Genomic DNA, 567913 nt, shown 5'->3' with positions numbered 1-567913 from the left:
TGTGTTTCCCACCTCACACCCCCTCCTCCTGGAGACTGAACATGCTCCATTAACTACCTGTCTGACCCAGTCTGAGAGTCCTTGGACCAGAAATATGAGTTCATGTCAAGACTGTGTTGTGGGTTTTCTGTATCAGTGTTGTAATGTAATTCAATGGCCTCCAGCTTCCTCTCAGATACACCTGAACACTATAATTTGGACATAAAATAAAGGTCTGCTTTAAAATCTATTGGCTGGTCTTGGAGGTCCAGACAGCAATTATCAAGTATTATGACTTATAAAGCACAATAACCAATATTCTGACTCCCTATTATGTTTAAAAGTAAAAAGGTGCAACCATTTAAAGCACTGAAGGTGTTTGATTTGAATAAATATCTGTAGCAAACATTAGTATTCCAGTCTTGTTTATTCTTGACCAGTGCTGATCACTCCTAACTCTGCATTTCTATCCCATTCCCTGCCTCATCAGTATGGAGTTTCCATCTTGCAGAGGCTGCGATACAAGGCTGTCTAATCTAATATTGAGCCATGTCTCTGTGTTAACCAGTGAATGGTGGAGCCCTGCCAAATATCCTTAAATCCCCAAGACTCCACAAGCAGTTGTTTCCTGTGGTGCTTGCCAAGCAGATGACTGGAGAGCTTGCCTTTTCTTTTGTCTTTTGTTTTTTACAGTAAGTAATTGCTTCTTGATTGGTGATTGTGTTTGGAATTTATTTTGTCCCTGAACTCAGTGCCCTCGCAAACATGTGCAAAGCTAGTGGTTTGATTCAGTGATTTTGAGAACCTCCTATGTGGGTTCAATTTATTTTGGATGAGCTTGTGTGCATGTAACCGATTCTTAATGAGTCCTACTTTAATGAAGGGATGTTAAAAGCTTTGGTGTAATCTGCATACCTTGTTTATCTTTTGTTTGGTTAGGCTCCTCCTTCTCAGCTGTCGGGCTGACAGCAGCAGGCACATCGGCTTGTCTGGCCTCTTCCTTCTTCTCTTCACTCTCCCCCTCCTCTTTCTTCTCCTCAGCTGTGGCTGTGGTGGGACTCTTGGCCGCCGCCACTGGGGCCTCCACCTCTTTGGGCTTCTCCTCAGCTTTCTCCTCCGCCTTTGGCTCCTCTTTCTGGGGCTCAGAGGGTGCCGTGGTGGCGGGAGAGGTTGCAGCAGGCGCCGCCGCTACAGGAGACGTCGCAGCAGCAGCTGCCGGAGAGTTAGCTGGCTTGTCTGCCACTGGGCTTTTGGCTTGGCTCGTCTCCTCCTCCTTCTTGGCTTCCTCTCCTGCAGCCTCGTCTTCCTTTGCAGGTGCCTCCTCTCCCTCAGCTTTCTTTTCCTCCTCTCCTCCCTCCGTCGCCTCCTCTGCAGCAGCAGGACTGTCGCCCTCCTTCTCTTCCTCTCCGTCTTTCATCTTTTTCCGGGTTATGTGTCCGCGGAAGCTGGCCTGTATTTTGGTGGCAGCCTTGTGGGCCTTGTCCTCGGGTTTGTTGGTGGTCCCATCCTGTTCAATCTTCTGGTCTGCATCCTCATTCTTCTCCACCTGGTATCCAAGAATATAAACATTAAGTTAGCATCTACTGTATGTCACTAAGCAGGTCCACTGCAAACAAGCAAGGGCTACAAACTAAAAAGTTGAAGGAATCTCTGATAAAGTTTGAGGATGATCCTCCCAACATCTAATTTTGCATTCTTTTAATCAAACTTGAATCCTACCAAAGATAGATACAGTATGTCATGAGATGAACGGTCAGGAAATGTAAAAAGTATGTTATGATAGAGGGTTATTGCTCATGAAGTCATTTAAAACCAAGAGGGGAGAATTATCATCTTGGAAAGGTTGGGTTAGTTGGGATTAAGGACTGGTCTACATGTGAGGGTGTAGGACTGGATGAGGTTCGGGGTTAGGAATGGGACAGTACACAGTATAGTATTGAAAGTGGCTCCATGGTATTACCTTCAGTACCTGGATCCATATAGTGGTTGTCCATCAAATAGTGGCTTGTGCTATGAGTCATAAAAATCTAATGAAAAGAAATCAAATCAAATAAAGGAATGAATGATGAGCAAACAAAATGAATCAGTACATTCAAAATGAATAGGCAAACAAATCAAGGTAAAACATTATCTTGCCAAGATTCAACCAATCAAAAGCTTTAAAAGTGCACCTTAAATGAACATGATTAAGCAACATGAAGCAAACACAAACTGTCAAAGAGCAGGCATGCAGTGCAGCATTAGTTAGCAAAATGATAAAGACGTGGAGAACTGCAGAATTTGAATGGGTTTGAGTGTTTCTGTCCTTGGAGGTTTCAAGGCTTTTTCTGGAGCCATGTGATCAGTTTGACAACAGAATAATATACAGCATATTATGATTTCATGTGCTGGAAAGAGAGGATGTTGTACCATTGTAGTTCTTTATTTTCTGCCATGAGACAAACAGATATGTGAGGGGGTTGATTGTCTCCACTTAATGGATTAGATTTACAGGCACTTTTGGAAATGACAAATGGCTCCAGGCATTTATGCAGTTACACAGGCATGAGGTTGATATTGTCCTCCTGATAATGGTGCCAGAATACATTGATTGAGTAATTACTGAAATTTAGAACCTCTCAATGGCATCCAGTGTTAACATATTCAAAACAGCAACTAGAGAAATGCAAGCATTCAAAATTGTGTCTGTCTCTCTCTTTCCAAAATAATGAGCCACTCTCTATTCTCTAGGTACAGTAGCTTTCTACGGCTCCATCTCTGGCTGCTAGGGAACGAGCTGCCTGCTAGAATCTCCTCAGCATTCACTGCCATACCCCTCCCAACCATCAAAGGTTACCTTGACAACCAGAGTGCTAACTCATCACGGCGCTGTCTGCCGGTTGGTGCTATGAAAGACTATATGTCACCCTGATTGGCAGCACACCTGACCCCTCAGGGGACCAGGCCAATGGGAAATCGTAAATCAGGCGGAGCAATCAGCGTGGTTAAGGAGGGGTTGTGTGTGATGCAGCGGCTGGGTGCGGCGCAGGGCTGGTGGAGGTTATACATGCGTGTATATGTCAATGCTTGTGTCACTGAGCAGTGGCATCTTGTTTAAGGTCAGTGAATCTCAGCAAAAATGATTTTCATAGATGCTTCTGTGAGGCTACATCCATCAGTCTATTTCCTGATACCTGCTGTCTCTAATAGTGTCGTTATATTGGATATAAGGTTGACTTGGATGCCCGCCTGCGAGAGAAATCACATCTGTGTGACATGATTGAAGAGCCAGAGGCCCTAGAACCAACACATCTTCTTCAGGGTCAGTGTGTCAGTCCAATATTGGAGCAGAGAGGCCAAGGCGCAGCTGTGTTGGTATATTCACCTCCTCCACCTTCATTCACATGCCATCCCCAGGGTTCAGGGTATAAATCCTGCCTATGGCTTTCTGCAATTTTTACTATACACCATCTTTCTGAGGCAATTTTGTGCAACGTGGTATCAAAGAAGACATATGATACTAGTGGCTTTTATAAGAAGAGACAAGCTTCAGCTTCAGCTCTACTGTGCCTCTTAAAGAAAAGTTTAAAATGTGAACTAAAGCCATTAACAACAAGCAAGCAAGTAAGTGAAGAAATAAGCTTTAGCAAGTGTTCTGATATTAGGACAAACAGCCAGCAAGGAGACAGACAAAGCACGCTGCCACACCCTCTGCTCTTAATAATATGCATGTCCAGGGTGACTTATAAGGCTTTTATTGTGTCTGATCTCATGGGTGCTTACAATTGCCAAAATTTGACCCAAGCACTTAACTCTTAATAGAATTACTTACTGGCTGCACACAATGAGTCAGACAGAGAGAGGGAAGAAGAAAGAGATGGATGAGGGTGTTTGGGAATATGAGGGTATGACATCATTATTGGAACAGAGGGGATGTCATTTACTTTAGAGATTTGGGTGTGTGTGTGCCCAAATGTAATAAAATACCAGCAGAGCGCCAAGTGATCTCATATCAGAGTAAGACGAGGGGGAAGACAGATCACCATCATGTTTGGTTTGACCACAGTTGAAGCATCATGATTGGAATTATTGATATTTGTCTGTGCATCACCCTCAAAAGTGCTGGGCTGTGATTTCCTGACTGCTGTGGTCTCTTTCAATGGAGGGAAATGATCACGCAGAGCTCCTTTTGAACTGTCACATCAAACTTATTCAGCCACAAAAACACAGTGTGGGGATTGTTAAAGACTGGGATATTAGCTCAGTTCAAATGTATTATTATTTAAGCAGAACCATTGCTCCAAATCCTGTAAGAATTGCCTCTTGAAGGCTCTGAATGTTCAATGAACCCTGGTCACGTACCCCCCTGCAGGCGCTTTGCCACTCTGTGGCTGTGCGGCACACATTTTCATTCATAAATACAGCAGCACCTCCCCACGGTAAAAGGTACACCCACTTTAAATCTACACCAAGAATCCGCTACTGTTTCAACTCTTGCTTAATTAACTTGCAGTGAGACAACATGTTTGCACTATCAGGTTAATCAAATTACTTATTACAATAAGCCTGCAGTGTTTCCTCTTGGAGCCTCATGGTTGCCATGGATGCACTACTTCACTGAAAATTGTTTGTTATCCAGCAAAAAAAAAAGTGGGATGTTTGCAAGAGAAAAGTGCTTTTCAGGCATGATTTTAAAACAGATTATGCAATCGTACTGCAATTGCAAAACCAAAGTAGAGAACATTAAAAGCCTATTATAGAACACTTGCCGTACAAAGGTGACATATAGTCTGTCATCTTTATGCTCTAAATCTATATGTGCAACAGCTTACATGTTGATTTATCTGAGTACATGATTGCCATTCAGTAAAAGCCAAAAGACTGCCTCGACTGTAGTGAGAGGTAATAAACGATCGTGCTTAAATCTGCTCAGAACGTCTGACTGCTTGACGTGTCTATTACAGCTTTGTCTATCAGCTGCAGCTCTGTGCTCTCTCTCTCTCTCTCTCAGTCTCACTCTGTCCTTGGGTGGGCAACTGGCCGTCGTGAGAACCACACCCGACAGTCAATGGCTTCACCGACCGATCTATAACCACACACATATCCACACATACGCACACACACACACATACCATCCCCCCAATGGTGACACACACACTTACAATCTACCACCTTCCCACTGCCTCATTGCCAGGGCCATTAGGGACTTGTTTCAGGAGGAGGAGGGAGGGGTGGGGTGAGGGAGGACACAGCAGAGCGCTGGGGTTTGTAGTGGTTGAAATACCACAGAACTACAGTTAACGCTAATGCACTCACTAGGCGTGCATACAAACATGCAATTTCTTATGTTTCTTCTTTTGTATTCTGGTTCATTCAAGAAGGAGAGACGCTCCTCAGAATTGAACACCACTAGCAAGAAGGGAGAGGACTATTAAAGGTAACATTTGCACTCTCAATGATGGAGTTGCACCTTAAAGAAGCGTCAACCCAAAAATTTCACCCACAATTACTCAATCTTGGAGATCTCACCTTGATCATGAAGGCTTTTTCTAATTGTACTAAAAGTAATACTCCTCAAATATTTGTCATATTAGCACAGTTCCCAGGCATTCATGGAGATGCTATCAGCCACCCTGCTGGTGACACACATACTTCCGCCCTCCTGAAAATCCCGGCTTTATTCCAACGTCTGTCTGCTTTTCTGCAGAAATCATCCAGACACCAAAGACTGGCTGCTGTCTGCTTCTTCTGATTATTTCCCTCCCTCTCTCTCTCTTTCTTTCTTTCTTTCTTTCCCTCTGTCATCTTTCACTCTCTCCCTCGCTGAGCAAACTGCTACCCACTCATTCTCTCATACACACACACATACACGTACAGATATAGCGGAGCACCACACCCTTTTAGCCGGCTATCTCCCGCAGAAGAGGAGAGGGGGGCTCAGGTGGTGACTGCCACAGCCCCTGCTTCACCATCCCTCCCTTTCCCCCTCTCTCTCTTCCTCCCTCTGTCTCTCTCTTCATTGACGGTGAATTGATGAGCGATGCTAAAGGATGAACTGTCTCTTTTACGATGGCCCGGGAAAAAGAGATGCTCCACAGCAAGTAATAAGCGGCCATATGCCGGCGTCATTACATCCTTTGGAGCTGCCTTTAATTCAATTACACCGACTCTCTGCCTGAACAAAGGCTCTGCTATCGCCACTGATCTCATAAAGGGGCCGGGCCGAGTTGAGACGGGGGCATATTGAAGTGTAAAGGAGTTGGAGGAGAGTAGCCACAGGGATGATGGATAGTTCTTGGGTGGTTTGGTAAACTAGAAGTATTGGCTTTGGTGGGTGCTTTGGCTGAAGCTGGGATCTTGGATATGGGGCTTGGAGTGCAACAGGAGCCACAGTTTTAGAGGGTGTATTTCTTTTTAGGAATCTAACTTGGTCTTGATTTTGGAGTTTGGTCCAGAATGGTCAAGGTGGGGTGTTGAGGCGGGTCAGGTGGGGATGGTCTTAATGTCAGCAGGAGAACTCGTGAGGGAGTCTGGGCGGAGTTGAGGAATAGGATTCAAAGTCCTGGTTTAAGAGAGACATAGCATCTTTGGGTAGCCATGGTTTGGAGGAAGAGCTCAGTTAGGGACCTTAACTTGAGTGTAGACACTAAAACCCTTCATATCAAACCCTGACAAGAAGAGGAGGCATCATCTATTTGTCCTAAAGCTGTATACAACTAAAAGTAAAGCTACAGTCAGGGGCTACATGAAGAGCTTTTAATAAAGTGCTTGTAGCCACTCCCAAAGCGAAGATGTTGCAACTGCACTTAACACTCCACAATGGCAGGTACACCTACAGCAATATTGACTTGTTATAAGCAGGAAAAAAAAGCTTCCCCCTTGCTCATCCATCTGTGAAGATCACAGAGTGTGTCTGGATTAATTTATGCCTCTGTTCAGGAGGAAAAGTGCTGAGGCTTGGGAAGATCTTCCTCGAGGTGGAAGGTGAACACGCTCGAGGCAGCGACACGATCTGTGGGAAAAAGCCGGTGCCTCACCCACATGGCTGCAGTGTGAAGCACGCCGTCTTCCTTCCCTTTGATTTCTCACCTTCTGCTTGCTCAGCCTCTCCTACCTCCATCCCTTGCTTTTTCACAACCACAAATCCTGCCGGTTGTAGCAACCATCCAGTTTTGTTCCCCCCTTCTCTTTCTGCTTTGCTACTCGCCTGCCTCTCCCTACCTTCCCCCATACCTTGCAGTCTCTCTCCCTGTCTCATTTTTTTTCTCTGCTCACCAGCTTTCCTTTCCTTCCTACCTCCTATTGCATCTTCCCCATCTACCTCCATGTGCACCAGCTTCACTCCACCCTGCTGCTTGCTCTTCTACCCATTCTGCATCCCTCTCCTCCTGCATGTCCTCAAACTGGCATGCTTTGCTTCCTTTTTCTCTCCCCTGCCTGCCAGAGCTAATATGACTCATGCAAGCTAACATTTTTACAGCAACCTAATGCCGTCAGAATCCAGGGTGATAGAAATCAGATAAAATCACACTCAGCTTGAGATAAAAGCAGAAACCTGGCCCTGATCATGCACAAACCCTCCATGATAGCATCCAAAATCTAACAGAGTGGGGTACAGGGAGTGTGCCACCCCTCCGTCTCCACTGTCCAGACCCACCCGCTTCCATGCAACACCTTTCTTTTTTTTGTGATTCTCTGCCGACACCACCCTTTCACACCCTTTAAACAAGTGCACACTTCATAGTACCCTCCATTGACAGCATCCACTTATAAAGCTGGAGGGCTATGATAATCCATTTAGACTCATTTATTCCTATTGTACTCCCCAGAGGCCACTGACATGATGGTGCTGCTCACTCAATCTGTACCCCGCCCTTTTTTTCCTCCTCTCTCTGGAAATTTACTTTCCTGTGTCACCCAATTCCACACAAGAAAGCAAGAAATGTTAGAGACAGAGACCACTTTAAAAAAGGACACCTGGTTAGTTTTATTAATATGAATTACCACTTGATTATTCTGAGTGGGTTAAGAAGAGCTGCAGAATGAATGAGAGGGCATTTTAGCTTTAAAAAACCCGGGAAAATACAGAGTCTACCTCGTGCCTTTCAATAATCTGTCACTTATTTCAAGTGCATGATCAATAGGAGGGCATGCCCCGCTCCCCAAGATCGAGTTACAGTCTTGTTCCTCTACGAGTACAGTGTGAGGTCTGGGAGGCATTGTGGCAACATCCATTCATGCGGAATAATCACATTAACTAGGCGTGTCTGGGCTCTGTGGATAGACTTGTAGAAAGAAAAGCCAGGCCAAGAGTCAAAGGAAATTACAGCAACATCTTCTCTAATCCCTCCTCAAACAGATGAATCTGACCACAAACCAAGAGGAACAAAGTTCAGAGTTGAGAAGCATCATTTAGTTACATAAAAAAGAAAAAGGATGAAGCAATGAGAGCAGTTTACCGGTTTGGTTCTTCTTATGCAGCACAGCATAGTTGTAGTTGTTGTATCCTCCCTTTCTCTTCTCTGCTTCTTTCTTCCCTTTTTTCTCCCTTTCACTTCTTCTCTTCTCTCTCACCCTCTCGCGCACTCTCTCTCTCTCTCGCTTTCTTGCACACACACTCTCTCTCTCTCTCTCTCTCTCTCTCTCTCTTTCTCACTGGCTGTATCAACAGCTAAGTCGCCGGGTGCATTTACTCATCCCAGTTTGCACACACTCGCTCTTCAGTCGGTCTGCCTGGGCACACCTTCTCTCTCTCTCTTTCTCTTCCACTCTCTCTCTCTCTCTTACTCGCAGCCTGACAATGACTACAAGCCCACCCTTTAAACCCCTCCCTTCCCCTTGCTCCCTCCATCCTTCTCTCCTCCCCTCTTCCCTTCACACTATCTCCTTCCTCCTCCTCCTTCTCCTCCTCCTCCTCTCCTCCTCTTCTTCTTCTTGTTCATAGTGATGAACCCCCCCACCTCTTTTAGATCAGCACTCCTCTCTTCTACATCTTCTCACCCCCCACCCCGTCCCCCTCCCCCTCCTTCTCCTCTCCTCTTTCAGGCTGGCTCTAGCAAAAGAAGCGGCCCCACCCTGAAAAGGCTCTCGCTTAATGACTGACTGGATACCTCCCATTTTTTCACTGATAATTCATTTTTTGGTGCTTTATTTTTGTTTCTCTCAACACAACCCATTTAGTTCAATCTCCTCCCCCTTCACACAAAAGGAGGTGTCTTTCCACTTAAAGAAAAGAAGCACTCATATTGAAGTTGCCTTCTCTAAATGCTCAGTCTCCCTCTCAGAATGTGTGTTCTACACTCTCCGGATCTCTGATTAGTGCTGTGAGCCTGTGAGCTGTGTGTCCAAATTGCCACTGCGATGCCAAAAGCATGTTTTCTGGCACAGCCGGGAGCAGCTCCTGCCAGAAGAGACGTGTGAAAGAGAGCAGTGATGATCCGCATCCATGCATTTGTGCATGCACACACACACACACACACACACACACACACACACACACACACACACACACACACAGTTTGCTCTTAGGACACGTCACCCACACCACCACAAAACCCCCCCACCCCCCCATACCCAGCGCTCTCTGTTCTCATGGAAACACCAGCAGATAGACTAGAAGAGCAGAGGAGGAGTGTGTGTGTGAGGGAGAGAGAGAGAGAGAGAGAGAGAGAGAGAGAGAACAGAGAGAGAGAGAGAGAGAGAGAAAGCGATGGAGGTAGGAGGAGGAAGCAAGAGGGCCGGGTGTGGCAGACAGGCAGGCGAAGCAAACTGCCTCTGGTTCCCTCACTCCCTCCCCCTTTTTTTCTCCCTCTGTGCCCACATTTGCACACAGTCTGGTTTAATGAGCGGGCACAGCGCATGCATTATCCCCTCAACTACATTTATAACCATTACAGTACAGTGAGGCTCGCAGGCGCATGCTCATGCAAACACCCACACTCTGTTTGTCTTTTATAACACACACTCATAAACAAACACACACACACACACGTATACACACTGTGGTGTCAGAAAAGTCCCCGCCCCCGCTCTGACACCGGTGCGCACCAGCAGATGCTACAGACACAATGAGGATGAAGGGAGGGATGGAGAATTGAAAGATAGACAGAGAGAAAGAGGGATGGATGGGGTAGAGAGAAGTAGGAAGAGTCCTAAGGGGTTGTGCTCTGCTATTCTTCCCTCTTACAGGATTATTCCACATCCTTCACTGAGGGGAAATCATTAACCTGCACCCCTGAGCCACAGCCCTTCTCGGTGGTCTTTCTGCCACCACACAGGCACATGTAGCACCATTACCAAGCTGTACTACATCATCACTATGTGTCATCAGCTTCTATAGCACAGCATATGACACAGATGCAGGAATAAAGCAGGGTTCTGCTGAGTGTGCATCCTCCTTCTCAGCACTGGCCTGCTTTACTTTTACACACCTATGCACATTCATACAGCTGCCAGCTATCAGTCCCCTAGTGGGTCACATTGCCAGAATAACTAGCAGATGAATGCTTCACTTAAGGGAATTCGATGGCTATTTTTCTTTGGATTTATAAAGTTGTCATTGATTCCACATTTCAAACATGCCTCATGAGAAAGCTTTAACTGTACCAACTGGGAATGAAATAAAGTCAAAGCCAAGACAAATGAATGGAGAAACATAATCAGTCAATCAATCTTTAAATACATGCATAACACTTCTCCCATTTGGGGTTGGAGGGGGAGCTGGAGTCTCAATCAAGCTGTCACACCCTTATTAATATAGCAACAAATCATAACAAAGTTATCTCTGGACACTTTCCAAGAATAGAAGTTTTCGTTATTATATTATATATATTATATATTTAATGTGACTCAACATTAATTAAGAAAATTAAGATTAAGAAAAAAATGTCTATTTAATCAGCAGACTCATTGGTGCACAGCCATCTGCCAGGAGCAGAGGGGCCTTGGATGTGGATAGAGACAAACAAGCAGACGAAAAACAAAACTGCATATACTACAGACTTTTCACATGGCTGCGTTACATACTTGATTTTGATTGGTCAGTACATCATAGCACTGTTCTGTTATTTCTCGACAGCACACCATTACTGTGGATATAGCTTCACTCACAGACTCCAGCAGACTAACTGTAATCATATCTATCTGCTGAAAGAGGTCCTGTTATATTGTTGTTGGGTTTTTTTAAAGTGTGAAAAAGAGAAAAACAGAAATAGCAGAGAAACAGCAGGAGTAATTTAAGACACAAATACTGGAGGCTATGACAGAGAGCTCTTCAAAATTGTAGATTCCACATGAAGTAAACACTTAGAGGAACACGGTATAGGGTATGGTGGTGTTTAAAGGCCGATGAGTTGACATGGACATATCACAGACTCTGACATTGATTCATGCTGTCCTATTCAACGTGTTTTACTTCACCATCAGAGGAGTAAGTAGTTACATGTATGTATGTACACTACCGTTCAAAAGTTTGGGGTCACCGAGACAATTTTGTGTTTTTCATGAAAACTCACACTTTATTTATTAAAGGAGTTACAAAATGAATAGAAAATATAGTCAAGACATTGAGAATGTTAGAAATAATGATTTTTAGTTGAAATAATAATTTTGTCCTTCTAACTTTTCTTTCATCAAAGAATGCTCCCTTTGCAGCAACTACAGCATTGCAGACCTTTGGCATTCTAGCTGTTAATTTGTTGAGGGAATCTGAAGAAATTTCACCCCACGCTTCCTGAAGCACCTCCCACAAGTTGGATTGGCTTGATGGACACTTCTTGCATACCATACGGTCAAGCTGCTCCCACAACAGCTCAATGGGGTTGAGATCTGGTGACTGCGCTGTCCACTCCATTACAGACAGAATACCAGCTGCCTGCTTCTTCCCTAAATAGTTCTTGCATAATCTGGAAGTGTGCTTTGGATCATTGTCCTGTTGTAGGAGGAAAGTGTCTCCAATCAAGCGCTGTCCACAGGGTATGGCATGGCGTTGCAAAATTGAGTGATAGCCTTCATTATTCAAAATCCCTTTTATCTTTTACAAATCTCCCACTTTACCTGCACCAAAGCAGCCCCAGCCCATCACATTACCTCCACCATGCTTAACAGATTGCGTCAGGCACTCTTCCAGCATCTTTTCACTTGTTCTGCGTCTCACTAATCTTCTTCTGTGTGATCCAAACACCTGAAACTTTGATTTGTCTGTCCATAACACTTTTTTCCAATCTTCCTCTGTCCAATGTCTGTGTTCTTTTACCCATTTTAATCTTTTCCTTTTATTGGCCAGTCACAGATATGGCTTTTTCTTTGCCACTCTGCCTAGAAGGCCAGCATCCCAGAGTCGCCTCTTCACTGTAGATGTTGACACTGGCGTTTTGCGGGTACCATTTAATGAGGCTGCCAGTTCAGGACCTGTGAGGTGTCTATTTGTCAAACTAGAGACTCTACTGTACGTGTCTTCTTGCTCAGTTGTGCTACGGGGCCTCCCACTTCTCTTTCTACTCTGGTTAGAGCCTGTTTCTGCTGTTCTCTGAAGGGAGTAGTACACATCGTTGTACGAAATGTTCAGTTTCTTGGAAATTTATCGCATGGAATATCCTTCATTTATAAGAACAAGAATAGACTGTCGAGTTTCATATGAAAGTTCTCTTTTTCTGGCCATTTTGAGAGCATAATCGAACCCACAAATGTGATGCTCCAGATACTCAACTAGCTCAAAGAAAGGCCAGTTTTATAGCTTCTTTAACCAGCAAAACCCTTTTCAGCTGTGCTAACGTAACTGCACAAGGGTTTTTAAGATGTTTCTAATCATCCATTAGCTTTCTAGCGCGATTAGCAAACACAATGTACCATTAGAACACTGGAGTGATGGTTGCTGGAAATGGGCCTCTATACACCTATGTAGATATTCCATTAAAAACCAGACGTTTGCAGCTAGAATAGTCATTTACCACATTAACAATGTATAGAGTGTATTTCTGATTAATTTAATGTTATCTTCATTGAAAAAAACTGTGCTTTTCTTTCAAAAATAAGGAAATTTCTAAGTGACCCCAAACTTTTGAACGGTAGTGTATGTATGTATGTATGTGTGTGTGTGTGTGTGTGTGTGTGTGTGTGTGTGTGTGTGTGTGTGTGTGTGTGTGTGTGTGTGTGTGTGTGTGTATGTGTATGTGTGTACAGTGCTGTGAAAAAGTATTTGCCTCCTTCCTTATTTCTTATATTTTTGCACATTTTTCACACTTAAATGTTTCAGATCATCATCAAAATAATAATATTAGACAAAGATAACCAGAGTAAACACTAAATGCAGTTTTTAAAACATTATTTTATTTTTTAAGGGAAAAAAGTTATCCAAACCACATGACCCTGTGTGAAAAAGTAATTGCCCCCTAAACCTAATAACTGGTTGTGCCACCCTCTGAGGCAATAACTGCAATCAAGCGTCTGTGATAACTGGCGATGAGTTTTACATCGCTCTGGATGAGTTTTGGCCCACTCTTCTTTACAGAATTGTTTTAATTCAGCCACACTGGAGGATTTTCGAGCATGAACGGCTTGTTTAAGGTCATTCCACAGCATCTCAATCAGATTCAAGTCCGGACTTTGATGAGGCCACTCCAAAACCTTCATGTTGGTTTTTTTTAGGCCATTCAGAGGTGGACTTGGTGGTGTGTTTTGTATCATTGTCCTGCTGCATAACCTAAGTGTGTTTAAGCTTGAGGTCTCGAACTGATGGCCGGACATTCTCCTTCAGGATTTTCTGGTAGAGAGCAGAATTCATGATTCCATCAATCCCAGCATGACGTCCAGGTCCAGACAAAGCACAGCAGCCCCAGAGCATCACTCCTCCACCACCATGTTTGACTGTTGGTATGATGTTCTTTTTATCAAACGCTGTGTTGGTTTTACGCCAGATGTAACGAGACGCATACCTTCTGAAAAGTTCAACTTTTGTCACGTCAGTCCACAGAATATTTTCCCAGAAGTCTCGGGGATCATAAAGATGTTTTTTGGTGAATGTGAGACAAGCCTTTGTGTTCTTTTATGTCAGCAGTGGTTTTTGCCTTGGAACTCTCCAATGGATGCTGTTTTTGCCCGATCTCTGTCTTATTGTTGAATCATGGACACTGACCTTAACTGAGGCAAGTGAGGCCTGAAGATCTTCAGAAGTGGTTCTGGGTTTTTTTGTGACCTGGATGAGTAGTCGCTGTGCTCTTGGAGTAATGTTGGTAGGCCGATCATTCCTGAGAAGGTTCACCACTGTTCTAAGCCTTCTCCATTTGTGGATAATGACTTTGTTTCTCGTCTGTTCTGGAATATCTTTGGATCATGGCATGATGTGTTGCTTTTTAAGATCTTTAAACCTACTTCACCTTGTCAGACAGGTTCTCTTTAAGTGATTTCTTGATTCAACAGGTCTGGCAGTAATCAGGTCTGGGTGTGGCTAGTGAAATTGAGCTCAGCATTCCAAAAAAATAAATTTCGACATACTCTAGTATGCATTTTTTTTTTATGAAAAAAACAAATTACAAAAGTATGCTTCTTCTTCGACATGCTAAAGTATGCCTTAATTTTTATGAAAAAATGACAAACTATATACAACTTATTTTTATAAAGAAAAAGACATACTATAGTATGCCTCTTTTTGACATGCTATAGTATGCCTTATTTTGAATGAAAAAATTGACATACTATAGTATGCCTTTATTTTGATTAAAGAAAGGACATGCTATATTATGCCTCTTTTTTCGGCATTGTAGAACTTTTTTTGATGAAAAAAATCAACATGCTATAGTATGCCTTCATTCTTGATGAAAAAAACAACATTTGCCTCTTTCGACATGCTCTAATATACCGTCGTTTCTTATGAAAAAAACAACATACTAGTATGCCTTATTTTTGATGAAAGAAACAACATACTATAGTATACCTCTTTTTCAACATGCTATAGTATGCCTTATTTTTAATGTAAAAAATGACATGCTGTATGCCTTTTTTTCTTGATGAAAAAACCACATGCTACAGTATGCCTTGTTTTTGAGGAAAAAAAAATGTGCATACTATAGTGTGCTATTTTTTAAAGAAAAAACGACATACTATAGTGTCCCTCTTTTTCGAAATGCTGTAGTGTGCCTAATTTTTGATGAAAAAATGTCATATTGTTGTATGCCTTGTTGTATGTATTTTTCTTCATCAAAATTAAGGCAAACTATAGCATGTCGAAAAAGGCATACTATAGTATGCTGATTTTTTTCATAAAAAAGAAATGTATACCATAGTATGTCGATTTTTTTTCGGCAAACAAAGGCATATTATAGTATTTAATTTTTTAAAAGAGGCATACTATAGTATGTTGTTTAAAAAATAAAAGGCATACTATGGTACATCGGGTATTTAAAAAAAGAAGGCATACTATATCTGCATAGCTGCATGCATACTGTACATAGGTGCATCTTTTACATGAAAAACATGTTTCTATGCCCTCACAGTTCAATTTAATAACAATACATTTAACCAATTAATCATCATCAATCAATATAATTATATTTTTACGTTTTTGTCCCATCCATCTATCCATTCAACTCCGCCCAACAAGCTCAGAGTTTCGTAATGTAACAGTTAAATATTCAGATACTTCAAAATTGCAGGTTTAATAGAGTAGAAATGTTTTTATGAAAAAAGTGCAGATACCTTTAGATTGCACTTAAATACAGCATTTAAGCATTTTTATGGTATTATTTCTCTTCTATGCTTACCTGTATATGATTATTGGTTTTACTTTTCTATGAAGGTAGATGCTCAATTTTTAAAAAGCTCCTTACATTGCTTTAAAAGCTTACAACATCATACCAACACACTTAACATCAAATCTCTAGTCTGGCACCTCTGTGGCTAGCCTTTTAAAAAAGAAATAAAACACAACATCACACTCATATAACAAATGACTAGAGTTGTCTCAATGAAAAATAAAAGTCTGGACACTGAAATCCGCTAGAGCCAAATCAAACTGAGACCGAGGATAGGGTAGCTAAAGAAACACAGAGAGTGTGAGTGGGTCTTTGGAAACAATCCATTTTGTAGCAGCAGATTGGTCAGCAGTTGACTGTTAAGTGACCCAGTCTAACTCTGCTGCTGCATCTTAGTATGCTAATGTAGTTCAGTGATTTGATTGTTCAGTTAAGCAGCTGAATCTGGTGCTGCTGTAACCGCAAACATCAATATTGTCACACTGTCCTGACAGCAGTTTAACACTGTTGTAGGTTGCAGCTACAGCTACTAATCTTTAGTGGTTTTAGTGTACACTATTATTCAATACTACATTTGGACATTCAGTTTATAATGTTTTATCACTTCCCCTTTCAATTCAACCATCCCCTCCGCTAAAGTCAGGTTATTTGTTCTCAGTTTGTTTGAATGTGCTTCCTGTTGGAACCTTTCCCAGTTTTTGGTAAATAGAAAATAAAGTATACTGTATGTCTTGTATATCAGGTATTGCACCAAAAGTAATTTGGTCCTCACACAGGTGTTTTAAATAAAAGCTCTGGAGAAATGAGGCACGACATAATTAATAATACCATCAGTACACTGAAGTCACAGGAGCAGGGAACAAACTGTCAACCCAATGATTGAGTGACAACCCACTCTGCCATTAGTGAACCTTTTAGTGCTCTATACTGTTACTTGGGAGATGCATCTAATTTTGAGTCCTTAAAGAACTAAGGTTATACGATTTAAATGATGCTACTCTGTTGCATTCCTTTTACAGAAAAAAAAAAAAAGTATGTACCACATTATTATTTGATACTTCAGTGCTGGTAGTTAAAGTACATATGAGTAGCATTACTTTATTCTACCCCTGCACAGTAGTCCATGTTAGTGCCCCTGTTGGCCCACCCTAGTCAAAAAAGTCTGGATCCACCCCTGTGAAGAAAATAAATGAACAGTGTCAATCTAAAATTTTTCTTTCCTTTTTTATATCGGTCCTTCCAAATCAGTCACTGATATTATTAATTCATATATTCATGGGAAGGGTATTCATTGCTTTGATTCAAAACAATGAGTTCCCAATTGACTCTGTTTAAATAAGCCAGAAGATACAGCACTGAATTGAACTAAAATACCCAACTGCTCAGTAACACAATAAAAACAAGCAATGAAATATTCATTAATCAATCAGTATATCCCATCTTTGCCTATGTACTTTTTCTTATACATTTTCAAATAATGTAGCATGCAAATCTAATATCCTAGAAAGAACTAAATATTGGATTCAGGTCATTTATAATTAATTTTTGTTTAAAATATCTATATTTTTTACCCTCTGAAACCACTGTATACCCCTGGTTTCTGGATCAATACATCTTTCTGATACATCTTGTTGACTGAATGCTCAGGGAAAGCCTCATGGGCAGTATGAGTAGGTATTTGACTCCCAGTCCTGTCAGCATCACTCATAATTGACTTAGATCAAATTCAACCCCAAGGCTGATCATTAATGACTCCTACAATTATAGCATCATAAGGGGGCAGATTGATTGTGTGAGTGCATTGTTATTACCTCAGGAGTATTTTCTCTACAACTCATAACATTTTAAAGAGGATGAAAAGAATAAATAAATTGCAAAATTGCTTGATGCAATTTTATTTAGAACTGCATTATTTATTTGCAACTCACCAAGAGTACAGCACGGTAGTTGCATGTTGAACATGTTGTTCTTAATCCCACCATTCAATTTCAAATAGCTTTAAGTTTATCCATGTACAAAAAAAGTTTTCCACATTCACTTTATTTTCAACAACTTTCAAACCACTTCTGCTTCTCGCAGGCTTTCTGTCAACTCTCCCCTTACTAGGAACTGAGACAGCAAAGAGCTATGACCTGGAGGAAAATAAAAGGGTTTCAACAAACTGAAAGTGGTCCAGGTGTCCACTCAACACTGCATGACCCCCAACACAGCTGCACTAGCACAGCATGACACAGACATGAAGGCCCAATTTACTGACTCAGCAGAGTGGAACTACTTCCCAAAATATTATTGTTTGTTGTTTACCCAAAAAACTTACTTTCAACTTTAAGATTGACACACAAGATAATCAAACTAAGTCAGTTTTAGTGTTGTTCTTATGTTACTGTGTGTAAATCACCTTCCATGTCTGCCTTTGTGTCTGAGCACACCTTCTCGGTGCATTCAGTCACAGCAGATGGCTGTCAACAACTCTGGAGCTGTTTCCTTGTTATTGTTCCAGGTGCTTGCAGATTATATGTACTGGTAAACATGCTTATGTAGCCCTTTCTCTAGTCTACAAGCCACTTAAAGCACTTTTGCACTATGTACATTTCACATTCACACCACAGTCATACACTGATCTGTGATCTATGATCACTGGCTATGACACAAGTAGCAATTTGGGGTTCAGTGTCTGGCCCAAGGACACTGAAAACAGACTGCCAACTTCCTCACTAAGAGATGATGACAGATGGGTCTCTAAACGACAAAACAATGAGTACAGTCAAGATCCGCCTTCTCTGTAAATTGTCACAAGTTAAAAAGTATCTGGATTTGGGCTTTCGGATGAGTTGTCCAAATAAGGTAAATCGACTTGTAAATTCTTAAAGCCACAGACCTTGAGGATAGTATTAAAAATGTTCATGTAATTATTAATTAAAATCCATAAATACTATAATACTATACCTACAGATACTGTACAAGGATCCTGGGAACCACTTGGATCACAAATACAGTGATAAGTACCAGTAATTGAACCCTCAAGGGCTAAATAAAAGTGCAATATTTATTGGAGTTTGGTGCTAATTAACTACGTAATTGATTTTCAATACATTTCACATATAGAAATCACTTCCAACTGCACTTACTGGTTGTGAATTTTACCATTCTGGGGTGAAACTGGTTTGAGGTGTGCATGCTTTCCTCCTGTTGGTGCCAGGGAAGTGGAAGAGTGATTTGTACCAACATTTTCTATACACTAAGATTTCCCCAGACACTGAAACAGATGTGGATAAGTGATGTAAGAACAGTCACTTAAACTGTGATTCTCTTAGCTTAACCCAGTAGTGGAATTTACATCAATAAATGCAGGTTTAATCAACAGCAGTGTTGGCATAATGCAGCATCAAGACAAGGAAATGTTGAGCTTAAGTATGTCTGCATAAATGATTTGATATCCCTCCAGTATTGAGACTATAAAATCTAAACAACCCCATCCTCTATAACAACTGTCCAGATGAGTCCAGGCAGGCAGCGGTATATTTTCTTTCAACAATCAATTCTTACATTTATTTTATTCTGTCTGACATGAGTAAGCTGTTGCCATGGCAGTTCAGATGAAGCAGGAATGATAATTGTTTCACTATAGCAGTGTGTGAATTATTAAAACCTAGAGGACACGGATGAGCTGAATGAGAAACAGAGAACAAATGAGACAGAATGAGGACTTATCTTTTGCTGTGTTTCATTGGCGGCTTTTTTATTAAGTCTTTTGATGACTCTCCAGTCCCACGACTGCGTAGATGAAACAGATGCTGCCACAATTTGTGAGTGAAGCTCCCAGACTGTGGCGTGTCCTTACAGTTTAAGAAGGAATATTCAACAACATTTATGAATAGTGCAGACCAAACAAAGAGATGGCAGTGGAACAAATGCTGGCTGTATGCTATCTGCTTTACCAACAAACTGTCCCAGTTTAATGAACAAGATTTATTTATCTTTGGAAGCATCTTTTTAAAAAGTCATGTTCACCCTCTCACAAAGCCAAAAAATCCACTCTCAAACTACTTAGGCAAAAAATATATTTGATAACAAAGCAAAGCTGTGCATCGAAAACCAAGACTATTAAAAAAAAAAACCTCATCCAGATAAGACTGTTTCAAAAGTCAGATATCCCCAAATACACTAATGTGACATGTTGACTGCTGTTGTTGAAATGACACAGTTCAGTAATGTACAGACACTGAAAATATAGGAATATCGTACACAAGATTTTGCATAAATAGTACTAAGTTGTCACAGCTGATGTCCAAAAACAAGCTAAGGATTTTCTGTCAAAATATAGAGAATAGAACAGAAATGTTCAAACACAGACATCAAGAAAATTTCATAAAGCCGTTCTGACAAAGGCAATAAATTAGACAATACGTTTTTATCTCCTTCACAATAAGAAAGTGACACAAGTAAATCAACCTCATATAAATACAAACATAGTGCTCCTCTGTGGGTTTGCCACTTCATGTGTGCAGGGTCAGACCTAATGTTACCATCTGCATATCTGTACAGCTAGAATAAACAAATCATATCACAAAATGCTCCACAATTTCAAAATAAGGACTTCTATTTCTTTACATGTCAGTTGTATAAAAATAGTGGAAAGGCCCCTGGGAAGACTTGGGGAACTTGTGAGCTTACAAGCAACAGGTAAACCAAATTATAGACAATTTCATGGAATAAATATGAATGTTTGAGATGCATATTGTAGATTATCTCAAGACAAACATATACATTATCTCAAAGTGCCCCCCTCCCCCATACTTGGTTGACTGCAGAAGGAAGACATGAATCTATAATTTTACTTGCAGTACCTCCCATATTTAGAGCACCGGCAGGTTAAGCTGTTGCAGTTACACCTCCCAACCTTCAGGGTTCCCTAGCAATGAGACTCAGCGTACTCTTCATCCACAGGGGGCTTCTTTTTTAGGTTGTAGTAACCATCTTCATCCTCTGAGTCCTGGACAGACCAGAAAAACCAGACAGTGAGATGATGCTCCACACAGACAGACATGCACACACACACAGATCCAGACACAAAACAACTTCATTGGAAAAATCAATATTTTATAAACCCTCAAGTCCTGTTGTCAGCCATAGAGGGCATGTAAAATTAAACGTAAGACGGATCCAGCAGACATGTCTTATTATTCATGGGCTATAAGACAGTGTGGTGTGAGGAAACATTCTGTACTGTACCATAAGATATAGGTCACAGCATGTAGCCTTCTTTGCTTTGGCCCCCCAGGGTTGGATGCCATACTCGTCCCTGGAGAAAACAGAATGAATAATTATGAAAAGTTAGTAATGACCAGACTTACACAACTGTCCTGAAAGGATCTGCACAGGGACTGTTTTACACTATGTTTACATAATCATACAGAAAATCTGATAAAGCCCTCATCCATCAATTATTTTTTTAGTTCTTAGCTCTATCAAATAATAATTTCAAAAACAACAGTACAGACTGACTCCAAAATTGAATATACAGTTTGGTATTTCAGAAACATGCTGACCCACTTTCTTTCTGAGAGCTAGATGATAACATCTCGGGTCTGCCCCTTCAGGCCCCTTGACGCCTCCAGAAAATTAGCTTAGATAAGTAAAAAGACTGGAAATGTAAGAAAATGCTTAGCCCACTCATGTCTTGCCATCCCTTTCAGTCCCCTGCAAAGCTAGGTAGTTACCAAGTGGCAGCCTTAGTTGATGAAAATTAAGCCAACAACACATTTTGCATAATTAGGGGTGTGACTGACTTGTTGTTGAAGGGCCTGCTCGAGCTTCACATCTTTGTCTGTTTCTAGGCTGACTGAAAGTTAGGTTAAGACAGCAGTTCCAATAAGATGACAGCCATGGTTTGGCTTCATAATGCCTCTTCAGAAACCACTTGGCGATGTCGCTAAGACTGTGTCCATGTTTTTAACAGTCTATGGTAGTTAGCTAAAATTGCTACTCTTGAAATTCTGACAATAAATCAACTATTTCTTTCTTGTTTTTCACTTTACAAAACACCACAAACCTAAATCAGCTCACATATTTCACCTTTAAGACAATTATTAGGCGCTGACTGTTGTCCAGACATAAATATATATCAGACCTACTACTGTGTGACTATCCAAAGTCACTTCACCATCTTTTATTAAACATACTTTTTAACCAGCCTTGGGATTCTAGTCTGCTAGTGAGTTTAAGTTAGCAACAGTTAAGCTAACAGCTCCCAAAGCCCTGCCATGGAGCCTCAAAAATAAACTGATTCATTACGTGACGACTGCCAGGTTTGGTTTTTTAACCAGTTTTCATTATCTGTCTCCTTCTATTTTTGAAAGGAGAACACCTGTGAGTATTCTGCTTCCAGTAAAAATATGAACGATGAATAATAAGAGAATCCTAACGTAAAAACAAGCTAAACATCTGAAAAAACAAGCTAACAGCAGCCAAGCTTAAAAAAAAAAATTCAAGCAGAGTTTTTATTTCAGTTTTATCGCTTTGTAAGGTGTTTTTTCTGGCTTTAATCTCATGGTCCTTGTTTTGGGAGAGAAGAAGACCTTCAGATATTTCAGCTCCTGTTAAAAACCTCATAAACAATAAACACTTAAGGGTCATTTCGAGGCTCAGTTTGTGAAGTTTACAGCCTGACCTGATGTCACCCTTGAATTGCTCTCTTTTGAAATGTCATAGCTCAAAAAACTGAAGTGCAGATAGTCAACAAATGTCAGTCTACTCAGGGTACTCTCTGCCAATAACATTAAACCATGAACTTAATGGAGGCAGACACGTTTTTTTTTAACATGTGCTCATCTAACTCTGAGTGAACTAGAACATCTACAGTCTGTGTACCAAATTGATACAAAACAAGTGTTCTGTTTGTGCTGTAAGACGACACTTGAGTGCAGCTTTGAATACAAAGTGAAATCTCATTGTAGTTTTGGAAACTCCAAGTAAAGAAAGAAAAGTGAAAGAGAGGGAAACAGAAATTTGAGTTATGCTGCAGATTAAATATAGTGCTAAACAAATAAGAAATAAATAAGAAATAAGAACAATTGACTAATAAATGATGCAGCCTCAGTATGTTTCAAACAAACAACGAAGAATGTACTGCTCTGAATAATTAAAAACAGACTAAATCAATGGGCCTGAACCAAGCTTGAGCTGCTGCTTAGTGTTTACATAATCCAGTCCATGTACTTCATAAAAGCTGTTATGTTTAACAGTGTAGCAATGGCTTGTTTCACATTTATATTCCTGTTTAACATCAGTCACAAGCACAAATACCAGCTCCACTGTGACTCACACCACAGGGAGCAACACTGCAACACGAAAAACCAGCCTGTAGAGCAGCTAATTGCAGACTTTAGCTCTGGGCCCCTAACTGATCCATAACACCATTTGACAACAAGCAAATCTAACCTTTAACCTTTCTTGTTGAACCTTCCTCAGATTAGAAATTGAGATGAACATTTATGACCATCTGAGCCTGCAATGACTATCATTGCCCCCAGGAGACCCTGAGCAGTCATTGGTTGAATAAATCTACTCACCCCTCTGTGACCTCTATGGGTGATCTATAGGACTTTGATTGGTTGCGCTGTTTCTTTGGGCAGAGCATCCGCCCAATTAGGATGAGGGTGATGATGGCTGAGGGGAGGAGGATGAAGACCAGGAGGACCGCAACATCCGAGAAGCGAACGCTTGGTGCTGGGGAAGGAGGAAGTGAGGTCATTAGACACACATTAACAGACTGTTTATGACCATGCTTACACATGGAGTCATGCCAATTACATCAGATTGGGGTACTGCACACTCAGACATGTTTTTAAGCTGTTAGCGTAATGATAACTGTAGGGTGAACACATCAGTGAAACAAATGGCACTTAAATTAATTGACTGTTAAAAAAACTATCAATGAAAAGTATTTTACAAGATCGTCAAGCTATAACAGTTGAATAGAAATATCCTTAAATAGATGGATATATCGATAGAGTCCTTTATTTATTTATTTTTTGTTATATTTTTCCTTGAGGGGTACATTGTTTTGTAATAGTGGTTTTGACATTCAACATTACAATGTCAAAACTGGAGAAGACTATTTTCAAATATGAAATTCAAAGCTATTAATCACTGTATATAATATTGTTATGTTATGTTATGTTGTGTCGTGTTATTTTATGGTGCAATAGGGAAAGAGTGATTATTGCATACATAAATCACACGAACTCTGTTAGATGTCAACATATAAAGATATGTCCAAGTAGAAATACAGATGTGGTTTAGACTTGAATTAGTCCATTTTAGTAGCTTTGGCATGTGCAGATGTGTTAATATGTGAAAAATATATACAAAAATAAAATCTTAAGATTCTTTGAGGAACGTTCAGTTTGTGTTGATTATGGCGCCATCTGTGGACAAAGCGTTACATCTTTGCTTCACTAGATCTACCTCTCTCATCTTGCTGGCTTTTTTTACCCTATAATGTAACACTCATTTTGAATGTTTGCGGTGGACAATTGTAATAAAAGGATGTTTCTGTGTTTTCTCATAGAGCTTTTTAAGCTTGTTGAACTCCTTACCAGAGTAAATATGATAGTAGTTCTATGATTGTTATGGTTATTTTTATTATCAGCCATATCAATTTGAATTTACTACATGAACTTCAAGCATGCTTCAAGTATTTATTGATGCCCCCAACCTAGGTCCTCCTCCTGTTTTTGTTTGTTGTAGTCTTCTTTCTTTTCTTTCTTTTGTTTATTGTGTGTGTGTGTGTGTGTGTGTGTGTGTGTGTGTGTGTGTGTGTGTGTGTGTGTGTGTGTGTGTGTGTGTGTGTGTGTGTGTGTGTACTGTAGGTAATGTATGTACGTAATGTATGTTTAAGATTTATGTCCTGTTTGTGTATTGAACAAAAATGTATATACTTTTTTTCTATTTAAAGAGCTTGTTAAAATAAGTACTGCATGGTAGTGGTTACAGGCACTGAAAAGTACAGCACAGGAAAGGTCAGTCTTATCCCTGAAGGTCTCATTTGCTTTTTCACGTCACCAAGAGCCATCAATAATAATTTAAATCTGTTCACAGGGGCTTTAAGTGAAGCTTATTTCACAAGTGCACCACAGAAGGTTCCCAAAGTACTGAGTAGAGAAACATTAAACAAGTCTGGTAATGTAAAATATGACATAGGATTAGGACCATGTTAAGGATTAAAAGAAAATGAGATTTCCAGAATTAAATTGTAATTAATAATAAGAATAACGTCTTAACTTTATGAAAATAAAGTAATAAAAGAAAATTGTTGTAAATTCACAACATTAATCTCCTAAATTGACACGTTTATTCCCTGTTTATAATTTATAAGGGAAAAAAGGCATACATTCAAGAGAATAAAGCTTTACATGTATGAGAATAAACTCTAAATTAATAAGATTAGAGTTAAAAATGATTAGAAAAATGTCAAAGTTTAACGCTAATAAAGTTTTAATTTGTGAGAAAGAAGCCCTATTCAAAGGCTATGTTTGATCTATATGTAAAATAACATACAGGGTGATGTCAGAAGATCAGCCATGTCTGCACTAAAATGAGGAACATTGATCATCTTGTCAAGTTATTCTTAACAGCTGAGGACAAACAACGGTTGCAGAGGCATGCTCAGGCAGCCTAATAGCCTGCTCTTCTTTAGTCAAACACAATTCATTCAGGATCTTAATTTTTATGACAATGTTGTGCTGATGTGCTAAAACATGAAGTGTTCAGTTATTTATGGATCCTTAACTAAAGTATTACTTCAAAAGGTGTTCCAAGTTCTTTGTTTTAATGCTGCTTTTTTGATTTCCCCCTTCAAATTAGCCAAAGACTTAATTAATGACTTTTTCCAAAAACTATATGACTGAAATCTCTTTCTAGCATGTTGCCCTACTCTGTTGTGGTAAAATATAAGCATCGATGAAATTCAAAAAAATAACAGTTAAGATTATGTCAATGCTTAGCACAATGTCTCCTACTTTCTCTGTAAAAAATATGAAGAAAAATCAGCTGACTTACATCGTTACTCAAAACATGTCAAACCTGCCTGCATGATCAGGTCTGAACACAACGCTTCACTTGAACAGGTGATAATGGGTTGAAACAGCTTGGCAAGCCATCTTAAGATCTAAATTTTCCTTAAAACCTGTAAAGCCGGTGCTGACACAGAATCGAACTTAATGACATTTTCTGTCTCAATGAAATTTGTATTGAAGGCAGTAAGGTTAATGCCCTGCAATCAATATCAATGAGCAACTTCTGAGTCACACATTTCCCAGGTTACAGTAAAGACATTGAAGACAGCACCGTCCAGTAATGTGTGCATGTTTTTTCTTTTTCGTGGCGATGGAGCCAAACTCTGACATCAGCAGCAAAGAGCAGAGGGAAAGTCATCCTTTCTTTTCAGAACTGAAGAACCTGATGTGAAATCAGGACAAACACTAACAGAGATACAGGTGGGGAATGTGAATGGTAACATATTGAATACAATTCTGACAATATGTGAACAATGCATACAACCTTACCTCTGGGTGTGACACTGAGTACAGTTTGTGAATTCGGGGACCCGTGGACATCAGGAGGATTCCTGACTGAGCATGTGTAGGTCCCATTATCTTTCAATGTGGCGTTGATCAGAGTGATGGAGGCTTCCCCGCGTGCCGGACTCCCCTGCCAACTGATACGACCCTTAAACTGACCATCAAGCGGAGGGAACGCCCGTGAGGAGAAGTGGAAAAACTGAAGGGAGGTGAGAAATTACAAAGAAAAATTCTATTTAACTGGAAAAAACAGGAATGTGTGGCCATATAAAAATGAGAGGAGCAAAGAAAAAAAAGAGACATAAACTACAATAATGTTTCATGCATTTCTTATCTTCTATAAGTCATGTATAGTCTCCAACACGGAAAGCAACATCTAAAACTGTAGCTCAATGACAAGAAAGCAAATAATATGCATCATCACTCTTTAATCTAACAATGTCTGTCTCAGGGAAAGTGACTGTAACAGCAGGTGGAGGGACAGATGGTGGTGGGACTTTCTCTTTTGGCAATATTGTCGGATGCAGAGTAATTCTCAAAGAAAACAAGGCAAAGAAACCTGCGTGTGTTCATGAGAAAATGTCAACTTCAGGTGTCTCAAAGCTATTTTCTTTTGTGCTTTGGTTTAAAATTTGCAACAAAAAGTTTGTTTTCAGAAACTGCATCATTACTCCCACGACAAGAGGATTCAGTAACTCTCCAAAACATGACATCCAGAGTTCAAGATTGTTTGTAGGCGTAGTAACAGAGAGGAAGATGCGGAAACTGCAAATATATGATTTCAAGAGTGAGCTGAGAATGTAGAGTTCGTGTTAAGTTTCATGATGCTCTGATTAGTCACCGGTGACAAGATACTTAGGATATGGAGGAGTATCTTGCTGTTATAGTATGAAAATAAAAGTTTAACAGGGTTTACTTTGACTATATCTACTTTTACCTACTCTTTTTGTGTGTTACATACTGCTTGTGTATCATGTTGTATCATATGTTGTTGTTTTTTTTCCAAATTTTCCCCACTATACATGTAATTTAACAAAAGCTGAGAGGATACTATGTGACAGAAAAAGAAAAGGCTATGCAAATTTCACATTAGCATTTATATACATATATTCTTTCTATTAATATATAATTTCACATATTTTCCTGGTTGATTGTAAACCTAAATTTTTCAAATACAACACAAAATGTTTAAAATGATTCAACTGGTCACCAGAAAAGAAACTCCAACATTGAAATAATGAGATAAAAAAAATGCCAGGTTACAAGACTGCCCTGCGATTACTCTCTCAAACAACATCTTGTACTGAGCTGCTTTAGTCTGATAAGGAACATTAAGACATCAAGAGGCTTTTAGATGAGTTGCAGGATAAGATCAGAGCTGCTTGGCCTTTATCTGCACCCTCAGAGCAGCACAAAAGGGAGTTATTGATTTCTTCTAAAAACAACATGGACCGTTTTGATTTAAGCCAATACATGCAGCTCATTTTATGATGCGCCTTAAGGGCCAATCGCAGTGACGCATCGTGACAACAGCTTTTCAGCTGTGGTATCGGCTTCTTTGGAAGCACATGACAAATGTGGAAGAGCCAATAGTATTAGACTATAAGCATCTTTGTTGCCATGTGGCATACTTTGTAACAAACCTCTTTGATATATCATTATGAGTATAAAAAGAACAGAGTATTTTTTCAATGTTGTTTCGTAAAACGACAAAGCTCTCAAGGTGAATATCACGACTGTTGCAGCACCCACTGTTTTACCCCCAATAATTAACATGCTGTGTAAAGGACAGTCATTGAGTCCCTCTTTCCTTCCAATCAGCAGTAACACTATGATCACCTGCCAAATATTGCATAAGCCAACTCTCGCTGGGTCAGGAAAACCAGAAATGGACTCGACTAGACCTCTAAAAATGGGCCGTGGTATCTGGCACCAAACTTGTTAGCAACAGATCCTTTGAGTCCTGTAAGCTACAAGGTAGGGCCGCCTTAGCTTAACTTGGTTGCGCAGTACAAACCACAGTTATCTACTAGATGGAGATCTGCAGAATTTGGAGACTAAGTCAACACATTGAACTTGTATCCGTGCTCTCCAGACCAACTGCTTCCATTGCAGCATTTTTCAGTGGTGGGCACCTTTCTTTTTTTTTTATCAGAACCAGCATTCACTTTCCAGCAATTTCAGCTCCAGCTCTTCTGTTAGATCAGACCCCATGACCCTGTCACCAGTTCACCTCTTTTCCTACCTTTAACCAATTTTGGTAGGTATTGAACCCTGCAGATGAGGAACACGCAACAAAAGCTGCAGTTTTGGAGCCATCACAGTTTGGTCATTGTCAAAGTCACTTACATCCTTAACCATGCCCATTTTCCTGCTTCCGACTCTTCAAATTTTAGGACACAATGTACACTTGCTGCCTATTCACCCACTGAGAGGAGCCAAGGCAACATCGTAATCAATTTTATTCACTTCACCTTTCAGTGGGCATAATGTCATGGCTGATGGGTGTACGCTTAAATTAATCCATTCATACAAAAAGTTCTTAAAGAATTTAGAGGAAAATGTGAAATGAATGATTCAAATTGCATAATCTTCATTCAGGATGTGTACAATCTGTGATTACATAAGCAGGTCCGGACATGGCATAACACTTTAAACTCATAAAGATGTAAAAATGCAGTATGCCTGAAGAGGAATGTGTCCAAAACTCCCAGAAAAACCTTCAATCATGATTATGCAAAAAGTGTATGCTCTGTGAGAAAACAGCACACTCACTGTTTACATACTAAGAATGTCAACATGGATACATCTACGGCTCTTCAATAAACTCTGGCACACAAATAAGCAAACACAATCATGATCACAGCCACTGATTCAGTTTTATGGTTTTACAGCAGTGTGTCCACCAGTTGTATGCTTATGAGACACTGCTTGTACGCCTGGTAGAGATAAACCTGGTTATCTCTCTGCACTGTTATTCATCCAGTGGCTGATTGTTTGAACACTTGACAGCAGCTTGAAGTTGTTGACCACACAAGAGTCTGCTCAGTCTGGAATCAAACACTAGAGCCAAATGACCCCTTTAAACTCAGGGAAAATCTGCAAAACAACTAAGAAGGATTGTTTTGAACTGGTGCCACATATTCTATAAATCTATTGGATCATTTGGACAAAAGCTTCCACTGACTTAAAGCTAAAAACAGTGCACCGATCATCTTAATAGATTCATTTTTAGCATTATTCAGCAAAATTCAATTGCCAAATCCTTCAATTACCATCAGCTCTTACTGATATTTGATTGAACATTCAGCGTCTCGTCCCCAATCTACAAAATTAATTCTCATCAGGGCCGAGGTAATTATGCAAGCCACTGAAGCACTGCGGCAATTCAGACTGACACTAAAGCTTTGGCTGCAAAATTATATTTTCTGATGGAGCTTTTCACATGCTTATTCATGGTCTTTCCCAATGTGATATACGGCCGGTGACACACAGGCCAATAAACCAGCCAAAACGTTAATGAAATTGGATTGAAAGTAAATGAAGGCTTAGGAATAAAAATGAGAAATTCGAGACTTAGTTCCATCTATGGGACGAATCAGGAAACTGTCACACTTTATCTGTCACATAAAGTTGGGCTGGGCTGAAATAAAAGCGGGCACTGGTGTGGCTTTTTTTCAGGTAGCAGTTGACACACCTTTTTACAAATACCTGCTAAGCTTTGGGAGGTAACACCACGCTTTGTGCTGACTGAAACACACATGCAAACACTCCAACACCCTCTCAGTAAGTTCTTTCCTCCGCCTTATTCTCCTCCCCCTACATACTTTGAAACTAGAAAACTACATCTTAATGACTAAACCAACAGCACTCCGTATCAGCGGAGCCACAAAACATTAGCCTCCACTTAACTCTGAGTGCTCCTATAGGAAATGATGGCATATAGGGTTGCAGCTACCACACTATGGATTCGCAAGGTCCAAATGCAATTACATAAGACCACACTGGAAGGCTATCTTCAAACAAATGGTACAAATGGAGCTGCTTAAATTATGTGGTGGAGTTTTAGTGGGTTGGTCACTGAAACTCAACCCTGATATGTGCGGGGTTAGAGGACTGAGTGCAGTTATGGGTTCAGAGAGATATCTGAATGCATTTCCTACAAGACCACCGAATCCACAACATAGGAAAGGGTATGATGATAACTAACCAAGGTTTCCGTATCAGGTCTCTGAAAGACACGAAAGCTGGGCTGGGATGTGAAGAGGAGTAACATGGACAATACCTCAAGAGTGATAATAATAAATTAAACTTCTAGTATGTCTATCAAAACTGAAATAGGCTTTCAGCCTGCAGGTGTACGTGTAGATTCAGAAATCATGAAGCGGCAAGCTTGAATGCAAATAAACCAACCAAATACTCAAATGAGCTGTGTGTGTGCAAAGTTGTGATAGTAGTCATATACCTCTAAGTAGTCTGTGTGAGGTAACAAAAACAAAATACCCATGTTTTCTTGTATAGTTCAAAAAACATGATGAATTGTGTGTTATTTAGACCTGCAACTGACAACTCTTATAAAATGTTTGAAAATTAAACTTAAAAATTAATCTTTAAGTTGTGATAGATATCTGAACTTCAACAGTGAATTAGGAATTCTCATCCACTACAATTCTATTTTTTTTTTTGCATTTTAAAACAGTTTTTAAGTCCACCTTAACAATGTAAAGTAATTATTGTCAGTGTCTTGATTCAAGAATCAAATGAATGCCATGGAGTAAACTTTATGAATTTAAAAGTCAATGTTATCATTTTTTATTTACTTAGTACAGCTAGCCAACATTAGCAGAGTTGGCACAACTAGCCTTCAGACTCCTCCGGCAGGTTTACGTCCACATGCCTGTGCCAGTAAAGTAGTGTGGGCTGTGTCAAGTTAACTGGACACAGCCTACATACAACTTTATCTCCATTTTCTGGAACAAAATCCTGCCAAACTGCGGCCACTTCCTGCACTTCAACACATCATCTGTCATTTGTGCTTGTTTACATCTGGATAGTAGTCGTCACACCATTATGGCATTTGCCAGTAAACTGGCTAGTGGCAGGTGGCTGAACCACAGCCTAGACACACCACATGACCTGCACTTCAGGCGTACCATAATTAGAATATTAATAATTTGTTTGTTCCCAAATTATGCTTTATGTCTTATAGATAAGACAAACATGTACAAACTGCATTTTTTGGTCATTTGTTTTCAAAAAATAAACAAAAATAAAAAGTGATAGTGTCCAGCATTAGATATTTTTCTCTTGAAAGTTACTCATCTCGTGCACAAAAAAGTAAGAAGCAGTCACCTGTAAGCAAATTAAATCAGAAGCCTCATAGTTATTCAAGTCTATAAATTAGCATTATGCCGAAGTGTTTTTGAAAACATTCAACATTTTGAATTAACATTTTGAATGGATGGTAACAGTAGTTTTAATTAACACATCCATGTCCATCTGATAGCTCAACAGTATCTGTTTGGCAATCCTTATAGGTACTCACCGTCTGTGGCGGCCCTCCACTCTGGGGCCTGTAAGACCAGTCGACAGTCATCTTACTGGTCGGCCTACTGGAGGAAGTGAAAGTGCAGGACAATGTAACGGCGTCCCCTCTGGATGCATGGAGCTCTGCTGGCGTCCTCACTGTGATGGAGGAGACTAGGGAAGGAGCTGCAAGAAGGAGTAGAAAAAACAGATGAGTGACATGGAGGGCAGTGGTTAACAAAGGAAATGAAGAATATGACATAAACAGAGTTACATGTTTAGAGGGAGACAGAGACAAGAAGGGAAATAGACAAAAGGAGACAGGTTATGAGTGACGTTTTACTCACTTACTGTAAGCAAAAAGGTGAATAACAAAACCCGATAGCTGCTATAACTGTGCTCACATTATGCTGGCATAGAAGTGCATGCACAGCAAATTCCTCCAGGTATACAGTGAAGTGAGAGACATCCTGATTCAAGTTTCTCACCAGCCTCTCTTGTTGTCGTTGACAGGTCTGCTACACATCTGCCTGTCAGGAGCCTTTCACTACTTGTAAAGCTGTGTCCCTGTGTCTGAAGATGCTCTTTCATTGTTATCACTTCATTCAGAATACCACGGAGGACTCCCAGATACCTGGGAGCTTGCATGACTGTAGCTGTGAACATGAGCTGAATACTGACAGATTCTTTTATAGAAAACCCTTAAAATATTCAGTAACAATGAGTCATTAGCGAGCCATTTTTATTAATAAATGTGGGGTTCAGCTGACTTTCATTATGACTCCAGAGGCAAAGCACGCCAGGACAGCAGGTCCAGGATTATATCCTCAGCCAACAAACTCGTTTGTATAAAAAGATATCTGCAATGATTGCTGAATATGTGAGGCCAGGAAATAATTTGAGTATTGTTCTGGTTTCTCTTTGTAGTCGGTCTGTAGTCCATGTTGTCTGTTTTATAGTGACCAACCATGTTTGAACAGTGTGAATAGGCTTTAGTTGCATGCAGGAAAAATGTCTGTTTAGAGAGCAAAAGAGGCAAAAGCATTGGCAGAAAAAATGCAATCCTTGAACCCATTACTGTCATCAAAGGACAATTAGGCTTCCTCATATCTACATGAGCACACAAAACATCCGGTCAAAGATGTCGTCTTTTAAACCTGACTCCATTCTCATATCTCAAGTCGCAAGACAGACTGTAAACAACGATTAGGGCACGAAAAGAAAGCTTTTGCAGGGATTTCCTTTATGCTGTATGTTATCTGAATAGGCACTGGCTATACTAGAAGGCCAGCAAAATATGAGGGGCTTTAATGTTTTTCAATGGGAGCAAATTGTGCCCAATCTGCCAACAAATGAAAAACAAATCCAGGATTTCATCAATTAACAGGCTGATGGGATTAAAGATGTCTGTATGGTTATCTGCCGCAAACTACTGAATGTTATGGGACCACTTTGACTGATAGCCTGATGGTAGCATTAGATAGGCACCATGGATAATTGTAGTTTTATCATCGTCATCATGAACATGAACAAGAATCAAATTACAAAACCGCCTGACATTCAAAGAATGATGGCTCAAACTTGCACCATGGTTTCATCGGCAAGCAGATATTTGACCCATCAGTTTATGCACTACATACAGGGGTCATGCATTCACATGAATGGGCCAATTACAGTGATTTTAGGAAAGCTGTAAGCCATCCTGAAATAGCATCACTAAAGGTAAGATTTATCGATGGCCTGGGAAAGTTTGGTTGATGTGGACCTTGTGGTGAAGAACAGTAGGTCATGGGAACAACAACTACAAATCCATCATTTTTGTTTGAATTCAACATGAAATTTTGTCAGTGTAATAGTTAACAATATTTTCCCGACCAAGACGGTATACATGTGCCAAATCCATCCAAAAATATGTCAAGACTGCCTAGAGACTGTATAAAACATGGACCACATCTCAGGGATGTCCCATGTTGGATTCTGAAGAGGTGTAATGAAGTCAAAAGATGGCAATGACCAGTTAAGTAAGCAGTGCCTCAATCTTGCATAATATGGCGTAACTCTAAATTTGAGATCAAAACAGATAAATAAAACACTACCCTCCCATATAGTTGTTTCAAGCAAAGAAAGAGGTATAGAGACCAAAAACACTTTTATACCCGGCTGCAAACATGTTTGATTCTGTTATGGGGCCGAGGAGGTTTTTTGCCTTTTTTTGGCCTGGTGGACACCAGAAGAACTGCAGTTTTTTGGACTCTTGCAATGGCTTCATTTTTCAACACCCGAGGTTTCTGCTTGAGAAATGAGCATTAGAAGACAAGCCAGTGGATCTCCACGGTCATTTAAGTGTACCATCTGGTCGGAATGAATACCAGGACATCATCCAATCTTTTTTGTACAAAATATCAAACATTTTTTCTGAAACACTGAATGTTTGGATCTGCCAGAGATGCCAAAGTCAGAGGATTGGTTAAGTTATTATAATTTAACCTCTCAGGACCTTAAATATCTGCAGAAGATTTCACAGCAAGCCATGCATAGAACATTAGTAGATATATTTATCACATAGTTAAAGTACCATAACACATAATACTGTGCACTTGACCTCAAACACAAACCTGTAAAGTTAAGCTGGCTATATTTGCAACATCTCAAAGTGACTTGGAAACAAAGTTGTTTTGGGGGCATACATGATACAGTCCTCTAATACAAAACAGGCGTCTCACCACTTTTTTTTTAAACAAAGGACAAAGCTGGGGCAAAATCTCCCAGCGGGTACATCCAATCACAGACAGACACCACTTGTTGCCTCCGAGACCCCAAAAAAATCCTGATAAGGACAAAGTTTATCTTACACAAAAGAGTGAAAGAGATATCCTGGGATCAGCCTGACTTATCTGCAAAGACCCCGGGGTGAGCAAATCACAAAATGAACAAAGCTATCTCTTCATAAAAGAGGAAAACAAGCAGAGGGGCCATGAAAACTGAACCTCTCTTGAACTTGCAGACATGATATTATCGATAAAGAAATAAGAGAGGGGTTGGGAAAGTTGGCGGCTCATCAGTGGTCTTGCTTTCACTTGTTTTCTACAACTATAGTCGGTGCACAGACATGTGGAATTGGGATAGTTTCTATGCTGTCCTCTTTTGACCCTGCCTATATTTGAACACTGCTCTCTAACTTAAAATAGTGTGAGGCAAACCATAATGATACTAATCTGCTCCAACATTTTCTTGCTGCCTGTTTTCAAACAAAACCCGCAGTACACAGCAGTCTTTACCATATGCATTGCTCCTTTCCTTTCCATTCCCTCAATAACAGGTCACATTCTGTCAGAGAAAAACAAACATCTGCCCACAGTTCAGAGCCATGTTTGTAATGTACATGGACTGCTGTTCAATGACCACATACCAGATGTGAGAATCCCTTCAAGCCTTGCTTTTTGTCACTGACATGTCACTACTATGGACTCTTTTTGCATTAACTAATTTCTCATGGCTATGTTTATCTCTTCCCACAAAAATGAAATCATGGTTGATGAGCAGTTTGAATAAAGATGTGCTTGAGATAGTACGGAAGCCCTGAGTAGATTCAGTAAATTTTCCAAGAACCTGGCTGTCTGGTTTCACCCACTCCTCAGTATATGGTGCACTATGTATTAGGGGCCATGTCCACAAAGGCGTTTTTTGTGCTGGAAGCGCCCTCTAATTATGAAGCAGCTGAGCATGGTCTATATGTATGAGACAAATACATAGTTGTGCAAATGTAGGGTTCCAGTAATGCATGAAAAATAAATAACTTTATCATCTTATTTTGGTAAAATATGGTCAGTATACTACTGAAATGTATGGCAATATGTAAGCTGCCCGTTTGAAATGAGCAATAGCACTGATATCATTAATCAGCATCCGGCAAAGGTGGCAGGTAATGTCCAAAGTGTTTTTATTTTGCTCACTATTAAGTTAACTATTCAGTCCACTACAACAAACTCACTATGCAGGGAGTAGAGAGTAAGGAATGTGATTTCTGACACTATCTTTCACTAATTATTTTCGTTATCTGACCAAAGCTGTTTTTCCCATTACAGTGGGTTAATATATCTGTATATCAAGAGAACAAAGCTTGTTTCCTCATCATTTTCTGTTGAACCTGTAAACAAAACAAAAGGCTGATCACTGTAACAGGCCTGAACACAACATGGCATGCTGCAATTACCCACACGATTGCAGCGAGTTCAACCTATTTCATTTATTCCCTTTTTAAAAGCATAAATAATAGAGGATATCAGTAAAAATAAGATAGAGAACAAAATAATTGTCACTCAAAAGGAAAATGAGAAAGTTGGAGAAATTATTTGACACTGAGTGAAGACTTCAAACAACAAGGTCTATAGTAGAGAAGGGAGTAGATCAGCTATATGTGTTCATGTCCACCTACGGCTTCCTTAACTTCTTAACCTTTAAATTCCCATGACAAGTCTGTATTTGCCTTATAATTAAAACCTGTAGGATTTTAGCACTGTGCTCCTCAAGGGGAATTTCTAATCTAAGAATAAAACTGGGCAGGCTCATGTTTACAGAGCTGTTTTTTGTGAGGTCAGTCCCACTTTTGTGTGATCGCTACAATGAAACGTGAACTACACAAAGTAAGCATACAGAAATGCAACCATACTGTATTTAACATTTCGACTTGTAATGGAAAAGTAAGCTGGCCTCTGTTGCCAGTAGTACTAGACTACCAAAACCAGCATTTAGTCGTAGACGGAGAGAGTCTCTTTAAACGTGTGTTGAAAGAGCTCCATTGGAGCAGCCCCGCGGCCTGTTTACTCACCGAAAAAGCCGATCAAATACAGCCAGACGACATGTACAGCAGTATTCCTTTGGCACGGTCGACGCATTTTCAGATGTCTATGGGGTTCCCACGTACAACGATACAAAAAACTCCAAGGCGCGTCAAAGTTTCGGTAAAATTCCGTCCATAGTCTAGTTTTTCATGACTCAGTCTCTCCGCCGTGGCTGCAGACTGAGGGCAGGGATCCTACCTGACAAACAGGTGTATCAGGAAGTGGAGCGGCCGGATCACTGGCAGTAATAACGCAGCATTTTAACTTCAAGTCTTTAAAGAAAAAGGAAGTGAAACACAAAGACAAAAAAAAAACACGTTATATTTCACCCAACTATGCTATTCGTGGCACTGAGTGTAAATTATTAAACATAAGGTGGTTCCCAATTTAATGTTATACCAACTAATCATCCACCATGCAGCGTGTTTTTCTCAGACTATTCCAGGTCCAATGTATCCAGAGAGAGTCTGTGTTCACTTTACTTTAATTTGTTAGAACCAAGGTTAAGAGTAAAAACGTGATCTCTGAGGTGGCTTATTTCTGCAGCAAAATAATTGGCTGCACTCCAAATTCTTGTTTGAACTTTGAAACACGTAGTTATATGAGGAATAAGAACCCATCCTGTTTGATTTTCCCATCCTCTAACTCACACAATACACAATACAATATAATGATGTGTTTTAGTGTAAGAGAAAACTTGATTACATTTTTTTTCTTCTCTCTCTGTTTGTTGGTTATTTAAAGAAACTGTAAAAGATTACTATCAAAAACTGGTGAAACTTTTAAGAATAACTTAAGCGTGACAATAAGACACAATTTCAAATAATAATACTTACATCACAAACAAACCAGGGGGAAAATAGTCCGGTTACAATGTCATTTTAAACTAAATAAATGTAACAGATATTTCCAGGGACTTTTTATTAGGTGGTAAAAAACATTGAGAGCAACAATGATGGGTATCAATTATCTTTTAGAATTAAGTAGCAAGACCTTTTTATATTTGCACATTAAATTATTGCTGAAGCTAGTGAGTAAGAAGCTACTCAGACAGTAAAACGTCTGCATCATGAGGACACGAGAGTGGCACACTTGTCAACACTAATTTTAAAACGTCCTTAGCTGTGGACCATTTTAAATTACAATACATTTTCTTCCCATGTCTCCATCCTCTCATGTGACCTCTTTGTATGGAGGCCCTAGGCCCAGCACTTCCCTTATCTCCCCAGCCAGCCTCTGTGCAAAAGCAGGGATGCTCTTGTGGGACTCCCGTGCTATTTCCAGGCATATTACTCTACTATCCCTGTCCCCAATCTCCTGTCTCGACTGCTGTAATTGTCTCTAATGGGAGAAGGTGTTTGTTTTTCTAGCCTCACTCTGGTGTAATGCTTTATCTCTCCACTTCATGTTGATACAGTCTTTTTGAAGTTTATTTATGTCTTCATTGGGTCTGGATTGTCAGTTTCATCCTGACATCTATCTGCTCTGCCAGGAGCGTTTCTTCCACTTTGACAACAGACATGCTGTCCCGTTGCATAACCTAATTTTATTTCATGACACATCAGAGGATGTCGACTGAGAGAGACATCTTCAATTACTCCAGGCCTTTCTCTATTGAATACACTGCAGTGCAACTCATGCATAATGTGTGGTTGATGGAATAACCTGTGGGATATAAAGGATGTTTTATTTTACGTTTTTACTGCATGGCTGTGGGTGATTAAATCCCTTGTTTTTCATAAAAGTAAGATAACTGTAACTCCTTCACTTATTTATTATAGAGCTATTAAATGACATGAAAATGCTTATTTCTCAAAGTTAACATTACACACTAACTCCACTATGAGAAGAGAGGGCTTGCTAAGGGCTCTTCAGGAAAGCATTTTGAAAAGCGGGGTGGTAGTTGTTTATAAATGATTGTTGATACACCTCATTTACTACAAATCACTATCACACAGATATGTAGAAATGGATAAATGATAATACATACATATATAACCTGCATACTTACTTTCTTGCTTATCTTTCTTACTTCTATGCTTTCTAACATGCTTACATAGTTACTTCTTCCTTATTTGCATACTTTGTTTTTTTTCTATATACTACATGCATATTTACTTTTCCACTTAAATATTTAGTACATACAGACTTACTTTTACTACTTAAACTTACAGGCTGCCCTCTTACTTGGATACTTTTTAATATACTTTATGCATATTTGTGTACTAGCTTGTATATTAATTTATTTGCATACTTGATTGTAGACCAACTTGTTTATTTCCTTAATAGCTTGATTACTTTAGTTGCTCACCTACCTGCCTACTTAATTGCATACCTGTTTGCTTACTTATTGTCTTGGTTCTTGTCATACTTACTTTGTCTTAACACCCTTCAATTTCTCAAAGTAAGGCACATTAATGATCCAACAGTGTTTTCTGCTTTTTTTACATCCCTGATTGTCGATCTATTTGACTCCTTGCAAAAGTGTATTTATCGTAAATTTCTATGAATGCCATTATTTATGAGATAAAGAAGTAGAGAGTAAGGTGCTTGCTGGTGCTCCTCTGCATCCCTTCACAAGTACAGAGTTTTCATTGTACATACTAACAATATTATATAACAGTTCCCACACTGGAGTAGGGATACCGCTTCATTTTCTTGAATAGATGCTGAATTACAGGACTTGCCTTACGTGGGAGCATTCACAACTTTTGCGCTCTGTGGTGTTGCATTGTGTTAAATATTATATAATCTATTTTAGTTTAACAGAGACTCCCTATCTCTGTTGGAAGATAACGTCTTGTGCCCCCTACCTGGGAACCCTCTCACACACACACGCACATCATTATATTGTGTAATGTATTGTGTGTGTTAATACAGGGGCTCTCTGTGTAGTTACAGTAGTGTGGTCTCAGTTTCAGCTCCAATCTGCAGTAACAATGAAGTCTCTCCCTTTTACTGGCGACTCTGGTCAACAAGAGACCCGTTCTTCTGTTGTCAACACTTGAGGGGACTAATAAAGGTGATATAAAGTGTTGTAACCATTATCCACCGGCCAAACACGTGAGAGTCTTTGGGTCTTCTGGGTATCTGATAAGCTGCAATCATCTCAATGTATTCTAAAGGTTCCACATGCAAACTTTTCCCAGAGCTGTAACAAATAAATATGACAGCTGGAAGAATTACAGGCCCTGGTCTACACAAAGCACTGTGTCAAATAGAGCTGACTCTCCACTTTCAGAATTGAACAACTGTAGCCTGGAGTGCATTTGCATTTGTGCGTCTGTGTGTAGGGACAAGTGGAGAACTATAGCCATCACCATAAGTCACAGAGCAACAGTCACTCGTATAGCAACATACCAGTAAGGTGATTTGTTTTCTCTTTCTGCAACCTGTCACGCCAAGCCCATGTTTGTGTGTATGTGAACCTGAGTGAGTGTGTGTGAAGGAATTTCGTGTGTCTTTACAGATCTGTGCCAGGTCCTGAAATGTGGAATGCTGACTGAAAGGAGAGAGATTTAAGCAAGGCAGAAACCATGTTGGAGAGCAAGTAAGAGAGACAGACATGTTTTTCTCCTTGGTAAAGCCTGCAAACTACTTTTCACCTCTCTTCTTTTATCAGACAAGACTCACATTTCTCTGTTCTTTATGGGAATTATGTGTTGGTTTTCCAACAATGAGCATATTGCTTAAGAGACTGGCTCATGCAATGAGTCATGTTTAAAGAATGGTTGAGTAAACATCTTCCAGAAGTTCAGTTCACATTACCTGATATCATCCAGTGGATTCAACAGATGTTAATGCACAAAAGTCAGTCTGGAACCATGCAGAAAAAACAATGATATATCAGTCAGTTTATTATTGTGTTGACAGTGTGTTTATTTACTAACCTTCGTCTGCAGGAGGCTTCAGAAAAGGTAATTACTGCTTTGTATGCTAGCTGGTTACTCCATAGCAATAAACGTTTGATTTACATCCTTTTTTTCCCTCAGCATATTTTCCCAAATTTGCCTTCTGGCTCCCACCAGAGAACAGGCATAAACTTGCTGCATGCAGATGTGATTCTGTTTGTCTGGGTGGAGAGAGTGATGCCAGTGATGATGATAGCATAGTAACAGTCGGGAAAACAGTCATGTCCTTCACTCAAAATAGAAAGTCTTCTGCGTGTTGCATTGAATTCTGATCTATTCAAGAAGCCGTCCCTGGAGAAAATGGTATTGCTGCGTTCTTTTCTTCAATAGATGGAAGTAAGAGCAGAAATCTGGGTTCAAATTAATTTCTAGGATTTTTTTTATAGAATACACACTTACATCACATGAGTGTCTGTGCATAAGCGTTTGTAGGTTATATATTTGTTTGTATACATGTGTGTATATTTAAACACATATGCATGTGTTTTGGGTATACTTATGTGTATCCAGTATTACATTATTTGACTATCAGCATGATAACTACATTTTTTTTTTATCTAATCATCTATGTTTTGTCATGTTATTACATTGTTGCTACATTCATTTGGCGCAGCTGTGGCTCAGTGGTGGAGTCAGTTCTTTCTAGTTTATTCCCACTTCTGCAACTCCAAATTGCTCTCAGTAGCCGTATATCCAGCCGTATGTGAATGCATGCGAGTGGGATAAGTTAAAAGTGCAGGAGTTTTCATGCAATTTTTGATGGTGTGATTTCTCTTGCACATACATGGCACATTAAATAGACGTTCAGAGTTACTTTGTATTACTTACATTAACAACAAAAGAAAACTACTGAATTTAAATGCACAGAAAGCAGCTAACAGCCTGTTGAAATACAGTTCAAGTAGTTGATTTGAACATTAGTCCCGCTTCTGACAAGACATAATCATAGCACCTGGGGTGGCTAATCCTATTCAAGGGGACTTATGCCACCCCTGGTCACCCCTCTGGACATGCCCCTGAATGTGGTGTGACTATGTGAATGTAACATGTAATGTAAAAGTGCTTTGAGTGATCAGAAGGCTAGAAAAGCACTTAGCAGATACAGTCCATTTAGCATCAATGTCTGACGTCACATTGCATCAACAAAATACTAATTTACCTTATAGGACTCTTGACAAACCAAATTCAAAGAAGGCCTCAAACAATCCCTGATCATGTTACCTCATCACCCATATTAGATTTATGAGGAGGTACAAATATGAGGGGGGCATTTCAAAGCTCTTTGAGAGTAATTAACAAAAGCTTTGGAGATATAAACAAGATGATATCACAAGGGCTTTTCTCTCCCACCTTCCCTCCATTCTTTTTATAGGTATAGCTAGTTAACCCTGCTCCCTTCCAAACCACATGCTCAAACACACACTCTTCAGGTCTGTCATTCAGTAACTAGAGCTAAACCCAAAGGAACTTTGATCAATGCACACAATCAGGCCCACAAACAAACATGCACACACACACAGTAGAATACAGTAACATATTCGTAGTCATGAACAATCAACCAACAAACAAGCAAAGTCATACTGGGGTCACAAAGGCAGGCATTAGCATATTGGACCTGCCACAATCAAACAACAATCCACTGCAGTCATGCTAACAGGTAAACAAGAGAGGAGAGCTGCAGACAGACACAGTAAGCACATAACTGGAGGTAGTGCATTAAAGATAATGATGCATAATAAATGAGAGATAACAAGATTTATCTCTTACATAATATATAAGCTCCATCAAATAATGCCAAGCAGTGTGTAATTATTCGTGTCTTGGGTCAACAAGTGTCAGCTCAGAGCCGCTGTGAGTGGTAAAAGGTATGTAACACCAAGTGGTAAAGATTTAAAGGCATTTTTATTAGAAAATCTTTTTCTTTATAAAAGCTCTATGACAAACACATACAGTAACATTTCAAGAACAACATAAAATACTTCTGGCATATCTAAAAAAAAAAAGAAAATCAATAATGATATTGCTCAGTATTAAATCACAAGTACAACATTCTGTCACAAAAAGGATAAAAGTCACGTAATACAATCATTTGTTAGTAGACGTGGTGCATTCAAAGACATGAGGAGAGGGAAAAAGGACTCTCAAGGACGTTTTGCATTCAAAGGGTTTTCAGATCTGACTGCATGTTCCCACACAGCACCGAGGACAGGTGCGGGCATGTGGCTGCCCGCTGACTGATCGAGAATTTTGCCTTCAGCTGAATCAGACAGCAACATCACATGTATTCATTTTAATCTGAGTAATCTGATGGGACATTAGCCAATCTGACTAAGAGGATGAAACAAGTGCTCTGACACTTGCAACTATTATAACGGTTTGCTGAATGAAATGCAAGACCTCTACCATCCCCAATAATAACAACAATATGACTGATAACCCAACAGAAAAAGTCTTAGTATGGCTCATCACCGCAGAAAGCACTTTCTTTTTTTCAGTTGCAGCTGATTGTGTTGTCTTCACACATCAACAAGGTCCATGTTAAAAACAACACTCTTTCCTTCGAGGAGAATAGCCAAGCCAGCTACAATTATTTAATCTCTGAAGCCATGCAGATTTAATCCAGCATTCCTTTCATCATAGGAATATTTCTCTACTCATTTTAAAGTAAAGTATTTATCCTTTTTATCCCATTTCAAACCTGTTATCAAAAGCGTCGCTCTGATCTCTGTTCTTGTTCGGACCATCCTAAGCAGAACTTTCTTTCCGTTTTCCTCCCTTGCTTGAACAATGTGCTTGTTTTTCGACACAGCAGCAGGGCTCTCTTCATCTAGTCTCCTCTTGGAATAACCGTGGAATCCACGCCTGCCATCTGGGCATCAATCCAGCGAGCTTCCTGGCTGGCATTATATCAGTGTTTCTGTCTCTCTGTCTGTTCCCACCTCCTCAGTCGGAGTCATCATCGTCTTCTTCGTCTGAGCTCGGGCCCTCCTCCTCTGAGGAGCTGGAGCTTGGAGTGCTGGGGTCTGAGATCATGCCGTCTGAACTGTCAATCTCTATGGACGTCTCTGACAAGTAAAGATGTACGGCCCTTGACGGGTGGCTAAGACACACACACAAACAAACACGCACATAGAGGGGAGAAGGGAGAGGGGAGATGTGCCAGGGGAAGGTAAAAGCAACATAGCACACACACCAGGAAATGAATTCATGCATGACATATCCATGAATTATTTATGGACATGCATGTGCATAAGTCACAGACAATGGGGACAGGACAAAGACGAGCAGACAACACAAACACAGCAGCAGGGACAAAAGGTTAGCGTCACACAGGGTTAAATGGTCCAAAATTGAGAGTCAAGGTTGAATCCATATCTTTGTTTACATATCTTCATGTGATTGGGGTTAAAATGCTTGCTACCTTTGTCTGGCTATTACTCAGTGTAATGTCTGAATACATCTGGTCAATAAAGACTGATGAACTGTAAGCTTTTCCTAGAGAGGCTTGGCTTTTAAAGTTTGGTGCATACAGTGACTTTTTGCAACACAGTTGTGAAGGTAAGCGCCTACTGCAGAGAGATCTGAAAACCCAAGAGAGAAACAAAGACGTCCCACATACCCAGACAAAAAAGTTTTAAAGAACAACACAGCTCATTGTTCGAAACAGACAATCAACCATCAAAGAGGCGGCTGGTTTCTTGGAGATTTTCCAGAATTGTTGTTGAGTCCAATCAAATGCAGGGACGCTTGTACATTTTTTTATCCAAATGAAATGTCTGTTTCCAACAAATGCTCTCTATCAGGTTTGGTTGTTTGATAGCACCTTCATTATTTTCAATATCAGACTAGTAACACCAAAGGTTTAAAAAAAATACAGCAATATCTCTTCAGTAGTGAAACAAAAAGAAATGTACACCAGAGTCTCCCTCGTTCAGTGAAACACATTAAAAGTGGATAAGACAGCTGATATGCACAACCAATGAAATTATGGACGATAAGAGCGTCATATTGGGTTTCATAATTTCCTGTCATGTGGTTATCAAACAAAATTTCCAATAGAAGCTAGGAAACTGCTCATTCATTGTTCCACAGTGTCTATTGTTTGCTATAATAATACAACCAACATGTGGTTTGTAGTGCACTGGCATGTTGGGGTTTGAAATGCATTAATAGGAAAGTACACCATTGTTCTACCTCTTCATCATCAAAACATTTACTCTAAACAGGAAATGTGGTTGGAAGCCCATTTAGCTGAACAGGAAAAGATGAACTGATAAAACAGTTGTTTATCTCCAGAAAAAAGGCACTTCGTGATATATTCTGGCTAAAGCTCTATATCTACAGCTTTCTACATGAAGGCACATTCTTAATTTATCTCTGCTTAATGACAGCTGCCAATAAACCGGTCCAGATTTGGGATCCAGGTTGGAAGTTGGAGAGGAAGGTGGAAGTGAAGTGTCCAGTAGGGAGAAAGCCCAAGGCCCGAAGAAGGACCACCACCAGGTGGATCCCCAGAGTTAGAAGGAAAGCAAGAGAGGGAGCTTGTGATTCTTCTTCTTCCTCTTTCTATCCCCATCTTCCTCTCCCTCTGTCTTTTTTCTTGGTCTTACCACGCAGTGGGGTCTTTTCTTTCTTTTCGTGGAGCCTCTTCGTTGCCTTCCCGCTGTCTCTGACTCCTCTTCTTGCACCGCCTGCAGGACAATATGATGATGAGGAGGATGACCACAGCAGCAATACCGCCCCCAACGGCCAGTGCCAGAAGAAGAAGTTCGGAGAACGAGGCTGTGGTTGAGAAGGAAACACAGGAATGCAGATTGAGTTGGCTTGGGTGACGAAGCATAAAGGTCAGTTGTTTATAGACATTTTGGGGTGTGGCTCTAATGACGCCAAGTGAGACGTTCATGATCCCCAGAGGAGGAAGATTCCAAAAAATGCCTGAGGTTATGCCTTGAGCTTTTAATCTGGAGGCTGATATCTTTGCTGATAGTGAAAACTCACAGATGTTGCAGTGTTATTCAGAACAGGTATTCATGGTGCTCAGGGGTTGAACCCTACAAACTCGACCTTTCGTCTGCTGCCTCCATGAGGTGCCAATTTGTGTTTTTAATGAACTCAAAACAACAATTGGATGGTTTCCTATTCAGTTGCATACAAGCATGCCTGGCCCCAAGAGGATGATCCCTGCCAAAGATGATCTGTTTTTTCCTGTAACACTAGCAGCAGGTCCATTTTCACTCGTCCAATGGAATATCTCAAAAAGGGCTTGATAGATTGGCACATCACAAGTCTTAATGTCATCAAAAGCTAAGAAGATTCATGTTTAATGGCACTAATGTTTACTTTTAGAACCATCATCAGTTCTTTAATTACATCAGTCCATTACTTGAGTGATATTTCAGTACTTACACTGACAGTGACAATAAAATTTGCCTCAAACGTTACTTAAGCTAACAAGATGACAAATATCATCAACACTGAATTCCTCTGACCACCTGATACAGCATTGAGACTGTGAGCAAGTTAGCATGCTTACACTAGCATTTAGCTCCCAGTATGCATATGGCGGTTGCTACAGCCTGTTGGCATCCACATAATGGTGTATTGTGTGTGCATATTGTCAGCACTGAAATAGTCAGAGTAAGAGTATGTTTTGTTGTTTTTTTGCCCATACCATGGCATAGTTTTTGCACAAAATCAATGCAGAAGTAAGTATCAGGTTCATGTGCTGCCTCACAGAGCCACCAGTATATTGCAGACTCTACGCACCATTATATTTATTTGGAATTTATCTGGTCATTTTCATGATTCCCTCAAATTTTCCTCCCTTTCAGCGACCCCAATGAAACCAGTGTATTCAGGTATATTCCACATATATGTGGAAACTTTTGTCTGCTGACCTGTGGTGACCACACGGAGCTTAATCTCCCCGACTGCTCCATGGACATCCGGTGGATTCTTCACCTGGCAGATGTAAGTGCCATTGTAGGTAAACTTGACCTGCTGAAGAATGATGGAGGCATCGCGGCCCATGATGTCGCCAGCCCATGTGACGCGCTTCCTAAAGATGCCATCAGGAGGGGGGTATGGTCGCTGCTGGTAGTGGAACACCTAAAATTGAAAATAGATGGGAAGATTTAGCTTGAGCTATCATGGGTCTTGTTTGTAAGATTGTCACAGGTAGAATGCCAAATTGTGATAACTTAGGGGAGAAAACTCAGACACAGAGAAAAAAAGAGGAGACAGAAAAACCAGACCTGCTGCTTCTTTTCTTCTCTATTCTCACTATGCACACACACACACAGACACAGACACACAGGCTGTCTCGGGCACTCTATAGGGAGCCTGATGACTCACCGACTCCTCTCTTAGTTGACTGAGGGGGTGGCTGCTCCCTGACACAATGAGGGAAGTTGGAGGTTTGATCTTACTTTCTTTCAAACGCACACACACACATAAACTCACCGACTCTTCTCGACCTGGCTTGAGAGGTCTGAAGGTCCAGGAGATGACAACTGAATTGAGGTTGATTGGAGAAGAACTCTGAAATGTGCATTTCAGACGAACATCTGTCCCATTGACTGCCTCCAATTCACCAGATGTATAGATGCGCATCCCGCTGACTTGCAGCACCCCTGCAACATACAAACATAAGAAGCAAAGTTTACTTCAAAGAAGAATGCAGGGCAGCACAATGGAAAAAAATCAATACATAAATGAATGGTTTGTGAGCGAGAGACGAATACATACAAAAATACAATGCAGCAGCCACGGTATAAATTCACCCTCATCAGTAAATTCCTGCCTAGTGAGTGCAAGCTGTGTACCCAGTGACCCTACCTCTGCCTACGCAGTGCTGCTGCAAGAAAAATCTCTAACTCAAAGTTGTCGCTTGTACTATTTAAGATACTGTATAAAAAAATATATATAATGAAATCCCACAAATACAAACATATACAGACAGAAGGAGATATGAACTGCTGTCTTTGAGAGGCTCTGCTTCATGGTATCCTGAGAGATCTCACTGATTCCAGATCAGTAGGCCAGATATGTGACACTTGATGAATTATAGCCACTTTAGCTGCACTACTTTGGCTCAGACAGAGGGCTGAAATTGACAGTCTGCTGTATGCTATATGGTTATGGACTATATCAATCTTTACCGTACTTGGTGGACCTATTAAATGGAAATTGCATGGACTGGAAGAGTGGAGAGGGATATTGGCAACAATTGGGCTCCTCAACAAAATGATGGATGGAGCTCACAAGAATTAAGTTAGCTTTGATACACGTATACACTGCACAGACACATGAGCACATGCATGCAATGTCCCAGGCAGGCACATGCTTGGTGCTGAGTTTTTGTCTGGCAGCCAGTCATCATCATGTCAGGAACCAGACGATTACATCTCCCACTCCCAAAGACTGCAGAAAGCTGTCTATCGAGGTAGCTTCGACCTTATTTAAAGCAAGCCAGTGAGTATGTGTGGGTCTAAATCTCAGAGGAAGCTAATGTGCAGGCTGTCTAGTTTAAATAGCCTGGTCTATAAATAGAGTGAGATCTACCTGTACAGTATGAGGAGCTGTGTCTTGCTTTATTAAAGTCCATGCCTTGGCACAAAGCAGACCGTCTGTCTACAGAGTTTGCAGCCAGTCTGAGTCTGAAGTCAGAGAGACTATTGAATGCAAACCTCACAATTCGCACACTACACATTAAGATCATGCAGAACAAGCACTTGAAAATAGCTCTTTTAGAAAAACTCATCATTGCAAGCTTCAGTTTTTATGTAAAACAAGATATTTTTTGTTCCCCTAGTCAGCCAGCATCCAGGTTACACTGTTGGCCTTGTACAAAATTGATAAGACAGGACCTCCAACTGCTGATTCTTTAAAGGCATTTAAACCTAAAATGGTGCACAAAGTTCTGTTCAACAATTTGAATGTACATGATGAGGCCTGAGGTTGGTTTGCTCCATGCTGAAAAGCAATTTAAAGGCTCCAGACATCGAAGTGAGAAAGGTCCAGGAAGGCAAATTGGGCAATAACGTTACCCCTGCATTATAAATACTGCAAGCATTAAAGCAGGAGCTAGCTGGGAAATTGTCAGCAGGGGTTTGGTTCCTCAGGCAGTGTGTTCTGTTCCTTATCAGGCTGGAGAGGGTTTCCTGTGGGCTTGGATGAGAGAGTGGGGCGACCAAATGGCCCCCGCACAGCATTAAACAGACAGGCGTTTCTCTCATCACCCGGCCCTGACAGAGCTCTAACAGACTAATGTGTTTTAAATGAGCCCGATGAAACCTGGAAGGAGTAAGGCTTATAGGCAGAGTACACACTGCAAGAAGTGTCCATCATGATACAAGTAGGGTCCTTCAATTATGACAGTATTTTTCTTGAATGAAATAGCACGTCTTTACAGAGAGATTGTCATATGTGCCTCTGAGTGAGATACTTCTTGCATCAGAACATTTCTACTCGAGTTAGACAGTTTTTAAATAATCTTAAACTACACAGTTCATATAAAATTAGACATAAGGGGTTTGTAGACCAACACAAAAGGGACTCTTTGAAAAGGAGCTATCCTTGAGAACTTTAAACCATGAGGACTTTTTTCTGTCTACATTCACACATTTTAATATTACGCGTTATATCTCCTCCGTCGCATGAACACTCAATAATGCCTAAACTTGATTTTTTCTATACCTGAAGCCATTTTGTGTTAAAGTTGACTGCATGTTCAAGAGTTCAGGTAGTTAATGCACTCTGTTAAAATCACTTAGAATTGTGATTAACATTAAAACTAAGGCTAATAGATGAGTTACAAATACAATACTTTTAAGGCTGTAAACATGTTGAATTATTGCTGTAAAAAATAGGCATTTTAACATGTTGTAAGTGGAGATGCCTGAGTTTTTGGAGCCGGCCTCAGGTGGACAATCAAGGAACCGCAGTTTTTCCACTGGATTTATATAAATCCAAACTCCGATCCAAATATGATCACCTCTGGTTCCAAAAAAAAGAAAAAACACTGAATTCAAGGCTTTTAAAGGAGGGTTCACAAACTACAAGGTGGCATTAGGGTTGCTACAGTCACATTTTTTTATGCAGTCTATGGTTTAAACACATTTTAACTCAATGGCAGATATGTTAAAAGAGTACAAGTCTACCCCTTTTAGAGATTGGGGAAACTTCAAAGGGAACAAGCCTCCCCTGTGACCTTTCTCCTGCTTCCTGACCTACCTGCTGGTGGAAACACTGAAGTTAGTGGATTAAACTGCCTGTGTGAGGGATATTCATTAGGCAGATAACATCAGCACTGGCTGTATCAGTCCAGCCAGTAATGACTGACTCCCTTGGCTCTCATGTAAGTGTGTGTGTATGTGTGTGTGTGGAACTGTGAGTGTGAAAACTCAGCAGAAGAGTCCAAGCCACCTCTGAAAGGTCACGTATTCCATATTCCGTGTGAAGTTTGACAAAGAGAAAGAGGGGAAATTAAGAAGGGGGAGGGAGAGCAGAGCCTGCCTCACAGAAAGGACTAAAACTCCATTAACAACTGCAAGTTTTAGAATATAGGAACAGGAGCTTTTTAATCAGGGTTGGCAACATGGCTTAAAGGGGCAGTCAGTTAATAGGTCCACCATTTTGACTGAGACCAAAACAACTGTCTGGTGTATTGCTGTACAATTAGTTAAAGACAATCATGTTCTCCAATAAGATTTGGCCTACAGACTTTTGTAAACTCTGACTTGTCATGCAGTCAGTATAGCTGTAAATTAATGCATGGATGTTTAATAAATAATTTGATAACATGTGCTATGCCTGAGCAAGTATCAGAAATGCTGTAAAAGTCCAAAATGAATGCATTATTTTCTTTAATCTTCTTTGTCCCTTTCAGCACACTGCAATTAAGCCGCTGCAGCATCTACCTGCTTTATGCTGCAGCTGTGATGAAAAAACGACACCACTGCACTTATGGATGGTATATTTCACTTGAGTTGACAAGTCAAAAGTAAGATGCACTTTGTGTCAAATGGAATTATCACCAAAGTACTGTGAGTTTGAGCTGCCACCTACGAGCTAAGCATACGGGCGCAGCTAATCAGACTGATGTTAGCGGGCAACAACATCACAAAAGCCTACAGGGCACTATTTTGGAATGTGAGAATCACCACAGACCTGTGGATAAAACACCTCAATGCTATCTCCAGTCTCTGTGTAATGGTTTAAGCCCACACTGGTATAGCAGTGCAGTTTATATTTGAATAATACATCTAAAAAGTCAAAATCATCAAGAACAAAATAATGGAACTTTAAATAGGGTTAAAAGCTCAATAAATCACAGTTTACTCTTCAAATTCAGCGATTCATTCGGATGAAAAACTATGAATCTGTAGACGGCCTTAAAATATACTTGTATTAAATCTTATTGGACTGCATTCAGGAGATCTCTTTTCCAGTACAAACCTGCAACTTTTTGAAGTCAACACATTATCTCAGCACTTTCTGGTAACAGTCACTAATGTGTGAGCAACCTCTCCTTAATTTAAACTCAGCTTAGAGTAGCACATGTGTTCTGAAATAGGCTGCCAGCGCAGAAAGGCTAGACCAGTTTTTTATTTGCTTTTGACAGCTCTTGATTTACATCAACCCTCTTGGTGACATTCAAAATCCAGCTTGAATAGTTTGGATCTGGCCATGCTCTTATAATTAATGAATTAATATTCTGATTAGATCAATTTACAAATTATTTGCAGAATAATAAGGTCCATATTCATATGTATCTAAAATGCTTGACGTTACTGATTTCTACAGCCATTAACTGGTTCACCAGAATATCTTTTTCAGGCATTCTATTCTCTCAAGGTGTTTAACCATCACTCTTCATCACCACTACACTTACAGAAGTAAGAGAAGATAAGGATCATACGTGTGTAATTGTCATCATTTGCATATTGACATTACATGACACCCAGTGAAGTACTGTCATATATCCACATAGAGTCACAATTATAGCTGTTAGAGTGTCAGTGTTAACATATAAAGAGAGGGAGTAAATCTCTGTAACAACATTAATTACACATCAAATCAGTATCTACAGTTGAACCTGTCAATTTCTGCATTAAGAGCAGTAGAGTGCACACAGAAGATTAGCTAAGCAATAAATATTACTGCTATGCATATCCTTCTCCACCAGATAGTTTAAAAGCCCTCGCTCAAATCATTCATCATGCTTCATACATCAGGGGAGAAAGCAGGTCCTCCAGGACATAACACCTCATTTAAAATTTCTTCCCTTAACCAATCTATTTACAGTACATGAATTTAAATAAGCGTTGCTAATCTCCTTTCAACAACAAAAAATTAAAACGCTTTCAAGTACCCCGTCCTTTGACACATGCTGCGCTGATTAAGGATTGAGGTTAATTACCCCTTTTTGAAGGCAAAATGGGTATTAGCAGAATGACAGAACAGTTAGGGCGATGTACAGTGCTTCAATTACTGTACTAATTTGTCCCTGCAGCTGAAAGTAAGTGATCACTATTTAAACGGTCATTAGCGTGCACTAATTCCCGAGGAGGATGCGTGCCATTACATGGAATAGACATTCAGAGCGCAGAATTTAACTCATTTAGAGGAAGCGAGATAAACAAGCAGAAATGACAGTGTGTGTTTAAGTGATGAACAAGAGCAGGATGATGGAGTGGTTGAAGGAGTGAGTGCTGTATGGATGGAGCCAAAGGATAACAACATGTTGGAAATTACATTCTTTTCCATAATTGCAGGCTGCAAGAGGGAGATAAGATAACTTGTTTGCTTGTGTGTCTGCCTGTCCAATTCTCGACTCCTGTCCAGTCTAAGTCGCTCACTTGTTCATGTCTGAACATCCTGCCTTGCCATAAGTGACCACACCCAACATGCAGAGATAAAAAGAAAGAGGTTTCACGGCTTATTAAGATGGAGTTATGCACCCTACAGATGAGGGCAGTGCGTGAGTTCAGATATGAGTTTGCCCTAATTATGTTTCAAATGTTTCTGACATCATTAGTCTGCAGTTTTCTTACAGGATTCTTTCAAAACAATAAAACAAAATAAAAATTTGAAGTTGTATCCTGAAAATACTTTTCAGTCAGGATATCATGCCATTATTCACCAGGTGTTGAGCAGAAACTAACTTTCAGACCCATATTTACGTAGCAATTTTAAAGTTATGTGCTGGATTTTGCTGCCTTGTTGCTTTAACTTCAAACTTTTATCGTGACAGACTTTCCCACATGTGATAGGTCAGCTTCTTATCTTACACAAACATCTGTCAAGCACTGTGTCAACTCAAATCCCAGATGTTTCTATTTAGGAACAGATTAGGTGTAGCATGAATAGCTTGTAAAATATTAGTTTCCATTGTTATGCTCGTGTGCTGCATGCCATGTCTGGCAATTCTCAGAAGGCTCACTGTGGGTATTCACACACACACACACACACACACACACACACACACACACACACACACACACACACACACACACACACACACACACACACACACACACACACACACACACACACACACACACACACAAAAAAAGACATACTCCATAGCATGTACCATTGTTGGCATAAGTCCAAGACATCCACCAATATGTCCAATATATCACAATAATATGAACTTGCTGAACCTTTAATGCACTATATTTCGCCTGTCATCACTACTAGCAACAAACTGCTCTAGACTACTGGCCTGCTGAAGCCAAAGAGGGAAAACACTTTCATCTACTATAAAATAATCAAACCAAGCCCACTCCAGCGTGATTAGGTTTGCTTGGCTTGGCAGACATCCCGAGATTGTATGGAGGCCTTTCAAAGAGGCAGAAATAATTTCATGTAGTGTTTGACCTGCCTATATTACATTTCACCCTGTGTCAAAGTTGTTAAAAACTGCATAACCTTTACCACTCTTATACGTATTAAGACGATATTGCCAGCTTGAGTTGATGTAAGGATGTGCTGTGTAAAGAAAAGCTGGAAGTAATTGTGTCGTGCAATTCAGAGCTGACTGTTCACTAAGTTCTGCTTCCCTTAATCACTGCTGTTATACCTTTAAGGCTTTCCATTCTACCACGACACAGGCTGTGCACTAAATAACTATGGCAGATTTACATAAAGCTTACAGTGTGATGGCTTAGCATGTTACACAAAGAAACATTGGTGCCAACAAGTCCCAAATGAAAATCACTCATCTCCCCAAATGATAATCAGAGCGGGAGACGCATCATAGAGGATTGTCTCTTAGCAACACTTGGTAAAGCAAGGCAAAGGTTTGCTTTATGTTTATTAAAAATAGCAGTACATTTTCATATTTTACATAAAAATGCAAATCGTTTCAGATGTAGATTACAGACAGTACATAAAAAGTGAATGCAGGCTTCTGTGCAGTGGCCAGCAGGAAAGTACTCCAAAGGCTGCAAAACACATCAGATGGTCTGCTAGTCTACCAAAAAATGAGCCTTCTTCTCACTTGATCAGTTGCCTAAGCAAAAATTTCACAAACAAGTTTATAGTATTGGTTCCTTGGTTTAAATCTCATCAAAAACAGCATGATTTTCATTTTGAGTGGAACTGTCAAACTGAGACAAGGGTTTCAATTCAATTAAAATGAACCTATAACAGTGAATTCCAAAGGAAGGTAGAGGCTTAACTCCCTCTTGTTCAAATATGATCACTTTTGGCTCAAGAAAATACAAAAGGGTGATAGCCAAAATGCAAAGCTTGAGGCTCCCCAAAAGCATTGGTTTGTGGAGACACCACAGTGGCTATGGTCACTTCTTTTAAAGTTATATTATGGGGCTTTTTTCCTTTATTTGGTAGGACAGCTGTAGAGAGATAGGAAATGTGTGCAGTAGAGAGCGGGGGAAGACATGCAGGAGGAAATGGTCGTGGCTGGGAGTTAAACCAATGATGTTTTCGACGAGGACTGTGGCCTATGTATGTGGGGCGCTTAGACCGCTAGGCCACCAACGCCCCGCTATGGTCAATTCTTATTAACAATCAATGGGACTAATCAATGTTTTTGCAAACTATCACTATCTCAGGCAAGAAGTGTGGTCAGGGTTGCTGGAGTAAAAACTTAATTGTGTCCAAAAATGTGCAGGATACTTATCATAAACTCACTCAAATAGCAATAAGCTAACACACGTTTAGGAATTACCAGACATCAGATTTAAAATCATAAACTTTCCACAAACTAATTTCCAGTAGCAGTCACCAGGGACTTGGCTTTGGACCCCATAGGAACCACGTATCTAGAGAGGTTGCCCTTGAGCAAGGCACATTGATGAGGTCGTACCCCTCACTCTCACATATGCATGTCCAGAGGATCCTGTTTGTGCATGTGTGTATTTCAGCCTGTGTGTGTAGCATGTTCAACACCACAATGAAAACATTGAATTTCTCCAAAGGGGTATTAATAAAGTCTATGTTCTTCTTACCCCAAATATAAGCTAATGACATACTTCTTGACATTATTAGTGGTAGGCTAATTACCACATGCTTATATTAACAGCTTCCACCACCTATAATCCACTGCATCAATCTTTGAAGATGATGAATCGGTCTAAAGCTCCATGTACACTCGTTTGACTTATGGGGATTTTTAAGGGTTGAAGTGTTCAAAGTGCCTGTACTCACATCCACTAAGATAATGTTGAAAAAAAAAAAGGGTTAGCTGAAGTGGTGCATGTTCCTTGACCAAACAGTCACTTATCTTGTGTATGACTTTACTTTCTGCGAGTCTTCACTAAAACCCCCCCGTTTGTTTTGTTTTTTTGTCAGATACCTGTTTTTCCAGATTCACGTATGTTTCTTCGTAACCACCAACAAGGGTAGCTTTTCATCTTTTTTCAGGCCATTCAGGGTGTGTTTCACACTGCACAGAGGCATGTTTGGTATATTGAACTGTTACCTTAAGTGCTGAGCAAACATCCTCTGGTATTTTAAATATTTCCTTTGAGCATCTTTGAAAAAAATTCACAAAGTGATGAAACCATGTCTGCCTTTAGCACAACGCAAATCTTTGTCAGGGTGTTCAGGTCAGTGTTTGGCACGCAGGCTTGTTCATACAGGTGCTCATAAACATACTAAATTTGTTGTTTTTTTAAAACAATGGTAAAGCAGTGGAAACAGGTGTGCTTATAGTTTAATATACAATAATGCCTGTGGTTCATAATAACTGTATACATCGAGTGTCTGTCACTGTTAATAGATCTTTCTTGCACAGTATACATGGCAAACCTGGACTTTCCATGTTCCTAGGGGGTCTTAAGTCTTCTTAGACTTAACAACAGGGGAGGAAACTCAGCAGGAGAAATCAGGCAGCTGGCACGACACTCTGAATCAGGAAATTGGTTTCATTACATTATTTCCTAGACTGTGTGTTTGGGCCTTTCCTCTCTTCATTATGCCTTAGAAACAAAGAGACCACCGGAGGAAACCTGAGTCTCTCTGTTGCACCGGTTTTGGAGGAAACACTTTGGAAAGAAGCAAACACACAAAGAGCTCAGTGGATTACAAAGAGGCTCTTCTCTCCTTTGTGGGAGCTTTCACAAGCCCAGGTTAGTTTTCCTTCTTTTTTTTAACAAGGCCTGTCTTTCTTCTGGGCTGGGCTGATGGCTGGGAATAGCAGTTTCAGGTAACAGTGTTTCCACAGATGGAGAGGACTAAGAATTGAGAGAGAGGGTGAGTGTTGAGAGGTGTAATGAGAGGGAAACCCTGAGAGTGGACAACTTTGTGTAACATACTACTCCTCATGTACGTGTTTCCGTTTGTTCCGCTCAGTTGTGGCCAAATAAACAAATACAAAGTACAGGCGGAGGAATGTGTTAGCATACTTTCTTTTTGTTCTGGGGCTGTTTTCATAGTTTGGTCAGCGTAGTCACAGTGAAAAATTATATTTGGACAATAGCGTGCTTGAAGCAAGTGTTTGGGGAAGGTGAGTTCCTGTGCCAACATACAGGTTCATCAAGAAATAGTTTATTATGTTGGTGTGGAAGATTTTTGCTTACTAGATGACTTACATGAAGCTCTGTCTTAATACCAACCAGGACCTTCGGCATCAACAGAGAATGCCAACCAATATCAAAACCCATCGACAATCATGCCACCTTTTCAGTAACCGGTATAAGCATTATGTTACTGCCTGTTTTAGGAAGGTATTCTGGCATCACTTTTGTACAGCCATCTTTATATACATGCTGCAAATTGCTCAGCTTTATAAACCCCTGCAAAAAATGTTTGCCCTCTGGAACCCCGGGAACACCCATCGAAAAAAAAAAAAAGAACATAAATGATCCGGGGGAAAAAAATCTGTCATTACAGGAAGTTCTGTCTTTCATCAACCTGATCAAAGTCACTCTGATTAGAGATTTAAACCTCACTGTTTACATGGATACTAAATGAAGTGTTCTAATTAAAACATGTGTGTACATGCATGAAGTATTTCATCTGAACAAAATCATGTTGACAGAGTTGTTCCACCGGTCTGATGTCTTGAAAATAGCAGAAGACACTGTTCCCTCTGTCTGTTCCTGTGATAAGAAACGCTGCTGTCGCTGCATCACTGTACATACTGTGTAACAAATAAAGTTTAAAACACAGCTGTCACTACACGTCTCTACATATTGCTTCTCCACTTGCCCCTGCACCAGAGATTACATTCTCCTCGTCTCCTGCGACTGTGACATTGGATGTCTGTTTTTATTTATTTAGTAATTATTTTGGACCATCGAGACATTGAGCAATCTTAAATTATTTTAAGGTCTCCAGGAAAATGGTTGTATCAGCAACAGATCAGTTTTGCTCTGCCTTCGACAGGTTTTCATCCATTACAGCTACAACCAAAGTGTATACTCGTCACCTCATGTGGTGGAGCAGTAACAATAGTTCTACCCCAACCAGGAAGAAACAATCAGATCAAGGATTTTCATGGGTAACAATACGCATATCAAACCACCCCTCTCAATCTGAGTTACATTTCTGTCTGAGTGGGCCGGATCAGACCGGATCTGTTCTGAATGAGGTGTTTATAAGTGAGGCATTTTTATCCTGCTCATCCTTTTATTCATATTACAAGTGGTCCATGTAAACGTGGTGTGTTTCATCATTGAGTGCAACAGGTACAGCACATATAGCATAAGCTAAATTTTGTCATAGCTTGCATTGCATTGATGTCACATCTGGCCTAACGCTGCAGACTGGTCTATAACATCCTTGTGAAACTGGCCCCAGGAGCTTCACCTAACGCCAGCCGCTCACTGTTGCTCCTGTTTTTGAAGGAAAGCCTTCCTAGTTGAGTGACGGCTGTTAAAGCAGCAGATTTATGAACATGTTTTTCCTGAAGTGACATGTGAAGCTATAACATAAAGGTGTAATATTTAAGTAGCCACATACCTGTAGCTATGTAAAGAGATATAAGTAAACATGCACATTCTAGAGTACTACCCCTTACCTTACCCCCTTTAGATCTTCTCTTTACGACTGCAGCTTTCATATTTTTCTGCCTTTGCTTTCCTCTAACATATCCCTTCTAAATCAAGCAGAGTGGATGTTGTGTTAGTTTTGATGTTCTGCAGGTGGCACTGTTTTCTTTCATCCTTGGTGTCTGTACCTGTTCGTTCCCATTACTCCAAATAAAGCTGAAGTATAAAATAGAGGCCTTCTGCAGAGATGTACCAGACACCGGCTGCTTGGAACAGCAAATGTAAAAGCTTTCATTAAGTTGATAAATGGGATTTCATACTTTGTTTGTAAGAGATAAAACAGATATTCCTTTGCATCAAAACACCAGTATTGCAGTTCTGATATCTTATTCCTCCTTTAAACATAAAGGTTTATGAACTTTGGGGTTTGAATAAACCCCAAAGTTCATTCCAAACACAGACCCAGCATCAATCTCTTTCCCCAACTCTTTCTTCCTCTCCCTCCTGCTTCCTCCGGGCCAATTGTAATTCATCAGGCGGCGGTGTCCAGGGGGAAACGTGTAGTGGGTGAGTGAGGATAAGAGTTTAATCCATCAAACCTCTTTCACTCCCACCTCGCAGCTGACTCAACAACTTCACCACAGGATTACAAACTCCAAAGAGACGGGGGTGGGGGTTGAGGAGGGGGTCCAAGCGTGTGTTTCTATTCTACACCCCCACAGGCTTCTGTTTGCAAGATGCTTCAACCCTCAAAAACAGCCTTAGTTTCACATATTTACTACAAGGATTGACTAGCCGTATGTTTAGTGTCCGGCAGAGCTATGAGTCATAGTGAATTCAGTCCCGCTGTGACTTCCACCTCTGCTGCTGAGGAAGATGAATAAGTTAGCAACTGACCACATATTGGCTTCACAGATCAGGAACCACGCAGTGGAGGAGGTATTGACATCTGCTCTTTGCTTTCCTTCTTTAATAGGGGGCATGCCTCCTCTCTTACTAATAGAAATCTAATAAAATACTGCCAAGCCTTAAAATCTTTTCATTCTCTGCTCTGAAGGAAGCTTTTTCAAACTGAAGTGATGCAACTTTAAGACGAAGAAATTAACAGTTTTTTCACCAATGGAATAAAGTTAAAAAGTGAATCAGCATTCAAACACGACCAAGCTTAGTCTTTGATGCTAACTGCATGTCCACTCACTCAGCAGTTGCCTGAATAATTACAGTGCAGGGGTGCCACCTGGGATTATTGACCCCATGCGAAGACAGCACATTTGGACCCATCACTGCACTACCACAAATGCCCCCCCACACACAAACACAACATGGTTTCTGATCCTAAATACTGAACATGTGTGATATACCCGATTTTTATTCCTGACCATCTTCCGAGCAGATTGGGGGAAGTAAAATTCATAACATCCCTCACCTAACAGATCAATCTGACAAGCTAATCTTTACAACCATAGAAAATCTTGCTGACTTTGTCGAAAGGGGACCCAAATTAAATTGTCTTAATTATCTTTCAGTGTGTACCTCGCTTTGGGCTCTTAGCGAGTAGAACACAGGTGACCTGCCCTCAACCTGAAGGCATCCTGTGTAGCCACAGATGGAGCTTTGAAAAAGCTGCTTCTCTGCAAAATGCTGTCCAGTCTACGCCTCCTTTGTGGGGATTTCTCCACCACAGCTACAGCCTTGATCATCTAATGTATACAACCGCACACTTGCAATAATATTGAAGCAAAGATAGCATCATGGAGTTGGTTCATTCAGCTGCAGCTACACTTAGTTTTAGTATTTTGACACTCTTACAGACAAAATTTACAAAAGCCGACCTGTTTTGCAAACTTCAGAGTGATGGAGCATCAGTATTACAAAATGCTTGTTCATTGCATTATGGAGGAATTAGGAATTCACAGTCAGATCAAAAATAAATGGGTTAGATTTATGGGCTCAAATAATTATTTTAGTCTTTAGTGGGACTGCTACAATGAGATATAACATGTGGGGAATACAGAGTGAGGATGCATGCAGAAAAGGGCAGAGGCCAGGGGTTGAACCAGCTGCTGCAGTGAGGACCATGGCCTCTCTACACGGGGCGCATGCCTTGACTGCTGAGTTAAACAAGAGCCCCAGTAGCATTCAGCTCCTGATAAATTACACCTCTGTAAGTTTTACTGAATATACCCAGTCTGCATGTCATGTTGTTGAAGATAATCTGAAAGTTGTCTAAAATATGAATGGTTGTTTCCAAGACCATTTGAAGAGGTAGATTTATTTTTGTTTAAACGCAGATTTAGCTGAGAAATCTACTTCTGTCAAAAGTTTCATCACACTTTCACACACATTAACAGATACATTTCTAGATAGATAATGTATCAATGATTGTATAAGTGAGTAGTGCACCACATCATTGACAAATCTGTGTTTGAGTGAAATTGGAGTCAATCTCAGGAGAGCATTCAAGACCGGCACTCATCACCGTCAGCAACTATAGTCTCTCAAAGACTCTCTTGCTGTTGGATTTAAATCATCTACACCAGCATCCAGGGGGTCCTTCTGCCACATGTTACACTTGAATTCTCACCTGATTTTTGTGCAAAATTTGGTTGTTTGCCATGTAGTACACAGGGGAGCAAGAGGGCCAATCACGGTCTGATTAGCTACAGAATTTCTGCCACGTTCCAAATTTGGATCAGCTGACTTGCACAGTGAAAACAAGGCCACAAGCAGATTCCCAAATGTCAGGGCTGATTGCACCTGCACAAAATGGTGGACAGTGCCTAAAAGTGCAATGGGGAGAGTGAGGAATGTATCGAACTGCTTCCTTCATCATGTCTCTCAACCTTCACACAGCTCATAATGTGTTGCAATTATGTATTTGTATCAAAATAAAATGTGCTGAAATGACATCTTATCTCAAACCTGATTACATCTACTGATTAAGATTACTTTGGAGAAATATCAATGTTGACTTCCTGGTTGCGTAAATCAGGAAAAGCACATTGCATTCTTCAGTCACATGCACTTTGATGACAATCAAATTGGGGCAGAGGATGCATTCAAGAACAAAGCCGACTGAAACCTGCCCCACCCACGAGCGTCACCCCTTCTTTCTTCCTCTTACATCCTCTTTCATTGGAATTACCAAGTACAGTACAGTGTCACATAATGAGTGAGTATAACCAAATAAGTAGCTGCCTCCGCTACCTTTCAATAAAGGCTTTACTTTAGTAATTCACCTTTTAGATGGAGTACTTATGATGGTCAGACACTACACAAAGAAAAGAAATTTAAAAGGAGCGAATTCCATGCCTTGGATATTCTGTCACCATGACTGCTCTGACTTCATCACAAAGTTGACTCACAGAAACTGAGATTTCTTCACTGCCATCAGCAGATGTGGACTCAAAAATGGCAGATTCTCCATGGAAACAGATGATTCATTCCTCATGTTGTAAACTTGGAGGAGATCTGCTTTAGTTTTCAGAACAAGTCACCGGCCAACAAACTATGTAAGAATGTGACTGCACAAACACAAAACCCTGCTCCAAAATATACTGTATTTGTAGTTGCACAGATTCAGGAGAACACAGACTATGTGTGTGCACAAACACTCCATCCTCAGATGAAACACAAACACATTCAACTCAATGAGGAGTGTATTCAAATCTCTGTTTACACTTGGAGTAGAAGATTTAAACATTACACGGGGAGTGCCTTGCCTTTGTAGTCAAACACACCACAGATGCACCCAAAGCCTGCAGTGTTTGGGATTGGTGTGTTTATGCATATTAGCACGTCATTGTCGCTGCCTCCACACACCTCCAGGTAATCCCATGAACTAAACACAAAGGACAGACGTCCCTCTAGGTGTGTCAACACCGCACAGCATGTCAAAACCGCAGCAGTGCTTTGTTATTCTGACCTATTATTGTGGTGAGATTGAAATGAAAAAACTGGCGTGGCACAGATATAATTGCTACATGCCAGTAACAAAAACAAGAAGCTGTTCATCTTCTGTAAACCTGACGGAGTTAAAGGGAAGCCTGAACAACCAGTGTAAGCTGCTAGGCCGTGTGTGTGTGCTAAACCTGTAAGTCAGGACAGGTTGGCACACGTCAGCCTGAGAACATTTCAGGCTGCTGATTGAAGAAGAAAATGTTAGACCAAGACGAACGGAAGTAAAGCCAAACACACAGAAAGACAGATTTATCATAAACCCCAGGGGATCAGAGATGTTAAGTTAAGTTTGTAAGCCTCGTGTCGACTCTAAGTTTAGTTAACAAAAGAAACACAGATGAAACAAAGAAGATCTGGTCCAAAAACTGAGCTAGTGTTTTCTTCTTAGTGTATTTCAAATTATCCAGTCACAGGATGTGGCTAAGTTGTTTTGAAGGTGAATATGTTTCAATGTTTGCGTCTCCCACACTACATTATATTTCACAGCACATTTAAAAAATGTTCTAGTAGAAAATAACAAACGGGTAGATTATTTGAATTCAATCAAGATTCTGTTGGGGAAATCGGACTTTTCAAGGGTACTGCTTATTCACCACACATCCTTTTTACATGTTGAATATATCACCAGTTCAGAACGAGAACAAAATGAGGTTATGGAGGAGTCAGAGCCAAATTTAAATCTAAAAGACTGAGACAAGATCTATTTTTGATTTACTTTTTCTTTTCTGAATGATGATTGTTTCTTCTTTAGACTACACAGCATATGCCTCTGGGTACCTGACACCCAAGTGTCCTAAAAGGTCCCCAAATGAACTCCCAGTCTGGGAGGAAAGTAGCTTTTTGTGTACTTGTACTTTTAAATCAGTACTTTGAATTGTACTTAAGTACTTTTGGTGGGAAGTATTGTACTTTAGAAAAAATATAAAGTAAAAAGAAATAAAGACACAAGCTTTCAATCAACTACGCAACTGCCAGCTGATTGGAAGATGTCGACCACATGACAGTCAGGGGAACTAACTTAAAGCAGAGAAAAAAACGCAAAGCTCTTGTGAAAACTCTTTGATTTTGGTGCCCCCTGTGGACAAAGTGATATTGTGTGTATCGTAGAAAGCCGGTAGCGTTTTCATATAATAAAACTCATCCTTATTTCTTTTAGAGTCAGATGAACTCATCAAGACCGTCTTGTCTATTTTGTTTTTGAATGTCATTGAGAGGCATCACCGCCTGCATAATATCCAGTTAAAACCTCCCCATTGGAGCTTTAAATCGTCCCAGGCCAAGAACTCATCAACAGAACATTGCAGCTTTACAAAACGGACTCCTCTCTCCAGCTGTGGTGAAGTAGGAGCTTTTTTTCAACAGTCCACGCCATCTTCTGCTCCGAACAACCTACACAGGCCTGTATGAAGAGCTGGCTATGACTAAAGCGAGCACTACATAGTGCAATACTGAAAACAAGATGCTGACAAATCATTCAGTAACTTAACCATTTCACACACTAATGGCCTCTTGATTGTTATAGGACAATATCAGTTTGGAAAATATAGTTTTACATCATTTTGAGGTCATGTGTTAGTTTCAATAATCACCCCGGCCAAAAGTTAGTCAACCTGCTGAGTAATCAGTGATGGGGAGGTCGTGAGACGCCTTAATAAAGAAGTACTCAAAATTGCATATTTTATTCGTTATTGTAAAAGTTTACTCAAAAATATGTTTCAATTTGGAAAAAACCATGCGGATGAAAAATGTCTCCATTTTTTTTACCTTTTCTTTGTTGCCACATGACCCCTGAGGTGATTCGTGACAGATTAACTAAGGCTTCAGTAGCAGCAAGTTAATTTACTGCATCACAGGAAACACAGCAGCCTGAGCACGTAGGTAGGCTAATTTTCTGCAGACCAGCTGAATTAAGTTTCTTAGGTTCAAGCTAGTATGAAATTCACACACATACTGACATCTCCTGTGCATCTGCTTGTTAAACATTGTTGTATCCTATTAATCCCACAACCCCAAACAGGATAAGCTGTAAAATATAATAAATGAATGGATGGATGTCTTATTACTGCTACAGTCTACACATAAAGAAAAATATGTAGCTTGATTGTAGCCTTTTTAAATGACTATAAGATAACATTATGGTAGTTTGGCTGTTGTGTTCTGAAAAACAAACAGAGCTAACTTAACCGTTAAGTGTGTTTTCCTTTACAGCAGCTTGGAGGTGAAATCACATGTGCACAGAGCATCAAAAACAAACAGTGCTTGGATCATTTTTTAGCAATTCTGAATGAGAAACTTTTTCTGGAAACTCTGAAAAATCATGTTGTATTACATGTGACTGGTTTGACCCCACAGTCTGCTTTAATCCAACTGTTGCGGAGGTTGACTGCGCTATGCATCTACCTCCATGGAGTTCAAAACAGAAGACATTTCTATCTGATCCATCTGTAATGTTGCAGCTTACAGAGCTTAGAAAGAATAGTTGAAATCTGGTAGTGATCAAAACTGTTCCAGTAAGCAATTCCACTCTGGTGATGTAAAAATCGAAAACATTGCTCCCAGAAGCATCTCGACACAAATGATGATTTACAGTGTTTCCTAAAAACTCCTGCCAAACACATTTTACAAAACACACTAAAGAGTAGCGTGGTTATCTTTTGGGGGCAATGAAAGCTTTTCAGCACATCTTTGCTGAGATTATGTTTGAAGCAGCAGCAACGCAGAGGGAGATTATTCTGTTTGGTATATAACATATCTCTTTAAAGATGGGCTCTTAACAGCAAGTGTGAGAACGCTGTCTTTGATCAGTCTGGTGCATGTCAGAGGAGAGGAGGGCTGATGGGTAAATGTGTTAGCTGTACAAATGTCACAGCAGATCTGTTTACCTTAAAGGGGGAGAGATGGGTAAGAGAGGAATTACTTTGTTCCACATTGAGTCTGAAAATGTCTCATGAAAATGTCTCATGAAAATGATATGAGTCTTCTGGCTTGTCACATCTTGGTGTGCTGTTTTGCCAGCCCAACAAAGCCGAAGGCAATGGAAGTGATTACAGCGAAAACAGACACGAGAACTGAAATGCTGCTGAGCTGTAATCGGTTCCAGCATGCCTTTCTTCATCCTCATGCTGTTATTTGATTATCTGTCCCTCTGTATGCACACAGTATATTTATCCATCCTCCTGCTCCGTTTGTCTGCCTGTGCAACTGTTATTACTGACCTGCAGGCACATGCCTTGTAAACATAAGCAGCTTGCCACAATGGTGAATCCCTACATGGTGCTTTGGCAGAAGACGGACATCAATCAATATAATCCACTTAACTGAGATGGACACGGATTACTTCAAGGTTGAGCAACCTGAATGAATTGCCACTGATATGTCAATTTGTGGTATTAAAACATGCTCCAGTAGCTGTGCCTTTTAGCATTTTAATATGAGCAGCTATAAAATTAAGATATGATCTATTTGTGTTTATTTAAGCGTATCTAGCATGTTATTATCATCCCACTGACATATCCTGGATCACTTTCCTACGGGAAGCAGGTGGACTTATCTGCGTCCAGTGGGGCACTTCGCAGTCTCCTTGAACGTCAGCAGGACGCACATAAGAGGGCAGGAAATGACTCAAGTTAGCATGGAACTAAAAACACAATACAGCAAAGGACTTCATGCCGGTAAATAGGCCCGACTTTAAAGTCATTATACTACCAGAAGTTGGCTGTTTTATAGTCTTTACAGGAATTCTTCAGCGAACCACCGGTGCCACTGTTCCAGCTTCTCCACTTCCCAATGACGCACAACGGGCGCTCAGGGATGAAGGTTAAAGGTCCCTGTGGAGCTTTCACTAATGGACAGGCAATCAAGGTTTTCTCCTTAACTCTGAAACTCGATTGTAGGCAGTGTCTCTAAAGGGTCATCCTGTTATGTCTAAAGATCACTCTCAGGATGCGGAAATAACACTCTGGACAGTCCTGGTGCTAGATACAGGCTACATGCAGGCTCTACAATGCTGAATACATTTTTAAAAATACATTTTCAGGTGTTAAATTATTGGAGGATGTGTTTATCCATGACTGCGTCCTAGAAGGAGCCTAGAGCACGCTAAACAATGTGTCAAAGGTTGACTCTGAAAAGCGTTAAATCTCAAAACAAGCACTTTGATGTATCACACTTAACTCTATGAGCCCCAAGACGAATAAACTGTGGATTTAACCCTATAAAAACGTACACAAAAATACACCTATCCCTTGGTTTATTCACTCACGCCAAACCAGGGTCTCACCTGAAGCTGCGAGTCCACACAGGACGGCGAGGAAATAGAACCCCTTTACGCACATTGGATGGACGGCAGGCTGTCCGATTACCAAGAGACTCAGAGCCAAAAATCAAACCCCACTGAGATTCCTCCGCCGACTCACAGTGACTGGAAACCCCGTTGAAAACTCTGTGGATCCCCTTCCGAGAGAGGGATAAAAAACCTGAAGTTACGCGGCGCCCTCTCCTCCACCTTTTCTCTCCAAAGACGCGTCCCAACTCGCCGATGCCCTCATGCAATTTACTTCAGCTCCCTCCCACCACATTTTCGGGCGGAGTAACAAAGTCATTGACTCTCCCTGCAGCCTCCTTATCTCTCTCCTACATGCTTAGTCCAAAGCCGTCAAATATTTGATGGTCACCCAACCTGTTCGGTTGCTGCGTAAAATCTGCGGTGCCATGCCAGAACTGTTGCGCAATCACACATGCTGAATAAATCATGCAGACAGCGTGTGCAGATACCATGTATAATCTGACGATGAGCTAATATGATGTCACCATATTCATATGAAAAGAAATACATGAGACATATTTTCCAGCTGTGCTGAACTTCTTGACTTTAAATGATCTGACATATTTGTATTTCAGATTACAGGAAATAACATGGTTTTAACAAGCTGCGTATCATAAAACCAAATTCATCAAATTTTAGATAAATGCTTTGAAAATAACTACAGCTTCCTTCATGTCCATAAATACAAAGCTGGAACTTTTGTACCTTCGCTGTAAAAACAAACCCTGAGATGAGTCGAGCAGAAAACTCCAGTTTAATATGGAACTGGACGGTTTCTGGTTTGAACCACTTGGGGGCAGAGCTGCACTTTGATGTAATTGCAGTTTGAAGTCTGTCACAAAGATCAAAATGACTCTTAATACTCAGCTCTCTTAAGTATCAGTAATTTTAAGTTTAATCTTAATTAGACAAAAATATGTGGCAAAAAAACAAGGGATCAGGAGGAAAGCATGGGATACATTTACACTCACTAGGTACTTAGGTTTATACTCAGTTTGGAAAAAATGTAAGGTGTAGAGCTTTCACATCTTTACATATGGACTGCTACAAAGCATCTTTAAAACTTGCGAACGTGTGATCAATGATATGAAATATTAGGTTTAATGTGGGAAAAAAAAGACAGCAGTCCGTCAGCTGATCAGACATTTGGGAACTTTTGAAACACAGTAACCTTTTTTTTTGTACACATATTAACAGGGACGGACATAACTGATTACATCTATTCATGTTACTGTAATTTAGTAGCTTTTCTGTGCATGTGTTGTTTTGAGTCCTATTTTAAATCAGTACTTTTATACCAGAGTTGAGTGCTTCTGTTTTATATTGCATCTATTTTTAAGTTAAAAAAAAGTGGAAAGCAACAAGGATACAAACTTTTGATCAGCCAGCTGATTGGATGATATCCACCATCTACCATCTAACAGTCAGGTGAGCTAACATGTAGCAGAGAAGAACAACAAACGCACACTGAAATCAAAAGAAACACATTAGTAAAGTTGGACATGCATTCACAGGTTTGTCCATGCCAGGGTTAGTAACTCATCAATGAAACATTGCTTTTACATAACAGTCATCCTTTTTCAAACCAGCTGTCCTGCAAGCCTTAAAGTTTACAGTGAACTCTTTGCACAACAGGCCGTGACTTCATGCTGGGGGACCATCGACAAAGCACACACTCACACACACACACACACACACACACACACACACACACACACACACACACACACACACACACACACACACACACACACACACACACACACACACACACACACACACACAAAAGATGCAACAAAATTAAACAACAACTTCAACCTGGATAGGTGTGTCAACAAAATCTCTTCACGCAATAATGCTCTCCTGTTGGTTATACCTCAACTATTAACTCAGTAAGATACAGTATGCTTTTACACATCATATTTTGAACCCTCTCACTCCCCAACCCCTGGTTAAAAGTAGTCACTACTAAGTACTTAAAGTTTTATATAAAGTACTTTTACTTCAGTAGATTCACAGACTTGTAGTTTTACTCCTTCAGTAAAAAGTTGTCAAAGCACTTTTTCTAGAATAGAATAATGTAGTGCTCTCTCCATCTCTGCATATTAACCACACAAAAGGAAAGTTACCAAAATAAGATGTCTTATTGGATAAATACAAGAGCCGGCTACATTACAATGAAACTTTATATCACTTGAGGCCCAGCTTAAAATCTGTACTTCACACTGTGGTGTAAACACATTTGGAAAGGCATATAAAACCCTTACAGACTCAGTTTAACAGTAACATTACACAACAGAGCCATCAAATTGATCACCATATCTAATCCTGAAGTCGTAAAGTCCTGACTGACGACACCGTGTGCAAACATTTGTAAGAAGCAGATTCACTGCTGTCAGATATTCACTAAAGGTTTTCATATGGGGGATTTAAAGTCGAGATGCAGTTTAACTCCAACAGATAAGCACAAACATTTACTTTTGGATAATTCACTTGTACTAGCATCTCATAAAAGTAGATTTTTGACATCTGCAGTTGCACCTCAGCTTAATTTAATCAGGTAAATAACTCCAGATTGGGCCTCACATTCGAGTATATTTTGAATACAAAAACAAAATGCTAATAAAATGGAATTGCAATTTCAATTACAGATGAACAGACTTGACTCTGTGGTTTTGTTTTGCAAGCAACATGATCAAAATGATGAAATGATGTAGTTTTGAGCATCATGTTTGTTAACTTTGACTTTGTCTTGAGGTGAAACTTAACTAGTTTTTGAAAAAAAAAGAAGCTTCCTGTGGGGTTAAGTGTGTGTGTGTGTGTGTGTGTGTGTGTGTGTGTGTGTGTATGTGTGTGTGTGTGAGAGAGAGAGAGAGAGAGAGAGAGAGAGAGAGAGAGAGAGAGAGAGAGAGAGAGAGAGAGAGGGAGAGTGAGAAAGAATCATTTAGCGAGCAACAAAGTGTTCTCTTCTACAATTTGTTCTTGTCTTTTTCAACAAACGGCTTTTTTTTTTGTTTTTTTGACTTATTTTGTAAATCTGGTATTAAATGGACTTTTTTCACTCGTGGGATTTATAGAATCAAAAAGCTGGAAGTCAAAATCAAAATAGCAGAACAGAAAACTGAAGTCATCTCCTCGAGATAAAGACCAGCATGGGTGTCAGGGCCGTGCTCACCGTCCTTGTTCTTTTCATAGTTTCTGTGGATGCTGGTAATGGTAAGTTTGCATAGATATGTTTTAAGTTTCTGTTCATAAGTCTCGATTTAGAAAATATTCTGAAAAAAACGTAATGAAAAAGAAAAAGTCTATTTCCTGGAGTTCATGTACGTCCTCGACTGTTTGTCTGCCTGTTTGAACAGACTGTATCTTCCTATAGTTTATCAATCTCATGTTTGCATTTACCTCATCCTTTTCTTGCAGTTTAAGCAGCTAAGTCACCTGGAAGAAATTGCAAAAGCAATTTTAATCACTACCAGAATGTCAGTGTCTTATTTTTGACTATTTTAGGGCTGTGCTGTTAGAATCCTGATTGTAACAAAAAAACATCCCATCTCCACGGGCTTATAGTTACTAGAGAAAGTATTTTTACAAGTGCACAAGTCACTGAACGATCAAGGCCTGGAAAGTGTTTTTGACATATTTAAAATGTATCAACCCAACCGGTACCTTAGATCCGTTGACTCCGGTCAGCTAGTGTAGCTGAGTCTTAGAACCCTCCTTAGCTCTCTGGTCGTCCTTTTTTCTAACTGCAAGGTAACAGAGGAAAGAGTTCTCGAGAAGTAATTACAGTCTTGAGTAAGCACACTAATGTAACTTTAAATCTGTGTATGTGATTTTAGAACGAGTAACATTCTGGAGGAAAAATATCACCATGACATGTCCAGATAGTGGGACTTGGCACAATGAAAAAGGAGAAGAACTGTCAAAAAACCCTACAAAAGAGTACAAGTTCGAGTATGACAACGGCAAGAAAGGCACTTTCTACTGCCAGTATGGCATCAGTAAAAGATATTCCTTCTATGTGCAGGGAAAGGGTGAGTAAATAACACTGATTTCACATAATTTACCATCTGCTTTTTAATAGTTGTGTTAACTAAGCTGTCACTAAGTGTCTGTTTGTCTTTATCCTGCAGCGTGCGAAAACTGCTTTGAGCTGGACGCGAAGTTGTTTGGGTTGGCTATTATTGTGGACATAGTCGGGACAGTGGCTGTCATGTTTATTATCTATAGGTGCACCGGGGAGAGAAGCTCTGAAGAATCCTCTAATGCGTCCAATGGTAAAACAGCACACTAGGAAATAACAATAACAATGTTTTACATATTAATCTAAATGGTTTCCAAAATTATGAATCTGCAGCTCAAAAATGTGAGGAAGTATTAAGCCAATGTATTCAGGTAAATCTGAAGTCATATTCAAGTCTCTCGAGAAGGGACATGAAAAATACATCCGCCCGATAGGGAAGGAATATTTTTACTATCATCATTATTATTATTCTGATAACAGTTATCCGATAAAAACAACCAATCAAAATTGTTTGCATTTACTTGTTAACAAACCCAACAATGTGAACACTCATTAAATGAAGAGAAGAAGAATAAGTAGTAGCATAGCAACAGGCTGACCAGAGAGAAAGATTAGCAGCATCCAAGTGGATGTTTATCTTTAAAGGAGGAAATGTGTAACAAATATTCTGAGAGGAAAAAAGTCGTCAAGTTTCAACCAAGAGGCAACCTCTGGTCATGAGAGTTAAGTCAAAAGTGCTAAAAGCTGCAGTACCTCAAGTGTCCACTTGAGACTGGCCCTGAAAGTACAAGAAACCACATACACACACATTCTGAATAGTCAATGTGTACACGTAAATTAAACATGTTTAAAGCCTGATTTTAAAAAAAGGTTTTGAGTTCTGCACAATGAGGGGAAACGCTAACTTGACTGACATGCAGGCACACTGTAGCTGTTTGTAATGAGGCTAAAGGTTTGCCTCAACTTAGCCTCTTTACCTCTTCACAATCAAAACTCTGATCAATATAAATTATGAACACAACAGCCTCTCCAGTTTTCTTCTTAGCGTGGCCATCCACCAAATACACCAATGTGTATGTTACTAGTTTGTCTGTTCTGTGCTACATGGGAGATGCAAGATGGCGGCCTCTGTGGAAGGGGGCCTGCTTCTATGAGATATAAGAGGTTCCTTCTAAGTTAAAAGAAACAGAACTGTTCTTATATAAAAGTGATTACACATTAATTTAAAATTATATATTATTTTCCATTTCTAACCAATCCTCTCTAGTAAATGCTTAATACCACTCACTGTACCTTCAAAAGACATCATCACAAGCACAGACTCGTGCTGTACTTCACAGTAAACAAAAAGGACAAAGAGTCAGGATTGTTCTTTGCTTTTTATGTGTTAAGAATAGTTATTTTAGAGTTGGTGAGTACAGAATATTAATTATACAATATGTATCTTTGCTCAGCCTCCCTTACCCTCAGGTAGGCATAGACTACACATGTTGAAGTAAAAGAAAAAATATAAAGGAAAAGAGATGACAGCACTCTTATCTGTATAGGCCATCAGGAGCAGTTTACTATCATAATTTGTACTGAAAAATCTGCATCTGTAATCTCAAGTGTAAATCTGGAGTAGACTCATAACAATGTACCTGATTTGGTCTGTTTGAATGTAACTACAAAGCATCCTTTTTAGTCATGATTGCACAAGTTAAAGTTCACACTTTTTCTGTCATTTTGTTGTAGCACCTGCACGCCCAGGAGGCCGAGCTCCACCTGTCCCATCTCCTGACTATGAGGTAGGTGTTGTATATAAAAAGCTATTTCAATACACTCAATTTTCAACATTTTAAATTTGCATCTGGAGAATGTTGCTCCTCTAGAGAGACTAAAATGAACTGAACTGAGATCAGGTTAATTTTTATTATAATTAAAAGGCACTGTAAGGACTTTTTAACTGATTTGAAACTGTGTCACAGTGTCGCATACTGATGCCTCTTCATGACCATTACAGTAAAGTGAGATTGTCAGTCATAAGATGGATTCATTTTTTATATTGAATTTCAGTGCATGTGTTTGAGTTTGATATTTGAGTCAATCTTCAGAGGAAGTAACTGTTTAGAACTTTGCTGGCAGTGAAGTAAGTTAGCAAGCAAAAGCTGGTTTTTTTCCTTTGAACAATACGATTTTTTTAATGTTACACTTAATTTTATGTTTGGAATCCACTGCTGATACTGAGGCAGGATTCACAAAAAGACGCACATTTTCTTTTAATGTATTGTTTTAAACTAAAACTAGGGCTTTGCTAGACAAAAGAGCAAATAGCTATAACTCTCATTTTCATGATATTTGGACATTACTGGGACACCAGAGCACAAATCATGACACCAGGGCTGTGACAAGGTAATGTTAAACCTGTTCATCTGATCGCCTTTTGTAAGCTAACTTACAACACATAGAAAAGTAGTAATAAAAAGTACATCTGTATTAAATAAATTTGATTCCACAACAAATACATTCTTTGGCAAGACACACATCTTAACAATTGTGGGTGTTGGTGCTCTTGGGAAATGCAGTCTTCATCCCAGAGAACACTGCTGACTTTGTCCACAGGGGGCACCAGAATCGACACAACATGAAAGTTCCTTACAGTGCCTTTAATCAAACTTAAAAATATACTTAATCCCTTAATCTTTCCAAAATGTTATGAGAAGACAAAAACAAAGCTATAGATGGTTAGCTTAAGCCAAGGAGCAGCTAGCCTGTCTACGGGTTCAAATTAATTTAGCCTTCCTACCAGAACCTCGAAAACTAACATCATGATTTGTGTATTGAAGAGACATACGACTGTGATTAAACTAATTCTATTTCTGTTTTGATTTGGCAGCATCTGAACCCCCAGACTCGCAACCAGGATCCGTACTCTAGGTTGAACTAGACAGGATAAAGACGAGTCATATGACCATGTGGGGTTATTGCTGGACTATGGCTGAACAGCGATGTACATAGACAGTATCATACTGCCAGGACCATGCACAAACTGGCTTTTATGGGTGTAACCAGACATGATACAAATGCCAAATTTAATATATGTAAATTTACATTTGCCACCACATAATTTTTATCCAGGTAACCTGAGTTCAGGTTAGGCCTCTACAAATTACAAAATTTAGTAAACAACCTTTTAGAGAAACTTTTTTTTCAGAATACATTTAAAGTATTGGCTGTTTGTGCAATGGATAATCTAAATGATTGTGTAAATTGTTTCTGTATGTTGATTTTCATTAGTAGTCTTCAAGCTGCAGTTACTTCTGCAGTTACCAGGAGATGTATTACTTAGTTTAGCTCATTCGAAATAATAGATATTAGGATTTGTATATTTAACTGTACATTGACACATTTATGTTCAAAACGGAATAGAAAAACACTTTCACTTTACAAAATGCTGTCGTGGTCATCTTTAATATTTCCATTGTTACAATGATCTATCACAGTCTGCAAGTTTTCTGTCTGCAAGGAATGAATAATATCCACAACAGCAATATTTTTGCACTTTTTCTGATGCAAAACCAATGCTGTCCAGCGTTCAGTACGAGCACAGAAATCTCCTCCGTGTCAGTTTTTGTTTCTGTAATCTCTGCACTCTTATTTGAAAATAATTCAACATGTAGAAGACCACCAAGCGAATCAATGTCACTTCTGTCTCACTGACAACCAACAAAACGAACTTCAACTACCAATTTCAATTTTGTAGACAACAAGAGTGGAAGAGAAATTAACTAAATGTGTATTTTCAAGGCTGCGATTTTCATTGCATCAGATCGTAATGCCAGGATATTGTTCCTTTACATAGTTTCACATTTTCGTTGTACAGTTTCCTCAGCTTATACTGCAACCAGAAAACATTGTATTACATGATTAATGGTCAGGAAGCAAAGATATAGACAACTTAAAACTTTCATAACCTAGCATCAGTAAGAAGCGTTCCAGCACAAGAGAAAATACAGTCGGTGGATACTCGGTGAAGAGACAGGGTGCAGTGGGCAAATAAGATTACATTTATCTGCATGACATCAAAGCTGAAAGTAAGAAAACTTTTCTTTTAGTGTAAACATAATTTTCACTTTATCTGATAGGCTACACTTTGTCCGTCTAATTCAATACAATCTAACTGTTTTGCCATAAAGTCAGTATTTACATGTTCAGTTTTTCTAGCTGTTGCATTACAGTTTTAAAATTAAGATTGAAGTGATGGTATCATACTGGAAAACTGTTTTTGTGTATATGCTGTGAACCTCTGATGTCAGGTAATGGCATAACAAAATGTTTGTTGAGCAGCACAATGTTAGCTAAAAAAAAAAAGTTTGTTTTTTCATTTTAATAGCACCAAAAAAGTAAAACAAAGCTTTAGCAACAAAGATTTTTATTTCTACATTACATCATAACAATGGCGCAAAGCTTTGTAAATGCCATATGTAGGGCTGAGCTGTCGTATTGAATTGCTTGAGTTTAAAAACATTTCTAATAAAGTGTCCACTGAGTGTGTTATTGTATGTACTGTAAATATTCCATTTTACAATCATTCCACAAATAAATAATTCATGTTGTAAGTTAAAATAAATGTTGTGCTTGTTTTAAAAGTGTTATTGTACTTGTCACTCACATTGTAAAATGAGCATTTAATGTACCGTAGAAAAACGCTCAACTTGCTGTTTCTGCTTTTGGCTTCTTCTAACTGTAATGGGCGAGACATGCGTTACTAATGAATAAACCACAATCATCAATGCTCTCATTTCTTTTGTTACCTATGGTTGGAAACGATACTCAGAAGCTTCTGCGGATATAACTCAACGTGATATTTAAAGCAGCTTCAAAGCCGCAGCTCATATCGGCTGCACCCGCATGCACACTATCACCATCAGTATCATCAGTATGTCACTTACATGCTGTGCTGTTTGTGGAAACATCTGACATTTCTCATGACGTGAACATGCATTTTTTATTTTATGTATTGAGTGTACAATGGAAATGTGTCATGTTTTTCTTTGCTTTGTTTTTCCAGCTGCATCTCCTTTTAGGCAAAAAAAAAACCCCACATATGATGAAGTTACAATATTACCTCAAAGTAAAAGATACATATTTAAAGAGATCAACAAAATGCAGCAAGTAGAAGAAAGCACAATCACAGAAACTAAAATAATCCCCTTCAGTAATCTAGAAAGTTCAGAATAGTTATCAAATGTTACTGCATAACTTCCCTGAACTGTTGAAAACAATAAATTATGACGTCTCATCTCTATTCATGCAGACTTCTAAGAAATAATAAATCTATGACACAGTTAGTAAGTCAGAGGTGTTGTGTTTAGTGGAAATACACCTACACATACTTTTCAGTTATCTACATCTGTTTTGTGTTTTCGTGGGAGAGAAAACAAAGAGGTACAGTGGAGGAGGGGGTTGAATAAAATGTGCTTCTCTACCCGGCTGTCAAAGTTAAGACGAACAGTTCCTACACACAGATCTACATCTGCTCCACCAGAGGTTGTGTGAGTGAGCATCCGTGCACGACAACACACATCAGTGTTGTGGAGAACATACAGACCAGCATGTGACTGAGTGTACGGAAGCATGTGAGATGGTTGGTATCTTTATGTGCGTGGGTTGATCAGGGTTGTGTTTCTCAGCCGAGCTGTCTTAGCTTCCTTGTTTGATCTCTGTAGTCTTCCTCAGGTAGATAACTGCAGTTTGTAACTTTGTCACAGCGACTCAGAGATCTGATCAAAGAATTAAAGCTGTTAGATTATCTGACATTGGGAGGCTTCTTCCGAAGTCAGCGGAAGTTTCTCTCCTCCTCCTCGTTGTCTTTGTAACCATTTTAGCTTTCCAGTCTCTTTTACCTTCCTCTCTGTGCTACTTCTCACACTTGTGTAATTTTTTCTCTGCTCTCTTTCCTATATTCTTATACTCTTTTTTACTTTCATTTGAAAGACTGAAATATAACTCTGAAAGACTGGCACCATTACAAGATGGAAGTGAAATACAGTGACATGAGCAAGTGATGGTAGAACTTATCAGATCCTTAACTTAAAGCCCCAGTAAGGAGTTTTTAGCCAGTTATATAACAGACTATATTTATTTAACTGAGGATTCTATATAAGCCAAAAGAGAACATCAGAAGAAGAACGACTATTTCAGCAGATTTCTTTTAAATGCCTGATACTGCTGTCACAATGAAGCAGAACTGATTAACAGAACTGCACAGACTGAGTTCTGCTCATCGATTAGCATTTACATTTTCCATAGGGAATTTCCAGAGTGACAGGGGCGTGTCCAAACTTTGTGACATGGGTGGCCCAACTGGTGCATTGATTTATACAGAGGTGGAAAAAAGTTAACATAATTAATTTTTTTTACTTTGACTACTAACATTAAAGTGTCATAAGTTAAATATCTGTGTAAATATTTCAATAGGTGGCAACATCATCTGAACATTATCTTTAGGGACCAAAATAAAAAAGACGTTTATCCAAAGTCACAGGCATTTACATGCAAAGTGACTTGAGCTATGGTTATTTCTCCATTAGGCTATTTAATTTGACTACCGGCCTTGTCCCAGTTTACAGGCACTGGACTAGAATTGATTTATTGACCAAAGTATGTGTCCCTCTGATGTGGTAGTGGGGACATGTTCCCCTTTCAGCTAGTCACTACCAACACCTCTTCCAGCAGACATACCAAAACAATTGACAAACAAGTTAGCAAGACAGGTTGTGAAAAACAGTGAAATCATGGGCAACTTTACAGCTCTGTAGCTTTCATATATACTCTTCACTTTAGGTACACATGAGATACATGTTGTCTCTCTGGCAGACAACACCGGCTTTTTCCTACTCCTGTTCCGGGTCAAAGCCTGATGTACGCAATTTGGCGCATGTGCAAAACACCTGGGCTGCGGCTGCCTGAAGTTTATACCTGCAAGAGATAATTATTCAGGTGTGTTTGTTTGACTTACTGAAATTGGACTGTGACTTCAGTTGGTCTAACATTATATGCAATTTGAAAGTCCAATTTTAGTCAGTCTAATGCAACACGTCTTGTTTAAGCATCATGTAAGATGAACTGAAATCAAGTTCTAAAAAATGGCTACCAAACTCCTGCACACCATCAAAAGTACATAGTTCTGCAACATTTTGGAACCTAAAATATTTTTCATAAATTGATAAAAATTAAATGTTTATGCTAAGAAAGCTTCAAGCAGCATGTTGAATTAGAGCCTAGATAGTTTATTTTAATATTAATCATACCTTTAATTTGGAAAATAGTCAATCCTAGAGGCAGATTTCTCAAGGTGTGGGTGCAGGCCACCCCTCTGGACACATCAACGTCTGTCCCTGACCTAATGAATAATGGTGTCACACAGGCTGTTTTCATAACGTCCCGCTACATACTGCGTTTGAATTTAGTATGTAGTATGACTGCTCTGTTGGATCTGATCTGCAGGATGCAAAGCCAGACATCACCAGATTTCTAGTTTCGGAAAGTGGAAGGAAACAACGGCCAAGCTGATAGAGAAACTGCTTCTTTAGCATCACTAATGATTTAAAAAGTTAAGAAGTGGTTTATATTGAATTTAATAGTTCCCCCAGTCAAAGAAAAGAAAAAAGAAAAAGTGTAACGAGCGCTGTGCATTGTGGGAAACAGTACGCGAGGGAGACTGGTCCGATGCCTAATGTGAAATTTTCCCGAATCAGTACAACATCTGGGGAGTTTTGGCATAGGCCTACTGCACATTTAGCTCTTTTTCCACATATCGCATACTACATACTGAATTTTGGCCAAATCAGTACGTACTGCTAATATAGTAGGCGGTTTTAAAAACAGCCACAGTGTTAAGAAAACAAAGATGGAGGACCCAAAATGCAGACATAAATAAAAGTGTTTGATAAACAAAAAACAGGAAATAAAAAAAAAACTTACTGTCATCAAAGTCCAGAGTTCAACTGGAAGTCCAACAAAAATCCACTATAGGCAAAAGCACAAGAAAAACACACCAGCACACTGGTGAATGCAGGGGACAAACTCATGTACGACTCAGAAGAAAGACTCAGCACTGAATGAGAGGCGAACACAGGGAAACCAAATACACACAGTCAAAACAAAGTAATCAACACAGGTATGTGGAAAGGACCCAGGTGAAACCAATTAGTGTAATCAAACAGGAGGGAAGCACACACGAGCAGGAAGTACATTTAAATCAGACACACAAAAACATACTACAAAATAAAATGGGACACACCACACACACAAGGAGCACAAGAACACACAGGTAAACAATGAAAATACAACTCAAGAAATGACAACTGAATTACACTGAGAGAACTGACAGGAAGAATTTTCAACTAAACAAAAGAACTCATGACAAATGGATTAGTAACTTCATGGTAACAAGTTTTATTTATTATTTTAATTCCTTTTTTAATATGATCCATATTTGTTTTATATACATTTTCCAATAACTCAACTCAGTATTTCATATACAGCATAATAGAGAACTAAAGTAGACTTTTTTTTCAGGTCTTTTATTTTGTAAAGATTTGAATGTATTTAGATTGTATTCTTGTGATGTTCAGCTTCTAAATCAATGATCTATGGTGACTCCAAGAAATGTGATTTCATACACTCCATGAATATCATCATCTTTTAAATTTAATTTGATTTCAAATTTAACCCAGTCACCTCTGGACACCTGAATTTAGATGTATCTTTATCTAACGATAGCATATTCATATCAAACCATGTTTTTACAGTCGCTTTGGTCCATTTCTCAAATCATCCTCGACATTTGCAAAACAGTAAGTGCATTTCTCGAAACAATTCGTACAAATATCAAAACACCATGGATTACCTGCAAAAGCCAGTATCTTGCTCAAAAGCCTTAGTTCATCTCTCAAAAGTAAATATCTGTGTCAAAGAACATGTCAGTGCCATCACAATGACAAGTCCTTGTGTCATTGTGTACGGATAAGACAGTCAAATTGCTGAGTCATGTTGTCAATATAACAGTGTACTCTAGAGGGACGTTCTGATGTAAACTATGGCTAAAGTTTAGATGACAGTTATTGTAAATTGTAAGTTACACATTAGTGTATGTGGGAGATTGATTGCAAGAGACTGGACAAGATTCACATTTATGTATAAGTCAATGGTATATACCTATATATAAGTATTTATATACTTGCCAATTGATTGTTCATGAGATGCACCTTTGAGCTATTTCAGAAAACTGGTTGATCATTTCCCTTCGTTACCAATTCAGGATAGATTTACAAAAAAAGTCAAATGGAAATCTACAGAAATATGACTGACATATTCTGACAACATGTTCAACCATTCTGCGTGTGAAGACTTATGCGATGAACTAATGCCTAAATGTTGTGGAGGGTGAGACTATTCAACAGAGACCCATTCTAATACATTTTGATCAACATGACATAAGCACTTGATAACGTAGGAAACGGCAGATAATTGTACATAATCATTGGCATGGATGTACCAAAGCATTTGCAACTTGTTCAAAGAAATGAGAAACTACTTTTTTGATGTGCACAAGGGACGCAATTATGTGAAGATTGAACAAGTAGTTTTGAGAATTTCAATTCTGATCTGAGAAATGTACCAAAGCAACCGAGTAAAACTGTAACTTCATCAGGACAGTTTCTTCTGTTTTCATTAGTTCTTTCATGTTCAAATGTACGTGTACAAAATACATGTGTATCATCTTCAAATTACAACTTATTAGAAACTCTACAAATATCATTTAAGTATGATGTAGTAAGCAAAATGGCTCCTATAGACAAGAAGTATTACTACTAATTCATCACCCCTGATCATAGCCGCTAACCTGACAGGAAATAACTTTTTTATCTCTCATTTTTTAACTTTTCTTTAACCCTCCTTACAATATTGAGGAAGAAGACAGTTAATGAGAAAGCCACGTGAGTTGATTCAAAAACAATCATCATTAAAAACAACGGCTAAAAACCCTGAACAGTGACAGACAGCATAAACATACTGTCATTCAGAGAAACATTTACAGAAAGCTAAAAACAATCAAGATGAACAGTTCCCTCCCAGGATGCATGCAGAATATGTTGAAAGCTGGGGAAGGGTAGGCTTCAAAGACAGGAGACCACCGTCCGTCTATCTCCTGTTGGTCAGAACATCGTACGTGTCTTTCTGAGCACCTTTGTGTTTCAGAGGCTAAACAGGGACATGGTGGAGTAAAGAAAAAGACAAGTTATCAGTCATCATTCAATCTTTCCATGTGACAAGTGTAAATATGAAAGGCCCCAGCATTCTGACTCACCTGGTAATGGTCATTGGGGGCTCTGTTGCTGTGTTCAAGTGGGATGAGATGCTGTCTGTCAGATCCTAGGAATACATGTGTACTTTAACGTAAGGCATTAAAGAGTAATGCAGCACTTATTTTTCTTCTTTTCATTTTTATTATAGATTTTGTGTATTTTTTTATTACTACCTCCAAATATTCTGGCATACAGAGTTGTTTAGATAGATAGATAGATAGATAGATAGATAGATAGATAGATAGATAGATAGATAGATAGATAGATAGATAGATAGATAGATAGATAGATAGATAGATAGATAGATAGGTTTACTTTTCTTTTCCAACATGACTGGATCAATCCTCTTCTGAGAGGCACTGAGGTAGACAGCCACGCCTATTGCAATCGTGGCCACCACTTCTCCAACAACTAACCCCACAATCGATCCCACGTCAAGCTCTATGCAGTTGTCACAGGCTAGAAACACACACACACGCACGCACGCACGCACGCACGCACGCACACACACACACACACACACACACACACACACACGCACACAAACACACACACACACACCCCGGTTAATTCAGCATTAGACACGTTTAGACATCATACAAAACCCAAAGTTTTCAGCAGAACTTACTTCGAAATTTGACATAGATTTTTGGTCCATCAGTATCAGCTTCGTTCCGACACATGTATTCCCCTGTATTGTTGTCGCTGTATTGCATTTTGTAGGGTGAGTCATATAATTTCTTCATGAATTCAATTTTTTTTCCAGGGGTACAAGTTAACCGAATGCCATCAGAGATAGTAGTCACTTTTATCTCAGAGTCAGAGTTAGCGGCAGGGTCTGCGGTTTTCGTGACAGAAAAAGAAACATTCAAGTTTAAGAAAATAATCTAACAAATCAACACAACATACGGTCATCAAAATGGATTTATAGGGGGTTATATCTGTGCCAAAATTATGTCATTTATGTCATTTTTGTTAACAAACATTTGTTCTTGTCTGTTAAACATTTAAGTGTACTCAACTGATATATATTCTTATTCTTATCATATTTAAAGATTGTAAATATCAGAGGTTTATCCCTACCGTCATCTCGGTGTATCTCATGTCAACTGATTCTTTGTGAGGCTTACTTCTCAACCGTTATTGTTGCACTTTTTACAAACTTAATTCATCAATTGGTAAAGCTATCTTTTCTCAAATGATTCTAGAACTTTATAAATAAATCAGCTACACTTTCATGACTACCTTAACAATGTATGTTCATGAAAATTGACAAATCAGAATAATATAATGATGTCATAGAATAAAAATAAACTAAAGTGAGCAATCATCAGGTCAACATGGAGAGTCTGGTTGTCAACAGTTTCGTAACAATGAGATAAAGATAGAGTTGAATGGACATAGACACAAATTCTGCATGTTTGTCAGTCAACAAAGACAGAACATTATAGGCGTAATTTTGACATCAATGTGACTCCATGATAATAACATTTACCTTATTTAGAATTGGCTGACAACTTGATATCAAAAGAACAATACGTGGCTTTTACTTTCATAAAACAAACTAAAGTTTGAAGACAGTTTCTCCTCATTTTATTTGATGTCTTTATGAAAAGTGGTGGTAGAGGTTTAGACATACCTGCCAAAGTCCAGAGCAGCAGAAAACAGGCAGGGAAAAGTATCTGGTACTTCATTGTGTGTTTGTGTCTCTGAGTTCTGTCGATTACAGACAAAGATATTTTAGATCACTGTGAGCAAGAGCGAGTCGCCAACACAAACCAGGAAGGACGCCATTTTCTGCTCTCCGTCAACCATTTTATTCAACTCATTTTAACAGCTCATAGATGATGAATTCATAAAGACTTTTCTGTAAATTGAATTAGCTTAGCATCAATACAAGCTCTGATTTGTGGTTGAGTTGATTTTAGAAAACAGGACTTACTTGATGAGTTGATTAACATGGAAACATTTACAAAGAACAGTTCAGTCAAAGATTAACTGGAGTTGTAATGAGATATTAACATGTAAGTTTGAATAAAATGACTGACCATGGAATAAAAAGTTGTTGTATCCCTTGTGTCAAAACTACAAGTCCCTCGTCTCTTGCAGTGTCTTTGTCTGGGTGTGTATGTGTGTGCGCGGTTGTGTATGTGTGTGTGTGTGTAAAGGAAGTAAGCGTGATTGGCTCATTTTCCATCTCAGGAGGCTTCATTGTTGTTTTTCTACATCTGGTAAATTGTGTCCCTGTAACCTCCAGTAAATGACACCAAACTGTAGACACTAATGGAACATGACCAAGTGAAAGTACCTCTGTATTACTGCTTTGTATTTTAATTTTTTGCGTCACATTATTCCTGCTCTACATTCATTTAGGAGAAAATGTGTTTCCTGTTTTTCACTTACTGTATCTGACAGCCGGAGATCTGCACAAACATTAAGACTTTACATACAAATGTAGGATGAGCTAATGATATCAGATGCTGTGATATGAGTTAGTAAACTAGCTCATGTTAACCAAGACGGTAAAAGGAAATTCACAATTTTGCATTTTACATTGTTGCCTTTTTTTAAACTATACTTACATTCATATTTTATTCGTAGTAACATTACTCTTTACTCTGAGAAGTAAGCAAAGCAAAGTATTAAAGAGCCCGGTCTCAAAAACAAGTGTATCATTCCTTTTTTTCACAATTCATTTTATAACTTTGAGGCCTGAAGTCAAGAGTAAGTGTGAGTAATACTATAATACTAGTAATACTAAATACTATGCATTTCTAATAGCTAATAAAACAATGCTAAATTATGTCTGTGTAGCGTTACCTAGTTCTAAGTCATTACAAAGGTAAAGTCAACATGCTCATCAATTGCCCTCAGTCTCTTTTGTCAGGGTTGAATGTGTCCCTCTGACAACACCCTTGGCCCCAGCCTGCCCCCCCCAGTAAAATTGGTCTAGAACCGCCACTGCCAGCCAGGGCACTGAAATAGGCAGGGGTGGCCAGGGTATGTGAACGCACAAACAAACTAATAGCTCAGAGTAGACACACGAAATCTTCTTTGTTTAATTATTTAAGGGCAAAAAATTAAGAAGGCACAACTGAAGGTACTTACTAAAGAAGATGTGCTGCAATTCAATTTAAAGACAATAATTTTTAAGTAAGGATTTCAGAGTTTCACCTTGGATGGGGGGCGTTGGGCACTCCTCTGGACATGCCTCTGTTTCACTGGTTTGCCTTTTGTTATGCAGAGGCTGCGGCCCTCCTCAAAGCAGATAGCCCAGGTTCAGTTTCAACACGGGCCCTTTGCCTTAAGTCATTTCCTATTCTATCCACTGTCCTCTCTCTCAATACAAGGCATTTAAGCACAAATATAAACTTTGCCAATATAAAAAGCTTTACTTGCAGGACTGGTCACATTATCTTGTAAACATTTCAGCTTGTGATGGAACAGTTTTTGTTGTGTGCCACTTCTAGACCAGGGTTTGAATACATATCCCTCTACTGAAGTAAGAGTACAATTTTAATGGATTTAATTTGAAGTTTTGTGACATTTTGAAGCATTAGCAGGAAAGCTCAAGTGCTTATGTAAATTATTATTTTTAACTGTTAACCAGTCTTCATTGTATTCAAATGTAATGAGTTCACGTGAATCAAAACTGTGCAAACTTCACATATTGTACTGTTTTTGCTCTCGCAATGCAATCATACATTTCTGAGCAGCTCTCAGATTTACCCAGAGCCATCAACAGACGTCTCTGATTCCCTATCAGCTGAGTATTAGCTGAAATGATTGCTACTTGCATTATTGTTGCTTTGGGAGATGTGCAAAGCAGCTCTATCACATAAAACAAATAGGCATGAGCACAACTGTGTGAGTTCACATTAATATTTCAGTTCCCCTGTGTGCTGTAAATGTTTCTCCCGCTGTGTGTGACAAATTAATATTCCCTGTTCTGCACGGAAGCAGCAGAAGAAGAAGTAGTAGAAGAAGAAGAGAGCGCAAGGAGATGCTCCCACAACACAACTCTGCTTCCTGTTCCAGAAAAAGCCACAACAGCCTGTGACCTAGAGCTTACACCTGGCACACACACACACACACACACACACACACACACACACACACACACACACACACACACACACACACTTTCAGCCCCCACCCCCACGAACCCACAGATACACACACACACACTCAAACATAAAGACATGCATTGTTTGTCTGCACCTGTTGTTAAGATAATTCAGTCTTTACCGAACGCAACAATTATTTTACACACATGACTCATAAAAACTCATCACCCTCATGAACACCAGAAAGCCCCTCCATCCCCTTATCATCAAGCTTATAATGCACCCTAGGGCGCCCCCTGGTGAGTGCCAATAAAACTGCAGCAACTCCTGCTATCACTTCATACAATATCAATATTATCTTTATTAGACATCCTCTTTTATACACATATACATATGCATACAAATATACAGTACATGACATGTTACATGTTCATATACAAATATCTATAATTAAATTCCATCTTATTCAGATATTACTGGTCTGTTAAACTGTTAAATCTCACATACAGTACATTACCTTGCACATTCTGGTGTAAGCATAGAACATTTAATGCATTCCAGTAATGCAACAGGGGGGACGTTATGAGCGTGAGGATACAGGAGGAAAAGATGTAGAAGATAAAGAACAGAAGCATTTTATGTCGAGTTTATACTTTGGATTTTTGAGACAACACATCAGCAGTGTATCGACCAGAGCACTTGATCCAGAAAGACAAAAACACTGACACGGTTTAATGATTTGTGAACAAGACACTTCTGTTAAAGGATGAACTTGTCAGAGCATTTTTAACACTGGATGTTGTAGTTTCTGATTCCTCGTCTTCCTGATGACTGATGATCGGCTGATTGGCAGTTGTTCTTTGTTCCCTCTTGGAGAGCAGCACTGTTGTAAGTATTTTGCATGCATGTACAGTATATGTGTGCATGTCCGTCTCTAACACTGAGGTCAGTCAGAGCCAGATCTCCTCACTGCTTGTGCTGTTCACCTTGTAGATGTAGCCCACCATTGGGTATCTGGCAAAACCTGCGAATCATCAGGGAGAACCATTCATACCAAACACAAGATTCAGATCTGAAGTATAAATAATGAAAAATGGAGCAGTATCAGAATGTATTTCCCTAACCTCTTGCGGCGTAGGCTAAAGACAGATCTTCCTCCTCCTCTTCTACTCTCTTCTCTCCCACACTGTTTTGCTGGGCCACCTCTCGGGCTACGCAGCATGATGGAAGAAAGAGGGAGGACACGACACGTAGGAACTTTGAAAGATAGTTTCATATAAATAGCACCCTCATTGTTTGACTGAAGCATGAAGATACAGCCAAGAGATAGTTAGCTAAGTTGAGCATGGCAACAGCCATCTTGGCTGTTTCAAGTTGAGTCCATGAGTTTGATCTCCTTTCTTTTCACTCTGTGTGTCTGTGGGCAAGGTACTCCGCATAAATCATCCCAAAGGCAAAGTCATTGGAAATTGAGTGTGTATGCATGAATTAACTGACAGGTTAGTAACCTCTGCTAAGAACATCGGTGCAGACCATTTAATATTAAACACAGATCAAGAATTGTAGTTTTAATATTCTGCAAAATCAAAATCCAAGTGTAAACATATTTTGATACACCATTAGCAAAAATATGACCGCTGATTTGGCAAGTGAAGGCTGGCATGGGGGGTTCCATCTGTTCCATCAGAAGAGCTACATGGTGTTTAAGTCTAGGGTTACGATTTAAGGGTTCTTGAACAGCCACTGATGAGTGTGAAAGAGGAGCAGGTGTACTCCATCAATATGCATCAACACCTTTCTACTCAATGTTGGTATCATTTATTTATCCTTTGTAAAGTTATTTGTATTTGCACTCAAATCTGCAGAGGGTTTACATTCAGGACTTGGCTTTTGGTAAATTGCTTAAATGTCAAATAATTAAAACACAGTTGTATCTTTTTTCTTTCCTAACATGTTTTAGGGCAATGTGATTTCTGATGTCAGTATATTCAGTCCTGTTTATAAAATTTTATACAGTTATCCGCGCTCGTGAACTCACACAGCCACATAAGCCTTCTGATAAAATGCATAGCTGGATTGACCCAGTAGGGGGCATAAACATGTACCACAAACAACTGAAACACAATGACTTGGAGCTCCTACGTGCCTGGCACCAAAGGATAACTGCTGCAATTCAGCTCTAATAAATATTTTACTATCACCATTTAATGCTGCATTATAATCATGTACAAATTCCAGAGTATGCATGCGTAAAGTTCTTGTTACTCTGGCATGCATTGATTTAATTTTAAACCTAGGACACCCTTTGTTAGTTCCCTTTGTGCACTTTCCATTTCTTCATGCTTGGTATCCTCATGACATCAGCGTGTGAAGTCGCTCTTACCTTTCCTCAAGGTGCTGAGGTCATTGAGCTGCATGTTTGAAGGCAGAGACATGTTATCTCGGGGGATGTGGGTCTTATCTGCTTTCTCCACCTTCAGGATGGTGGAGTCACTGTGCAGAAAAACAGGGGAGAGGTATCAAACCTGGATTAGATGAGCTATTGGTCCGCAGGATGGACATAAAGAATTCATGAGAAACAAAAATGCTTCCATCACTGTTTTCCTCCCTATCGACTGATTATGCTGAGATGGATCAGACCTCGACTCGGTGTGTCAGAGTCAGTGTTGGGTCAGTAAAGCAAAGGTAGTCCTGATCTGACATACGAGCCTTAAAATGTCTTTATCAATTAAGTTATCATTCTGATGAGTGGCCGCTTTGTGTGATAATGTGCTCTGCAGTGTTTTCAAGCTACAAACGTATTAGCAAATTCTTAAACAGCTGGATTATTACTTGGCTGGGCTCAGTTACTTCCTGAAGTCTTGCAAGTTGAGATTGTGATGTCAGTGACTGCAAAGGGTTTCTGGAGGGAGGATTAAGACTCAAACCAGTCTGGCAGTATCAGTACTTGGTCTATATAACAACATATCTACACTTAAACTCCATTTTTGTTTCTTTACAGTTGTGTAGAAAAAAAGATCTGATGACAGAGCTCTTTCTTTACCTTTTCTTGGTCATCAGAATTTCCACCGGCTCATCTGAAACAAAATTCCACAACATGTAAGAGGCTGAATGAGTGTTTCATATGACACATCATGCCACTATCACACCGCCGTTTTACCTATGCACTTGCTCTTGTTTTTTTGCATGAGGCAGAGGACTATGAGACTGAGGATGAGGAGGGCCATGAAGGCCATGGCCCCACCAGTTACTATTCCCAGCATGGGCACCTCCACGCGAGACTGCAGGAACTCTGAAGAGAGAGGAGGCGAGAGAGTTAAAGGAATAGCTCAGAACTTTGAATATTCAATTTCATTCTAAAATCAGGTTTGTATCTGAATTGTATCTGAAATAATTCACTTATTCACTTCTGCTACTACTACAGGAAGATCATATACTCATTAGGACTATATAGTGAACTCACTAGCAAGAATAAAATACAAATTTTGAATGCTAGCCTCCTTTTCTTTGCTGAGAGTAATTATGTGATTTGTGATTGTTTTTCTGTAGTTTTTTTCTCTTCGCCCAATGCATCATCCCATATAATGCTTGATTAGTGTCCATCGGTTGCACACTACTTCATGATGCATTGTGGGATACTTTATGTCTACATTAAAGTGCATAATAATATTCATTAAATATTTGAACAGCACTGCAAACTGGCCCTTTATAATGGACCACATAGGTAGAGACTGATTGCAAATGCAGTCCTGGAAATGGATGACTTGGCACAAGAGAGATTTAATAGCTGCATCCCAATTCAGGGGCATAGCAGCATAACAAGGACAGATTAGCTCCTTCAAATGAGGATGACATGTGTCCCTCTTTTCCTGGGCCATGAAGATCCATCCTGTACTAGTCACCCATCTAACTACCTGTTGTTGGGCACTTTGTGATGCAAAGTGTAAGGGAAAATCCTCTGTAGACTAGACTTAATTCAGTTTAACCTAAGCAGTCTATGCAGGCTACAGGAGCGTGCATCCATCAAAAGATGCAGCCCCTGAATTGGCACACAGCTAATGGGTTTCTGTTCACCGTCACTGACCTGCCAGTGTGAGGTTGCTCTGCACTGTCCCCATACTGTTACTGGCATTCAGCGAGATATTTCCTGACAGGCTACTGAGCATGACCCTCAACGAGTGATTGGTCAGCCAGGGGTAGCTACGCGAGTCCAGGATGAGGAAGTCTGAGGTGTTGGCTACCGGCTGGCCGGAGTGGTCCACAAAGGTGAGGGTGGCAGGTGGGTTGGACTGTACCAAGGCAAAGAGGACCAGGGAGAGGCCAGGGTCTGAGATTTCACTGTAGTGGGCATTCATCTTGAGGATCTCTGGCTGAACTAGGACACATAAGAGGAATGAATCAGCACTTACTCATTGTACCGACAGACATGACCTTTAAGATCTCTAATTCCTGGAATTTTTCACACAGACTCACACTGAACATTGAGAGTGACCGTGGCGTTGTAGCTCTCTCCTGTCATTGGGTTTGACGCCACACACACAAGCTCCCTGTGCCACTTTCTGGCGTGCAGAGAGAAGGTGCTGTTATGTTTATGAACCCGTCTTGTGACCTCAGATTCTTCCTTTGGTGTCATCACCAGGCGCCCACGTTTGGGAGATGGCGCTCTCTGCTGCTGCCCATTCAGATACCAAGTGAGCAGTGCAGGGGCGTGTGGGTCCCAGCCATCTGATTGGCAGTTGAACCGGTGTGTCATGTTCTCCTGCAGTGTCAAAGCTGCCCGGTGCCATCCATCAATTTTGGGGACAGGCTCAATTGCACCTGTAGAGACAATGTTTGAGTTCTTGTAGAAGAGTGCGGACAAACTTGAAGATTTACACATTTCAACTTAATCTGATGGAAATAAAGCAGTTAGGTATTGCATGGAGAGGAAGGTAAAAAAAAAAAAAAAGAAGATATGTGTGTCATATCTGTCTGTGAAGAATGAATCTAAAGCCAGTAGCTGGCTGGCTCGGCTCTGTAGGATCAGATTGTTAGCCTAGCAGACCAGCTATGATTCAATTTAAAAAATCAAAATCTTCATATAAGCACCTTAAAAGTTCACAGATTATATATATATATATATATATTGTGTTTCATTTGTTTGATGTGTACAAAACATGTAGAATGTTGCATGCTAGGTTATTTATTGGCAATAGCAGCCTAGCTAACTGTTTACCCAGCAGTTTTGAAATAAATTTAACAAACAAACTTGAAAGCTTTAAATTGGGAGCTAAATACGTTGTAAGTGTGTTTTGTTGGATGCAGCAATGTAAGCAGTTTCCAGTATTTGTGCTTAAGCTAACTTCTTCCTTGCTTTAGCTTGACATTCAACAGACAGACATAATAGTAGAAAAAATTCCCATTTCACAAAAGGTTGAGTTAATTGTTTGATGATGACTAGGTGGCTGGTGAATCTGGAAAAAAGGGCCCTTAAATGTTCTGCTCTATGAAGTTACTGTAATTAAAGCTTTCTTTCAAAGATACACCAGCCAGAGCTCTCCATGTCACTAACACTGCTTTTATTTTACAGGGTAATTTCACAGCAGTTAATATCCTGCTTTCTATTTTCCAAAATGAGAAGTTTTCCCTAAAGTGAAACTTATTTTGGCTAGAGACATGTTTATGACCCAACAACATCATCCTTATTGAAATAGGTGCAGTGTCATAAACTAAAGTACAATTCTGGATGAAATCCAGTAATGCTGAAGGGACGTTTACTCAGTTACAATTGATGTGTGTCGTACCTGTCCAGGATAAGGCCAGTGTGTGAAGAAACACGACAGCAGAGCCTGATGCCCACCTTCTCAGACACCCACGCTCCATACTGGTCCGACAGAGCACCACAGGGACACACACATCTACCTGCTGAGAAGAAATAAGAAGCGGGTAATTACCAAACTATATATTTAGTCTACACATTGTCTAGAATTAAAATCCAGAACTATCTCTCTTGCTCTATTCCACTGTAGGTACAAAAGCAGGTTTGGTTTGTGAATCTCCTTCAAAAGACTTGAATGCATGTCTATTGATGAGGACAGACCTTCTGATGAGCTATGCAACAAAGACACAACACTAGGACTTTTCTCAAACAGTGACATGCCTCTCACTTTTATAATGATTCAATTTCTGTCCAGCTTTGATTTGCACACTTACCCCACCGCAACAATACAAAACATTCACAGGCCTGCTCGAATTGTTTGTGCACAGGCACACTCAGTAAGTGCAGGGAATGAGTAATGTATTGTGTTTGCTCTGCTATTTGGGTCACGTGATCTGTGTGAGAACCCCGGACGACAAGAGCAGGAACTGAGACATGAAGGAAACACTTGTAATTCTACACATACCAAGACGACCTAGGAAATTATTTTACCATATTCACACAGAAAACAAGGTGTTCCAGCTCCTTGTCCTTTTGGCTGAGCATGCTGGGATTGCACTGACGTGTAGAGAAATGTGATGATGAGGCAGATAGGGGTTAAACATTACACTGTATACCCATAGGCTGCATGCAGGCATTTCAGTGCAGATGTGTGCACTCAGATACACAAAGAAAGCCCTCTACAACACATGCAGTATTACCTCAGCCCTTTCTGCAGACGATGTTGTGATTCAGCCTGCTGGAGCTCCATGGCAGCAGAGGAGGAGAGGAGGGAGAGTGAAGGATGGTGATAACAGCGGAGAGATGAGAGGCAGCCCTCCCTGACTCAGTTGCTTTCCCATCTGCGTACACTCATAGAATTACACACACACACTCACACATACACACATTCACACACACACAGGGCTCTCTGCAGGGTACGGCAGCTCCAGTAGCAGCATTCACTAGCTGGCAGGACTGGCTGACGCAGGCAGTCACGCTGCCGCCACTCCAGAGAGGAGAGAGTGGGAAGGGAGGAGGGAGGATGAGGGAGGGAGGGAGGGAGGATGAGGGAGGGAGGGAGGGAGGGAGAAAAGGAGCAGGCAGCTGAGAGGATGGAGAGAGAGGAGGAGAGAATAATGGCAGGGAGAAAGGGACAGGAGCAGAGGATGTAGAGAGAGAGAGAGAGAGAGGGAAAAGGGAAAGCAGTGGGCGCAGAGTCGTGACAGAAGCAAAAAGAGCCGAATGGGAGAGAGGAGGAGGATTCACAATAGAAGGAACTGTATGCACAACATCAATGTTTAATGATCTGCTGGGTGATTGAGCACAGAGTTGTGGTGGATATAGAGTGTTAACTGTCAATTCAGAGGGATGAAGTCTTTCTCTTCCTCAATCTTCTTTGTCCAGGCTTGTTAAAGTAATCCCTGGTATACAAAGGGAGAGACTCTACATGGCTCACAGTCTGAGCTCAATTACTTAAGACTGGAGAGCCTCTGCAGTGCAGCTGTACAGACCTGAGCAGCAGCATGCAGAGCACTGCAGCTCAAACTCAGACAAAAGAAACACATCAAAGTTATAATCTGTGCTGTAACGCCAGTCTTCCAGTAACAGCTTCTTTTAAGGACATACAGTGTTTTTGATTTTTATGCCAACCCGCTCGTGATAAAATCTCCTGCTATTGTTTTGAAGACAAAACCCGGCAGGAAACTGTTCGTAAGTTCACCTCTGCCTGGAAAATACGATTCACATGAGGCCAAAACGCTGCCCATCTTTCAGATACCAATCCTTTTCCTTTAACTTCAGCAGTCTGTGGAACAATGTCCACAAGGTCAGGGAATGTCAAAGCTTTGAAAGGTGATGACAGAGGTTGCTTATTTACAACACTTTAAACCCTGTAGTCTTTCACTACATGTAAACAGATATCCCAGGCAGAATTCTCTGTAGAAATAAACCTCATAGATCCCTGTCAATATTGTTCACAATGCTATCATGTAAAACCTATGATAAATCATCTTATCTGGCACCTATCCCCCTCACAGTGGTTACAGGCATCAACAATGACAGAACAGAAATCGTCAGTGATTTTGCTGATAGCTTTGTTTGTGTTTGTAGGTCATACAGAGACATCACTGTACATTCTGTGTCATAACTAGTAAAAAACTCCTAACATGGGTAAAACAGAAATCAAATCATGATATTTGTAACCCCTAATAATGTATTATTGCGACACTGTCATTCTCTTACACAAAGAATTGATTTGTTGAGACATGTTTGTAAGAAATTAGCTCAAATGTGTAAAAAATGTGCTCACTGCATTCCAGAAAAAAAAGGATTGTATTTTGGCAAAAGTTGAACAGTCCAGGTTGGTCACTGTGTGTATATGTGTTGTTTATCAAGTCCAAAGTCAATGTACCTCATGCCTCTGTGTCCTGACAAGCTTTATGGAGATGTCACTTTCCCTTTCCAGCAAACTTCTATCAAATGCTTTGCTGGTGTAGATATCACTGTGTTTATTGGTCAGTCATGCACCTTACCTGGGCCCAACAGAGAATCTGTGGGATGTTGTCCAGAGGAAGACGAGAAATACCCAACACAAAGCTGCAGACCAGCTGGGGGGCACTGTCAAAGCCATCTTGACTCAATTTCACCTCAGCAGTGTCACAGGTGGGTCAGCTCCATTCCACACTGCATTGATGAGACCAAGCATCTATGATGGTATGGGGATGGAGTCAGGAACATGTATTTCAGCAGGACAATGACAAAGTACATTCTGCACGTATTACAACAGCATGGCTCAGTAGTAGTAGAGTCTGGGTGCTAAACTGGCTTTCCTGCAGTCCCAACTTGGCACCCACTGAAAGCATTTTGCAGATCGTGAATCAAAAAATACACAAAGGAGACCCTGAATTGTGGAGCAGCTGGCATAATACATCAGGGAGAAGATATTTTCTGTTCACATTTCACTTTCAAACTTAAGAAACCTCCTCATTCCCAAATGTTTACAGAGTGTTGTTCAAAGAAGAGGTGATGTAACTTGATGGTAAACATGCCGCTCTCCCATTTTTTTTTTAAATATCATGCTGGCATCAAATTTAAAATGAGCATATTTTTGATGGAACAAAAACATTTTTAAGCTATGGTTTAAATGATCTGCACACAGATAAAATACAGGCATGTAGCTAAGAAAAACAAACACATCATGACCTTTTAAATTATTTCTTTATTTATATATATTTATTTATTCATCTCAGTTTGGTTGATATTCTTTTTAATCATTGTTGTTGCACTTTAGTATTTTTGTACTCAACAGAAATGAACATAAAAACAGAACAAAAAAGACAAAATGAACCAATATAAAATAAATGAACCTAAGAAACAGGAGTAGAGCAGAGAGCTGGCTTGCTGAGCAGGGATGCTGGGATTGGGAGCAAAATATAAGACGGAAGGGATGGAGGAGTTAAGACAGAAAAAGAGGTGGGAGGACGGGGGGAGGTCGGTCTGAAGAGACAGAAGATGTGTGAGAGGCAGCACTTTCCTCCACATTACTCCTCAAACAATTACTTCCCGACAAACCTCACACCCAGATCTGACAACACTATCAGACAAAGTGGAGCCTTCGGTCTTAATTTTAGAGTTTGTATCCTGCTATGGGACGGGACACAGACATTGTCTTCCATTCCGGCTGTTTCCGCATGAATTCCCAATTAAGTACTCCGACTTGTCTCTATCTCTTCTCAGCTTTGGCTTGGTTAAAACAATAAGAGAATCCTTCTTTAGCTTATGCTCCTGTTTTTGGATTTGAAGCTAAAGCTGCTCCCACCTGCACTGACGAGGTTGGATGTCGGTCATCAGGGAGTAACATGGGGAAAGCAGAGGCAGCGTGACACAATCTTCAGCTCTCAGATGTAACAGACAAAAAAAAAAATCAACCATGAGGCCAGTCGTTTAGAAACCTGGCCTGCATGGACACACACAAGCTTTATTCTGTCACCACAGTCTCTTGCTGGTCCAATATAGACTCAATATCCAGGGGGTATTGAATTAAATAAACAATAGGTGAGGGGGTTCAACCTCCTGCTGTGGTCCCCAGTGTGCTGCGCCCTCCATCTGGCTGTGCTTGCGCCTAACTTGGCTTAGGGCACAGACCTTGGTAGAGATGTTAAAAGTGGGCAAACCCGCCCTGCTCTGACCACAACCTCATTTTCCTCTTGTTTTGGAGGTCCAAGTCAAACAGTTAGTTCCTGAAATGTTTCCCTTTTTGGTGTGGAGATGATTCCAAGTGACATCCAACTACAAGAAGATACAGTAACTGTTCATGAAATGCAATCATCTCCTCCAACCGTCCCTTCCAAGCTAAAGGGAAAGAGCAAAGCAAGGTCGAAATAAACAGTAAAAAAAAAAACTTAACAGGAAAAGGGGCAGAGTAATATAGTAGATGCAGCTTCCTCCTTGGTTGCCATAATAACAAGGTGAGTTTGGGAAGAGGAGGGGCCAAGTCCGTAAGGCGTCGTCCGATCACAAGCCGATGTCGTAAAAGATAGTGGGAGGATCACAGCAGATAGGTAGCGCAGCAAGAGAGAGAAAGAGAAGTGGGTTTGTCCATCTCCACACTTGTAATGTTTAGGATGATATGTCAGCTATTTTACAAGTTATTCCCTCGCTTTTCGTCTTTTTTTTTTTAATAGAGTGTCAAGTCTCTGTAGCACCCGAACAAACCCAGACAAAGCCCAAAGCCTGACCCTGTATAGGCTGCCACATCTACCCCCAGTAACAAAAAAACAGGCTTCAACAAGAATGACGGTCACAACATCAATTGAAATGATACTTTAAAAAAGCAACACAAAATAATTAACCTCCTCTTATTCAAGTGTCTCGATAGAATAATATTAAAACAAATAAGAACAATCTTTTTTACGACACAGAAAGAGCGCCGTCTCTCTTCTCTCTGTCCTCTTTTGGCTAGAAATCTCAAGAGTCATAAAACGAACAAAAAATGAACGAAAAAGTTTGAAGACATCCAAAAATACAAATGATAAACAATACCAATATAAAAAAAGCCTCCCCAACAACGTCTAAAATCAACAAAGAAAAGTAACAAAAAAAAAATGTTCATACAGAAATTGCAATAGCGTTCTATACATGGCATCACTGTACAAGGAAAGGAGCAAATGTCTGGTAAAACTACTCACAATGCAATACACTGTCACTGACATGGGAAGGGAGGATGGAGAAAAGGGGGTGACACAAGGTAGGGGGAGTTCAGGCTGAGGGAGGAGGGGAGGGCGGATTTGGAGAGCAGGGTAACAGTATGACGGAGAGGGGAGAGGGGTCTGCAGGGGGCAGCGAAGAGGGCAGGAAACAGAGAGGATAGCTTGAACCGAAAGTGCAGAATTACTTAAGTAATCAAAGAACAATGTTGTCTTCCTTGCAACACAGAACTGTTTTTCCTTTAATAATAATAATAATAATAATAATAATGATAATAATTATATTCATTATAATAAAACCTCTTTTACAGAAAACAGTAATAACAATAAGAGTAACAATATTGACCATAATGCCTACATGGACATAAGCCATAAAAATGAATTTCAACATAAAACAAAAGAAACAAATCATTGAGGAAAAAACAGAAAGAAAAAGAAATGAATGCCAAAACATGAAAAATAACAACAATGAGAGAGCTGGTTTGTCCTGTGCGATGTCACTGAGCTCCATCTTTGGAGAGAGAGAGCGATTTGGTTGCCCAGTTGGAAACCCTGACCCAAACACCCGCCACCCGGTTGAAAAAAAAACAGGGGCCGCCGCTGCTGAGATTTCAGCCCGCTCCGGAATGATCTGCTGCAGGACAGCAGGAGGGGGGAGACACGGAGGAGCAGACTGAACCTCAGACACCTTTCCCCTCTGCTCAACCGCTTCTGGTCAGTCATGCACACACACATACACGCACACTCACACCTAATGTGAATACTTTGGGTTTGTGGCAGCAGTGTGTATGCTTATTGTGTTACTGGACTCTGTGTTTTTGAAAGGATGACTGTTTCAATGCGTTGGCCATTGAGGCACATAATGAAGTATGCCAACAGTTAAAGGAGGGTGAAAGAGGAGGATCAGGTTGGGGCAGCAGGTGGGCGTGAGGGGGGGCAGGTTTGTCGTGGGAGGGTTGAGCCTAAAGAGGGAGGAGAGAAACCCCGAACTACACGATGAGAGGTGAAAACAGGAGACAACCTGCAGCTATGATCGCTGGACGTCTTTGCAGAAAATGCTGGCACTTTACACCCAAGGGCCCAACCTGTTACCCCCACCCCTTGCTAATGTCTACACCCACCCACACTCCCCTCTCCAGCGCAGACTGCCCTCCCAGGGACAGATGGAGACAGACAGATGGACGTAGAGCGCCCCCGCTTGGACAGACGACGGTGATTTGGCGTGATGCTGCTCAACTCAAGTCAACACAACTCAGGATGGCTGATATGGACCGTTGTACACAGGATGCACCCCTTCCTGCAAGAATCAGAAGAAATAAAGAACAGCTGTCAGACCTGAAGATGATATCAGACCTTTCTTTGACTTAAAGTCTAAAAATATATCTTACAAAGGCAAAGAAAACGTTACAAACAAGGGGTTAGGAGTTTTAAAGACGTGAACAAACTAGGCAGAGAAGAACAAGTAGATTCAGTTTAGCTGCATCACAAGAAACCGGATCCAGAGATCTGGGAGCTTGATCCACATCAGAGACCATCCCTACATTTGTATTTTTGAATTTTCGATTCATGATTTTGAGGTATTTCTAATTTCAATGGTTTGTGTGTGTGTGTGTGTGTGTGTGTGTGTGTGTGTGTGTGTGTGTGTGTGTGTGTGGTGTGTGTGTACTTTGTGCACATTTTTGATGACTATATACTCTAATGCTTTGTCAAAATTTTTCATGAAATGTCCTGGCACATAAAGTCCTGAATGGACAATTATCAGGATATCTTCCAGAGTAATTCACTGATAATATCTGTTTTTCTAATTACTCTCTCAGGAGTCCAACTTTATGTAAGTATAAAACAAAACATGTGAACGACCCTTTCAGACATAATTACTCCAACCCACATGAAAACTAGAAAAGGCCTGGTAGTGCTCGGGCAAATTAATTAATTCCTTGACATCAACAAAATCAACAAATCAAGTGTTTGGTAAAAACCACCAGGCAATACTTTCAACTCGCACCCTGTTGGAGATATTGACTTGAATAAAGTGAATGAGCTTGACTGATCGGTTTTCATTTAACATTTGAGGTTTCTTTTTGCGTGTTTGATCATTGTAGAAAAAGTCTTCGACAGTTTTGGCAAGGGACAAAATATTCTGTTTCATAAAACTTATAATGGGAGTTTGAAGCAGTAACTGCATCCTTTGGTATTAACTCTATTGAAATGGGTCTGCAAAGTAATTTTCAAGGTGCTGCTATGTAATAATGAACCTGCTGCACAACCTTTGGCTGTTCTCTTGCTCATTTAGACATAAAACTCCTGGTTATGTGCCTTTAGGTGTTCCACTTTTTAATCATAGCTGTATGAAATGTGCATTCAGAGCCTTTATCAGAACCCTTGCTCTACGTGTGTGTTCGTGTGTGTTCGTGTGTGTTCTAGTGTGTTCATGTGTGTTCGTGTGTGTGTGTGTACCTGTGCTAGACCCCAGCCTGCTCCATGCTGTACTGCAGGTCTGGGGGCTTGTAGCTGAGAAGCATGTCACTGGTGCAGGAGGAGGGGTAGCAGGCTGCAGCATGAAGCTCCTCTTCAACGTCACATACTGCATGAAAAACAAACATTTTACTGACACATCGAGGAGAAAACACACATAAAGTTTCAGCTGTATTTTATGATAGATGGATGCAGCCCTCTTACTGACCTGACTCTTCCCGCTGGTGCAGCTGCTGGCTTCCAGTCAGTGATGTTTGGCTGAGAATATCTGACATGCGAGCTGAGCTTAGTGCTTTCCCGGCCAGCAGGCTCATTCCAGACATGGGGTCTGCCTGATCCTGGAATGAAAGTACAGAGCGGTTTAACACACGCCTAACAGTGCTTTAACAGATTATAGTAGCTACAATTAGCCAGAGGTTTGTCTGGATGACTGAGCATGAAGGAAATGTGTGAACACACCCATACACATCTAAATGAACACAACTTTCAGGTTCATAGTTTTTATCTTTAGAATGGCCTCTATCCAGCACCGCACTGCCAAGCAAGGTGTGCTGATGAATTATATCCCCTAAATTATTGATGTCAATTGACGTGCCATATTAACTGATGCCTGGATTTAAAAAAAGAACACCACTTATTTAAAAAGTGAAGCCAATTCTGAACTTTGTTATACATGCATTCTTTATAAGGGCCAGCAGGGGAAGACTTCAGTTGCTGCAAGAAGAAGTCCTACTGTAAAAACACAGGGGAAAATAGCCTTTAATCTCAATTGATAATGACTTCAGTAAAACTGTCCATAAAGGGCTAAGATCTTAATTTCTAGTTTAAATCTTCTCAATCCTGCATGGTGTTCATTTTGTAAATGATGTTCTTATTTAGAGTAACACTAAAGATGTTCAAATAAAGTTCTTCACTTCTCGAAAACCCCCCCACAAAAAAACAGATGTCAAAAGGCAAATATCCAAACTCAAGGCTTCAAAAGGTTGCCTATAAACAAATAGAGGGCATCATGAGGACTAAGTCCACTCTGTCTCTTTCAGGTGGAATCATGTCTAAAATGCACAGAAAAGCCTGGCTTAATTAGTTAACTTCCATGCTGCAGGCTTATCATACAACGTAAACAATATACTCACATAGGCATCATCACAGGTCTGGATGGTGTGGTGGCGCTGTAACTGTCCACGGGACCTATAGGCGTCACCCTGGGGACCTCGCGAATAGCCTACACCATTGTGATCAGGCACCTCCATGGCCTGCCCTGGGGGCCTGCACTCCACATGCTCAGGTTCTAACAGGAAACATTTTATCAGAGTCAGTATACAATGAATATAATGATTATAGTGTGAGGTGATTTTTCAGAGAGAAGTCAGATATAATCTGCTCTGATTCTATTCTGAGAAGTCTGAGATTCATTCATTTAGGCAAGCCTAAACACAGAGGATAAAAACAATGCTGTCAGTCAGGACACATATTGAACTCTTAATCGCTGTAGCAGAGTAAACAGGTCTTACCTCGAGTTGCCGGGGCATTCCTAATAAAGCCACCGTGCCTGTGTGTAGGTGAGTTGTAGGGTGGGGTTCCCCCTCGAGGAGGCCCCAGGAGCTCGTGAGCTTCTCCTGCTTTTTGCAGCAGGCCCTCATGTGGGTGGTGGTAAGGAGCTGGTGCCTCATCCTCCTCCATGCTTTCAGAGTGAGGTAAGCTAGGGTGAGGTGCCTGGGCTGGGTGCTGCTGTGGCTGGACCTCTGGTGGTCGAATCTGGAGGAGGTGATGGTAGTGTTGACCTCCGGGGGCGCCCTGAGGCGCCTGGGACTCCAAACTCTCACCCTGGCTCAGCTGGCGAAGGATCAACAACTCTCCATACTCTTGGGGTGCACCACTGGGTGGTGTGGGGGAAGCCTGGCACGGCCGAGGGCTCTGCCTCTTGAGCAGGGCAGCCAAGTCTTGAGGGGGCAGCCTGGGGTCGGTGTGGCCTGTTAAAGAGTGGCGGGGGGACAGGAGGCCCTGTAGGGTGGGGGTGACGTGCTGTTGAGGGGGGCGATAGTCCAAAGGAGTTGGGGAAAGCAGAGCTTGCTGTAGTGTAGATGGGGTGCCATAGCCGCCAGTTCCTACAACCCCACTCTGATAACCCTCCAGACCAGGGACTTTGAGGGAGGCGCCCTGCAGGTAAGGGCTGTAGGAGCCCACCACACCAGCTGCACCACGAGAGGCAATGTCACCAGGGAAGATGTGGGGGTTGAACTGGGTCTGGTCATAGCCGGAGGTGAAGCGGCCAAGGCTGCGACTGGATAGGAGGAGGAAACACAAAGATAGTCATCTACCAGACATACATCATCATCAGACTCACAAACCTTCTTCACACCGCAAACACATCATCTATCTTTAAACAGAAAGCCTTCATTAAATCACTACACACATACAGCCTAGCACACACTTCAGGTTAAGGCCAGGTTCAAGTATTCACTGAGAGGTGTGAAGACATGTGTAAAGAATAAATTAAGTGTGAATTAGAAGTTGATGACACACACTCTCAGTGAAGTCCTGATTAGAGGGGTCTTTCTCTGGGGGTGGTGATGTCAGGGGTCACAGGAGGACTGCTCTCCAACGCTACAAGTGATTCCAAAACATTGAATTCCAACCACTCACCCAGCTACCATGAGGTGGAGGATTTGTAGAGGAAGTCATCCCAGCAAAGTTGATGAGGTATTTATATTACAGTTTAATAGTGCTCTCAAATAATCTGCCCTCTTACAAATAAAAGCTCAGGTCTGACCTTCTGTATTACAGTCTGAAGTTTCAAAGTGAAAGTGTGAGGAACATCAGCAGACATGGCAGAAATGTGAAACACAAAACAGTGAGAGACATTGGGTAACAAAACATAAAAAGATAAAATGAAGGTGTCTGTTTGGAGTGGAGAGGTAATGGCAAAAAGAAGACACAGAAATAGTCCATTGTTATTGTGGGGAGGGTTTGGCTGCCATCAGGGGGACACGTTGACAGGACGGGTGGGGTCACCTGTGCGACTCGGCGTTGTCTGCGCTCAGCTGCTTCCCGAGGACTTTGTGTCCGCCTGGCGTTGCCAAAAAGGCGCCTGGTCTCTGCACCCCACCTCCTAGTTCAATCTCCTGAACCTGAATGGTCACCTGTAGAAACAGTCAATGTAACAATGAATCCCCTTGGTGTAACTGTAAAGGGTGGTGACATCAGTAGTAATAGAGTAAAAGAAGGCTGCACATGGAATATCCGCAGAAGAGGACAATGACAAACAAAGATCACAGGCTCTTTCACTTACCTGCTGTTGTTGAGGTACACCCGGAGCCAATGGGACGGCGGGGCGAGCGGGTGCTGCTTGTTGATTGGTTGGTATAGACACATGAGGCATGCCTGTGGGAGGTGGGCTGTCACTCTGGCCCTGATACAGCGCCGGAGTACCGTGCTGGTACTGCACTGGTGGCGGACCTCCTGGAGGACGAGAGGAGTTATATGAGCGAAATGTAATAATATTTTATCCAAGATGCTACTTTTATTTTGAATCTACTTTTACTAATTGGTTTTCTTTTATTCACTAATTGTTTTTATTTGTTTTACTGATTTTTAAAGTTTTATTGTTTTAATTGTTTTTAGTAGTTTCTCTTTTACTCTTTTATTCTGCTGTCCTCTTAAATTGTCTTGCTAGCTCTGGGGACAAAGTTATTCAAAGCTACATCATTGTTTACTGTTTTTAAAACCATAACGAAGCTCAGATCTGAGAGCAGATCATTGCAAAGAGTTTACAATTGAGTATTCAAAATGCAGCATGCATTGACTGATTTTTAATCCAAGCCTGCAGAATAGAGCTGGTCTCTCTTCTTTAATTTAAACTTACATGGATGAGGGCAATCTAAATTTCCATGACTACTCTTCAACCAACTGTAAGGCTTAATTATACCACAGGTAACAGCTCCTTACCACTGTGTAAATAAAATCTGATGTTTTATAAACACAGCAATCAAGTTATTGTGATTGTGGTGGCTGATGTGTTTACTTACTGGTCACACATGATAAAACATTTTAATTCCTTTAAAACAAACTGAGACCTGGAGTAGAACTATACAGACATCATGTCAACATTGATATTTCTACTATGCGTCCCAACTTCAATAAGCTCCTCCATCTCCATCTGTTACAGTATGGTAAAAATCTGAGCTCTCCAGCAGCAGTTTTACTAACCATGCCCTTGCATCATGCCTGCAGAGCCAGGCGGAGGGCTCTGGTTGGACTGTCTGAAGAGGTGGTTGCTGGGATGTGTTGGCGGAGGGCTGGAGGGCTGGATACGCAACCTGAGGGAGGACAGAGCGGAGTAGGAGAGGAGAAGAGAGAGATATGACAATGATGTAACACTTCAGTCGATAGCACTGCAGCACGGTATCAAGTTCATTGTTCACTGCTCAATAGCTGATGAGTAATACTTGTTTGTGTGTGTGTGTGTGTGTGTGTGTGTGTGTGTGTGTGCGTGCGTGTGTGCACCTCTGAAGCTGGTGGGTTAGGTGACTGGGCTGGCTCTCCCCATGGCCTAAAGACAGACCCTGCAGGTAGAAAATGAAAATGACTTACAGCTTCTATAGGGCACGATACATTACATTTGGTTTATGACAATGTGAGGCTGACCTCATGAGATAATGCATGCGCTGATATTTAATGCATGTGTCCCAGAAAAAAAGTGAGAAGACAAATGAGGCCAATATACAGAATATAGAAGTTAAGGATGAACCAAATCTACAGGACTCTCCCTCTTGAGCTGAAATCTAGAGTCTAGAATCTAGAATAAAGAGGCTTGTGTAATTCTTTGTAATGAAAGCATAATGTAGGAGTTGTTATTCAGCTCAGTTACAGATAAAGAAAAAGAAACAGGAGGGGTGGGGCAAGCTGGTGTGTGTGTGGAAAATAGAACTAAAACTTATGAATAGACACTCCGTCTGAAGACACAAGAAATAATTTTTGTAAAAGACAGAAATCTAAAATAAAGAGTACAACATGTAGGATCTAGAAGGATCTAGTAGATTTGATTGGGCCCTGTTGACCAATGAGGTCAGCTAATGCAGCTCAAGCCATCCCGCATTAAAGGTTACAAACACCACTGTTCACCCTTGTCTCGCAATTACGTGTCTGCGACCTGTTGGCTCCAGGTACCTGGATTTGCTGGTGGAGGATTTGTTGCTCTTGCTGGTAGAGGACATGCTGTTGCTGGGTGTGCTCCAGGAGTCGCTCATCCTGCTGGAAAGCGTACATTTTCTGAAGCTGCTCACACTCCTAGTGGAAACACAGTTTACATTGATGATTAGTTTTACGTTTTATGCAATGACATTACTATTGCTATGACAGTATGATGCATGGTTTTAAAGCAGAGATTAAAGTGTTCAGAGCTGTTACTTTTCCCTCTTCTGCTGGACTGACCTAATCCTTGTCCCTGTGTTTCTCTAACAATAACTTCAGACGGGCTGTTCTTTTAACTATGAGGTAATACAGAACTACAGATAATCTGAGAGTAGCTGACAGGTGGCTGGGACTTCATCTGATTCGCTAAATAGTTTGTGTTCATATCAATTCTGTATAGGGCTCCGTTCAATAAATCAAATGTATGTTGCTGAGTCTGAATGCATTGTGCATGTAACATATTTCGTTTCAAACTGTCTTCGGTGTAGTTTGGATAGTCCATAACAGGCAAAGTTTCCTAAGTGGCATCTATCTGGCTTTCAAATTAACCAAAACAAAGCTATGAGCAATACAGATTCTTATATTTCAAGTCATCTATTAATTGAAGTGGTAAAATGTTACCTTTGTATCAGACTGTTTTTCCTCTTTGTAAGAAATCCCTGTCATATGCAATCATAAGGGCAGCAACTCTCCGCATCAACCAAAACAATTGGACAGTTTCTATGCTGATTATGTTTGGAGTGATTTTTTCATTTTGTTTATTAGGAGGTAATACTTTTAGCTCTTTTAACATCCCCTGTATGAATCAAATTGACAGTTGCATAGCTTGTCAATCAGCATGAACAACACAAATACACTCAGAAATTAATGTAAGGCTTTTGTTAAGAGTGTCATGGCAATTTATAAAGTAGGATTACACAACATCACCATCGCTAGTCGGCACCAGAATTGCTAGTTGATTAGATTAGTTATGATATTTTCATTGAGGGATGTCTAAAATGAGAGTCCTATGTTGTGTCTAGCGCAGCCACTCGCTTCTTTTCAGGGCTGTAGCTCTGGTCAATGGTGACTGCCATGATGCTATAATACTCGACAATCTGAATGTAAACAAACAGAGATGACAGATAGCATCTCTTGGTGCATCAGATTTGGAAGTATTTTGATTGAGAAAATTTAAAGGAATTTTTATGGAGGCTGTGTCTAGATAACTTAACCAGAGCATTGTGTAACCAGCACAGGCTTGTGGATGTTAGTCTGCAAGGAGAACCGAAGGTTTGTGGTGCTAGCTCTGCTACCTTCAGACCTTTAGAGTTCCGGCTAGTCGGAATTTAAATTTTTAAACGACTAGGAAATAATTTAGCTTTGGAACATCCCTATCATAAAGTCTTAAGATCAAAACTATAAAAAAAAACATCAGAATAGCATAACTGCCTATGTTAAGCATATGTTCACCTTAAGGTCATTAACTTATATAGTTCCCTCCTGGTTGTACAATCTGGACACTTCCTTGGTACTTCTTTCTGTGTAGGTCATATGTGTGTGTATGTGTGTGTATGTGTGTGTGTGTGTGTGTGTGTGTGTGTGTGTGTGTGTGTGTGTGTGTGTGTGTGTGTGTGTGTGTGTGTGTGTGTTAACCTTTCCTCTACACATATTAACCTGCTTAGCACTCGAGTGTAATGATAATCCCAGCACGTTGGTACATGCCTTAGATGAAGCACCCACAGCGAACATGATGATTATCCTTCTCCCTGCCTGCCTGGGCCTCCTACCAGGTTGAGGTAATCTCGTTGAAGCGTCAGAGCGAATGATGTGATGTCTATATAAGCAGCCTGAGGTCCTTCAGGGGAAAGGCTTTGTCTAAACTCACATCGAGGACTTCTGTATGTCATGTCATAAGACTAAGTCTGAATTGCATTTGTAGAGAATGCTGTGACTGATACACCTGCTTCACACTTCACAACAATCGATAACTTAGAAAAAAAGCCGGGATGAAGATTACCTCTGTAATATATTGAGCTTACAACAATCCATGTCAACATGACCCGTTAACATCCTGACCTGGGACCTTCACTGATCTCTATTAAATCTAGACTTTCCTCTTTAGCACTGTCTTGTAGAGTGGCTCAAAAACATGTTTTGAATTTTGTCTGCAATGACATTTGTGGATGAGGCTTGTGGTTAATGAAATCCAAACATGGTGATACCTAATTATACTAGCAAAACCACTTAAAAGCTTGAAACAGCAGTCTTGGTTTAACAAGCAAGGTTGCACCGAACAATAATCAGAGCATTTATAGAAGTAACGTAAAAGAGGACGCCTTTTTCTCCCTGTGTGTTTTCCTGCAGAGCGTGTGTGTATTTCTTTAGTAGTTGAACAGGGCATCATTAGCAGTACATTTAAGAATTACCTGATTTCTTATGCAGTTATTCATTTAAAGAGAATGATAAATTATAAATACTTTATTGGTCAGCAGATATATTCCTGCAGCATGTAGGAAAAGTTGCTGTTTCTTTATCCGGACCGTCAGATAGTTCCTCTATCTCAAAGTAAAGTGATGTTTGGATGGTTCAAGCTGCATTGTCCAGTCAATTAAATGAAGAGGCCACAAAATCGTACATCTACACATAATATGTGAAGTTAATCCTCTCAGTCATTTTTCCAGGAAAATACTCTCCTAAGCTAGCTAAATGCACGTTCTGCTGACTTTGTGGCTCTCTTCAGCCTGCTCTCACCCCATAATTACACATGAATTACACATACATTCACTTCTGCAACAGTTAAATCAGCCCTTAAATCTGCTCTATTATTGGACTGGATCATTGGATGTCTGATTATTCTCCTTGAAGTCCAGTGCCCCAGCAGAATAAGTTCAGTTAACTCTAGTAGCACTGCTCATCACAGACAGGAAGATTTCTTCCGCTGCCGCTGTGAACCTAAATTCACCTTTCACTTTGTAACCCCGCCTGTAGCCTTAGTGCAACATCAGCATGCCAGGGATAAAACCTTATATCCCTGATTCGGTTACATCAGAAGCTCCTGAAGGCCTATTCTGAACTTCAGGGGCAAAACTCTGCAACTAAAAAATTGGCTGACTAAAAACTAAAAGGAAAAAGGTGAAAAACCACACACTGCACAGAATTGACAAGGGCTTAAAGCATGGTGTGCTCACCAGCCCGATGTGGCTGCTCTGTACTGTGTCTGTTTTGAAGTGAAATGGCAGCCAAAGCCAGAGGAGACATCATGAGGTGGCAGGATACATATTAAACCTATGGGGGATGTTCATCTAGTGAGTGACTGTTCTTTCACTGACTGCAGCGGCTCCGAGCTCACCTCGGCTCATAAAACAGATTTGCAGTGCGAGGGATCTTGGTTCGTACTCCTGAGAGTCTAAATTGCATCACACTAGTTGGGTTGTGTCACTATTTCTGAACTTTCTACCTTAAGAAACAAATGTGTATGATAATTCTCTGCACTTATCCACCTGAGCTACGTCCAAGATCAGATTTAAATGTCAGCACCTGAGAAAGTTATGAAAGTGACAATGGTTTTGCTCAACACCGGCCCTCCACAAACAGACCTTTTCCGGCAAAGAATAGAAATCCCCCCGTCCAGAGGAAGCACTTTGTACCTGTTTGAGTTGCTTGATGAGGCTGCTGTTCTCTAGATGAGCCTTGAAGGCCTGGATGGTGGCAGCGCCGTCTGAGAATCGCCTGACAGGTGAGAAGCGCTCCATGGGGAGATGAAGGGTGTTACAGTCCTTATAGCTGGATCTAAGGAAGGGGACCACAGGGAGCAGACACAAACACGTGTACACACACACACACACACACACACACACACACACACGGACACACACACACACACACACACGGACACAAAAAGACAATGGGACAGGTAACATATACACACACACACACACACACACACACACACAAACACACACACACACACACACACACACATTCAGTCATACACAGACAGACACATGAGAAGCTCTTTAAAACTGCACAGTTGTTCAAGTTCAGATATCTTTTAGTGACACATTGAGTGGAAGATAAATAAAGAATCAAAAATCCATGTAACAGATCTGTCAAACACATCAGCAGATCTCTCTAAAGTTATTTTACCCTCTCTCTACAGAGACACCTATGCGTACAAAGTTAAAGACTTGTAGTATTTCAACAGCTACACAGTGGCCAAACTTGATATCACTATTCAAGCTTGCACAAATGATCACATAGGTCACTACAACACAGCTGAAGTCAGAGGGCTCAGGGTTATCAATGTCTCAGTTGATCATCAGGTAAAAGCACACCAGTTGTATAAATAGAATTGTCATTAGAAGTTAAAGGTGACATATTATGCTCTTTTTCATCAATATATATATTGGTCTAAGAGGTCCCCAAAACATGTCTTTAAAGTTTATGCTCAAAAAAACACTTTGAAATCAGATTTTGGTCTGCCTGAAAAACCCTCTTTGTCAGCCCTGCTCAGAACAGGCTGCTTTCTCTCTGATCACGCCCCCTCACAGACCCGCGTTACTTCAACCCTCTGAATTTGATCCAGAATCTGATCCTGACGGAGAGGCGCCTGCAGCAGGACCTTTCTGAAGGATTGGTCACAGATTTTGTGTTTCTTGTTGTTTTATTTATCAGTATGTCAACGTGTGTCTTGGTACACAGCTACGAACATGTAGCTATGTGGCTATGCTAACTAGCGCTAGCACTTTTCCATGAAAAATAAAAATCATCCTCTAGATCTTCAAATCTGCAGACGTGGGGAGTAAACCCGACCTTTGTCTTTATTAAGACAGCCTACAACTAGAATGCCTCCCTCCTAAGCTTCTTGTTAGCACACGTGTGCAGGGAATGAAAAACAGAGGAGGAGTTGAGTTGTATTTTATAGTCTATAGGCTGAACAAGCTCCGAGCTCTGACTACGTTACAGACCGGATATTGTTGTGACGTAACAAAAACAAGTAAACTGAAACGGCTCGTTTCAGCACACATTTACAGAAAGGTGGAGAAATCAGAACAGGGCCAGAATGGATTTTTTTTTCATTTTCGGGGGGTTTGTAGACATGCCAGGGACACATATTTCAGGTAGAGAACCATTAAAAAGTTGATTTTGCATGATATGTCACCTTTAAGAGCAACAATAACAATCGTGAAAATATTGGACATGAGGTAAATGTTTCTTCTGTTTTTTTCTTGTTTTTTTTTAACTACTCAGGACTAAACAATGCAGCTGTGGTTTTAATAAATAAAGATCAAGGAGGCATCTGCCTGCGAGAGAGTATTCTAGGTGCAAAGATACAGCTTCAAGCTTCACAAATCTGTTAAAGCTTGGCAGAGCATACTGTCTTTAAAAACAGGCACACGTTTTTCTGTATCACGCCACACTTTAGAAAACAGGTTCTGCCTCATAGTGCATCCGAAGCTCTGTACCAAAATAGTGCGCCCAGTTTCTCAGACTTTCGAACAGAGAGTTTGGGGCTACAGCTTAAGTTAATGCATGGACACTACTAAAACACAAGCCGCTACTGGAGTGTAACTGCACACAGACAGTGGGCTACTCGTACAACAACACCCCTCTGAGTCTGGAACCTGTCACATACCTGCTCCTTCCAGGTTTTCAGGAGAGAAACAAAGAGTTATTCTGAAATCCTGCTTAACCGGGGGTATGGAGTTGTGTATGTCATGTGCTGCACCCTCTACCTCCAATTCCACTGATGACAAAAACATTCTGCTTGGAAGGTATCCAGCCTTCACCTGGCACGAGTGCCACCAAGGTGTGTGTGTGAGATCAGCTGTGTGTGCAAGTGAGTGTGCATGTGTGTGTGAGAGAGAGTAAAATGTGTGTGAGATCAGCTGTGTGTGCAAGTGAGTGTGCATGTGTGTGAGAGAGAGTAAAACAGACAGAGAAAGGCTTCATATGCCAATGAATGTGAGTCTGAATGTTTGTGTGTGTGTGTGTTTGTGCATATACAACTCGGAGCGGGTGTGTCCCCTCACCGGGTGTGTATGTCGGGGGCCCAGCAGCCCCTCTGGCGGGGGCCCTGTGGCCGCTGTGACTCTGCAGAGGGCTCGCCATGCGATGTGCTCATGAGCGCGTGCGTCGTATGCCGCTTGGAGCGGTTCGCCAGGTACCTGGGCCGCAGGGAGGGGGGAGGACGGGGGGTGAGGGTGGGAGACAGGAAGCAGCGCTGGTCAGCTCTCTGTCCTCATTGGCTAATGGAGACGGGGTATAGCCCCGCCCTCTTACCACCTCTGCCAATGGGTGCCATCATTCATACCATCTTAGCCAATCAGAAAAAACATGAGATAGTAATAATTACACCATAGATGGAGGTTATAGCTTTCGGGTATCCCACCACCCCCCAGATTCCAATTGAAGGATTGGACTGGTAGCCAGTTTATAATTGTTGGGTTTTGCAAGCTTTAGAGTTAGCAAAGCTGTGTGAGAAAGGGTGAGAAAGTTTTGGGAACAACTTTTGAGAGAAAGGAGGGCTTGGATTGGAGGCAGATTGAGTTTGGAACTGTGGCAGAAGGCACTTGCGCGATGGAGAAAGGAGGAGAGATGGGTAAGCGCCACAGCAGAGTGGCCAGCTCCCCTGAGAAAAAGCAGAGCAGCCTTGAGGCACTCACTCCCAGCAACCCAGGACACCAGCGAGGTCAACATAGGGTGCTGTCTAAAGAGGGCCAGCTGGGAAACCTGAACCAGGACCAAGGACTACACAAACTTAACCTTAGCCTATCCCCATTTTGACCTAAGCTCTGCTCCCTCTTCATTGGAGCTCTAACTTGATAAATTATTCTTAATCCTTGATGAACATATCCAGTAAACTATGCTTCTTGTTGAAAACTAAGTGCAAACCCTGTCCCTGTTCTAAAATGTGGTGACAGCTCTTTCAGTAAAATAAAATGGATCATGTGCTACATGTCAATGCCCTTAAATCTGTCCCTCATGTAAAAGGTTCTACAAACAGGGCAGTGTACAGATCTATAATATATAGTATAATAAAATAAAACTTATCAAACATTTAAACACTGAACTTAAGTCTAAAGAGGACACATATAAATCTGAGTACTACAAAAATGTTCTGTTATTTTATGTGATTTAAACATTTACCTAGAACACACCCATACGGACCTACAGTCACAGGTTACAGGCCCTCCAGAGTATCCAGTTTAGACAGCACTCCTGTTTAGGTTTATTGCAACCCACCACCAAAAACCACCATCATAGATTACCTCTGTACCGCCTCTTGGTCTGGCTCTCCGTCTGATCCCTCCTCATCCACCGGAGCTACTGCAGGGATAGGATGCTAAAAGAGGCAAAGAGTTTACCAGTAAACACTCCGACAGTTACTTTACGAGGAGAATAAACAAATGTTAAGCGTACAGAAATCAAGATACTGACCGGGCTGGCGACAAGTGGTGAGGGCCCCCGAGGCCTTTTGAGGAGCTGAGCGTGTAGTTGAATGTTGGCCCCGCCATCTGAAGCTCTCCGACCAAGAGGCCCCATGCCGTTGAGCAACTGCAGGGTAGGGGGTTGCAGCAATGATTGCTCCTGGAGGAACAGCAGAGAAACAGGGGGCCAGATTTATTCCAAGATCTCCCGCATACGTATCTTTGAAAATGTACTGATAACTTCTTCAGCTGTTCTAATGGAAACTGTTGCAGCCCTGCCCTGTCCAAACACACTCACTGTACCTTGTACTCCAGCTGTTGTGTGGGCTGCAAGCTCTGTGTGGGCATGAGAGTGTGCATTTGGCCCATGGTGGGGGCCAGTTGGGGGAAGGGGACCTGGGGCACTGCACCACGAGGGAAACCAGGTGGTAGTTTCTTGAGGTCCTCCTGCATCTCTGTCCTGTGGTAGGAGGAGGAGATCAACAGTAGAGAGGTATAGGTTAGGTATATGTGCTACAAACTTAACTATCAATGCAGTGTGCCCACAAATAAACACCTCACAACTGAGTTTATCACCTTCAAAAATCCAGCACTGATCATATTTGACTGCATATAAAGGCGCCTCCTCAAATTGACTAACCAAGGAGCTGGCATTAAGAACAGCTAACATAGCTTGATAGCGGCCATAAAGAAATGTGTGTGCTTTTGTAAATTTAAAGGCACTATGAGGAGTTTCCTTGTTGCAATGATTCTGGATCCCTGTGGATTAAATCTGTTATGTTTTCCTGGGTCAAAGACTGCATTTCCCATGAGCACCATCACCCGCTGTCGTCAAGGTGTGGCTCATGTCAAGGCGTGCTTTTGTTGTGGAAGAAACAGGTACTTTTCTTTGCTCAAGCATTATTCACTGTTGCATAAAAACAAACCTTTGTCAAGTGTGATTTTTTTTCCCCCGTTGGTTAGCTGACCTGTTAGTAAGTTAGTTTGAGATTACCCATCACATAATAAATGTCTGAATAACATATATATGCACACGGTTGAACTCTTGTCCTCACAGAGCACATGCTGGTATAAATATTTAATTCTGTTTACAACCATGTTGCTCTTTTACCTCGCAAAGCTGCTTGTAGAGTTTCTGCATCTAAAACAATATTTCTATAAGAAAGGTGCGCCATTTCTGCTAATCCTGCTCCAGCATCAGCCATGACAACATAACATTATGTCAAATGAAAATCATCTACAGAAAAAAAAACTACTTACTTCTTCTCACTGCCCAACTTTACCAGCAAGTTCTAAACTTAGACACTTCCTGGTGAGAGTCGAACATCGACTCTGTGTTTTTTGTGGAAAATCCGACCCGAAAACAGTCACTTCAATTTTAGTATAGAGACATGATCGGTCTTGTTGTGAATAATCTCATTTTATATACACTACCAGTCAAAAGCTTGGTCACACCTTCTCATTCAACGGTTTTATTTATTTTAATTATTTTCAACATTGTAGATTAATACTGAAGACATCAAGACTATGAAATAATCTGGTTTTGCCATAATCTGGATTACAACAGTCAAATAGGGCTATCCATTGTGTACTAACCCTACCTCTGAACAACACAACTGATGGTCTCAAACACATTAAGAAGGCAAGTCATTCTACAAATGAACTCTTGACAAGGCTCATGTTAATTAGAAACCATTCCAGGAGACCACTTCATGAAGCAGACTGAGAGAATACCAAGAGTGTGCAAAGCTGTCATGAAGGAAAAAGGGGGCTACTTTACAGAATCTAAAATATAAAACATATTCTGTTTTGTTTAACACTTTTTTGTCCATTAAATAAGTTCATATATGTTCTTTCATAGTTTTGATGTCTTTGGCATTAATCTACAGTGTTTCAAATAATTTAAATAAATACAAACCTTTGAATGAAAAGGTGTTTCCAAACTTTTGACTGGTAGTGAATGTCACCAAAGAGCATCAGTACGAGAGTGACACTATTTCAAAATCAGTTAAAAACTCCTCAGTGCCTTTAAAATGTCATAACAGAAACAAAAACAGGGCACACACTTGATGCTTTGTACAGGAGAGAGAATTTGGAAATGCCCCAAAGAGACACGCCTACTTTATTTAAGAGGTTGGGTTATTAAAACAGATGATCAACAAACCCCATTTGTAAATAAAAAAACACTGCATGTGACGGTCATAGTTACTTCATAGTTACAAAATTATTCATAAAAAGATTTCTTTATGCACAGGAAGTAGGATACGTTTGTCCATGATAATTACAGACTGTTTAACTACTACCCAGCTCTTTATATGTGTTTATGCTTTACCTTTGGTCTGGTACCCCCACAGTGTGCCGCCTCATTGAAAGGTAGCGAGCCATGGCCTCTGGAGATGGTTCTTCTCCTTCGTCACTGTCCAGTGCCATGCTGCCGTCCGGCTACACAATAATTACACACACAAACACAGTGATTAGAAATGCCCTTCAGTGCAGTGTGTTTCATGCTTGTGTATATACATATGCAACCCTGCTTGTGTGCACAGTGAACACTGTGAGTTCATTTAAATGATAATAAACATACTTCAAAGTTCGTGTCTTACATTAATATCCCTGCTGCAATGCAGTAATCTGATGCATTCTGGTGTTGGACAGCATTTGTGAGTCAGCTTTGGGGCTGTGTGAGTTATATTTGGATGTGTGTGCATGCTTGATTGTGTGTGTCGAATCATAGACCATTCCCAGCTCCACTGACAGCAGTTAACTGTAGTAGTAAGCTGATAATAGTAGACAGAGAGCCATGGAACTAAAAGCATGCAAATCATTAAAACATGAGACTGGAATCTGCTGAGTGACGTGTGCTTCAAAGAGGAGTCATGGTGCAGCCAGGTACAAGAACAGCTTTTACCATGGAGACTGTTAAAGTGGACAGCAGTAAAGTTAAGGGTCATATTTTGGTCCTGCCTGGTCCTAAGTGCGGTTACATCAGGCTTCAACGCCTGCCTCCCTGTGCCAGGCTGACGCAACCAGGTCAACTCACCTCAACAATCTGGTTCTCTGGGTTGATGAGCTGGACGTGGGGAACAGTCATGCTAACGGGATTACCCTGCGGATCCGTCTGCTGGGCACGCACACATGCACACAACACATAACACACACAAACAGATATATAAAGGTCAGGTGAGGATTGCACTAGTTTTCTAACAATCTCCTTAGGGCAGTGTAAACGGCAGATGTGGATTATGCATATCATCTCCACTTAAGAGGACTGAAGGGATGATAGCTGTTGAACTAGCAAATGAAACAGAACATTGGTTTAAAAGTGCTGAACAAAATCATGATTCTTTAAGTTCTGCATCACTTTTATAACACTGAAGCTCTTGATATCTACTTCATCCATGAAATATTCATTTATACAATCAATCCTTAGCGTAGACATCATGGGGTGTCACAAGATCACTCTCTTGTGGATACATATAAATACTTGGTCTAAAGTAATCCCCAAACTCTATCAAACTATTAAAAAGGAACACATTTAATAAAAATGCCATCATGAAGACATGGCAACACAAAGGGACAATGCATTACCTGTACAGCATTTAGAGGATAGCTAATGGAGCGCGGTGTGGGAGGGGCAACGCGCAGAGTCTTGTGTTTCTTGAGGCGGTCAGCCAGCAGACTGTAGATGGCACTGTAGTGATCGTATGCATCTGTTTGTAGAGACTGGAGAGAAAAAGGAGATATAAGAATGATTCTGTGGTGACTTTTTGTTAAAGAGAGTGCTGAAATTTAAACTGAATATTTAAATACATTCATGTCAGCACGTGAGCTATAGATTGGTTTCCAACCTGAAGTGTGCGCTCTCTGTCCAGACCCATCTCAGACATGGCGATCAGCACCTGCTCGTTGATGAGCTCCGTGTCCCTCTCCGTCTTTACTTGCTCACACTCAGCTATCAACTGAGAGAAAGAGAGAGGTCAGGAGGACAAATTTAGTCAAATAATTCATTTAAAGAATGATTCTGGTGTGTAGGAAACTGGATTGTTTGCTTAATTACGGTAAGCTAGGAGTGATTGAGTATCTTAGCATGACTAACACAGGACTTCCACCAGATCTGTGTCCTGTCTGTAATCGACTCACTGCGGTCCGGCTCCCCCCACCAGTTACGTTTTCAGAAAACAGCACGGAGCCGGACCACCGGCCAGCCGGAGTCATGTGACCAAAGTTTTCCCGCGGTAATCATTGGATCAAGGATTCTTCTCCTCCTCTCCTCATCCATGTTGCCTTTATGGTCCTCTGAAAACCTATGACCTGTTGACTCCAGGCCTGGCTCCACTCAAAATGTTGTTTTTTTTGTCATGGCTAAAATTAATTGGATCTTTTGATTTGTTTTGGTGCCTGACCTCCTGTCCTGCTCCATCTGCTCTGTGCTAATTGATCCATCGTGCTTCGGCATCCTTGTGTCTTGTGTATCTGATCTGTTGCATTCCGACCTGCTGGATCAGAGATGCAGCACGAATGCAACGGAGCGGATCCAGTGGGAGTTAACACATTGACTAGAATAGAAACCTATCAGATCCGGTGCCATGACAGATCAGAGACGGACCGGATACGGATCTGCTGGAATTTGGCCGTAACAGAGAGCTTCAGTGACATTAATAACTACTAACAGGTGCTGCTGACCTTTCTGTCAGTGCAGTTCAAACTTGCAATTAACACTGCTACTACTGCAGACATTTGCACCAGACAAAGGCTTACTCAAGCAAAACCTGTGACCAGAACTTTTGTCAGCTTGCATGGAGCATCATGGTTACAGGTGAGGTAACCTATGCGTGTCAACAATGGTATGTGCATGTCCAGTGTAATTGAAAGGTCATGTGATAGAGGTTGTCGGCCATGCAAGAAGGATTGAGGATTATACCTGAAACTGCCCTATGCAGAAAGTCAGATTGTAACCTGAGGGATGTAACTGTTCACAGTGAAGACCAAGTCTGCAACCCGAAACCAGATATAATGAGAAATTATTGTTTTTACACTGGCGTGTTTTGTGCTGAACAAACAAACAAGCTGTAACATGTCATTTAGTGAGCTTAAGAGGTGTTGGAGTCAGAGGAAGACAGAGTCAGGCCCTCTGTGCCCCCTGTTTCCAGTCTGAGTACTTCACCAAAAAACTGAATAATAAATGGAGAGCTGAATGAAGCTGTCACAATGTCAAACTTTTTCTTGAGCTGTTAAAAACATTGAAAAAGTCTGAAAATTGTGGAGCCAAGTATAGGCATTGCTGGTTATATAATCTAATAGATCAGATCACAGCATTGATGCATCATAACTAATATATTGTATATGAAACCCATCCAGTGACTCATCTTTGTCAAGAGACGCACGGAGGAAATCATTCAAAGTTATCAAATTATAACAAAAGCAATATGATACTGAGTGGATGAAGCATGGGTGTAGATCTGGGCGATATTGAAAATGTTGTTATCACGATAAATTCTTAAAAATATTTTATTGTAGTTTGTAGATTCTTATTTTTCACAGGTTGAGGTAATTTGCACAATTGTATTTAAATTTACAACAAAGAAATATTCAATTGTAAACTGTGTATAAGTTTAGTAGAGTATTGTTTTGAGTAGTGCACTCCCATTTAAGGTTACCAAGGGTTACGGTAAGGTTACTAAGGGTTACGGGCAGAGTGATGTTGTTTCCCACAGTGCAGTGGGAAAAGCAGAAGTTGTCTACGTGCTCTTCCTTTACCCAGATCCTGAAAGTATGCGACATGATTGGCTGTTCAATGCTGTCTTCTTCTTCTGTCTAATGTTGGGTGGCAACAAGCGTTTAAGGCTCATCAACTCTTTCCAGTGGTTGGGGGGTGTAATTACACGTTTATTTATATTGAATATTTATCGAACATTTGTTATATTTATATTGAGAAAAATTATATCACGATAATTATCGTTATCGACTCATCGCCCAGCCTTACATGGGTGGAAAAATAGTTTTAACAGGCAACTGATCATTATATGACCTTGAATAATTTCAGTCGAGTCTCACCCTGTCAAAGTCTGGATCTGGGTCTCCTTGTCTCATCCACTTGTTCTTGCAGATCTGCTCCATTGTCAACCTTCTGCTTGGCTCCAGCACTAACATGTGTCTGATCAAGTACTCACAGTCTGCAATGACACACAAACATGCAAGTGCACCCATTAGAAACATTATATATATTCAAGCAACTTGACTGTTTTGAAAACACAGAGGCTAAATGATCAGCATGGTATTAAGAAACGCTAAACTGCTCATGTTGATCACAGAGAAAACATGTTTTCCCCACTTTGTTATGTAAACTCTAGAGTTCTGTTTTCCGGTCGGGACCCGGGGCTCAATAATAAAGCAAAGTGTTCTAACTTTAGAATTATTTCTTAAGTCTAAGAATTCAACATGTTGACCACCATTGAGAGCTTCAGGGAAATGTTTTCACAAGCGTGTCATGGTTTTATTCATACCAGGAACAGGGACGGGCATGTTACCCCTCACTTAACAGAGGTACAATTTTGGAGGGACAATCCTGTCATTCATGAGACCCTAATCCCCAGAACAACAATTATTGGCGGTAACAAACCAACCAACACAGGATGCCCAAAAGGCAGCGTATGACAACAACTTCCAAGAAAAAAAGTGCACAAGTACAAACCAAAAATATCTTATTTCCAAATGTTATAAGAGGAAATAGTTACTGAAGCTCAAGGATTCCCACAGTGTCATCCGGTTAGAGAAACTGAAAAAGGAACCTTTGTTTTTTTATGAGAAAACCCCACAGGACACCTTTGTGAGCCCCCTCTCAGCCTTCAGTGAATCAAAGAATATAAAGTAGCCCTTCAGAGTTCACATGCTTCCTGGGTGAAAAAGAACCTAGAGACATCCGTCCCTGATAAAGGTTTATACAGGAGAAGCGAATTAAGAATCAGAGGACAGAGTAAGAGTAGAAGAGAGTCCTACCTGTGGACATAAAGAAGGGGATGCGGAACTTGCCACTGAGGACACGCGCCCGCAAGTTTTGTAGAGTGCTGCCATCAAAAGGAAGGGCACCACACACCAACACGTACAACACCACACCTAAGCTCTGCATAGAGAAAAGACAGGAGGATATACACTGAGTACAGATTTTGAAATGAAGCTACAGAAATCTAATATTTTAATTATCAAGCAAGATCATTAAGCTATATTTGAGAACACTTTGAAGACATAAATGTGCTTATGATTACGAAAAAAAGAGAATCCAGGATTTTTAAGACAGTTCACTTCACCCTCAGCAGCAGACGCACACCTCAAAGTCTACTCACCCATATATCTACTTTAGGTCCATCATACTCCTTGCCCTCAAAGAGTTCTGGTGCAGCATACGGGGGACTGCCACACCATGTCTTCAACAGCTGGCCTCGAGAAAACAGGTTACTGAAGCCAAAATCTGACAGGAGGAGAGGAGACATTTATTTAATATCATCACTTTCCTCAGCAGAACAAATTCAATCAGTGCAGCCAAAAGCTCCCAAAGCACATGTTGACACATGCCTTCGCCCACTCATCGAGACAACCCAAAACCACTACATTAAGTTTCCCACCCATACACATTCTTAAGTGCACACAGTCACACACCTGCGATTTTGATGTTGAGGTTGTGGTCCAGCAGCAGATTCTCAGCCTTCAGGTCTCTGTGGACGATGTTGCGGCAGTGACAAAAATGGACCGCTGCCACGATTTGCTTGAACTTCTTCCTGGCATCTTTTTCTGCCATGCGCCCATGAGCCACCAAGTGGTCTGTATTCAGACACACAACATACAGTTTAGATATCTGTAATAGTCACTTGTTTGTTTTTAATGAACCCTATTATTCATGTTCTGTTTTAGCTTCATGGATCACAATGTTATTCATCATGAAGAAATGCAGGCTGGAATTTTTAATCTATTGGAAATTGGATCTACGAGACATAAGAGACAAGACATGACTCAGAGTTTCACCGGCCACTCAATCATACAAGTATGTACTGTAGCACAAAACAAAACAAGACCAAACATGCAGATCAAACAAACCAATCATGATGGACTAAATAACAACAACATAAACGAGTTGATGAAGAAAAATAGAAGTTTGGATTCCATGCAGCAAAATCACTCAAATAAAACAACCAGTCAAACAGTAAAACTCATTTTGCAATCTTTTAGGGCACATTTCAAAAACCAGAGGAAACAAACAAATTACAAGAATACCACAAATAATGATATCAGCTGAAAGTGGAGAGGGAAGCAAAAAGACCTTCTACATCAAGGTAACTGTGTAGCAACTCCTTACCGAATATCTCTCCACCGCTGGCATACTCTGTTACCAGATAGATCATCCTCTCTGTCTCCATCACCTGAGAACATAAACAAGAACACTTAGGACCTTTAGCTCTCACAGTTCTACATGTAGGGGCTGTTAATGCATGACACGCAGAAGACTAAGGCAGTGATCGGTTAATGTAGACTTGATATGCTCCAAAAGTGTATTTATGACTGATGACACATATTTTGATGTGACAACTATCATTTTAAAACATCTAGTTCAGACAGACTCCTCCCCTCACCGCCACCCCAAGACCTAAAGGATATTTACCAACTGATTCTTACAATCTATTTAATCTTGGTACATTTTAACCCCAAAACATCAGCCAAACCAAATCATTTCTTCTAGGTGGTTGGGCTCAGGTGCAAGAAGCCAGCATACTGCGTTATGAGCTCTGTGGGTGAGTGCAAGTGCGTACCTGGAAAAGGCGGATGATGTGGGGGTGCTTCAGCAACTTCATGATTTGCACCTCTCTGAAGATCTTTTTAAGGTTCTCATCGTCCAGCTGAGTCTTATCCACTATTTTTATAGCCACCTGGAGACCCAGAGAGAAGAAAGGGATGGAGGGAGAGATAAGGATGAATGAGACCGGGAAAGAGGGTGGAGTGGAGAGGAGGGAAGGATCAAAGAGGGAGAGGAGTGAGGGGAGGAAGGAGGGTGTGGGGGGACAGGAAGAGACAGCAAGGAGAGTGAAAGAGAGAGAGGGGGAAAAAACAATGTCAGTCCAAGTACACAATGTATGTACCTTCTTCATTATTTAAACACACCATTCTCTTTACATTGATGTTATTTAGCTGACAGACTACATTTCCAGCACATATCCAGGGCCCTTGAAACATTTTAATGGCGATACAAAAAACAGAAAGTGGAGAAAGGTCCAAGAAAGGAACTACAATGCTGAAAATAATTAAAATAAATAAAAAACTTTGAAAGAAAAGGTGTGTCCAAACTTTTTACTGGCAGTGTATGTGTTTGTCATTGTTTCGCAAAGCTGAGTTACTGTGTTACTGAGGGCAACTCATTTTCTTACTCTCTCCACAGACTGATGCAAAACAGCATCCAGGATGCAACAGCTCGACAAAACATATCAACATAGTTGTGGTTGACCCAAAACCATCACGTCCTAAAACTTCTCAATTCCTGCAGCTGGTAAAATTTGTAAAAAAAAAAAAAGCATTTAAGACATTGTCAAAACATAAACTGTGACGTCCAGCTGAAGAGTCCAAATGTACACTACCAGTCAAAAGTTTGGACACTACTAACCCTACCTCTGAACAACACAACTGATGGTCTCAAGCAATAAGAAGGCAAGTCATTCTACAAATGAACTCTTTACAAGGCTCACATGTTCATTCAGAACCATTCCAGGAGACCACTTCATGAAGCAGACTGAGAGAATACCAACAGTGTGCAAAGCTGTCATGAAGGTATCTCTGTAGCTAAATAAGAGGCATTAACTGATTATGTAACTCATTATCAGATCAGTTGATTAAACAATTCACTCACTGATGACTAGTTGACCGTCCACATAACTGAAAGTTGCAGCCTCACTCTGTTTTGTTGTTGAAATACTGAACACTGTAATTTCACATTATGTAATTGTCTCATATTGTGAAAGCCTTGTAGCTATAAGGTCCATCCTGTGACTGATGAAAACACAACACGATGAGAGGACACTGGCACTTCATGTGATCAAAAGCCAAACTGTGTGTTGTCAAACACTCTGCTTCCTCTGGATTCCAGTGTGTCAGGGAAGCTGACCCAAGCCCTGACCTTCTACTGTGAGCACGACTCTTGCGTAACTGCTGAGCCCTCGACAATAGCTCCGGCAGCGTGTACAGTGATGGTGTGTGACAGGAGCTTTGCTCTGCCACTTAGGAATGGGTAGACCACTTTAATGACTTAATCAAGCCAAGCTAATGGGGCTGCCCCAAAACTCTGCGTCTTCCAAAAATAGGTGAGCGAGTTAAATCAGGGTGTGAAAAAATGAAGAGCATGCGTCCTGCACTGACACACACACACACAGACACACAGACACAGACACAGACACAGACACACACACACACACACACACACACACACACACACACACACACACACACACACACACACACACACACACACACACACACACACAGCATCTCATCCGTTAAATCTAGCAAAGTCCTGAGTGCCATCCGGAGCTCTCCTTTTCCTGGTGACAGACACGAGGAAGATGAGACCATCTGAAGCCTGACGAGGCTGACTTCCTGTTGCAGACAGGAAGGGGAAGTGAGGGAGAGCAAAGAGGGGCTCATGAGAGAACACGGAACCACATCTTACGGTGGCCTTAATCCAGATCACCGTGAGCCTTTATGTGGCTTCCTTTAAAGGGTACTGGACAGCTGCAGAAAAACATGCATCAGTACACTTAGGTTTTGTTTTCATTTAAAGACTGATGTCAGTTTACCCCAGCTGGTGATCTGATAACAAGAGTCAGTGTTGTGAATATCTGTATGCACTTGTTGTGAATGTAAAGTTGCTTACTAAGAGGATAATGAATATTCCTGCTGATTTCCTCAAAACTTTAATTTCTCATTACATTTAAGAAGCTTATGGATGTAATAACACAGCAGCTGTACGTTCACACACTACACATCAGCATATTAAAGAATTTCATATTATAGAAAAATGTATGTGAATATGTATGGGTCTGTTTAGAAACTGACTATGAGGTATTTTAAGCTCCAGAAATCTATTCTTGGCATTGGCAGTTTTCCCGTTTTGTTGATGTAATCGCTCCCCACTGCATCTTCTAGAGGGTAACAACAGGACATCTAAACACAAACACACACACACACTCCTGCAATAAAATGTATGCTGACATTTACTCACACAACATGCTTATTATATGGACCCTGCGTCCTGAAAATGGGGTAACTGTACTATAATTATGAGCGCACAGGGCTCGGTTTGTATCTGAATATAAAACAAATTGATTGTTCAATTGCTACGTGACAAGAGACACAGGGGACGACCTGAAGCAGAGAGGAGGTAACAGACTCTGTGGAGTTGCAAACAGATCTACTTTTACATATTGGTCCCTGGGCTTCTGTGGGTTTTTAACCACAGTGCTCAGTCAGATGATCATTTTCAAGGCTGGTAATGCCTACACTGCTTCAGATTTGCATCAGATGTGCACCACTTGATCAGATCGCCACCAGAATCTGATGATTTTCAGACTGTTCCTCTGTAATCAATTACTAAATATATATTCTTAAAGATCCTGTGATGAGCTCAGATTTACACTACCAGTCAAAAGTGTGGACACACCTTCTCATTCAATGGTTTTATTTATTTTAATTATTTTCAACATTGTAGATTAATACTGAAGACATCAAAACTATGAAATAATATTGTTTGCCCATAATCCAGATTACAACAGTAGTCAAATAGGGCTATCCATTGTGTACTAACCCTACCTCTGAACAACACAACTGATGGTCTCAAACACATTAAGAAGGCAAGTCATTCTACAAATGAACTCTTGACAAGGCTCATGTTCATTACAAACCATCCCAGGAGACCACTTCATGAAGCAGACTGAGAGAATACCAAGAGTGTGCAAAGCTGTCATGAAGGAAAAAGGGGGCTACTTTACAGAATCTAAAATATAAAAGATATTCTGCTTTGTTTAACACTTTTTTATTTATTATATAATTACATATATATTCTTTCATAGTTTTGATGTCTTCAGTATTAATCTACAGTGTTTCAAATAATTAAAATAAATGCAAACTCTTGAATGAGAAGGTGTTTCCAAACTTTTGACTGGTAGTGTATATACAGGCTGCAAGTGTCATGCCGTGTGCACAGCAACACAAACACTAACCACAATCTCACACTCAAAGAGAAACTTAACTGTCAGCAGCGTGGATACAAGGTGCCAATCAGCAGAGGTAAAAAGCACTGACCCACTGAAGGATAAACAGAAACTGTCTCCCAGCATAAACATGAAGTAATGCACAGAACATCCTGAACACTCTGAACCTGTGACGTACTTGTTTATAAGAGACAGCTGTTACTCTGTGTGTTCCTGTGAAAACAGACTCCAGACTGCAGTGTGCTTCTCCTACTTCACTGGAAACAGAGTTAGGAAGAGCTACGCTGGACTCTTCAAGATCAAATGATCTGTTCATGTTTATGTATATCCGTGATATCACTCATCTGTTCTGTTTTGAAGCAAAGCGTTGGTGGGAGCCATATTGGAAATGTTGAACTCAACCAAACTTAGTGTGAGGTAAAGAGGCGGGGTTTGAGCCTCCTAGCCAACAGCTATGTGCTCCCACCTGTCAGTCAAGTCAGTCATGTCCTTATTTGGGCAAAAACTTATAATCTTAATATCTTCTGAACTGGCGTGTTAGAAAAAAATTCACCCCTGTACAGTGTGTGCCGATAAATAAATTAGCTACGTAGACTGAAGTCGTTTTTTGAACCAGGCTGTAAACACGTTTATTAATGCTGCAAAGATTGTCTCTTTTGAATAGAGGTGTATGTGGTTTTCGGTGTTTCTGCGGCCAGATTCACGCGGATTCTCGATGAATTGCAGTATTTAACACTTCCACATGGGCTTCATATTTTGAGACCGGAGGTTGCCGCTTGGTTAATATTCTTCTTATATTCCTTGGCTACAGTGGAACACTTACAAGATAAAAACTTGGCCTATAAGTGAATGATTAAAAGCTGTTGGTGTATCATTTTGCAGGAAATATTGCAGCTGAATGCATATCGGAAGTTAACGGATAAACCAGGATAAAAACTCTTTGCAGCCATACATACATTTCACTGAAGGAGAAAGAGACAAACTTGTGAGAGACTGCAAGCAATAGCCTAATGAAACAGCCACCAATAGTTATGTAACGGATCACAGTTGGTCCCTAATCTGTTCAGACCACCTCCCCAGAGTTCAGACCCCCTGCGATCCAGGGACTGATGGGAAACTCACCATCAGCATATGCAATAACAATTTGCGGCTAACTTTCACTGTTTCTTGAAGCATTTGCCTCCAAATCATTGCAAGCATGAGAAAGAGCCTGTTTGTCTGTGTTAGCCTTGCCTGCTCTGAATGTGTGTGTGAGGAGAGGCAGGGTTGCAGGCCTCAATGTTCGAAGAGGAAAACAGTTAAAAACATGACGGATTAACTGTAATTTGCTCTTGCAAGGGTCGATCTTCATTGCAGACTCTGTCAAAAAACACTCTTTAAAGTCTTCCCAATATGCCATACAGACATGTATGGATGACGGGGTTAAACAGCTTTGCTATGTACTGAGATGTCAACATAAATGGTTGGTCCTCTCCTCTACCTAGCAGCTGGTCAGAGACAGAAGTATCACTCTACTCATGCAAACACTGCTATGATAGCAGGGACGATGATTACTCATTGTAAAAGTGTCAGGTGAGCAGATATACAGGGACATTTTACTCACTGAGACTCAGCGATATGAGTACAGGAACACGTTTGATGTGTTCCTGTCCTCATATCCTTCTGAGGAACAGTCAATGTTTGATTGTAATTATTCTTTTAAATAAATTTTAAAAAGTTTAAAAAATACTCGCGTTTGCTGCCGATTATAGTTCTCTAAAAAAAAACTGATAAATCAGAAGCAGCAGGTCAGAGCTAGAAACAATTTGATAATTGAAAATATAATAGTATCTCTAATTTGCATCCACTGTGAGAACATGCATCCTTGTCATTCCAACAAGCCCTGGACCTGGCTCCATGTGTGGGAATTCTAGTTGGTACGCAGGACTGCAGAGGTTCAGTTTCCAGCTTTAGCTCCAGCCAAGGTACAGTAAATGTTTTGTGACTGAGATTGTGTACCTTAGCAGCCTCAGGGTGTTCAGTCCACTTTGCACTAGCTACCATGACTCTGGAATTTTCCATCCAAAGATCTGGGTTCTCACACACACACACACACACACACACACACACACACACTCACACACACTCACACTCCTGAGAGGCCGGCTGCAATGAGATAAAGTGTCACATAGCCTCTCCGATCACAAGACAGTGACCTCAACACAGCACCATGCAGGCGCAGCTGCTGTCCAGTAGAGCAGCATTTACAGTAGATACACTAAAGACACACACACACTACAGACACACACACTACAGACACACCGACTGAAGCCACAGCTGGATTGAAATAAATGCACATCTTGGATTTATTGACTTGCAGGATTTCCCAAACCTGAGAACAAAGCCGTCATTGTCAGTTGGGGCCCACCAATTTCTGATACTTTGTACATCAGACAACTAATTTAGCAAACACTTGATGACTTAATGAATGATATTAATATATTTGTCAGTTATATCTCTAATTTTAAATGTTACGGGACAGAAGGAAGTACAGAAACAGACAAGTCTCACTCTCACGTGAGCTGCAGCCTAACTGTTCTCACCAGATATGATTTCCCCAGCACCATGGACCAAAAGAAACATGTGAATACTTTAAAATACCACATACCAGGAGTGTCCTGGTCAGCTTTTTTGTCCAGGAATCCCAATCTGACTTTTGTAGCTTTGAGTATCTTCCAATATTGAGTTGCAACCATAGACTCTATATAAATAATGGACAGTATCTGTGATATCACCCATCTGTTTTTGAGTTGTGTTTAGAGATCAATAACCAGCGGGAGCCATATTGGAAATGTTGAACTCAACATGACTGCTGTCGAGCAAGTGTGACTCGCCAACAGCTACAGTGTTCCCGCCTGTCAGTCAAGTTAGCTGTGCCTCTCATAATGGAAAACTCGTAATCTAGATATCTTGGAAATTGACGCGTCATGAATAAATTCACACCCCTGTACAGGGTGTGCCGATCGAGAAATGAGCCATCCAGACTGCACTCTTATTTTGTACCAGGCTGTAAACATGTTTATTTCTGCTGTAAAAATCGCCTTTTTGAATTGGTTTGTATGTGTTTTCCGGTACTTTTGGAGCCAGCCTCAAGCAGATCCTTGATGAACTGCAGTTTTTAACACTTCTGCATTGGCTTCAATTCATGCTGCCGTAGGTTGCCGCTTGGTTGCAACCCAATATTTGTGTTTACCCAGATAATAGGGCTGCAGACCTTTTCGTTTTTGTTAACAAAAAAAACTAAAGAAAACAACAACTAAAAGATGTCTTCAGCTTATTCCATTTCACTCAAATTATTGAGACCCACAAAACTGGTGTGCATGCAATACAGCAAGAATAAACTCAAAAGTAGAGGAATCAATCCAGTGTGCAGAAGGCTCCACAGTGACATTGGACAAATGTCATTAAAGCCTTTAATAGCAAGTAAAACCAACACCCTAGCAGAACCACCTTATCTCTTCCAAACTCAACTTATTTGTCCGATTATTCCAGCATTAACGGGCAGATTTGGTAAAACAATGCATTTAACTCCATCATATTAAAGCCAACTATCAAAGGGAAACGATGTGAAAGTGTGACAACATGATTTCCTCAGACACTAGTTTAACTGGCCTGAGTGAGCCAGTGAAACGTGCAATCAGCTGGTCTGGAGTCTGTCAATCATGCATCAAGGCCCGCTGATTACACGTTTACAGTTACGATGTCGAGCCCTGCAATACATTTGATTGATGGAGTAGATGACTGGGGGTCAGCACCAGTACATACTTCACATTAAGTTACACGGATCAGAGGCAGAAATGGATCAGACTATGCGGCAGATAGATTGACATTTCATCATAAAAACTGCAGAAGAACAACACGAATCAAGGCAGGGGAATTAAAAAAGGCTTGGAAGTACTACATGCATATTTAATCATTAATCAAAATCAGATATTAGTGTCCCTTTTTACCCGTATTTGCTCATAGCAGGAAGTAAAAATAGATCAGACGAAAAGATATTGCTGCAAAAGGCGAGCCTGTTGCAGGGCCGAGTGCCCAGCACCGTCTGTCTGTTCAGCCAAATTTAACATTTTTAGTCTCTCCAGAGTTATACAGCACATGAGCAATATATAAAACTTCTATCTATTATAATTAAGTATGATAAATCCTTAAGATTAATTACTAGTATATATAAATACATTAAAAAGACAAAATTACATTTTTTCATTCACTTCGGAGAGAGTGCTCAAACATACTGTGTATCAATACTGAAGCTAACTGTCACCAAAGCCCCCTTTATCACCACAACGATATGGAAACAAATCACCATGCTGAATGTGTACCAGCTTTAACACAAGTAGACAACTTTGAACTTTCCAAAGAAGAGACAACAGATTCCTTAGAGGTTATTATGAGCCATTAAACCAGCACTCCACCTGATTTATTTACGTCACAGTAAATCACTGTTTTGTTTGATGCATCATCATGACCTAGTGAAGGAGGACAGCTGACGAGAAGTGGAGCTGCTCAACTGGTCTACCTCGCTTTGTCTCCAGCATGCTTTGGACCTTGAAGCTGTGGTGTGCTCCTGTGACTGTCATCTTCTGGGTTTAATAACTTAACACAACAGAACCTATCTGCATTTTATACTGGTATGTTGGTTACACTGGTGCACAGGACGCAGCTCACTCTTTACATGACAAAAAGACAATTCCTGCAAATCAACTAGTGATGCTACAAGCTATGGGTGGGCATTTCAAGCCAAAATACTATTCGATAATCATTGGCATCTATTCGTCGGTTATTCGAATAATCAATCCCCCCCATACAGACACACACGTGTCCCATTAACAGCCTGTTTGTGTGTCAGTCGCGTTAACCAGCAGCAGGACGAGGTGCTGCTAGTAGCGGGCACTGACAGCGCCTGTCTTGATCTTTATGTCGGTGTTTCCTATGACGCAGCATGGCGTGTGCGTTTAGATTTTACAGCCATGCTCAGTCTCTGGAAATATGTGTATTGTAGTGTGAGATTCAGAAACAGAGAAAATTGCTGTGACTGTCGCTAATGTTTTCTTCTTCTTTTGCTATTTAATGTAGTTAGCATTCTTCTTCTTCTGTGTTTAATGCAGTTAGCAAACAACTTTAAGACGCTCAATAGCCCCCGGCTGGCGGGAATACCGTATTACAACCAGGCACCGGTGAAAACGATGAACATTTTTACTGTTAAATTGAGAAAATATTTGAAGTAACTTCATTTTTTTCGAAGTGAACAAATATTCAAATATTCTTAAATCATTGCACATCCCTACTACAAGCCGGTGGCTGTGCTACAGCTTGGACATAACATACAACTGGAATTTCAGGCCTACAATAAGAATAATTTTTGTAATTTGTTTAATCAATTGTTTTGTTGGCTTATCATGTACATCCTCACTGGGGAGTACAATGCAAGCCAAAGCTAGCAAAATGTCTACACTTCGTTTTTATCAAAGTAATGTTTTCTTTTTCTCCCTGTGGTATAAAGGAGGTAATAAGTTGCCTACGTTTTCGACTCAGTATGATGACCAATCAAATCACGACAGACATTTTTCCCCACAGTGTATCATTACACTTCTGGTGAATATATCATCTGTCACTATACTAAAGGAAGGAGTGGTACATATGCCTGCTTAATGTTCTAATAACAGATCTGCATCCATTGTTTTTCTGCAGTCTTTTAAACAGCCTTACATAACTTAAGGCAAACTATAAGCACTCAAACAAATGAACACAGCCAAAAGGCTGTAAGGTCAGAGATGATCATTATTCTTTTTATGATGATCATATTCTTTAACATATTCACTCTGAAAACACCCAACCATGACTAAACCATAATGAGGCTTATCCTAAATGGAGAATTGGGTCTATGGTGTAATGTCTAGAGTGGGAAGCTTAGGCATGTACACACACGCACGCACGCACAGAGGTGACACAGATTATAACACCTGCAAATGGGTAATGCCCAGGATTAACCCATATCAGCATGTGATGGAGGCTACTTGAAGTATCACACACACACACACACGCACGCACACGCACACACACACACGCACACACACAGGGGAAATCTTGACTCTCTGTAAACCTCGTCTTTACAAAAGCTAACAGGGGCCGCCTGGTACGAGGCTTCAATAGTGACTTGAGTGTTTTTGTTTGTATGAAGTCACCAGGACATCAAACAGCGTCATACACGTCAGATAATGTCACGGCAGGTCAACACTATGACTATTTTACACGCGTGCACAAACACAGATGAAAGCGTACAGGCCGGATGAGTCAGCACGTCTTTCAGAGATGTTCTACTTGTGCGTTGTGCACCGGCTTGATGTGTGGAAATGACTCAGTTGAGTGTGGAAGGCTGGAAGTACGAAACTGGGGACAAGCTACAGTGTGGAAACTGGACATCACACATTCATCTGCTGCTGGTACTTTTTCCCTCTCTCTTGCATAGCAGAGATCAAACTTTGTGGAGAGTATATTTTGAAAGAAATGTATAAACAACATTTTGTAGCTTATTTTGATTAGTTGTGATAGTGCCACTAGATAATAGACCCTCAGTACAAGTTCATTTATCAAGCACAGAAACAATTTCATACGACATGCATGTAAAATACAATTCTGTTAGTCAATGACAGTAACAGAGTAGATGCCAATTGTTAAAAAAAACTATAAAACCCCAAACTTCAGTCCCACTGACACACCATGACTCCTGTATGGTCCACATTCCCATCGTATTAGTGATTGCTGTTTGGCGGGAACTAGCACTTCCAGTTTAGTTGTGGCTCTACAATGGGACAAAAATCTCACTCAGGGATCAAGATCAATATCCTTACATTCCTATAACAAACCCATCAGTATCAATACAGGGTGCGTTTAAAGAGGGAAGTGTTTTGAAGCCATGAACACCTAAATCAAAATAGACCATCTCTGCCAACCCAAAGCCACTACGCACAAATGATTGTTGTTCCCTTTATCAGAATCAGAATCAGAATCCAATACATTACTTATCCCAGAGGAGTGATTCAGTCATTACAGTTGCTCTATACACAATGAGTTATACAAATACAATAATAAGCTCTGTAGAAAATAAATACATGGTTGAAGTCCCTGGAGATCAGGTAGAGGGCACTCTGGTGGTCTGTCTGGGGTGGTTATGGCAGCATTGAGAACGTTGGACGCCGTAGTCAGGTTGGCAGAGGGGGATGTAAACAGCTACCAGTATGACATGTGAGATCTCCCTGTGCAGGTGATATGGTCGGAGGCCCACAGCGCTCACAGTGCTATCCCGGTCTGCCCGGACAGATAACACCGACATTAAATTAAACATCTGAGATTTGGACACAACTAGGTCAGAGCCGGTCCAACACATTAAGCACATTCAAGATACCCGTCAGTGTTCTGTTTGAGTACTAAAATAAATGTCCTCTTCTTTTTAATATTTGATTGAGAATGATATAATGGACTATTACATGATTAAAATAGTAAGTACATTTGTCAGTAAGGAACAGAATTATTTTGTGTTGCTCTGGTTCAAAGCAGCACTGACTCATGAAATTGTAAGACAACATAAGTGTTTGTTGTGATGCATTTCCTTAGCATTTGTTTTACATCTTAATATTTTAGCGGTATTCTACTGTATATTGTTACTATGGTCTACAGTTGTAAATGTCTGAGGAAGGCTGCTTTGATGCATCGCTGGATAATTTCATATGAAGGTCCTGTGAGGAAGTCTAAGTGTTCTTGTCTGATGAAAAATTGTGTCCAGCGCCTTTTTTTTTTAAAAAAGGGATAGTTCAGTTTTTATTGAAGTGGGGTCATATGAGGTATGTCAATAGTAATTGTATTACCCACAGGGGATTCCAGTCAGCTCACCCCTCTTTGTTGAGAGAAAGTCTGGAGAAAATTAGCTAAACTACGTGGTACAGCTGACCCTGTTTGCAGCGGTTGATAGCTTAGCTTCTGTCCCTGTTCTACAGACGGTTTCCCGGCAAAGGGGCCGAGCTGACCGCCATCCCTTGTGGGTAACACACTTAATATTGATGAGTACCTCATACGACCCTACTTAGAGAAACTGAACTATGCCTTTAACAGTCAGATGTATCACTCATCATCAATCTATGATGTGTCAAAAAGGTTTTTTTAAAAGGCAGTGTGATCTTTATCACTGCATCTGTCACCCTCCCCCAGGAGAGGGTTTCAGACATGAAAATAAAAACGACAATAAAGAAACCATCAATCTTCAGGTCGGCGTTCTTCTTTGCTTTTTAAGGCCATAACAATCATTAGCATTCATTTCAGTTTGTTTCATCACAAGCTGAAAACTCCTGACAAATGACCAAACATGGATTCATTTCAAATCTATTTTCAAGGTCTATGTTGAGATAAAATCCTTAAGGATGTTTCAGAAGCAACCCAACACCTTGGCTTGCATTGAAGATGGAATGCTGTGTTTAAACTGAATTGTAAGGCATCAAATTAACAAATAAAATATCATATCTCACAGCTTTACACTCATGCATCCTGTCTTTTTAACAGTAGCGCCTGGATCGAAACACGCCAGACGACATGCCACTAGCTACAGTGGCATGCCACGCCTATGACGCCTCATATGCCGGGGCTGGCGGCAATCACATGCCGGTCCTCAGTGGCCTGCCAGTCATCTAGGTGCCTCAAAAGGGATACCAATAACACCCATGCTCCACCCCATGATGAATATTAAAATATGCACCAGGTCCTATATTTCGGCCGTGCATGATACGTAGTTCTAAAACTTGCGGCAGCTCTCTATACCCGCATTTTGTTCCTAAACTAGCGCCTGCTGCAACATAGACGTGGCTGCTGCCACTGGCCTGTTTCGATTTCGCTGTAGTGGCTATTTGACTTGGTCAACTTACAAAACTTAAATCTTCAATCAAAAATCGTCCATGGGGCACGGGGAGAGTGGATCTTACAGGGTGTCCATGCTAGCCAAGTATTCAGTCTTTTGGTGGTTTATTGTACAAGAAAAAAGCTTCTCTCAAACAAAAAGGTAGCATCTCTTTCAAATCTCCCAGTAAAAAAAAACATTGGCCATTCTCGGTTTCCGCCCCTCCTTTGTTACCTGCCCATCTATATAGACGTCACCTGGTGTAAAACTATCAACCTATAAAAGGTAGTAACAAAATACTAATGTCCCCTATGGCATCAAAGTTGATTACTTAAATTAAATAACAATAAATAAATAAATATATTAAAGTAAAAATAAATTATTTTTTAGTTTTTTTGTATATTATACGAAACAATGTAAATAGCTCCAACACTCGCTGTCACTCCTTTTTACAACCCTCATCAGAATAGATGTTTAACAGGGTTGGCAAATGACTGCATTGTGTAAATTCATGGTTTGAACCACGTCCTGTTTTGGAAATGGGTTGTATCATAAGAGTGCTTTTGGCTGTGAGACATGAACCAATCTCACCATGGAACCTATTCAACATGAAGAAGAAGCCAAACACCAAGGTGGGAAACCCAACAGCACCTGACAAATTCAGCTGTATCAGGTCTATAGCTTTAGTAAACAACACAAAGTGATACCTTCTCGTCTCCAGAAATGGTAGTTGGCAGAAGTAACCACCATCATCGCTATGGGAACTGGTAAGACTTCAATGGAGTGACCTTTCTCCAACTAGGAGCCTTGGCAACACTCAGTCGCCTCTGACAACAAGCAGCACCGCGTATGATGATGGCAGAGTTGTGATTTCTAATCCCCACCGTGCATCCTGCGATGTAGTGTTCACAAAAACACACTGCTGATGTAGCTCTCGTATTTGAACGGGACACAACTGATGAAGCTGAGGCTGTCCTACCTTGTGTCATGTATCAGACACGCATGCACACATCGTCTGGACTGTGTTCCCGTCCTCCTGAAGCCCAACTCGCTGCAGATTCACACGACTAACAGCGCGAGAGGAGACGACTAGAGGGAGGCGAGATTAAGTCAAGCAGAAACACAGCCTTTGTCATATTATTCACCCGGATGATGTCACATTTGAGCGCATATGTGTGTGAGAAACAGAGAGGAGGGGTGTTGTATGTTAGAGAGATTTGCAAGATGTGTGTGTGTGACTGAGGGAGTAAGTGAAATTGTTACACAGTACATTAGGCCTGTTACCTAACGCTTGCCATCCTGCCTGCCCTCTTCCTCCTGCTCATCCTTTTCTTTCTGAAAAAATAACACTCAACAGGACAAAGGAGAAGGCAGGAAAAAGAGGCAAAAAGAGGAAAGGGGGGAGCTGTGCTTCAACACATACACACAGGTTTTGCTGCATGGTGCCATCTTTTACCAATCTGGCTCACCTTGCTGTTGGCACAACAAAGGTGTCTTCAGTTGATCTGTAATCAGGTCTTACAAAGGCACTGAACGTACTTTCTCCACCAGGCTATCACCGTTCAGTATGCAGACACACATACAGTATGTCAATCATACACAGTGTATGTAATAAGGAAGTTTTCTGAATATCACAAACACTGAAAGGGAAGTCAGCACAGTCAGTGTCGGCTTTAATGATGGAAGAATGGCAAGAATATTTAATTCTCTTGAAGACTAAATCATTTCTGTATTCTGATAAGATTATTCAGACTACTACTTAAACAGATGAACATCCTCGTGAAATAACTGCACCAATTACAACCACAGCTACACCTGTGGTGGGTTCATAATGTCACTCAGAGTTATGAGAGAATAGATGCTCCTTATTGAAAGGTCATTATCAGCGCTAAAGTTTACGGAGCGACTGAAAACCGAATTCAACATTCATCATGACAGCAGCGAAATGTCACCAACTGCCTCGAGCGTATCTCTGCCTGAAAGTACCAAAACTCCTGTTATGACTTTCCCTTTTGCGAGCGCTCGTCAGGAGGAGGTTGAACTTTCACTTTTACAACTTCCAGGTTGCAGCACTCGAGCTCTCTTCAACACAAACTTTGTGTTGTGATTTTAGCAGCAAGTGTATTCATTAACAGCCCTCTGTTTGCACGGTTGTTTTTTTGAATACACAGCTGAGAATGAAGTTGTAGACAGAGAGTTAACAGAAGTTGCCTGTTGTGGGTTTTCAGTTTAACATAACAACAGTGCAAATGACGCAAAGAAAGTGCCCGTCCTTATCTGCCCGTCTGAACTACCTTGTATAAATAACCAGGTCCTTGTCTGGGTGACTGCACTGCAGGGTATTATCCCTCCCCGTGGAGCAAATAAGAGAGTTGTTGGTTTGTTTTTAACAACTCAGCATTTATCTATTGAACAAGGATGCAAATCACATTGCATCTAATGACTGATCATCATACCTTTTCTTCTTATAATCATGAGCTACTGAAGATTCTGCTTGTGGATAAAAATCATGAGCTGGCTAGTCCATGACCACCATCAAAAGTCAACAAACAATGCCTCTCTTTCATTCTGTCTGTTTGTGCACCACTGTCATTTTGTCCTCTGTCTGTCTCTCACACGCAGACAGTAAGACACAACCACGCAGACCAGCATAAAAGGCTCACACACAAAATCTACACCATCATCATCAATCTATCGCTCCCTACTGTCTTTGAATTTCTCCTCTAATGGGTAAGTGACAAAGACTGCCACACCAACTACTCTGTAAATGACATTAACGCTATTTAATCCAGGTGAAGTCCTTCAAGAGACGTATTCTGCATTGTTGGAATAAAGCTACGTGGTGGCACTGCCTGACCAGTTTGTTTTGGCCTCGCTGTGACACAAAGCACCAAATGACTCGTGTCTGCCCATTTGTGTTTATGTCAACACAAGCATACAGGTAAAGCTGCATGCTCAGCTGCTTTGACACACCTTCATAACATTCAAACCCAAAAAGAAAAAAACATTAGCAGTGCAGAAGCTCTCTGTAAGTTTAAGCTTCTGCGTTTTCTATTATCCATTATCTTTACCTCACATGCCCCTGACCAGCGGCTCTCTTTGACGTTTGATGCCACAGAGTTCCTGAGCAGAAATTGTATTACAAATGCACAAACTGTGGCTTTCTGATTTGTTATTAGCTTGGCACATTTAAGCTTACAGAACATATTGGTGAAATTACAATTTACTGCACACACAGGCTTTTAACGCTTTGTATCTGCACAAGACGTTTTGAATTTTGGTGCTATTCTTCTGCTTGTAATGCTTTAAACTTCCTATACCTACCAAAGAGTCAAAACTAGGGCCGAACAATTAATTGCATTTGCGATATTCTTACCGCAAAATCGAAAAAACAAAATGTGTTCGAGTAAGTTCCTACCAGTCAATTGTTAACATCCCTACCACAAAGCGATGTACGACAGTTGCTAAAACGCCAGCGACCAGTGCTTCAACTTCAGGTAAGCAAAGTACCAGGCGACAGGGATCACTGACTGTGAACTGTTTGAAAGTATTACTCCTCATAAACATCATTCGTAACAGCACGCAGAAACAACTCAGGCAGTAATCTGAACTTTAGTTTGTGTGATTTATTACTGACTTATATATTTCTGTTTACACCACACTTGTTTGGCAGAATTCTGTGAAGTTGTTGTGGTGAACGCTTACAAGACTGCAAGTCAAAGTATTTAGTAAGTTTACAACTCTAATTGAAGTAGATAAATAAACTGTCTTTCAATTTAATTCAACGCTTCATTTGCCTTACCTTAACATAAGTTTAGTCTATAAGAAAGAACAATTAAATCTGATATTGTTTATTATAATACAGATTGATTTATTACTTTTGTCATCGCATATGACTGATATCATTGTAAATGAGGGTTGCCCCTCAATGATCTCTCAAGTATAAATATTGGTATTAATTGGTATTAAATTGCAATCGCAATATTGAGGAAAATAATCACAATTAGATTATTCTCCAAAATTGTTCTGCACTAGTCAAAACACTGAGACAAGTTAAAAAAAACATTTTGCAACACCTAGGTGAAATGTTAAATGTCATGAACCAAGTTATAGATCTGCAGAACAGAACTGACCTAAGCGATTGTGATATGACAAGATACTGTGTTTTCTTGAATATCATTATTTGACAACACTGTCTGCTACTAAATGTCCTACAACCTAGTATAGCACTACCTGACACCCCCTCCATAGAAAGACATCAACACACACTTAAAGCTTGTGGTGGCTGAGATCAGTCATTTTGCCTTGTTAGTGTTTTCTTGATCAGGCGGTTTCATGGAAATAAGATGCATCTAAATAAGTAACACAAGACAAATATGTTTCACAAAGATGACCAAGTTTCATCACAACAAAATGTCTTTAAAAACTCAAATTAAACGCCACAGCCTTGTTGTGCCACAGTTTGCTTCCCCAGTATTCTCTGTGGTACTGAAACGCTAAATTACATAGAGTCTAGACCCTCAGCCCACACAGACCTGTAAACTTTTTAAGTAATGTACCCATCAGGAGTGATTTGCTGTATTTGACCCCCTGTGAAGGTGCCTGACTGAGGGATGTCTACATCCAGCCAACAGCTAATTAGCCAGCAAGCTAAGCTAGCTCCAACAGAGTCTCTTCTTCTTCTTCATCTTCGTCAATCCCCTTCTCTCCGTCCTCTGCGCTGTGCCACACATTAACCTCGGGCCTTTACATCTTTTCTAATCACCCTACTGAAGAATGTGTGTTTAATGTGAGTCATTAAGAGGTAAATTGTGTTTGTAACCAGTGGTAAGAAAGAGCTGAAGCCCGGTGCCGAGCGGAGCCCCAAACACCGAGCAGCGGTGTCACCAAAGCGGGCTGGCGGTCTGTGTCTCCAGAGCCTAAAGGCCCCAGCGTCATCCTGGATACTTGGTGTAAAACTCTACATATAAAAGAGTGACAGCTTGTGATTGTTCACGTCTAACGCTTGAATATGAGTTGTCTTACCTTTGCTTTGGTAATGATGTGTGTGGCCAGTTTAACAACCGCGAAATTCCCCTTCCCGATGGTCCGCTCGATTTCGTAGTGGCCCACTCGGGCTGGGGGGGGCCTGGTGACCGAAGTGTGGCCGGGATTGGTGATGCACCCAGCGGCCGTGCTGGTACGACTCGGTTGGCAGATGCCGGCGGGTGGCTGGGCTCGGTTCTGGGTGCCCATGCCTGCGTGGGTCGGTCGGGCAGAGTGCGTAATCCCGGCCGCAGCGGCCCCAGCAGCACCTCCGCTTGACACGGCCGCCATCTTCTCGCCTCTCTGCGGGAACAACAAGCAGCCTAGCGCAGCGCGCGACTCGGCCACGCCCCCCGCCCTGCGTCATTTGACGTGGCACGCTCCTCCGCAGCGCCCTCTCTAGGTTGTAACCATGGTGACGATCAGCGTAACAATGACTTCATCAACAGAAACGTATTGTGGTTGCCGTGGTGACAAAGAAGTGCGCATTATCACTCTGGTTCCCATGATTCAGTGATTCCTCGCAAACTGCTGCACTATGTATGATCAGAGGGTTTCATCAGGCTTTAAAGGCACACACCGCTTTAACATTACAATGACGGATTCAAATCAGCGAGTTGAGGAGAACTTGTTCTCAAATCTAAATGTTCACACATTATAATCTTTGCATTCAAATAAATGTATCATTTTTATTTGCACGGAGGCCTAATGAAGAGTTCTATGCTGCCACTAAGAGTTCCCGATAAATAGCATGGCTTTGTATCCAAAGCTCACACACTCTTTTTCAGACCTAGCGTTGGCAGTGGGTGAGGGGGGGGGGGGGGGGGGGGTTGAATTAGGAGTTGGAAACAACCAATAAATTATTATTTTATATAATCTACAGATGCCATCTTCAGTGACTTTGTGTTGACATAACATGCTAATAGGCTTGTAGTAGAATTGGTCTAAAGTTATCTAAGATAAGATATCTTTATTGTCATTGTTAAGGTGTAACAGTGAAATTTGTAAGGAGCAGTCCTATAGTTGCCTAAAAAAGAAATAGTCTAAAGTAAAGTGTTGAACTATAAGAAAGCAAACAATAGAATTAAACTTATAACTCTAAAAATATACACACATACATTTTCAATTCAATTTTCAATTTCAATTTAATTGTGCTTTATTGGCATGAACAAAGACATGTTATTGCTAAAGCACATAAATGCATACACATACATTACATATCCACAACACACTACACTCAACACATATACATTAATCACACACCATATTCATTTTTTATATTCATCACATACACTGTATAAAATGTGCAATAGGATAAATTATAAAGCTATATAAAAATAGAAAAAAGAATATCCACAACAGTTTAAACTGTATAAACATCGACAGTAGAGTATGTACAGTGTGCAGGTGTGTGCAGTGTGTGCAAATACAGTAATTGTTTTAAAGTGACAGGTGCTGAATCTATCTATCTATCTATCTATCTATCTATCTATCTATCTATCTATCTATCTATCTATCTATCTATCTATCTATCTATCTATCTATCTATCTATCTATCTATCTATCTATCTATCCATCTATATTTATTTATTTATTTATTTATCTATTTATTTATTTATTAAGTATTTATTTATATTCTTTTGAAAAACTGATTTGTTTTCCAGAGCTTCCAGGTGACCCCTTGACCTATAATCAGTACTGAAAAGCAACAACTGGACTACAACTGTAGATCTGTAACTTCACAGATGTGCTTAAGATGAAGCGCTATTCCCCCCTACTGCATCAAACACGTTTTAAAGAACCATAAGAGCCACCTCACTGACTCTATTGAAGTGACCAAATACTAACTTGTATATTATAATTTCAAATGGATGATTACATAAGCCACGAAAAATTAAAGGGAACAGGTATTGTAACAAAAATTAACAGAACAGGAAGGTTGTCTTTCTCCATGCATGTTTCCTTCTTAAATCTTCTTTAAATACCCTAAAATAAATAAATCTTAAGAGGAACTCTTTCTTTTCCATGCTGGAAACACTAACTCAAGGTTTGAATAAACAATGAGAGGTATTGAATCAATGTAAGGATCTGTTTGTTGTTGTTTGTTGAGTGTCTTCATCTTACTTTGAACTTAAGTCATTGTGAGTCTGGATAACTTTAACCCCTCAGGAACTATCATGTGATTCCTTCAGTACTTTTCCCCTGCACATCTGTGTTTAGCTGGCCTTACTCTGATTCTGTTTCATGTGCTTTCCATAAATAAACACTCATGACCGAGTCTGAAATTAACCTTTTGATTCTCTGGTAGCAGGTAGATGGGAAAGAAACACTGGCCAAGCTTCTTTTTTTTTACCAGCAATAAACTGTGTTTTTGTGTTGTATACAGATTTGTTTTAGTCATTTTCATTCAGATAATAAAGTATGTGGAATACAAACTTATAGAGGATGCCGGCTGAAACCTAAAAAAATATGTTTTCGGGGTAGATAATGTCCCTTTTGTTAAACAATGGCGTGTCTTGGGTCGTTCCTGAGTGTGTGCATGTGCATCAATGTATATTTGTGTGTGTCCCAGCAAAACTCTGGTATGCAAACAGCAGAGGAGCAGGAGAAAGAAGCTGCAGCTGGTTAAACTCTGCATAGTTTTTTTTTTTCTGATTACATGACTATTTTGGTACTAACATTTACCCACCATGTGGTGAATGGCCCTCTGAGATTTAGTCACCAAATGAAAAATCTGCCTGCATTTGGCACTTGGCAGATGTTATTTTCGGACCCTGTTAAAGACACATTTGATAAATGTAGTGAAATATTTATCGGTTTAATGATTTCTGATCATGATTTTTACATGCATTATACACATAACAGAGCACAAACACAGTTTGTTTGTCAGGGCTTCACCCAAACAGGTGTGCCATGTAAGAAAATAGACGCACAAAGAAAAATATAAATGTCAATGAAACATAGAAACCCAACTTAGTGATTAAAACAGAAAATATCAACACAGACACCATCAGCACAGAATGAAAAACCCACACTCTGAAAAAAATAATTTGTAAAGTATTGGCAGCTCCTTCCCCAGAATTTGAAAGAATCAATTATTTAGCAGAACACTTGTTGTTATCTAATGTTGTATTGATAGTAAAGAAAGAAAAATACACTATTAGACTATTTCTCTGAAAACAGAATGTAATATGTAAATTGTTTTTATGTAATTGTAAAGTGAAAAACTAACATGTTCCTTTTTAACAGTGCCACTACAGGGAATGCACAATACTTCCTGCATGTATGTAACGGCTAAATGTAGGTTTTAATACCAAAAAAAGCTGCCACTCAAATCTACAAAATCAGCAGCGATTACATCACATACATATACATCATTTCAAACAAAGGTCAAAACAGGTTTGAGCAAAAAATAATAATTATAATGAAACAAGGTAATAATAATCATTATAATCATTAAAAGATATGATTTAGTATCACATTTGCTTTAAGTCCGACCTAACCTGCAGAACAGCCTTTTTTTCTGAGTGGACTGTTCTGTGGCAATAAAATACACAAACACTGTCATCTATTATTTTTTTTTATCTCTAGCCTTCCCACCAAGCTGTGAACAGCACCACTTCATGGTAAAGTGAAGATCCTGCATCCTGCTCTCCAAAGGTGGATTATGACTGTACAAATCCACCCTGAACTTCAGGCTTTCTGAAAGAACCAGGTTAATTATGTGTGACTTGATTAAAACATTTGATAGTTTTAACTTTTCTTTTGATATCTGCACTATTAAATCAGCAGGCATTACATGTTCATAAGGGTCGGCCCTGCATCGTCTAAATTTAAGGTAATACCCAAAGATCTGCCCTGCTGGATCCACACAAATAAATGGCCTTCCAAATAATGACTGTCAAAATCATAAAAGTAATCCAGACAGGCAATGAGCACTGAAAAACTTGCAATGTACCTTTTTTAAGTTTAGCTGTATGAACTATTGCAATGCACTGTCAGACCATTGTAGACAAACGTGTCCCAGACCACATCCCATTGGTAGCCTGAGTGATCAGATCTCAATCCATCCTCAGTGTGTCCTGGGTGTGTTTACACCTGTAGTTAAGGTTGTCCACTTGTGATCTGATCACTTAACAAACATATTAATACCAAGTACAAAAGGTACCGGTACCAAACAGAGTACCAGTACCAAAGGTCGCTCCATTTGGTTTCTCTCCAAACAAACTAAATGACCCCTCACTCGATCACTCCTGGATCACTTCCGGTATTTGGTACATTCCCTGTTTGTTAAAAATAAATGTAAATTTGTTTCAGAAATGGTAAGTGTTCTACCGTTTGTAAAATTGTCTCATCGCATGTAAAAGGGTTTTTTGATTTTGTAAATTTGTTTTCTTAAATGTACATTTGTTTTCCAAAATGTAAACTTTTCTCCAACTTTGTAAAAGTGTTTCATCTTTTGTAAATTTGTTTTGTCCCTCAGGGCCACCATAAGAGTCTGCTATCAAAGAGAGTCCCAAGGAAGAAGCACAGCGCCACACTGCACCCTACTGGCAAGGTGCACAGTCTGTATAAAAGAGACCCTTTACAGTCAAACAACGAATATAAACCAGCTGTTATGGCTTATATTATTACACTGTTCTTGTTACAGGAATGTGATTACCAAAATAAAACATTACAAATATCAGAAAATGTGATGGTGCATTTTCTGAGCGTCACATTCTCAATCTTAGATCTCCAGAAAAATGTTCCTCTCGGAAACAATTTATTGTTCCTTTGAAATATCTGTGGAACATGCTTATTGTTACAACTTGTGTCAGTTGTTTGGGTTTCAGATGGCGGCGCCATGACGTCATGACGTTGCACTCGAGTTGTTTACTGCCTGAGCGTGGAGGGGCGCTAATGACACCGATTCTTCACATTGTAAACACACTGAGCCTCTTCATTCACCGCATCGGAATTACTTGCACAATGTCGCGGCGCCTTCTACACAGGCCTCAGCAACCTTCAGTATTTTCCAGGCTTTAAAAGAATCTCTCCGTGCTGCTTCATTGTCTGACATTCTCCACGTCGTTGGAACTAAAGATATCAAAACATGGAACTGTGGCTTTAACTAACAATGCTAACGTTAGCACAGCTGACTAACAGCCCACCAGTCTCTCTCGTTTTAGATGAAATATCACTGTTATCTTGAAATCTGTATCATCATTTGCACAGTGGATAGATTTTAGCTTGGCTTGGATGTCAACAGCGTCAGGGACAAGCCTAGTGTGATCATCCAGTTGTCTTTTAGCTTGTGAGTTAGCAGCTGTTATTGATGGTGTTTGCTGGACGTGGTACAGTCAGATCAGTTCAGTCACTGTACGTGTAAAGATAGATAAATGGGGAGTTTTTAACTAGAATATCGGTTTAAGTTGGCATTTTAGGGTCTACATTGTCGGTCATAATGGTGTTGAGGAGTTGCTGGAAATCTCGACATAAAAACGGATCTGGACCCGCTGCTTCTTGCTGGATCCGACCAGGATTGGCAACCCTGCTCTGGTTATGTGTGACCCAGTTTGCTTGCGGAGTTGGGGCTGTAGGGGAGACCAAAAACGTGGTCCAGAAAGACGCAGAGTTCGATATCACCTACAATGACAGGGTTACAAGCGAGAATCAGACCATCTATGCTTTCAATCACACAATTTCCAGGAACAAGGTGAGTCTACAATTACACTGTTTGTGTTTGTTTTGCTCCCTGTATCAACAGCTGTCACTGGATATCATACAATCTGTTTTTCACTTTCCTTTACAGACGGAGGGAGTGCGTGTCACTGTGGATGTGTTGTCATGGGGTTTGGAGAGTCCGATCCTGTTTGTAGTCCGACAGAAGCAAGCTGTGCTGTCTTTTCAAGTCCCCCTCATACTAAGAGGCCTGTAAGTATCCCCACTTTCCATCAGCTGCAAACTGGACACATGTGGAATCAATGTTCTTCTTGTCATTAGATTATTTCCCACAGAGCACAAGAACCCATTTTGAACCCTGAACAGTGACACATTATTCATATTATGTCATCTGAGGTCAAGTGTGTGATTGCGGTACATCATGTATTATATGCCTCATAGTTTCCCCTTTCAGTCTACTACAACTATACTGATATATATATATATTTTTTTAACCTGTATTTCTTTATTTATTGCACATGTAAAAGAACAAAACAAAAAATTGCTGTTCAACAACACGAGCCAAGATATAACAGGTCAATTAAATATTAAAACTAACCACCGACATGTTATGTGCAGGAGGAGCCAAAAAAAAACCTAACAGGCTTGTCCAGTGGCATTCCAAAGAAAACAATCAACACAAAGATAAAGTTTCAATGTAGAACAGAATATCTGCTACAAAACAAAAAAGATTAATAAGAGGGAGTAATGTTTAAAACAATGATGAAAAGAAAAGAAGGGAAAGTAAAAATCAAACAAACATGTATTTATAAGTTAGGAAAGTCCGGAGAGTATGTGTTTGTAAATAAATAAAGCTGGATTGGATATTCAGCTACCATTGTCTCTTTAGATACACATGTATTAATAAAGATATAATGTTTATGTACACTATATGCCCTAAATACTCTAATAACTCATCTTCTGTGGTTATTTATGTAAAAAACAAGGCAATCACTCATCCAAATCATGCAATTGAAGTGGACTTTCATTCGCACCTCTCCTGAGATAATTGCAAGGAAAGCACACACATTAAAGTCATCAAAGGTTTTTTTTTTTACAATAATTGATTAAAATTAATTTAATTAACAAAGCCAATTATAGGTTCTCTTTGCAAACTCCATTACATCCTTTATAAATAACCTCACACACACAGAGAATTTGCATACACTAATAATCCAAGTCTCTTACGAGGGAGTGTCTTGCTCATGGTGCTTCTTGTTAGATACAGTTATGACTTCAGGTCATGCGTCTCCGCTCATGTTGCTGTTTGGAGCAGAATAGAACTGCAAGTGTACTTAATAGCCCTGTAACAGAAGGATATCTTTAAACGCTAGCTGAGCTTGTTTTAATCTCTTGTAGATATGGTGAAAAGATATTGTTTGAGTTCATTGATCAAGGGTCAGATTGCTTGTCGCGTTGTAAGAATGTTACTCATTGGGAGGTGTAGCAGTGATATTGAGCCATGGGTTTGGCGGATTATCATTTTTTATTTATGAATTATTTGATTGTTCATGGATTAAGTAAGGATTAAGATTTGCCATTAATCTGCTTAATGGTGACAAATCTACAAAACATACAGCCTATAATATGCTCTAGATTTGACCCCAGCTGTAATAGAACACTCAGCTTTTAAACCTGACTCAATCGGGTGGATTTCATAACAGGCCAGAAGTTCCTCCGTGCACTAGCCAATAGACCTTCTGTGATGTGAGCTGTGTCTCTCACACTCTGAGATAGAGTCTGTAATTGTGCAACACCAGAATGGCCTTCTCACGGTGTTGCTAGTTCAGTCTCGTGGTCAGGCATGATATAGCTGATTATTTATGAACCTTAGACTTTCACTTCCCTCTCTGAGATTCACCAGTGCAGATCTGAGGCGACTGGCTCACTGTAAACGAGCTCCCTCTGTGTTGTCGAAGTGAAGTTGCTTCTGTTTTATTGACATGCTGTCACATGCTTTTTGAGAATTGTGAATTTAATATCATATTATAGAGCTGTCTTTCTGTTTAGAGGTTATTGACACTGCATGATTATAGATCATGTGATTTTAAACAGCAACCTTAAGGGGGTTATTACTCCCCTTTAAAATCAAAAAATCTAATTAACAAAATAATTCTCAACATCAGTGAAGAGGTCCATACATTTTACCTTTCATCCATTACATCTCTTTCTCTTCTGTCTCCAGCTACCAGAGGAAGTACCCGTACAATCATGTGGGCCGAACGCTGTGTCAGCCTCCGACCCGGGCCCTCTCCGAGACCCAGTACTTTTTTGTGGATGTGTCCACCCTCTCCAGCCAGGGTACCAACTACCAGCTCAGGGTCAGCCGTGTGGAAAGCTTCACCCTGCAGTGAGTGACACCTGCTGTAATCAAACAAACACTCTGCCTCATTACTCAGCTTAATACATCTGACATCAGTCTGGGCTTAACTCACTTCTTTGTCTGACGTATTCTCTTTATTTTGATTACAGTACGGACAAGAAATTCAGCTTTACTGCGTCGCCATCCCAACCTCAGGTACACAGTCTGACACTGCTGCTTTGGGTGTTTGTGAATGACTCAAAATGCTTCTCTACAAAAGGGAAGTGTAGTCATAGAAATGTTTGAAGCTGACAGGGCAAGTGAGAGGGTGGAATTTACAGATGATGTGAAACACAAGTAAGGAACTTGGAAGTGAAAAAGAAGAAGGTGAGAATGGACGGGGGTTTCTGATTTTGTTTAATCATTGACAGTTTCGGTTTTTCTTTCTGGCCTTTTGTAACACTTGATAGATGAGAATGTGATCTCTAAAGTAATGCACTGAAGTCAACAAATGCTTTATATTAATTTTCTTAAAATTGCTTTTGAACGTTGTTTTATATTTCAAACAACTTAGACAAGGAGGGTGCATTTCCTCTGAAGTCACCAAGTTATTTTTTAAGATTACTAAAATAAAGTACATTTTGGGAAAGATATGTATGAAAGTAATTAAACATATGTCAGGGAGAGACAAGACAGAGAAGGTAAACAAAACTAGGTTTCCCACGTGTCCTGGGAAATCTGTAAAATACATGAAAAATGAGAGAACAATCTGTTTGGATACTTTGATAATCTAATATACCCGAAGAGGATGTACTGGATAGTGATTACAGGAATTGTTGGTCTCCTAAATTTACTTCCTCCATGGTTTCTTATCATTGCTCCCTTTCTCTTGTTTTTTCTCTCAGTACTTCAAGTATGTCTTCCCAGACGGGGTGGACACTGTGGTCGTTAAGGTCAACTCAGATATGACCTTTCCCTGCTCCGTGATGTCTGTGCAGGACATTCAGGTACAGCTGCTGTTCCTCCCCTCACACCAGACTGCTGCTGTCTTTGAGCTGCCCCTGACTTTAAGGCCAGCATACAGCAACACAAAAGGACAAAACATTTGACTTTTATTTTATTAATGATTTTGTCACTCTTATTATCAGTGGTCCCTTTTATGGAAGCCCGGCCTGTTTCTTGCCTATTCCCTTCATCTTTTAATGTCATTGTTCCCCCTGTTTCTCAGTGTCCTGTCTTTGACCTTGACAACAACGTGGCCTTCACTGGGATGTATCAGACGATGACCAAAAAAGGCGCCATCACTGTGCAGGTAGTGTTTGATACACAGTCAGACAGTTCTGCAACACTTTACGACATTTTTAGTCACTTTTTATTTTATTTTATTTTATTTTATTTTATTTTATTTTATTTTATTTATTTATTTTATTTTATGTATTTATTTATTTTATATGTTTAAGTATAGCATCTTCTTTTAATGGTTTAATATTTTAGTGTTTTATTATCTTAGAAATTTATTTTATTTTGGTGAGTTTAATTTCCGGTGTTGAGTTTTAACATCTTATTTTACCTCCAGTGTTTCCTCATAAATATATATCATGAGAGCGTTTCCTCAGTACATTCAGCAGCTTCTTTTTTATTTTTTATTTATTTATTTAATTTGTATTGCTATTATTATAATTGTTGCATATATTGTGTTCTTAACCTTAGGATTGTGGGGTGGGTTTGGGGTCGGTGCTGGGGTTGGGATTAGGATGGGGGGGGGGTTTATTTTTTCTTATAAATATATTTTTTAAATGTACTATATTTTAAGTTGTTTTTATGTGCAGCCCTTTGTGTTACAATGTCATTGTATGAAAAGCGCTTTATAAATAAAGTCTGATTGATTGATTGATTGATTTCTATATCAAACAGAGTAACCTCATATCTTTTATTTTATTTTTCTGCCACCTAGAGGAAAGATTTTCCCAGCAACAGCTTCTATGTAGTGATCGTGGTAAAAACAGAAGACGAGGCATGTGGTGGTCCGCTGCGCTTCTACCCTCTCCGTCCTGATGAGCTGATCGATGCTGGAAACAGAAGCAAAGCTATCAATGTGGTAGTCTCGCCTGCTATTAACTGTAAGTTACATATGAACTAATATAACCTGTTCTTGTGCATTTATTAAAACATATAGCTTTGTTGCGCACAAAAAATAAATTGACCAACTGCATCTTTAAACGTATAGAGTCCACAAACTCGCTTTTTTATGCAGGTATCAGCTGGTTCATTATTGTTTCTTTGGGATGCATAAGGGATAATATTACATTCGGGCAATATTGATGTATTGAAGCCAACTTATTTTCAAGGTTAAGATAACAAACTCACAAATAACCAAAGATTTTGGGATGAATATCAGTGCATCTGTCAGCATTTGCGATATTAATAATTAACATTGTTTGAATGAAAGGTTCCTCCAGTGTTTGTGCTCGCAATTTTGACATGGTCCAATCATCAGCAGAGACCCTCCTCTTCCAAATTTGATCAAATTTGAAACTAGGAAATACAAGTTGAGATTTCTAGAGCTGAAAAGTTAGAATAGATGTAATCCAGAGCTTATGAAAGGTACATCCTGAATGTTTTATATATCTCAACCACTTGTATGTCAACAGTTGGATGCCAGACTGTTTTATTATGCAGGACAGTCAGGGTCATACAGTAGAAGCATTTCAATAGACTAACGGTGACTCTGTCTTCACACTCCACAGCAGAGGTGTATGTCATGGGCATGCTGTTCTGTCTGGGTATCTTCCTCTCCTTCTACCTGCTCACCTTGCTTGTCGCCTGTGTGGAGAACAAGCGGTAAGACTTTGTTTTGTTGTCCACAGAAAGTTCATTTAGACAGGCATGATTATCTGAACCTTTAATGTCTGTCTTTTGAAGTCTGTAGCTGAACAGGAGCCTCACAGCCAAAGTGCTCACATGTATTTTGATTCAATGTAACTGTGTTCGCTTTAGATCATGGTTTGAAAAAAGGACTTCAGCTTTGTCTTAAAGAAGGAATTACACACTCACAAATATGGATTGCTTTACCTTCATACTTTATTTTAACAGATTGATACATCTACCCCCAAAAGAACACTTATCCTGAACATAATAATAATTGATAGGATTTGTATAGCGCTTTTCATGGTACTCAAAGTACAATTAAAAGGTGCATGTTATCCTCTTTGTGTCTGCAGGATGAAGAAGAGGGAGGTGTTTGAGATTCCTGCTGACATGTCTCCTGCTGAGACAGGTAACCCAGCAACTAGCTACCATGGACCAGCCCATTAGAGGCTTATAAGAGGGGGTGTGGCGAGATACCATTTTCTTAAACCTGTACATTATAGCAGATGCTATAATATGTGTTTTAATTTTAAACCACACTTAACTGGCAGTGTTATAACCATTTCCCTAGCAAGCTTTGTAATGTGGAATCTAAAATATGTGTGTGTGTGTCTGTACTGAAAGTGTGTCTTTCGCTCTCTCTCCCTCATGCTAATGTATGGTTCAGCTTCTCTGCTCGGGAAGAACGGAGATGGTATAACGACACTGTTACTCCTGTTTTTTTGCACTTACAACCCCATCACACACTGTGTTGCTTTTCTGCAGATGCTCTGCATGCGTTAGCTCACAACTCCAACTTTCTCACCATACACACAATATGGCCTTTTGAACTATGTAGTAACATAGCCATTGCATCATTCCAAGACTGTTAGTCAAGCTTTAATGGCATGCACCATAGATATAGAGGAACACGTGACTCACCTGCTTGTATTTGTTAGAGAAAGCTAGTCGTGTTTCAGTGTTTACTGTCCTGTTATTTAAGCAGTAATGTCCGGTTACTTCTCCTCACAGCTCCTCACTTAAAGTCCCAGTGAAATCAAACTAGACATTTTAGCTCTTTTTATCACCTCTTGTGCTGACTGTTCGAATTCCGGAAAAAAAAAACCTTTTTGTGTTCAATGAAACTCCTTCTCAATCCTGGCTTCATAACGACCCATGGGAACTCCTAGCTAGCAGGAAGCAAAGTATCATTAGTGTGATGTGGTGGGATGCTATCAATGTCAGGGCTATTAATGCTAATGCCCCAAAAAATCCACAACAATTCCAACCCTGGCTTCCTGCTGATACTAGAAACAGAGGCCATCAGGAATTTTTAATGGAGAGATGTTTGGCACAGTTTTTTAGGGTTTTAGTAACCCTGTATAGGATCAAGCTTTAGAAAAAGAATACCTCATAATACTGTTTGATGTGGTGTTTTTGTTTAGATTTTTTCACTGTTTCAGGCATATGCCACAGGACAATGTGTAAGACTAGATGTTTTTCTTCCTATTTATATGACAAATGTGTTTCATTTTGAAAGGATACAAAAGGTACTTCTGCCTTCTTGTAAACTTTTGAAACTAAATGTAAACAGCAGAAAGAACGATCATGGGCTCCATTCAAAAAGATCCCATTAATAATAATAATAATATTACCTTTATTATTACTTCAAAACAAGTAACAAAGTGCTTCACAAACACAATAAAAACAAAAAAGGTAAAATGTTAAAAATTAAAATAAATTCACAAAGTAAAAGCTTTACTATAAAGGTAGTCATGAGTAGGGAAATAAAATTAGGGACTGACTCTGCAAGTCTGATTTCCTCTGGCAGGCTGTTCCACAGTCAGGGGAGCTCTGACAGTAAAGGCCCTGTCACTTTTAGTTTTTAATCTAGACCGTGAACAGCTATCAGAGCACTTCCAGAGGATCTCAGACTGCATCTTGGTTTATACATTAGGTCCCACCACTTCACTGCTGCAAATGATCTAATAGTTTGTAGGGTCCCCTTTCAGACATGGACCGTTGGAGTCGTCCTAGCTTTCTTCCTCATAAGGCGCCTCTGCTAGATAAAGTTAAATAGCACTTACCTAGCTGTTTCTTGGGAACTTTAAAGGGATGGTTGTTATTTTTCTGAAGCAGGGTTGTATGAGGTATCAGTCAATACTAAGTGTATTACTCATAGTGGATTCCGGTCAGCTTAGTCCGGTCGGCTTGAGAACTAGCATGGAAGCTAGGCTATCAACTTCTGCAGATGGAGTCAATGATACCGTGTAGCTAATTTTAAGAGAGTCCAACCAAAACTGGTGTAAGTAGACGCTATATTTAGATTGTTTTTCTATGCCTTACTTTGACATCAGAAAGCCCATTTGCTACCCCTACTGTCAGTTCTTCTATCGGTGGACTTTCTTAGAAGTAGCTTAATTACACAGTAAAATTGACCTTGTGTAGAGCAGTTGATACCTTGATTCTGTACCTGGTTGTACACTAACTATTGAAAAGTACCGGTTAAACAAACCACACTCGCTGCTTCAGTCACAACTGAACACAACCATGAAGTCTGCTTCTGCGCCACTCTGTGCTCACATTTTCAGGCATTCAACTGTTACTTCAAATATGCTTCCTCTTATGTAATCATAGGTGTGCACCAGAAAGGGATACATCCGTAAAATGATAATAAAATAGATGACTTTAGCAAAAGTAAAAAAAATAAAGAGTGATATAAAATGGTTTATCACATGAATAATAAGGTAATGAATTTGTAAAGTAAATACTAAGAAACAAATATATATGGTTACTTCAATGGTTTCTACTTAAAACCATTCATTTCATCCCTTTATTTTTGCACATTTTTTCCTACTTTGTCAATATTCCTTTGAGGCCAAGCTTTCAATCAGCACAGCACTCCCATGACTTCATACGTTTTGGCATTTTGAATCTGGAACATTCGTCACACACACGTTATCTAACTGGATCCCTGCATGTGTTTGTTGCCGCCCTCAGATGTTTGTGTTTGTGTTTGTGTACTAACAGCTGAGCTGCAGTGGTGTTTGTCCCAACTAGTACTTGTTTAAGTGCATGCATTGACTCAAATGGAGTATCAAAGATGTGTTAATGTTTTTCCAGGCACGATTCCAGCAGCACCATATGAATATGGCTCCTTTGGTGAGTTTTAGGAAGCTTATTTTCTTTGTACGTCTTTGGGTTGTTATGATTTCACTTAACGAGCATTGCCCCTCTCCTCCAGCTGACAACGGCAGCACACTCAGCTCAGAGGCCATCACTGACAGTGCCACATCCACCGACAACAACTATGGTTACATGGGTATGAACAAACATGGACAAAGACTTTATTTCTTGCCCCACTAGTGTCACTTTGCAGTATGTCTTCACAGCCCGGCTTGCAGTACGGTTCCCGTGAGCAGCTCTGGTCCTTCACTGATTGTCTGTGTGTCTTTGTTCATCAGGACAGGAGCCTTTCAAACGTCGCCCTATCCTCACTCACCTTCACCAAATAGCCATCCGCATCGGTGACACGCTGCCTCCTGATTGGCCGAATCAGTTCAGAAATTTGCACCAAACCAATCAGCACAATGTGAATCAAATTCATAGACTGTATGAAAAGATGGAAGGCATGTCAACTCCTCAAAAGTGAAGCCAAAATATTTAGAGCCTTCAGACTGGCTACAGTATAAGTCATAAACCCTGCCCCCTCCACGTTAACAGATGGTGCATGAGTCAGACTTTAAAATCTAAGAAAAACATCATAGAAATGTGTCCTCACACATGGCTTCTGACATTTATCTCAGTTCTTATCATTTGATTTCATCTGAAGATATTTTTTAACTCAAGTTTAGTCTTGATTTGTTTTTTGGTGCTTTAAAAGGTCAATGATTTACAACTCTGTTGACAAATACAGCTCCTGTTGTGCTATGTGCACCAAACTAGCAGAGCAGGGGAGAAGGAAATGTAACAAACACAAACACATGAGTCATTAAACTCTCCATTACGGTTAGTGTCTGCTTCAAATCAGCTCCAGAAGCTGTTCCACTGAAGACTGTGCTGACATGATGGATCTTAGCAGTTTCATTTCTTAAGTTCAATGTGTGATTTAGGTATTGGAAGTGGCCCCAAGAGCAGATCTCTGTTGTGTAGACTCGGGCTCCTTGTGCACAAAGATTGTCTCATTAGCAGATTATTTTGGCTTCATTTTCTACAGTTGGGGGAGTTGGAGACTTGTGATCCATCTTTATATACAGTCAATGAACTAAATCAATAAGATCCAAATGTTAATGCCAGGATGTGGTCAGATATTTTATGACAGTGAAGTGCAAGAATAAAATGACCCACAATCATTTCAACATGCTATATTTTTAATGTATTTAAACATTGCATGAATTTATAAAAGGTGTGATGTTTTTGAACACCTTTGCATCCCAAAGAAAATCTCGAAATCCAAACAAACAAACAAACAAACGTTTGTCTAATCAGTTCCGGTAAATATTTCCTCCAGTGGATCAAAACCTTCTTCGCTTTATTCTGACATGCCTTGCTCTCTCTTCTTCCTCCATCAGAGCGGTCACTGGAAAGTGTTGGACGGAGCAGACACGAGTCCCTGAGTTCTGTGGAGGAGGATGATTACGACACACTGGATGACATTGACTCAGACAAAAATATAGTCCGCACCAAGGTACCCCTGTCGTCTCCATTTATATGCACTTATGATTATGAAAATTGAGTCCTGTCTGAAGACCCTTTTTAGTAGACAAAAAATAGTAATAATGTGTCGTCCTTGTTACAGAAATTTCTATGTGTGTCTGACCTGGCCCGCAAAGATAAAAGGATCCTCAGCAAGAAATACCAAATCTACTTCTGGTGAGGACAGTGTTTGGTCATCATCGATGTTACAGTGAAATCATCATGAAAACATCCTTCCAACAAACTTTTCATTCTGAAAACGTCTAATGATTATCTCCTTTCCAGGAACATCGCCACTATCGCTGTGTTTTACGCCCTGCCAGTCATCCAGCTGGTGATCACCTATCAAACGGTACACTACTGACACAAACACAATTATTCAAAACATATTAGAGGTGTCCAGATTTTAAAAAGTGATCCGACTTTGCTTTCAATTTCAACTTTTGAAATCAAAAGGAGAATTGGTAATTGTCAGTAAAAAAAAAAAACATTTCCCATAATTCCTCACATATCTGCGTGCGTTCAAAGGAGAAAAGCACTTCAGAAACAGCACAGAGAACTGTCCTGAAGCTGCAGCTGCACTCACAGAGTCGACATGGTCACTTCTAAACTCAGATATGACAGAAAATAAGATCAAACAGAAAAGAGTCACTGGTGTGGAAACATTTGGCCGTTCCTGAGACACCACAGCCTTACAGCTTCTGTAAATGCACACTGTAGTCCTGAAGAGGAAACAGTCCTACTAGGTTGTTTGCATGCAGTATAAGAATAGTATTATGATGTATGATGCTGAGATGTGACACTAATGTGACACTTACACTACCAGTCAAAAGTTTGGAAACACCTTCTCATTCAAGGGTTTGTATTTATTTTAATTATTGGAAACACTGTAGATTAATACCAAAGACATCTAAACTATGAAAGAACATATATGGAATTATTTAATTCACAAAAAATTGTTAAACAAAGCAGAATGTGTTTTATATTTTAGATTCTGTAAAGTAGCCCCCTTTTTCCTTCATGACTGCTTTGCACACTCTTGGTATTCTCTCAGTCTGCTTCATGAAGTGGTCTCCTGGAATGGTTTCTAATTAACATGAGCCTTGTCAAGAGTTCATTTGTAGAATGACTTGCCTTCTTAATGTGTTTGAGACCATCAGTTGTGTTGTTCAGAGGTAGGGTTAGTACACAATGGATAGCCCTATTTGACTACTGTTGTAATCCAGATTATGGCAAAACCAGATTATTTCATAGTTTTGATGTCTTCAGTATTAATCTACAATGTTGAAAATAATTAAGATAAATAAAAACCATTGAATGAGGTGTGTTCAAACCTTTGACTGGTAGTGTGTACAGTGCCATGCAGCCTTGCATACTCTGATTCACTCCAGCTTGGAGATTGTTGACTAATTGTTTACAACACATAAGGCAATGGTGACAGCAATATCTATTATACAGTCAAATTAAATCCAGAATAAGGAGAACTGTGACACCCTTAAAATAGATGAAAAATATGTGTATTTGTTCTGAGAAGTACTGAAAGAAATCACTGACTATTTGTTCTTCTTCTCTTCAGGTGGTCAATGTCACAGGAAACCAGGACATCTGCTTCTATAACTTCTTGTGTGCCCACCCTCTGGGAGCTCTGAGGTGTGTGTTGTCTCTTTAGGTCCTAAAAGTGATATCCACAGCAAACGCATGATGAATATATAACATACATGTGTTCTAATGTCCTTTTTTTTTGACTGAATCTCAAATGTTGTACACAGTGCATTCAACAACATCCTCAGTAACGTTGGATACGTGATGCTGGGACTCCTCTTCCTCCTCATCGTCCTCAAAAGAGATATCATCCACAATCGAGCTCTCATTCGCAATGATCTCAATGCGTTGGTAAGACGCACAGATGAGTTAGATCAAAGCGTGTCAACCTCTGTTCCTTTCTGAAACATGAATTCAAGCATCACAAACTGTGGCGTGTTAGTAGTCACAGTGTGGGGATTAACAGATTTGCTGTGCAGTTTCTAGAGACATTTTAAATCTGATTTATTGTGTTTATTGGTCAGTCGTGAATTAAATGTCCTTTTCTCAGGAATGTGGAATCCCAAAGCACTTCGGTCTGTATTATGCCATGGGAACTGCTCTGATGATGGAGGGCTTACTCAGTGCCTGCTACCACGTCTGTCCAAACTACACCAACTTCCAGTTTGGTAAGACCACTATTGTTTGTACTCTGTTTTATTTTGTAGAAGAAAAACTACTGTGACTTTATGATGTTTAAACCTGCAATCAACTCTCTTTTGCTTTGATTTTTCAGCACAGTACACTTTCTTATTTCTGTTCCATCCTCTGTAGTGTTTACAGGCTGGATGATGGGTTAGCACTCAGCATGAAGCTGCCTTTAAGGAGATTGGGAGGTCCAGGGTTCAATTCTCCTGAGCTTTTTTTGCACAACATTTGTATAGCTTTGGGGAAATTACTTACTGATTTACTTTGTTTACCCCAAGGAGCAAAGCTTTAGCATGTGATGAAATGACCAATATTTAATTTTTGAAACAGTGCTGACCACTGATGCTCAGGAAGGGTAATATGTTACTACATCTGTGTTAGTCATGTTTGTTTTTGTCTAAGATTACAAGGTAAAAGCCAGAGTTTTGCAAGAAAGTGAGCAAACCTGAGCGATATGTCAGAGAAACAATCTGAAATGATTCCTGTCATTGTTTGACTGTTTCAGATTTTAAACTGTGGAACTGTATGCTGTTATATTTCTTTGCAGACACCTCCTTTATGTACATGATTGCTGGACTCTGCATGCTGAAGCTGTATCAGAAGAGACACCCTGACATCAACGCAAGTGCTTACACTGCTTACGCCTGCCTGGCTGGTGTCATCTTCTTTTCTGTGCTGGGAGTGGTGCGTACACACAGACACACAAACACACACACAGACACAGACACACATACCTTCTAATTGAGCAGTCTGGTTGAATTTTTGATACAATCCAAAATACACCAGTTTCTCACATTGTCTGTGATGGTATGTTTGCAGGTGTTTGGAAAGGGAAACATGGTCTTCTGGATCGTTTTCTCTGTGATCCACATTCTGGCCACTCTCCTGCTCAGCACACAGCTCTATTACATGGGCCGATGGAGGTTCGGTAAGATCTCAACACACATCATCCAGCACGTTAAAACCAAGCGTGCCGGATACGGCCCTGGTGGTGAGGCTTTCAGCAGTGTGACTGCCCCCTGGTGGCTGGCTGCAGTATAGGTCAAAAAATCCGTCTTCCCCATTCATTTGAATGGGGGAGCAGTCAAACTTTAAAAAATAAATACACGTCGTACGAATGTTTCTCACATCCGTATGCTGTGGTGATATGTAGTTGGTATTTGACTGTTTTGTGTCCAAGGCCTCTTTTTTCTGAAAAGTTTCTTTTTCGTTAGTTATTAGAGTTTAAAAAACAGGGTTTTACTTCCGGGTTTCCTTTGATTCACAGCCGCCATAGAACGAAACTTCAAAGGGCACACAGCGTCTTGTGACGTTACGCTGTAGGGCGGAGCTTATTACAGTGGCTTCACAGGCTCTGGCTGCACAATGGCTGCGCCCAGGAGAGGGATTTTTTGGCTTCAGAACTGTACAACGGGAAGAGGCGGAGCAATGCTGTCCATTTTTATTTACAGTCTATGGTTAAAACCCATCAAGTCTCTCTTTAAGAAAACTGTCAAAATCTTAGACAGGAAACCTCACCATTTCCATTATTGCAACATAGTCAGGAAGTATAATATTTTAAACATTGAACATTTTCAAACCTGTACTGACATCTGTCTTGTTTTTAAATGGGCTTGCCCCTCCATCATTGATCAAATGTATAAAAAAAAACCAACACTCTGCCAGAATTGTTTTCAACTGTTGTGTTAACTTTCTGAAACGTCCTTGTACACGTTGTAGTGATCTAAACATATAACCATCACCATTATGAAAAGACTACCTCTCCTTCTCATGCACTTCACCCTCATCCCCACCACCTCAACCAAACAGATCATAACAAGCTGTGAGAGTGAAGCTGGCACAGATAATCACCCACAGTGTAGTGCATGTGCTCCTGAAAATATGAAGTCCTGAAAATGTCAGTAATACATGTGTGTGTAAAAAGGGCTCCTGAAGTGTTGTACTGCAGCTAACTCTTGTCCTCTATCCATGTCTTTGTCAGATTCTGGGGTCCTGCGCAGAATAGTGTACATCATCTACACAGACTGCATCAGACAGTGCAGTGGACCGATGTACATTGTGAGTGTTAACCAGAGAGTTCTTAACATGTTTAAGGTGTCATGTGAGAACCATTATAATAATAATAATCATAATAATAATACTAATACTAATAATAATAATAATAATAATAATAATAATAATAATTTTATTTATATAGCGCTTTTCAAAACAAATTACAAAATACTTTACAAACAATTTTTAAAAAGCAGTAGGCAAACTCAAAATCGAAAAGATAAGACACACACTACGGGGATCAACTGGGAAATTTGATACAATATGGCATCCTTTTATTTCCTACGTGGAACGATTGACAGTGCCGCTTAACGGATAAAAAGGGGTATGGCTCTGTAAGAATCACCAACTCTGCGATCTGGTGCACTTTTTAATTTATTTTTGTGTAATTTATTTATATATTTCTCCTTTAAATTGTTATGGTCTTTATTTTGCTTTTTGTTTTCTAATATCATTTTGTCTTGGCTGTCCTGTGACTGGAAGCCAATTGTATTTAATTTTGTCTGGTTTTCTCTTTATTATTTCTGTATTGTCTTTGTTGTATTTGTCTGTCCGTGTGGAAAACTCAATAAATACACCATGACTAAAAAAAAAAAAAAAAAGCAGTAGGCAGTAATTAAGGACATATCATTATCCAGCAGTAGTAAAACAAGCATCAAAGCAATAAACCATAAAATCAATAAAAAAGTCTAAAATAGTGAGTTTTTAAAAGTGACTTAAAAGACAACAGTGTGTTAGCTTCCCGGATATCCTCCAACAGGTCATTCCACAGCCTAGGGGCCCGAACAGAAAATGCTCGATCACCTTTTGTTTTTTTTGTTTGAGTGTGGAATAGTTAGTAATGACCTACCGGGGGATCTGAGGTTACATGAAGGCTGGTAGGGAGTGAAGAGCTCAGCAATGTAGTCTGCAAGCTTTAAAAGTCAACATCATCATTTTAAAATCAATTCTAAAATGGACTGAGAGAACAGTGAAGCGATTTTAAAATGTGTGTGTGATGTGTTCTCTCCTGCTGGACCTGGTTATGAGTCTGGCTGCGGAATTCTGGATCAGTTGAAGTTTATTGAGGTTATTTTGTGAGAGACAGGAGTAAAGTGAATTGCAGAAATCTAACCTGGATGAAATAAAAGCATGAATTACTGTTTCTAGGTTTTTGATTGATAAAAACGACCACATTTTTTTTACAGTTTTCTTAATTAAAAAAACAACATGGTGTTATCTTTGTTAAAACTCTTACACCGTGAGTGTTTTAACATTTCTGTAAGTGTAAGACAAAGTTTTGCCCAACAATCTGCCTCCAAAAACAAGTTAAAACTGCTCTGTATAATATCATATGTATTCCAGTGCCTTCTTTACCAATTTTCCTTCTTGTGAATCATCCTCTCCTCCTCCTCCTCCTCCTCCCTCTGCCAGGATCGAATGGTTCTTCTCGTCATGGGGAACATAGTCAACTGGTCTCTGTAAGTACACAGCGGTACCTCTGTCACTCAGCACTAAGTAGAGACCATATTATAGTACACAGCTGAATGATGGTGTCTCCTTCCTGCCTCCTCCCTGCAGAGCTGCCTACGGCCTCATAGAGAGACCAAATGACTTCGCCTCCTACCTGTTGGCCATCGCCATCTGCAACCTGCTGCTCTACTTTGCCTTTTACATCATCATGAAGGTTTGTCTTTGTATGCTGTAAAGGCACATTCAGATGCATTACAAATAAGTCTCTTTTTGCTAATCTATCATGTTTGTGTGTGTGTGTGTTTCAGCTGCGGAGTGGTGAGAGGATCCAGTGTCTTGCGTTGGTGTGTATCCTGTTCACAGCTGTGGTGTGGGGCTTTGCACTGTACTTCTTCTTCCAGGGACTCAGCACCTGGCAGGTCAGTAACTCACGCACATAGTTAAAGCTGGGGTTGGCAGTCTCAGAAAACTAGCATGAATTTGAATGTAGCATTTCCTCAGGACTCTGTCGAACCCCTCCCCTCCTCCCTCAGAGCTCCTCCAAAACGACGATTGATTGCCATCAGGACACAAAGACCATTTTAACCAGTATAACAAAAAGTGTATCTAAATCTGATTACCAACCCCAGCTTTAAGAGTCAGCATCAGCCTTTAATCAGAGCACACACTGACTCTTTTTTTTTTCTATCAAACTAATAATGTTTTGGTGTTACTTTAATATTTGCGTTCTATTCCTGACACAGAAAACTCCGGCTGAGTCTCGTGAACACAACAGGGACTGTATCCTGCTGTCATTCTTTGACGACCACGACATTTGGCACTTTCTGTCCTCCATCGCTATGTTTGGATCCTTCTTGGTATGAACTTTTTTATCATCAATGTGTTGTCAGATTATTAAGAAACGCAGTCTACAAACCTAACAAAAAAACGAATAGTTAACTATCCTCCTTCTTATTTTCATTATAAACTGAAAAATCACGAAACGGCTCAGTTTGTAGAGCAGGCGCCCCATGTATCGACGGCGGCAGCCATATTTGAAATGCGGAACTCATCCAGGCAGAGTGTGACGTAGTGTGAGCCTCCTAGCCAATAGCTATGTGTTCCCGACCGGGAGTCACGTCAGTCATGTCCTTATTTGGGCAAAACTGGTAATTTTAATATCTTCTGAACCGTCGTGTCAGAAAAAAATTCACCCCCCGTACAGTGTGTGCCGTTAGAGAGATTAGCTTCATAGGGCCAAGCTGTTTTTTGAACCAGGCTGTAAACATGTTTATTAATGCTGCAAAGATCGTCTTTTTACCATTCATATCTATGTGGTTTCCCAGCCTCAAGCGAATTTTCGATGTATTGCAGTTTATAGCACTTCCACATAGGCTTCATCGTTTGAGACCAGAGGTTGCCGCTTGGTCATTCCCCCTTCTCCTTCCCCACATTTCCGGTCTTTCTCAAGCTGCCCTTTCAAAATAAAATCAAAAAAGCCCCCTCCTTTCAAAATAACCTCACCAAACAATAACCGTGAATACCTGTTTAAGTGTGCTCCCCATCCACAGAGGCCAGTCCTCATCACAGCAGTCACGGTCTTTGTCTCTTGAGCTGTCATGCTATAAAAAATGACTTAATAAACAAAAACAAACTGAAGGAAAATAGAAGATGAGTGAGTTGATGTGCTAACCTGCTTTTCCTTAAAATAAAGACTGTTTCAAACCCATGTAAGACTCATTCTATATGTATTATGATCTCTTCCTAATATCAGACAGGATCAAGGTACTAAGTTTACAAACCTCTCTCCCCTCTCCGTCTAGGTCCTCCTTACCATGGACGACGACCTCGACTACGTCCAGAGAGACAAGATCTTCGTCTTCTAGATGCGTCAGATCTTCTGTGATGAGCTCAGCTCTTCCTCTCTGCCTTATCGCCCTCGCCTCTCTGTTTGCACCCTCTTCATGTACGTGAAAAGAAGCACAGCCAGTAGCCGTTTTTCTTTCCTCCCAGGCTGTACAGAAGGCACCTCTCTGCCTCACTGCAGCCAGTCAGGGGCGGGCATTACCCCCCCCCCCTCCCTCCACATGTGTATGGACACAAACGTGCCAACAAGATGCTGAAGTGTTTTGTCCTCTCGCTGCCATCATGAGTATAACTGTCGTAATCAATGTTTACTTACTGCTGACGATGTAATTAACAATGTACACTCAAGAGAAAAGAGAAATGATCTAAATTAACTTATTTTATACTGTCTGCATTACATTTGGCATTTCAAGTCAACAATGCATTTGGAAATGACCGTTTGTATGCTGTTTATATGCTGTATGTGTTTGTACAGATGTGTGTGTGTGTTTACAAACATAAACGTGAGAACATGGATTCTGTCTGTCAGTGGCCTTTAACGTCCAAATCATGTTAGTCACATACTGTGCTCTGATTGGTCAGATCCTTCAGCTAGCCGTCCTTCTCATTGGAGAATAACAATGGTTATGATTGTATTGACTTCTCGACTGCCCTCAAGTCTGAATGCAAAGCGGCTTATTTGCACTGTACTGTAATGAAAAACAACAGAATTTAATGTTGATATTGCAATGAGCGGTTACTGAATAAAGGACTCATTTTCAGATTCTTCTTGTGAGTCCTTTCTTTGAACTAATTGAACTGGGGCAGTGTCTTGATGTGCAAACAGAGCTGCTCTCGGGGCAATGAGGATGTGAGGATATGTCTGTACATGCATGCACCTGAAGTCACAACTGCGCCTGTAACATGATCAGTACACAAGAAAAGCATGAATATATATAAAATAATGTTTATTAAAATACTTTCTATAAAAATACAGAATATACACTAATATTTATGCACAAAGGACGTTATAAGAAAGTATTTTCTTCTTCTCTGGGCCTGCACAGACACTACGTTTACAACACTCACCTCACTTCTACAACTCTGCAAACATCAGGACATTTAAATCAACATTGATTCTAACACTGACCTCAGTTTCTGAAAACAAACATCACACAAGTCACTCACAAAACCACTGGCTTTAATACAAATGTAACCTGCCATGAACTAAAGCTTGACCTCTGTGCAGCCATAAAGCACTCTTTAGTGTTACATCCTGCCTACAGCAGCATGCAGGGTCCACAGCTGAGATATTTCAAGTAAAAGGAACAGATTAGTTACAGAAGATATGTCTTTAAAAACTTCTCTCTGATTGTCTTTACTTATTAAACCTTAAAGGAAGCCACATCTTCCCATCTGGCATCAAAGTAAACAGTTTGGCCTAATTCTGGTACAGCCTGTGATCTGTAAACATGATGTTCAAGTGCTTTAAAAAGTCTCCTGTAGGCCATTAAAAAGTCTTCAGCCCAAAGTGCCATACCTTCGTTCAGTCGTCTCTTCCTCCAGTCATAGTAGGAAGGTGGACTTTTAATCTCCTTCTCCTCTTCCCCTCCACTCTTGTGAAAATGTGTACAGCCTAACCCAGGGGGAGTGAGCTCCAGTCCAATCAGACTTCTCGTCCCAGCTCTGCCTTCCATGTCCTCTGTCTTACTACACTTTCCCTGTCTTCCCCTACTCTCTTCTTTAGTGAAAATGGGGGAGGAAGGAGAGGTAGGGCATACAGCCTAACCAGACAGGGGTGAGCTCCAAAACAAGCCTATAACCCTGGATCTGCCTTCCCTGTCCTCTTTCTAACATCATCACCTCTGTTTTTCTCTTTTCTTACCCTTCTTTCTTCCCATATGAAAATGGGGGGAGGTAGAGCACACATCCTCACTCCTCACTCCTCACTCTGTCTTTCTCTTGTCATGTTTGGGTTGTGGGGACAGCAGGGGCAACATGACTTGTCAGTATGGCATACATATTGGCATCAAGGCGTAATGGGAGGGTTTCTTCGCTGAGCACCAGTACCTGTTGTTTCTATCATATTAACTTGGTTTTAAAAAGCACTGAATGAAAGAGGTCTCAGGACTCTCACACAGCCCTGCGTGTAAACATCACAACGCTGACCTGTCACCATGTCACAGCCATTACTGCTCTAAAGTCCTCAGGGACGGTCTCATGGCAGCAGGGCTGAGGCGTGTGTGATGTCCTCAGTAATGATAGACTCGGATCTGGTTGTTGTCGTCCAGGCCCAGCTGGAGCAGGCCACTCTTGGTGGAGGGAGGCTGGTAGCGAGTAAACAGAGGTCTGGAAGGCTGAGTTAAGGACAACAAGAGAAACGGGCTGTTTCAGGGCTCTGTGGTGTGAAGTTTCACAAAGTGTTGAATACTTGAGGTTGATTTGCCAATAAGGACATTCCACAGTCTATTTCTGTGTACTGGACCATCACTGCCTCTTAAGGAAAGTCTGATAAACTAAGTAATCACTGAAGTGAACACAGCATGAGATACAACAGTTTCTAAAGACGGATTTACAAAAACGAAAGTGTCAACACTTTCGGGATAAATATATCTGAGGAAGAATGGACAAAAATGTGGGAATACCATTGAAAGTGTAGTAGTTTGCAAATATGGAGGAGATAGGAAAAGCCTGATAAGATATTCTATAACACCTTCACAGAAATCCCACTACGATGGAAATCCGCCCACATGCTGGAGGAACTATGGCAGCCAAAATGCAAACCACTACCATGTTATGTGGGACTGCCCTGTTATTGATGACTACTGGAGAGAAGTATACAGTGCCCAATAATATATTTTTGAAGATGTAATGCCTCTTATCAAGATGTTGCATTTTGGGATTATACCTCAGGATTGGTCGAAAAGAGACAAATATTTAATGAACATTCTGCTGGTTGCGGCTAAAAAGGCGTTAACCAGGAAGTGGTTCTCACAGGAGAGCCCAAACCAAAGGCTTACAGTGTGTTGCTCATTTAAACTCAACTCAAGTTTTACAGTTAGTGCAGTTAGATCTACAGAAGGATACATGCTGGTGTCTTTCTTGCGCATCTCCAGCCACTTCTTGTTGCCATCAATCAGCCCCTGCAGCCTCTGGCCATCTACCTCCGCTGACTTCTGCCCCGACCGCAGGCTGCGACCAAGTTCACTAGGATACAAAGAAATATACACAGTTCAAGGATTTGTGTTAGTGCATATATGAAAGTGAAGATATTCGTGTGATCTGAACTGATTAAATAGTTTGAGGTGTATCGCAGATTACCTGGCAGGAGTGTATGATGAGTAAGCAGAGGTTGGTCTCATGGTGCTGGAGGAGATGGGGTTCATGGCTGCCCCTGTAGAACAGAACAGTTCAGGATTAATAACAGTACCAATGTGTCATTATTGAGGCTTCAAACGACTCCTCTGTTTCCGTACCGGGGAATATCTGGCTCCATCGGCTGTTCATGAGATCCTCTGAAGCCCTCAGCCCACTGCTGATGGGAGCACTGAACAGAGGGGCGGCTGGAGGAGTGCCTTGGGAAGCCCAGGCCCAGGGCGGCTCGGAGAGCGGAGCTAAAGAGCTGGGACCCAAAGTGTGCATGTGGGGCATGGCAGGGACAGAGGTGGAGGTGGGTGCTGGAATGGAGTGAGGTTGTGAAAAAGGTGGAGGGTAGGATATGAAAGATGTGGTTCTCTGCCTTTGGGTAAGTGAACCCACCGCACTAAGGACCGTGTTAAGCTGATCTGAGATCTGGTGCAGGGACTCCGCTAACTCCTGGACCTTATCTCGGTCTGCAAGGTGACGTCCTTTTGGGAGAGAGAGAGAGAGAGAGAGAGAGAGAGAGAGAGAGAGAGAGAGAGAGAGAGAGAGAGAGAGAGAGAGAGAGAGAGAGAGAGAGAGAGAGAGAGAGAGAGAGAGAGAGAGAGGAGGGGAGGGAGTGAAAGGAGAAGTAAAACAAAACCTCAGTATGAGTGGGAAAATAGAATTTCAATGGAAGATAAGAAATAAAGCAACAAAAGAAGTGAACATGTGAAATGTGTCACCTGTGCCATCTGCTGGGTCAACAGTGCTGCTGAGGTCAGATTCAGTCACATCAAACGTCACCTTTCTCTCTCCTGCCAGCCGAGACAGATCCTCAAACAGAGGCTGAAAAGAGAAAGCAAAAAGAAAGACTGCAGTCAAGAAAAGCTATGAACACCCAACACACAAGGTAACACAATGTTACATCTAACACTGTTTACCGGCAGCGCCTGTGACCTCAATTTCAGAGTGCGACTCACAGGCACGCCACTGCTGCTAGGTTATGAAAGTTTCCATGCAGCACCTCTGCTTCCCTAAGTAGAGAGTGTTTCGTCTGTTTTAAAAGGATCTGTCTGATTCATACTTACTTTAATTTAATGGCATTTTAAGAAAACATAGAAACAACCGAGTGAAACCTGAACCTGAGAGCTGTACATTAAATAAAGGAATGTGGTTAGTTGTCCTTTTATATGCTCCTCTGTTATGTTTATAAAACTGTTTTTGAAAAATTGGAAAGCTTAAAGGTACAGTGCAGAACAGACTTGGTAAAAAGGGAATTTAAAATTCCTAAGTATGTTCACCTCAATATATATTTACACTACCAGTCAAAAGTTTGGACACACCTTCTCCTTCTATAGTTTTTATCTATTTTAATTATTGTCAACATTGTAGATTAATACTGAAGACATCAAGACGATGAAATAATCTGGTTTTGCCATAATCTGGATTACAACAGTAGTCAAATAGGACTATCCATTGTGTACTAACCCTACCTCTGAACAACACAACTGATGGTCTCAAACACATTAAGAAGGCAAGTCATTCTACAAATGAACTCTTGACAAGGCTCATGTTCATTAGAAACCATTCCAGGAGACCACTTCAGGAAGCAGACTGAGAGAATACCAAGAGAGAGCAAAGCTGTCATGAAGGAAAAAGGGGGCTACTTTACAGAATCTAAAATATAAAACATATTCTGCTTTGTTGAACACTTTTTTGTTCATTAAATAATTCCATATATGTTATTTCATAGTTTTGATGTCTTCAGTATTAATCTACAGTGTTTACAATAATTAAAATAAATAAAAACCCTTGAATGAGAAGGTGTTTCCAAACTTTTGACTGGTAGTGTGTATTTCTATATTTTTGTGAAATTAGATTAAGCCTTTTATCTACATAGGAGCTGCAGTCTTGCAACAGCATGTTCCTACAGTAGCACAGAATGGACAAAACAGTATGGTTTTTGTATTCAGTGAGTGGCTGCTGAAAATGCTTTGATTGGAGGATGACGAAGAAGAGGAGTTGTTGTAACTTGACAAATGGAGGATCATACATAACGAGCATCACACATGGTTTTTGTCCTCCAAGACCACCGTTGCATCTGGATTTTCACTAACAGGAGGGATGAGCGAGGGTGCGTTTGAATCTAGAATCAACCGCTACATATGGTTGTAAATCCCCATTTCCACACTGGACCTTCCACCACCACCTTTAATTTGACCAGCTGTTTTACTGAAATATCCCTTTAACTTAGCGTAGTGTGAGTGTTAGTGTAGGATGTTTCTCCTCACCTCTTCAGCTAGAGAGCTCTCGAGCTGCTGGAGATGCTCCTCCTTCCTCCGCAGCAGAGTGTTTCCTATCTGAACCGTCCGCTGCAGCTCCACCACTTTTCTGGCCTCCTGACAGAAAACAAAAAGTAGAGAAATACAATCTCAACACTTCAGCAATCACACAAATAACAATCCTGCAAAAAGTGCTTTATATTCCTCCACACCTGCTGGAGGTTTCTTATCATTTCCTCCGTCACTCCTCCGTCCTGGTTGGGGTCCTCAGAGGAGCTGGTCTGAGCTGCCTGCAGAGCTGCCTGTCTCTCCATGAGTCGGTTGCTCTCTTTCTCAAGGAAGCGTTTAGTTTTTTGGATGGATGCTCCATGCGAGGAGATGTAGCGTCTGAACCTGGACACATTGAGGTTAATTCATTAATTCTGCACCTAGAAAAAACTTTTACTATGTAGGCCTAAAACAGACATATTTTTCACCTGCACCCAGTTCATATCAAATTGTTAAACATGGTGCTCTCCTGACATTTTAGAACAACTCTATCTATTTTCTTCCTTACTGCCTCTACTTACTCGTCAATGCTGCTGTGGCTGTCAGGAATAGGGGAGAGCGGGGGGTCGTCCAAGTCTTCTGCATGTAGTGATGAGTCGTTTCTGTCATCAGAGGGCGCTGTGGCCCCTGTTTTCTCTGTCTTCTTGCTGTTATGTGCAGGCTCTGGTCTGGTTGAGGCACTTAATCCTTCGCCGTGTTCCATTTCACTGATTAGAAAAAGTACAGTCACAAGATAAGACTGCAGTCTGCTGAAAAAGCACAAACCTTGCCGAGTAACACAAATCACAGCATTCTTCTTACTCAAGGGATTTCACTGTCTGGAACTTGAATAAAACCCCTGATGTGACGGCATCCTGCGTCCGGAACAATACCTGATTCTGCGATTGAGTCGGTCACATCTCTCCTGTAGCAGCGTCACTCTGCTCTCCAGTCGCTCCTTATCCTCCTGGGCTTTCCTTCTCTCCTCCCTGGCTTTGTCCCTCTCCTCCCTCAGCCTCTCCTCCTCCGCCTTGGCCTCACTTCTCTCCTCCCTTGCTCTCTGCATGAGTTCTCTGGCTTGATTTTTCTCCTCTCTCATCCTCTTCAGCTGCTCGTTCAGCAGGTCTCTCTCCTGGATCAGCCGGGGTAAAGCCTGGAGACACACGCACACGAATGTGGAAATATAGAGTTTATAGTCAGACCACTGGGTGAATATGATCCCTGCTCTGGAGAGGACAAAGTCAGCTTTCCCACCTCTAGTTGTTGGTCCAGTTCATCTTCTTCCTCACCAAGCTTCCTCCTCCTCCTCTTCAGTTCTGCAGCCTGATAACAGAGAGATCATTAGACCATTCTTCTGAAGCCTTTGTATCAGTGATTCATTGTACATATAGTAGGATTACCTTTGTCTGCAGCATGGCCTCCTGGCTCTTCAGCTCCTTGGCTCTAATCTCCATCTGATCAGCCAGGTCCCTCAGGTCTGACTCCTAACAGAGGAGAAGAGATGAACTGTTGTTTAATATTTCTTAGTATTTATCATTTATCATCGAGTGAAACTGTCGGTTTCACCCACAAAGAAACAGAGACATCACTTCGAGAGGTCGACTGTATAAAACAGTGACATAGTGTCTGTGACATCAACGATTGGATTTTGAAGAGGTGGGCCTTTAGCCTCCTGGCAAACAGCTAAAATGCACCAACCTGTCGGTCACATCAGCCAGGCCTCGAGTTATACTTCAACATGGAGCATTCTATTCTTTATAATCAAAATGAATGAGTTATACAAACATTTAACACCATGTATAGTGTCTATACAAGCAGAAATTAGGTATCAAAACCAAAAACTGTTCTTTGCACCAGGCTGTAAACATGTTCCATTCCAACACGGGCTCCTCGGGCCGGTCTCTATGGACACTTGAGGAACTGCAGTTTTTTGCACTTCTGCATTGGGATCATTTTCTACTTGAGTACAGAGGAGAACCTGAGTCAACGATTAAAGACTTTGACAGGTAATGAGCCTCATACATGAACATCTCCCTAAGATTTGTTACTACATTTGTTCTTGGGAAGGTTTCCAAGAGAAGTCAGAGGCAGATGAATAAACTTGTTCTCAATAACGAACAATAAAACTGATTCTGATCTGATTCTGATATTTTTTTTGAATTCATACCCGAGTGAAAACATTCAGAATTTAAAATTTTGCAGTATAAACTAAATTTTGCATGATTGAAATAAAAGCTGATCACATTTAAATTGTGTATATCTAAATGTCTTTAATCAATAGGGTTCTGGTTAGGGAGATTTAGGACGCATAGAGGCAGAGGAGGCATAGAGCTACGAGGGAGGAGAGCTGGTATAAGAAGACGGAGGTTTATGGAGAGGAGATAGAAGCCGTGTCTCTCCTCTCTCATCATGGGCAACGTGAGATCTCTGGCTTTTAAGATGGATGAGCTAACAGGACTAGCCAGGAGTCAGAAGGAGTTTCAGGAATGTAGCAAGGTGTGCTTCGCGGAAACGTGGCTGCATCAGGATATTCTCGACCACAACGTCTCCATTGACGGCTTCCGGACTGTCCGGGCAGACCAGGATAGCACAGAGAGGGCTGTGAGCCTCCAACCATATTATCTGCACAGGGAGATCTCAAGTTCTTGTTCACAACTGCATCATGGGAAAATGAATGTCTGTCTGGTGTCACCTTGCGGGAGTGTGTCAGCTGTTTCTTCTGTATCTGTGAGTCGAGCTGTAAGCGCAGCTTCTCCAGCTGGACAGCATGTGAAGCCTGGAGATGCTCTCTGTCCTCCTGCAGAGCGGACAGTAAGCGCTCCCTCTGTGCAGTCTCCTTAGGGAGCACACACGCACGCACGCACGCACGCACACACACACACACACACACACACACACACACACACACACACACACACACACACACACACACACACACACACACACACACACACACACACACACACACACACACACACACACACACACACACACACACACACACACACACGATTATTTATATGAGCTTTAAAGATACATTCATGAGAACAGCAGTTCTTGACACAGGATCACATCTCCATCATGTGAGCTCTCTCACTTCATCTAGGTGTTTCTCCCTGATGTTGTTCATTTCTCTCCTGTGGGCCTCCCTCAGCTGCTCCAGCTTCCTCTCGTGAACACGCTGCTCTTCATCCCGCACTTCCTGAAGAACATCAGCCAGCTGGACAGAGAACAAGTTAGGTCAGAACAAAGTTATGATTTGCCTTTTTCATTTGTGGACCCTAACCCCCATGCAGACTGCAAAACACATGTTGATGATGAGGATGATGATGATGAGGATGATGATGTAAGTCTGTGTGGGTGTCCACCAACCTCTCGGTGGTACTCTGCCAGTTGCCTTTCAGGTCGTGCACTCATGAGCTCCCTCCTACTCTCTGTGAGTTTAACCTTTATACAAAGAAAAAGTGCAAACAGAGAAAGGCACAGGAAACAGAGATCATGAGTCTGTGTACGTCCGTTCAAAAACCTCACAAATGAAAATAAATTGCAAACTTATATGCTCAAGGCATACTTGATTTGATTTGTAGTTAAGATATGTTGATACAAATCTTGAAACCATAAACTTTTTAAATAATACAGGAAACAAACAGAAACCAGAGCAGAGGTCTCAAAGGGGACATCATGAGAAACATACGACCTTACAAGAAGTGTCCTCACACTAACCTTTCCATGACAACTGGTACTGATGCAAACATTGCAAACCTACTCACAAATAATGGGAGAAAATAAGCCTTTCACTCCAGGTGTATTAAAACTAAATGACACCCTTGAGTTGTGTTTGATGATGTCAAGCTATTTACTGTCTTTACTGTTCCTTGTTTTTGTGTTTGTCTTAAGCTTCTTAAAATGAAACATAATGGGCAGAAATATAAGAACATTATTTAGACTGCTTTAATTAAATTAATTCCGAAATGAGCAACAGGCAGACCAGTATCCTCCAGTCACCTCCTGCTTCAGAGAGCTCAGTTTCTCCTCCCTCTCTTCTTGGAGTCTCTTCTTCTCTGCCTGTAGTTCCTCCTCTGACTCTGCTTTCAGACGATCCAAGTCCTTCCTCTTCTTGGCCTCCAATCTGTCACGCTCTGATACTTGCTCCTCTTCGAGACTGATTCGTAACTCCTTCAGCCTGACTTCATTCTCCTCCCTGAGCACAGAACAAACACATCAGCGTTGGTGTTGAGATTGTAGCTCGGTGCCTGCAGGTGGATTAAATGCTATTCCACAAAGCAGGAAAGTTACTGCATGACTTTAGATCTGGAAGATGCAAAGTGTAAGATGAGTTTCTCATAATAAGACACTCATCAGGCCGCTGTGTTTAATAACTCTTTGTTACTTCAATTTCTGATCAGCAGATTCAGCCTCACTGCTCCTTTAATGTCATGTAATCAGTCACAAGTGGCCTCTCAAGACACATGTAGACCTCCCTGAAATTTAACAGGGGACCAGATCACTCTGGCACCTGGTCATGTTCATGTCAGGTGTAAACATAACCAGGGATTTTTAACTGACCTGAGTTTTTGTTGCTGTCTCTCCCTCTCTGCCTGGACAGACTCTCGGAGTTCCTCCAGTATCCTATCAGACTCCTTGTTCAGCCTGGCCTCCTCCTCTCTTCTCTCAGACAGGAGACGCTGCTGCAGAGCCCTGTTGAGATGCACATGTATGTGTTTAAAATCAAGCAAGTTTGTTTCAGTACAATTCAGATAAATCCCCAGTTCCATAAGGGTTGGTACGTTGTGTAATGTAATGTGTTTAATTAAAGATAGTGCAAATAAAACAAATCAGATGTTGGACGCCAGCAACACATTTCAAAACAGTCTGTACAGGGGTATGTTTACCGATGTGTTGCATCACCTCTTCTTTTGCAAACACTATTAACATTCGTGAACAAGGGACACCAGTTTCTGGAGTTTTGAAAGTGAAATGTTGCCCTTTTCTTGTCTGATCTAGGATTTCCCTTGCTTAAAAGTTCAGGGTCTCCTTTGTTGTATTTTTTGTTTCATGATGCGCAAAATGTGGAGGATGTAGCATCCTTGATTTCCAAAAAGAAGTCAAATTTTGTGTCAAACCACAGGACAGTTTTCCAATTTGCCTTGGTTCATCTTTAATATGCTACTTCCTCACCTGGTCTCTCACAGAGTGATGAACCTCATGTTACTAACCTATTGTTAATGAACCACATCAGTTTGGAGATCTTCCTACTGGTGTTTATTTCAGCATTACGTAACTTTTTCAGTGTTGTGAAGTCCCTGTCCAAACTGTTTTGAAGTCCAAACAAATTGAACTCTCCATTCTTACCTCAATCCTTCCTCGCTCTCTTCTTTCAGCCTCCTCTCCTCATCCTCCTTCTCTTCCCTCAGCCTTTCCTTCAGGAGACGCATTATTTTCTCCTTCTCCTTCAACATTTGTTCCCTGTCTTCCTCCGCCTCTTGATCCGCCTTCCTCCTATCCCTCTCCTCCTCCTCCTTCTTCTCTCTCAGACTCCTCTCCCACTCTGTCCTTTTCCTCTCCTCCTCTTCCCCTTCCTCCTTCTCTTTCCTTCCTCTGTCATCCCGTGTTCTCCAGCCAAGCTCCTCTTCCTCCTGCGGGCTGTCTTGGCTCTGTAAGGGGGATTCGGTGTCTTCTCGTTGGGTGTTTGAGGTGCGGACCAGCCGACCTCTTGAGGTTTCAGGTCTTTTTAGGCTCAGAGGTGTGCTGAGGTCTTCGTCTTTCAGATGCAGCTCGACGTTTTGTCCTGAGTGGGATGAGCTTGAGAGGGAGAGTGAAGGGCTGGACTGGTGGAGCACGAGGCGGTCAACTTTCGGAGCTGAGGGAGCCTCTTTGCCAGCAATGTGCAGATGCCTGAAGATGGAACAAGATGTTAAAGCCAAACACAACTTTCAGTGTTTTTTCATAAATGTTTACATATGTATCTTGGCCCTTCTTTTCACACAGCGGTCGATGCTTTCACAATAAAAGAGACAAGCGGGAATCTCTAGGTTGAAACATGATGAAAATAACCATCAGTTTCTGAGAATGATAGATCGACAACAAGTATCAGTACAAGCTTGAGTTACATCTATTTCTCTGAACCCAGAGCTGTCCTCATTTTAGGGTTAACAAACTCAGGGTCTGTACCTCACCTGCTTTCTAAACCCATCCTCAGGCCTCAACAGACATGATTTAAAAAGTACCACACTGGTACAATAAAAAGAACAAACCTCTTGGCAGCCTCTGGTTTCTTTGCTTTTGGCCTCTCCTCATTCTTATCTTCTTCTTCTGCTAATTCTTCTTTGTCCTCTTTCTCCAGTGGACTGACGGTGCCGGACAGATCATCCATGTCCATTTTCTCTGACAGCTGATGGAAACATGGCAAAACAGGAGAATGAATGAATGAATGAATGAATGAATGAATGAATGAATGAATGAATGAATGAATGAATGAATGAATGAATGAATGAATGAATGAGCCAGCAAATTAATGAGCCAACTAATGAATGACAGAAGGGTTAGAGTCTGACTGTAAGACTGGAGTACCTTGACATCCATGGAGGATGAAGCCTCCTCGATGTTCTTCCTCGCCTCAGACTCCTGCAGTGACACACACACACAGTAACACACTCATTGACGGGGTTAAAGTTCATGCATGCACATGTGCACACCAAAAGTAAAAAAATCCTACAAGCAACAATTAACATCGAAGCGTGCTGCCTTTTTCACAGAGTCACAGAAACACACGGCATGAGGCAAAAGCAGAGGGTGTAGAGCTGGGCAATATTGATATCTCAGTGCTCTTCCTTTACCCATATCCTGAAAGTATATTTAATGAAGAGTAATAAAGCTAAGGTTGGTAGTCACGGAAAACTAGCATGAATTTGGGTGTGGCATTTTTTATCGCCCTTTTGTTATATTTATATTGAGAAAACTTATATCACGCTAATTATTGTTATCCAATTATCGCCCAGCCCTAAGAGGGTACATGCAAAGTTTAACGACAGCAGCATGATGGGGTGCTAATTGCAAACTTGTAATCTTAAGCAGACTTTAATGGAAGCAAACAGAATCTGAAAAAGAGCAATTTGACAGCTGGAGATGGGAGTTTTGAGTCTGGTCGAAACAGCTTAAAATAAGCAGGGCCCTATGAGTTCTGTGACACAGAAAAAAAAAACTCTTTGGCGTTGGCATGCTGCTTCAATCTTTTTCTTAAAGTAACGGTATTCAGAGGATGGGGCTGTGTGCAACGTTCACAACGTTAAAGTTGCTTCAGTAATTAAGATGTCAGATTTAGTCAAACTGAAATGCTGAAACTGGAAAAAAACACTTACATAAGGGGTCACGCATATCATAAATATTTTAAAATAGTTCAATAAAAATTCATTCATCTTCATTATTTCTGAATACTTCATATTGGATAGTTGAAAAATATGTAATCACAAAGATTTTGGACACTGATGACAAAATGCGCTACAATTAAAGATAAAAAATGGACCTGATATTAGGAAAAGATCAAATTTCATAGGGCCCCACATGAGACTACAAACAGCCCGCACTGTCAATGATCAGAACGGATCAGGACTTTTCAATCCAGTCCTCAGGGGCTCCAATGAATAGTTCAAATAAAAGACTCCAGCCTGGAGAAAGCAGCCCCTAAGGAAGTGGATTCAGGGAGCTACATGCAGACACCAGGCGGGACCAGGGTCAGGTTGGGGTCGGGTAGTGAATGCAAGGTGTGGGCACACACACATAGGCAACACCAAACCGTACCTCCGCTGGAAGGGAGCATTTATCGCTCACATTCTTCATCATGCCAGCGAGAGCTTTTCTTTTTTGTTTCAGAGTTTTCGGTCGGATTTGAGCCTTTCCAGTCTCAAAAACCTCGATGACTCCCTCCTCACTCTCCGATACTTTTGAAGGCTTCAAGGCGTCTGATTCCTCCTCTACTTCTGATCCCTGCCCGTCTGTTTCTGCCCCTTTGCTTGGCACAGATCTCTCTATCACCTCCTCGTCGCTCTCTGTTAGCTTTCTCTGGCTGAGGGAGCATCTTTCCAAAGCTTCCTCGCTCTCATTCTCCTCAGCCTCCTTTCCTTTCTCTTGCCTCATTTCACTTTCCATTGCCTCCTCTCCCTCACTCTCATTCAGCCCTTCTTCATCATCTATGCTTTCCTCACTCTCATCTCCCTTTTTGCCACTTTTGTCCACCTCCTCCTCCCCCTCCTCCCCCTCCTCCCCATCCTCCTCCTCCTCACTCCTCTTGTTTTGATCACTTTTGGATCCCTCCTCCACAGCCTCATCAGTCCCTTTATCAAACATGCAGTTTTCTTCCTCTTGTTTCCCCTCCTCTTCTTTGGTATCATCATGTGTGCTCTTAATGCAGCTGTCTACCTCCTCAACACTGTTCTTTTCTTCTTTTTCATCACTCTGCTGCTTTGTACTGTGTTTAACTTCCTCTGACACTTCACCATCTCCTTCATCTTCCTCCTTTGTTTCACTTTTATGAAATTCCTCCTCTACCACTTCACTCTCCTCCCCCTTCTCTTGTTTAACACTCACAACTGACTCTTTACTTCCCTCCTGCTCTTCCTCTATCTCATCCTCCTCTTCTTTGCTTTTTCCCTCATCTACATCCTCACCCTGCTCCTCTTTTTTCTCCTCTCCTGCCTCTTCTTCCTCCCCTCCTCCTTCATCCTCTCCTCTCTCACTGTGAACGTCCTCATCTTCCAACTGTCCTCCCTCCTGCTCCTCCCCTTCCTCCCCCTCATCTATCTCTTTTGCTACCTCCTGTTCAGCAGATTGTTCAGGAACAGGGCTGACGGGGCCCGGCCTCTCCTCACTGACGTGGTTTCTGCTGCCCGCCAGTGAGGACAGGCGAAAGTTGCGGCCCCTCAAAGAGTCCTTGGGTGAAGGGGAATAGCAAGAAGAGTCCATCCATCCCACACAGGGGCACAAAGGAAGGCGTGCAGAGACACAGGGGAGATAAAAAGAATGGAGGAGGGCAGGTGAGGGAAGAAGGCTGACAAAAAAATTGAGACCCCTTCACTGCAAGATGATGGTGATCTTCACAGAACTGCATGCAAAACCAACACATCATGCATTTTCTAAGGACCAAATGAGCCATGTTAGACAACCAACACTTATACCACGAATATGTCACACAACTGAACACTTAAAACAAGCATTAATGCAGAGAAGTACACAAGTTTTCACTCTAACACTCAAACACAAACACTCACACAACAGTAGGTTTGTTTGAGATATATGAACAATAATAATTCAATGTCTTCCCTTTGATAAAGCCTTAAGGCTGATTTATGCTTCTGCGTTAATGTGTAATAGGACATGACTGAATCTTTACACATTAGTTCCTCTACATCAAACATCAAATGCTTTGTAAACGTTCATCAGAAGAGAATTTAACAACCGGGAAAGATTCATGAATCAGATCTTCAGAAAAAAAAACTCTGGGGAGGAAATCATCATATTCAGAAGGAAATAACAGAGCAGGTTGTTTTTCCTGGCAGTGATTCATGGTTCTGGTTTTCAAACAGCAAAGCAGTAACAGCGACAGTAGGTAGAGAGCAGCACAAAGAGGAAGACGCAGTAACAGCCGTGCCCGTAGGACAGATCCCAGCAGCACAGCAGCTACATGAACACAACCCAGGCCACCGCGAGGCGAGAGGTTTAAAGGTCAAAGAGGTCACATGAGAAGAGAAAAGGAACAACAGATGGTTTAGAAACACAACAACAACAACAAAGGTCCACTGTGCAGTAGACTTAGGATGATTTTAGAAATATCTTAACAGTAAGTCCAAACTTGACATATAGACATAACTTCTACATTATTAAGAGCCCCACTCTGCTGTATTAGAACATTGCATGAGATGTTTTATCTCTGAGTCATTCCTTGACAAACCTCTTCAAAATATTTTTTTACAAAGATCTTAATTTTGTGAGTTCACTTCAAAAACTAAACGACTACAACGATTAAAGAGGTGGTGTTATGCTTTAAAAAAATAAATGTTACAAAAAAATATAAAGTTCAAGTGTTGGATGTCGATGGTAAATATAGGCAAAGTTTCAGACAGTGAGGTAAACGTGTGTAAGAGTAATCCCAGGGGGAAACTGCGGGCTGCTCTAAACTGCTTGTTCAGAAAGCCACGCGAGAATTTCCCGAGAGGATGACGAGAGTTTCTCAAATGGTGACATCACAGATTGGTTGACCTTATTAAAAGAGTTAACAAACATAACACTTAGCAAACAGAAACATCCCGCCCTGCTCTTTGTTTTTGGGCCTTTTCCAAACTTACCCTGTCAGATTTGGGTCCAAAACATTCGGTCATATCAAGATTTCAAAAAGAGAAACAACGGTTAACACATATGACAACAACTTTGTTGCATGGCAACAGTGGAGGAAGCTTCCACAGTGCTTGTTTCCCAAACCAGACCAAAACAAAGAAAAAAAATTAAATTAAATTAAATTAAATTAAATTGTGTTGTTAGTCACAGATTAATCATCAGCTCAGACAGAGACTTTAACTACCACTACCAAACAGATTTCCTCTCACCCCTCATCCCCCCTCCCCTCTCTGCTCTCGTAGCCCGCGCAATCGTATTACACAACACCAATGTTCGTACATGTCCTGCTTCTCAGCAAGCATCCTTTGGTATCTTCGCAGTTTCCTTCCTTGTGTATGCGGCCATGGCCAAAGGAGGAATTGGATGTTTGTGAAGAGGCTGTCAGCTGTTGCTACAAACTTTGTTTGGGATCTTTTCGTGCTTGCTCTTTGAGGAAGTAGTGCCATACTCACAACCAATCAGAACAACGTAGTGGTTGCCACTCTCAACCAATCAGGACGGAAGGTCGGAGAGTGGCTTTGATTGGTCTGTGGTAAAGGGAGCGGTGGGAGTTTTCGCAATAATCTCAAATTACTTAATTTACTGATGAATGTTGATGTCTATGGGTATGATGACTTTTTCTCCAAACACAGCTGAAAAAAAGTTTTTTTCCCCATTGCTACCAACAGCAACTTTAAATCAAATAGATTGAAATGCTCACCAATCAGTGATGTCAGAATTTGAGTAAATCTGGTGCCCCTGTAATTCTTGTATAACTTTTTGTCTCACCCTGAGATTACTCCATCACAACTCACAACTTGAAACTTTGTCCACATTTAGTAAAACATTTAGATATCAATCCAAACCATCTTAGCTTAATGTTTACATGTAAAATAAGACAAAAGCATAATACCCCCTCTTTAAGTGAAGCTAGTTAGCTCCTTTATGGCCCAAAGCACAGAGCAGGACTCTGATTGGAGGGTGAATAAAGACAGCAGAGGAGCAAAGTCTAAGCCGGCAGTAATGGATGAACAAAAAAACAGTCTAAACTGATCGAATCTTCAATGTTAACTCAAGTAAGGATGGCTGTAAGCTACTACAGCAATCTGCTTATCAAACACAACCCAAAATTTCTGGTTGAATAAAACCAAACTATGTAAAACTAGCAAAGCAGGAGATGACTGTTGGTTCTTTTTTTGATAATCAGACAAACTTTAATACAAAATTAAAATTGATCTCAAGCTCTAAGTTGGTCTGTTACAAATCTCTTGTTCAAAAACTCCAGAACAACAAAACTTTACCTTTTATAAATATATCACACCCTTAAAGCTGTACAGCACACATGCGTTACATGCTAGCACATGGCAGTGAGCAAGAATGATGGGAACAAAGCTAGGAGCTCCTAGAAATGTGGTGTGTGTACGCTGTTGTGCGTGTGTTTTTGTGTTTGTGTATATATTTTACCTGTTGGGACGGGGGTTCTGGGCTGTGGTCTCCAGACAAGGCCAAGTCCTGCAGCTCTGGTTCTGTCCTTTCCTCCAATGGAGCTCCACCACTGGCTTCACTGTCCTGGAGCAAACACACACACGCAGCCAAAACAAAGTTAACTTTTCACTGGAACTGAAAGTTGAAAAACAGTAGAAAATACTGTTTATGGTCTTGTGAGCACTGCCTCCCCCTCTAATCAAGTGAATCAGATTCTATCAGATTAAAGGCAGAAATGTGAAATGCACTTAAAGGCCATCAATGTTTTTATAAAAGGACATCTAGCTGATGTTAAATGCATCCTTATTAGGTTTGCAGAAGCTTCTTCTCTCACGTTGAGCTCCATTTTAAGAAGATTTGATATGAATACAGCTTGAAATTATTAAGGAAAATATTCGCTCTACCTCATACTGTAGGCCTCCTCCAAGGGCATCCAGGTCCAGATGAAGGTTTTTCAGTAACCGGTCTGAACCACGAGGACTTGGCTAAAAAAATGTGACAATGTTTTTTTCATAAGGGACACATAGAACGCATTTACTGTCTACAGATAGATTGAACAACTTCATTCACTAGCAAGTCATTGTTTTTAAGTTGTGTACCTCTGTTTCTGAGATTTTGTCATCGTCTTCATCATCCTCAAAGCCAGGCAGACTCAGAGACACCCTCTCCTCATGCCTGCTGCCCAAAACACTGGATGCTCCAGCGCTCCGTGGAGCCTGAAAGAAACAGAAATTGAATACTGTACACTGAAAGGGTTTAGTAGATCAGAATTGGATCATGTGCTGCTTCATATGGCACTACCCCTAGAGTTGTCTTCAGGGGCTCCAGTCCCCCAGAGCTGCTGAGGGACCGCCGGAGAGCAGGGGCAGAACCAGAAAGTGGGCCTCCACCAGGGGCATCCAGACCTCTAAGAGGAGCCAGACTGCCGAGCGGGGAGGAGAGAGGGCCTAAGGCTGAACTCAGAGTCTGAAAAGAAAGAGGCAAAATTAACTTTTCTGAACCCGTTGACGGTATTTGACATTTACTGAGCAGAGCTTTGTGATTCCATAGTCTCTCTATGTATTTCATGGTATGACCTTTCTTTGTGTTTAGTTTTAATTTACTTCTGTACTTGTCATTGTTTTGGTGAGGGAGCTACGCTCATTTCAAAGATCTTTGAACATGTAATTTACGATCCCAATTGTTGCTTCTATTTTTTCGGTTCATGTTGGTAACTCTGTCAAAGCTCCAGTCAGATTTCTACATTTTCTAATGTATCAGCTTATATGTGCTCAATGAGCAATTGGCCATTCCCCTAAAAAATGTAGTAAGACTTGTTCATACTCATAGGTCACGCTGAATGTCGTATCTCAGCGAGCCTTTTTATCCACTTATCTAATTAGCTAAGAGAATGTACATAATCATTTTCTCCTTAATGTGAACATTTTAAAGCTCCGGTGAAGAACTTTCTGTTTGTGTCAATTTTGGCGCCCCCTCTGGACAAAGTGATACCTCTTATATCTTTGCCAACCTTGACCGGTACATGTGGAAAAATAAAAAAAACTCATCCTGCTTCTTTTAAAATATCAATCACATCAGATTTTTTTGCTGGTAGGGGTTTACTCTGGTGTGTTGTAAACTGCCGAACCTGTCACCTACCCCCTATGTACCCCGTTCCTGCTTTCACTGCTCTACTTTTCCAAGTATGCTACATTTCTTTCTTGCTTCCATCTTTTTTGCAGATTTCAGATTATACCAAGTCAGGTCAAAGTATTTTCAGCTCTGGGATGAACATTATTTAAGGGTTTATAAAAAAAAATCATGTTGTTTGTTTAATTATATACAAATATAATGTCAATTAGCAACACTCACGCCAGGGGTTTTGAGCAACTCCTTCTTCTTTTTCTCTTTCTTCTCCTTCTTTTCTTTCTTTTTTTTCTTCTCCTTGTCCTTTTTCGCCCCAGTTCCTCCTGTAGTGGCGTTGAGCTGCTCGCGCTCACGCTCCTGTGTCACCAGGCGCCGGTAATGCTCATCGCAGGGGTGATCCCAGGTTGACTGACCCGAGGAGAAGTTAAAATAGTAGATGTCCCCCGTCACATCCTGGCTGTGGAGGAGGAGGGGAGGGGAGACGGGTAAGTTTGGATATTTAGCATCAGAGTGCAGTTGGAAAATGTTTTATTATTCAATATCTAAGACGAATTACAAGGATAAAGGTTCCTTTTCTTTAAGATGCTGATTATAACTCTACCAATCCCAAAGAACAGATCAGAGCTATACTGTCTTCATTTAACATATGCCTTTAATATTGCTGTTAGAAAGGTGTTTTATAATGTATGACACTATATTTAGACAACTTCAAAGCAACTGACATCTCGGGGATGGTGCTAAGAAGTTGTCATGAACTTCTGCCTGCAGGAGAACAGACTTTAAATGAAAGAACAGAAAATCTCCCACAGGAGAAGTGTCCAACAAAGCTTCCATTTGTGCTGCATGTATCTTTTGATCCTGACTAAGAATCATACAGACTGTTCAAAACAACTTCCAGTGCTACACACCCCTTTACAAGCCCCAGTTCACCCTTTTTTCAAGGCTGTATTCTGTGGGTAGTGATTATGACGGGGCGTCATCCCAAAGCCTCCCTCCCCTGACTTACCAAGGTTTCCACTCAGGTGGCAGAGGGGCAACAATGCCTTCCCTGGCTAGCCACAGCAGCTCTGGCTCATTGTCGGGATCAATACCAATCTCTCTTGCGTACTCTTGGATTTCTGATGACAGAGAGGGAAAGAGGGATAGAAAAAAATGTAATAATGGGGGCATTCTATCAAATATCAATGACCTCTACTCTCTCATGTAGAACAAATATTTTTCTGCACTTAAATCTTTCAGAGCAAGTATTATAAAGAGGTTTGGTATACCCACATTTAGGAGAAAGGGGCACTATTGCCATATTGGACTCTTACAATTATATGACTATTAGAAATCTAATAATCAAGGTTGGGAGGTAGTCAAATATCACATTCTGTCATTAAAACCACATGAAGACTGCATGTTAAGCTATACAGCTGCTGTCAGAAAGGGTTCTCTATCATCTGTCATCATTCATTAACATACTAGTGTTGCTGAATTTAGATAAATACTTACTTCTAACTTACTTCTAACCCTTTTTTAATGTGGGTAAGTTCAACCTTTGGCTAGAATGTTTTATGATTTGAGATTTGAGATAACTTAGGAAGATTAATCTCTTCATTTTCTTCCATCACGCCACAGTTATAACTTTGACTATTGTGTACCTTGTTCAGAGGGCATATAGTTCTCATCATAGTCCTCCTCGAGGATGAGCTGGTCTCCTATGACGGCAGCTGCAGTCATGATTACTGCAGATGGAGAGAATACACAACAGCTGAAGAAAGGGAAATGTATGTAATAACAGACAACCAAAACATGGTTTCCAACACTCTCTGCTGTCCTAGCTCTTCATTATGCAGCAAAAAAAATGGTACTCCTGTTTTCAGAGAGATAAACCGAGCAGAACGAAGATCTAAAACACAACAAAATTAAACTCATCATGACGCACTCAAAAGATCTGTACACTGGAGAAACCAAACAAAGACCCAAAGTAGAATGAATTGTTATTTGACCCTAAACCGTGATTATAACTTATCTGAATATCTGTACAGTGTCAGAGATACAAAACAAAGACGTATCCTGACCAAATACAGGCTGAGTGACCACCAGCTGGCTATAGAGACAGGGAGACACAGCAGACATGGCTGCCCAGAGAGGAGCGTCTATGTGCTCACTGCTCTACAGGGGACATAGAGACAGAGATGCACTTCCTCCTCTACTGTAGCAAGTTCTCATTACTCAGAGAATCCCACTACAGGGAAATTACTAAAATGGTAACACAATTCCCAACATTAACCCCAGAAGAGAAACTGTCAGTTCTCCTGGGGGAAGGGTCAGCAGCTCCTCTGGCTGCTAAATATGTGTCTGCCTGTCACAGCCTGAGGGACGCACCATCCCATAATATTTGAGTAATATTTAAGTGAGGGTCTTATGAGCTCACCGCATCAAGTGAGGACATTGAGATATGCTGTATGGGTGACACCATTGTTCATTAATGCATATAAAATATGTAACGGATATGTGTGTATGAATCTTATGTGCTTTGGCAACAACATGTCTTTGTTCATGCCAATAAAGCAAATTGAATTGAATTGAATTGAAATGAATTGATAACTGAGCATTACCCTTCTCAATATTTTTCTGCAAATAAGACTTCTTCAACTAACTGAGTGCTGCATTGTTGTACAGACAAAAGCAGGGGCTAATTATAAAGCACAACCGTAAGCATGTGAGCAATCGTTCACCAGTAAAGCCACATTAAAGTGTTGATTAACCAAAAATATCATGTCATTTTTAAAGACAGTGAAGTATGAGCTCATCTTATCATGCTAGCATCTAAGCTAACTTCAAATTAGCTAGCTAGCTAGGCGCCATCTAGCCACTTAACATTAGCACAGCCAGAGAAGTAGTTACAGAATCGCTCATTCGTGTTTTACCGTCAACACTTTTGATCCGTTTCTGATCAGAAGTCAACCACAGTGGTGATGGCTACAAGATGCCAGACTGTATACGTAAACATTGGTCGTGTAGGTGATGGAAAGTCGAAAGTTAAAGTATAACTGACAACATCTCCAAGGACGCTTCCTCCGTTTCCTGTTGACGATGAAACGTGGCCCTGATTGGCTGAAACTCATGTGGCGTTCAGGTACCATGGGAAAGTATCATTCTATGGCCGTTCTAGTCCTCTTCCTGTAATTAGTGTACAAATGATTTTATTCCTTTTTATTTAAACTTACCTGCACACAATCATCAAATCGTTTACCATGGTGAATCAAAACTTGAAATTACAGTTTTCTTAGTACCAGTGACTTTTTTAACAAGGTGATAAAAAGTATGTAAAAAGGCCGGGCATTTTTTGGTCATTGTGTAATGATGTGGCCGAATTTAAAACTGAATAGTTATTGTTAGCCTTTCTAATTGTTTATTCCTTTATGCCAAACGCTCGTCCGCAGGGTTTCTGTAGCGGCTCAAGCACATTATTTATCTATGATATCTTCAAGTGATTGTAGCAGATAACTCACTTAACACCCTTTGATTCAGCCTGACTTTACAGGAAACTCATTACTACAATTGTTTTTGATTGATTAATGTTATCTTGCCAATACTAACGCATTATATAGAGAGATAAATCACACTATGGTGGAAAATCTTAAGTTGGCCTTAGTTTGGTGCTTCTTGTAATTTTTGTCCTCATTAATTTCAAAATGACTAGTCTTACTTTTATATTAGCTAAATATTTTCATTGCACTTGAAAGCGTCACAAGAAGTACACCTCCAGCAATTGCAGACTTTCATCAAAGCCCACAAATTGCTTTCTGTTTCATTGTGTGTTTCTTAAGGACTAAACAACTGTGAGTTAAAGTTGTAGGGAATATGTTCTGAGAGGGTAAGTAATATAGGGCCATTTACAGAGCAAATATAAAGAAAATCCATCATCCTTTTACTCTTTGCCCTGCTTAGTGAAGCAATGAAGCCATGTAAACAATTAAAACTGCATATTTTATAATTTTAGCAACCATCTCTTAAATTATGCTTGTACAATTTAGGTTTGAATTCCCCTTAATAACTTTAAAAAATCCTCTTATCCCTCTTTCCACAACGTTTTTAAGTCAGAGCTGTGTTTTCAGGTATGTTACCCTCACTGGGTTTATGCCAGTTATATGACAAGGACACATTTACTGTTGTTTTGAAAGCACAGACACTTTTTTTTTATATTATTGTAAGGCAGCAAAATGTCAGAGCTCAGACTTTCCCCTGATGGAAAACTGAGCTTCATAAAGATGATGATAACAATTTGAACAACATATACTGTAGGTAGTCTTTATGAGCTCTCATTGTTATAAATGTTTTATAATAACTCTCAATCCAACATGTATGTTAATAGACTTCAGTTTACAAATCAAAGCTTAGTGAGCATGGATTCAATTTAGAAATAAGGGAATGGTGATGTGATTTGCATGTTTTATTAGAGGAAGTTGAATGTAAGGATGTCTGATGTGTGGAAAATGGCACCTTTCCTTGTGCCTTCTATTCACAGCAGGGGGGTGTATTGACACTGTGTTGCTAAATGATGCTTTTGTTTAGTCCTGGAGCCAGGCTGGGGTAGATGTTGACACTTCTCTCTTGCAGTCAATAGTTGATTAATGCTTGTCAGAGGAAGTCAGATATAATAATTTGCCGTCCATCATTCTGCATGCTCAAAAATTTTTAGAACTGTGTCTGTTGGTGAATTAGCACAAAGCAGGATTATAGCTTCAAAGACATAACAATAAGTCTGCCTTGATCTCTTCATTCAGGGTTTGACCACAGGAGGGCAGAAGAAGGGATTGTATCATGACTGCTTTGACATAAGGCCAGCTTTCAGATATTAAGCATCGACTATATCGAGTGAACTATTAGTACTCTTTGGCTTCATGTGCTGATAGTTTGAAGATATAATATGAGTAGCTTTATTACACTAGATACTTGACACCAAACCAGGTATCAAAAATCCTTGACATGCATGTGTTCAGGTAAAAACAAATCCTGTCTCTGCCCTGTGTTTGTCTATAGAGTGGGCAGTGTACTTCTAGTAATCAGAGTGAATGACCTCCACTTTGGCAATGCTGATTTTTGCATTACAAACTGGCCTTGAAACACAGATGATCAACTCATCACCTACGCATCAACCCACAAAATACACAGTCCTACTGCGGGATAGCAAAGTGTTTGTTCTTGTTTGTGTGCTTGCAAAAATATGTCGGTCCTGAACATGATGTTGTTTTTCAAATGCACAAACATAACCTATCCCATCATTTTTGTTTACTGTAAGAAAAAAAAGTCTACCTCATGCAACTACCTCAAACCCATCTGTTTCTTCATTACATGTACTTTAACATATTCATTTCTTTACCCTTTGATCGCTGCACTACTGTCTTACCTAGGTTTGTATATATCATTTAAATGGTGACTGTTTAATGTAGGCTTGTAAAAATTTTTATGATATTAAACGTTTAGCGCTTGTACACAAAGAGTCAAGGTCTTCCCGGTCACAATCCATATACTGCATGTTAAGCTAAGTCTGATTCTAAAAAGAAATGCACGCACAGCTGACTCTTCACCAAAAGTTTTAAGGGCTAAGGACCTTGTTGAAAAAACAGATATGGAAAAAGCACAACAATGGTCTCAGTAAATTTAAAGCTTGCGTGTAAAGTTTTAACTTGTGGTGAAACATACTGAAATAAATACTGATGCCTCATTTCCGGCTACAAAAGTAACCATTGCTGTCAGCATCATGAGTGATTATTTCATTATTATCATCTTACTTTCTTATGAATCACCTGGTTGTGTTAAATAATTGACTCTGATTGTTCAACACCTTTAAAATTGTTTTTAATTCATAATGATAATAATACAAGTTAGAAACTTTATTTATGAAGCACTTTTCAAAACATGGTTACAAAGTTCTTTACAAATGAGAAAGATAATTAAAGCAAATACAACAGAAATGTGAGGAATACAGGGAATAAAAAAAGATGAAAAGGTTAAGACCACCAAAGGTAAAAGAAGTGAAACAATATGAAAAAAATAAAACACTATGAAAAGGCTTAAAACCATGAATGGCTAAAAGGAAACAAAAGAAAGAAAGGCTAAAAACAATCAAAAGATCAGAATAGAGATAGAATCCTGCCTATGATACTGTCTGAAAATTGAATAAAAGCGGCATCTGGAGGTTTTAACATGCTCAGATAACATCTCCTGTAAAAGCACATCTATATATATATTTTTTTTAAAGCGATTTAAAAGAGGATTAAGAGTTTGCCAATCTTATCTCCTCAGTTCCAGAGGATGGGGGCTCCGACAGAAAAGGCCTGGGTACCTTTGGTCCTCAGCCTCGACCTTGGAATGGCCAGCAAAGCCTTGGCTAAGGACCTCAGGTTACAACCAGGCACCTATGGGGTCCGGAGATCAGATATGGATGCAAGACCAGAGCATGCAAGGCGACAATAAAATCTTATGAGTGGAAACTCACCATGTGGCTGCTGATGATATGTCCCAGGGATAGTATGTAGAGGTAGAAGAGAAGTGATCCAGGGACTGACCCCTGGAGGACCTCAAGAGGTCAGAATAACAAAAAGCAACACTAGGGGACAACCTGTTTGTGCACCTTACAAGTGATCACACCGATTTGTGGAAATGTGTTATGGCACATCTACCACACTGTTTATGATTTCACCTCTTCCCGTTGACAATCTGGTTAGATTTAGATAGTATTGATAAACAACATGAAGGACATTTTTAGTATTACTCTCTATCTATATGGAGGGAACAAAACTTTAGGGCGCACTCACACTAGGCCCAGCTGCTCCATCCCCACTCCCCTGTTCCACACTGGCCTGCACTCACATTGCTCCAGGCCCAACAGGGTCTGATCAAGATGAGGCCTACCACTTGTACATACTATCACCTCCTTTTACGAGTTGAAATTGAAGGTAAAAAGTGAAGTGCCTAACTGTGCCATCATGAACATAAGTATGCTGGCATGAAAAAGTGGGAACCCTGAATTGACAATCCCACAATCCCCACCAGTTCTTCAAGGGAAAAAACAACAGTTTTTATTCAGACCAATACTGTTATTATTTATATCGATTTTGCAAGGTGGCAATAGGAGCGGTTGCATCATTATGTCTTGACCATTTTGCCTTCACATGCTTATGTTCGTGGAGGAGCCAACATACCGTGCCAAAGCACACCTCTACCAACTGTGCCAGGGCTGAGCAATGTACATACTGTAGCACTCACACTTGTCAAACAAACTTGAGTTTTGGGGTGGAACATGCTTGGACTATACTTCTGTGTCAAATCATGTAGCCTTGTGCCTACAGAAAAACCTATGTACTTAGTTCCAGGAAGAGAAGTTCCTGGAACTTCTGGTTGAAAAGCACCTTTAACCTGACATGCACCTCCTTAAACAACGCAGGCTTCGAGCCTTCTGGTGCACTTCTTGGTGTACTTGGTGGCAGACATTTCCAGTATCTCAGCTGTTCTATCATCTGTCTACACTGACTCAGCTGTACATGCCATCTCCTCTGACTTCTCTCTTTTCTTATGTGCAATAACTGCAGTATGATCAACTGCTGACTAGCATTTTTCAGCTCCAACGCACTGTCAATTAGCATTCAGGCTGGGTAATGCAGAGCGGAGCAGACACTCCATCGCACAACTATGTAGTGCCCACGACTGTGTGGACCACTGTGACTACACTGTAGAGTCAATGTGTAAGTATCAACCAAGCTTAAGAGTGTTGAGTTTTTCCTGTTATACTAACATACAGGATGGATTATACGACAATCAGTTTCATAAAGTTGAGTTAACATCAAATTTATCTCCAAAGAATTCATCAAATTGAGATATTGAAGCACCCACAGAAAGTTTTGCTCCATTTGTTGTTGTTGTGTCACCATTTAAGAGCATTCTGCCTCAATCTGGAACATGGTTTTCATCTGCTGGCATGACCTGACTGTAAACTAAGCTCTTTCAGAAACTGCATTATCAGTGTTAAGAGCAGTAAATGAAAAACAAGAGGCTCATAAAAGTAGAAGATATTTCCTTATCAATGGTCAAAATGACAACTCACTGCACGTTGGTTGGCATGGAATTTGCCCAAGTGTCCTCATTATTGTTTGATTAAGTGAGCATTGGGTCAGTGTTTGTAATGTGAGGATCATGATTCATGAGTACACAGCTTTTGCTCCTCTGATAATTCAGGTTATCTGAGTTCAGGGTGTCTTTTCTTACTTGCTTGCTTTACTGGCAGGGAGATGAATCTTACAAGTGACTCTCTGCAACCTGGCACTGTGCTCCACATATCCGTATTAAAGCAGAAGCGACCTCAACAGATGTGACACTGCAAAACAACATCTCCAGTTAATAAGAGTTGTATTGTTATCTGAAGTGGTGTGTTTGAGAAAATGACAGAGAGCTTCACACTGTTGCTCACAGCTGAGATAATCTCCCCTGCTGGTTTGAGAACAGTGCTCCATCATGGACGCAGCTGGAACAATGACATGACCTTTGAACCTCAGCCAGGGCCTGATCAAATGGTGGATTAAATATTTATCAGCTGCAGGCAATTACCCCACACCTGTCTGACTTTTTGATGGTCTATAAACCTAGTTGTTGATCATGAAAGAAAGTCTCTGTTTTATTGGAGTATTGATAAATCCTATCACAAGTGTAATCCTGGAAATCGTTATGTAATTGCTGAAGCAGTGGAACAAATTATTCCTTAAAGCAAACAATTGTCTCTGTAAATTGATGATATTACCTTAAATTAAGCCAGAATTATCTGGCTGGATCTTGGGCCCATAAGTGGCTCATATGATGTATTAGTGGTTGTGCCAAAATACTGTAGTTAAAGCTCAAAGTTAAAGGAGTTTTCAGCTGTTGATGAAACAGACTGAAATTAAATGAGATACCTCCTGCATCACTTAATTCTTCATGCCTCTAATGGATGTCACAGGGTAGCTGTCAAATTGAGTTCCTGTACACAAAAGCACAAGTCTTTTTTCAGCAAAATGTATTAAAAATGAGTGGTACATTTGTCGATCAAAAAAATATATATTTTTTGGAGCTACAATGAGGAGCTTTAATTCTGTCTTACCTTTGGAACTCCCTATGGACAAAGCTATGTGTTTTATCTGTTAGATGATCTTCTCCTGTACATGTTAGAGTAGTGTTTTATAATGTACAATCACATGATGCTTTCTTATGTACAATCAGAAACATGACTCACTGTGAATCATTGCATTGGCAAATGTCAAAAAAAAAAAAAAAAAAGGCTGTTTGTGTAGCGTACCTCTGATGCCCACTCAGCAGCAGCAGCAGCAGCAGCAGTAGTTATTGAAAATACTGACATAGTTATTCTTGATAGTCTAGTCGGAATTTGTTGGTCATAAAGATGTATCAGGGTTCATTTTAGTGTGTTCTACTTAAAACTCTTCAAAGGAGAATTAAAAAACATGACTTATAAATATTCAGGATAAGATCAGCAAAGAGCCAACATGCACCATCTATGTCCACAGAGGTCACCAAAATCAACACAAGCTGAGAGGGCCTCACAGGAGCTTTAACAGCTACCAAACTCCCTATTTGAAGATAATTGAAAATGTCCCATATATTTGGGATCTAAATCGTGAAACTTTTAATGTCATTAAATGGTTGCTCATTGTAACAATGGAGTGTTCACTTGTCCTCAATGTGTTACGAAACATACAACCTTAACAACTGTGTTGCCAACTAGGAGTTCTGAGTCTGTATTGATAACAGTTATGATGGCAGTAATCTAGATATCTCCTTGTGGATGCTGAATCAACGTGGTGCAGTGTAGCAAGCAGTATCAAAGGTTGCTGTTCCAGATAAGAGTCATTCTACTGACAAGACCCGTTTTACTCCTGGTCTGATGAGCTCAGAGGAGCTGATACGTGAACACTTATCTCACGGGCCAGGGCAAAAGCCCCACAGACAACAGAACAATGATTGCATACGTTGTTGAAAGGGGTCATATGCTGTGATCTGCTCTGCCCTTCACTGTTCTTGGTGTACACTGGAGGCCTGTTTACATTATATAGCATTGACACCAATAATAATAACACTCATAACACATTATCATTGACATTGCTATCTTAAGTCTCTTTAATCTGGTGTTAGTTTTGTCGTTGAAGATGGCTTCCACCTCTGAGTCTGGTTCTACTCGAGGTCTCTACCTGTTTGTAGGAAGATTTGCCATAGTGGATTAATGTCAGGCCTCTCTAAACAATATTACGAAGAGTAAAGTCTAAACCTTCTGTACATGCAATGTATCCTTATAAAACGTTTGTTGTGTTTGGCGCTACATACATTGGTGGATTTATGATTGCTTGTTGTCAGAAAATTATGGAAAATTGTAAAAAAAAAAAAAAAAAAAAAAAAAAACACATTACCAGGGCCCAGCGGTGGATCTGATTTTTTCTTCTCTTATCAACAATTCTGAAACCATGGACATATGCTTAGCTTCTCCAGATTCCCTGGTTGAAAATGAAACACATTTTCAAACTTACACTATATGGAATGGCAACTGCGACACTCTCTCTGTTCCTCTTTCAAAACCTCATTTTGCTCATTGGTGTAAGACAAATGGGTACAGTTAATAACATTAGCGTTAGTCTGGGCCTGGCAGGCCTTGATGAAGCGTGTGAAGGTGACAGCTCTGACACCTCTCTGTCTTCACAGCGTCATCAAGCTCAGCTTGGCTCCAGACCAACCAACATTTGAAGTGAATGTGTTTGATGTCGAGGGATGAGTGTAAGGACAGATGCCACAGTGTGAAATGACAGATAATAAAGGGAAATGGAAGAAGAGAGAGACAGGGAAAGGTTTAAGTGTTAAAAGGCTGTCTGTGCCTTTTGCTTCCCGTGACTCCATTGTTTAAGTGACCTTCTGTTGCTGAGCGTTATTTGGCTTTTAAATATAGATAGAGCCTCACCGCTACAGAAACCACAGGAGAGAGAAATGTGTTGGCCTTTTACACCACTTAAAAATAAAAAATCCTTTTGCAAATGTAACTAATTGCAACAAATGCAACAAATTCATGGCCGGCATGTGTTGAGATTGTATTAGAGAAGGGATTCAACTTCAATTCGAAAAAATGCACAAGACCAGATTGATTCTCCATATTGGCAAACTTCCAGATAGTTTGAGAACAAATTCTAGTGACAAACCCAAATATAACGCAACATACTTGCAGCATGCTGATTGGCTGAAGGGAATCATTAGTGGGACTATTTGGCTTTTTATTCTGTGCATTTTGTGAGAAACTTGTTAATTATTAAGTTATAAATGGAAAAGAATAAAACTCAAGCAACATGCTGCTCAAATTAGCAACTGCTCAAAGCAGTATTGATTAAAAAAAAATGTTAGAGTACTAGTATTAGGAGAGAAAGCATTGAGCATACAGGCTACAGGAACTATGTTATGCAAGAGACATAGGACAGTTGGTTAAAACCGATTGCCACAGATGACAATGATTAACCTTGCACCTAATAACCCTGCACTTTTAGACCCCTGCAGAAAGTTGTCCAAAATAGAGAGAGCAAGATTTTACCTCTATCATGCTCACTCAGAATCACTCCTGTGGCCTATATTGCAAAATGGTTGATAAAACAAGTAGGTCTGAAAGTGTATACACTTTGTTAAATTGACCTGTCAAGGTCCAACTTTAAAGTTGTCGCTCCATTTTCTGTTTTTACCGCAAACTTTCAATCAATATATTTTCTTTAAATAGTGGAGAAGAATTATATATTTCATTCAGCAAATGACAGAAGAAAAGTATAAAACTTTCCATCATGAAATGTCACCAGTTTCACTTGTGTGACAGCAGACATTCTCTGCTTTCATTATTTCATCCAAGTAATAAAAAAAAGGAAGAATATGTCCATGAACGTAATTAAAGAATAATTTGTTGTGGTGATCAATCTTAGTTCTCAAATACACAAAGCCACTGTGACAAAGTCCACTGGTGACAGAACAACAAACAGCATGGCACACTCCACTCTTTAACCTATTAATCACTGCACACTTCAATCACTTTGCTTTCTGTAAACTTAAATAAGTTTATCTGGATGCTCTTTGTATCCATTCCTGATTCTCATATTTTACATGATATCATAAGCTTCTGTGTGGATATGAGTGTATGTACTGTATGTATGTCACAAGTCACTGTCTCCTTGTTTGTTCTACTCGCCTGTGTCACTTGGGAGCCGTTTTGGCAACACTGCGAATCTTAATGTGCGTATGCTTTTCTTCACACTCTCCTTCAACAAATGGTAGCTAAGAAAACCACTGGGAGGGGGTTGACCAAAACTATTGTTTGAAGTGAAAGCTGCAAAATTAAGAAAATTTATTAGACCAGACTCCTGCCAGACTACACAGTTTTGACCATTATTTGACTCTTTTCTTTCTTTCCTAATTTCTTTTCTAGCTTCAATGTCCAAATAGTTCTTTCTTCTGTGGTATTTATCAGCATTTGATGTTGTTACTCAACACGAAAGGTCTCTGCCAGATAGAAAAAAAAAATCCTTATCAAGCATAAAAAGTACAGAAAATGTACCCAGTGTTATGTCATGCTGTCCTAAAATGTGGTAAGTTTAAACATTTAATTTAATTCAACGATTCTACCTCAGTAAAAGTTACAGCACATGCATGATACAGATAATGTGTGTCTGAATGTTTGCTGACTGATCCCATCCCAGCAGGTGACCATTGAACTCACAATCCAGTCCCCATGATGAGGGCGATGGTTGGGGGTTGAGGTCCACCTCCACGGAGACACACTGCTGCGCCCCCGCCTCACTCTGGCACTATAAAAAGTCTGCTCATGCTCAAGTTTTCAGTCTCTTCCGAGCTCCACCAGGTAAGGTGAACAGCTGCAGTAGCTTCAACTGGAATTTGAGCTGTAGAGTAGTTAGAAGAAAAGAAAACCTATTTTCTCTCTTGATTAAATTGTGAGCTGATAACTTCACTTATAATGTATCTATTTGTAACTATGAAGTAATGATGTTTAGATTTCAGAGATTTTTAGCACTTACTCTAATTTCAAGAATTTAAATCTTAACTGCTTCTGGCTGAAGATTATCTTTCAGATCAGAGAGATGTTTTGTTAATTCTTTTACCGTGATTTACTTCAAGCCTGGATCAGGATTATGTAGCAGTCCAAAACTAATCTGCTTGAGCTGTCTCTCTAATTTGTAGCCATCCTTAATCTGGACAGATTACAGGTTCTTGTGAAAGGCAGTCACATGTAAAGCCAGAACTACTTTAGATAAATTAAAGGATGAGTGTTTAGCATTAGCGGTTTGCTTACATTCAAGCTTGGTTATCCAGCTGCCACATTGTGTTAGATGTACTGGATACCTATGTTTCCATTTTTATGGGAGTTTTGTAACTTCTGAGTGTAAATTGATGTTTTTTTTACATGCTTACCGAATAACTGAATAACTGTCTACCTTTTCTCCACTACAGACTGCCATCATGAAATTTGTGACTCTTGCTCTTGCCCTTCTGCTGGCCGTCGGTAAGCACTGAATGCACTGGTCCCAGCTTGTTTAGCTCAATTATTTAAGTTCATGAACATATTTCATATTTTACCATTTGGTGTTAGTTTTTTCTGCCTCTGTTCTTGCTTATTTCTCTTTCTTACATTTCATTTTCTGTCCTTCAGGCTCGCAGGCCGTCCCCCTGCAAGCTGATGCACCTGCACCATCAATGCTGGAGCATGCACGGGGTGTTCTAGATTTATACATGACTCAGGGGAAACAAAGTCTCCTCAATGCCATAAATCAGATTGAGGACGTCCCTGCCAGGTAAGGCCATATCATCCTTCCCAGTCAGTCCCTCTCTATGTCATTCACATATGCTTATTCAGTGGTTGATTTACTTTTCCTCATACAGTCACTTTGCACAGTTCTCTCGTCTTTTATTACTTGTTATTAACTTTGAGTTAACATGGTTTGCTCCCATGTTTCTTTTTCTTCCCAGGACTAGAATGACTGAAACTGTTGAGTCTGCATTCGTAAAGATCAAGGCAGCTCAGGGAGTTGTCGCCCCCATGACTGACACCGTTGTTGGTGGCGTCATGGCTGCCACAGATGAATTCCGTCAAAGAGTCAATACTGATGTTGAGGCCCTGAAAACGGAACTTGTGCCCCTTCGCGAAAATCTGAGGACTGTTGTCGAGAAACACATTGCTGAATACAAAGCAGCATACCTCCCCGTCCTGCAAGAATACATGGACAAGCACCCTACTGAATTTGCAGACTTGAAGACAAAGTTGGAGGACATCATGGGGCAGATGCAAGAAAAAGTGAAAGCCAATGTGGAGGAGACCAAGAGTGCCATGATCCCCATTGTGGAGACTGTGAGAGGAAAGGTTAGTGGCTGGTTGCTCCAGGTAAAAGAAATGGCTGATCCCTACGTTCAGGAATATAGGGAGAAGTTGAGGGAAACAGCCACACAGGTGCAAAACGTCACCCCTGAGGAAATAGCTGACCTGAACAAGAGGCTTGAACCACTGGCCAAGGAAGCCTCTGAAAAGGTCCAAACCATGGCTATGGAAATCTACAACACCTTTAACAAGGCTTAAATCCTCTCCACCCTGTTCCTGTACCTCACCTCACCTGTCCAAGATCCATTCCACCGTCCTCTCCATTCCAACTTTCCTCACAGATCCTCCCAAAATGAAGCCGAAGCCTAATCGATGCACTTCCTTGCAACAAAATGGCGGGACTCTTGCTCTCTCTCTACCAAGCAAACATCTCACATTGTTCACACATGTAGGCATACGCAGACACATACATGCTCACACATGCTTCAATCTTTGTATGCCAGGGCAACCTGCTTACATTTTGAGTAGGAAACGTATGTGAAATACCACCAAGTGCCTAAATCTCTGTGTAATGATGCTTGTCTGATGAAAAACAGATCAATAAACATCTGACTGTTAATACAACATAATCTCTGACTCTGGCTTGAAACTGTTCTGTTTATCACTTAGATTTTTCTGAACCTTTATTTTACCAGGACTAATAATAATAATAATAATAATAATAATAATAATAATAATAATAATAATAATAATAATACTTTATTTATATAGTACTTTTCAATACAAGTAACAAAGTGATTCATAGTGGGAAATAAAAACAAAAAGAAGTGCAAAGCAAAATGCAGCGCTAAAAATAAAATGTAATAAAAACTTTAAAAAATACAAACTTATAAAACAGGCCCCTAAAATCTGAGTTAAAATTTCATAAAATCACACAATAAAATCTTTCCTGTAAAAATGTGTCTTGAGTAATGACATAAAACACGGGACTGACTCTGCAAGTCTGATCTCCTCTGGCAGGCTGTTCCAGAGTGTAGGAGCTCTGACTGAAAAAGGCCTGTCTCCTTTAGTTTTCAGTCACTATTCACACTGACATCCAAACATTATTTTATGAAAGAGTCCTAGCCAAGACAACAGCAGTAAAAGTTTCCCACAAAAACCAAGACAAACAATAGACAATAACAAGTAACCATCACATCAACCAATAAATGATCAGCGTTCAGCAGTAAAACATGTGCATACACTGGCCAAACAATCCTTAAATCTAGTTTTAAAATCCTCCAGACTGATAAAATAATCCTGTTTTAGGCTACTTTGTAGCTCAGACTAAGATGAGGGAGTAAAAACATTAAAAGCACTTTTACCAAAGACAGAGTGAGTCAGAGGAATGACACACACAATGTGTCCATGAGTCTGAAGGTTACAGCCACTGACAGTTTGAGAGATTAGCAGAGAAAATGAATAAGACATTCCAATGCTCCACTCTTCTGTTATGTAAGGAAGACAAACCTACATTTTCATACAAGACACAGCTATGTGTGTGAAAACATAAACCAGAGGCAAATCGTAATGCAGCATGGGACACCGGGTCCAACATTTTCAGAGAGGCTGAGGATGCATGTATGTGAAGAATATCACCATAGTCGAGAGGTGATAATGGTTGATTGGATGAGTTTTCTTCTGAGCAACAAAAGAAACGCAACTTCACCCTCAGTTTTTTGTTTGACTCCTGGGGATGATTAAAAGATCTATTTTAAAAACCCTGGTATTTAAATGTTGGGGCCCATTCAAATCACCTCATCTGAAAAAATAAAGATCTGACAATCATATCTTGGCGGTCCTCTTAGACCTGAAGCACATCATCTTAGTCTTGTTGGCATGCCAACCATCCTTAGTTTAAACAGATTAGAGTGGATGACATTGAAAGCAGCTTGTAGGTTGTTAGTTGCATCTGATAGGGAAAACGATAAAGTCTATAAAATTAACTTCAGTGTAAAAATGAAACTTTGTAAGATGATAATTTTATATAAATTCATCCATCTATTATCTTGACCACTTATCCCGTTCGGGGTCACGAGAGGCTGGAGCCAATCCAAGCTGACCTTGGGTGGAAGGCAGGGTACATCCTCGACAGGTCGCCAACCCATCTCAGGGCAAACATGGAAAGACAGTCAACCATTCACGCACACACTCACACTTTAGAGTGACCAATTAACCTAGTGAGCATGCTTTTGGACTGTGGGATGGAGCCGGAGTACCCGGAGAGAACCCACGCATGCACGGGGAGAACATGCAAATTCCACACAGAAGGGCACCTGCCCAACCGGTGACTCAAACCAGGAATCTTCTTGCTGTAAGGCAACAGCACTACCAACTGCAGCCCCTTTACATCAATTATTGATATAAATAACAAATAAATTAGGACCTAGAATTTATGATATCATTTAAGACCTTCATTATAGAGGCTGCTGTACTGTGTTTTTTTTGTTGCCCAGACTGCAGGTCATTGAGAATGCCATGTTGAAATATATTTTGTTCACTGAGCCCTTCCACTGTCTTTGCTGGCTCTGAGAGCTTGGATATGGGCCTGTAATCGCTTGGACTTGAAGCATCTTCACCTTTTAATATTGGAGTATAATAAGCTGCCTTCTAGACCTCAGGTATCTGACTATGACTGCTAAAAATAGAAGTTAATGGCTCAGCAGTTATATATCAGCAGCAATTTGTAAGAAGTACGGCTGAATATCATGAGGACCGGCCAAAGCAAACAAGGCCATCAGTATAAAGACTAATCATTTCTGTATAATTTAGTTATTTTAAATGCTGAAAATCGCTGCTTGGGGGTAGGTGTCAGACGAAGTGATCAATTGCATACTGCCAAAACAGCTCCTTTTTACGTTTCCTTCAGGAGATATTCTCGATGAGTGATATTTTGAGAAAGCCAAATGAGATTTGGTGTTAAAAAAAGCATAATTTACATATGAACAGGACAAAATCATCAGAGATGATAAGTACTGTTTTGTCAGCAAGGGGCGCCAAAACTGACACAAACCAAAAGTTACTTACAGGAGCTTTAAAAATAACATTGTATGAATATAACAGAAAACCTTCAGCATTATTCAAGTGCTGTATCACACAGACAGCCCTTTGAAGAGGTCATTATTGATCACTAGGTCAGTTTGAGAGGAACAATATTAATACAATCAGTTCTACTTAAGAGGGACACCCAATAACATATGAGTTATTTCTGCCTGTGGTCATGAAAGCTGTGATTAATGACCTGAGCTGGTCTATTGACTCACTTAAGTTTTGGTGTTTTATAAGGGAAAAGTCCTTTGAAATCCCTCAGGCTAGATCACTTCAACACCGCCCCATCACAGAGCCGCAGGAGGCCAGACAGACACACAAAACACCACAACCAAACCACTAAACACCTTCACTCAGCTGTAATCACACAACTTTTAATTAGTCAAAACATATTTCATTTAAGGTTTACTTTGTATGTTCTGTAGAATGGTATGCACGTTTATCATAGGTGCATGTGACACGAAACTTAGTGTGGCACAACAGAGGCAGTATTTGGGAACTTAGAATAGTAAAAGGCGGAATATCTTATTGGAAATAAGTCCAGAACTATTGAACAGTGTGCTATAGTAAAGTTTATGAATATGTAAGAATGTTTCCATACGTATATAAACTAAACCAGATATATTAATTTCAGATGGTGGTGGGGGATAACTGACTAATCGGTATGGTGTTGAAACTCTGCTCCAACAATATTGCCTATGAATAATAAAAGGAGTTTGTTGCTGTCTTCATCTGTCCACACCCAGTAACACCGGGCTGATTAGGATGTTGTTAATGTCCTACTGGTTGGACAAGACAAGCTCCACTTAAGGCTTTAGGCTATAAGAAAGGAGAGGCAGGATTTCCCAATGCTTGAAAATTGATGCGTGTGTGAGTGTGTTTGCGTGTTTGCACATACTTGAATTCACAGTTCTTGGGGCAGCATGTGCGTCGGGCCTTGATTAGTGCATGTCAGTGGCACTGTGAGTATTGTAATGGATGAGGCAGGCATAGAGGTCCCCTGTGAGGGTCTTGTGGTGTATAAAAGAAGCTTGTTCCTGGACACAGGCAGCCACTTTTAGATTTTGGGTGTACATCTAATCCAGCATCTCGCACTGGAAGAGGAAGAAGATTTTTGCTTTTAGTTCTGTGTTGCAGAACATTTTTTTGGAGGGGGGATTTGGTCTGTTGTTGGGTTTGAAGATATGACAGAGGTTGCTACTTGTTGCCGGAAGAGACAGGGGTGAAGAGAAAAGTCCAAACGGCAAACTCGTTCTTATAGATTCTCTTGTAAACCTTCAATTATGGACGGTAATTTTTTTGTTTTATCATCAGAAATGGGAGCTCAGTGGAGTTGAAGACAAAATGGAAAACAAAACAAACCACTCATCACTCATTCCCTGTACTTTCTCTTCTTCTCTCTAGTTCCACAGCTGTCTCAGAACTGCGAACTGTCTCTGCCCTGCTGTGCAAACAGGGGGTTACTGTCCAGCGCCAAGGCCCCCCAAGTCTGTGAGGTCAGAGTTCAGCTGGAGATGCAAGCACTGTGGCAGCAGTTTGACCATCTGGGCACCGAGATGATTGTTACCAAAGCTGGCAGGTAACAATAACTCTATTTCCATTAACGTACACGTCTCAGCGCTTCCTCTCTTTCCACTGCCTCATCTTTGTGTGTTTCATTGTTCACATATTGCAGGAGGATGTTTCCTACATTCCAAGTGCAAATCTCTGGGATGGATCCTGCTGCTGAATACGTCCTCCTCATGGACTTTATTCCTGTTGATAATAAAAGATACAGGTCAGACATGTGTTTAGTGTATCCTAGAGATGTTCAATTTTCAACATACCATTATTTTAAAGCTTATTTATAATATTCTATATATTTCTTCTTTGTACTTGTTAATTGCAAACTTGGTATGTGCTTGTTGGCTGCAACAGAAAGCTTCATCACCACACTCCTGTTTTACGCATCTGTAACATGTACATATGTGTGCATTAGATATGCTTTCCACAGCTCATCCTGGTTGGTGGCAGGGCGAGCAGATGTTGTAGCCCCCAGCAGGATGCATTTCCATCCAGACTCACCTGCCTCCGGAGCCCAGTGGATGAAGCAGACTGTATCCTTTGACACTCTCAAGCTCACCAACAACCTGCTGGACGACAACGGACATGTAAGTCAGTGTCTCCTGTGTGACTCCTGCATGCTTCCACCTTTCAAAGCAGACGGAGCTCAGGACACACATTATTTTGATGTTCTTTTCTTTTCAAAATGTCTGGTTATATGTTTTCTTTTACTTCCTCCTTGCCAGATGATATTGAACTCCATGCATCGCTACCAGCCACGCTTCCATGTGGTATATGTGGATCCAGGTCCTAACAGCCACTTAAATGCATACAGGAACTTCTGCTCCTTTTCCTTCCCAGAGACACGCTTTATGGCTGTCACTGCCTATCAGAACCACAGAGTAGGAAACCCAAGATGACTTCAAACTAAATTTTACCCAGGTTAACATCAGTTTGATACTAGTGTTTGAAAGCATGCACTACCTATCATCCCTCTCCTCTTTTTTTGGTCAGATCACCAAACTGAAAATTGCTAGCAACCCATTTGCTAAAGGCTTCAGGACTACAGACCCTCAGGACCGGTGAGTGTCTATCAATTATACGAGGATGGAAGCAGAAAAGCACAAATACTCTGCTACTGCACTTAAGCAGAGTTTTTATTTATGTGTCGTTTACTTGTATAATCATTTTTCGGACAACTTTTAACGTCACCTCAATATGTTTACAATAAATATCTTTACCCTCTTATGTGTTCAGAGGAAACAGACAAAAGAAAAACCTCAACTCACATGAAGTTGTGATTTATGAGCATCTCTAGCAGCATTTTGTAAGCTCTTTACTTTTCTGTCTCTCCTTGGCATTCTGTAATCATATTTGCAAAACTAAAGGTTGTTGAAAATGAAGGAGGGCTTGTTTAGATTTTAAGTGGACAACCTCAGTGGCATATCATGTCTTCCAGCTACAGTTGACTCGCACTGTCCTGCTCTACTCTGGGAATCTGTGTTCAGCTCTGGAGTGACCCAGCACTTGGTACTTTGGTAATTATTGTGGTGATGTTAATTGTTGATGATGATAATGGAAGGTCTTAAATTGTTGGTTGTTTCATTATATATTTTCCTTATTTTATTTAAAAAAAAAAAAAATTCCTTACTTACTTTTGTGCATTGCCTTTACACTGCTTGGCAGTACCTGGACCCAAATTGACTTGAAGCACTTTGTTACTCTTACTGATCTTGTTTCCTCTTGTCTAGATCTTTGCTTTTGTTGTTCTTGTTCTCGTATGTACGTCGCTTTGGATAAAAGCGTCTGCTAAATGACATTGTAACATTGTAACCTGGGCAGTAGGTAGCCTGAGGATTACAGAGTTTCAGTAGTTTACAGCGTAGGGTTCATTCAAAAGTGAGGCAGAAGTAACAGGCTATTTTGAGCATCTTACGTCTAATTCCCTGCACTGTGGCGAATATTTATGAGACAAATTGATTGTGTAAAAGGAAATCATATAACTATTCTTACATAATAAACTGAAAATAAATACTACTACCTGCATTATCCTCACATTATAGTAAGCTATAATCTGTTCTTTTCCACGTGATCATTGAAAAACTGAAAAGCGTAATATAACTAATAAAAATCAAATGAGACAGATTTTTAAACTGAACCCTGTATAACAACTGAATATAAATCAGGTTGATTTAACCAGCTGGTAGGACACCTTCAAGGTTATTTTTCACATGTTTTCAATTGCAACAGCATCCAGAGGGCATTTTATGTTTTACAAAGGCGTCCAAGAGTGTAACATGGGGGCGCTAATTGCCTACTACATACTGCTTTTGAATTTAGTATGTAGTGAAAATTTGAGTAGACATCCGGGGAGTTTTGGCATACTGCAGATTTTGCTCTTGTTCACTTACTACTTACTACATACTGAATTCTGGCCAAATCAGTACGTACTGCTAGTATAGTAGGCAGTTTTGGAAACAGCCAATCTGTATCTTACAGGAGGAACTTAGCGCCATCGTGAGCCGTGTTGACAATGCTGGGACAGATTCAGTGCAGCGAGATGTTCACTTTTGACAGTCACTGTGCATTTCTTCCAGTAGAATTAACTCTTTGAAATGTCTTCATAATATATTGAGAAATGCAGTTACTTTTTTACTCATCATCCCTCAGAGGGCCACAATTTACTGTCATTAGGCAAATACCATTCAAAGCCTGCTCTTTTTCACTTTTGATGCACCTTTGAAGAAGTTGAATCAGCACTTCTACTTTTCTTGTCTTTCTTTATATAAGTATCTGCACTTCTACATGAGTGTGTGTACCTTTGCCTCCTCTGTCAGTCATTCAGTCAGGCCTGATTAAGAAACACATCTTTACCTGGAAAAATGAGTTATATCATGACAGGATCACAGTGTATCTCTATCAGTCCATGTTATCAGCTGGTACAAAGTGATAAGGCAGCAGAGTCAATGATACCTGATCGGTGACCTTTGTATGCAGAGATGGTTCACATTAGGCAGGTTGTTGGCCATGTATGATAAAATCTGGAGGGACATGATTGATGTGATTTATGGATGTTCAAGTCTGGATTTGTATGTACAGACACCACTATATGAGTATAAGTGACCATATATGGACTGTGTGTGTGTGTGTGTGTGTGTGTGTGTGTGTGTGTGTGTGTGTGTGTGTGTGTGTGTGTGTGTGTGTGTGTGTGTGTGTGTGTGTGTGTGTGTGTGTGCGTGCGTGTGTGTGTGTATGTGTGTTTGCAGGGTGAGTAATTCTGGACTCCTGGCAGTGTGGTGCCCACCAGAGGGCAGAGCTGAGCCCCTCAGTGCCAAACATGGCGAGCAGAGAAGAAAGGGGTCAGACACTTCAGACAGTGAGTTTTGAGTTTCAGTCTTAACACAGTTATACTTTTTCATTGTAATAAGAATCCACAGTTTACACACATGGATTGTTTAAAGCTATTTGATTTATTTTTTATTCCATTATTCCTCCTCTGTGCATATTTTTCTGAATTTTTTTAGGCATTTGCCAGCCAGACCCTTCAACTTAAAACACTCTTTACAGTTTCAAATCCAACTAGATTTGAAAAAAGAGGGCATATCGACCTAGCTCCAAGCGCTGATTATTCCCTCTCCATCTGTGTTCCCCTGCATCCTCAGGATTCCAGGACCCAGCTTTGTTGTTGGAGGAGCAGTGCGGACTGTTCCATCACTATAAAGACTCTGTGGGACTCACCATAGACAGGAAAGATGGGGAGAGTATGTTAGCACCCGCTTCTTTTCTCCCTATTTCTTCCTACTGGGACTGTCCAGGATCATCTCAGGAGAGAGGCGGTCTGTTATAGAGAAAGGATGTAAAAATGAACCCACTGCTTGCTCCCATGTTTGATGTAAAACCTTATTGTGTTCTTTATAATGAATGGGAATAGTTAGTCTCTTTCACAGAATTATTTTATCTGGATTGTGCAAATGTGTCTAATGTATAATGCAAACACATAAACTCAAAGCACATAGATCAGAATAGGGTCACAGTAAATGCAATATTTTCTCTGTGTATTTATAAAACTCCAGTGCATTTATCTGAAGCCCAGAAAAAAAAATTAAAGGCATGCTCTGAACTATTTGGGTCTGATTTTTTAAATGTATTTAAATTGTACTAACTGTCAATATAATTGAAATAATATACGCTTTCCCTTATTGGCTTCAAGGAAGTAGCAATGCCTACAAGATCTGCATAGCTATCAGGATCAAAACTACATTACCCAAAAAGCTACCTGTCTCAAGGATGTCTATGAGGAAGTAGTTATAGTCATGACACTACAGTGACTTTGCCTTCAAAGTAAAACACATAATCATACATATGTCGCAATATCTCTAAACTTCATATAATTATCATTATGGTTAAAATCTGCATCACAAGAAGGCGATGTGTTTCCAAGCAAATGATCTGGTTTTAGACATCTTCACTGCCATAGGACACCTGCTGCCATTTGATCACAAGAACATCCTCAATTCGTCTTACATTTATAATCTTTCTGCATGTGAAAGTTTATTACCTACCTGAGGGAACCTTTTTGGATCAAGCCTTGAAAAAACCTTCTGCAGTATTTGTTGGCATTATAATATGGGCTGCATGTGTACTTGTCAATGCCACCCCCATCTTCATCCCTATGACTACAATTCTTTCCATCTCACAAGGGCTGAGTAAAGTCATATTGAAGAGTGGAATATTTTGTCTTGTGCCACAGATGTATGATATGTTAAATGTACTGTTTATATAGCGTTTCCTCTAGTGTTCTGACGACTCAAAGCGCTTTTACATTACAAGTCACATTCAGACCATATTGATACACCATGGCAAAGTCTGCTTTGTAAAGAGTCCATCAAATTGAACTAATCCAACGGTTAATGGGTTCATGGGTTAAGTGAGTGCCCAATGACAAATCGCCATGTTGACTGCAGGCCTGGATCGAACCCCGGCCCATTGATCAAGAGACGACTGACTCTACAACTGAACCACAGTTCCCCCAACAAGGTAACAGTAGCAATAAGGGGGAAAAAATGTCAGTCTTCATCTCACAGTGACAATTAATTTGGGAACCACAAGATAAAATAATAGGATACAATATGAAACAATATGATATATTAAGATAGAAAATGATACGACACAAAACAGTACTAAAAGACACAATATAGCACGATGCAGTACAATAAGATACAAAATAACAGTGTGTGGTACTTCATTAAATAGCCATGATAACAATAATATGACAAAACAGCGATTCTGAAATAAATAAATTGCAAGACAATCAAATGATGATACAACCATAGACTGTATAAAACATTGATATATATCTGTGACGTCACCCACCTCTTTCTGAAGCGCTGATTTGAGGCAGATCGGCGGCGGCAGCCATATTGCTGCTATCGAGCGATTGTGACGTAAAGAGGCGGGCTTTGAGCCTCCTAGCCAACAGCTACAGTGTCTCGCCGGCCAATCAAGTCAGCTGTGCCTCTCATTGGAAGGATTTCTGCTGTAAAGATTGTCTTCTTTGAATTGGTGTGTATGTGGTTTCCAGTACTTCTGGAGCCTGCTTCAAGCGGATCCTTGATGAACTGCAGTTTTTAGCACTTCTGCATTGGACTCATATTCTAAGACAGGAGGTTGCCGCTTGGATATGCGATTTATCTGACTGAGTGAAAAGTACAAATGCTGAGGTAAAATGAATGATATAATGTCTTTAACACTAAGGAGTCATAAAGTGGTAATGTGGAGAGTTATATTGGATGGGAAGCGTCAAAATATTGATATTTTGTCCCACCCTTTGTTATAATCTTAATTTCCTTAATTCACTGATAGTTTGCCCAGTTAATGAGATGCCATTCTGCATGTTCTAAGTCAGGGGTGTCAAACATATGGCCCGCGGGCCAAAACCATCCCACCAGAGGTTCCAATCCGGCCCGCGGATGACTTGCCAAAATGAAAAAATTACAGAGAAGACATTAACTGCAATTTTCCAAATAAAAGTAAAAATAAAAGTAACTGCTATATCAGATTTGTTCTCCAGGGGTTGCATACAATCGATGTGCTGATGGAGCGCACTTGAACAACGCAGGTGAGTGGGAAACCTGTGTGCTTGTTGTGTTCGCAGCAGGTCTCAGGGCTTAAAGAATATAATATTCGGCCCCATGATTAGACTCATCGAGTGAAAAATACAATAGCTGTTTTAGTAAAAATATAGTTCATTAAATGTGAACATCTTCAGAATTTACTTGTACTTTGTACTTTGTACTTTGTACTTTGTACTAAAACTAAAAGAAAAATTTGTAGTTGCCCTTCTTTGTAGGTTGTTGTGAACCTTGTTTACTTGATTTTACTGAGCTCAATTTGGGCGGTATGTGGCCCCTGACCTGAAATTAGTTTGATACCCCTGTTCCAAGTTGTTTATTGCTCGTATTGCTTTTTTATTTTGAAAATACTAAGAGGAAGTCGGGTTGTTTTGTGCTTTACCTTGACGGTGGTGCTGCTCTTGCTCTCTCGCAGCTCTGGAGGATGCAGCGGGGTGGATGGAGGAGGAGGAGGAGGAGGTGAAAGACTGGAAGGCGGTGAACAGAATGAACGGGTCCGGAGAGGGGAAGGATGCGGATTACGATAGCCCGTCGGTCAAGGATGGTTTCGGTCTTTGGAAAGGAGGATTTGCGGAGAAAACGAGCCAGGCCTGCGGTTTGTTGATTTGCTGAGCGCAGAGAGGGAGCGTGTAGTTCACCCGTCGCCTCACATTATCTGTGACACCGAGGGCTGCCAGGGTTAATTGTCAGGGTGATTGCATGTCCAGTATGTACGTACATGTTGCTTTTTCCTAGTATTGACTGGTTTCTTCTTTAAGAAAACTGGAGAAAAACACAGTGACCCTGTCCCTCTTCATGTTTGTGCCATCATGGTTTTAGCCGTCATTTTGGCATCATCACCAGCTGATCTGTTCTCCTTTGCGACTGCAGACAGGATGTCAAACTGAACAAAGCGCCACAACTTACTCATTAAAATTGCAACTTTACTGAGTTTAAACATGGATGCGTCGACGCTACAGCCCTGCTGGCTGACGGCTCTATTCATATGGACGGTGTTGTGTCTGCTCAGCCACGGTCACTCCGCGCCGGACGCCTTGGGCCTGCCTCTAGCCATCCGCGTACCACTGCGGCAAGTCGCTCGCGTCAATTCGCCTCGTTCGCCTGCCGCTGCCGCCAACACGGGGATACGCGCTGTGCGCAAGCGGAGAGGAGCGGCAGCAGGCGGTGTAAGCTTCGTGGACATGATTGACAACCTGCGTGGAAAGTCAGGTCAGGGATACTACGTGGAAATGGCTGTGGGCTCTCCTCCGCAGAAGGTAAGGGGATGGGATTATTAAAGCCATACCTGTAAAGCTTCTTACAATATAGTCTTGCACTGTTTGGCCTATCACTCATATTCTCAATTTGGCCTACACCAAAACAAAAATAAGGATGACATTCAAAATATATGTAAGTATTATTCATTGTTCCCATGGAAAGAATATGAGTCTGCAAAACTGCAGTTTTCATATTTTGTCTTTCCTGTTTAGTTGAATTTAATTTGCTGTAATGTTGCATCCAATATCAGTTTATTTTGTTTCATTTACTATTCATTTAAAAGGACCATGTATATTAATTAACACTTCTGTAAATATGCTAGAATTAGCCAAAAGGCTACTTTACATCTGCAGTCCCTTGCCAGATGTTAAAAAGGCTCCCTAAAAAATCAAAATTAAACAAAAACAAAAAATTAATATCAAATCAAAATAAGAAGGGAGAGGAGAAACCAAAACACGAACAAACAAACAAAAAAGAAAGAAAAAGAAAAAAAGAAAAGGAAAGTACAAATAGCACCATACGATTAAAATGACTAAAAGCTACATAAGGACATGATAGGACCATCTTTGAGATGGTCAATGGTAAAAAAAAATAAAAGTTATAATAATAACAATTCAAAATTGTCACATTATTAACATTGAAGTTGTAGACTTCTATTTGTTTTGAACAAACGTATTAATGTGTCTCTCCATGCTTCTCCCACTCTATTCAAACAAAAGACAAGTTATAATAACTGTGATAACAAAAGAATCAAATGACACTCACAAACACACACTGAGGTCTACATGTAGTACAGTAGGAGGTGGTGCCATTATAAACTTATGACACAACTTGATGACGGATGTACAGTTCCTCCTTTCAAGTGTAAATATCCTCTTGCTTTTATCCACAAGTAATTTAAGATATTTGATTTTGTGTAGAGGTTTGGAAGCAAAATAAAAACATAAAATACACTGTTAATACTGCTGCTGGCCCTGCAATGACAGATGGCCTGTGTGTGTACGTGCAAGTTTGTGAAAGTGAGCAAAAGCACTGAATGAGATGGATAATGGAACCATTAATTCTGCAGAGTGAGGAGTGCCAGCTGGGTGCAGCTGCGGTGTACAGGCTGGCACACAGAGGGCGACGGATAGAGGGAGGGAGAGAAAGTGATGAGATGGTAAAAAAGGAGATGAAGGAGCAGGCGAAGGTGATAGAGAGAGGGAAACAGGAAGATAAATGAATGGGAGGGAAGATGAGAGAAAGAGCGTGAATGAAAAGAGTTTCAATGAAAAGGAGAGATGGACTTGAAAGGACACAGAGAAGAAAAGACAAGGACGGGATGGAGAGCCATAGGTGGAGGTACTGCTCTGCAACAGTGACTGTCAGCCAAAAGCACACTGTTGCGATATCTGAATTGAGCATCCACCAACAAGTGGCTGGGCTTCCATAGCTGCCAGCTATTACTCATCCTGCTGGAGTGTCCACAGTCTTGGCCCGGGTGTCATAGGAAATGTTTTAATTTAGCACATCATCATATCAGACATATTGCTGTGAGAAATACACACTTCCCTTCATTAACTCCTGAGTGAGATGAAAAAACATTATTTACTCCTGTGTTATTGCAAAGGTACTCTGAGAAAGAAATCTAGTTTCTTCAAAAAATAACTTTTAGATTAATTCATATTATCATAAAACCGTATAGTGAGGACCACCCTCTGTATCACGCATGTGCTGCAGACAGTGGAATCTATGGAGCCCTCTCTGCAGGGCAAACTATGATGTATACAAGCGGCAACTATCTAAAAATATGAGTCCAATGAGGAAGAGGTAAAAACTGCAGTTCATCAAGGATCCGCTTGAGGCTGGCTCTGGAAGTACCGGAAACCACGTAATTACCAAATCAAAAAAGACAATCTTTACAGCAGAAAGAAGCATGTTTACAGCCTGGTACAAAAGACAAGTGTAGTCTGGATAGCTCATTTCTCGAGGTAATTTCAAAGATATTTAGATTATGAGTTTTCCATAATGAGAGGCACAGCTGACTTTATTGACAGGCGGGAACACTGTAGCTTTTGCCGAGGAGGCTCAAAGTCTGCCTTTTTACCTCATACTAGTTGGACAGCAGCAATATGGTGAACGCCAACGATTGGCCTCAAAACAGATGGGTGACGTCATGAATACTACGTCCATTATTTATACAGTCTATGGTCGTATGACATGACAACACATTCTTCTCTGCATAATTTGCTCTCTAAGAGACGTTTTCAAATCTGCATATGGGAAATCTATGCGCTGATAGCGATATATCTCTGAGAGTCTTATATTGTCAGAATGTTTTGCACATAGTGTGAAGCCAAATATGAACATATTCTTAAAGGTATTAAAGAATTAAACTTCTGGCATTGATCAGATATGATCAGACGATATTAATGGGTGTATGTATATATGCTGTAATTAAAGAGAATGTAAGAGAGCCTGTATCCTGTTTCAAAGAGTCTGTAAGTGTCTCATTTATTACTACGACCACTTTAGATAACCGTAACCATAACCGCACACTTATAAAGCATTTACTCTCCCTTTATATAAGAAATCTTATATCAAAGGATCTTCATGTATTCAAGCCTTTGAAGCCTGTATATTTAATTCTCATCCTTTACATAAAATGAATAAAGAGACTCTGCAATTCAGTGTACAACGAGGATATATGGTCCTGAACTCAAATGATTCAACTTGTAAAGGTGAATCAAGGTGTTTCATTTCCCTTGAGATGTTAAGCAGATGACCTTGAGTCATTTACAGTAACTTTCAGATATGTTGCGCTCTGTTCTGGTAACTACGAGCTGATTTCTCTTCCATAGAAGAGGGGGGAGGGCAAATATAATGGCTGGAACAGACGGGCGCTCTGCCAGGGAGGACAGGAAGGGAGAGGGAGAGGGAGACGGAGAGGGAGAGGGAGAGGGAGAGGGAGAGACATGAGGGAGAGACATGAGGTCTCAGTGTGTCAGGATGCAGCCTTTCGGGTTTGTGTACCAAAGAGACATCCAACCTGAGCAGTCAGCACATCTCCCTGTACAGAGTGTCTGAACAGGCAGCAGAGGAGTTTGTAGACAGTGAATGCAGGCATGCTTGTATGGAACAGATGGATGCATGTGTGCGGGTATCAAACTGTGAGGTGGACAGAGTCAGTATTTATTCTGGGCTTTCAGGCCCAGCCCTTGAGACAGCACCACTTCTCGGGGTATTTTAAGAGCCAATACATTATTGAACAGCTTGCTGTGGCTCTATGGCTGCATGTCTGTTCATCTGTTTGGCTGTTTGTGGACCGCACTGTCCATCTATATTCTCTGCACAGCGTTCACCCCACTTTCAATAAGTAATATATTACACTATGTGCTTAAACTTGAGCGAAACAAAGGAATCTGTAGGTGTCATCCTGGATAACCAGCTACCAGAACACTAGCACACATTAGCCATCAGGATGACTCAGTTAGCAGTAAGATGACTGAAACAACATGCATGGTGTGTATGAAAGCAGCAGTGCATCAGAGAAGATACTATAAATTGTGTCTACGATCTATGACAAAGAGCAGTTTATATACAGTATGTCAAAAGTATAGTGTACAAGGTTTAATGTGACGCAGGTATAGGAGGGTTTTGTACGTCTCCATTCACACTTTCGGTAACTGTTTTGACTGATTGCACATAATATGATACCCACATTGATGCAGACAGAAGAGGGGGGGTGAAAGAGAAAGAGAGTGAAAGAGAGAGAGAGAGTTGAATGAGCAACCTGAGAGGAGTGGAGAGTTAGAGTGGAGACAGAGAGGGGACGGAGAAGGGCGTTCAGGGCAACAGGAAGCAGCACAGGACACGACAAGGAAAGAGAAATTGATACAGAAGAAAGTAAATCTGTGAGGTGAGGCTTACAACTAAAAAACTGCCTGTTGTACATATTTTTTAAAAAGTTAGGATATCAATATCAAAAACAAAACATAGATATGTATTCAGAAATGGCTGTGTATGTTTTAAAGGTAGAGATGTAATGATTAAACTTTGCCCTGCTGAGAGTTACTACAATCAATTTCACAATAAAACCCAAGCTTCACTTCTACACACCCACTGATTCTTATTAAACGCACAAGTATATATTTAATAAACCTCTCTCTCCTCTCTTTGTCCCTTTAGTTGAACATCCTGGTGGACACAGGAAGCAGTAACTTTGCAGTTGGAGCAGCTGCTCATCCTTTCCTGCGGAGATACTACCATCGTTCACTGTGAGTACTCTATCTGTAAGATATACAACACATTGTGTACTCTTTAAAAACATCAGAAACTAGAGAGGAACTTCTATGAGGTGCAAATTTGCAGGTGCAGACACTCTACAGTATGTGTGCATGAATATCACCTTTGCCATAAGAATAAGCTGTACATTTATTTAGTATCTCTAAATCTGAAATATTTTCACATAAATTAAAATAAGATGTAAATTCAAACTGAAATGTCCTGAAGTTCCTTTATTCTGATTTCTGAGCAGATTTCTGAACGTTTTAACGAATCAAATATCACAATGAATGATGGAGTTCAAATCCCTCTCTCTTTTGATTCTTATCTGAGGATTTCACTGAGACTTGACTGTGAGGAGTGTGATTTTTTTCACCTCGTGCCTCCCCGTCATCTCTCCCTTGCCACTGTGGTGAAGCTCTTGGCTTTCTCTTGTGGCTTTGTCTGTGTCTGACACAGTCCATGTTCTGTTATTACACATATTGAGACTTTTAAACGTAAACTAAGAATGTATTCATTCAGTCTGGCTTTTATGTAGATTTTAACAATTTTATTACTTACTTTTTACGATTATATTGATTTTGATGTTGTTTTATTATTTTATTACATTTTTTTTTAAGTTATATTTTTGGGGCTTTATTTTATAGTGGAGAGGGCAGTGGATAGTGGAGGAAACTGGGAGAGAGTGGGGGAGTTACATGTGGGAGGGAGGCCGCAGGCTGGATTCCAACCCGGGCCACCCGCTACATGGGCGCCCAACTTAATCATTAGGCCATGTCTGTGCCCTATTTGATTAATTTTAACTATTTATTTTATTTTTATTTATTTAGTAATTTATTTTTGTATTTATCTACTGAGTTTTATTGATATTTTTAGCCTTCATTTTATTTTCAACTCTTATCCTTACCCTTTTTAATTTATTTATTTTAACTATCTATATTCTTAATATTAGTTTGATGCTTTAACCTTTTTTAATTAAATATATGTTATTGTTGTTGGTGTGCAACAATCCATTTTTTTTTTTTTTTATATGTCTTGCCATTATTTTGTTTCTGGTTCCTTCATGTTTTCAATCACTGTGAAGCACTTTGGGTTGCATTTGACTTGTATTAAAGGTGTGATATAAATAAAGCTTCATTGATTAATTGATGATAAAAATGCTGCCCGGAACAGGTACGGCTGGTAGTGCATCATACCACACAGACTTTGGGCGTTGTTTTTAATTCTTGGTGAGGTGACAGTGACGAGGATGCACCTTATGCAATGAGAACTCAATGTTACACTTGTATATCAAGTCATTCCTGTTATTATCATGTATTTACACAGACTATCCTGTATGGTTAAGGAACTGAGTAAACATGGATAAACATGAGAGCGAGTGTGGACTCTTTAATTTCCTCATCTCACCTTCTGAAAGGGAGCAGGCTTCGCTAACTTTAAGCTCTTTAATTCACTCTTTGACTAAACTTGAGTGGCACGTCTCCATTCATATTTCACATAATGAGACTTTTTGAATGTGAAACACAGAGAAAAACTTCATAGGGCTCATATATTCATAATAGATCATCAGTCCAATGCTTAGATGAAAATAATATAATGAACACGGTACATCACAATCACAAATGTATTGTTTTTTTGTTCATTGGATGAATATGTAATAGCTTTTCTTTGAGACGGATATATCTGTCTACATGGCAGCTCCTCTTTTTTATCCTCTATTTCCTAACTTATCTTCTTTTGTCTCAATCTCTCTCACATGAACATCCACCCACAGCTCTGGCTCGTACCGTGACCAGGGCAGGAGCGTGTATGTTCCCTACACCCAGGGCCGCTGGGAGGGGGAGCTGGGCACCGACCTGGTCTCTGTGCCGCATGGGCCTAACGCCACACTACGAGCTAACATCGCTGCTATCACCCAGTCTGACCGCTTCTTCATCAATGGATCAAACTGGGAGGGAATACTGGGACTGGCCTACGCTGATATAGCTCGGGTGAGAGTCATGGGTAACAGGGTGACTTAAAACCTGGAAAGATCTGCCAACTCATGGTTTCAGATACACAGTGTGACTGGGCATGGGTTAGTTTTTACGATGGATTGTGTAGTGCTAGATGGTTCAGGCATCTGGTCAGGATGCCTCCTGGAGGTCCCCCTTGGCAGGTGTTTCGGGCGTGTCCGTCTGGGAGGAGGCCACGGGGAAGACCCAGGACATGCTGGCGAGATAATATCTCTCAGCTGGCCTGGGAACGCAATGTATCAAAGTAAAAAAAACACATTATTTAAATGTTATTTGCAGTATTTATTTTCATATACATACAGAAATAGAACATTATATTTAAACATGTTTATAAATATCAACGAGAATTTAACTGTGGTATAAATGCTAAGATATTCCCGATCCCGCCTCAGGATCAGTTACATGACACCCTCCATTTTTATTACACGACAGTCTCAGGCATCGCCATCTTCGCAGTCCCACTTCAGCTTTAAATCAAAAATGCTTTAAACCACTTCTTAAATAAATGATTGGAATAATATCAGTGGAAAGACAGAGAGGGAAACAGAGAAGGGACGAAATTCGATCAGTTTCCTGGAAATTAAAATCTGAAAGCTAAAAACAGACGCTTGGTTCCGTCATTCAGAGGTAATGCTATCCAATTCACTGCAACTCTGATTCGGTCTCTCTTTCTCTCTCTCTACAGCCTGACGAGACATTGGAACCTTTCTTTGACTCTTTGGTTCGTCAGACTTCTGTCGCCAACCTCTTCTCCCTCCAGTTGTGTGGAGCTGGCTTCACCCAAAACTACTCCTTGGGCAGTGCGACTGTCGGCGGCAGCATGGTGAGGCACATCATAACACAGACTCAAACACAATGCTTCCAGTATTCTTCAAACTTGTACTGGGCTTCATTTATACCTGTACTCTTAGATCATTGGAGGAGTGGATCCATCGCTGTACGTGGAAGAGCTTTGGTACACTCCCATCCGCAGGGAGTGGTACTATGAGGTAATTATCGTACGTATTGAGGTGAATGGACTGGACCTCAACATGGACTGTAAGGAGGTAAGATGTGACAGATCATTTGATGGCTGCAAACCTAAGAAATATGACAGAATGGAACTAAAAGCTGTGTTAAGCTTTGTGAGTGTGATGATCATCCGTCTTTTACAGTACAACTATGATAAGAGCATCGTGGACAGCGGCACCACCAACCTTCGGCTGCCCAGAAAAGTCTTCCAGGCTGCAGTCAAGGCTATTGAGGCAGCTTCTTCGGTCAGTCAGACTTCCTTAGTGTTCTGTATAAAACTCTTTCTATGTATTTCTTTTGGTTTTTCTTCTACATACAGAAGGCACTACTCCTCACCCTCCCACAAACTTCTCCTGTGTCTCTGTGGTTTTCTTATTCTGCTTGATCTGTATCCTCTGACAGTCCAGTCACTACATTGCAGATGAGAAAAGATGTGGATTTAAAAAAATCTGGGTTACCTAAGTGAGTCACTGTGTGCTTTTTGCCCTGGGGTTTGCCTTGCAGGTTACACTCAGGGCTCTCTGCTTTATTGTGCTAAATTATTGGGGCTGTATCATGGATTTTTAAAGACTGCGTTCATTCCATAGACTGTATAAATAATGGACGTAGTATCCGTGACGTCACCCAATCGTCGGTGGGAGCCATATTGAAAATGTTGAGCTCAACCTAACTGCTGTTTAGCGAGTGTGACGTAAAGAGGCGGGCTTTGAGCCTCCTAGCCAACAGCTACAATGTTCCCGCCTGTCAATCAAGTCAGCTGTGCCTCTCCTAATGGAAAATGGAAAGTAATTTCAAAGTACAGAGATTACAAGAGAGGCTCTCATGTATTTCACCTGATCAACTATGACAAAGATGTGTTTCAAAGTTGTATAAGAACATGTTTCTGAAGTCACTCGAATGAATCCTCTTCACCTACTGGATTATTTCCAGCCTCCTCGTATGACTCTTATTTGGAACGAGTTGGTCTGAGGAAAGGAAAAAGATAAGTCACTTTGGCCCTGTTTTTCAGACGGAGCAGTTTCCCTCTGGCTTCTGGCTCGGGGAGCAGCTCGTATGTTGGCAGGCCGGCACAACACCTTGGAACATCTTCCCGGTCATATCGCTCTACCTGATGAGTGAAAACCACAACCAGTCCTTCAGAATCTCCATCCTACCGCAGGTAATTCACCGTACCTGCAACATTTCATAAGGCTTGATTTAAATGATGATTTCAGGTGATGGATCAACTTTATGAGGACACTTGTTGTACAGAGCCATACAAAGTAACTTCACCTCAGCCTGGTAGTCTGTCCAAATGATCGATATCTCATATTTCTCACTTTGCCTGGACTCCTGATGGGAACAAGAAATCTCTACTCAGTGCAAGCGACCTGTTGAATGCTCTCAAAAGCCTGTCATACACTTTGATATTTACTGAGGAGGCCTTTCAATAAGTTGGTTATTTCTATGAGTGGTGTACATCCTTTTTAATTCAGAGGTCCAAGGTGATTTCGCTGACTGCCTGTAATCCTGAATAAATGCAGAGTTTTCATTTCCTGTGCCCCCTCACAGGAAGTGCGGTCACAATTCCAGTCACTCTGTCTTTCTGCGATACTCTTTCAAACACTCCTCAATACAGATGAAGGTTCTGGCAAGGCCCCACGAGAAAAGAAATAATGACCACATTTCAAAGCAAATAACCTTTGAATATATTTTCTAAAGCCTTTCATAACGCTCTGAAAAGTCCATACACCATTTTGATTCAGAGACCTTGATGCTTTTAGAATGAATAAGATTTGAGTGTGAGGATTTGAAAAGAGGTTTAGCCGTGTAAACCTGTGGGAGGCTCGCGCCCTTGGTGCTGATGGCAGAATTAAATGCTCGAGAAAAGATTTCAGATTCTATCCACTCACCTTTTTAAAATGAAATAGTCACTAAAACTCTCAAACACTGTTTACAAAGAATGCTGACCCTAAACTTGAAAAGAAAATCAAAGATGGAATTACTGATGAACCACAGACAAACACTTGAGGCTGACTTTGGGTCTCTAATCTCTATTTAAGAATATACTCTCAATTTTTAATTTGCTTTTATTTCTTTTGGTTCTCTCACATTGTGCCGTAAACAAGTAGTGTAAAGAAACCTTAATGTGCCTCAGTTTGTTGATAAATACATAGAGAGCACTTTATAAACTGAGTGGTGCATTTCAAATGTAATACACAAAAACACAGCAGTGCCCTCTGGTGGACAGATTCAGAAATTATATCACCTTCTGTACATTACCTTCAGACCATTGCTTGCTGCTATTTCACTCCATTAATCCGCCAACATCAACAACCACATGCTGCACTGAGCATACCTTGCTTTATCATCAACTTAAATAACCAGAACCATAAATTACTTGTATTTAATTCATCATTTAAGATATGTTCACTAAAGTTATACAGTATATGAGTTGACATTCTTTCACATGCCGTGGACTGTATCTGAAGATGGGACACGTCGTCACCTCCTCTTGTTGTGCAAAGAAAGAGAGCCAAAGTACTCCCCCCCACCCCACCACTCCATCACTCCACCCTTAATCCCCTGACAGACGCTGACATCTTGCACATTTGAAGCCAGAGTATGAGAAGGGATCAGCTCACAGAGCATTGTTCATGTCCTGCACATTCTTTCGACCATAACTCCCATTTAACTTACCAGTGACACAAGAAAGACCCCCTAGGTGGATATAGTCTACAGTCTGACAGATTCCTGCATCAATGACTGTCATTTAAGTCGTCTTCTGCTTTTCTAATCAGCTGCACACAGCACCACGGAGGGCTTATTTGTCAACAGAGATGTCAATCATGGCATTAAACACCATTTTTTAGCATCAAATTAGCAGTTGAAATAAATTAGATATGAATAATTAAATAAGATGGAAAGGTATTTGCACATTGATTAGCATGATAAGAACTAATTTGAATAAAAGTAAAAATGTTTCAGAGTGTGTATTTGATTTTTAAGTTTGACCCACGTCCTATCTGACAACATGGAGGAGGTGGGGTTAATGACCATTTCTGCATTCAGTCAGTATGAGGAGCTTTAAATGTTTTGACTTCTCTTTTGGTGAATGGTAATTTCGTCAGTCTGTAGCTGTGTCCTTGTTCAAGGTTAGGGCTCAAAAAATCACATTTGCTGTTCCTGCTTTTTAATATGCACAACATAGTGCCACACCTGATGCAAAGCAACAATCTAATATAGTTAGCATTACGTAACTTGACTACTATCCCCAACATTTTAAACATAGATTCAAGTTTTTGATGTGTCTTGTTTTGGTATCAATCGATGTTTTCCACTGAGTTGAAACAAAATGTTTATAGTGAACATTGTTCTTTTCGGTCACTTGATAGTCTGTCACACATTTGAATTGATGTGCAAAGAATCACAGGATATGTTGGACCATGAAAGATGCACCTACTGTATGTATGGCATGCATGAGTAAAAGAAGCAATGCTAGTGAAGCTACGCCTCAAAATATAGAATACCGACCTGAACATAACAAAAGAGAAAGCATTCTCTTTAATAGAGAGTATGACTCAAAAAGGAAAGAAGATTTGACAGCGGTAACTATACTGTTTGTTTTGTTCTAATCTTGACTCGCCTTTCAAACTTTCCCTTCTTCTCCTTAATTGTCATTTATACAGCAATACCTACGACCAGTAGAGGATGTGGCCTCTGCCCAGGAGGACTGCTATAAGTTTGCCGTGTCCCAGTCCAGCACTGGTACAGTGATGGGTGCGGTCATCATGGAGGGCTTCTATGTGGTTTTCGACCGGGAAAAGAAACGTATCGGCTTTGCTGTTAGCAAGTGTCATGGTGAGGAGGAGAGGGTCGAAAAAGAATAATGGACATAGAAAGAGATTTTAGGGACTTACTAAAATGAAAGGAAATGTTTGCTACAACAGGATTTCTCAAATACATCTCTCTACTGCTGTGCTTTCAAACAATGACGATCCTCTTCTCCCATCTGCAGTTCACGATGAGTTCCGCTCAGCCCGAGTGGAAGGCCCGTTCCATGGTGTTGACCTGGAGGACTGCGGCTACAACATCCCTCAGACGGATGAGTCCACTCTTATGACCATCGCCTACATCATGGCAGGGATCTGCGCTCTCTTTATGCTGCCGCTTTGTCTCATGGTGTGCCAGTGGCGCTTCGCCCGCTGTCTCCACCCGCATGGGGACTTTGCTGACGACATATCCCTCCTGAAGTGAAGGAAGGAAAAAGGGACTGAAGAGACTTTTATTAAAAACGCAGGGTAGAGAAGGAATTTGGTAAAAGGGATGCTTATTGTTACAAATGTTGGTGCTGTTGAAACAGAGCTTTGAAAATTTTATTCAGGAGTTTAATATATACGAGTATAACAGTACGTTTACACAGTGAACAGTGCTGCCCTGAGATTGCAGAGCACTGATGTAATCTTCAGCCGTTACTAACCTGAGGGATAGAGAAAGTTGTTGTCATCAGCGTCAACTTTAAGCTTGTTTAAGCTACCGTTGCAGATCAGCAGGGCGAGAGAGACAGAGATGGGAAAAACATGAGAAAGAAAATCTGCTCTTCTTATAAATAGTGTATAAATAGACCACAGAGACGGTGGTTTCAAAGATTCGTCTCTCAACATTACAGAGTTCTATAACATGAATTAAAAAAAAGAAAGCAGACATTTAAAAATGTTGCTAAATTAAGAATTCACAACATGGATGTCATTTAAAGCTGGGGATCTATGATATAGTCAGGCATGGTTTGTTATGGTATGATTTGACTCTATGAGTGTATGATAATATGTGTGTTTAGATCTACTGTTTGTGGCTTATATGAATGAATGTTGACGTGTGAGCATGCCTGTATGTGTGCACAGCTGTTCTGTAAGTGAAGAGTATACAGAGAGATTCAATGAAGATGGTACTACTGAGAATTAACAGCATCTATTAAATTACACTATTTTGCAAATGCCAGCAACTAATTCTGCAATGCAAACCAAGCATAAAAAGGCTGATTTGATGAAAAATACAACTGTAACAGCATTTACTGCAGAAACTCAGTTTGCTTAGTGTTGAACTGAAACTACTGAACACAGTTAATATCAGATGTCACTTTCTTCTCTTATATTTATAGCCTGAATATAACTATTGTACACACAATTTGTGCATTCCAGATCCTCTATTTGTGCAGGCACATACACACACACAAAAACACACACATACACAGAGACACAGCCATACACATTGCTTTTTTTTACCGCTGCACCATTTGATGATTTGCACATGTCACACAGTACATGTAAACAAACTCAGACTTGATAGGGCTTCTTTTGCAAACAGCCTAACTCACCACATTTTTAATGGGGACCATATATGCTTGGACAAGGAAACCAGCCAAAAGTACGTATACACTCAAGAACGCTATGTATGTCAACAAGGGACTGTTTGTATTGTCCTTCAGCAAGTTGTAAATAGATAAACTCAAAACTGTATATTTATCTGTCAGGCGCTGGCAGCACTGTTGAACCAATAAAGTACTTACTGTAACTGTAACCTGATGTGATTTTCATTTTTTCAAACCAAACATTGTTCGATCTAAACTGACACACAGGCAACACAGCAAATACTTAAGATGTGCCTTTTCAGTTTAAACTGTGAAAGTTTCCACATAAACTAATTCATCTTGTGAAATAATTTTAAAGAAGGCAAACTGAAAATGAGCACCGCCTTTTCAAATGTCGATCCTTTGTCCCAGCACAAGTGGTTGTTGGCTAATTGTTGTGGCTGGCATTATCTGTAAAAGGATGCATCATTAAACCAGTTAAATTCATTATTAATTCAGATATTTGCATATTAGGCTATGCCATAGTTTTGATCAGATATTTTGTATTTGCCTTCACTTTAGAAACAAAATAAAAAAGGACAACAAAAACAACAAAAAAAACAGTGTTGGCACTACTTGTAGTAAATAGTCTGTAGTAACAGTTTTACTGTAGCTGAATGAAGATTGTCCTCTTGCATTTCAAGTAAAAAATGTGTAATGTTTTTATTTAACATTTTATTTATTTCAAATATATTCATACTAATACAAATTGATGATGATACTACTACTACTACTACTACTACTACTGCTGCTACTACTGCTGCTAATAATAATAATAAAAATAATAATAATAATAATAATTAAAATGTATTTATATAGCACTTAAAAACAGGATTACAAAGTGCTTTACAAAATATAGGGGCAATAAAAGAGACGTCAGGACAATGACTGAAATTTTGAGAATGACATAATTGGGAAGGGAATAAACAATTAAAACGACAATTATAATAATAATAATAATAATAATAATAATAATAATAATAAAAACAATACAAAAAGGCTAAAAACCACCAACATATATAAGGAAATAAAGCAATAAATCATGATAAATTAGAAGAATAAAACCACAAAAGATTAAAGATTTAGATAATTAAAGTTATGGAAGGATAAAATATATAAGATCCTGCCTCTGATACGACCCAAAAAGGGAATAAAAACAGCGTTTAGAAGATTAAAACGTGATGTACTAAAACTGATTCATTGTAGAGAGAGATTATTTTACAGCAGGGGCTACATACAAACATTGTGACACTGAAGCTTGAAATTAATCAAATGGATTGAGTTCATAACCAACAAAATACATTTATGTAGGACAGTGTATTCTAAAGGGTGCAGTATTTATACAGTGCAGTACCGATGCTGTGCCTCTGAGCCAATCAGGTAGCACGCACATTTACGTATGTACGGTATGACGTAATACGTTTAGTTTGTGAGTTGTATTTTGCGGAAGTGAAATGACAAGCTCAACATTACACAAAAAAATCGCAAGGAGCAGATGAGAGAAACACGTTTAATAGAAAGGTAAGATTTACCTTGTAAAATGACCTTATTCTTTCATGACTAATGTTTCGACTTGATGTATTTAATATCTAAAAATGAGCGTCAGGGCACTAGCTAATTTACCATGACAACAACAGTGCCTCGGCTATAACACGAGTCCAAGTTCTCCAGACTTTACCTCCATTGTTTTAAGCTTATGTTAGTAAATGTTAATTGTTACACTCTTAACCATAGCTGTAAAGTTTGAGCGTCACATTGGCAGATTATTACATTATTAACCTCCTTAGCTAGCTGCCCAACAAGCTAGCTGCCCGGCTAAATACAAAACTAAACAATCAGCAGAATGGAGAGCTAGCTTACACCAGCCGAGCAGGGAGGTAACAGGTTCGATTACACGAGGTGAAGCCTCTTTTATACAGTCTATGGGTGAAGCCAATACAGACACAAAACAGGTGGTTCCTAAAAATATCACATAAAAGGGTGTATAACGTGAGGAGCTTAACGTGAAGATCACAGATGTTGTTAATGTGACGATGTTTCAAACAGCTGAAGGTAATCTGTCACTCTGTGTTTCCGATTCAGAGGTATTTAAGTTATTATTTAATAATGAAGTCAGGTATTTGGCTACAGAGCAACGGATCTGCCCTGAAACATTATCCGATATCTCTGATCAATATCCACACACCGAATACCCTTCACATATACTGTATAACAACACTATCATCTGGAAAAAAATACTGTTTGGTTGTCTTTGTAATACATGTGGCTGTGTTAAAACAATAATATTTGATTTATTATTCTAGCTCATGACCAATTATAGTAGATTAAAAATGTCTTTTTTTGCTTTGACTTCTCAGACTGAATTTACTTTTGATTATTATTATTATTTTAAACTCTTATTCGTTAGTTTTTTGGAAAATGCTTTGTTATAGATAAGTGTTTTATTCAAATTTGTTTTTATCATTATTATTATTATTTATTTATTTGTAAGAAATGTGCTTCACAAAAGTGAGGGTCCAAGTGATAGGGTGAGTAACAAGGTTACTACTACAACAGCAGCAAAGACAGTGAAAATGATTCATTAATAAGAACAACATTAAGACAGTTACAAAAAATATTAATACAAATAAATGAAAAAAACACTAACAATTAAACAAAAAAACAAAAATCAAAACAGTAAACAGTAAAGAAATAAAAAATTAGTAATACAATAGATCAAACCGAAATGATACATCACATTGCAAGAGGCAAGTGCAAATAAATAGGAGAGCAATCATGGTACCTGTTAATTTCCATGGGGTAATCAACATGTTTTGTGTCTTGAGAAAGTAAACATGTGTATGAGGGTATGAAGGTGAGTGCACAGGTGGTGGTGGGTTCCTATAAGATTAAAAGGAAAGGGAGAATAAGTCAAGTCAAGTCAAACTTTATTTATATAGCACATTTAAAAAACAACCACAGTTGGCCAAAGTGCTGTACTTGCTTAAAAACACAATCAATAGAAACAAAAAGGAATTAAAAAATAATAGATATAGATAAAAGAAAAAGCCACAATAAATAAAAGCAAAATAAAATGTTGGATGTCTAGCTCAACAGGTATTAAAAGCCAATGCAAAGAGGTGCTATCTCGTGGTTCTTATCTTTAGTGATTTTTTTTATTTCTTGTAATACAGGATATTGTTAGGGGCAAGGGCAGGTGTTGTGACTTAAAACTGAAAACATCACATCATAAAATGAAAGTATCGAAATACAAAAAATGAACAACCACAATGAAAAACAATCAAACCAAAGAGGAAATGCGTCGGTCAGGGTGCTTGTGTCGTTGGAAACTCTCAGTATGAAGCAGCCACAGATAAAAACCTGGTTCAAGGATGTAAACGAACGATATAATTCCAGTTAGTTATCATTTTATCTTTTTTGCATTGATGAAAAAGTTTGTTTGTTTTGGTCGAGGGTTATAACCTTGCTCCTCGCTATGCAGGTGGCAGTTTTGTGAATGTGATCTCTGAAAGAGCATCAGTCTCACATTGGTGTTAACTTTAGTGAAGGCTTGATATGTGCCTCTGGATACCAGGAGGACCTCAGGTTAACATGGTGCATATCCAGAAATGGAGCTGTTTTAAACTTAGTTAACAGACTTCTACGTGGTGCCTGTGCCTGATCTTCAGCAGTGAAATTTGTCTGGGCAAACAATTGGGCAACAAAATTGTACCGTGTTTATAGTGCTTGGGAGTGACACAGTACACATATCCTCCAAGCAGGTTAATCCAGCCTTGCTTTAGGCTTCTTGTTTTACACTAGCTGCCTCTCTAATATGATAATATGACAGCTCAAGTGAACTGCATGTATGCAAACTGCACCTGTTTATGTCAAAACAAGGGCATGGTTCACTTGAAATCAGAGCGTCTTGTTTGTGTTCTGGTGTTACGGTGCTAATAGAGCAGCGTTTATCTGATGAATCCACTTCACAGCACTGAGAGAAGTGTGATGTAACCGCAGTTTAAAGCCAGCGTGTCTCTCTGAACTGGAGTCCAGTCGTGTGCTGCTGTGAATTTAATGAGTGTCCTCTGAATGCAGCACACAGACGATAATCAACCAGCGGCTCATTCCCAGATTGTCATCATTACTAACGAGACCTTCTTTTCTCCCTGTTTGTCTGTCTCTGTCCCACGTCCAGATTGCTCTTCAGATGAGGAAGGCTTGCCTGGTCAAGCCTGTTTGTCTCCCTCTGTTGCCATGGCAACACCCTACTTTCCCACATTCCTTCTCCTCCTTTTTCTGTCCTCCTTCAGCCTCTTGCTTTTGACCCTGCTACCCTCAGTCTCCCCATCACTTCCCTCTGCGTCCTCTTCTTCTTCTTCTTCTTCTTCTTCTTCTTCCTCACCTTGGCCGTCGCCCTCCTGCGGCATGTCTCAGGCCTGGGCTGTTCGTCTCCATGCTGGCTCACATTATGAAGAGGACGAAGAAGAAGAACAGCGCTCTCTGCACTTGGATGGGATAGCCAACAGGGTAGATTAATGTTTCTTACACATTTGTTGCACATGCACAGGATGCAGCTTCCTGATTTTTGTCCTGTAATTTAAAACGTCTGTAAGAATGTAGGAGGGCTGCCGTGTTCCCTCACATGTGGGGGTCTGTCGTTCCTTTGAGAAATACATTTGTTGTTTTGTTCCCTTCTGCAGATTTTCTGTGTAGTAGAACATCACTTCTGAGACCACAGCTGCAGTCTGACACATTTTGTTGTTGATAGTGTGATGTCTCATTGCTTCAAGGGAATCTCTTCAAATTCTGCACAAACTTTGACTGAGAAATGAACATGAATGAAGTACATTTTAAAGGTCAAAGTTCAGAGGCTAAAGATTTTAATGCGATTTCACAAAATACGTTTTTTTTCTTCTTTTCAAGCCAAAAAAGTGAAAAGTTGGCGCCCCAGTGACATCATTTCTGAAAAAGAAACATTTACTGAGACATTATTCCAGGAATAACAGATGAAATAATATCACAGAAGGGATCTTGGATTCTCTACTCCCCTCTATGAAATCATATTCCAGGAACACCTCAGGGAAACAGTCCCTCTTATGTCTCCTTGGACTCAAGGATGGAATGATAAAAATTTGGTGTAAAGATCGAGGCCGTGATGACCTCACATCAGTCCAAATCCAACTCAGCAACAACTGGAGTTAATTTTATAACATCTGGTTCATTTTTATTTTGTGATCCCTCCAAGAGAACAATGTCATCTGCAAACAATCCTCCTGAAGCTCTTCTTCTCGTGTTGCAACAAGGGTTTACTTACAATCACATGCTCTGCACAGAAACACAGAAGCACGTTTTTTGGTATCACATCTCTGCTAAAAAGTGTGACATGATCTCCTTGTTTAGGACCAACTTATGCTGACGTTTTCTTTACTTTTATTGTATTCCTGCAAATACTTTCAGTATATCCTGTGTCCTCTATACCAGGGGTTCCCAAACTTTTCAGCCCGCGACCCCCAACATATAGGTGCCAAAGACTTGTGACCCACACTGTCCCTTAGAGTGGTTCAATGTTGCTTCATACTTCATTGACTTCATACTTTAAAATTAGTTTACCTACACGCACATGTGGCTGTGAATTGACCTTCTGCTACTGATCCTTTTCTTAATGAACTGTTAGCTAACCCTAACTTTAAGAGTCATCTGGCAACAGAGAAAGCCAGAAAAAGAATGAAATATACCTATTTGCAGGGTTTTATTTCAAGTGTAACTACTATTTTTGTTTATATATTTACAATGATGGGTCAAATTACAAAATTTAGATTATTTAAAAAAAAATGCAAAATCTGGACGACATCTCACGACCCCCCATTGGTGTCTCTCTGCCCCTTAATTATCTAAAAATAGTACATTTTACCCATTATAGTAAAAAATATCGACAAAAATAGTAGCTAAACTTGAAATAAAACCATGGAATTAGAAAACGTAATGAGTTTTCTGCCTTTCTTTGTTGCCAGATGTCTTTTAAGTTTAGGGTTAGTGAACAGTTAATTTTCAAAAGCATCAGTAGCAGCAGGTTAATTCATAACTGCACAGGAAACACAGACACATGCTCATATAGGTAGGCTAACTTTCTCCAGACTCGCAAAATGAAGCCACGTTAAATCACTTTGAGGGACAGTGGGGGTCGCGAGTCTTTGGCACCTATATCTCGAGGGTCACAGGCTGAAAAGTTTGGGAACCCCTGCTCTATACCATCCAAAGTTTCACAGTAATGCTGGGGGATGCCACTAGCATCTTGACGGGTGGGCACAAGCATACCACTGAGGCCATTTTTCTAGTATGCATCTCTTTTGTACCGTGCCAGAACCCAAACCTCCATCAGAGTGATTCAAAAGTCCGACAACAACTAACTGTTTTTTTTTAAAGTTTCTTACTTCAGAAAAAGTTTCCCAGTTTTAGCAGAACTGTCCAGTTTGATTTGCACTGATCATCAGTATTCCCTCTGTCCCAGGTAGCGGAGCAGGCTGGGCTGCAGAACCAAGGCCAGATCGGACAGCTGGAGGGACACTATCTGCTGTGTTCTGTCAAACCTGGGTTTGGATCTATGGCGGATGTCTGGAATAAGAGATTCCAGCCCGGGGATGTCCTGGCAGCTCATCCTCATGTACTCTGGTACTCCAAAGAGAGGGTGCTCAGCCGCTCCAAGAGATCTCTGGCATTCAATGATCCCCACTACCCTAAACAATGGCACCTGGTGAGACTTTAGTCTGCTATACTTCATCATTTCCCCACTCACAGTTTATCTAGTGAGTAAGTCTCGCCTTAGATGAGTACTAGACATAAATGAACAGTCTGTTAAGAGTGGGTAAATCTTCTTTGAGCTACTTCATGCTATCACTTTCCTTCTTGAGTAATTTTAGATGTAAGTTGAGGAAACACAAACTGGATCTCCTTTTTTCTTTGTTTCATTTTGGAAAAGGAACAGAAAAACAAAACAAGACACCTTGGTAAATAAATTGATAAGCTATGAATCCCCTTTTCAGCCCGAGTTTGTTTACATTCCTGATTATCAGACCTAAAATAATGCAGGATTAACAATGTGTAGTTAATATTTGTACATTCATGGATGTATTGAAACCAAAGAAAACTAGAACTGAACTTTCAGTCTGCTCCTGTTTTTTTTCAGAAATAATAATTATCTCATTTATAGTTTAAATCACTCACAATTTATAAATCCTACTTTAGTATGTTGTTATGATTTGAACACTCTTCAAGTAGACCCAGAAGCAGATCAATAGACCAGGGAAGAAGGGTTAAAGGAGGCTTTGTTGCTAATGTTTTCTCAGGAGAAACTGGCTGATTAGAATACCACAGCCTAAATATAAACATCATCTGGCTTTGTTGCATTTCAAATATATGACAGTAGATAGGAAATAGTATAATGCATCCACTTTTAACCCCCCTTTCCTCCTTTGCAGCACAATGACCTCAATAAGGGTTTGGACATCAATGTAACAGGAGTGTGGGAGCGCAACATCACTGGCCGAGGAGTCACAGTGGTGGTGGTAGATGACGGGGTGGAGCACACACACCAGGACATCCAGGCCAACTATGTGAGTCAACACTAAGAGTGCTGGTGGTTTCATTGTCTCATCTCTAGTGTTCAGGCAAAACTTTGAATTTGTCCTGTTCCCTTCAAACCCTTTACTTCAGATTATTATCACCCTGATACTTTCATTAATAATTGTTGTATCCTCTCAGAGTCCAGAGGGCAGCTACGACCTGAACTCCAATGACCCAGACCCCATGCCTCATCCAGACATCCACAGCGACAACCACCACGGGACACGATGTGCCGGAGAGATCGCAGCCGTTCCAAATAACAGCTTCTGTGCTGTTGGGGTGGCTTATGGCAGTAAGGTGGCAGGTGAGAACCAGAGGCTGTTATTAAGGAGCTAGTGTTTGAAACATAGACTCTTTAAAAAGACCGAGGACATAGCAGCGCCCCCAAAAAAAACAAGCCAAAACATCTTGATCTCCCCCCTGGCTGTTGACTGGCTTCAGAGCAGCTCATCAAGCCCGCCTCCTCCACATTAACAAGACAGGACATGGGTCCGACAAGAAAATTTAAATATTTATTAAACACATTTTCTCAGACCTAGTTTCTGTCATCATACTCAACTTTTATCTGTCTGTCTGAGTGTTCATTCTTCTAAGAAGTAAAGTCCTTATCAGTTATTAGATGTCATAAAGAGGGCGTGTAACATCATGACTCACAGCTGTGTTGACAAAGGGGGACTCCTGCAAAACTGTGTAACAACATGGCAGAGTAGAGGAGGGACAACAGGAGAATATGTAATAAGCACAAACACAAGAGTCATTGAACTTCATATAATAATGAGTGTCTGCTTCAAACAACAGAGGAAGTTATTCTGCTATAGAAGGTACCAACTTTAAGGGGATCTAAGAGTACTAGGGGGCCAGATTTCAATATCAATATATTGCCAGTGTAAGATCCTAGCAATATTTTGGCTTCACTTTCTACAGCAACAGGAGATGGGAATGCAGTACGTCAGTGTTGTTGAAACATCTCTCTATTGTTGTTTTCTGTTCAGGTATCAGAGTCCTGGACGGCCCCCTGACTGACAGCCTGGAGGCTGTGGCCTTCAACAAGCACTACCAGGTCAACGACATCTACAGCTGCAGGTAACAGTATTTTCTGTATGCCCATATTAGGTATTTCCTATAATTAACCTATAATAAACAGTAAACCTTTACATTTGAGGACATACACATCTGTGTTTCTTAATATGATAAGTCTATGTTGCTATTTCATTTATGGTTACAGAATATTGTTTCATTGTGCCAAATTGTGAAACTCTGTCTTAGATTTTGGTTTGTACATTTGTCTCCTTCAGTTGGGGTCCAGATGATGATGGACACACTGTGGATGGACCACATCCTCTGGGCAAGGTAAGCAAAAGGCACCTTTTTGTCCTGCAGGGGGCAGCACACCACAACAGATCAACTGCAGAGGAACAGAAATGCAGAAAATAATCATCCGGTGCTTTCAATCAGTTCCTTATGTTATAAAGTACAATCTTTCCTCTTAATGTGAACACGTGTTTTCTTCTTCCCTCAGGCAGCACTGCAGCATGGGGTGATAGCAGGCCGGAAAGGCTTTGGCAGCATCTTTGTGGTGGCCAGTGGCAATGGAGGTCAATATAACGACAACTGCAACTATGATGGATACGCCAACTCCATCTACACCATCACAGTTGGTAAGACGCCCGTTTAGGATAAGGATATAAAATGTATACAAGATGTGGAGATTTTCTCATTGTTTCGAAATTAAGGTCAATAAGGAAGTTCCCGAAACTGGTTTTGTTTTCTTTAAATGAGTTATTACTCCCGCTGTGACCCTGATATTATGAAAGAGGCATAGCTTTGGTATCATCCTCTTATCCAACCGGGGTCACATCTGGCTCCAAAAAAACAAGACAGTGACCAACATGCCAAACTTAAGGGTTTAAAACAGTAGTCCACAAACCAATGGATGCCATCACAGTGGCTAAATCCACTTCCGATATACAGCCTGTGGTGTGGACATGTGGGAGAGGGACATGAATTATCACCTTGGATGTGTTTGTGTTTCAGGAGCAGTCGATGAGAACGGCAGGATGCCCTTCTATGCTGAGGAGTGTGCGTCTATGCTGGCAGTCACTTTCAGCAGTGGAGGGACCAAGCTGAGGAGCATTGTAGGTGACAAAAACACACACACACACACACACACACACACACACACACACACACACACACACACACACACACACACACACACACACACACACATAATGATTATGCTGGAGAATGAGAAATAACAGGAAGGGAGGGAAGAAATGATGAACTACCTTAAGGTGGGGAAAAAAATCCTCTTGTAACTTCTTGAAAAGTTGCTCTGATCAGTGACATGAGGAGCCTTCTGTGAGAAACCGTGTGAGGACATAGTCCACCAATACCAGCACAATGTCCCTCAGCATAAATTTGCAACAAATTTGGGGATTTCACCATCTACAGTACATAACATCGTTAAAGATTCAAAGAATCAGGAGATATCTATGTATAAAAAGGACAAGGCTGACAACCAGTACTAAATTACCTTGATCTGCGGGCCTGAGGCGCACTGTGTTAAAAACAGTCATGACTCTGTAGTGTAAATCACAGCAAAAACCATCGGCTGTGAACACAGTTGGTTGCTGCAAGTACAAGTTTGAAGTGTGCTATGCTAAGAGGAAACCATATATCAACATGATTGGCAACATCTCTGCACTCAAGCCCGTTTAAAATGATTGAGGCAAAGTAAAAAACTGCCCTGTTGTCTGGCGGATTGAAATTTGACCTTCTTTTTGGAAATCATGGACACAATGTAAGCTGCTCTTAAGACTGGAGGGACCACTCGGCTTGTTATCATCATACAGATCAAAAGCCAGCATGGCATGGGGATGCATAAGTACCCATGGCATGATTAGCTCACTCATCTGGGATGTCACCGTTAATGCTGGACAACATGTACAGGTTTTGGAGCAACATCTAGACAAAGCCTTCTTCAGGGGAGACCTTTCGTATTTCTGCAGGACAACACACATTCTGCATGTATGTACACACATTCTGCATGTATTACTACAGCACAGCTCCACAGTAGAGGAGTCCTGGTGCTAAACTGGCCTGCCTTCAGTCCTACTGAAAACATTTGGTGCATCATTAAACAAAAATTACACAAAAGAGACCCTGAACTGTTGAGCAGCTGAAATCTTAAATCAGTCAAGATGGGACAACATTTCAAAACTCCAGAAGTTGGACTCCTTTGTTCCCAAACCATCAAACTCTATTATTATCAACATTAACACAGGGTCTCAACTTTTTGGAATTGAGATTGCTTATTTGAATTTCTCTGTATTTAAGAAGTTAAGAAATAGAATTTTAGTGATTGTGACAAATGTTTGAAAGCTTGTCAGAGAGCAGCTCCACATCACGAGGAACAGGAACTATTTCCATCCAACAGAACGGAGAATAATGACATGAATAAGGGCCCATTGAAGCCACTGACCTTTATTTGTTGCTGTTTGTGGCCGTTACTGTGGCAACACAGCTTGGACAAGGGATGTCATTGCCCTTTGGAGAAGAGCCTAACCAGGGTTGGCTCTCTCTGAGCTCTCATCCGCCACCGACCACGGTATACTTAAGGGCCGAGTCCTCACCACACACTGCCCATTGGTATATTATTTGAAGGAAGCCACTCTGGCTAAGGGGGAGAAAATCTGGATAAAGTTGGGGTAAAAAATTTGTCTGTTTGCGTTCTCACATCCATCCCACCTGGGCAATGTCAGGAGATGTATTGAAGGGAAGTGAAAAGGGTCTACTGACAGCTGTCTTGAGTGAACATGACAAACCTTTGTTGCACACACATCACTGTACAGCAGCTTGAGCAGCTGTTGGAAAGCTCCACAGGTTGTCTGCATGTGAACACGTGTAATCAGAGGACCGGGAAAACTTTGACTCTCGAAGCTGCGGTCCGTCTGTCAGAAAGCCTGTCACTAATGTGTGTACCAGCGGGTGGAGTACATCCAAAACATATGCTCATGTGCTCCTTGAATACTGGAAGATTTGACCGTCCTCTAGATCCCACACATGTAGAGCTGTAAGACGCTGTTATTTTGGTCTTTTTAAATTCTAGGATATAAATCTAATCTCTGCTATTAATCTCCTACTTAAGTTTTAAATCCTGACAGGTATTTGGTTCCTAAAACTAATCTACACAGCTGTTCTCTACGTTTTAACAATCCTACTTTTATTAACATTACGTCACCACATGTTCTTTTCTTTCTTCTCCCTTTCATCTCTGTACAGCTGAACCCCTATGCCTTTAAACGTCTGTCACACAGTCCTTCTAATGTACACAGACTGTTGAACTGGAGCCTGTTCTTTTTAACCGCTTTAAACACAGATAGACATGAATAGGTTGTGTTGATTATACTATGTGGAAGGTTTGTGATGGATTAAATCACAGGGGAATGTATACATTCGTCTGAGTGCCTTCAGACTGTTTGTACTGACCTTAAATCTTCACGGTTGACTCGTATCCTCTCCAGTGAGCCTATATTTCTGTCTCTGCAGGTGACATCAGACTGGTCCATGCAGCAGGGGACCGGCTGTACGGAGAGCCACACAGGTACATCTGCCGCGGCCCCCCTGGCGGCGGGAATGGTGGCCCTCATGCTGCAGGTCCGGCCCTGCCTCAGCTGGAGAGACGTTCAGCACATTATTGCGTTCACTGCAACCAAGGTAGGCCTGAAGACGTCTTGATGCATCTCATTATTTGTTACATGCAGGTTGGGTGTAGATACTGAGCTGGACTAAGCGCGAGAATTGAAGCCAATGCGGAAATGTTAAAAACTGCAGTTCATCGAGTGTACACTTGAGGCTGGCTCCGAAAGTAGAGGAAACCACATACACACCAATTAAAAAAAGACGATCTTTACAGCTGAAACATGTTTACAGCCTGGTACAATTTAGAAGATATTGAGATTATGAGTTTTCCAATGAGAGGCACAGCTGACTTGACTGACAGGCAGGAACACTGTAGCTGTCGGCTAGGGGGCTCACAGCCCGCCTCTTTACATCACACTAGCTCAACAGCAGTTAATGTTGAGTTCAACATTTCCAATATGGCAGCCGCCGCCAATTGGCCTCAAAACAGCGCTTCAGAAACAGATGGGTGACATCATGCATACTACGTCCATTATTTATACAGTCTATGGGCTGGACACACAGTTAGAGCTGCCCTGTGGAGCTCTCCTCTCTAAAGATGTTACGTTTACTTCCAATGTTAATCTGCAAAGTGCCCAACAACTGTGTTAAATGCATTTCTGTCTTCAATTTTTGATTCTGTGGAGTTCACATTAATAATGTTGTTTGTTTGTATAGAGCTAAAACAAAAAGACTTTGGAGAAGGCTCAGATTTCAGTGATTAGGATTTCTTTATTGATCATTAGTTAGATTAGGACTATAATACGACTCCCGTGTGTAGCTTCAGACAGTTCATTTAGCTGGATTGTATAAAGACTGGAAACAGGTATAGACAGAGCCTGACTGCTAGAAGATAAAACAATTTGCCTACCATTTTTCCACTTGCATTACATGTTTCCTGGAGGTCAATACTTGCATCTCTGTACAGCTCTGTGTATCTTAATTAATTTAATTAGATTTAATTTGAGTTTATTTGATTAGGACAATTTTCATGAATCAACATTTCAACAGTATGTCTCGATGTAAATATGCCGGAATTAGCACATTCATCCGTAGTCCTAAGGCAGGTACTTACATAAAACATGAAACAACAAGATTTAAAATGACAGGATGTCACAAGACAATAAACAGGACACTACATGAACTGACTTAAAAACAACTTTTACATACAAAACATACACTTTAGTTACATTATAAAAACAGGAGGGAAGGTGAGGCCAAAGCCCCCGGGAACGTCCATCAAAAGAGAAAACAGATTATTCATGTGCACATGACTGGTTTGTTTTTAATGTTTAAGTGTTTTTTTTAAAGGTACCATACTTCTCAAGCTGCCTAATGTGAGCTGGTAGTTTGTTCCAGGACTGTGTGCCTCTGACAGGCACTACCATCTGACTGAATTTGGTTTTACGTCTCAGTACATCACAGTCTCCTCTTGTTTTTGCTCTAGTATTTATAATATTAATTAATATTGATATTAATATTGTGGGGTTTTTGTGATAAATTTGATCAATGACAGAGGGGCAAGCCCATTTAAAACTTTAAAAACAAGACTAATGTGAGTGTAGGTTTGAACATTTTCAGTGCTTAAAATATTGTACTTCCTGACTATGTTGCAATAATGAAAATGAAGAATTATTGAATCACAACACCAAAAGTAAACCTGACTCTGTGTTATCTCGGCTTTTGTTTCAATAGTGTGACAGCAGTGCAGGCTGGGGGAAGAACGGAGCCGGGTTTCACCACAGCCACCAGCACGGCTTCGGTCTGCTCAACGCGTGGAGACTCGTCAATGCTGCCAAGGTACATCACTAACATTCCCAGGAATGTCTCTTTACACCAGCTCTGTCTACCAGTAATCTAGTGAAGGCTTTAAAGCATTGATCTAAGTTGCCACCAGAGCCTAGAATCTTCTCCTCTCCCGTCAGGTCTGGGAGTCAGTGCCGTTTCTGGTGTCCTATCAGAGCTCAGTGATAAAGGAGGAAACGACCATCCCAGCAAATTCTGACCATCTGATCCGCACCTGGAAAGGTAACCCTGTCTGCTCCTCTCTCACTCTCTCAGCTTTCTATTGGACAGCTGATGATCCAGTTTACATTCTGCACTACACAGCTCCCTCTCTCCCTCCCTCCCTGCTCTTCAGTCAGTCTGCCTCTCCATATTAGGTCATGTTCTTCTGTTGTGAGTTCCTGCATCCACATTCAAACACTGTTTGAGATTTTAAAGATGGCCTCTGTTTATTTTTCTGTTTTTTTCTTCATTTTTTCTCAAATCTCGTTCTGTATTTTCCTCTCCTTTTCTTTTCTTATTCTTTTCCACGTCTCACCACCGTGATCCTCTCATATTTGTCTATCTGCTCTTTCTCCCTCATACACTCTTTCACTTGTACTCATGGTGACCTCACTAAATGTTCCCTCTTTCTCTCTCCTCCCTCGATCTCTATCTTTGACTTTTCTATGGCTCATTCCCAGTCAGGAGGAGAGCCAGAGAGCTGTCTCTGTGTGTGTGTGTGTGTGTGTGTGTGTGTGTGTGTGTGTGTGTGTGTGTGTGTGTGTGTGTGTGTGTGTGTGTGTGTGTGTGTGTGTGTGTGTGTGTGTGTGTGTGTGTGTGTGTGTGTGTGTGTGTGTGTGTGTGTGTGTGTGTGTGTGGTCTTATGCAACAGGAGTTTCTGAGGGGCAGAGCAAAGTTCTTATCCCAGACTCCCAACTGCACTGCATATTTTTCCTTCTAATCCTGTGTGCAGTCAGCCTTTCCTGAAAGGCTTTTAGTCCCTGACAAAGTTTAGCAGCAGCAGTCTTTGTTTTTGTAGTTGGTATTCTGGCTGATAGATTGGGTCACTACTGTAAATGTGTAGTTCTGTGTTTGTGCACACAGAAGAAAGGACTGTTTTGACCGAGTGCTGAGCGGTTACACCCGTGCTGTCAGTCCTATGAGGTGGGGAGTGGGTTTGATTATTGTTTTCAGGAAATGAAGCAGCTGGGAAAGAGTGTTTTAGTGAAAGTGTCTGATTTATGAAGGCTTTGAGGGAGAACACATGAGGAAGGACAAAATGTTCAGCTACAGAAAGCACTGAATCTCTTTTTTCTAGTCAGCAAAGTTTGCTCAGAGGTTATGATCACAACATTTATTTCAGGTGCCCAGACAAGCAAATTTGTCCCCACCCTCATCCCTCAATGATTTGTTTTTTTTCTTTTGAAGCTTTTAATTTGGTCGTGTTGAACAGATTCATGGATAGAAGTTTGAATTATTTGCATTCCCATGTACTTTATACCTGCTTCTTAATTTCCCGTATTTATGAGAGATTAGCAAGCATACTTTCATCACATGGGTACAAAGGCATTAGATGTAAGCAAAGCATGTCAGAGTCACACACACACACACACACACACACACACACACACACACACACACACACACACACACACACACACACACACACACACACACACACACACTCATGATTCTCTAACAATTTTCAAGAAAACTGGATTGAACTCAAAATTTAAATAACTGTTATTTTATTTCAATTCTCAGATATGGACAGTTGCAATATATTTCTGCTCTTATATTTCTTTGTAAACAAAGTAATCTTTTTTCATTTTTAAGGGGTGTTTAACTCAAATAAAACCACTGCACACTTTTTTTCAGCACCTTGCAAAAACACTAAAATGACCGTACAAAAATACCTTGTTGGAAAATTTCAGAACAATTATAGAGAAATGGAAAGTGAACGATTCCCAAATGAAACTATTAAATACTGAAACAAATCAGGTAAATCTCTTTAAATAAACTAAAGTGCAGCTTATGCTCCTGGCTTGGAATTGACATGTTTTTCTTCAGGAATATCAGGGAAAGCCAAAATGCTGTCGTACCTCAGACTGTAAACACAAAGCTGCATCCTGACCTGCTCGGTCTTCACCTGCTGCCGCCATGCCTGTTACGCTCAACTCAGCGAGTGATGAGAGAGCAGCGCAAGAGACTTCATGATGTTGAACAAGCGGAGTGAAATGCAGATAGCGCCTTCTACTGTTTGAAAATAATATCGCAATACAAATTTTGTTGAATCGATTTTAAACCTCCCTTATTTGTGTGGATTTTTTACAGTCTTGTGATATTTCCATACATCCCTACCTCTGGCAGTAGTCCCCCCCCTCAACTACCCAACCCAGTGTCCCATGGACTTCTGGAGTAAAGTTCATTCAGTCCACCTCTAGTTTACCTCAGCTTAATTTCAAAATTCATGAGATATCATGTTGAATTAATATGTTGAGTCAAAAGTTTAATTTAATCCTGCAGACAACCCAGAAGTATCAGAGCTTTGGAAATGCATACAGAGTCCCTGAGTGCATCCACAGGGGAGTTTTCCTATCACAGCATCTCCACCAACATTTTTTTATTTCCTCTTCTCTTCCTCTATATATCTTTTGCATACCCTTTTGTTTATGTTCACTATGTTCGCTCACTTTCCACTCGTCTCATATCCTGACCATCTCTCCCCACCTCCCTCCTTTACATCTGATGATCCGTCCCTCCCTCCCTCCACACCTCTGTTTACACTCCCCGCTCCCTCGTCCCTTTGCGTCCCTCCCTGCCCTCAGGGTGTGTGCACCCCTACATGGTCAGACAGCACCACGGCTCATTAGTAGTCACAATCCAGGAAATACCGAGAAATTAGCGCACACTTCCAGTCGCAGGATGGGAGGTGGTCGGGAAGAGTGAGTGATAAGAGTCTCAAGTGAAAGTAAAGGAGGAAGGTCCAGAGCTTAATAGAGATTAAAAATAAGATTTTTTACATTTCTGAATATTTCTAATTCAAATGTAGACTCACCCTGACATGTTTCTAGGCTGGTAGTTTAACCCTCCCTGTCACCTCCTACTTAATGTGGCTCTGTTGGCCTGGCGGTTTAAGTGCACACTCTATATACAGAGGCAACAGTCCTTGTCGCAGCGCCGCAGTTTTAATTGGTCAAATACTCATACTTAAACACTCACACAGTTAGATGCTCTCTCCTCTTCTTCAGTCTCCTCAGATGACCTCAAACATTCTGGGATGGAGACATTGGAGCATGTTGCTGTTACCCTGACGATAACCCACCCTTGCCGTGGCAATGTGGAGGTTGTGTTGATCTGCCCCAGCGGTATCTCTTCAGTCATTGGAGCACGGCGTGCCATCGACAGGTACAGACACACACAAGGGAACCCATGCCTCAGTTTCGTTCTGAGAACGCAAAGTTAAATCAGAGGTTTACAGTTTTTCTCAATTGTTTACACACAAATACTGGCACTTGAGACCCAATGACCACAACATGTAACCCATGCACCAACCCCCTGAACCAATTCTGCTAAACTACAAGCACAATTCCTGCTTTACACTCAAATTGCAGTTCTAAAACACACTTTTTTCAAAACACTACACACAGTTCTCTGCATTTGACACAATTTTCATGAAGAAAATCTCTTGTTTTCACAAGGAACACACGGTCATTCAAAATCTAAAGTTAAATGCCCTACTATGCACATTGACTCATCACATGGGAAAACACCTGTCACACAGTTTTACAATTTACAAGAGCTTTATTTCCCCCGCTGCTTGGCCAGGGAAAACATTGCTTGTGATGTTGATGAGGTGCTGTGGCCAGACCGAAATAGAGAGGATGCAGCATAGTTTTTTTTTTTTTTACTGTAACTGTATACACTAAATTATTCTGTTGTTTTGTTTGTAGACCACAGTATGTGCAACTTTGTGTTGGTTGGGATGTACACTTTGTACATTGTTTTTTTGAGGGGGGGAATACAATATATTTGTTACCGTGTATTTGTGTGTTTGGAGTATAAAAACAATATTCTAAAATATTTTACAACACACTTATGTATGTACTGTCTATAGTAAGTGTAACACTGAACAAAAAGAAGGCCTAAGTCATTATAATGAATGGAGAAGAAGTGTTTTCAATTCATCAGAGTGTTTTACATTGAGCACATCAGTGTTCAACTGGTTCTTATAAATGTCTATTCATATGAAGGTCTGTGTGTGTCATTTGAAAACAAAATACAATTTTGAGAAGAAATAACATTGTTTTGAATGTAAAGTTTCATTTTGCAGGAGAACTGAGGGGTTTTGCCAATTGTGTGTGTTTTTTTATTTGTGTGTACAGTTCTGAGAGTATGAGGCATGCTTTCAGAAAATGTGTGTAAACAATGGAGAAAAGCTGTAATTTAAAAAAAAAAGGAAGAGAAAGTTAGCTGTAGCCATTCATAACAACACTTTGGATGGTTAAACCCTGGTCGTATGAAATGAGTGTTTTTGAAGTGTCGTCTAATTGAGTGTTGTCTTTGTGTTTTGTCCTCAGAGACCCCGCAGGGTACCAGGACTGGACGTTCTCCACTGTGCGCTGCTGGGGAGAGAGAGCTGAAGGCCAGTACATGCTGAAGATATCAGACCACAGTAAGCCACCTCTTCTCAAATAGACACATCTGTACACTGTGTATCCCCCCCTGCCTGCGCTGACCCCCCCCTCTCTTTCCCCTCTCTGCTCCTGCAGAAGAGTCGTCGACTGTACAGTGTGCTGCTGCGGGCGTGTTAAAGCAGTGGGCTTTGACCCTGTACGGCTCCTCCATGACTTTCAACGAGGTCAAGGAGAGGCAGGCGTAAGACTCCAAGTCTATTTCTTTTTTTTTCATGCCTTCTGGATTCTCTTCAGATCATTTGTTTAGTTTGTGATTTTCCTGCCTTTACAGTAGGTCTTCTCTTTTCTGCTTTTATAACCATTTTAATATAACAACATAGAATAGGAAGTACTTGACATACAGTCTTGAAATGTGTTCTGCATTTTGATTGGCTTGTGCATTGATTGACAGGCTGGTGGAGGAAGCTATGAGTGGGAAGTATCTGGACAGCAGCTTCTCTCTGCCCTGCCCGCCAGGCCTGGACATCCCCTCAGAGATAATCAGCCCCTTCACTTCCAACAGCCTCAAGGTAAACTGGATATTCTCTCTCCTCCTCTGGCTTCTCTCAAATCCTGCAGGCCACAGTTCCCTTTCTAATCTGTCAGTCACATGAGGTCATACACTAAACTCTCAGAACTATATTCCCTGAAGTCAGAAAAACAATAAACTGGATTTACCATACCATTCACTATAAATGTAACAGGTGGAGTTTGGGCCTATTTCTCAAAGTAAGCTCACTTTATAGGAAACTACAGGAGGATTTATTTTAAATGTTGCTGCATGCAGTACGGATGTCAGCTAAACGGAGGGATTAGCCTCCTTTTTGTTCATTTTCATACTCTTGTACTGATTAGATTAACTTTATTACTTTTTGACATTATGACAAACACAACTCTGTTTCTGAAACACTCAATAGACATGGAGCAGGATTTTAAGATTCATGTTGGGAGTTCAGCTTTGCAGGTTACATTTCAGGACTGAATGATATCACCTGTAAAGGCAAAAACTTTCAGTTATAGTCTAAACCTGTCCGTACTTATTGGACCTGAGGGAGGGATTCTGACTTGGAAGTTACATTTATTGACTGTCAGGGAAAAATATGTGTACTTTTCACCTTTCTTGTAAAAAATCCACAACATGACATTGATTACTTTGTAAAAAGGACATATGTAAAGCCTAAAATAGCCTCTTTGTCTACATCATGCTAACTGATCCCATAGATATCCAGTAGTCGCTCTAAGCTAAACTGATCTCAGTCTTCTTATTGCATGCAAAAAAAAATATTGTTTTGATGATGTAATCAACCTCTCCCTCTCTCCTCTTCTTCTCCTCCCCTCCAGTTCCTGCTGTTACTCGGCTGCTTTGCCCTCTTCTGGTCTCTATACTACACACTGGAGGTCACGCTGGCCCACGTGTACCTGCGCGGCCTTTTCTGCTTGGGCAGGAGACGGGGCGCTCCCCGGAACAAGAGGGGGCGCAGAGGGAGAGGACCAGAGGAGGCGATGGGCGAGGGGGAGGAGGAGGATGAAGACGGGGACTCGGGGGTGGAGTTGCATGCCGTGCTGGACTCTGACGCCAAAGTGGCACTTTTAAGCGGAGAGCGGACAGCTACATAGCACTGAGCCAGTTGACTGTGCTCTTGTGGCATCTCAGGCTTTCACTCCTCCCCACCCAGCCTCCTACACTGCCTCTGACGCCAGTCTACCTTACCTGTGGTGGTGGGAGGGTCTCGGTCTGGATCACAGACTGACTTGACTATGAAGTCCTTTTTTTTTTGTCCTTGTCTGCATTCCCCAAAATCGAGGCCTTGTTTTAAAATCTAAGTTTCTGCTGTGCTGGCAAATGTGGGAGTGGCTGCCTGCTTTTACACTCCCATCCTTTTAACCACCGTCATCAGAAGGAAAGATGATCCAATGAGGAAGACATAGTTTGGTTATATTTCCTATGAGGGCTATGTTTTAGTTTGAGCAAGGGTGAGGCATGATTGGAGAGGTACCTTAAAGGGTCTAACATCTTGTTATAGTGGCACACTTCCATGAGAGAAAGTGTGTAAGCAAGTGGTCTGTGTACACTGATGTGTCCCCCGAAACAGAACTGAGGTTAGAATGTGGGGGGATACACTTTACAGACACCTGTGGAGTAACTCTACCAAGGGAAAGATAATGACATGATGTGCACTACAGAAAGGAAAAAATCTGCTGTGTGTGTGTGTGTGTGTGTGTGTGTGTGTGTGTGTGTGTGTGTGTGTGTGTGTGTGTGTGTGTGTGTGTGTGTGTGTGTGTGCATTGTGTGCATTGTGTGCATTGTGTGCATTGTGTGCATTGTGTGCATTGTGTGCGTGATGACATGACTGAGTGTGCTTGAAATATGCAAGGTCTTCCATGAAAAAGTGTCCTCAAACGTGAGCGAGGGCACTGATGTATTTTAGGAAACAGATTTATTTTATGAGGTGTTATTTTTATGCGTTTTATTTTCAAGTCTGGGGTTTTATTATTATCCGTGGGTTATCAACCAACTACTGATTCAAAACTTGAAGTGGGGTTTTCAGAGTGTGGTACTTGTATATGTATTTTTATATGAAGTGTAATATATACACATTGTGTGCCTGCTGTACATATCTATACTGTGTTTCATGATTTCTACAAAGTGTTTTTAAGAATGAATTAAAGAGATCTAATTTTTTTATGTAAAGGAGTGTTTGGGTTGGAGATAGAAACTGTGTTTTGCTGTGCAAGTCACAGATGGTCTGAATGGAAATAAAATCATTGTTGTGCGAAAATAAAAGTGTCCGTTGTGTGAATCAAAATGTGTTTCAGGTGATAAAATGAAGGCAAAACATCCATTAGAATCGTGATTTCGTAATTAACATCATTCATATAAGTATTAACTCTGCAAACATGATAATATCATGGTAGCTCTTAGTGAATAAGTTGAGCAAGATTCATTTCAGCACTGTAATCCTCTTAGTTTAGCTTGTTAGCGTGCTGAAACTGGCTTATTTGCAACGTCATTACATTTGCAAATGTTTGATCGTAAACCGAAGACTGTATCTTCAGTCATTTTTCTAAAATCACCAAACTAACATAACTTAAAACTCCTAATAAGTAACATTTATTCTAAGAAACAAAACTGCTAAAACATTGATACTAATTAATAAATGCAAAATAAAAGCACGTGTCACTTCTGGTTCTTTTAGGGTAACTTACTCCAAAGTTTGGCACCAAAGAGGTTGTTTTAACCTTTCCACTTAGAGAATTTGAGCAAAATGTGTGAAATTATTTATGTGTTTTTCTAAATTTATTTCATTGTTTGAAAAAAGGCCACCAAAGGATTTGCATTCAAGTTGTTAAATGTTAAATGGACAGTATTTGTCATTGGAGTTGTCTTTCAAGCATTGCATTTTTTAATTATTTTTAAATCACTGGAAGTATTGGCATCGGTATCGGGTGTTGAATAAATTGCCAAAAAAGTATTCGGTATCGTATCGAATCATAAAAGTGTGGTATCACCCAGCACCAGCAGCAACCTCCGGTGTTGAAATATGAAGCCAGAAGTACGGTGGCCCTGAAGGGACCCCTTGACCAACCGATTGAGAGACGACCAACTCTACTACTACTACACAACTCTGAAAACTTCTCATAATCACACAGTCAAGTCACAAATGTATTTCAAAGGCATTTATTTAATAAGACAAATGTACAAAAATATTGGCGCTGATACAGCAGGCATAGCATTGTGGGAAATGGAAGACAAAACCTGCCAGATGAAAGTGGTCATATCTTTAGCCTCATATGAACACTGTTTGTAAGGGAAAACAGCTCATCTTTCACAAAACCAGTTTGATTTCAACCTCCAAGGCAATGCATTGGTCATTCAATAGTTCTAGTTTAACTTATTAAGACTACGAAACTCAACTGTACTGGTCCAAACTACAAGGGGAAGAATGAAGTGATGTAAACTCTGGTCTGAGCAGTGGTACACCAGTGCACGCATTTACATAAGGGGTCAGGGCAAGTGTCAGGAAGCAGGATCTTTTCAGAACTACGCTCTAAGGCAGAAAGAGTTTTGTGGTGAGAGAAATTAAGTGAACCAGTTAGACGTTTACAGGCTCTAAGACGGCGCAAGGGGTGGGGGATGTTTTGGGTATTTGTTGCACAGTGACTTTACAGGATCTGTCTGGGTCTTCCGTAGCTCATGCCCTCCTGACTGGCTCCTTTGTTGGACCCCATCTGTAGACCGATCACACTTTTGCCTGCCTTCAGCTGGTCATCGGAGAAATCTCGCTTGTTCTCCTGTGCTTTCCTGCAACACATTATCAAAATGCCATTTAATGAATAAGCCAAATGTCACTGTTTTATGATCACTTTCCAGGTTCCATTCCATGTATTGGACTCACTTGAAGAACCAGTTGGGGTCTCCATTGTATGTGCCTTCATCCTTTGTGACGGCCAAGCTGCCCAGGGCTGACAGGGTCCTCTGCACTGCTGCCAAGTCTTTACCTGTCCAAGGATACACAAAGCCAGAATTATTACAATACGTGCATTTGTATCATTGTAGTCAAGCTGATTGTCCCCTCATTGCATCACCAGAGTGCTCAAAGTTTCTGGAAATGTATCAAGTTTCTGGGATTTATATTACAGCTGTTAGTCTCATTAAATAGCCAATTAAATCTGATCCAAAAACAATCCTTCACAACAATCACAAAACCTAAAAAAAAAATCCTGTAGAGCATTTCAGTTGACAGCTCATTGGCTGAACACATAATTACAGCCTATAACTGCTGCTTTAAACAGAATATTTGTGCTGTCTGCCAACAGGATCTGTTTTTCCATCGGTCACTGAATGGTGAGTAACAAAATACTTTGACATTTCTGACAAACGGAAACATTCGCCACTGAAAAATGAAGCCAGTCCTCGGCTTCTCATGTGTCCACTTGAGACAGGCTCCGAAAGCAAAGAAGGCCCCACGAGACTCCATAATTAAATGCCAATTTGTACAGCAGAATTAAAGATGTTTGCATCACGGTAAGAACATAGTTTTGGTCTCCACACCTAATTTCTTTATCTATGTAATCTGTACAGAGGTTATTTTCCTCATAACTCAACTGCTTTATGCTAAAGAGTTATGAAGTATTATAAGAGTTATGCATGATTACACATGATTAGGGGTGTGGCTTATTTGACTGACAGGTTGGTGCCATAGACTATAAAATATGGACGTAGTATCCTTGACGTCACCCATCTGTTCCTGAGAGCTGTTTTGAAGCAAGTCGACGGCAGCAGCCATATTGGAAATGCAGAACTCAACCAGGCAGAGTGTGACGTAGTTTGAGCCTCCGAGCCAACAGCTATGTGTTCCCGACCGGGAGTCACGTCAGTCATGTCCTTATTTGGGCAAAACTCGTAATCTTAATATCTTCTGAACCATCACATTAGAAAAAAAGTCACCCCCCGTACAGTGTTTGCCATTAGAGAGATTAGCTTCGTAGGGCCAAGCTGTTTTTTGAACCAGGCTGTAAACATGTTTATTAATGCTGCAAAGATCGTCTTTTTACTATTCATGTCTATGTGGTTTCTGGTGTTTCTGCAGCCAGCCTCAAGCGGATTCTCAATGAATTGTAGTTTATAACACTTCCGCATGGGCTTCATCGTTTCAGACTGGAGGTTGCCACTTGGTTGGTGCATGTATCCCGTTGCTTGGTGGCAAGGCGAAGGCCTCAATACGGTGACTATCTTCAGAAACCAACTAGTGCCATAACTGAGACGATGACCTTGTTTCATACAGTCCGCATTCGCTGTCTGTATCCTAGCAAGCAACTTGCAAGTACATGCACTGGTAGCTGTTATGCCCAAATTGACCTGCTGTGAGTGCATTTCTAAAAGATGGCTCAGTATCATTAGCTATAACTAGGTTATAATTCAGCACTATAAATCAGCTTAACACCCGGACCCTGAAAGACATCAACAGCCAGAGATAAATAGGTATGGCTGACAACACTCATAAGTGGGAAGTCATCCCCCACTGGCCATTTTTACCTAACCTGCAGATGCTATACTCCTATACTACTGGCTACTTCTCCAATGATTTGATCATTGAATTGATCACATGATAAAGATTCAACTATGGAATGACGAATCTAAACAGCATTTAACCCAACATAATATTTGTGCTGAAGGAGTAAATATTTGCAGAAACTGAGAAATGGAGAACATCAAACTCCACTAACCTTCCCAAAGGTCAACTGTCTGGAACATGTCAGTCTTGGTGACGCCATACTTCTCTGCAGCGTTGAGGAACTGTGAGATCTGCTCCATCTGTTTGAAGGCCATGGTTGAGCTCTGGATCTTCTTGACAGGTTTGTCACTGGAAAACAAGCTGTTGATCAGCTCACTCAGAACCTGTGGAGATACAGAGGGGTACAAATATAAAAAGATGCTTTAAAGGATTTATCAACCTTTGGACATCAGAACAGACATGTTGCACTCACACAGCCGTCTTTAAGCCAGGACTGGAATCCCATTTTGCCTGCCTCAGGCTTTCCCACACCAGCACCACACTGACGGCTGATCCACTCCACCAGGATCAGCTCCAGCTCGGGGTCGTACTTGCTGTCGATCTTATCCTGAACCTGCCGGCTCATGCCGTAGGATGGACCTTTGTTAGACATGCCGACTCCCTGAGAGGTGAGAATGGGGGGAAAGATTGTGCAGGAGAGATGGACGGGGAGTATGGACGATAGATTGGGTGAAGGAAAGGGTAAAGAATTTTTCACGAAAAATCAATATAAGTGAAATAAAAGTAAGAGGAATGGTAAATGGTTTGGTTTTGTGCCACATTATCTGTCATCCTTGGTAACTGACAGCAACAACAACATAAAGCTTTGGTGTTTTTTCTGCATTAACACCCTTATAAAACCATGGTTCAGACAGTAAATACTTACTTGGAAAAAAACAGACAGGTATTATAATATACACCAATATAAACATTGGGGACATGCAGGTGAAGAGCGTGTATATAAGCATAAATGTTAAGCACTTAAATTGAATACCCTCTCCAGAAAATAGCATGGACAGCAAGGTCTCCTAATGCACACCATTCAGCCTTATTTGGACCTGTATGTCTGAGACAGAGTGGTGTACAATGGGAGCTCTATACCAGCAAGCTCATTTTTTGCATATTTTCTCCTTTACACACAGAGACACACACAGATATACACAGATATACACAGACACACACAGACACACATGGATACACACTCGCTCCCCCTCCTGGTCTCTGTCATCACATTGCCTCATGTCATTGCCAGCTCTTTTTTTTTTTTTGCCTTATGCTTCTGTATTTGCCTTTGGGCCAACAGCCAAGTGCAAAAACCCTGAAACAAAGTGCTGTCTGCACCATCCAACCTTTGCTGCCATGTTGATGTCAGGTCACTTCAACTTCCTGTTCCTAAGGGAGGGGTCAAAGGTCAAATGTTAAAGCCCAGGGTTTGACTGGAAAAGGATCATCTCCGGCACAGGAGGGTGAATGTTGTCACCACAGGAAGCAATAAAGTTTTTATTTTTGAACAGTACATAGACTTCCTTTGTGTTGGTGGATGTATGCTGAGGGTTTTTCCATGAGTCATTGGATTTATCCAGTTAGATGTTCTTTACAGAAAGTAACATGATTACTCTTCAGACGTTGAGGGAGCTTTTGGGGTTTAAAAAAAATCTCATTTCATATTTTGATATAAAACCATAGACATAGTCTCAATGACATCACCATGAGGCCTAAAGAGGGCACACTTGAAATACTGACTCAAACTAACTTATAGGCAAAGAAGCTGAGCTGTATAATTCTGCCATTTATATTTTAAGATATCACAAAAAGTGTAAGCATCAAATTGCCGTTTCACAATTCCAGCAGAAACATTTCCATAAAGTTGCAGAACAGACTGCCTTGTGAGCTTAACCTCTTGAACTTGCAAGTGAAACCAGTAAACATGTGCCTTAAATCTGCAATCCTTCTGATGGAAAGCAGGAGGCGACCAAACAAACTATGAGTACCAGGAAATGAACCCACTGTTCAGTTGGTTCAACAGTTTTGACTTCAAACATTTTCCATTGAATTTATTGTCTTATTGCTTTATTCCAGTCATTTCCTTTTCAGCACGGTGTTCCTTTTATGAGAAATGGTCCCATTAAGATTAAAAACTCCTTCTGTCCTCCTGTCCAGACGAGGGGTTTGTCATGCCTGGACGTGACAAAGTAACTTCCCTGGAACAATGTAGGCAAGAAATCTCACAACAATAAGTTCAGTCATCATTTCCAATGACTAAATAAGTTGCTAAATAACATCCTGTTAATGGTGTGGTCATTGAATCAATGGGTGACATCAGAGGGACTTTGTCTTTGTCTGATTTGAAGACGTGGTAGTGTCCAAGTGGTGAGTAAATGTGGAATTTTCGTTCCCCTTTTAGCTTTGTTTTTGCCCTTTTCAAACTTCAGAGAGAAATTTGGGTATCGAGCTGCAACATTTGCCAGTGCTGCATCTGGAAATAATTCAATGCAAAATGCACAAGAATTAAACAAAAAAAAAGTAAAGGTAAAACGAGCTCAAAGGCAATAAAATGCTCTTTTAGAACCCTTTTCAGATTACAAAGTCATTCCATTCACAGTTTTTATAGAACATTGATGAGAGCTGCTGTCATTGATAATATAGAGACTTACAACCTAATTACAACGCCTAACTACATTATGTTTCAAGCACAGAAGATTTAGAGAATTACATTGAAGGATTATTTGACCAGTGAATGCACAGGTCTTGATTTTTATGCTACTGGTTCATCGGTTAATGTAAACTTTGGATTCTTACACTCTATTGCTTGATCTTTAATGTGACATTTTCATGCTGCTACTTCAGCCAGGACTCCCTGCTAAAAGAGATTTTGTTTTTTTATGCAAAATTCCTTTTTAAATGAGGGTAAAATAAAATATATAAATAGATAATGCAGGACTCAGTAGTGCAAAAAATACATATTTATCTTTGTGGTCAAATTAGATAAAGTATTTTTAAACCTTTTTTCCACCACAGCAAATAGTTACTCTGAATGTCTGCATATTAGAAACTATGTGCCAGCAGCATTTATGGATCCCTGCCCAGAGTGTCCGCAGAGCGTTACCACCAGCCTTGTTTAATATTCTCTTCATTCCCTGTGGTGCTTTTCCAGACCGCAAGGAACCAAACACACATGCTGGGCAACATGCTCACTTACACACAACCATAAGTTCAGACACTGTATTTTATATTCAGCCGTCAGCGCCTCACTCTTTTTCTGGCACACACACACACACACACACACACACACACACACACACACACACACACACACACACACACACACACACACACACACAAACTCAAACTCATACCCCCTTGTTACTCTCACTGACATGCGTCATGATATAATGATTATTCCAGAATAATGTTTGTCTACCATGCCAGCAACTTGTCTCTCTTTCCATTGGCCTCTAATTCTTGGCCTCATAAAGAACTCTCTGTACCACATCTGCAAATCACACACATTATGCTCGCTGTAGGGGAAGAACTACAGATTATGTCGACCACATTGTGCACCCAATGACTTCTCATGTTTTGTGCTGAGAGAAACTTTTTTCGTATCAGTTTGTATTCGTCCATTACGCAGTGAGCATGCAGATCAGATGTTATCTTTGGCTTTACAAAAGTTTGTTAGGACTTGATCTCTCAGTCTGGTATTTATGTGCATCCAGGGACCTGCTGTAAGTCGTGGGACCTGGCCAAACTCCACCAACTCTGACTTATCTGGTAAACAACTTTCTGTGATGTCTGGTTACTACTCCATAAATCTCCAATACTTAGGGCCTGTGACTGTCCATTAACGCTGTCTTCTGTGCTGGCAGAGGCAGTGCCTATTTTCTATACAAAACTAATACAGTCTGTACTTTCAGCACTCAGCATCCAAAGCGAAAAATATCTTTGGTGTCCTGTCCTCTGTTCGTTGGTTGATTGTTCATGCCCTAAGATGATTATACTTCAACTTCTGGAACACTGCAGTACTCATCAGTGTGACCCCTCCTTCACCAACCAATCAAAATTCAGAAGGGGCAAGACTTCACACATCAACTTGTCAACAACAATATAGCAACACTTGTTTTCTTGAGGCACTATTTCCAGGTCCAGAGCTGCTGCTAATGAATCATTTTCGTGTTATGTTTCGTAAAATTATTTTGAATGAAAGCAAAGTTGAAGCACACGGAATATCTTCAAATGAGACTCCACGGTCGAAGTGCAGACTGACAACTATTGTAACCCTGCAACAGAAAGTGCCAGTGGGAGGTGATCTGAAATTGTAAATGGACACAGGCCCTTACTGTAAAATAATTTTTACTTAAAGCTCCTGTGAGTCAATTTAAGCTGCTAGTGAAACATATTGATATAAATACATATGCCCTTCAATGAGCCACACATACATTTGAGACCACTAGGGACAAGAATTTTTTTTTTTCTATCTCTAGTTATTTTTCATAACTCCAACAATGCTGCAGGGTAATTGATAGTCAAGGCGATAAACAGCATGCTGGTGAAACAGGCTCCAAAAAAATGCCCATACTAAAGGTTCACTGTGAAATGCATGTTTGACATTAATTATAAAAAGTTACGACTTTTTTTATCATAAAACATTATTACTACGTTTAAAATATGAAATCAACCAAGATGTGAATTGTGCCTACAGAGGGGTCACTTCAATCAACACAACCTGAATGTTCCAAACAGAAGCTTTAACATAAAAACATACAAACCTGCAGTATGAGTTATATTACTGATGTGTGTCCTAATAATTCCACTAATGTTTCATACCATTACTACAACAATTTATAAAGTGACTCCCACAAGCATAAAAAAAATCCTACTGGTGTCAGTGATAAAAAAAACCAACTTTGGCTACTCCTGATTTATCTGCTTTTGCACGATAGGGATAAGCATACTATGATAAAAAACTTGAACAAAAATAAACTTTACCAATAAAATTAATGACTGAATATGATTCATTAGCACAAAGCATACTTAAGCAAACAGTAGCATACTCTAAAATAAAAGAAAGCCCTGTTCAGTCCTGATAACGCAACCTTTTTCCCACCATCCTCCTGTTTCTCTCTGTTGTGTTTTCCTGCTCTGTTTCTCTATCACCATGGTAAATCTGCACAATGCCAGAACAGGAAACCAGTCTGAGGGTTGTGGCAGCTGTATTTGGCTGAGGGCTCATGGCGTCATGCTGCCTCACCTCCATCCTCCACAATTTACCACCTAACCACCGTATAATGACTTAGGCTGAATAAACTACCAGCGTCTTGTTGTGCTGAAAGTAAATGTGATAATTTAGGCCCCTGGTGTATGTTTTCAGAGGTTTTGATGACTTAGAAAACTTCTTAAACTTAACTAAAGTGTTAATGTTATTGGTGAAATCAATCTAGCCGATATTCTTTGGGTGACCTCCATTCTCAGAGTGAGTGCTTCTGTGACTTGACCCTGGTTTGTACCAGCTGCACATTAATGTACTTGCTTTGCTTGGACTTACTCAAGCTCTGAAAGTACTTTCTGGACCCCTGGCCAACTCCCTTAACAGCTCTGATAATTCTGTCAAACTTGAAAGCTAATGTGCGTTTGCTCGGCTGAAGTTAAACTGACTCTGAAGTCTTGAAAGCGCTGTCCTGTTGGACTCAATGCCAGAGCCCTTTTTTACTGTTATGTGGATGTGGTTATATAATGCTGTGCCTCTGTATTCTCCAGAGTTTATGTGCAGCCAGCGATAGTGTTATCTGCTTCTGGTGCTGCGGGTCACTGATGTTTCCCTTCTGTTACTGCAGGCCTCTTTTACTGGGTGTTCTGCTGCCTTTAATAATAACCTATCTGTTATCCTCAATCCAAACATCTCAACAAGCTTTTGGATATTGCAAAATGTCAAGTTTACATTTCCTTGTGTGTGGAGAATATTTCCTGTACTTCTCTGTCAGTGTATGCTGTCATTAGCAGGGTCATGGGCGACGCCTTCGAAGTGTTTCTGGTTACTTTTCAAATTAAATAACACGTAATAATCTCAGAAATTCTAAAGGATGCATTGTATGTTACTCTACAGGAAAGTGGGAGAGGTTAAGCCCACGTCAGCACAGTAGCATCCTGGGAGACAGAATATCTTCGCACAGTAAACACACTGACTGATGATCATTCAGTCGTGAAAGTAAAGTTAAGGACAAGAATTGAATCATGATTTGTAGACTAGACTGGGAGTAAAACTTTGTCCACCACCAAGGCAAGTACCTCACAAAATCACAAGCTTCTACCCAGCTGGTTGCTTCATTTTGCCTCACTGCCAGCTCCATGACCTGTGACTCAGGAAGGATTAAACTGACTGATCACAAGGAATGCTGTTGAACTAATTAGAAAAATAGCAGAGAGATGAGGGGCAGGGAGGTTGAAGCAAAAAGAAGTAACACCAATTCAGTAACTTGGTTACTTTTTGGACCAGACTTATCTTCAGCTTGCTCGACTCTAGTCCTGATTATATTTTTTAAAACTACAAGTCTTTCTATAAGTATGTCTGCCCTCATGAGGAAGTGTGGCTGCTTTTTATACATCATAAATTCTTCGTGGCTCCCAAAGCCCATATAAGGCTGTGGGCCATTTGCTTGTGCAAATATAATTTTACTGACAGAGATATGTAACAAAGCCTGGCTTTCTACCTCTGTCCCTCTCCAGATGCATGGAGACCTTCCAATAACATCTGGCTCATACTGGGAGTTACAAGAAGTATATTTGGAATCAGAATACCCCTCGACACAGGAAGGTAACTTTTAAAATTTCAATAAAAGCAGCTTGTGTTCACCCAGACACCAGATATACACAGCTTCTGGGGTTATTAAATATAAGCATTGAACAACTCCTGATCAATCTCATGTAATTTGCTGCACTTTTACATGAAACTCAAGAGTGCAACAGTAAGAAAAATACAACATTGGTAGAGCTTTATGAAAAACACTCTAAAAATTAAAACATTTAACAATTGCATATTTCATAGATCCAAGTGCAGTGTTTGATTACATTTGCAGACCTTGCCAGGGACCTTTTAAAATGAGGTTACTCTTATTTTGAAATGTCTGCAACTTCTGCTGCAACTGTAAATGCAAATCCTATGAGATTGTGCATGCTTTTTTACTCACATGAAATTGACAGTAGTCTAACAGATATAACTACCTACACAAGATTAAATGCATCAGTAAATAAAAGATACACCACTCTATGGACACAACATTTCAAAAGTGCAAATCATCCAGAGTCAATGTATTCCACAGAGATGTCTTCATGGGCGGCTGAATGATAAATGTATCTTACTTTAAGATGACTACACCCTCTGCTACTGTCAACCTATATTAGGACACATATTCACATTTTACAATCCAGCTGTTTATTCCACATGTAGGAATAAAAGAAAAGCATACTCACTGTGTGAAGGGAAAAGGTCAGTTCTCTGCTGCTTACTACCTCAGCGTGTGGGTTCGACTGTGGATGCCTGACTTAGTGTTTGTATATGCTTGGTGGGGACCTCCCTCCCAAAAATGCCGGCTTAAAAGGAGCAGATGAGGAAAGATGACTTCACCAGTCTACCAAGTGTAAGAGAGAGGGAGGGAGGGAGGGAATATGACGGAGGAGAAGGAGTGGGAGAGAAAAAAGGGAAGTTCATCCTTAAAAGGGCAATGGCCTTTCAGCAGCTGGCTCTCCCTGTCTGTGCGTCTCTTCCCCTCACGTCAGGTTTTAAAGTCCGGCCTTATTTGGGTAGAGCTGCTCCATGTCGAGACAGCAGTCGGGTTCGGTCAGCAGGAATTCTCTGAATACTTTCAACACATCGCTATTCATTCAAAGTGGGAACAAGGTGCTGAAGGGAGAGGATGGGGGCTGGTTGTGAGAGAGGGAGGGAGTAGAGATGGAGAAAGAGGAGACAGGACTTAGAGAAATAAAAAGTGGGGGAGGAAAAAGAGGATTATTGTGTTGGTTCATGTGTAAGGAAGTAAAATGTTAGAAATTAATCTTTATTTTAAAGTTTTTCACAAAAAGAGAAAAAAAAATTGTTCACTCAAAGAGAAGAATGTGGAAAAATAGAGAAGAGAAGTGTTAGAGGAGAAAAAAGATGAATAAAAGCATGGGAGAAGAGGAAGAGGATGAAAGTGGAGAGGTGTGGAAGATGAACAAGAGGAGAGGAAAGAAGGAGGAGTTGGAGAGGATGAAGGAGAGGGAAGGAAAAGTAATAATAAAGGAGAGAATGGAAGAGGAAAAGGAATGGAGGATGAAAAATAGGAAAAATGAAAGGAGAGGAGGGGACGTTGGATGAGCGAAGGATGTAAGGGGAAGAAGAAGAAGAAGAAGTTGAGAGGATCAGGGAAGAAGGTTAAAGGGAGATGTATGAGAAAGGAAGATGAAGAAAAAAAGGAAAGTGTGAGGAGAGGTTGAGGGAAAGAAGAGTGAGAAGAGATGAGTTGACAAGATGAAGAAGGAGAGGAGTGGCGGGTGAGAAATAGGAAAAGTGAGAGGAAAACTAAGAAGAGGGGATAAAGGATACAAAGGAGAGAATGGAAGTGATTAGGAAGGGAGAAGGTGGGAGGAAAAGAGGACAGAAGAAGAGGAAGAAGCAATGAAGTAAAGAGGAGTATAGCAGAGAACAAGGGATAACAGAAGAGGATGTAGTAGGAAAAAGAGAAAGGAAGAGCAAGACTGGCAGAAAAACAAAGAGCATATGAGATGGGAAAAGGAAGATGAAGGAGAAGAGGAAGGAAAGAAGAGGATAATGAGACGGTCAAGGAGAGGAAACAAGACTGGAAGGAAGGAAAAGAGGAGACTATGAAGGAAAGATGAGGGAAAGAACTGGGAAAGTGACAAGGAGGAGTAATAGATTGATTATCAGTCATGCAGAGCTATCCATGTAAGTCCTGGATCCTCTTCAAGCTGCTGTGTGTGTATGTGTATGTGTGTGTTCATATAAGAACCACCAACACGTTCTTGCCTCTACAGTCACTTTGGGCAGAACACTACTGTTAGAAGAGGTGTCCATCACCTAAAGAGTTCGCCCTCAGACTCAGTCATCACACTGCTCTCTGGGAATAGTTGTGGTAGACTTATGTCAAGCTTACTTTGAAGAAATCTCTCAAGTGACCTGCAGTTCCAAACCACAGCTGTTTCACCAGCACATGGCTTTAATGCTGTCTTTTGTTATTGACTAGTGATTAGAAACAGATTTCAGATGGGCTACAGCAACTGTAAGAAGCCTGTACCGCATGACAGCTAGGCCCTGGTAAAAAAAAAATAATGGTTAAAAAAACATTTTTAAAAGATGCTTTACATGCAGTTCTTCTCTGTATTTCCATTTTTGGTTTTGTAATTATGAGTACTGAAAAGATGTGGTATTTAAATTAAATCCTGCTTTAATCACCTGTAACATGAAGCGATCCAGATGTTACTTGTGTTTTATTGGGTGTGCGGATTTGTAATGGATTTTCCTTTCACGGATGATTCTTAGGAAAACTCTAAGGTTTAAAAACCCCTTTACTTCTAATGAGTTTCAATCACTTCCCCAAGGAATTGAAGGTATTTAGCAGAAAATCTATTTTCAAGGTAAGACCATTTCAATGAGAACAGTTCTTGTCAAGATATCTGACAGCTTCTGTTGACTCTTGGAAGAAAACACCTCTGCTATTTAGATCTGTTTCATCTGTAATCCCTCTGTATGGTGACCTGTAATGTTAACTGTATTCATGCTTGGGTAGATGCATGTGTTGTGACATACTGGAGGAGGAAACATAATCATTACTCAAAAAGATCTTTAATATAAGTCCTATGACTATATTTTCTAAATGACAAAAACTCATTTTAAGTAGCAGCATGAATTTAACTGCCTCATACTCGAAGCTCACTCAGAAGAACGACTCACTTTGAGAGAATGTTTTCAGTCCGTGATTCAACTGTCTCTTTGTGTGTCTGTTTGCATGTGTGTAGAAATGTGTGGACCATGTGTAAGCTGCAACATCATGTGTTTATATGTTTAACGGAAGGACACTCACTGTGGTGTATAAGCATTTGTAATGAGCTTCCATAAAAGGTGCATGTTTACACTGTTACAATGCTGTCACAGGCTGAATGTTAGCAGCTGCAGCAGCAGCAGCACATTATGACCAGCTGTTATCATACCCAGATGATACAAGTGCTCTGGCTGCTACCGATTTCCATTCATGGACTATGAGCATCTGTGTGTGTGCGTGTGTGTGTGTGTGTGAGACAAGCTAAAAATATATACTGAAATTCAAAATAGTGATCAAAGCAAAAAACATGCAATTAAAAAAAGAAAGGTCACAAAATCTGACTTTGTAATGAATTTTTATTGGCAGTTTATTGTAATAGCTTTAATAATGCAAATGTGTTCAAACATGTCACTTTTTATTTCATGCCATGCAAAAGTATAATTCTGCACCCATTTGTGTTTCATTAGCAATGCCCACATATATACACACAAGTCCATGTGCACTTATTAGTCCTATTGAATCTACTGCGCTTGTCCAGTGATTGGTCACAAACCTACTTCTGGAGGACCAGCGTGGAGTCTTTAATGGTCATGTACTGTAGTGGGGAAGCTTAATTAGCGAGTATGTCCAGCTGGTACATTACTCATTAGTTTCAGGGTACAGCATAAAACCAGTAAACGTATTGTGCTGCAGGTGGTTACAGAGCTTCCTGCCAAACATCAGTTCCATATAGACTTGGTCACCTCTCTTAAGTTCCAGTACCGCTACCTGAAAGCATGCACAATGAAAATAAATAATGAGTCAAGTTTCAACTAGCAAACGGAAAATTGTGTCTTCAAAGTCTTCATGTCCAAGTTTACCTGAGTGGCACTGTCTTCAGTATCCTCTCGATTATCCTCCCATACACTGGCCACCACTATATTATTCAGCATCATCTGGACCTTTAAATATCAAAGGGACAAAGAAAATAAGATACTTGCTATTGCTAAAGCGTGTCTTTAAAAATCACTTAAAGAAATCTTACTTTGTGGTAGAGGCGCCCGTCCTTTTCCACGGATGAGTAGACTGTGGCGGAAAAAAGGTAGACACCCGCACGAGGAGCAGTAAAAGCACCTGGACAGGAAAAGGAAAGTTTGGGGGAAGATTTAGTGGAATAAGTTTACATGTGGCTTTAATTTGGAAAAAATAATTCAGTGTTGAGGTAAAGTCATATAATTTTACTCTTTCTATGAGTGTGTCATACCTAGGGTGGGGTTATATCCGTTGCCATCATTAAGTGAGATGGAGGTGTATGGGATTGGCACATTAGAAGTGAATATACCAAAGCAACCTTTCAAAGATCCATCAATGTTATTAGGGTCCATTGTGGCTTTGAAGGCAATCTTATAGCCACCTGAGAGTGAAACAATGAAACATATTAAGTACAGTAAAGCAGTCTGAAGTATTAATCTATCTCCCATAACTGCAGGTGTTTTTACCTGAGAGATCCATTACACTGTACTTGAGTGTGCTAACACCCTGCCACAAATTTTTAATCCTTTCATAGATGCTGTCCTCGAGTTGGTACATTTCATTGGCTCCACAACAGCAGCTACGCTGGCGATTGAAAGTACAGTCACAGTCCCACTTGTCACAAGTTAGAGGTTCCGTCAATGACACTGGAATAAGATGGTGAGATGTATAAAGAAGGGAAAAGAGAGGCTACAGAGGGTTCTGTGACAGAGAGACAAGCTCAACAAGGAGGTCAGACATGTGTTACTTTGACAGTTTTTAGACAGATGTTGCTACATATAAACATGCTAGCTCTCTATTTAATTCAATGAAAGTTAAGCTGCAAAACATTCACAGAACATTTACAACTGTGTGTTATATGTAGTGTGATATGTGTAAGGATGTTCCGTGAGGATTTGTGCTGGGTAAATGAATGACATTAGGCTGCTTGTGTTGCTTACTTGACGCCAGCTTCATTATCTCCAGAGTGCTGGACTGGGCCTCCACGTGACCAGAGAGCAACAGCGCCCTCAGCAGGAACAAAACTGGTAATACCAACATCTGAAAAACAGTATTGAAATGATTCTGGATCAATGCAACCATTCAAGAGCTCAGTGTCACCTTTAACATAAGTGTGTGTAAGGTTTAAAGGTCAGATGTATAGTACTTCAGAACTCAAACTCAAACTCAAAGTGTGCCAAATCTTTTGCACAATGCTTTGTTTCTCTGAGCACAAAGATTGGGTTAGGTTAAGTGTTATAGCTGTCAGATAAAAGAGGCCCAATTTTTCCACTGATTAACAGCACGGATAACGTGACCTGCAGGTCCTATGGTATAAGACTAATTACTGACTTAAGTTTGTTTACTATTACTAATCTTCTTGACTGAGAAAAACTTGTATATCTGTTGAAATCATGATATCAAAAATGTAACAACTAAATCTTAATGTCCAGACAACTACTTACCTGAAAATCACCAAATACATGTCAAATTGTTCTATGTCTGCAGGATGTGTTCATGTTCATTTACTTACTTTAAACTTAAAACTTAAAAAACTATATAAGCCCCAAACTAAATAATATTACTTATTGAAGACTGAAATGAGTGCAACAAAAACATGAAAAGACATGGCGATGGTAAGAAAATGAAAAAGGAACTGAAAATCTAGAGGACATGGATGACTTTAAAGGCTGCCGCTCAGAAGTAGACTCAATTGTCTCGTGATTGTAAGGTTGGTGATTCAATCCCAGTTCCAGCAGTCACACGCCAAAGTGAGCTTGGGTAAAACACTGAGCCCCAAATTGGTCCAGGTGGCATTTCTAGCAGCGTGTGACTGTTTTTTTTTGTGACTGTAAGAACACTTTTGGTGTTAAGAAGACAAGAGAAAGTGCTATGCAAGTACAGTTCATTTCAAAATTCTAATCCTATTTATATGCTACATTTCTCTCTTGTGCTTATACTAAGCAGAGAACATTTGCACAAGACAAGCCACATCTATAAAGCATACCACATCTCTCTTAAAGCACCTGCATGTTTTGGTGATTGACAGCCTAAGTGAGTAATTGATGGTCCTTTTTTAATATACATTTGGTAAGTTATGAATAAATCCATCAAACTTACTGTATTTGGTTCCTCCCTCTCCTTGTGTTGAAAGATTAAGTCAACTTCTTGAGATGTTGTGAAACTGAGAGAAGGAGTTTTGAGCGGGGGATTCTTTTAGCATCATTGCAGTACAGGTGATCCTCCCCATGACGGGGTGCATGACAGAAGCCCCGCCTCCTTTCAAATACACAGACACACAAACACTGCAGACATGAACTCACACACACATAACACTACACAAACAGCCAAACAATAACACTGTCCATGAAAAGAGCCTGATATGTCTGGTAAGAAAGGTTTTCATTTTGGTGTGAAAGAAGAAGAATCAATCCTGTTGTGACTTTCAGCTCATATTGTTGGGACCATAATACCCCTTATTGGGGCAGTGGTGTCAGGTTGCCCTCCTTTTCCAGGACACCAGCTACTCCACCAGCTACTGAAATGCTGATATGGAGAACATTGTTTACAGGTCCCATGGGATGTAATAGTCAACTGACCAGAAGACAAAAAGAGCTGATCGGATGTTATCAGTTCATCGATAAGGACCGAAATCTGAGAGCAATACGCAAAGCCCTCTAGTTCTAAGGCTTGGCTGAGATAGAAGGGGAAAAAAATGATACTGTGTGTTCCCATTACTACGTTCCAATTGAACTGTTCAAAACTTAGATGTGTTGATTGTGGATATGCAATAGTTTCGTGGCTAAAGTGGACTCTAGATTTATCAGAGTAAAATAATCTTGTCCCATGAGCCAGAATTTACTCAATAGTAAGTATCAAAGCTGTGAAGAGGAACTGCCAAGTGTTGTAAAGTTTAATTCTGTCCTTAAATCAAAGGTTCAGATAAAACCAGTTCCTAGAAGACATGGTAGCTATTTGTTCCCGGTCACGAAAGGAAGCTGGGGGCTGTTAAGTGAGAAATAATATAAGTGAATCCATCCATTTTCAATATCTTGAAATCAGATCCCCTGTTAACAATCAGTCAACTTGAGTACCATGAATATCTTTATCTGTCAACACATTTATTCGGAAACCTTAATAAGAACACATTTTAAACTTGGTGTTAACACATTCAAATATACAGTGTCTCTATATGCTAACGATGTATTGGTGTATAGTTCTAACCAAATGAAAGTTGTTTCAATGTTTTGTTTTCAATGTTGTATATATATTTGAAAGCTTGTACTATAAGAGTTTACCTTCATTAATTTAGAACTTGTTTTTCCACTCATGTATGTGTACACAGGCGAGTCAACTGCTAGTCCATTTATTCGATATGTAAGTGGAAAAGTTGTTGGATAAAGACAAACCAAAGAGACTCTTTTTAATGTCATTCTATATCACATGAAAACTATTTAAACACAGTCTCCTGACCTTGGTTATGTAACTGGAGACTCTTTCAGGTTTACTTACAGTATGTGTGTTCTTGTCTACATATTTTGATCGAACACCCAAAACATCTACAGCTGTCCTTTATTTTTGCTGTTGTTGTTGTTGACCTGAATTTTCACAGGCATTTGTCACTGTCCTTGTTCCTCTCAGCATATTATATAACAGGGTGTTCACAGCTATCTTTAAAAACTTGTTAGCCCCTGGGATTGTGTATTGTCTGTGTCTTTGAGATGACCACCTGTGTGTATAGAGTCCCAAGTCAGCTGGCCTGGTTCTTCACATTGCCTTATCGGCTACATGAAGGTCAGGGTGTATCAGGTGTTTTATTTCTTCAAGACAGAGCAGTTCTTGAAAGTATTCACCAAAAGTAATATGATGACATAACGTGACGTGAGCTGCCCTGACCTGAGATGTGATTTCAAACCAGTGCTTTGAATTACAGCATAATGGTGGAGATAAAAGTCTTGGTTGTCTCTCTGAGATTTTTTGGAGGTTCGATTTGTTGTGTTTCTTCATGGGAGGAACTAAAATCATCAAACGTGACAGCTGCTTTATTTAATTCTTAGCAAATATGTTTAAATTGTGAGAACTATAAACAGTATTTTGTAATGTTGGGAAGTGCACCCAGTGAGGTTCAAGCAATGATCTTTTGCAGTTTTTTCATGAGGAGCCTTCTGTTGACCAAATTATACTTTTTGTAGTGGGTCCTGAAGTTTCTTTCATTTAACAAGCTACAGCTGCTTCCCATCTCACCTCAGAGTCTTTGACTTACCTGAAGCCTTATTAGCAATGAAACAAGTATAACCTGGAGACCTTTAATAATTTAATCATTTTGGAGGTTATGCATAATCACAATCTGTGAATCTAAGATCCCTAATTATAAAGCAATAATTCTACTGTAAGTTCCCCACCTCTTTTGAAACACACCCAGTCCCTCTGGTTGTTTAGTTTATGTATTTATATATATTTTGTTGTTCTATGCCCCTCATTGCCTCTTTTCAAGTAGAAAATTAAACATACTGCAAAAATACAGTTTAGACAGCATTTTGGGTAGGAATTAAAAGGCCCCATCTTGCTTCACATGGAGACCAATTTAAACCATTCAGAGGAATAAAATCTGAGAGGGTGATGGGATAGATAACTAGCATGCTGCAACATTGACTTTTCTCTCTGGGAGCTTAATTGTCATTTTGTCTTTAACTTGTAATAGTTGCTTTTGATTAAAAATATAAAATTTAAACTGTAAATCATGAAGTTCTTAGGATGATTTACATTATATAACGTGTTCAACGCCTGGATCCCTTTATTTATAAAAACTAGCTTGTGCTGAATAAATATCTAATAATGTAAAAAAGACTTTGTGATGTTGAAGAGTGTAGTTCAGTGATGATTATGTTTGAGTGTTGGATGTGAACTTTAAACTTTAAAGCAGCTGGTAGCATGTGTGCTTATTTGCAAAGGCTGATATTGCAGGAGAAAAAATCATGTATTTGTTCAAACAAATGATAGTGGTGCACTATGAATGGCACGCTTTAAGAGAGAAGTGCTCTAATTCCCACTTATAGTAAAACACGAGTCCCACTCCGACCCTGATACAGTATGACATAATACTATACCTTCTACCCTGAAGTGTCTCATGGATTATATGACACTTAAAATCAGATATTATATAAGTAGAAATAAATGACTATATCATATCTAATCAACCCCACTTGTTGTGTTTAGTAATGATGGTTCACATAAAGAGCCACAAAGTGAGATTTAAGTGCTTTATTTAAATGTAATACATATGAATTCAAGTTCAAATTCCACATTGCAAAATAGCCCATTTCAATCAACACTGGGGTAAGTGAATCAAAAATACTAAGCAAAGTAAGAGGACAATTTCAATACTTAACTATCTCTATGTAGACATGAACATGTACTGTCACACTGTCCTGTTTCATTGACTTTTAACTGTACGAGCTTATTGTTCGTCTCCAGTGTTACATTACACAGTTTCATAAAGAAAAAGACAAGCAGTAACAGAACAAAGATAGTTATCCTTTGACATCTTCAGTGTTCTCTCTTCCTTTCAAAAGAACAAAGATGAGGCGCAGTGAGATTTCTAGCATTCTTTACTCATGTTAAAAAGGTGTTCACACATAAACCAGCTCACTAAACTTCCTTAACTTATTCAGTTGCATAAATCAGAAAGACACTGAAAGTGTTATAGCGGCTGCTATCATCACAGAGAAAACATCCAGCGGGAAGGATGACAGCCACCTTGCTCCCTTCCTGAAGCTTGAGGGCTATGACATGAGAAGTACTGTCCTCTTGGTCATGCTGGTTTCTGTCTGTTACCCCGCCTATGTTCTCATTGTCAACCATCAACACGGCACAGGCTTCCAAGCTGCTGCCGGCAGAACCAGCATCACTGTAGACTGTGAAAGCGATGCTGTAAAAGCCTGAGCAGGGAGCGGTGAAGATACCTGTGGTTTGATTATAGCCATTATTCAGATTAATTAAAACATAATTGTATTTGATGACCTTGTCTTCATTGTGCGGCCCCATACACCCACGATAAGCATCATCAGCTAGAGCGCCAGAGAAGGCAGTGCGGCTCGCTGGAGAGGCAAAGAAGGAACATCAGGTTACAAGTGTAAAAAGTTGAAATGTTTCATTCATATTTGCTTTTAATCTTATTCGTGGATGTATCACTTACCTTGTATATTGTTAAAACTTTGGTTCGCTTTCTGGTATTCCTCTTCTAACTCACTCAGACTCTGGTCAAAATGCTCCCTTAACTTGTCAACCTCGCGAAGTATGGTACAACAGCCACAAGAACCCTGGTCCGCCCTACACTCTGGACACAAATACACACAAATACACCTTAATACAGTGCATATGCAGGTTTAAATATATACAGAAACACAGATTATGTAACCAGGATTCCTCACCCCTGGCTGAGTCTGGGCTTCCCCGTGGGTTCCAAATGTATGGGTTGCAAGCGCTCTTTCCAAAAGCTGAATAAAGCATGCACAGCAGTATAAAAGCTGAAAAAAGGGAGACACGTGAGATGAAGCTTTGCATTAGTTCAGTTTATGTAATTTTTATCTTAACTATTCCTCTGTAAATGCAGTAAGCCTCACCTTTCATGTTGACGCTTTGTGACGGGAGCTTCAGTGAGGATAGAAATTGATGATCTGACCAGCAGTGAAAGTATCATGGATATATATTTTTACCAAAACCACTCCCTTGTAACCTCTTTTATTTCATTTCTTTTCATTGCTCCGCCTTGTTTTGATTTTTTTTATCAAACCAAATTTGCCTTGTCAACCGTGTAAGTGAGAACACTTAATCATCATCATCAGGTACTCTCACTTTCTAAAATCAAACACAAAGAGACACACACCCTCTGGGGCTTTGTGCAGACAGGTAGAGGCCAGATTTCATCTATTGTTTGGGACAAGGTGTTTCCACAGCAGACCTGCAGTTTGAAGATTTCCCAGGATAGAACAAATAATTTTATGGCTTACATTTATAACTTTTCCTGACATATAAAAAGCCTTATACAGTGACCTGATGTGTTCATGAGTATATGCTGAGCACATTAGATTATAAAGTTGGCTTTTGAACTGTGTGCTGAGAGCAAGCCATGTACTCCTTCTCCTCTTTAGAGTGGATGATGTGGCATCCATTATTTCCAAAAAGAATGTCAAATTTGTATTTGTCAAACCACAGGACCATATTCCACTTTGCCTTGGTCCATTTTAAATAAGCTCTGGCCTAGAGTCAAATGCATTTTGGATCATGATCATGCAGTGGTTTCCCCTGCAGAGTCATGTCTGTTTTTTTCAGCAGTGAGGGCTTGAAGATTACCGCCATCCAGTAATGTCTATCAGCCTTGTCCCTTTTGTACAGAGATTTATCCAGGTGTTCTGAATCTTTAAATGTTACGATGTGATATTATTCTGGAAGTGCTGAACTATTTTCATCTAGCTATGGGTTTATTTAGCTTTGAATGATTTGCAAACCATCAAGTTCTGTTTTTATTAACATTTTGCACAGTGTCCCAGCTCTTATGAAAGTAGGGTTGTATTTGTCCAACAGTTGACTTCTTCCCAGCAAAAACCCTCTTTTCTGAAGTTTTCAGGTTTACCAGCCTGGATTGATGCAGCACAACAGACAGTGGCATAGAAGTTGATGCTCCATTGCTTATTTCAAAGTTACTAATACAGGAATGACACTGCACAGTCTCTTTGATGTAACTTGAAATAAACCAACTTTATTTCCCTGATTGTTGACGATCTTAAAAAAGACACTTTTTGTAATAATTCCAAAGTGTGGATCGATTAATCTGTAAATCTGCATTCACAACAGTCCTTTGATATATTTCTGTGATGTTGAAAAAACATTTGTTATTCCATTTTGAAAGGAATATTAAGTTGAATTGAATAAAAGTTCTGCAGTAAAGGACTAAAATATGTCAGGTGCTATTATAATAAGAGTATTCAGTGATGTATTAAACCGTTAGTATAACTTCACTAGATGCTCAACGTTTAGTCATTGTAATTTTACATCTTTCTTTTTTTAAATGTAGGAGGTTTATTTTCTCTCAAGACTTTATTTTTAATATTTTGACTTTATCCTTGAAACCTCAAATTGTTTTTCTTTCAGTGGCCTCATTGTAACTCTACACCTGAATCCATGTCATATTTTATTTTCTAGTTTTCATAGCATCATTGTCAGTCTTTAATTTTTCAGAGAAACCAGCTTAGTGAATGTTTCAATTGTTGCTTGAAGTTTTCACATTTTGGAAATGTATTTTCGCTTACTAAATCTTTCATTCTATTATCATGCAAATTCAATATTTCACCAAATTTGAATTAGAATAGGTCTATCATTAAATGTCAAAGCTTAACAAATCAGTGCATTGTTGTTTAGTTATCAATCCGACCTTATCTTTGACAAGCATTAAATGTGTTGTCTTATGTGGAGATGACATTTGTATCTCTGCTTTCTTTCATAGAGACTGAAACAAAGAAAGTGACTAGTTTGTTTGTGAGCATGGTTTATTTTCTTTGTCAATTTCATAAAGAAGTTTCTCTCATTCATATTTTTATTACAAGTAACAATTCTTTGTTATTTCAAGATCAGCAGCTCATACAACCAGTACACTGGACAGTAGGACATGAGACAGACATTTTTAAGTGGATTAAAAACATGGTTCAGCTTGTAATGAAATCAACTCAGGAAAAATAGATCACAATGAAGTAAAACAAAAAAAAAGGGTTTGTTGCAGGACAAAGATTAGATAGAGATTAGAGGCTACAACTTCATAGATATCCCCAAAGATGATTGAATCTAGGCGGTGTAAAAACTCTCAGTGAAGGGTTGATTCAAGGTCAAGAGCTGCACCTGCTAACTCAATCAGTGGCATAAAGCAGGCAACCCGTGAAGGCTGTCATGTGACCGCTTTTATCGCAGACGACACAACCTTTGGGCAAGCTGACGGCCAACTCGTCCCCGGCCTCCAGTCGTACCGCCATGACCACTGTTGAACTGTCTTCTTTGTCCTCATGGCCTTGTGTCTTGGGGAGGGAAGACATTGTTTTGCCGTTTACCTGCAGATTGGCACAGGTGGTTGAGGTGTCTCCAGGAGAGTGGTGACCATAGAGGGATATAGCGAGGCTGTAAACCCCAGAGCGGGGTACAGTGAAGATACCAGTGCTCGCATTGTAGCTGTCTCCTATGTTGATGAAGGTGTAATTGTAGAAAATGATCACATCATCATCATCAAAAGGGCCGTAGCAGTTTAAAGCTGTGTTTTTGCTTAGAGCCACAGAGAAGATCCCCTGTTTGCCTGTAAATACAGAGAAGAAGACAAAGAAAGTAAGATTAAAGATCTAAGAAGTCTTTAGTTTTTACTTTGACTTCCCAGTCTATGGTTTGTGTGGGTCACGTAAATACCTCTCACCTCTCAGATTGTCGAGGGTCGTCTTTGCGACTGAAAGCTCCATGTTTAGTGCCTCCAAAGAGTGGTTAAAGATTATCTCTGTCTTCTTCAACCACCCCTGCATCAGGCAACAGCCACACGCTTCCTGGTGTGACAGACAATCTGTGTACACACATACAAACACACACACACACACACACACACACACACACACACACACACACACACACACACACACACACACACACACACACACAAACATTTATACCCAAGGTTGTAGAAAAACATACGACGATGTAGTTATTGAGGAAAACACTTATTCCTGAACAACCTCTCACCCCTTTTTTTTTTTTCCGGAGCTGCATCCTCTCTTTGTGGGTCATCAGGTGCGTGCCAGGAATATGTTTCCTCGGTCTCAGCTAAAGCTGCATGCAGCAAACACAGCAGTACAACAGCTAGAGGATGAAAATGAAGAAAGAATTTAAAGCAATGAAAGACACATTTTTAGTTTTAGTTTTTTGGCAGTGAATAAACAAAGTGTGAATAATCTGTTTTCTGATTTTTAAACATAAGCTTAACTAAGAGCTCATCTATAAAGTTACACTATTTTAATCAAATAATCTGAAATTGATTTTCAAAACTTTCCATTATTTAATATCTATGTGTTTTAAATCATATCATACAGACTTTTATTCTACCAAATTTTACCCCAATTGGAAAAAAAACACAGTCAATCTGGATTCTTCTAACAAGCTTTTTCCGTGGTTGGTAAAACTCTGACCATATGCCTCCAAAATATTCTGCTTGCTTTTATTCTCACCTTTCATGTTGATGCAGTAAATATGCGATGAACCCTGACTGTGTGCAGACTAATCATGAGAAAAATCTGTACGCATTTATATTTATATATCCTGAGAGCCCCTCCTTTATCAGACCTTATTTTTTTAATTCCTCCTCTTCACACATTGCTCCTCCTAGATGTTTTCTCAATCTCCTCCCTGTTTGCCTTCATTACTCTTTAAACGGGTGATTTTGTTTTTGTCATCACTAGGGACTCTCATATTCTAACAACCCACACACAATTGGACACACACACACACACCTCAAGGCTTTGTCACTGTTGCCGCTCCGGGGAAATGTGTTTTTTTGTCTGGAGCTAATTTTTTACACCTGCTGCCAAAAGTGATGCTGCATAAAGCTGTATTGATGATATTGTATTTGCCAGGTTATATAAGTTTTAGCCATACAGAGGGGCTGTTTGGACTGCCTGGCTCGAGCCCAAAGTGACACACATGCAAACAAAGAAAGATATGCGTAGCTTTTCTGAGGACACTGAGGAGATGATTCAAGATACCTTTTTGTTCAGATGCCACAATAGATAAAAGCAGAACATCTTCAGCTTCATCTGGAACTGACTGCACTAAAATAAACATATTTAATTGTGTAGAAAAATGAGCCAATGAGACGGAGTCTACGGTCATTTAGACTTTTATTTCTTACATTTTTAGGGTTTGTCACAGATTTCCAGTATAATTTAGTCAGCAGTTACCACATTCAAAAAAAAAAAATGACTCAGATTGTATGACATTAATCAGTTTGTCAGGAAAGTTGATACACAAACATGCGTTACAACATGTTGAAATGTTTTCTTTACAATTTTATTTAGAAATGTACATGTAGACCATCCTTTAGCCAGAAAGTAATACAAGCAAACGGAAGATGAGTTTGGATGGATAAGGTTACAAACTGCACTTAAATAAATGGTTACAACCACCGCCAGCTCTGGAAGATTTTGTTTCACTCAGACCTTGTAGGTACAGGATGACAGAGTGGCTATGTTTCTCTAACTTAGTCAGTAGCGTACAGCAGGAAACCAGTGAAAGTGTTATAATGGCTGCTGTTATCACAGAGGAAACATCCAATAGGCAGGTTGACAGCCACCTTGTCCCCAGCCTGCAGGTGGAGGGCCAAAACAATAGTAGCACTGTCCTCTTGGTCCTGCATATTTCTCTCTCTGGGTCCTGCCATCACCTGTCCGTTCACCTGCAGACTAGCACAGGCAGCCAAGGTGTTCCCAGGAGAGCCGGCATCACTGTAGACGGTGAGGGCAAGGCTGTAGACCCCAGAGCGGGGGGCGGTGAAGATACCGGTGTCCACATTGTAGCCTTCTCCCAGATTGATGAAGACATGTTTATAGGCGATGAGCCTGTCGTCACGGAAGGGGCCCAAGCAGTCTAACTTTTGCTGATTAGTTAGGGCGACAGAGAAGGCACTGCGGCTGGCTGCAGAGACAGAGGAGAGAAGAAAGATATTAAGATGTATTGAGAAAAGCTTGTTAAATGATAAGCTTATGTTGAGGTGTGAAATCATTTGAAACCTCTGGAAATTAAGCTCAAAAAAAAGAAAATGCATATGCAGTATGGCATCAAATATGAGAGTGACATCAAGCATCTACAACAATCTGAGTAAAAATAAAACTGTGATAACTTAAAGGAAACCTGTATGGAATCAGATCATGTGACCAACTGTATGCACTTGGAGAAAAAAGTGAAAATGTTTAAATTCAGTGTCGAGAAAAAAAAATTGAATTTAGTTATTTTCATTCTTTGAATTATTATCCATGTAATGGGAAAGAGATGAAGAGACTGCAGAGGTTGATCCTTTCAGTTACATTCTATTACATTCTACCTCTGAAAATACAAGTTCTAAAGGTTTCCTGAAATTAGCATGACGCCATGAGCTAATCCGTAAAAATATGCAAGTAACCATATGCTAATGTCATAGACGGATATGAGTAATGTCTGAAGTCGTGCACAATAATAATAACTTAGACATTTAAACCGAAAGTTACATATAGCAGAAGTAAGACACACAGTTTAAGTGTAAATGATCACAGTTCACACAGTCTGTGCTCAGTTCTTCTAGTTTGAGTTTAAAGTAACTCAAATGACAGTACCTCACTTTTTCAATTGAAAGCAATTTGTAATACTTTAAGGTGCTATCTGTTCAGTGCATTAACTCTAAATGACTTAGCTAAAAGGACATTTAGATTTAGGTTTCCAGGGGCTTTGAGATGTTTTGAGGACGTTCACTCTTCCCTGGTTTGTGCAGCTCTTGTGTTTTTACTCACCTCTGACGTTATTGAGGACCGTTATTGATTTTATCAGCTCTTTCTCCAGCTCATTCAGGCTTGTGTTGAAGAACTGCGTCATCCTGTGTATCTGCTGCTGCATCAGACAGCAGCCACATGATGCCTGGTCCGTAAGACACACTGAATGCACACACACACAGAAAAACAGAGGTTGGATGGTGAGAGTTTGTCTGGACAAATTAATCAGGACATTTTCTTATGAATCCCTCACCATTTTCTGAGCCGGGATTAACAGATCCAGTTCCTGTGTTTTCAGGTCCACCCCAGGTATAATCATCAGCCTTGATCAACGCTGCTTTCAGCAGACACAGTAATACAAGAGCTAAAAAAAGAAGAAGAGCACAGATATGCCTTATCAAACCTAGAAGTTGTTAAGAAAGTCTCCCTCCTTGTATTGTCTCTGTAGTTGCAGTAAGTTAATTATTGCAACTTTGTCTAAAGCATGTAGTCTCACCTCTCATGGTGGTGCTGGAAACTGATGCTGGCTTCAGAAGGGCAGAAGGTGTGATGGACCGATGCAGAGTCACACCTGTATATATATGTTACCCATGAGTTCTTGTCCTATAGCTTTCAGCAGCTCCTCCCAGTTTAACCTATAGTCCAGCCACTTCCCCTCCTTCATGTGTACAAACATACTGGTGTACATTTTCTTTAACATTGGGGGCTTCACAAACACACACACATACCAACAAATGGCCTCCAGACCTTTGTGTTGTAGATGTAGGTCAGGTATCAACTATCCTCAGTGGCAAAGTGTCCACCTGTTTGAAAGTTCCCATCAGCTCACAAAGATGGTGTCTCTCCTGTGTTTGCATGTTTACTGGTGTATCAAACATAGTCAGATTCAGGGGCTTTAAACACACTAAGTCACATGACTCTGTTTTACAAGGATAACAGGAGAGTAATCATTGCGGTGAAGTAACATCAAGGTTTTTGTCAATATCGATCACATTTTAACCTCTTACACTGCAGAGTTGTTTTTATCCAAGCAGATTTTTAAAGCTTTAATTTGTAATGATTATTTATGTCAAAAAGCCAGCAGCTCCCATTCCATCGTCCAAATTTAACACACCTCTTTCAATCAGGCTATGGCACAACCTCTCACTACCACGTGTAAAATGAGAGTTTCATTGTCCTCCCATGAAGAGTCAGATTACTTTAGTTCACTTACACAAAGTGAGGCTCATAATGGTTTGAAATAAGAAAGAAAAAACTAAAATGTTTCCTTCAACTGATCAGCAAGAGAAGAGATGACAGCTATTGTTGAATCAAATCTCTGATGGGACATTTATGAGGACTCTGCGTGAAGAGACAGAAATTCTTGAAAATATTGCTGCAGGTCAAATAGTTCTTTCCAAATCCATGTGGGAACACCGGAGCAACAACGGATAACATAAGAAAGGAGGGAACACTAAAAGCATCTGGGTCACTGCTGTGTAGGAATCAGAGATAAGATCAGCAGTTCTCTGATTGTCCCCTCAGTTAGCTAAGATAGTTATGATGGTAAGCTTCAGGAAACTTTGATTTCCATCATGATATTCACACAGACACAGACACTGAGGTCTATTTAAAGCTTCAGAAGAAATCAGAAAATGTTTTAACTGTTTAAAGAAGAGATGTAAAGATAAAATGTGTTTAAAGATTTTTTATTAAATTACAGACATTTTAAGAATATTCATACGTATCAATAAATGCAGTTGAAAAATGGTGAGAATCAGACACTTGACTATTTTCAGCTGGTTATTTTGAGAAATAATACATTAATTATACATCATGAAACTCAATCCAATGAGCAAACAGACACCTCTGCCCCTACTCCTGCCCAGAACCTGAACCCAGCGTACAGCGGCCCGGCAAACCGGGTCTGGTGCCGGTGGATGAGCTCAGCCTGGTTGTTGGAGATGCGGTAAAAGGCCAGAATCCCTGCATGCTGGTCCAGATAGACGCCGATCCTTCGGGCCTTTGGTGAGCCTAGGAGTTTTTCCTTGTTGTCGTGCCAGAAAGAGAAGCCGGTCCCAGACCAGTACAAGCTCCAGGACAGATTATTGTGGCCCAGGCGGCTCTTATCATCAGAGCCTTTCCGATCCATCTCCTTGTGGGCTACACCGATGGTGATCTGGAGAGATGGATGCAAAAAAACATCAGGATGGGCAGCAAACCTTGGTGGCTGAAAAAGGTGTTTAAATGAAGGGCTTCTTGTCATGATACATGTACAAATAAATATTACAAAAATTATATATCTGAGGTAAGTGGTAATGTAAATAGATTTTAAAATATTGGGTCATATAATGTTGGAAGTATGGGAGAAATTTAAAGTTAGAAATGTGGATAAAACAAGACTTTAACAAAATCACAGGTATGATACAAACGTCATTATAGTGCTAGACTCTATGATCAAGAGATATGAGTCAATATTTTTCAGTTCAAGTCCACATTTTTGCTCAAAGTATATACCAAATTCTTGCACATTTAGCAAGGACTTCAATACATGTATGATACAAATCAAACAACCACTGAAACAACCCATCCCCTCACCTTCTTGCCAGTCCACTCCGCCTCCCAGTAGTAAGGACTCCCTGCCAGCGGCTCTCTGCAGAGAACCTGTCTCCAAAAATCGAAGCGCTCGGGATGATCCAGTGGGTTCAGGTTCTCAGCCCGCATTGTGGCCTTGCGACCTCCATCGCTCAGCAGCACGTGGCGATACACTGTGTTTGGGTCCATGGTGGGTTCAAAGCGAACTGAAGGGAGAATATACATGTCAGTGCAGACTCTGGTACTCCCTCAAAGTGCTTACACTTAGTTCTGTGCTCTGCTTTGTATCGTGGAAAATGATGAACTCACATTTCAGTAATTCTCCTCTTGTCTGTGGATCTGGATTACCAAGTCCTAGTTTTGTTGCAGGAGGTGCTAAAAGGAAGAAAACAAAAACACAATCAATGATGAGAATGAAACACTTTTATACCTAAACTCTTCTGACTCTCACAGCTTGTTGCCTTGCAAAATGTAGAAATAAAAGGGTCTTTCTATTGAGTTCACTAATATTTGTTGCATGCAGCTTGCCTATTTTTGAGGCTTTCAGGGCTTAAAGGTTTTGTATTTACCTTGTGGTTGAGGAGGAAAGTATGATGGAGGGGGGGCAGAAGCTTCATGTCCTGAGAGAGAGGAAGATAATGAATGAATTAAAAGCTCATCTCCATGAGCTCTAACAGGAGAGAAACATTTTTCTTGTTAACTGTAGTATAGGCTTTTTTCTTACCGTGTTGACTTGCAGAACGTACTGACTGAGACTTGAATGATGACCCCTTATCTAAGGTGTGAGAAAATAAATAAATGAGTTCTAAAAAAGTTCTAACCTGGAGAGGCACTTTCATTCAGCTACAAAAGCATCCGTTTGATGAGACACGTACAGAACATGAAGCTGGAGCGACTTACCTGGAGTTCGTGGAGGAGGCAAAGGTGGAGAGCCTATTGTCATCTCATATACTACAGAAAACAGGGAATGAGTTGTGAGAACATCCTGAGGATGTTGTTGTTTTCTTCAGGTTTAACCAAAGATTAAAAAAAACATATTTTGTGCTCATATGATGGTGCTTAAAATACTATACCTGGACTGTTTGCACTGGACTGACCACTGTTATCAGCTACAGTAGTGCCTGCTGCTGATGCTGCTGACGCTGCTTCTGTGCCATTGGTTGTTGGATCCACAGAGTCCTGATTCACTGTAGGAAGAGAGGATGTTTTGATTAACTCAAGAAGAAAGGGAAGGAGATCAGATGAGAAAAGAGAGAAAACAAGACAAGAGACGTAGTAGAGTAGAGTGAAGTAGAGTACAGTAGAGAAGAGAAGACATGAGTAGAATGATAGAAATACTGACATGATGTGCAGATCTTGGCCAGGCATGTTTTGCATTGTTCCTGTATTGCCTCTTGTAGTTCTTTTAAAGCTGAGCGGATGGATGATACATCCGCTTTCTCCTGACTCTGTACTGACTCTCCAGCACCAGTCTGACTCGGATCCTCCATTGTAAAGAAATTCTTGAGACAAGAAAACACACTTATTAGTGTAACACTTTTTTTTTTTTTTAATACTAAACCTTCGTCTTGATTTTTCCCTTGCAGTCTCTTCCCAGCTGCACTAACTACCTTCAAGAAGCAGCTGTGATCCTGCATGTCCGCCAGTCTGCTCAGCTCCTCACTCTTCCAGCGCAGCTGTGCCACCTCCTGCTCCAGTCTTTGGATCTGCCCCTCCACCTGGCTGCCTAAGGACTCCTCATGGGTGCTGAGGAGCTCACCCACCTGGATGCCTGTTTGATTCACTTCCTTGATAAGCTCTGAAAACAAATCTGTGCTCTCTTGCTCTAGAGCCTGGACCAAAGCCTAGAAGTGTTAACAGGGAGGGGATGAGGTATTGAGGTAGAGGTCAAGTGAGGAAATAATAGAAAGGATGCAAATAACATCACATGTTCTACCTTTGAGAGAACTAGTAATGTTTGTTTACCTTGTGTTGGCGGGCTGCATGTGGGAGCACATTAAGCTGTTTTTCAGTTGCCTGCACTCTCTTCTGTATGTCAGCCTGCATCTGGACAAGCTCTTTCTGGACACACAAAAACATTACCCACTTCTTAGGATAGAAAAGAAAAGGGTAACAAACACAGACTTTTTTTTACAAAACTGTTCTGGATTGAGCCAAGTCATGGTGATAGAAAATACTCTTTCCTGGATATCCTTTTAAAGAAGATAAACAATACTTTCATTCATGTAACAGTAAAACAGAGTCAAGGTAGTTGTTTTACAAGTACTTCAAGTTCAGTTACAATTTGGAAATGCTACGTCTGTGAAAACACAGTTCTTGATCCAACTGCTGTAAACTCACCTTATTCAACAGGACAAAAAAAACAAAACATAACATACCTGTCTCTCCTTCCTCTCCTCCTCTGGTTTGACCACTCGATGTCCCTTGTGCCCATGCTGGCAACACACCTCACACACAGGCTCTTTGTCTTCATGGCAAAACAGGTCCATGGTTCGGTTGTGTTGAGGACAGGGTCTGGGTTCCATGGTGGGAATCTGAGGATATATACTGCCCTGTCGCTGGACTGTATTCGGTAGGACTTCCATGTAGACAGGCATGGACAGTGGGGCTGTGGAGGAGCCCTGCTTGAAGCTGTTGGTTCTAAGTTTCTCCATAGCTTCCACTAGCACTGTGCTCTTGGCCAGCGAGGGTCTAGGCTTGAAGACCTGCCTGCACTGGGGGCAGCTGCACTCACCCTTTCTGTCTTTCTTGTCCCAGTGGCTTTGGATACAAGCCAAGCAGTATGAGTGTCCACATGGCAGAGTGGCTGGTTCCTTCAGGGTGTCCAGGCATACTGAGCAGACAAAGGTCTCCTCTTCGGACCAGGCAGAGGCCATGTGGTGCTGGGTGAAATGTAGACAAAGTATGTAGTTTCCTTGGAGGTCAAACCTGGGTTTATGGACAACTGAAGTGCTTCTTAAATGGTTCTCAGAACCAGAGATGATGTCCCTGACTCCTAGCCTACTTAAATAAAAAAACAAAACACAATAGGATGGCAAGGCTGAAAGGCCAGTTCACATGAATGACATGCTGCTTAAAAACTCAGCCTGCCTGGTCTCTGGGTGGGGCTGGTAGAACAGGTGAGGTGAGGAGTTTCACTGGTTGATGTCATAGGTGCATCCCAGTTTCTAGAAAGATAAACAGTTTGTTTCCTGGAACATATGGCAACTTTATACTGAAGTGAAAAATATGTTTTGATTATAACTAAATCTATTTGTCTAAATTGTTCAAAATTTAAGGGACTCCTTTTAGATGTCTTAAGGACTAAAACTGAATGACTGCATGTTTTGGTCTGAGTCAGATTCAGAACAGACTAGTTTTACATGTTTTCTGATGTCACTTGCAAGCTATGAGGGGCTTCCCCGGTGATTTTAACAGCAAATATTGCATGCATCTGATCTTGCACAAGCCTTCACTGCAAATACTCAAAATCTTATCAAGTGAAATTGTCTAATCTTTAGTCTAAATGTCTTATCACTCTTGATTTAAGATACATTTACTTAACAAGTAACACTTGAGCAAGATAGAGGGACTTGTTTTGAGACAATGTATCTTAAATATCTTGTTGAGTCAAACAGTCTTGAAATTATTTTGTTTTGAGTTGTAATTTAGAAGAACTGGGGTTTATTTTACATTTCAGACATGTTTCAAGCTGAGATCTTATTTGAAGAAGATGGATAATCTTGATTTAAGACTTTACTTGATTTAAGTACATCGAGAATCTATCAGAAAACAGCTCCATTGATAAAAGAAAGAAAGAAAGAAAGAAAGAAAGAAAGAAAGAAAGAAAGAAAGAAAGAAAGAAAGAAAGAAAGAAAGAAAGAAAAGGGTTTTTTTTTAAGTGTGAGTTACAGTTTTCAGGCACTGTTTCTTCTAAATCAGATACAAATATACACCATCAAACTACATGCACACAATAAAACACCAACTTTTGAGCATAGCTGGCTTATCCTAAAAACAACATGACTGAATATTAGTATATCTAGCTTACTATGAGAAGACATTATATCTCAAAATGCTCAAATTAAACTTTGTAATCTTATTTCAAGTAAAAGATGGTCTTAAATCTAGAGAAGTGCCACTATAATACAACTCAAATTAAGGTGAATATATCTCAAATGAAGAAGTTGACATGAAACGTATTTGTGCAAAAAATCTTTTTTTGAGTGAAAAAATATTAATTGTGAGCATTCCAGGCTTATTCTGAGACACTAAGCTTAAAAAATACTGGTAAAATATTGCTTAAAAAAAGTTTTCCCTGCTAATTTTAAGATCACAGTTTTATAAATATTACGTCTTATTTTAAGAAATCTTACCAAGCAAATTTTCATTATGTTCTATTTGCAGATTTTTTTTTTCTTATTTCAAGGTAGAAAAAGGACCTTAAAATAAGTTGGTTTTTTTCTTGTTTTTGGGGGGGCATTTTTTCCAGTGATCTGTTAGTTTGAAGTAAATAAGACTATAAATAAGGTAAATACCATAGACTGTATAAAATGGTAAATACTCGCACAATGGCAAGAAATGTGCAATGCATCTAGCGTCAACACTGCGCAGTGAGGGCAACACTGAAGCGCATGAAGCTGCTCAGCGCCATATTGACTCCTGGCAGCCGGCTAGCCGGGTGAGAGGCCATCAAAGTATTGATATAACTTTGAAGGTGAGTGCATTTCGTTCCCCCATTATTTTTTAACATTGAAAACATGACTTTAGCACGTCCTCCCACTTCGCGAAAGACACGCTAGATCCTTGATATTCCCCAGTTTGACGTTTTAGTGGTAGAGGTTGAAATTAACACAGCTTTATTTTTGCTAGCTCTATGTTAACGTGCTAGCATGCTAGGTAGCCTGCTATACTTCAGCCAATGAATATCTTGACGAGTAACATTAGCAAGAGAAGTCAGAATATATGTTTATTTTACACTGCTTGTAAATATATTGTAAATGTGAGGGAGCTAGCTGACTAGCAGCTGCAATAGAGGAGCCAAAATTGTACAGCGGTGGAAGTGAGGGCAAAGTGAATGAAGTATAAACTGTTCATTTAAATTAGGTTTCAATAAGATTTCTGAATTGCTGCTTGTTGAGATTGAAATGTTTTTGTTTTTTTATTTGTAAGTTTTTTTCTGAATGAAACGTTTGAAGATTGCTTTGTTATAAAATAACATAAGTACTTGCACGATGTTACCTATACGGTATAAGTTATGTAAAAGGGTAGGCAGCATAAGCCTTGGCTTCAGCCTACACCTTTTTTAGTCGGCATGTGATTGGCTGAAATATATATGGATCTGCATACATGTTTATATGTATGCATGAATATCATAGACTGATGAATATACTTGTGTATGTATGCATGCGTATGTGTACGTATGCATGTACATATCGATATGTGTGTGTATGTATATGTCTATATATTTTCTTGATGAGTCCCTCATGGATTGTTTTGTTTTTGCTTTCATTTGTGATTTGTACATGGCTCCTATGTTGTGGAGGGAAGTGTTGTTTGTTGATGCAGACCAAAATAAACCTAATCTATAAATATATATATCAGCTACAGTTGTACTTTAGAGGAAGGCTCCAATGACTGTCAATAATTAAATCAATCAACTTTTATTCATAAAGAGTCCAATAAAAGACAAAGTGTTATTAGGACAAATCAAATACAGACTAAGCCTATAATGTACCTAAATTAATTTAATAATTTATATAGGTGAAATAAAATAACATACTCTCATGCAAAACCATTACAAATAAGAGAGGCTTTTAAAATCCAAAGTGTCCAAAGGGTGAAAGTGCACAGAAAGACAATTTTTGATAAGGAGTTGGTTTGATTGTAATTCTACTTGTAGAGCTTTATGATAATAATAAAAAAGATGCAAGTTAATACAATTTTTTTTCTTGGAGAGTAGATCCCCCAATCTTCTTATAATAAATAAAAGGCATTATTTGATATGTATTAGCAGTAATAAGTGTCAATGCAGAATGATCGATGGAGTCAAGGTGCTTGAGGGTTATGGAGGGTGCATCACTCTAGATTACTTCACCATAGTCCGAGTCATTAATACTGTGTTTCTGTTTCTCTTTGCAGAATGTATAGAGGTCCTCAAATCCTGACATGGTCTTGCCCTATAAGGCAATTTTTGAGATTGAGGGAATCCCATCTCTCTACCTTGTCCGACCACACTGGACCTGCAAGAGATTTCAAGAGAAGGCGATATGAAAGGATCTGTGGAAGCAAGGAGAGGTCATCATTGTCCTCAAAGATTGAACCCCCTTCAACACAGTTGTCTTCATGTAGCCTGTACTGTGGAAATCATCAGTTAAGTGAAGCTTCATTTCAAAACCTCAAATCCAAAGCCATTTTATCAAGCCCTCAACACACACCCCAGTTTTCTGCCTCTCTAAAAGCCAAGTTACGGTCTGATTCTCTGGAATGCACTTTTGTGGAAGATTTGAATCAAAACGTCAAAGCTGTGAGCACTGACCAAAACTTACTGGTCAACACAACTTGCCTTCAACCCTGGACAAGGCCTTGGGATTCTCACCAACCTTCACACCAGATTACCAGTAAGACTCTATACAAACATCCTCACAGCAATTTTTATTACAGGCAGCACTTTGTTAGACCTTTTAGCTCACTGACTCAAACACTGTGGATTTTAACCCACTCTCACGGTAGACCACACCCCTCCAGCAGCAATCCTTACCAAAACAGAGCTCTTCATCAGGCTGCTCCTCATGTGGCAGACGGCTGGAAACATTGTCTATCCCCGGAAAATGAACAAAGGTGTCGACAGCGCCTGGGGCCCAACCTGAATCTGTATAGTGCGGGCAAGATAAATCAAGCGCAGAACAAGGTGAGAACGGCTTCAGTCCTGGTCTCTCTCTGCTCTGTTGAAGGAGAGCCATCTTTTCTCTTCACCCTGCGCTCCAGCATGCTGAAGGGCCGGCACAAGGGAGACGTCAGGTTAGTAGCAGGCTAGAAATGGAGTAAACTGTTGTCAGCAGAGCTGTATTCACATCCTCATTTCTAACCTTTTGTAGCTTTGCTGGAGGAAAAAGCGATCCATCAGACGGAGATGTCATGGCCACAGCGTTGAGGGAAGCCAGGGAGGAGCTTGGTGTTAATGTGCCAACAGAGAGAGTCTGGGGCGTCCTGAAGCCTCTCAGGGACCGGGTGAGTGGATGCTGAGATGATTCCTTCATCATTTACATTTTCTGGATTGAAATTTTAAAGTGTGCTCCTTTTTTTTAAAACTCTGTATTTGAATCTGATGTGTATTGTTTTTTATTTCTCTCTCTCCAGTCAGGGATGATTATTGCTCCTGTGCTGGCTAACCTCGGTCCTTTGGAGGAGCTGTCCTTTAAGCCAAATCCTGGAGAGGTATCGTCATCCAGTTCTTTGTTTTTGGTCATGTTTAAACGCGTGAAGGTTTTGTGTTTGATAATGGGGGAGATTGTGGTTTAAGTCTATTTTTTGGGGTCATGTTTTTTACAGTGAACTCCCCAGAACAGATTCCTGCAAGCAGCACATTTAAAGAAATGTCTCTGTTGACCGGTTTAGGATGTCACACAGAAGTCATGCATGTGTACAACAAAACAGAGGTGTGTTATTGTGAGATCATTCTGCTGTTGTGCTTTCACTAAACAATCTTCCACCCAAATGGTCTGAGTATTTGGTTTCACATCACCAAACCAAAAATTTAACTTACAACAAAATAACACAAATGTATCATCAAAGGCAGGAAAACAAATGACTTTTTAAACACACCACTCTCTGGTTTCCTTTCAGATCTCAAGTTGTAAATTGTCCTCTCTTTGTCTGTTTCCTTACCAGGTGGAGGAGATTTTCACCATGTCCCTGTCCCACTTATGCAACCCCAAGAACCGTGGCTACACACACTTTCGCACCGGTGACAAGTTTGGATACACTCTCCCAGTGTTTCGTAACGGGAAGCACCGAGTGTGGGGCCTGACAGCCGTGGCCTTGGACCATACCCTGAAGCTCGTTGTTCGTCCTTAGCGGCCCAATCACAGCTACTTTACAGTTTGAAGTTCACTTACGTTACCAAAGTACACGTCGCCAATAGTGTTACTTGAAGGTCTGATTACGAAAAATTTGCTTTCAAGCTTTTTGTAGCAAAACTGTCAGGAATCACTGTACTTCAAAATATGATTGTTCATTTAGTTATTCATGAGAAGCATCAGGTGAAGAGGAAATAGCAGCCAGCTGATGTTACTGATAAAGAGGTGCTGGAAGTGTTTCCAAGTGGGGTTGCAAATAAATAAATACATAAAAATCATCTTAAATATACATATACATGATTCATACTGGACATCTATTATCATTTTAAGTATAGCCAATGGCACATTTCTTGAAAATCTTTAGAAATCAGTCCCAAGTTCAATCACAAGTCATGTGACCTTCAAGGTTACCACATTTAAGATACTCAGCCAATGAATCACTGAGAAGACTTGAACCAAATACCTCAATTTATATCATACCTACATCAGTTCAAGGTTTCCAGTGTGATTCACAACAACCATTTCATCTGTCACTTTGATCAAATGTGGACTGTTCTCTGGAAAAACACAGAGATAGTTGAAGCACATCATTGCTAATGAAAAATGCAATAAATATTGTTTTAATTTACTCAGTCTCGTTCATTCTTCTGTCGGGAGTAAGATCTGTATTTGCACATTTGAAATCACAGCAATAAATAGTGTGGAAATATAATTTACAACAGTTTGATTTCTATTGAGGAGGGAAACTTCACACTCATTGTGTTATGCTGGTAGTTGAATCAAAATTAAATTATTATATATGTATGTAGTGTGAAGACCTCTTGCAAAATTCCACAATGTGTTCACCATACCCCCTAAAGTGTGAGGTGCTATAATTGGTCTGCTTTCGACAGAATAAGTCTTGAATGCTGTCTTTGATCAACTGGTCCCAGTTCTGCAAAAATGCTGTCCTTTTGGTCCTTGTTCTGCAAATCTGGTGTGAATTAAAAGTCAACCAGGATGTGGCTGATCATGTCAGATTGAAACATCAAGGCAGCGAGCACTCCATGGGGTCCAGCGAGTCGAGCAGGAGGTGGCAGTTGAAGGGCCAGCTGAAGGAGAACAGATCCAGTGCATGGCTGCATTGCTGCTGAGCGGAGGAGCAGACTGAGCGGCACGGCTGCAGGACGCCACCCTGAGGGCTGCACTGGGGGAGAAACATCCCACACACTAGCCTCTGCAGGGGCTCAAAGCACGCCAGCTCCATCAGCACCTGAAGAACGAAACGGGAAAGGTAAGAGTGTGAGGTAGAATGTCTGGTCCAAAAGAAGCTAAAGCTGTATGTGAGTGTGCGACTAAAATCAAAATTACACCTTCAAGAGAAAAAAAGGAATGATGGCAGGTTATGAAGATTGTTTTACCCGGTATGGTCGTAGGAGTGCTGCAGCTTCTCTCTGATCAGCAATAGATAGCCAGATGTTTGGGAATGAGGTAAGGTTGTAGCTGAGGCCATGACACATCTCCACCTCTATGGACTCGCATGAAGAAGCTGGAGGCAGGGAGAGCAGAAAACGTTACTTTTTTCATTTTACTTTATTGTAGTTTTCTTTTTGGCTTCTAGAAAGCCAGAACTTATCATCTCAACACATAGAGGTAACTTTCAGATTCAAATACAGATTCCTTCCTGGCTATGTCAGCACACAAAACTCTGCCTCTGGAAACAAAAACTACTGTGTCTTGAGGGACACAGATCCAGGTCAGAGATAACTGGGCCTCACTGAAGGTTGGGTAGGTGGAGTTGCCACAGCCCTGCTCATCTGCGCCGTCAGGACAATCATTCCATCCGTCACATAACCACTGCTGCTGAAGACACTCTCCTGTACTGCAGGCGAACTGGCTGGGACCACATGTCCCTGTTCACAACAATTAAACAAAAGAGAGGGTTAGAAGAAGCAAAATCTAATGTGACAATTGAAAAAAAGGGCAGGAAGCACTCTAGAAATTAGGCTTCTAAAGGAGTCAGGTATACACGCTGGCTTTGAAGAGTAAATGTAGTTAATATAAGGAGAAGGAAGCAGAGAGAAGAAAGGAAAAAAGGCAGAGATGGGGTGTTCCAAAGTATAAATATTGAATTACTGTATGTTCTAGCTGTATATGCTCTCTGCTATGTTTGTCCCTCCTCCCCTCCTGTTGTCTTTAACCATACAGGTGAATCCACTGAGTGTCAATCAGGAGCACCTGGTCAATAAAACTTTCAAAGTACCCCAGTCCTGATGTCAGAAGAGAGGCTTTTGGAGTGGGGACTGCTGTGTCCTGCTGTGTTGATGTATGTTCTCCTTGGTTGGTCTTTGTTTATTGATTCCGTTTATTCTTGCCTGAGATCGTCAAGTGTGTGGCCACACTAAGTTAGAATGGTTTTAAAGATCCTGTGAGGAATATTACGTCACATTCACACACTGGCAGAGGCTGCTATGTAAAGAGCCCATCAAGATCATCCAATCCCATTCACACACTGATGACACGGCACCTGGGGCAGTTTGGGGGCAGTTTGAGGTAAAGCGACACTTTGAAAAATTGACAGCAGGCCCTGACCTTCAAAATGTGAGACGACTGACACCACCACTGAGTCACAGCTGCCCTCCAAAGTGGACTATTTTGGCTCTTTGCTGATCATGACCTGCACGTGCGTAAGTACTGACTTAATGTCTCATCCTGCTTCACTTTAAAAGTCATTACATCACTCACCCTGAAGCTATGCTGCAGAAAATGTCAACAGACCCTGTTTTGGCACTGTTCTATACATTATGTAACCCATCCCGAGGCAGTAGAAAAAACGACCAGTCTTCTCTCTGATGGTCTTGTTAGCTTTCATAGGTAAAAACAAGGCGTCAGTATTCATTTCAGTCTGTTTCATAACTAGTTAAAGAACTCTTCACATGAGCTTTAAGTTTGATAGTCTCCAAAAATTGAGATGAGTCGAGTTCAGTCAGTTTAACACCGGATCAGCTGGTACATACATCTTCTCTTTATTTTTGTAGTGTAAGTAAATTACAGATCTTGTCCCTTTTTTTCCTTAATGGAGTTGAATTAGTATTTCTGCTCTATTCAGATATCTTTATTTTGACTAGATTACTGTTTGTTCTTTTACCACCGGTGAAAATTAAAGTCAGATTGAAAGGACGAGGTGGACAGGAGGAAAACATGAGAATCATAGGCAAAAGAAACAAAAATAGCTCTTGGGTTACTACATATTAGCCTTCCAAAAGCAAGAACTCACTGTCCAGTACAGACACAGCCTGGTATGTTGTGTTGAAACCACTGTCAGCTACTCCCTCATCAGCCACAAACACCAACGTCATGTGGGGGCCAGAGGAGGTCAGATCCGGAGGGAGGGTGGTTCCACAAAACCTAGCACAAAGGCAGATGGACAAAAGCTGCTCCAGAACATGGAGGTGACATAACTTGCATAAAGGAGAACAAGAACTCATCAGTATTTACCCACTACATTCAGGATTTCCACAACTAAGGATAGGATTTAAACTTTAATCCTTAATTACTGTACATTTTAATCCAACATCTGTGGACGCTCTCACCTCCCCAGCACTCTTCCAGCTCCGGGATCGGCGCTGTCGTGCACCTCCACATAATCAAACTCACACACATCCTGAGTCTCCAGGCTGAAGTTCCTGAAGCTCAGTGTGATGACGTGGCCCTCCTCAACAGATATGTACCATATGCAGAACTGGTGGGAAACAAATGGACGGGAGATATTTTAAACACATCTCAAAGGCCTGTTGTAAACAGTGTGGAGTTTGTTTGGTAGTTTAATGTGCACCTGCTGGTGAGGGTAAGGCTTGGGGTGGTTTGGACTCGACAGGTAGCCTTGTGGCCCGGTCTTCTGCCCCCCACATTCTGTGACAAAACATAACAGAGGGACCACTTTTAACTGTGAGTCTTTTGAATTGTGTTTGTTGCTGTTTTCATATTTGTTCACATGCTCTCACCTTTGTGTTTATGGCTGCAGTTTGCCTCATCCATTTGGTCTTGGCAATTTGGATGACTGTCACAAACAGATATAGGTAGCAGACAGCGCCCACCATCACACATAAACTCTTCTCTGGAGCAGCTCTCTGAGAAAACACAGTACGTATAAGCACAAATGCTTATTCATTTAAATGTATGAATAAACATAGGAGCAGATGCATAACAGTGCACACTACTGACTGTGTCCTGGCAGTATGGCCTTGTACTGTGCAGTGAAGCCGCTGCCTGTGATGCTGCCATCAGAGCGGAAGGTGACCCACACGGTGCTGCTGTTAGTGTTGACTGTTGGTGGTGCCACGTTACCACAGAACCTGCAGGAGAAAAGGAAAAATCCTCAAATAATCTTCTGCTTTTATTAAAACAATCTGATTTTCTCTCCATATTTAGAGTTTCCACTCCAGTCTGAACTTTGCATGGCTAATTCTTGAGAGGATTTGTGAGCAAGTTACAGTTTTTAATGCCTTCAATCATGTTACAAAACTTTCAAAGAATGCAACAAGGCCAAAGGTTCAAAGTATTCCCCTGTGCTGGATAATTTCTGAGAAGGCTTTAGACCCCAAAAGCACTCTCCAATCACACAGACTTTTAGTGCCATCTATTGAAAATTTAAGGTAACAACATGAAAGTTGTGATAACCCAATAGGAAAAACAGGTCCTTAAAAGATAGGTAAAACGTGTCATATAAAATATAACTTATTAAGTTTAAACTGTTATTCTTGAGTAACAGTGAGCACAATAGAAAACCAAAAATATGGAGGGCAAAGTTGAGGTCCTCTTGCAACACAAGCATTGGCTTTAAAAAGTCAGCATGAGGCATTGCAGTTTGGAAGGAGGGATCAAAAATGTTGCATCAGGAGGGAAAACTGCAAAACACTGTTCAAGTTTGATTCATGCTTGTTGAAAGAATCTGTTTCTTTTAGGGGCAAGGAAAAAAGCCACTGGAGCAATGATGCAATGAAGTTTTAACAGTTTCACACCCTTTTCTATCGTGTAGGGTTTATATGATGGGACACTGAGTGCATGGAGTATCGAACTTTCATTTCCTCCACTGGAGGAAGAAAAGAGGCAACGTCATACTTTCTCCACTGCAAAAAAACCAAGAGCAAACATCACCATGACTTCTCCACTAAAAGGGAACTTCAGCTTAATTTCTCCATCAGGCAGCTGCACCATGCAAATAACTTAATTTTGGTATTTTTCCCAGAAGAACACTTGATAGAGAGAACTTTGTCATATTTTCTCCACTGGAAGAACATATAAGAGGAAACTTCTTCATAAAATCTCTGTTTACTTGACATTTTGCTAGATAACTTCTTCAGGGATCAGAACCCAATTTGAGAGTCAACACGTTTTCTCCACTAAAAGAAAACTTAGTTATAATTTGTCAACTAGTGGGCCACTCAACTGTGGAAATTCATCATGTTTTTTAGACATTTTACTAGAAAGCCACATTTTACTAGAAAGCCACTCTGTTATAGGGAACCTTATCTTGATTTCTCAGCTGCACTGGAATCCTCTAGAAAACTTTATCACATCTTCTCCACCAAAAAACATCCTGGTTGGGACTTCAGTTCTCAGCAAGAAGGCCACAGACGAAGAAGACAGAAGCTTCTTGTCATTTTCACCACCAGAAGGTCAACCTATCATGTTGCAATTTTTTCTCCACTTGAAGAACATCTCCTCAAAAATAACTTCATCAGATTTTCTCTGCTAGGTTGGAACCCTAGGCAGTCCTCTGTTATGCTTTCTTGCACATTGGACCACCAGACCATGGTAAAGTGATTCAGTAGAATACTTTATCAACCCATAGATGGCACAGTGATGGATGGAAAGGAGGAGGTCTGACAAACCTAGTGACCACTGAGCTCTGCTCTTTCTGCTCCCGCACCTCCAGCCAGTCAAACAGACAGGGAGACGGCCCCTCTATGGTTAGAGAGGAAACATGGATCTGGACCAGTGAGGGGGACGGAACTCTGATCACCCATACACACAGCAAGTTTGGAGGGTAGGAACCAGGATGGTTTGGAGAATTGAAACTTCCCTCAGATTCGACCAAAACTCCTCCACAGCCTAAGAGACAGTAAGAAATACTTTGTTTGACTTACACTAAAATTAAAGTCCTGTGAATAACATGAAACTGACTATGCACAGGTCATTAGATTACTTAATGTAGATGGTGATTTACAGTGGGGCAAAAAAGTACTTAGTCAGCCACTGATTTTGCAAGCTCTTTGGTCTTGGCCATGGTTGAGTTTGGAGTCTGAACTCGTTATCTGTATTAATGGCACCTGTCCACAGCCTCAAACAGTCAAACAGGTGCCATTAATACAGGTAACGAGTGGAGGACAGAAGAGCTTCTTAAAGAAGAAGTTACAGGTCAGTGAGAGCCAGAAATCTTGCTTGTTTGTGGGTGACCAAATACTTATTTTCCACCATAATTTACAAATAAATTCTTTAAAAATCCTACAATGTGATTTCCTGGATTTTTTTTTCTCATTTTGTCTCTCATAGTTGAAGTATACCTCTGATGAAAATTACAGACCTCTCTCATCTTTCTAAGTAGGAGAACTTGCAAAATCAGTGGCTGACTAAATATTTTTTGCCCCACTGTAGCTTGTATCTCATACGTGTGCCTGATGGTGGGATCCCAGCTGGCTGTGGTGAAGGTGTACTAGCCAGCTGACTTCTGTTGGCAGAGACTGTGGGTAAAGAAGGGGTCGCTCCATCTCCTGCACTCATCAGGTCTGGAGGGCTGGTGGACAAAGACTGATTGTCTACTTCCTGGCCTTTTATCTCTGAATTCAAGACACAAAGACCCATGACTAAAGAAATATGTATATCAAGAGAAGAAACGCATACTGTAGAAGCCATAAAAGCTGACTATACTGTCATAAAATGAGCAAATACTCGCATTTTTGGTTTTGAAATTTTAGTGCATATTTTATTCTATTTAAGCACATAATGAGATTGAAACTCAAGCTCATAATTTTCAACTTATGTTTCAAAGCACATTTCAGGTATTTTAGCACAATCATACTCTGCGATTCAAGTTTGCATGAAAGCCTATAAAGAAACACCCAAAAGCTTGAAATGACTAAAATTGAATGGTCTGTATTAATCCTTTGAAATTGGTTTTCATTGAATTTTAGTTATGAGGCGTTGAGCCCAGGGGCTGAAGGGACTCACGTGTAAGGATGAGAGCAAGTGCCAGTCCGATAGCTGTCACCAGGAGCAGGGCAGCAGCAGAGATCATCACCACCCCCCAGCCACAACCCGGACCTCGCAGACGTATCGCACACACACCAAACAGACCCCAGCCAAGACCTGAATGACAGAGTGCTGGTATGAATAACACCTTTCTTTTAACACCTACTTTGTGCAGTGTTTAGTGCCAAAGAAAGCTTAAACTGACTGAAGGTCATTCTATGAAGCGTAAAGAAAACTTAACTTTACTCCACCCCAGAAGTAAATTCTCTTCTCTCAAACTTTACAAAGGATTATAACAGAACCAACAATAAATGACTAGACTTTACCAAGTGGATTTAAAGCCAAAGTCACAGAACCCTGCACATATTGCATTATGCACCTCTGTCCTTTATTAGACACTTTTCTGTCATCTTGTTTTATCAAACTCTAAAAGGCAATTATGCAGAATTTCTTCTATAAATGTTTAGTCTCTGCACATGCAGTCTATTACAGAGACCACTTTAGGTTTTTTAATAGAGAACCACAAAAAGCAGAACACAATTCACAGGCTGTGGATGATTGAGCAGAAAAAGAGAATTGGACTTGAACATGTAAAATTAGCGATAGGCACTTTTCATCCTGCTTCAAGGAATTACAAATTAAAGTCTTTCACACACATTTCAGAGTTTAAGAGTGACACTTATCAATAAAAGTGACATACAAAGCCCAATACACTTAAGTTTAGTTAACCAACATCTACAGTGAGCTGATTGGCCAACTCACTTGCTGTTGGAGGTTTGATTGGTTCAGGGGTGGATGATGTCGTCCTGAATCCCTCCACCCTCTCCTCTCTCTCCCCCTCCAGCTCAAAGGCGGGGTTACAGAACACATTCTGCAGAAAACAGAGAAAAGAAACTTAAGAGTACTTTTAGACCAAAGGTTTGTGGACAGAAGCCTCTGAAAGAATATCATATTCTTCCTTGAAAATAAAAACTGTATTCACAAGCCAAAAAACACTTGATTCACTTCAACTAGCCATGAGATTTTTTTTTGTAACAGTTTTACCTGATTTTTTTTATGAACAGGGGCTGATGATTACTTCTGTTAACTTAAGTTATAAAAGTTTATGATGAAGATAACTATCGATTTGCAAATACTGTTTCCTGTGAGATGAATGGAGTTTAAACCTGCTGTGAACTTATTTTCTTCCACCTTGAGACAGCCAAAAACAGCTTTATAGGTTACAGTCATCAAAAAGTTGCTTGTTTACACAGCTAGTAGTTGGGAGGCTCTGTTTTTGGTCTCAACACCTGAAAGAAGTCTCTGTTCCAAAGTGTTTTTACAGTTTTGCTGCTTATTGTATCAGTCTGCCAGAGAATGAATCATTGAAGCAGAGTTTGGCTAGAACAGCTACTGAATGGGCCAAAACTCAAACTCAATTTAAAGCTAAATGAAACGGAGGGGAGCTTCAGATTAATATTATAATCTCTGCATGTCACATTCTTTTTACATTTTGGTTTGATCCATTGTTATTTATTTTAAACATGTTATTTTAAAAGCTGACTGGAGACACTTTTTGTGATGGTGGAGAGATGCTAATGTGTTATCATCGTACACATGCTGCTGCATGTGGACATATATTGGTTGGATTTAGATAGCAGTTACATATTCTCTAATCCATACAATACTGAAACATTGACACACACAGATAAGTGAGTGATGTAGTACTCTAAATGTAACACTTGGTCCAACATAAAGCTAAGTCAGGACTGCACAACTCAAAACCTGTGAACTATACACTTCTGGAACTGGCAACGCATGGCTCCAGCTCTTCAAGGCCTGATGTAAAGAATTGAGGAGCAAGAACACAATCCCAGTCATGATAAAGAAGTTTTAACTGCAGCCTGTGTGAATAAATGTTCAGCCTGCTATTCAGGAGAAGTCTGTTTCAGTAATGATACTCATGGGCCCTAAAGAAGACCCAGATTGCAAGAAAAATACTGAGCAATATTCTAAATAACTCCTGAACACCATCATTATATTCTCTCACCTTATAAATGTCTGAAGAGTCAGAGTACACTGCAACTTGGCTGAGGTCGGTCATCTTTAGTCTTCAATTCTCCTCTTCTTAAAGAGTCTGATGATGTGATAAATACATCCTTGGTGACATTGTGAAGAGAGACGATTCTTCATCTGAAACTGTTAAAAAAAAAAAAAGTCTTCTGGGATTTTATGTCATTCCCACTCAGTGGTGCCTGTAGAAAACTTCCACTGACGCTTAGGCCTTCAATCCTCTGACACAGCAGAGCTCTGTGTTGGACGTCCATCAACAAAACCCTGAGAAAAATGAAGAACCACACAATATAATTCACATCAAAGAACTGTTAAAATATCCATCTTTTCTGTTTCCTTCGCTCTCACTTCGCAGCATCAACATGTAGTCCTCTTGATATCTGAATAATGTTAGTGGTTACAAAAGAGTTTTAGAAACTCCTTCACAGTGCTGAACAAAGCCGAGTCAGCTGAGAGGACTGAGCCACTTGGAGGAGGGGGGAAGGGGAGAGAGGATGAGGACAGAGTCGGAGGTGGAGGTGTAGGTGGGGGTCCCTGTTAAATCTCTATAATCTCCATAATGATCTTTTAAGCTCATGAAATGTTATTCACACGCACTCTTACATGAACAAAACTTAAGCAAGCAGGTGCACAAACATACAAATATAGATACACATGAACACGAAACGGGTATTTAAACTCAGTCTGAGTCGTTAGTAAAACCTGGGTTCTTTTTTGGCTTAAATAATCTGAAGTTATGAATGAGGTTTGGTTTGAGAAGGATGTTTTACAACCAGAAGTGCAAACCAGATTTTAAATTGGATAAGCTGCCCAAAAGTGTCTCATTAATTTTCATTTGAGTGTACTAATAGATTTTCATTTCAAAGCTTCAGAGTAGCTGACGTACAAATGATTGCAACGAAAAACGAAAGTAAGAGTTAAAAATGTTTTTCTGTCCCAAATTACTCAATCCTTCCTTCCTGGAATGCTGCTGGTGTGTTAATGGGTAATCAGACATCAAATAAAGAAGCTGACTGCAGGTCGAAATAGACACGCTTCCCGTCACTCAATGAAAAATAGTCCCACTGATACAGAGCCCGGTCATGTATGTCAAACCTGTACTATGGATCCTACTCTTCAGCTCTCTTCAGCAGGGTGAGTGTTTTGTTTTCCTGAAGCATTTTCTGTCGTTTGTAGTGCGATTATTGACATTGTTGTCATGTTTGTATCTGTGTTATTTCTGTTTGTTTGAGTGTCCGTGCAGAGATTCATGGTAGTAACAAACACTTGTATTGTTTGTTCTCCAGTGTTTCTGCAGGACCCAGAGTATGACTACCAAACAGATGAAGATCAGGAGCCTCTGAACTGTTTGACCACAGAGAGAATCAGAGGTGGACATGTCACCTACTCACAGGTGAAATGAATACACAGAATATTAAAAATGAAGTGACCAGTTTCAGAGAGTGTTTTTTATTAATCACCATCAAATTTGAATATCAGCCTGTATTTAAAATATATATGTGGATTAATTTTTTGTTTTGAAATAGTCAACTTACGTAACTCAAGTTGAAAGAGTTAGGTTACAAGGACAAACTTTACAAAAGTAATCAATTCTAAAAATGTCAAATTTTCCTCAAATGTTCTGCCCTGATGGCTCTTATAGGTTCTTACACATATGATGAAAAAATATCAGTGGAACACGCTGATGAAAGTTATGCAGGACTTTGCTAAATAGAGTGATAAGTGGCTTGAAAAATAAGCATGTGGTGGGAAAAATAAACAAAGGTAAAATATTGTGTTGGGTGCATTAATGCACAGTGAATTATAACAGTAACACAGTAGAAAGTTTTTTATCTATGTTTACATACCAGTTTGAGTTAAACTGACAAATAACATGAATTTAAAACACTGAGACGTCACAAAGGACTCAACCTGCCATGTTCGTGTGACAAAATAGTGGCAAAGGTCATGTAACATATAAGACAATAAAACAGGATGAAGAAATACATTTTTTTTAGTATCCATCCTCTAAGTAAAAGTGAGGGACAAACTGAACGGAGACAATCTGCTTACAGTCACAATAAAAAGGAACTACACAGAAAGGAAACAAACCAGACATCTATTTTCTAGAAACCTCATGCTCCTTAGTTTAGCTGACAAAGGGAACATGTTTCCTCTACAGGAGGGGCTGGAGGGCAGTGTGCTGACCCATCACTGCAGCCCAGGCCAATACCCTTCCCCTGTCAGCACCAGGATCTGCAGTGATGGGGAATGGTCCCCCATGAGGTTACCCAGTGGCAGGCAGGTGTCTCATGCAACATGCAAAGGTAATGTTTCTGCTGCTGTTGACTAAAGTTTAACTTATCCTCAGGACTGTCCTGAGCATAAACTGAGTCCTCTCTTGGCCTTCTTCTCCTCCTCTTTCTCCATCCTCTTCTGTCTGTTCATCTCTGTCTCGAACCCAGCTGTGCTGTGTCCAGGCCAGCTCCAGCTTGATCATGGTGATTTCTGGCCCGGGGACCAGTGGCTCCCTGTCGGGGCGACGCAGAGCTTCTCCTGCCAGGACGGGTTCACCTTGCATGGGTCGGCTCAGAGGAACTGCACCCTGACAGGGGAGTGGACAGGGACCACTCCTGTCTGTGAGAACCTTGGTGAGGACAAACAACATTACATTAAAGATGACATTCTATACACAACGTAGTGACATTTTACTTCATGAGTGCAACAAAAACCTGAGGGAATATCAGATTAATGGGGTCTTTAGCCAGGTTCAGTGGGTGTATTAGAGCATATAATTGTAGAGTGAGCATGCACTGGCTAAGCTCACACTTAGAGAGGTTTACATTTCAAAGCAGCTTTTGATGAATACATGCATTTATGCTGTTTAAATCCTATTCAGCAATTTTAGACATAATGCTTACTGTATGTTTTTCAAAAGATGATGCAAACAACTTCACCCTGGACAGGTGCAGAGACAAAATCACTTCACACATTAATGCTGTTTGTTTATATAATAATTCGTTTTGTAAAAGTATATTTTGTGTAATTTGGGGGTAAGTAAGTACTCAGTACTTTAAATCTTCTGTGAGGAACTTTATGGATGTTTTGTTCTTGGCGTCCCCCAAGGGACAAAGCACTGCATCTTCTCTCTTTGCTGATCTTGTCCTGTACCCCCTCAGCTGGCACAAGGGTTTTAGGTCAATTTCAAATAAAGGACTTTTCACTTTGACTTGAGTAGATTAACAGACCAGCAGTTTTACTTCTACTTCTGTAAAATGTCATGAAGCTAACTGGAATAGAATATTTTGCCACTCTTTCCACCTCTGGTCCTTGACATCATCACAATTGAGATTGAACGTTTGTCAAACAACAGATAAACGTTTCTCTGTGCTCTGTCTACTTTCTGTAAACATCGACAAACAACTGCAGACCAGCTCTCCTTGTATTTTATGATTTTTTTCCCGTAGACCTCCATTTATAGCCATGTGAAAGAGTCTTTTTGTTGTTGCTGTTGTGTCCAGTGTGGATCAAAGGTAGCAGATTAATCAACTGCGTGATGTTAAAGCATCATAATAAACTGATCATATAAAAGCAGAGCTTTTATATTCTTTTTCAACACTCATGGAATGCTTCTTGTCCAATCAAATCAATGTTAATGTAGTTTTTTTCTACTGTTGTCCCTCTCACTCAAGATGCGTCAGATGACTGTAATGACCCAGGCATCCCACCAGGGGCCCAGAGGTCATCAGGACACTTTTACGAAGGGGAGAAAGTGATCTACCGTTGCCAGGCTGGTATGGATATCCTCGGCTCAGCTGAGAGGATTTGCCTGCAGAACAGGGAGTGGAGTGGCTCAACTCCACGCTGCCAAGGTGCAGACTGACAGCTTTTATACACAGAATAAGTGTATGATTGTAAAAACAGTTTTAGAATGATATTTTTTTCCCAAAGAAAAATGCCATTTAATAACCAACTGGCATAGGTTGGTACCAGATCAGTGAAGCATCATATCATGATGAAACATCAGTGCATGGTGTCTGTGTATTTATTACAGCCCCAAATACCTTTGACTCCCCAAGTGTTGTGGCAGCAGCCATGGCAGGGTCACTAGCAGGAGTCATGGATGTCTTCACACCAGACGCACAACAGAAAGGTAGCTGAAGGTTGTGTTTGTGTCCTCCACATTATTGAAATATCAGCAATATTTACAGATAGAACAAGAAAACTTTCAGTGCATGCATATCAACTGTTAGTTCAAATCGTGAAGTACTTTGTGTGTGTGTTTAAGGTGACAGGGTGTCTTTCGCACGGACCTTTCGTGTGTCTGAGGGCAGCCGCATGAATGTCTTTATTTTACTGGACACATCAGGAAGCATCACAAAGCAGGACTTTGAAAAATCCAGGGATGCCACCGTGGCACTCATTAGAAAGGTCTGTAGCATAAATAAAGTATTGAATCACATCTGTGCTTCAGTTTTCCTGACATGCTGTCTCACTGGCTGTGAATCCCACATGTTCTCTTTATTTTCTCTCTAGTTGGAGAGCTACGAGGTACAGATGAAGTTCCATGTATTGTCATTCGCCAGTGAAGCCAGAGATATTGTAAACATCACAGACTCTGATACAAGTAGCGATGTTGAAAACGTCATATGGAATTTGATGGAGTTTAACTACCACAGTAGGACTCAGCGTCTTGTTGCTTCATTAATTTACAGTATTTATTCATTAAAGGATCACAAAAAGATATCCTGATACGTCAAGCATTACTTTGATCTTTTTGCATATCTGCAGGTCATGGGCGTAAGACAGGCACCAACCTTCATGCTGCTCTGAAGCGTGTGGGTGAAATGATGAGCTTTCTAAAGGAAAACAACGCCAAGAACCATTTTAATGAGACTCAGAACATTATCATCATAGAAACAGACGGTAAAGAAAAATAATACGTCTTCAATTCATTTAATTTTTATCTCCCCTACAGCTCATTAAATATTGAAATGGGGAACATCAGAAATAACCTTATTTTAAGAGTTGGTCACTCATTTCCTTTTGTATTTTCTGTCTGCAGGTTTCTCAAACACAGGCTCTAAGCCTCAGATTGACCTGGCCCGGATCCGAAATCTTCTGGGTTATCACAAGTTTACTCCAGATCATACAGACGAGACAATGCTGGGTACCATCCATACATCCCAACATCTTTACATCCATATGCACATTTATATTTTAGAAAATGTTGTAATATGCCATGAACAGTCTATGATTTTAGCGACTTCACAGACACTAACGACTGAGTAAAACAGATAAGAAATCATAAAACAAGCATGCAAAGTTAGGTTTCTTTATTATGTTTGTCTAATAGTTTTAAGAGAGGCCTAATGAAGAAAGTAATAGTTATGTTGCTGAAGGCCTATAAAAAACAAGTAGTACCTCAGAGTTTCCCTGTGTTATAAGTCTGACATTTTCCCCTTTTACTTTTAGAAAAACAAGCTTAAACTCCTTAAATTTAAAAATAAAATATAATAAATACTCTAAAGTGCATGAAAAATATAATTAAAATGATTGTACAATGTGGAGTTTACAAATACAATAATGTGCAACGGTGAATTCAATCTCAAAACAAAATATGGTTACCATTTAACTTAGCTTTGGGGTCTCCCCTGCGATCCAACAGGGGCATCCTAGCAAGTTATAGAAGTGCTAGAAAGACAATTAAGTCTTTAGAAATGACAACATGCCTGGAAAATGGAGAGAAATAACAACTTAAGTGAAAGGGTAATGTTGTGTCAGCAACATTAATAGATGAAGTTGGAGAATATGATCATATTCACTGGTGAGTGGTAGCAGACAGAAGTGGTCGATCCCAGGCACAGTCTGTTTTAACCTCATTACTCTAAAACACAAAGACCATACATTTTAAAGGTCATTTTACTTACAGAATCTTATAAGCCTGTTATCTTTTAACCTGTCACATGTTGATGTGTGTTTTCAGATGTTTATGTGTTTGGTATTGGTGACCGAGTGAAAAAAGATCAGCTGAACTCCTTGGCCTCAAAGAAACGTGATGAGCACCACGTCTTTGTTCTGAAAGACTACCAAAGTCTGGGGGAAGTGTTCAACAGCATCATAAGTAAGTAGAAGAAACAAGCCTGCGTTGTCTGATGTCATTGTCAAACTTTAGAATATTAAATTACATCTTTGGACTTGTACAGATTAGATAAAAAGACAGACAAAATGTAACACTATATTTAAAATGAATCACAACATTTTAATAATGTTTTACTTTCCAGGTGACAAGAGTGTGACAATGTGCGGGATAGCTCAAGAAGACACCGCCGATCAGCAGGCGATGGATGCAAATTGGGTCTTCACTAGACCCTGGCATGTCACCGTCGAAACTGTGAGAGCTTTGAGATTACCGTGAAGTCATAATGAAGAGTTTTATGTCCACTCTGGGTTTCAACACACTTTAATACTTTTCCCATCTTTTCAGTCCATGACGTGTGTTGGATCTATTGTGAGCCAGAACTGGGTGCTGACAGCTGCTCACTGCTTTGCAAAAGCGAGTACAGACAGCATTTATTCTTCAGCGCACATAATAACTGGTGAGAGTCGGTGCAGGGCGATGTTTTGGAGAGAACGATTTGCATAAAAGATAAAACAAAGGTGTAAAGGTAGCATTGAAATGTAATGCTTGGTGATAATTTGAGGACTCTGGTGCCATGTTGGACTCATTGATATGTAATCTTTTTACTTTCAGTGCTCTAAGAAGTGTGTTAAATATTTTATCCTGTGGGATCTTTTATCCCCAATCACATTAAAGTAGCACAGAGAAAACATTTGTTGTGTAAGTCTTCATTTTAGAAATCAAACCATCAACTCTGAAGATGTGGGTAAAGTAGGCTTATTAAATAACGTGAACCATGTTTGTATATCTTAGAAGTACGGGGGACATATCTGAGAGAACAGGCTATGATAACCAGACTGAGGACAGGGCACAGCAAATTGAACAGCACACTTTAACTTTTAGGAAAACATTCAACAGTGTTCTGTAGTTACAGCATTGACAAATGATCATACATGAAATATACAAACCAAAGACCAGAAATGATGGCCATGTAACATAGAAAGGGGCGACTAGAGTGCCATTTTGAACTGTAGTGGAAAAAGTGTGAAACTGGGAAAATGGTAAGTGGTTTCTTTAAAGTGGACTAGACTTTAGAGCTAGTGGATAGCATATAGATGCTATGTATAGATGCGTGTCCACTAAGAGCTTCAGTAGCAAATAGCAGCTTTCAATCAGTTTTTTATAATTACCATCATGCTGACTTCATAACCTTTTATTTTGAAATAACGAGCAGATCTGTTGGTTTCCAGGTGAGGGCACAGTGGTTCCTAAGCAGGTGATCATGCACCCCAATTACAACACCAGAGCTCTCAAACACAGAAATGTATCCGAGTTCTACGACTACGATGTCGCCCTGGTGCAGGTGAACATGAGTATCCCTCTCTCCTGGAAAGCCAGGTAAAATGAAATAAGAGGTGGTCTTTCATTTTAAGGAGAAAATATAATCTGTTGATTTGTTTCTAGAAAAGTGAGGAGGCATCGTCTTTTTTTTTTTTACTGTGTAGGTTAAAAGAGGGGAAAAAACTCAGAGAACTGGAATGTACATGAGATTTGGTGTTGAGTGTGATGTATGTATTTTGTATATCTTATAACAGACCTATCTGCTTGCCATGTACTGTGCCAGCCAGCCGGGCCATGAAAAAAGTCAACTCTACCTGCAAGCAGCACAGTATGTGAACTTTGAACCTTTACTCTCTGCAGAAGCATTCATGTTTGGAGTATTTTACATTAAGATAGTCCAGTTTCTATTTTGATTTTTAATTCTACTGTAATCTCAGTAAAATGAATGTGTTCCTACAGGGGAAGAACTGCTACCTAATGAGGAGACTGCTGCATTTTTCATCCATCAGAACTCCAAACGCAAAGACACATATATTCACACACGGAATCGAGTAAGATTTTAGTTGATGATACAAAGAAGAATAGAGAACATGTGCTTTTACAGTAAAGGGTGTTGATCTTGAACTAGTTTGCTGTTTGCAGAGACTCAGCTGTGTGGAAAAGGCAAAGGTAACCCTCAAAGAGCCGACTGATGTGACTTTGGAAGAGTACGTACCGGACAGATTTCTCTGTTCAGGTGGATCCCCAGGATACCAGTATGCTGTATCCTGTAAAGGTCAGGACTCGATACTTTGTCAGAGCTACTACAGTGTTGACCAACATGGTATCAAATTTAATGTGCATGTTGTCTCTTTCTGTTCAGGCGACTCTGGAGGATCTCTGTTTCTGCAAAAAAGAAAGCGCTACTTTCAGGTCACCAAATTTATCATTTAAAAAACCTCATGCTTCCCTTGACTCTATTGGCTTAACACAATACATTTCTCCTGCTCTGACCACCAGGTGGGAGTACTGAGCTGGGGCACCATTGACATATGCAAGAACCCCAACTCATTTCGCGGACGGGGTAGCAATGACAGGCCGCCTCCTGATGCTCGAGACTTTCACATCGATCTGTTCAAGATAATGCCGTGGCTGAAACAGCATCTGGGTAAGGAGATCCAGTTCCTGCCTGAGACCAACTGAGAGACCAGAGCAGGTTCAGCCCGTTTCCAAAGCTTTATTATCAGATAGAAAAGTGTTGACTTACATACAGCTGTGGTGCAGTAAGCTCAATTGTAAAAGAAGGCTTCAATCATAAACAACATGAAACAGTGTTTTACATCTCTTTTTTTTTTTTACTACAGATGTGAAAAACATGCTTAATCAGCTCCTGAGTTGCAGACTTAATGCAAATATATCCATACATTAATGACAGCCTGTTAGGTTATCTGATACACCTGATTCGTTATTGCTAGTCTGATCTTCATTTTGGGTCTTAGCCAACAGTTTGCATATTATTTAGACCTAAAGCAGTGAAAACCCATTAGAGCCAAAAGCATAAGAGAGCCAGCTGTCCTATCAGCCCTCAGAAAACAGCCGGAACAGAGTTTCTGATTCGCTGTCTTTGAAGTTTGGGACGAAATGGATCTGGAGAATCTCTGAAAATCCCTCGGAGAGAGTAGGAGCCACAAAGTGTTTCCTGTTACAGAGAGAGAGAGAGAGGAGTGGTGAGTAACAGAGCTGGTACGGTTACAATTCTTATGTTTACCAGCAGAAATGACCCTTTAACTTTCGCCTCAACAAGTAAAATATCTTGTTTGCATGCATCCAACTGCATGTTAAGAAGCTGTGTGTATATATATTTTTGGCCCTGACTTCTGTGTTTCATAACTGGTTACAGTAAGAGAAAAAGTCTTTGTCTTACCTGTAACTGTGGAAAACCATGTCGTTAACCTTTGCGTGTTTTTTGTCTGATGGAGCCATCTCACGGAACTGGGAAAGACAACAACTCATTAATAAAAACACTTGTCATCCCAGTCAGGATAAACACTGAGGTGTTGAAAAGCTGAAGATTACTCTGTTGTTGTGTTTTGCTTGCTCCAGAGTGGCTGAGAATTGAAAACACCGGCACGACACTCCTGCTGCCTTGGCCACGTCCAAATATCTGGAAAATGTACACGCAAAAATAAATACGCAGCAGAAGAAGTGTTGTCTGACCACAATACAGAGCAACAGGAGCATACAATCAGTGTTTACATAATGGAGCACTCATTCATTTAAAAAGGCTACAACCCTGGTAGTGAATGTGAAATAGTCACCTTCGAAGTCTGTGCAATTTACAGCTGAGTTTTAACTACAGCTAGAACAGTGGGATATTTGAGACTGATATATTTAATCCTTCAGCCGAAAAATCCAAATACCTTCTCCACCTGTGTTTTGCATTCATATGCAATGCAAAGTTACTGCTAATGTCTCTAATAACTTAACAACGACAATGTCCTGATTGAAAATGGTAACAATTTTGTTTATTTCATGTCTCTTCTAATAACCGCTGAACTGAACAGCTGCTTCGTCACTGTACTACACAGAGCCTTTGAGTGGAGTGAGACATATTGCGGAGGGTGGGGCTGTCTTACAGAAAGGGGGAGCAGTGGAAAAAACAACAAATGCAGTGTACAATCAAAATGTTTTTTCTCAATGTAGGACTTTTTATGTAGTTAAAGTGTTTTATGCTCGTCACCCTGCAGCAATGTACAACTTAGCTTCTGTGTAAAAACTCCAGCTGGCTTATCTACTGTAACCTCAACAACCTCACTTGGAATAACCTATCACTCTAACATGACCAGAAGAATTGCCATTACACTTACATAACCTGGAAGACGGAACAAAATCATTTGAAATTTTAATTTCAAGCTTATCTTCCTGCAAAGGTAAAAGCTTTCCCTACATAACACCTTGTCTACTAAAGCTATGCTGTATCAGGTTGTATTCCACCTAAACTGTAGATACAACCTGATACAGCATTAATGTATACATTAATCTACTGACCTGACAAATCCTCACATCACAGCAGAAACTGATGCATGTTCACTAAATGTCTGAGTAACACCTAATTTAATATTAGGTGCCAACAAAAGTCAGAAACAGACTTTTGCATCCTTAGCTAGCAGCCCACTGATACACCATTTTAAATTCAAATCAATAGTTGTTGCAGTGAACTTGAATCATCCCTTCCAGGTGTCAGTTCTGAAGGTTACTTTTCAAGTCATTGTGCCTGAATTTAAAATGCATCAACCATCAGAAAAGTGGTCCAAATCAGAGCTTGATAAATGAAGTCTAGGTCCTGCCTTCAAATACAGTCATCTATTTATGAAAATGACTCATCATTTATGTACATCTGTCTAATGGAACCTTTTAAAGCTGGTATGCATAAAGTTGAACTCCAGTGATGTGACTCCCGAGTGTGCGCTGTGTATAATGAATACTGACACCAAAGGACACACTCAAAGTGGTGCATTTCACAGTTGTGGTTTACCGTTTGCGAGACTCTAGATCTGGGTTTGTGTTGTCTACAGCGACACTCTTGCCTTCTTTCAGAGCACGGCCACACGCCGACACACAGTTCTGCCATGAACCGAGTGTGTCCTGATACAAAACAAAACGTGTCAACAAATCACAGTTATCACTATTTGTTTATCACAGGTATATTATATAATCGTTCAAATGTTAAAGCAGTGAATCAAAAATTAAGGGAAAACACACACCCCCCTTTTTATATCGGTTAAATTCTTGTCATATAAGGTGCCTTAAGAACTGGAGAGAAATCCACTCACCCTGTTAACGTACACATAGTCTTTTGGAATAATGTGGGTGTGGAAGAAGGTGGATTTACCCGCTGTGGAGGGAGGGAGGGAGGGGGGTGAGGAACAAGATCAGAATTGTCTTTTTGAGAGGGGAAATCAGAAAAGGTGATGTATAACTTTCACTCACACGCAGGGAAACCCACAGCAACAATGACTTCTGTCTTGTTTGAGGTGAGAGAGGCAGACGCTGGGTCATACAGCTGTGCAGTGGAGTCAATCTTTCTCTAGAAGTGGAGATAAAAAAAAGACATTCACATAAACACAGAGAGGAAATACTATAATTCTTAAACAGTGCTACATAAAATGCACAGTCACAGCATGTGCATTGTACTCACAGGGTCAAAATTAGGCATGTTGTAGGGGGCGCTCTTCCAGCCCAGGAAGTACTCCTCTGGGGTGTGGAACTGCAACCCGATGTTCAGAGCAAACTACAAAAACAGGAAGAGAGATAATAACTGGCACTGAACTCTTAATGCAGTCTTATCAGTTTGTGCACCTTTTTCCCATCAAGGCCTCAAGCTGTTATAAAGACCTGTTAATGTCAACTAACATCTCAAATGAGAATAACAGCACACACAAAGTCAACGAAGGAGGAGGAGGAACAGCAAAAAGTGGTAGAAAAAATATGAACCAGAGTGAGAGGTCTTACCAGTCGGTCACTACAAGAGAAATCCTTCTTCTTCTTCCCTGGAGCCCAGTTCTCTGGTCGGCCTGCAGCGTCTGTGCACACAAGTAAAAGTCAGCAGCTGTGTGTCTGTGTGCTCTTTCCTTTCACTCAGGGTATAAAATTTCCTCACTGAGGTAGTAGGGCTACAAAAAAAAAGACTCCATCTATCTCTTTTGCATTTCAAAGACATTAGTTCAAATGTGCAAAGACCCAAAAATAATCCATAAATAATACAGAATGTGTCTTCTCCAGTGTTGGTTTTATATTGTTATGACTTGTTGATCTCACTGGTGAGACAAAGCTGTTTGTATCACTTAGTTTTACAGACTGGTACTTTATACTCGGATGAGTGGATTCATCTAGTGAAATATAGTCAGCCATCTTCTGCACTGGTCTGTTGTTACAGGCATTCTGAGTTAAGTTTTGGGGCTTTAGCTCACTGTACCTCTTTACCATGTGACTGAGACTGTCTCTATTTGGCTAACTCCCTCTATACAGTTAGCCAAACACCTTCCCTTTCTACAGTGAAAGTCAGAAGACTAACCCCTCTATGAGACCTATGAGATATTTGCTCCACACAGAGAGAGATCATGTTTTCCTGAAAATTTGGCAACCCCCTTTTTTGATAAATAGAAGGCCGGCCACATGGGATAAAGCTAGAGCTTAAAGTCATTCTTTTCTTTCTTTTTGCTCTTTCAAACTCTCAGTCTCCTAAGACTCCTTTGCCTTAAATTTGCTTGAGAGTTTCTGTATTTTAGAGAGAGGTTTCCAAACCACGACATCAAGCAACAACAGGTTCAAGCATGACAAAAAATGGTCAACATGTTTCTGGTGAGGTGCCAGTTAGCCTTGCAGTGTAAGCCACGCCCCATGTACTACAGCTGTCGTTCTCCCTGCAGAGGAAAATGATTTCACTCCTGTCCATGACTCTTTGCTGCATGTCATAAAGGCAAAAACTCACCCTTCAAAAAACTTGGTTTTGCAGTTTTCTAAGGCAAAACTTAATGTCTTTTTGAACATACAGCTTGACTGGGGCATCCTCCACTCCTCCTAGTGGCCTGTATCCAAACTGCATGGGTCAAGATGGTGCTCTTTAATTAGGGTTCATTAGGGTTGTATATGTAGGGTTTAGCATGAAGGATTGTAATGAAGGGTATAATTTGATTTCAACTTTTGGTTTCGGGGAACAAGATTGCGCATGGACAGGACACAAAGTTTAGTTGAAGTTTGGTGCACCTCTATGATGCCACATTAGACAACTTAAAAGCCACACAGCCACCTGTAGCCAAAGGATCTTACCACAAAAGCAGATCTTACTCACCTCCCACAAAAACACTCTGTGCTTTGTCAACAGTCACGCCATCATTTGCCTGTGCAGACAAAACACATTAAAGACACGTGTGTTTGAAATAAGAATAGACAGATTATTGTCACACAAAGCACGAGGCATCAAAAGGGAGTTTTCTGTGACTCATACTCATCTCTGCACAGCAATTCAATACAAATACTCAGTGTCAGGTGTGGTCCGTAAATAACATGGGTGTGGGTGCAGTTACCTTCTCACACAAGTGATTCCACATTCCCATCACGGGTTTCCTGTAGATACCTGGACCGGTTGCTACAAACACCTGAGGTGCAAGCAGGAGGAGAATGTAATGTCAGGTTCTATAATAATTAGGAGAGATGAGAGCAAAGACTGAATACAGGAGGCTCTTTAAGGTGAACAGCCAAGAGCCTTGAATCTGAATTCTGAAGACAGTGCAGCATCAATTTGCATTTACTCACTCGTACAAACCAGGTGATAGTCTACAGGCAAAACTCAGGGCTTCAAAATAAAAGTATGCAAACCAAAAGGTGACATCACAATGGCTAAATCCACTTTACACAGACTATGACAGACCTGCACAGGCAGCTTCAGCGTGGTGAGGATGTCCTCTGCTTTAGACTTGAAGACTTCTGGTCTCAGTTTGCCTTTAGCGATCCCCATCTGGTTAGTGAAGAAGACCACCTTTAGGAAGAGAACAGAGCTGGTTCAGACTAGGAGACCCAGAAGGGATATGACACAGCCTTTCATCTTTTTAACATACAGAGTGATCAACTGTAATGTGTTGCTTCTCCTCACTTTGTATCCATTTTTGAGCAAGCTGGCCAGCTTGGGCTGAATCTCAGAATAAAGGATCCTGTTGATTGAACAAATACAAGCAGAGGAAAGTTTCCACATAGCAGGACATCAGATATAATCCATAAAAGTCACTAGGCAGGAAACAAAGACCGAAGAGAAAGAGACCATGTGTCACATTGCTCAACAAGGCAAACAATCAAAAGTGAGAGTTTGAGATTGCAGACATACCTCCAGTCATCCGGCCCAGTGGGAAACACTTTGCCAGACTTGGTGGTGATGATGCAGCCATCAATGTCAAAGCCAGCTATCTGAGGAACGAGAGGAAGAGGACATGTTCAGACTTCCCAGCCCTACTTCTATTTCAATTATTCATTATTTTTATTTGAGTTTTTTGTGCTTGCCTCATGCTGTGTTCTTTTATTTTAATTGTAACATAACAGAAATTAGGTTTTACTACATCAGAGCTTCTTTTTACTGGGCTGTGTAAGTACTGGAAATAGCTTTTTGCCGAGTTTGTGATTGTAAAGCAGCCAAAGAGGCTTTAAAAACCAATACTTCTTTATTTGAAACAAGTTGAATGTGAAGGTTGTTAAGTCAGTTCGTAGGATTGACTTTGTGCTCTCAGCTTTATGGAGGCCTGAATGATTAACTAATGTTTTTATAATGGTTGGAAACATGACCACAAAAACAAAACAAGCAACATCATCTGATTCAAGACAAATATTGTAATCAGAATCAGCTATTGGCTCAATAGCTATTTGTAACATTGGATCAATAAGGGCCTGATTTCTCCAATGAACTTCTAATGAACTTCTAAATTGTTTCATTGACACATTTTGCACCTTGTCACTCCCTTTGACACCAGCAGCAGTGTAGAGCAGCAGGTTGCCAATCTGCTGCCAGTTGCTCTTCAGACAGCCTTTTGAAGATGATGAAGAAGATGAAGATGAAGGCTGCATGCTTGGACTCTCCTCCTTTGCAGACTGCTCCGCCATCTCCTGCAGTTGCTTGAGCTTTTCCTCTGCTAGTCTCTCTTTCTCATCTCCCTCCTCTTCCTCCTCATTTCTTCTGCGGCGCTTCCCTTTAGGGGTCCCTCTCTCCGGGCTCAGTCGTCTCTTAGGGGGCTAAACATCAGGACAAAACAAAACAGCGTCTTTTACTTTGACCTGAGGTGAAGAACATTAAACAACAACAGGTATCAAGACAAGAGACAAACAGTGTGAGGTGTGTTACCTTCATGGAAGAGGCAGAAAAGAAATCCTTTATACTGCGCTTAGGGTTTGGACTGGACTCTGCCTCTTTCTCCTTCTCGTTTCTTCCTCCTTTTGTCTTATCTGTAGCTTGCAGACTTTTCTGTGCAGCAGCTGGGGCTGCTCCGTTTGAGCTCAGAGAAAAGTGCAGTTTGAATGGATGGTCCTGGTTTACCAGATAGAGTGTGCCTCCGTTTGAGAGTTTTCCAGACTGGCCACGGCTCAGCTGCTCACCGTCCAGGAAACTGGGATTGGGACCTAGCTGTGGAATAAAAGGGACATGCATGGACTTTAGACTGCAGTATTTTTTATAGTTACTTTACAGCGCTGGCGATAACCAGGGTGTGTCCAGGCAGAGACAAGAGAGGTGTTCTGTCATTATTTTTTTGACATAACAACCTCTAATGTTGTTATTATGTAACATCAAATATTAACTCTGTGTGGTGTTTGTTGGGTGTCGTCTGGACGAGGTGTTTCAGATCTGAGAGCCTCACGGGGAGGAAGAGGAGCTGAAATATAACCCGTGACACTGTGAGCTTCATTGATTGATTTCATACCTGAGTAACAACCACATCCTGGTCTGCATAGCAAGCCACCACCTTCACTGAAAGAGAGACAGAGTCTATTACCATCTTTCATACTCACATCCATATACACATACAGTCCCACATGAATACTATAACTGCACGCTGAATAATTGGCTAAAAATAAAAAATGAAAAGTTATTAAAAAATGAAGAAATAATGCAACCTCAAGAAGTTTGCATACGTCCTTCTTGCATACTGTTACATAACATTTCACATATCAGATGACCAAATGAGCATTTAAAAGTTAGATTAATCATTGATACTAAATATTGCAGCCTTGTAATCATTCAATGTTCATATTTGCTTAGCCTGCAAAGATGTGACAACCTTTTCTATCTGTTTTGCAGAAGCAGTCAACATATCACATAAAAAAATTACAGCTACTGGGCCATGACATTGTTTATTTTCATTATTCATTAGTCCTCTACTTATTTCTGTAACTTATCAGTGAGCCTGTAAATAGTAGAAAACAAGCTAAAATGCCCCTGAACCCAATGTGACATCTCTAAATGTCTTTTATGGTGGACTAACAGTACAGAACCTACAATGACATGAAAAAAGAACTCCAAATTCATACATTCAAAAATTTAGGATTATAATTATCTAAAGTTTTGAGCAAAGGTGACTCCACATCAATTTCTTCAATCACAATCAAATGATTGATTCCTCCACTAACTTTCTAACTCTTGTTGTGTCAGGCCAAAACTCTAAATCTTACAATGTAATAAAAATAAACTTTAAGGCATCACTCAGTCATGACACTGACGTTCTAATTCAGGGTTAGGATATGGGTTGAGGATACCAGGTCCTGATCCAAAACCACTGTACTTAGACCACTGGCGGTTCTGGGGAGGGGCCAACAGGGGCCAGTGCCCCTGTAAAACTGAACCTGGACCCCCCTGGGTTTCAGACCTTTCACTAAAGAGGGAGATTTCACTGTTTTCTTTCTGCCTGGACCTCATTCAACCAGGTCTTGATCTAGAACTGTGATACCCAGACTAGTCAGATCTGGACTAGATTACGCCAAAGAGGCCACATACCTTTCTAAACACAGTTTGAGTTTCGTGAAGTCATTATCTATTTGTAATAATGCAACAAAAAGGAGATTTAACTGCTTTTTGTACATGAAGTACACATAATTTTAGCATTTTCACAACTAGCATTATTCCAACAATCTTTGTTTTGTTTGCATTTATTCAAACCATAAATACAGTGGTTATGAAACGTCTTAGAGTAGGAGCCACCGAGCTGACGTATCTTCTTATAAACATATACGTATTATAAACGTCTGCTGGTGCGTTTGTCAATAGGTGACACATGCAATGAGGAGTATATCTGCCGTCATGTCGGACTCTTCCTCACCCTGGTGTCTGGAGCATTTCTTATCGGTGACCCAAGTGTCTGGACCTCGGCCTAAAATCACAGCTCGTCCATCCTCCAGGAGGACCCGAGCTCCGGACGGACTGACCAGCTTGCACGACATCTGAGCGGGCGACCACAGCAGCGCAGCTATGAGGTGTGTTTGAGTACGACTTTTAAATAAAACACAGAATAAAGTACTTATCGCATGCAGCTGGCTCCCTGTTGTCGTAATGGACCAAAATACTACTATTTGCACACACACTTTTGAGCCTAAGCTGTTTTTTAAGTCAAGTAGGAGTAAACAAACCGGGGAACTTTTTTTGGAATGTACCCGCGGTCCATCAGGAAAATGTGCACGTTCGGAAACATCACAAACTTTATCGTTCCTGTTTTCTTTTCCGGGTTTCCCTGTTTTATAAAGATCCAGAGTATTGATTTGATTGTTCGTTTGCTGAGTCACGCCTTTGGACAGAATGCCACGCCATCCCGGAGTTGAGTTTTAATAGAAATTCTATACATTTTAGCACATTTTAAGTTTTTAATGTTTTTAATTTTAAGTTTTTGTTTCGAAGACTGCGCAGTGAGTGACTCACCTATGTGCTCCTCCACCCAGTCAGTCAGCTGAGGACAGGAAGGTCAGGAAACAGGTAAAATGAAACACAACATTAGAAATAGACAGGATTAACATTATCTTATTATGTACCTGCTGGTTTAAGTTAAGTAAGTCTCTCTATTTTTATTTTATTAATTAGAAACAATTACCTGTTCGTTGCCGTCCTCTTTTATCTCGCTGTTAACTAAACCTTACATGTTTTGATTGTGAATAAACTCCCTCCTGCAAAACAGGAAGGGCGGGTTTTGTTTCTAATGACTAACATTAGTTTTATTATTACAATAGCACCAAGACAGATTTAAAAAAATATCCAGTCCAGCATAGGTTTTATAACCTGTTATTTACATATTTAAATATGACACTCTTTTTGATGCATTATTTACATATAATAGTATAACACAACAATGACAGGTCAGGGTTTAACACACAAGACACACTTCAGAATAGGGCAAGAACTATTAGGGAATGACTAAAGAACTCAAAAGTTAAAGAAACCAGAACAGCACGTAGATTCCAACCACTGAGAGCTCAGGATGACATTTGAACATGTTTGGCCAGCGTTCAAAAACTCTCTAAACTCTAAAAAACTCAGATGATAATCTTGTTTTATTGTTTTGTGTTCATATTTGCTTTATTTATTTATTGAACTGTGTTTTATTTTTACTGTGCAGCACTTTGGTAAATGTTTGTTAAAATGTACTCTACCAATAAAGTGGATTGTACTGCATTAGACACGGTGAAAAAAAAACAACTTCTCAATGTTGTTTGGAAGAAAATAATTGACATATTGTCTTAATTGTTTTTTTAAGAGATAAAAACTCCTACTGGTTTAATCCACTGTCAACATTTTGTATGGTGCTCTGAGCAGCAACAAATATTGACTATGCTGACAGAATAAACAGGTTTATGAACCAGTCTCACCCAGGGTGTGTCACTGTCCAAACCCCATGTGTATTCCATGACATATTCACACAGTGAGAATGTGGACTGACTGTTTACCTTGACTGTCCTCTGATGTTTGATCTTGGCTGTCATTAACCGCCTGTCACTTGGTTGTACTTGCTAAACAACCTCCTCCTGTTCTCATTTTTCATGACATGCAAAATCCTGTTCTTGCTCTCATTTATATTTCCTCCTCAGTCGTGTCAGGAAGCTATCTTGGTGGGTTGTCTGTCTGGAATACGGCTGTGCTGCAGTAATACAAGCTTAAACATCAACATCAACTGAACATCCAGGTAAAGATAGTCACTTCTTTTTTTAGTGCAGTTTTTGTTCATGATGGAAATCTACAAATCTTTTTTCAGAACAGTAACTATTGTTCTTTAAAAGATTGGAGACAATTTTTTGTTCCTGCTTTGTTTTAGTGACAATTTAATACACGAGCCATCAGGAGTTCATCTTTAATGTTTTAATATCTTTTAGCACTCCCTTTCCAGCACAAGACAACCAGCTAACACATCTACTTAGATATAGCTGTTCACCCTCACCAGCTTGCCTCAGACTTACACTTTTTACCCTCTTTCTTTGACTTCCAGACTATCAATCCTTCTCACCATGTTCAACCCACCTGCTCCAGACCACCATGAAGAGGCCTATGTCTCTCTGATGGGAGGCTTAAGAGAGGTGGACCTCTCTGGGGCCTCTGTTCCCTGTGACCTGGTGCTGATTGGAGACCATGCTTTTCCTTTAGCAATGAACCAGCAAGGCCAGGTCCTGGTCGCTGCCTCTTTGTATGGCAAAGGAAGAATTGTGGTCTTTGGTCATGAGGGCTACCTGACCCAATGTTCCGAATTGGTGGAGAAAGCTCTGGTCTGGCTAAGAGGTGATGGATCTTGCAACCAGTCTGTGGGGGTCCACAAATCTGTCAAAGGGGTCGCTGATAATCTCAGCAAATCCAGCTTCCAAGCCACAGTTGTGGGTGCCTTTGATAAAAGCCAAGAGGCTGGTGTGTATGTGACCAGTGCCTACACTGTGGCTGAAGAGGCGAAGGACGTGGTGGCATTTATGAAAGCTGGAGGAGGAGTGCTGATGGGAGGGCAGTCGTGGCATTGGTCTTCATGTAACCCAAAGGTCAACACACTGCTTCAGTTTCCAGGGAATAAGGTGTCTGGTGTGGCAGGGATCTACTTCTCTGAGCATCATGGTGTGGCAGAGTGCATACCTGTCCACCCACGGATCCCATCCTCCTGGATGTCTGTAGTGTGAGTGAACACTAAACTTTTATCTTATTGCACATTTATAGTATTAAGTATTACACTTTGCAAAGTTACAACTTTTACTCTAAAATACCACACACATTTGACCCTCCCATTTATAAATGCATAACTATAATAGAGGATTATCTTTATGATCATTCATGGGAATGATTATATATTATTATATATATTATATATTATTATATTTCATTGCTGTAATATTAACAATATGATATTAAAGCTCCTATGGGGTGTTTTAAGCTGTTTATGAAACACACTGTAATTAATACTGATGTCTCTTTATGACCTAAACAATAAAACAAAATCATCAGCAACAAGACTGTATAATGTTATATTTAATGTTTGCACCTTCTGCTGCAGGGTAGGTGTCAGACAAAGTGAGTTACAGCTTACTTTAAAACAGTCTATCAATCGATCCATCCAATATATACAGCTTTTTACCATTCGGGGTCATGGAGAGGGTGTGGCTAGAGGCTATCCCAGCTGTCATTGAGGCTAGAGGTTGATGGAGTACACCATGGACAGGTCACCAGCCTATTACAGGGCTAACTTGTACAGATAACGTTTCACGCACACATTCACAATTTAAAGTGACCAATTAACCTGACTAGCCTGTTTTGGGACTGTGGGAGGAAGCTGGAGTAACTGGAGAGAACCCAGACATGCAAACTTCACACAGAAAGGTTTCTTCCCAGCCAGGGATTTGAACCAGGAAGCTTTTGCACTTTAAAAACAGCCTTTTTTAAAAACATTTTAAACATTAGTGGTTTGCAGGGACTGATATGTTTGACTGTCACCAGCAAGCAGGAAGGGTTTTATTATAAGACAACAAAACTCACACATGTACGAACATATGGACAGGATCAGCAGAGATTTGAGGTAGCCCTTCATTTGCCATAGCAAACAAACAGGATATCTTGATTACCTTAAAGTCTTTTTAATTGTGAGTAGATGCACAGACTGGTAGTTTAACTCTACTCAAATAAAATGTAATCAGAGTAACTGTACTTTTACATGTGTAGAAAATGTTGGTACCCCCCTGCCATTTTTACAGCGATGTTTAACATGTTTTTTTGGTGGCTCGTTATTCTTTACTTTATTCCCATATACTGCAAAGGAGTGAGTTGAGTTTTTATAATCCTAGATTTTTCAGGGCAAAAAGTTGAACATTAATTTGCCAAATTAGAGCCCCAGCTGACTTGAATGACACATGGGTGCATTGTAGTCGTTTAACTTAGCTCCACCTCTCTGTCTTTTTCCAGGTCGATCAAAAGTTAGGCTGGGTCAGTATTTCCGATGTGGCACTGCCATCTTTAGGTTTCATAACTTTTATTCAGAAACCAATGGGTGACATCATCAAGTCCATGGTTTATACAATCTTTGCTGCTCACATAGTAACTATCTAGACTTTGTCATGTAGAAACAAGATAAGCGAGTAAAGAGTCTTTGTTAACAATGAGAAAATTACTCATGTATACATATGTTTCTGACTGTGATTCCATAATAGACTGTGGCCTCCTCTCCTCCTTTCACAAACAGTATTGGTAAGGACTTTCAGGATGACCTGGAGTTCTTACTTGACGGGGTTTCAGAGTTTGATCTGCAGGGTGGCTCCTTGGCTTCTGAAATTCTGATCCATGGCCCGCTGGCCTTTCCCATCGGGACCACCAGCGATGGACGGGCGTTCCTGGCAGGAGCATACTACGGGCAGGGACGTGTCATTGTGGTATCTCATGAAGGATTTATGGGAGTAGAGGTAAAGATTATCATAGCACATAGCTTGTATGATACATTTTATAGATAGACCACAGGCAAACTAATCTTTAATTCAAATATGGTAACGTTGCCTGTGATTTTTGCATATTAACTTCTGGCCACTAGCAGTTGACTGCCAGTGTACTGATGTGCCAAATCTATAAATGTCTTTTACAAACTACTGAATATCTTTCAATATTTCCCTTCTCACAGAAACTGGCAAAGTTTTGGAGCAATGCTGCTCGATGGTTGGATGAAGGCCGTCAGGGGGTTGTTGGTGTAATGCCTAATACAAAACATTCACTCACCAACCTCAGCAAATCGGGCTTAAAGTGTGAGGTGTCTAACTTCAAAAAAGACCTGAGCGTGTTTGTGTGTAGATCGAACAGCGACGATCATGCCGGGGACATTCAAGACTACGTGGCAGAGGGAGGAGGCTTGGTGGTGGCTGGACATGCTTGGTACTGGTCACAGGTGAATCGTGGGAAAAATCCTTTGACAGATTTTCCAGGTATGATGAAGTTCTACAAAATATAGCTGAGACATTTCAATGACAAAATAACAGAATGCATGCATCGACATCAAAGTGCTATTGTTTCTTACACATTTAATTTCATGTCCCCAAGTGAGAAGGGCATTTGGAGTTATACAAACATAGGGTGTGTTACAGGAATCTGCAGGGAGCAGATATGATTTGTTATGCAACATTTTGAAAATGATAAGCTAATGCACAATTAGACATACACACTCAGATTCAGGTGCTAAAACAGACATTTTCAAGAGAAATAAAAGCTGGGTCCCCGGGACTCAGGATTGGCTTGGCTAAACAAAATAATATCATGGAGGTACAAACAACCAGAAGTAAACCAGCTAAAGGTACAAATTAATCCATTTGACTGCTAGGTGGCATGAGACAGAAAATCGGTGTCCAACAGAATCCCTGCAGGGACTGAAAAAAGTATGTATGAAAAGACTGTGCCGGCTATTCTTAGGGATGATCAAGGGACGAAGAAACAACATATAGATGTCTGAACACCTGCAGTTTAGATGAGTAATTTTTGGTTCTGCTCTAATTGGAATAAATCATCTGACATGTTTGACATGTCTGACAAGTTGTAAGGCAGGATTGTTTGTATCAGATCCAAAGAGCTGGCAGAAGGCAGGGCCAACAATCACAGAGAGAGGAGATGGGAGCATGGCACATATTTAAGTTACGCAAGGAAGTTCTTCAAAGAGTTGCACTACGCTGTACAAATGCGAAGAACCACAAAAATAGCTGAATAATACCGGTACAATCCATCTTACGCTCTCAGCTAGAGTACCACAGATATCAAACCAACTATATGAATGTTGCACAATCACCGGCTGCAAACAAACTCACCTGTACTATCATTATGGGAAGGCAGTTGAATCCCTGAGTGTTTAAATCTGAGATGTTGTATATATGTTGAGTTTTGTAAATGTGAATTATGGTTTAAAATATGTTACCGTGTGTATATATGTCACCTACACCTTAAATGTTTTGTTAATGGCATATTTTTGCATAAGCAAGACAAAAGAAACATTTCTCCCTTTTGGATTTTTGCATATGTACATGTGCTTTTATTTAAGAAAAGGTCAACCCATAGACAGGCCATACACCAATGATAGCAAGTGTAGCCTGTCACATCTTTTTTTATCTTTTTTTAAGTTGGATTTTTGGGCATTTTGCCTTTATTTGATAGGACAGCTGAATAGAGACAGGAAATGTGGGGAGCAGAAAGTGGGGGGAGGACATGCAGCAAATGGTCAAAGCCGGGAGTCGAACCTGCAACCTCTGCGACAAAGACTATAGCCTCTGTATGTGGGGCATGTGCTTAAACCGCAAGGCCATTGATGCCCAAGCCTATCACAAGTTTACAGATTTATTAGTATACAGCTCTGAAAATGATCAGTATTGAAAAAAAAAAAATGTCCCCAAACAAAGTGGGAGCTACAGACGGATACGTGACTTTGCTCTAATATCTTTCAGGGAACCATGTCCTGAACAAAATGGGTTTAACCCTGTTGGCTTCAACAATCAAAGGAGACCTATTCAAGGCTCCCGATCCCAGCAAGGCCAAAGACAACTACCACTTCCGCCAAATGCTCCGCCGCTTTGCTGGCCATGTTACCAAGGGGGAAAAACTGAGCAAGCAAGATGAGGGAAATCTGAAAAAGCTGTCCGATGACTGCTCCACCTTTTTGCACATGAACTCTCGTGACTGCTGCTCCTACACGCAGGTCGTTTCCACCCTCACCGACGTCTTAAAGACAACGGGCTTGCCTAATGTGAGTAAACAAAAAAATACAAACCCTTTAAATGTGTTCCAATAGAAGGAAACAAAGCTGACAGCCAAAGTGATGTATAAGAGCGACAATAATCTTATTCTAATCATTTTTAATAGAAATGTATTCTTTTAAGGCGTGTGAAAAATGCCCTGTCAAGAGCGCAAAAGACCACCTGCTCCTCAGTGTGGGGGCAGATGTGTATAAGGCCTGCCCAAATCCTGATGCCCTGCTGCCCCACCTCATCAAGGATAATCCCGCTCTGCCAGTTATCTACAACCACAAGGTTATGGTGAATGTTGACACAGCGGGTAAGGACACTTGTTTATGAGTTCAACTTCAATACTGAATGTGAACATTTGTGATTCACTATATTTCATTAACAGACTAAAACAACTACATTTTATGTGTTCGAGACCTGATAAATTAATCTACAGAGCTCAGTGTCAAAAAGGAAAGAGGTGAAATGTGTCAGCGTAAATATGACGGTTGGATAATCTTTGTTTTTGTATGTGCGTGTGTGTGTGCGTGCGTGTGTGTGTTTGTGTTTGTGTGTGTGTGTGTGTGTGTGTGTGTGTGTGTGTGTGTGTGTGTGTGTGTGTATGGTGTGTAAGGAGGGGATGAGTGGGTCAGTACAGGTCTTTACCTGTCTCCTGGTATGAAGACCTTCGTGTCCTTACCAGATCAGATTGTCAACAAGGGATGGAAGGTATTGTGCACACTATTTTCTTTAGCTCATTGTGTTTCTGTCATGCAGTAACCTACAGGGTTGCCACTTAAGTTAATCTCAGTTAGGCCCCCATACTGAAATATCAAACCTTTCATTAGAGTCACAATGTTTATATCCTCGTGCAGATATCTTGTTGGTCTGTGTAAGGGCCTGTGTCTTCTAACAGAGCTGTTGCGCTGGAAGCATCAGCAGCTTCCAGTGCAACTTCTATCTGGCACCTACTGGAACTAAGTTAGAGAAGTTGTCCTGATGCACTTCCCTTAGCAGTGACAGTTAAGTCTGTTTGAAAATTCTGTGTATGCTTCATATTTTGCTTTTTTTCAAGGCCATTTTAGAATCTGACACTACATCTGAAATAAGCTCACTGGCCTTTTTAAAATACTTATTCGATAAAGGGTGTCATCAAGATGGCTACACTTTTTACTTATAGTCTTCTGTTTCTATTAATGTTGTGCCCTCCAGTGTATGTCCTGTGACTAGTGTCTTCAGCAGGTTCATTCCAGGTTGTCCTCGCCATACCACAGTACAACTGTAGCAAAATTCAGACCAAGAACTTTAACCACACAGCCCTCTGGGGTCATACAGTCTTTGAAATACTCCAGTCATTACCATATCTATCTCTCAAGCCTTCCATCCTCCCATCCACTGTACAAATGCACAATCAGTAACACATAACCCATGTTATCCTCAGATCCAGATCGGCTGTCAAACAGACAAGCTTAAGGGTGACGTCCTGAAGAGAGCACCATGTGTTCATGAGCGATTTCCTGTTACCGCTGGGATGATGCAGGTGTGGAACCTGTGGGGGGGACTCATCTACCTGGTGGCCCCACCCAAAACAAAAGAGATGGGGCTAGAGGTCACAGTGCAGATAGCTGTACCTGCACCATACTACAAATCTGGTGAGTCTGTGGTGGGTGTCTCCTGACTTTTGGTTTTGACTCCAATTTTGTTTCAGATTTCAGGCCAGTGTCAGTGAGGAAATGTATTCCAGCTTCAAGGCTAAACTGTACTAAATAAGTAAGTCAATCTTTTCTCAATCTTCTGGTGTTCTTTTCAGGTGTGACATCAGCAGCTGATTGGTCATTGCTGCGCACAGCTCCCGCACCCTGGGCAGAGCTGGAGTTTGCCAACATAATCCTCACCGTACCTTCAGAGGTAGTTCGAAAACTGGACCGCCCTGATGAGCTGGCAGTATTCTGGGATGACATCATGAAGGGCATCGCTGACCTGGCTGTCATACCGCACAAATTTCCACGCAAAGAACGCTTCGTTGCAGAGGTGCAGATTTCCCATGGTAAGTTTGGTTTGGCACTTTTTTGAGTTTCTAATTTGCAGTCCTGGTTCTTATTTGCATATTCTGTGAGTAGTCCTGTGGAGATGGAGCCTTTCCCAACTCATGCTTGGGTGGTAGCATGTTGCTACAACGAGGCAACCTCTGGTTTTGAAATCTCAAGCCAATGCGCACAATGTGACGCCTGTGTCCATTCGTGAGCTTTGATTTAGGATGTGCGAGATGATGTGCTTATAACAGCACTGCATGTGTTGTGGTCTTGTTGTCTGTATAGTGCAATGTAAAGAACTGTTTTTTAATAAACTAAATAAAGCCTGGCAAACCATTTCTCCTCCCAGGTTGGATGCATGCAGGTTACCCGGTCATGATGCACAAGGCCACAGCAGCTGCACTGGTCAGCGTGGAATATGCTAAGACCAAAGGCATCTGGGGCCCCATTCATGAACTAGGGCACAACCAACAGAAACGCAGCTGGGAATTCCCATCACACACCACGGAGTGTACCTGCAACCTGTGGTCTGTCTATGTGCATGAAAACGTGATTGGAATGAAAAAAGAAAAGGTATAGTACATTTGTTCTATTATTTCTACAAAAAAAGACACAGAGAGTTAAAAAATTAACCCCCAAGAATTTACTAAGACAACGGAGTTTTACAATCACATAATATCATCTTGTTCAGGCTCATAATGCAATGACTCCGGAGAACCGGAACAAACGAGCTGAGGACTATGTCAAGGCAGGCAGGAAACTCAGCAGCTGGAGTGTGTGGACGGCCCTGGAGACATACATGCAGGTGGGAGAGTTACTTTATGCTATATATGAACACTTTGTCTCTTTTCAGTCAGCAAAAAGAAGAACAAAATTACATCCCTTTTTTGCTCGTGTGGATGACAGGCAGTGTCGGGGGATACGATGGACAAGCAAGCAGCATTTAGATTTTTCAGATGAAATGAGTTTATTCAGGCTGACCTTTTGGGCAGCAGCAGCTCAGTCTGTAGGGACATGGCCTGGGAACCGGTCCTAGCATGGCGCAAGTTTGGACATTTTGCTGGTAGTTAAAGACGTGCCAATCTCCTCCTGGGTACTGCAGAGGTCCCTTTAAACAAGTCACCGAACTCTCAGCTGCTTGGGGTGCTAATCAGTGTGCTAGACCCCTCACCAGACACTTCTCCATTATTGCATGTTGGGTATGCAGGTGTGTGTCTTTCACCCTATGTTGTGTGCAGCATGTTCCAACAGATTAAAAAACATTGTATTTTCCAATATCTTTATCTTCTTCAAAAGTTGATTTTAAAAGAAGTAACAGTGTTCATTGACTGTTAATGCATTAATAAATGTGTGCCCAGCTCGGTCAGAGACTTGTAAAAGCTAAGCAGACTATAAACATCAGACTGAAAACAAGTGAACAAAGATGAAATGCCACCAAAAAGATTTTACAAGTCTTTTGTCTTAGCTTATTTATTTAGATCACTTATTAGGAAGGTGACATATAACCATTATTCCATAAAGTCCCTTTTTCCACAAGAGTGTCAGGGGTCAAGGTTACAGCTGTACCTGACCCTATTACCTAAATGTTAGGTGCTTCATTTAGCCGTGGGTATGACTTTATGCAGCTCACTCAGTGGGCGAGTTTGAGTGGCGAGGGACCGGTTTGACTCAGGCGAAATCAATCTCCACTCAGCTGATATACAGTCATGGCCAAAAGTTTTGAGAATGACACAAATTTTACATTTTCACAAAGTCTGCTGCTTCAGGGTTTTTAGGTGTTTTTGTCAGATGTTTCTATGGTATAATGAAATACAATTAGAAGCATTTCATAAGTATCAAAAGCTTTTATTGAGAATTACACAGAATTCATGCAATAAGTCAATATTTGCAGTGTTGACCCTTCTTTTTCAAGACCTCTGCAATTCTCCCTGGCATGCTGTCAATCAACTTCTGGACCAAATCCTGACTGATGGCAGTCCATTCTTGCATAATCAATGCTTGGAGTTTGTCAGAATTTGTGGGTTTTTGATTGTCCACCCGCCTCTTGAGGATTGACCACAAGTTCTCAATGGGATTAAGATCTGGGGAGTTTCCTGGCCAAGGGCCCAACATCTTAATGTTTTGTTCCCCGAGCCATTTTGTTATGATTTTTGCTTTATGGCAAGGTGCTCCATCATGCTGGAAAAGGCATTCTTCATCACCAAACTGCCCTTGGATGGTTGGGAGAAGTTGCTCTCGGAGGACGTTCTGGTACCATTCTTTATTCATGGCTGTGTTTTTAGGCAAGATTGTGAGAGAGCCCACTCCCTTGACCGAAAAGCAACCCCACACATGAATGGTCTCAGGATGCTTCACTGTTGGCAAGAGACAGGACTGATGGTAGCTCTCACCTCGTCTTCTCCGAACAAGCCTTCCTCCAGATGCCCCAAACAATCGGAAAGGGGATTCATCAGAGAAAATGACTTTACCCCAGTCCTCAGCAGTCCAGTCCCTGTACCTTCTGCAAAATATCAGTCTGTCCCTGATGTTTTTACTGGAGAGAAGTGGCTTCTTTGCTGCCCTCCTTGACACCAGGCCTTCCTCCAAAAGTCTTCGCCTCACTATGTGTGCAGATGCACTCACACCTGCCTGCTGCCATTCCTGAGCAAGCTCTGCACTGGTGGTGGCCCGATCCTGCAGCTGTAACACCTTCAGGAGACGGTCCTGGCGCTTGCTGGACTTTCTTGGGCGCCCTGGAGCCTGTTTGGCAACAATTGAACCTCTCTCCTTGAAGTTCTTGATAATTCGATAGACGGTTGACTGAGGTGCAATCTTACTCGCTGCTATAAACTTCCCTGTTAGGCCCTTTTTGTGCAATGCAAAGATGGCTGCACATGTTTCCTTGCAGGTAACCATGGCTAACAGATGAGGAACAATGGTGTCATGCACCATCTTCCTTTTAAAGTGTCCAGTCACTCAATCTTGACAGATTGATCGCCAGCCTTGTCCTCATCAACACCCACACCTGTGTTAATGTGTGTGACACCTGTGTGTCGTTGAAATTATGTTAGCTGGTCCTTTTGTGACAGGGCTGAAATGCATTGGAAATGTGTTTTGGTGATAAAGTTCATTTTCAAGGCAAAGAGGGACTTTGCAATTAATTGCAGTTGAGATGATCACTCCTCATAACATTCTGGAGTATATGCAAATTACCATTATAAAAACTGAAACAGCAGACTTTGTGAAAATTAATAGTTGTGTCATTCTCAAAACTTTTGGCCATGACTGTAGACTAAGGCATGATTTTACTAAAATTGCTAATCAAAATTTAACTTCTCCAGAAATCTAACCAGATCATACATTTCATTAAGAAGTAAATAAAGTAATAGTTTACTTTTAATTTCCTCTAAACAGGTAAAACATGTTTAAAAAAAAAACCTGATTATACTGAAAGTAATATTAACCAAAGGAATCCTCTTAATGATCAAAATACAAAACCTTAGACAAACAAAGATTCATGAGCGAAAGCAATGTGCACTGTTTATCCAGCCTAAATATTTACACTTATTGAACTGCATAAAGGAAATTGCAGTCTCTTGCCCTGTTTGAATGCATCTCACGCATCAGACAACTGAAATGCTGAAAAGGGAATTTTAACTGAACCACACAGCTGTTTTTTCACATTTTTTTGTCTTTGTTCTCTTCTTTGTAGCTCCAGGATAAGTTTGGCTGGGATGCCTTTAAGAAGGTGTTTGGAGCCTATCACACGATGACCGACGTCCCGAAGGACAACCCAAAAAAGATGAACCTGTATGCGGAGACCTTCTCCCAGGCCGTGAATATGAACCTGACTGGATTCTTTAAGGCCTGGGGCTGGCCAATAGAACCCGAAACAGAGAAGAAGCTCGAAAAACTGCCTTCCTGGAGCGACCATCCCATGGTCAAGTACAACTGAGCTCAAGACTGTTGCTGCTGAGAGAAGGAGGAGAGAGATGTATTCAATGACTACCAAATTTCTAAACTTTGGGGGCAAATTCACAAAAGATGTAAAGCTGCCACTGATAGCACCATAGATTAGACACCACTGCAACACTTATCTGCCCCATTCTGTGTTCTGATTGTGAAGGAATATGGTGTAGTGATATTCTGCCGTACAGCCAGATAAATCTTTTAAAATGGAATTAATTTAGTGAGGTAACATTAACCCACACAGTGCTATTCCAGCCCTAGGAAGATGACAACCTGACAAGCTTCCCTTTCACTTTATGTGGTTTCTGGCATTTGTGTTCTTGAACTCAATGTTTCCTGCAAGATCACTCATTTGTATTAAAGGGCACTGGTTTTGTGCCAAATGTACACACATTGGAAAATATTTAGAATCAGCTTCACAGAACAGAGATACTTACGTTACCAGTGCAACTTAACCGTACAATGACAATAAAGATATCTATCTATCTATACCTTTAGCAGCAAAAACAGACGTGCAATCCTTTTGTGAATTTCCTCCAAAGATTTTAGAGACAAATTCAATTAACTGACTTTTTTCCTTTTTATATTGTCATTATATTTATTGCAATATTTTAAAAACAAGTTACTAAAAGCTCAATGATTGTTACATTTTAGAACAAATAATAAAAAAGGCTTTTGACTTAAGTAGCTCAATTTGAGGATAAATGTTAGTTTTGTTAAATACTTTGAAACTGAAACTGATTTTAAAAACTGTGTGATTTGGAAAAGCAGCACTAATGTCTCTGCTGGACCTTTAACTTGATCCTCTCTTTTTTTGTCCCAAGCACTTTCGGCTGGATCTGTCGTCTGTTCGAAACTGTAGTTAATAATGTATACAAAACAAGTCAAAGTGTCATGGTGTGTTCTCAGGTGTTGGGCCCAGAGCTGAGACAGAGACACAGTGGAGATTAAAGTCAGTTTATTCAACACAAAACAAAAGAAAAAGAAAAAGGAAAATCTAAGATGCTTGCGTTAAGGGCTGGCCTGGTGAAAAAACTGGTGCAGCAGCACTGAGCCACACCTACACCACACACAGGAAGGAGGGGGCAAAGGCAGAGAGGAGGGGTGAGACAACAGAAAAGAAAAAACACTGCCACAGACACAAAGTCATTTATAAGACAGATATGTTTTGTTTCGGGTCTTAACTCTAATCTCTCTTGGTCTCTTGGTCTTCCATTGTACCTACTTTTTTTCTCTTAACACGTCTACTGTAAGTGCTACACAATGTAACACAAAGTCCCTCAGGCTTTAAAATGGGTACAGCTTTTTTATTTCACTACAATGATATTTTGCTTAACTGACAACGAAAAAAAACACCAATAAACATTCACTGTACCACTTGGCTTATTCCTTTTATTTATCACATGTTTCTGAAATGACAAGAGTAGTTGTGGTGCATGAAATACACAGTTAGATAATCAGATTCACATAGGCCTAATCATATAGTTTGTGTGGCCCTCATCACACATAGTACAGAAATTAAAAAGGGTATAACAATCCCAAGAAAGATTGTGATATGGAGAGCTCATTGCAAGTGTTGGAACTTACCGCTAAACCACTCATTCACTGAACATTTATTTTCCAACTATGAGATTTCTATTTAAATCACTTAATAGGTCGTGTTTCTCACCACAACGTTTTTAAGACAATCAAAGTGTTTTTTTGAGCTGGACGTATGCGTTAGTTCTCACCAGGTTTGTCATTTGTAAAGTAAACATTTAAACCTGATTATATAAGCACTCTAGATTAGAGCTTGTTGAAATGTGGGTACACAGCAGTTCAGTGGTTGATGTCAGACAGTGTGTTCTTATCTAAAGTAGGAAGGCTGGGCAGTGCTTGCTCATATCAGAGAACCACACCTGTTAAGATGCCATGCTTAGTGGTTTGCGTTTGCTTTTAGACAAACCAAAATTCAAATACATCAGGACGTTTCTTGCAGTGAGGATCATTTTTGATGTCTGACTTTTTAATTTCTTTAAAAAATAAATGAATTACTCTAGCCTAAGGATCCACAAATATTGACTCTTAGTGAGAACAGGTTTCTTGTCCAGTCATGCTTTGGGTTTATCTTTGTTTAATCCAGCATGTAAAAACTGTTAGCTTAAAAACACACAGACTGTTGACAGACAGGTGTTGTTAGTTATGTCCAGTATGTTGTCATTCTCCACTTAATCTCACATAAGCTCAAACACTTGTTGCGTGTAGACTTGCCTTCAATTGTCTGAACCTTTTCACGGAAATATCTCTCTTTGGTTCTTAATCTTATCTCATTATTCATCCTACTTTATTGTCAGACTGATTACTGTGACTGTCTTTTCATGAAAGTATGTGTCACAGTAAGATTAGGATAGAATACATTTAATCAATATCATCAACTTTTTATTGATCTTTTATTTGATCATATCTTGAATTTGAATGTCTTTTTGCTTGATCTCACATTCCTTCATGCTGTTAATTGAACTGTATTCCTATCCCATGTTTCCTTGTGAAATAAAAAGCTCGTGTAGGTTCATGCCCCCGTGATGGTTGCAGTAACATGGTTTTACTAAACTAATATAATTAATATTTACAGCTTGAAAAATAAAACATAACCTAAATTTACATTACGTTTTTAGTTTTTTTTTTAATCCTAACCTTTGGAGTTGTAGATCATTTCAAATCTTGACCTTAGTTTTTGCCGTGAGTGCACTTTTTTTTCCCCCATTGTCGCCACCTGCTGGACAGGAAAAATAAAATTGAAGGGGCTAGACGATTGAAGCACAAACTTGCATCGCTTTAAAAATCACAATTTGTAAATCATCGGAATACAAATTCATGGAGATATATTGGAAAAAACATCCAAACAAAAAAAAGAACATCAACAAGAGAATTTAATTAATTTCAAAGACTTGAGGTTGCATCATTGCAGTCTTTCTTGTATTACCGAGATTTGGAAAAAGTTTGAGTTCATTCTTCTCTCTGTTATTTTACTGTTTTTAAGACACCACAAAACCAACATGTTGTTAACAAGAAAATCAAAATCTCTAATCAACGTCAAATTTAGATTATGACAAAATATATCTTTGATGGAGTGCAAGCAAACCACAATGAAAGCAATACACACTCAGAATAATAAATTCCCCTTCAAGCCAACCAACACTACTTTTTGTTCCACTTAAATTTGTTTGTGAAAATAGTCGGATAGATAAACATTGTTCAACATTTCCAATGTACTTCCTATGGCATTGGGAGGGGTTGGGTGGGACAAATATTGTTTCCTTAATTGTCTTGCCCTATCATCACTGCATTCTTGATGAACACATTTTCAACAATAAACAAACATTACGCTGTGAGAACTTGTCACACAGCACAAAAACCTTAAATAATGCAGTCCTCTCACTGACGGCCTGAGATAAAGAAGAGGAATATGTAAATCCTGTAGAGTTCACATGAAAGAGAAATAGATTCAAACATATTGAACATATGGAGGTGGACTAAATATTATGTATACAAAGACTTTTATAGTTGCTGACAGCTCAAAAGTTTTGTATGATAATGGAGCTCCTGTGCTGGGCACAGATGACTTTGTCGATGTAGAGAGAGTTTGCTTTCTTCTCAATGTTCTCCTGCAGGTCCAGCTGACATCGAATCAGAGCCCTCTGCTCCTCCTCTGACCGGGACACTGCCTCGTGCAGCCTGAGAGTGCAAAGGTAAAAAGACACCTCATTATGATTCATGCTATAAGATGATTTCCTTACAGTACACATTAGCTTGCATGGTAAGAAGGTGATAGGTGATCAACATACTTTCAGTGTCTTGTTTGTGGTCTATTTGAACTAGCAGCTCATCAAACTTAAGCTGCTACTCTTTATTAAACAGGTGTTCCCTCGTACCTTTACTATAAAAGCCAGTGTGTCCAGGACTTACTTGTTGATAGAAATTGGGAGCTGGTAGACCTCGGCGAGGAGCTGGGCCTGTGCTGGATCATAGCATTGCTCCTTGCCAGGCCTCCTATGGCGCAGAGCCAGACGGCTTTGCGCCAAGGCCAAAGAATGTTCGCTCTCAGTGACAGCTACCTGAAGATCCTCTCTGATTCTCTGCTGTCCGACAATCTCAGAGAGAGTCTAGAGGGAAAAGATGGTCACTGGTCATCCTAAATCAAAGTTTTAATAAAAACTTAGCTCTTAAATGGTAAATGAAAACAATGTTTCACTCTCACTCTTTGTACAATATCTCTCACACTTTTATTTCTTATGCACCATTCATGTATTTCCTACCCTGACCAGTTGATCCTCCATCTGTCTCCTGGCTGTTTTGATCTCCTGGACGTTCAGCTGAAAGGCTGTGTTTGTTGCCTGGATCTGCCTCTGCATGTCAGTGGTGGTCTGCGTCAAGATGGACTTCACCAGGGCCTGTAAGGACTGAGAGTTGGTCTGCTGCTGCTCGGCTGTGGTTATGTGGATGTCAGAGATGTTTTCCCACTGCACTGGAGTCACTGCCAAGCTGAGGGAGGGAGAAGTTTCAGAAATATGAAGGACCCCAAAGTTTTACAGGATAAAACCAACTTTACTCAGACATCATATCATTTTCTGTTTGTTTACGGGGCAAACAGGTACATGGTGGTTCACCTCTGCATGATAGCTTGTGAGTGTTTGGATTTTTGCAGCATTTCGATGTTATGGTTGGTCATTAAGGCACATGAGTTGTCAATGCTCTGCGCCTCAAGTTTCTCCTTCAGATCTTTCTCCAGCTGGTACTTGGACGATCGATGCAATCTGGAACACAAATTAGCATATACAGAGAGATTGGATTTTCTCACCAAGTTTCAATAAAGTAACTCTCTAATTGTCTGCATACTTTTATGAGCCCCTTGATTAGGTACCAATACTAGTATCCTTTCTTTCCTCCTTACCTTATCTGCTCAATGATCTGCTCTACCACATGCTGCAGAACGACCTCCACTCCCTCTATAATCTCCCTCTCTTTCAGGAGCTCTGTGTACACATCATCATGACGTCTCTCAGACGGGAAACGTTTCGTTCTGCAGACCATAGAAGAGAAAAAGAGTGTCTTCCTTTGATGCATAGTACACAGGGTTTAACCAAACATATGGAACACTGAATGTGACATCTCATCATATTTCATGGGATCCATGGATATAGAGTTGTTTCACAAAGTTGGTGATGGGTGATTTTATAATCTCTGATCTAGCTAAATAGGTATCGTTTTTATGGAATTTGGTTCATCATTATTTCAAAAGAGCACGGTTCTTAAAGGCCCTGTGAGGAGTTTTGAACTGGCTGAGAAACAGACTGAAAATGATACCGATGCCTCTTTATGACCTTCAATAGCAAACAATGCCATCAGCAACAACACTGACACCTTCTCTGTTGTCATTTTTAATGCCTGAAACCACCCTGAGGGGGCAGGTGTCAGACCAGATGATGGACATCTTGCTTCAGAAACAGCCTTTATCGACTGTTTTCATGGAAAATAATCACATTGCCTGATAAAGTTGACTGTTAAAAGACAAAAGGATGAGGTTTTTGTTGAAAACACGACTTTTTCAAATAAAGGACAAGAGATAAGAGGTATCACTTTGTTCACAAGGGGGCGCCAGAACCGATACAAAACAAAAGTTCCTCACAGCAGCTTTAAATGTGCAAATATTTGACATAGCCTGGATTTTGTTGTTTTAGGGGAACATTTTAAATTCATAGTTTATTTTATTTAGAACTACCAGAAACATAATTTAATTTTTTTTTGGATGAATAAACTGGACATTAAATGAAACTCTTGTTTCCTGGTGGTCTGGGCTCCAGTTAGAACCATAAATCTATCACATTCTTGTTTTTTGAGATCCCCTGCCCCACGTCCGGTCTCACCTCTCCTCTAGGCAGAGAATGGTAACTCTCAGAGGCTCTTTGCAGGCCTCCAGTGCTTTTACCACTCTGCTCTGCAACACTAGGAGGTCATCAATCCCCACATTAATCTCCTCCAGCCTCAGCTCCAACTCCTTCTTCAGAAACTGTATGTCTCTGATCCGCTGATCTAAACAGCAGAAGATAAAGAAAAAGAACAACAGTCCACCTCTGTAGTTGTGCAACATTTCTTTCTCCATTTCTGCACAGAGACCAGCTTGATTCATCGTATTCCTTCTCTTACCAAGTTGCTTGGTGTCATCACTTTGCATTCGTTTACATGCTTTTTCGGTTTCCAGGATCAGCCTCCTGCATCCTGCTCTGAAGAGCTCACAATGGTTCCGCATGACCTCCATATTTTCGAGGTTGGGCACAGCAGCCCGTTGGAGACTATGATGCAGGACAGACATTGTTCTCCGCTGCACTGACAAACAGGAAGTAAGAATTTAGATGAAGTAACAGGTAGAAAAATGGCAGCCTTTTGATAGATAGATAGATAGATAGATAGATAGATAGATAGATAGATAGATAGGTAGGTAGGTAGGTAGGTAGGTAGGTAGGTAGGTAGGTAGGTAGATAGATAGATAGATAGATAGATAGGTAGGTAGGTAGGTAGGTAGGTAGGTAGGTAGGTAGGTAGGTAGGTAGGTAGATAGATAGATAGATAGATAGATAGATAGATAGATAGATAGATAGATAGATAGATAGGTAGGTAGGTAGATAGATAGATAGGTAGGTAGGTAGCTAGGTAGATAGATAGGTAGATAGGCAGGTAGATAGATAGATAGATAGATAGATAGATAGATAGATAGATAGATAGATAGATAGATAGATAGATAGATAGATAGATAGATAGATAGGTAGATAGATAGGTAGGTAGGTAGGTAGCTAGGTAGATAGATAGGTAGATAGGCAGGTAGATAGATAGATAGATAGATAGATAGATAGATAGATAGATAGATAGATAGATAGATAGATAGATAGATAGGAAGATAGATAGATAGATAGATAGATAGATAGATAGATAGATAGATAGATAGATAGATAGATAGGTAGGTAGGTAGGTAGCTAGGTAGATAGATAGGTAGATAGGCAGGTAGGTAGATAGATAGATAGATAGATAGATAGATAGATAGATAGATAGATAGATAGATAGATAGGTAGATAGATAGATAGATAGATAGATAGATAGATAGATAGATAGATAGATAGATAGATAGATAGATAGATGTTGACAGCTATGATTTCCTACAAAGAAACTAGCAAGTGATACCATTAGCCCTGAAGTAAGCCAGCCAGCTACCCAATTTCCAAACTAACCTTAAAGTCGTGTTGCCTCTCTTTACTCGTTAGAAAGACAATGCATAAAAACAGGAACATATTGTCATTGAACATACCTTAATATTTCGCTTAAACCCCCGGGTCTTCAGCCCCTCGGTCGAGATTAAATGCAACCAAACAAATGGTTTCCATGGCACACGACCAACACGGAGGCGGTCCGTTTTCCTCTTTAGCCAATCAAAGAGCTTCACGATGCCTACATGTGATCGACTCACCCTGGACAACAATTTATGTTATCATTGAAAAGTTACAATAAACCTGAAGCAGGGTCAACGAGATTTAACCCTTTGTTTGGAAGTAGTGAACTACTAAATACACTAATACTATGATCATAGTTTAATACGGGAGAGGATTAGGGAAAAAAAATTTAAGGTAAACTTTTTTTTAAAATTATTGTTATTCAGAGAAAAAAGTCAGAATTCTGAGAATTTTCTGTCTGATTGTGATTGTGAAAATAAACTGTAGTATCCAGGAAGGCCAATTCATCTGAAGTTATTGTGTGTTTAAGTTTGATCTTTGGATGGAGTTGATTTAGAACCGCTATAAAGGAGTGGAAGGAGTCGACGACGTCAACGGTCCAAACACCGAAGATGACGTCAAGATAACTACTTCTGGCAAAGGCGGAATGTTCTCAGTCTGCAAGGTAGATGTAAGCGTATGAATATGTCCTCCACATAGCACACCAGCAAACCTGTAGGAAATATTTGCCGCTAAATTGAAAGTCGTTTCTGGTCAGAGTAGCCTGAGGATTTCCTCATCAGGACCCCGGGGGTCAGGTGATTGGAAGATGGCCTGCCTGATAGCTGCCAGACCCAGGTGTGTTTCATGAATAGGATTATGAATAGGCTTAGCGCTATTATTAGGGTTAGGGTTATGAATAGGGTTAGGGCTATGAATAGGGTTAGAGTTAGGTTAAGGGTTATGAATAGGGTTAGGGTTATGAATAGGGTTAGAGTTAGGTTTAGGGTTATGAATGGGGTTAGGGCTGGGTTAGGGTTATGATTAGGGTTAGGGTTAGGGTTGGGGTTAGGGTTAAGGTTATGGTTTTGAATAGGGTTAGGAGTTAGGAGTGAAGCTGCATCCTCTCCAGGTTTTACATTGGATTTTGTGCTAATTATTGCAGGTTACTCTAGCTTTGTGTCTTATTGTAGAGAGGAGCTGTCAGCACCTCCACTCTCTGCTGCAATAGTTGTGATCTTGAGCTGATGAGTTCATTTCCACATGGCTGAAAGCGAATGAAACTCTTCCTTAAGATTATTTTGAAACTCAGACTCAACCGATTATTGGTCAGATAGTGAAGTTTAACCAGAAAGATAAAAATAAAAGTCCCAGTTGGAAGTTTAAAGGTCTTTAATGGTCCAGTCAAACCCTCTCTTAAAGCACCAAGCATTGCAGCCATTACTATGGTTTTGTATAACATATCAAATTGAGTCATTCATGTGTTGATTTTCTGTCATGTATATACAATGTTTTAGAGTAACTCTGAAATCAATAGTATTACAATGTAGAGTATAAGAGTATTTATATGTTTATTACTTATCACACTTCATCTTGGGCAGTGAAGATGCAGGTGGGGAAAAATTAAGTAGCTCTAAATGGTTAAAGCTGCTGCCAACAAACTTATTCAATTGGTCACTTGATCTCAGCCTCTCAACACCACATATAGCTACAAAAGAAACGTTTTTTTTTCACAGCATTACAAGATACTACTCATAAATAGCATTAAAAAAAGCATAGTCCATTTGAAAAATAAATCTAGTCAGCTGTCAGAGTCATATGGATTCATACAGACATCTGGATTCGGGATCTGGACCTGTATATTTTAGATGATCACGCAGGCCGCAGATTGCAGTTAACTTTGTGTACGCCAAGGCATTATGGCTGCCACTCATCATCAGCTTCAGTTCGGTTCATCCTCAAATATGAACTGTGAATTTAAAAAAAGGCAGAGGCAGAGCATTGTGTGCTCTTTTGAGGTATCACTTAATACACTAACACAAGGTGACAAAGCAAGTGAAGGCTCATTGGCTCCATGTCTAAGGTTATGCTGTATATTTGAAAACACTTGCCACATGAGTGTTTTTTTTCCCCTGCTAAAACTTAGAAAGGATGGCTCATTCATTCAGTTTTTTAACTATATACAAGAAAATAAGTTCATTTCATTCATCATTTAACTGTTTCAGCCTTTTTTTGATAATTCAGACACCTGACTTTTTCAGTATTGAAATGTTTATGAATATTTGCCTTCACTGTTAATGAAAAAGGCATCAGTCAACAGTCACTTTGTACCACTGATAATACATTTTATTGGTGTATTTGTGATAAAATGAAGAAGAATAAGGTACTGAGTAGTTGTAGAGTTGGACCTTTTAAATTAGAACATGCAGGATGTTTAGATTTTCAGTTACTTTGCCACGTTTTAATCTATGAAAAAATAGATTTCATTGTTCAAAAATCCATTGTTACATTTATAAATTTGTTATTATCGCCCTGTTATCATTTAAACTCTGCAGTTGTTGTAAAAAAGCTCCCCTACTGGTTGATCGGAGAACTGCTGGAGAAATTCTCCCAGTTCATTCACAGCGAGCTTCTCCACCCGGTTCTCCTCTGTGTTCCTGGCTGCTGCCGCACCACTCTGAACGGGTCTGTCATTGTTGTCCACACAGCAGTAGGCATTCCACAGGTAGTCTGGGATATTGACCCGCCTCATATTGTTTTTAATAATCCAGTTGTCTGCTGAGGGAATGGCACCAACCAGCACATAGGCCTTAGAGCACTTCTCCCTGAACAGGTCAGTGAGCTGGGACTCGTGGATCCTCCAGGCGTTCTGGTTTAGCTTGGGGTTCTGAGGAACCACATTGGTCAGGGTGAAAGTGGCGTTGCGGCTGGGAACTGAAAGACAGAACAGAGGATCGAGTTTGGATAAAAGCATGTTGAGGTGAGGAAAAAAGGACAACCAAGATGTGTCTGAAAGGCGTCAGTTTTGCTCAGTGATTAAGTTACAAATGTACAAAGGCTATAGTCATAAAGTCCCCACCCTCTCTCCTGATTTCCTGCTCCATCAACTGTCCTATCCTCTCTAAATGAAGGCATACAAGCCCCAAAATATAACAACAACAAAAAAACATCCATGTTAGATATATTTATGTCTGGGTTGAAATATTAATTAATTATTCTGTGCATATTGTGTCCAGTTCTGATGCACGCAGTGGTGGGCAAAGTCAGCTTCATTACTTAAGTCAAAGTATAGATACTCCTGGTCAAATATTACTCCACTACAAGTGGAAGTTGTTCCGTCAAATTATTACTTGAGTTAAAGTACTGAAGTACTTGATTTAAAAAATACTTATATTCAAAGAAAAAATCTTTGTATTTTCACAATACATAAGTGCAGTCAAGAATACATAGGAGTACATCCGGTTACATCATGTTTATCTAGAAACCATTACTTTAAATCTCTAAAAACTATACCATGGAATAAAAACAGCAATTAAGTTACTCCATGCACAGACAACTTACTTTGAAATGTTCATCTGGAATGAAACAAATGTTACGTAGCTCAACACGCTTTCTCAGGACGAACTGGAAGTTTGTGTATGTTTGGGCAGAGTGGGAAACAGAGATAACTCTACAAAAGACACATATCATTCTTCATTTTAAAAACCTCTAACACGGGCTGAAGATATGGCCTGCCTGATCAGAGTTAAATTTGCTCTGGGTTTTCTCCACATTCCACTGTGGAGATGCACGATATACAAGTATGGCTAAACCACTGAGACAAACAGAACTACACGAACACATTTTACTGTCCTAGGATCAGATTTCAGAAAAGAGAAGCAAATTCATGAGCTGACTTCAAAGCAAAAGTAGTGAGTAACTATAGAGCATCGATAGAAACGTAGTGGAGTAAAAAGCACAATAATTTTCTTCTGAATGTAGTGGAGTAAAAGTAATACATTTCCCCAAACAATAATACTCAAGTAAAGTACAGATACTCAAATAATGCAGTTAGGTACAGTACTCAATTAAATTTACTTTGTAACTGTCTGCCACCGGATGTACATGAAGTTCTACACTGAGGGGTAACAGGCCCATACAGGGCCTTAATACCTGTGGGATCTTCTGGAAGTTGGTAGTTTTGATAGACGTGTGCTTGTCACTAATTCATGCCTTCTTATGAATTCTTAACCACAACAGCAATTGAATAAATAAAAAAGCAAAATCAACACTCTGAACAGTTTTACTCAGTTCTCAGCTGATATCTATGTCTGGTAACTTCTGCCACCTACTGGCCTCACCCACAAAATACTACCTCAACCCTCAATACCTGCATGGTGTCCGTTGGGGTTGAGGTGACCACGATCGAAGCCAGAGTGTTTGTAGTCCTCATTCAGAGCCTGTCTCTCTCCTTGGTAGATCCCAGGGTAGTCTTTCCCCAGCCAGTAACCATCCTTCATCTCTGCTTGCCATGTCATGTTAACCAGCTATAAAGCACACCACAAACTCTCAGAGTTAAACACACAAAGGTTTTCACTGGCTAAATGCCTGGAGCTGTCCTATGAAGTCAGACATGGTGGTAATATGGATCATTTCAGTACTGTGGATGCACATAAACCATAGAAACTAATGTGTCACTAACCTGAGGCTCTACAAACCACCTTTTCTCTCTGCCTCCTCCATTGCTGGGCTCAAACTGATATGCAGCGTACACAGCAATGCGATTGTTGGTGTCATACATCGTGGCAAAGTGGTACCTGGAGGTGTAAAGATTCATTACCGTGATTTGAAGACTTGTGCTGAGAAGAAGTGAGGAACAAGCGAGCATGGAGGGATAACACATAGGACATTCACTAAACTGTGCTGAGGTAAATAAAGTGACAGTCCATTCTTTTGTTGAAAGCCATGTGTGTTTTTGTTGGTCATATAAAGGCATCAGTATTAATTTCAACTTGTTTCATAACCCACCAAAAAATCTTAACAAAAGCTTTATTCATAATTGCTTTAAATGATAAAATAATTTCATTTGAATAAAACTTAATCCCTGTCGTTCCTTGTGCTGGAGTATTTTTTAAAGTGTTTTTTTTTTCCTTTTCTCATAGTCAATCAAAAATTAAGTTTTGATATTTATCTGAAAACACCAAGCTTTGTCTTAGGCAGACATCTATATCCCACTCTCAGTCTTTTCCTCACCTGTTGACAAAGCGCTGACAGAGACGAGCAGCACCGGGTGTAGAAGCCCCCCACTCCGGCACCTTCTCTTTATAGAAGTACTTCATGCATTCTGGTACATCCTGAGATAAAGAATAACAAGAAAACACAGCCTTCTAAGCCTTCTACTCCCCCAACACACACATATACAGATTTAATCTTTCTTTAAGCTTTAGAATAAAGTAGATTAAAGACACAAACCTCAAAACGTTCCACAACATCTGCATGAGCAGAACAGAGGAGCGAGAGAAATGCACACAAAGTCACCAAGGTTTGCATCCTGGTAAAAACCTCTGGAACTGATGGTTACGAACCACCCTATAGAGCAAAAACAAATATAGAAGACATACTCTACCAGTCAAAAGTTTGGACACACCTTCTCATGCAATGTTTTATTTATGTTAATTATTTTCAACATTGTAGATTCATACTGAAGACATCAAAACTATGAAATAATCTGGTTTGGCCATAATTTGGATTACAACAGTAATCAAATTGAGCTATCCAATGTGTACTACCTCTGAACAACACAACTGATGGTCTCAAACACATTAAGAAGGCAAGTCATTCTACAAATGAACTCTTGACAAGGCTTATGTCAATTAGAAACCATTCCAGGAGACCACGTCATGAAGCAGACTGAGAATACTAAGAGTATGCAAAGCTGTCATGAAGGAAAAAGGGGGCTACTTTACAGAATCTAAAATATAAAACATATTCTGCTTTGTTTAACACTTTTTTGTGAATTAAATAAGTCCATGTATGTTCTTTCATAGTTTTGATGTCTTCAGTATTAATTTACAGTGTTTCAAATAATTAAAATAAATAAAAACTGTTGAATGAGAAGGTGTTTCCAAACTTTTGACTGGTAGTGTAACTATAGATAAAATGAATATGTGTTGTTGTGCTCGAGGTAATATGTGTATGCTGAAACAGCTTAGGCCTCCTCGAGGAGAAAGATCAGTCTGTTTGTACCATCTGTGTTTGAATGTGTGTGTTTCCACTCACCTGCTGGTGCACCTGTTTGCTTCCAAGGTCCACCACACGGTCAGAGCACAGACCGGCTTTTATATGTGACTTCTCTTCACCTTTTACCTCGAACACTGTTGGCTTTTATCTGAGCTCATGTTCACACGTGATATCTGTGTGGGATGGTGCAGAATTGAATCACCACAAAAACTGTCCAGAAGGAAATCCAAAAGACTGAGAGTCAATGAATGAAATACAAATATAGAAAATGCCAAAGTCAGCATTGCAAACTAATGGATCCCTCTGGAATTGTGTATGATGTCAGATAACAACCCTTATGTTGAGTATGACGTGAATACTGTTGTAAAAAGTAAAGAGAGGCTGTTTCTTCAGCGTGCTGTCAACTGACTTGCCTGACACCATGTTTTCAGACATAAGAAATAATACTTCATAAATTGTCAGTCTTGTTATCAATGATCAATGGTACTCCTTAAAATTACTTCTTAAATTCTTGTTCTATTTATGAATTATCTATTTCTGTTATTTTATATATTTTGAATATATGTCTTTGATTAAATTAAATTAAATTTATTTAAATTAAATTAAATTTAATTTAATTAAATTAAATTTAATTTAATTTAATTTAAATAAATTAAATTTAATTTAATTTAATTTGATTTAATTTGATTTGTTGTAACCTGATTAGTAGGTTGATTTAATGACACAAAATCTGTGAAAAATTATCTTGTATGACAACTCAAAGACTGATTTGGGATCCACAACAGAAATGACCTGTATGTTAACTAGTTGTAAGTAGCTTCACCTTTACCAGCCGTAGTATTAAAGACATATGTGTATAGGTGCATCCAAAGTTATAATCTATATCAGAAAATAATCTTTATGAAAAAAAACATATAATCCTTATACTTACTTCACGGTTGTTTCATGTGCTGCCCTTTTTACGCCACTTGTTTTAAGGCCTGCTGTGAAAATCACTTCATGAAATCAAGCTGTGTAATTCTAGAGAATTTTCCACTCCCTGGAAACAAGATCACTCTCCACATTGACTGTGTGTCAGTCAGGGATTTGCAGCTACAGCTTGTGGTGATTAATCTAAATGGGTGTTTCAATACATCAGACAACAGTCACTTTTCAAAAAAGTCCTGTGATGTTCATCTCTGTTATCTGAAACCAAGTTCAGCTCCTGAATTATTAAAAACATGATTTTTGCTGATTCACTCCCAGTCTCCCACAGCAGCTTTAGGTTAGGTAACACCCAGATATCTGTTCATGTGTCGTTTTTCCCACGAGCACAGGCTCACATGCTCTCACATGCTGAGCTCCGTGCTCTTCATCTCACTTTTACTTACAGTTATTGTGACAATTCCTGGAGGAATTTCTATATTTAACTTTTCCACATGTCCAGTGAGGTCGGGAGGTCATGTTGGAGCTGTGTTATTTCAGCTGGTAAGCAGATCTGTAATCGCCTCAAGGAAACATCAGTAAACTGGAGACCTTCAAAACTAAAGCATAATACAAAACTCTATCACTCCACTCTCAGTTCTTCCACTACATTTACTTACATACTAATACGCAAGCCCCAATTACTTTTAGCATAAGGCTTGTTTATATAAATTAATTGCCATTAAAATATGATGCTTTGTTATGAAGTGCTACTCAGTAAATTATACTGAGTGAAGGAAAATTATCAGCAAGTTGATTCTGGCCATGTTTCATGCAAAGGCCAGCAAATGTCATGTTGGAGGAATGTGTTTAATTTGCATCTCACATTGGAAGCCCTTAGTGGGATTTGAATCCAGAACCATCAGACTGTAAGGTAGCAGCCCTGTACAACACACCACAGAGCTGCTTAGCAGTGCAGGCTTTTTTATTTTTTTCATTCCAACATTTTGTTGTATCAGTTTAAAAGCACAGCTCAACCATTGTGAGGAAAGTTTTTCTTTTCCATCACACATTGAGGACTTGAACCCATGACGATCAGACTGAAGGACAGCAGCAATATCCACAACACCACAGAGCTGCCTGGCAGTAATTGCTTTTTTTAATCTTTTCATTCCAACATTTTGTTGTCGTAATTCAAAAGCACAGCTCAACCACATTGTGAGGAAACTGTTTAATTTCCATCTGGTAAAAAGAAACAGTTTCCTCTAAAGGTGGTTGAGTTGTGTTTTTAAACAACTAAAACAAATTGGTGGAATGAAAAGACCGAAAAAGGCAATCACTGACAGGCAGCTCTGTGGTGTTGTGGATGTGACTGCTGCCTTACGGTCTGATGGTTCAGGGTTCAAATCCTACCTCCAGGACCCGGAGGCTTTCAGGTAGGATTGTAGTCTCTTACCCCTAACACTGACTCTGAGACTCTCCCCTGAGTCAAGAGACTGCAGCCCTATAAACCAAAACCTCATGCCACAAGTCAAGCTTCTTCCCCCATGTGCCAATCCTCATTAACAATGCCCGGCCTCACCCTCACATCCCACCTGGCACAGACTCTTATCTAGCCCCAGAACCTCTTAACATTACAGAAATCAGACTCTTTGGGTATAATTAACATAATAATATTTCTCTATGACTTCTGTCATTGTTTTTGCACCACAAAACCAAGACAAATTCCTTCTATGTAAACCTAGCAACAAACTGGAATCGTATTCTGAAATGAAAAGGATGAATCCATCGTAAAATAATTTTGTGTTGCTGTTTTATACAAATGTATTAAAAACTAACACCACCAATATGACCCACAAAAGGAAACCACAACCTGCATGAACCTGACTTATGATTTAAAATGAACTACAATAAAAGTGTAACACCCACAGGGGATATTTGTCTTCCTCTTGAATTTTAAACCTTCCCTAATTCTATTCAATGTAAAGGACTCAATAGGTTTCTCAGAAGTAACTATTCTTTTAAGTGAACATTATTAAAATCCATACCACTGATTAACTTTTTCAAACCACAAACCACAAGTAGATGCTATTGAAGTGGTTTTGCTATCAGCTGCTTGGCCATTGTTTACTTCCGCTTTCCCAAACCGAAAAGCAGCACGGCCCAGAACAGTCACTACATACTACCTTAAAACACAGTATGCAGCATGCAGCTTGCAGAACTCTTCAAAATAAGTTTACTCTATTGGCATATCTAATCTCTTTGCTGATTTTGTCTATGCATAATTAGTAATTCCTTAGTCACTGTGGTATCACTCACTCGCCTTATTTTTGTAGCGTCACTCTGACACTGATATTTGCCCAGTGGCAGAAGTGTCACACAGTGACAAACACACACACATATATATATATATATATATATATATATATATATATATATATATATATATATAAATAGTCAATATTTATGCTGATGGTTTCACTTGTTTTTTAAGATCATAGAGAGCAACAATTATTTCAGTCCATTTAGTTAACATCTTAAATCCCCAACAATGACTGTAATGGTGCAACTGTTGCCCAAAAAAGTCCTCTATTGTAGAACCTGCTGTTGTCTCACTGCGCTTCATTCTGATGCCTCACATCCAATAATTGATTTCCTTCAGCTCCAGCCATCCTCAGTTAAGTCACGTCCCAAAACAATTTTTTTAAAGAGTAATCAACAACTTTACTTAACATGATGACATGTCAACATATTAACTGCACATTTTGAGCAAATCACATGTAGTGTGTGTATGATTATCATTCATGATTGAAGATTTATGTGTTGGTGCAAAATATTCATGGCAGAAATTTAACCTGCATAAAATAACCATCACGTTTAATAACCATCCAATTAAAGATCCAAGGCACATGGCATTCTCATTTTGATATTAACACCCTGCTGCTTTAAGACGGTTAAAATGTGTATATGTTTAATCTTATATAATGAAACACTTGTCATGGTAAAGACTTGAGTAATGATACAAATTGACAAACTGCTCTCTTTGTTGGCATGTCGTTGCTAAAATATGTCCTCATATGAAATATGAGTACTGCTGTTGTCGTACAGCCAAATCAGCCGGGGTAACAGTCTCTACTACTAGGTAGTCCTTCCAAATTGAGAAGCCAGTTTATAAACAAAGAGTTCATGGAAGATGCACAGCCTCAAAACTCATGACAATCTGACAATGGGTTTTCCTATAGGCTTTACTGACTACAAAGTCATATTGTCAATTGAATCCTTTCTGAATGAAAAAATGTGGCCAACTAAAAGTATGAGAGCATCAAATGAAAAGAGTATTTAGGCTGGTGGATTGCATAGAAAACACAGAAAACATCAGGGGTATGATAAAGAGAGGCAGGGCTTTATTTTATCAGCTTTGTATTTTCCCATTACTCTGCTGACATTCATTTCTTATGTTTACTAATCAGCATAAATCTCATCGTACGTTATGGCACCACAGACTGAGTGTGCTGAGGGTCATTGCTTTATTATGATGTGAAGCAAATTAATGTTTAATTAATGATGGTTCACTACTCTGTTTTTTTTTTTCTCTTTTCAGATTTAAATGTCTAAGAGATGCAGAGAGGGACAAGGGTTAGCAAAAGGGACTACGAAAATAATTGACAAACAGAGCTAGTATTAGATTTGTTAAACTTAGGGTAGCTGTTTCTTTAAAGGGATGTAAACTAAGAAAGAATACATAAAACTTGTGAAACGATGGGCATTTTTAATCATTTTTAATTTATTCACCAATTTTTTTCATTAACTAATTGTAAACTGCATTACCTCTGCATGTGTTTCATTGACAGACTGATGTTGCACGGTTAAAGTGGGTGATACTTTATTTGTATTTGGTCAGAACTCCTGTTGTTGCTTATGTCTGCCTCTAGGTTGCAGTGTTGAATTGTGATTTCAAGTTCACCTCAGAGCTCTGTCACTCCTTCTGAACACTATTGCAATGCAGATTATTCAGGTGTTCATCTACCTGGAAAAAACTAATTCCACAAACTGATGATCCAATCATTGATCGGCTTTGTTATCAGCACTCAAAACAAGTAAATTACAGTTTTGTCTCGACAGATGACTTCAGAGCCATGCAACACCTTCAAAGTGAAGACTGTGGCAGACAGTCATTGAATGTGACACCCTGAATGACAAGAGAAAGTAGTGAACTGACGCTGTGGTGTTTTTTTATCACGTCTTTCATGTTTTTGATTTGGCCCAGAAGTTAATTTGAGTGGACTGCGTCTTTAATTGACTCGAGTAGCGCTTTGTCGCTGAAAAAGATCACAGGGAGTTGGGTTCCCCAGACGCAGATTTAGTCTAATCCTTGACTCAAAAGCATCCTCAGTTGCTGTCTGTCAATGAGAGGGAACCCAAAGAGGTTGAACAGGAAACTGTAAGTGTGAAGGATTGTAGACCAGGAAGCTTTAAAATCACTCTTTAAAGGGGCTGTGAGCTGTGTTTTTGAACTCACAGTGCTAGAAAAGCTTCTTGCAGCTCCTGAAGACCTTTTGCTTTGATTTACATTGATCCAGGTCATCTGATTGATCAGCTGGTTAGAATGTTAATTAACCAACGTGATTGTTAATGGCCTTTGGGCTCTGGTTATATTGATCCAATTTGGGTAATGAAGATTATTGTTGTTATTGGGTACCTTTGTTAAGTATTTCGGTTTTAAATTTGTGGCTGGATGTGGACAAAATATTGAAGATTCATTGATTTACATTACACCTGTTCAGTTATTTTGTGGACCTGGAGACCCCGGGTCTCTAACAAAACAGATTGGATTGAATCAGATTGAAATAGATTGCTTGATACTCGAGACTTTTCCTTCTTTTGTCAAAATTGCTAATGAAGAGGATTTTGAACTTACCTTACTAGTCTTGTTTGGGGTCTCTAAAAATAAATAAATAAAGATTAGTTATAATTTTGATAAATACAGTGCACATTAATTGTGTTTGTATGAGTAGTTTGTTGACAGTATTGTGTATGCAGTGGTAGGTTTAGGAAAAAGTAATTGTTGAGCCTAACCTTGGTGTATAATGTTAAACTGGTTGCTTTATTTGAATTTGGAGCCAGCTACCTGGGCACACGTCCACGTCCATCAATTGTTAATTACTGGCGTTACTTTTTTTCATTGCCTTTTAATGTGGAGGTTAATTAGAAAACCAGTTATAGAAACCTTTACCTTCCTTACCATTTGCTTTTCTTTAATGTCATCATTTTCATGTTATCACACTGCTGACACATCAGTAACATATACATTTTTCAATCGACCCAGGCCACCACTGCTACCTAGCCTTGCAGTGTATCACAACATCATGTAGTGAGTTGCTTTAAATGTTTTACATTTCAGAGGCATAAATTAGATCTAAACCAAATGATACTGGACTGATTTGCAGTTAAGAACCTGATGATCAATTCACTAAACTTGTTTATTTTTTATAGATTGTCTGTGGGCTTTTTCATGCCTTTGTTGAGAAGGGGACAGTGGATAGAGTGAACAACAGGGCAGAGAAAGTGGGGAACCACCAAGCTGCATCTTATGATCATGAAAAAAGAAGGCATTGTGGAAGTGCTACAAGCCGCAGTTCCCAGAGTGTCCACTTGAGACTGGCTCCAAAAGGCCAAAAGGTCTCATTAAAACCGATGTAAAGACGCCCATTTCTACCACAAAACCCTGTTTACACCCTAGTACAAAAATCAGTTTTGGTCTGATTAGCTTTTTTTCTATTTGGTCACATTGTACAAGGGTACATTTTCTTAGAAACCATTTGTTTTGAATATATGAAAGTTACGAGTTTTGCATAATTAGACGTAATTAGGAGCACTACTGACTTGGCTGACAGGTGGGCATATTGTAGCTGTTAGCCAGGAGGCTAAAAACCTACCTCAACTCCACCTCTTTGCCTCTTGAAAGGCTGACCAAAAGTTAGGTTGAGTCAGCATTTTCAATATGGCGACCGCCATTACGGGGCTTCAAAAAGGGGCTTCTCTGTGTCACTGAGACTACATCCATGTTTTGTCAATGGGAAGGGCAAAGGGCTAATGGTGGAAGTCAAACCCGTAGCTGCCCCCTCAAGGAATCCAGCCTTTGTAGAAGAATGTACAATGATTTATATTACTCTCTACATGCAAACAGTATTTTAATGTTTTCTTATTTTGTTGCTTTTATAAATTGTGTCCTCATTGTTCGTTGTAGAATTAAGTGTTATCACAACAACATTTTTTACATAATATTAATCTCTGCAAGAACATTTTTGACAGCAAAATGAGCTGGCAAATAGTTTGAGGCCCAAAACATGGTGTGAGTAAAGCAAATGTCCATTCTGTTTCAGCTGAAGAAGCTCCTTTAACTTGTCCTTACTCTGGTTTCTAACTCTTTACATGAATGTCTTTACGAACACAACAAAGTCAATATGATGCTGGTAGTAAAAACATGCAGAGTTCTGATAGTCCATGTGTTTCATTAAAGATGGTCTAATTGTGTTTTCGTGCAGGTCTGGAGGGGTCTGCATGAGGCCTGAAGCAGCTCTTGTTGGCTCTGACTGCAGTGCTGCTGAGGAGGCAAAAAGGTGAGACTGCATCTTTCCACACTCTTACCTCTCGCTCTGCTCCAAGGACAGATGGCCAGACACACATCTCAGCCCAGACAGAAGAGGGAAAGAGAGGAATTCAATCACACAGCTCTCCCCCCCAACTCCAACCCCCCAACCCCATTTCCCAATATCTTCTTTCCCTCCAGTCCTCCCCCACTCTCCCTTTATCATTTTCTCTCATTCTTTTTTTTCATCTTTTTAAGTCGCTTCATTTCAGATGCATTCATACATTTCCAATATCTTTATGTATGAGTCTGTCTCCCCCTCTCCCTTCCTCCAACTCCCACCACCCCTTGTCCCCTTCCTTCACTCCTTTCTTCCCATACTCTCCCTTTCTCCTTCCCTCCATCTTCCTCTTCCTCTCTCCTTTACCTTCCTCCCTGTTTTCTTTCCTTCTCCTTCCCTATCTTCTTCCCACCTTCCCTCTCTCCATCCCATTACTGTAATCCATCACTCTTCCATCAGCCACCATGCAAACAGGCCTCCTGGTTCCCATAGCAACCACCTCCGGCCCGGCAGTGCGCAGCCCCTCTCTGATTGGCTGGCAGAGCCCAGGCAGTCTCAGTCTGTCTGGTAGATGTGGTAATTGGCTGGGAAGTCATACACACACACACACACATGCACACACACACATACACACACACACACACACACACACACACACACACACACACACACACACACACACACACACACACACACACACACACACACACACATACACACACACAAACTACATACACAATGTATAGTATCCCCACATTGGCATAAGTATGCACATCCTTGCACATACACAGAAACACACACACACACACACACACACACACACACACACACACACACACACAAAATCACACTTACTCTGGCCCTAAATACATATACATACACATTCTTTTGGGTGAATGGAAAACACACACACACACACACACACAAACACATGCACTCACACACACACACACACATGCACACACACACACACACATTGCATACACATCCTCAGAGATATGAAAGGGAGACTGGGGTCAGAGTAATGAAGCTCATAAGAAGAAAGCGGCTTCAGGCTGTGTGTGCATGTGCATACTGTACAGTGTGTGTATCTGTGTGTATATGTATGTGTGCGCATGTCTAAATGTGTGTGGCATTCATGTGTGGGTTTCTGTGTGCACAGGATGGCAGTGGGTTGGGGGTGCTGTGCAGGATTTTGGATGGGTTGGAGCTCTGCCAAAAGATGGATGAAGGAGTTTTTTTTTTTTGGAGCATATTGTTAAAAATACCTATATTCCCCCAAGGAACCAAGTCTGCACTGGTTTTCAGTTTTTCTGGCTCCTGGAAGGAAGCAGGTACATGTTGGGGGGGGGGGGGGGGGGGATTGTTGATCAGCTTGACTTCACCCTGCTGCTGTTGCTCAGCCAGGTCTGGCCAACACGGCAGCTATGATGAATGTCTCATCTCCAGGAATACATCACAAATAGCAAAACTGTACCTGCCCTGAATAGCAAAGTGTGTTCTCTTCCACGCTGTTGTTCAAAAACAATTGCACACGACGGGGCTCTTTTGTCCCTCCATTCGCAGTTGTGCAGGCCAGCTACAGCAAAACAATGCTGTCTCTTAATCTTTTGTCAATTCATAGTCTTCCTTTTTTAAACGTGTGAAGAGGTCAGAATATTTTTGGAGAGCGCTGCAAAAACAGAAAAAAAGGAGTTGTAGTGAAAGCGTTTTAGCCGCAAAGTGTATTTAAATTGGAAATGATAATTAGTTATTCAGGGTTTGAAGGCTGACTTTGAACATGCTGCTTTGATAGATTTTTATCTGCCCGGTGAGAAGAGGAAAAGATGGTTTGTGTTGGCTTCAGCTCCGAGCACACAAGTGTAACTGAGAGCGAGGGACGAATCGTTAGGGCTGGAAAGTCCTCCCCCGAAAAATGTCTAAACTGACTGGTGAGTTGTCCTAGTTGGCAACAATACAGACAACCAGACGAGCAGACAGACCGACTGACTACTGTCCAAAAAAACACAAAGTCAGTGATTAATACCCCAGGAAGCAGAGCAAACAAATGCACATGCACGTACACACACAATGTCAACAAAACAGCACAGATCGTTTTTCAATCTCATCATTTTAATGGAAAAAAATGAGTCGAGGGAAGAGAGAGAAAACTGGGTAAATTGAGAAAGTGGGATGAATTCACAGAGAATGACTGACAGCAGTTATGACAGCATTGTGGTCAGTCCACATTTCAAAGCATTCCCAGGTACCAGAAAGAGAAAAAGAGAGAGTGAGAGAGAGAAGGAGAGAGAGAGGGGGGAGGGGGGTAAAAAATGTCCAAGAAGATTTCATCTTCCTCCAAAGGTAAAAAATACAAATGAAAAACTCATCTTTATCCAGTGTTGTTTACAACAGACAATTACGTTGAAAAAATGCAAAGATTATAAACAAAAAGTGCGCCCGAACTCACGCACACACACACACACACACACACCCACACGCACACACTTACAATTACTTTCTTCTTTTTGGGAAATGAACAAAGAAAAGTGCAAGCAAGATCACAGAACAACAATTTACAAGAGAGGCCTCGAGCGGCCCAAAGTCTCAACCCTTTAAGTGAGCCAACCCAGCGGCTTTAAGAGAGGGGAGGAGACAGGGGTGATGGCGTCAGCCTGAGGCTCAGAGGATCCTTTGTTTGACCCACTCACCCTCACCCCCACCCCCATCACCACCACCATGTTGGTTTGTCCATTTGTACAAAGGGAAGGCTCAAGTCTCATTAAGTAGTCACAGCGACACCCCTCCAAAACCCCAAACATGGCTTTCCCACCCTCCCCAGATAGTACAATCAAAATTAGTTTGACTCCACCATGCTTCTCCTAATAAGTGCCAGTGAACTCCCCATATAAAGGCTTTTCAGACATCATCATCATCCACCCAACACACAAACATGTCGATATGTTCATTAAAAATCCATTTCATCAAACTATTTCCCCTCAAACTCATCTAATCTAGGTGTTAGCTCTGATTGTTTTCTGGATATAATTATCTCTTATTGGACACTATTGGCTTTGCTGGTATACAACACACACATAAGATAACTGTGACATGAAACAGCATCCTCCTCAATCCCAGTGCATTCTGTGAAATTTGCAGACTCAACTATTCTCTCTAGTTTTTAATCTTGACTCGACATTTCTTCTTTTAGCAGTGCTGTGCCATGCAGGTTCAACTCAGTAAAAAAAATATGCAGTGTAATAACAATTAACTGTTTTGGTTCAGTTTGCTTTTCTCTGACCTTACTGTAATCTTTAATGGTTGCACACACCCATACACACACAGAGGCATACACACTTAGGGAGCTTTGCAGCCACACTGTGCAAAATGTGACACAGGTAAAAAAAAACAAAAAAACAATGACACAAACAGAAAAAAAGTTAAAGGTCGTTCCTCATCCTAATTAAAAAAAAAAAAGCAAAGCTAACGGTATCCAAATATGAAATCAGGAACATTTCAGGTGTCATTCATGCATCAGTAGAGTAACATTGAATCAAAGGGTAGCACAGTATTTGCACCTTATGTCTTTCTGCATCAGATGGCAAACATAATTACAGTTTAGGTACATTCTCATAAGCCACCTGATACCATGAGTCTCTCCACAGAGACACGATGCAGCATTTATATGAGGTGGTCATTCAAACGAAAAACTAAGACAATTTGACCTGTTTCATGATTTGATATGTACAGAAGAATCTGAAAGATGGTGTGTCATGGCAATTTGTTGCCCTTAATCAAGTTTTCTATTTACAGCTATTGTCTCAAAGCTTAAAGCTCACAGCTCAGTGGATGGATGTCTTCTCTTTGCTAACAAACAATTCGGAATGTTGAAAACATCCTCCTAAATTCACATCTGCACTTTTACCTTCTTGTAACATGCCCTTTACACCAGTAACACTGGTTGACACACCGGGCCTTTTGGTAAAAAAAGAATGAAGACGTTTTTTTTCTCAGTGCAAGCTCCAAAAACTCATGCTGGCATTTCATTATGGCAAACTGAGCTAAGTCTTAACTTTTACGGGATGAAGCGCTGATTTGTTCTAGCTGCTTACGCTCAGAGCATACAGTAGCTGTTGAACTGATACTTCAAAATGACTGGAGTCATGTTTTGCAGGACATAAAAGTGATAAACAACTTATTTTACCTGGCACGACAACTAGCTTGCAAGCTAGCGAGTGAACTTGACTTTGACTTTAAAACCAACAACTTGGCGCTACACTCATTAAGATGTTGAACAGAAGTATTGTTCTTTCTTTGAGTTGGTTATTCTTTCATAATTTTGAAGTGGATTAAGCTACAGGAGTGGTTTAGAGTAGAGCAACTGCCCAAGGCGAAAAAGTAGAGTGTTTGATCTTTAAAGGACATATTTTCATGGAAATAGCGCTCAGGGCTAGCAATAAAGAGTTTCGCTTCATTGCAAAAATAAAATCAATGACCCTCCACACAGTCTGTGTTGTGCTGATAGTTATTCAAGGGGTGTACTTCTTCGGGTGTTGTGTAGAAGATGGAGGTAAAAAAGGGAACTATTCTTAACCACGCAGCAGGGGTGCATCCAGTGGGGTGTGGTAATATGCAAATTAGCATTAAAGGTGTAGTTGGTGGGAATGGGGTAAAAAACTATACTTTTTTTGTGCTGGGTTTGGAAAAAAAGTCATTATACCCATCGGTGCTCATCAGTAATTTAAGTACTTTGAGATTATGATGAAATCTCTGTGTTTTCCAATGCCTTTGTATCAAGCATTGTTACTATTCCCCTCGTTCCCGTTATCACGGACCAATCAGAGCTACTCTCCGACCCTCTGTCCTGATTGGTAAGGTGACGGACCCACTATGTCGCCCTGATTGGCTGGGAAGTCGGCAGTACTTCCTCCTAGAATGCACACAAGAAGTAGGGGAAATCTGGTGGGGAGGGGTAGTGTTGACATTTGAAATCTCTCTCCGAACTGATGTTTATATCACGACTACCAACAGCAGCTTTAAGGCGGAGTATTTGCGGCTTCATGGAAAGACACCCTCTCCTCGTAGATATAAATGGCTCATTTTAAGTTAACAGAAACAAATAGGTTTTTGGTATTAATGTGATTAAACACTCATTTTAACATACTTATGAATATAATAATTCCATTTCTACCAAGTTTCTCAAAGATGACACTATTACCACACGCAACATCTTCACCGAATCAAGCTTAGAAGATTAACAGAATATGTTGCCCTCTGTCGTGATATTTTTAAAGGTCAGAAAATTGTTCACAGAAAAATAAAAACTGTCAGTGTTAGTGTTTAAAGTAGATATAATTAGTGGAGCTGGAAAGGATTAATGTAGTTTTTGTGTTTGCACACATAAGTCATGCCATCCTTCATAACACAGCGTCTCATTTGGGCCACCCCAGTCAGAAAGTCTGGACACACGGCTGCTGCAAGGAAGGCTGGAAAAAACTTTAGAATCAGATGTTACTATGCAGAATTTAAAGGAGTACATTAAGTGAAGATATGATTACTTCTAATGACACAAACCCAATGTTTTTGATTGATTTGATGTTAAAATAACATTTTGGCATATAGTTAGTTTAGCTAAGAGTCACTCATATTTTGTTGGATGCTTAGCTAATCATGAACACTGAGAGAGTGGACAGCTAGTGTGTCAAAGAAAAACCATCCACTGCCAGAACCTCTAAAGCTCACATTATATCAGATTTGAACTCTACACATCTTCAATTTGATTCTCAAATCATTTTATTAGTCAGCCCTGACTTTGGACTACAGACTTTAGACTTCTAAATTAAAGACTTCATGTGACCTCTGTTATAACCCTTTAACAGGATAAAGCTGACCTCTTTACATTCACATTACCTGCTGCTCAATCACCTCTCCCACACAGCATAGGGCTGGCTACAATTACTGTAGAGCTCGGATAAACTCACACAAACAGACACACAGGCACGCACAAAAGTTTAAAACACACTCAGTTTGGCCAAAATAGTTCATATCACAAACACATTATTGCGAATTAAGTGTGCTTTCTTTTCAATTTCAATCAAAAGTCTGTAAAAATGAAATAAATAACAACATGCAAATGTGAATTAAATAAAAAAAGGAATCATAAAAAAAGTTTTTTTGGGCCTCTGCATGGGCCGGACAAAGATCTGCAATGTCCACACATCCGTCCTACATTCTTAACACACAGATAGTACACACCAAGCACCGGGAGCGTTCCAGTCTCGCATTGGCTTCACAGTCATTGTTTCATGGAAAGGGCAGATAAAGGTCAGGTAAAGGATTTATGAGAGGAGCTAAGCCTAAAACGTCATTTTTAAATACACTGTTTGATCAGAGATAGCTGATTAGAGAAAAATCCATCTCTCTCTCATCTGAAGATCACATCCGGACACTAAAATCCTTCAGCGTCAATCCCAAAATGCATCATTTATTCGTGGAGACCACATGCAAGGAGAGAGGACTCAGTGAGGTCAGTGAGAGTTCCTGACCAGATGCTCATTGTTTGTCAGTGCGGAGGAATTTGAAGGGTGTGTAGATAGAGAACCAGTCTGAATTCTGTACAATTCATCCCCCTCTCAGAATGTACAGTGGCAGCAAGCCCTGCAGACAAATAAGAGTTCAGCGTCTCGTCTCTGCTGGATGCAGTAAAGGACAGGAGGGAGGAAATGAAATTTTGGTTAGGTGTATATTTCACAGTTGGCTAACACTGAAACATACCGCTCCATGGTTATCCAGAGTCTGCCATGCCCTGTCCTCGGCCTAACACCTATCCATCCTATTAATTCTCACTCACTACTTGACTGAGTTGCAGCTGAAGATCATTAGGGCTCTTCTGAGGGCCCTTAAGAGGGTTCCTGTGGAGTAGTATGCCTCTGAAGTGCCCTTGGCAGACTGGAGTGACTGTCTCACTAGCAAACTTATTGCCAGCTGATGAATTCCTCTGTTGAGACAGAGCAAGAGGAGAGGGGGGAGCAGGGGGGTTCAGGTCAAGCACATCGGGGAGTGTGAGTGACACGGAAAGACAGAGGTTGGCTCTCTGCTGGACGGACGTTCAAAGATGGATGCTGTGTGCTTGGTCGTGTCAAAGGTCACCGGGGCAGATTGAAGAGGAGGAGGCAGGGGGAAGAGGAAGAGGAAGAGAAGGTGGAGAAGGGGAGCAGCAGAGGCACAGAGAGGGGTGATGAAGATGAGTTTTGGAAGAGGACGAAGGGCCAAGAGGATGAGGCGCAGCTCCAGCAGATTAAGTGAGGGTGATGTAGGCTGAGGCCTTTTCCTTCAGTTGTCTCAGACACAGATGACAGCTCCAGCTCCCTGTACAAGATACACACACACACACACACACACACACACACACACACACACACACACACACACACACACACACACACACACACACACACACACACACACACACACACACACACACACACATCAGGAGTTCAATCATTGCTATTGTAAAGCCTTGTGGATTAATGCCTCATTTTAGACAGAGCATTAAGTAATACTGTAAATTAAAGCCGCATGTTAAAACACCACAAGCTGTGCCCATGGTGTGCGGATGCAGGGGATTTGACAACTAGTTTAGTTTGGATTTGAGCAGGGGATTTGTGACATTAATTAAACATCAACTTCAGATGGATGTTTAAATGTGAATCTCAACCTTTTACTTCAAAGTGTATTCAGCCTGAAGGTGTTTAGTGAGCGTCAAGCACAGCTCAGTATTTAAAATATATAAGTTATGAAAATGTCAGTGCTCCTCTGCAGAGCAAATCTGAATTCTGCGGCTGAATTTCAAAAGTGTTCCTTGTTAATCAGAAGCATTGCATGTGTGGGCAGAGCATGACACTGTTAGTGAGTGTTGAACACGAGTGGCACTGCTACTGTATGTTCAGACAAGTGACATTTTTGCCATGGAAACAGATTATCTTTTCTACTACTCATTTCCATGACAACACCATCAAACATCCTACGGCAGCCATCTTACGAGTGGAAGGGAAATGACAGCTCAATTTGAATGGGTGTACCTGCTCCAGTACTGCAGTACTAACCAGTTTCAGATGCATCGTTTGTTTGGATCACAACAATCCCACAAAGAGATGCAGATTCCTGACTGTCCTGAATACAGAGACTCTTTTAATTTGTTTTTAAACTTTCAAGTCAACACAGAGACAGTCTGCCTGTGTTGATCGCAGGTTTACACTCTCCTTAGTGATTGTCTCCCCTCCTACAGCACAGACAGTTACATAATTCTCTCCTCAGCTGAGCTGAGCTGTGCGGTCTGATCAAACACAGGTCTATGAATTCAGGAATCCTTGATGCCAACACTTTTAAAAAACCACTGTGTGCAGTTATTCTTGATGACATTGCTTGTGTTCTTATAGTAATACTTACCCTCTGGTGGTTCAGACATGGGGGGGCTCAGACAGTACATGTGGTAGCCTCTGTCACAATCATCACAGAACAACAGCTGGTCCTAAAAGGGATGAGAAAACGTATGTAAACATTTTACTATGTAGAGATGGGTTTGGAAATCAAAGCTGGGGACATAAGCCAATGTATTAAAGGTGTAAAGAAGTTAAGATATGGATTCTTACATATATAAATCAAGGGTAAATGTGTATACAAAAATGTGTCCCTCTATTCCCTCTAAGCTCCATAACCAGCTCAGTGCTTTTAATATCTTTATTACTGTGTGTTTATGTACATATGAAAAACTGAGTACTATACACTGTGACCCCACCCTTTGGTTTGTGAAAGGCTCTTTTGAAGCCTCAGGGGCCTAAGGTTTTGCCATCGCCATTTTGGTTTTTGAACAGGAGGTGACTATATTTGAACAACAAGAGGTACATTGTTACATCTTTGTCATTGGTATTAGTAATAGTAGCAAGATGTCAATCATGGTTAGCCACTACCCAAAGCATACACTGCTATATTTGCTATTCAAAACACACATCAATTAAAACAAAATATATATATAAAAAAATGCTGTATTCAAAAAGACTTGAACTCAGGATTTAGGTCATTAGAAAGAACACAGGTTCAAGGCGCTTTTCGGATCAAGTCCATTTCTCATATACAGTCTATGGTACGTTTAAGTGTTTACGTTCAATAAATTAAAAGGATAGAATCTCTTACATAAGCATATCTCTTTGTGTTTCAATTTTCCATAATGCATTTCAATCTGTTTTATTCTTATGAGACTAACTTGGCAAAAGATAGCACAGCAGGGTGACAAGAAAATCTTGTATAATGAATAATATGTATAATGGTTATATAAGCTTAGATATAAAGTCACGTGAGACTCAAACAGGGGCATGTCTAGTGGGTGACCAGGGGTGGCAATACCCACACGCCAGTGGCCACCCTGAAATCCTAAACTCTGATTGGCTGTTTGCTTTATCAGAGGCGGGACTTAAATTCTAATCTATAGTTTGGGCTGTGCTGCAGCAAACAGCTGGGACCTGTCTTTGCATTTCAATTGATCTCTTTGCGTTAAGTTGATACTTTTAATTAATTTTGAACAGAAATTGTATTTTGAAATCCTTCAAGATTTAAGCTAATATGGGTTTAATATTATCACTTGAATATTGCACTTTTTAAAGTGAAATAGTACTCAGGAATATAACATCCTTTGGCTGTATTGATGTTATAAGTTAAAGCAGATTTGATAACAGAACATAGAAAGGACAGGTTAATGTTTTTCATTCGTCTAAGCATGCTGATTCACCACCTCTGCAAAAGACGGGGCCCCAGTTTGGCCCCTCTAGTCAAAAAAGTCTGGATAAGACCCTGCTACCAGGCGTAATGGGAGCATAAAAATGAAGCCAATTCTAGGGTGCAAATAACTTCCATTCCTCTACTGTCCACTTGAGGCTGGCTCCAAAAGCCAAGGAATCCCCTTTAGAGTCCATATTACGAAGCCCATTTTAACAGCAGGAATAATGTTATGTTAACATGTTAACAGCCTGGTGCAAAAGACAGTTTTGATCCCAATAGTTCATCACTCTATTTGCACACACTCTACAGGGGTGAATTATTTTTAGAACTCATCCATAATGATTGTATTAGACTAAGAGTTACACATACATTTGCATGATTGGAGCGTGGTGAGTTGACTGTGTCGGGCGCATTGTAGTGGTTTGCAAGGAGGCCTAAGGACCGCCTCTGCTCTACCTGCCTGTGTTTAGATTAATTTAACATTAAGTTGAGTCATTTCCAATATGACGTCCACCATAACCCCTCTTCAAAAACCAATGGGTGGCATCCCAGAGACACTGTTTTTTTTTTTGTACAGCCTGTGTGCACAACAGTGTGTTTGCAAATTGTGTAATGTGGTCTTGTCTGTGGATGTATATGTGTATATGTCTATGTGTGTGTGTTTGCGGCCACATGTGTCTAGAGCTAACATGTAGAATAAAGTGCGATCCTACGTCGTTCTCAGAGGTGCCACACAGACTGCAGGACTTGCACTCGATGCACTGCCAGCGATAAGTCCTCACCGCAGCCGTCATGTTCACTGTGAACTGCAGACAGGATGGGTGGCCTGGGAGCACACACACACACACACACACACACAAAGACACGCACACACAGGCACGCGCACACACACAAGCACATGCATGAGCACACACAAGCACACACCCACACAACGTTTTTGTTTTACCAATGCTTCATGTAATTTGAGGAGAGTCATCTATTATCAACTATTCTATCCATTCATCACTTTGTTTGCTTCATTGAGGTGGTTTCTTTGTATTTTTTGCAGAATTTAAAGGTGATTTTTTTTTTCTTCATTGGAAAAGAGAAACTCTTCGTCTCAGAAAAAGTCCACTCTTTGTCTCTTTTGTAATAGGAGCTATTGTTCAAAAGTGTTATTACATTCCTGAACAACTTGACCCCCTCCACTGCAAACCACTTCTAATATAAAATACATAAATTTGACTCCCTCTTCCTCTTCCTCTTCGGCTCTCTTCTTATCCTATTATTACACCTTTTCCTGGTGTTTGCTTGCATGATCACGACAATAGAAGCAGTTATGTCATCCTCTTTTTCTGACCTTCATTTTTCTTCTCTGTGGGTGGTTACAAAGTCGAGGACCATACCAGTGTTTCCATGCTGCAGCCCATTCACTACAAATCACGTACATCTTTTCACGTTTCTTTATTTATCAGTTAAAAAGAAACATTTAGGGTAAATATAAATATGTACAATACATGCAATCAATCATTAAGTACACAAAATGTGCACCGTGTACATTGCAATTTATGCATACAACCGGAATATATACAAACACATGCTTTACCAAAACAAAAAGACTTATAAGGAGAAAAAATAATGCAACCACATTTCAAAATTATACTTCAGCTCTACTTCAATAAAATTGAAAGACACCACACTCTCACAAATCATCTAAATCATCCTTGTTAGCAATAATTTCAAAAGTAGAAAATATACAATGGTTTATAAGATCACAGTTGTGAAGCAAGATTCTGTACATGGAGCCAGGATTTAAAAGTTTGCAATAGACAGGGTTGTCAGCAGTTCTTGTTTATTTTTTTTGAGGGGCAGACAAGTGACACCAATGTTACATTATATTAAATCAAATTTATGCCAATGCTTGTGTTTGTTGACAATAATGTGATCAATCAACATGACTGCATTCAATAGATATAAGTGCCGGATAGGGCATGAATGTTTAATACTATCCCCAGAAATAGCAGGTTCCAGAGACATGTCAGAGTCGTTGTACTTTGAACCATAAAGCCTGATCATTACTGTAATTTATCATCATCATCATTGTGAAATTCCACTGTGGTCAATCAGATGTATTGGATTTTTAGGTATTGAACATCACAAAAAAATCCCAACTATTCACTCAAATGTATCCAGGTATTTGACATATTGATAATGTTAGATAATGATAAAGACAACAATAATATATGGGTAAAGGAGTTTTTTCCACTATTGCACCTCCTGGGCTGCAACAAGTGTGTGTTTGATCAGAAATCATTTTTGCCCATTACGTTTCACTTCAATTTACACAATATGCACTAATTTGTAAAGCCTGTAATTGTATAGTTTTTTTGCACATTTCATGTAAACCCTGATATTTACATTGGCTTGTTGCTTTTGTTTTATCTTTGAAATGTTTTCTGGGTGTGGTTTTCATATAAGCCATTTACAGGTTTCTACCACACCCAAACACACACACTATTATATTTTCTTTATTTGTCTTATATTTGTAGTATTGTGTGTGGAATAAATACAAAGTAAACAAGTAAGAAGAGATATAAGAAAAGCAACATATTACAGTGTAGCTTTTTAAAACACTATTTCTAAATAGTGATACAAACCAGACTTGTCCAAATAAGCTGCACGGTACAGCAGTCTGTGAGGACCATATGTCAGAGAAGGAACACCCCTAACAGCCAATTCAATATTTAAAGGTACCTAGACCAGCTTTAACTCAATTCTTTGTTAGTTATTGTTAATCCCATTATAAATGTTATTAAAGATCCTCTGCAGCTGTTTTGTTAAGTTAACTTGCAGCATGCATGCTTCCAGATATTTGCAGATATTGTAGATATTTTGACCCTCAGGGCCACCATAGTTAGACAAAAGTCATCTCTGGTCAGTTTTAATCGTCTTAAAATGTTTTTAAATTGTAGTTTAAAAAAAAAACTCAAAGAAAATTGAACAATTGGCTTTAATGAGATTAAGTGTACCGTACATGATTTGTAGGTGGGCAACAATTAAATACACTGGTATGGTCCAACTTTTTCTAGAACAGGAATCACACTTGCTTTTATTTAAATAAGAAGTCTCTACTCATCAATTGAAACAACGCATAAAAATTGTGCGTTAACAAAGGACCGCCTTCCTCCTGCCAATCATCCCCTTCAGCGGTGCCCTACCTGAGCGTCCACAGTCCGCACAGGAGATTAGGTCTTCAGGACAGCCGGTCTTCTTCGAGCCTCCGAGGCAGAAGTCACAGTAGCCGTTGGCGATCACTGAGCCGTCTGCTGCTTTCTTGGCTGGAAGAATAAACAGAAAGAGACCCAGGTGAGATAAAGTAAGACTTTACTTTGTTTTCTCCAGGGATCTTGGAAAAGAACGGATACACACAGATAAACCTCAAAGGTGGCTTAAGCTTCCTGTCTTCTCATCGAAACCTCTCAGCAGGTGGTCTTTTTTTTTTTTACTGATAAACTTAAGAAAATGTAAACTAGAAAAAAAAGCCACATTTTCCAAACTAGCTTACCCCTATGCTTCTTGTTTCTTTTTTCGTCGGTGAAAAGCTTTGGGGTGTTTTGTGGATTTTTGTTGTCTAAACTGAACTTGCCAGCTCAGGGTGGTGTGGCTCAGCTGAGTGTTTGTCACGCATATCAGTGGCTTCTAGCAATTTTGGCACTCTGTTGTGTGATGGGAAAGGAAACAAAACTGAGAACCTTTGTAAAGTCATAGTGGTGCTAAAGTATTGCATACCTAACATACTAATCCACATTTTTCTCATACAGCTCAGAAATTAACACACAGCTCTTAATGTGGGATATTAAATGTCTGAATCAGCTTCACATTTGCCTTAAAAACAGGACAAAGGAATAATAGTCTCTGCGTTCTTTTGATTTGTCAATATTTATGGACCCCATTAAATTGCTCTCTTTAATTCCCCTGTCTTGCAGAAGCCATTAATGCATTGTGACTGAACGTGTCCAAACAACTGCAGAATCAATGAGCTTCATACACACATGAAAATGTAATGTGCTCATGTAAATGTGTTTTTTTTAAGTGTTGAAGGATGCCACGTATAATCGTATGCAATAATGAATAGTTTCAAAATCTGCAATGGGAACAGAGAACTTGTGGGATTGTTTCCAGTCTATGTTACTGGCAGCACTGGAACAATGGAGCTACATATGGAGAAGACTCACCAGAGTGAGCAGTGAAAGAGAAAATGACAATCGTGCTAAACAGTGCAGTGTGTCTCTCTTCTTTCTTTCTTACATGCACTGCACTCAGGAAAATTTCCTGGCTTGTTCTGTGTGGGCTGTATGTGTGAACCAAAGACTTTATAAAACATGAATGTAGTCCCTGTGACGTCACCCATTGTTTCTGGAGAGATGTATTGAAGCCTAATAATGCCGGGCACCGTGCAGGATATGCTGGCCCCACCTTTCATTGATCCCTACACAGGCTAAGAGGCAGAGCTGAGGCGGGCTTTTGGCCTCCTGGGAAATAGCTACAACGTTATACAGCTGTCAACACCAAACTGTTTTTAAAAATAGGCTGCAAATATGTTGAAATGGGCATATTGGTAGTGTTACTGGGGATTCCATGACTTTTGCGGCCAGTCTCAAGTGGACACTTGAGGAACTGCAGCTTTGTGAACTTCTACTTTGGCTTCATTTTTTGACACCAGAGGTTTTCACTCGGTGTGAACACAAACTGCTTAAATGTTCACTCCCTGCTGTATCAAGACATTTTCCAGCCAAAGTGTAAATACATCAGGTGAAACATCGATCAAGTGGGCATGTTACAGTGAAGTGCAATTTTCTTGTGTGATCCTCTTAACCACTCGCCTCAGTTGTCAGTATCATGTTTTCTACTCTTGAGTTTATACAGCAAATACAACTTTTTGCATGATGTAGTGATAGAAACCAACACAGTCACCATTATCTTAGGCTACTCCTCCCACATGCGCTACCTGGATGCCCTGCCTCGCTGAAACTAAATGGGGTATATGGAGTTGTGAGAATGCATCTGACACAGGCAGTCACCTGCTGTGTGGTGCATGTGTAAACAGCAAGCTCCTGAAACTTCCGAGCCTCAAATTATGGAGATAATGTCAGGGTGCATGTGTGAAAGGGGCTTTAGCGTGTGGATGTAAAGCTTGAGCTGTTTGTTTGTCACCGCCTGCTTCTTCTGCTTCTGCATCACCAACATTATGCCATTGTGTTGTTTTGTGTTAAAAAAGTACAACGGATAATAGACGATGGAGCTTTGTCACGGTGCTGTGGTGGAACCACTTTTGTAAAAAATTGCGACAGAGAGTTTTGTGCTAAAAGAGAGTGATTAAAGGTAACACGTGGAGGTGTAAAACAACTAAGAGGAAGGAGTAACTAAATCCCTGTTGTCAAACTGCGCACTATCCCAGCTGGACTTAACACTCTGCATATCTTTTGCTTCTTTTCCATTTGTTTGCTTTCCTAAAAAACAAGCACCTGCACTGGCCTGTACAGTATGGAGCCTGGGACTCACCAAAACCCAGCACACCAAGGTAGTGTGCAGGAGGGGGGAGACAGGGAGGCACAGAGAGGGAAAACCTCTGGGAGCCCTGGTAAATATTGTCAGAGGTAGAGGAGGTGGAAGAGGAGGAGGAATTGATGAAGGAGGGAGAGTTATAAGTAGGTGTGTGTGTGTGTGTGGGGTGGTTGCCGGGACAGACCTGCCGTCACGCTGAGCGCGGAGAGGCAAGTGCTCCACGTGAAGCCGTTTCATAATGATTATTAACAAGAGAGAAATTCCCCCTGCCTGCCTGAGCGCTGTGTGTATACGTGTGTGTTTGTGTGTGTTTCACATCAACCCCCCTCTTCTTGTCTCTCTGTCTGTCTGTGTTGCTCTGCCTGCCTGTCTGCCTGCATGACTTTCTGCTGTTGATTGCATAATCACTTTAATGGAAGCAATCACATAACCACTGCAGACTATTTTGTATGTACGCTTACTTCTCTAAGATGCATTGCACTGGACGGGTCCTCCACTATGACTCACTATGCGGGACAGAGCATCAGTGATTACAACAGAGTGGATTGCACAGGTACACACTCAAACACATACACAGACTCGCACAGAATGCCAATCGTCCTGCAGAAAGACAAAAGATAATGACACACACAGGCGTGCAGGCAGACAGCGCTGTAGGTGATACTGTGTGCGAGAGACGGGGAGAGGTCATTAATCCATCCATTTCAGGGTGGAGTCTGGTTTGGCTGGAAGGGGAGGGGGGGAATAAAGGGGCGAATTTGATGGAGGAAAAAAAAGGGTGAGAAGAGAAGGAGGAGTGAGAGAGATTGGGTTTCTACTCCACAGGGTTTGGCTTTAATCCGCAGAGAAATAAAATAATAAAAAAAACTCTCTGATCAGGATGTGAGACGAACAGACAGACAGACCGACAGAAGCACAGACAGACAGACAGACAGACACAGACAGACAGACAGAGAGAGAACAGGGGAGGGGAGGGAAATGATAAGCTGTACCTGCTCCTGCAGAATTCAACAGGAGCGCAACATCCATAAAAAAGAGAAGAGACTGTCATATACTGTGAGGTTGAGACTGCATAGGACTTTTAAGCTGGGTGTGCAGCAACAAATAACAAGGTGCAGAGGTTACTTTCTCAGTTATGGCTTGGCACCACGCATCAATAGAAAAAAAAATGTATATACCCATCCATCCATCCAACCTATTGCAGCTGTCATTGGGTGACGGGCAAATGCCTATACCATGTAAGATGAGATACAAAATCTGAATGTATAACTGAATAAGGTGAATTCTGTCTAGAAACCAAAATCCACATTTTTAGCACTTCAACACAGATGGCTCCACCCTCACAGTCCTCAATAACCTCTCATGCCAGTGATAATAACATGAGATCTTGCTGGTGTCAGCCTTTTGCAGTGATGAAAATTTCATTATTAAAAAAAAGAACCTGCACCTCATCAGGTCTACATGCTGATGAGAGTGATGTAGAGACGTCCTGGCCTATTTTTCTGCCTTTATTAAAAAGCACCAGAACACCAGCGTGTTTGGACCTATCACTGAATTATCCTCTGATATTAAAGTCAATGCAAACAAGTCAAAAGGAGAATATTGTATGTATAATTATGCATAGTAATAGTTGTATAAGCAGTAATTAGTTGGATCAAATTTGAATTTATCACATTCATGCATAATTTCCCTCAACTTCATGAGAAAGTGACACATTTCACTTCAATCAAATATATATAAACAGGCCTTTAATACATTTGTGGCCCAACTGAGGAGTTATTAGAGGGTTATGAAACAGACTGAAATTAAAATGTATGTCTTTTTATGACCTACAATAGCCAATCAGAGCATCAGCAACAAGATTGACTGATTATATCCAGTTATTTTCAATGACTAAAACTGAGTCAATGTCAGACGAGACAAGTTACAGCAAGCTGCAAAAACAGCCTTAAAGATAATTCTGAGCCATGAAAATCACTAAATGTGGTCTCACCCTGATGTTTGGTGCTCCACAAAATGGCTAGATAGAAATGAGTATGAGACCAAGTGTATGTTGGATATAGGGTTGCCAACTTTCTCACTACTAAATAAGGGACAGGTGCACGGTGCCATGGTGTGAGCATAATGTGTGAATTCAGTGTATATTTAGATTCTGATGCAGAAAGTGTGTATATTCCCTTTAAGCCTTACTGTATCATTATGTAACCTCATATAAATAATCCTCAAAGAAACCCCATTTTGGCTCTTTAGATCACAAAACAGGCAAAAGGGGCCCTGCTGGCCTTGTGGTCTAAGCGCCCCACATACAGAGGCTATAGTCTTCGTCGCAGAGGGAGCCGGTTCGAATCCTGGCCGCAACCATTTGCTGCATGTCTTCCCCCACTCTCTGCTCCCCACACTTCCTGTCATTCTACAGCTGTCCTTTTAATAAAGGCAAAAAAGCCCAAAAATATAACTTAAAAAAAAAACAGGCAAAAGAAAAATGAAATGCAAAAGAGGAGTATGACTCACCAAATGTACTTTTTTCATGGGTACTTTTTGCTGCTCTCGACTGATTCAAGCAGTCTTTTGTCCTTTTGCACAGCCAGAGTTTTTGCAGGACTTGGTGCATTTGCACTGTATACAACTGATGCGCATGAGGGGGCCTGTGATTGGGTGACAGGCGGTGTGATTGGCATATGATCTGCCACTGCTGTTTTATCTGATCTAGGGTCTGTAGAGTGCGGTCTGCTTTATTTACAAGAGTTAATAGTCGATATATATGGGACAATTGAGGTCCCGTATGAAACAAACCAATTTAGCCCAATATACGGGGTGTCCCGGCTAATACGGGACAGTTGGCAACCCTAGTTGGATATGAACATGATGACACAGCACCCCATTATTGGGCTGTAAAACATACTGTGACAACCAAGCTGTGAGAAGATCAACCGTGGTCTTTCCTGATTGCATTCATCCCATGAACATGATGCCCTGAATCTCCCTTTACATCTTACCAAAAACTGTTACGTGTCAAAGTGGGGCTGAGTTTTGAATGTGACCAGATTGGCAGGTATTTAGTCACAAAACAGATTACAGGATGTATTATGTATCTGACTTGGTCTCTTAACACTCAATGACTGTAGGCTACACCATTTAATCATAATTCATTTAATACTTGTTTTTTTTTCTGTCTGTAGCAAACAGTAGCTTAATATCTCAAGAGCCTAACTGCTAACATGGCTAAAGAGTAAACACTGAACCTCATGTGTAAACTGTCGAGGAACTACTGCTCCGTATAAACTGGTACACTAAAAAAAAAGAGCAGAATGATACAGCATGAGCATACAGTATGTAGGCTAAGTGTATTTACTTTTTTAAGAACAACACAGCCAGATGTTTACCGAGTGTAGCAGAAGGATGTATAAATCTGTGGAGACATGCGTTGCTTGCAGGCCTGGAGCCAACGCAAACACGTTTTTGTCTTCTTCTTCTGGTCAAATAAATTGCTTTTATCTTCACTGCTTTTATTTGAGCTTGCTGCTGCTGATTGGGCCTCACAGTCCCTGGTGGGATAAACGAGACAGACGCACATGTGGATAGCCGCACACACATTTAGGCTACATCTATCTGTGTCTGTGTGCTATACCGTTATGTGTGTGCGTGGACATCCCTGTTTGCTTCTGTATGCGTGCCTGTGTATGTGTGTGTGCATGCATGTATGTGTGTGTGTGCGTGATTGAAGGCCCCAGAGAGTGAATCAGCAGGTCCTGACGCATGTGAGCGAGTTGGGGCTGCCCGCTGGCCTGCCTGCATGGAGCGACTGCATCAATGATTAAACGCCTGCGGCCATGTTTCAGAAGCCGCCTGCAACCACAGACACGCCATCACTGGCAAAGGGAGGGAGGGTGGGAAGAAGGGATGAAGATGGTAAAAGAGAGAGAATACAGGGGAGTGAGCTAATGAGCAAAAATAAAAGAAATATAAGCCTGGCTGAAAAAAAAACTGAGATTGAAGAAAGAGCGATGGCACAATCAGGTGGTTCTTTTGCTTCCTCCTAAGCTCCTCGTTAGTTTAACCTCTCCGCCTGTTCCTCCAATTTTTTTTTTTACCTGCTTCAGCCACCCTCTCTCCCTCTTTTCTTCCCTACCTCGATATCTCCCTCCACTACCTGACCCTCCTCTCCTCCCCCTCCCTCCCCTCTTCTCCTCTTCCAATTACCAGGAGGAGTGCGAGCAGAACCGCACACTTCACAGCTTTCAAGTGTTGGAGAGAGATCCTCCTGGGAATTATCCAGCAAGAGATGAATCCTCAAATGCCCCCCCCCCCCCCCAAACCAACACCTACCCTTCCCCATACTTCCTCTTTTCCTACTTATAATTTCTCTCTCCCTATGCCTCATTTTGTCTCCTTTTCTCCTCCAAGCTACTCCTTCTTTACCTTGTATTGTTAGTTCGCCCCTCTACTGCCGCTTACCAACTCAAATCTCCCTTTTCACATTTCTGCAGAATAATTGTGTATTTTCACATTTTTTGCTGTATTTTTTTTAACTATTCATGCATTATTTATGAATTCATGAGGCATTTTTTTCAAAGAAACATGAATAAAATGCACAGATTTGCTGGTCCAAATCATAACATTACACAAACAACATACATTTAAATCAATTGGTTTTAAGTTATGCATCCTCTACTCAGCAGCCTTTCTGTTTTTGACCTTAACGGGTTAATGGAAATAGAAACCCAGGTACTTTGCATCTTAGGGATGTTTCGTGATTTTAAAAGCTCTGTACTTGCCCACTTTTTTTTCATCTACATGGCAAAGCATTTTTCAAACAAGCGCATTGCTTTTTTATGTTCTATTTTGCTCTAATTACTGGGAGATTTTTTCTCAACCCATAAATCAGCATCTCATCGTTCTGTTTTGTCTGAAAGTTTTCAAAATTTGGGACACATTTAGCACTTAAAAGCTTCAGTTGTCCCACATCTGCAAAAGCAATCATATCTAAAGTTGCTGAACAACTTTCATTGCAGTTCTCTTTGGCGCCCCCTGTGGACAAAGCAGTGCATTTCATCTCTAAGCTTATTTTGTCACTACACATGAATGTTATGATGAAAATCACATCCTGAGGCGTTGGTTGGCCTTGTGGTTTAAAGTGCCCCATGTACTAAGGCTATCGTCCCAGTCACAGCGGTTGCTGTTTGACTCTCAGCCATTACATTTTGCTGCATTTTACCCCCCCCCCCTTTCTACCCTCAATATTTTCTGTCTTTCTTCAGATGTCGTATCTAAAAAAGAAAAATATACTCAAAAAAATAACATCTGAAAAAAATTACATCCTGCGTAGAGTTCTCAGGTTATTAGAGTTTTGAACTTAGAAATGATTCTGGAAAGAATAAAGTGATACTGATACAAAGCGAGATCCATAACACTTAGAATTTAGAATTTTCATTACGAGTCCAGAGAAAGTGTGGTGGTGACAGCAGAGGCAGAGGGTGTGCTCTCTCCTTCTCTCTCTCTCTCTCTCTCTCTCTCTCTCTCTCTCTCTCTCTGGACTCACGTCACACCTTGCGCTAACTAAAACATGCATTACACCTATCAGTGAAACATCAGAGATCCCTCAGGTGGGTACAGTCAACAGCAGAATGGATTCTTGTGTTGATTTGAAGCAGACACCTCTGGCAATGCAAAGTCTAATGTGTTAGCGTTTTCTCTCTTCTAATCGAATAAAGAACGCTGCATTGTTCAACAAAGCAAACCTTAAACAACACTCTTTTAATGTCTCAGAACAAAGTAGACAAGAATTTGAAGTCTTTGAAGTTAAATGATGTCCTGTTCTTGCCTGATATAGTTTGGTGACTCCTGTCATATTTTTTACCATCATAATCTGATTTTATCAACATTTTACACAGCAGCCCAACTATTTGCGGATTGGACTTATACTTCCTTTAACTAATAGATTTATATATAAGGTTATGTGACTTGAAATAATGTGATTTGAAAATTTCTGACATTGTGTCGATCTATGAGACAGTTCAGATGTGTTGATCTGATGTCTGTATCCTCACCCTGGCATTAACCCCCATATTTTGTCCTCACTGTCTCCCTTTTTGTCTCCCTCTCAACCAACTCCTCCTCCTCCTCCTCCTCCTCCTCCTCCTCCTCCCTCCCAATCTAGACTCTATGCCTGGAATCAATATAAGAATCCGACTCAGGCTGGTCGATAATCCCATCCTCTGGCTTGTCGCCGCAGTAGAGGCCTCATCAAGTTTGTTTCTATCTAAAGGGAATAGCCTCCACCTCCACACACACAACCAAACAGGTCCTACCTGTTGACTTTTCTCAGTTTTCTTTGACTGCACTTCTTAAAAATGTTAATCTTTCTCCCCTTTTCTTGCGGTTTCTGTTTTATCCTGAAGCTTGCCTAAGCTGATCGAGGTAATTTCTCATTTGATTCCTTTCTGTTGCGAAATCGACATAAAGATAAGCTCAGCCCGTAAAAAAGAGTTGCCTTGGATACCATCCCCGCAGAAGTAAAAAGTTTGTTAGTCAAGGCTAATGTTTGCATGGGAATTATCAAAACACTTGAGAACAGTTGCATGAATGTTAACAATTACCGAAAGCAACAAACACTCAAGCACTGCAGGTGTTGACAGGAGAAGGAGGAAGGTGGAGAAGGAAGTGAGTGAGGAGGAAACAAGGAAGGATTTCAAGGACGGGTGAGGCGCAAGGAGAAAAAGTGAGAGAAAAGAAGAGGAGGAGACAGAAAAGGAAGCACAAAGGGAGAGAGAAGGGAGAGACGAAAAAAAGTAGCTCCCGTTGTATCGGAGCAGTGGTGTGTGAAAACACACACTCTGCACTCCTGTCGCCTCGCTGCTTAATGAGGAGAGCCTCTCAGGAGTAGCACATGCACACACAAACACAATGAAAGCACACACATACACATACACACACACACACACACACACACACACACACACACACACACACACAAGAAAACACGCACAACCACACACATACAGTAGAGTGCACACACATACACATGCAAACACACATTTAAAGATTTACAACCAAGCCTTTGCATAATAACTTTTGCTGTCCGGTTTCTGCCCCATCCCCCACTTGCTCTCTTTAATGTGATGAATGAGAGTCCCTGTAACCCTCGTCCAGCCACACACACACACACACATCCACGCACACACGTAATTAAAGTCACATATTTTAACAAGAAACCTAAGGATGATCAAACAGACCTATAAAAAGCACATACATGTTCATCCACACAGACACGCACAAAAGCCAAAATGCTCAAGGAGACATCTTCAGGGTTTTTTTATGCAGACAAGGAGGCAGAGATGCAGTCAGATGGAAAGCGACAGTCACAGATGAAAAGTCACTGGCGTCCTTTCTCCCCCTATCTTCCTCCTCTCACTCTTTTTCCCCACCATCCTCTTCCTCCCTCTTCCCTCTTTGCACTTTCATGCGTTCTCATTATTGCTGCTGCTCTCTCTGCCTCCGATTCGATCTCTTCTCTGCGCTTCATTGTGCTTCATTTTTTCACTTCCCTTTCCCTTATTTGGTCCCGCTATCTCTTTTTTTCTCTCTCCTGCTTTACTCTAAAGAGGAAATTGGAACTCTTTCCTGCAATCCATCTGTTGTCACACTAATGCCTGCACCAGTGCCATGCTATGTTACTCCTCCATTTTTTCCCCCATTCCTGCTTATTTTCTGTCCCTGCAGCCTCCAAACCTACCCCACCCCTCAACCTACACACACACACACACACACACACACACACACACACACACACACACACACACACACACACACACACACACACACACACACACACACACACGCAAGTAATACTTTCACTCATGTCCAGAGTCAGCAGGTTGCGTAACTCCCAGTGCATTGTGGGTCTGGATGCATGTATTAGTGTGTGTGTGTGTGTGTGTGCAATGTGAGCCTGTGTGCAGAGATGACATTGCAAAGTAAAGAGGACAGAGGCAGTTTTGGTGCATAATAAAACTTGATCTATGGATGCTTTGTAATCACTCTCACTGACCTGCAGAAACACACACACACACACACTCTCTCTCTCTCTCTCTCTGCAGTCTGCAGATGTGCACATTTTATCAAACAGACACACATCTAAAACACACATACTGTAACAGCCCCATGCATAAATCATGCATGAAAAGAAATCACACACAGACACCAACTCGCACACGCACACACACTGTACTTACACTTTGTGCACATCCACTTATATTTGCACATACTTAAAAAGAGCCACTCTACTAGCATGCCTTGTGTCCCTGTCAATACAGAGTTAAAATGCAAATTATTAATCCTATTTTGTTCCAGGGAGAGTGCCGGCTGGGAATATGACTGTGAAATCCTGTTTGAATCATGCCCAACCTCACATGGTCCACTCCAGTGTGTGTCGGCCATGTACTGAGATGTGGAAATGTCAAAACTGACCAGTCAGGTTGAAAAGAAAATGGGCATTAAGGAAGAAATCAGCATCCAGTCTTTGTTTTTGCACTGAAGTTTAAGTGTGTGTAGATGGTGCAGGTTTCTTTGTGTGCTCACTAATGGTGGCTATCGCTGCTTGTGCTAACTGCCAATTAGCATATAAGTCAAAACAAACCAGGATTGTAAAAGGGTGTTGAAAAACGGTAGCACTTTTGCGTCTTATTTCCGTCTCTCCAAGCTATCTCTCACAGTGAGAGTTGCAGACAGTGAAAGAGAAAAGAAGCAGACAGATAGAGATGGATTGTGGGTGAGGGTGGATTTGGGATGGGGGTGAGGTGGTGGGTGGTTTTGCTGGTTGGGGAGGGTTGTGGTGGTGGTGGTGTGGAAGGCTTATCCAAACATAGCCAAGACAACTGAGGAACCACAAAACAGGCAGCCGGCGAGCCACAGAACAGCATGTTGAGACAGAATACCAAATGAAGCAGACTCCGATATTACCCTGCCTTCACCACTCCAACTGTCTTGGGGAATCTATATGATGAATCATGAAGAGGTTTTTTTTTTTTTTTAACTCTCTGCTTCTCGCTCTGCTTCTGTCTTTGCCTGTTTCTTTCTCTCTCCTCTCGTTCTTTATGTTGTTCTTAATGAACTCCTCCGTGTCTCATCTTCTCCTTCTCTGCACTCCTTTACTTCAACTTCCTTTCTTCTTCTCCTTCTGTCCCCCAATTCTCCTATTCCTCTGTTCTCTGTTCTCCCCATACTTCTCCTCCCTCTCTATCGTACTCTCTCTCCCTCTCTCTCTCTTTTCAATGTACATAACAGTGTACTCTTTAGGAGGGAGCCCTGGCGGTATCTATGGCAACCAGATTGCTAGGCAACAGCCGATTCTCCCTTCCTTTCCTCTCCTTTCCTTTCCTGTGCCGTGTAGCAGCAGCGGCAACCGATCAACCAATCGAAAGCTGAGCAGCATCACCGTCGTACGTGAAAAGTTCAGAAGACATCCAGAAAGCACTGCATGCTCTCTCTGTCCACATGTGACATCTCAACGAGGGGAAAAGAGACAAAAACGAGTGTAACATCTGTTTGTGTCTGCAGTGGATGAGACGGAATTATGATAGAAAACTTGTTAAAGTAAAGCGTAAGCTGTAAAAAATAATAGAAAAACAAACAAAGGCACGCATCATGTCGTGGCTTCGCACGCTGACAAGTATTGAGGCATCCATTATGCCAATTAATATACAGTTACATCTCTGTGCACACTTAGGCTGCAAAATAAAACCCAAATACATCATCAGTGCAACATGAGCATTCTCCATAAACACACTGCAAACATTTGAATTCATCATGATAAATAAGAAAAATGATTTTTTCAAACATGCAAAGCTTCCTCATACAGCATGCACACGCTCTACCTGCTGGATGGAAGCCTGGTATAATGTTCATCATTACTATACACTGTATGATTATATCACACCATTTTGTTAGATGCATATGAAGCTCAATCAAGCTGTTAGCTCCTCCCAGATTAACTCGTGCCATTTTAGTTGTGAAAAAAAACTACTTCTTGGATTCCTTTTGGATTCAGGGGAGACATGTTGCAAACAAAGATAATTAAACCATGATGAAAAGCATATAGAGCATAGACTGTATAATAATGAACGTAGCATATGTGACGTCTCCCATCTGTTCCTGAGCGCTGTTTTGAAGCCAATCGTCAGCGGGAGCCATATTAGTAATGTTGAACTCGTAATCTTAAGATCTTCTGAACGGTCACATTAAAAAAATCACCCCCATACAGTGTGTGCAGATCAAGAAATTAGCTACGTAGACCCAAGCCGTTTCATGAACCAGGCTGTAAACATATTAATGCTGCAAAGATCGTCTTTTTTTAACTGGTACGTATGTGGTTTCCGGTGTTTCTGCAGCCAGCCTCAAGTGGATGCTTGATGAACTGCAGTTTATAACACTTCTACATGGGCTTCATATTTGAGACCGGAGGGTGCCACTTGATATAGACAGATGAGCTATGAGCAAAAGCTTGCATGCACCTTTTAATATTTGCTGACTTGTTGCACTTTTTAAGTTCTTGTTGCTACATCTATAGCTCCTGTAAGGAACATTGTGTTTGTGTTGACTTTGTCACCCTAGTGGATACTGTGATACCTCTTATATCTATGCTGTGTACATGTACTATGCATGTGTAAGTCATACTGCTCTTCAAACATTTAAATCATCATGAATATTTGCTGTGGAGAAAGAACAGTGGTAAAAAAAAAAGAGGTTTTCTTCACTGTGCTGTAACTCTCCTATTCTGACACCTACCCCCTTGCAGGGTTATAGCCTTTAAAAGTTACGATACATAAACTGTAAATCTTTTTGCTAATGATTTAGTTCGCTTTAAATGGTTACACAAAGGTCTCACTGTTAATTTAAGTCTGTTTTATAACCAGTTAAAAACTCCTCATAATATTCAATGTGATGTGATTATACATTACATTTTTTTCTTCTTTTGTGGACCAGATGGACCACAGAGATGGCATGGTCCCCCCAGGTTCCTTTCCAAAAGCCCAAACTATGATGTTTTTGTCCTTTGTCAGAAGTAGGACTTGTGTTAAATTAAACTTTTTGGGCTATGGTACAACCGAGGGTCTTTTTTTTTTTTAAATGAAATCAATGCAGAAGTTCAACAAACTGCAGTTCCTTGAGTGTCCACTTGAGGCTGTTCGAGAAAGCCAAGGAATCCCTATTAGGTCTTATTTTAAGATGCTCTGTTTGAGCAGAAATAAACATTTACAACCGGGATTTAAAAATGGTTTGGTCTTTGTACATAATTTATTTGTACACACGTAAAAACTAACTTTTTGCTTGGAGGCTAAAGCCGGTATCAGGTTCATCTCTTTACCTTCTGCTGGGTTGACCAAGATTTAAGTTGCGTCAACATTTCCAACATGGCAACCAACAATAGGGGACGCACTGAGACTACGTCTATGTTTCATGCAGCTTTTCAAGTGGCTCATTTTCTTTTGTTAGTATTTTAAATTATTACTTTTGACAAATAATAGTAATAAAAATATCTTACAGTTTGGGATTATTTTTTGGGAGATGTTTGACAAACTTCGACAATTTTCAGCTCAAGCAAAATAGATAAAAAAAGGTCTCACTCCACTTTTCCTCTGCCAGTATGGAAAGTTTTGGTGGCAAACAGCATTAGATGCAGAGACTTAACAGCTTACAAAGACCCAGTGAACTGACAAAGACTAATCCCAGCAGAGGAACACATCTGTATCTGCCCAGCCATAGATGGAAATTTAATGGCTTAAGTAATAAAGACAAGAATTGTAGCGCACAGATAGATGAGGAGAGAGGGGGGAAAACAGCAGTTGTGGTGCACACATCGAGTGACAATAGAAGCAGGGTTGGGAGTGGCCATTTTAGGTGCTCGCCGTTGTTTTGGGTTGATGTTGGTTGATCAAAATTCGTCCTTCACTCCTCTGTCTGCAGACAACAGGGAGGAGGAGGACAGGGAGGCCATTTTGAGACATAAGGCAAAAAAAAAAAACTGGAGAGGGGGAAAAAAAAAACACCCAACAACCAACAATGGTGAGCAGGAACAGAGAGATGCTGACCTTCAAAGGGCTCAATTACATGTCACACACATACACACTCCAAGTTAGGCATGATTGCCTGTACAGAAGCACAAACTGACGTACACACACACCAAAGGAAATGCACATGTACGTGTGCATGTGTGTGTGTGTGTAGTGAGTGAATTTTTAAACACACAAATGCAGGCGCACACACTCAGAGCGTCCCTGCTGCTCCACACCGTAGGACCGTCTGTCTGGCCAGATAAAGTGGCCTCTGAATCTCGGCTCTGATTTGAGAGGGGGGATTTAATGACAACTATCCTCCCCTCCTCCTCCCTCTCTTTTTTCCCTCTGCCCCTCTCTTTCTCTCCTTCTCTCTTTCCCTTTCCCTCGTTTCTCTCATTCGTTCCCAGTTGCAGGTTGTCTCCGTTTGTGTCCTTTTTCCAATCTATTTAACTTATTCCTGCTTTTTTCCCTATTTCACTCTCTCTCCTCCCCTCTTTCTCATTTACCTCCCTCTCTCTCTCTCTCCCTCTCTCTCCACGCCAGCAAAACCAATTTTCAGGTGGACGCTGTGGGGTCGACCTCTAAAGTAAACATCCCCCTTATTCATCCACTTCTCCTCAGCCTCCTCCTTCTCCTCCTCCTCTTCTTCTTCTTGCCATCACATCAATGCCAAAACAACCCCCTCACCCCCTCACCACCTCACACCCAACTCTCCCTTTCCCTCTCTCTCTCCCTCCTTCTCCAACCTTCTGCTTGGTGGAAAAAAAGAAGAATGGTAAAAGAGAAAGAGAACACGTATGTGGCGCAGTCATGAATTTTAATGATACTGCTCCTTTTGAGTAAATAGTACATCGGCTGGGATCCACGTATATGAGTAGGTGTAGTAGTGGCAGATTCTGGTGGTGATGTTTGGGGAGGAGGGTGGGTAGTGTGGACAGAAAACAGAGAAATAAATTGAAAGGAAACCCAAAGCTGGATGATGGATGAAGCACAAACAAGAGAGAAGAGGAGAAATAGAGAGAAAGACAGAATGAGATGGGAGAGGAGATGAGGGTTAAGTGAGGATGCAGAGTGAGTGGAGGAGAGGGAAGAGGTGAAAGATGAAGGAAGAGAAGGAAAGGAAAGGGAAATCTCATCTCCTGGTGGAATAATCGCTCATTTATCACACTGATGGGAAAACAGGGATGAAGGAACCGAGCTGAGAGGTTAAAAGAAGACGGACTTTTATAGTTTTTGTGATAAGTTTTTGGTGGCACTTGTGTTGTGGATGCAGCTTACATACCATAGCGTCTAGACAGGTTTTCTGAGCATTAATTATGCATGCAGGGCTGCTCTCATTCAGGGGAGCAGTATTAATATTATTACATATGTGGCAATATACCGAAGGGTGGAGGCTGGTGGAGGCTCCTCCATGACACTCAGCAAATTGGGGGAAAGCTATAATGGAGCAAACACACTTTCATGCGTGCACACACATGTGAACACACTCACAGAGGCTTGGAAGTGCACGTGGACACACACACACACACAGACACAAAACACAGACACACACCCAAAAGGCTAAGCTTCCTTTTTCATTTCAGCAGAGAAGATTGCATTTTCTGAGGCTGTGTGCGTGTGTGTGTGTGTGTGTGTGTGTGTGATTGTGTGTGTGGGAGATTGTGTTAGTGTGATTGCATACATGTCTATGTGCATGCATGGGTGTGTGTGTGTGTGTGTGTATGTGTGTGTGTGTGTGTGTGTGTGTGTGTGTGTGTGTGTGTGCGTGATTACTGACTGTTTGGGAGGGAGTGATGGGGGATATTAAACAATTCAAATGCTGTCTCTCTTGCTCTCCTCAAGTGGAGAGACCTTAGACTGCAGCATGGCCACACACACAGACACACACACACATACACACACACACACACACACACGCGCGTGCACACACACACACACACACACACACACAAACACACACACACACACACACTGAGCCAGTCTGTTCTGTCAGACAGGCCAATTTAAAAACAAACAGTGCCAATTAACTGTGAGGCAGCATAGTTTCAGTGTGGACATTGTTGTAGTGCAGCATACACAGATAATGTGGATATGTGTGTGTTTTTTTGGTGTGTTTATCTGCATTCTATTCTGAGCAAATTGCTTGTTTCTAGACCGCGAGGAACAAAGACAGTAGATGAATCGTCTGCACTCCCTTTTCAAATGTCCACAGCTATTTCTCTGGTTTTTCTTTCTCTTTTATAGAGTATTAACAACTGTAGGCATTTAACTGCTGATTAGTGACCAAAACACAACCCCCCTGCAGGATAAACACATACTATTGTCCTTAGAAAAGTGTTCAGAAACAAACAAAACCTGCAGACAGAAGACAACTCCAAACAAAAACCTCACACTGAAAGACAGCTGGCCTCTGGGGAGAGAATAAATAGCCCCAAAGAAACAAAAAAAAATTGATTTGGCTGCTGTGAATAGATATATGACGACTGATGTGTAACCTGGCTATGGAAGCCTGAATATTTGCTCTACTTGTTTTTTTTCACTTGCATCTTTTTTTTTCTCATGCTGAGGTCAGGCGACATGTTGGAAGCACGACTGAAGCCTGATCTAGCAGATGTAGGGTTTCAGGACCCATGGCCACAGGGATCCATCGTTTTATCCTGTGCAGTGTGTCATAGTGAAGAAGCACACTCTGCACGCACAAGAGTCGAGAGCGTAAATGAAATGGTGAAGCAAAAGAAGAACAATGAAGTTGATGCTGAGAGATAGAGCTATGAGACAGAGGAAAAGATTGTCAAACTCTGGCAACAACATCCCCACCTACATGATGTGTTGTCAAAGGGACTACCATGACAGTCTGAAAACAGAGAAATGATGGTGACAGTAGATGCACCCCAGCAACCCAGTGAGTAACTGTGAGAAATTAGCATTAGCAGAAAGCTAGCGTATCATTCATCATAATCTTCATTGTTGCGTGGATAGACAAACAGGGTGCCTGGGTGTCATGTAGCCAAGCCACTCCTCTTTCCAACGTCATCTCATCGGTTGTGATGATTGGTCAGCTACCACAGAGTAGTCTGTTAGATAAGTCATGGCACACCAGTTGGCCCATTGGTTTAAGCACGCCCCATGTACAGAAGCATCAGTCCTGGCTGCAGTGGTCACTGGTTCGAGTTCAGGTTTTCCCCTGCTCCCCACATTTCCTGTCTCTCTTCAGCTAGCTAATAAGGGCAAAAAGGCCCTAAAAATGACTTGAAAAATCAATCACATAGTCTGACCTTGGCATTATGGCACCCATGATCAGTGCTTTAATTGGGCCGGTCCACTCTACTATTCTGAATTTAACCCCTTGGCATACTGGGACCTTTTCTTTATAATGGGACTTCTTACCAGCTGTTACTCTGTCCCGTCCTCTTCATATTACAGTTTCTCTCTGTGCTTCATAATAGTACCTAAAATATACCCATGCCGCACTACGTGACATCGTGTCCTTTCATGGGCATAATTACATGAGGCTCACTTGCGTGTTTTTGCCGGAGAATACCACCAAATGAATGCAAACTTGCAAGTCTCAACAGTGTTGCATGAACAAGGAAAATCTGAGTGAAAAGAAGACGACAGCGATGTTGGCCTGGCTCCAAAAGGACACACAGAGGTCTCGCTTTTATATTTTATTAACTGTAGAAATTCAGAACTTAACACTAATGACTTTCTGATACTGGCCGCATGATGCACACACCAGGAAGTGAATAACGAGAGTAACAGCACTTATTTTTTTCCACTTACAGCACTGCCAGTGATACATATAGCAGGTGTTTTACAGCACATGTGGTCTACTCACAACTGTTCTCTACTGTAAGAACACCTGCTGAAGCCTAGATCCTTTTAAGTGTCACACTATGTCCCTTTACGGCTTTAGGAAGTCTGCCAAAACTCAATAACACTAATACTTACTTTCTGCAGTTATTCTTGTTAAATATAAGCCAAGAGCCCCACAGGGAATAACACTGTGTGAGCTGATATCCCAACCAATATTTGGTAAGAGCAAGTGTCCTTGTAAAAGATGTATGAGAGGCTTTATTCCTGATAACAGCTTGTAAAAAAGACAAAAAAGTGTGAGAAATGACATCTTTGTGGCCATTTTTCATTTACTTCATACGCCAGGACATGGTTGATATTTGATCACCATTATGGAATACAGCCTTCAATTATAAAGAAAGGAAAACCTTAGGAGCTCTTAGAGCAGATTGTGATCTTACTTCATAGACTAATGGCACCTCTTATCTATTCATCATCATAATTCTACAGACACTCTGATGGTGAGATAAACTGATCTGTATGCTAACTTGGTAAACATGAGCATTATCACAATGATAATGATGCTGGGCCGACTTCAAAACTTCAATGCCCCTGCCTCTCTGCACTAACATACACACCTAAGCTGCTTGGTAATAAGTGCTGGAGACATCAGCAAGCAAGCATGACATTGAGGACCAGATCGTTTATGGAAACTCATCAAGCCTTTTGAAGCTGGAGTCAAAGTGTTTGCTATAAACTAAGAGGTTCATACAGTAGACAATAAAATATCAATGTAGAGTTTACTGGCATGAATCTGAGTGTCTGACTTCTGTTTGATCACTGACGGCTGTTTGGAGCTGATGAGTGTTGATTGAAGAGTTGTTTGATCGCTCACTGAGCTGATGCGTCTTCGAAGCCGTATGAAGGTTTACATTAACTCAGATGTGTGATGATTGACAGAAACGATGGAGTGGTGTTAACAATTCATTTAACAGAAGGATCAATCCTGAGTATGACAAAGTTAGAAAGGGAAAATAACACAATAAACTACGAGGACAAACCTGTAAACAGTTCACTGTGAATGTTCGCAGCCGATTCTGCATCTTGAGGTTTTAATGTAAGAGGTACGGCAGCGACTTTGGCCCTGGGCTAAAGGAGCCCAGACACTAAAAGGTTAAATGCTACATTGTTAAAAATCATTAAATAACCCCTGGGCTAAGAAAGCCTCGGGGCAACTGTGCAAATATTGAAGTGTCAAGTACAACCTTCAACAGGCTAGAAGCATGGCTGTATAAGGGGCTTCAGTAGTCTGGTTTGAAAAGTGAAGCCAATGTAACCCGCATTCTTTCTAATGGCCAGCATGTGGGGGAGACACTATGATGGAGTATAAGGGCCACATTAAAGAAGAAAAAATATAAGAAAAATGATATCAAGCTAATAGTTGTAATAAAATAAGGAATGTGAAGCATCTTGTGAAGTTATCATTTACTTTGGCATAAGTTTAAAAAATAACAAGATGTCTCATTTTTTGGCACCACATTGTTATAAGTACTAGAACTCTGAAAAAAAGATGTTGATGTAGTATACAGTATATAATTATCTATGAAACCTTTACTAAAGTAAAAACTCTCCAGATGCATGCTTCTCTTTTAGTGCAGGTAGCTATTGCTCTTCTGATAACAAAAAAGACTAAAATGAAGACTTTCAACTAATAATAACAAAACTTAACCCTTGCTTAGATGTTAAGACCAGGAATCAATCCAACCACCAGTGCAATGAGGACTGTGGCCTCTGTTCTTGGGGCGCCTGCTCTAGTGATCCAGGCTGGTTCCTCTTTATTCTTGTTAATTTACGACTTTATTCTCATAATATCATGACTGTGTTACCATCAATCTTGTATTTTTATCTTGATGACTTTATTATCATAAATGTGCCACTTTTTTTTTCTCTTATGACTATATCTGCATAAAGTCCAGACTTTATTCTATTATTAATACAGCTTTATGCTCAAGGTCCAACATTTTTCTTCCTTAATGATGCCCTAATCCTTCATCATACATTCCACTACTTGCACAAAGAAATTTGACCATACAGAAGGTGAGCTAATGACCCTCTGAATCGATGTATTAGTTTGAGCTTTCAGTTGCTTGTTCAGTAAAAAGCAGGATAAAGCAGGTTATGCATTTGGGCCGTGCCTACTTGTGACAAGTTGCTACAATTGCCTCGTTTTAAAGCTAAGAAACTTTCGGATTGCTTCGATTTTGGTGGTCATAAAAAAGTGGACAAAGCAGTAACAATAATCACTTTGCAGATCTTCTCCTGTACATGTGTGAGTGTTGTTTTCTGAAGTAAAATCTCCTCCTGCTTCCTTTAAATGTATCATTCACTGTAAATCTTTGTAGTGTATAATGTAAACAAAGGCTGTTATTGCAGCATGTTGTAAATCACTTAATCTGACGCCTACATTGTAGCAGAGGTAACAAGCAATTTACTAAAAGAAATCATCCATCTTTCTGCTGGTTATTGTTTGCTTTTGTAGGCCATAAAAATACATTTCAGTCTGTTTCATAATCAGCTAAAAACTCCTCACGGGAGCTTTAAACAGAAAAGAAACAGAAAGGTTTGTGTCACCTGTTGTCAACGGTCACTTCTGAAACTAAAACTTAAAAGATGGCATTGGGTAAATCAAACAATAGAAGGAAAGTTCACAGACACCATAGTAGTAATGAGATAGCTAGGTCAACTTCTCTGACACAGTCTATGATATGGAGTCACTTATTCCAGCTTTAGACAGGAGACAACAGTCATAAATGACAAACAGCATTAAACAGAGAAACATGAGAAATGCAAACCAGACACTGGTCTAGATTTTTTACCCTTATTTGTCCCCATTCATCTTAAGAAGTAGTAGCAGGTTTATCATGTAGTAACTGTCTCTAAAGAAAATCCTGCTGCAACTATGTCCTTAAAACATTACTGCAACACCAGAGAATTAAACAGAATTGCATTCAATCATTACTTTAGAGAGTTTTAGTTCTGTCTTCACTTTCTCTCACTCCTTTTCAAACTTTTAACTTGTTAACCAAAGTCAACATTTGACCCTTGTTTGACCCAGGTCAGGAGTTGGGAAACAGAGCCAAGTTGGATGATTCATGGTGACCCAATCACAGTTTTAACTTGCGTCACTGATTCAGTCTGAAAGGGAATCAGTGAGAGCTGGAGAAATCTGCTAAATCCAGCACTCCACTGGGGAAAAACTTATCCTTCATCCACTCGAGTGAACTCTCTGGATTTAGCCTTGTCAGCACTGTTACTATCTATAATACGGCAAAGGGAACTCAATCAATAGTTCCTCTGATTATTAGGGATTGATAAAATAATATGAACTTAAAAAACATTAGCTTTAGGTTGGTTCTGTGCCTTAGGACCCAGAATCATCCTGCCAAGGCATCCCTTCACACAAGGTAAATAATGGATGATGATGGACAGCTGAACTGCTTAAAGTAGGTTTAAAATTCAAACTGCAGACTCACGCTTGTGGTTGTTCTTGCGCTGGAAGGGTAGTGTGTGTCGCTCAGAATCTTCTTCCCCCTCCTCATCTGCCAGGTGTGTGTGAGTGTAATGGTAACTCAGCCCTGGGCGGTTCTTATAGCGCTTTCCACAGACTGTAACGAACACACATTCAGATACACGCAACAATATTAAAAAACAGGCTTTCTGCGTGTGCAACTCAAGGATAAAAGTAAGTAGAAACATACAGTGACCAACAAAGCTAACTGATCTGAATACACCCAAACAGTCTTCATTAAAAGAAATATGCTGCAAGTTCAGAGGCACATGCAAATGTTCAAAACAAATGCAAGGGCTAACTACAAATGAAAAACAAGTACAGGATACAAAAAACAAATCAACTGCATCAACAGCAAACACACTGCCAATATGTGAGCAAATCCAGAAACACACAAACACAGAAAACAAGGCTGCAAATGGAGGCATGACATTGGAAGTGCTCCAGGCCTGACCTGGCTACACAGACTCTGTGGGTAAACAGTGTCAATGGGTTTGCTGAGTGTGGCTCACATTATAGCTAGCAGCACCAGCCTTTGGTCCTCCTTGCAAGTTAACATTCATGTGCTTAGGTTTGTTAATGATCGCTCTGGTCGTGGTAACAAGAAACAGTCTTCATACAACACCAACCAACCATTTATTCTGGTGCCGACTAGCAAGGGTGAAGACTTTTAATCATGCAGTTGACTAAACACGTGTAACGAGGCTAAACAGTTCACATCACTGATAAACTGTTCCACTGGGTGCCCCTACAAGCCTGGAGCGCCTCCGTTGTCATGTCTCCATCTGAGTGTTTGTCTTCTGCATGTGTCTTCTGTGTTTGTGTGTTTTTGGACTTGCATTGTTCACGTATTTACAGTGCATTCGTTGTTAATGCAGTAGTTTGTCTTTTTGTATCCCGATGCATTTTTTCCTCTGCAGAATATTTTTTGCTATTGCATTTGTTTTGGATTTTAGCAAGTGCTGATGAATTTGCAGCATTTCTGAACTTGCAGCACATTCTATCTATGAATATTGTTGCAGGCATTGCAGATCGTTTAGCCTCATCAGCCTCCATGAGGAGCAGGTAAAGGGACACAAAGTTTCCACGCTCACTGTCACAGACGTAAGGCTTGTCTCTGTCTTCAATGGTAGGCGGCTCTTGTCTCTTCCTCATGCCTCCAACCCCACAGGCCTGCAGAAAAACACACACACATACACTTGTGAGAAATCAGCTAACACATGTGCATAAAGAAACACAAAAAAGTTTGAACTTCCTAACTTCTGGCATGCGCACACATATTCTTCACATGTGTGTTCAAGAGTCTACACACACACACTCAAACACACGCACACACGTTTGCATTCTAATCATCTGCTCTCAGCGTAAAGCTCCACTTGAAGCAGGAGGGGGCTGATGACACCTAGCAGGGGAGCAACAGCTCCAATTAGCAACCCTGGTGTCTGCATTTGAGCGTGTGTGTGTGCGCGTATGTATGTGTGTGGCTGTTGATTTTCAGAATACATTGTTAACACTTGATTATCTTCCCATAGGATACCCGAAAAGAGAGGGGTGAAAAAAACTGTGATCTAATCAAAGCAGTTAGGAAGAAAAAAAAGGTTGTCCCGGCATGATTTAAATCGTTGTATCTGTATATATTTAACAACTGTTGGTTTGTCAGATCACATTACTGCTGCAAGAATAGACACCAAGTATAGGGGGATTCAACTTGTGAGACTTGCTTTATAAAATACATTGACTAATATCTATAATAAACTCAGACCAGAGGCAAACAGTGATAATTCTGTTGATGCACTCAGTAATCCCTTTATGTGTAAAAGGTATGCTTACTTTAACATTTATTGGTACTGGTAATTGAGGACTCTTAAACTACTTGTAAATAGATTTCACAATGTTGCAGATTCCCTCTTAGTCTTGTATATAAGGAATAATGTATAGGCTGTCACGTCAAAGTGAAATTTAAACATGATCTCCTTCTGTTCCGTGTCTGACAGCCAGAACACTTATTTCCACATCAAGATTGGACTCAGTTTGCAGACTTTGTCTCCCCTACTAACCCTGACAGCACAACTATTTATCTGGTGGCTTGTTTAGTCAGTTGAGAAGTCACGGACAAACTTCTTACCCGTGCTTTGGTACGGTTCTTGCGCTTCGGGACGTCTTCCTCCATCTCATCCATCTCAAGCTCATGAGGGAAATCCCCGACCAGCAGCTTCTATGGAGGAGAAAAAAGACAGCAAGAGGACTAGTAAGTTTCTGATTTTCTTTATAATCCTTTTTTTTAAACTTCTGTTTGCATTATTTCTCCTGTCAGTACCCATTAGCTCATATAGTATAGTGATATCAACAGTTAACATTAGCAATGGCTCCTCTCCCTCCATCTGAAAACACTAAACAGCTGCCACAACTTCAGGACTGATTGTTTCAAGTTGTCAGAGCACATCCGGCACAGACAATCTCCCACTGCTAGGTGCATGTGTGAAAAGCAGTTCCTGAAAATAGAGAGTGGGGTACGATGCAGCAAAGGGTCGTGGATGGAAGTCAAACCATCTACCGCCCGGACAAGGACCACAGCCTGTGTATGTAGGGTGTATGCTTTAATTGCTAAGCTAAACCAGCACCCCTGCACTTTGAAGTGAATCCAACTGCACCGTAATATTTGTCTCAGTGAGTGATTTTACTCTGCATCTCGGTGTTTTGGAAGCAAACAGCCCAGGCTTCACATAAGCATACACTAGCTTTGTTGCTACCTCCAATTCTAAGTATTAGATCAGCGTTGCCAATCATTTTGCCTCTGCAAATTTTACACTGACAGTGATGTTGGACATCTGTGTGACAGTCAAGTCTTGAACATTTGATGTAAAGGTGGCTCATGTGTGAAAGGAGCTGAGTGATGAAGTGTCGTCTGTCTGGGTATCTCCTTAGCTGGGCTGGAGTTAGGGTAAGCTCTGGATTAGAGGACCTAAACACTTCTACTCTCAATGGGCCAATGAGGGGCCACTCACTCAGCTGCTGATTGATTAGCTGCCTATTTCAACTTCAGAGTAACTTTCTCTAGCTTGTGAAGTAGTCCAGGCGGATGAGCACTAACTTTGTGTGTGACTTACAGCATGCTGCAATGTAGTATAGTAATAATGAAGACAGGTCTTATTTTATAGATCTGTTTCCTCATTGGCTATATTTCTCTGAGGTTGTTGCTTGGTTTGTTGCTATGCAAGGCTTGCTATAAGAGTGTAATACTCTACAAATGTTCTTTTCTTCATTCAGTGTCTAATAAGGCAACAGAATTCTACCATTAGATCATTTATATCACATTACAACATGCAGTTTTAAAATGACCTTGTGAAAAGTAACAGATTCAATCTGACTAGAATTTGAGTTTCATTCAGGAAGTTACAGTATTTATAATTTTGTATTTTCCTTCCACATAATCAAATTTCCACCACAAATTGTTGCATAAATATTCATCAGAATGCAGCAAATCAACTATCCAATGCTCAATATTTTCTAAAGGAGGACTCTCAGAGCTCAATATGTGTAAATAAACCTTTGCTGTGGCTATCAGATTTTATTATTTTTGACAGGCAAGGACCAAGCCTGTGCTGTTAAACAGCTTATGATTATGATTACACAATCGAAGGAAAGACAGAAACATGAAGAGCTACCACAATGGTTTTTCAAAAAGGTGCTGGAGACGAATCTACATTAATCACAACTTTTGATACTAGTGCCGTACAACAAGTGACCTTTCAAACGTTGTGCCCCTGCCCTTCAAACACCCTGAGTACGCCACCGTATGTAAGTCATCAAGTCAGTGAGTCAGTTAGCAAGTATGTAAGAGCGTGAGTCATTTGGTCAATATGTCAGTAAGTCAGTAAGCAACCAAGTCATAAAGCTAGTAAATAATAAGGTCTGTAAGTAGTCTGCAGGTTAGTATGTGAATAGATTGGTTTATGTTAAAAAGTAAGTAAATAAGGATGTGAATTAGTATGTACAAAACTAAGTGAGTATGCAAGTCACTGAGTTATTAAATCAGTTAAGTTAGTAAAATGGATAAGCAAGTAAGTCAGTAAGTAAGTAAGTAAGTTACTAAGTGAGTAAGTGAGTAAGTAACTAAGTAACTAAGGTAGTTAGTAAATATGTAAGTGTGTAATTGTACTAATAAGCAAGTACGTTAGCAAGTAAGGGAGTAAGTACATTTGTAAGTAAGTAGGTCCTTAGTATGTAAGTTAGGAAGTAAGCAAGTAAGTGAGTAAGTTAAATGGTAAAGTTTTATTTAGATAGGACTCGTGAAACTCTTGGTAACAAAGTGCATTACAAACACAGGAGAAATAAAATCAGGGAGCTTAAGGCAAAATAAATAAATCTCAACGTTTAACCTCAAATAAACCAACACACCAGACAGAGAAGGAGAGTTACAGCAGAGTTTTTGTTTACAGGTAAGTTTCTTGAAGCCCTTAAAGCAGTCCAAAGAAGATTAGAAATGTAAGTGGTGCAGAGTCATGCAGTGCTTTGCATCTAATAAACAGGACCGTCTAGCTAACTCTGAATTTGACTAGGAGCCAACAGAGGGATGTAAGAAGAGGGGAGATATGGACCTGACTGCTGGATGTAGTTGATAATCTGGCAGCTGCAGTTTGAACTATTGGTACATAAAATCCTTGTATGTAAATTAAAATGATGTAGACGAGAGAAAATGAAAGTGTTCATTAATGGCTCGAGATGCCAAGGGCACATTATTGATCTCCTTTTAATTTCAGCTGCTGGAAAAAGGTTCAGGTCACGTTAAATGACATCCAGGTCAAAAGACATTTAGTGGTCAAAAATGATGGAGAGGTTCTTAGGTTTATATTTATGTTATTATTCTAGCCTTGCTTTGTTTTTTATTTTGATTCTACGGTCTTTCCTGGGACTTCATACACCAAAGTCATGACTCCTGTTTAGGTGGTTTTGACTTTAAAAAAAAAAGGACTGCATAGTGTGAAGGTTGACAACAAAGGGGCGGACCAACTTTCCTAAAACGTCCTTCAAATAGCTTTCACAAAGTTGGTCAGAAAACACGTGAATAGAATCCACTGTGAAACATCAAGTATAGCTTTAGTGCAATCACACAATCACAAGCACGCACACACTCGCTGCCAGGAGGGTGTTGTCAGAGCTGCGGGAGCCTGTGTCACCGCCAAAACACACTCAGAGAGACAAAGGCAGAGACAGACAAAGAAACACAAACACAGAGGGTAACAGAGACAGATAAAAAAGAGAGAGACAGCTGACATGGGGAAAAAAAAATAAGAAGAAACTGAGAACAGCAAAATAGTAAAGAGAGAGAGGCAGAAAATGAGGAACAAGAGTCTCACCTGACACTCGCTCATTGGCTCCTCCTCCTTGGTTTCCACCTTCTTGTCCAGGGTTTCCCCGGCGAGTAGTGACTCCAGCACAGGACCGTCTGGGATGCCCCCCTCTTTCTTTAGAGAAGCTTCGTAGTCTAGCGAGTGAGACAATTACAATCAGGAAACAGCAGAGATCTCACATTCATGCTGACATGCTCAGTTGAGCCGACAGCGCCCTGAGGAAACAAAACTTGGCTTATTCATGATGGCGCACAAGGACTTCAGCTTCTGCAGAGAGCTGAAGTTATCATTTGCAATTTGTCCAATCATTGTGTACTGCTTGTGGGAGGTGTTAAAAATTTCTTGAAGAAACATTATTTTCTGAATGCAATCCGCCTGAAAAAGGAACTGAAATAGAACCAGAGTACACTGCTGTTGGTTTGACGTACAATTATGGCCAGACTTCACACAGAGTTGTAAATGGGGCTGGAGACCTACAAGTGTTAGTTACTTCAGAAGTAGAAAAAAAGGGTTATCCAGACCCAGTGAGGGGCCCGTCTTTCCACAATTATTGTGGCAGTGAAATATTTTTAAAATGAACAGAATTCTAAAATGATTTTCTAAAAAGCAAAAACTGATATAACAGGCTAACATTTTTTGACAACCAAAACAATTTGAATACAAGCGTTTGGCATGTTACATGGTTCCAAATTATTGGGCAGTGTTTGACACAAATCAAAGCACAAAAAGTGCTCTTCCATGGGGCGCTGGTTTAGTTCAGTGGTAATAGCATGTGCCCCATATACAGAGTTTTAATCACTTGACGCTCAATAGTGCCCGCCATAATGTGTTGATCTTAAACCATATCGGCTTATCTACCCAGCTTCATGAACTTTAAATTCACTATTTTTGCCGAAGGTGAAACAATTACAAAGCCTCAGTTTAACCCTAACACACCATTAGTGATAGTGCAGGAGGATGGGAAGGTAAATATGGCTCACTGCACCTATAGGGCAGGCTTAGGAGAGGTCTGCTAAAAATAATACTCATGATATATTTACATTAAAGTATAACAGATCAGTCCAGCCTTAATGCTGTACTGTTACTACAGCACAGCAGATAGGGTCATGTTGATTGTTGACGTCCAGTCCCCGTGGAAGGCAACATGAATACAGTGTGATGTCATGGGATACTCAAGAAAAGTCCTTATACAGTGGTTGCTTGTTCTACTCTTGACCCTGACCTTTTGTTCCATGTCACCCCCCACTCTCTACTCCCCACATTTCTTTTCTGTCCTATCCAAAAAAGTTATTTTTATTTACCAATCTTGAACTCAATCGGTACAAGCCGTGGGTCCTCCAGGATGTTTAGCCGTCTCTTCTTGCGCCAGCAACGAGCGGGATATGTGTACAACTGACCTGGAGCGTGACCTGAAGCACAGACAGAGAGGGATGCAAAGCTTGGTTGAAAAACTCACAACCTTAAGTCAGACAAAAAATACATGGTTGATTAGATAAAAAGAACATACGGGCTAATCGCCATTTCAAGCCTGCATCAAATCAAGTCTCTTCTACAAAATTTATCCATGTTAAATAAACAACCAATGAGCATTATTATTACATGAATGAAAGTCAGACTTTGTGCACATTTGTGTTTGTTCATCTCTCTCACACATCTGACTCTTTAAATGAAAATTCAAAAATGGGTTGTGGTCCTTTTTTTGCAGTCTGAAGCCCTACTAATGGCTCTGAGTGGTAGTGATCAAAAAAGTCACATCCAGATTACCAAAAAGCAGTAAATATTAAGAACAGCTGATTGTAATGGGTGCAGTATAAGTCTGACAGGTATTTCAAGTACTGATCCCAAAGTTATAGTCCTTCGTTTTAAAACTCTGAACCCAGTTAAATTAAAATCCAAAAATAGTTGAGACCTTTCATTTTAAATCACGAATGCATGAGTGCTGATGGTTCTATGGGAGAAGTAAAAATTATCCCCTGGGGACCATGAACATCTGATCAAAACTATCACAATTACATTAATATGAATCATAATTTTAGAAACAATTTCAGTCTCTCATGGCTCAAAATATGTGATGTGTAAACATTTGTCTGTTATTGTACCACAATTGTTGCCAAACCCAAAATGTGTCACTCATATGGTTTTAAATGATAAGATACTATTTTTTTGGTTTTTCACATTTTTATGCTAAATAACAAGAACTTCAAATTGATACAACCCAAATTAACCTAGAGGAAAAGTTGAAACTTTAAAAACAACAAAATGTTAATTAAGTTTTAATCTACAACTAACAACCAAACAAAAGCACTGTTCTGGAACAAACTAAACAAAGTCTATAAACTCAGATCGTTATCACACTCACTCACAAACACACATACACAGACACACACACCTCACATTATCACACTCTCTCTGGAATAGTTGGTGCCAGCGGCATATCGTTGCCTACAGGGGTGTCTGATTCACTGCCAAAACACACTGATGTTACAGAGACAGAGAAAGCAATGAGGAAACACCCTTTGGGGAAGTAAAAAAAAAAATTGAGGTGTGAAAGGTAGGAGGCCTGGAAGAGAGGAGGCGGAAATGAGGCAGAGGAGAGAAGGAGGAAAAAGAGACAGAAAGGAGCAGAGGAGAGGGAAGAAGGAAGCCGCGGGACAAATGACTGGAGAGAATAATTTCTGTAGCACAACAGCTGCTAAACAACACACACACACCAACAAAGAAGAGCACTCTGGAGTGCTCCTGTAGCATCAGTCTGCTTTATTCTGCCCAGGTATCAAACACACAAACACACACCTGGTCCACGGTGGTTCTTCTCCATCCAGATGTAACAGTTGCTCTGGGCCACGCCGGTCTGGGAGTCCAGGAAAGGGAGACGCATGGAGCGCTCAGCACACAGACGGGCATTGTAGCTGCGACAGTGTTCAATGGCCTCCTTATAGAACTCCTCACCAAGACTGAGAAGAATAAGAGAGGAGGAGGTAAGAAAAGAGGACGGTGTGTTAGGGTCAGGGTGGGCTGAGCGTGTGAATACAAAACAGCCTAATTATTCCATCCCAACTTTACCTGGAATTTTACCTACCAGCCCCTCTAAAACGCCCAGAGAAAGTCAAGATAAACTGATGTAAGGGAAATTCAACATGGGAGATTGAGTAAGAGGGGGGGGGGCTCACTTTTATATCATGCGACCGGTGCAAACAATTTAATTTACAATTTCCAACCCAGAAGAGTGACACATAACGGGGGAATAAAAACATCCAAGGTTGGAGAAGGAGAACAATCTTCAACATGAGAACAGTAAAGGTGTCTGCACATCGGTCTGTTTACACGCAGCAATGATAAAATGCCAGCGGTGTCATCACAGCGTATAGGTCTCTGTTGCTACGTCCGCCGTCATGTTGTTAACATTACACTGTGGCTTCCTCTGTAAACTTTTGATGTCATGTTCTGCCTCCCGAGGTTCCACCCACCCCTCACTACTCCCTTGTCTGTCTGAGGGGGAAAACTTTAAGATTGTGAATATGCAACTTTGGAAAGAAAATTTCAGGGCTACATTTAAAAAAGGCTTCTGACTGCATTTCTACAAAGTCATGACACTATTGAAGGTGAAATCTAGTCTATCCAAAGATGTAATTTCAACTCAATACATAATCACGAATACTGAGCTCTATGGGTTGTGTGATGTTAAAGAAAAGGTTCAGAGGTATCGGAAAAAGAGCATTTTTTAACATTCCCCAGAAGAAGACAAAAGAAAGCTGCACATGAGCTGGCACATGAGCTGTGTAACTATGACTACGAAGGCAAAGCAATCCCTTGCTGCTGATGTTGATTGATACCCAATGGAAGAATAGCTAATAGAGAAAGCACGACGGCAGATGGTGATGAGTATTGGACCTTAATGCAGGCAGTTGTGCGATCGAGTTACTCTTCTGTCTACTAATTTTGTTTTCTGTTAATGACTAAATTATGAATGATAAATGGACTGTATTTAAACAGTGCTTTCTCTGCTCTTCAAAGTGCTTACATGACATGTCACATTCACTCATTCACACCACATTCATACACTGATGACAGAGGATGTTACCAGGGGCGGCTTGCCCAAGGACACTTCGGTATGTGGACACAAGAACTGCCGTGCTTTCATTTGAGAGACGACCAGCTCTTCCACTCAGCCACAGCTCTCTGTGATGCTCTGTTATACTGTCGTTGTAGGTACTAAATATGAGATGCAACTAGAAAATAGCTTATCAGTAAATGTGTGATGAATGTTGTGATGGAAACAAGTTTCTAGTCAAAGCACTTAAGTTAAAGCAATGTCTTTAAATAGTCACAGACAAAACTTTCACTTTTAAATGACGCCCATCGACATCTTTGAAACATTTTTTCAACTGAAATATGTGCAGCTACGTATTCTCTAGTCTGGGCACGGACATCAAATGGTCTTGATGCCTCTTATCCAGGGTCTAGTTATTCCTGCTTGTCTGAAACGTCCTGTACACCCTATTCTCGCTGTTACTTCTGTCATGTGTAAAATGCACCGCTAAATAAGCCAAGAAATTGTCTTTTTCTATATGTTAATGTCCCATCCATTTACATTAAGATCAGTCTGGAGGGAAAGGGATGAGCGGAGAGGCAGATTTAATTAATCTAAATTATGCAGGAAGGTACAGATTTGCGATGAAGCGTGTGTTGGGAGTAAAAGACAAACGTGTCCAAAATAAACGAAACCCTCAAGTCCTCTTAACTAAAACGAAGTATTTGTCCTTCATCGCTTCCTGTCTCTGTGTATACTTCTTTGAGTGAAAGGAGTGGGGGCTTCAAGTGGGCTTTCATGGACAGGTTTTAATTCATGTGTGCATGTGTGTGCATGTTGGTGTTCATCAAACTGCACACACTTCTGCAGGTATGTGCATGTGTGTAAGTCAGAGGGGGCATTGAGTGGAAAGTCAAGGGCAGCATGTGTGTGTGTGAGTGTGTGTGTGTGTGGTGTGTGTAGGCTGCAGAGATGCACAGTCCTATTAACCTGGGTCACGGCAGACGAGCTGGCAACCACACACACTGTTGAAACCGCACACACACACACTTGCACACATGCAGAACAGTAACACATTTTTCACTGTGAGGACAGTTCATGCACTGTATCTTTACACCTGTACAAGTGTGAGTTTGATTACCATTCAGTGTAATATTCCTCTCTTTGTTCCTCCCTCCCCCTCTCCCTCCTCCCATCTCTCATCCTCCCTCTTACCTGTTCTTGATGACTGCACCTCCAGATTGCCTGCAGGGAGAAGAAGAAGAAGAAAAAACAAGACATTTGGTGAGTCACTGCTCGTCTCCAATACTTCCTCTCCCCCTTTCCACTTCTCATTCTTTCACATCTCTCCTTCACTCACTCCCTCTCCCTGTTTTTGCATATTTAACTTTCACACTCAGCCCATCTCCCGCTACACTTCTTTTTTGGTTTGATTTTCATCTCGCTTCACACTTCTCTCTCTCCTCCTTGTCTTTCTCCTGTTAATCACTCCTCTCTAGTGTCTTCCTGCTGAGTGCAGACATCAAGGTCACTCTGCTATACAGACAGTAGATACAGGACACACAAAACTACAGCTACGCATGCACACACACATTTAGAGATAGAGTGCTGGGCCAAGAGCAAAGCACAAAAAAAACAGTGCAGTGCAGCTGCTGCTAACAATTTGTTGCATCGCTTCTGTGCAGTCTTTAAAGGTGTTAGTGGTTGATTGATTATTAAATTTTGATGAAACGCTGACAGTTTGTGGAGCTATGCTGAAAACGTGGTTGCAATAAACCACCTTCACAGCCATTTTCTAGTGAAGTTACATTCAGGGTAGGAAGTTTGAGCAGTGTCTAGCTTAGCTCATGAGAAAATAGTTAAATGGCAGCGAAACTTTACACCTGAAACAGCACTTTCCTTTGAAAAATCATCAAATGGGCTGATGAAATTGTCAGGATCTCACAAGAGAGATACAACAATCGGTGACCAGCCAGCGTCTGCCTGAATCTCACTGCAAAGATTGAATTTTGAGCTGAATGAAGTTGGAATTATATATAACACCAATATGAATGCTACTGAAGTATTCAGCTAATAAGATAGACAGTTTGCTTGTGCAAATGCTAACAGAATCTAACAGTTTTTTTCTTCAGTTCGAGCTTGGAGATAAAGATATGCTTCGACTGTTAGCTCAACTACATCCACAGAGTTTTACCTCAAGCTTATAAGTGTGTTCAAGATGTGTTCAGTCGTTAATATCTCAAAATACTTGACACCTTTTCTATCATACCATGATTCTTAAATGTAAATGTAAATATAAGCTGAGAAGTGGCTGAATGCTAATGATGGCCAGTGGGCCAACCCATTAACTGTATACTGATATGAACACTGGAACTCTTGCCTCTTACACTCCAATTCAGCAACAGCACTGGAACCAAGCGGCAACCTCTAGTCTCAAAATATGAAGCCCATGCAGAAGTGTTTTAAACTGAAATTCATTGAGTGTCTGCTTGAGGCTGGCTGCAGAAACACCGGAGACCACATACACGCCAATTCAAAAAAGACGATCTTTTCAGCAGAAATAAACATGTTTACAGCCTGGTTCAAAAAATGGCTTGGGTCTACGTAGCTCATTTCTCTATCAGCACACAATGTACGGGGGGTGAATTTTTTTCTAATGCAACGGTTCAGAAGATATTAAGATTACGAGTTTTTGCCCAAATAAGGACATGACTGACTTAACTGATAGGCGGGAACACATAGCTGTTGGTTAGGAGGCTCAAACCCCGCCTCTTTACCTCACACTACGTTTGGTTGAGTTCAGCATTTCCAATATTTGCTTCAAAACAGCGCTCAGAAACAGATGGGTGACATCACGGATACTACGTCCATTATTTAAACAGTCAATGGCTGGAAATGAGGTTCAACAGCATTAAGTCTTTGTACTTACACACTGCACCCTGAACATTACTAATATTAGTGTCCCAATGTGTGATCAGCCATCACATTATGGGGTTGTGGAAGTGCAATAGAAATGACTTGTAAACACACAGCAAGATCGCCACATACGCACACACTCAGACATGCACGGCCACTTATCGATGCTCATGTGAAGAAGCTATTTTGGCAAACACCAGGGGGAGATCTCAAAGCTCTGGCTACACTCAGGATAGCTAATATCTGTACTTTATATAATACAGTGTCAGTGACTCAGGATTTTCCCTAACCATACTGTTTGTAGATTCTTATTAATCCTGAAGCAGTGAAAAACTACAAAAAAAAACACTCAGAATTATGTCGTATACATGACATATGACCTGGAATATATCAGTAAGGCATGATAACAACTTCCCACTTTGAGCGTGATGTCACCAAAACATGTCTGCCCTGTGAACATTACACAGTGTGATGTATTAACAGCCCATGCTCATTTTCATATACAGTCTCTTTGACATGGCACTCACCATCTCATACCTTTAACTGTCTGCATAAAACACACACCAAGTAATACATCAGACACTCCAGATAGAACATCTATTTTACTCCAAGTATTCTTTCTTCTTTTCAAAACCTGGTGCCAACATTACCTGCCATGAAATTTGACTGACAACACTTAGGTTAGAGATTTATTTGTGTTGTGCTGGTAGCAGTTAATGTAGCCTCAAGCTGCTAGCCTCCAGCAGAGCTGAGGAGTGGGCTTCAGAGGTCTGATAAGCTCACTACTTTCTAACCCAACACCCCCGGATTATCATTTGTTATATTTTCATATTTGTTGCCTCAAGCCAGAACCATCACAGACTCAAGTGACATCACTTGACACATATTATCTGATTTCACTCAGCTCCCTCTGGAGCCACATAAAAGGCTTCATAACACTGTTTCACATATACAGCAGTGCTCCCAAAAACCTGTAAACAGACTTTGATGAGTGAAATCACTGAAGTACGCCTTTAATTAAATACATTACAGTTACCCCCTGGTGAAGGCCACAAGCTAAAAAATGTCTCTCAATCAACTGGTTGTTTTGCAGTAGTTTGGATCCCACAGGCTACATCTCAAAGAAGCTGCCATGCAGAGACAGAAAAATCTGTGTGTCAAAATAATACTATTTTGGCAGTTTTTGCATCATGACCTTAATAATAATACAATACACTTTAATTATATAGCACCTTTCCTAATAGGGAAGTAAACACCATCTTAATCCAAAGAATCCAGCAGAAAGGGATTTTGTTATTAGGAATAAACTGAATGGATGAAAGGAAAAATGATCCAAAAGTCCTATCTGCACAAAAATCCAATTAATTCTTTCTTGCCCCAGGGCTAAGTTTTGTTAAGATTTTCATACAATTTGAGGGATGATGTGTTTCAGCATACAGTCAACAGTTTACAGTTATAGATAAATAGTTAAAGGTGCAGTGTGCAGTATTTTGCAGCATTTAGCAGAAAATACTTGATAGAAATTAAATGTAATACTCATAAGTATGTTTAAATGAGTGAATAATTATCTAAAAATAAAAAAAGCATGAACTTTTTCTATCTACACAAGGAGCCTACAAAGCCAGCCATCTCACATGTTTTGCCATGTTTCTACAGCAGCACAGCATGAACAAATAAGTAATGGCCACACTTATTATTGTATTTAATGAGAAATGCACTGGTAGTAGTTGAAGACGAAGATGACGAGAGTGGTTGTTGTGCACAAAATAATTCACATTGCTAGAAGGTTTTTGATATTAAAAATTTGGCAAATGGAGTATCACACTTATCATGCATCACAGCAGCTTCTCCTCCTCAACGCTTGTGGAGCTTTTCCAACGTGAAGGGTGAGCAAGGGAGCGTTTCAACCTGAAATCTGACTACCAAATACCACTCTGTATTTCCATTTCTACACACTGTACCTTTAAAAAACTCCACAAGAGTTAAAGGCCTTCTTAGGTTGGGTAACTTAAATCTGTCACATCACACTATACCCTATAATGAAAGAGCAGACAAGATACTGAAGTTCTAGAAGAAGTGACTTTTTGACAAGACACTAACAAAAGTAAGATTATTCACAGTTTAAAGCCTTTCAAAATGATCAAAGCTGAACATCCAACTAATTGTTGTCGAGAATAATTAACTTCTCTGGATGTGAATAAGGACAGTCAACTGTACCATCAGACCCAGCAGATGCTGTGCGCTCTAACAGCTTGTGCATGGCATCTCAAACCTCCTTAACCCAATCTGCAACCTCACAGGCCGGCGCTGGACGTGTGACATTTAAAGGATGTGATCGGGCGTCGATATGTGGGCCATGCTGTGCTCATGTCTGTTAACATGCCGTTGGGAATGAGCTGTTGCCTTCTGCTAAAGAGAGTATGTTTCTTTACAGCTCAGCGCCTGCTGTCAGATGAGTGGGCCTCTACTTCAGTATTTTAAAGCTGCACTGGAGATACGCCACTAGAACTTTTCTCCACCTTGTTTCACTTTGCTTTAGTGCCTTGCCAGTGATCCCTCTTGAAGTTTACAATAAACAGAAATTAATCAATCACAATTGAGGCCAAAAAACAGCAGGTTACATCCAGACAGCCAGTGAGATACCGGGATGTGGATAAAAGTAAAAACCTAAATGCATTTAAATCCAGAGTTTGGACCAGCAAAGGCCTGGACAAAGTAAAGAGGCTTCCATTCCCTCAGGTACAAATAAACCTCTTTGTATGTAAATAGTCTAAAAGAGGGAGAATAAACACTCATACACTAAAAGAGGTTCTCAAACACTTACATTAAAAAACTCCAGGTCCATTAAGTTTAACTGGCTGCTTATTAAAATATTAAGAAGTTGAATAAAAAGACTTGGACTTCAAGGCTGCTCGAGAGACCAGACCGAGAAACCAGTACAGAAAGAAACCAAGCTGGAAAACGAGAAACATTCAAAATGTAAAACAGCTCACCCCTCCACCCTCCCCTCACCTAAACCCACTCCCTCCCATCCTTCCATCACCTCTATCCCTCTCTCTCCTCTGCTGCCTTTAGAAGCACTGGAATAAGTCGGTCCCCCCTCGATAATAAGTTGACAGCTGTAGAAAATGGCTTCTTTTCAATTTGGGCGCTCCCAATCTCATTATATTGTGATAGGAGAGCTGCATGACTGTTTGCCTGTTTGGAGGCTCGTACAGGAGAAGAGCAGGCACTCGAGACAGAGGCTGAGAGGGAGGTTTGCAATGAAAAAGTTGGGTGAAGACACTTGAGGAAGGAGGGAGGAGGGAGTGAGATGGGCAGAGGACAGTACATGACAAAAAAAGAGAAAAGGAGAAGAGGAGAGAAATTGACAAAAAGGACAGAAAAGCTCGAAAAAGAGAGACCAAAGAAGAAAAGTCTGCCACAACAGAACAGAGAGGCCTGTGGAAATATGTAGCTTACTGATATCACTGCCTTATTTGTTGTTTAAAGAGGAATGTGAACACACTTTTTGGAACCCAAAAAACAAAATTCTGCTTCAAAACATAATCAGAGAAAATCAGTCTCAACATCAGTTCGTAAATGAGGGAACAGCAACAGGAGGAGCTTGATCAAATGTGCCCAGAAAGGCTACCGCCCATTGTGCTATTAGAACAGGTAACCCGATTAGCAAAGAAAAAAATCATGGTTCATTCAAAGGAGGACATAGAGGGATTTAAAATTACCGACATTATAGAAAAAAACTGTTGTGTAAAAAGTAATTTATATGATGGTGGGTCTCAGGGTGGCCTTAAGATAACCAGCTCATAGCTAGCTAGCCTGTCAAAACCAAGCAACAACCTCTAATATTGAAATATGTAGCCAATACAAAGTGCTAAAAACTGCAGTTCCTTGTGTGTCCACTTGAGGCTGGCTCCACAAGCCCTGAAAGCCACATACAACATTGTACAACAGTGTCCTGGCAGTAGTTGCAGAGGTTTCAAAGAGACGAACATCTTAGTCATTTGAACAGAAACTCAGATAAAGACTAACCAATGTGACTTAAAAAAATAATAAAGAAATAAAGCAGTCAAAATATACTGTTTACTAACATGGTTAAACAAAGGATCATAGAGTCTCTAGGTTAACAGTGTCAAACTGGATGCTAAGAGCAGCTAACGCAGCAGAGCGAACACCACCAGCCTTTGGTTCTCCTTGCAGGTTAACATCCACACATGCCTGTGCTGGTTATGCATTACTCTGGTCATGTGGTTATACGCCACTTTAACCAGACACAGTCTACATACAACTTCATCTCTACTTTGAGATCAAACCACACATGCTTTCTGTCTTTCTGTCCACTGTATTTGCAGCAGAGCATCTGTATTATGGCAGTGACCATTAAACAGTGATACAGCCCCGGCTAAGGGGAGGTGGCCGCCACAGCTAAAGCACAACACATGACCAGGCCGACAATAATTCAGAATATGAATAATTCATGGAACCCTATTGTCCTGCTGGTGCAGACTAGCAAGGGTGACAACATCTAATTGGTTAGCCAACTACACATGCACATTCCTACCTTTTACATCATCTAACTTTCAGCAAGACAGCAAATAAGCAAAAGGTTACTACTCCTGTATTTTGAAGTATTCCTTTAACAGATAAGGAAGGTTAGATATTGAATGAACTTTAATGGAGGGTTTTCCTCAGTGTGGAGGGGAAACTCTCACAGCTGCATCAGTCTGGCCTGTGGCCACAGTGATCCTTCCGACCAAGCAGCTACTGAAAACACAAACCGCAGGCAGAAGCACGGGGAAACCAAACTGCCCATCATCGAACCACACAGTCGATGAGGAGAGCTCTGAACTGATTCTGCACCAACACCTAACACACACACACACACACACACACACACACACACACACACACACACACACACACACACACACACACACACACACACACACTGTGGGTATATGCCTTTTTCTGCATTGGAGCTAAAACTACAATTTGAATCATTGTCATTTTTCCAGTAGTATCAAATTGTTTCTATTTCAGGTTCATTACAGCTATATTTGTCATTAATCAATGCACACAGACATACTGGCGCAGGGAGATATACTAGCAGCTTTAGGAATTACCTGGCAAAGTGCCAACTCCCCGACAAACCAGAGCTGACTACCAAAAACATCCAGCAGACATGATGGAAATGACAATCAGGCCTGCACTGTGCAAGGGCACAAAAACTAGAAAGGACACCTGTACACATGCATGCATGTACATACACACAGCAATGCACGCAGAAACATGCTCATGAATATTGAATATTAAGCACAAGAAAGAGGATGTGTGTGAATGTGCAGAATAAAATCAAGGAGGGAACTGTGCAAATGTTATATAAAAATCTATGAATCTCTAACCGTACACATGCATACACTAAGTCAAGATTTGATGAAGAAAGGGAAATGTGAGTGTTAAGAGCATGTAGTGTGAGTATGTGTGTGGATCCTAAGCCCACATTGAGCTGTCTGCCTCAGCCTGCGCTAAGCAAACAGCAGGGAGGGAGAGAGCTCCATGAAAACACTGAAAAAACTGGTAACACTGGCAGCACACAAACACACAAACACACTCGTGCTCCTGACAGGCAGCAGACGTACAGCGTTCCTAAACAGCACCGCCACCCCACCAGGCCCACCCAGGGTAAGCTATTGTCTGAATCTCTGGGTGATCCCTCAAGTCCCATCCAGCAGAATAAGTCCACTTCAGCACACACTGAGTCTCTGTCCAGCACTGCATCCACACACTGCTACAACGCACACGCATACACACACACTGCCGACAGCAATTTCTGGTTACACAGCAATTAACCACACCAATTAGCGGGTTCCCAAACCAAAATAGAAATAGAGGGCTCCCCCTAGAGGTGAAATTACATCACTGGAAAAGCTGGTGAGAAATATGAGGAAATCATAAAAATGAGTCCACAATTATAAAAAATGCCAACAAAGGACTTCATTTCCACGACAGTTTCCAGCAGGGTGGAATTAGGTAATTAAACTGGAAGGAAATGAAGTAGTTCACATGTAAATGGCTTCATGAGGGCTGAGGGCAGATTGTATGGGCATGATTTGCACTTGAGATTTGTTAGCAAATGCTGCCGAGACTATGGCTGTTAGCTCTGTGTATGCTTTGGTTTTAAGCCTGTTAAAACACTTGTGCAAAACACTCAAGTCCGTACACCTGGTCCACACACCTGTCTCATTCACTACTGTCCATCTGTGCAGGTTCTCACACACATACACACACTCACTCATTCATATACTCTGGCCCATGGAGCTTTGTGTGCACAGTGGAGAACTAATATCAGGCGGCCTACTACTGTACTGTTCCTCCCCTCCCCCCCGACCAAGCCCTTCCATGGCTGAACTCAACAGATTAAACTATGCAATATCACCCTTACCAATTCACCCCTCCTCCTCCCCCTTCCTCTCCTCCTCCCCCCATCCCCACCACCCTCAATTCAATTGCTTCTTCCTTTTTCTCTCTCTCACTCTGAGTGCAATGATTTGTCTTCTTTTTCTCTTTTCTCCCGATATGTGAGTGTGTGTGTATGTTTTGAGGTTTTGCATGTGTAAAACAACATATATGTATATAAGTATATACATACTCACACCTATACATTTTCATGGACACTGCTGCTGCACATATTGTATGTTATACACAGTAGAGGGAAATCCTTGAGACACACATCAGAGCACAACCACACACCAATGAAGTCCAGCTCCAGCGTGGGGTTAAGAAACACAGGTTGAGACATACTATGTGTGTATAGAGCAGAGTCTGTGTCAGTCACAAAGACAAAGAGGCCACACACTCGCTGTGACATTGATGGACAGACAGATGGACAGAAAGGAGTGTGTATCTGTGCAGCAGTGTGTGTGCAGAAGCGGACGTCTGCCACACTACCAGCTGGAAAACGTCAGTTTTCTCAAATTGCTGTCACAGCAATGCATCTGGGCATGCGTGTATGTATGTGTGTGTGTGTGTGTGTGTATCTACAACTGACTGCTTGCATATTTGTACATGAAGAGAGATCTGACAGACAGACAGGCAGAGTGAGGAAGGGAGACCGAGGCAGAGCCAGGCTACAAAACATGTCATTTCTGTCAGAACTTTGTGTTACCTGCTGTGTGTGATCGTAATGAAGAGTTACATTTCATTTCCTGAGTGTGTCTCCCTTGTTGTCCAATGGGTGTGGTTATTCTAGAGTCACTATAAAACTGAATCACAGGTCTCTATGTGAATGTGCGTGTGTCCCATTTGCATGTTTGCATGTTTCGGTCTGCATATGCACGCAGACTCAGAATTAGTGCATACCTATTTATGCATGCATAAATATTTGTCTGTGCATGTCTTCCTGGTCTATGTGTGTGTGGGTGTATATATATTCGGTAGCTATAGCTGCAGTGGGTATTGAGGGCAGTACATCAGGGTAAGGCAATCTGCCTCCGAACAGCTCCTTCAGGTGAGATTTATCACCACTGCACTTGGCCTCTTATTATGGCGATGGATTCCCTACCTCTGAATCTGGGTGTGCGCGTGTGAGTGCATGTGTGTGTGAGTGCAAGTGTGCTTTTTCTTAGTCCCCCCCAGTCTGCATCCTTATTAAAGTGCTGCAGAGAGAAGCAGCCATTGGTTTGTGATGACTCCACCCTCGAGAAGTCCAAGATAGGGATGCACTGGACACGCAAAGACACCGGGAATAATATAAATGGGGAATGACACGAAAGGAGAAATAATGCTGAGGAGGAGGAGAGGAGAGGAGAGAATCATTTTGGGTGGCTTCATTCTCTCCTGCCCCCACCATACTTTGCATTTGGACTACAACTTGCAACCAAACAGAACTACAAATTCTAAATTTCCTGGCTCGAAGTCACGCAAGGTCCCAAAGCAGTGGAGCTGACTGACAGTCAGTTAGGTAGCACTGGAGAAATAGGTCATAGAGCTAAAAATACTTATCTATGTCTCTCTCTTTCTCTCACTCTCTCTCTCCATCCTATCTTCTTGAAAAAAAAAATAAAGTAAAACACACAGAAAGTCTACATAGGGGGATGATGAAAGGAATAACTCGAAAAAAGAAATACCCTTAAAAACGTCAGACCTCAGGCTTACTCCAATACGAACAACAGAAGAAACTGAGAGCAAGAAATGAGAATGAAGAAATGCAACTGTGTGTGTGCTTCCCACTGTGTGAGCGTGTATGTTTGTGTGTTTGCGTGTCTCGATCCACACATGGGTGATGCCGCACAAATGAGCGAGTGAGGGAATGAAAGGGAGAGACTGGAAGAGAAAGAAAGGTCTAGAAATGGATGCTCAGGCTGTGGTTTTCAAACCATCACGTGGGGCTGTTTGCACACACAGCCGGTTATTACATGGAACTCATTTAGCTGGGCTCAGTCAGGCAGGGCAGAAATAATATTATATAGGCCCTGCCACAATAGCACTGCACACTATTATCTACATCTCACTCCTTACCAGCACAAGAAAGTAATAAATCTGAAGTATACACCATGACAAGAGCCATAATCATGAGCACCTACACCTTCAAAATCTGTGTCTTAAAGTTACACTTTTACTCGTTATTCAATTTATTGCACTATTATCCAAAAAATTATTCTATCATTAAAGATTTTAATCATCCACTTAGCAATAAGGGACCCTCAGAATTGAATGTAGTCACTTAAAAGAAGGATCTTTAAATCATCTTTGTAAAAATATTTGATGCCACAAAGGTAAAGAAGGTTTAGTTTGGTATAAATAGTAGATTATAAACGCCGTCTTCCAGTAGATAGTCAGAATCTAGAGCAAATCCCCCCAAAGCAACTCTTAGGAATAAGCTTTGCAACCAGATTTAAGGGATCCAACAAAATGCAAAGAGAATTCAGTCACTACTTTTTGCTGAATGTTTAAGTGGCGACAGCCCTGGTTCACAATGTACAGAACCAGGATGGAGGATGGGTGATGGAGGGTGGGGGTTGGGGGTAGTGTGAGGTGAGGGTATAAGCGACGTGGAGGGCTTGGATGGTTTCAGGGCTGAAAAAGATGGAAAATGGAAAGAAGAGAGAGAGAGAGCAGGCGAGACAAGGTGGAAACGGCTGAACAAAAGGAGTGATGGTGAAAAAGGAGTGATGGATGGAGAAAGTGATGAAGAAAGAAGGAGGAGAAAGCAGGGGTGACGGGAGGACAGAGAGGGAAAAAATAAGAGGGAGAGAGGGAAGCAGAGGAGAAGGAGAGAAAGAGAGATTAAACAGGTCTCTAATCCAGCAGAGAGATAGACGGAGAGAGGGCTGGTAGGGAAATGCCCAGCTCTCCTCCACTGATTTGCCTTTGCACACGGCTGAACCCTCCACTGTACTTCCACATATACTCATCAACCGGCTACCACACTGCATTGAACACTGCAAGCCCAACTCACACTTGGCTGGCTGATGGGCAACGACTCAAACTTCCTTTCCACAGAATTTAAATCCATTCGGTTTTCATAATTTACCCCAATAAAAAATAACAAAAAGTGTAAACACATTACGGAACACAACAGAGAGCATCTCCAGGAAACAGCAAGTCAGCCTATTAGGGCTGACACTGACCAAATTTCAGTTCCTGCTAGGTGCAATTTACTAGATGGACCTTTAATTTGTAAGTCCCTAATAGCAAGTTGTTTGTAGACATGCTAATTAGCAGGGCTTGTTTTAAAGGCCCATTGCAGTGTGGCAACTGGAATGTACTTAAACCCAATATGGCGTAACGATGGCATTTATGCAGTTGGTGAGATGTTAAAAGCAACTTTGATTGCTGTGGTCTTGGTAATAAATACATTCAGCTTCCTTCTTACACATAGAGTCATATGCTGGAGTGAAACAAGAAGCCAGCAACCCCTGATCTGCATGTTGGACTACTTTGTTCCCTGCCTCCTCTTTCCTCTATTGTCCAACTTTAAGCTTAAAATCAGTGTAGGACCACCAGTGGAAAAATATACTGTTCATTAGTTTCTGGCCTTGAGCCTCTTTTTAACCAATCACTTTCAAGTCTCTACTCTATCTATATTCCATTCTCCTCCTGTTAGCGAAATAAAAAAAACTCCTAACCTGGCCTCACGCCCTGTCCTGCTACCACATCTATATGTATTCCATGCAAATCAGTCAATTTAATCCCCTGACATGGTGTCAGTGAAGGCCTCTGGGAGCAATCTGGACACACTTTGGCTCTGCTCGGATGAGCATCCCATGAAGTAAAGGAGGAGGAGAAGGTGGAAGAGGAAGAAGACAAGGAGAGAAAGGAGGAGGAGAGGAAGCTCTGGGCTCAAAGGTCCCACATTACAGCCTCCATCCAGTCTACCTGTCCATTCCCTGTCCCCTCATCACATAATATCACTTCATACCGGCTTATTAAAACATGATTTACCCTTATAGACAGTGTTAATTCAGCTTTACTTCATTATAATAAAGATGTCTGCTATGGTATGAGTAAAATGCACATGGAGAAACACTAAAATAGCATCACACTCAATCAGGGCAGCGCACAGTTTCCCAATCAGCACCATTCCTGCTTCCTCTCCTGTGAAGTGCTCTTCAAAGCAGGCACGTACAGGCCAGTCGTTCATGGAATTTGCACGAAAATGTCGCCTGTGTCTGCATCTCAGAAAGGCTGACAGACAGAGAGACAGACAGACAGACGGGGAGGCAGGCAGCCTTGTATCCCATCCCTGCTCAGGTGAAACCTGTGCAGCATCCGATGCGCGCCCCTGCTTCTGCACACAGGTCTCTGACTTTTCTTTGTTTCAAACTGTCTCAGCTGGGTGTTTAGAGTGCTCAGACACTCCTCGGTTGTATGTTTATATTGAAGCTATTGTGAGCATTTTTTTTTTATTACGGCTAGATCTGTGTAGTACCCGCTGACAGACGCACATCAGCCACGTTTTTGGCCGGGAGCCCAGGCGGGCAGCAGGCGTCTGCATTCCGCTGAAAGCAGTCTCAGAAAAACAAAAAAGAGCCCCAAAATCCTGCACAAAGGGAATCATCACATGGAAAACTTAACGGAAAATCCTCCCTTTTAGAGGAGCGTTAGTGGAAATAAATGGCCGATAAATTGCACTTTGAGTTTAAAACACCAGATTACAACATAAATTTCATTCTAGGCTTTATTCTAGGCGCTGAAGATGAAAGCAACTCTCGGAGTTGATGCCGTACGTACAGCAGCGTATTTACCTCAGCCCCTATATTTTGGAAGGTCCGGCAGTAAAGGTAACGCTGCAGCCTTAAACCCCAGCACTGAGCTTCATTCTGCCTACCTGTTTACCCCTCCATCTAAAAATGTGCACACAGGTATTGTAAAGCCATCTGAGCTCCATGCCTCTCGGCCAGCTTGCCTCTCCATCCCGGCTTTGACCGTGATCTTGGCTGGCTACACTGGCAAGGGACATACCGGGTCACCCAAATCTACCTCCAGCATTCCTCCATATCCCTGCACACACGCTGTCGTTGGCTCAGGGAAATAATTATATGAATTACATCGGAGCGCACAATAATCCCCTCGTGCCAAAAAACAGAAGCCCCCCGTCGGCTTTAAATATAACTTTTCTTCAGGGCTGATTCGGATCTGCTGACATTATCTTTGCTGTATGCATTGCATGTATAGATGTGTCTGTAGTCATGCTGAGAAATATCAGGGAAATAAAGGGTCCGAAACTGCACTGACAGCATGCACAAACACAAAAAGCGCAAATGCACAGGAAATGTGAGGTACTTACGATTTGAGGGGGTTCTGTACCGCTGTGGCCATTTTGATATAGTATGATAGAATGCAACACTGCAGAGCCCGGTATTGTACATGTAATGTAGCAGCTATTTCAATTTCATTCATTCTCTGGGGCTGCGGCTGGAGCGAGCAGCCAATGAGAGGCGGGAGCGCTCTGTGACAGCTTTGGGGAAGTGTAGTTTTTTACGCATGTCAACATGACACATGCCGAGGAGGAGCGCACTACAAATACCAGCGGGGAAAGCGGTTTAAGTGGACCACAGTCCCGCCTCGGACTTGTAAGGGCAAAGCCTTCCCCCAGTTCCGATTTTTTTAAATATTTTTTATTTTTATATACACATGTTAAAAACGTCTACAGTTATGTCAAGGATGGGACGCAGGGTTGTCTATGTCTGATGATGCCAGTTTATGTCATGCATTGGGGTTTGGTCTGGACTATGATGAAGATGATGATGATGATGATGCACTGATTCTGTAACCCAAACACTGGAATAAACACCTGATCCATGTCAAACTGTGGGCTGGTGATTAATGAATTCAAATGTAATCTTAATATTGCCATTTCTATTTTTGTGTAGGGTCAGCATCTGGATGTGAGTGTGGATATATTTCAGCATGGGCAGTGTCACCTGAGCCTATTATATGGAAATACTAGAGACACATGAAACATTTATATTTTCTTCAATAATTTCTTAACTCTCCAGAAAATAGGAACATTTAATGGTCAATAAATCCATGTTTTTAGGAAAACATGTATATTTTTTTAATTAGTCATACCCCTTAGCAATAAGTTTATGCAATTCATTTTAGTGCAAATTTAGAGACGGTTTGCCTTCATAACCTTACATTAGAGGTGACATGTTGATAGACCCATGCTTAATCTTACATTATCTATGCTATAGCCCTGCACTGAGCAGCTTTAATTATTCATTAATCAGGGGCGATGGGTTGGGAGTAGGCCTGTAATTGATTCTTTTAGACATTTGTCTCTCATGGATGGGCCTAGAAAAAAAGATAGGACCCTCTCCAATCTCCTCAGCCGTCCATGCTTGATTCCCTCCTTCCTCAGTTCCTTCTTTACCTTCTTCCTGGCTGCTTCTCCTACTTGAAGCAATATCTTTAAGCCTAATGATGTTTTATATTCACAAAGGTGTATTAATCTTAATTTAGTCATTACTATTTATTTAAACTGTCCCCATCTGTAATTTAATCCTGTATAGAGAAGCAAGGAAGAAAGGTAGGAAGGAAGATAGGAAGGAAATAAGGAAAGACAGAAGGGAAGGAGGGAGGGAGGGAGGGAGGGAGGGAGGGAGGGAGGGAGGGAGGGAGGGAGGGAGGGAGGGAGGGAGGGAGGGGAGCAAAGAAGGAAGGGTAGGGAGTAAGGAAGGAAGGAAGGAAGGGAGGAAGGTTAGGAAGGAAGGAAAGAAGGAAAGAAGGAAGGAAGGGATAAAGGGATGAAGGGGAAGGAGGGAGGGAGCAAGGAAGGAAGGGAGGAAGGAAAGGAAGGAAGGGAGGAAGGAAAGGAAGGAAAGATCTCTTGGCTCACCGTAAGAGCAGCAATGCTGGAATCTCTTTCTCTTTGTCATGTTAGCAGCAGTGGCGCCGCTCTGAAGCCATTCAGTGACATGTGATATTTATAGATCTGTGCTAACAAATATTTAATGAACATTAGCAAGCAGCTCTAACATGGCAGCACTGCTCCAATAAAACACTCTCTGCCAGAAAAATGGAAACTTTGATTCTCTGTGTGTTTCTGTGATTATGTATAAGTTTGTTTATAAATATAAATATGTATTAGCCTCTCATGGTGGATCTAATGAATATGAGTTTAGAGTGTTTTGTATAATTAATTTAAGCCTGTAAAGTCTATTATAGAATACAGATAGAATGAGTGAGCGTAAGGAAGAGGATTAGGGCCACTGAAAAAATGAAATAAAAAATGTTTTATTATTCTGGGCAAAAAGTCAGATCTCAGAATTCTGACTTTAATCCACTGGAAAAAAATAAGGTCCAATATATTTTTTTTTATATATTATTATTATTATTCATGGAAATAAGTCAGAATTCTGACTTTTCCTCATAAGAAAAACATAAAAAAAAAATATTGGACCGTATTTTTTATTTTTTTTCAGTTGCCTTAATTTTCTTCCGTATGAGTGTGTGTGGGTGCATCATTTCATTTTTTGCTTTCTTATCACCAAATTTGTGCAAGTTTGCTGTCCGACAGGTTTTGTGTTGTTCTACTGTTTGACCACAAGGTGACGCTACTGTAATAGACAAACAAGGACCAAACTTGCGCACAATGCGTCCTACGTCACTGCTTACGTGCTCCATGCCTCCTCCCACAGCGTCAGCAGTCCACGCGCTGTTGTTGTTACTGACAGTCCATCAGGAGTCATGTTGAAGTTTCGTTTTCGCCGTCACAACTGTGTAATAACGATGAGTAACTAACTAATCATGTCAGAGATACTGCTAAACAAAGGTGAGAGTGTATCGAACAGTCCAATGAAGGCCGAGGAGAGTCCAGAGAGTGTCCGGAGCTTCCTGCTCGTGGATGAACAAGAGAACCTGCAGGTAAAGTTAGCTAACCGAAGGCTGCTAACATGTAGCTGCTAAGCTAGGAGGAGTAAGAAAACACACTAATAAAGGCCTGTAAACAAACTGTGTTATTGATGCTAACTGTCACAGTGCTGTGACATGAGCACACTTACCTTAAAGACTCCGAATCAACGTCAGGTTGTTATATTAAACTCAACTAATGAGTTTATGAGAGGTTTCCTTTATGTCACTTCCGTCTCCGATGTTCTAATAATAAGTTATAATGGCTTCTGTTTTTCCCGTCCATGATGTTTACGTTAGCTTAATCTTCAGAGTCATGGTCTCTAACAGGGTTCATGTTAGATTCATGGTGTCTTTAAGAAAGCAGAAAACGGGTTCCTCTCGGGGAAAGTCCCTGATGAGTCACACAGCACAGCTGACCCACAGGGAGTCAACCTCTCAGTCTGTTGTTCCAACTGCAGGGCAAAGTGTAGGCAGTAAAGATTATTCTGCACTTCTTCAAATTGTATGTGGTTGTTTTTTCAACAACGTTCTTTTTATTAGATATTCCTCATTGTGGTAAAGCTCATTGGTAAAGATCACAGCCTTAATTTTGAGAGACAGTCTGAGTTGGGGTTGCCAACTTTCTCACTCCTAAATAAGGGACAGGTGCACGGTGCCATGGTGGTGTGAGCATGATGTGTGTATGTTCAGATTCTGATTCAACTGGAAATGCGGAAAGTGTGTATATTCCCTTTAATCCTTACTGTATCATTATGTAACCTCATATGAGTGAATCTCAAAGAAACCACAGTTTGGCTCTTTACATCAAAAAACAGGCAAAATCAAAATTTAATGCAAAAGAGGAGTATGACTCACCAAATGTACTTTATTCCATGGATACTTTTTGCTGCTCTTGACTGACTCAAGCAGTCTTTTGTCCTTTTGTACAGCCAGAGAGAAGTCCTTACATGACAAGTCACAGTTTACAGATATTTGAAGTTCATTTTTGATCAGCTCTGTGCTGCATCTGTTTCTTGAGTCTCACCATTTAATGGCCATCATAGAGAAAATCCTCTGTGATTGGATGACAGGCGGTGTGATTGGCACATGATCTGCCACTGCTGTTTTATCTGATCTGGGATATGTAGAGTGCAGTCTGCTGTATTTACAAGAGTTAATAGTCAATGTACGGGACAATTGAGGTCCTGTATGAAACAAACCAATTTAGCCCAATATACGGGAAGTCCCAGCTAATATGGGACAGTTGGCAACCCTAGTCAGAGTTCATGTTGCCTCAGAGGTGATATAATATTTGTGACCCAGTTAGATGTGTGAAATCTATGAAGAACCAAGTATCTTTATCACCCTCAATAGCAGCTTCATGTAACAGCCAACAAGCATCTCACAGGCTGTCTAAAAGAAATATGAAAAAATACACAGGACATAAGGAAACGTGCTGTACTGATGTAAAGGGTAATGGTAATAAAATATATATCATGTTAAGTTATTTAAAAGCCAAATGGCAGTCTAGACAGGGGGAGTTTTATTGATGTCAGCAGAAGAGCCAGTGATTTGTTAATCAGCTTTCCAGTCAAATCCTCCATCTCTAATTGGCTTTTTCTTCTGTGTCCTCCCTCCAGGTCCGAGATGAGTCTGAGTTTGTGGACAAACTTGGCTGTGGAGACGTGCCTGGGGTCAAGGTTCTCTCCATCTTTGGCAACACAGGTGACGGCAAATCCCACACCCTCAACCACATCCTGTTTGATGGCGAGACTGCGTTCTACACCTCCAAGTCTCCCAGCTCCTGTACGGTGGGAGTGTGGGCTGCGTACGACCCCACCCTCAGCCTGGTCGCTCTGGATACAGAGGGCCTGTTGGGGGCTGCAGCCAACCAGAACCAAAGAATGAGGCTGCTGCTGAAGGTAACTGAAGTGGCAGGTTGTGTCTATTGACCTTGTAACTAATAGCTGAATGTGTCACACAAAAGAAATACAGTGTTTTATATCACTATATACAGCTTACTTCACTTCAGTTCTCTGTAACAACTTTGGGAAGAGGTGTGCTGAAACATTTGGTCTTCTTTTAGTAGGTTTTATATTACTATAACAAATTTTGGAGTAATTGTTGGTCCAACTGGCTTGTCACCTTCAAAATAAAGGTGGACGCTTCAACTCAAAACACTTGGGGAAATAAATTGACCTGATCATAGCTCATTCGTTATCCTCCTCCTTCTTTTCCAGGTGTTGGCAGTGTCAGACATAGTTGTGTATCGCACGCGAGCAGAGCGCCTCCACAACGACATGTTCCTGTTCCTGAGCAGTGCCTCGGGGGCCTACCTTAAACACTTCACCCCGGAGCTCAAGGCCCTCTCCAGCCGCTGTGGTCTGGATGTGCCCCTGTCTTCTCTTGGACCTGCAGTTATCATCTTCCAGGAGACGACGCACACTCAGTTGCTTGGCCATGGTAGGGAAGGAGAATGTGTCCACTGTATATACTGAATTTTGCAGGCTTTACTCGTTACCTTATTTAAAAGACCTTTTTTTTTTATCGGCTGTCAAACTAAGAACCCTGTGCTTCTCTTTCCTTCATAGATTCCAAGGTGGCCGGCCACGCTGACACGATGCTCCAGAAGCGTTTTCATGACCTGGGCTTGGGGACAGAGGCCTTCAGCTCAGTGCAGTATGTGGGCACCCAGACCATCAGACCTCCCACTGACTACAGCAGGCTGCTCGAGGCCGTCAAACAGCAAGTGAAGAACACTCACACACGTTCCCCTCGGCAGCCTGGGATAGTGTTTCACGCTCTGGAGGTCAGTTTTGAACTAACACCTTCAGCGTTAAATCGACTTTAGAGCAGAATCTTGTAGCTGTCACAGAGAGCCAGAGAGAGCTTTGCTTCTTGTTTGTGTTAATGTTTGTGCTGATGGTTTCAACTGTTATTTTCCTCCTTTGATCTTCTTCAACCTCCTTTCTGTCTACAGGCCCTAAGTGATCGTTTCTGTGGAGAACTAGCAGATGACAAGTTGACCATGTACTCCTTCTTCCCTGATGAGTACTTCACCTGCTCTGCTGTCTGCCTCTGCTGCAAGTAAGTCTGTACCGACAGTCTTGAGCAGGTCTTTATATATTTGTAGTTTTTCCTCTTCGTGTCATTGAATAGACCTGAGAATTTTACTTTTCTCATCTTGTCTCCAGGATTCGCTGTAAAAATGGAATGAACCACTTAAGAGACAAAGTCCCCCACATGGCAGATGGTCTGTGCCAGTTCTCACACCACTTCAACAACAAAGTCCTGATCTGTAAGGTGAGTGCTTTTGAATCCAAGCCTCGTCTGCTAGTTTAAGTATAATGTGATTTGAAATGTCAGGTCTGGTGCGTAGTCTCGGGTCTCTGATTTCTAACTGATATTCTTATCCCAAAGTCCTTCAGAAGCCTCCATGATTCATATGTTTGACCTTTAAGATGCATGTTTCTCAGGGTTTGCTGTTTTTGCCAGATATGGAGGCTTATTTCATGTCATGTTTACTTCATGATTCAGTAAGGGAATCATGACCTGAAAACATGCTGAACACCTAAAATGAGTCAGCACTTCCTGATGTCGTAAATCTGCTGAAGAAGAACATCAGAGAAAAACTTTGCAATGCTAAAAGCTTACTAAACAGTTCATCTTGTGTTGCTCTGTGCAATGATAGAACTTGAAATAGATATCCAAATGACATAATGCCTTTTTTCCTGGCTCTTCTTCTTCTTCTTCTTCTTCTCCTTCTTCTCCTCATTCTCCTCCTTCTCCTTCTTCTTGTCTATAGAGATGCTATGAAGGCGGCAGAGAGGTGATTGTTGTTCCCAAAACGTCAGCCTCCACCGACAGCCAGTGGTTTGGACTGGCGAAATATGCCTGGTCAGGGTATGTAGATAAACACACACACACACACACACACACACACACACACACACACACACACACACACACACACACACACACACACACACATCTTTCATTGCTTTTTGATGTCACCATCTCATGTTGCCTCTATCCCAGCTATGTGTTGGAGTGTGCCAGCTGTGGCGTAATCTACCGCAGCAGACAGTACTGGATGGGAAACCAGGACCCTGAGAGCAGTGTGGTGCGGTCTGAGGTCAAGCATGTCTGGATGGGGGTTAGTATTTCACTCTCCTTCTCTTCCTTCAGTTCTTTAAGAACCAGACTGACAAGATTATTCATCATTGGCCTACTTGGCCATATCTCACAGCCAGACCAGATCATTGAAGCTACATTACACGGGTGTCTTAGAGCCCTTTAAGGGAGTCTTTTAAAATACTACTAATGCTGTTTCAGTGTGAACACTTTGGATCATAGTGTACACTTTTTGAACCCTGACAGAGACACAAACAATTCCTTTTGTCTTATAGTAATGATGTCATTGTCTTATTATCAGACTCTTTGCGGAAAAGAACAACCTCTATCAGCCGTGGGTAACCAGTTAATTCAACATGAATAACTGAGGAATACTGACTTTTTTCTTTGTTGTTGTTGAGTTAAACTCATCATTTGCTGCCTTCATGTGCAAGGAAAACTACGACTCAAGAAAGTCACTTATGGAGTCTCTTTTTTGTGCTTGATATGAGGTTTGTGCAAGTTTTTAGTCCCCCTTTTAACACATGCAAACACGTGCCCAGAGTGTCATGTGATGTGTGTTTCTGTGGATTGAGATTAATTCTGAAACAATGTTGAAAAGCTTTTGTGGACATACATAAATCTTGTATAATCATGTGGACACAGCCTCTAAAATTGAATTCTTAATATGCTAAAATTTTATGGATTCATTCATGCTAGTTGTCACCAGAATTACTAGTTAGTTTAACAAGTTATTGTCATTGTTAGTATTGTAGGGCAGAAATGCTGGTCATGTGTTGTGTCACCTCTAGCTGGGACTATAGCTCCAGTTAATGGCTACTCCTAGTGCCGGGCGATATTGAAAATGATGTCATTAGGATAAAATATTTCATATCAGTCAACATCGATAATAATCACGCTAAATATCAAATCATGATTTCATTTAAATGTAAAGTCAGATTTTTGCTCCTGAATGAAAGTTGAAGAAACCAGACAGTTTGTTAGTTTGTATCTGGATTTAGTTTTCTGATAAGCTTCTTGAATTCATCATTTCTGACGGTGCTAAATGGAAGCAGGTCTTTTGTCAATGCCGTCTTCCTCTTCTGTCTAATGTTGGGTGGCAAATAGCGCTTAAGGCTCATTAGTTCCAGTGGTTTCGGAGGCGTAGTTACAGGTTTATTTATATTGAATTTATATTGCATTTTTATCGAACATTTGTCATATTAATATTGAGAAAAATTATATCATGATAATTATTGTTATCGAAATTATCGCCCAGCACTAGCTACTCCCCTAATGATATGAAGCTCGACTACCTGGATGTAAACAAGCACAGATGAAAGAGTGCTGCACGATGCGTTTATGCAGTGTATTGATCCTGAAAATGGAGATAAAGTTGTATGTAGGCTGTGTCAGGTTAAACTAGCATGTAACCACTCGACTGCAACAATGAGTAACCAGCACAGGCATGTGGATGTTAACCTGCAAGGGAGACCAGAGGGTGGTGGGGTTACCACACTCGGCAAACCAATTTAACAGTGTTTACCCACAGACTCTGTGATCTGGTGATTAGTGAAGTGGAATAAATTGTGCTCAAGTGTGACTGTTATATTACTGTTTTCTTACCTTTAGACTAGTCGATTGGTTTGAATTTACATTTCCAATTAAACAACTAGGGAATTAGTGACCTAGAAACATCCCTATGATGAACTCAAACATGTAACATGCATGACATTTGCTATTAGCTCAACACTAGAATATCAACCTGAAATTAAGTATATAGTATTTAATGAAGATGCTGATGTTTTTTTTTTCCATTGATCGCTGCTTCACTAAGGATAATTTAATTGACATAATAGTTATCCCCTTTACTTTTTCAGTCACTTGTATTTCCTCTATCTGTCTGTATACATTTTATTTTGTCCAACAAAATTAAGTTAACCATACCTCAGCGCTCTTCTGACTTCATCCCTCTTTCTTCCCTCAGTCTGGCATGTATCTAACCAACCATCAGAACGCTGCTCAGAGGGTCCTGGATGGAATGAACTACATGATCCAGTCTGTCTCTGAGTACAGCACCGGCCCCACCAAAGCTGTCGCTGCCTGGCTCACCGACCAGGTGGCACCACCGTACTGGAGACCCAACACAGACATCACTGTGAGTATGAAGAGCTGAGAGAAACAACAAACACTGCTGGACACTTCAGATAACAAGGATTAGAATATATCAGCTTTTTAGGATTACAACAAAAATACAGAGAAGTTATTTCACTGTCGGGTCTTTTATTACTGAAATCCTCCCCCTCGGGCTCCTCAGGCCTGTCACGGCTGTCAGAAGGTGTTTGTGGAGGCGGAGAGGAAGCACCACTGCCGATCATGTGGGGAGGGTTTCTGCCATCCCTGCTCCAGTCACAGAATGCCGGTGCCAGAGAGGGGCTGGGGCAGTGGCCCTGTCAGGGTGTGTAAGGCCTGTTACCGACAGGGAGGACCGGCTGACACCAACAGCCAGGGTAAGAAATGATTATATGTGAAAAGGCAGCATGTTCTATATTAAATATAGTTTTCATTAAGTATGAAGCTACGATCACACTGACGTCTGGTATTTAATGATGCTTGTTTGTGATGATGCTTTTGTGTTCTGTTCATCAGTTTCTTTTTCTGTCTCTCACTCTTTCACACACTTCTCTTCTTTAGTGTGTAAGGTGGAGCCTCGAGGCCTGATAGCTCGCAGGGTGACAGAGGTGGCCCAGTCCACCCTGGACATGGTCACCACAGCTGTGGACTACCCTCTCTGTGAGTGCAGCTACATCTTACCATCACACATTGTGATAGAGCTGAGCTGATGGCACGATAGATAGATAGATAGATAGATAGATAGATAGATAGATAGATAGATAGATAGATAGATAGATAGATAGATAGATAGATAGATAGATAGATAGATAGATAGATAGATAGATAGATTTGTTTGTTTCAGCAGCTTACAAAATGGGACACAGTGTTTGAATGGGTTTTGAATTATGAGATGATTGTTGAACACATTCTAATTTTAGAATTTTGAAGTGCTTAAATGTGCTAATGGGACTGTCATGTTATCAGTTTAATCACCAGCTGATTTTTTGTTTGTCCGCAAAATGAATATAACCGAATAGGATCACTGTATATTGTTGCTATGAGTTCATATCCAAACCCTAAATTAAAGCTGATAACTGAGCTCGTGTTCCACTCTGATTTGATGGTTCTCCTGACAGGAGTGTGAAAATCTTGACTTCTACATCCACTCCTTTTAGGTTTTGTGAAAGATGTCGCTCGACCCGACTACTGGGTGCCCGATCAGGACATCACACAGTGCCACCAGTGCTCTAAAACCTTCACTGCATTAATGTCCAAGCACCACTGCAGGGCCTGTGGAGAGGGTGTGTGCGGCCCTTGCTCCACTCACATCAGGCCTGTCCCTTCAAGAGGCTGGGACCACCCGGTCAGGGTGTGCGATGGCTGCCACGCCCGCACAGATGATCTTTGAGGAGTTTCCCTGATAGAAAAGAAACACTTAAAATGCTCTTGGTCTTCCTCCTAAAAACACTGTGAATCCAGACTGTACTGCACCAGTAGAGCCAGGGAGGATTTACTCTGCAGCACTAAGCAGCAGAACTGGAATCAGCCTTGGTTTTGTGGGTTTGAAGCTTACAATGGTCACCGCCTGGTGCTTTATCAGTGCTAACCTATCAGCTCTCCATGTCATCTGCCTTCTTTGACTTACTGACCTGCTGTAGTTATGACGTTAACATCAACACACATCACCTTTACTACAATCGACTCAACCAATCAAACTGCTCTGACACCTGTAGGAAAAATGGAAGCTGGACAAGATTGACATGTTGTGATTTTAACTTACTGTAAGAAGTGTTTGAAAAATTCACATATGACTCTTTTCCACTCTTACTTCAACTGCAGAGCTTTTACATTTTACTGCACCCAAGTTAAGTCTTCCTTTTTTATTCAGTTATGTCTGCACAGCCCTGCAGATCGCTGTCAGTCTGAATCATTTGATGCACAGTACAGTGATGCACTAGAAAAGCAGATTACCATGTTTAAAGAAGTTTTAAACCTCTGAGGACTTGACCTATGGTTGGCACAGTTGAGAAAAAGTCAGCTTTTATCGTCTTGTAATAAGTGACATTTGACTCCTGTAGTCTTAGCAGTGTCTCTGCTGCTTCTGCTGCAGATGTATGGAGCACAATGTTTAAGTTTCAGTTCATAAATGTAGTGTGCATTGTTTGAGTGTTGATTACATGCTAAGGAAAAGAGGAGAAACAACAACATGTGATTTAATAGGTCGTTTAACCTAAACATGGTGTGAACACTTAACAACCTGGGCTGTGTGTGCAGAGCCCTCAGGATAGCAGACATCGTGTGAGGTTCCTTTGGTTTTATCTCCACTGGGGTAAGAAAATCTTGGACATGAGCGGAAACACATCAGTTGAGGCAGATTTTACTGAACTGTGTGCCTGATTTACTCTGTGCAGGAAGACAAACTCAAGCTTCAGTGTGTGCCTTCATGAGAATCTTCACTCCTTTTGCTGCAGCTGCTAAGATTTCTTTTGGGATTCCTCTGTCTGTATCTGGAGGGATAAGATCATTTGTGCCTAATTGCAGAGCAAGTTCATTTACAGCTTCTAATGTTCTGATCTTCTTCAACTGTTGTATTTACAAAATGGTGAACTGGAGAGGAAAGGAAAACCTGTAGCACAACATATTTAGACATTCCAATGTATGAACTGGACACGTGTCCTGAAGTAAGTGTACCTTTCTGAGGTTCTTATAGAGAGTTGGCTTTTCTCTTTAGTTATGGATGCTGCAGAAAGCTCTCAGAATGAATCTGCACTAGACTGGACTGTTGAGATGTTTCAGTGTCAGACAGATGCTGGAATCACTTACAAGCAAAGTGCATATTAAGTAACTGTTAGTGGAAATTTGCACCTTCTGCATACTGGGTGCATTAATGCTGTTTTCTCTCAGTCAAAAAATAATCAGTTCAATTTAAAAGATTTTTTTTCCAGTAAGATTTAGCAACTGACAATCTGTTTTCTCTTACATTAATCAGGATTGTCCAAATAAAGAACAGAGGATGACTTTGTGTCCCTGCAAACATCTTCAGTCACTTATCACCGCCTCCCCTTTATTTTAAAAAAGTCTCTCTTTAAATCCCTCTCGATGATCATTTGTGCTCGATGTGTAAGAGCGGGTGACAATTAAAAGTATAACATGATGTGAAAAAGGGTATGACCATAATGGTAAGGCTCAAGTCAGCAACTATATCCCTGTATCTAAATTCATAGAATTTTTATATTTTGTTTCAGCCCTTTTTGATTCATGTACTTTTCTGACATCTTTATAAGTACATTAAAAGGACATTAACAATGTGCTTGGGTTTTGTGTCCTAATTGACGATACATCTTTTGCTTCATATCATCATATCAGATAATTCTATGCAGTTGGTCTACAGTTAAAGAGGTGATACGAAAAACAAGACACAGAGATTAAACAGACGTCACAAGAAGAAGGCTGGTGTATCTGGAACATGTATATAAATGTGTTTTTCCTGATGCAGCAATGCACTAAGTTTACAGTTTTTGGAAGCGATTTTGAGCCCATGCAGTGATTTTCACTACAGAGTCATGTTCGTTTCTATTGCAGTCCCCTGAGGGCCATCCTGTATTGTTTTTTTCTGGCTTTATACACAACTTTTTCTGTGTTTAGTGGCATCTGTCCCCTTTTTAAACATGTTGCCAGCCTCAAATTCAAATGAGCATACGTTTTTCATAAAGTTAAACAATTTTTCAGTTTTAACATTTTAACATCCCAACTTTGTTTAGAATCGGAGTGCATAAACAAAGGTTTCTGCAGCAGGAGCTTTAATTTATTGTAATACCTATTTTTTATATTATTCTATTTCCCCAAATAATCATAAAAGCATTCCTTATTTTCTGTATTATTTTCTCAAGAGTTCAGCAGCTGTTGAAGGTAAAGATGGTGTCATACCACATCAAAGATTCTTTAAAATCAGGGAGGGTCTCACTGGTGCTTTGTTTTTTATAGTGTTAGCTTCTGTCTGACTCCTGTCTTGTTCATCTTGTATTCATATGTTCATTATCCCAATCTCAACAAGTAAAAATTAAGAGGTGTGTGTGTTCTGTGATCCAGCTGCTCTGACAGCATGTTTACCTGACATCAGTTTTTTGTTTGTTCTTTGTATTTGCTTCCCTTGGACACATTTTCATATCCCCTCTCTCTCTCACAGCCTTCTGTTCAAGGTTATCATGTGTTCATGGTGTCTAAGTCCAGAGCTCTAATGGGTCCTTGACTAATATCCGTGAAGCAGTTTGCAGCTCATTTCCTGCACTAACCAATTATACAAGCCTATACATAGAGTCAGCGTGCAGCTGCAGACAGAAAGAGCAAGTAGGATGTATATTTAGACTATTAATTGTATAATACATGTTCCAGCACACAAAGCAGTAAATTACCTTTGTGTGGTCCTCCAAACTGCTGTAGGAGTATCCATGATGAAGCTCTGCATTAAACAAGACACACAGTCAGTGAAAACAAAACCAGAAGGCTCTTCAGTTACATCTACAGGCGTCAGTGTAGAGCCTGGATCTGACTGTGGTGACTGGAACAGGTGCATGTTTCTGCCTGAGCAGCTTTCAACCCCACTATGACAACTGTAGTAACAACACTACACAAAAAGTCATGGTTTTATATGGTTATCTTTTAACTTATTTTTTTATTTTCAGTTCTATTTCATTTTATGTCAAGTTGAAGGTTCGATTGAAACAAACATTTTTTTTGCAAAAGCAAGAATGTCAAAAATGTATGATACTGTGAATACTGTAAAAATGAGTGGCAACTTGAAAAATACCAAAATTAAGTTCATATATCAAATGCTCTCAGTGCATCTTAGTTAGGGTTTATTTTAAACCATCTTTAAGTCTTTCATAATCGTAAGTTACTTTACAGTATTATAAAGCATTGGGCTTTATTTTTGTATTCTACTTGTATCAATTTATTTTATACATGAGCACTGATACTCTATTTGTTTAGCACATTTCCAGCTGGTATATCTCGGATGCTTGAAAAGCAGGATTTAATTCATCAAATAAAGAATTGTTTAACAACATAACAACAGTCTGAATAAAAGGCCTGAGAAAGTAGAGTACTCAGAATGACGACAGACTGTAATACTTACAAATGTAGAGGCAGCAGGGGACTTTGTTGCTCTTAGATCCAGAGTGCTGGTGTTCCACTAAAACAGCAAACTCACCAGATTTCTTCTGGGAAACAGAAACATCTAAAAATACAGCAGTAGAAAATCTGAGAGTTAAACTTGGAACATAAAATGATCCTCTGATACATGATGATTGTGTACAGCTTAGATGGAGTAAAAGGACTCACTTACTGTTTTGTGTTGTTGTCTTTGCTGAACTCTAAGAAGCTGACTTTATCTTACAACCTTTCTGTCATATCCCAAATGTCTGCCCTGGAAAAGGCCTGTTAGTTCAAACACTACTCTTTAAATGAGTTAAGCCTCATAATAGAGATTATTGTGCAGTATAGCTGGAACTGTTATTGAACTTTAGACGATTTGCAACCAAATAAATCACTGTGTTTTTAGCTCAACAAGCCCCTGGGCTTCTGTGTTAAATAGGACAGTGTCCGTGAGCATGCAGCAGTGTTTCTCACGCAATCTGATGCCTTCAGTCAATTCAAAGCAGTCTGCAAAGGTTACTGGAACAATTGCAGGCCTTGAGAGACGCATATTTAACAGTGGCTTGAGCAAATGCAGTCAAGTATACAGTATAGTCCGAAGTCCGACTAACATAAAATAGGTTGTTAGGTCAACTTTGTAATGCCCTCTTCCTACACACAGGGGCGCTAGATGAGCAGAAATACCATAGCTGCACCATAATGCATTTTGCATGAGACCACCCACTGTTGGCTGTCCTGGGTGAGTCCCAGCAGGGGACTCTACTATAAAGCTGTCCTATTTGGAAGTCAGAAATTAGCATCTCAGCTACTAAGTTATTCATGTTTTAAGCGGCTCAAACTGCTCCTCATAACCTCAGCTGATATACAAAGATGATGCAGAGGAATGAAACATACGGTAGTCATTTGGTACATGAGTCACATGTAATCTGAGGAGGTGAAGGAGTCTGTATATGAATACATGCATGTATTTATGGCTGTGATGATGTCATTATGTATCATCACAATCCCATACTCGGATGATTACATAAGATTGAGCAGTTGTATTAATACAGAGTAATCAAAGCCTCAGAGATGTAAGTGAAAAACATCAACATGAGAGGATTTCCTCGATCTGCCATCTGTGCAAAGCCAAACAGTGACTGAGCAAGATTAAGCTTGTGACTAAGCACTCCACTGACTATTTTTCACTACTATTCATCTCCCTCTCCTTTAAGCTTATTTGGTGAAACAAAGCGTCCCACTCTGTTTTTGTGGCATTGTAAATAAATTAAACATCCCAGCTTGGATTATTTGAATAAAGGAAACAATGAGTGAGGGAAAGCAGACTGGCTCTGGTCCTCTTTGGCACCCAGATCTGATGAGTGACGGCTGCTGGCAGGGAGTGGTAGGAGCTGACACTGTGTATGTGTGTGTGTGTGTGTGTGTGTGTGTGTGTGTGTGTGTGTGTGTGTGAGAGAGAGAGAGAGAGAGAGAGAGAGAGAGAGAGAGAGAATGCAGCCTGCAGCCTGCAGTTCAAGGTGTGCTTATGTTCTTTCAAAAGCACCAAATCTCGACAAACCATCTTTAATTTTTACCGAGCGCCAGTAACTGTAGTTCCTTAAATGGCCACTTGAGGCTGGACCAAAAGGGGTAAGGGGCAACCTCCGGGGCAACCTCCGGCTGTGAGACTTGAAGCCAATGTGGATGTGTTAAAAACTGCAGTTCATCAAGGATCCGCTTGAGGCTGGCTACAGAAGGACCGGAAACCACATCCACCCCCATTCAAAAAAGCTGATCTTTACAACAGAAATAAACATGTTTACAGCCTGGGATAAAAGACGAGTGCAGTCTGGATAGTTAATTTCTCTATCGGCACACACTGTACGGGGGGTGAATTTTTTCATAACACGGCAATTTCGAAGTTATTAAGATTACGAGTTTTCCATTACGAGAGGCACAGCTGGCTTGATTGTCAGGCGGGAACACTAGCTGTTGGCTGGGAGGCTCACAGCCCGCCTCTTTACGTCACACTCACTCGACAGCTGTTATGTTGAGTTCAACATTTCCAATATGGCTGCCGCCACCAACTGACCTCAAAACAGCGCTTCAGAAACAGATGGGTGACGTCACAGGTACTACGTCCATTATTTATACAGTCTATGGTAAAAAATACTCAGCCTTGCAGCAGAGTCTAACAGACCATTCAAGAAGTCTGTGCTCCAGCTTTTTGGGTAGGTGAAACTGCAGCACTATATACTATCTTAAAATGAGCACTAATTAACAGGCATTTTTGTAAGCATCCACTGTACCTGGTTTATTAGCCTGTTTTAATGTTTAAGTGAAATGGATCTATTTGTGGTGGCTTGGCAAAAATGTCAGAATTGTTTTTGACCCTGACGATGGCGGGACATGGTTATGCAAAGATCAGTAGATTTGAATTTCAGATGGGAGCCCATTTGACGTTTGGACTTTAACTCCCTCAATAGACAACGATAATGCCAAAAGTTTGCTTCTTATAGGTCAAGACAGGCCGAGTTAACAGAATTATATATGTGTGTGTGCGTGTGTGTGTGTGTATGTGTGTGTGTGTATGTGCAGATGGTAGAACCAAATGAGTGAATGTGTGCTCCGTTTTACTGTGACATTTGAGGTTGCTTGAAACCCTGAGGGCCAAAGTCAGGATTTCTTGACGTCTGCATAATTCCATTCACACGCACACACACACACACACACACACATTAAGCTTACCATGGCCTGTTTGCTCCGAACACAACCATTCAAACAGATCACTGCTTTACTTCTTTCAAGCATCATCCCGAACATATCCATTACTGCTCCTGTCATGCTGTTGGAACCAGCTGTGTACTAAACTATGCAAGCTGCTCACTTATCAATAGCAATCACATGCAATTAATCAATGTAATTACTTACTCCTTAAGCTCCAAAGCATGCAAGGTCACATTGCCAATATTACATCTATTGTAATTAGCAGCATCAGACCGGTGTTTGCAGAGATAGAGAAGTTAAAAAAGATCTGAATGAATCTCTGACATGTCACTTAATATTCAGGAAATATCAGCAGATCTCAAGGGAGTAGGGTTAGTTGTTTTTGAAGAGAGTTTGCATGAGGTACTTGTCAATTTTGACCTACAGGAAGTGCCTGTCTGTTTACCTCTTTATTGAGAAACTGTGGGGTATCTGCACGAAAGCTAGGCTACACACAGTCAATCGTTGCTGTCTAAATCGATCAGTTTTAGTTGCATTTATTGTCTCTTCTGAGGCTAGCAGACCCAAACAGCTGATCACTCAGGGAAAGAAACATGTGTAGCGTGACAAAGTAAAGCGCAGAGACTATCCATGACTTAATGACAGGGAGCTGTGTTTGTGGTTTTAAATGCACAGCCCATTGCAAAGCATGATCTCTGTCTCCTAATCCGTGGGTTAACACTATAAGGAGGAGTGACCTGTGAGCAGCTCATCAAAGTTTATATTCAAGCAGTGCAGTTATAATACTGATGTTTCTTCACATACATTTTTACATTACATCCATCATGTCTTTTACCACCTGCTCCCTCCTTGGCCTCTCTGCACAGTTCTCTCCCTCTTTTTATTCTTTTTAATATCGTTTCATATTTTTCAAAGGCTACTAAAGGTGAATGACGCTCCGAGTTATTTGAACATAAAGTGAAAAAGTGATCACATGGTCAAATATGATGACGCATGGTGGCCAGGTATGAAATGCTAAAAGCGGTCCAGTTGTTATTGTATAACATAAAACACATCAATACTACCGTGTGTGAACTGCCTTTGGGAGAAGTTCCATCAAACTCTGGGGAGCCAGCTTGTGTGCAAGTTTTCCAGCTGGTTTCTCCACAAAGTGGCCGAGCTGACCTGTGGATAAAACACTTACTATTGACAAGTACCTCGTACAGTCCTACTCCAAAAAACAAACTAGCCCTTTAAATAAACACAAGGTAACATGAATGTGTGTGTACCTTTGTGAGATGCAGTAGCAACAAGGAGGAAGAGTGTGTGTGTGTGTGTGTGTGTGTGTGTGTGTGTGTGTGCGTGCGTGCGTGCGTGCGTGCGTGCGTGCGTGCGTGCGTGCGTGCGTGCGTGCGTGCGTGCGTGCGTGCGGTCTAGCATTGATGCATTATCCTGTGCTGATCTGACAATCCAGGCACGGCCCATTACACAAACACCATTACTGAGTCTACACTCATGCTGCTGTCAGACACTGCCGTCACACAGACAGATGCTTACACACACTCACGCTGCAAGGACACACATGCATCACACACCCAGCATATTCTTCCATCTCTTATCTCTTATATTCAGTCTGTACATACATAAATACAGTAAACACACAGGGATTCAAAAAAATAATGCATAACAAATATGCAGTTTGCAGACATCCACTAAATTCAGTGAAGACGGAGAGAGAGAGAGAACCGAGAGAGGGAAAATGAAGCCCACAGGGATGTTTTTTATCTACACACTCAAAGATGTTCAAGCGGTTTTGCAATGACTCACAGCACACAAAATTCACACACACCCTCCCTTATTATTGGTTAGAGGTAATCCAATTTCCTCCCCTGGCTGCTGTATACGAAAACTTTTGACCTTCTAAACAAATCAAGAACAAGGGAAGACCTCCAACACATGCACACACACACATATATATACACATACACACACACACACACACACTCATGTACTTCTGTCCTATCTGGCTTGGGGATAAATTAGGGTGAAGCTATATTTCCAGCTACGACCATATCTCCTTTTCTTCTGGCACTTTAAGTTTTGCGCACAGGGAGGCAATTTTTTGCCAACTGCAGCACTTTTCATGTGTTATAAATTACTCTTTCACTGTGTAGCCATGGCAACCAAGCATTTTCATCCCCTATGTGGGCTGTGTGCAACCAACTTTTCAATACAGCACCATGTACACGTGCACAAGAAGGTGGAAGAACATAAAGGTGTTAAAGAAACAGCAGTGTCGCACTTGTTTCTGTAAATCATAGCAAAATATGACTTCAATTTTACATTTTTTATGTTGATATTTATAATGTCGTCAACAATCAGGAAGTTTAACCTTCAAGTGAAATAATTTGTGAATAATTTGAAGGGGATTATGAAAGTTTTGGTTCTTAATTTGTGATTGAGCTACCTAAACATTAAAACATTTTTCCTTGGTTATTGGAGCATCTCTCCGAAACCTCTGCAGACTTCAGAAGCTTTTTGTTTGAAGTCAATGCCGTTAAAGGTCAACGGACTGTCTTGAAAAGACAGGATGCACTGAATACATCTTTCTCTATCTCATTTCTCATCACAAGTAAGGCTACGTACACACATTGAAAGATATTTCAAAAAAGTGTTTTTTTCTATCCGTATAAAAAATCAGAGCGGTGTTTTTGAATATTCCTCTGCCTACACGACAAGAGAGAAACGGTTAAAAATTGACACATTTTGGAGTTAACATTCATCCAGACTATATCTCCCATATCTGTAACCTTTAACCTCTTTTTATACACTACTTTGTCATTCTGTTTATTTGAGATACGGTTAAATATCTCTGCCTCAAAAGTGCTATTATTGTACAAATGATGGCTCCATTGAAATGCAAATTACAGCTTCAAAAAAGAAAAGGTGTGCAATCAATCACAGAGGGAATGCATCACTGTATCAAATATAGATATTTTTTCTTATGTTGTATATCTAAACTCGGGTGAATGCATTAAAAATACATTCATTTCTTGAAGACATGAACTCAGGCTTTTGAAGTTTGTGCCAAAACAAGTACTTATCCTCTCATTTTAACACATTAACACTGTCTTTGATTGAACTTTCACACAAGCATAGTTCACAGTAACAGAAAGAAAGTGCAAATGTAGTGTTGAAACAGACTTCTAGCAGCACTAAAAAACAAATGTCTGTGTGCTAGAGTGTTTTACAACAGTTGGGAAGCTCAGCATCACACACTCTCTGTCCTCAGATCAGAGGACAACGGCAGAGTGAGTTACTGCTACCACCACTCAAGAGCTGTGTTTGTGTGTGTGTGTGTGTGTGTGTGTGTGTGTGTGTGTGTGTGTGTGTGTGTGTGTGTGTGTGTGTGCGTGTGCGTGCATGTGTATGTGTGTGTGTTAGAGAGTCAGCCCCATTTCTCACGACCCTTAAGAAGAAAAGAGGCCTTGTCTTGTTCCATTAGTGACCTGAGCAGCAGCAGCAGCACCGCTCGCTCGGCCCTGCCCGGCTGGCTGGAGGATAGAGCTGGTTAGACAGCAGTGACATCCTGGAGCTGTGAGGGAGGAGGGAGGAGGGATGAGGGAGGCCGGGGATTACGCTGAGAGAAGAGGGACAAGGTACAGATGAAAGGAGAGGAATGAGCTGACATTGGAGTGTAATGAGGTTTGAAGTGTCAACTGTTTCAATCCGTCAACAAAACCCTTTCTTTGTTTTGCACTTTGGATGAAAGATGATAAGAAGCCAAAAATAAGAGAGGATTGAAGCATATCCATATCTTTCTGTAAAATATGAAGCTGGTTAGTTTGCTGTAGTTTCCAGGTATCTCTGGGGAGTATTTACTTGTACTTTTCTCACACTCTTTTTACTTTTACAGAAAAGTCCTTTGTATTATTTCAATTCTGGCTCATTACTTTTCTTCAGAGCATTTTAGGAGTTAGAGATCTTACCGATTGTTGATTGATGATTCCCACCCCAACGTCAACTCTAACTCCAACATAAAACTCTGAAATAAGGACTTGTGAAGACGTGGAGAAGATGAAACAGGCTCCAAGGAAACAGAAAACAACTGCAACCAGATGACTTTCCTCAAGACATCAAAGCAGATTCAGAGACAAGGCATCCACTAATTCATCTGATTTACACATTTGAACAGAGTTCATTGTTTACGAGGTATAAAGACAAGTTTAAAGGAAGTATCAGTATCTTAAAACTCAATCAACAAAGGTGAAGAAAAATTGTAGAGGTTATGTGCTGTATCTTTTTTTATGTCTCAGGTATTGTATTGTTTCAACACTTAAGACAACACAACAAGTGGTGTTTCTCCCTCTTTTAGATCCTCAATATATAATACAACAGGTGAGACCTTAGCTGATGGTGCCAGGTAAGAGTTGGGAACAATGGGAGCCTTTGGTGTCAAAAAATGAAACAAATGCCAAAATACAAAAAGCTGCAGTTCTTCAAGTGTCCACTTGGGGCTGTCTCTAAAAGCACCATGAAACTTCTCCTGAGTGCCCATACAGTAGAATTAAACATCTTTACAGTCTGGTTCAAATACAGGCACCTCGTGGATGATGTCACTGAGACCATGTCCATGTTTTAAACTGTCTATAAGAACTGCAAGAAGAAATCACCCACAATCAGCAAAGAATTTAAGAGAACCCATGTTAAGCTTTCACCTACTGTTAACAACTGTTAAGTACCTCAAATGTATGGTTTGTGCAGATTATTTTACTACAAGTAATATGTTTACTCAAGCATTAGACATGCTCAAATTGTGAGCTACCAATCATAGTATGCTAGAAATAAATCATCCTTCATTTAAAGAGCCAGGAGTGCCTAAGTTGACTTTTTTAGCTTGCAACTAAATGGCTGTAAACTCTTATGGATCTTTCAATATGGTTTAAAGAGATTCAAGATGTTGTTTAGCTCTTACAATCCAGGGAGATTTACATTTCATTTTTAATTTTTAATTTGATGCTCAGACCATGATCACATGGTATGGAGCCACAGCACATAAATTACAAATAACAAAACAATATAATGATGGCACACGGCATGTTTGAAACCTATTCCTCTTTCTATTCTTGTTTTCTTTCAAGTTTTAAAGGTTAGCCTTACACCCACTCTGCAGCCAGATCAAAACCTGGACACAAAGAGGAGAAGTAAGAGGAGTCAGATCAATAACAAGAGACAGCAGTTGACATCGAACGAAAGGCGAACGAAAAGGAGAGAGAGATGAACTGAAAGAAGGAAAAGGTCATAAAAAGATTGACAGAAAAGACAAAAAGTAGTGCAGCTGAAAGGGACAAAAAGCCACCATCTACAAACATCAGCATGTGTAATATTATATTACTTTATTTATCTTTTGTACAATGTAATTACAATACAAATATGTAGGTTTAAATACAAAAAATCTGTAAATAAAGATTAAAAATAAATTCCACTGGTTTGCTTTGTTACCATCACTAAACTATGGTTTTACAATCAAGTTTATGAGGTCATTTAGTTTGCTTTAACGTGGAACACAATTAACCTACATTTATAATTTGGAGGGCGTGCAAACAAGAGTCGAGGACTAAAATATACTTTCAAAAAAATAAAAGCAGTAATTTCATACGTGAGTCAGGCTCGTCCTGTCGAGAGACGAGGGTAGAAAGAGAGATTTGGATTTGCTCGGTCAGGAAGAAATATTGATTTGTTTCAAAACAAAAGGACTAAACCCTGAAAGGACCAGAGACACACACATTCTCTGTTCTCTGAGAGGCAGCCTGTCGGACGGGCTCGCTGCCACAGGAAGAGACCCAATAAGCTAATTAAACTGTGGGGAGTTAATGAGCAGAAAACTTAATCAGTGGAAGTTCATATCCATACAATTGAATTACCAGGGAACATAACAAGAGCATCTCTGGTTCAGATTTCAGTTTTCAGAGAGAGTGGAGCAATCGTATGAGACAGAGCCCTTCATTAAAGACAGTTTTCACTCTGTATTGTTCTTGAATCGCCCTTGAGTTTGCTGACTCATTCCAGAAACTGAGAGTTCAAATACAGAAGGCTTTGTTGTCTTAGAAGTGTTAAAAAGTTGCACATACTGAGGAAAGAATCTTGTTCATGATAAAATAAAAAAACATTCTTTAAACGTGTTGTTTGTGAGGTTAGAAGAGTTGAGGAACATGACGCAGAGAGATGAAAGAAAGAGTCAGAAATGATTACATTGTAGGATACAATGTACACAATAGTACACAATGAATAAGTCTTAACTCTCGCTTTCTCTTTCATCACATAATATATCGTTTTTTCTTTCCCCAGACTTCCTCCTTCTCCTTTTTAAAGGTATATCTCTTTTCTCTCTTTCAGTCTTTCACATACATTTCATCCCTTTTTGTTTCCTCTAGCATTCTCCTTGTAGCTCCTCCAGATTCACTTTTCCACCTGTCTACTCAATTTTTTAAATCTGCATTAAAAATTAATAACAATTTCAGTCCACACTGCTCATGTTCCTCTTCTCTTTTTACCTCTGGTAAACAACCCTCAGATTTGTAATGAGTGCAGTACTGCTGCAGCTGACACAGTAGTACACAGAGGAGAATACAAAATCATATAGTACATGGAGACTTTACCCTGTGTTTGAACATATTAAAGGATCTATGAGAGTAGGAATCTAGTGCATCATTTTTTCAAGCAGTTGCACAGTGTTAAAGATATTTTTTGTTTGTTTCCGCTGAGTTATCAACATTCCTCGGATGTTTTGGGAGAAGATGGAGTCCTGTTGGACTGCTGTGCTGTATTGTCCAGAGTGTCTGAGTGCTGTATATCCTGAAGTGATTTTTCATGTCCCAGTAACCCTTGATGTTACGCCTTTGTAAAAGAAATGGGGCACAGAGCCAAAGTGAAGCCACATTGGCCTCACCAGCAGTAAAGCGTTTATACGTGAGAGGCTGACGGGTGGAAGAAACATGCTGCTATTTACACTACTGTGTCACATGTCGCACTACACACTGCTGAACTGTCCGTCAGCCCTTGCTACGTGGTTCCTGTTGCATGACTCTCTGTTGCCCTGATACCTGTCTGCTACCTGTAGTTTCCCTCCTTTTATGGTGCAACTTAATAAATATAGCTCCTGGAACGCTGCTGTAAAGATTTAAGTTTCATGTATACTTATATTACTTGTTGAAATAAAAAAAAGAAATACAATAAATAAAATAGTTTTGGCCATAAATCTCTACTGTTAGTCAGTAAGTCCTTTTGGGTTGGTAGGGTTGCGTCTTACATCATTGGCAAGTCCTTTCAGGTATCCAAACTTTTGCTGCGCTTGGCTAAGATCAGACTCGGTCCGATCACTAGTCAACAAATTGCTTCTCTACTTCTCTGCACGTCTTGTGTTGTAGCCATATCCGCTAAACTCTCCTCCAAATCTCCACCAGATAAATAACATCTCATATGTGGTTTGGAATGCATCTGTGTGGAGTTCCCTTTTCAAAGAAAGAAACCACTGAGCCGAGCCACCCCCATTCCCCTCAGGGAGGCACATACAGTACATCCAGGGACCCGCTGCAGGTAAAGCAAAGCCAGAGTGGAGAAGTTAAAGCAGGGAGGGGAGGTGGTTAGCAGATGGAGTGAATGGATATAGCCCATCAAGTCCAGTGAACCCGACCTGGTTTTCCAATGGCAGCCAAGCAATCTGCAAACTTCAAAAAACTCTCAAGGGAGTGCAAAGAAAGCAATCAATATCATAATAGCATTGACTCCTATGAGGGCTTTTAGCAAGATGCTAGGCTGCCAAAGGTCAGATGCGAGGCTAACCTCAAGGACTTGCATCCTGTTCTCACTAAGCAGAGATGCTAGAATTAGAGCCAGGCTCCTTCAGGCTTTAATTCCAGTGCTAGAGCTACAGCTTTGGGAGGACAAGTCTGGCTCAATCTCAAAAGACTTTTGAAGATTTTTGGAAAATGGGTTGGGGGCTGCAGCTGGCGCCATATTGCCAGGCGCTGGCCTGGCCTCCAGTGCCGCCCACTTGGCCTCAAAACGATCATCCTCTTGAGGAGCAATGGGTGCTGGAGCTGTTAGCTGGCTGCCCTCTGGCGGCCAGCTGCTACCACTGCTGGGAGTCCCATTCTGCAGGTCCATCATGCTACTTTGTGGTGGGAGGCCATTAATTGTTGTTGATAGTGGTGGAGTGGAAAACCCTGCAGTGTCCCCAACTACATTCGGTGCTCCTGAGTAAGAATGGTGCGGTCCCACTGATCCAAGTGCCCCCACTTTGGGTCCTCCCACTACTGAGCCCATGGCTCCCCCAGCACCAGATGAGCCTGTGGCGGTGCAGAAGACGTTAGCCACCATTTGAGATGGTGTGATGCCAACCACAGGCACACTGGCATTGGGATAGGTCATACTGCTGGCCAGGCCTGGCATGTAGGTCTGCATAGGCACGAATGCCGGTTGGACAGGCGGACTGGCGAACATTCCCACAGGGGCTGGAGTGGCATCAAAAGCCAGGGGGAAGGGCTGCATGGAGCTGGGAAGGGAGCCTTGAGGGATGGAGGGCTGCATCATGGGTGCCCCAGTCATGCTTGGGCCGGACATTGTGGGAATGGACATTGAAGGCAGAGACATAGGGGGGTTTGTAACTGGAGGGCCTGGTATTAGGGGAACTGATGATATTGAGATGGGTTGGAGTGGCATCTGGGCCTGACCTGAGAGAACAGAGGGACCCGAGATGAGAGGTTTGGACATGGTCCCAAGGACTAGAGAGACAGTGGTCACAACAGCTGCCTGACTGGACATCTGCTGATTGGACACGGAGGGTGGTCCTGGGATGGCGGGGATGGCGGGACCTGGAGGAGGGGTCTGCTGAGCCTTGACAGCCTTGGAGACTTCCTCCAGCCATCTTTCTGCCTCGGAGGGTGTGCGTCTGTGTCCACTATGCATCTGCATTTGCATCTGCATCGCCACCGAAACAGGAGGAGGAGAGTTGAGTAGGGGTTCGGGCTGCACCCAGGAAGAAGTGGCTGGAAGAATAAAGTTAAAGATTTAGTAAGTGTAAGAATTTACTCACCACTGTGTTTAGTAGAGCCTGTTCTTTAAAAAAATCAATCCTAGTATTGATCTGATGCAGATGTCTTACCCTGCGGAGGTGCAGGTGGTGGGGGCAGGACGGGGGGCACTGTGCAGGGTGGAGGACCATTCGCAGACATAGAGGGGTTGGAGAAGAGCTCGTCTGATGGCTTGGTGAGGGCGGCGTTCATCTGACCACATAGGACATTAATACAACCATCTACCTCACCTGGCAACCCCATATCCATTTCTGGTACAAGCAAGAAAGGGAGTCACAGAAAGGAAAGGAAAGGAAAGGAAGAAAGGAGACCAGAAATATTTAAAAAGAGGAAATAGAATAAAGGGAGGGTTGAGAGGAGGGAGAAACAAACGAGAAGAGGGAGAAAAATATTCATTAGATTGTGAAACAGACCCAGTTAGCATCAAAAGCATAGAAACTGGAGGAGATGAAGACTTTGATGTTGGCCTCTTTTGACCTAAAAAGCATGAAAAACAGAAGTTCTCATGGCAAACATGATGTTGTGATAACAGGGAACTTCTTATTAAAGATAACCATGTTCAAACGTAGTAACAACACTGCTAACAGGCCATGCTGAACTGTGCAAACGACCCTGCAACATGTAGCGTCATACTCTGTGTACATGTCAGCCTGCTATGTCATTGCTGTGTGTGTCTTGTGCATTAGAAGGATTCAAACAGGAGAGGCTGGCTTAGTTTATCCATGTTTTCAAACCAAATGAAACCGATCAGAGCAGAGAAGGATTATGCAGCAGAGTGTTTCTTTCTGACAATGGTACGGACTGCAGCTTTAAACCTCTGCTGCACGGACCGCAGATATAAATAGATATCATATCTAATTCCCTCCTCTCTATCCCCTGGTCCCTCCCTTTACGTTGAGGCACAGGATGTTTTTTTTTTGTCCTCTCTTTTGTCACCCACTTCCTCATCTTTCCTTTTTGCTCCCATGTGAAATATGCAAAATACTTTTTTTGTACCATACTTACTAATACTTACTAAGATTTTCTTACTAATATATGTTTGCATTTAAAGCTAATCCAGACCCCTTTTGACTCAACTGCTATGGTTATTATTATAAGCCATAGTTTTAATATCATTATTGTAGTTTTCTAACAATAAGTGCACAATATTTACACCATTGTAACCTTGCCTTCGATATAAATGTCACAGATGTGATGGTGTGATGGTGGGACAAAGTCATACCACTGCTGTCCCACCATCAGAGGTGACAACAGAGGCATTACAGAGGAGAGATGGGATCACTGGGAGCCAGTGAAGCAAGCAGGATGGAACAGCGATATGTCTGAGTGCGTGTTTATGTGAGGCTCCTGCATGCCGTGCCTCTCATGCTTCAACAATGTAAAATCACTCACTGGGACACCAATATTACACTGCTGTGAGATCAATATAAAAACACAACGGTGTGTTGATGGCTGAGCTTTGTAATGGTGCTGTTGTAGATTATAGTTATTATTGGCATTGTTATTATTATTACAGCCATAAATCTGTATTATCTGTTTGTTTTTTGCACATTTCGTTTTGTTGATCTCTCTCTTTGCATCTCCCTCCATTACACTCTTTTTTCATTTCTTCATGGCAGATGGCTCTTTGCATATGAGTCAAAAGGTTTCTGTCTGTCATGAGGAAGTTTGTGGCAGTCTCAACCTGTATTTTGAAAAGTGTTCTAGCATGACTTTGGTTCTGATTTGGGACGATAAAGATTGACAGGTGAGAATTGTACATGCATATGTAAAGGAATTACTGCAGAGGAGCAGCCTTAGAGTGAGGTTAGTGGAAACACGAAAAGCCAATCATCAGGTCAGATTCCAAACCTCTGTCCTGATACTTTCTTTAAACATGTAACCCTCTTTGATCCGTGAGCTCTGTGTTTCTCCAGGCTCTGAGTCCTATGGGGGGAGTGCTGGAGGCGTCTTCAAGGTCTCCCATTAAAGATTTCTCTGTGCTTTGTTCTGCAGAGACCGACCCTGTGATCCCTCTCTTTCCTTAGACTTGACAATGTCCCACAGAGCTCAGAAGCACTCCAAGTACCTAAACATGTGTTGTTTGTGTGTATGTCTGTGTGTGTGTGTGTGTGTGTGTGTGTGTGTGTGTGTGTGTGTGTGTGTGTGTGTGTGTGTGTGTGTGTGTGTGTGTGTGTGTGTTTCTGTCAGTGCAGAGGCAGGTTCAAGGACAGACAGAAGGCTTGCTGAAGGCTAACCAGGACATCTGATTGACCGCACAAATCAATACGCACATTGTTCAGAGAGTCACAAGGGAGCAGGGAGGCAGTGGAATTGGCTGCTACTGCTCAGTGTGTGCATCTGTGTCTCAGTGTGTGTGTGTGATCTTTGGTGAAAGGAGAACATCGTGTTTGTAAGACTCACCCTTACTCCAATTCACAACCACTGAATATATACACTAAGCATCATGGGAGAAAACAGGACGATTTAGACGTAGTAAACAACAGAAAGGGAGAGAGAGTGGGAGCTGAATGTTGAGGTCTGGTATTTCAGTCAGACGAGTCTCACAGTCGACTCTCATCTCGTCTAATGACTGTAATCAGCCTCCCACCTGAGCGCTCTGATCCTGTGGCACCATACAGAGTGGGCGTGTCTATGTGTGTGCAATCCTGCATGTGTGTGTGTGTGTGAATATTAACTTGTTAGGGAAGAATCAGTTAGTGTTAGATGCCTCTTTTAAAATGGACACACCTGTAAGTCGCACAAGTCTTGTCATCACCATTAACAACAACCACTGCATTACTTTAAACAAGTGTTTTCTTCTTGGCCTGGAATCAGTGGAAGGCAGGTGATGAGATTAAATGTAAGATTTATAACTCTCCTTTTTTGGGGTTCATTTGCGTGTTTTATGCCTTTAGTTTGAGAGACAGGACAGTGGACAATGTAGGAAGCTTTGTATGTTGTGTGCAATATAGTTAAACAATGAAACAGAGTCAAACTGAATGTATGAACACCGTTTTGATTCAGTTCTTAAAAGCTGCTGTGAAGAACTTTTGCTTTGTGTCGATTTGGCACCCCCTGCTGGCAAAGATAAACATCTTAGCACTTTACTAGTCTTGTCTTTACATCCCTTGGTAGAATTTATGTCAAAAAATCTCATCTTATTTAAGTCTAACAGTCAAATGTGTCCCTCAGTGTGCTGTCAGTCTGACACCTACATAATAAAAATTATAATTCAGAAATTGTCATAAAGGTCATAAAGAGGCTTCAGTAGCCGCTTCAGTCTGTTTAATGAAGAGTCCAAAACTCCTCACAGGGGCTCTAAAATCTGCACATTTAGGGTTTAATTTTTTCAGTGTTTTTAAATTACAAACCATGACAACACACTGAAGATAGTTCCTTTAAAGTTGAAATAATCAAGGATGAAATTAAACAATATTTACTTTGTTAATTAATATATTGTTAAAATAATTGCTAATATTGCATCTTCTTTTATCAAACTTTACAATCTGTTACTGCTCCTGTAACTACTAAAAACCCTCAGTGCCACTTTTCTTCTACTCAAAGGCCTTAGCCATGTGCATGATCACACATCAGTCCCAGACTCAGGAAGAAAAGACGACAGCAGGTCCTCACATCAGCACTACAGGAGTCAGACTTCAGGATCTCTTGAACTCACCAGGGTTCTTGGTCTGGAAGTCTGTCTTGCGCTGCAGTGTGGATGGCAGGTCGTTGAGGCGGAGTGACAGCTGCCTCTTGAAGGGAGAGTTCTTCTGACTGAGGGCAGGAAATCCCCTGAACGAGCCCTGACGTACCAGCTGCTCTATGGGCGCGTGGCGGCGGGGGATGGCATGTGGTCCGCCAGGTGCTGACCGATCCATGGGGGATGCTGCACCCTCGGGTGGGGAGGCGGTGCCAGGTGGGAGGACTGGGATGACAGAGGATTGGTCTAGAGGAAGAAGAGGTTTTCACAGTCATGATGCAATTCACTGAAATCTGGTTTCATGAGTCAGGTGTGGTCTTGCAAGAAGAAACGAGAAGTAGCAGTGGGTTTTATTGTTCATATATGGTTACTTCTGGTTCCAAAAACCAAGACAGTTGACAGGAAAAAGCCAAACTCAAGGCTTCATAAACTAGTGTCTCTTAAGTGTCATCAAGTTGACCCCTGAATGAGTTTGCTCACTCTTAACTTGACCTAAACATTTTGAGGATCACTTCAAAGTTGCAACTTTACAAGCAATTCATGAAATAACACTGTGACTTACCTTTCTTCTTGTCCTGCATTTTGTCCTCGCTGCTGGAGGAGTTGGCGCGGAAGGAGCCATCACGAACAAACAGTGTACGAATGGTGTCGAAAGAAGCTGTCACGCCGCACTCCTTCTCCCTGCGCTGCTTCCTCTCCAGACATGCAGCAAACGCACAGCCGACAGCATGGCTCAGCCTCTCCCCCTAGAGGAGGGTTAAAACATGTTTAGATGTAAAGTCGACACTTCAGTTTGTTGTTTTATGATTCAACACTCTTCATTCACAGAAACTGCAGCAGGATGAGGGGAAGGTTTCAACCTCTGATCTTACAAATTGCAATCTGAGTTTTTGCTTATGGCACTGAATGCAGCGATTTCCAGCTTGCTGTTTGCATTTCAACCCCACCATCATCACCAGCAAAGACCGCTGCAGAGGAGACAGCTTGGTCGAAGATGAGCACATAGAGATATGGAGAGTGTGATGGAAATAGAGACAGACAGAGATGGACAGATAACTCTACAGGCTTCTGTCTAATCCCCTCTCCTAATCCCACAGGCCTGTGCCATGCTAGCTTCCGTCCACATTAATAATCCGACTCACAGTCTAAGCTGATGAAACCACCGTCATGTTGAGACCGCAGGACGGTTATGGTTGTTGCAGTTGGTTTTAAATTACAACCTCAAGGACAGTGAAACAGGAAATCCAAGAGATTAGAAAGCACCCCAACTACAACAATCACAGAGCAACACAAACATACAATAACCCATGCATGTGTATTTAATTGTCTACTGAAACTAAACTTTGGAGGTTGCTTCTACAAAAACAGTAGCTTTCTTCTCAGAGATAAAGGCTTGATGATTTTAATCATTGATGATCAATCTATTTCTCATGCTGATCAGTTTCCCAAGAAGTCAAATACCAAGTTTAAAACCTTTAAGAAGCAAACACAGAAACATTTTTGGAGATTTTTTTGAAAAATCACTTCAAAATCTATCATGATTTCTTTTTTGTCTATGAACTTATTGATCACTTTCTTAATTTATTAGTCCGGTGCCAACTTGGAACAAACTTAAAGCTTTGAAGACTTATTTTCTTAGACTTCAAGTTAAAATCTTATACATTATCTGAGTGGAATGATTAAAACTACTCTCTTCACAATGTCTCTGAACCTTTTTATTGACATCACAGTGAATTAAGTTTGTTTTATGAGTTTTATATGAAAACCTGAGAACCTTGAAATTATGTGTTCATGCTTTGTGTTGTGTTTTTGCATCGTTCAAATTTTCAACCCTTCTTTCTGTCTGTTAAAAGTTTATTTTGTGTCCCTCCTGAGTTTCTGAGATGCTTTGTCTGTCAAAGCACTTTGTAAACATTTGAGATTTAAACTACTGCTTGCTGGAAAGTCACTTTCGTTCATTATATCTGTTAGTTTTTACACCATTTTGATGCTGTTAACTGTCAGCTGACCTCAGGTAATTGGTGTTTTTTTTTATTACATATCCATCCATTATCTAAACAGCTTTTCCCTCTAACCCTAACCTTAACCGATTGACTCCACCCTCACAACTATGGACAATTCAGAGGGACTACTCGACTGAACACCCATGTTTCTGGACCGTGAGAGGAAGTCTGAGTACCCAGAGATGCAAAGCACACACGGGAAGTCTCCTGCCCAGCCAGGGATTCTAACCAGGAACCTTCTAGCTTATAGGCAACTTAAATACATATGTTTGTAAATATAATATTTCTATGGTTTAATTTCTTGTATTTTTTCAAATAGAAATACATTTTGCAGAAAGAAAAAATCTATGTTTTTTCCAACATCGTACCACCCTTCCTCTGACCATAGAGACCATGAATAGACGACCCCACTGAGCTTGTATAAGATGCTATTGGAACAGGACGTGGAGGGACAGGCCGTCTCGCCTTTGTCTATTTATGTAGAGAAAATCCCTGAGGGGTAGACAGAAGGTTAATTGCCCCCTCACCGAGTCTTTGAGAGCCATGAAGCAGTGGCACATCCACCGTCTGGTAGTACCATCTCTGCAGATGTAGGAGAAGGCCTTGTCGTAGTTACGATCAGGAGCGCAGAATGAAACCTTCTCTATGGTCTGGTCCACAATGAGGTCCTGAGAGAAACGGTGAAAGAGAGAGAGAGAGAGAGGGGTCAGGGGGAATCAAATTCAGTCAACTCAATGGTATTGTTCCAGCAGGTAGATCACATCTAACAGCAGTTTAACCCATGACAGAGAGGAAACATGGCTTCATACCAGCTTGTAGACTGATCCAATGCTTGACACACTGCTTTCAACCTCAGTTAACCCCACGAAACTCCTCTCACTCCAACCTATTTACACATCCACCAATAAGAGAAAAGAAAGTGTCCATGCAGACTAATGACACTGAACCCTCCTTTCATCTCTGAGATGTTTCCACCACTCATCCGTCCTTCAACAAAAGCTTCATTCAGCCCGTCTCCAGTGTCTATGGCCACTATAGAAAAAACTAAGAGGGGCCATTCCCTTTCTCTGTGTACATTCAGGGGCCCCCATCTCACCGAAAAACAGAAAGAGAAGGAAAACAAGAGGAGGGAAGAAGAAGAGAGGGCACAGAGAGAAAGAGGGTTCACACACTCATCCACTTACTTCCTTCCTCTCGTCTGGTGTGGGAGAAAACAAAAAGCAGGGAGGATTAGCAAAGGAAGGAGGAGGCACAAGAGGAGACGAGGAGGATAGATTTGAGGAGAATGAGGCAGAATAATAACAGCTGAGTCTCTGAGAGGTCTTTAGAAAATGAAACAGGGATGTTGGTTCCAAGGCAAGAAGCTACAAACACCACGCAATATTTTTAAGTGTATCTGTATTCTGGAGAAAAGTATAAGATCAAAGTAAGTGTACTTGTGTATTTGTGTGTAACGGTGAGTCAGGTTATGTCCCTGCATTGCTGAAAGGAAGAATAGCACCGTGTGACGCACAGTGTCTCATCCATGCAGCGGAGCCTTGATGCCCTGAGCACACAAAAAAGACTTTACTGGTCCTTTCTATTCAAGTCTTATGAAGGTCTTTATGCACACACACACACACACACACACACACACACACACACACACACACACACACACACACACACACACACACACACACACACACACACACACACACACACACGTATATACAGTACTTTCACTGAGTGTGGGAAAGCGTCTGAATAATGTCTGTGTGGGTGTTATTAGGCATGCTCGCTGATTCATAGACGGAGGCTGAACTTATGGTAACAAGTGAGAAGAGGGACTGAAAGAAAGAGAGAGATAAGGTTAAGACTCAAACTTTAAGAGGATCATCTCATCTCTTCTTGTTTGTTTTTTTCACAGAAAGGTCCACAGTGAGTCCAAACAAATTCATTTTTAAAATGAACATACTGTTCTGAGTGTGGAGACAATGAGCCTCATTCACTGAATGTTCAAAGAAAAAGTTACTTGAAACATATTTCTGAAGTTTTAAAGAAGTTTTCTTATCTGAGACTTGTTCTTAAGTGAGAGCAAACTCCAAACACCTGCAGGAAAATACTGTCATATCTCTGCAAAATGACTGGGTATTGTGTCTTTTTATTTTTGCAACTGTATATCACTTAAAAAAAACAAACAGAACATTTAAATCAGGGCTGTCAAAGTGAACTAAAAAATAATGTATTTACACAAAATTTCTTTTACCCTTGATTAACAAACATTTTCTGAGATTACGACACTCAACCTCTGTGGGAAATAAGGAAGCTGTGCAGCAGTAGTGTTTGTCGTGGAATTTTCATAATCTTATATATGTGTATGTAAGAATGTTTAACTATTGTATTCTTTCATTCTAAATGTCATGTTTAGAGTAACTTGATTCCTGTCATCTGTGACGGGCGAGATAGTGTCAGGGTAGTAGTCAAGGTCTCTCCCCCTGCTCCCGTCTTTATCTATGTGTTATGGCCGACTTACAGTCTCCAGAACTAGAGCACAGGTCTTCTTCCCACTTGTTGTGTTCCTATTGTCCAAACATGGTTATCTAACTTTAGTGTCGTCTTCAGAGGGAATAAATACCATGCCAAGGGTTTTGTCTGGCAGAACTGACTTGGCATTGCACTGCACTCTCCTGCCTGTGTACTGTTATGTTATTTCTCCTCGATCGAGTTCTACATAAACTATTTCAACGTAAGCCGTCCAAGTCTCCTGAGTCTTCTGTGTCCAGTGTCCAGTTTGTTGCTGAATTCCATCACAGTGTTGTGAAGGGCAAACCTTCTTGAGCAGAAACAGATCTTTTCAACAGCAAGTTCAGCTTCAAAGCTTTGTCAGACAGCTTCTTCAGCGAGACTAAAGTTAATTGCATTGAATGTCAGTTTGAATGGAGTTAGCAGTTATGCCCTTTTGTGCGCTCCAGAGGTTCACCTATGCTAGTGAGGAAACATTGGTATGTTACTTGTGAGTTTATCAATTTATAACACTGCTGCTAAAATATATGTGGATGTGTATGCATGTTTATATGTATGCATGAATGTACTTGTGTATGTATGCATGTACACATATCGATATGTGTGTGTTTGTATATGCTGGACTCTATATATATTTTCTTGATGAATCCCTCAGTGATTGTTTTGTTTTTTGCTTTTATTTGTAATTCTCACATGGCTCCTATGTTGTGGAGGGATGTGTTGGTTGTTGATGCAGACCAAAATAAACCTAATCAATCAATCAGTTCTGCAGTCTAAAGAGAGTACTAATTTTCTGGCTTTATATTTATATTTATGGGCTGTATACTTCTAATAATCATAAAGTCCATTTAATCTCACAGATTTATAGATTTAAGAAACTGAATAACTGCCTAATAGCTGGTAAGTATTTTATGCTGGACAGTGAATGTTTGATTGGGTCTAAACCACTTATTAAAAACAGTGATGTGTTCCTTTTAATGAAAGAATAAGTCAGAAGTGCAGCTCAGAGGAATAGGATTCATACACAGAAAGTGTAGGTGACATATCATGCAAAATTGACTTTTTAATGGTTCTCTACCTGAAATATGTTTCCCTGGCATGTCTACAAACCCCCCGAGAATGAAAAAAATCCACTCTGCCCCTGTTTTGATTTCTACACCTTTCTGTAAATGTGTCTAAAACGAGCCGTTTCAGACTTCCATGTTTTTGTTACGTAACAACAATATCCGGTCTGTCACGGAGTCAGAGCTCAGAGCTTGTTCAGCCCATAGACTGTATAAAATAATACTGAATCCCCCCTCCGTTTTTCATTACCTGCACAAATGTGTGTTAACAAGGAGCTTAGGAGGGAGGCATTCTAGTTGTAGGCTGTCTTAATAAACACAAAGGTCGGTTTTACTCCCCACGTCTGCAGATTTGATCTAGTGGATGATTTTTATTTATCATGGATAAGTGCTAGAGCTAATTAGCATAGCCACATAGCTACATGTTCATAGCTGTAGCTGTAGCTGTGTACCAAGACACACGTCGACATACTGTCAAATAAAACAACAAGAAACACTAAATCTGTGACCAATCCTTCAGAAAGGTCCTGCTACAGGCGCCTCTCCGACAGGATCAGATTCTGGATCAGACTCAGAGGGTTGAAGTAACGTGATCTCTGAGCAGCCGTGTATATTCAGCCAACATGTAAACATTAGATCAACGTGCTGGAGAGCCGAGACCACATCCACTTCCTGAGGGGGCGTGGTCAGAGAGAAAACAGAGTGTTCTGAGGAGGACTGAAGAAGAGGGCTTTTCAGGCAGACCAAAATCTGATTTCAAAGTGTTTTTTTGAGCATAAACTTTAAGGACATGTTTTGGGGACCTCTTAGACCAATATATATTGATGAAAAAAGCGTGATATGTCACCTTTAACGTTTTTGCAAGATTTGGGATACCTTGACGATGATGCTTCAATATTTGCAGATAAAATATCTAACTGAAGGGAAAATGGGATGGAGATTAAAGAGGTGGGAGAGAGGAGGAGTAGGACTGATGGATCAGGAGAAGTGAAGTTGTGTGTGTGGCCTCTAAATATAAGAAAAAGGGGAAAAGAACGAAAGAGGCTCTCTCTCCCTCTCTCATCTATTCTCTGCAGCCTTTTATTCTGCACTGAATAGAAGCACAGCAAGCTGCACTCACTCTGTAGGAGGCCTCCCCAGCCACCAGACACTCCTCAAGCGGGTGTGTGTGTGAGTGTGTGAGTGTGTGTGTTTCTGTGTTTACTTGATCTTCCCTCCTCCGCTAAGCACCTTCATCTAGAAACCATGAGTCACATATGTCAGCTCTGAAGCTGCACACACAAACACACACAGATCCAAAATACCCTGAAAGCATCAGGAGAGTGAATGTATATGGATCGTTCTGTTGTTGGCCTTCAGCCTGTGTCGTAACACTGGGACAGAATGAGACTTTTGTAGGTGGACTGAGGAAGAAAATGTGTCTCTACTAAGCTTCAACCTCAGGGGCAGAAATGAAGCCAATGCAATAATGATAAAAAAAAAAACTGCATTTCCTCCCGCGGCCACTTGAGGCTGACTCCAAAAGTCCCCACTGGGCGCAATGGAAACTGCAAATTGTTACAGCAGAATGTAAGGTTTTAAAACATGGTCTGCTCTCTTTGGACAGTTTCAGCGGCACAGACATGAATTTTTAAACAGCTCATCTGTTTTGATTAGATTTAGGCTTAAAGTTATGCATAACTTGAGACATGGACTCTTTAGGGGACAGGTGGATACTGCTGGCTGTCTGCTAGGTGTCACCTCAGCTCATAAGGGCACTGAACATGAACACTCAGCTGTGTTTGTTATATTGGCGCATATTTGGGACTTTGTAGCACACACCAGAAAAAACAATACACTTTGCTTTACAGAATAAGCAAGTAATGGACTCTCTGCTAGCTGAACTTGGCTTGTTACCTCATTCATTCTTAGTTAGCCTATTCATAGCTAGCTCTCCCTTTGCAGGAGTGGGCAAAGCCAGCTGTGAGTCTGCCACAGTCTCACAGTCTTTTCCACAAGCGATCCAAAACCTATTTCACATTTGCACTCCTGAAACTCTCAAAAAGTTTTCAGAGAAGAGAGGAGTTTAGGGAGTCTGGAAATGACACGAAAAGCATGCTGCGAAAGCCACGGTACAATTACAACATGACCGCGGCGGACTACGCAGCAGTTGTTGCATTTAAAATAAAAAATGCAAACATACAGATGTGCAAACATTGTCTCTGTTCTTGTCTTGCAGATGATTCTCCTTCTTCAATCTCAGTTGTTTTTATTCATCCTGCTACATGTTGCTTTCCCTAGTTCGCACAAGTGGCATCATATAAACATGATCACCTTCGCTCACTCATTTGCTGTGAATTTTCTGGATTGTTTCCTGTTACGTTCTCACATCAGCTCACCCTGACACCATGGGAAGTTTTACAAGGGGGGGCTTGCGGAAGAACTTAAAGATAAAATCAGGGTGAAAAAAAAAGTGTCTGTTTGCGTTCACACATGCAGCTCACCTCTAAGACTTTAGGAGTTTAGTGCATGTGTGAAAACAGCTTCATCTTTGAGTAATAAACAACTTCAGTCATCTGCAACCTCACATATCATCTCACTCTGTGGAAAACACAGGGATAAACTAGCACATTCACAAGCTATTGAATTAACACAGACATAGAATGGATGATTTCAGTATCAGTCCATTTGCCAACGCCACTTCTTCCTCCAAATATCCCCTGGCTTCAAACTAAACAACAGCCTGACACAAGAATGCTGAACTTAAGGCTTCATAAAGGCAGTCCAAAAACAAATAGGCCACAGATTTATAAAGTCTATGGTCTTAATTAAATAAATGTGAATTATTTTCTATTTCTGCTTACAAGCTGCGGTTAGAGGCTGAGAACAAAGGTATTTATTAAAGACCACTGTGGGTGTTTCGTGTTTGACTCTGGTTCAAAAACCTTCCCCTTATTATTTTCGTTGCTTTATGAATGCTGGGGCAGAATAAAATAGAAAGAGGAGGATAAGACAAGAAGGCAGAAGCAACACACACATTATATGTATTTACGTACCTTGGTTTTGTCATCCACCACCCTGAGGCCATCCGCTGAAACCCACAGCACTGCTTTGACCGTCTTTTTCCCACTCTGGAAGAAAGAAAATAGCAGTGGCGTCAATAACTTATAACGTGGAGGACAGGCAGAAAGGCTGCACAGGAAACATTTTAATCAATTGAACATTTCATTAAGCGATCCTTTGGGTCTTGCAGAGGTGAAATCACAAATGCAATCAGCATGAGAAGCCACCTTTACTACGTCTGGTGGTTATGTAAAGTGGTCATTACAGCACATGAGGTAATGGTGGTTTAAGAGCAGGGAGGCGGGACGAGGTAAAAACTGTGCCAGCTGGTACTGAGACTCATTTCTCCAGAGGAGGGCACCAGGCAGAGCTAATAACACACTCAGCATGGGCCAAGCTAAAAATACGCAGGCTGAAAAACAGCCACGCCGTGTGTGTGAGTGTGTGTGCACCTGACTTTGATTTAGGTTTGCGTGTGTGTGAGGGAAACAGAAAGCACTGCAGGAAATGGCTTTGAAACCCACATCGAAGCGACAAGGAGCCTCAAGTTTTGCATAATCCCATTGAGTGGAAGAGAAGGAGGGAGAATTGAGGTGAAGAAACTTTGCGAGTGAAAGAAAAGAGTGGAGAACGTGGAGTGGGAAATCAAAAGAAAAAGATAAGTTTGAGGGAAAGTTTGGAGTGTGAGAAACTGCAGAGCGGCAAGAATGCTGCTAAAGAAAGATGCTGATAAAGATGGAGGGTGGGAAGAATAGACTTGTTTTCAGAAGGGATAATAAAAGAAGAGAATCGAATGAAAGGAAACAGTGGTCGAGTAGAGGTTGTGAAAGCATGGAGGATTTCTCTTGTATGCATTTTACTCAGTGTGATTCAGTTAGCTGAGACTTTTGACAAGATGATGCCTCTGTTTGATTCCTGCTAAAGAAATCAGAATGTTCTGCCTTTAAGTTTTGTCAAACAGATTGATTATTCTTATGAAAAGGTGAAGTTTAATTCCAGTTACCAAAAAAAATGCTCTGCCCAGACAAATGTGAAGACTACATTTATGGTGACAGAGTCTCCTGTTTTCTTCTCACTGAATGAATGTGTCTGATTCTGGTTAGTCAGTGTCACTCCGCTCACACGCTCCCTGTCCTGATCCAGCTTCCTAGGGGGGCAAACTGTGTGTGTTTGTGTCACAGTGTGTTTATATGTATCTATGTTAGCCCAGAGCTCGTTTTCTGCCCTTCTGAGCATTTTGGGTTCAGACAGTTGAAGGATTGACAAAAAGACAGATGTGGGAAAAGACCTGCTCGGATGAGTGATTAGTGAGATTAAGTGCTGGAAGTGGAGTGATGTTAGAATCACAGGAAGCCCGGTGAGAGCGTTCCCTATTGTGGTTCCAATTCAAGATCTTAGTTCTCGTATAGATGGGCAGTCAAATGAACTACACCACAAGACCATGCGATAAAAACGCTTAATAGTTTGTTTTTGAAGTGAAGTTGAATGAGATACTCGACAATGTAACCCACAGGGGATCCTGGTCAGCTCGGCCCCTTTGTTTAGAAACCACAACCACCAACCAGAAATTTTATCACATAACTTGGCTTTTAAGAAATTCAGACCCAAACACTAATGTCGGTGTAAGTGTTCGTTCTATTCAGAGTTTTTTCAGTGCTTTGCTCTGCCGTCAGAGTTTTTAAACTACCCGTAGATGCGACACATGTTTTCCTCCAGCTGCAGCGCACTGATCACCTGTTCGGGTCTGCAGGCTACGAAAGAAACAAAGAATACAGTATATAACAATATGTCCATTTTCTCGACACAGGGGCCCATTAAGGCTCCTTTATGCTCCCATGTCCCATGCACACTTGGATATAGACGAAACCGTCTGCACATTTCTGAAAGGTTATGGATTGAAATCATACCTCCTAGATCAAATTATAAGATGCAGCTTTTGCAAAAAAACGTTATCTGGTCATCTGAGTGTCTAAAAAGTGTAATAGTATTTATAATATTACCTTGATAATTTCTGTATTGAAAGATCAATACTTGGCAGTGTGCTCTGATGAAATACTGGCATACAAAATAATGTGTTACTATGCCAAATTGACTTTTTCTCGCACCCCTAGAAGAGGTAAAGAAAAGAAAATAACAAGGCCAGAGAGAAACCTGCGGAGAGTATCTAACTTGTGCTCTGTGTGTGTGTGTGTGTGTGTGTGTGTGTGTGTGTGTGTGTGTGTGTGTGTGTGTGTGTGTGTGTGTGTGTGTGTGTTCTCCTTTGGTCGATACTTGGTGCATGAGCTTCGTGCAACCGGTTCTTTAATGAGCTCCGGTAAAGTTTGCAGATCCTTGGGGTTAGCGTCATGCAGCCTCTATACGACCAAATTGAACCTTAGCGCTGCAGCAGAGGAGGTGTGTGTAAGCTTGGGTCTGTTTGTGCGTGTGTGTGTGTGTGTGTGTCAGTGTGTGTGTGTGTGCAGGATACTTACAACTTTGAGTTTATTCACTGCCTCCTCGCATACGTGCATCCCTCTGGACTCCTCCACCTCGACCAACCCCAGGTACTGCACAGAAAACAAAAATATACTATTATTTAAACATTTTATTTTGCTGTATTTTAAACTTTTTGCTGTATATTCTCATCCAGTCCTGGTGCAAATAAAGCACAGCTGAGCTGAACTCAACAATGACACAAAAGTAGGCAAAGCCTCATTAGCTCCGGTCAGTATTTTTGTATGTGACAGATATATGGTTCTGCTAATGAGGACAGAGGAGAAAGAGGATGACTTAAATAATTTATACCCTCACATCCTCTTTTGTTGTCTCTCCAGTGTTGTGCCTTTTAGTGTACAGAGAGCCAGCAGGGGCACAACTTAAGCCCCCTATAGATCAGCTCCAGTCAGAGGCCAAATGGAGGAGAAAGGGGCAGAAAAGTTTTTAAGAGAGCTATGAGTTCAGGAGGACTTATTAAAGTTATTTTGAATGGGAGAAAAGTCTGATCTGAGCTTCAGAACAAAAGTAGCAATATGAGCAGTTGTTATGTGTCATACTTCCAAAAATAATGGTTGAAAAATAATCAATGTCCCAGCTAAAAGTGCTTGTGTACTAGCTGTTGACAAATAGCACCTCTTGATACACAGGCCTGAATTCAATAAGGTGCTAAATGGTGCGCACAAGCTGGGAGGAGAAAAGTGTTGAAAGTGTACCTTAAGGTATGACAGCTTACACAGTCGCTTCATGTCTTTTGCTTTCAGTCAAAGATGAGTTATCTAGATTCTACAAAGAAAGGCAGAGTCTGTAGGTGAGGGAGTGGATCTTGTTTTTGTATATCAGTGTTTCTACAGGCACTGGGTGTGACGCAGAAAAACATTCTCTGTGGGGAGCAAAGGGGGGAACCCATCAGCAGTCATCTGGTAACAATTGAGCTTTATTGGATGCCTTTTAATGCCTTGTCATTGTTTCTGAACACCAATAGCCTTCTCTGTTAAGATTAGAGTTAGTTCACAGTCAGACAAAAGAAAGATTTCAACAATTTTATATGCCCTCCTTGATGTATATGCATTATATTTTCATAATTTACATTACTTGTATTTTTGTCTTATTTCTGAATTTAAGTTTAATTTTGTTTTTTAAATAACTCTATTTAAAACACATACAAATATGTTTAAAAACTTGACCTTTATTAGAAAAAAAACAATCCAACAAATGGAAAAGTGAGTCAGAGTGTGGCCAATGGCTTCTGAGATTTGTGAATGATAATTAGAAATTAGAAAATTGATTGAGAAAAAAAATGATTTTCAGAGGTAGAGAGGGATTTAAGCAAGAGAGGAGGACTTCCCCAGACTTCATGAAAGGGACAGAAACGTGTACAGTGTCAAATGGACTGGCATCAGAGACAGGAGTTGATGTAAGTGGCAGTGCTTGCTGTCAGCGTCAGTGCCGCTGCTCCTGCTGTTCAAACAAACTACACTGAGATACAAAAGTCATCTTACATAAACTTCAAAAGCTTCAACAGTTTAGTGTACAGTTCTTTTCATCACTGCTTTCATGGTTAGTGTCTCACACTAATTTCAAGTGTCATTTTGCTGGTTAGCTAGAGCTGACATATTCAGGGGATATTTTACTTTCCATATTCAAAGGAGGAAAATTCAGTAAGTGATGGAAGGAACATCAAGGACAAAAAAATCAATCCAACTACTCATCAAAGCTCAGTTAAGAACATGTGTAGTTTTTTTGTGCTATCTGTTTCATAATCTTCTCATCTGCTAGTTTTCCTCCCCAGCTCTCCACTTTTCAAAGAGTCCGTTTTTTTCAGTCTTAAATCTAAGAACATTTTTCCTCCTCTTTGTGCAGTTCAGCCGCTATTGAAGGAGTATCAATATTGCATGACTCGCGAATATATTTAAAGTAAGAACAGAGGAAAGTCAGAGATGTAAGAAAAAAAAGGAATAACTGGGGTAAAAAGTAAAAAGAAAGAACTTCTAATAAAGAGAATGAGAGTTTTTTTAGTGCTTCACTCCCTTGCTTTAAATCTCTCGGCTCCACTTCGCTGCCCATCTCATCAAAAACTCTGTGGAGCATTACCATCAGAAACATTTTCCATTAGCCGTGTATTTTCATTTTACGTCTGGTTTCTCCATCCAGTCTGCAGCCTTTCTCCTTTTATTCCTCCACTCTTATCCAGTTCTATATCTCTCTTTTCATATCTCACAGTGTCTCTTCGTCCCCTCAGCGTGCCCTCATCCCTCACCCTGTCATTTCCTGTGCAGTCCTTAATCTATAACTCCACCTCGATGTCAGTCCTCCCTCTCGAGCCTCCATTGTCTCTGCAGCTCTTCAGCAAATCACATCAGCTCTCAGCGACAGGCATACTGAAAACCCTCGGACCAAAGCTGGTTATCAGTGAATGGGTCTATTATCAATGCCTCTTATTTGCTCTTATTGCATAGGAGGCATTCAACTGAGAGCTACAAGTCTGTGCTTCGAATACTACATGGTACACGCGAGAATCAAATTTCCTTGAATCCTACAAAACTCTGACGTTTATACAATATAATCGTTTGACAATTTACTTGTCAGTTCAGGTTTTATATTTGGATTCACACAAGACTGGAAAAAGGGATAAAAATGAAGCTGCAGCTGCAAAAATAAGCTGCATCTTTTTCTTTTTGTAGGCATTAAAGGGATAGTTGTTGTTTATTTTTGTTAAGGTGGATTGTTTGAAGTACTTGTCAATAGTAATTGTGTTACCCACAGGGGATCCAAGTCGCTTCGGCCCCTTTGTTGAGAAACCAGTCAGAGAACATCCACGGAGGCCAGGGTCACAAGCTCGTTTTAAGAAACTCCACCCTAAAGTCTGATATTAGTGTAAGTGTACAATCTATGTGAACATTTTGCAGCACTATATCTTTGCACTATTCTCAGACGTGACACAAATCTGTTAGGTCTGTCGTTACAAACAAAAGAAAAACCAAACTATTCAAATGTATCTAAAATATATTGACATTTAGGTTAATCATTAGCATCCTTAGAGGTGACTGAATTACACAACCAGAGTACTTTTATTATCCTCTTTTGTCAAAATGTTTAAAGTAATGAACTCATACATTTCCTGTGCAGAGATGAAAATGTATTAATGTTGCATAACAAGGAAAACTTATTGTTTTCTTTTGTCTCTTTTTCCCTAGCTTTGAAAAGGGATGCATATAAATGTCAGGGAACTTCATATCTGGCTACATGTTGACCTCCACAGACCTCTGTGTCTTTGGTCATTTGAAGGAGTCTCCATCAAGTCCAATTGCTCTTAGTTTAGCAGATATTAATCTGTTTTACTCCAGATTTGTTGTGTCCCCACTCAAGGCAGCTTTGCTTCAGGTTGTTTTGCCTGAGGAGGTGTGTTCCGGTTGAAAGGTGACGCCATCGCATGCTCTTTGTTTTGTGATACATATGTTAGGAGCTATCTCAATAGTTTACAAGGATAAATCATCTCCATGGACCATACAGATAAAAAGACTTTTACTCCATATTGGTGAAGAAAGACAGAGAGCTGACCCAGCTTTTGAAACTCACCCGAACAGGGAAGTTACATTTGCCCTTTCGCACTGCCTCCTCATCAGCCTGCCACTGGTAGGGTCTGCTGGCCTCTGGCAAGCAGGTACCTTTCTTCCTCCTCAGGCTCTGACGAAGCTTGTTCATCTCCGGGGTCACGTGCTCCCTGTTGCTGCAGAAACAGAGAAAGACATCAGATTAGCTTTGTAGTAGAGGCTTGAGAGCCACAAGTTAGATGTCCAATTTGCTCCAGAGATTAAAACACTGAAAGAGACAGCCCCATCACATCACATCACATCACAGCTCAACAAAGTGACTCTCTTCTTGCTTTCTTCTAAGAGTTGTGCTCATTAAAAACTAATTAAAAGCAACAGTGTGAGCTATAATGTAAAGAAATGCCCATGGAGAGGTGTGTGCAGAAGCTGTAGTGTTTCATACAGGATTATGAGTGGATGGGATGGATTTCATTGATTAAGTTAAGCTCATTATGCAGTAATCATCCCTAACAAGGCAGTCGCTACATTAGCGTCACAACACTTCCTGCCACAACACTCCATTGATTCTTCATTCAGAAACATGCTGTACTAATCACACCGGCAGAATACTAATGAACACAAAGCATGGGGCTCGTCTTGAAGTGCAGGAGCTGACTCAGGGGTAAAAAATATAACACATTAGAGGGTAATTACATTTTAGGCTATATATTACACCTGCTCTCAGTTCTTTAAGAAACATCAAAAATGCTGAGGGAATACCAAACACAACACACACACACACATACTTTTGCACATGTGCACACACTGCAGTCCTTCTCTGAGCTCACACAACCCTCTTTGCGCTGCTTAATTAGACCATTCAGCCCGCTGGCCTGTTTAGTGATGCTAATTTCCCAGCATAATGAAACATGAAGCCGTCAAAACATGACCTGCTTAAAAACGATAATTACTGTTTTCATTCCTCTGCAGTCACATCCCCCCTCCACAGAAGACCTGGAGTACTATAAAAACAGCTCTCCCAGTTAGGGTCCCCTGTCTCTAAAGCAAGGCTGAATGAAGTACATCTGAAGCTCCTTTTTTATGTCAAGTTTAATGAGAGATAGATACGAGAGAGACAATTTATTAATCCCTCAAAGGGAATAACTCTGCAACAGCAGCTTGAGTCAAAGTCCAGACGCCACATCTAACACAACAGGCAAATAAAAACTTCACAGAACACACCAAAAATACATTTCTAAAACAGAATAAATAATACAATCAGAACAAGAAAATATGTCTGAAACATGGGAAGAACCATCCACTGCGCAAAAAGTCATGTCTAAACAATTAAAGAACTTTGGTTCATGCCTACAGGGATGGGTCCAGAGGGGCAGCCAGGGCCATTCCAAAATCCTGAACTATGATTGGCTGTAGACCTTGACAGAGGCAGATCTATGTTAAATTATATATCCACAGGCTGCTATAGCTTTCTTTGCATTTCAGTGAAGAATATCTCTTCTAATAAATGTCTTTTGAATGTTTGAATAATTAAGCTTGAAAGATTCAATTATCGCCACTTTGTTGTGTTTCTATTTGAAGTCAAACAAATTATAAACTGGGATATAACAACTATTTGGTACTTTAATGGTGGTTGTTAGAGTAGAAAGTGATGACAAAAATGATAAATGCTATTAATTTGTCTGTGTATGTGTGTTTGTTTGCACAGATACCCCGGCCACCCTGCCTAGCTCCTTATCACAGTTTTTTGCTGGTGAGATCACATGAACTTCAAGACAGCCAAGTGCTTCAACTGAGCCACTGAGGTCAGAAAAGTGTGGACATACCCCTTAGAGCATAAACATACTGTATATGCAAATATATGTACTGATACAAGCATAAAGATCACTGTGGCATTGAAAAGTAGCACTTTAAACTGACAACAGAAAAGTTGCATAAGACGAACAAATCATAAAGACTAAGATAAATAAAGAAATTCTGTCTGTTCTTCATCCTCCTGTTTTTCCTCAGTTCTGTTCATCAAAATCATTCTTTTTTACTTTGATTCCCTGCAGTTTTGTTATATTGAAGAATTAAAAAATATACCAGCAAGCTTCATGTCTCTCTGCTTTAAATACAGAACAACAAAGAGCAAAGCAGCACTAATCAAATCAACACCGTCTATGGGACAGAAGTTGCTCCATATTGTTTTTACTCCCAATAATCTCTGAATAAAACTTTGGCTTACCATGTGGTCGCTCCATAAATCACCATCCTGACCTCAGCAAGTTTGTTTGGATACAAAAAGTGTCCACTAAAATATGAAATGCTCATAGAAAAGCAGTGAAGGGAATAAATGTCCTCTTTGCTCTGCCACATGTCAGGGGTTACAAGCAGTTATATACACACAGAGAGACATATCACTTCTCATAATCGCTGCTATGTTTCTAATAATTGCTGCCAAAGGCTGGTGTCCTGGAAATGTGTGCAAGTGTGCAGTCTCATATTCCTCAAACACACTCACAGCCGTGTGTGTCGCGCATAGTATTTAAATGCGGCAGCTTGGGTGGCTTCACACATTTCTGGCATGAGTGGCATGCACCCTCTGCCAAGCGCAGACACACAGATGAACACACACAGCTCAGCGCACACACACATGACCACACTTGTGCCAGTCCTTTCCAGGCAAAGCGCCAGATGACGGGCACCTGGCTGGCACCAGGGCCACTGCAGCAGGTGTGTATGTGTGTGTGTGTGTGTGTGTGTGTGTGTGTGTGTGTGTGTGTGGATAAAAGATGGCTGATGAGTTATACACCAAAATGGGGGAGTTATGTTAGGTAGGGTGGGGGACCGAATAGGGAAATTAGGGAATACATCATGCCCTGTAACTGTCCTCATATGGTTTGGGACAGCGGGGGAAGAGGAGGAGGAGGAGGAGGACTGAGCAAAGAGGACTGGCATCTGATTCCAAGCCACAGGGGAGAGATACAGAAATGAAAGATGAGAAACAAGAGTACTGGCAGGGACAAAGTGCAAATTCAGAAATGAGGTAAGAAGATTTGTGGTTACCCTGTTGATCACTCATCAGTCATCAAGCTATAAAGTAATGAAGATGTGTGAGAGGTCAGCAGCAAAGTTAGAAAAATTGAGCGGCGGATTGACAAAATAGAGAACTATATTTCCCAGGATAAAATACAGAAAAATCCACTTCATGCTGATAACTTACTGCAGCTATAAAACTGAAACTACAACACACATTTTGACATCCTTTTAGTGACAAACTACCAGGACCATATTTTTGTGCCTACACTTTATGACTTTGCCATGAGTAAAATTACTATACACTGCACATGTACAACATGTAAAACTATCAGTTGGATTTGTAACCTTACAAATTCGTGTTTTTTACAGGAGCTTTGTCTGCAGTATAGTTTATAGATCTGATCTTTCCAAGAGGACACTGTCTTATTCAAGTTTCCCCTTCTGAAAGCTGACCTGAATCTTTTAGGAAACTTACGCCCAAAATATATAAAAACAACTTTTTTAACTAGGGCCATCAGCATTAACTTGTTTTATCGCAATGCGATTAACGTCCAGAATAAATGAAATGTTGTCCCTTTCATCCCAACATAATTGAGCCACTCCTGCTGCTGCTGTAATGGAAAATAAAGACTGCACTTTTGGAATGGCACACTCCACTTAAAAAAAAACTCCCAGACAGCTCAATCAAAGTCAAAAGTGAGGCACTTTGTGTCAAACAAAACTAAGATATCACAGAGTACTTTGAGTTTGAGCAAACACCTTGATGTCAGCAAGCAACCACATAACAAGAGCCGGCAGAGCCGTTCTTTGGAGTGAGGGAATCACCACAGACATGTGGATGAAATCAAAACAAATGAGCTAACAGTGGTGGCTGAATGGGTGGCAACTAACCGCAGGCCAGTCAACGCTGTGGAAGACTCAGGTCTCAGGGACATGCTCAGGAATATTATTATATTCCTTACTGTCACAGGAACAATAGATTCACACACACAGGAGCTGCATGAAACAGAGACAGCAACCATCAGACGTATCTCTGGACAGAGTCAGGATAGCTGTTAACCCTGCTTCCAGCCTTTATGCAGAGCTAAATTGGTAGTTTTTAAAGTGGATACCTGTAGAAAGTGTTTCTTTCATTTGTTTCCACTGTAAAATAACCTAATATCTACGTGTGTATGACATTAAGAGGACCTATGAATGTGGTCTAAGGTAGGCTGCAGTAATAGGAGTCCACAGTCCTCTCGCTGAGCAGCACAGCGTGAAATTAACAAAAATATGGTGGTAAAGACTTTCTAATGAAGAGAAAATTAGGGTGGCGACATTACCCAGCATGCAGCATGTACAGGCCTTGCATAGCAGTGACCTCATTCTACAACAAAAACCATGTGCATGATAGAAGACGACAAGAGGCAGACAGACGGGGTGGGCGGGCAGGCAGGCGAGGATAAAAAACATCAAAATAAATCTATAAATCAATGGCACAAATGAAGTCCCGCTCTCGTCATAAACCCACGCAAAACTCTCCAGCACTTCAGCGTAGACTACACAAACAAAAGGCCTGCTGCCAAAAACCACAGAGCTGTTCCCCATCCAGGGTTCGAGTTAGCAGCCATCTGGAACATATTGTAGCAGAGGAGATGGCAGGAGAGACGTCTTACGATCATACGAAGTCATGTCGTCTTTCAAGCGCCTTCACCCTAGCTGACCTCGCTTCATCACTCCTTGCTTCAAAAAGTGCTCCCTTTTCTTCTTCTTCTCGTGTTTGCTCTCCTCTCTCCTCGTCAAAAAGATGCAACAATGGAGGCGAGTGTGGGCCTGGAGCTTTAAGTCTGCTGCTCAAGGAAATGGGTTTAGCAGGGATGAATTCAGCGAGAAAGCTTCGCCTACGCTCACAGACTAATAAAATGTGGTGGGAAATTTGCTCTGGGTTGTAAAGTAGGTATTTTAACTGTTGATATGTTGGGACATTTGTCGTTAAATCTTAGGTATGTGTGTTTTACTTTTGCCATGAGTAATATCAGTTTGTGAACCTGTATTCAAAGCATGTCGCCTCTCTACTCCTCTTCACATCCACGGTGTTAGGACTGCATAAAATCATGTGTGTCCATCTGTGTTTTGAGCTCACCAGAAGTCAGGCTGATTGATAGCTTTGGCACTGTTCCACTTTTTCACACAGATTCATGCACACACACACACACACACACACACACACACACACATACACATACACACACACACACACACACACACACACACACACACACACACACACACACTTACAACGTTCCTTTCTGATCCAGATGTTCTGTGTTCAACAGCGGCTCCAAGATTTTGGCAAAACGGTTTGCACTCCACCCTCACACTTCTTCTCCACCAGATGCTCCACCAGAAGACACACCTCGTACAAGCAGGGAGATGGAGGAGGAGGAGTAGGAGAAGACTTGCGGCCAAACACACACACACAGACACACACAAGTAAAAACACACACAGTGAGTCATTGCCACCTCACATTACGGTAAGCCATTTGCTCATGAAGTTCCAGAGAGACAAGGAGGGGTCGTCAAAGGGTGGAGCAAGTGTGCAAGAGTGTGTGTTTATTTGTGGTGTGTGTGTGTGTGGCAGCAGGGGATTGTATAGGCTTAGTCATCACTGAGCTGACCACTTTATATGGACACCATGTACCTCTGTGTTTCCCTCTCTCTGTTGAGCTGCGAGTTGTTGGCGGTGGAGCTGAGAAGCTGCTGTGTTTAGCCGAAGCATTCAGAGTGACTCAGAGTCAATTTTAAGTAGGAGGAAGAGCAACTACATCTGCAAAGACAGAGCAAAGTGATTTTTTCACTGTGACAGATAAAGAAAAGCTTCTTACATTACAAACACGAGAGTTACATCCAGTGATTATTTCTTTATATGAGCGATTGGGGCATTTTTTTTTATTTGACATGTTGTTTTTAATCAACTTTACACCATAAAACCTAATTTGTGAGGCCTATTTTTTTCCAAATAGCTATTACATTAGAGTCATCTTTTCTTGGTGCAATCTTGTTTTTAATTTGACCTGCAGGTACAACAAACATGGAGCCTCGAATAGAGCCATGTTTGACCCTGTTGCAAGAAGCCTAAACACAACCCCAGGTCCTAAAAGGGCTTTTTAAAAAAAGGTAAACAAACTCGTATTATGAATGAGAAACTTTTTAAAATAAAGGAACACTACTAAAGTTTTAATGGTTGCAATAAGGCAGCTTTTCCTCTCATTTCTTTTCACCAAATTTTGAAATTAAGTCATTAAATCCTTGAGATGAGAGGTTGTGAAACATCCCTGTAAGTAGTTCTGTGTTTCGCAACTTGTGGATGACAAAAAACCATTCATGCGCACTTATGCAAGTTCACAAATGTAGACTTTAGGTGTTTCAATAGGTATAAGTGCATCATCAGAAAGGATAAAAACTAGTCTGACATTTTTATAACAAAGTAACCCAAAACTACTCTCACTAGCATCTTTTAAATGAGCTTTAAAGCTAAAGTGAATAAAAGTTGCGCACTCTTATGCATGATCTTTCATTTTAGCTTAGTTTAGGTGAACTGTCGGCTTTGATGATGCATCATCCAAGAGGATGGTCATATTCAACCTTTATATTTCTTTTTTTAAAAGTACTTTTTTCTGGCATATTTGCCTTTATTAGATAGGACATCAGAAGAGAGAATGAAAACATGAGGGAGTGGAGTGTAGGGGATGCCAGCGACCACTGCAATGAGATGTGTCCTCTGACCTCCGTACATCGGGTGCGCTCAAACCTTGAGGCCAACATGCTCCAAGCTTTCTGTTTCATTCATTTGTGGTAAGTGGGAGTGGGACAAAAAATCAGTATGTCAATATATCTTCGTCCAAACACGTGTGATGCAAGTATTGAACCTCTTGGGCCAAATATTGATATTTTAATTTAAAAACAATACAACACTGTAAACAGATTTCTCACCCTATATGACGCACCAGGTCACTACCACATGACTCCTGGTGGCGCCGCTGATGACATTACTTTAAAGGGCATTATGTATCCTTCAGTTAATCAAATATATGGTGTATCATTGTATGGTTATCTTGCAGTTACTCAGTTATCACAGAATCACTGCATTGTGATAATATTCTATTGCTACCATTGACCATGTATTGTATTGAGTTATCATGTGACTCCCTCCCTCAGTGGTGAGTCTGTTACTTTGATGCTTTTGAGGTCAGCTGCAGGTACAACAGTTAATGCTGATTGCTGAACTATGTGACTTCCTTATTTTCAAAGATAACTTCACCGTCACATTCTCAGCCTTTTCAAATTTGAGAGAGATTATCTGACACACGGCATCTTTAGAGCCAAATTACCCACCTGAAAAAGAAGCATTTGCTCTCATATCATATAAACACACATCAACTAACAGTTGCTTTTATTCATTTTACCACCAGCTTTCAAATGTCACTTCAAGGGTGACTCATCTCTGAACCAAAGCGAGACAGTCAACTGTCGTGTGGATAATAGAATTAATCAAAAACACATTAGACACAGGAGCATTATGCTGACACACAAACACACTGAAAACTGACCCAGTTTCTGGGCCCTGCAGACTCAATTGACACTGAGCGACCCGGATAGGGACACTGACTCTTACTATCATCCAAAAATCTCTGTCTGCCTCTCACCCACACACGGCATGTGACAGGTGGTCTGTATTTGTCGGTTTGTGATTAAAAAGGAGTGTGATGCAGCGCGGATAAACCAGGGCGCTTGTGTTTTGACTGATGACTGACCCAGGACAGGACGGCCTTATTCATTGTATCAGATAATGAGGCTATGCGTGTATAGTTGGAAATAACTGTCTTAAATATATTTAACAGACCAATTGTACGACAGAGGAACCAAATCATAAAACAAGATGCTTTAAAACAACTCCTGTGCTCAGAGCCTCACAGAGGGCAGCCAGGTTTTTAGCCTTGCATTGCAAAAGTTATGAAGATGCTTTCCAACAAACCCATGGCTCTCGTACTCACACATGGTAACTTGTCAAATTTGTAAATTTGTGTTATTACATTAAAATAATTTTCTAACTGACTATTGAGATGCTAACTTGGCCTTAAATAGATGCAGCCCAGAGGTGTCCTTCCTCTTAAGTCAGGCTTAAAAATAAAAGTTGAGATATAATATGCAGAATAAAATAGATTTGCAGCTTTTGATTATCTTTTCTTACAAGCTATTTGATGGATGTTGCTAGAGTGTTAAGCAAGGTTTAACACACAAGTCAGTGACTTTACTGAAAATACAAAGATGACACTGGAATAAATATTTTCATCAAACTGCTCCAACTTTGAAATCTGATCAAGAATCTGATAAATAAAGAGACAGACGGACAGAAACAGGACGGCCTGGTTTGCTTAGATTTTTTCAACAATAAAGACACCAATCAGCCAATCCCTACATCAGTAAGTTTTGTCCACATAAGTGGAGGAAGCACCACAGATAAGATACAGACTTCAAAACAGCAATGTAAAGTCTGTGCGCCTCATCTGAGCCAGTATGAAACACAAACACCCTCGGGTGCAGCAGCTACAATGAGCAAATATAAAGAAGCTAAAGCCTCTTAAGCAACAGCTCACACATAGAGAGCTGTATACAGTGCAGTGTGTAGGTGGTTTGTAAAGCATACTTGTCTGTAAGTGAGGAGGCAGACAGCTGTGTTGCATCAGTAATAGTCCTTTTTGTAGAGATTAGGAATGTGTTGAAGGTGTATGGACTGATTTACTGTGACAGCTGAGGCAGAGCCATGTGTTGCACCATCAGCCTGGCACCCGCAGTGACTATTGTCCCAGTCTCTCTTCCTCTCTCCCTCTCTTTGACACACTCGCAAACACACATTAACAAGGTCTGCTCTTATAAAGGGGGTCAGTGGGTTTAAATTAGTCTGAAATTCAGGACCAATCCAAAATAGTTTTTTGCTAACACTGCAGTTGTGCTCCATACTGTCAAATCAGTGTATAATTTGAAAAAACTGGTATGTCCTTGATTATTTCACATACTGCCAATTGAATTATTTATGAACTCAATTATATTTGCTTGCATTATGCAGCAAGGTTAGCAGTTTATGAAAATAAGAAGCAGAGATAGAGTCACTGTTTCTCAGCAAATAACTGAAAGTGTACCAGCACAGTATAGCTGAAAAACTTCATTTGATCTTCTCGGTTCTTTTGATAGAACAGAAAGTCTGTAAACATCTGTAACTTTGAGGAAATCCTTCTGCAACTCAGGTAAATCATCATTTCCAGATTTACTGGCTCATTTTCTGGTCACATTTCAGTAATAGTTACAAGTGGCTCACTTAAAATCATAATTACTGATTTCCTTTTTCTGTCATTTGGTCTAAATCACTTATCTTGTTATTCAGATTCACTGTCCTGTATTTTTTTTTAAACAGTCTGACATGACTATTAGTACCAAGAAAGATTAGAAGCTGAAGGCACACAGAGATAGATGAGAGTGTATGTGTGTGTGTGTGTGTGTGTGTGTGTGTGTGTGTGTGTGTGTGTGTGTGTGTGTGTTATCTCAATGTTCCCAAGGTGGACATGAATTAACTCAGCATTGACTGGTGGACACACAAACACATCCTGTCCTTCCTCTGACCCTCTAATGTAATATGATCTTTCGAGGGGACTTCTGTGGCAGATAGAGAATTACTGAGTGTCTTAATGTAATTAAAGGTGGGTGGTCGTCTTTCATAATGAGACTGAATGGCCCTCTGTGTCTCATGCTGCAATACACTGTGGGAATTTATAACACTACGTACAGTAACAGGTGAATGAGCGAGCATGAGGGAAATGTTGTCATCAAGCAGTGAATGAAGAGATGACTAAACCTGCTGATCCTGCATCAGTCCTGTCACTCACAACGTATCTGCAACCAGTGACTAACAGGAACAGATGGGAGAGGATGCTGTAGGGGAAAGAGGCTATGAAATGCATGTGTGTATGAAGCCACTAAGAAACTACAAATACTGTAAATGAACACTGCAGTTAGTTCATGTTTTCTGTGAGCCATTACAAACTAAACTTTAGGAAACATAGTTCTTGGGGTTTTTAAGCCTTAAAACAAGTTTGCACATCAAAGAGCACAACGTTTGCAGGGTAAGTTACTTAAATCTACCTCCTTTCTAATAGCCAGTTGAGAGACTCCAGTAGAGATTTGATTGTGTAAAACTAGATGGCCAACTTCTTAGTTAATTTATTACCTCTACAAACTCTTGGATAACAAATATTTGGTTCTAATCACTAGTTTTAAGTCATCTTCAATAAACAGCCTATAATTGATATGTAAATTTTGGTCCCATTCATGGCTATCTAATTGACAAGTTACTGCCGTAGCCTGATTAAAACATTGACAGTGACTGTGACGTCGCCGAATAGAACTTTTGAAGCCCAACAACGACTTCTTCCACGTTGAAAATGCTAACTCAACCTAACTTTGAGTAAAAAGGTGGAGTTGCAGGCTTTTTGCCTTCCGGCAATTAGCTACATGTTCACCTATCACTCAACTCAACCATGCCTGTAATTATAATTACATGAATGGTCTACATACCAAAAACAGTTCTGTGAAGCAGCTCATAACCATGTTGAATTCTGCTGTAAAAAAAAATGTATCTTCTGGCTCCAGTATGGCCAAACTTTCCACTTAAAGTGACTCTTAGAATATGAACCAACTCTACAACATTTTTCTGTAATCTTAACGAAGTACTTTTGTTGCCTAAATGTAATCAAACACTAGAGTTTGGATGAACCTGGGACTCTGCTCAGTCCTGCACTCTGTGAAACTGCAGTCCAGTTCTTTGCAATAATGAAGAGCCTTAAAACTTGTTTTGTGTGAACATAATATAAGCCGCAATGACGTCACTGTTACTTAATTAGAAAAGTAGATTAAGTATATACACAGTAGTTAATAGGGACATTGCTTACATTTGAGCACACACCACTAATTGTTGCATATATATATATATACACTGCACATACATCATGTCCGTGCTCCTCTAACATCTCTAATTTAAGCCACAAATCAAGTTAAGGGGACAAAGGAAGGCAGTCCAGCAAAGCTGGGAGTCTGAGAAAACATCCTGCAATTAAAATTATCTGCTCCCCAATCTTTTCTGCAAATAGGATTTAGTTGAGAAACTTCAAGTGAATAAGCTTTGCAGAGAGAGTTTGTGAAGCCCCGGGAATGTGTGTGTGCGCACTGCAGCAGACATATGTGTATACACATGGACTGTCATCCCAACGCCAAGAGAGAGAGAGAGAGACACAAACATATCCACAGACAGACAATTTCCACATCTATTATCCTTTTTCCTTCAGGCTTATCATGGTGCTATGTCACTACCCTTCTGCCACTGTTTCAATTCCCACCATCCAAGTTAAGCCTGGAGAGGTGTGTCTATGTGTGTGTATGAAAAGGTTTGTGTGTTTGTGTGTGTGTTTTACAACTTCTGCAGGCCATCCAGCACCCTCTCTAAATCTTTTAAGAAAAAGTATTCCTCTCCCTCATGTTTGACATAATTGCATGCATTGATTTTGTGCACAAAGGTCTGTTCATGCTTGATAGCGCTCATACAGGTGTGTGCATGCTTGTGTGTGTGTGTGTGTTGTTTGTGTGTGTGTGTGTGTGTGTGTGTGTGTGTGTGTGTGTGTGTGTGTGTGTGTGTGTGTGTGTGTGTGTGTGTGTGTGTGTGTGTGTATGTGTGTGTGTGTGTGTGTGCTGGCATGGGCTCCCAGATTCAAGATTCAAATGAGAGTAACACAACAGTCCCCCAGCATGCAGCAAGAGGGCACCTTTAGTGTTAGCATTATCAGTGTGTGTGATTATGTGTCTGCATATGCATTCATTTGTGACTGGCATGTTCCTGCATTCACGTAAAAGCATGACGTCTGTATGCATGTCAGTGTGTCGGTATCTATGACAGTAAAGGCATGTGTGTGTGTGTGTGTGTGCATGGAAGCTAATCCAAACACAGTGCAGCCAGGCGTGAAGTAGAGCAGTCTAGTCGATATGCTCCACTATCATGTTGCTGTGCTGTTCCCACTATGTATTCCTTCCTATCAGTCTAGACCATGTAACAAGTCTGCTTTTCATCTGTACTATGTGTGTGATATGACAGAAGCATGTGACTTGAGTCTAAGCTATATAACATCAGTATATAAAAGTATAGAGTTAGATCAAGCTCGGAGGAAGTAAACTGCTGTTCTTCAAAGCGTTTCCATTAATTGACACCCTCTGCTTTATGAAAAATGAAAACACGTGGGACATTAAGACATGGCCTAATAAAGTAACAGTCATGGCACTGGAAGTCAACTTTTGTGAACTCAAAAGTAAAACTTTACATCCAACACATTGTGAGTCCACTTATATGATCCCGAGCTGAAGAGCCTCTTTTGCTATTGTTGCGGCTGTAATTTCTCAAAGCCTTGTCAACCCCACCCTCGTCCTCGCATTGTGCAGGTTTTACGTCAGACTCTTGGGTCAGACTCTTGAACGCCAAGTGATCTGGTGTGGCTCTGCAGCTCAACTTTTTGTGAATTAAACAAGGATGCATTGTTGAAACATGAATATTTTCCAAGTCTTCCTTCTGTTTTCTGTCTTGATTCAGCTCGCTTTGTCACATGTTAAACCTCTTCCAAACTCTGTCCTTTGTTTTTAAAAGAGTCAAAATAATCATCATAAACATAACATAACTGTGATATGATATTGTTTTACTAGCACAGATAATACTGACAAAACCCAAAGATCCTCAGGTTTTTCCTTGACCTCTTCTCCTGCTGAAAATTAAAATTTTCTTAGACACAAATCTACTTTTCTTTGACTTTCCTCTCATGTACTTACTTCCCTAATCCCATTTAACACCCTTCCATTTTCAAACTTTCTCTTTCACACCCTCCTCCTCTCATCTTGGCCCTCCTGTTGAGTCTCCTTCCTGCTGATCTTCATTTTGTCCTCATTTCACTCACTGCTCAGGTCTCAGTAGTCTGCAGTCTCCTCGCTCTTTCCCCTGTTCTCTCTCTCTTTCTTGTAACACACATGAGAGCTGTCCTATTCATTATATAATCATGAGGGCAGAGTAAGAATAGAGTGGGAGAAAAGGAGAGGAAGTGTTGAATTTGAGAGTGAATACAAGTAAATCTTGCTCCCTTGCTAAAGGGAGCAAGAGGAGGATGAAAAGGATTAAAAACATAAATCTAATGTTTAAAAAAAAAAAGGACGCATGGCGGGTGTGCATGGATACGCAGTTAAATGCATGGACACAAAAACATGCTCTTGCGTCATGCAAAAAAAAAATGTTGGGCGTTAGTATCAATCTAGCAGGTTTAATCTCTTCCATATGGGCATGGGGGCTAATGCATCTGCTAAGGCTATTAACCGCTATGAGCCCTGTGGATACAGGCTGGGCTAGACCTATTATCAGTTTGGCAGTGGCTGAACATACCACTGTAGCCAATAACCAACAACAACAACAACAAAACAACAAGAAACCAGAGCTATCAGTATCACGTAACTCCCAGATTTCTCACTGACCTCCATAGAGCCTGCAGACTTCTGTGCAGTTGAAAAAGGGTCAACTTGAGGAACAGAAAAACACAGGGGGAGAAAAATAGGTGGGGACGGCAACGCTAACAGTCGACCCAGTTTGAAACCAGAATACACCCAGGTGCATGGGTCACACACAAAAATGCAAAACAGATGAATGTTTGCATTGATTCAAAGGTGCATAAGCATGTACGTTGAACTGTACATGCACCATCTGAGCAAAACACACACACAAACAAAACACAGTTTACTACTCTGTATTTGACTCACCTGAGTTCGATGGCCTCCCCCATCTCGCCACAAGAACTCATCTCACACAGAAACGTCAGCAGATGAGAGGAGATGCAAAGATGACAAGCTGAGAGAAAGTACTCCCTCGAACTAGCGGCGACAGCAATAACAACAGCACAAGCAAAAGATGAGAGGAGGAGAGGAGCGAGAGAGAGAGCATGTGATGATATTGCGCTCAGAGTGAGGGATGGAAAGGAGAGGGAGTGCAGAGCGAGAAAGAGAACCACACCTCTTCTTAAGGGATTAACTTGGAAAAAGGAGCCTGTGACATTCGCAAATCCACACACAGTGATGCACCCAAACACAGTTAAACTGTCCACGACCCAGCATGGATGAGCGTCTGGTATGCAGATACACACAAACAAATATTGTGCATGCACGCACATACCCTCACAGCTGTTCTAAAAATAAAGACAAATCAATGTTTGATGCTCCAAATCCTGGGAGTGAGGGAAGAAGGGAGTGGGAGGGTAGAAAGAGAAAGAGTAACGCAGAGAACGAGAAAAGGGGAGGGGTGATTAAAGCGAGTCATGGCTGGTGGTGACACAGTTTTCTTTGCTCTCCATCTGCTATGGGCGCACTGGTCAAGAGTGCATTGGGAGAGAGGGCAAGAACTGGGGCCGGAGCCCGGGGACAGGCGCTGAAGCTGGAAATAGGGAATGAGGCCAGGGCTGGAAGATGTGTTTAACGTGAGGACTGGAACACGGCCTGGTAGTATGTTTCCACAGGGGTGTTTCTGGACATGAAGGAGAGTGCTGCTTCCCAGCAATGGATGCTGGAGGGCAAACCAAAGAAATGAATCAGGCCATGTTTCCAACAGATGAAAAAGTAGTGCTTGGCTTCACGTTCAAGCTAAAGGAATTATCAACCAGCACCTGGTTGTAAAAGCACCGGTTTCTGTTCCAGATGTCCAAGCTGGAAATTTTAGATTTGTGCAGTGTTGTCATCCATATGGTTTGGAAAGTTTGAGAGTTTTTCAAGGCGTCATGCATCAAGATCCAAATATAAAAACTGTTCCTCTACTTTATACCAGCTTTTGGGCAGTCAATGTACCGCAATGCGACTTGACCCACTGCAGAAATGCATTTTATATTAGGCTTCCCATGGTCGGATATGACCCAGTAGCTTTTATGGAGCATTTTTGCCTTTATTGAATACGACAGCTGAAGAAAGACAGGAGATGTGGGAGGTGAAGAGAGGGGGAAGACATGCAGCGAATGGTCATGGCCGGAAATTGAACCAGCGAACACTGTGATGAGGACTATAACCTCTGCACAGTGGGTGCATGCTTAAACCGCTAGGGCAACCGATGCCCATGTTAAGGACTCTTCAGTCTTACACCAGCTAGAGACCAATTCCGCTACAATCTGAAAGTCCCCACAGTCGTTTTGCTCTATTTTTAATAAAGTGCGTTATAGTTTGTAAATGGACTCTACCCTTTTAAAGTGTCGTACAACAGAGGAGTTCAATTTTACTTATCAACTGACCAAAGAAGTCTCTAGGTCGTGCGAAGAACAACTGATCCAGAACGATGATGGTTTCAAAGTTTCCCAAAATACAAATGAGCAGCATGTAGATGTAGCTGTATAGTTGGCTGACGCAGTACTTTGGCATTCTTGCTATCACTCTCATAAATCCGTAACTCAAACTAGACTTCCTGAACTAAATTTTGCCACAGGAGAAGTAAATTGTCTCATCCAAACTATCCCCTTATACAAGTTTTGTTATTTCTCCTAATTTTGGTTAGACTTGATGGATCGAGCACTGGGTGAAAGTTTGAAGTCACAGAGTTCAAGCTTTAGGTCTAAGCAGCAGAGTGAGCTGCGAAGTGGGATTTAGTGGACGGATATGAACCAGCATAGGAGAAACAGAAAGAAGGTCAAGAGGGTTGACACTCGGAGGTCAAGCCTGGAAGACCAGTAACTGGGATATAATGAGAGGTTCGGTGCACTGTTACCAGAAGTGAGTGCCTTTGAAAACAGATTAATCAGAAGTAGATATGAATAAAAACCTGACCATAAAGCACTGAAGGGAGTTTGCAGGGAGCTTTTAAAAGATGTTCTTGAACTTGAAGAGATTGACAAGAGAGATTAAAAAGCTTGTTAGCAGTCAGGGATTGTAGTGAGTGGGTTTAGGGCCAAGGAAGGAAGCTTAAAATACAGCTGGCACTTTCTTAATACCTTGCATGAAACATATCTCACCACAAGTGAAGTGTGATGCATCTTGGTCCGATGGGAATTCAGGATGAAATCCCTGCTCCAGTTTCAAAGTCTTGCAAGTGAAGACGACTTCTTTACGATCATAAACGGCAAGGTGATGTGACACTTCTCCAAAGGGTTACCCTCAGCAGAAGTCGGCTCAAAAACTGCACTAACAGAATATTCAGCTTAAAGAGGTGACTCTGAGAGAACCTCTGAAGTCAGATCAAACGCTGCCTTTGACTTGATCCAGACATTTTAACCTGTGATTCAGACGAGGAGTGATCTGGGAGTAAGGAACTAGAGCTTCGTTTGAGCCTGGAGATTCACAGTTACTCAGTGTAGTGTTTTGTGTTAATTCCCTCAGTCTTCTCACACATTCGTAGCTTCCATGATGCTTGTTTATCCCCTAAGCTCTTTAACCTGCCACAATGAGAGCCAGAGATCAGCATTGTGTGGGAGTGAGAGGGATCCAAATGTCCTTGTTGTGTGCTAACTTTGTGCACGTGCCGGTCACTGACTTAATGCCCTGGGTATTTGCAGCTAACTGACAACATACAACACCACCTCTCCTGCTTATTGACAACTGTTTCTATAGCAGTGGTCAAATGACGTGACAAGTTGACAGGACTAAAACTACTCTGATAATGACTCTGATGAAGACCGGCGTAACGGATCACAGTTAAGCCAGTCATTCCCCCCCATGGTTGAGAATGCATGTGATCACCAGGTTGATGGAAAATGTATCATCACGATGTGCAACAAATTTACTACCAATAAATACCCTGTACACTGATAACTGCTTCTGGTTTACCCACAAGCCCTCGTGATGCATGCCACACTAACAGCTCTGTTCTATTTTGGGTTTATTGGACATTTTGGAGAAAGATTGGAAACTAAGAAGAAAGAGGACACTCAGAAAAATTGCTTCCTATCAGGATCCTGTTGCACACTTAATGTAATATTTTCAGACAGCTGGGTGTTTTTTCATTATAGAAAGACAGACAGAAACTGCATCTGTGACATTCACAGATAAAATGCTGCAGAAATGTCACTGTGATAATGATGTTGGCAGACCATTGTTTTGTAGTTCAGATGTCTGGACTCTGGGCTATGAATTCTTCGTTTCCATTCTGTGTACCTGATGAAAATATAAAAAATTTTTGGGTTGATATTCAAACAATTAAACAATTTTAGATGCAAGTGTTTGAGCTGCATGAGTCTTTTTCTTGTGTCAGAAGATAAAGCTGCTACAAAAGATGCCAACACATTGCAACTCTGCACTACAACTTTTGTACGTACATTTCAATCTCCACAGCAGCACAATATTGATGTCCCAGTGTGTGACATCACATTGCATTACAACTTCCCAGAAGCACTAGAGGCACGGCAAATGATTTTGCACCATCATTCTGTAACAAATCGCAAACTGAGGTGGCAAAGGGATGAAAATATCCTGCCTTGAATTTGCAATATATAAGAGTCTACATTGAGCTTGTTGAAATAAGTAGCTAAGACAAGAACAACTAACTTTGAACTCCTCTTAAACTCCATCTTTGTTCTTTATTATGCAGACTTCTTATCCTGGTCATTGTTAACTTGTCTTCCTCTTTTCTTTGGCACTCCACAGAGAGAGATGCGGAGGAGGTTGAGAAAGAAAGGATTCTAAAATTAGTGTTGAGGGGAGAAGGCAAAGCCACAGAAGAATACAAAACTACTTCAGATTCAACAATTCAAAGATAACAAATGATCTGATCTTTTTGTAGAGCTGCACGTCTGTAGAGATATACTGTATATGTATCTGCAGCTGTGCATGTGAGTCTGTTTGTAGGTGTTTGATGTACAGTAGCCTACCTGCATATTCATCAGTCAGAGTGAGTATCCATGTATTGGGCAGACACTAAAATAAGCCTTTTAAACCTGCTGTGCAGTTATAAAACATGGTGATCTCACACACCAGGTGGTAGAGAACATGCTTCCTGCTCGCATTAAATAAACCCTCAGGCTCATGTCTCCAGTGAGCTTTTCCACACGTTAGAGACGATACAGAGAAACCCCATCATGCTGAGTTTGTGTTAGTGTGTGTGTGTGTGTGTGTGTGTGTGTGTGTGTGTGTGTGTGTGTGTGTGTGTGTGTGTAATGTGTTTCTGTCTATGATCATGTTAATCTGAGACTCTGTGGTTTTACAACCACCATGCCTCACTGACTCCATAACAGCCTGTTATTTTAACCAACGCTGTCTGCATGTAAATTAGGCTCCTTACATGCACACATGCACACACACACACACACACACGCACGTAAAATTACTGATCTGCAGGGGTTCCAATATCAATGGTGCAAACAAGTAATCTTATAATGCACAAGTGGCCAGCAGGGCCTCAAGCACACATTTGCACAAGAGTAACGAGCTGTAAAGAACTACTGTACAGCCTATTTGGGACTCTAACAGATAAATTACAGCCAATGATAGCCAATAACTGAGCATATCATTAATTACAAAAAATCTGATGAGGGTTGATTTACCTTCCAGTTGCTGTTTTTTGCTTTCAAGCGTGGTAGTAAGCATTTGGCTAACCGTGAGTGCAAACCAACAACAACTATGGCTTTACCTGCTGCCACTTTTGCTGCAAATATCATCATGCATACAGAGTAATAGCTTTTCTTTCCTATAACTCTTAGTTTGGACACACGTTCTCATTCAATGTTTTTATTTATTTTAATTATTTTCAATATTGTAGATTAATACTGAAGACATAAAAACTATGAAATAATCTGGTTTTACCATAATATGGATTACAACAGTAGTCAAAAAGGGCTATCCATTGTGTGCTAACCCTACCTCTGAACAACACAACTGATGGTCTCAAACACATTAAGAAGTCCGCATAATAAGTCATTCTACAAATGAACTCTTGACAAGGTTCATGTTAATTAGAAACCATTCCAGGAGACCACTTCATGAAGCAGACTGAGAGAATACCAAGAGTGAGCAAAGCTGTCATGAAGGAAAAAGGGGGCTACTTTACAGAATCTAAAATATAAAACATATTCTGCTTTGTTTAACACTTTTTGTGAATTAAATAATTCCATATATGTTCTTTCATAGTATTGATGTCTTCAGTATTAATCTACAGTGTTAAATAAATTAAAATAATTAAAATATATACAAACTCTTGAATGAGAAGGTGTTTCCAAACTTTTGACTGGTAGTGTACATAATTCTAATTGGTCAAAACCCCTTGACAAGTAATAATTGACAAGGATTGATTCTGCAGTCAACCTGATCACACACGTCATATCAAATCAATCCCAGTGAATGACTTCCTTAATGTCTCACCACTACGTGTCCTGCTCGCCCTGCCAGGGTTTGATGTCCTGTCCCTTGAGTCCTAACCCTCCCTCAAACTCCTTCCTTCACAGCTGAGACCCATCAATGTAAAGAAAAGGGCAAAAAATAAAGCCCTGATCTATCCTACCAGGTTCTTGACCTACCTTTACCCTGACCTGTCAAGGACCTGTCAGAGATCTGGGACACAGGTGAGTTATTTCAGCTCCAAAAGATGTGAGAGGAACATGTGTGTTATGTTAGTTTTGCTTTGTTTGGAGACTTCAACTTTGTCATCATGTTACGTCAAATCCTCCATGACCTCTGCTTAGCAAAACCCAGTCTCTCCAGTCATCCGCTCTGCCAATAACAAAGCCTGATGCATACTGTGATCAGTCAATGCTGCCAAAAAAATCCCCTAAATCCAAACTTTTCATCCAATCACACTCAGGAAAAACTGCACCCAGATTGACGGGCTGTCCAATAGGGAGGCGTGACAGTCAGATCCAGGGCCTTATCCTGACAGACTGCGCATCGATCTCTGCCTCCGATCAATACCACTCTGCTTTTCTTCTCTCTGACTCTGTCCTCATCTGTCTTTCCTCTCTTCAATGCCTCTCCATCATCATACATCTCCATTATCCCTGACTTAACTTTCTCTACGGACCATCACAAAGCCTGTAGTTACAGACAAAGCCTCATTGACCAGGCGTTAGATGATTGAAAACTGTGTGCATGAGTTAGTCTTTAAGTGTCTTTGGGCACACACATACCCTGGACGTATGTCAGATGATGAAACTTGGCACTGTGGTACATGATCAATAGCTTGTAGGTGTGTATGTGCATATGTGTGTGTGTGTGTGTGTGTGTGTGTGTGTGTGTGTGTGTGTGTGTGTGTGTGTGTGTGTGTGTGTGTGTGTGTGTGTGTGTGTGTGTGTGTGCATGTCTATACAAGTAAGGCGTCTGGAGCAGACTAGACAGCAGCAGTGGTCCCTTCTCGCACCTCACATCCTAACTCCTCACATCCCTCCTCCTTCCCAATCAACATGGCATCCAAGCTCCGTCACGCCACGGTGGACACGCACACGCACGAGGACCATGTGAAAACCTCACTGCCTCACTGCTGCATGGCAACCAGATCCCATGGCAACCAATGGTATGGGTTTTTTTTGTGGGCTAATGGAGAGAGAGGAAGGTTAGAGAGACAGAGAGAGGAGGAGAGGAGGAGAGATGGATATTTGGGAGAAGAACAGCAACTCTGGAAAAGAACGAAGAAAGAAACAGAGAGAGAGGAAGGCAGAGGAAGTAGCACACACACACACACACACACACACACACACACACACACACACACACACACACACACCCATTCACTGGGCTTGGGATCAGATCAGAGTGAGGAGAGAGAGACAGACAGTGACAACATTGTGGGTGAAAGGAGACCTCCCTCTGCGCTGATCAGAGTGAGGTCCTCCTGAAGGGAAAGAAAAGTTGCTACGTCAATCATTTTAAAGACATTTTGACTTTTCACTTCAACCTGCAAATTACAGAGGACGGACGTGAATGCCATATATTACCATATATTTATCAGTGGTTATTACCTGGCTGTGTTTAATACTTGTTTCTGATCGACAATAATTAACTTTCGACTGCAAAAGTGACACTAAAGACAACCTATCAATCACCTCATATCACATCAGACCATGGAAAGGTCTCAAGTGCAGTAGAGTCTGTATAAGGATGAGGGGGTGTGTGATGCAAGTGCGGACCACAGGCTCCTCTCAATAACTCTGAAGGTGAGCTAATGAGTCAGCACAGGGAACTGGTACCCAGTAGTATATAAAGGTTCCTCCACCTGCTCCACATCAGGGGCATTCAGGCACACACACCTGACCCTGCACTGTGTTGATTAGTTCACCAAACTCAGAGAGTGGCGAAACTAAGTGCCCCTCATAGTCTGAGGATTTACTGGACCCCATTCATCTCTGATGGAGAAAAGTTGAGCAACATCCTGTCCTAGAACCCAGGCAACAGCAGCAGAGCTGGTGAGATCATCTCTGAGTGGCCAAGAGTAACTCAAACCGAAAGTGGCAGTGTTAACAGAAACGGTGTTCACAGTTAACATTTGCACCATTTACATTTAAAGGTGTGCCAACTGCAAAGCCCCGCAGAGGAGAGCTGAGTGAGGACAGGAATGTCAACATCAGAATTCCTGCAGGAGTCCTCTTCACCTTGTCTAACATGAGCGTGTATCTTTTCTCATGGTGTTCTTTAAAAGTCCTGCAGATTTCTAAAAAGAAATCTTACATTTTGCAAAGGACAACATGATTCACAGTCCAGCTTTCATATCACAGTCCTGCATGTCAGTTGCTTCAGCTCTTTATGTACCATTAATGTTTCTTACTGTAAATCTTACTGGGAGTTTTTGAGGCATTCTGTCACAGGTGCCTGCGGATGGTCTCTGCAGACAGCCTGCTGACGTAAACCTGCCTGACTCACACTGCGCTAACTATAAATATCAGTGTTACATGTATTATTGTAATCATAATTGTTAATGTGAACCTAAGAGCTGCTCTTTAATAGCCATAAATTACATTATCAGCCTATTTAAACTTCATTATAGTTGTTAGTGTTAATATCAGACTAATCAGAAGTTATAATACTCTGCTGCTACTGCTATCATACTCTCAGCATTACCCATAAATCTGTTTAACTTGTTGTTCCTGTTGTTGTTTGTTCGTCTACATCCATCTCTTTCTTTCTGCATCTTCCTCTATCCCCCCCATCTAAGCCTTTCACAGTCGAAGCAGACAGTTGTTCACCATGAGTCTGGTTCTGTTTAAGGTTTCTGCTCATTAGAAGGCAGTTTTTTTTCTCACCACTGTTGCCATATGTTTACTCATGGTGGATCTATGTTGAGTCTCTTTACATGCTATAACAGAGTGTGGTCTCTTGAGAAACATTTTCTTAAGAATTGGTGCTACACAAACAAAGATAGAGTTATTGATTATTTGATTGAGTCTGACTGGAAATCTCAGTTACAATGAAGACGTAGTGACATAGAGACTAGCATACATTAAATACTCCCTCGCTTTCTCTAACATTCCATCAAAAGACATATGCTCCTACCTTGTGAATATAATGTGATTTAAAAGGTGAACAAGAGGCTGTTTTATAATATAGGGCATAAATGTGGTGCGTACTCAGAGCCTTCTCCCACATTTTGAATTCTTTGTCTTGTTAGTAGTAGACAGTTGTGCTCTCCAAAAATGGATGACTCATGCTCCTTCAAAATAAAGTTAATAAGAATCTGACCACTGGAATTGAAATGGGATTTTATAGTGATGAATATCTGATGAGGGGATGTTTTCCAATGAAATTCAATAATGTTTTTGGCTGCGTGATGTGCATGCATTGAGATGCTTCATTATTTATGCTCTGAAGACACAGGACTTGAAAGCTGAAAGGAGCCCACAGGGTTACCTGGAATTATTTTCATTTTAAAGCCATCACACATGGTTTATGGCCCTTAAGGAATACTATTGCTCTGGTTCAGACTTCAGCTTTGTTCCTTCCTGTAACATACCAATGTGCTAAAAGAGAACTTCTTAGACTTTTTGCAGTGTCATTCCCTCTGTTTTCACAAGGATGTTGTTATTTTAAATGAATATCATGAAGTTGGACTCATTAATCTGAAACTTGTGGTCTTACTTTAATGCATCACATATTTGTACAAGTGTTGGTACCCAGAAGTTCTTCCCCTCATGCAGTTTGTGTGCAGTGGTGAAGAGAGGAGGAGAGGCCGAGGCACAGCTCTCTGTTGCCTGTGTAACAGCGCCCCTGCTGGACAGTGGAAGTAACACACTGTAAAACTGGTTACAAGCCAGCTGCCTGTGTTTATGTTGTGCATTTGTGTGTGGTTGTCAGTGTGTGATATTATCCAGGTCACTTTGCATGACCTTTCACCCCTGACCTCCTGTCAATTCGGTCCAGACAGCGAGAGTTTTTTCTTCCTTTTTTTGCTGACACATAGAAGAATGTGTGCACTGAATGCATCACACCCAGCTGTCACACTGTGCACGCCACGTGAAATCCACTTTCTTCAGATTTCTGGTGTTGACCGTCAATACAAAGCATTCATACATAATGCATGTTTATGCATGTACAGCAACTAGATACAAGGCCAGAAATCAATAAGGCTTTTAAAGCTTTTAACATCCTTGCTCTCTGTCTGACTGCCCGTCTGAGATACTTCTCCATGGGTCGTGCATTCCTGAGCAGGAAATATTTGAAGCTGACTAAGTGATTATATAGTCTGTATTTAAAATGAAGATCTGTTGATGAATGCTACTTAGTGAATAACTTTATGTGTTAGACATCAATTTGAATCAGTTTAGTCATTTCATATGATTTTATTTCAGCATATTCCTCTGACGAGTCTTTTAATGTCAAACTGTGACAACTTTTACAAATGCAAATAGACTAAATCTTGTTCTGCATGTGTGCATATATTATCTATCTGTTTATCCATCTGTCTGTCAATCTATCTTTGTCTTTGTGACACCCACCATCTGTCTGCCTGCCCTCGAATCTGTGAGTCTTTTTCACAGTTTTCTGTGTCACAAGGAAGCAGTCACCTACTTTTATCCCGCCACAGTGCAACTAAATAGTCCTCAAAGCAACATCTGGTGACACAGAAACTTTCCTCACAAAGAAAGAACATTTCTCTGATGTAGAGATTTTATTTAGAAAGCAGAGAGCAGCCCTGTCCTACATAATACATAGAGTGATGAGAAGAAAATGACAGTCAATCTGTATCATCATTGTGTTACTAAACAATGCTTGCGTCTGGTTTTACAGCAACCTGGGAGTTTGGGGTGGCTGTAGAGCGGCAAGACTGGATGACCTTCACGGGGTGGTCGTGTCTTATCGACCGGCACTAAAAGCTCCAGTTTGTCAGGCTGAAACACAGACAGAGGGAATGGGTTCAGAAATTAAGGTAGAGACAGTGTGGTAACACTGCAGCTCACTGCTCACAGAGGCCTCTGCAGGCCGTCATACCTAATTATACGTTCCACAAGAACTGTTTGATTGATTTTTCTGCAGTTTTTGCAAACTCTGATAAGTATTGGTCTTCCAGCCAGCGTTGGACAGCCACTCACTAAATAAAAAAACGCACATGTCACTAGTTCGTCCATTCTGTGCTACTGTAGAAACATGTTGGCTTCGGTAAAAGGGACTCCTTTAAAGGCTCAATCTAAGTGAACTAAAATAAAGTGATTTTATTTGACACTTATTTAAAACTTTTCATGGATAAGTATGTTTTGCTAAATGCTGCTTAGTACTGCACAGTGCACCTTGAGGAGAATGAAGACTAAAGAGCAGGAACCTAAGACAGGAGGGTAAGAAGTTAATGAATGCAGGAGAAAAAGGAAGAAGTCAGGACAGTTTTTTTATGGTCCAGCTCGGGCCAAACATCCCACAGCAACTCCCAGAAACTTCCCCGATGTGAGCGCCTACACTTCTGAGAACAGCTGTTAACCTCCAGAGAAAAGGGAAGTGGAGGATGATTGTAAAGCAGAGGAGTAAACAGTGCTGAGGTGAAGACCCTCTGGCAGCGGGTCACCCAAGGCCAGAGAGAGAGAGAAAGAGAGACAAGCGGACTGGTGTTTAGGCCTGTTGCTAGAAAACAGGCGCTCAACAATGCTCACTTTGACATACAGAGGAGAGGAAACAGAACATTCTTGTAGTCACTTTCTCTCAAAGACAGGAGCTTCACTTCAACCATATCGGCCTCAGTGACACACACACTCTTTTCCTCACTCCACACCCCACTTAAAAGCAAAACAAAACCCCATCAAAAGCAAAAGGGAAGCCACCTCAATGGGCTTCATGCCCCCTGAAAAGCGTGGCGAGACAAAGGAGAGGGATCTTTTTAGAAACCGAGAAGTGTGTGCATGTTTGTGTGTGTGTCCGTGTGCAGTCACTACAGATTACAGACACGCACCACAGATGGCCAGCGCGTCTCGTCTTTTCACCGCCACCACCACCGGGAAGAATGGCCAGCGGTGGCCCCTCCTCCTCCTCCTCCTCCGCTCCCTTTCTCTTTTGACAGCACGTGTGTCCGTCAAATAGAAGCGTGTGTCTGGGACAATGGCAGCCAGACAAAGAGCCCGCCTACCCCCCACCAGGATGCTGAATAGGGGGGCACGTGGGCCTTGTCATCGAGGGAACAATAGCACCGGGGGGAGAGGGGGAGAGAAAGGGTGTGGCAGCCCAGCACCCACTACAACTGGGGGTGGTGAGGAGCAGCCTGGGTGGCCTGAGTTCAGATTTGAACTTGCAGGGTTTAGTTCTGTTTATGGAGAGAAATGACGAGCAAAATAGCCAGACATTGTTGTATATTATTTTTAAACGGGAGTGTAGGCGTTCTCTTTGGGTTGTGTGCTCTCAGTGAGGCAAACATTTACATCATCTTTCTCAAGAATTCATCATAAATGTGAAAGAACATTATGTGTTGACAATTTATCTTGTCACACAGATGATTTTGTTGCAGTTTTTCATTTTAAAGGACACTTATAACGGTGTATAATCTACAAGAGTGCTGCCTTTTTATCAGTGAATTACAGATACCGTTTCTCCCTCCACAGGTCTGACTGATGTCTGAACGTGTAAACCAGCCATTATGAATACCAATCCAAATCCAGTACAATGAAAGACATAAATGTATATAAGATGTTATATATTATATATACATATATAACATCTTTAGGTCCGTACGCCTAACTCTGTGTGACATCTTGTGCTACCGCTCAAAACTGAAGCTTGGCACTCTGGTCTCATTTGCTGTTTGGGACACAGTCTTGTGGTTCACCGTTGTGGTTACATAAAAAACGACCCGTTTGTTTGTTTGTCTTCACTGCTCTTGGACTGTACTATCCAGTGATTCTCATAATAAATCCACTGTATCAAAGCAATGCAACTCAAAGTGTAATCTACTGATTTCTGGGCAGAGAAGAATAACTGATTAATGGATGATAAATCCTGCTTTCAGTTGTAAGACAAACTCAGATACCAATCCAGCATTTTAGGAGTTACTTGAGGAGTTCTCCACACTAGTGCTGGTATCAGAATGATCCCACAATAAATGCCAGGCAGACAATATGGCCATTAATTACAGAATGGCATGACAATCTCAAGAGATGTGACAAAAATGGCCCAGTTGTGTGTAAAAGTACAACTGTCCCCGCTCCCCAGTCCCTCGCTGACCTGCACTTGCATTGCTCCAGGCCCAGCCAGGCCTGAGCATGGGTACCTCTTGTTCATATGTCATTACATCATAATACGACACATGCATGGCTTTAATTCATTTTGTAGTGTTCCTGAGCAGCCGTTGATCATACTACAATTATTGCAAACAAGCAAAGAGTGGTGAATCAGTGTAGGCGGAGGACGTGGATGGCGATTATACCAGAAATGTCTGCAACCAAGCCGGTCAGTGAGGGACAAGCAGACCAATCACAGAGCTTGCAGTCTATGTTGTTTCAATGCACAGTTACATTTTTGAGGAGGTGCACGTCAGACTATGTGTGTGCACCTCTGCATAGGTACAGAGCTCTACAGACCTACAGTGTTTGCTATACGGCGTAGAGTCATTGCTTAAACCAGCATCAGGGGGAGCAGCAGAGAGATAACAGCATCACTGTGAACTATCTGAGGAGCCAGGATGTGCTGCACTGTGCATGTGTGTCTAAGTGTGTGCATGTGAGACTCCCATTGCTAATTTACACCTTGAGCCTCTTGTGCTTTAACAGCACCATAACACAATGTATAATCACACACTAGGACACCGATCTTAAAGTGTTTCTATGTTAAAGACAGAGGCGGGTGATAGCAGAGCATCTTCACAGTGCTGCAGTGGTGACATTTGGTTGCTCTCCTTTCTGTTCTTTTCCTGCACTCATGTTATACGATCATCATCCTGCTGTATGAGCATTCATTTCAGTGTTTTGCAGAATGAAGCATTTAGGTGTTGAATCAATCAAATCACCAAGCTTTTTTATTAAGTCCTGGCAAGTTAATTTTCATAAAAAGAAACTAACAACTAAAAAAAAATTTGCAGTGAAGTTTTATCTGCTAACAAACCTAAATCCTGGAAACCTCCAGCATGGCTCCTGAAGCTTCATTCTTATTCTAGAGCAGGGACTTTGCCTCAAAGTAAAACTGATGCTCTTGACCAGGTATCAAGTAGAAGCTGAGTCCACCCCTGAAGGGCCCAGACCCAGCTGGTGGATTTACTCCAGCCTCAGGCGTCTACAGAGTCTTGACACACCAGCACTCCTGAGATACCTTTGATGTGACTTATTGGATTACTGGTTGCCTGGGTTAAATCTACGCTGTTTGTGTGTATGAATGCACAGTCAGGTGCTTGCACACTTGTTTGTAAATACAGAGGGGATTTTCTTGTTTCTATCCTTGGGGGTCAGAGACCAGTGGCAGGGGAGGAGAGTAGAAAGCTTGGAACAGCTGGGCTGAGTCTGCGGGGGGGGGGCTGAAGGGGGGGGGTTAATGCAGGCGGGCGGCAGGCTGCTGACGGGCCCTTTTGAGGCAGCAGCTGGTTGGAGTGGGGGTCTCACCAGCTGTGCCTCTGCTGACCTCTCCCCACACTTCTCCACCTCCTCTCTACCTCCCCAAACTCTGCGTCCCCTCCCCCCTACCAACCAGAATCCTTGACCAAATGTAGGCAGAGCTGCACACATGAACGAATCTCACACAGCCATCTGTCAGGAGGAGGAGAGATGTGTCTCTGATTGCTCCATAACAGTGTTGAGACACTCAGAGTAAAACACCGCACCACACCCCAAACAAATCCCCCTGAGATGTGGAACTATTCTTAACCAGACATCTTCCAACAAGCCTCCAATCCCAGAGATGGGTTCCCTGGATAGATCAGTGCGGTTCAATGCCTGTGACTCATACAGCTTTGTGAGGCAATACACAGAAACAAAATAACCTTCAACAGAGCTAAAGAAAGGAACAAAGAGCTGCTTTTTATTATATTACAAGGGAGTTAATACTTAAGAATCACAAAGCATGTGAAACTCTTTCAATACGTTGTCCTTTAAAATCACTGAATGTAGTTTATGTTTCAGATAACTCAAGCTGATGACTTTTATCATGACTGTCTGAGGAAATAAATCATTCGTAGCCACTTAAATGGGATAATAATAATACAGTGGAGGTCTCATTATTCTCAAGGTAGTTCTCAAAAAAGCATCCTGTGATTCCAGAAGCGGTTCTCATATTTCACAAATTAAACCTCCTGGAAGACAGAGGCTGACTCATGGATCTCCACACCTCCCAGTTTGCCGCCTCTTTCATTATAATCTGCATCCAGGCTGACAGGAGATCAGCGCCCATCAGCGCTGATTTATACACACCAAAAAAACGTCCCTCCTGTGATGCAGCCAGTATCAATTCAGAAGTGCTTATTCAGAGCAACACTAAATCAAGTGCATGCACGGAGTAATTGATTCAAGCTCTGTTCTTGTTTTTCACTCCGTCATGTGTAGCTGCTGGGGTGAATCTGCTGTGTCGGAAAAAAACAACAGAAAAAAGAGAAAGAAGAGAGGAGAGAGACAAAGACCAAGGCCAGGACATCAACTGCCTCAGAGAAAGAGAACCTGAAAGAATACTATCACACACAGGCCCATGGTGATGGAGGACCTTTGCACAATACAGATCACTTCAGCAGGTCACACTGGAAGTTTATTCAGAAGGTTGAATATAACAGCTTAAAATGATGATCAAATTTTCATGGTTTCTTCTTTGCCTTGCAGCAAACATATCCGTCTGAGTGTGCATTATGGATTAGCACATGACAAATTGTTGGATTACTTCAGTCTAACAGGTTATACTCATGGCTAAATCATTGCCTAATTATTTAGCAAGTCGTTAAGTTAAGCTAATGAGCAGGTATGGTGAGCTCTGGCTTCTAATTGGTGCTGACATTTGAATAATAACACCAAACCAAATGTGATAAATGAAGAACACATATGTTGGACGTCAGTGAGCACAAGTTCCCACATAGAAATCCATATTCACATGCCTGGTTAAATTCAGTGACTTAAATGGAAGTAACACAAAGCTGCACCCATCTGCCACTCATAGCTTTTAACACAGTAAGTATGCATCACCTTGAGCTTCAAGTTTTTTAATTCAAACAGGTAACTTATCAAAATACACCCACACACAGCTGTATAAACACAACCAATTTGAAAAGGCTGTGAACATGTTTGTCACTGCTCTAAAGTTGGGTATTTCAAGGCAATTATAAAAAGTGACAACTGCTGGTGTTGGACAATGAAGTCAAAGCAGAAATGCAAAAAAATCCTTAAAATGCCGTCTTGAGGCTGGCTCCAAAGCCAAGGAAACCCCATTCATTTTAATAATTAGGGCCCAATTTTTTTACATTTTTGCAGGCTGGTGCATTAAACAGTTTCAGCTTTTATACCTCATTTCTTTCATGGTTATCACTGTGCAGGGGTTACATTTACATAACTCAGATTTTATTGAGGTCAAGAATCATGCATATTAAGGCACATTTGGTAGCATGGCTGATTTGACTGGTAGGTGTGGTGGGTACACTGTAGCCGTTTGCCTGGCAACAATGCAAAGGCCTAAACTCCACCTCTTTGCCAACCTCAAGATTAGCAATCCAGAAACAAAAAAACAAACACAATTTAGTTGGAGTCTGTTTACCATATCGCAACTGTCATCTTTGGGCTTTTTTTAAGCATCCTCTGCATTGGCCTCTTTTTTCCACCCTGGAGGATGCTGCCTGGCAGCATTAACCTACTCTAACTACGTAAGACTTGTCCACTTTAAATCAGTAAGAGGAATAATACAAAGACAAAAAACCTCCCAAGTGATAAAAGCAGAAGTGTTCTAAGTTGGCAGTAATACACATGCGTTTTTGTAGGATGCATGTGTTCATACTATGATGCTAATTAGAGAACATGGGTTTCTTCCTTTTAAGCTCAGAGCAAATAGCTTGCAACTAACTCCAGTGTGTGTGTTTTGAGTCACTTGCACTCACATTAATATGAAACCAATGTGTTTTAGCGCCTGCAGCACAGTGCAGTGACTAACTGAGAGTAATAACATTTGTTTAAGTGTGCGTGTGCAACTTTCCTGTGTTTGTATTGAATCTGCTTTGTGTAGGATTCCTTTTTAAAGTCAGGAGACTTCCTGGAACAGTTCTGTTTATTGGCAGGCGGAGTCCTCTCTTCACTTTTCTATCCCTCCCCTCATCTTCTCACTCTCTCTACCCTCAAGGATCATCAGTGTGAATATTAGATAACGACAGATTGCATTAGATAACACAGACCTACATAAAGCCATGTGGAGAGTCACACTCACAGGGACCTATATGACTTACAAATAGAGAGAAGGTCTCAAGTGTTGACTTGGAAAAACACTCAGCGGCTTAATAGAATAAAAATGTCAGTGGTTATTTGTAAACAGGGTTGAAGAAAACAGATGATAAAAAAGTTATTTTTAAAGTTATGTTTTTGGGGCATTGTTTGCCTTTAATGACAGGACAGCTGAAGAGAGACAGGAAATGTGGAAAGTAGAGAGATGGAGAAGACATGCAGCAAATCGTCGACCCGCCGGGACTCGAACTAGCGACCTCTGTGACGTGGACTGTTGCCTCTAAACGTGGGTTTCTTAGACCGCTAGGCCACCAGCGCCCCAACAATAAGTTATTTTTGAGGGAAAATATGAGAATGACTTGGCCGTACTCTTTTTGGACTGTATTCGTCTCATTCTTCATAAGTATACATATTTCTATTTCATATCTTGTAAGACACAAATAGTAAGGAGTCTACTGATACACATGGGGAGGAGGAGCTCACGCAGCACACTGGGGGGCCTAACCAAATCTCTCCTAACTTTACTTTGTAAAGCTGGAGCCTCAGGCAAACACTTACATTAAAATATTTTTTTTTTTACCCAAAAAACTGTAGATGTGCGCCGAGGGGTTTGAGTGGAAAATTGGGAGAGAAAGAGATGAGTACAAAGGCACGCAGAATGCTGCAGAGTGGTGGTATGAAAGTGTGTACTTAATACATGTACAGGAGGGTTTTAGTGAACATCATGCCATGAATAAGAAATGGACTGCACGTTCACTCAAACACACCCAAGGATGCACATTATGATGAAAGCATATTAAGGATTCACAGTTTATGGGGTTTCAAGTGTGCGAGAAGTGGATCAGTATTAATCCTCACTAAATGTGAAGAAAGTATCCTTCATAGACAAAGTGAGCCTGTGTAGAGGGTCAGACTCTGATTTGAGCTGTAAGAGAGACAGATATAATCGTCCTGGTTGTCTTGGCACCATTCATTCATCAATCAACCAATCAATTTTTATTCTTGTTGCTCCGTTTTATAACAAAAGGTTTCTCAGGACGGTTCACAAATAGAGCAGATCAAGACTGTCCACTTAGTTATGTTATTTACAGACACATCATGAATCTATTATGAGCAAGCTTTTGGCAACAGTGGCAAGGAAAATTTCCTTCGAACAGTTTGTCTTGCATACATGCTCACAGGGTCCTAATGGGGGAAACCAAGCATCAACCTCCGGTCTTCAGAAAGAAGTCGATGAGGCAGTACTAGAAGGTGCAGTTCCTTGAGTGTCTGCTTGAGGCTAGATCCTAAAGTCCATGTACACATCCATTTAAAAAGCCCATCTTTACAGCAAAAATAAACATGTTTACAGCCTGGTACTAAAAACAATTTTGTTCCAGCTGCATAGCTTCCAAGGGAACAGTTACAAGGCACCCACCTGTCAGTCAAATCAACCATACCCCTTATAATGCATATCTCTTAGCCTTAATGGGCGTTATTGGGGCTTGGCTTTTGGAGCCAGCCTCAAGTGAACACTCAAGGAAATGCAGCTTTTGGCACTTTTGCATTGGCTTCTTCTTTATCACTGGAGGATACCACATGTTTGAGACTATGCCTGCACTCCAATCTATATAAAACCCTTTCCAAATGTGCGATGCCGGGTTTACAATACAGCACAACAACATTACACTACAACAGATAAATAAATAGCCCCTTTGCTCCACAAGCACCGCTCTGTGGGCCGAGAGTCAATCCATCAAAACAAGTCTCCAGGGGAACAATAGGAGGGAAGAAGAAGCAAGCGCAACTCTTTTAAAATTCATTTGTGCAGAATGGGTTGTGACTTTTATGGCTAAATCATTTTCCCATACAAATACAGCTTGACTAAGCACCACCTCAGCAGAAGAAAAGGCCTGCAGTATGTTTCCTATACAGCCTCTGACTGCGACATGTACTGTGGGAGTTGGCTGCCAGCATGTAAACAAAATCCATGTGAGGAAAGGAGCGGTGTGGAGTGTTGTGAGTCTGTGGATGTGAGGGAGAGAAAAAAAAAAACTTCAAAGCTGGTCCACAGCTGAGAAGGGGGGTTAAAAGAGGTTGAGATTTTCCTCTGAGTCTCAGGAATGCGGAGCAAGAGAAATAACACGTTCCCTATGGGGTGCACAGTGAGCAACATAGGACAGATAGCATGTGCAAACACACATACACACACACAAAGTCTGGTGTGTCTTGGACTGCTCTTTTTGCACATATCATGCAGCCATCTGGTCACCAGGACGATCCAGGACATGACTGAGTCAGACTGTTGTCCAGCCCTGCAGCCGTTTATTTTTATTCTCCTCACAATCGCTTATCGTCTTCCCCAAGCCTCTCGACTTCTTGTATACCCCCCTACTGTTGCCATCCTTTGAAAACAGGGAGACAAGGACGGGTTGTCAAGAGAGGGAGGATGGGGGTTAAAAGGGAATGGTTGATGCACTCTCACCTCCCCTGACATACTGACTTCACAGAGAGTGCAGTGGTGTTACAGGGTGAGAGATGAAGGAGAAGAGGCTCCTCTAATCACACCATAGTGTTCTTATTACATCAAATCATTTCCGAGCTGTCTGGGTGTCGCCTTGGCATCTCCACAATATTCCTCTGTGATCCGCGGCTAGAGCAGACGTGGCCTGTGGGAGGACAGTCTTTATACTTTCTATTGATCTCCTTGTTAGGGCTTGTTGAAGCCTGAGCAGCCTGGAGCCACATCCATTAAAACATAACCCAAAAAAAAAGAGTGAGAGGGGCACAATTTTAGATTTCATCATGCTTGTTGAGTGATTTCAGAGTGTAGTCAAAGCTGTGAAAGTGATATCAAAAAGGATCATATTGATGTAAAGTAGTTTCAGCTTTGAAATACAATAAAAAAATCAATGTAACTGGATGTTTTTGGTTTCTCATCCTTAAAAGGTTTGAAGGCAGAAGACAGACAACTTTTTTTTAAAGCAGTTTCAACAAGCAAACCTGCAACATCCACAGATTTTGACAAGGTATTACATCCATCCTCCTTTTGCCCTCCTTTTTTACACCAACAGATAGCAGCATGTGACATCACATGTCAAGGGTTGCCAACTTGTTCAGATGTTATCCACTTATGTTTGAAGCTCAGTGCCACAGCAGTGTGGGTATGATGGTGCCCTTCTTGTGCATCTCTGTAGCAGCATGCTGTGTTAGGTCATGCTCACCTGCATGGCCTATTGAAAATTTCCAGTACAAAGTGCGTTGAGTCATCAGTGACTGGTTTAAACCACGTCTTCTTTGCTTCCCACTACTTGTTCTTTCTGTTTTTTGTCGACTTATCCATATATTCATCCACACTTGTGCACCACAAGCCAACCATCCATGAGCCAAACCGTTCCGATCTGAAATAAGCAAAGTGTTGTCTAGTGATACAGTGAAGCAATGTCAATATATGAGACAAAGGGCGTGCTGGGGCAAAGCAATTTAGTTCAAAGTACAGGACATGCAAGCCAACAGAGCAATCTCCCTCTACACATCTGTGTTTTTTCATTCGCTGTTGTTTGGCATCATGAATCATGACGGAAGTATGAAGAGTCTCATTTGTGACTACATCTGATTGGATATGATTATGTTTGAGAGCAAGAGTCCTTCAGGAGAGGGTGATCAAAAATGTTGAATACTTCTTAAGAAAAAATCCCACCAATCTATGTCCATTTGAAAAGCTTGCACTAAAACGCTAACCTGACATATCCTGATAAAGCAGGGAAAAACGTACAACCTGAAGCTGATGGTGATGAGCACTGAACTTGAATGCAACTCTTGTTTTTGCCAATACTTGATTTTAGGGTTACACAACATTAATCTTTTCCACAGCTGCTGCTTATTTAAAGGTGCAGTTGGTAGGAATGGGGTTAAAAATACACTTTTTGTTCTGTGTTTGGTAAAAAAAAGTCATAATGACCATTGGCTCATCAGTAATTGAAGTAATTTGAGATTATGTCGAAATCTCTGTTTTCCAATGCCTTTGTATCAGGCAATGTTATTTTTCCCCGTAGTTCCCGTTATCACGGACCAATCAGAGCTCTTCTCCGACCCTCCGTCCTGATTGGTCGAGTGGCGGCCCCTACTACGTCGTCCTGATTGGCTGGGAAGCTGGCACTACTTCCTCATAGAAGGCGCACGAGAAGTAGGGGAAATCTGGTGGGGAGGGTTATTCTTGACATTTGAAATCTCTCTCCGAACTGATTTTGTATCACGACTACCAACAGCAGCTTTAAACAACCATTTTAGCACCTCTTTACATGAGGTGGCGCTAATTATGCTATTCATGTCATGAACCTTTTGCCAGAAGATTTCCTAGTCATATCTAGTCCAAACAGAAACACACGATCAATATCTTTTAAATTTTCAGTTTTGAACCAGTTTTGAACGTCTTTTCAACAGTGGTCATAAGAAGGAAAAAAGTCACACTTAGCAATCTTTGTAACTTTGTATCAGTTATAAAATGATACATGCATTTTCAAGAATTTTTGCAAATGAAAATAATCTCTGACTTTTATAGATAGGAAGAAAGTACAACCCTAAGGCTAGAGTTATGAACAACAACATTCACAATCTGCAGCTCCCCACATCTCTGTGTGTATTTTTGTCCCCCTCACACATCAGGTACAAAAAGGCCACTCAGTGAAATGTGAAATTAAATTACATTAGATGATTCAAATAAAAGAAAAAACAGGTGGTACTTGGGTGCCATAGTGTCGTGTATCATTGTTAAACATCCGCTAGTTCCCGGCGTTTGCTCTTGGTTTTATGGCATAGAGGTAATAAACTGGACTGCAATAATTTCATACAATGGAATTGGTCCAATTAAGAAAGGGAGTTTCTGAATGGCTGTAAATCTGTTCATGATTCAAAGTTATAGCACATTTTAGTAACGCTTGCAAAACATTAAAATCAAGGTCTGCAGTCTGTCTGCCTCCGTCTCCACCCAGTTTCTCCATCCATTCCTCCTTACCGCCGTCAGTGCCTAACATAATACCTGACTGGCTAGCTGGCCGTACAGAGCAGGAAGGCCCTGGCTTGAGTGGCTGGCGGATTTACAGGCGTTCTGGGTGGCTGGCCTTGCAGCAAACAAACCCTGAATCCCTGCTGGGCTTGCTGGGCTGACTGGGAGGACTGGCTACTCATCTTCCTACAGTGCAGACAGACAAAGACAGGTCTGTTCCTCTGGGAGCCAGCAGGCAGCGGCTGCCACTTCCCCAGACCGGGAGAGAGAAGGGAGGAAAGAGAGATGGATGAAGAAATTGATGTTTTGAGAGGAAAGGGAGAGGACTGAAAGATAAAGAGCAGAGTCAAAAAGACAGAGAGAGCTTTTAACAGCTGAGGGCTGAGAGGAAATTGGCAAAAGATGAGGACTGTAAAAAAATTAGGGAAGAAAAATAGAACAGTGTAGACAAAAGGTCTACAGGTCAGGGACTACTTTATAGCTTTATAGTCCAATACGGTGTAATGACCTAAAATTAATCAAAATGTTGCCCTTTTCACCAACTATTTCCCTCACCGCTTCTAAGCAGACCCTGACAGGAACAATCCACTCTAAATGCTAACACTACAATCTCAATGCTTGTTTCTTTTTTTCACAGCGGCTGTACTTCTTTCTCCATTACTGCAGCTCGCCTGTGAAATAAGACACCTCTCCCTCCTCCATTTCCCTCCTTTCATCCCTCTGTCTGTTCTGTCCATCTCTTCAGCACCTACAAATGGCTCCTCACCTCTTTCCTCTTGGCCTCCAGTCTCATCCATCTGCCCCAGTAAATAGCTGCTGGCATGTGAAGAACAGTCTGGAGGGTTTGGATTATCTGGGACCCTTTTGCCAAATTGTTCATTGGTTAAGCTAGCAGAAGTTTTGTGTATTAGCCATTTCCTTTATATGTATTCCACATTATTTATAGATATTTTCAAACTTTACAGTCTGAGATGATCATGGGAGATGAACAAGAAAGAAAGACATTTGCATCCTTAACAAAAAAGAAATGGTTGAAATAAGCTAAGTGTGCCAGTTTAAAGCTAATTCAGCTCACAAAAATGTCTCCAGGCCTTTTGCATATTTCATACAAAACTTGTGTTAATCATGACTCATACATGTACAATACGACACATTTCTGAGGTATAACACAAGTCGAAAATGTTGAATACTTGATGTTAACATGCTTAAAAATCAGTTAGCCCAGCTTGGCCAAGCTATACTTATCATTGAAGCTGCTTTTGGTAGGAATGGTGTCAAAAACGTTACTTTTTTTCTGCTGGGTTTGGAGAACGGGTCATAATACCCATCGGTACTCATCGGTAAGTGAAGTAATTTGGGACTATCGCGAAATCTCTGTGTTTTCCAATGCCTCTGTATCAAGCAATGTTATTATTCCCCTCGTTCTCATTATGACAAACCACTTATTGCTAATCTCCAATTCTCCATCCTGATTGGTTGAGTGGCGGCCTCACTATGTCGCCCTGATTAGCTGGAAAGCCACTACTTTCTCATAGAACGCGCACAACAATCTTTTGTGGGCGGGGTTACGGGAGCAGAGAGGGGAGGGGTAGGGTTGACATTTGAAATCTCTCTCCGAACTGATGTTTATATCACGACTACCAACAGCAGCTTTAAAGCGTTTCTGTTTTTAGTTTTTACAAAAGACCAAACAATTTAAGATAAATTGATTATCGGTGAGCTTCATAGGTGCTTTAGCTTAATCAAAGATTTAAGAAATCACCTACATATGCTAAGTGGTGAGCATCAGAGATGCTTCCAGGTATTTCTTTTTACTTTTTACCTGAAAGAAGCTAGTTGTTGACCCCCTACTTCAAGCTAATCACTAACTGCTTACCATATCTCCATATTAATATGATGACATTAAAGCTTAAGCCTAGAGTTCTCTGCAAACACACGCCAGAAAATTGCTTGTGAGGAGAGAAAAAAACTCTGTTACTATTTGGCAGTAGAGCGCAAAGTCACTTTTCCTCTGTTTCTTTCCCATACATAGTTCCCCCTGGTATTGTCTGTCCACTGAAAACATCCCAACATTTTTCCAGTGTTCATATGGTACGTCTTAAGCTTGGATAGCTGTTTAAGTGGTCAAATTCCTTGACTTGGGTGTTGGATATTGCTGTGTTACCCTGTGATTTGGATTCTAATGGATGCAGCTACCTCTAATATGATCATCGGGACCGGCAGTTAAGTTAGTATGTGGTACTCAACAGTGACCTTTAACTATCTAATGACATTTTTATCTCCTCTGCCATCACTATAATGTTCTTAAAGGGATTTTCAGAGCGTCTATGATACTCCTGGCAGTGTTTTATATTATGAAGCAAATGTTTAATCTTATATGGTTTGGCAGGAAAATAATTCAAAATTTCTGTGCAAGGCTACAGTTTTGTTGTTTTCTTTTTATATTCTTCCTTTCTTCTTTATATTTTGCACTTTATCCCGAGTATTACAACGCCTTGTTTCACTTTCATCCTTTCTTCTTCTTCGTGATCACGATGCCAACAGCTGCAAGAACGGGCCGCATCTGGCGCACAGCTGGCTACCAAAGAAAGGCAGGCAGAGGGATGGGACTGAGAGGAGTGCAGGAGAAAAGAGGAGAGAGAAGTTATAGTGAAGGGTGCTGGTGCGATAACATCATCTATAAGAGGTACATTAAAGGTTATTGAGTGGTGCAGAAGCAGGGAAGGGGAGGGGAGGAGAAGGTAAAGTCAAAATGAAAGGGAGAGAGTGAAATGAAAGTTGGTGACACCTGCAACTCTGACTGAAAAACCTGGGAACAGACAACAGCAGATAAGTAGAAGAAACAGAAGGAAAGGATGCAGAGACCGATCATGATGGACTGATGGAGATAGAAAGAGACAGGAAGAGAGTATGTGGAGTCTGATGCTCCTAATCAGCTGTGTTGTTGTCAGAGCTTCCTGCCATAGCAACCATGTGTCATAGCAGCAGTAAACAGTGAAAATGTTTTATAAACCAAAAAGCCTTGCTGGCACATTTTACACATTTACAAGCATACTGTAGCAGGAGGTGAGCCACAAACTGGTCTGCACAGAAAACAACACGTGCTGCTTACAAGAGGTATTTTCCTCCCTCCATTTATTACTGAGCTTACATCAACTTTACAAGAGGAACCTGTCGGAGACTGAGAAAGAAAAACCACAGGATTCCTGGGTTTTCTCTGAAAAAGTAAAGAAAACCAACTGTGACCGGAGCTAAAGAGAAAACAGTATACAGTGCTACCTATATGTCCCGGGGCAAACAGACTGCAGTGTAGACAATGTGCTCTCCTGTCATGATGCTCTATTTGAAAATGACCCTTCCAAGAAATCATCTCAGTTTCTTGGCTTTATCTTTGCTTTCCAATATGAAAATATCAAGAGCATGATCCCATTAGGAAAAGATTGATGGTCGTGAAGGACTAAAAGAGCGTGATTCACTTCAGTTGCCACGGACAAGTTTAATATGAAGTGCTTAAAGAAGAAACATTTCCAGCTTCAAGTGATGTCGCTTAATCTGCAGCGAGGAAATGTCAGCTAATTTATCAGTCTACACAAATTCTCGGTCTAGCACCGCCAAAGGAGCATCTACATTATGGTTTTATTCAACATTAATCCTGACTGAAGCATCCACCCAACACAGCTATACTTTTTGTCACTCCCTCAAAGGAATCTTCCACTAAAGCTAAAAAAATGTCAGAACTTTATCAATCAATTTGTTGCTTTTGAGCTTTCACTCACACTGGTTTGAGAAATGATCATTTAAAAAGCACAACATTCTGCCTACATATATACTCAGATTTATTTAGTTCATTTAGTTTATGTTTTACTTGGGCTCAAATCCAAGGTACATGCAAGTTGCGATCCTGTTCCAAATATACCATTAGTTACCTAATTCCCTGGTCTGCTGCCATGTCAAAAACGTGAGTCATCAAGTGCTATAAATTCTGTGATCTTTTCATTAATTGCTTTAGCTGTGATTCATCTCTGGAAAACTTTCTGCAGCTCTCAAATCAGCATTACCGCACTCATCGTTTTCTTGGTGTTAATTCTAACTCTAACTGCTGCTTCGTATTTCTTCAATACATCTTTATTAAGATGATGATTTTTCAGGAGACTCACAGGATTTGTTGTGCTAAAACGTTTCCTCCTCTTTGAATGCTTGTGGCACATATTTTGAAAGTTGCAATCGTATCATCCTCCTCTAAGTGATGATCATCCATGTGGGTGACACCATCGTTACTGTAACCTATCCGCCTGATACATGTTTTACATACTTATTGGTAATTTCTTGCACGCTTCATGCACACAGGCACAGAGAGCACGCATGTGCACCCAAATAAAACAGTGGTCAATATGCACCCGTTTTCACAAGTGACTCATTCTTTTTTCAGCTGGAGGTAGAATGTGGCTGCTTTCGAACTTAAAATGAGTCGTGACTCCTCTGTTTGAAACACACACACACACACACACACACACACACACACACACACACACACACACACACACACACACACACACACACACACACCTTGATCCCTTAACATGTTTCCTACATGTGACATCCATCAGCAAAAGACCGCTGTCAGCTGTCCTCCATCCCTCACTCTGACTCAGGGTCTCTGACTGCCACAGACCCAGTTGTCACACCACTCCCTGCCACCCCTCTTTCTCTCTCTTTCCTCTCTCTGCCTCTCCACTCCTCTCATAGCGCAGTGAATAGACCCCTCTGTGCTCTGGAAGATTTAACTTGGGTTCTGTGTGTCACTAACAATCTCTCTCCCTCGACGTCACTCTGTAATACTAAAGCAGAGAAGCCGGCATCATTTTAAATACTGTTTTTTTTTCTGCACAGAGACCAAAGCTCAGCTGCACACACACTGTAGGCTACAGGCTTTGAATTACCACAGGAGAGTGGAGTGGGAAAGTCATTGTACGTGGGCTGCAGACACTGTAAATAACACAAGATTAGAGGCAACAATGCCTGTGTTCCCCTGATGCGTCACAGTGCAGACAGGCCATCTGGGCTCATTTAGCTCCTCATACAGATCAAACACAGAACTTTGACTATGCAACCATGTGCTATTTATGTGAAGTGGAGTTGAAAACCTTCTGTTTTATTTTTAGATATTTTTTGTCCATACTTTCACATGTTATCTAACATGGTTAAAAGCCGCTTTAATACTGAAAGTGAAGGGAGAGATGAGTCTCACTCTCCCCTTTCCCTGCCTAAGTTTACCTGTGTGGTTGGAGGACAGATATTGATTGGGAACATCTGTTGTAGTCACACATCTAAAAAGGTCAGAGATATTTTGGGACACATTTTTTATTTACCTGGGAGTCAGATGAGAGGTAAGAAAGTGTCTGAATGCTAAATATGAAGCGACAGCCTGCAACAGGGAGAAATGGTTAGTCTGGCCCTGTCCAAAGCTAACAAATAAAGTACAAAAACAAAATATACAAACATATTATCAACAGGTTTGGGTTTGACTTGGAACAACGTGCTATTTGGAACCAATTTCAAGTTGTTGTATCCAAGATTTTGCTTGCTTAAAGCACTGGTGAAGAACTTTACGCTTGTGTTGATGTTGGCGCCCCCTGTGGACAAAGCTGCACCCCTTCATCTTTGCAGAATTTTTCCTATCCATGTGAGGGTCATACTTTCCAAGAAATCTCATGCTGCTTTCTTTTAGCAGTGAAGTTTATTACTCACTGTGAATATTTGCTGAAGAAAATGTTAAATAAGACAGTTTTATCAGCTACTGTTCATGTCATCTGTCACTACACCCTCACAATGGTTACAGATATTAAGAGTTACCACACAGAGTTAGTGATGCGGATGACCTCACTGCTCACTCTGTTTCATAACTTGTTACAAATTCCTCACAGGAGCTTTAATAACAATAATTCCAATGCTTTGACTACAAACTGAAGGAGATGTTTTCTGAATAAGGTCTAACATTTGATTTCTTAAAGGGGCAGGCCTTTAGTCTTGCATTTGTTGCACTCATATTGGAGTTTTCAACTTTCTGACTTATAAATGGGATTCAAGGCATCGGTGCCCCTTGTAAATAAAGATGTACATCTTATGTCTTTGCTGATTTTGTCCTGTACATACAAAGGCACAATTTTTTGACACAAAGTCCCATCCTGCTTTCTTTTAACAGTCATTCAAACATATCTCTCACTGTTAGTTTGCTCTTGGAAACGTAACACAGGCTGTTTCTTCAGGGTGCTGTCACTCAGTCTGGTCTGACACCTACCCCCTCACAGCTGTTACAGGCAATAAGCAATTATGATATAAATATTTTCAATCATGTTGCTGGTAATCCTGTTTGCTTTTATAGGTCATGAAGAAGCATCAATATTAATTTGAATCTTTTTCACAACCAACTAAAAACTCCTTACGGTGGCTTTAATGACATCACGATGAAGTGATTCTGTAATAATTGACGCACTGCAGGACAATCGTGATCAATGATGATTGAGTTACATGAAATGCCCTGAAGGATAAAGTGTAGGCGCAAAGTGGCCTACTGGTTAAGTTGCCCATGTAGCAGGAGGCCCAGGTTTGAATCCAGCCTATGGCTCCTTTCTCGAATGTCATTCTCCCATTCTCTCCCAGTTTCCTACACTATCCACTGCCCTCTCCCTCTATCAAGGTATAAAAGTGCAGGATTGATGTCATCAGCACCATGAAGTCATGTGATGCAGGGAGTTAAACTAAAAAGGAATGTGTTTAGGGCACCGTAGAAAGATATTTGGGGCCACATAATCACATGAGTCAAGACAACAATATATTGCTGCAACGATATTTTGCCCCAACCCTATTCAACACATTTTGTAAAACTTGTGAAAAAGCAGCAAATAAGTGTGATCACACTGCAGGGAGGCGTTTGGGTTTTAAAGAATTCTCTATCACACATCCACTGTGGGAACGGGCTGTAATTTGGGATAAACCTTGTGAAAACAATCGACAAAAGCAAGCAAACAGTGGCTGAAAACTTGGAAAAAGGAATAGATCAAACCCAACCCTGAGGGAGAGATGTGATGTTAAGAAGCTTGTTTTTTCTTTTTTAGTATTTTTTGTTGTTTTTACTCACACATGAGCATCACTGAGCTGTTGCATCACAGCCTCCACAGCTAAACAGGCTGAAATAGGTCATCCCAAAGTGATAAATCAAGAGATGAGACAAACAAAATGCGACCCCAGCAACTCAAAGTGACAGTTATTAGTTGCAATGAGTGCTCCGCTTGGAGTTGGGGCTGCCAAGAAAGACCCATTTCCACGTTCCTTGTTATCTGCAGAGAAAAACGCCACTGAAGCAAAGAAATAAACTGCTGATCGCCAGGGAAACAGGCACACAGACACACACACTTTCACACATCGCCAAACACACAGTAAAAAAAACCAACAAATTGCTGCCTTCACACATGAGTGTCCACTACACAGGCATTCAAATCCATTGTTCCAATCATTTATCAACCAGATCAACATAATACACGGCAATAAAAGCACACAAACAGACACGTGGATGACACAACAGGCCGTCTTTGCGCTGTGAGCATGCCATTAGCGTGTGCAGTAATGGAGGCAGATGAGGGAAAGAAGCGGTTGCATTTAACTAGCCTGCAGAAATCAGATAACTCCACTCAGCACATATTGAAGGCACTTAGGCATCAGACAGAGGGGTTGGGAGTGTGTGTGTCTGTGTGTGATAGTGCGAGCGAAAAGGAAAGGGAGGCAGAATGACGTAGACGAAGATGTTAGGAGACAAGTACATCGTCTGTGTTGCAGGTTCTGCGCAGACTAACACATCACATCCAATGAGGAGAGTTTCTGCCAAAATTTAAGACGGCAACCAGAAAACAAATGGTTTCCAGCGTCCCCGTTCACACTTTTTCCCTCCCTTCTGTTCAATCTATCCCTCTCCTGTTCTTTTATATCATCGCTTTCTGTCTGTCTCTGTTCCTCTGCAGCATCTATCTATCTCTCAGCCTCCCCTAAATTCTCTTCTTTCTCTCTCCTCCTCATCCCCCTGCTCTATCTGTAAAGCACTTCCTCTTTCCACCACTCATCCTCCCATCCTTCCTCTCTCAACTATCTTTTAAGTACCACAAATCTCATTATCATATTTTATTCCTTTAATTAATCCCACCACCAGAAATAGAACTCTGTAGTCAATTTACAGCTGTGGTTGCAGGGTTTGCTTTCATTTATTACACCTACTCAACACAAGTTGTACTTGTGACTTTTTGAGGCTATACATAAAGGCTTATTAACATGTTTAATCCTGTCATTCATCCATGATAGACTTCCTCTCTCTAAACTGGACAGGCCTCTGACCTGCTGCCCACTAAAGTGTCTGGAGGTCAGTGTGACTCTGAGGGAGCCCAGCGTGGCTGCCGGTAGTAGCAGGGCTGGGCCTGGAAGTGGAGCTGCTTGTTTAGCAGTCCCACCCTGACCAGCACAAAGAGGGGGGGCAACGCCCTCCTCCACCGCCAGCCAGCCCAGACAGCACCCTGATTGGCCAGCTGGATGACCTTTGATCCCCCGCTGTATTGTGGTCTCAGCTGCGCCAACCCTCCCCCTTGGGTGTGCGTGTGTGCGTGTGTGTGTGTGTGTGTGTGTGTGTGTGTGTGTGTGTGTGTGTGTGTGTGTGTGTGTGTGTGTGTGTGTGTGCGCGTGTGCGTGTGTGAGTGTGTGTGCACGCATGTGTGCAACAACAACAAAAAAGGCAAACCTAGTGCAGCAATCAGAGCAGTGGAAAGGGGGAAGTGGTCTAAGGGGAAATGGAGTGTGTATGTGTGTGCGCACTTATGAGTGTAATGCTGCGTGGATGGATGTGGTGTAATTATGTTCTAGTTGAGTCTGACTTGCAACAGTGATTAGCTACATAACAGCCCATTTATATCCAGCGGCACCCTGGCATGGACTTCACGCGCTGGCACCTCTATCTTAACTTTGCCTTTCTCCCTTCACAGCCGTTCTCGGCCTCCTCAGACCCGTTGTCTCCCCTACACTTGAACTCAAACCTTTGGTCTTCATCAAGTAATAGATTTAAACCAATTCCCATTACCCTTTACCCCAAGCCCCAGCCCGGGCTAGGCTTATTTCACCCCCAATTAGCGGATCCATGTCATTCTTTAGTCCAGGGCCAAGATCAAACCATGGTGTTTTCATCAAGCTAAAACATTTAGACCAATTCTCACCATGTTTTAGCTCCATTCCAAGCTTTGGGATAGTTTTTGTCTAGCCCCAGATCATTGTCATCCTCTAGTCCCCATCACAGACCAAACATAGGCTTCTTTGAGCCCTACATTGAGATCAATCTTTGTCTTCCTTTAGCCTCTGATTTTCAATCAAACATAGTCTTCTTAAAGTCCAAGATCTCAAACAATGACTGTTCTTTTTTCTCCAGTCTGAGACCAAACTTGCCCTTCATTGGCCCCAGCTTTAGACCAAACCTAGCATGCCCCTTCTTCAAACTTAAGACCAAACCTAACCCATCTCTAAGTTTCCACTATACCAAACTGTCTTCTAGTAATATATATGTATGTTAGATTAAAAAAAATTTCGTTTGCTCTCAATAGAAAACCCAGTCTGTCCCCTTCTAACCCCATCCTTAGCCCTGTCCATCACATAGAGCCAATCTCATCTAGCTCACAATCCAGACCACATTTGGTACACTTTGACCTGCCCAATTTAGTCACTTAATAACCCAAGCTGAAACCCAATAGATATTCCTCTAGGTTTTAGTCTGGACTAAGTGTTTCTCTAACCTCAGCTCCACACCTAACCTCCCATTTCTCCAGCCCCCAGCTTTAGAGCAATCCTAGCCTTCCTCCTACCTTATGCCAGGCCACATAGTGATCTGAAAGACTAGTTCTGGGCCTGACCTCACAGTCCAGCATTGGGCTGAGCTGTCTTTGATGGTGGTCCAGGGCTTGTGGGCTGAAACACATTAGCCCTGCACTTACTGTCTTCATAATACACACACACTCTCTGTCTCTGTCTCTCTCTCTCTCTCTCTCTCTGTCTCTCTCTCTCTCTCTCTCTGTCCCTCTGTCTCTCTCTCTCTCTCTCTCTCTCTCTCTCTCTCTCTCTCTCTCTCTCTCTCTCTCTCTCTCTCTCTCTCTCTCTCTCTCTCTTCATATGCAGTGGGTCAGGGTAGACCACCCCCTAACAGCATGACTGGCTGTCTGAGGAATGCCATGTCATGGAACAGATGGAGCTCCTCAGACAATAGAGCCGCATGCATTAACTGGGCCTTATGTATGCAGGCATGTGCCAAGTGTGGAAAGGAGTGTGTGCATCATAGTCACAGTGTCTAAGACATGTTAGAGACACTTTTTTTTCCTCTCTTGTTCTGTGAATCTTCCATTCCTGTCAGGGAACAAGGGGTGTGGAAGAGATCACAAGAACTGCAGCACTTTTTTTGTAAAAATGAAGAAGAGGCCTTTAAAGGAGTTAAAAAAAACGATGCAAAAACACAGTGATCAAGGTCGCATGATGCAATAGAGCGAGATAGAGATAATCCTGCAGACTAATGATTATGGTCGTAAATATATTCAAACTGAGGGCGCGTGTTTCAGTGGCCATGCTGTCCCGCAGAAAACACATACAAACACCGCAAAGCCACAGACAATGATTGCCCAATAATCGACGTGATTTTTTCACAGATCAATCGATTACCTCATTCCCACGCCAGTAATGACGCAGTAACGTCTGTTCCATACGTTAATGGGTGTTAAGAGCAATAATAATGAGCCTTAAATCCCAGTAATGAGCCTATAAAGTTAAAGTGCTTGTTTTAGTGAGGCAACATGAGAGAATCTGAGATCATATTCAAGTTTAGTGTTGTTTTAATGTAACAAATTCTTCTTAATTATTTCTCTTTGGTTATGCATTAGGGATGGGGACCGCTATCAAAGGCTGGAGCTGCCACATTTCATTCATATCACACATATGGGCCCACTAGCGAGATCCTGACCCATAAGATGTGCACTTGTATCCAAACATTACAATTACGCAGAAACTCACAAACCAGAGACAGAAGAGCAATCTGAGCGGATAGTGCACTTCTCCATGGTGGATTCATTCATTATAAAGGCATTTATGACCGGCTCTCTAAATAGCCTATAACCCTGGAAGAGTCAGTAAACAGGGATGCCAGATTGGACGGGAAAACAGTGAACTCACCCAAGAGAACGACGGATGATCGGCTCCCCGCTCCTCCTCTGAGTAAATCCAGGACCCCGGACAGAAAAGATATTATACACCAGAATAATCTGAAATGGGTAATTTCACAAAATCCTTCTCCGCACTGGGAAAGCGATGTAAGGAAGGCGATGTGGAGCCGCAAATCAGCCAGGTCGCAGCACACACACACACACACACACACACGTAAACACAAACACACACAAAATTAAAAAAGAAAGGTTTCAAAGAACGACTCGGGGCAGATTTCGGTGAAATTGGTGTATCTGTAGTAATCTCGGATGCTTTGGTTGTTGACTGTGCACTTACTGGGCTGCTTCCTCCGGCTCCACCCGCTAACCCAGCCTTCCCATGCGCCCATTGGCACAGACAGCCGGACATGCAAATCCACTCTCCCCATTGATGTTTTCCAGAAACGAAAAAAAAAAAGAAAAAAGAGGCTGTCTCAGTCACTCCACTGCGCCACCGTGCGGAGGCTCAGTCACAGTGTTAATACATTTACTCCAGTCATCCCTGTGGGGAAATTCCCCTCTGCTTTCAGAGAGTAGCCTAGTTTCTGGGACAAGCTGGTCAGCAGCAGGGAGGAAGGGAAGTCTGTCTTGCTTAAAGGGGCTTTGTGAGGTTTGAGACTTTGCAGGATGCCTCTCTGGTTTTTAAAATGCTCCCTTATGTTATCACAGAGCAAACTAGTACACTGGTAAAATGCACTCTGATGAATAAAGCCAAGATTTAATGGTCCTAATGTGAGTCTCTGTCTGGCCTTTGACTTACTTTACCTTGTGGAGTCATGAGAAATTTCATGAGAAATGTTGATATGATTCTTGAGAGGGAAAATGTTGAATGCATTAAAAAAAAAGTAAGAAACAGAAAGTCCCTTACTCTCAAAAAATTGCCTATTGTTGCTTTACTTGTGAGTTTCAGTTTGTGTAGACTTTTATCCGACTAGTCACTTCTCACTTTTCATTTCATTTTCAGGTTTATCTGTCTTCACCAGTAATCAAGGCTTGATATGCATATACATCAGCAAAAATTTTGAGACAACAAAACTCGTTCAGATGCCAAAAAGTTCAATTTTAAATGCACAAAGGTGTGATGTCAAACCATGAAATCTTCATGTCTGGATTTGTTTTTAAGTCCTAGCGAAGATTTGAACTTGTGTAACTTTTGTTTGGTTGAAAAAAAAGCATGGCCCCTACTATTATCAGGCAAGATGTGTTCATATACTTAAAAGTGTGCCTGATAGGCATGTCTAATGAGACTAGGGCTTAAAATATATTTGAATATACTTTCTAAATGTTCAGAAAATAACTTATTTTAAACTGGAATTCCTCCCCGGTCTCTTAAATCTGCAAATTCCTAAACTATTTAAGACTTTAAAGTCTACAGTGGTAGTCTGTTACTAATTTAGAAAACAGAACTGAAATAAAATAACCCGTAAACATCTCCATGGAATTGTAGCGGTCGTGAAAGCAGATCAGAGAACTTACAGTAATGTTTCAATCAAATGAAGGCAGATCAGCTTATATAATAGAGGGAAAGCCTGCCAATTGACCCTTAATGTTCCCACTGTGGTCCCAGGAAGACCTTTAACATAATTTTCATTCAATAAAATAATATGGGTTAAGCTTTACTCTGGAGAAACATTTACATAAATGATTTAGACCCGGTAGAAATCACCCCTCACCAGTCCAGTTTTCACCTAAATGAACAAATCTGAGTCTCTGAGCAAAGAAGAGCCGACAAACTTAAGCCAGCTGCTTCTCACACGCAGAGAAACACTCCAACTTTCCATTGCGTGAAACTTCAAGAGAAGAATGTGCCTTTTCTTCTCTCCACATGTGCTGCACTTATTAACTGTGGCTGATTCCCAAAACTGGGAAAAGTAAACTGTGATTTTGCTGTGATGCATCAGAGCGCGCCCCACTGTGGAAACAGCAGCTGAGCTGTGCACAACAACAAAGCTTGGTGGAGGAACACTAACTGCAAGTACTAATGGAGATACAGTAAAAGGCTGCATCTTTCTCCATCAGGTTTTAATGACGTCAGTGAAAGCCTCACATCTCTCCTCCTGTGGTGTAAACAACACTTGAGCCTGCAGACAGCTCTGTAGTGCTGTAATGGCTTTATGGAGGACAAAAAAAGAGACAGCGCTGCTTTCAAACAGAAATAGCTTCCAAAAAAGACACATCAATGCCACCATTAGCTTATAGGACTTACATTTTTGTGAGCTGAACATGATGCTAAGCGGTCTATAAAAGAACAATGTAGGAGGAGGATGAGGTCAAACATGGCCTCCAGCCAATGACATCTTCCAAAGATGTCTGAGATTGAAATGGAAAGATCAATACAGAGAGGAGACAGTGCTTGGCTTACAGCTCCTTCTTGACACCTGCCAGTAAGACTCTGAGGCGTACAAATCTCTCATAATTTGTTTAATGAAAAAACAACAACAATGCACAGCATACATTCCTGTCATGAAGAAGTGTTCTTAAATAAACAAAGGTTGACAGTATTTCATAATCAGAAGCTCTTTTTGCCAGATTTAAGTTATTTGAGAAACCATGATGTCTTCACCAATTCCTTTAATAATCTGCTCGTCTCATCATACCACTTTGAAGAAAGATTCATTTTCTGCAACTCAACCAACAGCACACAAAGTCATTATAACAGGATGGAGCACCTGGCAGCATGAGGAGTAACACAGGACTTATGTCCTTAAGGCAGGAAAATATACATCCTATTGGAAATATGGATGGCCTTGCTGTCAGAGTGAGTGGCAGTCAAGGTAACACCTTATACTACACAGTACACATATTGACTATTAACCAGCTGCTTTTTTGCATTCACATCAAAAGCACTTTGGCTTTTTGAGTCCTAAAAAGCACTTGTTCATTCCTTATTCTGCTTCTTTATTGTAGTAAATTGTATTCTATAACTACAAGACTATTAAGAATTTCCTTTAAACCCCCAAATCACTGCTTTTTCAAAGTGTGAGGGCTTTTGTATGTTATATGAACACACTTCACTTCAGTATGCACAGGACAGTATGAGCAAAGCATGTTAAGATTATAATTCAGTTGTTTAGTAATTATAGAATACAGTCATGCAGGATAAAGGAATTTATGAGTGCTTTAAAATGACAAATTAAGAGTCAGTATGCCGCTGATATGCACGCTAACAAGCAAAAAGTACATTTTTAATATGTGTACCTTAATATAAAGTGCTACCAAAGTCAGATTATACAGTACATGATGTCTTTGGAGTGACTGCACAAAGAGTGAACAGGCTGAATGCAGATTAGTTCTTTTTTCTTTTGGTGTGACAGAGAGATGTACCAACATGATCAGACACACTCCAACACTCAAAATGGATTAAATAATCATCTCTTCTATTATTATACAGATTAAATCACCATTATTAACATTTAGGCTTCATCATATATCTTTTATGGCACAATTTTTACCATCATATACAAAGTAACCATGAACCGGGTCATGGTTGAAGGATTTATGTTTGTGGGTAGAGACAGTCAAAGAGAGTCAAGCATCGCTCAGATTGAAGTATTTTGCCATAGTCAGGTACTCATGGTCATGGCGGAAAGTCTTTAGTGAGTCTTATCCGTTTCGTCCTCTTTCAGATCAAAGACTCCATTATTTTTCTCCCCTTCCTCCCCGTCTACTCTGAAAAAAGTCAGTGATCTCGTCCCTCAGTGTCTAAGCTTCAGCCTGTATTGCCTGCTCCGCCTGCTTCCTCTGGTTGTAGTTGTTGTACACATCCATGAACATGTCTTTGCACTGTATGTGAGCATTCAGTTTGGAGCAGATGAGGAAGGAGCCAGCCATCTTGCGATGGAGGGAGTATGTCTCCTCAGGTGGAGGGGTGAGGCGGTGGCGTAGCATGACGGGAATGAGGCTCTGGATGCGCTGGGTGGTGCTCTGAATGCCGAAGTCGAAGGGCTCAGCGGACGCAAAGGCTTCACCGAGGATCATCACTGCCTCCACATGGGCATCTGCGAAGGCCTGGTGGGGAAACGGAGAGGTGTTACGATGGATGTCCATGTGCATAAAAGTAAGTCAACAGCATGCTGTATGTTACTAAACACAAACAGACTTTAAGCTGAATTAGGAGCGTCTAAACTAAACAAAGCATTGTTTACATGGAGGTTTTTTTAGTATTTATTATTATTCTCATATTACAAAAAAAACACCATTATCTGCACAGCTCTGATCATCAAAAGTGTATCCAGTCATTTTGTCTGCCAGTCCACATAAATCCACTCTTGAATGTAAGGCTATTTGACGTGTCTCTTTACAAAGACACATAAACAGTAGTAAGAGAAGAAGAAAAAACATGGATCCAGCTCAGAGGAGTGACACTGAGGTAAGAGGACACATTCATTTGAAGTAGACAGACAAGACAGAGGAGGATAAACCATATCAAAAATAAATGAGCACAGCAGCAGAGACTAAAATACCTCACCTTGGCCTCGAAGCCCGTCAGAAATTTCAGGTCCTTGGATTTGGAGAGAACAGTAGCTCGATCGCCCACGGAGGCTGCATGTACCACCTGAATAGCAACAAAGTGATGATATGGATGTGGTCGTCATGTTTATTTTAAGAGCTCCTCTTTAAAGCTGTGCTAGACTGAAGTAGCTGCAAGCAACAGAAAGTGGTCCAGATTATGTCGGACAGTTTTCACCCAGCTGTTGCAAAATCTAACCAGAGACTCTTGTGCTTCATTATTCAAAGGAATCCTGTATAAATGTTGTGAGGTTCTGGTGTAGTATCGATTTAGATTCAACATACCTGTACGTAGTCATCTGTGAAGGATTCTGGGTAGCTTCTGCACGCGCCAAAGTCCAACAGGACAACCTGAAGACAACACATAACTGTTGGGAATCTGTAGCGTGGAGGTTTTTAGCTTTAAGCAGAACAAGTTATTCATTTCTATGTTGGACAATTCATAAACAACTTTACTGCCAGACTCTCCTCACCTGGTTGGTGTCTGAGTTGTAGAAGAAGTTGGCCCAGTTTGGATCCGTCTGCATGAACCTGAACTCAAACAGCTCTCTGAGACATAGCTGGAGGATGTTGTAACAGATCTGTAGGCACAGGGAGAACAGAGATTTATGTTTGCTGGCACAGCATTATTATCATATAGCTCCTGTTGTAATGTATACTTTACAGTTACATGTACATTGCTACAGCAAGTAAGCTAAGACCAAGTTTTCTCTGCAGCGTGCTCTTCATGACCCTCACGTTTACATCCGTTACCTCTCCTTCACTTAAAATAACTCATAGATTCCAGCACTTTAACTACTAAATCTGGTTTATAATTCCTAGAATATTCTGAACTAGTTGCGCATTTGCAAAATCTTCCGTTAAGCCTCAAATTCCTGAAAATCCAACCAAATTCACTTGTTGTCTCTGCCTCCAGTGTGTCCCTCACATTGCAGTAATATTGAGAAAATTCAATCACAAATGGGATCCATGTGCTGGCTGAGACAAACCCATACCTCGTTCCTGGTCTCCTGGTCCAGGTCTACACAGCGGTCCAGAGGGACTCCCTGTACCAGCTCCATGGCCAGCACCCTGCGACCTGAAAGCTCATCGATCACCTCAGGGACCTTGAAATACTCATTTCCCTCCAGCAGAGACCTGAAGGACAGACACAGGTGGTCATGAGAACAAGTTAAAGACAACACAGTCACGGAATGTGGTTTGTGCAGGAGTAGAGTAAGTGGAAGATATGTAATCTGTTTAAAAAAAAAAGAGCACAAAAGAAAGTGTTTTACTTCTCAGATCCATAATGCATTCATATGAGTGTATTATTTTGGTACAAATGCTTAAACTGATAAAATATCACATTTAAATCAGACTTGGCCTCGAACTGGAGCATTTGCTGCATTAGGATCGTCAGATGGAGAGGGGGTCTCAGACTTGATTAGGTTTGTCTTATTGTTTTTGTAATTATTTTTCTATTTAAGGCTCTAATCATTTATTTAGTTTGGAGTAAGAGCTGAAACGTGTGTTCCGCTGCATGCACGTTCACGGTTCTTATTCAACAACAGTTCTTGCCAGGATACCAAAAGAGGTGCTACGTATTGTGAGTTCCGCTTTCAAAGATTTTACAGTCAGTGCAAAGAAGAGCAAAGCAACATGTTCGTGTTGAGCCATCAAAGAGAGGACAGAGCCTCAAACAGACATCTGCTCAGGATGCACAAAGTGGGATATGATAGTTAGTTGTTTGTTGGTTATAATTCTGATGACTAGTGACTGGACTGCAGGTATTTTTAAATGTATTAGACACCTGCAGTGATCCAACTTCATCAGAAATAATGAGTGCATCTCCTCATTAAGAACCTCGGACCAGGACTCTCCCTTCAGATTCTCCTTTTGTGACTCAGACTTGACTCAGATCTGAACAATGAGGACTCAAGACTGGACTTGCATTCAAAGTTTGGTGACTTGACAACAACACTGGTAGTAGAGCAGACATTTAGTCAACCCTGCAGTTCTCATCCTGATATTTTAAAGCTAACACTGAGTAGTTTGTATTGTGCTGCATGCTAAAGCTACATGGTGTTTAACTAGCTTCAGTGCAAGACGCTTTACGCTTCAAGTTCAAGTTAACCTACTTGAACTTCTTGGCACACTCTGCCTCCCTCTTGTAGTCACACTCCCATGCAAGCTCCCTCTGAAGAACCTCGAGGCTGCTGTCTGCAAACAGACCTGCAGAAAAATACAGAGGGAAGAGTTAACATTACATTCAACAACATACAGATTTTCATCTTTCTGCAGAAAGCAGCTTTCAGAACGTTCGTAGCTCTGTTAATCATTGAATACTCAATAAAAACAGAGCAGGGACTTTTAATGTCACTGAAGTTTATAGGAGACAAGTAACGTCTGTGAAAATGATGCAGAATCCTCAGTTAAGAGCTGTAACTACAGCACCACCCCCTGGACAAAACTGTTACAGTGAGCTTGAATGAAACAAATCAGTAGAAACAAATCAATAGGAAAGGTTTCTATCACCTCACATTACAATAATGAGGGGCAGATGAAGGACAGATTGCAATACGTTTGAAAAAGGGTTGGAGCTCCATTCAGGGATACAGAGTTCCCACATCTGCAGAACTTAAATACACTACAAAAAGGACATTTTTCAGTGCTGCTCATGTGCTTCAGTGATGTGCTGTTGAGATGCTTAACAGTGAGACTAAATCCATCTTCTGTTGATGCTTTTGAATACAACATTTTAAGTTAAATAATCTTTTAATTCACTTTTCAAGTTCCAACAAAAGAATGGGAAAAATGGACAGAGCCTTTTTATGTGAAAAATATATCATTTAACCTGACAGAGGATCTGTATTTTCATCACTTCAGAATGTATCAGCAGTATTTTACTGAGCAGAGGTCTTGAGTGAGAAAATCAAAACCATGTATTGATGTAGCCGTTACCTCCGGGCAGGACCACGCTCATTTTCAGAACCGACATCAGGTTATTTATGTCACTGTGAATGCTCTCTGCCACTCCGGGGTACTGAGGGAATAACAGACAAAATCAATGTAGGCGGAGATAGATGGAGGTTATTAGGGAGGTAGAAATAGAGAAGACTTAAATACCTGGATCTTCATGGCGATTTCTCTCCCATCTTTTAATACCCCATGATGCACCTGGCCGATGGAAGCTGCAGCAAAGGGTTTGTCTTCGAAGGATGAAAGCTTCTCTCGCCAGCCTGGTCCCAGGTCCTCCTCCAGAACTTTCTACACAGTCAGAACCAAAGAGAAAGATTTATTCTCTGAGGAAACTAAAAAAAAACATCTTTGAAATCTACATACTGTACATCCAGCCACACCGCTAAACTGACAGGCTAATAAAAGAGAAAAGATCACTCTGCATTTTACTTGATCTAATCTGATCAGAAACACAAATAGCTGCACAGGTTTCTGACATCATTTACTGCTGGTCAGTGGTTGAGTTCCTGCTTACATTCATCTGCCAGACAGGCATGAAGTCTGCACTTTGCCGGACCCGCTCAAAGATCCTCTGCAGCTGAGGGTTGATAAAAGTGTTGTCTGAGGAAAAATAAAGAAAAAAAAGGATTATTGTTGCACTCAGACACCTTAAGTGACTGTGAAGACATCAAGAACAATATCTTATTGTTTTTTTGTTATTTTATTGAGGGAAAACTAAACATCTGTAAGATGTTGATTTAGGATGGCTACTAGTGCAGTGTTTGAAAATGAAAATAGAGTTAACTGTCAATGTGAAATACCATTGAGTTTGTTAAAATGTGGATTAAACTGGTTTAAATGAGGATTTAGCAGACACTATAAATGTTTTAACTAAAACTAGGCCTGGTTTGGTCTGAGGTCAGCAGGCAAGTCAATTCAAACTGTTAAAAACTGTAAATGACACAACATGAACAGTATTTTGACATCAATGGCTCCATAAGACGAAGGGACGTAGGGATATAAGGATATATCACAAGACGGTAAAAAATCAATATAAATATGGGTGGATTAAAATCGCTTCAACAAAATTTGTATTGCGAAATTATTTTTAAACAGTAGAAGGCGCTATCTGCATTTCACTCCGCTTGTTCAACATCATGAAGTCTCTTGCGCTGCTCTCTCATCACTCGCTGAGTTGAGCGTAACAGACGTGGCGGCAGCAGGTGAAGACCGAGCAGTTCATGATGCAGCTTTGTGTTTACAGTCTGAGGTACGACAGCATTTTGGCTTTCCCTGATATTCCTGAAGAAAAACATGTCAATTCACAGCCAGGAGCATAAGCTGCACTATTGTTTCTTTAAAGAGATTTACCCATATTTGTTTCAATATTTAAAAGTTTGGGAATTGTTCACTTTACATTTCTTTATAATTGTTCTGAATTTTCTAACAAGGTATTTTTGAACGGTTATTTTAGTTTTTTGCAAGGTGCTGAAAAAAAGTGTGCAGTAGTTTTATTTGAGTTACAACACACCTTAAAAATGAAAAAAGATTACTTTTTTTACAAAGAAATATAAGAGAAAAATATATATTACAACTGTCAATATTTGAGAATTGAAATAAAATAACAGTTATTTAAATTTTAAGTTCTATCAAGTTTTCTTGAAAATAGTTAGTGAATCGTATCATGAACCAAAAATCGGGATTCGAATCAAATGGTGGGTTGAGTGTATCCTTACATCCCTAGGGAATTGTTTAAAATACTGCTATGAGCGGAAAACTAAAAGGATTATTTTGTATTCTTAACTATCATAGCAAATTCTCTGATGAAAAGAATAGTGCAATATTGTCTTAAACCTTCATTAAGGTTCCAAATTTCTATATTGCATTTTTGAAAATGAGTATCTATCCAATGTGTAAATAGACGTCCGGTAAAGTCCAACAAAGAATTTAGAGAAATGAAATGTAACAACAGCCCTTTGGTCAAATAAAATGTACAAACTAAATCTGATGTCAGAGGAGCATCACAGTGCGTACCTTGAATGCTGAGCATCTGTCCTATTTTGAGCGCAGCCCCACGGACTTTGCACAGTGTGTTGACGATCCTTTCAGCGTTGGCCTCTGACAGGAGAGGAGAGTCTAACAGCGAATTCATGTCTGCAAAACATACATTAACACATACACAAAGGTATTGCTTGAAGTGATTTAAAACATGACTCTTAGAAGAAACAATATAAAACACAAGCTTTTGAGTGTAATAAGGAATGTTTATAAGAAGTAAAATGGCACAAACAAGAGTAATCTGTCTCCACAGTGATCTTCTTTCTGGTGTAAAACAGAGGCAATACCACAACATGACACACTCTTCATCAACCACAGTTTACAGCCTGTTCTCAGGTTTGATTTAATGCCTGTCTGGTGCATGGCAGGTGCTGACACATGAGAAACTTCTCCAGGGCTGCCCAACTGTCCATCTGTGTGCTAGATCTGCTAAAAAGCTCTGTATAGAAGAAATCACCAGAAGCTATACAGTATGTGAAGAGAATATCTGTACCTCCTTTCTGTTTGCCTCCCAGTGACTGTTTTGCCACTTCTGCGATGGCACCAATCCCGAGTCCTACAGCCAAGCCTGCAGCGGAGAGACAGACAGACAAGTGGTTTTAAATTTAGGGCCACTTAACAGATGCTCGAGGGAAGTGCTGAGCTGACACAGCTGCTGCTGCTGCTGCCACTAGTAGAAGAGAGAAGTATTTAATACATCGTGTGTCAGAAATAATTACTCATTTCTGAAGAACTGAAAAAATATTAACTTTGCCTCACGTGTGGCTATGAAGCACTTAATTGACCTCACAAAATACACTATGAATCAAACTTATATTAACTTGTGTACAATCATATTTTAAGAACAGCCAGTGTTGAGGTAATAAATCCCTGTCCTGGAGATTTAATGACTAATAAGGGACATGAGATGCTGCATTGTATGTGTGCAATAACAGCTCTGTTTGCTCTGCATTCACCACTGGTTAATAAGGCAGGCATTATATTTTAACTCCTGCTCTGCTTGGAGCAGTCTGCAGAGCAACAACCTGGAGTGGATTGAGTTGGATTCTCTCTCTGAGTGCTGTGCAAAAAGAAAGTTGCACTAAAAAAGAAAAAAAGAGAGGGAATAAAGTTAATTGTTCTTACCACCAAAATTAACCAGCCTGCTTATTCTTGTAGCGGGTACTTTCCTCTCTCTGGCCCGGTCACTCAGCTGATGGAAGACATAGTGGGAAAAAAAGTCAATTAAAAAATCCTGATGATCTATTCTGGTTGTTTTTAGTTCATTTTTGATCTGTAGCGCAAAAACCAAAGCAGAAAGTTCTCCAGACAGTGACCTTTCATTATACAGTAATGGCAGACAGTATATGACCCACATTACATAACATGAGTCGAGTCAGATCATAACATGGCCCTAACCTCCGTCTCCTATTCATTTCCTGCAGGTATCATTTAAACATAGCACTCATTACTATTTGCTCAACATTAGTGTTTAATGGAAACCCTCTCTTAGCCTTAATAAAACTGATACAAGTTTATCCATTTATAGCTTCATTTTTCAAAACCATTAATCATTATCTTATTGCTTCTTTTCAAGCCATTACCTGCCCCAATCTAAACCATCACTCACATAATCAAATAAAAGGCCTGAATATTAAATCATAAAACCTCCACCTTCTTGTTGCAAAACCTCAAGGCACTACCCTGTTCAACAAAATAACCCATAGAGATTGGACGTTTACAAATAAAAATACAAACTCTGAACTCTTGCATGACTATTTTTTTGCTGTACTTTTATGTCTGCTGTTTCATTTTACTGTGCAGTGCTTTTATTTTACAGCACATGTTAAAACCCATCATAGTTTAACAAAGTGGATTTGATTGACATAAGTTAGATTTTAAACCAACCTTCTGCCTGACAGGTTTAACCATGGACTGCTTTGCCTCCCTGGCTTTCTTGATGTCTTCTGGTGTGAGTCTGGCCACCACCGTGTCATGCACAGACCTGGTTTGGCAGTAGTACCGGTGAATGTGGTGGGATGTGTGGAGAAAGCGTGCACTCTGTCCTGGCCACCCTGCCCCTGTAGGACCTGTCCCTGGGGGTGGGGGACCTCCTCCTATTGCAGAGAGAGAACACAGCAATGTTTAATTGATTACATGACTGAGTATTAGAGACCCTTAATCTGACTACTTTGAAGTCTTACTGTATCACACAGGCTGCTCTGTCTGGCCTGTTGATCAACAAGAAAAAAGCGAATATAACACAACACTAAAGCGACTATGGAAGGTTTTCAGCTGCTTTTAAAGCAGACTGAAATGAATACTGAAGCCTCTATATGATCAACAAAGGCCAATGTGACCATCAGTGTGAAGACTGATTGAGAGGCGGCTGTGGCTCAGTGGTAGAGTCGGTCGTCTCTGAACCAGAAGGTTAGGAATTTGATCCCAGGTCAAGCTGCCTGTTGGTGGGGGCTTAAATAGCAGCCTCTGCCATCAGTGTATGAAGGTTGTGTGAATTGGTGAATGTGAGATGTCATGCAAAAGCGCTTTAAGTCGTCAGACGACTAAAGAAAGTGCTGACTAAATACAGTTCATTTACCGTTGTTCACATTTTTCAAAGCAAAGAGTGTTGCAAAGTAAAAAAAATGGAATGTTATAGAAAGCAGAATGAGATATTTTATGGAAAATATACCTATACATGCATAAGACAAGTTTAGCAAAGAGATGAATTTCACAACCTTTTATTGCAGTCTTCTGTATATGACAAAATTACACGTTTCTTAACACTATTGTGCTTTGTATATATTTTAACAATTAAAACAATATCTTAATAAAAATCTTTACACACTGGAAAAGGTCAGTTCACAAAAAAATATATAAATAATATGCATTTCTGGATTAACAATACCTGTTGACATTTCTGCTGCAGCTCCTGCTTCAGGGGGGAACTCAGACCCCATGGCCCATTTGGCTGCTTCATCTGGGTCCACATTCTCCCAACCCTCTGCATCCGGAAACACGTCCTCCTTTATTGATTCTTGCTAAAGGCACAACACAATTGGAGGTATTATTTTACCAAAACTATACCAGGTGTTCAGATAACTTTATTTAACTGTTATTTTCCTATGACATTAAACATTTAATTTATTATCTGGTGTGCAAATCATCAATCATCAATCAATGCCCATCACAGGTAAGAGTTCATACCGTATTGCCGCCCATAAAGGTGCCAACCAGTCCTTCCACTACGTCCTGAGCAGCTTTGACCCCTGCTCCCATGGAGGAGTTGCAGGCCATTAACCGGAGCTGTTCTCCCTGAGTGTTAACCATGGCAGACCCCACTTTACCTGCCCCTCGCAGCACCTGCAGGACTTCTGAAAGGATCACTGCATAAAGAGAGGCGAAGAGAGGAGGGGGTCAGGTTACATCGTGGAAGATGGTAAGAGCAGCAATAAGGGACAAAAAGAGAACACAAAGTACCAGACACACCCACCACAGTATAACTCCACAAGAAAAGGATTGAACACCTGCATAATGCATTTATTAAGATAACTGAAACTTTTCTAGATACACGAGATTTTTGGGATAAAATTGTAGGTAATATTTCTGATTGTTTAACCTTGAGAGGTTCTCAAGTCATGCACATGTGCAATACACACGTGTGACGTACAATACCAATACTCAGACCTACAGTCTAGTAAAACAAATCCAGTAGCTTACAGAAATTCAATGAAACAACAACAGATCGTCTACCTTAGCTAACTAGTTAGCTGGTCGCTGTTTCATGGTTAGTGTAAACCAAGTTGTGTAACAGAAGCATGACTGAAGCCTGAAATCTAGCTAGCGACACATTCAAGCAGCTTCAAACGAGGGTGAATTGTCCACATTGAAAACAAATCATTACTGAACAAATTAAGTCACTCACTTTTCCCAAAGCTGTGTTATCCAGTGTTTTCTCAGTGAATGTCCTCTTCTACACCACTATCCCGGTCGTGTTGTCAGTTTTGCAACGATTCAACACCCGGAAGTACTACTGTGATTGACATGTCTGGGGAACAATCACACTTCGACCTTTGATAAGTGGGCGGGACAAATATGACGTATATATAGGGTTTTCCGTTTCATCCAATGGCAATACAGAAGACCGGAAGAAGACAGGATTATGTGTCCAATCACAGTCCTCTAGGGGCGAGACTTAAGTGACTCAACATCCAATGAGAATTAAGGGGTGTTGCGTTTTTACATGCACGTGCAATAAGACAGTTACTAAACAAGAAAGTGGAGGAACCATACAAGTCTAAAAAGCCTGAATATTAAGCTATATTTATGTAGTTTATTCTGTTTTCTCCATGTGTTTTTCAGCACACCTCGTTGTATAAGTCAAGTCAGTTTTATTGTCATTGTCATTCAACCACAGATGAGGTATAAATCTAAGGAGACATCACCCTCACAGACAAGGTAATATGAAAATAAATATGATATATAAATAATCAAATAACAAACAATAACAAACCACATGAAGATGGGACAAACAAGTGAGGTAGATGTGTGCACATTCAATGTAAATATAGCAAATAAGAGAAATGTAAACATTGTGAAGAAAAGCATGGTTAGTCATGGGATATTAACACTGTTATGTATAGACTGTAAATACAGTATGTTGCAAAAAAAATGCACAAATAAAAACTGTTACAGTGCAGTGGTAGCAGTAAAAAAAACATTTAATCAAATGGTGTGAGTATTTGTGAATATATAGGTAAATAAGTACCTAGAAGGCACAGTGATGAGGCAAAAGGCACAGCAATGAAGGATGAACTGGTAGGGCGTTTTGCCCAAACAAGTCTCTAAACTGAAAAAGCATGTTTGTCTGGTAAACATTTCATTTTTGATACTTTGTATAAACCAAACTCATGTGTCTCACCTTGCACGTGATTAGGATACAAATTAATAAGAGGACCCTTGAGTGAAACGCTGTCATCACTGCAGAGACCAAACAGAGAGGCTGTGCATTGAAACACATTACTTAGTATAAAAAAAGAAACAATGCTGCATATTCTAATATTGCTGGAGCAATGAAAGATTTCACATTGAGAAATATTACTTGTCAAATGCCAGTTTGGTCTTGTGGCATGCCCAATTCATAGAGGCTATTCGTTGGAGCAGACAATCTTGGTTCAATTCCAACCTGCATCCCTTTACCCCATGTCTATCCCCAATCTGTCACCCAGTTTCCTGCTCTACTCAATCCCTCTCTGAATGAGGGCAGAAATACCAGAAAATAAACCTAGATATACTGCTTTTCTCAGCAATACCCATGAGTCAACCAAACAACAGATATGTGAAATTAAGAATAATTTACATAAAAAGTCTTTGATTTCAGCTTTAACAGAAAACAGAAGTATTTGGAGCCATAACATGATATCATCATTGAACCACCATATGACCCCACTGGAATATGAATCATTTTGAGTTATGTAGGATGTAAGGTTATTCAGGTTTTCATTTTTTATTGTTTTGTGTTTTTTCAAGGGAAACCTGAAAATATTTGTGTTAGTTATGTAGGCTTGTAAGTAAAGTATGCTGAAAATTTCCTGTAGTGGTTTATACGGTGGCCCTGAAGGGCAAAACTGAACAACATTTCACAAAAACATCACTTAAAAATGTGTGCAGGGACTCAGCTGAGTAGTAGTTATTGAAACAGGAAATAATGTTGAGATGTCGAGTTCTGTCCAATCAGAACCAACAAGTGTTGTCCATTCCCTTTCCGTTTTGTGAAATGTTGTTGTGTTTTGTGCAATATTTTCATGTTTCCTGACCGTAGGTTTGCCTTTTTTTTAATTAATTTGCAACTGACCCAAGAAATCTGCGACTATTATGTATACTTTTTGAAGAAGATGAATCAGAGTTTAAAACTCGAAAATTAAGCTTATGTGACAGCCAGAAGCAGACTGAAATTGACAGTAAGGTCTACCTAAGAGAAGCAGTCTGCAGACGACTATGCCCATAGGCACACGCAATGCAGTGTCTGGCCCTCTGCTGGATCGAGAAGGCACTGCTCTGACTTCTTTTTGACTCCAAGCTATATGACATTCAAATGTATGCAAAACATAAAACCACTGCAATACAAACACTCACAGTATTTCTCTAAAACTGCCCATCCAAACATATTAGGTGGTAGTGTAAACATACTGGTGACATCTCATTTCCAACACAAGCACCTACAGGTTTTTGAAGACAGGAGGAAACTTTAATGATCCTTGTTGGCAAACTGGGTCATTGCACCAAAAACAAGAAAAAAAACAGCTCTTGACACCTGATGGAGGCCCATAGACCTTGTGTTTCAGTATTCCAGTAATCTATGCTGCAAGTGAAATGACAGCATGCTGGAGTTGTCTCTCCTTGCCTGTGGGTATATCCTCCCACGCACCTGTCTACAGGAAACTGAATGTGAGTATTGGTCTTTACAGCCAAGATTCATTGCATCAAATAAAAATGGCTCTTGAAAGATGTAATTGAAAAAAGGGAATAAAATTGGCACTCAATTATTTTATATCAGCGGTGAAACTGTATGAGAACAGTTAAAATGTAACAAATTACATGGGCAATTGCAAGGACGACTCAAATAGTGAAATGAAAATGAAAGAAGATGATGAAATTAGGAAACATTTGTATAGCACCTGTCCAACAATATAGGGAAAATGCTACAAGAAATTTTAATTGAAAAATATTAGGTGATTTAAAATAGAACATAGGGAGAAAAATGCACACACACATTGGTTGTTTCATATAAAATGTGTTTTTTTTTGGAGGTTTTGAACCTTTCTGATGATGCAGTTATAGCCTATATTTTGACAAGCCACCTAAAATGTAATAAGAAATGTGCCTTACTATAACCATTAAAACTTTTGGGTGTGTTTTTGTTTGTCTTGTTTTTAAAAATCCCTCCCTGGACCAGGATCTGTGTTGTCTCTTCTTAAAACATGATCTTACATGGCTGTATTTAAGGCTCTTTATTATGATTAACGAAATACAACCTAAACACAGTGGCGCAGAGGAAAGCACTCCAGGGGGTCATAAAGGTGGCTCAGAGGGTCATCGGCAGGATGTTCAGGTGCATGAAAACTTGCACAAATAGACTGAAAAACAGTTTCTACCCCACAGCCATCACTGCACTGAACACTACTAAAACATAAATTCAGTACTGTGATATCTTACCTGAGGGATTGTGCAATGAATGTCCAATGTAGATGTATGTGTGGGTTTGTCTGTCTTGTGGGTTAGTCTGTGTTTTCTTAGCACATATTTTTTTTTATATTATCTATTTGCACTGAAACAAGATTGCACTTAATTTCGTTGTACTTGTAACAATGATAATAAAGATATTCTATTCTATTCTATTCTATTCTATTCTATTCTATTCTATTATATAACATGCTACATACTCCGACATTATCATTGTAAGTTAGTTTCATGGTCTCCAGTTTATTTCAGAACAACAAATGTCCGATTGCCAACGCGCTCATTATATATTTCCCCTCAAAGTTAAAGTGTGATTTTGATTTATGCATGCTCATTTATTTCCCCACCTGTCACTGACACGGTGACCTCTTGAAGTTGGGATGTTATAGTATGGTCCTGTGTAGTGATTGTGGGGGGGAGAGAGGGCAGCAGAGGGAGGGTGCAGTGCAGACGCCATATATGGGCACACCACCGACTCTGCTTCGCTATTGGCTGTGGGCCTTATGCAGCTGCTTGTCAACAAGATGGCCTTCCTCCTCCTGCTGCCGTTCTGACACTGATTATTTTGGTATCCCCGAGAACATACCGTAAAAGCTTGTGTCACTTCTAAATAGATAGCGGGAGAGGGACTGCTTCGAACTCCTAACAAGGCATACAGTCAACTAGACTTTGTTCAGACAACTGTCAGGCACACAAGAAGCCTCGATAGCGGCCATCACTAGAACAAGGATAACAGAAAGTAGCTGCTGGCTAATGTCGACGAGCTAGCTTAGCTACGTGGACACGAATAGTTAACTCGTGTCACCTGCATTCAACCAGACAGACTGGTTCGGTTAGAGGGAAATACAGCGAGGAGAGGCTTGTCATCGAGAAGTCAAGACGATCGTTTGTGGAGTTAAAGTTCGATAAGGTGAGTTGTTGCAAAGTGAAACGTTTAGCTATTTTTTATGTACCTTGTTAGCCTGCTAGCAAACGCTGTCATGTTATTCTGCAGGTAAGTTGTGCTATCCAGTTAGCAAGCTGGGTGTAATTTACTATGCGCAGCTACCCTTTAATAACCTCATTAAAGTATTAAGTTACTATGTTGTTTTGGCCTAGTTCACGTTAAATGAAGGTAAAGTCAAACACATACTTTGGCATTTTACTACGACGTTAAGCTAACTGTGTTCTAGTTTGATAACAGCTAGGAGGATTCATTTGCTGTTGTATTTTATGCTAATTTTAAATATATAAATCAACATCCATGTTGCTGTCAGTGATGTTTGCAACACCAGTCTTGTTGGTTGTAACTTGGGAAGTTGGTATTATCACATGAAGTGTTGCAGGTTTACATGGTGATCCACAACAGAACCAGGAAAAGTAATGTTAAAGTGAGCTTCAGGCCTGCGTTTACACCTGACATACACTACCAGTCAAAAGTTTGCACACACCTTCTCATTCAGTATTAATTTTAATTATATTCAACATTGTAGATTAATACTGAAGACATCAAAACTATGAAATAATCTGGTTTTGCCATAATCTGGATTACAACAGTAGTCAAATAGGGCTATCCATTGTGTACTAACCCTACCTCTGAACAACACAACTGATGGTCTCAAACACATTAAGAAGGCAAGTCATTCTACAAATGAACTCTTGACAAGGCTCATGTTAATTAGAAACCATTCCAGGAGACCACTTCATGAAGCAGACTGAGAGAATACCAAGAGTGTGCAAAGCTGTCATGAAGGAAAAAGGGGGCTACTTTACAGAATCTAAAATATAAAACATATTCTGCTTTGTTGAACAGTTTTTTGTTAATGAAATAATTCCATATATGTTCTTTCATAGTTTTGATGTCTTTGGTATTAATCTACAGTGTTTACAATAATCAAAATAAATAGAAACCCTTGAATGAGAAGGTGTGTCCAAACATTTGACTGGTAGTGTACTTCACTCACAGTGGAGACTACATGTTGATTGACACCTAGCGTTGCAATACTTTTGTAATAATGACTTTTTGGGTTTGTATCTTAATTATATTTTGTTTCAGTAGGAATATTCTCACTGAAATAGTTCTGTCCAAAATATCACCAGGAGAAAAGTTGCTCACAAAGAACAACAACAAGCCAAAGTACACCTAACAATAAATGAGCAACATGCAGGAGTGCAACATGTGCACAACCTGGTAATTTATCATTAGTTGTGGTGTTTAAATCAATGGTATATCATACATGTGACTGAAGGTTAAACCTACTGAGAGTTTTAGGGACCAGTGGTGAACATAATCAATAAGGCAGTTCATGTAGCATGGTCATTTAATGAATGATGTGCCAATGTTGCATTCTTCTTCTCCTACTTTCTCATGATGTGTACAGAAACTCAAACCAGAGACAGAAAGCAGCATGATAATACACTGACTCCAACATTTTCAGTGAAGATGAGGTAGCAAGCATTTAAAAAACATCACCAAAGTCAAGTACTGATAAGAAAACTGCTTGAGTAAGTGTCTTCATTGCAACAAGATAAAATAGCATTTGTTTTGATTTGAAGAAACAGGACTTTACCCTCACTTATGTGATAAATAATTTTAATTCTTGTATGAAACATATTTGTTAATGTTGGGTGATATCTACTGATAGTTTTAGAGTAAGACATTTTAAATAACCATGCAGTAAATCTGTTTTTGGACAGAAGAATATTCAAATCCACATCATCGTTGCTGTAATGTGATCAGTTTTGTTGGATTTGAAGTCGCCCTCTTACACACAGGACTGTCTGATGTGATATTGTTGGACAAAACGTGATTCCCCCGTCTTCCTTTCAGATGTCCAGATACTGCACTGTGTTGACACAGTGGCCTTTGTGATAGTAGTACCAAAGCTTGTATCAAAGTCTTGTGATGATGTTAATGCAGATACTCACAAGAACACACAGACAGCCCTACAGAGCTAGACAGACACTCTTCCTAGGTGTCCCGACAGACAGGCGGCTCTCAATGTAATAATGTTCCTGAGCGGACTGCTGGAGTGATGCACTCAGCTCCATTGTTCTGCTAACAGTTTGCTGCAAAGCTGGCCTGCTGGCTGCTCTTCTGTTGCATTGTCTTCACAGGCGCACATGCAGAGAGGGAGATTGAGCTAAGACGTTTTGGCATGCTTCAGTATTATCATTCGTCAGCTTTTGGCCATCTGGCTAAAATGCTGTGAAAAGCGCTGGAGGACAGTATGAGTGATGCTGAGTTAGATTGGCGCTTCTTTGTGTTCAGCAGGCGGAAAGTGTTGCACCGGTTAAATTAAAGATTTTAACTGGTGTACCAGTTAAATCTTAAATTGGCTTTTAATGAGGATGTGGTTCACAGTTCAAAAACTACCTGTAACTCACACAGTAGAACCATCATCCTGGTGAGATGGCATGCCAAACTGCTCGTGATTTGTTTAGGGAAATGACCCGATTCAGCAGAATATACGTTTCAATGTAAAGAGTCTGTCTCAGACACAGCCGTACCTTGTTGACATTCGTGCAGACGTGTTGTGTGCAGCTATGTAATGATTATTGGGTGGATTTCCTCACTTTGACTGAGGCAGCAATCCACAGGCGTTCAACTCAACAATTCAACTCTAACGAAACAGTGTGAAGGCATTCAGTCTCAATGTGTAAAGACTTGATCAAATTCGAATAATACTAATCTTTAATGTATTATTTATGTAATGCATATTAAGATATGTCAAAAATGTTGTCCCTCAGGGTCCACTTAGTAACATTCTACTGACATAAATGATATATCTAACTTAATTTGACCCTTTTATCTACATTCTGTACTGAAAGCTTTAACAGTCTAATCACTGCATTCTGCAGTTCTGTAACTACTGACATGTTTTGTCTGCTGCTTCCTTTTGAGCTGCATAGATCTGCATGTAGAGATTATTAAATTGATAAGTTATAACTCATAAAATCCTTGTTCTCTTGTGACAGTTTATACGTCAGACTGCTTCGGTACCTCGTGTGGAAAACACCAGCTCTGTAGTGCTGCTGCAGTGTTGCTGCCACTGTGCTTGGACAGGATTTGAAGGATTAGGTTGATGCAGAAAGCTTAAAACCAAACCCAAGCCTTCATTTGCAGGGACTGTTTCAAATGCAGAGGAAAAAAGAGTGAAAGTAGCTCAGTGCTAACTCCGAGCAACCATTAGGGAGTAATGTGAAGGACTGAAAATGGACTGAGATTGGATTGACCCTTTAACTGTGTGAGGATTTGAGAGATAGTGGATGGATGAAGTCTCTCAGAACTCTTTTTATAGCTCCTTCTGTGTGTTCTACACTTGTCTTCTTTTGTCTGGTCAGCAAGTTTCCAAAATTTACAAAGGTGTGTGCCGTGGAGTTAATGGTAGCATTTCCTGTTCTAACTTGTAGCTAGAGAAGAAATTTAATGTAACACTGCAGCTGATACTCTGACACTTCTTTTGTTATTTCTCTTTTGTATCAGCTGATTTCAAGTTTTGATTCAATTCTAGTGCATCCAGATACATGATTCTATATTCATTTTAACAGCTGTATGCTTAACATATGTAGCAGCATCAGTTCCACACAGTTACCTGTAATACATTCTTAGCTGCTCAGAAATAGGTGTTGCTAAAGGCTGCCAAAACATTGATGGTTGCAATGCAGTGCAACTTGCAGACATAGACTTTAGTTTGGATCCTCTTTAAAGGCTGATTTCTGGTTAAATAGTGTTGTGGAAGTTTTCCGCTACTGGTTAGGAATGAAATGGAGACTTCTGCCGACCGACAAGGTTTTATTTTTCTTGCAAAGAAAAGGTCAATCAACACACGAGTGGTCAGAATGGGGAGAGACCACTCAAGTGTTTATGTTGTTTTGTTTTTGCGCTCATAAATGAAGGTTTCTGATCAGTTTCTAGACCGGCATACTAACTCATCACATGTTTGGAGATCAGTAGCTTTTCCACTTTTGGTATTGGTGTTAGAACAATCTTCATATATTGGCAACATAGCTTTCATGCAATTTGGCTTTTAGTCACAAGGTCATTGTGCTCATGATCTCTAGAAATCAAACTTTTGGAATACCGTCTGATGAAATTAAGAAACTCTCTTATGGTGATGTAGAAAAGGAATTGGGGACTATTTGGGACGTGATGACCAAGCGTCAACCTCTGGTCACACCCATTAAAAAAAGACGATATTTGCAGCAGAAATAAACATGTTTACTGCCTGGTTCAAAAAACGGCTTCAGTCTGAAGAGATAATTTCTCAATCGGCACACACTGTATGGGGCTGAATTATTTTATAACGCAACAGAAGATATTAAGATTACGAGTTTTGCCCATATAAGGACATGACTGACTTGATTGACAGGCGGGGGCACTGTAGCTGTTAAAGAGGAGTCTCAAACCCCGCCTCTTTACCTCACACTAAGTTAGGTTGCGTTCAGCATTACTAATATGGCTTCTGCTGATGATTGGCTTCAAAACAGCGCTCAGGAACAGATGGGAGACGTCATAGATACTACGTTCATTATTTATTCAGTCTATGGTGAAGACATGCTCATTTAGATTAGAGCAGGATCCTTTTTTAAAAACAAAAAACAATCGCAATTAACCAGAACGTTTACATTTGGCTTGTTCCCTCAGCAGTACTGTGATTGTTTGAGTGTCTTTTTTTAAATTTCATTTTATTTTTGACACAAAAAAATGATACCTTTTTGAAATACAAAATATCTCTAGTTTGGTCTTGGCCTTACTCCTGGCAATTTTCAAAGAACAATGACACCAACCAAATTTCATCTCAGACTTTAGTGTCACACTCTGAGCTTCTGGTCTTCAGATTGGATGTGTTCTGATGAGACGGAAATAAAAACTGTATTTCAAATTGAAGGTAAATATCTGCAGTGCAATGCTCAGCTGTTGTGTAGCAATAACATTACAAATCTGTTGCAGCTATTTGAGTACCACTTCAGGCGGTCACTGAATAGAAGAGCTGTCATGGATCTGTATCTTTTTCATGTAGCATGAAGCTCTGAAGTGAATAATGTGCCGTTTACCTTCATCTCATGACATTTGTGAAATCCAGTCACTTGAAAATAAAGATTAAGAATCTGCTTTGTCAACAGTTAAACTGTGTTAACCAAATGAAAGAGATCATAGAGAGCAGGAGGTGACAGAGTGGAGCTTTACCCTGCAGAGACCGTCAGGAGGAACCTGGCTGTGTGTTTCCCTCTCCGTGCCAAACGTTGGCTGCACTGCACAATTTACTTGTTTGCCAAATAACAGAGGAGCAGTGAGATTTTTTTTCATCTTGAGTTTCAGTGCAGATGGAGCTCAATTCAAACCCTGCTAACCTCCAAACCATCCTAAATTCACACTGAAGCGAGAGCTCATAATTCTGATCTGTGGTCTGTGTAAGTGGCTGACGTTCAGTGTGCGTGTTTGACTTTGCACTGAAGTGCCGCAGTGGGTGGATTGTCTCTTCTCGCCCCTGTTTTAATACCGTCCAATCTGTTATGAGAGATGGATTCCATGATGCAGTGAGAGGGAGGTCAAAAGAGGAGTTGATGGAAAGAAGGCAGAGAATAAAAGAAGTTAAAGTGAGAAAGTCATAAAGGGGTCACGGAGAGAAAGGGCAGTAAAGAGGGTTTACTAGCTTTTTTCACAACAGTATAATCTGCCTGCTCTTAGCTGTGTTGTTGCTGTGTGATTACAGAGAAAGCAGTTGAATTGGTTCCCAACACCGTGTGGGTGGTGTGTGCTTTTGCACCTCTCTGAGCCTTTCCATTAGTCCAAATGTACAAGGCTCCACCCGTTCAGTGTGTCAGACTGAGGAGAAGGACAACGGCCTGCTTTTTATCTGTGGATTGAAGGCATGCTGCAGTGTGAAGAGTCACAGAGAGTAATCGGAGGAGAACATGTTAAAAATGTTGTGCAATAAGATCGTTAAAGAGATCTGCATTCATTGCGTGTAACATCGTAGGATACTCATGTATCATCTTTTATTTTCCACTGAGCCACACCTTGTATTAACTTCTATTGCAATTACATCTGGCAATAACTGGTAATGTTTGTTATGCAACTGGAGTGCTGTTGAAGTCTGTTTTATAATGCAATCTTTTCAGTTCTGAGAGCGATAACACACACAGTTTCTCTTTTAATAGAATATTTTGCACTATTTTCACCTTTATTGATGGACGAAAGGCAAGGAGAGAGTGAGGGATGACTTTAAGTAGCAATATTCTCCACAACACCAGTGGACAAACTAATAATTATTCTGTGAAGGAGCAAGAAGTCACGAAGTGTTGCAAGCAGAATGTTATTCAACATTTCTACATGCCTTAAAAATGAGTCTGCTGACACTTACTCAGCTTGTATCGTTCATAGCTAGAGATCCCAGTGACTACAATCATCCAGTCCTTCATCCAGTCGATGATCTTGTTAAAACCCATAATGGTATGATCTGAAAAACTAAGAATGGAGTGGGCTATAAATATTTTTTTATGTCCTGCTATACAGCCAACAGAGCGAGCTCCTCGGAGCATGTGAAACTTTATTCTTAACTAAAGCGTGAGACTCATGCGGGCTGAGGGAAGAGTTTGGTGTCACACAGAACAAAAAAAAGAAAGCAAAGTGAAATCTTATCATTGAGCAGCTAAATAGTAACTTCAGTGATAATGTACACTACCAGTCAAATGTTTGGAAACACCTTCTCATTCAAGGGTTTGTATTTATTTTAATTATTGTAAACACTGTAGATTAATACCAAAGACATCAAAACTATATAATAATATATATGGAATTATTTAATTAACATTTAATTTTATATTTTAGATTCTGTAAAGTGGCCCCCTTTTTCCTTCATGACAGCTTTGCACACTCTTGGTATTCTCTCAGTCTGCTTCATGAAGTGGTCTCCTGGAATGGTTTCTAATTAACATGAGCCTTGTCAAGAGTTCATTTGTAGAATGACTTGCCTTCTTAATGTGTTTGAGACCATCAGTTGTGTTGTTCAGAGGTAGGGTTAGTACACAATGGATAGCCCTGTAATCCATATTGTGGCAAAACCATATTATTTCATAGTTTTGATGTCTTCAGTATTAATCTACAATGTGGAAAATAATTAAAATTAATAAGAACCATTGAATGAGAAGGTGTGTCCAAACCTCTGACTGGTAGTGTATGTTCTCACAGGATTTGCCTTTTTACCATGATCAGCATGAACATGCAGCAACCTTCTTTGTGCTTCACAGCAAGGAAAAGGAAAACATCATTTTTTCTCATGGTGCACTTAAGAGTCAGTGTTTTTATCTGGGGGTTTGATTGAAGTTGGCACTGATAGACTCATGTTTCAGTCAATGATAAATTGACCTTGCAGTAGCATTCAGTAGCATGTCTCAGACATGGCACATGGCACGGAGAGAACTTTGACCTTTTGTTAAAGACAAGACTGTTTAAAGAGATCTGAGATGCTGCAGCACTAGCTTGTATTGTCCACTAAAACACACCCTGTATAGAATTACACTGGCATCATTTCAAGGTGTGTGTTTTGGGAATGTGGAGCAGAGCTGGAGTTTGTAGTGTAAACGGTATTTGCAGCAAACAGATCAGCAATTTATTCTTTTTGTTGTGAATGAGTTTGACGTAGGAAGGGGCGATGTGACCTAAAATTAATATTACAGTGTTTGTTTTGCTTTTTCCAGTAACGGTATGATGTCCCTGTGTTGCCAAATTAAAGGAGATCATGCACGGAAACACATGATGACTTTCTACTAGGGATGGGCAATGATTTCCCGCCAGACGGTAGCTATAGAGCGTCTGAAAGCTGTTTGTTAACCGCATTAGCAAACGGAAGAAGAAGAATGCTAACTGCTTTAAAGCTGGGGTTCGTAGTCAGATTTAGATACACTTTTTGTTATACTGGTTGAAATGATCTTTGTGTCCCGATGGCAATCAATACATAATGTGTTCTTAAAAAAGAGCCAAAAGAAGCCGCTATCTACAGCCTGAGTAAACCTGGGAAAACACCAACCAATCCCTGCCACCAGGAACCAAATTATGAAACCAATCAAATCCTGTCCTGCCGTTCTGCCCGCCTCCTACGCGTACATTTCATGTTTGTTTGTGTTTTTAACTTTCACCATGATAATGTTTTGGTGTTTTCTTACCGCTGAGTGAGACATGAGTTGATGTAGTGCAAAACACAAACGATGTGCTGAGGACCGGTTTTGAATCAGTCACCATCGTAGTCAGCGGCGCTCGTGCATGTGAGCGGGGGCGTCGTTTTGGAGGAGCTCCGAGGGAGGAGGGGAGGGGTTAGACGGAGTCCTGAGGAAATGCTACATTCAAATTCATGCTAGTTTTCCGTGACTACCAACCCTAGCTTTAAGTAGCAAAATAAGAAGAAAACATTAGCGACTGTCGCGGTGATTTTCTCCATTTCTAAATCTCACTCTACATCACACGTATTTCCAGAGACTGAGAATGGCTGTAAAATGTAAACACACACACCTCCCTGCGTCACAGAAACACCGACATAAAGATCAAGACAGACGCTGTCAGTGCCCGCTACGAGCAGCACCTCTTCCCTGTGCTGGTTAAGGTGGCTGACACACAAAAGGGCTGTTAATGGGACAGGTAGTATTTTTATAGTAATAGTATTTTGGCTTGAAATGCCCATCCCTACATGTTACGACCCCTCTACCCCTCAAACAAGCTTGTGATGCAATGCAAATACTCTACTCATGTCTGATTCTATAAGCTACTGTGTTCACTTCTTCAGAAGTTGTACTTCCTGAATCAGTGGATCTGAATTTCTGTTTCTCTCCTGCATCCCTGTTTGCATTTTTAGAGAGCTCCTTTATTTCACTGAGCAAGTTGTGTAAAGTTACTACTGCTGAAAACGCTGTATTTCCTGACAAGGCTGTTTCAGAATAAAGGCTGTTCAACAATTAGGGGACTTTTATTTTAAAGAAATTGTCAGAAATTAAATGTGCTTATCGCCGAGCTAACTGAGCTTTCGCCGAGCTACAATTATCAGGAGGAGGCGTTCCTCTCTATCCCTGTGAGGTGATTGTGGCTCTGAAGTGTTAGAGTGAAACAGGGAGTGGACCAGGACTCGGTCCACATTGTTGTCTGTCACAAACCGCTCCCGTCTTTTACCTGCCGTCGTGGCTGCATCTGTGTGCACTTAAAACAAAACATGTGTGTACAAAAACCTGAACGCGTGTTTGAACCGGTGTTAATGGTAAAGCCAAATCCATGTCGTGACAGTGACACTGGTGACGGTAGTGACACTGGTACACAGCCCTTCCCTGAGGCCTATTTTGCTTAATAAACACACCAGATCAAAGGAATGGAAATCAGTGAGAATGTCATGTTATAGAGAACGTAAGATATGTTAAATGTATTTATACTATAAATCTGTTTGAGGTTATTTAATGATCCCGGTGTTTTTGTTCTGTGGTGCCACAGTAAACTGTAACACAGATATGCTGCTGTCTTTGCCTGTTAGACACTTCTTTTTGCTTTGTTTACAGTCGTCCATAGAGAGATTTCATTAAAGTCCTCTTAGTCAAACGCTGTGTCACAGTTTAAGGATTTTAAGTGTAAAGTTAAAGCTAAAAAGAAGCAGCTCAGGACTGATGAGGTGTGATTTTGGATGCAAGCTGTCTCTCAAATCGGCAGCGAGTTAAACATGTTGCTTCTTTGCCACTTGTTTCTCTCCTTAAGCGTGCCGGCACGTTCCTGGCAGACCCTACAGCTGGCAGAGCTGCAAAAGCAAAGCACGCTGCATGAAGTTAAGCCCGCCCCCCCTCAGCTTGTAGCAGAGGCTCTTGGACTGGGAGAAAGGGGTGAGGACAGCTACAGCAGTTTCACTACTACCCCACCCCCTCCTGCTGTTTGCTATAAATAGGTCCAGCATATGTCTGCATGCTCCTCCCTGTGTTGCCTTCTATTAAGCAAGTCCTCTTTGAAGCACTGAGATGCAGGAGAGGAGCAAAGAGAGAGAGAGAGAGAGAGAGCGAGAGAGAGAGGAGTGCATTTGTAGCTTTTATATTCCATCTCTCATCCCTTTCATCTGCAGGCCGCAGACACCAAACCTGAAATGGAATCCCTTTAATTTAATTTACGGGCCCTAAAGCTGGGAGATGTCTGAGTATACTGTAGCAAGTAATTGTTAATTGAGTTTGGCCAAAGTAGGAGGCCGGCCAGTTGTGATTAACTCACGAAAAGTGTGATGATTGTTCAGTTCACTCAAGTCTAGCAACTGGCTTCTGGTGTACAATGCTAACACTCTGTTTGAACTGCAGCATCAGGCATCGGGTCAATACGGCCTCAGTTGGTCATTGATTATCTGAATTGATCCCGGCCCTGACAAGCAGTGTAGCTCCAGAGATACAAACTCTGTTTTCAGTGACTGATCTGTTATATCAATGTCTTGTTTGTCTTTCTTACTACTTTTCTCTTTCTCTTCACTTTCTCGTTGATGCAGGTTGTATGCACAGTGTTGCTGGAGAGCTTGGTGACAGACAGTGCCCATCACTGGCACTGGGACAGGGAGCTGACAATGAGAGCTCTGGCTCTGGGTGCTTGCTGGCCAGCATAGATGCCGATATGTCCCTGTGGTCCGCATCCTGATGGACCGAGACACGTTCTCCCACATCCGCCTGTGGTGCCCACGCCCCTTTGGCACCTACTCCCAGAACAAAGCCAGGAGTCCAGGCTCAGGGGGCAGCGGTGGAGGCGGAGGTGGGACGGGGTCCCCCTCCCTCTGCAAGGCCGAGCCCTCCTCGGGTGCCAGAAGGGCGGTGGATGGAGGTGAAGATGGGGGGATGATAGTGGGGGTGCAGGAGGAGAACGGAGAAGTAGAAGATGTGGGCTCAGAAAATACTCCACCTGAACCGGAGCATGTCTCCAGTTCACTTACACAAAGCCAGGCCCCTGCTCCCTCTTCAGCCCCTCCTTCTCCACCCTCTTCCGGGTCCCAGATGGAAGATGGCCGCGTGCTGTTAGACACCTGGTATGTCATAAAGCCAGGGAACACCAAGGAGAAGATCGCCTTTTTTGTTGCCCACCAGTTCAGTGGAGCCGGCCAGCCCAGACCCAGCGCCATGAAGGTAAGAAGCTCAACCCAAAGCTGCAAGACCATTTCTATCCAACGTCGTTATTTGTGATCTAAAGCGACATCTTTTCTTCTCCCTCAGGTTAAGGGTAACTGGGCAACTGACTGCAGCAAAGCGAAAAGACGGAGACGATGCTCGTCCTATGACCCTCCAACTCGCTCCCAAGCCTCAGAACCTCACCTCAGTCATGATTCTTCCCCTGCCCCTCCGAGCCCCGATGAGCAACTTTTAGGTGGAGTAAATGAGACGGACCTGCTGTCGGTGGCAGAAATGGTGGCCTTGGTTGAGCAGAGGACGGCCATGGCTCTCCAGGGGATTGTGGCTGTTCATGGGAACCAACAACACCAGCAGACTCCCACATCAACTCAAAGCCAGGCCCTTACCCCCAACCAGCACACTCTGCTGCGGGGCACAGTGTCAGACCCCACCCCTGTAGTTTTTGTGTCAGACAGTTTGAGTGGCCAGCCCTCCAAAGAGACCCAGGAGTCTTCGTCTCCCATTCAGACAGACCAGGAGCTGGAGGAGCAGCAGGAATCATGCAGGGTAGCCCAGGCCATCGCACACTTTGAGTCCCAGAACCTGTCTAATCTGGGTGCTGGTCCAGGAACAGACTCTTCTAATCGAGACAGAGAGAGTGAGCGTAGAAGAGGAGGGGAGTCCAGCATGGTGACCCCCCCTCCACCCCCCAGTCACAGTCATGGTGAGGTTAGAATAGCTTTTCGAGTGTCAAACTTGGACCCGCGGTCTCAGTTGGAGCCAGCTGGCAGGTCCCGCTGTATGTTTATGAGCTGTGGTGGTGGGGGTAACCAGGCAGCAGCCAGGGCCAAAGAGAAAATCACCTGTGACCTCTACCAGCTCGTCAGCCCCTCATCTAGAGACCCCAGTAGTCTGCTGCTTGCTGCCACAACTGCTGCCCCCAAACCGGATGGAGACCTCCATCACCCTGACAGGCAAGCCTGTGGCAGTCCAGACCCAAACCAGGAGCTTTCCTCTGGGGAGAAGAAAGCTGTTGGTGTGGGGAGGGAGAGGGTGACTGGCTTCCATGTGGAGGTGGTGGTGACAGGTGCCGTGGACCAATGTGTGTTTTATGGCAAGGACAGTACAGAGAATGTGCAGGAGGAGACGGTGTGTTTTGCTATGCCTGGTGGGGGTGGGGGTGGTGGAGGTGTAGGTAGTTCCACTGACCCTTCATCAGAAGATCCCCCTCCTGGTCAACTCTTCTTCCTCCAGCCCTCCCGGGGCCCAGAGGAGGATGTTAAAGGAACAGTTGCTGGCAGTGGGTCAGGAATGTGCTCTTTGGACTGTGCCAATAACAACGGCCCTGGGGCAGGCGTGGCAGTGGGCTCAGGGGAACGGGCAACTCGACCAGATTCCCCTAGTGTTGGGGAGGACTGTACAGACCCTTCCCTCTGTCGCCTCTATCGCCACGTGTCCCACGATTTCCTAGAAATCCGCTTTCAGATACAGCGCCTCCTCGAACCACGTCAGTACATGCTGCTGCTGCCCGACCACATCATGGTCAACATCTTCAGCTACCTGCCCACACGCTCACTGGCAGCCCTAAAGTGCACATGCCACTACTTCAAGGTGTTGATCGAAACGTATGGTGTGCGGGCGGTGGATTCTCGCTGGAATCAAGACCCTCTCTATCGAGACGACCCCTGCAAGCAGTGTAAGCGGCAATATGAGCGCGGGGATGTTTCCCTGTGCCGTTGGCACCCCAAACCTTACCACCACGACCTGCCTTATGGACGTTCCTACTGGATGTGTTGCCGGCGTACAGACAAGGACACGCCAGGCTGCCGTGTTGGACTCCACGATAACAACTGGGTCCAGCAGCCTGCTGATGGCTCTCAGTCCATTCGCGCCAAGAGAGAGGAAAGGAGGGAGGAGGCGAGGTAGAGAGGAAAGAGTACACCTCAAACAACTCTCATCTCCTCCTGAATACCTCTTTCTTTCTCCCTCTCACCTCTGCTCAGAGGACAAAAAGATGAGAGAGGAGTACACAGAGGAGTCAACACTCCAGGACTGTTTGTCTTTCTTTGTTCCAGCACTCCCTTCTCATTCTTGCCCTCAGTGGAGGGAGGTGAGAGGTAAAGAAGGAAGAGAGGTGTGTCGCTCTCCTTGCCTTTGTTTTTCAAGCCCTCCAGAATCCCTCTCTCCTCCCACTGTGCTCCAGAGTGGCACCTTTTAAAAGTTTGCATACCAGGGTTGGGGTCCCCTCCTGCTGCTGTCAGTCAGCCCTCTTTTTTGCCTCTCACTCATTTGGGTTTCTGTCTAACTCAGTACATGGTTGTTAGGTAATTCATGTGAAAAGTTGCAGTGTAATTTCATTGAGATTAGCATTCATAAAGTGACGCATAGAAATGTAATGCCCTAGAGCCTGCTTACTGTTCCCAATACATGTTCTGTTGTTCTGTGTATCACACACTTCCATGTTAGCTGTACAATGGTGCTTCGAGGAATGAGCTGTACTGAATCCCAACAGGTGTAAAAGTTTTCAGTGGTGGAATGTTCAGCATTGCTATAGAAATGTGATTGTATAAAGCAAACTTGATTTTTTTCCGTTGTACCAGATTGCCATTCGTTCCTGTCCCGCGCCATGCGTTTCTATTTCTCTGAATGTGCTGTAATGTTGTTCTATGTCCATTAGCCCCCTGACAATGCTGCTGAAATCATTGCCTGTGTCACTGACACAGTTAATTCTGAAATAGATATACCATTGGTTTATAATGGGCACAGTCTAACAGTGCTTGCCAGTCACTGGCCACTGGGACCTGTTTTAGTCATTATTTTCAGAGTGGACCCTAACCTTGCTGACCAGCCATAAAGAGGAGCCAACAAGTACTTTCTGGTTTACACAGAATCATTTGGGATGGACTATAATGAAAGAGAACAGTGGGATCGAATGGGATTTAAAAGAGAAACTTGATGTCACTTTGGAAAGGCCTGATGTCACTTTGTATGATTTGATTGACTTGCTTGTTTGCCATTTTGTTTTGTTTTCTTTTTTTTTGTTGCAGTTTTATTGGGGTGTGTGTCAGAGAATGTTTGCTGTTGTATTTGCTTTTATTCTTGAGGACTGTGTTCTCCCTGTTTCAGTCTGTCACCCTACTACACCTGCAAAGAAGTATTTTTTAAATACTCCACCTTTGTTTTAACCCCCAGCTCTCTTCCTTCCCTCCTCCCCCTCCGTCCTCCAATTTTGGCAGAGGGCAGTGTTTGCCAAAGCCGTCATTCATGCTTCGAAGCGGGTGAAACCGACTACCACAGACCGCAGAAACTCTCTACACCAGCTTCCAGCCTTAAAAGCCCCCTACCTCTTACCCGCCCTGCAGGAGATTGAGGCGTCAGATACCTCACAGATGATCAAGAGTATTGGGAGTTGCACAGGACCCTGTAAGAGGCTAGATTTTAGACGCTCGATAGACTCCATCCAGCTCTACTGGATCCACCCATAACTCTTTTCTGGGAGTGTAAGATGAACAGTGCCTGGTGACGGCTCTGACCCTTCATTCTTGAAAAAAAAAAAAAAAAAACTCCTCTCTCCTACCCCTCTTTCCCCTCGCTGTTACGATCCCCCCACCCCTGCAAACCGACAGACTGGACATTATAGAACTCGCGTGATGAATGATGCTGAAACTCTGCATGGAGGTGGGAAGATGGTTGGGTAGTGTTGGGAGAACTCTGTAGGTTCCAGACATGTACAATGCTAATGGGAAATATCTGCTTAAATAAAAACAGAAGTGATGATTAAAACTGGAAATCTGAATCACTATGTGGTTTGTGTGGTGACTGATGAGTAAATAAACACCAGGCCTGTAACTGAGTGTGGCTTTCCTCAGAGTGCATTCAGCGGTCATTGATTAAATCATGTGTTCTTTACAACGACAAAAAACAGACTTGTTTTATCTGATCAGGGTGGATATTGACTTTAACATTTTACAGGAGAGAAATACACTTCTGTGTTATTCTTCTTTGAAAGGAATAATGTCTACTGAGCAGATTATAATCCCAACAAGGTGAGCAGGACCCTAACATGAAGTAGAGGGGTCGTGACTTGGAGATTCCTCTTCTTCTAATTGTTTTTACCTTTAGAATGTTTGAAGAAAATCTGGCACAAGAGTATCCTCCAGCAGTAACAGAGTTCTAGTTAATCTTTACTTAAGGACTGCAAATAGAGAGGCACATTTTCTTACAACATGAACGTTGTGTTTTATTGATCCCTTGAGCCAAAGTTTAGAAAAAAGAAATCAAACTTCCACAACCGATCTTTTGAACTCTGGCACTCGAGGTTTTATTGAGTTTACATTTTACTCCGCTTCAATATCATTTCTCTTCTCACACCTTTTATTGCAGTGCTGTACGCAGGCACCAAGTGATTGAATAAAAAATGTAACAGTATACAGTAATGGCGTTCTAACCTGATAAACATTCTTTGGACTGCATTACACATGCTCTTTAAAACTGGAGGAATGCACTGGAGAATGAAAACCTGTTCAGCTTACAGAGAAGTAAGACGGGTGGTACATTTGCATCTATGCCTTTTTAAGCCTTTTTTTTAAAGCTGGGGTAGGCAGCTTTGGAGGAAACAGCAAGAGGCTCATTCTAATTCAGGGACATGTGAAATCCTCTGCGCTGAACACTTCATCATGCACTGCTTCATGAATGGTGCAGGGCTGGTCCACGAGAGAGTGCTGCAGAGGGGAGTGTAGTCTATCCTTGCTCTGTAACATTTTGTACTAAAAGTTCTTCAGGTTTAGCTTTTAATGGATTGGGCTCATGCTGAATGAGAGCACAGGCAGAGACTATAAAGTACACTCATGGGGGTAATGAGAGTCCCTGCAGGTATAGGCCTTTCAATTATGTCATGGCTTTAATGAAGAGTCAAGTTTAGGATTAATCTCTAATCTAATCATAGTTTTGGATTAATTAATTGTTATTGTAATGTAAAAAGACTTTAAAAGAAACACAAATCCTTTAACAGTAACTGTTCTGCCCCTGCTTTAAAGGAAAACTGTCAGTGATGCTGTGCAGTGATGGGCATTGTCCAACAGATGGCAACACTGCTTTGTTTTTCATTGTAAGAATGAGCCACCGCATCATCCTAACAGAGCTAAAATTACATCAAGAGACAATCTCACATTTACCATGCTCCCCTAACTGGATAAAGTCTGACTGCTAAGCATAGTACCCCCACATAAAACAAGCTACAGCCATCATAATGAGAGCGTTCGCATCCACAGTGTACTTCCACACCGGGTCCTCGCTGATATCAGGCAGCTTCTCTGGTTCCTCAGGCGTGTCCTGCTCTCTGACCTGGGAGCTGCTGTCACTCCCACCACAGAGCCGGCCAAGCAGGCCACAGATCCCAGCCTTCTCCTCCTCCTCTTCAGCCACTGAGAGGAAGAGGGAGGGGTTAGTGTTTTCTGTGAGTGTCTTTCTCTGATACTGTGGTTTCTTTTCTTTCTTACCTTCACTGTTATTATTCATCCTCATCCTGTCCTCAGCCTCTTTCCGGGCTCTTCTCCCCTTTTCCTCTTGCTCCCAGTCCAAGTCCTTCCTCTCCTCTTTGGAATGACGGAGGCTGAACACCAGGCGATGGAGCTGTGAGGAAAACATGAGGGCCAAATAGAACCAACTTTGATTTTACAGAATTGTTTATCTGTAACTAAAACACTGAGGTGGACATTTATGAAACTAAGTAGATTGTAGAAGTCACTTACATGCTCATCCTCTATGGGCTCAGTGCAGTAACTGACCACAAGCACCAGCACCGACGTACAGAAGAAGAGTATGATTGCAAAGTAAAGGTAATGAATCCCACAAATTAAGAAGGGGCAGTTAGAGGGGAAAATACAGCTGCCAGACCCGAACCAGAACTCAGGCAGCATCCGACACAGACCCATCAGCAGGCCGCCTACCAGACCCCAGAACGCACCCTGGAAGTGACAGAGACAGGGACAGTGTCACCAGGTGTTTCATTAAGTGATCACATAGTAATGCATGAATATTTCATCTCACTGTCTCATTGATCCTCTTGATAAAGACAGCCAGGAGGAAGACTGAAGCGATTGGCGGGGCCAGATAGCTAGAGATGGACTGGATGTAGTCGAACAGCTGACCACTCTGAGCCGCCTGGACGATGGGGATCCAACAGATGCTGACGGCTACGATGCACAGAACCCAGACTCTAAAAAGGAGAGAAACATTTAAAAGAGTTAAACACGAGAGGATGGTTATTCATCCAAACCTGTGCTTTTGAAGTCACTGCATAATTGCTACATTCAGATTTGAGGAGCTTGCAGAGTACAGTGAGTGAGCTATCCTTCCTTTCCAGGACTAACAGTAGAGCGGTTACATTCGGTTTGTAGTGGGTTAGAAAAGCAGCAAGGCAGATCTGTGTGAAAGTTGTGGAAATGCAAAGCTGTTCACTCTTTACCTGCCAACAATAATGAGCTCACGCTCTGTGGCCTGAGGTCTGATGCGGGTCCAGATGTCCATGGTGAACAGAGTGCTACTGCTATTAAAGATGGAAGCCAGAGAGGACATGAGAGCAGCCAACATCACTGCCAGCATCAGACCCCGCAAACCTGCACCGGGAGACAGAGGGGAGAAAGAAGATGGGTTAAAATATTCAGCCCAAGTGGAGACAGAAGTCTAAAACAAAGATGTATCAAATGTTGAATTACAGAGATTATTGTGGGAACACTGAACCTGAACACCAAAACACCCAACTGGAGAATGAGGTGCAAAAAAAATCTTTTTTTTCAGGTAGTTTTTTTTTTGTTCTTACCGTTCGGCATGATTGACACGACCAGTTTAGGATATGCGATGTTGGAGCAGCCCACCGCAGTGCCACACACCTCCTTACACAACTCAGGGACGACACAGCCCACCTCATCTACAGGTGGATGGAAAAACAAACACAGATAAACAAACACACTATAGAGAATCTAACATCAACTCTGATTACATTACATTACATTACAAAGAACTCTGCTGTTTAAAGTCTCTCTTCTTTTAGTCATTCTTTCATGTTTTCACCCTTTTTTTGTTCTCTTCCTCTTAACTGTGTTTGTAAGTTTGCACATCTTCGTCCTTCTTGGCCTGAATTCTTAAAAATGGTTCCTTAATATTGCGTTGCTGCTTTTAATCATGTTGATCATTTCTCGTGTTGCATTGGTTCCTGTGCTCCAACGTAGTTTAGGTCATCTTGTTCTTGCTTGTTTGTCAAAGCATTTTGTTTCAAAGGTGCTATTTAAATAAAGTTATAACAGAGGGATTTAAAAATTATGAGTCACACCTGGGTAGAGGACTCTGCTGATCATGCCGGGGAACACCATGAGGAACATTGGCAGCACTTTGAGGTAGCCGCACAGGATGCAGCCGGCCTTAACGTGAGTCAGACTACGAGCAGCAAGGCACCGCTGGACAATCACCTGAAACACAAGAAGAGATAAATCATTACAATCATGCTAAGTTTTTTGTTGAAAAGTTATACTTTCATGAAATATGTTTTTAATTGGCTGGTAGATTCCTGTTTATTAAAACCAACCATTTTAATCATCAAGGTTACTATGAGTGAGATTTTTTTTTACCTGGTCTGTGCACCAGTACCAGCTCCCCACTATAGAAATCCCAAATAAGACTCCAGGCCAGGGCAGGTCCCCTGTGACTGGGTCCCTCAGCAGGCTGAAGGCATCCTGTCTTGGGGTGTAGCAGTGGGATGGGATGCTGTAGTTTAGTGGATTCAGGGAGGAGACATTACTCGCTAATGCAGAGCTGTATTTGTCCAGCAGAGCATTGTAGCCGCCTACTTCAGCGAAAGCTTGAGGGGAAAGAGACGGAGTGAGTTTTTAATCAATAAAGGCTGGGTTCAGACACATTAAAGAAAAGGTCTGTTTACTGGACACTGGACTATAGTGACTTCCATTCAACTCGCCTAAATTGAAGTATTTTTATGATATAGACAATCCTGTTTATACAATATTAACATGGCATGTCAAAGTGAAGCACATTGTATTTGTTGTTTCAAACTCAGCTCAGTCGTCCAGAGCTAAGCTGATACTGAAGATGAGTCAGCTGCTGAGACAGCACTATCCTGTCAACGCATCACCAGCTCACAAAGGGAGGTGTGTGTGTGTTTTTCATCCTCCACTGGTTCCTCTGACACTCTTATCTCTACTGCTTCCTCCTTTGACTTTATCTTTGATCTTCTTTAGAGTAAGGCTGATACATATTGACGTGTCATAAAAAAAATCCATAAGGTCACATGGTGTGGATTATTTCGGCTGGAGGTGGGGAGTTTTGTGGCTCTGCAGCGTCAGCTTCTTGTAAACCACTGCAGTGAAATGAATGATCACTGACCCTAGTTAACCTCTCGTCTGCTGAGAGGCTGCTGGGGAGGGACACAGCCACAGGAATGGAGGGATGATGGAGTAATATCTCACACTACATAAAACTATTTGAAAAACAAAGCTACATGCCACAGATGATTTGAACTTCTCTGAGTCGCCTTTAAGAACATGGGTGAAGAGTGTTTTTTGGAGACCAGACACAGGGTGACATGACAGAGAGTGAGTGTAAGTTTGGTGTCTGTGATATTTTAAAGTCAAACACAAAAAGCCAATCTCTTGTTGTCGTGTCCCCTGCTGTTTCTTATTTGTGTTACAGATATTACTACAACAAAGACAAAAGCATGAACATGTGCAGTGTAAATATTATAATGACTGAATATAACTGCACAGGTTTTACTTACAGAAGCCACAGAGGACGAAGGCTCCGGCTATGATGACAAATGTCTGAACTGTGTCGGTGTACATCAGAGCAGCCAGGCCACCTGGTAACACACACACACACACACACACACACACACACACACACACACACACACACACACACACACACACACACACACACACACACACACACACACACACACACACACACACACACACACACACACACACAAACTCATATGCCTTTTAATGCATAAACCAACAGAAATCTTGACCTTTTTTTAAGTTTATTTTGGGGCTTTTTATGCCTCCATTGAAATGAATAGGAAAATGGATAGAGTCAGAAACCGGGATGGAAGATTGGCGAGAGACGTGATAAAGAGCAATGGGAGTTGGAATCTAATCCTGGTTACCTGCTTCTAGGACTACAGCCTCTTTACATGGGGTACTTGATATAACCACCAAGCCAAACTGTTAACCCAGAAACCCCAATTTTTAAAGAGGTATGTCAATATTTAGAAATAAGCTGAACAATGGGGGACATTAAAGAGATTTATCAAAAATAATTTCAACTATTGGATTTTTAGTCCTTAATAAGAGTCAAAGGCTTGAGAAATACTGTGTTTTCTAGACGTTGTTATGTTTTGCTCTTTCGGGCCACAGTAGAGTCTCTTAAATACTATCTTTCTGACAATGCAAGAGTTTTGTGCTTGACACTTTCTTTTCAATATATGTGATAAATATTGAGATATTTCAAATAAAACTGATTTTAAAAATGCTTCAAATAATCTCCTGTTCAGAAGTAAACCAGGCTCTGTACACACAAACATACCTGTGACTGTGTACAAGGCTGTTATACTCAAAAGGCTGATCACAGCCACATAGATATTCCAGCCTAAAGCCTGCTGGATGAACACAGCTCCTGCAAACATATCCACCTGCACAGAGGTGGAGAGAGGAAATAAGTGAGGGAAAAAAGAAACAACTGTGTTTATCGGCCTGTGTGCTTTCAGACGAGGAGACTCACTGAGATCTTGGTGAAAATGTAGAGAAACAGAGAGATGACAGAGAGGTAGAGGCTGATCCTGGTCCCTCCAAACCTCTTCTTCAGGTACTGAGGCATCGTGATCACCTGGCACAGCACATTCCAAACAGAGCAAATTACCAAAGGAAACTACAGGGGGCAACACATGAGTGAATCATACAGTGATCATACAGCGGGATCTTCTTACCCCAGCTGTGAGATACACGGGTACAAACAACCAGCCGAGCAGCAGCACAATGAACAGAGCCTGCAGAGAGAACATCAAGCTGTCAGTTACTGACGCTTCAGGTGGTTTGTGGCAGTAATGCAATGTGTCAACTTTGTAGTAAACTGTTGGTCAGAGTTTGACTTACAATCCACTCAAACCCTCCCACAGCGATGCCACTGGCTGCTGCAGTACCAGCCAAGCCCACAAAGTGTCCACTACCGATGTTGCTGGCAAACAAAGATGCACCAACCTGGATGGAGAAAAGGACAGAAAACAACAAAACAGAGAAATGAGAGCACAGTGATGCTGATTGTCTCAACATAGAGTGTCAGAATCAAATCATACATTGCTTCTTTTCTACCTGCAACCACACTGTTTTTTTTTATCAGATACAAGAGATATAAATAATAAGAATAAGCTTGATCTTCTGATTCATCTCTCCATAACAAGAAATGATGAACCCTCTGGAAAAAGACTGAAAGTTCAAGCAGACTGAATTTATCAAAGAGCAAAACAGCATCTTCTCATATCCAACTGAGTGTTTGGATTAATCTTTTTTTTCTAATATATATCATAAGTCCATTTCAACAAAAGAGGATGTAACACTATCAGCTCTATGCTAAATATCCCCATTTCTACACACTGTACCTTTAAAGACTCAGTATCCCCAAAGTATAACTAAACATTTCACATTTATTAACAACTTTGTCGTAGAAAAAATTCAACTTTCAATGTTTTGTACATTATGTCATTGTCTGAGTTTTCTGTCACTTGAAGATGCTTCCCTTAATTATTTAGAAAATTAAGAGATTACTTTTGATATTATTAGTCTTTATGTTAAGCCATTAACTTGAAATTTGAAGTTGAAGTGTTTACATACACTGTACAAAATAGTGACTATCAGAAGGTACTTGGTCTTATTTTACTTTGAAACATTTTCTCAAAAGTTCTGAGTTCTTATCTTAAGATGCCGAGTCATTATTTTCAAATGCTGAGTTTTATTAGTGTGTTTACATGAGACAAGTTGTCATTTACAAGTAGTAACCTATTATGCAGCATCTTATAAGGACAGTAGAGTGCCCTCTTGTGGACAGAGTAAGGAATAGTAACAATGTTTCTATCTGTCCTGCAACACATATCTTTATATCAGCCAACATGTACGCTGATTTTAAATTAAAATACACTACCAGTCAAAAGTTTGGACACACCTTCTCATTCAAGAGTTTGTATTCATTTTAATTATTGTAAACACTGTAGATTAATACTGAAGACATCTAAACTATGAAAGAACATATATGGAATTATTTAGTTCACAAAAAAGTGTTAAACAAAGCAGAATATGTTTTATATTTTAGATTCTGTAAAGTAGCCCCCTTTTTTCCTTCATGACAGCTTTGCACACTCTTGGTATTCTCTCAGTCTGCTTCATGAAGTGGTCTCCTGGAATAGTTTCTAGTTAACATGAGCCTTGTCAAGAGTTCATTTGTAGAATGACTTGCCTTCTTAATGTGTTTGAGAGCATCAGTTGTGTTGTTCAGAGGTAGGGTTAGTACACAATGGATAGGCCTATTTGACTACTGTTGTAATCCAGATTATGGCAAAACCAGATTATTTCATAGTTTTGATGTCTTCAGTATTAATCTACAATGTTGAAAATAATTAAAATAAATAAAAACCATTGAATGAGAAGGTGTGTCCAAACTTTTGACTGGTAGTGTATATTTATGATATAGCTTTACGCTGAACTCACCGGCCACCAGGTCATGGTGCGCCCAGCCAGGAAATATCCTCCAACTGTCTCACGATTGGACCGAAACATGGACTGAAACATAGAATACACACCTGTTACTCTCACATGTCACCATATTCTCCTGATTTGACTCAGATTAACAGAGCTGCACTCACCCAAATGCCAACGCCAATAACCATGATGAAATATCCAACAATGACACAGATATCTGCTGGGTTGTTGATGGTGGATTTGTTTGATGAGGGGTCCTCCATCGCTCCACTTATTGCTAAATATTCTTTAATCAGCTTCTAATGCAAGACGGTCTGTGTGAGACTATTCTGCAGCTACAACAAATAAAATCAGCTGCATCTGCAAAAAACACCCGAACATCACACCGACTAAGAAACTACAGGGCAAGTTGAACTGGCAAAGAGTGATGCATGCAGCAGATTTAAGACGGTGCGGGTATTTTGGAACTTTGGTCAGGTGTAGCAGTTACTAGATTCAGCAGTTTAAGATCAATTATTAACACCAAAGATAGAAAACAAGCAAGAGTGACACTAGTCTTCATGTAAACAGCTACTGTACTTGATGAGCCACCAAAGTGATAAGTTACAGAATAAAAGCTAACAGATGTACAAAAAATAAACTTCAACAGCTGATAAAATGTAAGCAAATAGTCCTTTAATCATTTGATAGCACTGCTTTCATCAAAACAACCGCGTTCTCTCAGTTCACACACTTCATCAGATTGTACAAATGAGGGCAGCTCCACTTCTCTGGATGGACACAGTGCAGGTGCGGATGTGTGCAAAGAGCGTGTGTTGAACAGATTTACACCTTGGCATAGAAAACATGCATGCACACAGATTCACTTTTCACACTTCATACAAGCCGTAAGCGCACCGAGGAACGGAAAATAAGTTACTCTGACTGTTTGAGAGGAAATCAGAGCACGGGACTTTAAATTAAACAGAGTGATGAGAAACAGAAAGTCAAGCGAATACTGTTAAACCAGCCACTTTGTTTGTTGTGTGTTTTAACATAGTGAAATCAAGTTCAAGAATTTAACCTTGAGGATCATTTGTCCTCATCAGGTTTGAAGCATTTTGGTCGACCATGTCAGAATCAGAAGTAATGATTCCTTACAATATTAGATACCAGGAGCCCACCCACATCCTACCAGTCCTCATATATGTTCTTAAGTATATGTCTAGCCCCGATTACTTCCTCATCATCAGGGGTGAGGTGACAAAAGGAAATCCTGGAAGAAATCTGAGAACATTCATCACACAGAGGAGACAGTGAGACGCTTGGATGGCTTTTTGAGAGACCTAAAATGATCATCGGACACTCAGTCTTATAATAAAGCTGTTAAAGTTAGTGTAAGTGATTTCTGAGAGAACTGGTCCATACGTTAACTTGGCAGTCAAACAAATGTACTCCTCACAACTATAAATAAAAAGCAATATGGCAGAATAAGGGCCGATTGTGACAAAGGCCTAATCCAAACGACGACTTCCCCATGCACTTGCAGGGAGCTCTGCTACACTAAACTGTACCGTTCTGCTTCAATGTGGCTACTGGCTGTTTGGGAAAGTTCCTGTGGGACTTGCCCAGAGTTCAAAGAAATAGTGCTGACATGTACGTAAACATTGTTGCCCCCAAAATATGAAAACAAAGCGAGCAGGGATGCAAAAGGGAAGAAACCACCTATAATTTTTCTTACTGGAGATGCAACATCTAGCTACTTGCTTTGTTTGTTTGGCTGGCCTTTGAAGTAGTTTGTATTTTCAGTGAAACATCCTCATGAGGGGGCGCTGGTTTGGTTTAGTAGGTAGAGTAGGGACCCCATGTACAGAGACTACAGTTCTCATCACACTGATTTCAGGATTGATTCCAGGTCCCTGCATGGTTTGTTGAAGGCCACTCCCCTCTCTCCGTCCCCACATGTCCTGTATCTCTCAAGCTGTCTTATCTGATGAAGCCCCAAAATAACCTAAAAAAAATCCTCAAAACAGATGACATCATGGTCCTCATGACTTTTGGTGGGCTGCCTAAATGTGTTACAATGTTAAGTCGTAAACACAAATTAATTCTGGAGCTGCAGCTCTCCCTCTTTTCTTAAAGGGATCCGTTGTTTTCAGGTAACATGATGTCATCGAAGTGTGTCATAGACTGTAGAAACATGTACAGTTTTAGGAACGTCACCCATCTGTTGCTGAAGAGGCGTTATGAAGCCCAAAGATGTCGGTCACCATGTTGGAAATGCTGAGGCAACCTAATTTTCAGTCAACCTGGAGGCAGGGAGGTAGGTTGGCCCCGAAATGTATGTGCAACACTTAGCCTTAATGAAAAAACAGACGGGTTATAGAAAAATTCATGCCCCTTGCAGTTTTTATGAATACAGAAATGAGTTACTGAGACTGAGAATATTTGTACCTGGCTGTCAACATATTTCTGCTCCAGAAATGTGCCTTTTAACAAGGAACCTAACAGGTGTTCTTTTCTTTTTGAGACATTCTCAAGTGGAAATATAAAGACCTGCAGGTTTTTGCATGACCACATTAGCTTCATTTTTTAACACTTGAGGTTGCTGCTTGGTCCAGTTCCACATTTTTACACTATTCTACACCCTAATGGACTTAAAAAGTGTGCACTTGACATAATTTAAGACTGTGTAGTGTGTCCTCACTCACTTTAGTACTATGTTTTTAATATTTTAGTGTTTATACAGTCCGTGAAATTACAGAATGTCTAAAAAGCCCCCCAAATATGTTGTTGATACTTCCCTAAAAACACAAACAACTCCACAAACCAGCAAGAAAGAACCCCAACAGGTACTTTCAGGGACAGATAAACTTCCTTCTCTTTGGACACCAGAAGCCTTTACATGGAGGTGTAGCTCTGCTCCTAAATAATGAGGGCTTAGAGGAGGTGTGGCAGGGTTCAGTGTGCTGTGTGTGAATGCCACTTGTTGCTTATTCACTGGAATAGTTTTGTTTATTTCCCTCCAGGGAGATACTTAAGACTTCAGGGGCCTGTTTCAGATGCATGTTACATGAAAAAACCTTTCTTTCTCATGTCAGACGGTCCTGTTTTAATATACTTAAATGGATTTGCACCTAAAGGGTTAAACACTTTGTCCCATCTCAGTGAGAGGTGAAAGGATATCCCGTTCTGCTTTTACAGAAGCATATCTGTTATACATCTCTCTGTTTTAGGCTGATAGTTTCCTTAGTGAGGGTATTTAAACTATATCCAAACTTAAAGCTACATTTCTGTATATATTTATGTCAGCTGTGACGTTATGATTTGAGATCCACTCAGCAAGTTTGGAGTGAATTATCTCTGAAGGAACGCCCTCTAGTGTTTTGTGATTTGAGGCCCATTTATTTAAATCCTACAGTCATCCCTTTATCTTACAGAAAGCTTTCAGTTTTGTGAATTACAGCGCTTCATGGCAAAAGTACACAAAATCAAAGCTCATCCCTCGACGTCCTGTGAAAGTTGGAGTCTAAAACTATGACGCCTCTTTGAATCACAGGTTAATTTACCCCAGCAGTGTTTTGGAGTTTGCAATCTGATGACGACTAAAGTTGGGTTCTGCCCGGCTGGCAGTGATTTTCAAATGAACACACCCTCAGAAGTGTCTGGATTTGAGGAAACAGAAGAAAAACAGAGTAAACATAGTGGCTTACAGTAAAACAATGTGCTTAAACATGTGGGCAAACTCTCTGACCTTTTCTAAAATAATAACTTAACAATTCGAAACTAAAAAATCCTCAATCACTTCACATCCACACACATCTGCTCCTGTTTCCCCAGACGGTCTACATTTATAGTGCCATCCAGAACCAAAGTTACAATTTCAAAACAACAACAAAAAGCTTTCCAAAAAAACACATTTCAATAAATTAAGAGGAACGCTAATGTGCTCAAAAATGATCCTCCACACCGAACACATTCAGAAGTCCTGTGGCTGGAGCTAATCGGACAAAACCGTCCTTTTGAAAACAGAGCTACTGAATCAAGTAAAGACAAAATTCACCTGGATAAGAGGTCTGGAAATCAGCTGGAGAGAGCGCCGGTTTGGACACAAGGATACTGTCATTACACAACAGGCTGCATTATTACAATCATGTGGAAATGTACTTTAAACAAGAAATGTGTGGGGCTGCAACCGACTCAGAATCGTATCAGGTGGAGTTAGATTTTTACAATTTGAATTTTCTTTTTGCTCGGTACCTACTCAGTGTTTGAAGTCCCGTCAGCATAGTTTTTGACTTTAACTTGATGAAGGATTTTATCCTAACTATGTAAAAGTTAAAACAGCTCTGGCTGCAGTCTTAAAGACCTGCCAGCGCCAAGAACATCAGTGAAACGTCTTTCTGTATATGATCCTTCTGTACTGTGTTATTACTAGTTTGAATTACCAGGTCTGTTTGTTTTGACCAAAAGGAGCAGCTAATCATCTCCTGTAAAAAACACTTGAGAACGATACAGGCGGAGGAGAGATCAGTGTTCAAATCAGTTTGTTAGTCTACACCCAGCCCTGCCGTTGCCCCTGCCTTCCTCTGCGAGCAATGACGCAACAAAACAACTGCAGGGGTTTATGGGAAATATGAAATAACTGATGGTTCACGCTAAATTGTCTGAATGCAACTCATTTTATTAACAATATGCATCGTCACTCAATCAAGGGAGATTCTGTTCTTACGCAGTCCAGAATCCTGAATCCTGTATCCTTGTGTCCAAACTCAACACTAAAAGATTCACAGCGTTGACACGGTTCCCAAAAAGCCTTGAAATATTACACCTGTAGAATCTAAAAATACTATTACCCAATGAAAAGAAAGAAAACAATTGAAGGCCGTTTTCTTTCTCTAAGAACCTGGCTGCTCTGACCAATAGTGGGTAAGGTTACATTCAGGTGCATGGTGCCTGATTTTTCACCAGTTTCTGGCTCCCGTTGCTCTCTGCCTGTACATGTCAGTTTTCTATTTCATGAGCTCCGTCTTAGACCTGCTCTGTGGCTGCTCTCACATTGTATAAAACTGTCTCCTTCTTGGTTCCTCTCAACAGCAACGTTTCTTGAGGTCAAGGAAAAGCTAATTCAAACACAGCCCGGAGCTCATCTGTGTCACATGAACGGCAGCCTCGACTTCATCTTCATTATCTAGTCTGCGGCCTTTTTGCAGTTTTCTTTGGCTAGTCTCAGTCTGGACAGGATGTGTTTCTTAGGGAACTTTAAAGTGGTACACCCAAACTGGCTCACCCCTCCAGTGTCTCCTGGGAGTTTCTCCCGTCTCTGGACCCAGCTGCGCCAGCCGGGCTTCCAACAGTACACACTGTCATAAAACCGTGAGCCGTTTTCCCCGCCCAGAACATAGATCCTGCGTTTCCACCTGGCCACGCCCCCAGCAGCTATCCGCCGCGGCAGCCCGGGGAACACAACAGGGCTTGGGGCTCTGTCGCTTCCACCGCCTGCACCTCCCCGCTGCTCTGCGCTGACCATGACCCCTCCCCCAGTCACCTCCCTCTCTACTCCAGACCCCCTACCCTCTCTGAAAAACAGCACACGCCCCGTGGCGTCCAAAGTCTCCAGATTGGTGTAGTTTCCATCAAGGAACTTGGTGGTATCTCTCATGTATCCTCCGATGGCACAAACTCCACCTCGAACAGCTACTCCTCCAGCGAGGCAGGTGGCCCCAGAGTCCAAAGACACACGTGTCCAGCAGTCTGTGAGGGTGTGATAAATAAGCACACCCGAGTGGACCACCGCTCGGTTCTGTTCAAGTGTAGTTCCGCCGAGAATGTAAAGTCGCCCTCGCAAGGCTGCACAAGCAAAGGCGCGCAAAGGGAGCGGTAACCGAGGTCCCGGGACCCACTGAAGTGTAGTCAGCTCCAGGATCTCACTGGAGTCCAGCAGAGCCGAGCGGTTACAGCCACCCAGAGCATAGAGTGAGTCTCCACAGCCCAGCAGACCCAGCATGGCCCGGGGCTGAAACATCGAAGGCCTCTCTATCCAGCAGTCCAACACTGCATCGTATTCATGCACGGCTGCAGACACAGAGCCTGTCCGCAGGATTCCCCCTGCTACAAACAGCCGGTCTCCTACAGCCGTACAGCCAGGACTGACCAAAGAGCCCAGCGCTGCTATCTTCTCCCACTTCCCTGTCCGAGGGTCAAAGCAGTCCACTGTGTAGTCTCTCAGAGCTAAATTATCCTCTTCCCGAGGAGTCAGGTCCACACAGACGATCTTTTTCTCAAACATGCCCTCTCGAGGTCTCAGAGGCCCTCCAAGGCCCTCACCAGCTGCAGCAGGTCCCAGCTCCTGGCACAGTCTTCTGCTCTCTTCCTGGGACAGCAGCCCCGGCCGCAGGTGGTGAAGCAGTGCTGGCATGTGGGCATAGCGGTCAAATGGTTGGTGCTCTGCCCAGCGCCTGGCTGCATCATACACCTCTGCCTCAGAGTCCACCCCCAAACGGTCGGAGCTCAGCAGGCTGCCTAAGGTACCATGATCCAGAAGGAGGAAGTCTTTCTGCCGAGCCACCCGGGGGAAGTGCTGAGCGACCAGCCGCAGGGAAGCACGCAGCAGCAGCTGGTCATGGTGAGAGCGAGCCAGTGAGTACATCCCGAGGCAGTTATCCACTGAGAGGTGCTCAAACAGAAACCTTGGGAGATAAGAGAGAAACGACAAGTGGAGATGAGAGGATAAAAGTACAGAGGAAGGTCAACACAAAGATCCAGACAGCTGAATTTTAGATAATGGTGAATAAAGCTGTAAATTTGATTATCTGCCATCCTAACACAGCTGATTTACCTGGAGCACAGATCTTGAAGTGGCATGACCTGAAGGCGGTTGGCGGCCACAAACAGATCCTCTGCCGTGTCCAGAGAGAGCCCTGCCTCACCGGTGTACACAAACTGAATCACAGTCTCCATGACAGACGGCGTCACTTCCTCCAGCCGGATCTCGGTGAGACGGGACTCAACCAGAGGGCTGGTGAACATGGCCCGAAAGTACGGGCTCACGGCGGCCAAGAGGACTCTGAGTGGCGAGGAGAGAACATAGAACATGGAGGATGCTGCTGTCAATTGGTAACCACTGATAAACATGCAGAAATGTCATCTTAACTTAAGATTGCCTCATTTCCGTCTCTCCTTTATGTTTAACAAATTAATTGTTATCTGCAGCCCAAAGTCAAATGCTCTTTTTTATTTCTAATCATTAATATTATGTTCCTTTTTCAGCTTCTTTGGGCATCAATCATACCTGTGACACATGAACTTCTTTCCCTCAACAAGAAGAGTAACATCACACAGCTGCTGAGCATCCAAGAGCTGCTTCAATCCTAAAACACAGCAGAGAAATGAAGATGGACCAAAGAGAGAACAAAGGAAAGACAGAGATGTTAGAATCAGACAGAAAGCTAGTTTCCAAATTCAAATAACGCCCTCTGTAGTCTCGTAGCTTTTCATCTCACCGTGTGTGATGTAGTCTCCCAAGGGGGTGGTGCTGTCATCGGGGAAGTCCTCCTCCTCTGAGTCACTGTCGGACAGAGGTTCCCCCCCTCCTCCGTCCCCATCCTGCCACGGCTGGGGACGCCAGGTGACTGTGCCCCCCCGCACCGCATTCATCTGAGGTACAGTACGAAACACTCAGAGTTCAATGCAATGCAGTCGCTTCAATTGTAATAAAGTTTTAGAAGCAAATTTACAAGATGATAACACGGTTACAGAAACAGAAATACTAGGAATAAAGCATTTTTAAAGAATTAGTCACCCTCTGTAACAGAGAGGTCTGTGTGTGAGAGAGGCTTTTCACAGATGGGACCCTGATAACTCCTATCTCTGAGATACAAACCCAGACTCAGGGGTAGGTCTGGACCTTTTTGACCGGGGGGGTGCAACTGGAGGGTGGCATAAAGTCTGTCTACACACACACACATGAATACATCTCCCTAGCCTAATTATTTATGGAATAAAAGAGGAGATGTACATGCAAAATAACAATTGAAGTACATAAGGGGACGTGCACCAAACACTGACGTGAAATGAAGCCAATGCAGAGCAAAAAGCTGCAATTTGTTGAGTTTCCACTTCAGGCCGTCTCCAAAAGTCAAGGAAACCCCATCAGAGGTCTCAATACCTAAATTCTTTATTTGTACAAACTGTATGAGGGTGATTTTTTTTAAAATAACTCATCTGTATTAATTTCACTAAGACTAGTTATGCAGGGTGGTGCTGGCCTTGCAGTCTTAGTGTGCACCCCATATACAGAGGCCATAGTCCTCGTTGCAGAGGTCGCTGGTTTGACTCCCGGCTGCGACCATTTGCTGCATGTCTTCCCCCACTCTCCACCCCCACTCTCCACTCCCCACGTTTCCTGTCTCTCTTCAGCTGTCCTATCAATAAAGGCAAAAAAAACCCCCCAAAAATATAACTTTAAGACTAGTTATGCATACTATGGCATTATAAGTGCTTGACACTGATTTGTCTGACATGTTGTAGCTGTTTGCCCGCCTCAAACATTATAAAGACCTGTCTCAACTTCAACTTTCTGCAGGTTTCTGGATCAGCCTGAGGTGAGTTGGAGTCTGCGTTTCCAATAAGACAACCACTGCATTTCAGCTTCATAAACCCCCCTCAAAAACCAGTAGGTGATATAATTGAGACCACATTCATGTCTATGATTGTAGCATAAGTCCTGCTAATAGCCAATCACAGTTAAGGATTTTTGGGTGGCCAATCAGACCCCAGTGAGGGCCTGGGCCACCCCTCGCCTCCTCCTGGGTCCACCCCTGACTAGAAGAATGAAAATATGACACAAGCATCACTCCACCGTGAACACAGTACACTGAGTACTTCGGTTTTCTTTACCTTCGCTCTTCTTCTCGTTTCCACCGTGAAGCCTGGTTGGGTCCCACTTTTGACAGGAATAGGTGAGGCAGCTTGGGGCAGGCGAACTGTATCACAGGACCCGGTTGTTACCAGAGGCCTCGGCAGGCTTTTGTTGCTCCCATGTGGATGCCTTGGTCCTCCGGGCTCAGCTGAAAGGCTCGTCCTGGCCTTTTTGAGGACTCGCGTCAGGCTACTCGCTGCTCATCCAGGTCCGAGCACAACATCCCTCCTGACTGCCGGACCAGACTGGCTTACAAAGGAACTATCCTCCCCGCTGTGCAGAGTCTCCAGTCCGAACACGCATCAGTCCACCATGGCAGAGAGTCGGCACGTCCAGCTCGGTGGTGGGACAGTGAGGAGGGTAGTTTTTAGTGCCTACGGGGCAGAAAATTAGGATTGAGTTAGGGTTCAGTCGGCCGCACTTGTCACGTCTGAACCGGATTACCGCAACGTTAAACTTCCGCTCCTCTGATTGGTTGACCTTTGCCTCGTGACGAATGTTTGTAGCTGGGTCGTTTTTATCAATGCAAAATTAAATAACTCTAATTATTATTTTACAATGTGTGACAACTGATGTGTTAAAAAGCAGATGTGTGTCTAAAAGTGATATTTAAAAATAAAATATCCGTTTTATTGTGATTCGGATCGCAGAACACTGACTTCCGCGTCCATGATGCGTTCACGGAAAACACGATTTTTTACAACCGTTACTTGCTCTCTGTTTCCATGAACAACTGAAACAAACAAATAAATACATGTATCATAAACATTAGGAAATACAATCTGTGACCATGAATTACATCTACCCCTTAAGGAAGAGGATTAGGGCCATTGAAAAAAGAAAATGATGGTGAATTAAAATATATATATGTATATTATTCTGAGAAAAAAGTCAGAATTCTGAGATTAAGGAATTCTGACTTTTTTCTGAGAATTCTGACTTTTTTCTCGTAATAATAATAATAATAATAATAATAATAATAATAAATTGGACCTTAGTTATCATTGGGTTTTTTTCAGAGGCCCTAATCCTCTTCCATAACCCTTCAAGTGCATTTCCTTTGTGCAACAATTTAATAGGAGATCGGGTCACCTACTGTATGTATGGAAGCCTTTTGCTGACATGCATCAATGTCAGATGTTTTTTGTTGAGATCTCCAAAGATGATCACAACCCGATTCACCAGAGTTGGGAAAAATAAAGTGGTAAAAATTAAACTTTATGCTTCAGAAATCAAAATGTATTCAGATTGTAATTTTAAAAAAATCATATTCATTTCAGACTGGCTTTTGTAACATTGATTTAAATGCTTTGCTTTTGAGATACAGGAAAAAACGGTTCGTCAAAGAGCGTAATTGCAGTTATTCCTACACACCATGAATGCAGCATCCATAATGACACTAAACATGGCGACCTGCATCAGCATGGTTGCAAAGGCTGGAGGGACTGCACTAACTCTGTTAAACCCTGTAGCCTCACAGTGTTTGAGACAAAGGACAGGTTTGTTTGTGCGCTTTACACACTGGGCACGGAGCAGTTTGTACGAGCATGTCTGTGAAGGTTACAGTGACAAGCCGGAGCTGGACATGAGAGCAGTTTGTGAGCAGACCGACAAAGTCATAGCTAATGTGGAGAACAGGAAGGGCGACCTGCGAGGGGACGATGTCAGGAAAATTGTAAGTGTTTCCTGATACAACCAAACCATGACAACTGTGTCTTCTGATAGTAGTGTGTATCTGGCATCGAGAGCTGACTGTGTGTATTCTAAGAAACAAACACACACACACACACACACACACACACACACACACACACACACACACACACACACACACACAAACACACACACATTACTATTAAAGAACTATGATTGTCCCTTAACTCTATTTTTATTTTTTAATTGAGGATGCATTTTCCTATGAAACTGTGCATTCCCAGGTAATATGTGTAAAGCACGAGTTAAATTAAGTGTCTTATATAAATACCAATGTGTCCTCTAAATGATTAGCCTAAATATCAGACAATTTTAAGGCATACTTATTTCTCTACTTTGAAAAAAATGGGGCTATAATTATGTGTCAACATACATTTTTTATTATGGAGTGACATCTTCTAGTTCTCTCTACAAAAAAAAACCTTATGTATGAAAACAAAACGATGAAGTAAGAGTCCATTTTTGCAGATTGGAACCTGACCCCCCAAAGAGTTAAAATTTCAAATAATCCTGAAGCAAATGTTTCAGTACATTGACACACTTAAAGGCTTTTTCCTCTTAATGTATATGTATACACTGTTATACTCTGTAAATTCAAAACAAATATGTGAGACCATCACCATACCATAGATTTCAAGTCAAGTCAAGTCAAACTTGTCATTCATCTGGATAGCTTGTATACAGCTGAACAACATTGCATTTCTCACATGGCAGGTGCAAAGCAGTGCAAATGCAAATAAAACAACAGACAAACAATACACGGACAACAAAGACAGAATATAAAAACAAGACGAAAAAACAATAACACGAGGACAGACTAGAAAACAGCTGACTAAAACTGAGCAAAGCTTACAAAAGATGAGGAAACATCAACTCATGTCTGCTGTAATCATCATAGAGTTCACATGTGTGTGTGTCCTCTCTGTAGGTCTGTGCGTGGCAGGAGCTCCAGGCAGTGAGGACAGAAATCTCTGGGCTGGAGCAGCAGAAGAGACACGTCAGTGAAACAGTCAAAGCACTGGTGGTCAGTATTTATTTATGCTAATGTATCTCTATTGTTATGGCAATGAGAGATTTAAATCATATAACGTTATTTTTGACATTTCTTTAGTAAGCCATGAGCTCAATAGGAAAGCAACTGCAATGTTTTTGTTGATTGTTGTAATATTAGAACTTAAAGATGCTAAATACTTAATGTCGAAATGTACAAAAAATCTTCACTTTTTACCTCAGGTTGCGTTTGCACCTATGTAATGTGGCTTTTTGTTTATGTTGTGTAAGTTTTGAGAGTATCAAAATGCACCCATAATTCTCACTTTATACTCTTTTTACAGGAGAACAACAACAAGAAAACCCTTGCCAGTGTAAGTTCAACTTTGGTACTTTAGAATGCAAACTTGCCAAAACATAGATATTGAATCAGTTCATATTCGGAGACTATCTTCTGTTGTGTTTCTCTCAGCTTCCAGAGTACACCCAGGCTCTGCAGAGGGGTCGGGAGATCCGCACAAGACTGAATCAGCTCTTACCCCGAGAGACCGAGCTAGATCAGGAGTACTACGGGCGAGCGCTCAGACTGCCCAACACCACACACCCTGATGTGGTGAGGATACACACAAACACACACACTCTCTCTGAAGCATCGGAGGAGGATCGTTTTCCTTTTAGTGTTTTTTGAACTCTCTTAAATCCCTCTTTGTTTTCTATTTCAGCCAGTTGGAGACGAAAGTCAGGCGAGGGTGGTGGAGTTTGTTGGAGAGAAACCAGGTGATGGATGTGATGTGATATATGATGTCATTTAACTGAAGAATACAATCAATTATAATCGGCAGTGCTTAAATAAAAATCTTAAACTGTTCTTTCTTTTCTGCAGAGTTTGACTTTAAGCCCAGAGGTCATGTGGAGCTGGGGGAGGAGCTTGGTCTAATCAGGCAGAGGTGAGGAGGACTCACTTGATATTCATCTTCCAGGCTCACTGTGAACCGATCTCTTGCATCCTTTGTTCATATGAATAAAGACAATTGAAGAAGACATACTTTTAAGTCAGTCTGCTGCCAGAAAACAAAATCAATTGCCTCTGATTATAGTAACACCATAACAATTAAGATAACCTCATTTGTTCAAATCGGGTTCACAATGCTTTGTTGCTGTGCCCTCTCCTGCAGACATCTAGCTCACATTTCAGGCCACAGGTCTTACTATCTGAGGGGGACTGGGGCCAGACTTCAGACTGCACTCCAAAACTTTGCATTTGATAAACTGCTGCAACGGGTAAGCATGCGTCTGGAAATACCAGATAACAAATCTGCAAAATGCATGCATATTTATGTTCTTTCAACCTGTACAGACCCAATAATAAGTTTCCCTTTGACTCTTGCAGGGCTTCATTCCCATGGTGGTCCCGGACATGCTGAAGGGGGCAGTGTTTGTGAGTAACAGAGCTCAGTGATGTTTGTTTCTTATTATACTTGGGCCCACTTTTAATGTTGAACTGTCTCTCTCCTGACCTCTGCTCTCCTCTTTTCTCATCACTCTATTTTGTTCTCCTCCAGGAGGGTTGTGGGATGCAGCCTAACGCCCACCGCTCTCAGGTCTATACACTGGATCCAGCCCGTTTTCCTGACCTCAACATGGCTGGCACTGGAGAGGTTGGAATTGCAGGTGAAACTTTATTTACTTGCTTAAGCATGAGATCTAACTACTCTCAAAAACTTTGACTAATGCATCAATATTTATAGTCAATGAAAGACTTTTAAACCTAGCTACATGAATCATTCATCAGGAATAAGAACTGAAAGCATCAGCTTTACATGCACTGTGTCTCTCTCTCTCCTGTAGGTTATTTCATGGATCATGCAGTCAGCTGGATGGACCTTCCTGTCAGGTAAAATGCAGCTCTCACTCCTCATTTGCTGCAGATGTGTTTATATTAAAATGATTGAATCTGACATGATCTGTCATCTCCTCTGCAGGTCGGTGTGCAGCAGCACCTGCTACAGAGCGGAGACTGACACAGGCAGAGAGACATGGGGGCTCTACAGAGTTCATCACTTCAACAAGGTGAAGTGTGCAAGGACATTTTGTTCTCCACATTTATAACATCACACAGATTAAAATTTGAATCTTGCTGATAGGACTTAGGAAGATTACTGAACTCAGATTCATGATAAGGATGTAACTTTGTCAATAAAGACTGAGGAGGCAGCAGATTACTTCTCTTTGTGGACAATAACTGTATTTTGTGTGTGTTCTTGTATTTGCGTTTGTGTTTATGTGTGTTTATCCCTCCAGGTTGAGATGTTTGGAGTGACAGCAGATGAAACGGGACAGGAAAGCACCCAGCTGCTGGAAGAGTATGTCTCTCTGCAGAAAGAGATTTTTTCTGCACTGGAACTACACTACAGGTTAGTACAAATCCAATCTAAGTCATCCCAATCTTTTATAGATCTAGTTATTGTGCACAATATTTGTATGCATGTCTCCATTTACATCAAACTATGCAAGCTGGGTGGGCAGGAGTATTTAGTCACTCTATCTGGTGACTAATTGAGCCTGAAAAAGTGGAATTCTGTCCCCTCTTCTCTTTGACTTGGACAATCCCTCTAACAGCAGACAGCTTGCAGGATTGGATGTATGGTGAGGGTAGTCTTGTTAATCCTCTGATGAATGCTGATGACTTAGTTATATTGTTTCTTCACAGTACTGATTAACAGCAACTTAAGTTAAATTAAAAGAGTGTCATGATGGTAAAAACCAAAGACGATCTGAAGCAAAATTTTCCTCCATTCTTTATTTGGGATCAACAGCTTTGTCCGCAGAGTTAAATATTTAGGTCACATCATCAGGAATGACTCAAGTGATTCTATAATGTGTAGCTCCAGTGCTGCAAAATGTATGCACAAGCCAAGATACTGGCACTTAAGTTTCAGATATGCACAGCTGATGTTTTATAACAGAGCTCTGGAGAGCCTGCTGTACACCACTGCACACTGCCCTCTTGTGGTGCATTTATCGTACAGCTAAAATGAGAAAGCTCCATGTGGCATACAATGATGCATTTCTAATCCTACTGAAGGTACCGAGGTGAACAAGTGCGAGTGATTTGTTTTGGAAAGATTATATATACACCTTTTAATCACTGTACCTATAAATGATAATTGATCCATTGTTGTGATTTTGTCTTTATTATATCTGTTTTTTTTGTCCTATGTATATAAAATTAAATAATAAAGTCTGATACTCAGCTTGTAGTTTTTTCTGTTGTTACTCAGAGTGCTGGACATGCCGACACAGGAACTGGGTCTTCCTGCACACAGAAAGTATGACATCGAAGCATGGATGCCCGGAAGGGACAGCTATGGAGAGGTCAGCTTCGTTATATCAGTGACACCTTCCTACTTTCTGTCAACATGAGTCTGAAAATGATGAAGCTCTGAGAAACTGTGAAACCTGCTGACCCCTTACAAAATTAGAACAATTACAGAAGAGTTGTTTGAGTGATAAACAGAAATGGGGACGTAGATTTCCAATGTTTGGATTCTGTTTGGTTTCATGTTTCTGCTTCTGTAAGTGATTTCTCTCCTCCTTTCTTCTCGATATGCAAACATATCAGATTTCCAGTGGGTCCAACTGTACAGACTACCAGAGCAGACGCTTAAACATCCTGTATGAGAGAGAGGACGGCAGCCTGCAGTACGCCCACACAGTAAGACTGTAGACGAGGCAGCACTAATCTACATCACTGCAGGTTTACAGCAGTTTACCAACTCAACCATGTGTTATTTCCCCCCCAGGTGAATGCTACAGCGTGTGCAATCCCCAGAACCATCATCGCTATTCTGGAGACACACCAGACCAAAGTAAGACAACAACATAAAGACACATTTCAAACATGGAGATTTACAAAAAGCTGGAACTCTTTGATGAAGGTTTTTTATTTAATCGTTGATGAAATATATGCATGTAAACAACTCATTTTCAGCGTAAAGGTCACACGAGACCCCAAATTAGTTTTTGTCTAATGTCTGAACAACATCTGACAGCTGGAAGTGTTGCGCTGTACAGGGAAGAGTCTCAATACTAACTGTGTGTTCAGCTGGATGTTATATTTCCATGCCTGTACTCAGCTGACAATGAGTGAAAAAAGATGTGACTTTTTAACAGATACGAGGTTATATAGCACATTTTTTTGAACATACCAAAGATTTCCTGCAATGTAAAAAAACAAGAAGCCCAGCTTGTTACATTTTTAAGACGTAATAATTTGAGGATAAGTCATCTTGGCTTAACATCATCATTTTGGATGCTAATTAGTAATGACATTTCATCTTTTGCGCTCCTTGTCTCTCCAGGAGGGAACTGTGCGTGTCCCCCGAGCCCTGCAGCCTTATTTAGGTCTGGAAGTGATTGAGAAGCCAAAATACGTTCCACTGAAATACATCGGACCAAACCAGCACACTCGACCCCCCAGGCCTGCTCCCAAGACCAGATGACCCAAATACGAGTGTTGTGCTTTATATCTAGCCACCATCCACAAAAAACAGAGGTGGGAGGCAGTTCACATTGAGTCTGCCAGATCATAAAAAGGAAGATATTTAATACGCAGGAGGATGTGTCGTACAGTCTGACTGTTTGGATGAATGCTAACATGATTACAAGGTGATGGATCAGCACATTACATCAGGGGTTCCCTGTAACTAAATATGTTTATGACTCAATTTGTCATATGCCATGAAATTCAAAGCCTGAACATGTTTTTATCTCATAAGGGGGATCATTGTCAGGAATAACAAATAAATAATATATCCTGCTAACTTGTCCTGTTTTCAGATGATGTCTTAACCCATATAATAAATTATTTATAAATAGAACTCAGGTTACAATAGCCTTACAAAGACAACAACAAACATGTGTTCACATATACATGTGTGCTTTTGCAGTGATGTACTGTACTTGGAGTTAGAATGAGACCTTGAGGGAGGGCTCTGTAGACAGGCTGATTTCAGAGGGGACAAAAAGATCTGTAAATGTGAAAATATTTCCAGCTATTACAAATCATCAATAATTAATGTCATTTAACAATCAATTAACCAGCAGCTACGAGCTTGTATGCATCTTGAAAATTAAATGAAAGCAGTTATAAACAAAATCTTACAGTGCATATTTAGTGGGATTTGGATAGGGAGGAATTACAGTAAATTGTTTTTAAGTGTCTATGTAGCAACTTCTGCGCCAAGATCTCCAAATGGGCCACAGACCAGGCTCTGAGAAACATTAATCCGCCCCGAGTTACACAGATGAAGCAGTTTGTTCACACACTGGGGGAAACGGGACGATAATCTGACATCTCTGGCACCTCACCAGGGTCTGATCTAGTCTTGGTCACCTGACACCGCACACACACCGTGTTCGGCTCCACCTCGCGCGGCGGGTGTGTGACAAGATCCAGCCCGTTATTTCAAGGTTATCTCCTGCAGGAGCCTCACTTTACGGATCCTATGGGATTTCTGATCACCACAGTTTTCCTCTGGGCTGCTGTCGGAGGTAAGCGTTTATCACATTTAATACAGGCTTCAGTTTCAGTGGTAATTAGAGCTCAGTGTGATGTGTCGGTACAAAATGCGAGTGATGGCTCTCAGCAGGCTGCGCCGGAGACCAGCCGCATCTTTCACACACTGCTGCCTCAACTGTAATCATTATACTATTTCTACTAGCAGCCTTTCGGCGAAAACAGACCAATATAAACACGTAAAACATTACTTTCTTGTGCGTACTGAAGGTGTTTGCTAACCTAATGGCGAAAGCCGCAGGGCTTTAGACTAATAGGCTAAACACAGCGTTGTTACATAATTTATGATGCGCCCACCTTTCTGTTTCTATCTCTTGGTCTGCTTCCGTTACTGCTTCGGGAAGAGGTTTTAAAAAGAGAAAAAGAACCATATCTTATATTCACGCACCTCAAACAGTCTAATTTAACATCTTATATAAAGCTGCTTCACACAGGTGAGTGGATCTTCGCACGTGTACGCGTGCTTGCTGCATGTTGACATGCGCGTATTGTGAACCATGTAGGCAAAAATAAGTGCAGGGTTTGAGAATTGTTTTAAAAACGTTAAATAAAGCTGTGCGAAGTGCGGTGTTGTGCAGTAACATGGATAACCAGGGCAGATTATTTGCTGTTGAAGGTGTTAAAGTCTGTTTAAATAATACAGTATGTTGGTAAATAGCTGCCAAACCCCACAATAACGGAGTACAACTAAATCAAAAGCTATATAGCCTTTTAAACTATCAATAATTAAGTTACTGTGGGTAAACAAACAAGGGCAGTGACCTACAACATGCCACTGCAGCGTAAAAGAAAATGCCAAGACGAGGATTCATATTGTTACAAACGCGCAATTGCGCATGCCCGAATAGGTGCGCCCATCCCTGGTCTAGACCTGAGGGGTTCCCAAAGTGTGGGTCGGGATCCCCTGGGGGGGTCGTGAGATGTCTTCAAGATTGTTTATTTTACCCAAGATTGTACATTTTACCCATTACAGTAAATAATATCGATAAAAATAGTAGCTAAGCTTAAAATAAAACCTTGAAAATAGAAAATGTAATGAGTTTTCTGCCTTGCGTTTTCCAGATGACTCCTATGTGCAGGGTTAGTGAACAGTGAATTATCAAAAGCATCAGTAGCAGCAGGTTAATTCATAAAGGAGAAGGAAACACAGCCACATCCAGCTAAATGAAGCCACATTAAATCACTTTGAGGTACAGTGAGGGTCGCAAATCTTTGGCATATTTTGGGGGTCGGGCTGAAAAGTTTGGGAACCCCTGGTCTAGATGTGGCCCTAGTTTTTAATGAAGGCATCATTACAAGCAGAATGTTAGAAGCAATTATGGTGTTTAACAGAGGCTTATGATTGCTGAACTTTCTCAAAGAGTTTGTCAGATGATTGGCTCACTGACAACAGGACGAGCCCATAAAATCAGAACCACATCACAACTTTTGATTTTGTCCAGGTGTCCAAGCTTTTAGTTGGCCTTTGGTAAAGCACACCCACGCACACACCTTTATCTCATGGTCATGCTGAGCATTGCAGGACCAGACTATTGGCAGCTCACGTGTCTGCAGGGGGGTCCAGCAGTAGCCAGGGAATCAATTAGGCCTATTGATCCTGATCTGTACTGATCTGGATGTGAGCTGACACAAACCACAGGGCTTAGATAAAACTCCCAGCTTCTCCATGTGTCATGTCAATTAAAGGTGCAAATGAACATGAACTTCTACCAGGTGTCAATTAGTTGTAGATTAAGTTAATTTGGGATTAACATTTTCAGTTCAGTAAGAGACTCTTAAATGAAGGTGCACTAATTGAACAGGATCCAATGTGCCTCAGCTGGTCCATGCACCAAACTCATAACTACAGAAGGAAAGGTTGCCGTCTGCTGGTTTAGCATGGATTGTGATCTATCAGCTCCTTGTTAGCTTCATTGTAACTCTGTAAGGAAAGGCCCAGATGGCTCTGTTTAGTGTGCCTTTAATGGAAGACTGGCAGGTGTTGATCTGTGACTGATTTAGCCTGGGTGGGAAACTACCTGGGAGCCAAAGGCTTTGGAATATCTGCATCTAGGAGAGAGAGAGAGGTTTAAGCTTCTTTGCTGCATTGCTTTATCACGGTGCTTACCTTAATGAGGGAAAAGCTCAGCCCACGCCAATGCAGGACAAATCATTGCTGCATAAAGTAGTTCACTGGTGCTGCCCTGCATTATACCTCTGTCCTGTTTTCACTGTGACAAAAAGGTAAAAATGTTTCGTTTTAAGTTCTTACTAACAACACATCCCTCTGTTTTTCTCTCTCAGTGGGAAGCCGCCCAGTAAACTCACCTCTTAATGATGCAAAGGTCAGAAAAACACGTTTGTATACCGCTCATCATTCCACATTATATGTATTTAAATTGCTGAATCAGTAATTGTGTGTTTTTATTACCACTGTGCCTCTAGGTTGAATGTATTATTCAAGAAACACTGAATGAGGACAGGTCACATCATGAGTGCAGCCCAAGACTAGAAGGTAATGTAGCTAATTACCGGTTTTCCTTTTAAAGCTTTAAATGTTGAGACAGAGAATTGTTCAACTGAACCAACATGCAATGAACTATTATTAGAATCAGTGATTTGTTTAGAAGTGCCTATAAAGCAGTTAGCAAGGTGCTTTTTCAATCTGCAAATTTAAATGTTGCCTTTAATAAAACTCACCTGTTCAAACTGGCATATTCAGTCTAACTGGACTAGTTGTTATTTTGTATCTATTCATTTTTGTTTGTTTGTTTGTTTGTTTTTATGATGTTTTGATCATGAATGTTTTTTTTATCTGTAAGGTGACCTTGGGTGATTTGAAAGGTGCCCCAAATAAAATGTATTATTATTATTATTAATATTATTATGATTATTGTTATTATTATTATTATTATTATTATTAATAATAATAATAATAATAATAATAATAATAATAATAATAATAATAATAACAACATAAAGCTGAGGAGGGGCGTTTTTGCAACAGCTTTGAAATTAACATCTATAAAACTTCCATGAGGAGTTTTAAGCCATTTATAAAGCAGACTGAAATTAGTATTGATGCCTGTGTAAGACCTGTTTAACCAAACAAGACCATCAGCAACAAGATTGACCATAATACACACTACCAGTCAAAAGTTTGGAAACACCTTTTCATTCAAAGGTTTTGTTTTATTTTAAATTATTTGAAACACTGTAGAAAATAATACCAAAGACATCAAAACTATAAAAGAACATATATGGATTTATTTCATTACCAAAAAAGTGTTAAACAAAGGAGAATATGTTTTATATTTTAGATTCTGTAAAGTAGCCCCCTTTTTCCTTCATGACAGCTTTGCACACTCTTGGTATTCTCTCAGTCTGCTTCATGAAGTGGTCTCCTGGAATGGTTTCTAATTAACATGAGCCTTGTCAAGAGTTCATTTGTAGAATGACTTGCCTTCTTAATGTGTTTGAGACCATCAGTTGTGTTGTTCAGAGGTAGGGTTAGTACACAATGGATAGCCCTATTTGTCTACTGTTGTAATCCAGATTATGGCAAAACCAGATTATTTCATAGTTTAGATGTCTTCAGTATTAATCTACAATGTTGAAAATAATTAAAATAAATAAAAAACATTGAATGAGAAGGTGTGTCCAAACTTTTGACTGTTGTGTAAAGACTTTTCTGCTGCTTCACTGTCGTTATTTTTGCTCACATTTTTGTTCTGTATGTTCTTATTGCTGCTTTATCATTTTAATGAGTTGTTTTCCATTATTTTTGCAGAGGAACTTGATGAAGTACAAATACATCAGGGTCTGCTCAGGGAGCTGCAGAGTCTGGCAGGTGATGGTAAGCAGATGCATAGTGACCCTGCTGTGAACACTTTTTAATGCTAAAGATGTCAGGTCTCATTTAATTTTTCTACACATTGTTCTCAGAGGTGAATTCATTTCTGACACCTGCTGATGCATTTAACCTCATAGTACTGACTGTTGCTGTCTGAATATCGCAGAGAGAGATCGAGAGCGAGATGACGAGAGGGAGCGATATGACTATAGCCCTGCTGAAGACGAGAGCGACTTTGAGGATGAAGATGAGGAGAAAAAGGAGGAGAGTGACGTGACCAGCCCTACACAAAAAACGGATGAAAAGAAAGACACCAAGACAGAGGAAGATGACACTAAAGAAAAGACGAAGGAGGAGCAACATGTTGAAGACAAAGGGGGTGACACTGAAGAGGAGAGAGCCAAGGAGCTGGAGGAGCTGCTAGCTGAGGAGATCAGAAAGAAAGGGAAGGAGGAGGGGAACGATGAGGAGCTGCTGAAAGAGCTGAAAAGGAAACGATACGAGGCGTTGAAGGACAGGGAGAGCCTTAAAGCCTCTGGAGCGGGGCAAAAAGAGGAAGCGAAGAAACAGGATGACAAAGACAAGGATGCTGCAACAACGGAGGACTTGGAAAAACAGAGGATGGATGAGAGGAAGAAGAGTGAGGTGGAATTGATGGTGGAGAAGGAGAAGGTGGAGAAAGAGCTAAAGGAGCTGCTCAAGGAGAAGGAGAGCAAAAGCAGGCCAGAGCAGGAGAAGGAGAGGAAGGAGAAGCAGGAGGAGCTGGAGGAACTCGTAAGGAAGATGAAACGGGTGCAGGAGGAGGAAGGAGAGGAGGAGGTGAAGGTTGGGAAGAAAGAGGAGAGTGTTGGTAAAAAGACGCCAGAGGAGAAGAGCGAGAAGAAGGGGGGAGGAGAAGAGGAAAAGGCTGTGCAAAACACAGAGAAAGAAGACAAGACAAAGGAGGGGACTGAGGTGAAGGAGCCGCAGCAGAAGAGAGTGATGGAGAAAGCCAGCGATGAAGCAACACGACAGTTTGAAAGGGAGAGGGAGAAGGATGAGGAGGACGAGGAGGAGGAAGATGAGGATGAATATGTCCGGGAAGATGGGCAGGAAGAGGAGAATGAAGGAGGTGAAGCTGAAGAAGATGAAGGAGAGGTAAGTTGGTGCAAAGAATATGGAACTGTTGGTGTGTGCTGGTAAACTTTCATAGCACTTTGTTGAATACGTGGTTCTCACTGGTGACCCACAGCACTCTGTGAATATCAGACAGCTACTCTGAGAAACAGACTTTTATTGCTGTTGTTGAATCCTGATCAACCACATCATGAACCACCAAAGTCCTTAAATTGAACATCAGCTCTGTATCACAAAAAAAGGAAAAACGTATTCTGAAAAGCCGTAGCAGCACCAAGGACATACAGATCACACAATTCATACCAAATCAATCCACACAAAGTAGTTCGGCGCATTTATGATTTCAATGATTTCACGTGGCAAAAAATGTTAATTTCCAATAGAATCAGTAAACATCCTGGAAGATATTCTTTAATATTACTCTCAATTCATTCAGGGAGCACAAAACTTTAGATTAATGGTTAATGGCCGACTAATCAATGACAGAGGAAAAAAACAAGAGGAGGAAAACAATGCATCAGTAACTGATGTTAAAAACATAAAAGAAGCATGGGGGTTTCGTCTCACCCTGTTGGGATTCTATTCCATACAACCACCCGCTCACCATACATTGTCCCTCATATTGCACACAGCAAGTGGTTTCTCATGCCTTTTTGTTAATTAAAAGAGCAACAATTCTGGGAACTGGTCTCCTCTTTTTACAAACGTTTACAGAGTTCTGTAAAAAGAAGAAATGATGTGGGCGCAGACTCAGCCTACTGGTTAAGTTGTGCGCCCATGTAGTGAGCGGCCTGGGTTCAAATCCAGCCTGCAATGGTTCCCCTCATGTCATTCCCCCACTCTCTATCCCACTTTCCTACACTATCCACTGTCCACTCTATAAATAAAGGTGTGCAACAAAGTGGTAAACATGCCCCTGTCACAACTTTTTTTAAACATGTTGCTGGCATCAAATTTGAAATAAGCATTTTATATCTTTATATTTCATAAAACAATCAAAAAATCCAGCAGCAACATTTGATATGTCATCTTTGCACTGTTTTCAATTAAAAATAGAGTTTGAATGATTTTTAACCATCTAAAAAAATGTTGAATTCACATTTACACAGGGGGCACCAGTTAGTCTAGTGCCCTAAGGGTGTGCCCCATGTTCAGAGTAGTAGAAGTCCTCATCACAGCAGTGGTTGATTCAACTCCTGGGCATGATCCTTTGCAAAAAAACCTGCACAAACAAACAACAAACAATCAAATTAATGAATAAATAAAATGTACACAGTGCTCAACTTGTTTTGGAATTGGGGTTGCATAAAACGAAAAACAGTGTTGAAGATTTAAATGCAGCAATGATGAAGTAGTCTTGAGTAGCAATTTGAGCTTTTCTATGTTAATTTCTGGAGATGGTACTGACTATTTTTATTTATTTACAGCAAAACTATGATTTACTGTAAAGAAAAAAAATAAGCCGAGCAATTAAGATCATAAAACTATCAGGAAAATATTTTCTAAGGAAATAAATCAGCTGACGACTTCGGTCATTTAAGTGTAGACTTACGGTTCTGGAGTCTCCCCCTGCTGGTCATTAAAAATACTGCAGGATTAACTCACTTCTACTTTGGCTTCATGTTTGATATTAAGAGTCCACATCCACTTTTTACAAACACTATTGTACAAAATCATTTCAGTTACTTGAGAACTATAAACCAAAGCCCTACCTCAGGTTTCTGCATCATGTATTGTTTTTTTCTTTTCACAGGAGCTGCTGGAGATTGAAGCAGAGTTGCGCAAAGTTGCTGCAGAGCTGAGGGAGCTTCGCCGAGGATAAGACACACACACACACAAGTGTGCACACACACACTACACAGCAGACTGACTAAACCCTTTGTTGCATACACAGCCGCACATTCAGCTCACACGTTTTCCTTTTAACAGCCTTCAAATCCCCTCAGCACTCAGAGAAATGTCTTTAGTAGAAACATTAGTCAAATCTGGTGCAAGCTGGTGTTTCAGTTCTGCTTTTAGATTCCCTGGGAAAAGATTACACTATTTCTGCAATGCTCAGTTGAATGCATCTGAGTGTTGAAGAGAGGGAGGTGCAATTTTTTTGGGAATCTGAAAAGCCTTTGTGTTCATGTCCGCCTGAGTCCTGGTCTCAGTCCCTGTAAATGCTGTTTGTAAGGTAGACAGGTGATTGTACTCTAGTTATAAACCGCCATGGATGTAAAGCGTTCCAAAACTGTCTGTACTTTTGACTGCAAAACACAAACACCATCATCTTTGAAATCTCATGAATACTAGCATCAGTGCTTCTTTTCTCTGCAGGTATTATCCTAAAGGTGTATTCTTAACAGGAACAAAGGTTCTCTACTAGCAGTAATGTGTGTGTTTCAATGTATCTTTTGTGCAATAACTGATAATTATGTGTCAGCTGTTCCTGCTGTTCTGACTGTTAACATGTATTACTGATATTTCTACACAGGAGTCAGTCATTATTTCCTCTTCGTTTCTTTGACGATAGAGTAGAAACAAGGATTGTGTTTCATTTGGCTCATGCACTGTTAAAACCAGACTGTTTGTGAAGAACCAGAGTGACACAATCAAAAACAGAGGGAGTTGATCAGACTTGTAAATTCTGCACGGTAACACTTGTGACAGATACTGCAGTTTGTATTGAGTGTGGTTGGTGTGTGCGGTGACAGGATGTGATTTAGTTAGAGCTTACAAGGTCTAAATGTGTTACTTCAGGTTCTCAGCCAGCTTTGCACTCTTATCTTAACAAGCCAAGGAGGAGTCGAGGGAAGAGGGAGACACTAAAGCCATTTTGTTGTCTTTTTGGTAACAATTACATTGATAAAGGCTCAGTATTGTTACATCACAGTTTTCATGGCTGTCTTGACATTTTTGTAAATATAAGATATCACAGTCTGCAAGCCAAGGTCATTGGAAATATGAAGCTGCAGCGCCCCCAAGAGGACACTGAGTAGAAATGCACACAGTGCAGGATGAACAGGGTTACCATTGGAGGCCAATGTAATGCAATAACACTGTAACGACTACAGCACACGTGAATGCAATAATTAGCCAAATGATGAATTATTTTATGTATTTTAATATGTAATCAAAGTGCATCATATTGTACTCGTAACTCTCTTTTTCTACACGGCCAAGACTTACCACACACTAAACAGGTTCTAATAACACATAACAAGTCCACACTGAGGAGCTCATTACTGTCTATTCCAAAGAGGAGAGATTTGCTCACTTTAGAACATTTAAAAACATTAAAGTACTGTTGTTTTCTTTTTCTATAGAAGTGCAACATGTTTGAAGAATGTGTAACAAACAAACCAGCAAGAAAGATGTAGAGATGTCTGTGTGGGGGGGTCGTCATAGGGGCACAGAGGACATTTCAAACAACAGGATAACAACACCATTTGTAATATTACTGGCCAATCAGAGTGCTGTATTTTGTGCCTGCTGTATCTTCTTCTATGCTACCTGTCAATCAATAAACCCAAACTGAATTAAACTGTAATGTGTGGTCTGTTTGGTTTGTCTGTTAGAAACCACGGCAGAGTCAGTTCACATGAAAAAAAAAGGTTAGTGTGATTTTTAGAATGAAGTCAAGGCACAAATTAAAAATATAAAGCTTTTTATGAATGAAACTGAGGAGTTTATATGTCCCGTGAAGAAGATGACACAGGAAAGTCGGTTTCTGAGGTAACTGAAATACTGGAGGTCGCAGCACTTGTTGTCTTTGTTGGTTCAGGAGAGTCAGAAGCCCGGGGAGCAGAGCAGGTCTTCTGGTCCAACACTGACTGGATGTGGCCGAGCAGAGAGGAGAAGAACTGTGGCACTCCCTCGTAGCCTAAGAGAGAGACAGAGGACGTGAGTGAGAGCATCATGAAATATGTGAGTATGTGTGTATGTGTGTGTGCGACTGCAATACCTGGAAAAATGTTGATGTCAATGACGGTGAGAGTGTGCGTTTGTATGTTGATGATGACGTCCACACCAAATAGAGCCATGCCGAGCTGGGCTCGGAGCTCTCTGACCAGGGCAGCCACGGCTTCAGAGCTGGGTGGAGGCAGGCATGGCATCTGTTCATCCAGCTTTGAGAGCAGGCAGAGAAAGGACAATATAACGTTTTGATTTCAGCCAAAGACATGACAGCTCCCCAAAAAGTGAAACTGAAAGATTCAGAGCTCCTACGTAACATGTATGACTTACTTCTGTGAGATTAGAGCTGGACTCGGGTTTGGACACCTGATGGCTGTTGAAGAAGATTGTTTCTCTGTCTGAAGGCAGAGAGTAAAACATTTAGAGAGGATTCAGGGAGCAATAGAGCAAATAAAAAAGACACATGACATATGATGAAGCAGACAAAGTGGAAAATGGTGTGACACACAAGGAGAGATAAAAAGAAAAGGACAAGATGGGGTAAGAAATGAGTGAAGAAAGGGGACAAGGCGAGAAGAAATGGACAAGGAGGGGAAGTAAAAAGACAAACAAAAAAGACAAAAGCAAAGAAAATCTGTGAAAAGTTGGAAATTACTGGATGAGGGAGGAAAAAGATGAAATAAGAAAAGCAGAGGAATAAACAAGATAAGCAAAAGATAAGCAAAAGATAAGGAAAGGAAGAAAGAGGGGAGGAAAGGTGAGATAGAGTTTAAAGTACAAAAGGACAAGGCAGAAAATGAATGAAACTGAAAAAGGGAAAAGCTAGGTAAGGAAAGACAGGGAAGGACAGGAACTGACCACAGGGACCGGGGGGGAAGTTCTTGAGTGAAGGTCTGTCGACACAGAAGTGTCGCTCTCCCACCACAAACACCTTGTGCAGCACAGCCCCGTGGTTGACGAAGCTCTGGAGCACACAGGGCGGATGGACATCATTCAGACTGCCTGCACTGAAGATCAGGGACATCTGCAATACACAGATATTATGCACAGATGTTTAATCAATGAAGAGAGCAAATGAGTGATACAAATGTGGCTGTACATCAAGAATTAAACCAAACTACTCACCTCGTGGGAGAGCAAGCCGTGTGCCACTCTGGTTTTGCAGACTGAGGTCAACAGAGAAAAAGAGGAAGTGTTGTGTTTGTTTTCTTGAAATGTAACTATCATTATCTTGTTAATTATGAAAGCAGAAAAATTAGATGGAAATAAAACCGGATGAACTGACTGAGAGGAAAACTCAGGCCCTGTGTCATCACAGTCTGCTGAATGGATGGCAGGTCACTGCTGCTGTGGATCTCCAGGTAAGGAGGACTGCAGATCCGCCAGTCTGGTGAAGAGAATTGAATAAGAAAGGCTGTTAGTGGCCATAGAAAGCTAGAGGACACACTGTACAATAACAGTTTACCTCGTAGTGAATTGCGCAGCTTGCTCATGATCTGGTAAGATGCAAAGCGGTCTAGAAGCTGGGTCATGGCAGGTAGGGGGTCCAGAAGAACTGTACTGGGATGAGCGGATACATAGCTCTGCAATGTTAAAGACAAAGTCAACAGCCAAAAGATTGTAAAGAATGCTGAGACACTCATTCTTCTGTATTTTGAGGCTGTATCCTTTCTCAAAAACATGTAATGATTTTAATAACTGCTTAACATGAAACAAGATTCACAAGGTAGTTTATTTTGTGTTCACTGTAAATGCTGTTAAAAGCTAATTCACTCCTTATTTTTAACGTTATAGCATCATGACAAACTCATTCAAGCAACCTTTGTATCTGTAATTGCCTACAGTGATATTCTTCACATGCATGCTTCCTCAGCCTCTCTGAAAATGTGTCCCATGCTGCATTGCGATTTGCCTCTGGTTTAGGATTTCACACACATCGCTGTGTCTTGTATGAAAAAGAATTTTTGTCTTCCTTACATAACAGAAGAGTGGAGCATTGGAATGTCTTATTCATTTTATCTGCTAATCTCTAAAACTGTCAATGGCTGGCTTCTCTGACTCACTCTGTCTTTGGTGAAAGTGCTTTTAATGTTTCCTACACTTCATCCTGGTCTGAAAGTCACCCGAAACTATATCAGTCTAGATTGAACTAAAGTCAATTTGAGGATTGTTTGACCAGTGTATTCACATGTTTTACTGCTGAACGCTGATAATCTATCTGTTAATTTTTATGTGAAACTTTTTATGCTGCTGTCTTTGCCAGGACTCCCTTGTTCAAGAGATGTTGCATCTTAGTGGGATGACTATGATCCCAAGCTGCATCAGGTAAAAACAGTCATTTTTTTACTTGGTTAATTCTCAAAGCAGCCTTACCTGGAAGTTGGTCAGGAGCTGCTGTGATTTGCTGTCATACTCAGCCTCCACGATGACATCAGACAGCTTGTGGACGATGACGTCAAAGGGTCCCTGTGGCACCAGCGGCTGAGTGAGGTCAATCTGACAAAGGAAAGACACTTTTGCATGTATATAGAGGATCTGTCTCAGTAGTACCAAAATTACAATGTACAAATGACTTCTTCATGGGTAACGTTTGGTAATTAATGTCACTGACTTATAAAACAGGTGCTATGTTATACATTCTGTAACATTTCAAGGGAAAAGTGATGCACCCTTCTGTCACAGTTTAAAGCTAGTCTTGCAGCTCTATTTTGCACTAACTGTAATTTTTATAAGTCTGTTTGTGATGCACTAAACCACACTGCTGGCAGTTATTCAGTGGGTAAGAAGTAAAGTCTGTATAACTTGACAGATGCAGTGTTATGATAAGAATGTACTGCATCTTTTGATAACTGCCAGAGCTCTCCCCATAACTCTGACGGTTCTCTCAAACATACAATCAAGAAAATGCATGACTGAAGTCAACATAGTTCTGTGTTAAACAGAGACCCTGTCACTATACAGGTATTTACATGAAGTCAAATATCTGTGCAATTACAGCCATTGTTCACAGGTTTGTCACAAGCTGGTTGTAGGAGGCGGCTGCAGGTGGCTTTGACATGGATTACCGAGTTTGTAGACATCTGAACGTGACACATACTATGTGTGCGTGTGCACGTGTGTGTAGCTGCGCAGTGTTCCCACACTACTGTCACTAAAGCTATACTTAAAATGCAACAGCTTAACCTCTTAAACACATGAATTTGTATAGTACTGCATGTCTATAGACAAATGATAAGGCATTTTTGCAATGAAAATACCTCAAATGAAGATGGATACCTAACAATCTTTGCATGCACACCACTCCTTGTTTGTGTTAGACTTACCAGGAATGTTTTTCATCCCCTCATCATAAACCCTACTGGTTATGCTAGTTTCATGTATTACAATAAAAAAGAACATACCTCCACCACCTCCACTCCATGCCCCCTGCAAGAATAAACACTGACATGTTTATATAATTGAGGTTTAATTGCACAACAGTTACTTTGTGCACAACAGGGTTGACAATGACTAAGACTGTTGGAAAAATTAACACAACTCTGCCCTTTCAGACTGGGTGTCACCCGTTATTAATGGCTCTAATAGTCATTACAGTGATCCCTCACTGTGATCATTCACAATGCAGAAAAAAGAAGAAGAAATCAAATACATCCTTCGTTTGCAATGGGGTTCCATTCAGTATTTGACCTAAAAGGAGCTCTATGAAAGCCAAGAGGGCCAGATAGATATTCACTAATCTTGAGACATGAATTCAAGTCAAAAACAGGAACTTACGCACAGAACTCTACAAAGGCGTCCAGGTTCATCCTCCTGCGCTTCTTGTCGCTCAGACAGAAGCCCACCCTGCGGCCTGACATTGGGCTGTGAGTGTGGGGGCCACAGGCAGCAGAATGACAGCAGAGACAGTCAGAGAGGGGGCAGTGGGCTCTTCTCCATTCAACCCTCCCTCTGGTGATACTCCTGTCAAGTCTTCGCCAGTCAGTCGGTCTCTGAGGCGGCGTCTCCTCTGTGTCATGATCACTTTTAAACTACAGGAGGAGAGACACTGACAGAGCTAGTCTAACTGGTAGAGTCACTTGACTTCCTCATAACTGCTGCCATCCAATAAAACTGAAGGCTACGGTGGCCCTGAAGGACAAAACAAATTTACAAAAGATGAAACACTTTAAAAGTTGGACACAAATTTTCATTTTGGAATACATTTTTTTTATACAACAAAATCAAATCAGCAAAACACTTTTACCAAGGCCAAAACAAATGTACATTTAAGATTTTTTTTTTAGAAAAGATGAAACAAAGTTGGAGACAATTTTACAAACAATGGAACACTTTTACCATTTCTGAAACAAAAGCATTTCATTTTTTACGGAAAGGGAATGTACCAAATACCGAAGGTGATCCGGAAGTGATCGAGTGAGGGGTCATTTAATTTGTTTTGATGGAAAGAAACCAAACGGAGCGACATGGTTTTCATAATAGGACATCCTCGGGTCTCAGAGAGAGGTGTCAGGTGACCTCAGATGAAAAAGCATCATGTCTCCGGAAAAGCTCCGTCATATCATGTGTCAGAATCATAGACTGTATAAAATATGGACGTAGTATACGTGACGTCACCCATCTTCTCCTGAGAGCTGTTTTGAAACAAATCGACGGCAGCAACCATATTGGTAATGCGGAACTCAACTTGGCAGAGTGTGACATAGTGTGAGTCTCTTAGCCAATGGCTGTGTGTTTCCGACCGGGAGTCACGTCAGTCATGTCCTTATTTGGACAAAACTGGTAATCTTAATATCTTCTTTACCATCACGTTAGAAAGAAATTCACCCCCCGTACAGTGTGTGCCATTAGAGAGATTAGCTTCATAGGGCCAAGCCGTCTTTTGAACCAGGCTGTAAACATGTTTATTAATGCTGCAAAGATTGTCTTTTTCCCATTCATATCTATGTGGTTCCCGGTGTTTCTGCAGCCAGCCTCAAGCGGATTTTCGATGTATTGCAGTTTATAGCACTTCCGCGTTGGCTTCATCATTTGAGAACGGAGTTTGCCGCTTGGTCAGAATTCAGATGAAACTCAGATGAGCCTCAGACCACATCACCTCAGGCTAAACAGAGTCAGGCTAAAAGGAGTCAGACTTAATGGTAAAAGTGTTCCGTGGTTTGTAAAATTGTCTCCAGCTTTGTAAAAGTGTTTTGATCTTTTATAAATTTGTTTTCTTAAATGTAAATTTGAGTTGGCCTTGGTAAAAAAGTGTTTTGCTGATCTAATTTTGTTTAATAAAATGTAAAATTGTTTTCCAAAATGTAAATTTGTCTCCAGCTTTGTAAAAGTGTTTAATCTTTTGTAAATTTGTTGTGTCCTTCAGGGCCACCGTAGCAGGAGGACGGCCATTCAGCAGCACATCACGGACAACAAGTGAAAGAGAAAGTAAATTTAAATCGGGGAAGTAGCTCCATTACACTGCAAATCATTCAGCAGCAGAACGGACATGTTTCTCCCTTTAAGCTGAAATTAGACCGAATACATTTTCAGTGCGACATAAAAGAAAACATAAAACTTCCTGAAGTTCACCTGAGGTCACCTGAGGAGACTGAATATGTCGCGCGGGTCAAACGCAGGTTTCGACCGACACATCACCATCTTCTCACCGGAGGGCCGACTCTACCAAGTCGGTAAGAAACACATGTACTCCGGGAACTGCGTCAAATTGTGCTGTTTTATTTTGTGCTACACAAGAGAAGTGTACAACTTACTTCAACTTACAAGGACCTCTACCAACATAAACAATAATGTTTTGTTGGAAATTTGTAACTAAAATGGTTCGCTTTCCTGGGTATGTGTTGAACGCAGTTAGCATCAAAGAGTGCACAGAGCTCTCTCCTTTAATGTGTGTACAGGTTACATATTGATACACTTCATCACTATGAAGTCAGGTAAAACTCTGCATGTGATTTTATGGCTGGAAGACCAAAAGAAGACTCCACATAGATGTTCAGGAGTTGCACTTCAAGTGACTTGGCTAAAAAGTCTGCACACTGCTGATTTTAGTACGGAGGCCCTGAATGGACATCCCATAATAACCCATCCCTGGTTTACTTTATTTCCTGATGAATTTGCAGCTATTTTGAATTACAACACAGATTCCCCATAAGTTGGTTTTAACTGTATTCTTGAAACTTTTTCTCATTATTTTGGGATGACAAAGCCAGTTTTTCTGTTGGGCTATAACACGATAACAAGATTCTTTTTTAACTATCAAAAACAAAACAAAAAAAGAAACATGATTAGACTGTGATTGGACTGCAAGACTGCAACATGTCATGCAACCATTGGCTCCTCCAATGAGGACGGATGTGTTTATCAATCAATCCATCAATCAATCAATCAATCAATCAATCAATCAATCAATCATTCAATCAATCAGACTTTTTTTATGAAGCATTTTTCATACAATGACATTGTAACACAAAGTGCTGTACATTAAAACTACTTAAAATAGGATACATTAAGAAAAAGATCCCAACCCCATCCCTGACCCAAAACCCACCCCGCAATCCTAAGGTTAAGAACACAATATGTGCAACAATAGTAATAAAAACAATACAAATAAAATAATTAAATAGGTTTCTGAAGGAACTGAGGAAACACTCTCATGATATCTTAATGAGGAAACACTGGAGGTAAAATAAGATGTTAAAACTCAACACAGGAAATTAAAATCACCAAAATAAAATACATTTATAAGATGATAAAACTCTAAAATATTAAACCATGGAAAGATAATAAGATGCTATACTCTATACTAAATGAAATAAATAAGTAAATAAATAAATAAATAAAATGGAATAAAAGTGAATACAATATGAACTAGATAATAAATCAATAACTGAATAAATAAATAAAACTGTTATAAGAATAAAACTCAGTTAAAAGCGAGACTAAAAAGGTAGGTCTTGAGTTTGCTTTTAAAAATGTTGATGCTCAGTGCAGCCCTCAGATCTTCAGGTAGGGTGTTCCACAGGCATGGGCCGTGATAATAAAAAAATAATTATTTATTTTTGTTTTGAGCATTTGCAACTCTGGAGACACACGTAATGATCATCCAGATCTCATTATCCCTGAAAAACAAAGAAAATAAATGTCTGGATGCATGTTCGCTCAGAGCTTCCATAGAGGCTTGATATCAAATCCTGTACTGCTGTTGTGTTGCATTATGAACTTAATGTCACTCACTCTGTGTGTATAACATTTGTTTTCTTGCAGAGTATGCCTTCAAAGCCGTCTCCCAAAGTGGCTTGACCTCTGTAGGGATCCGGGGGACAGACAGCTCTGTGGTGGTCACACAAAAGAAAATACCTGTAAGATGATATGATGCAGAAACACACAGACAGTTTATAATCTGAGTTCAAGCTAAACGCTGAAGCCACACAAGAGTCCTGACTCCAGCTTTTTGCTGACCTGACTGTCAAATCTAAGAACAAAGATGCTGTTATGAAAGAGCAAGCACTCATGTTACCAAGCCAAATACTACTTTATTTCAAGCTTAAGCTTAAAAGACACACTGTGGGTATCAGCCAGCAGAATCTCCCTTTTTTTTTAGTTATAGTTTTGGGCATTGTTGCCTTTAACGGACAGGACAGATGAAGAGAGACAGGAAATGTGGGGAGCAGAGAGGGGGGGAGGACATGCAGCAAATGATCGAGGCTGGAATCGAAACTTGCGATCTCTGCGATGAGAGCTATAGTCTCTGTATATGGGGCACGCTTAGACCGCTAGTCCAACGGCACCCGACCAGTAGAATCTTCCAAAGGAAATATTAGCATCTTCCCTTTGAGAAGATTTCTACCAATCATAGGCAGAAAAAGTATCTGATATATCTGACATACGCAAGACCTCAGGTATAATGCATTTGTTATCACTTAGGAGTGAGGCAAAATACATATGCCATAATCTATCATTGTCCTGATGCCATAAAATGATCGTATTGCTGCTAAATATATTGATATTTTGAATTATAATAACACAACAATCTGAAGAGATTTTCCTTTTGATTTGGATCAACAGGTTAATAATTAAAGGCTCCTTACAGTGGCGTTGATCACATAAATCTTGCACTTTACCTTTTAGGAGCATTAAGTACTGTGTGTGTTAGTTCATTAGATATCCTGGTCTATCATAATATGATTGTCTTGCAGTGTATTATCACAGATTGCTGTATCATGATATCATAGCTATGATGGCTTATGTTTGCGTATCGTTTTATCTGTATTTCTTTTTCTTTTATCATACCCAACTCTTAATTTACAGAGTAGAAAGTCCTTGCTTTTGCACCTTTTGTAAAAGCACTCTTGTTTTTTCACAGTTATAAATGAATACTTAACACTACAGTATCATTTCATTTACTAAGTTGAATGTGACTCTCTCCTGTCCTTTCTCTGGCTGCAGGACAAGCTGCTGGACCCCGTTACTGTGACCAACATGTTCAAACTCACCCCACGCATCGGCTGTGTGATGACTGGACATAATGGTACTAACACACACACCTAATCACACACACATACTTAAAATAAGCATGAAAAACAACTGATAGGTTACATATTTTATGGGTTTTATAATTCTTCTTTTATTGAAGTTCTCGTCTCTCTGCTGTTGTCTCATTTATATTTGTTAAGTAATGAATTTACTATTCTTCATTTGTCTTTACACCATCTTCCTCCCCCTCTCTCTGTTGCAGGGGACAGTCGTTCTCAGGTTCATCGGGCACGAGTGGAAGCAGGAGAATGGAAATATAAGTATGGTTATGACATCATGGCGGATGTGTTGTGTCGCAGGTTGGCAGATATCTCCCAGGTGTACACACAAAATGCTGAGATGAGGCCTCTGGGCTGCTGTGAGTACAGTGTGTTTAACTCTGTCTTGTTGACATACATGTCTTTGTTCATCCTGCTCATCATTATCAATGTCTCCTCTCTTTTTAAATGTATTATCAGTTCTTTATTAGTGATACAGTTACTATCACATTCAAAGAGTTGAAATACCAAATGTTACGGCTGCGGTATGCTGCTGATTTTTAATAATGTCTGACCTCATCATGGGGATGGAGGAAAAACAGATATTGCAATTTTTTGATTATTGTGGCATCACTTTATCAATAAATTGGCAACACCATTCTTTTAATAGAAATTATTTATATATATACTACCAGTCAAAAGTTTGGAAACACCTTCTCATTCAAGGGTTTGTATTTATTTTAATTATTGTAAACACTGTAGATTAATACTGAAGACATCTAAACTATGAAAGAACATATATGGAATTATTTAATTAACAAAAAATTGTTAAACAAAGCAGAATATGTTTTATATTTTAGATTCTGTAAAGTAGCCCCCTTTTTCTTTCATGACAGCTTTGCACACTCTTGGTATTCTCTCAGTCTGCTTCATGAAGTGGTCTCCTGGAATGGCTTCTAGTTAACATGAGCCTTGTCAAGAGTTCATTTGTAGAATGACTTGCCTTCTTAATGTGTTTGAGACCATCAGTTGTGTTTTTCAGAGGTAGGGTTAGTACACAATGGATAGCCCTATTTAACTACTGTTGTAATCCAGATTATGGCAAAACCAGATTATTTCATAGTTTTGATGTCTTCAGTATTAATCTACAATGTTGAACATAATTAAAATAAATAAAAAACATTGAATTAGAAGGTGTGTCCAAACTATTGACTGGTCGTGTACATATAAATGATGGTTAAAAACACACTTACCTTTTGAGTCCACTAGATGGTGCTGTTGGTCTGTGTCTCTCTTTGGCCATTTCATTTTGTATCAAAGGAATTCCACGGTTTAAAAAATAAATAATTTTATGATCTGAATAATGTTCTAAATCTTAACGATAACATCTTGCAGCTAAGGTTTTCTGAAATATTTTTCCGTATGACCTCTGGTGATTCCCAGCCTCTGTCCTCTGGATCGCTCCCTTGTCTTTGCTTTTCAATTCCCTTTACTATCTTTCCCCCCAAGTTTGCACATATTTTATTCTCCTTTCTCTCTGTGTGGTATCTGTAAATATTGTCCGATGTAATGCATTTTCTCTCTCCCTCCTCCTCCCTTTCTGCAGGTATGTTGCTGGTGGCTGTGGACCCCCAGCAGGGTCCTGTCCTGTTTAAATGTGACCCTGCAGGATACTACTGTGGCTTCAGAGCCACGGCCGTTGGGGCCAAACAAACGGAGGCGAACAGCTACCTGGAGAAGAAAATGAAGAAGAAGCCCGAGCTGACCCATGATAGGGCTGTACAGGTGAGAAGTAGGAATATTTAGCTATTGGCCCGATTAAAGCTGGGGTTGGCAGTCTCGGAAAACTAGCATGAATTTGAATGTAGCATTTCCTCAGGACTCCGTCTAACCCCTCCCCTCCTCCCTCAGAGCTCCTCCAAAACGACGCCCCCCGCTCACATGCACGAGCGCCGCTGACTTGCAACCATATGATGGTGACTGATTCAAAAGCGGTCCTCACCAAAACATTATCATAGTGAAAGTTAAAAACACAAACAAACATGGCTGCTGTTAGTACTCACAACTGTCATGCTAGCATTATCCAGTTGTACCAGTGACACGATATCAGGAGAAAAGTTATAACACATATAATACTGTAACAGCTCTACTGTTTGTTAAACGTGTTCAGTGTAGATGTTCTTAATTCCTACAGTGTTGACGGTCAGTGAAGGCATCAGGAGAGGTGTAGAGTGTGTGAGCTGGAGAGAGGAGAGACAAGAGGAGAAGTTCTTTATTCATTCAAACATTGATTGTTGCTTTGTTGGTTGGCGTGATCACGGCCGACAGTGACCGGTTATTAAAACTAAACGTGTGCACGAATCGGCTTGTCATCACTACAGCGTCCGGACGGACGCTACAATAAATATACATTTTCTGTAGGACTTAGTAAATGTCATTCATTCTTTTGCTTGTCAGAGCCCCCGTGGTGAGAGCTTTTTAGACTCTGATCCGGACTACAGTCCTGAGCAAAGCACCTCATCGGGTCAGAGGGGACAGGCCCGAGGACGAGCGAGAGGGGCAGTCAGTAGAGTCAGGGGAAGCAGAGGCAGGAGACGGGGACGGAGAGTGCACGCCGGGAAATGTACGCCCAGGAGGCGGGCAGAACAACAGGACGGGATTTGAATGGTTTAAAATTTTGGCACCCAAAAAAGGCTGATTGGTTGGTGTTTTCCCAGGTTTACTCCGGCTGTAGATAGCAGCTTTTCTTCGCTCTTTTTTAAGAACACATTATGTATTGATTGCCATCAGGACATAAAGATCATTTTAACCAGTATAACAAAAAGTGTATCTAAATCTGATTACCAACCCCAGCTTTAATCTGTGCTGCTGGGATGTTTTACAAACCATCATTATACACACATATATCAGTCTCCATTAGTCACACAGGATGTACATCACCATTATGCTTGGCAAAAAACAGGTCAAGGAAACGTTTGTATGAGATTATTCATGTAAAAGTGAGAATTTGTTAGCTGCTTTCCTGAAATTATAAGTGTGCAGGTTTTAACGCCTGATTATAATCTGGTTCTTACTTTTATAATACGTCTCCTCTATCTGTGGATCTCTGGTCCATGTGGGGTGAAGTCACTTGACATCAGCATTATCTAGACTAAAGGGATGATTACTGAATCATGAATGTGCTCCATCTGACCCTCCCACTACCCTCACTTTCTGTCTCTGCAGTTGGCTATCACATGTCTGTCCTCCGTCCTGTCCCTGGACTTTAAGTCCAGTGACCTGGAGATCGGCGTGGTCACCAAGGAACAACCAAAGTTCAGGTAACGTGATTGGACGGGCTCTTCATCAGCTTGACATCACACTTCCTTTTCCACAGATGATGGATGTTACATTAAGACATGAATGGAGACAATTTAGATCTTTTCTTTGTATTTAGTTTGATTTATTTGAAGTAAGAGTTTTGGAACTTTACTTAGAGCTTTTTAATGTATCGTCCTCTTTCCTTCTTCTATTTTTCATTGTACATCATTTATTCCTCCTTTTGTTTGTGGTAACTCCCATTTTCTTTCCTTTCTTTCTTATGCAGGACGCTTTCAGAGGAAGAGATAGAGGTTCACCTGGTTGCCATAGCAGAACGGGAGTAAAGGTGCCCTCACAAAGTTCAGGCCGTGATTTAGAGTATCATAGTATTTTAATACCAGTGTGTCTCAAATTAACACCGCTGTAAGTAACTAAAACATAAACATTTTATATGTATGTCCATGTACAGACTAAGAAACTCTGTGTGAAAGACTCAAGAATTTGAGATTACAAGAGATGTTCAGTGGACTTCCAAAAACGTCAGCTTAAATGAGTGACCCAATGTTTGAATTCTGGTTTTGCATCTTCACTTCTAAGGTCTTGGGAACTAGGGAGTCAAAATGACTCTTGATGTTATTTTTTTGGATGGATGTAACATATTTTCCATATTTTTTATAATACCAGCCTGGTCGTCATCTTTACACTTGCAGAGTTTCATTTCAACAAGTCCATTATAGTCACTGTAAACCTATTTGAAACAACTGTCATAATAAAATCAATCAGCAAAGGAAACAAAAACATTGTTCTGTTTTTATTTAATTGGAATTGTTTTGTTAGAAAATTGACTTTTCATCACACACTTGAAAAGATAAATCAGGTTTATGCCTCTCCTGCAAAATACACTCCTTAAAAACGTCCCTACTGAAACAGTAGATGGCGTCAGTGAGATGAGAACGCCTGATTTTAGCCTCCTTGTTACGGACTTCAGCCTGTCAGTTCAACGGACTGGAGAAATGGCAAACCTTCTTAAAAGTGTACCATTCATTCATGCACAGCCAGGCTAGCACACAATATTATCAGGTACAAAAACAACATATAAAGAGCATGAATTAAGCCCTGCATCATCAGTGAATGAGCTCCTAAACAGAACCTTGTACTTTGACACATAATGAGTTGCAATGGTTTTACTTTGTTTGACACTTTTACCCACAAAAAAGCTCAGAAGTGTGAAAGTTTTTTTTTCCTCCTGATGGTGCCTCCTCTTTCTCTGTGTATTACTATTACATACAGTTTAAACAAAGAATCTAATTCTACATTCATCAGTCATTTAATATCCACACTGGGTTACACAGATGAAAAGAAACAAACATAAACTTAAGCATGATTGCATTCGTTGCTGTAATTGCACTGTACTATTACTTTACCACTCACATTTTCATATTTTATTGGACTTTTATTGGATTACAGAATAACTGTGAAAGGATTTATGCATCTTTCTGTAACTCTTAAACACCCCACAGCTTCTCTGAAGATCCTCAGGATTTTCAGAACCCTCATTTGAGCATCACTGATCTGCTGAGTAACAATGAGGCTAAATCCACAGAGGGTATTTTTGACTGTGGAAAGAATGGATGAGGACTCGGGATTAAGAGCAGTCACTATAGAGAACACGCACTCTATCAAACATGCCTGAGTGTTTGGCTACTCCAGCATCAGTGATACTAGTTTAAAATTGCATTTGATTAGTATTATTATTATTA

At 40.8% G+C, this 567913-nt stretch overlaps 37 protein-coding genes and 2 long non-coding RNA genes across 59 annotated transcripts in view; 15 read left to right on the top strand and 24 right to left on the bottom strand.

Annotated features, from left to right (window-relative positions):
- The window catches only part of gap43 (growth associated protein 43), a 13605-nt gene extending 4818 nt beyond the window's left edge, over nt 1-8787 (bottom strand). Inside the window, exons 1-2 of the mRNA XM_034701438.1 lie at nt 8418-8787; nt 895-1525 (exon numbers count right to left, since the gene is read on the bottom strand). Of these exons, the coding sequence (XP_034557329.1) occupies nt 895-1525; nt 8418-8447 (661 nt within the window). The 5' untranslated portion in view covers nt 8448-8787. The remainder of the gene's footprint in view (nt 1-894; nt 1526-8417) is intronic.
- Nucleotides 8788-19414: 10627 nt separating this feature from the next.
- On the bottom strand, nt 19415-36895 carry mpzl3 (myelin protein zero-like 3). Its single transcript, XM_034701685.1, has 6 exons — nt 36642-36895; nt 31833-31999; nt 26273-26486; nt 23276-23432; nt 20937-21006; nt 19415-20697 (listed from the first exon to the last, which is right to left on the bottom strand). Exons 1-6 carry the CDS (start codon nt 36706-36708, stop codon nt 20617-20619), a joined length of 756 nt encoding a protein of 251 aa, XP_034557576.1. The 5' UTR covers nt 36709-36895; the 3' UTR covers nt 19415-20616.
- A 5604-nt stretch (nt 36896-42499) lies between these two features.
- On the bottom strand, nt 42500-78459 carry LOC117825922 (myelin protein zero-like protein 2). 2 transcript variants are annotated; one of them, XM_034701914.1, is made up of 5 exons: nt 78301-78459; nt 47028-47197; nt 46463-46673; nt 45176-45347; nt 42500-43665 (listed from the first exon to the last, which is right to left on the bottom strand). In XM_034701914.1, the coding sequence occupies exons 2-5, from the start codon at nt 47175-47177 to the stop codon at nt 43509-43511; spliced, it is 690 nt and encodes a 229-aa protein (XP_034557805.1). In that variant the 5' UTR covers nt 47178-47197; nt 78301-78459; the 3' UTR covers nt 42500-43508. The 2 variants fall into 2 exon arrangements, with proteins under 2 accessions (XP_034557805.1, XP_034557804.1); XM_034701913.1 differs by lacking the exon at nt 78301-78459 and adding an exon at nt 66267-66549.
- LOC117825923 (T-cell surface glycoprotein CD3 epsilon chain-like) lies at nt 69233-75115 on the top strand. The gene is made up of 5 exons (XM_034701915.1): nt 69233-69527; nt 70151-70345; nt 70445-70588; nt 72070-72122; nt 73211-75115. Exons 1-5 carry the CDS (start codon nt 69464-69466, stop codon nt 73259-73261), a joined length of 507 nt encoding a protein of 168 aa, XP_034557806.1. The 5' UTR covers nt 69233-69463; the 3' UTR covers nt 73262-75115.
- A 291-nt stretch (nt 78460-78750) lies between the features above and the next one.
- On the bottom strand, nt 78751-82835 carry LOC117825356 (T-cell surface glycoprotein CD3 gamma chain-like). The gene is made up of 6 exons (XM_034701164.1): nt 82736-82835; nt 82327-82403; nt 81316-81525; nt 81003-81146; nt 80690-80754; nt 78751-80583 (listed from the first exon to the last, which is right to left on the bottom strand). The coding sequence occupies exons 2-6, from the start codon at nt 82379-82381 to the stop codon at nt 80524-80526; spliced, it is 534 nt and encodes a 177-aa protein (XP_034557055.1). The 5' UTR covers nt 82382-82403; nt 82736-82835; the 3' UTR covers nt 78751-80523.
- A 2253-nt stretch (nt 82836-85088) lies between these two features.
- On the bottom strand, nt 85089-91628 carry LOC117825483 (transmembrane protein 25). The gene is made up of 9 exons (XM_034701348.1): nt 91373-91628; nt 90538-90658; nt 89228-89572; nt 88839-89129; nt 87915-88046; nt 87798-87831; nt 87138-87247; nt 85879-85965; nt 85089-85778 (listed from the first exon to the last, which is right to left on the bottom strand). Exons 2-9 carry the CDS (start codon nt 90614-90616, stop codon nt 85705-85707), a joined length of 1152 nt encoding a protein of 383 aa, XP_034557239.1. The 5' UTR covers nt 90617-90658; nt 91373-91628; the 3' UTR covers nt 85089-85704.
- Nucleotides 91629-93850: 2222 nt separating this feature from the next.
- Nucleotides 93851-137477, bottom strand: sik3 (SIK family kinase 3). Of its 4 annotated transcripts, none has more exons than XM_034700588.1 (26): nt 137125-137434; nt 119733-119849; nt 119282-119345; nt 118588-118749; nt 118275-118399; nt 117931-118054; nt 116989-117107; nt 114783-114893; nt 114523-114657; nt 113975-114055; nt 113267-113376; nt 111238-111394; nt 110945-111094; nt 110776-110849; nt 109537-109671; nt 107152-107293; nt 103499-103618; nt 102836-102894; nt 102539-102648; nt 101622-101791; nt 101345-101472; nt 99844-100613; nt 99466-99620; nt 98541-98670; nt 98315-98441; nt 93851-97154 (listed from the first exon to the last, which is right to left on the bottom strand). In XM_034700588.1, exons 1-25 carry the CDS (start codon nt 137413-137415, stop codon nt 98320-98322), a joined length of 3861 nt encoding a protein of 1286 aa, XP_034556479.1. In that variant the 5' UTR covers nt 137416-137434; the 3' UTR covers nt 93851-97154; nt 98315-98319. The 4 variants fall into 4 exon arrangements, with proteins under 4 accessions (XP_034556479.1, XP_034556480.1, XP_034556481.1 ...); XM_034700589.1 differs by having other exon boundaries at nt 113975-114052; nt 137125-137423; XM_034700590.1 differs by lacking the exon at nt 109537-109671.
- A 4520-nt stretch (nt 137478-141997) lies between these two features.
- Nucleotides 141998-161012, top strand: sidt2 (SID1 transmembrane family, member 2). 2 transcript variants are annotated; one of them, XM_034701806.1, is made up of 26 exons: nt 141998-142822; nt 142919-143040; nt 145013-145177; nt 145300-145345; nt 146035-146136; nt 146358-146441; nt 147084-147249; nt 147877-147970; nt 148351-148406; nt 148665-148691; nt 151100-151138; nt 151221-151298; nt 152548-152663; nt 152775-152848; nt 152957-153023; nt 154248-154321; nt 154441-154564; nt 154764-154881; nt 155448-155584; nt 155720-155828; nt 156882-156958; nt 158366-158412; nt 158513-158618; nt 158713-158823; nt 159148-159261; nt 160207-161012. In XM_034701806.1, the coding sequence occupies exons 1-26, from the start codon at nt 142571-142573 to the stop codon at nt 160267-160269; spliced, it is 2568 nt and encodes an 855-aa protein (XP_034557697.1). In that variant the 5' UTR covers nt 141998-142570; the 3' UTR covers nt 160270-161012. The 2 variants fall into 2 exon arrangements, with proteins under 2 accessions (XP_034557697.1, XP_034557698.1); XM_034701807.1 differs by lacking the exon at nt 148665-148691 and having other exon boundaries at nt 142017-142822.
- Nucleotides 161013-161408: 396 nt separating this feature from the next.
- On the bottom strand, nt 161409-182457 carry LOC117825848 (centrosomal protein of 164 kDa-like). 2 transcript variants are annotated; one of them, XM_034701804.1, is made up of 27 exons: nt 182271-182457; nt 180999-181082; nt 180362-180473; nt 179581-179812; nt 178531-178695; nt 178329-178445; nt 178134-178214; nt 177709-177813; nt 172450-172503; nt 172134-172270; nt 171232-171774; nt 170446-170577; nt 169885-170080; nt 169252-169326; nt 168977-169099; nt 168572-168715; nt 167280-167363; nt 167134-167202; nt 166773-167032; nt 166422-166607; nt 166065-166245; nt 165862-165969; nt 164314-164416; nt 163705-164076; nt 163550-163622; nt 163316-163435; nt 161409-162577 (listed from the first exon to the last, which is right to left on the bottom strand). In XM_034701804.1, the coding sequence occupies exons 2-27, from the start codon at nt 181075-181077 to the stop codon at nt 162481-162483; spliced, it is 3948 nt and encodes a 1315-aa protein (XP_034557695.1). In that variant the 5' UTR covers nt 181078-181082; nt 182271-182457; the 3' UTR covers nt 161409-162480. The 2 variants fall into 2 exon arrangements, with proteins under 2 accessions (XP_034557695.1, XP_034557696.1); XM_034701805.1 differs by lacking the exons at nt 177709-177813; nt 178134-178214; nt 178329-178445; ... (3 more) ...; nt 180999-181082; nt 182271-182457 and adding an exon at nt 173677-174039.
- A 9661-nt stretch (nt 182458-192118) lies between these two features.
- On the top strand, nt 192119-194361 carry LOC117825853 (apolipoprotein A-I-like). 2 transcript variants are annotated; one of them, XM_034701811.1, is made up of 4 exons: nt 192119-192262; nt 192871-192922; nt 193070-193211; nt 193387-194361. In XM_034701811.1, the coding sequence occupies exons 1-4, from the start codon at nt 192227-192229 to the stop codon at nt 193988-193990; spliced, it is 834 nt and encodes a 277-aa protein (XP_034557702.1). In that variant the 5' UTR covers nt 192119-192226; the 3' UTR covers nt 193991-194361. The 2 variants fall into 2 exon arrangements, with proteins under 2 accessions (XP_034557702.1, XP_034557703.1); XM_034701812.1 differs by lacking the exon at nt 192119-192262 and adding an exon at nt 192733-192751.
- Nucleotides 194362-197177: 2816 nt separating this feature from the next.
- Nucleotides 197178-198952, bottom strand: LOC117825854. The gene is made up of 2 exons (XR_004633922.1): nt 198884-198952; nt 197178-198574 (listed from the first exon to the last, which is right to left on the bottom strand). It is a non-coding gene; the product is annotated as an uncharacterized LOC117825854 (long non-coding RNA).
- Nucleotides 197748-202466, top strand: LOC117825852 (T-box transcription factor TBX1-A). Its single transcript, XM_034701810.1, has 8 exons — nt 197748-198109; nt 198224-198398; nt 198495-198596; nt 198798-198969; nt 199108-199263; nt 199376-199443; nt 201628-201737; nt 202024-202466. Exons 1-8 carry the CDS (start codon nt 198103-198105, stop codon nt 202206-202208), a joined length of 975 nt encoding a protein of 324 aa, XP_034557701.1. The 5' UTR covers nt 197748-198102; the 3' UTR covers nt 202209-202466.
- Nucleotides 202467-204877: 2411 nt separating this feature from the next.
- Nucleotides 204878-218594, top strand: bace1 (beta-secretase 1). Its single transcript, XM_034701809.1, has 9 exons — nt 204878-205748; nt 209917-210005; nt 211787-212003; nt 212713-212850; nt 212939-213073; nt 213182-213283; nt 214048-214197; nt 216707-216878; nt 217036-218594. Exons 1-9 carry the CDS (start codon nt 205431-205433, stop codon nt 217272-217274), a joined length of 1560 nt encoding a protein of 519 aa, XP_034557700.1. The 5' UTR covers nt 204878-205430; the 3' UTR covers nt 217275-218594.
- A 1219-nt stretch (nt 218595-219813) lies between these two features.
- pcsk7 (proprotein convertase subtilisin/kexin type 7) lies at nt 219814-239937 on the top strand. The gene is made up of 17 exons (XM_034701675.1): nt 219814-219945; nt 222602-222933; nt 224915-225157; nt 225882-226016; nt 226165-226330; nt 227019-227109; nt 227322-227376; nt 227546-227684; nt 228061-228161; nt 230578-230745; nt 232405-232509; nt 232635-232737; nt 235728-235884; nt 237057-237151; nt 237249-237354; nt 237565-237682; nt 238494-239937. The coding sequence occupies exons 2-17, from the start codon at nt 222661-222663 to the stop codon at nt 238767-238769; spliced, it is 2331 nt and encodes a 776-aa protein (XP_034557566.1). The 5' UTR covers nt 219814-219945; nt 222602-222660; the 3' UTR covers nt 238770-239937.
- Nucleotides 239938-240815: 878 nt separating this feature from the next.
- Nucleotides 240816-250813, bottom strand: tagln (transgelin). 2 transcript variants are annotated; one of them, XM_034701133.1, is made up of 6 exons: nt 250673-250813; nt 244558-244600; nt 243642-243830; nt 243381-243552; nt 241550-241652; nt 240816-241455 (listed from the first exon to the last, which is right to left on the bottom strand). In XM_034701133.1, the coding sequence occupies exons 2-6, from the start codon at nt 244567-244569 to the stop codon at nt 241317-241319; spliced, it is 615 nt and encodes a 204-aa protein (XP_034557024.1). In that variant the 5' UTR covers nt 244570-244600; nt 250673-250813; the 3' UTR covers nt 240816-241316. The 2 variants fall into 2 exon arrangements, with proteins under 2 accessions (XP_034557024.1, XP_034557025.1); XM_034701134.1 differs by lacking the exon at nt 244558-244600 and having other exon boundaries at nt 250673-250812.
- A 2761-nt stretch (nt 250814-253574) lies between these two features.
- cbln18 (cerebellin 18) lies at nt 253575-256437 on the bottom strand. Its single transcript, XM_034701654.1, has 7 exons — nt 256348-256437; nt 255189-255288; nt 254715-254894; nt 254480-254629; nt 254261-254349; nt 254097-254177; nt 253575-254004 (listed from the first exon to the last, which is right to left on the bottom strand). The coding sequence occupies exons 2-7, from the start codon at nt 255286-255288 to the stop codon at nt 253876-253878; spliced, it is 729 nt and encodes a 242-aa protein (XP_034557545.1). The 5' UTR covers nt 256348-256437; the 3' UTR covers nt 253575-253875.
- Nucleotides 256438-259532: 3095 nt separating this feature from the next.
- On the bottom strand, nt 259533-260930 carry LOC117825727 (complement C1q-like protein 3). Its single transcript, XM_034701655.1, has 4 exons — nt 260850-260930; nt 260658-260753; nt 260423-260563; nt 259533-260324 (listed from the first exon to the last, which is right to left on the bottom strand). Exons 1-4 carry the CDS (start codon nt 260854-260856, stop codon nt 259891-259893), a joined length of 678 nt encoding a protein of 225 aa, XP_034557546.1. The 5' UTR covers nt 260857-260930; the 3' UTR covers nt 259533-259890.
- A 2196-nt stretch (nt 260931-263126) lies between these two features.
- On the bottom strand, nt 263127-263758 carry LOC117825651 (complement C1q-like protein 4). Its single transcript, XM_034701565.1, has 2 exons — nt 263678-263758; nt 263127-263563 (listed from the first exon to the last, which is right to left on the bottom strand). Exons 1-2 carry the CDS (start codon nt 263718-263720, stop codon nt 263127-263129), a joined length of 480 nt encoding a protein of 159 aa, XP_034557456.1. The 5' UTR covers nt 263721-263758.
- A 1420-nt stretch (nt 263759-265178) lies between these two features.
- Nucleotides 265179-267429, bottom strand: LOC117825650 (C1q-related factor-like). The gene is made up of 4 exons (XM_034701563.1): nt 267354-267429; nt 267019-267129; nt 266787-266927; nt 265179-265938 (listed from the first exon to the last, which is right to left on the bottom strand). Exons 1-4 carry the CDS (start codon nt 267427-267429, stop codon nt 265505-265507), a joined length of 762 nt encoding a protein of 253 aa, XP_034557454.1. The 3' UTR covers nt 265179-265504.
- A 1007-nt stretch (nt 267430-268436) lies between these two features.
- ftr86 (finTRIM family, member 86) lies at nt 268437-272495 on the bottom strand. Its single transcript, XM_034701653.1, has 11 exons — nt 271718-272495; nt 271305-271400; nt 270950-271183; nt 270682-270841; nt 270413-270526; nt 270240-270290; nt 270064-270114; nt 269909-269959; nt 269649-269714; nt 269343-269545; nt 268437-268923 (listed from the first exon to the last, which is right to left on the bottom strand). The coding sequence occupies exons 1-11, from the start codon at nt 272213-272215 to the stop codon at nt 268588-268590; spliced, it is 1860 nt and encodes a 619-aa protein (XP_034557544.1). The 5' UTR covers nt 272216-272495; the 3' UTR covers nt 268437-268587.
- A 1408-nt stretch (nt 272496-273903) lies between these two features.
- Nucleotides 273904-278024, top strand: nudt8 (nudix (nucleoside diphosphate linked moiety X)-type motif 8). Of its 5 annotated transcripts, none has more exons than XR_004633944.1 (6): nt 273904-274035; nt 275460-276338; nt 276416-276548; nt 276678-276755; nt 276870-276976; nt 277209-277323. XR_004633944.1 is itself a non-coding variant. In XM_034701972.1 (6 exons), the coding sequence occupies exons 2-6, from the start codon at nt 275461-275463 to the stop codon at nt 277392-277394; spliced, it is 942 nt and encodes a 313-aa protein (XP_034557863.1). In that variant the 5' UTR covers nt 273905-274035; nt 275460; the 3' UTR covers nt 277395-278024. The 5 variants fall into 5 exon arrangements, 4 of the variants coding, with proteins under 4 accessions (XP_034557863.1, XP_034557862.1, XP_034557864.1 ...); XM_034701972.1 differs by lacking the exon at nt 276870-276976 and having other exon boundaries at nt 273905-274035; nt 275460-275938; nt 276272-276338; nt 277209-278024; XM_034701973.1 differs by lacking the exon at nt 276870-276976 and having other exon boundaries at nt 273973-274035; nt 275460-275938; nt 276051-276338; nt 277209-278024.
- On the bottom strand, nt 277847-286724 carry mfrp (membrane frizzled-related protein). Its single transcript, XM_034701983.1, has 13 exons — nt 286656-286724; nt 285389-285497; nt 284606-284743; nt 284047-284214; nt 283270-283489; nt 281600-281730; nt 281380-281505; nt 281211-281287; nt 280969-281117; nt 280653-280783; nt 279154-279288; nt 278797-278924; nt 277847-278648 (listed from the first exon to the last, which is right to left on the bottom strand). Exons 1-13 carry the CDS (start codon nt 286707-286709, stop codon nt 278424-278426), a joined length of 1791 nt encoding a protein of 596 aa, XP_034557874.1. The 5' UTR covers nt 286710-286724; the 3' UTR covers nt 277847-278423.
- On the top strand, nt 279639-296173 carry si:ch1073-280e3.1 (complement C2). The gene is made up of 21 exons (XM_034701966.1): nt 279639-280062; nt 284569-284761; nt 287672-287812; nt 287965-288071; nt 288840-288984; nt 289123-289308; nt 290350-290529; nt 290712-290810; nt 290946-291088; nt 291194-291335; nt 291449-291583; nt 291723-291827; nt 292644-292781; nt 292942-293051; nt 293145-293256; nt 294029-294176; nt 294374-294447; nt 294579-294670; nt 294762-294894; nt 294982-295031; nt 295119-296173. The coding sequence occupies exons 3-21, from the start codon at nt 287761-287763 to the stop codon at nt 295299-295301; spliced, it is 2334 nt and encodes a 777-aa protein (XP_034557857.1). The 5' UTR covers nt 279639-280062; nt 284569-284761; nt 287672-287760; the 3' UTR covers nt 295302-296173.
- pnkp (polynucleotide kinase 3'-phosphatase) lies at nt 295316-304317 on the bottom strand. Its single transcript, XM_034701970.1, has 17 exons — nt 303950-304317; nt 302558-302604; nt 301984-302262; nt 301593-301874; nt 300979-301058; nt 300751-300808; nt 300529-300636; nt 300185-300256; nt 299950-299998; nt 298611-298681; nt 298297-298389; nt 298089-298185; nt 297932-297993; nt 297634-297743; nt 296175-296262; nt 296023-296090; nt 295316-295797 (listed from the first exon to the last, which is right to left on the bottom strand). Exons 1-17 carry the CDS (start codon nt 304068-304070, stop codon nt 295677-295679), a joined length of 1806 nt encoding a protein of 601 aa, XP_034557861.1. The 5' UTR covers nt 304071-304317; the 3' UTR covers nt 295316-295676.
- Nucleotides 304318-304324: 7 nt separating this feature from the next.
- Nucleotides 304325-318182, top strand: LOC117825956 (TRPM8 channel-associated factor homolog). 2 transcript variants are annotated; one of them, XM_034701965.1, is made up of 14 exons: nt 304325-304440; nt 304563-304596; nt 305703-305797; nt 306098-306763; nt 308318-308534; nt 308747-309044; nt 310545-310843; nt 310977-311151; nt 311455-311549; nt 312262-312472; nt 312631-312867; nt 313203-313426; nt 313545-313658; nt 316545-318182. In XM_034701965.1, the coding sequence occupies exons 4-14, from the start codon at nt 306117-306119 to the stop codon at nt 316785-316787; spliced, it is 2760 nt and encodes a 919-aa protein (XP_034557856.1). In that variant the 5' UTR covers nt 304325-304440; nt 304563-304596; nt 305703-305797; nt 306098-306116; the 3' UTR covers nt 316788-318182. The 2 variants fall into 2 exon arrangements, with proteins under 2 accessions (XP_034557856.1, XP_034557855.1); XM_034701964.1 differs by having other exon boundaries at nt 304522-304596.
- A 1511-nt stretch (nt 318183-319693) lies between these two features.
- tekt1 (tektin 1) lies at nt 319694-324268 on the bottom strand. 2 transcript variants are annotated; one of them, XM_034701979.1, is made up of 8 exons: nt 324138-324268; nt 322985-323159; nt 322705-322870; nt 321732-321860; nt 321448-321594; nt 321097-321322; nt 320747-320943; nt 319694-320515 (listed from the first exon to the last, which is right to left on the bottom strand). In XM_034701979.1, the coding sequence occupies exons 2-8, from the start codon at nt 323148-323150 to the stop codon at nt 320356-320358; spliced, it is 1191 nt and encodes a 396-aa protein (XP_034557870.1). In that variant the 5' UTR covers nt 323151-323159; nt 324138-324268; the 3' UTR covers nt 319694-320355. The 2 variants fall into 2 exon arrangements, with proteins under 2 accessions (XP_034557870.1, XP_034557869.1); XM_034701978.1 differs by having other exon boundaries at nt 320321-320515; nt 322985-323164; nt 324138-324266.
- Nucleotides 324269-324333: 65 nt separating this feature from the next.
- LOC117825967 lies at nt 324334-339062 on the top strand. Of its 2 annotated transcripts, XR_004633946.1 has the most exons (6): nt 324334-324453; nt 324590-324724; nt 326595-326764; nt 326873-327019; nt 337707-337781; nt 338974-339062. It is a non-coding gene; the product is annotated as an uncharacterized LOC117825967 (long non-coding RNA). The 2 variants fall into 2 exon arrangements; XR_004633945.1 differs by lacking the exons at nt 337707-337781; nt 338974-339062 and adding an exon at nt 328786-328980.
- On the bottom strand, nt 325414-331292 carry si:dkey-243k1.3 (endonuclease domain-containing 1 protein). 2 transcript variants are annotated; one of them, XM_034701982.1, is made up of 7 exons: nt 331190-331292; nt 330298-330431; nt 329491-329607; nt 329272-329372; nt 328721-328835; nt 328409-328565; nt 325414-326973 (listed from the first exon to the last, which is right to left on the bottom strand). In XM_034701982.1, the coding sequence occupies exons 3-7, from the start codon at nt 329566-329568 to the stop codon at nt 326582-326584; spliced, it is 843 nt and encodes a 280-aa protein (XP_034557873.1). In that variant the 5' UTR covers nt 329569-329607; nt 330298-330431; nt 331190-331292; the 3' UTR covers nt 325414-326581. The 2 variants fall into 2 exon arrangements, with proteins under 2 accessions (XP_034557873.1, XP_034557871.1); XM_034701980.1 differs by having other exon boundaries at nt 330298-330468; nt 331190-331281.
- An 848-nt stretch (nt 339063-339910) lies between the features above and the next one.
- dpf1 (D4, zinc and double PHD fingers family 1) lies at nt 339911-399028 on the bottom strand. 3 transcript variants are annotated; one of them, XM_034701976.1, is made up of 12 exons: nt 398943-399028; nt 383121-383150; nt 380669-380829; nt 379177-379284; nt 377882-378009; nt 374650-374739; nt 373619-373697; nt 372490-372621; nt 350762-350881; nt 348278-348390; nt 346239-346320; nt 339911-345158 (listed from the first exon to the last, which is right to left on the bottom strand). In XM_034701976.1, exons 1-12 carry the CDS (start codon nt 399014-399016, stop codon nt 345088-345090), a joined length of 1188 nt encoding a protein of 395 aa, XP_034557867.1. In that variant the 5' UTR covers nt 399017-399028; the 3' UTR covers nt 339911-345087. The 3 variants fall into 3 exon arrangements, with proteins under 3 accessions (XP_034557867.1, XP_034557866.1, XP_034557868.1); XM_034701975.1 differs by lacking the exon at nt 398943-399028 and adding an exon at nt 396610-396722; XM_034701977.1 differs by lacking the exons at nt 339911-345158; nt 346239-346320; nt 348278-348390; nt 398943-399028 and adding an exon at nt 396610-396703 and having other exon boundaries at nt 350536-350881.
- si:ch211-11n16.2 (zinc finger FYVE domain-containing protein 1) lies at nt 398940-408694 on the top strand. Of its 2 annotated transcripts, XM_034701969.1 has the most exons (12): nt 398941-399191; nt 400799-401080; nt 401399-401621; nt 401750-401967; nt 402139-402245; nt 402353-402461; nt 402964-403061; nt 403197-403314; nt 405259-405429; nt 405589-405781; nt 405966-406064; nt 406562-408694. In XM_034701969.1, the coding sequence occupies exons 1-12, from the start codon at nt 399075-399077 to the stop codon at nt 406792-406794; spliced, it is 1968 nt and encodes a 655-aa protein (XP_034557860.1). In that variant the 5' UTR covers nt 398941-399074; the 3' UTR covers nt 406795-408694. The 2 variants fall into 2 exon arrangements, with proteins under 2 accessions (XP_034557858.1, XP_034557860.1); XM_034701967.1 differs by having other exon boundaries at nt 398940-399191; nt 402964-403314.
- A 9904-nt stretch (nt 408695-418598) lies between these two features.
- On the bottom strand, nt 418599-488140 carry numbl (NUMB like endocytic adaptor protein). The gene is made up of 10 exons (XM_034700413.1): nt 488058-488140; nt 487731-487854; nt 440665-440815; nt 437085-437159; nt 434607-434681; nt 428530-428670; nt 426562-426745; nt 425976-426245; nt 422389-422568; nt 418599-422272 (listed from the first exon to the last, which is right to left on the bottom strand). The coding sequence occupies exons 3-10, from the start codon at nt 440788-440790 to the stop codon at nt 421128-421130; spliced, it is 2196 nt and encodes a 731-aa protein (XP_034556304.1). The 5' UTR covers nt 440791-440815; nt 487731-487854; nt 488058-488140; the 3' UTR covers nt 418599-421127.
- Nucleotides 488141-490165: 2025 nt separating this feature from the next.
- On the bottom strand, nt 490166-501313 carry coq8b (coenzyme Q8B). The gene is made up of 16 exons (XM_034701401.1): nt 501168-501313; nt 500450-500628; nt 500151-500283; nt 499151-499359; nt 498389-498455; nt 497757-497831; nt 497240-497359; nt 495741-495826; nt 495374-495514; nt 495209-495290; nt 494386-494479; nt 493264-493405; nt 492742-492849; nt 492554-492619; nt 492228-492314; nt 490166-491767 (listed from the first exon to the last, which is right to left on the bottom strand). Coding segments are annotated over exons 1-16 (1896 nt in total). The 5' UTR covers nt 501169-501313; the 3' UTR covers nt 490166-491461.
- Nucleotides 501314-504870: 3557 nt separating this feature from the next.
- Nucleotides 504871-520364, top strand: fbxo46 (F-box protein 46). Of its 2 annotated transcripts, XM_034700696.1 has the most exons (4): nt 504871-505391; nt 515193-515314; nt 515956-516580; nt 516668-520364. In XM_034700696.1, exons 3-4 carry the CDS (start codon nt 516101-516103, stop codon nt 518486-518488), a joined length of 2301 nt encoding a protein of 766 aa, XP_034556587.1. In that variant the 5' UTR covers nt 504871-505391; nt 515193-515314; nt 515956-516100; the 3' UTR covers nt 518489-520364. The 2 variants fall into 2 exon arrangements, with proteins under 2 accessions (XP_034556587.1, XP_034556586.1); XM_034700695.1 differs by lacking the exon at nt 515193-515314 and having other exon boundaries at nt 504977-505391.
- A 493-nt stretch (nt 520365-520857) lies between these two features.
- slc5a2 (solute carrier family 5 member 2) lies at nt 520858-528584 on the bottom strand. Its single transcript, XM_034700804.1, has 15 exons — nt 528486-528584; nt 528331-528402; nt 526726-526830; nt 526560-526619; nt 526355-526459; nt 526160-526265; nt 525348-525428; nt 524188-524417; nt 523893-524028; nt 523383-523490; nt 523029-523179; nt 522611-522779; nt 522313-522528; nt 522061-522193; nt 520858-521985 (listed from the first exon to the last, which is right to left on the bottom strand). Exons 1-15 carry the CDS (start codon nt 528582-528584, stop codon nt 521768-521770), a joined length of 1989 nt encoding a protein of 662 aa, XP_034556695.1. The 3' UTR covers nt 520858-521767.
- Nucleotides 528585-528974: 390 nt separating this feature from the next.
- On the bottom strand, nt 528975-537889 carry si:dkey-260j18.2 (uncharacterized protein LOC325231 homolog). Its single transcript, XM_034700806.1, has 5 exons — nt 537199-537889; nt 535803-535956; nt 535592-535670; nt 535139-535366; nt 528975-534989 (listed from the first exon to the last, which is right to left on the bottom strand). The coding sequence occupies exons 2-5, from the start codon at nt 535954-535956 to the stop codon at nt 533492-533494; spliced, it is 1959 nt and encodes a 652-aa protein (XP_034556697.1). The 5' UTR covers nt 537199-537889; the 3' UTR covers nt 528975-533491.
- Nucleotides 537890-538590: 701 nt separating this feature from the next.
- On the top strand, nt 538591-544746 carry sars2 (seryl-tRNA synthetase 2, mitochondrial). The gene is made up of 16 exons (XM_034701733.1): nt 538591-538895; nt 539862-539957; nt 540268-540297; nt 540396-540536; nt 540646-540700; nt 540807-540870; nt 541099-541204; nt 541314-541361; nt 541486-541594; nt 541772-541817; nt 541906-541993; nt 542225-542337; nt 543205-543298; nt 543546-543638; nt 543727-543792; nt 544285-544746. The coding sequence occupies exons 1-16, from the start codon at nt 538596-538598 to the stop codon at nt 544423-544425; spliced, it is 1590 nt and encodes a 529-aa protein (XP_034557624.1). The 5' UTR covers nt 538591-538595; the 3' UTR covers nt 544426-544746.
- Nucleotides 544747-545177: 431 nt separating this feature from the next.
- Nucleotides 545178-553981, top strand: LOC117824929 (DNA ligase 1-like). Its single transcript, XM_034700437.1, has 6 exons — nt 545178-545476; nt 547785-547825; nt 547926-547995; nt 549271-549336; nt 549500-550470; nt 552203-553981. The coding sequence occupies exons 1-6, from the start codon at nt 545431-545433 to the stop codon at nt 552269-552271; spliced, it is 1263 nt and encodes a 420-aa protein (XP_034556328.1). The 5' UTR covers nt 545178-545430; the 3' UTR covers nt 552272-553981.
- On the bottom strand, nt 553536-558342 carry LOC117824930 (inositol-tetrakisphosphate 1-kinase-like). Its single transcript, XM_034700438.1, has 10 exons — nt 558121-558342; nt 557748-557772; nt 556720-556842; nt 555812-555929; nt 555632-555733; nt 555472-555512; nt 555205-555370; nt 554677-554744; nt 554396-554558; nt 553536-554314 (listed from the first exon to the last, which is right to left on the bottom strand). The coding sequence occupies exons 1-10, from the start codon at nt 558201-558203 to the stop codon at nt 554121-554123; spliced, it is 1083 nt and encodes a 360-aa protein (XP_034556329.1). The 5' UTR covers nt 558204-558342; the 3' UTR covers nt 553536-554120.
- Nucleotides 558343-559712: 1370 nt separating this feature from the next.
- LOC117825886 (proteasome subunit alpha type-6-like) lies at nt 559713-566951 on the top strand. Its single transcript, XM_034701858.1, has 7 exons — nt 559713-560015; nt 561607-561701; nt 562789-562870; nt 563078-563233; nt 564460-564638; nt 566079-566173; nt 566440-566951. The coding sequence occupies exons 1-7, from the start codon at nt 559940-559942 to the stop codon at nt 566495-566497; spliced, it is 741 nt and encodes a 246-aa protein (XP_034557749.1). The 5' UTR covers nt 559713-559939; the 3' UTR covers nt 566498-566951.
- The last annotated feature ends 962 nt before the right edge of the window (nt 566952-567913 follow it).

The sequence above is a fragment of the Notolabrus celidotus genome, chromosome 14, assembly GCF_009762535.1.
Source record: "Notolabrus celidotus isolate fNotCel1 chromosome 14, fNotCel1.pri, whole genome shotgun sequence".
Classification (NCBI taxonomy): Eukaryota; Metazoa; Chordata; class Actinopteri; order Labriformes; family Labridae; genus Notolabrus; species Notolabrus celidotus.
This window is presented reverse-complemented; position numbering and strand designations above follow the sequence as displayed.

What these genes read in the sequence shown, in the direction of transcription:
- mpzl3 (XM_034701685.1), bottom strand. Translation starts at nt 36,708, where the DNA reads ATGCGTCGACCGTGCCAAAGGAATACTGCTGTACATGTCGTCTGGCTG. An exon ending in ACTCAGTGTCACACCCAGAG is followed by an intron (nt 23,433 to 26,272) that starts GTAAGGTTGTAT and finishes CTCCTTCCCCAG; the next exon opens with CACCAAGCGTTCGCTTCTCG. An exon ending in CCCATAGAGGTCACAGAGGG is followed by an intron (nt 21,007 to 23,275) that starts GTGAGTAGATTT and finishes TGTTTTCTCCAG; the next exon opens with GGACGAGTATGGCATCCAAC.
- LOC117825922 (XM_034701913.1), bottom strand. Translation starts at nt 66,321, where the DNA reads ATGTGCGTAAAGGGGTTCTATTTCCTCGCCGTCCTGTGTGGACTCGCA. An exon ending in AGCCAGGTCGAGAAGAGTCG is followed by an intron (nt 46,674 to 47,027) that starts GTGAGTTTATGT and finishes TTTCAATTTTAG; the next exon opens with GTGTTCCACTACCAGCAGCG. An exon ending in GCTCCGTGTGGTCACCACAG is followed by an intron (nt 45,348 to 46,462) that starts GTCAGCAGACAA and finishes TCTCAACCACAG; the next exon opens with CCTCGTTCTCCGAACTTCTT.
- LOC117825923 (XM_034701915.1), top strand. Translation starts at nt 69,464, where the DNA reads ATGGGTGTCAGGGCCGTGCTCACCGTCCTTGTTCTTTTCATAGTTTCT. An exon ending in ATCCTCTAATGCGTCCAATG is followed by an intron (nt 70,589 to 72,069) that starts GTAAAACAGCAC and finishes ATTTTGTTGTAG; the next exon opens with CACCTGCACGCCCAGGAGGC. An exon ending in TCCCATCTCCTGACTATGAG is followed by an intron (nt 72,123 to 73,210) that starts GTAGGTGTTGTA and finishes TTGATTTGGCAG; the next exon opens with CATCTGAACCCCCAGACTCG.
- LOC117825356 (XM_034701164.1), bottom strand. Translation starts at nt 82,381, where the DNA reads ATGAAGTACCAGATACTTTTCCCTGCCTGTTTTCTGCTGCTCTGGACT. An exon ending in GCTGCTCTGGACTTTGGCAG is followed by an intron (nt 81,526 to 82,326) that starts GTATGTCTAAAC and finishes CGAAAACCGCAG; the next exon opens with ACCCTGCCGCTAACTCTGAC. An exon ending in CCCCCAATGACCATTACCAG is followed by an intron (nt 80,584 to 80,689) that starts GTGAGTCAGAAT and finishes GTCCCTGTTTAG; the next exon opens with CCTCTGAAACACAAAGGTGC.
- LOC117825483 (XM_034701348.1), bottom strand. Translation starts at nt 90,616, where the DNA reads ATGGAGCGTGGGTGTCTGAGAAGGTGGGCATCAGGCTCTGCTGTCGTG. An exon ending in ACTGGCCTTATCCTGGACAG is followed by an intron (nt 89,573 to 90,537) that starts GTACGACACACA and finishes TTGTCTCTACAG; the next exon opens with GTGCAATTGAGCCTGTCCCC. An exon ending in TTTAGCCTACGCCGCAAGAG is followed by an intron (nt 85,779 to 85,878) that starts GTTAGGGAAATA and finishes GATGATTCGCAG; the next exon opens with GTTTTGCCAGATACCCAATG.
- sik3 (XM_034700588.1), bottom strand. Translation starts at nt 137,415, where the DNA reads ATGGCGGCCGTGTCAAGCGGAGGTGCTGCTGGGGCCGCTGCGGCCGGG. An exon ending in GACCTAAAGTAGATATATGG is followed by an intron (nt 118,055 to 118,274) that starts GTGAGTAGACTT and finishes TTCTCTATGCAG; the next exon opens with AGCTTAGGTGTGGTGTTGTA. An exon ending in CAGAGAACCAGATTGTTGAG is followed by an intron (nt 113,377 to 113,974) that starts GTGAGTTGACCT and finishes ATTATTGTGTAG; the next exon opens with CCGGACGGCAGCATGGCACT.
- sidt2 (XM_034701806.1), top strand. Translation starts at nt 142,571, where the DNA reads ATGGTGTTGAGGAGTTGCTGGAAATCTCGACATAAAAACGGATCTGGA. An exon ending in TGTCTGTGCAGGACATTCAG is followed by an intron (nt 146,137 to 146,357) that starts GTACAGCTGCTG and finishes CCTGTTTCTCAG; the next exon opens with TGTCCTGTCTTTGACCTTGA. An exon ending in AAATACCAAATCTACTTCTG is followed by an intron (nt 152,849 to 152,956) that starts GTGAGGACAGTG and finishes TCTCCTTTCCAG; the next exon opens with GAACATCGCCACTATCGCTG.
- LOC117825848 (XM_034701804.1), bottom strand. Translation starts at nt 181,077, where the DNA reads ATGACTGCAGCTGCCGTCATAGGAGACCAGCTCATCCTCGAGGAGGAC. An exon ending in AGCTGACACACTCCCGCAAG is followed by an intron (nt 167,364 to 168,571) that starts GTGACACCAGAC and finishes CTCCTCTGTTAG; the next exon opens with GAGTCAGACCTGAGGGACCT. An exon ending in AGGCCATGCTGCAGACAAAG is followed by an intron (nt 167,203 to 167,279) that starts GTAATCCTACTA and finishes CTCTGTTATCAG; the next exon opens with GCTGCAGAACTGAAGAGGAG.
- LOC117825853 (XM_034701811.1), top strand. Translation starts at nt 192,227, where the DNA reads ATGCTCAAGTTTTCAGTCTCTTCCGAGCTCCACCAG. An exon ending in TCTCTTCCGAGCTCCACCAG is followed by an intron (nt 192,263 to 192,870) that starts GTAAGGTGAACA and finishes TCTCCACTACAG; the next exon opens with ACTGCCATCATGAAATTTGT. An exon ending in TGCCCTTCTGCTGGCCGTCG is followed by an intron (nt 192,923 to 193,069) that starts GTAAGCACTGAA and finishes TCTGTCCTTCAG; the next exon opens with GCTCGCAGGCCGTCCCCCTG.
- LOC117825852 (XM_034701810.1), top strand. An exon ending in TGCTGGACGACAACGGACAT is followed by an intron (nt 198,970 to 199,107) that starts GTAAGTCAGTGT and finishes CCTCCTTGCCAG; the next exon opens with ATGATATTGAACTCCATGCA. An exon ending in CTGCCTATCAGAACCACAGA is followed by an intron (nt 199,264 to 199,375) that starts GTAGGAAACCCA and finishes TTTTTTGGTCAG; the next exon opens with ATCACCAAACTGAAAATTGC.
- bace1 (XM_034701809.1), top strand. Translation starts at nt 205,431, where the DNA reads ATGGATGCGTCGACGCTACAGCCCTGCTGGCTGACGGCTCTATTCATA. An exon ending in CCTACGCTGATATAGCTCGG is followed by an intron (nt 212,004 to 212,712) that starts GTGAGAGTCATG and finishes CTCTCTCTACAG; the next exon opens with CCTGACGAGACATTGGAACC. An exon ending in CTATTGAGGCAGCTTCTTCG is followed by an intron (nt 213,284 to 214,047) that starts GTCAGTCAGACT and finishes CCTGTTTTTCAG; the next exon opens with ACGGAGCAGTTTCCCTCTGG.
- pcsk7 (XM_034701675.1), top strand. Translation starts at nt 222,661, where the DNA reads ATGGCAACACCCTACTTTCCCACATTCCTTCTCCTCCTTTTTCTGTCC. An exon ending in CATCTACACCATCACAGTTG is followed by an intron (nt 227,685 to 228,060) that starts GTAAGACGCCCG and finishes TTTGTGTTTCAG; the next exon opens with GAGCAGTCGATGAGAACGGC. An exon ending in GCTGAAGATATCAGACCACA is followed by an intron (nt 237,152 to 237,248) that starts GTAAGCCACCTC and finishes CTGCTCCTGCAG; the next exon opens with AAGAGTCGTCGACTGTACAG.
- tagln (XM_034701133.1), bottom strand. An exon ending in GACAGTTGACCTTTGGGAAG is followed by an intron (nt 241,653 to 243,380) that starts GTTAGTGGAGTT and finishes ATCCTTGGACAG; the next exon opens with GTAAAGACTTGGCAGCAGTG. An exon ending in GACCCCAACTGGTTCTTCAA is followed by an intron (nt 241,456 to 241,549) that starts GTGAGTCCAATA and finishes AATGTGTTGCAG; the next exon opens with GAAAGCACAGGAGAACAAGC.
- cbln18 (XM_034701654.1), bottom strand. Translation starts at nt 255,288, where the DNA reads ATGTTGGTATTACCAGTTTTGTTCCTGCTGAGGGCGCTGTTGCTCTCT. An exon ending in CGGATATAACCCCACCCTAG is followed by an intron (nt 254,350 to 254,479) that starts GTATGACACACT and finishes TTTCCTGTCCAG; the next exon opens with GTGCTTTTACTGCTCCTCGT. An exon ending in CTGAAGACAGTGCCACTCAG is followed by an intron (nt 254,005 to 254,096) that starts GTAAACTTGGAC and finishes GCATGCTTTCAG; the next exon opens with GTAGCGGTACTGGAACTTAA.
- LOC117825727 (XM_034701655.1), bottom strand. An exon ending in AAGCCCAGACTCAGCCAGGG is followed by an intron (nt 260,564 to 260,657) that starts GTGAGGAATCCT and finishes ATTTGTGTCCAG; the next exon opens with AGTGTAGGGCGGACCAGGGT. An exon ending in AAGTTTTAACAATATACAAG is followed by an intron (nt 260,325 to 260,422) that starts GTAAGTGATACA and finishes TTGCCTCTCCAG; the next exon opens with CGAGCCGCACTGCCTTCTCT.
- LOC117825651 (XM_034701565.1), bottom strand. Translation starts at nt 263,720, where the DNA reads ATGGAGCTTTCAGTCGCAAAGACGACCCTCGACAATCTGAGAG. An exon ending in GACCCTCGACAATCTGAGAG is followed by an intron (nt 263,564 to 263,677) that starts GTGAGAGGTATT and finishes CTGTATTTACAG; the next exon opens with GCAAACAGGGGATCTTCTCT.
- LOC117825650 (XM_034701563.1), bottom strand. Translation starts at nt 267,429, where the DNA reads ATGAAGGAGGGGAAGTGGCTGGACTATAGGTTAAACTGGGAGGAGCTG. An exon ending in TAATCCCGGCTCAGAAAATG is followed by an intron (nt 266,928 to 267,018) that starts GTGAGGGATTCA and finishes GTGTGCATTCAG; the next exon opens with TGTGTCTTACGGACCAGGCA. An exon ending in GGTCCTCAATAACGTCAGAG is followed by an intron (nt 265,939 to 266,786) that starts GTGAGTAAAAAC and finishes CTGTCTCTGCAG; the next exon opens with CCAGCCGCAGTGCCTTCTCT.
- ftr86 (XM_034701653.1), bottom strand. Translation starts at nt 272,215, where the DNA reads ATGGCCTCTGCCTGGTCCGAAGAGGAGACCTTTGTCTGCTCAGTATGC. An exon ending in GCCTCCTCCACGAACTCCAG is followed by an intron (nt 270,115 to 270,239) that starts GTAAGTCGCTCC and finishes CTCACACCTTAG; the next exon opens with ATAAGGGGTCATCATTCAAG. An exon ending in CGGAGTGGACTGGCAAGAAG is followed by an intron (nt 268,924 to 269,342) that starts GTGAGGGGATGG and finishes CCATCTCTCCAG; the next exon opens with ATCACCATCGGTGTAGCCCA.
- nudt8 (XM_034701971.1), top strand. Translation starts at nt 275,461, where the DNA reads ATGTATAGAGGTCCTCAAATCCTGACATGGTCTTGCCCTATAAGGCAA. An exon ending in CGGCACAAGGGAGACGTCAG is followed by an intron (nt 276,339 to 276,415) that starts GTTAGTAGCAGG and finishes AACCTTTTGTAG; the next exon opens with CTTTGCTGGAGGAAAAAGCG. An exon ending in TGAAGCCTCTCAGGGACCGG is followed by an intron (nt 276,549 to 276,677) that starts GTGAGTGGATGC and finishes CTCTCTCTCCAG; the next exon opens with TCAGGGATGATTATTGCTCC.
- mfrp (XM_034701983.1), bottom strand. Translation starts at nt 286,709, where the DNA reads ATGACCGACCTCAGCCAAGTTGCAGTGTACTCTGACTCTTCAGACATT. An exon ending in GGCTGTGTCTGTACTGGACA is followed by an intron (nt 279,289 to 280,652) that starts GTGAGTTCTTGC and finishes TGTTGTGAACAG; the next exon opens with GGACATGTGGTCCCAGCCAG. An exon ending in CACTCCTACGACCATACCGG is followed by an intron (nt 278,649 to 278,796) that starts GTAAAACAATCT and finishes TTCGTTCTTCAG; the next exon opens with GTGCTGATGGAGCTGGCGTG.
- si:ch1073-280e3.1 (XM_034701966.1), top strand. Translation starts at nt 287,761, where the DNA reads ATGTATGTCAAACCTGTACTATGGATCCTACTCTTCAGCTCTCTTCAG. An exon ending in CTCAACTCCACGCTGCCAAG is followed by an intron (nt 290,530 to 290,711) that starts GTGCAGACTGAC and finishes TATTTATTACAG; the next exon opens with CCCCAAATACCTTTGACTCC. An exon ending in TTCAGCGCACATAATAACTG is followed by an intron (nt 293,257 to 294,028) that starts GTGAGAGTCGGT and finishes GTTGGTTTCCAG; the next exon opens with GTGAGGGCACAGTGGTTCCT.
- pnkp (XM_034701970.1), bottom strand. Translation starts at nt 304,070, where the DNA reads ATGTCGTGCAAGCTGGTCAGTCCGTCCGGAGCTCGGGTCCTCCTGGAG. An exon ending in AGGATGTGGTTGTTACTCAG is followed by an intron (nt 302,263 to 302,557) that starts GTATGAAATCAA and finishes TTTATTCCACAG; the next exon opens with CTAGGTCCCAATCCCAGTTT. An exon ending in ACTGGGCCGGATGACTGGAG is followed by an intron (nt 300,809 to 300,978) that starts GTATGTCTGCAA and finishes TTCAATCAACAG; the next exon opens with GATCCTTTATTCTGAGATTC.
- LOC117825956 (XM_034701965.1), top strand. Translation starts at nt 306,117, where the DNA reads ATGTTCAACCCACCTGCTCCAGACCACCATGAAGAGGCCTATGTCTCT. An exon ending in TCCTCCTGGATGTCTGTAGT is followed by an intron (nt 306,764 to 308,317) that starts GTGAGTGAACAC and finishes TTTCACAAACAG; the next exon opens with TATTGGTAAGGACTTTCAGG. An exon ending in AGAGGTGCAGATTTCCCATG is followed by an intron (nt 312,868 to 313,202) that starts GTAAGTTTGGTT and finishes TTCTCCTCCCAG; the next exon opens with GTTGGATGCATGCAGGTTAC.
- tekt1 (XM_034701979.1), bottom strand. Translation starts at nt 323,150, where the DNA reads ATGTCTGTCCTGCATCATAGTCTCCAACGGGCTGCTGTGCCCAACCTC. An exon ending in TGATGACACCAAGCAACTTG is followed by an intron (nt 322,871 to 322,984) that starts GTAAGAGAAGGA and finishes TCTGCTGTTTAG; the next exon opens with ATCAGCGGATCAGAGACATA. An exon ending in CTCCCAATTTCTATCAACAA is followed by an intron (nt 320,516 to 320,746) that starts GTAAGTCCTGGA and finishes TTGCACTCTCAG; the next exon opens with GCTGCACGAGGCAGTGTCCC.
- si:dkey-243k1.3 (XM_034701982.1), bottom strand. Translation starts at nt 329,568, where the DNA reads ATGCAAACCTTGGTGACTTTGTGTGCATTTCTCTCGCTCCTCTGTTCT. An exon ending in ATGTTGTGGAACGTTTTGAG is followed by an intron (nt 329,373 to 329,490) that starts GTTTGTGTCTTT and finishes TCTTTATCTCAG; the next exon opens with GATGTACCAGAATGCATGAA. An exon ending in TGTCAGCGCTTTGTCAACAG is followed by an intron (nt 328,836 to 329,271) that starts GTGAGGAAAAGA and finishes TTACACCTCCAG; the next exon opens with GTACCACTTTGCCACGATGT.
- dpf1 (XM_034701975.1), bottom strand. Translation starts at nt 396,722, where the DNA reads ATGAATGAAATTGAAATAGCTGCTACATTACATGTACAATACCGGGCT. An exon ending in ACCGATTGAGTTCAAGATTG is followed by an intron (nt 378,010 to 379,176) that starts GTAAATAAAAAT and finishes CTCACTCGCTAG; the next exon opens with ACTACGAAGCTTCTCTAAAG. An exon ending in CATGTCTGAACCACCAGAGG is followed by an intron (nt 345,159 to 346,238) that starts GTAAGTATTACT and finishes TATCTTGTACAG; the next exon opens with GGAGCTGGAGCTGTCATCTG.
- si:ch211-11n16.2 (XM_034701967.1), top strand. Translation starts at nt 399,075, where the DNA reads ATGTCAGAGATACTGCTAAACAAAGGTGAGAGTGTATCGAACAGTCCA. An exon ending in GAATGAGGCTGCTGCTGAAG is followed by an intron (nt 401,081 to 401,398) that starts GTAACTGAAGTG and finishes CTTCTTTTCCAG; the next exon opens with GTGTTGGCAGTGTCAGACAT. An exon ending in TAGTGTTTCACGCTCTGGAG is followed by an intron (nt 401,968 to 402,138) that starts GTCAGTTTTGAA and finishes TTCTGTCTACAG; the next exon opens with GCCCTAAGTGATCGTTTCTG.
- numbl (XM_034700413.1), bottom strand. Translation starts at nt 440,790, where the DNA reads ATGAACAAGCTTCGTCAGAGCCTGAGGAGGAAGAAAGGTACCTGCTTG. An exon ending in CAGTGAATAAACTCAAAGTT is followed by an intron (nt 434,682 to 437,084) that starts GTAAGTATCCTG and finishes TCTTTCTTCCAG; the next exon opens with AGTGGGAAAAAGACGGTCAA. An exon ending in AATGCAGGACAAGAAGAAAG is followed by an intron (nt 426,246 to 426,561) that starts GTAAGTCACAGT and finishes TTCTTCCTCTAG; the next exon opens with ACCAATCCTCTGTCATCCCA.
- coq8b (XM_034701401.1), bottom strand. An exon ending in TGCAGCAGAAATGTCAACAG is followed by an intron (nt 499,360 to 500,150) that starts GTATTGTTAATC and finishes TCTCTGCAATAG; the next exon opens with GAGGAGGTCCCCCACCCCCA. An exon ending in TGCCTGTCTGGCAGATGAAT is followed by an intron (nt 495,515 to 495,740) that starts GTAAGCAGGAAC and finishes CTGACTGTGTAG; the next exon opens with AAAGTTCTGGAGGAGGACCT.
- fbxo46 (XM_034700696.1), top strand. Translation starts at nt 516,101, where the DNA reads ATGGACCGAGACACGTTCTCCCACATCCGCCTGTGGTGCCCACGCCCC. An exon ending in CCAGACCCAGCGCCATGAAG is followed by an intron (nt 516,581 to 516,667) that starts GTAAGAAGCTCA and finishes CTTCTCCCTCAG; the next exon opens with GTTAAGGGTAACTGGGCAAC.
- slc5a2 (XM_034700804.1), bottom strand. Translation starts at nt 528,584, where the DNA reads ATGGAGGACCCCTCATCAAACAAATCCACCATCAACAACCCAGCAGAT. An exon ending in TGGGAGGGTTTGAGTGGATT is followed by an intron (nt 526,620 to 526,725) that starts GTAAGTCAAACT and finishes TTCTCTCTGCAG; the next exon opens with GCTCTGTTCATTGTGCTGCT. An exon ending in ACATTTTCACCAAGATCTCA is followed by an intron (nt 526,266 to 526,354) that starts GTGAGTCTCCTC and finishes ACCTCTGTGCAG; the next exon opens with GTGGATATGTTTGCAGGAGC.
- si:dkey-260j18.2 (XM_034700806.1), bottom strand. Translation starts at nt 535,956, where the DNA reads ATGAATGCGGTGCGGGGGGGCACAGTCACCTGGCGTCCCCAGCCGTGG. An exon ending in GGGAGACTACATCACACACG is followed by an intron (nt 535,671 to 535,802) that starts GTGAGATGAAAA and finishes GCTGTGTTTTAG; the next exon opens with GATTGAAGCAGCTCTTGGAT. An exon ending in CTTCAAGATCTGTGCTCCAG is followed by an intron (nt 534,990 to 535,138) that starts GTAAATCAGCTG and finishes TTATCTCCCAAG; the next exon opens with GTTTCTGTTTGAGCACCTCT.
- sars2 (XM_034701733.1), top strand. Translation starts at nt 538,596, where the DNA reads ATGAATGCAGCATCCATAATGACACTAAACATGGCGACCTGCATCAGC. An exon ending in AAACAGTCAAAGCACTGGTG is followed by an intron (nt 539,958 to 540,267) that starts GTCAGTATTTAT and finishes CTCTTTTTACAG; the next exon opens with GAGAACAACAACAAGAAAAC. An exon ending in GAAGGGACAGCTATGGAGAG is followed by an intron (nt 543,299 to 543,545) that starts GTCAGCTTCGTT and finishes CAAACATATCAG; the next exon opens with ATTTCCAGTGGGTCCAACTG.
- LOC117824929 (XM_034700437.1), top strand. Translation starts at nt 545,431, where the DNA reads ATGGGATTTCTGATCACCACAGTTTTCCTCTGGGCTGCTGTCGGAG. An exon ending in CACCTCTTAATGATGCAAAG is followed by an intron (nt 547,826 to 547,925) that starts GTCAGAAAAACA and finishes CTGTGCCTCTAG; the next exon opens with GTTGAATGTATTATTCAAGA. An exon ending in GCAGAGTCTGGCAGGTGATG is followed by an intron (nt 549,337 to 549,499) that starts GTAAGCAGATGC and finishes TGAATATCGCAG; the next exon opens with AGAGAGATCGAGAGCGAGAT.
- LOC117824930 (XM_034700438.1), bottom strand. Translation starts at nt 558,203, where the DNA reads ATGTCAGGCCGCAGGGTGGGCTTCTGTCTGAGCGACAAGAAGCGCAGG. An exon ending in GCCTTTGTAGAGTTCTGTGC is followed by an intron (nt 557,773 to 558,120) that starts GTAAGTTCCTGT and finishes TTATTCTTGCAG; the next exon opens with GGGGCATGGAGTGGAGGTGG. An exon ending in GCTGCGCAATTCACTACGAG is followed by an intron (nt 555,734 to 555,811) that starts GTAAACTGTTAT and finishes TCTCTTCACCAG; the next exon opens with ACTGGCGGATCTGCAGTCCT.
- LOC117825886 (XM_034701858.1), top strand. Translation starts at nt 559,940, where the DNA reads ATGTCGCGCGGGTCAAACGCAGGTTTCGACCGACACATCACCATCTTC. An exon ending in TGTGATGACTGGACATAATG is followed by an intron (nt 562,871 to 563,077) that starts GTACTAACACAC and finishes TCTCTGTTGCAG; the next exon opens with GGGACAGTCGTTCTCAGGTT. An exon ending in GATGAGGCCTCTGGGCTGCT is followed by an intron (nt 563,234 to 564,459) that starts GTGAGTACAGTG and finishes CCCTTTCTGCAG; the next exon opens with GTATGTTGCTGGTGGCTGTG.